Here is a 549,634-nt window from a genome sequence, read left to right as displayed (position 1 = left end):
GCCCTTGAGCCAGTCACCGCCCCTCAGCTTAAGCCTACTTCAAAAGGCTGTTGTGTGGGTTAAGGGTGGAAAGGGAGAATCATGTCTGCCACCATGAGCAACATGGGGGGCAGGAGTGGGATAGAAATGCAATAAATAAAGGTATTGTTATGTTCTGAGCTTGGATCCTAGAGCAATAGGCAGGTAGGGTCTGTGAGATAAGAAATGAGTCCAGTGCGCTTCTGCTACCACTCAGTTTGCCAGACTTGTAGCAGAGTAAGCACAGCGTGTGCTCTTGTGTGCGAGCATGCAGGAAAAAAGAGTCTGTATGCAGCTTCTTCTCTAATCTAAGAAGCTTTATGTACAGCAGCAATAAATCAGAATCTCCGGACACGGCATCATGTCTCCCTTCGTCTCAGTCAAAACCGAAAGTAGACTGAACACAGAACAAAGAACAGATCCCCGATTGGAGACAAACACACCCCAGTGGGCAGGATGCAGACCCTGAGCTGTTTAACCCTGTAAGCTCTGGATCTCCTCACACCCCTCTCGTCCTGCACCGCTGGGGGCATGTAAGCATACCACTTACTCCAGTAGCCACCCTGCACAGAACTCACTGTGTCTCTGGAAGCTCAAATGTTTAGTAAACCCATCTGCCATATTCTGCTGGCTTGGGCAGTACTTCAGTTTCACCAAGCCTGTCTGGACACTCTGACACACATTTTGGAAACGTATGTCCAAATGTTTGGTTCTAGACTTGAACTGTCCAGACTCTGCCAACTTCAGACAGGGTTGATTGTCTTCCCAAACAGTGATCGGCAAACAACAATCCCCACAGATTTCTTGGACCAAACAAGTGTAAAACTTTAGTTCCCTACAAAGCTCTGACAATGCACTGAACTGAGCTTCTGTAGAGGCAAGAGCAATGAGACTTTGCTTTCGGGACTTCCACCCAACTAGAGATTGCCCAAACTTTTTTACCATCCCAGGCATGGACTTCCTGTCTTCCAGATTCGCCCAATCGCTGTCAGTCCAGCAGGTGAGCTGTGCTTCACCCTCAGCTGACAGTTTGAGACAGAAATCTTTTGTATCCTGCAGGTAACGCAGCACCCTCTTGATACCATTCCAGGCACTCACACTTGGCTTTGTAGCCTTCCTGCTGAGCAGATTGGTAGCAAATGCTATGTCTGCTCTGCTCCACTGGGAGAGATACAACAGACTACCCAGAGCTGACTGAAAGATCTCAGCGTTTTCTGGGATTTCCGGAGGCGGTGCCATCAGCAATGGCGGATTCCCTCTAGTCTGGAGGGAGAAGCTCCGCGGAAATCGGGTCTTGCTGCTACGGCGAAGCGGGGACCCTATCAAAAATCACAGGCGGGTGAAGCCTGTGACCGTGGGACTCAGCGGGCACCTAAAGCGCCCACCCAACTTGCAAGGGAGCCCTGCGAGGGGCTCCGGAGCGGAATGGGGGTTAATGGCGCAGTGCTGAGAGTCGATCGCTACTTCCGTGGAGTGAAGCCGCGCAGCTGTTGCTGGAGAGCGCTGACCTCTTTTCCTGTGACAATTCGGCTACTAAACAGCAACCCGTGAGTAGGTCAAGCTTTAAGATTGGAGGCTAAAGGAAAAATAAGGTGTAATTTGGCACTGAAGCGGGAAGGTGTAAACAGGAAGTCCACCTTCTGTTTTGTATAAAGATTAAAGCAAAGACTGTTTAAGCTAAGACCGGGAGACGTGCGTTAAAAAGACTCAAAATCCAAACGTCAAACCAAAGGAATTCCCTCCCTGAATTGAAGGAGAGGGAGGGAAGAAGGGAAAGTATTTTCTGCCTACAAAAATTGAAAGGAGAAAGAAGAGAAGGACAAAAAGGGATATAAGACCACCACTCAATTCTTGGGAACGGATTGCCAAGATTAAATAGAACTGCTGTATTGAGAGTCACACTATTTATGGACAATGTAACTTTCTGACAGCTAACTCTGCAAGTGAGATACTTTGGACTTGAAACTGTTATTTACTCTGCTGAAGGGGGGCTTTTGAAAAGTTGGCAAGATACTCTGTTGCATTATTACTGACTGTTACTGTGTCCCCCTAGAGGCTCACTGAAATTGCTACAACTGGCTGGGGAATTTTCCATTCCTAACTAACCAGGGAAATTTCCACTGCAAAACAAGCCTGACCATGGGATTGACCTTGACTTTTAGAATCTCAGACAAAGTGTTATGGATGAAAAGACAACAAGATTGGGCAAGGTCAGACTCCAACAGACTAGTGCAATATTGCAGCAGCGTAGAGCATCTGCATCCGGCCCTCCTGTACCACAAGGGGAAGACCCAGTACAAGCTGGAGCAAAAGGTATGACATCGGAAGAAGGATTTACTTCAGTTTTAAACAAAATTTATGAATCCTTGGATAAATTAAGCAAACAAGTTACTGAAGCGACAAATAAAATTGACCAAAACACTACAAGTATTAACAACTTGGGGCAGAAGGTGAACTCAAATACAGAATCTATTGAAAGATTGCTGCAAGAAAGATTGCGGCAAGTGAGGGACTTCCGGGTTAGCGCCAGCGATAATGGCGGATTCCCTCTGCTCTCTGAGGGACTAGCTCCGTGGGATCGGGTCTGACTGCTGCGGCGAAGCGGGGACCCATCTAAAAATCACAGGCGGGTGAAGCCTGTGAGTGTGGGACTCAGCGGGCACCTTCAGCGCCCCCCCCCCAATCTGCAAAGGAACCCTCTTTTTGGGCTCCGGAGCAAAGCGGGGAGAGTGGCGCGGTGCTGTGAGTGACTGCTTCTTCCGCGGAGCGAAGCTGCACAGCCGTTATCAGAGAGCGCTGACTTTTTCCTGGACAATTTGGCTGCAAGAAACAACTACTCGTGAGTAGGATAAAATTGGATTTTAAACAAAGGAAAAGAGCAAATTCAGCACCGAAACGGGGAGGTATAAACAGGAAGTCTGCCTCCCGTTTCTTGTATATAGAACAAAGCAAAGAGACTGTGAGCTAGAACTTTGAAAGATATCTTTAAAAGGGCTCAAATCCTAACATCAAACAGAAGACTTCCCCTCCGGATTGCAGGAGAGGAGGGGGAAAGGTTTGAACTGTACTTTCCTGTAAAGAAAGTGGGGAAAAGAAACTAAAATCCACTGCTTAGACCCTGGGAATGGACTGCCTTGAGATAATGAATGCCGCATTGTGAAAGGCACTATCGGTAAACAGAGTGCTTTTGACAGCTTACTTTGCAAAAGAGATACAGTGTTTCTGGCTGACTTCTCCTGGTTTTAGAGTAACTTTAAAGTAACTGGAATTGATACAGTCGTCTTTTTTGATGAACTGGGGGACTTAAAAAGGTTACTTTTTAAAAGCCACAAGTCTGACTGCAATTGTGTCCCCCTAGAGGAAGTTGGATATTGTTACAAAAATAACTGGGCCAGGGGGATTTTCCATTTCACAACAAATCCCAGCTGTGGGAGTGACCTTGGACTTATCTAGAGTGTTATGGCAGAGGGAAAAGAAAAGTCAGAGTCGATTCAAGAGAAAACAACGAGGTCTGGTAGATCTTTTCGCACAAACATTGGGCTACAAAGAAGAGCATCAGCATCTGGCGCCTCTGGAGTACCTGGACCATCAGGGGCTGCATCTGTACAAGCTAAGTCAAAAGGAATGTCGTCTGAAGAGGTTTTAGCTCTGGCACTAGGGAGAATTAATGAATCTTTGGAAAATCTAACCAGGCAAGTAGCTGAAACAAATAAACAGGTAGCCGAAACAAACAAACAGGTGGCTGAAACAAATAAACAAGTAGCCGGAGCATCAGCTAAAATTGACCAAAATACTACAAGTATAAATAACTTGGGACAGAAGGTGAATACTAACACAGAGTCTATTGAGAAATTGCTTCAAGAATCCACTCAGACTCGAAAGACTGCTGAAGAAGCATTCTGGAACAAGAAGGTGACAGATTGAAACTGCAGAGTTTTGAAAAATTAAAAGACAAAGTGCGAGATTGGCTTCATTATTATCAAATAAGAGAGGCCTATAATTTGGACAAAAAAATTGGCTTCCAGGTGGAGAAATCAAAATTGGAAACAGAACTGTTAGAACCAAAAACTAAGATTTTGTCAAAAATGTATAACTTGCTGTTGAAATGGAACACGCGATGAAACGGTTAAATCAGCAATGATTAAATGGGCGCAGGATTTAGGTCATAACATTATGTTTGCTGACTGGGAGCAGTTGTGGACCACCGGTATGAAGTTTACGGCATGCATTGCCTTAAAGGAGAATATTATGAAAATGGTTTATAGGTGGTACATGACCCCAGTCAAGCTTGCAAAAATTTATCACCTGCCTGACAACAAGTGTTGGAAATGTAAAGAAGCTGAGGGAACATTCTTTCACCTTTGGTGGACATGCCCAGGGGTCAAGGCTTACTGGGAGATGATATATAATGAACTCAAGAAGGTATTCAAAAGTACCTTTCCTAAGAAACCAGAGGCCTTTCTTTTGGGCATAGTTGGCCAATGGGTGCCAAAGAAAGACAGAACATTTTTTATGTATGCAACAACAGCAGCAAGAATACTTCTCGCCAAGTACTGGAAGACACAAGATTTACCCACCGTGGAGGAATGGCAGACGCAAGTGATCGACTACATGGAGATGGCTGAAATGACTGGCAGAATCCGCGATCAGGGAGAAGATTTGATTGAACAGGACTGGAAAAAGTTTAAGGACTATCTACAGAAACTTTTTTTTTTTTTAAGATTTTATTCAAATTTATTCAAATGGCAGATGAAGATGATTGACTACATGGGACTGGCAGAGATGACTGGCAGAATCCGAGACCAGGGGAGAGAGACAGCGGAGGAAGATTGGAAGAAATATAAGGACTATCTTAAGAAACATTGTAAAATTATTGAATGTTAGTATGACGCTGGTTTAGTACGTATGTGGTTTTCAGCTGTAACGGATAAGTAAAAAGAAACGAAAGTTAAAAAATTAATTGAAACTTAGGGAAAGGATTTGCTGAATCAAAAAAATGGAAATGGGAATACAGAAAGGGGAGGTATGAGGAAGTCGGGGAAGTAAGTTTTAAGAAAATAAGGGATAGAAAGTATACTTGTTTTATTTTTGTGTTTTTTGATCTTAGTTTTGTATGTTTGTATTTTTGTATTTTTGTATTCTATGTTTTGTTATGTTTTTTATACAATTTGTGAAATTTGAATAAAAATCTTTTCAGAAACATTGTAAAATCTTGGAGTGTTAATATGATGTGGGAAGTGAAGGTAACAGGGTTTGTGTGACTTGGTTAAAGGTGATTTAAAAGAAGAATGTTAAAAAGGATAGGGGGTTATGAACAGAACATTATTATGTCATAGTATATAAGAGGAGATATGGATTAAAAATAAAGACATAATAATTAGAAGAATGTAAAATTAAGTATGGCTTAAATAAGGTTTTGAATTTGCTGAATTGGATTGGAATAAAGAGGAACACAAAAAAGGGGGATGTGAGGAGGTCAAGACAGAGGGGTATGGAACTTTGGAAATTTAAGAAAAAGGGTTTTTCATTTTTCTTTTCTTTTTTCTATTTTTCTTTATTTTCTGCTATATATTTTTGTTTTTATACTGTTTTTGCTTTTTATATGAATCTTATTTATGGAAATGATACATTTTGAAATGATGAATCTTTTGTTTTGTAAAATCTTAATAAAAATTTATTATAAAAAAAAGAAAGACTGCTGAAGAAGCAAAGGAGATAGCAACTGCCACCGAAGAGAAGATACCACCGATACACAGACGACTGGACGACTATGGTTTGATGTTTTCCATGGTGGAATTGAAGGAGAAACGAACGAATTTGAGGATCAGGGCTGTACCTGAACTTGAGAAAGACAACTTGGCTGACTTTCTTACCAAGGAATTTATAGAGTTTTGGCAACTAGACTCGGGAAAGGAAGAATTTAAGATAGTGAGTGCATTTAGGCTTGGAAGAGGAGGAAAGAATAAGGTGAGAGACTGCCTTATTACTCTTCGAACAAAAGAGGAGAGAGATAAAATTGAATTTGCACTATCGAAAGACCTTGGAAATTTATCAGTCAAGTGTTGAGATATTCAAGGACATCCCGAAACATCTTTTGGACCTTAGGTTTAACTACGGAGACCTGGTCGCTTTGCTGAGAAGTAACAGAATCCTTTTTAGGTGGGAATTCCCTCAAGGCCTGTCTTTTAAATACAAAGGAAGGAAGATAAAAATAAGATCACTGGACAACAAAGATAGATTTTTGAGAGATCACGGAGAAGATTTACAGAAAGAAGCGGAAACTGGGAAAGAGCCAAGAGCACTGGAAAGTGGAATGCTAGATATAGCAAACTTATCCTTTGGATTGCTTGGTTCAGAGAAAGTGACGCCACCAACAGAACAAGAACAGACACTTGGTGCAGTTGGAGGAAAAGTAAAGTAACTACACTATGGCTCTGCAACTATTAAGCTGGAATTGTAATGGTCTAAACTCCCACCAGAAAAGGAAAAATGTTTTTCATTTACTGAAAAAGGAACAATTGGACTTGATTTGCCTACAGGAAACACATGTGATAAGGCTACATAGAAAAGTACTGATCAACAAAAGATTGGGACAAGAGTTTATTTCATCTGATAAAGTAAAAAAAAAGAGGAGTAGTGATCTACGCAAAGGAGAGATTATCACCGAAATTTATTTTTAAAGATGACCAAGGAAGATTTGTGGCAATTGAAATTCAAATTCAAGGAGAGAAATTTTTGATAGTAGGAATTTATGCACTGAATGAGGGGAAATCTGAATTCTTTAAAAAGTTGCATGAGATTTTAATGAACTATATGGACAATAATCTGATTTTGATGGGAGACATGAACGGAGCGGTATCAACAAACATGGATAAGGCACAAAGACAGGTGGTCACCAAGGATGGTAGACTACCGAAAACTTTTTTCGAGATGACAGATAATCTGGACTTAGTCAATATTTGGAGAACAAAGAATCCCTTGGGTAGAGAGGGAACTTTCTTTTCTGAAGCCAAAATGACATGGACCAGAATTGACCAAATATGGGTAACTAGAGGAATGGCTCTAAAGATAAAGAAGGCGGAAATCTGTCCAAGAACTTGCTCTGACCATAATGCTGTGAAGATGGAGATGAAACTAATATCAACTGGCTCTTTTAGATGGAGGATGAATGACACCTTATTTAGAGATGAAAAGGTGATTAAGAAGGCCCAAAAAACTATCAGAGACTATTTTGAGATAAATATGAACACTAATGTTGAAAAAAGAGTTATCTGCGACGCAAGCAAAGCCGTTATGAGAGGGTTCTTGATACAACAGAATGCAATAAAGAAGAGAAGTCAAAATGAGAAGAAAGACAAAATTTTGGAAAAAATAAAAGAAAGTGAGAAGAAATTGAGAGCAAAACCAAAGTCGCAAGAGATCCTGAGAGAAATAAAGTTATATCAAGTACAATATATGAAAATGATGAATCAGGAAATAGAATGGAAAATTAAACAAATGAGACAAAAGACATTTGAATCAGCTAACAAATGTGGGAAATGGTTAGCTTGGCAAATGAAAAAAAAGACAAAAATTAAATACTATTACAAATTTAGAAGTGGAAGGAAGGAACATAAAGAACCCAGCCGAGATTAAAAAATATTTCCAGAGGTACTTCAAACAATTATACACACAAGGGCCACAGAAAGAAGTTGACATAGATCGATTTTTGAAGATAAATGGATTACAAAAAAATTTCTCAAGAAAGTAAATTAATGTTGAACTGTAAAATATCTGAACAGGAAATAGAAGATGCCATTCAGAACATGCAATTTGGCAAATCTCCAGGACCAGATGGATTGACTTCAAGATATTACAGAACTTTAAAAGAATGGTTAGTACAACCTTTAAAGGAAGTCTGTAATGAAATACTGGAAGGGGAAAAGGCATCAGAATCGTGGAAAGAAGCGTACATTACTGTGATGGGATGGTGAGCTGCTTGTGCGTAAAATCCTAGTCCCTCAGAGTTTGGCTAAGTCCACAAACCTCTGTCTGTGACGGAGCTCCTTAAACATGGCTCCATCAGTCGCTCGTTGAATCAGACAGTGGGCGTTTACGGAACTTCTTCCAGCATAAAAGCTCCTTAACGGAAACGCGTCTTCTGGACTCTCGGCGTGACAGTTTCCGGCGAGGAGTGGGTGTCCCTACAGGAGGTCCTGAAACCTCCCCACTGTTCTCGCTTGAAGTGTCTCTGAGCCCTCCCTCCGACTCACTTTCCCTTGGAACTCCACTTCTCCCCCTGCTGGTCCCCTCCTCAGCTGAATGGTCTCTCTCACCCTCCGTGAGCCCCTTCACCTCCTGCGTCTCAGATGGCAGTTCCCTGACATCCACCTCCCCTCCAGGGCCCCCTTCACCCCCTTCCCTCCCCTCCTCTGCGGGAGGCGAGGGAGCAAAACCCCTGAAGGAACCTCCCTCATCTTCCGAAGTTTCGAACACTTCCCTCCACCTGTTGCTGTTTCCGGTTTCCAAGTACTCCTCCTCATCGGAGTCTGTTCCTTCTTCCAACTCCGATTCCCTGAATCCTTCCAGTTCCTCCTCATCGTCGGTGGTGCCAAAGTACTCCCTCCGGAACCTCGCTACTGGCTGAGGTTTCCTGGGGAACCTTTGGTGGAACGTTTCGATCAAGATCTCGTCACGGACCTCCTCTGCCGTCACCCAGGTGTTTTCCGACTCCGGCTCCCCTTCCCACGCGACCAAATACTCCACCTGATTACCCTTCCACCTGGAGTCGATGATTTCCGCCACATGGTTGCTGCTTTCCCTTTCTTCTATGGCTGGCCCCCGTGTGGATACCCCTTCACCTTCCCCCCTATATGGTGACAGTAATGACCTGTGGAATACTGGGTGCAGTTTCATGTGGTTCAGTAACCGGAGTCTGAAAGCCACTGGGTTGACCTGTTGGATGACCTCAAATGGTCCCAATCTTTTGGGTCTCAATTTCTTGCAACCCCCCTTGAACGGCAACCCTTGGGTTGATAGCCAGACCTGACTCCCCACCCTAATGGTTTCACCTTCCCTTCTGCTCTTGTCTGCCTGCCTCTTATATTCTTCTTTGGCCCTTTCTAAGTTGAGTTGGAGTTGACGATGGATCGCTTCCATCTCTTCTACAAAATGTTCAGCGGCCGGGACACTCCATCTCTCCCCTCCTCCCCCTGGAAACGCCCTGGGGTGGCACCCATAATTAGCCAAAAAGGGGCTCATCCCGGTGGACACATTCTCTGCATTATTGTAAGCAAATTCCGCTAGCGCCAACTTTTCGACCCAATCGTTCTCTCTGTCATTGACATAACACCTCAGGTATTGTTGGAGGATACCGTTTGCCCTCTCCGCCTGCCCATTGGTTTCAGGGTGCCTGGCAGTCAAAAAGTTGACCTCTACGTGCAACAAGCTCATAAGTTTCCTCCAGAATCTGGACGTGAACTGTTTCCCTCTGTCGGAGACCACCCTCAAGGGGGCGCCATGCAGCCTAAAAATATGTTCTACAAACAATTTCGCTGTCTCTTCCGCCGTTACTGCATGTGAGCAAGCTACAAAGTGACCCATCTTAGTTAACAGGTCTACTACGACTAGTATGGCGGTTTTCCCCTGGGATTTGGGCAGATCAGTCATAAAATCTATCGATACCGCCTCCCACGGTCGTTCTGGTGTGGGTAACGGTTCTAATAACCCCGCTGGCGCCCGCCTTTCTCCTTTGGCTCTCTGGCATTGGTCACACCTTCTCACATACTCCCGTACATCCTCCCTCACCTTGGGCCACCAAAACTCCCTGGTCACCAACCACATGGTCTTGTGTTGCCCAAAATGCCCCGCTGTGGGGTTGTCGTGCAGCTGTTTGAGTACTCTCCCCCTCAATTCCCATTCGGGTATATATAGTGCCCCTTTGTAATACAATGCCCCGTTTCTTTCTTCAAAACCTCCGGGGTCTTCTCCCTCTCTCCTTAAACCTCTGAGCTTATCCTGGGCGTATTCATCATTTACCGTTCCCTCTACCAGTTCTCTTTGCCCCACCCAGGCCGCCCCACACACCCAGTGGTCCTCTGGGATAATATGTCTCTCTTCAGGCGCTCCCTCCCCCTCCAAATATTCTGGTTTGCGTGAGAGAGCGTCCGCTCTAATGTTTTCTGGACCTGGCACATAGCAGATTTCAAAATGGAATTTGGAGAACTCCTGGGCCCACCTCACTTGTCGTTGGTTGAGCACTCGTGCCGTTCTCCAATACTCCAAATTCTTGTGGTCCGTACACACTTGCACCTTATGCTGTGCGCCAATTAGTAAATGTCTCCATCTCCGGAACGCTTCGTGAATGGCGAGTAGTTCTCGGTCATATACGGTGTAGTTCCTCTCGGATTTGTTCAGCTTACGCGAAAAGAAGGCACACGGTCTCCATTCCGACTTATTGCTCCCTGGCTGAAGCAGCACCGCCCCCACCGCCCAGTCTGAGGCATCAGTTTCCACTCTCATGGGTTTTTGTAAATCCACATGCAGGAGCTGTTCTTCCGAAGCGAATGCCCTTTTCAATTCCTCAAAAGCATGCTCCGCCTCCGCCGTCCAAACGAATTTCTTCTTGCTGCTTAGACAGTCCGTGATGGGAGCCGTTAAGTGGGCAAAGTTCTTGATGAATTTACGGTAAAAGTTCCCAAACCCTAAGAACCTTTGCACATCCTTTTTCGTTTTCGGTGTCTTCCATTCCAGCACCGCCTGGACCTTGCCTGGATCCATGGCTAATCCCTTGTCTGATAAGCGGTACCCCAGGAATTCCACCTCCTTGGTGTGAAACTGACACTTCTCCAATTTCACCCACAGCTGGTTTGCTTGCAGCTGGCTCAGCACTTCCCTGACATCCTTTACATGCTGCTCCTCATTCTCTGAATATATCAGCACGTCATCGAGGAAGGCCACGCAATTCTTGTAAAGCAAAGGTCCCAGGACATGGTTCATGAGCGATTGAAAACAGGCGGAGCCTGATTGCAATCCGAATGGCATAACGAGATATTCAAAGGCCCCCAAAGGGGTGAACATGGTGGTTTTCCATTCATCCCCTTTCCTTATTCGTATCAGGTTGTATGCCCCTCTCAGGTCCAGTTTCGTGAATATCTTTCCCTTCCTCACCCTGGTCAAAATGTCATCAATCCTGGGCATGGGGAAAGTCACTGGTTCTGACACGGCATTTAGCCGCCGGTAGTCCACTACAAGCCTGGGTTTATCCGTGTTTTTTTTGTCCACAAAAAACACTGGGCTCCCCCCCACCGCTCTGGACTCTCTGATGAAGCCCCTCTTCAGGTTTTTATCAATAAACTCCCTTAACTCCTGCATTTCCCTGTCTGACATGGCATACAGCTTGCCCACGGGGAGCTGGGCCCCAGGGACCAGGTTAATTTGGCAGTCAAAGTCTCTATGCGGTGGTAGTTTATCTGCTTCCCTTTCGCTAAAGACCTTGCTCAGGTCAGCGTATTGTTTGGGCACCTTCCCTTTGTCCGCCACTTCCGTCCCTGCTAGAAAGGCTTTTGCCCCTTCTGGCACCTTTCCTTCTCTGCAGTGTTCCAGGCAATGTGCTGACCCAAAGGAGACCACTCTCTGATGCCAGCCCACTAGCGGGTCATGCAACGCTAGCCAGCTCATTCCCAAAATGACGGGAGCCCCTCCCAGGGTGGCCACATTGAACGCTATCCTTTCGGTGTGCCTGGCCACCCTCATAACCATTGGGACGGTCTGTAGGCTAACTTCTCCTCCCAACAGCTCCCTCCCATTGATCGTGGTCACCTGCAGGGGGTTGCTTAAAGGGAGTATCTGTATCTGGTGTTCAGCTGCAAACTCCTTACTCATAAAATTACAGGAGCTGCCTGAGTCCAATAGCGCCTTTGTCTTTAGTGGGTGTCCGTTTGCCAGCTCTAGCAACACCTCTATCACTAGGGCTGGTCTTGGAGGTTCCGGAGTGGGCACTTTTACTGCTCCTTGGCCTGGCTGCAGTGCCCTGACGGTGGCAGCCAGGCGTTGGCTTTTACTGGCTCCTGTACTCCCTCCTCCTTCCCCCCAACAGCTCCCGCCATCCCTTGCCATTCCTTTCTTTGCGGGCAGACTCTGGCAAAGTGACCTGGCTGCTGGCACAGATAACATTTCTTGGCGCTCTTTTCCTCCTTCTTCCTCCCTTCACTGGGATTTGAAACTACGCGCGCGCGCGCTGTTCCAACTTCCATCGGCTCTCCTGGCGGGAAACTCGGCTCTGGAATCTCTGGAATGCGGAAATCCCTCCAACGCTCTCCTTTCCCCTCCCGCTTCTCCAAGGCTCTTGCCTCCTGGCGCGCTCCAATGGTCAGCGCTGATTTGGTCAGCTGGTCCATAGACTCCGCCCTGGGCGCTCGGGAAAGTTCGTCTTTCACCGCCGAAGAAAGCCCCTCTTCAAAGAGCATTTGAATGGGTTCCGCCGATAGGTCCCACCCTAATTTATGTATCAACATTGTAAACTCAGTCCAGTACTCACGAACCGATCGGCTACCCTGTTTGCAAGCCATCAATTGTCTGCGCACCAGTCCCTGTTCAATCTCACTGGAAAACATCAAATCCATGGCGCGAAAAAACTTCCTCGTGTCCTTCAGCATTTCACTATTCCCTGCCATCAGGGGTCTAACCCAGTCTCTCGCCCCCCCCTTCGAGATGGCCAATCACAAACGCCACTCGCGATGCCTCGTCGGGAAAGTCGTTAAACTGCAGTTCGAGAGCATACTGCATCTCTGTCCTAAAGGCTTGGTAGTTCCTGGGGTCCCCCCCAAACTTCTGCACCAAACCTGGCATCTTTCTTGCTAGTGTAGCGCCTTTTGCCTTTTCTGCATCCTGCGCCCTCCTTTTCTCTAGCCTCGCCGTTTGCAGTGCTAGCTGGACTTCCAACACCCTGTACCTTTCTTCCAGGCTTGGACCCTCTCCAGCTCCTCCTGCTCCCCCGGCTCCGGCTGGGTTGCTCATGATGCCTCTCTGCACAAGCTGCTTTCAGGGACTGTCCGATTGCTGTGATGGGATGGTGAGCTGCTTGTGCGTAAAATCCTAGTCCCTCAGAGTTTGGCTAAGTCCACAAACCTCTGTCTGTGACGGAGCTCCTTAAACATGGCTCCATCAGTCGCTCGTTGAATCGGACAGTGGGCGTTTACGGAACTTCTTCCAGCATAAAAGCTCCTTAACGGAAACGCGTCTTCTGGACTCTCGGCGTGACAGTTTCCGGCGAGGAGTGGGTGTCCCTACAGGAGGTCCTGAAACCTCCCCACTGTTCTCGCTTGAAGTGTCTCTGAGCCCTCCCTCCGACTCACTTTCCCTTGGAACTCCACTTCTCCCCCTGCTGGTCCCCTCCTCAGCTGAATGGTCTCTCTCACCCTCCGTGAGCCCCTTCACCTCCTGCGTCTCAGATGGCAGTTCCCTGACAATTACACTTATACCGAAAACAGAAACTGAAAAAACCCAGCTTAAGAACTACCGCCCCATATCATTACTCAATGTGGATTACAAAATTTTTGCAGATATTTTGGCCAAGAGATTAAAAAAAGTGTTGATGGAAGAGATTCATAAAGACCAAGCAGGCTTTCTTCCGGGTAGACATTTGTCTGATAATTTGAGGAATATAATTAACATCTTGGAAAAGTTAGAAGTGAATATTAATACTAAGGCAGTTTTAATATTTGTGGACGCGGAGAAAGCCTTTGACAACATTTCTTGGAGTTTTATGAAGAAGAATCTACAGGGGATGGGGGTGGGAGAAGGATTTGGAAATGGTATAAGTGCAATTTACTCTGAACAAAAGCCTAAGCTAATTGTTAACAATGAGGTGACGGAGGAATTTAAGATAGAAAAAGGGACACGACAAGGCTGCCCAATTTCCCCATTGCTTTTTATATCAGTCCTGGAGGTTTTGTTGAACATGATTAGAAGGGACCAGTTGGTTAAAGGTATACAAGTCGGAGCTAAACAGTACAAATTGAGAGCATTTGTAGACGATTTAGTATTGACATTACAGGAGCCAGAATCTAGTACCAAAAGAGTTTTGGAACTGATTCAAGACTTTGGTCAGGTTGCAGGATTCAAATTGAATAAACTAAAAACAAAGGTTCTAGGGGAAAACTTAACAGTGATTGAAAGAGAGAGGTTTCAGAATGTGACAGGTTTAACAGTGGTTAAGAAAGTGAAATACCTGGGGATTAACATGACAGCTAAAAATGGGAACTTATTTAAAGACAATTATGAAAAATGTTGGGCGGAAGTGAAAAAAGACTTAGAAATTTGGTCAAACTTGAAGCTTTCACTGCTAGGCCGTATTGCTGCAATAAAGATGAATGTATTGCCAAGAATGTTATTTTTGTTTCAAACATTGCAAATTTTGGACAAAATGGATTGTTTCAAGAAGTGGCAGAGAGATATTTCTAGATTTGTCTGGCAGGGCAAGAAGCCCAGAATAAAATTTAAAATATTAACGGATGCAAAGGAAAGAGATGGATTTGCCCTGCCAGACCTTAAACTTTATTATGAATCAGCAGCTTTCTGCTGGTTGAAAGAATGGCTACTCCTTGAAAACACAGACATTTTGGATTTGGAAGGTTTTAATAATGTATTTCGTTGGCATGCATATCTGTGGTATGATAAGGTCAAAGCACATAAAGCATTTAAAAATCATATTGTCAGAAAAGCACTGTTTAATGTCTGGATAAGATATAAGGATTTGCTTGAAAACAAAACCCCAAGGTGGTTGTCACCGATGGAAGCGAAGGCTCAGAAAAAACTCAATATGGAGGCCAAATGGCCGAAATATTGGGAAATTTTGGAACAAGTGGGAGACAAACTGAAATTGCAGAGTTATGAAAAACTAAAAAATAAAGTGTGAGATTGGCTTCATTATTATCAAATAATGGAGGCATACAATCTGGACAGAAATACTGTAAAATTAATGAATGTTAAAATGATGTTGGATTGAAAATAAGCGGTATTGGTAATAAGATTAACAAGAATATGCAAATACGGATTGAAAATAGATAAAAATACATAGTTATAATAGGTTAAGATATTGAGTAAAGATAAATGAAAGAGGGTAAGGATTTGCTGAAATGATTTTCTAAACGGGAATACAAAAAGGGGAGGTGTGAGGAGGTCAAGGAAATAAGGAAATGAACTTAAAGATATTGAAAACTGGATTTATTTTTAATTTTTTTTCTTTTTTTCTTCTAGTTATTAGTTTTTTCTTTGCATTTTGTATCTTTTTTATTCCTATTTCCTATGTGTGTTTTTTAGTTTGTTAATTTTTGTTTTAATTTTCTCTATTCTGTAAACTTATGTTTTCTGTAAACTTTATTCCGTAAACTTATGTTTTTTTGTAAAACTTTAATAAATATTTCTTTAAAAAGAAAGAAAGATCTCAGTGTTTTCGAACTCAGCACATTCCCCAAGCTGACTGTCTTTCACGTACCTCATCTCCATGGGTGTTCTGACCGCTGCACATTCAGACATTCTGAACTTCTCAAGCAACTGTTCAGTCTTGCCTTTCTGACTGAGCAAGAAGCTTCCATCCTGGGTTGTATCAAACTGGACGCCTAGGTAAATTTTCACTGGACCTAGGTTTCTGAGTTGGAAACGTTTTCCAAGCTCTTTGGCAAAACCTTGAACCTGCTTCTCGGTCCTGGCCACGTAGATTATATCACCCACAAACACCGAAACTAGCTCCTGTGACTCTCCTGACCCCTTCAGGTACAGGCAGCTATCAGCAAGACTCCTCTTGAAACCCATGCTCTGCAAGGCTTCGTTCAGACTCAAGTTCCAGTTCCTGGCCGATTGTTTCAGACCATAAATGGACTTGTGGAGCTTCCATACTTCATCTGGCCTATTGCCCTCAAACCCTGGAGGAGGGAGCATGTACAGATCCTCCTTCAGGTCTGAGTTCAAATAGGCAACATCGACATCAAAGTGATGCACCTGATGACCTAAGCTAAGAGCATGTGCAGAGTTTCACTTCTGGAAGTAGGACCATACACTTCAGTTTAATGCAGCCCCTTCCGCTGTGTGAACCCTCTGGCTACCAGTCTAGCCTTGTACTGTGGTTCTCCAGTTGCTGTGGGTTTAAGATGGTAAACCCAACGACTGCTCATGGCGTGCTTGCCTGCTGGCAGCGTCGTGATGGAGAACATGCCTAGAGACTCCATTGAGCTCAGCTCTTTCTTCATTGCCTCTTGCCATTTCCTGGCTTCTGCTTCAGGCAATTTCTGAACTTCCTCAAAGCTCTCTGGTTCACATTGAGCCAGACCAACCCACATGCTAGTGACCTCAAACCTTTCAGGTGGTTTTCCCTTTGTAGTGAGAGCTGACCACCTGAGCACTACTTCAGGTACCCCCTCTGACCCACTAGGGCCAGCTAGAGTGTCCTTGCCCTCAGAGGACTCCCCCTCTGACTTACTGCATCTTCTGGACTTATCAACTGGACCTGTGGGCAATGAAGGTGCACTCCTTTGCTCTAGCTTAACAGCTTTAGGAGATGCCCTTTCCTGTCCCTGCCCTTGGTCCGGGACCTGATCCTCAGCAGCAGGATCAATTTCAGCCTCTTCCTCCTCAGCAAAGTCAAGCAGACTCTCTGAGAGGATGTCAGGATTCTCATGGATGCGTGTCCACCCACTTTGCTCACAGAACTCAGCACTCCTGCTAACTAGAATCCTAGACTGATTACCTCTGGGATAGGCAACCCCCCCCCCTTGGTCCCTGGCTCATACCCACAAAAGATCAGCACTTGGCCTAGATCGCAGCTTTTCACTGTTGCCAAAGAAGTGGCCAGGTGGTGGTGTGACAACGTGTCTCTTTCAGTTCTCTTGGGGCCTCTCTGAGCCTTCCCATGCTTGGCGGCACCTCTAATCTGGTTGCCCTGGGAAACGGCCTTGGAGGCTTCCTGTGCCTCCACTGGACACTGTATAACCAGATGGGAATCAGAGCCACAACGAAAACGATGAGACGAAAAAGCTTTCACTGTTTCTTCACTTCTCCCTGCACCCCCTACACCTGGATGCAGGACAGCCTGGGCCTGCTTGCCCTCCATCTTCCTGCCAGCATTGTTCCTCATCACACAACCTTCCCGAGATAAACTCTAGTGTCAGCTGCCCCGATGGCATGGTCTCCAAGGTCAAACACAAATTCTCATAGCTTTTATCCAATGAGCTCAGAAGAATGTAAACTTTTAATTCTTCAGGGAAGGCCACATTGAGTTGCCGCAGTTTACTGAACGCAGCCAGCATACGCGTAATGTGGTCTCTAACAGGTTCTCCAGGACGTAGTTTCATCTTAAAAAGACTCCTTGTCACATGAATCTTGGCCCCTGCTGTAGTGTGTAGGTGCACTCTCTCCAGAGCCTGCCAGATTGCCTGTGAAGTCCCTAGCCCATCAACGTGGGGCAATTGGGAAGAGTCCAAACTGAGCACCAGTTGACCCATCATTCTCTGGTCTCTCCTCAATGCAGCAGTGGCTGTTACTCTTGCAGCTGCAGCTGCACCAGCTGGTGCAGGGACTGGGGCATTCTGCGTACAGTTCCAGAGCCCCTTGCCTGTAAGCAAGGCCCTGACTCTTCAGGACCAATCCTCCCAGTTGTGCCCATTAAGCCTCTCAAATGGGACATTGAAGGTCTCCTGAGCCTCTGCCATCTTCTCCCCGGGGCTTAGCCTACTCATGCTCCTGCCAGCCAGTCCAGTGAGGTCTTTCTTCACCAGCGAGTTTCACTGCCTTGCCTTAAGCACACAGCATGGCAGGATCTCTAGCTGGACTTCTCTGCAGCTCTTCACACACAGACACAGCACAGGCATGACTGAAAACCTCCATAACCTGGAAGGTTAGCCCCCATAACCTGTGAGATAAAGAATGAATCCAGTGCACTTCTGCTGCCACTCAGCTTGCCAAACTTGTAGCAGAGTAAACACAGTGTGTGCCCTTGTGTGCGCATGCAGGAAATAGGAGTCTGTACGCAGCTTCTCCTCCCCATCCCTTTAAACCACTATACAATACGGACACTGAATGTATGAATGAAGTTTGTATCTGCATACTACCGGCTGCCGCCCAATCAGGAGAGCTCAATTTTGACAGCTAGCCAATGGTGGGTATCGAACAGCAGTCCCTAGTGGCAAGAAGCTCAACCAGCAGGGAGCTTCTTTTACCATGCCTTTGCAAAATTGTCCAGCTCAGCTCTGCAAAACTGGTCAGCCTTCCACGCTTCATTAAGCCCCCTGCTGAGCTAACAATGGGTTCAATGTATTAAAAGGTTATTAATTGGTTTCAATCATTCAAAGGTTGTTACAATGTATATTTGCTGCTATCAAACCACCATAGCTTTTATTTAGCAGCTTGGAAAAAAGGACTGAGCTTTGGAAATTCATAGGAAATCCATTTCTTAGCCAATTCCTTTAATTCCAATGCTGTTTTCCTCCATGTAGAAAGCACTTTCACCCCTCCACCCACTACCATTACCCGAGGGATGGGAAGTCACGTAGGCAGAGAGGCTTGAACTGTCCGCCATAACCCTCAAGCCTGAGATCATGTACACATTGCCCCTCCTCAAGAGAACACCCCAGGGCGACATTAGCAAGGATATCAGGCTTGCCTAAGTATCAGGCTGCACATCTCTGGCCTAGCCCATGGGCATAGATGTTTCCCAAGTGCCATTGTTCTCTTGGTGATGGGTACTTAAGAGGTGCTTGTCTATGCTAACCTTGTACTTGAGGACTTGCCCTGACATGTCTGTTTATGTTAATCATATATACCCCTTCACCTTTTAACATTTTATTGATGTAAAAATGACGTTTTAGTGACACTGTATGCAATGTCATATGGGGAACCATGGGAAGTTTTAAAAGTGAATGTCACCCCATGCTCAGGGTTCTTACTGACGTTTGAACCTGTTGCGCAACAAATAAATATCTCTGTCTACTGTGATACGGAAGGGGGGGCATGTCTTCTTCACCTTCTTCTTCGCTACAATATATCAATTTATTTCCAATTGTCAATGTCAAAAGTGACTAAAATCTATAAAATTCATAGAAAATCAACGTGCCAATTTGCTCAATTTCTCTAGGACTCCATCACACCTCCCCTGTCCTCCATAATCCCTCAAGCAAGGTGTCAAGACCCTAATCCTGTCAAATCACTCTGCCAAGCCTTTCCTCCAGGAAATGCCAGTACATGGACCATTGTCTTCTCATCACCGGTATTCAGGATGCACTTATCTGCGCATATCTCCAGCTCTGCATATTCCCCCCTCCCTCCTCCATATGTTAATCCTGTGTAACCCAACCTCTTAATGTATTCATGATGTAACTGGGATGTGTTTTGCACTGTATTCTGGGGCATGGAGGGAAGTTTCAAAAGTTTATGTCACCCCTTTCTCGCTGTTCAATCTTGCCTTGAACCTGTTGCGCAATAAACTTGGATCTTCTGCAGTTTGCTCCTGTCCGGCTGAGCTCATTTTCTTCTGCAGGGACCCGCGGACTTACTTAGTCCGACGAGCTGGGTGGCAGAGCAGCCTCGCACCCAGATTTTACCATAACAACTGATGGCCATTTAGCTCCGGTTTGTGGCTGGAATTTCCTTCCTTTCTGACTGGGAGCACCCGTGGGCTCTGCCTGACGAGCTGGGGTGTTGAGTAGCTTCACAACCCGGAATTTTCCCTTTCAGTTTCGATGTTCTGACCGTATATTTATCTACACATTTCCATTCTTTCTTAAGTTTTTGATTAGATTGTAATCTAATTGCTGCCGTCATTCTTGCTAGTTCAATAAATTCAGAAAATTTAAATTGCCAATCTGCCACTGATGGTACTTCCTCTCCTTTCTAGTTTTTGGCAACAAATATCCTGGCAACAGCTGTTATTGGCAAAACCTATTGGTGTTTCACAACTTTCTGACTAGTTGCAGGACCTTAGCCAGACCTAGCAGAGTCAACGCAGAATCCACAGAAGCAATTGGCGACTTGGCTGCAGACAGGATAGACGAAGCAGGAACCAGGAACTTGGAGTTAGGTGTTTATTATATACAGTGGACTATTTACAGGAACAGAACACGGATCTTTTGCTAGCTCTCTCTGACACGACTCACAACTCCTACACTCACACAGAACTCTGAACCTCTGAACACTGAACTAACACATTCCAGTTAGTAGGCCATTAATTATCACTCTCTTGAGAGAGCTTGACCAATCAGGGAGCTGTCTCCATGTCTCTGTTATCTGTTACCAGGCAGACCTACTCCTTCACATGACCTTCTGGCTGTCTACCAAACCTTAATTGACTCTGTGTGAGTAGCTGCACGTACACAGATTCCCAACAGCTGTTGTGTATAGAAAGATTCTTTTCTTGTCCTTGGGGATATCACTTGTCACTATTCCTAAGAGGAATGCTTCCGGTCTTTTTTCAAAGGTTATTTTAAACCTTTTTTTAAAAACTCCTCATAAATATTTCCCCAAAACTTGTTAATTTTAACACATTCCCACCAAACATGATATAATGTTCCCTCTGATAACTTACATCTCCAACATACATTCAGTGGTAATTTATAAATGTTTGCTGATTTGGCAGGAGTCATGTACCACCTGTAGAGCACTTTCATTATATTTTCTTTAATAGTATAACAGATGGTAGAATTAATGTCATATTTCCAAAGCCTTTCCCATTGATCCATCTGTATCGCATATCCAAAATGTTGTCCCCACTTAATCATAACCTCTTTTATCTCTTCATCTTTAATTTCCCATTCTAGTAGCAAATTATACATTTTTTTACAATGGGGGAGGGATTTTGCAGTAGTTCTATATAGAATTTTGACTCTTCTTTTTGAAATCCAATTTTCTTATCTGAGTGAAATTGATCGTTGTTGGTGGTATTGTAACCAGTTAGTAACAATACTGTTTGATTTCTTTATATGATTTCAGTTTTTAAAAAAATCATTTTTATTGATTTTCCAATAAAAACAGCCAATCAACATGTCCACATCATAATCCAATTAAAAACAAAAAACTAAAATAAAAAAGACCAAATTGTAATCCAAATTTTGATTATTATTTTTTCCGGGCTCCCCATAGTCTGGGCCTCTGAAGCATATCTCCAAATCTTCAGTCCTGCCTCTTCTCATTGTTTTCATGTTTTCCACATCCCAATCTTAAGGCTTTAACGTTCTCCATCCCTGGCTCTGCGATTCTCAGTCATGTAAAAATCATATATCCTTTTGTCCGTCGATCACAGCTTTATTTGTGTATATATATTTTTTCACCTTTCTATTTGCCAGCGCAGCTTTCCCTGACTCCATTCCAATCTTCCAATCTGGGCTGTTGTCCAAGTCTATCATCTGAAGTTTAATGACGCAGCAACTCCCAAGTTGTTAAATCATTCCAATCCGGGCTGTTGTCCAAACTTTTCATCTGAGATTTACTAACATAGTAACTTCCACATTCTTAGGTTCTTACTGTAAATTGTTGAGCATACTGTTTGCAATATTGTATTGTAAATGAACTGTATTCCACAGATATAAGTCATTTGGCGATCATTCAGCCTCTCGGAGACCACACAATCCCCCCTCCGGGCCCTAGAGGGGGGCTGCCAGACATCCATTCAGCCTTCTCTCTCTCTCATAATGAAAAACTTCTGCAAACAGCTGCACTATACGTTGTCCCAAATTGTTATCTCAAGTCATTACAAAGGTAGCCAGCAAATATTTCCTGCTTCCCTCAAAAAAGTGAGGAATTCTCATTTTTCCGCGCTGCGTCATATTAACATGCGCCATCTTGTTTCTTCTTTTATCTTTATCAAGTCTTTCAAGTCTAAGTAAAGCTGTGCAGTTGAGTACTTAATTATAAATAGAAGTCCATCTGTACTCTTTTTTTAAAAAAATAGGTTTCTTAATGAGGCTTAGCATAGAAAACCAATTGTAGATGTTAAGAAGAAACAAAAGACATACCAAACACCTCCATAATCCACACGCCATGATGAGAATTTATTTGAAGTCCAAGCTTAAACTTAAACACCAGGGACTGTATAGTTCTGCAGGTTTTTCCTTAGTCGTCTTCGGTCCAGACTATGTCTGTTTATTGTCCAAATCCAATAATTTTATCAAACAGATATTTCCGGCTATGAGAATGACATCGGAGAGTGCCAGCCATGTCATGCTCTGGGACTCAGTGTCCTTCCGCTTGCACCTTGATGCAAGCTGACAATCTCGGACAATCTGTGGGTCTGTGAGACAGTCCCCCCCCCACCCTGGGGAGTCTGCGAGGGCTAATGACCCCCATATCAGCCCTGAATTACCAACACGGCTGGGATCCAATTGTATGGGAGTAAGCCATTTCCTACCGCCGGAAACAGGAAGCTGTGTATGAGTTCAGTTTTAACTGTCCTTGTTTTCTTTTCTTTTTATATAAAAAAAATGTTACCCCATTTATTCCATATTTTTCTTTTTTATCAAAATCATCTCTAATGGTGCAGCCCACCATGGGGTCTTTGGTTCTAGTAAGTTTTGGTACTTCCTCCATACTTTAAATAAAGAATTCTCTTTCTAGGACTATAATGGGTGCCTGGCCTTGGCACTCTGGCACTCTCATAGGCACAAGGAAGGGCACCCTGTGCTGCAAAGAATGGATGTTGCAGTTGGCCAACGCCTGCAGGGATCACCATGACAGAATGCCCTCTCCATGGGGCAGAAAGTCAGGTGCAAGCCTTACTCTTTCCATGCTTCTGGGCACATAAACACTTCTCTCAGATGGAAGGGTTGTTCAAGAGAAGAGAAGAGAAGAGAAGAGAAGAGAAGAGAAGAGAACTTGTGATGATGTCAGACTCTCCACCTGCTGATCTGACAGATCTTCCGTTTTGTGATGTCATGGATTCCAGGGAAACATGGAGGAAGCAGCAACACCTGGAGCCGGCAGAAGGATGGGGTGGTGGCTCCTCCCTGTTCTGGCCCTCGCTGCTTTCCGCCCCACCCATGCCGAGGAAAGCACCTGCGAGTAAGTGGGGAGAGAGGCCAGACATGGGGAGGAGGCAGGAGAGGGAATCCCAACCACCAACTCCTTCTGGATGTGGTCTTGAAGAGGAGGGGGGCACAACTGACCCCATGGCTGCTCTCACTCCCCTTCATTGTGGTGGGTCAAAACTAGCGTGCAAAGACAGAGTCTGTTCTCAGAGGGCATGTTCCTCCCTCTCTCAGAATACTAGAATCCATCTGGGTCACCCAAGGAAGCAGAATGGGGGACCAGTCAGGGGGCCAGACAAAAGGAAATATTTCTTTTCTAGAAGGATGACAGAGGGAGGGTGGGAGAGAGAGGTAGAAAATAGCTTACTAATTTGGATTTGCTGAACAGTCCATTTTTGCCTCTGGCCCCACCCACCACTGAGATGTGGCCCTCAGAAGACAATGTGGCCCCTGGCCTGGAGAAAGTTCTCTCCTCTGTCTTAAAAGCCTGGGAGTGATGGGCATTTGGAAGGCATCCAGAGGTGCAGCTGGACACCTCCAGTTTCATCCCTCTCTTCCCAAGATGGCCAAGAGGAGGGGACTGACCAGTATTTGGGGCAAACTGGGGGGAGGTGATATATATGCAATGTCTCTGATCTTCTGTAGATGGCAATCTCTTTCTTGCTTTCCAGTGGAGTCTGCGGAAGGCGTCCCCTGGCGGGCAGCCATAACCTCCTCCGGGTTGTGGGCGGCAGCAACGTTCTCCCCGGAACGTGGCCCTGGACAGTCAGCTTCCAAATACTTACTTATACGGGATACTTCAGTATCTGTGGAGGCTCCCTGATCAGCCCTCGATGGGTCCTCAGCGCAGCCCACTGCTTTCAGGAACCAAAGTAAGCAAAGGGTTCCCAAGAAGTGTGGTCACGGGGTCTGCAAACCTGGCACCCACGTCGGGGGCATCTCATGGGAGCAGAGTCCCACCTTCTGCCTTCAGAGGGGGTGGCTGCTGTCAGCATCGCAGGGTGTCAAAGAACCATCCTCCAGTGCTATCCAAAGAAGTTGTTGACCTTTTTTTAGGATTGAAGTTGTTGGGCTGTTTTATGATTTTAACCCAAAGTTAGTTGTTGAGCTCTTTTTTTTTAGAATTCAGAAGCCCAGGAACAACCCTCATCAATGGCAGGACTGATCTGAAATAGAGATCAATTTGTTTGTTTGCTTGCTTGCTTGCTTATTTATTTCATAAACTTAATTGACTTCAGAGGGTGGTAGATCACTGGCAGTTTTTGATTATGGATAGTAGATCACAACCGACTTGAAGTTGGACATGCCTGGTCCAGCAGTTCTCCTGCAAAACTTGAAAGAAGGACACTAGGACTAAGCTGGCCCCTACTCTTTGATTCATGTTTCTGAGACTCATCCTATAGGCTCTTTTGACTATGAAGTGTTACTGAAGTTTTCAGTTCATACGCAGGCCCACAAATCTGCAAACTGGACAAGCCTTTTGGAGTTCTTTTGAGAAACTTTTGCTCCAGAATTTGCCTCTCCAGGGTTTAATGAAAACAGCAGAGGTAGATGAAAAGTCAAATTTATTACATTAAAAAAAAGGAGAGCAATTGGCATATTTACTAGAGGTTTTAAACAGAATTAATGAATAGCAATGTGTGTAAGAATGCATGTGTTGGGGTAAAGCGTCCTGTAAAATGCAATATTACATGAAAAGAGTGTACAAAATTTTTTTGTTTGGGGGCAAATTGCTCTGCAAAAATGTGTACATTAAGTGCAATTTACACTAAAACAATGATGAATTTTTACGAGAACTTTTTTTTTAAATGACGTGGAGAAGATTAGAAACATGATAGGAACCAAAACCAACACCCCAAATGTAATTTCCAAAGATTTCACTCCACCCCATGGATCAAAGCAACTCTTCATCGCTTCATCACTTTACTTAAAACTTTGCCCCAGTTTGATGAGGGACCACTGAGGAGTAAGCTGTTCACATCTGGTTTTCCAGATCCATGTGGTGGCATTATGCGAGAAGGGAGATGTGCAACTCAGAACCAAATTGGGGGAGGGGAATGAGGCAAAGGGCGGTGAGGCCTCCCTGCTTCCCTCTCTCCTCAGACCCAGCTGTGCTCCCTGTACTCCAACATCCAGCCAACTTCAGCTGACCTTCATTTTGTTCAGGAGCACAGTCCCCACCCTGTGCGTATTCTTTGTTCCAGGGAAATACCAAATATCACTCTGTCGATTGGTGCCAACCGCATCTCCGATCCCGGCCCCGATGCCCAGAGGCGCTCGATCAAGAGGCTGCTGAACCACAAGCAATACGAGCGCTTCTGGAACAAAACCTTCAGCAAAATACACAACGACATTTCCTTGGTGGAGCTGAACGAGCCAGTCAACTGCACGGACTACATTCAGCCAGCCTGCTTGCCAGACGAAAGCGTGGCGGTTTCCAAGCTGGGGCACTGCTACATCAGCGGTTTTGGCATCATGGATGCGACAAGTGAGATCTGCAGGGAAACCAGGCCCCCAGAAGGAGTGGCCTGGCTGTGTGCCTAAAGTAAATTTGCAGACCACACCTTCCCTGCCCATTAGTTTCGCCAAAGAAACGTAATAGCAATGGTAGTCAGGGTGGAAATTACAGTGGCTGCATTTGTGGTCATGAATCTTGATTCCTGCATTGCAGGGGGTTAGGCTGGATGACCCTTAGAGTCCCTTCCCACTCTAGGATTCTAAGCTGGTAGTTATGGTTGGGCTGTGTTTGTTTTGAGAGCCATTCCATTTCACAGATTAGTTGGATTAGTTGTAGTTTCCGGGTCACCTTCAAAGGCAGCCCCACGTAGAGCGCATTGCAGTAGTCCAAGCGGGAGATAACTAGAGCATGCACCACTCTGGCGAGACAGTCTGCGGGCAGGTAGGGTCTCAGCCTGCATACCAGGTGGAGTTGGTAGAGAGCTGCCCTGGACACAGAATTGACCTGCGCCTCCATGGACAGCTGTGAGTCCAAAATAACTTCCAGGCTGCGCACCTGGTCCTTGAGGGGCACAGTTACCCCATTCAGGACCAGGGAGACCCCCACACCTGCCCGCCCCCGTCCCCCAAAAACAGTACTTCTGTCTTGTCAGGATTCAACCTCAATCCATTAGCCGCCATCCATCCTCCAACCGCCTCCAGGCACTCACTCAGGATGGAGGTGGTTGGTTTTGAGAGCCATTCCACTTCACGGCTTCTGGGCAGATCGCCTTCTCCAGACATAGATGCTTGCCCCCAAAACTCAGCTCAGTAATGATGGCTTTGCACGCAGACGATTGTGTTTCAATCTCTGGGTAAGGCTGGTGGAAACTCCTGTCTAACGCTGCTGTCGCTCAGTGTATGCAATACTAGGACAGATGGAAAGATAGGGAGGGAGGGATGTGGTTTCAGGAGGAAACAGAGAGTTTTGGGATGCATTAAAAACTTATGTATTTGTGAAAATAATGTACAAAAATGCATTATATTAGGGGAAATGGCTTTGCAGAAAGGTTTCTCTTAGGAGAAATTAGTATCCAAATGCCTGGTGAGTTTTTAAAAAATTCAGAAACCGATGCATGAACAGGGAGATCCAAACTAAAAATAGAAAAATAATGAGGAAAACAGCAGTTGACAGGTTAACCCATCACAAGTGAACCCCAACAAATTCCCTGGGATTTACTCTGGAAACAATAGAGGAATGAGTGAAACATGAAATACTGCATTTTCTTGAGACCCCAGGGGGTTTGCCATATTGGTCCCAATGTGTTTTGTTCTAAAGGGTGAGGAGGGATGTGGTTTCAGGTGGAAACGGAGTCTTGGGGTCTCCAGGACCCCCCAGAAACCTGGAGCTAACCCTACTCTGCAGCCTGACATACCCTTGTCTCTGATCTCACCCTCAGAGATTAGGGGGGGTTAGGGGGGGTGATATTGCTGCACCTGCCTTCATGTCTCTCTCCTTTAGTCCTGGGGGTGCAGGTGGGGTGGGGAGTGAAATCTGAACTGAGCCTCCCCCTCCCCCCACTTTCCCGTTCTGCTCTCAGCGAAAAAAATGCCCGACATCATGCAGGAGGGGGCTGTTGACATCATCCCCAGGGCGACTTGCAGCAGCCCGGACTGGTGGTACCACTATATTCTCGAGGAGAACATCTGTGCTGAAAATTTGGAAAGAGGCACTACTATGTGCCAGGTGGGTGAAGCTATGACAAAATCAAGGCTATGGGTTTGGTTTGGGGGTGAAACCTTCTCATGCTCCTGGAACAGCAGAGCTCTTGCTCTGAACATGCAAAACTTACCTGCAATTCAGCTTCCAGCATCTCAGGCAGTAGCTGTGAGAGAAGGGGAAGGCCACTCCAAGGACAAATCCTTGGAGAGCTGCAACTGGCCTGAGCAGAAAATGCAGGGTGAGATTCACCAGTGGAAAACTTGGCATAAGGCATTTGCATAAACATGAATGCCCTCCTTGGAGTTCAGGGGTCTTCCTTAACAGACACAGGGCAGATGAAGATGATCCCCTTTGCCCTCAGCATCCCTCCAAGCTCTGCTCAAGAGGTCGCCACCCTTAGCATCTGGACTCAGAAGGCGTCACAACCCAAGTAGGGGCCATTGCCTCACCGGTGGATAGGAGTCCTTTAATGCCAAACCACCAAAAAGGTCAGCTCAATTTTACGTTAGATATTTGCCAAAAGAGAAAATCCCACAGTGGAAGGGTGTCACCAACAGTTGCTACATTTCTGGAGATGCCGCAAGAGACTGACGGTGGTGTTTTAGTGGTGAGCATAGCTGCACTCCAAACAGCTGACCTCGGTTCGGTTTTCAGCAGACACAAAAAGCCCTACTTTGTCCTGGTTGGCTCAAGCGTGGTGCTGAGAAATCCAGGGTTGCTGGTTCGATCCCTGTATGGGACAACTGCAAAGAGTTGGACTAGAGGATTCTCAGGGACCCTTCCAACTCCGCAATTCTATGACCTTCAAGATGCAGAGCAGTGGCTCTGTTTCTGAGCTACAGCCTTCCCTTAGATTAGATAAGCTTCCTTGGAAGTTAATCTAGGCCAACCATCGGCTCAATGGATGGTCCAGGGTGCAGGATGCAACTCTGTGATGCTTCCAGCCAAAGTTTTCATATGACATCTTCACAAACCTTTCCTCTTACAAAGCTCCGCTTCTGACCCATCTGGCTGTCAGCACGCTCCTCCTCACAGGAGCCTTTTCTCTCCCGCTTGCAGGGCGACAGCGGCGGCCCCCTCATGTGCCGGGAGCAGAGGTCTGAACGCTACTGGGTGATTGGAGTCACAAGCTGGGGACCACCATTCTGTGGCCAGAAAAAGAAGCCGGGGGTCTACGCCTCCACGCAGTTCTACATCGACTGGATCAGGAAGATGACCAAGGAGGACTTTTCCCCACCCAAAAAACCACCGCTAATGGCACAGCCCCGGCCTACGCCACGTCCACACCCACCTCCAACGCCACAGCCCCAACCGGGACAAAATGGGAATGTGCCATATCCCAGGCCCCCTAAAGCAGACGGGGTCACCAGGCCATGGCCACCCCCCAAGACCACTCCCCAGACCCCTCCTATGGTCTGGCCCACCACCAGACCTTGGCCACCCCCCAAGACCACCTCCCAGACCCATCCTGTGGTCTGGCCCACGACCAGACCTTCACCACCCCCCAAGACCACCTCCCAGACCCATCCTGTGGTCTGGCCCACGACCAGACCTTCACCACCCCACAAGACCACCTCCCAGACCCCTCCTGTGGTCTGGCCCACGACCAGACCTTGGGGACCCCCCAAGACCACCCCCCAGACCCATCCCATGTCCTGGTCCACTCCCAGACCCAACTCCCATCCCACATGGTGGACCAAAGGAGGGGGTCCCAGGCGCATTATATGGTACATGCCTCCTGGAACAAGGCCCACAGGACCGGGCGCCTTGACTCCCCCCCAGCGCCCAATCTGGGGCCTAACGCCTCCTCCGTGGTCCATGAGGCCAATAAGGTGGCATCTGAGGACAAGGGCCAACTTGCAGCATTGGCATGGGCAGATTTACAGGCCGTGGGTCACAATTCGCACACCCGCAAAAGGGATTCAGTCCAGGTTGCTGAATCCGCTGCAAAGGCAAGTTCCGGCGCCACCCGGGAGCCAAGTAGAAGTGGTCCCTAGCTCAGCCGAGGACTAATAAGGACTGCCAGGCTCGGGTGGCAATGCCAGGGGTGCCCGTGGGCATGGTGGGTGGGCTGCCCCTGCCAGATCTCAGAGCCCACGATCCGTCCTTTGCTGGTAACAAACTAAATGCATCTTCTCCCCATTTGATTTTCTTCTTTTTCTAACATCGCCCATAATGGATCACGTGCGCAAAATTTATCTCATAGCCTTGCCACTGTTTCCTCGGTGTTTTTCAACCTGGCTTGAATATGACGTTGCATCCAAATGGGGACTTAATGCTGCAAACAGCTTGTTGGTGACACTTTTTAACAAAATAAAAAAATCAAAGTTCTCAAAATGAATAAAACCACAAATGAATGGATCAACAGGTGAGTGTTGGTGTGCTGCTTTTCGCAACCCAAAGCAACAGCTCTCCTGAATCATGCTTGGGAGGCTGTGAGGTGAATTATTTGTGTCACCTGCTGTGATCTGCTTCTGTTATTCCAGCTGCAGATCCAGGCTGTTCCCTGGAAGCTGCAAGTCTCTATTGCAAACTTTCTTCAAAGAGGGCCAGATTTGATGCAGTGAACATGCATAAGGGCCGACCAAAGTTGTTGAGCCTTTTTTTAGGATTGAAGTTGTTGAGCTTTTTAGGGCTTTCCCCCAGGAAATAAACTGCAACAGGGGCCAGATTAAACCGACCGGTGGAGTGGATTAGGCCAGACTTTGCACGTACCTGCTCTATAGGCTAAGCCAAGCCTACCTGCACCAGGTGAAAGGGAATCCTGATTCCATGGTGTTCTCTAAAGATGCAGCTAAACCTTGTTTTCCAGTCGCAGGTGCATGCTTGAAAGCTCCAGTTCCAAACAGTTTTCTTTCTGAGCCAGTGTAGTGTAGTGGTTAAGAGCAGTGGACTCCTAATCTGGGGAACCGGGTTTGTGTGTCCGCTCCTTCACATGAAGCTGCTGGGTGACCTTGGGCCAGTCACACTTCTCTGAAGTCTCTCAACCTCACTCACCTCACAGAGTGTTTGTTGTGGGGGAGGAAGGGAAAGGAGAATGTTAGCCGCTTTGAGACTCCTTCGGGTAGTGATAAAGCGGGATATCAAACCCAAACTCTTCTTTTGTTCTTCTTCTTCTTTCTGCCCCAGCTCTTTCTCGGGCAAAATCTGCATTTTACCACTGAATTGGAGGCAATTGTTCCCACCAATTCAATGGTAAAATGAGGGTTTTCCTGGAGGAAAGAGCCAGGACAAAACCCCCCAAAACCCTGCTTAGACACAGAGCTTAAAATCCCTGACCGAAACGCAGCAGCAAAGGAAGTCCCTTGAGCCAGTCACTGCCCCTCAGCTCATAAAGCTGTTGTGTGGGTTAAGGGTGGAAAGGGAGAACCATTGTCACCACCTTGAACAACATGGGGGGGGGGAGTGGGGTAGAAACGGAAATATACTCGGAGTCGAGAGTGGATTTCATGCTCTTTATTCAGCTCATAGTGGTGAGGAGGAATGAAAGCTCCCCCAGAATGTCTGCTTTATATACATTATTTACACAATGGGCCCCACGTGATTGGCTAATTCTGGGATTCTCCTGTAGGCCAATCAGGTTCCTGATTCACTTCCACCTGGAGCTGGATTGGGTGGCTCCTGTGGACCAATCAGACTGCTGCATTCTGGACCCTATTGTTCTAGGACCAATCAGACTACTGCATTCTGAATCCTATTGTTCTAGGACCACTCAGACTACTGCCTTTTGGATCCTATTCAACTCAGTACATAACAGAAACACAATAAATAAAGGTATCAAGGCATTTATACCCCACCCCACTTTGCTTCCTGCTAGTGCCTCCACTGCAGCTTCCTGATGATAAAATTCTGCAGTTTTAAACATCCCAATTATTCCATGTTTTGGTTGTTTCAGCAAAAGGCAGCAGGAGGAAGATGGCATTGCAATCCTCTGCTCATGTCTGGACAGCTGCTGCACTAAGCAGTGATCCAGTTTAAAGATTCAAAGCAGGGGGGATGTGGATTTGGGGGAGGGCAGGACAGAAAAAGGGTGAAGATCTTTCAGATGGGATTTTTAAGAAATAAAAAAGCATCGGTCACAAATCCAAGAGAGCCAGTGTTGTTAGAGTGTGGCATAGAGTGTGGATTCCCTGCCAGCCAAGAAAGGACAAAGGGACTGTCTTCTTCTGGAATAATTTCCAAGTGTATGTTACTTTTCTAAGATAAGTCTGCCTTATGGGATCCGACTGTGAACAGAATGTGAGTAAACTCTTTTTATACTTTTATAGAAGACTGTGTCCTGTCTTATCTTTTATGAGGGAATAAGGGGAAAATACCAGAACAGTTATTATAGAGGCTTTAGCGAGCCTGAGCAAAACGCATCCGCTGCAAAATTTAAAAGAGGGGAATGTTACTCTGCTGAAATTGTGGAACTTGTTAACACAAGTTGGATAAGGATATAATCAGACAATATATCCTCTCCTGCATCCCTGAACATTCCCACAAAGGGTTAGTGGCCCCAGCATTACATGTTTTTGTGTATTTTTGAAGGATTGCGTTGGATTGTGATTTTGAGTTGAGTAATATTTTTCTGAGAGAACTTCCTGGTAAGCACATGGTCCTTTGTTCTATTGTGCAGTGGGGATTAAGCAACCCCTCCCCTCCCTCAGAGTTCACAGTGACCCAAGGCAGTGAAGATTTGTTTTGTATTTTGAGATTTTTGAGATTTTGATTTTAAAATTTTGACAAATTTTTGAATATTTTTCACATTTTTGAATTCTAAGATGGCTAGAGCAGCTTTTGATAGTGATGCAAAACTAGGAATGCCTGTGCTAAATGAATACAATTTTGTGCACTGGAAGAAGCGCTTAATAGCATTTCTAGATTAAAAATACGTTTTGGATGCTGTAGAGAACCCTCAGCCTACAGGAGCAACTGAGGAAGATTTAGCCAAGATAAGAGCTTGGAAAGACAAGAACAGCGAAGCCAGACACATAATTTCGAGTGGACTTTGTGATGAGCATCTATTAATAAATAGTCAAGATGATGCATCTCAAATCTTAAGTAATATTGAGCGCATGTATCAAGAATCTACCAAGAACTCCTAAGGACCTTGATGTGTAAATTAACCAGACTGAGGATGAATTCAAAAGAAGAACTCACAGAGCACATCAACAAGTTTGCTGAGATTATTCAAAGGATTGATCTTATTCCTAAGCCTTTTGATGAAGATACAAAGACATCATTTTTGCTATCATCCCTAGGACCAAAGTTTGATTAATTTGTTAGCATAATGGACCACAGAGAAGGTCTAACTTTTAAAGACCTGACCAGTCATTTAAGGGAGGAATGCAGAGAGAGAGCTGAGTCTCCAGTAAGAAATGCTAGAAGCAAGGACAGTAATTATGCATCTAGGCAATTTACAAAGTCCAGAGAAATGCCCAAGAAAGTGGTTTGCTTCAATTGCAACAAGGAAGGGCACATTGCAAAGAACTGCAAAGCTCCTAGGACAAGAAAACCCCACCCCTTTCAGCCAAAAGGGGAAAAGAAGGGGAAATCTGAATGCACTTTGCTACTACAAGAAAGGAATTTAGCTGTCCAGAATCATGAAAATTGTTGGGTAATTGTTGTAATAAGTGGATTATTGATTCTGGGGCGAGCTCACATTTCTCATTTGAAAAGGACTATTTTAATGACAAACCTAGACAGCATCTTAAAAAGCAGAGACATCACCTTGCCAACAAAGGTCTGTATAGTTAAAGCTCTGGTTTTGCCAGTAGTGATGTATGGAAGTGATAGCTGGACCATAAAGAATGCTGATCGCCGAAGAATTGATGCTTTTGAATTATGGTGCTGGAGGAGACTCTTGAGAGTCCCATGGACCGCAAGAAGATCAAACTGATCCATTCTGAAGGAAATCAGCTCTGAGTGCTCACTGGAAGGACAGATCCTGAACTGAGGCTCCAATACTTTGGCCACCTCATGAGAAAGACTCCCTGGAAAAGACCCTGATGTTGGAAAAGATAGAGGGCACAAGGAGAAGGGGACGACAGAGAACGAGATGGTTGGACAGTGTTCTCGAAGCTACCAACATGAGTTTGACCAAACTGCGGGAGGCAGTGGAAGACAGGAGTGCCTGGCGTGGTCTGGTCCAGGGGGTCACGAAGAGTCAGACACGACTAAACGACTAAACAACAACAAAAATTTTAATGAGATAAATGATGAAGTATCTGAAATTGAGATTGCAGATGGCAACATTGTTAAAGCAAAAGGTGCAGATTCCATGGACTTGAAATTCAATATAAACAATGAATCATAGAATCATAGAGTTGGAATAGACCACAAGGGCCATCGAGTCCAACCCCCTGCCAAGCAGGAAACTATTGAATCCACAGTTTCTAGAGTTTTGTATGTACCACAACTGAGCTGCAATTTACTCAGCGTGTCCACTTTGGACAGAAAAGGTTTCCAGATTACGTTTGGAAATGGAGAGTGTAATGTGACTAAAAACGGTAAAGTGTTTGTACAAGCCAAGCTAGTAAATGGTGTATATGAGATTGATCTTTCAGAGAACCAGTCTGCAAAAGTAGCATATTCCAGCCAGAAGGATGAGGCAGACCTGGACCTATGGCACAGAAGGCTTGGACACAGAGACACCAGCGTTATTCTGGATCTACAGAGAAGAGATCTTGTAAGAGGTTTGCAGGTAACAAAGAGCAACAGAGCTCCAGTATAAGCTGTGTTACTGAAAAGGCTGTAAAACCTTCATTTCCACGTTGTACAGAACACAGAAGCACCAAAGTGCTTGACATTGTGCACACTGACTTATGTGGACCCATTAATGTTCCTTCACTGGGAAAGAATAGATACATGCTAATATTTGTTGATGATTTTTCAAAGTAAAGAGCTGAAAAAAGGACAAGATGCAATAAATGGTGATATTGAGGCTCTAAAAAAGAATACAGGAAGAAATGCTTGATCAGATAGCAATCTCAGAAACGCATGAAAGAGAATGAATTCTCTGCTTCCGTGGGATCCCCGAAACACCAAATGAGGGCATCGAAGCAAAACTGAGAAAAGAGTTGGCGACCTGGCTGGGAGTACAAGAGGATCAGTTAACAATGGACATTGACAAGATCTTCAGGATCAAACCAGATCATGGAAAAACCTTTAAGGGACCTGGTAATTGCATGGTTTTCCTTAATTCAAGATTACTGAAAGACAAGATATTGCAAAAAAGAAAGTTGATAATCAACGGGAGAAATATTCTAATTTACAAAGAAATCCCAAAACGTCTGTTGAAAAAGAGACAAACGTACCAGACTCTGACAGAGGCATTGAAGACAAATGAAATTAGATACAAGTGGGAATTTCCTGAAGGTATTTCCTTCATTTACAAAGACAGAAGAAAGACCATTAGATCCCCAGAAAAATTAGGAAATTATAGGCGGAAATATAAAAGAGACCTGGGAGGGGGTACAGCTCAAGAAAGAGAAGAAAGAGATGAAGGACAGGAAAGTCCAGGAGGAGAATAAAAGAAACAGAAGCTCTCATAACTATTTTACTGTACTTAAATGCAATTCCATATTTTATGTTGTTATTTGATTTTGTGTTTAATAAAGATTAATGAACTTGAACATTATATCGTGGAACATCAGTGGTTTGAACAATAAGGTGAAAAGGCACAAAACCTAGCATATTGTAAGAAAGAAATATTGGGATGCCATTTGTCTCCAGGAAACACATATAGCAAAGAAACATGACAAAGTTTTGATAAATAATAAATTAGGAACAGAATATATAGCATCATTAGAATATATAGCATCATTAGAATACAGTAATGACAGTATGATCGTTATGGGATACTTCAACGGAGTAATAACTCTGGATCTAGATAGAACAGAGAGAGAGACAACATCAAGAAAAGGGAAGCTCCAAGAGAGAAAGGAGAGAGAAACATATAAAGGACAGACAATATACCTTCTATTCATATGCTTAAAAATCAGCCAGTCGTATGGATGCAATCTGGACTTCAAACAATCTAATACCTTTTATAAGTAAAATTGAGATCCTCCCGAAAACGATATCAGACCATAATCCAGTAATGATGGAACTAAGATATAATAAAATTAAAATTAAAAATTAAAAAATTAAAAAACAGAAGTTGGAGGTTGAATTTTATGCCATTTGTTCTTTGTGTCCCTTTTCTTTGAGTGGTTTAAAATATCTGATGCAATTGCAGCGAGGTTTCTTCTTTCAACTTTTTTTGCAAAACCTTGGCGTCTATACCTAGTTAGGGGGTGTCACATTTAAATCTCCCGCTCTGTGATCTAAGAAAACCATCCATCTATGCATGTCTCTTCCTGGAAACCAAGGTTCCCATACAGCACAAATGTAAGAAGGACTGCTGTCCCCCCCCCCCCAGTGCTAGTCCTACGCAGAGGAAAGCTACTGAAATTAATGGGCCTAAGTCACATTTGCACTGGGCAACAGAATCATAGAGCGGTAGAATTGGAAGGGGTTCCCAGGGGTCATCTAGTCCAACCCCCTGCAATGCAGGGATCTCAGCTAAAGCATCCGTGACAGATGGCAACCAAGCTTTTTGGAAATTTATTCTTAATCTGGAAATTTAGCCTTGATTAGTCCCCCTTCTGTGTCCAGCTGTGGTTTGCCAATAGAGCCGAATGCAGACTTGTTTTAGCGGCTGGATGAGGCCCATCTGGTCCTGCATCCTGTTCTTACAGCGCGTACCCCTCGACCTCATTCCAGCTTCTGATTGGATTCCATGATGTCCCATTTTGACTCTCGCTTGAGTCACATGATGGAAAAATCAGAAATATGTCTTCAAAAAGTTGTATAGCTACTTATCTCCTTGCCCCAGGGGAGTCACATAACTCCTGACCTTCCAACGTTTCTCTGATGAAAATAGGGACATCCTAAGAAAAAGCGGGACATTCCAGGATCAAATCAGAACCTGGGTCAGATCCCGTAAATCCAGGACTATCCCTGGAAAATAGGGTCCCTGGGAGGGTCCGCTGTTGTATACAGTTTGAGTGTGCACAGGTAATGCAGGGAGAAAGGGGCACACAGAAAGGAGCCCTTTGCACACACAACTTGACTCCAGAACATAGGCTTTTGAGCATGGTGCCAAAGAGAAGAGAAGAGAACTTGTGATGATGTCAGACTGTCCACCTGCTGATCTGTCAGATCTTCCATTTTGTGATGTCATGGATTCCAGGAAAACATGGAGGAAGCAACAACACCTGGAGCCGGCAGAAGGATGGAGTGGTGGCTCCTCCCTGTTCTGGCCCTCGCTGCTTTCCGCCCAACCCATGCCAAGGAAAGCAACTGCGAGTAAGTGGGGAGAGAGGCCAGACATGGGGAGGAGGCAGGAGGGGGAATCCGAACCACCAACTCCTTCTGGATGTGGTCTTGAAGAGGAGGGGGCACAACTGACCCCATGGCTGCTCTCACTCCCATTCATTGTGGTGGGTCAAAACTAGCGTGCAAAGACAGAGTCTGTTGTGAGAGGGCATGTTCCTCCCTCTCTCAGAATACTAGAATCCATCTGGGTCACACAAGGAAGCAGAATGGGGGACCACTCAGGGGACAAACAAAATGAAATATTTCTTTTCTTGAAAGAGGACAGAGGGAGGGAGGGAGAGAGAGGTAGAAAATAGTTTACTAATTTGGATTTGCTGAACAGTCCATCTTTGCCTCTGGCCCCACCCACCACTGAGATGTGGCCCTCAGAAGACAATGTGGCCCCTGGCCTGGAGAAAGTTCTCTCCTCTGTCTTAAAAGCCTGGGAGTGATGGGCATTTGGGAGGCATCCAGAGGTGCAGCTGGACACCTCCAGTTTCATCTCTCTCTTCCCAAGATGGCCAAGAGGAGGGGACTGACCAGTATTTGGGGCAAACTGGGGAGAGTTGATATATATGCAATGTCTCTGATCTTCTGTAGATGGCAATCTGTTTCTTGCTTTCCAGCGGAGTCTGCGGAAGGCGTCCCATGGCAGGCAGCCATAACCTCCTCCGGGTTGTGGGCAGCAGCAACGCTTCCCCCGGAACATGGCCCTGGATGGTCAGCTTCCAAATAAAAACTTTTAGGGGATACTTCAGTTTCTGTGGAGGCTCCCTGATCAGCCCTCGATGGGTCCTCAGCGCAGCCCACTGTTTTCAGAAAGCAAAGTAAGCAAAGGGTTCTCAAGGAGTGTTGTCACGGGGTCTGCAAACCTGGCACCCACGTCGGGGGCATCTCATGGGAGCAGAGTCCCACCTTCTGCTTTCAGAGGGGTGGCTGCTGTCAGCATCGCAGGGCGTCAAAACTCAGAGCCAGCCTTCAGCCTCCAGCGGTCTCCAAAAAGGGCCAGATTTGATGAAGTGAAGGGCCTTGAGGGCTGACCTTTTTTTTAGGATTGAAGTTTTTTAGGATTCGGAAGCCCAGGAACAGCCTTCATCAATTGCGGTTCTGATCTTGGTCGATTGTGGCTGAGAAAGAAAATCTTTTCTCTGCCGCCAGTCTCATGCAAGCCTGAGATTCTCCTCCTCCTCCTCCTCCTCCTCCTCCTCCTCCTCCTCCAGCCGAGCCTTCTTCCTCCAAAGCCAGCTTGCTTTCCTTCCCCACCACACGCTCTGTGCTTTGGGGGAGGGAGAGAGAGAAGCCCTGTGATAGTCTCCTCAGAGAGAACGGGCTTGAATCCTTGTGCACTCCATCTGTCTCCTCAGATCTCTGAAAACTAATATAAAAATGTTTACTTACTTGTCCATCTAGTACAGTGGTCCCTCGGGTTACAGACACTTCAGATTACAGACGCTTCAGGTTACAGTCTCCACTAACCCAGAATAAGAACTTTGCTTCAGGATGAGAACAGAAATCATGCGGCAGTGGGAGACTCCATTAGGTAAAGTGGTACTTCAGGTTAAGACTAGTTTCAGGTTAAGAACGCACCTCCAGAATGAATTACCGTATTTTTCGCCCTATAGGACGCACTTTTTCCCCTCCAAAAATGAAGGGGAAATGTGTGTGCGTCCTATGGGGCGAATGCAGGCTTTCGCTGAAGCCTTGAGAGCGAGAGGGGTCGGTGCGGACAGAGGGAGGCGGAACGCCACCATCCCGCTGTCTCCCAAAGTGGTTTGGAGGCTGACGGCGGGGAGACCCCGCCGCCAGCCCCACAAGCTCCGGGGACAGTGGGGAGGCACAGCGCTTCTCCCCACTATCCCCGGACCTGGTCTGAAGGCGGGCGGCGGGGAGAAGAGCGCTTCTCCCCGCTGCTGGCCTCGCAAGCTCCGGGGACAGCTGGGAGGCGCAGCGCTTCTCCCCGCTGTCCCCGGACCTGGTCTGAAGGCAGGCTGTGGGGAGAAGAGCGCTTCTCCCCGCTGCCGGCCCCACAAGCGCCTGGGGGGGAAATAATTTTTTTTCCCTTTATTTCCCCCCAAAAAAACTTGATGCGTCCTATGGGCCAGTGCGTCCTATGGGGCGAAAAATACGGTAAGTTCTTAACCCGAGGTACCACTGTAACTATTTGGGTCTGTCATGATAATATCAAAACATAAGTACTATATTTGTGAAATAGAGATCCATTTGTTTGTTTCTTTGTTTGTTTGCTTGCTTGTTTCATAAACTTAAATGACTTCGGAGGGTGGTTGATCACTGCCAGTTTTTGATACTGGATAGCAGATCAAAACCTACTTAAAGTTGGACATGCCTGGTCCAGCGGTGCTCCTGCAAAACTTGAAAAAAAGACACTGGGACTAAACTGGCCCCCTTCTGTTTCATTCATGTTTCCGGGACTCATCCTATAGGTTCTTTCGACTATGTAGTGTTACTGAAGTTTTCAGTTCGCACGCAGGCCCACAGATCTGCAAACCGGACAAGCCTTTCTGGAGTTCTTTTGTGAAATTTTGCTCCAGAATTTGCCGCTCCAGAGTTTAATGAAAACAGCAGAGGTAGATGAAAAGTCAAATTTATTACACTAAAAAAAAAAAGGAGAGCAATGAGTAATGAATAGAAATGTGTTTAAGAATGCATGCATTGGGGTAAAGCGTCCTTTAAAATGCAATATTTATGCAATATTTCATGAAAACAATGTACACAAACAATTGGTTTGGGGGCAAATTGCTCTGCAAAAATGTGTATGTTAAGAGCAATTTATACTAAAATGATGATGATTTTTTACGAGGACTTTAAAAAAAAATGACGTGGAGAAGATTAGAAACATGATAGGAACCAAAACCAACACCCCAAATGTAATTTCCAAAGATTTCCCTCCACCCCTTTAGCAGAGTCATGCAAAGTCCCTCCACCCCTTCAGCAAAGCAACTCTTCATTGCTCCACTAATAACGTCGCCCCAATTTGATGAGGGACCACCAATGAGCAAGTTGTTTGCATCTGGTTTTCCAAATCCACCTGGAACACAGTCCCCACTCTGTGCATATTCTTTGTTGCAGAGAAATACCAAATATCAGCCTGTCGATTGGCGCCAACCGCATCTCCAACCCTGGCCCCGATGCCCAGAGGCGCTGGATCAAGAGGCTGGTGAACCACGAACTCTTTGAGCACTTCTTGAACGATACCTACAGGAAAGTGCACAACGACATTTCCTTGGTGGAGCTGAACGAGCCAGTCAACTGCACGGACTATATTCAGCCAGCCTGCTTGCCGGATGACAGCGTGGTGGTTTCATTGCTCAAGCACTGCTATGTCAGCGGTTTTGGAATTATAGACCCGAAAAGTGAGATCTGCAGGGAAACCAGGCCCCCAGAAGGAGCGGCCTGGCTGTGTGCCTAAAGTAAATTTGCAGACTACACCTTCCCTGCAGATCAATTTCACCAAAGAAACATAATAGCAATGGTAGTCGAGGTGGAAATTTCAACTCCTGCGTTGTAGGGGGTTGTGCTGGATGCCCCTTGGGGGTCCCTTCCCACTCTAGGATTCTAAGTTGGTAGTTACGGTTGGGCTGTGTACATCAGAAGCCCTGAGTCTTAGGGGTGAGGCAGGTGTGTGCGTGTTTCACAGGGCAGAAAAGGATGGAGATGGTTGGTTTTGAGAGCCATTCCACTTCACGGCTTCTGGGCAGATCGCCTTCTCCAGACATAGATGCTTGCCCCCAGAACTCAGCTCAGTAATGATGGCTTTGCATGCAGAAGATTGAGTTTCAATCTCTGGGTAGGGCTGGTGGAAACTCCTGTCTACCTCTGCTGTCGCTCAGTGTATGCAATACTAGGACAGATGGAGAGATAGGGAGGGAGGGATATGGTTTCAGGAGGAAACGGGGAGTTTGGGGGTTTCTAAGGGCCCCCAGGTGACACAGGTGGTGCTGTAGGTTAAACCACAGAGCCTAGGACTTGCCGATCACAAAGTCGGCGGTTTGAATCCCCACAATGGGGTGAGCTCCTGTTGCTCGGCCCCTTCTCCTGCCAAGCTAGCAGTTCGAAAGCACGTCAAAGTGCAAGTAGAGAAATAGGTACCGCTCCAGCGGGAAGGTAAACGGTGTTTCCGTGCGCTGCTCTGGTTCACCAGAAGTGGCTTAGTCAGTTACGACTGGACCTAATGGTCAGGGGTCTCCTTTACCTTTAAGGGCCCCCAGAAACCAGGAATTTACCCTACTCTGCAGCCTGGCGTACCCTTGTCTCTGATCTCACCCCAGTCCATCAACTAAGTTTTAGGGGGGTGATTCTGCTACACATGCCTTCATGCCTCTCTCCCTTAGTCCTGGGGGTGCAGGTGGGGTGGGGAGTGAAATCTGAACTGAGCCTCCCCTCCCCCCACTTTCCCTTTCTTCTATCAGCGAGAAAATTTCCCGACATCCTGCAGGAGGGTACTGTTGACCTCATCCCCATGGCGACATGTAGCAGCCCGGACTGGTGGTCCAATAGGATCCTCGAGGAGAACATCTGCGCTGGAACCTTGGAAGGAGGCGTAGCTTCTTGCAAGGTGGTGAAGCTACAACAAAATCAAGGCTATGGGTTTGGCTTGGGGGCAAAACTCTCTGGTGCTCCTGGAGCAGCAGAGCCCTTGCTCTGAACATGCAAAACTTCTCTGTGATTCATCCTCCAGCATCTCAGGCAGCAGCCGTGAAAGAAGGCCCCTCAGAGACCAAATACTCACAGGAGCCTTTTCTCTCCCACTTGCAGGGCGACAGAGGCGGCCCCCTCATGTGCCGGGAGCAGAGGTCCGAACGCTACTGGGTGGTTGGAATTGCCAGCTGGGGACCGTCTGTCTGCGGCCAGGGGAAAAGGCCGGGGGTCTACACCTCCACACAGTTCTACCGCGACTGGATCAGGAAGACGACCAATGAGGACCTTTCACTACCCAACCACCCACCGCCAATGGCACAGCCCCAGCTTATGCGACTGCCACACCCCCCTCCAAGGCCACAGCTCCAAATGCGACAAAATGGGAATGTGCCATATCCCAGGCCTTGGCCACCCCCCAACACCAGCCCTCAGATCCCTCCTGTGGGCTGGCCCACCACCAGACTTTGGCCACCCCCCAACGCCACCCCCCAGACCCCTCCTGTGGTCTGGCCCACCACCAGACCATGGCCACCCCCCAAGGCCATACCCGAGGCCCCTCCTGTGGTCTGGCCCACCACCAGACCATGGCCACCCCCCAAGGCCATTCCCCAGGCCCCTCCTGTGGTCTGGCCCACCACCAGACCATGGCCACCCCCCAAGGCCATTCCCCAGGGCCTTCCTGTGGTCTGGTCCACCACCAGACCACGGCCACCCCCCACGACCACACCCCAGACCCCTCCTGTGGTCTGGCCCACCACCAGACCATGGCCACCCCCCAACACTACCCCCCAGACTCCTCCAGCATCCTGGTACATGACCAGACCTTTGTCACCCCCCGAGACCACCCCTCAGACACCTCCTGTGGTCTGGCCCACCACCAGACCATGGCCACCCCCCAACACTACCCCCCAGACCCCTCCTGTGGTCTGGTCCACCACCAGACCATGGCCACCCCCCAACACTACCCCCCAGACTCCTCCAGCATCCTGGTACACGACCAGACCTTTGCCAACCCCCGAGACCACCCCTCAGACGCCTCCTGTGGTCTACCCCACAACCAGACCTTGGCCACCCCCCAGCACCACCACCCAGACCCTTCCCATGTCCTGGTCCACTCCCAGAGCCAACTCCCATCCCACATGGTGGACCAAAGGAGGGGGTCCCAGTCCCGTTATATCGGACATGGCTCCTGGAACAAGGCCCACGGGACCGGGCAACTCGACTCCCTCCCGGGGCCCAATCTGGGGCCTAACGTCCATGCGGTTGGGAAGATTGCATCTGAGGACAAGGGCCCCAGCTTGGCATGGGCAGATTTACAGGCCGTGGGTCTCGATTCGCAGGCCGTGGGTCACGATTCGCACAGCCCCACCACAGATTGAGTCCAGGTTGCTGAAGCCGCTGCAAAGGCAAGTTCCGGCGCCACCCGGGAGCCAAATGGAAGTGGCCCCTAGCTCAGCCGAGGGCTGATAAGGACTGCCAGGCTCGGGTGGCAATGCCAGGGGTGCCCGTGGGCATGGTGGGTGGGCTGCCCCTGCCAGATCTCAGAGCCAATGACCCGTCCTTTGCTGGTAACAAACTAAATGCATCTTCTCCCCATTTGATTTTCTTCTTCTAACTTCACCCATAATGGATCACGTGCGCAAAATTCATCTCATTGCCTCTCCACCGTTTCCTCGGAGTTTCTCAACTTGGCTTGAATATGAAGTTGAATGGGGACTTAATGCTGCAAACAGCTTGTCGGTGACACTTTTTAACAAAATAAAAAAATCAAAGTTCTCAAAATGAGTAAAACCACAAATGAATGGATCAACAGGTGAGTGTTGGTGTGCTGCTTTTCGCAACCCAAAGCAACAGCTCTCCTGAATCATGCTTGGGAGGCTGTAAGGTGAATTATTTGTGTCACCTGCTGTGATCTGCTTCTGTTATTCCAGCTGCAGATCCAGGCTGTTCCCTGGAAGCTGCAAGTCTCTATTGCAAACTTTCTTCAAAGAGGGCCAGATTTGATGCAGTGAACATGCGTGAGGGCCGACCAAAGTTGCAGAGCCTTTTTTAGGACTGAACTTGTTGTGCTTTTGGTGGCTTTTACCCCAGGAAATAAACTGCAACAGGGGCCAGATTAAATTGACCGGTGGACTAGATTAGTCTGGACTTTGCACGTGCCTGCTCTATGGGCTAAGCCAGGCCTGCTGTGATCTGCTTCTGTTGCTGCAGATCTAGGGTGCTGCAATGCTCTATTGGCTAAGGCAGGCCTACCTGCACCACATGAAAGGGATTCCTGAAGCCATGGTGCTCCCTGTAGATGCAGCCAAACCTTGTTTTCCAGCTGCAGGTGCATGCTTGAAAGCTCCAGGTCCAAACAGTTTTCTTTCTGCCCCAGCTCTTTCCTGGGCAAAATCTGCATTTTACCACTGAATTGGAGGCAATTGTTCCCACCAATTCAGCGGTAAAATGAGGGTTTCCCCAGAGGAAAGAGCCAGGACAAAAAACCCTGCTTGGACACAGAGCTTTAAAGCCCCAATTGAAACACAGCAGCAAAGGAAGTCCCTTGAGCCAGTCACTGCCCCTCAGCTTAAGCCTACCTCATAAGGCTGTTGTGTGGGTTAAGGGTGGAAAGGTAGAACCATTGTCACCACCTTGAGCAATGTGGGGGGGATGGGATGGGATAGAAACGCAATAAATAATGGTATCAAGGCATTTATACACCATCCCGCTTTCCTTCCTGCTGGTGCCTGCACTGCAGCTTCCTCATGATGAAATTCTGCAGTTTTAAACACCCCAGTTTGTTAGGAGTCACTCTGCAAAGAAACAGAAAAGATGATTGTAACTTTAAGAACCTTTTCTGTGAGTTCTGGGTGTGGCTTTCTAGGCTGATTAGACACAGCTGGTGATGTGTATAAAAGAAAAGAAGTTGCAGTTTGAATTTTGCCTGCAGAGAGAGAACACCCACATGCTTTGTGTTTGCTGTTTTTGTATAGCTGTAATAAAACCTTTGTTTGAGTGTTTTACACCGGTCTCGTGGTTCTGTCATCTGCCACCAGAAGAAAAAAACCCTCATGGTTTGGTTGTTTCAGCAAAAGGCAGGAGGAGGGGGGTGGCACTGCAATCCTCTGCTCACATCTGGACAGCTGCTGCATTAAGCAGTGATCCAGTTTAAAGATGCAAAGGAGGAGGAATGTGGGTTTTGGGGAGGGCAGGATAGAAAAGGGGTGAAGATCTTTCAGATGGGATTTTGAAGAAATGAAAAAGCATCGGTCACAAATCCAAGAGAGCCAGTGGTGTTAGAGTGTGGCATAGGTGCCAGAGCACCCACCAAATTCCCCTTGAAGGGCCTGGGCACCCGAAAATTTTGGTGCCAGAGCAATGCGCACTCACTGAATCATTGGAGTGCGCTTTCAAGGTGTGATGGAAGGACAAGCACAGAGAAAGCTGCTTGCTTCAGAGACTTTATTGCTGGCACACTGTGGCAGCCGGAAAGGATGGGAAAGGAAGAGCTTTTTTCTGCCTGGCACAGGAGAGGCCAAAGAGCAGAGAAGGAAGCCCACCAGGGCAGCGGAGAACAGAGGAGGCCCCCGCCTCTGTTGCTCACTCGCAGCCATTTTCCGCGGCAGACATCTCAGCCTCGTACTTGCAGACATAGCTGTTCTTACGGCTGCAGAGCTCGTCGTTCCATTTTCTGAAACCTAAGAGGTGAGACAGAAATTAGTGCCAAAATTTGGGATGAGCAGAAGCAGAATGGTAGGGTTGGAAGGCACCCACAAAGGGCATCCAGCCCAACCGGCTTCAATGCAAGAATCTCAATGAAAGCATTCATGACAGATGGCCAGCCAGCCTCTGCCTAAAATCGCCAAGAAGGAGAGGCCATCACCTTCCGAGGGAGACCTTTCCACTGTCAAACAGCAGGAATCTTTTTGTCCAACATGGAGATCGAATCCATGACCTTGAGATGGAAGTGTCTCCTGCTCTACCAAAAGGATGCTGGACTAGGTGGACTCCCCCCCCCCCCGCCACCCCCACTTGGGCCTGATTCATCTGCTGCAGCCAGGCTGTCCTGAGGTTCTGGGTCATGAGGAAGGCGGTGTTCGTGGCAGCATAAGCACTGGCCAGTCAGCCCTGGTCACAACCAGCTTCTGCGACAAAGACCCACCGCACCCTGTCTCCCTTCCGCCAGGGTCCGGGAGGAAGAAGGGGAGCAGGGGGATTCCCAGCCCCCAGAGCGCAATGCAAACCTGTCCGCAGGCTTCTCACCTGTAGTTCGCCACAGCTCCACGCACCACTCGCCAGTCTTGCCATGATTATTGGGCTGCCCGGTGCTCCACTGCGTGTGGTCGGCGATGAGTCCGTCACTCCACTGCCAGGATGTGCTTCCAGGAGTCTGGGGGAACACAGAAAACGAGGAAGGGGTGGCCCTTGTGCCTCGAGGGGTGCGTGGAAGGAGGAGGAGGACAGGGGCTCCCATAGACTCATAAGAGCAAAGTTCAGACAGGGGCACCTTCTCCCAAAGCACCCAGTAATGGTTGGTAGTGGACCTCCCTGCCACAGGCATCAGGCTCGATCTGGGGAGGGCTCCCAACTAAGTGAGAGGCAGCCTGGTGTAGTGGTTAGAGCATCAGACTAGGAGCTAAGAAGGACTGGGCTGAGAAGCTCATTGGCTGCGGCCTCGGGAGCTGGTCACTGTCTTCTCTCAGCCTGACCTACCTCACAGGGTTGTTTTGGAGATTAAATGAGGAAAGGGAGAACTACAGGTCCGCCTTGAGCTTCTTGGAGAAAAGGGTAGGATATAAATACAATAACTAAGTAAAAACAGTACTTGCTTGGCATGAAGAAGGGCTCAGGGCAGAGTCCCCCACAGCACCCCTAATTAAAAGTGTCACAGCCTGCGATAAACACGCTTGGACCCTTGGCTAGATGGGCAACGAGAGAAAGCAGCAGCTTCCCGTGCTGCCAGTGACAAACTCTTGCTTTTGGCACAGAATTGGAGAGTTGGGAGGGGACACCAGGGGCCATCTAGTCCAACCCCCTGCAATGCAGAGGAACCACACCGAAACAGTTCCTCTGTTTAAAGACTTCCAGGGAAGGAGAGTGTGCCACCAGCTGTTTTCTGAATGGAACATGATGCAACCCAGAGGTAAGAACAGAATGAGGGCTGGACAAGGTGACTGTTAGCTAGATTTGTAGCTGATTTTAAAGCCAGGCTCTTTGGAGTGCAGCAAGACCGTGCTATTGTTAGAAAAATTGTATTTCTCAACTTAAATGTTTTGTGGGTGTTTTGTTTTTGTTTTTTTGTAATATTGGATTTAGCAATGACAAACCTGGACAGCATCTTAAAAAGCAGAGACATCACCTTGCCAACAAAGGTTTGTATAGTTAAAGCTCTGGTTTTGCCAGTAGTGATGTATGGAAGTGAGAGCCGGACCATAAAGAATGCTGATCGCCGAAGAATTGATGCTTTTGAATTCTGGTGCTGGAGGAGACTCTGGAGAGTCCCAGGGACTGCAAGAAGATCAAACCTCTCCATTCTGAAGGAAATCAGCCCTGAGTGCTCACTGGAAGTACAGATCCTGAAGCTGAGGCTCCAAGACTTTGGCCACCTCATGAGAAGAGAAGAGGAAAAGACCCTGATGTTGGGAAAGATGGAGGGCACAAGGAGAAGGGGACGACAGAGGACGAGCTGGTGGGACAGTGTTCTCGAAGAGACCAGCATGAGTTTGACCCAACTGCGGGAGGCAGTGGAAGACAGGAGTGCCTGGCGTGCTCTGGTCCAGGGGGTCACGAAGAGGCGCACACGGCTAAACAACTAAACAACAACAACAAATATTGGATTTATTCTACTCTTGCCACATTGTCGATTTGTTCTCATTTATTTTGTCATTTGCCAACACGTTCTGTATTTTGTATGTCTGCATTTCCAGGACTCTGTTATTTCGATATTCTGAGCGTTTGCTATATTTACCATAAGCCAATTTGGGCACATCTCATAGTAGTGTAAAAGCAGCATGCAAGCAAACTCAGTCAGTCTCTGGTCCTGCTCTCCAGCAATGATGAGGAGGGGAAAGGAGCAACCTTGAAGCAGAGGCAGAGCAAGACTGGGGCGGGGCGGGGGGGGCAAGTTGCTCACTCATGCACTGCTTCCCCCTCCCCCATTTAAAACAAAAGGTGTGGGTTTGCACACTAGGGTGAGGGAGTTTGCACAGAGCATAGATTAATCGAAGCAAATAGAAAGGGCTGTGGAGAAGCTAAGAGCCTTTTGGAGCACACCCATGTTGACAATAGACATCTTTTCACGGTCATTTAGCAAATAATAATAGGTGACATGAGCGTTTCCTGGACTGATGGGAACAGTCAACTTCTCTCTCTCTCTCTCTCTCTCTGAGAGAGATGGAAATAATGTCAGAAGCATTATTTTAAAGCTCTCAGAATGTGGTCACGGAGAGCAACAAGGAGACTATGGCCTTTAAACCACATTTGATGCACCTTCTTGCCCTTCAAAGCATCCTTAATTCCTCTCAGAGCTACAATTCCCAGAAAGGCCCTAACAAACTACATCACCCAGAATTCTTTGCAGGAAAGACAGCTCTTTGAATGTGCTTCAGGAGTGTAGACTGCAAGCAGCCAGTCTGCACTGGTTTCCAGTTTGCTTCTGGGGCAATCTCAAGGCGTTACTATTAGTATATAAAGTCCTCAATAACTTGGGACCCGTTTACCTGTGAGATATCCTTACCCCACACAAGCCCACCTGACTGCTTCAGATTGGCAGAATGGGCACAACTGCAGGTGCCACGTAATGCCCATTCCACATTTTCAGGAACTCAAATTATTTTGCAATGCCTTCCCCTCTGGAACTCCCTGCCTCTTGAGATCAAGAAGGGGCTTTCCCTGTGCTCTTTTCAGCGCCTGCTACAAAGCATTCCACTTTAGGCAAGCCTGCACCCAGAAACTTAGAAGGCTGCTGTGAATTCCAACCTGTGTTAGTGTTTCAGCTTCCTTTATCTTTTAAACTACGGTTGTGAATTTATCTTTATGAATGTGCAATTGGCATTACCGTATTGGCCTGAATACCGCACTTTCCCCCCCAAAAAAAAAATTCTGACCATGATAAGTGCAGCTTAAATTCACGACCTTACAAAAATTGGCTTTTACGATATCGCTGTAGGATTTTCTTCTACTTTTGCCATTTACAGGTGTGAGTGTCTGCAGAATTTTAAGAGAGCGGCTTATATTTGGGTATTGTCTTTTTTTCTTCCTCCCCCCACCCTTGAATTTTAAAGGTGTGGCTTATTCGCGGGTGCGGCTTATATTCGGGCCAATACGGTATGTAGCAGTGCCAATTCTGCAGAGCAAAAGGGCTGAGGGGGTGGCATGTGGGTCCCTGCTTGAGTTGTGTAGTTTGCGGGCCCAACTCATCCCTGTAATGGCAAGTTACAGGGCCTCGATCCAGTATACCTGAAGGAGTGTCTCCACCTCCATCGTGCAGCCCAGACACTGAGGTCCAGCTCCGAGGGCCTTCTGGTGGTTCCCTCCCTGTGAAAAGCCAAGTTACAGGGAACCAGGCAGAGGGCCTTCTCGGTAGTGGCACCCTCCCTGTGGAATGCCCTCCCACCAGATGTCAAGGAAATAAACAACTACCTGACTTTTAGAAGACATCTGAAGGCAGCCCTCTTTAGGGAAGCTTTTAATGTTTAACAGACTACTGTATTTTAATACTTGGTTGAAAGCTGCCCAGCGTGGCTGGGGAAACCCAGCCAGATGGGCGGGGTATAAATTATTATTATTATTATTATTATTATTATTATTATTATTATTAGTTGTTGTTGTTGTTGTTGTTGCTGTTGTTGTTGTTTTGTTGTTGTTGTTGTTTTTAACCGGGAGTTTTTTATGCTGTGTTTTATTGCTACAACCTGCCCTGGGACCTTGGGGTGAAGGTCAGGCAATAAAGAACGAAATGAAACCGTGTGAAGGGGCTAAGCTCTGGCAAGTGGGGGTTGCTTAAGGTGGGGGTTGGAGGGTGCACATGGGGTGGGGAGACCAACCTTGGCAAGATTGTGGAGCCCGATCCAGACGTCCCCGTCAGGCCGAAACCTGGAGAGGTACCTGCGGAGGCGGCAGCACTCTTTCTTGGTCAGGATGGAGGCCAGGTGAGAGCCTTGTTGCTGGCATTCTTCCTAAGCCGGGGCAGGACAAGCGTGTGGTCAGTTCAGAGGCGATTTTATTAGGAATCCTAACAGTGAGCATTCCAAACGAAAGCAAAAGAATCTTTCTTTACGCAGTGACAGCAGCCAGAATTTTAGAAGCCAAATAGTGGAAGAGTGAACTTACACCGTCTGGAGAGGAATCGCAAAAATGATGGAGGCAATAAGAAATCAATCAACAGACAAAGTTAAAAAAAAGACTATTTGTTAAATAAATAGTTAAGCTAAGCAACAAGTTGATTAAAAAGAAAGGAAGATGGAAAGGACGGGAAGTCAAATGTTGATGGAGAAAATCTGTTGTTAGGAAATTTGTATATATATTCCTTTTTTATGACTTTGAGTTGTGGGTAACAATGAATTCAAGTTTATGTTGTATGGACGCAATCATGAACAATAAAGCAAAAGAAAAGAAAATACTAAGTAAAAAAAGAATGGGAATGTTTTAACAATTACTTAACAAAACAAGATTCCAACAATAAGGCTTGGCTGTGTCTTGAATAATCTTGCAGATATTAAAATATTTTTCTTCATTCCAAGATGAGGAAAAACAATTAAATAGAGGGGGGAAATAGGAATACTCGAACTGAAACCGCAATGAGGTAGGAGGAAGTCAACAATATAATAAATTGAAAAGGGATTCAACCCAAATTGAAGGTTGAATTTTTTTTTAAAAAACCCACTAATATTGGTTTGAATTATATTAAGTATTACTTTACATTAGATAGGTATTTTTATTGTTTAAATTGTCATTTTTTCTTTTCTTTCCTTAGATACTGTATTGTATAACTATATTACTATATAAATCTATATAAAGATTTGTAAATAATTTATTTATATATATGTCAAGATCTACATCAGTCTAAGAATAACCATTGGAAGATTCTAGATTCAGGCAGGTAGCCGTGTTGGTCTGACGCAGTCGAAATAAATCAGAAGTATCTGAAGAAGTGTGCATGCACACGAAAGCTTATACCCAGAACAAACTCAGTTGGTCTCTAAGGTGCTACTGGACAATTTTGTGATTATTATTTAAAAAAAAACAACAACATTGTAAGATTGTTTTATCTTTTTACCCACTTTTCTTTTAATGTATGCTTTATCTGTTTCCTTTTTAATGTATATTTTTGTAAATAAATAAATAAATAAAGCCGTCAGTTCAAGAGTGTCTCTTTGGAAAATCAGCCTTGCCGGGTGTTGGGTCTGGTGTGAATGATCCAGGCACGACTCAGGACTCACCTCGGCCTCTTTCCAACACTTCCGGTCAGAGAAGTATCCATAGCAGCTGCCCTCGTAGAAGAGCCAGTCCGTCGGGCAAGGAGAAGAGGGGCCCTCTATCGAGTCTTCAGCTGCTTTTGAAAGAGGGTTGGGTGAAGACCAAAGAGAGAGAGATACAGGATTCTGGGATTCTTTTGCTGCGGTTACTGCTCTGCCGGGGGTTAGACTAGATGGGCTTTGGGGATCCCTTCCAACTCTACATTTCTGTGACTAGATGGGCCATTGGCCTGGCAGGCTTCCTGGTCTCTTAAGACTTTGTGCAAAGATCAGCACAGCCATCAGGCGTCACCAGCAAAAATTAATCTCCATCTCCAGTAAGAAGAATATTTCCCACATAGACAGTAGCAGGGTAAACACAGAAGAAACGAGCCAAGATAGCCAGTTTACTTACTTCAAGCTCTTTCAATTCCCCATTAAGCCAAGTCAACAAAATGAGGAACAGGCAGGAAACAGGCGGTGGCTGTAATGGTTAGAGTGTTGGATCGGGACCTGGGAGACTAGGGTTGAGACCCCCACTTGCCCATGAAGCTGACTGGGGGCTCACTGCATTTCTAGGCCCCAATCCAAGGCTTCAAGGTCCATTTCTCAGGGGTTTTAGATTTTTTGTCCCACATGCCCCTCTGAATGCCAGTCTGGTCCTTCCCTTTGGCCCTTTGCCCACTGATTCTCCAAGGCGCAGAGGAGCGAGGAGAGACCCCGACTCACCTGCTGCAGAGGGGCTGCCAGACCAATGGCCAAGGAAGCTCAGAGCAATGATGATGTAAGCCGCAGTCCCCATGGCCTGGATCCTTTCTTGCCTGGAGGGAGATGGAGGGAGGGAGGAAGCACTGCAGAGAAAGGCAAGGATGTCCCGCAAGCCCCAAGGCTGGGCTGCCAGACTGGCTACTCCAGAAGGCTTTGGGTACCAGCTAGCACATGCGTAGGCCAACTAAGTCCCAGGGGCCGGATCTGGCCCAATCGCCTTCTCAATCCGGCCCGTGGATGGTCCGGGAATCAGTGTGTTTTTATATGAGTAGAATCATAGAATCATAGAGTTGGAATAGACCACAAGGGCCATCAAGTCCAACCCCCTGCCAAGCAGGAAACACCATCAGAGCACTCCTGACATATGGTTGTCAAGCCTCTGCTTAAAGACCTCCAAAGAAGGAGACTCCACCACACTCCTTGGCAGCAAATTCCACTGTTGAACAGCTCTTACTGTCAGGAAGTTCTTCCTAATGTTTAGGTGGAATCTTCTTTCCTGCAGTTTGGATCCATTGCTCCGTGTCCGCTTCTCTGGAGCAGCAGAAAACAACCTTTCTCCCTCCTCTATATGACATCCTTTTATATATTTGAACATGACTATCATATCACCCCTTAACCTCCTCTTCTCCAGGCTAAACATGCCCAGCTCCCTTAGCCGTTCCTCATAAGGCATCGTTTCCAGACCTTTGACCATTTTGGTTGCCCTCCTCTGGACACGTTCCAGTTTGTCAGTGTCCTTCTTGAACTGTGGTGCCCAGAACTGGACACAGTACTCCAGGTGAGGTCTGACCAGAGCAGAATACAGTGGCACTATTACTTCCCTTGATCTAGATGCTATACTCCTATTGATGCAGCCCAGAATTGCATTGGCTTTTTTAGCTGCCGCGTCACACTGTTGGCTCATGTCAAGTTTGTGGTCAACCAAGACTCCTAGATCCTTTTCACATGTACTGCTCTCAAGCCAGGTGTCACCCATCTTGTATTTGTGCCTCTCATTTTTTTTTGCCCAAGTGCAATACTTTACATTTCTCCCTGTTAAGAATGTGTGCTTTTATTTCAAATGCGTCTCTGGGTTATTTGTGGGGCATAGGAATTCATTCATATTTTTTCTCAAAATATAGTCCAGCCCCCCATAAGGTTTGAGGGACAGTGGACCAGCCCCCTGCTGAAAAAGTTTGCTGACCCCTGAGCTAGCAGGTCTCAGAGGAAAGTCGCTCCACCCTCAAACTCCTGGGAAATTGTTAGGAATGATAACAAGGGTTGTCACAAGGAAGATGGAGCAAGCTTGTTTTCTGCAGCTCCAGAGGGGAAGACTCGAACCCATGGCTTCCAGTTACAAGAAAGGAAATTCCCATTAGCGATCAGGAAGAACATTCTGACAGCAAGAGCTGTTCCACAGTGGACTTGGGAGTTTGGGGACCCTCCTTCCTTGGATGCATTTAAGCTAACGGATGGCAGCTAACGGATTGAGGTTGAATCCTGACAAGACAGAAGTACTGTTTTGGGGGGACAGGGGGCGGGCTGGTGTGGGGGACTCCCTGATCCTGAATGGGGCAACTGTGCCCCTGAAGGACCAGGTGCCCAGCCTAGGGGTCATTTTGGACTCACAGCTGTCCATGGAGGCGCAGGTCAGTTCTGTGTCCAGGGCAGCTGTCTGCCAGCTCCATCTGGTACGCAGGCTGAGACCCTCCCTGCCCACAGACTGTCTCGCCACAGTGGTGCATGCTCTGGTTATCTCCCGCTTGGACTACCGCAATGCAATCTACGTGGGGCTACCTTTGAAGGTTACCCGGAAACTGCAATTAATCTAGAATGTGGCAGCTAGACTCGTGACTGGGAGCGGCCGCCGAGACCATATAACACCGGTCTTGAAAGAACTACACTGGCTCCCAGTACATTTCCAAGCACAATTCCAAAGTGTTGGTGCTGACCTTAAAAGCCCTAAACGGCCTCAGCCCAGTATACCTGAAGGAGCATCTCCACCTCCATCATTCTGCCTGAACACTGAGGTCCAGCTCTGAGGGTCTTCTAGCGGTTCCCTCCCTGCGAGAAGTGAGGTTACAGGGAACCAGGCAGAAGGCCTTCTCGGTGGTGGCACCCACCCTGTGGAACGCCCTCCCACCAGATGTCAAGGCAATAAACAACTATTCTACTTTTAAAAGACATCTGTAGGTGGCCCTGTTTAGGGAAGTTTTTAATGTCTGATGCTGTATTGTTTTTAATATTCAGTTGGAAGCCGCCCAGAGTGGCTGGGGAAACCCAGCCAGATGGGCGGGGTATAAATAATAAGTTGTTGTTGTTGTTGTCGTTGTTGTCATATAAGCAGATGTTGGGTGGCGACCTGTCATGGATGCTTTGGTTTCCTGCATTGCAGGGGTGGACTAGAGGACCTCGGGGTCACCTCCCAACTCTACATCTTTTCCCTTCTAAGGGAACGCTGGCTTAAAATCAAAGAAACCCTCAGCTCCAGCCCTCGTGAAACTAGACAAAGGACAGGGGCCTTTTTCTCACCAGTCACTCACCTCTGTGTTTAAAACGCTCCCTTTTTGCACTGGTCCCCGGGTGCAGAATGAGGCCGAGGTGCCAAGTGGTTGCTATATACCCTTACAAGAGGGAGGGGCTGGGGAGACTTAACCTGGGCCTGGCATGTCTCAAAACCTCTTGCAAACAAAGTCTCATGAGGATCCTGTCCCTCCAACCAACTTGTGCCAACTTGGGCAGGCGCCCAGGGGAGGGGGGGTCAGGCAGCAGCAAGAAAGGCAGTTCTACTCTCTGCTTCGCTCCATCCCATGAAAGATCAGCTAGGAGAGGATTTGAAGCAGCTTTCAAGCAGAACTTATTTTATTGCCATATTTTATTCATCTTTTTTTATCATCATCTTTGGTGAGCCGCCTTTAGATCTGGGGGTATACAGCAGTATACAAATTTAATAAACAATTATTATTTTTTTGAAAGAGGGATGAATGAATATATATACTTAATTGAAATAAACAAAAGAAACATTCTTCATCATCCATTAATGCAAAAATATAAAACAAATCAACAAAAAGAAAGGGGGGAATTATCTAATAGAATAGAATAAAGAATATCTTCTTACTTTACAGAAGCTGTATGCAAAGTAAAGAGGGAATGAAAGTATAGATCAAAATGTTTGCAATTTTCTTCTTGTGTCTGCACGTCTGTCGATTGCCTGGAGATGGAAAACCTTGTCTAAAATTGATGCCACCTTAGGGTGGGGTATCATAATGGAAAACTGCACTGCATGAAAAACTTACCAGCTGCACCCATTTTTTGAACAGAAAAACAGAATGAACCTCTCTTGTCTGCGCTTCATTGTATTTTATTGGAAACATTAAAAAAAGAAAATGTGCACTGGTCTCTTCCACAAGTGTCTTAGTAAATGTGGAATAAGTAACATCCAATTGGTTGAGAATTTTTCTGGATATAAAAGCGAGCCTTTTGCTTTTGCTGCTCCTTGCGTCCCTGGTGGTTTCTGCTGTAGTTTTGTGTTTCTGCTTATCTGGCAAGTCGAGTGCAACTCACTCTTAATCTCCCATATCCCAAGGCAGAAACCTCCCCCGACCTGTATGTATCTTGATCGCAAATATTTTTACCCCAACCATCAGGGAGCTGGGCATGTTTAGCCTGGAGAAGAGGAGGTTAAGGGGTGATATGATAGCCATGTTCAAATATATACAAGGATGTCACATAGAGGAGGGAGAAAGGTTGTTTTCTGCTGCTCCAGAGAAGCAGACATGGAGCAATGGATCCAAACTGCAGGAAAGAAGATTCCACCTAAACATTAGGAAGAACTTCCTGACAGTAAGAGCTGTTTGACAGTGGAATTTGCTGCCAAGGAGTGTGGTGGAGTCTCCTTCTTTGGAGGTCTTTAAGCAGAGGCTTGACAACCATATGTCAGGAGTGCTCTGATGGTGTTTTCTGCTTGGCAGGGGGTTGGACTCGATGGCCCTTGTGGTCTCGTCCAACTCTATGATTCTATGATTCTATGAAATATCCCGACAACCAGCTCTTTCATGTCTTCTTGTGAATGAAACATCCCAAGCCAGCCTTGGTTCGGCTCGGTTTAGATTCCATGTGTTTTGTCTCAGGAAGTTCTGTTTTGCTATTTAGGTTATGTGGATAACATTTAATTTTAAAAAGTGTGTGCTCTCAAGAAGCTGAACCCCAGAGCCAGAAACATCACCGAAGCACCATGGGAACTGTAGTTTGCTAAGGGCATGGAGAACTGTGAGGAGACCCCAGTTCCCCTCGCAGAGCTTCGATTCCCAGTTGGTTTTTAACCATTAATCCCTCTTCATGGTGAACCCCCGAGAACTGTAGTTCTAGGAGTTGAATTGCAGTCCCCTAACCATTCTTGGCATCCTTAGCAAACTGTGGTTCCCAGGATTCTTTGAGAGTCAAAAGTCATGAGGTCCAGCGCTGAGGACCTTCTGGTGGTTCCCTCAATGCGAGATGTGAGGTTGCAGGGAACCAGGCAGAAGGCCTTCTTGGTGGTGGCTCCCTCCCTGTGGAACGCCCTCCCATCAGATGTCAAGGAAATCAACAACTATCTGATGACTTTTAAAAGACATCTGAAGGCAGCCCTGTTTAGGGAAGTTTTTAATGTTTGATGTTTTATTGTGCTTTTAATTCTGTTGGGAGCCGCCCAGAGTGGCTGGGGAAATCCAGCCAGATGGGTGGGGTAAAAATAAATTATTGATGGTGGTGTTGGTGTGGTATAAGAGTGCTTTAAATATATGGCTTGGATGTGACCCTCAAGGTCTCCTGGGCAAAGAAACGAGCCTTTGCTTGTTCTTAGTTTGGGATGCAGGTTGTGGAACTCTGGCAAAATTGACCTAGCAGGAGAAGGGGCTTCATGGGCTGTAAAGGTAAAGGGACCCCGACCGTTAGGTCCATTCGTGGCCGACTCTGGGGTTGCGGCGCTCATCTCGCTTTACTGGCCGAGGGAGCTGGCGTACAGCTTCCAGGTCCTGTGGCCAGCAGGACTAAGCCGCTTCTGGCGAACCAGAGCAGCGCACGGAAACGCCGTTTACCTTCCCGCCGGAGCGGTACCTATTTATCTACTTGCACTTTGACATGCTTTCGAACTGCTAGGTTGGCAGGAGCAGCGACGGAGCAACGGGAGCTCACCCCGTCGTCACAGGGATTTGAACCGCCGACCTTCTGATCGGCAAGTCCTAGGCTCAGTGGTTTAGACCACAGCGCCACCTGCTTAAACAGGCTTAAACACTAGAGGGAGGTGGAATAAAGGGGGCTCTGAACTGATGTTTCAGCCAAACGATGCCTCAAGGATATATTTTTTCATTTATTATGGGAGCCTTTTCCCCTGAGCTGTGCCATATGGCCCATGGTAAATCCAGCAATGGAAAATTTCCGAGGTGACCCCTTCGCTTGATGCCCTAAGCCCATGTTCATTTTCCTTCGTGGTTCATCCAGCCCTGCCCTTGGAAGGTGGTAGTCTCTCATTCATTGGAGGTTTCTCAAGAGAGGTTGGAGGACCACCTGCCAGGGATTCCTGCATTGCAGGGGGTTGGTCTAGATGACCCTTGGGGATCCCTTCAACCCCCCCCCCAATACTTTACTTCTGTGATTTGTGGAGCTTCCCCACCAGCACTGGCTGCAGATATGTAACGGGTTGTTTTTATTTTACCGGCTTTTCTGCTGCAAGGGGAAATCCCGATAAAGTGAAAGCATATTATGGGCTGGCATCATGGCCATTGCAACAAGAAAACCTCATATGCACTGTGAGGCACTGGCACATGGAAATGACACTCCAGGCAGACACCTTTGCACCTGTTGTTCCCCAAAAGCTATCAGAAACAGGATGCTGAACTAGGTAAACCCTGTCCTGAGGTGTCAGTCTATCACCTGCTCAATTTGAAGCACACCTGCTCCCCTTGAGCAGGTCTGCAGGCTATAGGCCACAACAGGTGAGCCTGGTGTAATCCCAGCCAGTAAGCCCTCCTTCCACCTTCCCCAAATATTTGCTCTTCTGAGTCGCTGGAATCTCCTTGTCCTCCTCTCCTGATCGCTCTGCTTTATTTCAGCGATGAAATGGCCTCTTCCCAGAAGCAGATAGATTGTTGATTTAGTTAAATGTGTCTTCTGCTTGGCCAGCTGAGGTTGTGCCTCCTGAACACTGGAAAGACACTTGCGGGGTTAGGTTTTATGAGAAAATTTTGGATGGGTTGGAAAAGGCAAAGACTGGACTATGACACTTGGGTTTATTGTTTGTGTCACAAAAGGGCAGAGCATTCAAAAATGGATTTTGGATCAAGTTTGGCATCTCAGGAGGGCAACAGACACAACAGGTTGTCTGTGCCAACCCCTTTTGGCTAAGAAAAATATCCACACCAGATTTATATCTGGCTTAATAGCCGTTGTGCCAAGGAATCCTGGGGAATCCTGTGGATTTCTAACTGAACTGAGACACACAGGATTCCTTGGGGGAAGCTATGCCAGCCTCTTCCATGCTCCTTGCAAAAAGGAACCTAGAGTGATAAGTCATAAACTGCCCAGAGGAAGGATTCCAGGAAGAGTGGTGGATTCTCCTTCGCTGAACACTTTTAAGCAGAGGTTGGATGGATACCTGTCGTGTAAGATCTAGTTGAGATTCCTACATTGCAGGGGATCTGTTCCATTCCGGAAGTAAGCTCCAAAACCAAAGCGTTCCAAAACCAAGCCATGCTTTCCCATAGTAATTGATGCAAAACGGATTAATCCGTTCCAGACTTTTAAAAACCACCCCTAAAACAGCAATTTAACATGAATTTTTACTATCTAACGAGACCATCGATCCATAAAACGAATGCAAGAAACAATGTACTGCAGACACACAATCAATTCATCAGGAGCTGAACTGGGTTCCACACAGTCACAAAAACAAAACAAAAAAGAGCCACAAAAGGAAGAAGAAGAAGAAGAAGAAGAAGAAGAAGAAGAGGAGGAGGAGGAGGAGGAGGAGGAGGAGGAGGAGGAGGAGGAGGAGGAGGAGGAGGAGGAGGAGGAGTAGTTTGGATTTGATATCCTGCCTTTCACTCCCTTTAAGGAGTCTCAAAGCGGCTAACATTCTCCTTTCCCTTCCTCCCCCACAACAAACACTCTGTGAGGTGAGTGGGGCTGAGAGACTTCAAAGAAGTGTGACTGGCCCAAGGTCACCCAGAAGCTGCAGGTGGAGGAGCGGAGATGCGAACCTGGTTCACCAGATTACGAGACTACCGCTCTTAATCACTACACCACACTGGCTCCTCCACATGCAAAATAAATAGTAAAAACAGACAGACCTCAGCGTAACACTCAAAACGGAGCATGTTCGGCTGCCGAAAAAAGTTTGCAAACTGGAACACTTATTTCCAGGTTCACTGTGTTTGGGTTCCAAGTCATTTGAGTACCAAGGCGTTTGAGAACCAGGGTACCACTGTACATCCTCCCAGCCCTGTGAATGCTAGAAATTGCAGCGGGGGGCCATTTCTGGCCACTTTCCCTTCGTCCTCCCTGGCATGAGAACTGATGACAAGAAAGGGGGCAGGAACATAAGCCGGAAACACCAAGCCACCCCCCTCTCCCCTTGAAAAAAGTGCTGCTCAACATGCCACTCACAGCCAGCCATATAGTTTTATTATGCTTTGGATTTCTCTCTCTAGTCTCTGCCAGCCGGTGCCTCAGTTTCCCCAGTGGCATCGCTGCCCAGCCTTCATCTCCAGTGCCCAGACCGAGCCGAAGCGCCTCTGCCCATCTCTCTACTTCAGACCTGCGGCAGCCAGGCTGCTCAGCCGGTTGAGGGGCTGCAGCCACGAAGGCGTCTCTTGCTGCCAGAGTCCGTAGCTCCTGCTGTCCATCCAAGGCAGGAGGTCCAAATCCGTCTCGGAGGGCCTGCGCTCTCGGCTGTGCCGGCGGGACATCTTGGAGAGACGCCCTTTGCACCGGGCACAAACCAGGGGGGCGGGCATGTCGTAGAACAGCACTGAGGGGCAGAGGACAGGGAAGCGGGTGAAGGAAGCGGGAGGGCTCAGATCGCACTGCAAAGGCGCCCCTGCAAGGTGGAAGTGGAATTAAGGGGGCAGGCATGAGACCACCCCAAACACTGGGGCTCATATATATGCCCTCCTCACCATTCCAAACTGGGGAACTGGCACTGCTATGGGTGCCTCATAATCCCCATCCTGCCTTTGCAAGCAGCTACACTATGGAACTCCCTGCCTATTGACACCGCTTTTCGGCACCAAGTAAAATCGAGTTGAGTTATTTTAGAGTTATTGCTTAAAAATGGAAAAAAAATTATTAGAAAACTACTAAAAACATAACATACACCCCAAAATTTTCAATAACACCTCCCCAAATTTTCAATAATAAAAGTAAAAAAACACACACGTTGACCTAAAAAAATTAACTCAGCTGCTGATTTTATGTATGCTAGATTCATCACTGTTGAATATTTAAATTGCCGGTAATAATCAGACTGTTTTATTATTTTTGCAAACCGCTTTGAGGTTTTCTACAACCAAGCAGGCTGTAAATTTCGTAAGGTAAATAAAATGTATTAGCAGCCTCTGAGCAATGCGGTTTTATCCCACAGAGGAGGGCTAATAAAATTGTGGCTATAGGTGGTCACAGAAGATCTGGTCTGACGGGCCTTAGTCTGAGCAAGGGAGTCAGCGTGGACTAGTGGTTAGAGTGCCAGACCAGGACCTGGGAGAGACTCAGGTTCAAATCCCCCCTCAGCCCTGAAGCTTTCACCGGGTGTGCTGGGGCCAGTCACTGCCTGTGTGTCTAACCCACCTCCCAGGGCTGTTGTGGGAATGAAATGAGGACTAGGTCCTGAGAGAACAGGGTTCAAATTCCCACTGGACCTTAAACTCATGGGGGGGGTCCCTAGGGGGCAGTACCTGCCATCTCTCAGTCTAAGTTACCTTACAAGGTTGAGGGGAGGATTAAAAGAGGAGGGGAAGGAAGCCACATATGCCCTCTTGTGGTCCTTTGAGGAAAAGGCAGGATATGGATGCAATAAACAATTAAATAAGCAGCAAAGTGCTTCCTTCTGTTAACAATCCCACATCTAGAACCACTAATCTGGATTAAGGTAATAGAAAAGGACCCCTGACAGTTAAGTCCAGTCATGAACAACTCTGGGATTCTGGCGCTCATCTCGCTTTACTGGCCGAGGGAGGCGGCGTACAGCTTCCGGGTCATGTGGCCAGCAGGACTAAGCCGCTTCTGGCGAACCAGAGCAGCGCATGGAAACGCCATTTACCTTCCTGCCAGAGTGGTACCTATTTATCTACTTCCACTTTAACGTGCTTTTGAACTGCTAGGTTGGCAAGAGCAGGGACCGAGCAACGGGAGCTCACCCCATCGCAGGGATTCAAAGGAATTCCTTCTTCCTCTCCAGAAGATTCTGGCACCCGTTTTCTGTCTCAGCAGTTCCTCTTCTGGAGCAGGCATCCCCAATCTGCAGCCCTCCAGATGTTTTGGCCTACAACTCCCATGATCCCTAGCTAACAGGACCAGTGCTCAGGGATGATGGGAATTGTAGTCCAAAATATCTGGAGGGCAGAAGGTTGGGGATGCCTGTTCTGGAGTCTCCATCCTATCTGCGGCTACAGCTGCTCCATTAAAAATGAAGGAGCCTCTTGGCTCAGCTGCGGTGGCTTCGGAGTTTGTGAGCCGCCAGTAAAAAGGTAAAGGTAAAGGACCCCTGGACAGTTAAGTCCAGTCAAAGGCGACTATGGGGTTGTGGTGCTCATATCGCTTTTATGTTGAGGGAGCTGGCGTTTGTCCACAGACAGCTTTCTGGGTCATGTGGCCAGCAGGACTAAACTGCTTCTGGCGCAACAGAACACTGTGACAGAAGCCAGAGCACACGGAAATGCTGTTTACCTTCCCGCCACAGTGGTACCTATTTATCTACTTGCACTTTGACGTGCTTTCAAACTGCTAGGTTGGCAGGATCTGGGACCGAGCAACAGGAGCTTACCCCATCGCAGGGATTCGAACCGCCGACCTTCCAATCGGCAAGCCCAAGAGGCTCAGTGGTTTAGACCACAGCGCAACCTGTAAGCGCTACCCTGTAGCTGCCAGTGGCCCCCTTTGGAAAGAGACAACTTGGCCTCTGAACTCCATGCACCGGTAACTTCCAGGCTTTGCTACTGCAATATCATTTATGTGGGGCTGCCCTTGAAGACTCCTCGGAAACTTCAGCCATCCCAAAACGCAGCAGCCAGATTCCTCTCTGGGGTTCTCATATAACCCCCATTTTAAAACAACTGCACTGGTTGGGGCTTCATTTCCAGGCCCAATTCAAGGGCTTTGTGTTGGTGTTTAAAGCCCCTAATGACTCCGGCTGCAAATACAGTGGTACCTTGGTAAACAAACAGCTTGGCATCCAAACAAATCAGCTCCCGAATGCTGCAAAACCCGGAAGTGAGTGTTCCAGTTTGCAAACATTTTTCAGAAGCCAAACACCTGGCACAGCTTCCGATTGAGTGCAGGAAGCTCTTGCAGCCAATCGGATTTCGCGCCTTGATTTTCGAACAGTTTCGGAAGTCAAACGGACTCCTTGAACGGATTAAGTTTGAGAACTAAGTACCACTGTATCTGAAAGGCCATCTCCTTCGCTACAGACCCTTTTGGGTGCTGGGATTGTCAGAGGAGGGGGGCTCTTGATGTTTCCTCCACCCTCAGAGACTTGGGGTTGGCGTCCCAGGGGGAGAAGGCTTTCTCTGTTGCGGCCCCTAAGCTCTGGGCCTCCGTCCCCACAGAGGTTTGCCTGACACCTTCATTACTCTGCTTCCATCCCATAGCGGAGACGCACCTCTTTGCTCTGGCTTTCGCCACTCGAGGTACGTCCTTAGGGACCCGCCTTCAATTTATGGCTGGAGGTTGTTTTAATCTGTTTTTAACATTATGCTTTAATGTCTTAACTCGTGTTGGCAATAAATAAATTCATAGCGATAATAATAGCTGCTCCCTCCAGATGTTGCAGGACTCCAGCTGCCGGCATCCTTTACCATTTGCTGTGCTGGCTGGGAGTTATAGCGCAACACAGCTGGAGGGCACCCGGTTGGGGAAAGGCTCCTCTGCACCCAGAGCCATTTACTTTGACCCTCATCCCCAGCAGATGGCACACACCTGCTCCACTTTGGAGACAGAGACTTGAGTGTCTGTCCCACTGCTTCCTCCCTCTGACTCTGCACATCTGGAATTTGCAGGGGCTCAGTGGCATCTCATGGCAGGTGGGTGCTGGCTATTGGCAGAAATAAGCACTTTTTTGAGAGGGGGAATTGCTTACCTTTAATGTCATTGGACAGAGCCGAGAGTTCGTCATTGTAATCTCCCTGAAAGGACACCCTGTCAGGGAAGGAGACAAAATGCAACACAAGGATGTGGCTTAAGAAATTTGGAATGTGCCTCAAAGCTCTGTGTTATGTCTTAGGAATGCTTTGCTTTTAACATTCTTATGTCACATATGTATACATTATCATATTACATTAGAGGGCATATTATAGTATAATTTCCAATATGTATACAAAGTTTATATACCAAATTTATGTACCTAAAGAAAGAAAAAACAAAGACATAAAGCGATTTCAAAATAATATTTGTACCAACACTACAGACGTCCTATCAATCTCATTGCATATTCTTTCTTTTTTTTACAAATGAAAGTATTCTTATTATTGTATATTTCTTTACACTTTATCTAATACATTCCTATATCAATATGTACCCTTGATCTTGTTTCTCAACTCAGTTTCTCTCCAACGTCAATCAATTGACAATTGACGTTGTTTTAGGAATGCTAATAATAATAACAATTTAAAAATATTATTATTACTATTATTATTTATACCTGACCTATCTGGCTGGGTTTCCCCAGCCACTCTGGACAGCTCCCAACAGAATATTAATTAGAATAAAACTTCAAACATTAAAAGCTTCCCTAAACAGGGATAGTTAATCTGCGGAACTCACTCCCACAGAAGGCATAAAAAGAGGCCGCCAATGGCCCACCCTGTTCTCACAGTTGCCAACTGGGTGCCCATCATGGGAAACCAGCAAGCAAGAATTGAGCACAAGAACAACTCTTTGTTAGTATATAGTTCCATCCGACCGTTAGGACAGGCATGTGGAGTTGTTCTATGTCACATGTCTGTTTACTTCCAGCACAGTCTGCTGGGAACTTCTGTTGTATATAGCTTTTGCCATACTGTTGTTTGCTTGGACACGAAGGGAAGCAGACATGCTGTAAACTATGCTGAATAAAATGTTGTAAATATGCTTACATATGTCTCTGTCCACTCCTTCCATTGTGAAGATTTATTCACTCTGCTGATAAGAGCGTGCTCAGTCTCTAAAGGTTTCTGAGGCTCAAGTCGCTGATTGATGCTGTTCCAAGAACCGGAGTTTGCCCGGCTGCTGGCCGGTGGCTGGAGCCAGCTGGGGCCCTGCCAAATGCCCCCGTCTCCTCGGACGCATCCCAATACTCTTTCCCCTCCTGTAGTTTCCAACAACTGGATTCAGAAGCGCCGTTGCCTCTCTCCATGAATCCTTTTTTAAAGCCATCTCAGTTTGTGGCCACCACTGCCTCCTGTGGCCGTGACTTTCATCGTTTAACTATGTGTTGCATAGAATCCTAAAATTGTAGAGTTGGAAGGAACCCCAGGGGTCATCTAGTCCAACCCCCTGCAATGCAGAAATCACAACCAAGGCGTCCACTGCTAAAGCAACTTCTTTGCCTTTAAAGCTCATTCCACTTTAACAGCCATTGCACAGCACTGAGTGGACTTTGTCCTGCTTGTCCGTTTTCTGCCCCTCCAGCCCAGAGCTGCCGTTTCCTCCCCACTGACCTGAGCAGCTGCCTCCCACCCCTAGGCTAGCCCCAGGCAGAGGAAGAGGAGTCCTGCCCAGTCTCATTGCCTGCCAGCCATTCCTAGGGCACCCTTTGATATGCCAAAAATGTGCCCTCGAGCCTGCAAGAAAACACTCCAGCTGTTGCGCCATAGAGCACTGGGAAGTGCCTGTTAGGACATGAACCGACAGATCCAAATTATCATTATTATAATTATCATTATTATTTACCATATATACTCGAGTATAAGCCAACTTTTTCAGCACATTTTTTATGCTGAAAAGGCCCTGCTTGGCTTATACTCAAGTGAGGGTCCTTCCAGAATGTGGTCTAAACCCCCCTTTAAATCCATATCAACAAAAAGAAAAGAACTCACACTGAAACTCACCTACAGGTGGTACCTAACACCAAGGAAACTAGTGCTAATACACCCAGGAACCTCACCAAAATGCTGGAGAGGGTGCACCTCCACAGGCACATACCTCCACATGTGGTGGGAGTGTCCCAAAATTCAACTATTCTGGACAACAGCCATATGTTGTCCAGAATAGTTGACTAGAAGTCAACTATTATGTAAAATATGTAAAATAACTAAGCAAGTAATAGACATCACCCCAGAATTGGCCCTACTAAACATCTTCCAAGACAACAATGCCCATTTACACCACAAAGAACTCATAACCCACCTGCTCTCAGCAGCCAGAAACACTATAACCAGACACTGGAGAGACCTGTGAGGAGTAAGCATGGACCAATGGTACCAAATAGTATGGGAAACAGCCCTACTGGAAAAATTAACTAATAAACTGAAACTGACACGGGGACAAACAGAAGAAGACGCCTTCACCCCGGTATGGCTCCCCTTTATCACATCCACAACCCAACAGGACAATGACAATAATCCACCAACAGCATACCAATCAATATGGCTAACCTGATCCAAAACACCCACCCACCTCACTCACACACGAAAACAAAGATCACCACAGCCAATCACAAGCAAACAATCACACCCTAGGCCAACCCCAACCTCTCTCACCACCAAAGGAACACAAGTGAACAACACAAACAACGCTGACACCAAACTCTACATACATTAAGCATAATAGAAACACCACCACCTGACCCCACCCCCATCCATCTTCCCTCCCTCCACCCCCTTTCTTTTTTCTTTCTTTTTTCTTCTCCCCCTAATGCCTCAACAAATGAAACGGATTTGTAAAAATGTTACATGGAAGAAGAAGAAAAATACGAGGCACTACACTTCTGTAAAACAAGAAAATCCTTAATAAAAAATACTTTTTAAAAAAAGTGAGGGTCCTTTGGGGCTGCTCATTCCTCGTCCTCCACCGCCACCAACAGCAGCAGCAAAGGCGGAGGAGGAGAAATGAGCAGCCCCCAAAGCAGCTCTTTTGGGCTGCTTGTGCTTCCTCCACCACTGCCGCCACCACCAGGTTTGTGGTGTGGTGAGCTGGCTTATACTCGAGTCAATAAGTCTTCCCAGTTTTCTGTGCTAAAATTAGGTGCCCCGGCTTATATTCGTGTTAGCTTATACTCGAGTATATATGGTATTAACTTGGCATGCCGCCCCCTTCATCTGTAGATCTCAGGCCAGTTCACAGGCCTCTCCTCCTCCTTTGAAGGTCTTTATGCAGAGGGTTAAACCACAGTGCCTTGCTGATCAGAAGGTCAGCAGTTCAAATCCCCACAATGGGGTGAGCTCCTGTTGCTCGGTCCCAGCTCCTGCCAACCTAGCAGTTTGAAAGCACGTCCAAGTGCAAGTAGATAAATAGGTATAGCTCCAGCAGGAATGTAAATGGCATTTCCGTGCACTGCTCTGGTTCGCCAGAAGCGGCTTAGTCATGCTGGCCACATGACCCAGAAGCTGTGCGCCGGCTCCCTCAGCCAGTAAAGCGAGATGAGTGCCGCAACCCCAGAGTCGGCCACGACTGGACCTAATGGTCAGGGGCCCCTTTACCTTTACCTATGCAGAGGTTGGGTGGCCCTCTGTCAGGGATCCTTTCGCTGTGGTTCCTGCATTGCAGGGGGTTGGACTGGATTACCTTCGGGGATCCCTTCCAAACCTACAGTTCTATGATTCATTGGAGGTTTCTCAAAACTCCTTTAAACTACGACGCTCCTCCCCAGGAGGAAATAAATGATGGCCATCAACTTGAAGGGCTTTTAAAGAGGATAAGACAAATTCTTGGAGTCACGGTGGCTATGTTCTGCATCTAATGCTTCCGGACCCCAGAGGGGAGAGTTGCCCTTGTGTTCAAATCCTGCTTGCTGCTTTCCCATGATGGGCATCTGACTGGCCGCTTGGAGAACAGGAGGCGGGACCAGACTGGCCTGACCCAGACGGCTGTTCTGATGTTCTTAGATTAACTCAGGTTGGGCAGCCGCCTGCCTGGGATGATTTCTGCTGCGAATCCTGGGGTTGAGCTAAATGACCCTCCCAGCTCTACAATTTTGCGTCTGTTGGTAATGAGCCACATGAAATAAGTCCAGGCCACTTACTTCCTCTTGCCTTTGTCCTTCGGGGGGCTTTTCGAGATGTGGGCGAGGGCACCCGTCACCTTCTTGCCGGCTTTCTTCATTGCGCTCCTTCCCCGGGTTGCCCTGTCCACGTACTGAGGCCATAACAGGGGAGGGCGAGAACCAGAGAGGCTGCTGTGAATCCAAGGCACCCCCTGTTCCCGCCGGGCTGCCCCCCCAGTTCATTTATTTATAACAAATATCTGTATGCCGCTCTGTCATACAAATGCATATCAAAGCCATTTGCAGCAATCATAATGCAAAACCCTGCCAAAGTTACAAACAAGCACCAATTAGCCATCCTTCAAATTATTATTTGCGGGCGTTTAATTTTACAGTACAGTGGTGCCTCGCAAGACGAAATTAATCCGTTCCGCGAGTCTCTTTGTCTTGCGGTTTTTTCGTCTTGCGAAGCACGGCTATTAGCGGCTTAGCGGGTTTAAGAAAAAGGAAACAAACTCGCAAGAACTCGCAAGCCCTAGGGAAATTCGTCTTGCGGAACGTCTCAAAAAACGGAAAACCCTTTCGTCTAGCGAGTTTTTCGTCTTGCGAGGCATTCGTCTTGCGGGGCACCACTGTATTAGATTCAAATGGATTGTTGAATATTGCCTTGTTTAAAATAAGTGGTTTAAAATAAATAAAATCACTTTGAAATATATTGTGACTTTTCACACTGGATCAGATTGTTAATGTTTTGTGCTTTATTATGTTTTTATATGTGTTGGAAGCTGGCACAGTCACTGCCTCTCAGCCAAACCCTCACAGGGTTCTTTTGGGGATTAAATGAGAAACAGGAAAACTATGTAATATCTTTTCTGCATTTGCAAGAACCTGATTTTTTTTAGTGTGGCAACTTTGGAACTCCCTGCCTCTTGACAGCAAGCAGGCGCCTTCAATGCGCTCTTTCTGGCGCCCACTAAAAGCAGCTTCTGTTTAGAAAAACCCAGATGCCAAGAAGGTCGGCATGAATTCTAGCCTGTTTCAGTAGAGGCAGTGACCATTTTTGGTGCATCTGATATGTGCATGACTGCCCACACGCACAACATGCTAAACCCTGAAGCGACCCAAAAATGTCACAAAAAGAGGCCAAATGGGCCAGTGGAGGAACAGGGAGTTTGCAAGTTTTTTCAATGGTGTTTCAAATATACACTCTTTCACTTAAATGTATCTGAATGTAACCCCCACATAAATGGGGGTTTGCCTGTATTTTAACTTTCTGTACGTTTTAAAGTATTGTCGTAATTTTTTTCCGGGTTTATCTTTTTGTAACCTGTTTTTTGTAACCCACCCCTTACAATCAAGTGGTGTATTAATATAATATAATATAATATAATATAATATAATATAATATAATATAATATAATATAATGTGTTAGCAACCTTGAGCTCCTCAGAGAAAAGAAAGGGAGTGGAAACGCAAATGAAAGACACAAATAATGCATCGCCCAAAGACGGAAAATTCACACGGAGAGCTTGGACAGCCCAATAAGGCAGCCAAACCTTCTGCAGCCCTGGGCAGCCATTTTCCCCTGAGTGACCTCTCCCTTCGACTTGCTCCAGCAGAGTGTTGGGAACATTCCTAACCACCTGCCGCAGCAACTTTGCTCATCTGCTGACGATGGTGACCCCACATCTACCCACAAGATGCCCAGACACCCCCTCATGGGGCCAGAGCAAGAACTGTGGGAATGTTCAGGGCGGCAGGGGAGGATATACTGTTTATTAATATCCTTCCTAACTTGCACTAGCAAGTTCCTTTACTTAGCAGAGTTACATTCCCCTTTTTACATGCACAGCAGATATCTGGTTGCAGGCTCATGTGAGCCTTATACAATTCAGTCTGTCTCAGATCGAATTGTACATTCCTGGTAAGTTCCCTTGAATCACTCTTAAAAGAATAAAGACGCCACAATCTTATTCAAAGTCAATAAAATAAGTTTACTCACATCAGTTCACAGTTGGATTCCTGAAGGCAGAGTTAGTTACAAATATGTACATGTGGATCTACCCCGTATGGGGGAATAATCCCAGTGCTTCTGCTAGCTGAGAGCTAGCAGAGCAGTCCTAGCTAAAAGCTGCTCAAATGAAGAACAAAGTCAAAAAAAAAGAGGGAAGGGTGCTGTGCGACTAATCCTTTTGGCCATCCCCACCTTCTATTACATACAAAAGGAAGGGTGCTCAAGCCAGGAAGAACAGGAAGTTTCAACTGGCTGGACCAAACATCCCCTGGCATGTCTTCTCTAGCATTGCAAGGAATGTTGTACAGTGGTACCTCAGGTTAAGTACTTAATTTGTTCCAGAGGTCCGTTCTTAACCTGAAACTGTTCTTAACCTGAAGCACCACTTTAGCTAATGGGGCCTCCTGCTGCGCCTGCGCCGCTGGAGCACGATTTCAGTTCTCATCCCGAAGCAAAGTTCTTAACCCAAGGTACTATTTCTAGGTCAGCGGAGTCTGTAACCTGAAGTGTATGTAACCTGAAGCGTATGTAACCCGAGGTACCACTGTACTTGACTGCCTCTCATGGAGCACATCCCACAAGAACCGCCTCCACCAAGATCTCGGACCGCGTCCCTCCCTGTGCCGGAGTTTGCGAGAAGAGCAGCCCCCTTACCTCACCGGAGGAGCTGCTGGAGGGGCTGCTGCCGCTGGGGACCAAGCTGTGGCGGATGCGAATGTTGGGGTCTTTGGTGGTGATGGAGAGGCCCTTCTGCAGGATCTCGGCCAGGCGGCTCCACAGGGCAAAGACGGCGTGGGGGTGCTCCTGGTGCAGCTGCAGGTAGTAGACCTTCCCCGTCACAGTCTGAATGCGCAGGATGCGCTGGGCTTCATCGTGGACGGACAGGCGGACGTAGCGCAGGGGAAGCAGCCTGGGGCAAAGCGGCGGAGGCGGTCAGGATATGGGCGCTGCTGGGCGGGGGAGACTCAGAAACAGTGTGGTGCAGTGGTTAGGGTGCTGAATTAGGACATGAAGTGCCGGATTTACGTATAAGCTGAACAAGCCATAGCTTACGGCCCCACTCTCTTGGGGGCCCCCCAAAAAATTGAACAGAAAAAAACCTGGGTGTACATTTCCAAAATAGAAGATAAAAAACTAATAAAATAAAACCTACACCTAGCAACAGTGTCTTGTGTTGTGTAGGCTCCTAGGATGTAAGTCATGGGCCCTGCCTGCTAGCCTGCTCCCTAAAATATTCCTTGGTTTTCTCCTGCTCTGCCTCTCTGCCTAAGCTACCTCACTATTGCGTGATATAAAAGGTGAAAGTAAAGGGACCCCTGACCATTAGGTCCAGTCGTGGCCGACTCTGGGGTTGCGGTGCTCATCCCACTTTACTGGCTGAGGGAGCCGGCATACAGCTTCCAGTTCATGTGACCAGCATAACTAAGCCACTTCTGGTGAACCAGAGCAGCGCACAGAAACGCCGTTTACCTTCCCGCTGCAGCAGTACCTAGTTATCTACTTGCACTTTGACGTGCTTTCGGACAGCTAGGTTGGCAGGAGCAGGGACCGAGCAACGGGAGCTCACCTCGTCACGGGGATTCGAACCACAAACCTTCTGATCGGCAGGTCCTAGGCTCTGTGGTTTAACCCACAGTGCCACCCGCATCCCATTAGATAGCTATTAGGTCCATCAGTTGCCATATAGCATATATTCAACACAAAAACAGTGACCATTTGTTGTTGACAAAGGACAGCTGGACATATCAAGGGCTCCATTACCTTCAGTAGCTAAGGGCCTCATCAAACCTAAATCCGGCCCTGAGAACACAGAAGAGACCAGGTTTCGAATCCCGCGTCGGTTGTGAAGCTCACCTCGGGCCAGACTCTGCCTCTCTGCCTAAGCTACCTCACTATTGAGTGTTATAGAATGCAATAAATGCAACCTTTTCCAGCCATCCCTCAGACCATGCAGTGGGCCAGACTATATTTTGAAGGGGGGGATAATGAACGAATTCCTATGCCCCACAAATAACCCAGAGATGCATTTTAAACAAAAGCCCACATTCTACTCATGTTAAAGGCAGGACCCACAAATAACCCAGAGATGCGTGTTATAAATAAAAGGGTACATTCTACTCATGTAAAAACACGCTGATTCCCGGACCGTCCACGGGCTGGATTGAGAAGGCGATTGGGCCGGATCCAGCCCCCGGGACCTTAGTTTGCCTACCCCTGTGCTGGACTACAGTGGTACCTTGGGTTAAGTACTTAATCCGTTCCGGAGGTCCGTTCTTAACCTGAAACTGTTCTCAACCTGAAGCACCACTTTAGCTAATGGAGCCTCCCGCTGCTGCTGCACCACCGGAGCACGATTTCTGTACTCATCCTGAAGCAAAGTTCTTAACCCGAGGTACTATTTCTGGGTTAGTGGAGTCTGTAACCTGAAGCATCTGTAACCTGAAGCGTATGTAACCCGAGGTACCACTGTATACCCACAGATCCCTTTTCTGCACTTTACCTGGTCAGCTCTAGAGGGGGACGCCTTAAAGCCTTGCTGTGGCTCCTCCGGATCGGTACCCTGTGGCGCCCCATCAGCAAGACGTTGGGGAGCGGCAGGCAGGGGTCCGAGGAAGTCACTCCCATGGTCACGATGGTGGGCGAATTCGTGATGTCCACCCATTTCCCCTTCTTGGTCACCTGTCGATTAAAAGCAAGCACCCCCGGCCCAAACCAGGCTCAAATCACAAGTTGGAAGGGGAAACCCCAGGGGCCATCTAGTCCAACCCCCTGCAATGCAGGAATCTCAGCTGAAGCCATCTGACCTCTGCTGAAAAACCACCCGGGGGGGTGGGAAAGGGGAGCTACCTGGATGAAGTTGCTCTCAAAGACCGCCGAGTTGGGGAACAGGTTGTAATCCGGGGAGCGGACCAGCTGGCACAGCAAGCCCCCTTCCAGGCCCAGCTCCTCCCCAGCACTGTGCTTGCGAGCCAAGGCCCCTCTAGACATGGGCACTCAAGGGGGTGAGCATGCCTCGGGGGGGCCTCCGTTGCCACTCTCGGCCCTCCCTGGCCCAGCCAGCCAAGCCAGCCAGCAGCAGCCGGGCTCCTCTGCTGCCGCAGCATCAGTGATGACACCCTGCAGAGGGGCGGGGCTACCTGGCTGAAGCTGTGATGTCACACTGGCCAGCTGGGGGGGGCTGTTCCTGGGAGGGAGCAGTTGCTGCCCAGCAGAGGCATCAGCAACACAGCTGGGGTGTTGTGTATGTGAATTTCTGTTCCTTTTTGCCCTTCTGGAAGTAAGCTTCTGGGTAGCACAGAATGCTTCTTCAACCATAAACATTCATGGGGGTTTTCTATACCTGTCCTCTGGGGGGGAGGAGCACCTCAGCTGGTTTCTTCTTAAGGCATCTTTTGAAATCAGTCACCCTTCCTTCAAAAAACCAAAAGCCCTTTCCAGCAAGTGGGGCATAGCTGTCAATGTTTCCCTTTTTTAAAGGGAAATTCCCTTATTCCGAATAGGATCCCTCGCAAGAAAAGGGAAAAGTTGGCAGCTATGAAGTAGGGGGAGCTTTTTCAAGCACCCCATTTCCCTGCTCCCGAAAAAATTCCCTCCCCGCAAATAAAGAGCTCGTATTTTGAGTTTTATATATATTTATTTAAAAAGAGTTGCCATTTATTGAAGGAATCACGAACGTTCCCTTTCAGGAGAGGCCAGCTCAACAGGCTTAAAATGTCCATCCTTCTTTCTTCGGAGAGGGAGGCGCAGAGAAGAATTTAGGATACAGCTTTCTGCTTTTCCAGCAAGATCAGAAGATCCAAGAGGTGCACCACAAAAAGGCACCCCTGAACCACTCACCCCAGGGCTAGAATTTCCCCAAGTCTGTCCGTAAAAATACTTTTAGCTGTTTCCATTGAAACTCTTAGCAGCTGCCACCAGGGGGCATGCGAGAGCCCTTCCTTTGCAGCTGCCGTTGCTCCTTCCAGACCAAATAGCATCCTTTTAGGGGTGTCTTCGTAAACTACAGATATTAAAAGCACAGGGATTTTGTTTGAAGCACCTCAAGGAGGGCAGGAAGCCTGGCAACACCAGGGGCAGGTCTCTTCCTCTTCTCACGCCCCCCCCCCCGCCCAGCCCCTGGGGTTGCCTTGCCCACAGCTGCCCCCCCTTGCAGGGGACGAGTTAGGGACCCCCTCCCGCAATATAATAATGATCCACAGTCCAGCAGGCCTCTTCCACCAACTGCTGCTTGCAGGTGGGCTGGCGACAGCATGGCTAAACCTTGGGGTAAGCAGACAGATTCCTAGCAGACTTTCACAGGATGAGAACACAGATCCATTATTGCGCCGAAGAGCAGGGGGAAATGTTTCTATGAAGGGAGCCCAGAATTTTGCTCGGGGTGCCCAATCCTGCACCCCAATTTCACCAAATGCAGGTCCGTCCAACAGCCAGGCTCGGCCACTGGGCACACCTTTTCTGTCTGTGTAGCCAAGAGTCTAGAGCTCAGTGAGCGTGACTCAGCCCAGTTTGTTGAGAATCAAGCCATTTTGTGTTCGGAAAAGGCTATGAAGCAGAAGAAGTCAGCCATATTCTTGGCCCCAAGTCACTAGTCCTCAGTGTTCTTCTCCATGTCCCGCAGCAGAAGATCAATAGGTGTCCCTTTTGCAGAGTCTGGGCTTGCTGTGGGGCTGAGGGCAACGTCTCCATATCAATCCACAGGGGTTCCAACACCTGCCCCACAAATCTCCAAATTAACAGGGTGCAGAGGCTTCCCCAAGTGGGGGCATCTTCCTCCCCCAGGCCAGCTGGGCTTCTGCTGCCAGCCCCCTCTTTCACCAGGGCAGGTTGGCAAAGGCACATACAAACCCAGCCCCAACCACGTTAACCCCATCCCTCAAAAAACCCCACATAATCCGTGCCATTTTGGTTTGCCGCCAGCGAAGCCCCTCGGCTCATGCGTAGGGGCCAATCTCTTTGCTTGTCCTGAGCTTGTCGTCCCCCGAGAGGCCTGGGGGGGCTCTGTCCGCAAGGCTGCCGCCCTCCGATTCCACCCAGCGGCCAGGGAGGCAGGGGTCCAGCCCATGTGAGGGCATCAGGTCTCCCAAGAAGCCCATCAGCCCGAAGAGCAGAGACAGAAGAGACAGTACCAGGCCCAGGAGGTAGATCTTCACCACCCACTGCATCGTGATGGCGGGCACAGATCCGGGACTTGCTCCTGAGAAGAACAGAACAGAGTTTGTGGGTGGGATTATAGTTTATGGCAACCCTGTGATTTTCTCCACCCATAACATTTCGTAAGCTAATATCGCAGTAAAAATTCCAAAATAAATACAAAAAATCACACGATAATAATAATAATAGTACAGTGGTACCTTGGATTAAGAACTGAATTCGTTCTGGAGGTCCGTTCTTAACCTGAAACTGTTCTTAACCTGAAGCACCACTTTAGCTAATGGGGCCTCCTGCTGCCGCTGTGCGATTTCTGTTCTCATCCTGATGCAAAGTTCTTAACTGAAGGTACTATTTCTGGGTTAGCAGAGTCTGTAACCTGAAGCGCCTGTAACCCGAGGTACCACTCTAGACGTTATAGTATTAGTATTTTCCCCCAGCCGCTCTGGGCAGCTTACAGTACATATAGGCTGCAACTCACACCTCTGATTTTGGCCACAGAGGCCCCACCCTCCCCCTATTATCTATTCCCTGCACTTAAATCTCAACTTTTCCTCCAAACTCAAGGTACCTTACATGGTTCTCCTCCCTGAAGCCCTACAGCAACCCTGTGAGGTAGGGTCAGGCTGAGAGAGGGCAGTGGATGACACCCCCCCCCCAGGTCACCAAAAGAGCTTCTCATACCCTTGGCTTCCATTGGTGAAAGCCACCTGGGTGTTTTCCTTCCTAAGAGATCTTTATATCTTGTCCAAACATTATATAGAAATTTTCTAATTATATGATTTTTAAAACCTTTGTGAGCCTTTATCTTGTCGTACCACAAGTATGCATGCCAACCAAATACGTTGTCAAATCCCTCCAAATCCAGCACATCAACATTGAATCCATTCTTTTATCCAGCAGAAAGCTCCAGCTTCAAAATATATATTCAGGTCTGGCAGGGAGAATCTCCCTAATTCTTTAGTGTCCGTTAGTAACTTATATTTAATTCTGGGGTTTTTTCCCTACCAGATAAATTTAGACAATGCTTTCTGCCATTCGTTGAAACACTTAACATTATCAATAATTGGTATGGCTTGAAATAGAAACATCATCTTTAGCAATGGGGGTGGCATTTGAAACCTGATCTCCCACGTACCTGATATAATAATAATAATAATAATAATAATAATAATAATAATAATAATTTTTATTTATACCCCGCCCTCCCCGGCCAGAGCCGGGTTCAGGGTGTCTAACACCAGTAAAATTACAGTAAAAACATAATGGGGGGGGCCCAATTTAAAATACAGGTCAAAATGCAATTTAAAATGCAGCCTCATTTTAATAGTAGCCCATAAATCAGAACCATAAGGGGAGGGAAACATAAGGGTCAGACTGAGTCCAAACCAAAGGCCAGGCAGAACAACTCTGTCTTGCAGTTGGGGCCAGTGCTGAAAAGGCCCTGGCCCTAGTTGAGGCCAATCTAACTACTTTGCAGCTTGGGACCTCCAAAGTGTTGCTATTTGTGGACCTTAAGGTCCTCTGCGGGGCATACCGGAAGAGGCGGTCCCGTAGGATAATAATAATAGTATGCAGCCTGCCTGGGTTTCCCCAGCCACTCTAGGAGGCTTCCAGCACAATATAAAAATATAAAATGCCATAAATCATCCAATATTTTAAAAAACTTCCCTAAACAGGGCTGCCTTCAGATGTCTTCTAAAAGTCAGATAGTTGTTTATCTGTCTGACATTTGATGGGAGGTCAAACAATAACAAGGAAATTTTATATTTCATAATAAACTATATAACACACTGGCTCTCAGAGGAAGCTTTAGATTCAACCCCAACACACCATTGGCAGGCCTCTCAGATTAATCATTCAGCCTCCTCAATATCAAGTGCATTTATTTTATTTGTTTCACAGAATTTATAAACCGCTTCACTATAAAAACAAGGAAGCCTCAGCGAGGTTTGCAGAAAGATAAGGAAAACAAAGGGGAAAGATTACAATGTGTTAAAACGTGCAAAAAAACCAAAACACTACACCCAGTTAAAATTTGGATCAGCATCTCCAAGGAAGAAGGCTTTCAGCAGGCGCTGGAAATAATCCGGCGAATGCGCCTGCTTGATATCCCAGGGCAGGGAGTTCCAAAGGGTACATGCACAGTGACTGAGTCCTCACCAATGTAGAAGGGGGGGTATGTGGCTCCTGGGGAAGGGCCAGGCTGAAGCAGTTTTGGGGTCGCGGGTGGGGGGCAAGACCATCTCACAAGTAAACTCTGAGCTCAGGTCTTAGATGCTGGCAATGTCTACTTAGCCCAGAAATGGAAGCAAGAAGAAATTCCAAAGAAAGAAGAATGGCAGACAAAATTAATGGACCATGCAGAATAAAATGACAGGAAGGATTCAAAACCTGCGGGACCAGAGATTTACAGAAGATTGGAAGAAATATACGGACTATTTGAAGAGCAACTGTAATCAACAAATTCCGCTAGTAGGACTACAAGAAGTTTTGTAAGGAGAAATGTATGAAGCATTGCAAAGTAGAGAAAGAATAGAGATGTTGGTTATGAGTTAAATGTAATTGTGGAAGTAAGAAAGGTATATTTAGTGAATAGATTGGAAATTTTTCAGATGTGACTGATGGAAGTCAAAAAAGCTGGTATAAGATATGAAAGTATGTTTAATTACTGTTGAAAATGATATGTCCAAAAAAAATTATATATATAAAAAATAGATGCTGACAATGCCTCACTCCTGTCAGCAATGCTAGGAGCTGAAAGGGACCTCAGAGGGTCATCCAGTCCAACCCCCAGCGATGCAGGAATCTCAGCTAGAGAATCTGCTCTGAAACGATGGCCCCAGTGGGGCTCAGACCCTGCCCTGGCTCTCTTTCCCCACTCCTCCACGTGCCTCAGTTTCCCTAAGAGCAGGCTCAGACTGGCCCACGCAGCTGCCCAGCAGCCTCTGCCTCTCGCGAAAGGAAGGGGAGCCCCGCTCTGCACACAGGAGGACCCCCAAAGAGAGCCAGAGCGCAGCCTGCGAGGCGCACTTTCTAGAAGCAGGGCTGGGACTACCACTTAGCCATCAGGGCAAAAGCAAGGAACTGGGGCCAAGCTGCCTCTCAGGCTCAACTTCCTCGCAGGGTTGTGGTGGCGATTAAATGAGGACGAAGACCAGGGTTCAAATCCTGCCCGGCCAAGTTCAGCCATAAGCTCCCTGGATGGGACCTTGAAGGCCAGTGCCTTACTGTCTCGCCTACCCTACTTCGCAGGGTTCTTGGGGATTAAAGGAGACTTGAGGGGCCGTACCTTGAGCTCCTCGGAGGAAAGGGTGGAATAGAAGACCAATAAATAAAATGATTTTGAAGGGCCCGAAGGAACGGGAGGCGCTCTGCACGCGCTCCGGAACACATGACTCCTGTTGCAAGCGCTTCAACTATCAAGTCTCCCAGATATAGCAATTAAAGCGGAGCAGGAGCAGCAGATTTCAGCCCATACAGACCCCAAAATGTTGAAGTAGGCAAGCAGGAACTGGAAGGCGAACGTCCCTGCCTGGACCGAAAAACAACCTATGTTTCTAAACCAGGCTACCCCGGAGCATGTGCAGAGTCCCTCTTGGCTGACGGTTCGCCCCGGATCCCGTCGGACCCGTCGGACCGTTAGCCGTGTGTGTGTCGTGGGGGGGGGGGGGCGGGGGACGACTGTCTTCTCCGACCCGGGCTCCGTCTGGGAGGGCGCGGACGTCCCTGCAGGATCTCCCAGGTGCGCGGGGCGCCATTCCCAGCCCTCCCCGTTGGCGATGGCCCGGGACCCTTCGACGGGCAGAGGCTCCCCTACCCCTGACCCATCGCCTCCCTTCTTCCCAGTGGGGGGAAGAAGCGAGGAGCCCTCGAGGCTCAGTGCAGCCCCGACCCGTCTTCCCCGAACGACCCCAATCAAGGGACGGGACGGAGGGTGGGGGAACAACTTACCGGATCTCCTCCTCTTCCTCTCCCGACAGCGGCGACGTGCAGCCCGTCCGCCGGCCACGCGTCCTCCTCTTATGGCTCCTCCGACGGGGCGGCGCTGACCCCGCCCCGCCCGGAAGGGAAGGTTTGTTGGACGGGGCGGCCGTGGGAACTGGCGTCGCGGGGCCGATCCAGGGTCTCGGAGCGCATCGCCCGGCCCCACCCCTCCTGAAAGCTCGGGGGCGGGGAGGGAGCGTGGGGAGGGGCTCCCTGCTGCCTTTGCACGCCTCCCCCTCCCCCCCCCCTCGACGGCTGTACACGCCTTGCACGTGCCACACGCCCGGGCTGTGCAGAAGCCGCCCTCTCCCCCCCCCAGCCCCTGCAGTGACCTCTCACCCACTGGGCTGTTGGCCAGAGAAGGGGGGCTAGCCCCGTCTGACACGCCGCCTCGCCCCCCCCCCCGCGCGCGTCCCGCCATCTCCGAAGATCCCTCGTGCCTCGACTTCTGCACCGCTTGCTCGGCTTTTTGGCTCTCCCTCCGAAGGGAGGCGCGCTACCCCGCAATTGGACCCCGCGCTCAAGCACCCAGTTTTGATGGGGAGGGGCAACGGCCGTGGAAAAGACAAATCCCCTAGCGGGATCGTTAGGGAAGGGACTGGAAACAGAACGGCCATTATCGTCCTGCGTTGAAGGGGGCTGGACTAAATGACCCCGGGGTACCTCCCGACTCAACGACCCTGTGTTTCCTAAGGCCACTCTATGAATGTTTGGTGCGCCCCGATTTGGAAGGCTGCGTAAAGTTCTGGCCTCGCCTCATATCCGGATATTGATAAAAGTTTATGAAAAGTGTGTCTGGCATGGAGAAAGCGGGTGTAGAAGAGCTTTTCTCCCTCTCTCGGGGAGGACAGTCCGTCTTCGCCTGGCGCAGAGTGAACCTGCGGAACTCCCTGCCACAGGAGGCAGGGACGGCCACCAACCTGGATGGCTTTAAAAGAAGATTGGAGAAATTCCTGGAGGAGGAGAGAGGTTTGGGTGGCGCCTGGGCAGTGTGGCTGTGCAGTCAGAGGCAGCAGTGCGTCTGAATGCCCTGCTGGATAGCGCAGGGAGAGAAGCCAGTGTTGCATTCTCACAGTGGCCAACCAGGTGCCTAATAATAATAATAATAATAATAATAATAATAATAATAATAATAATATAGTATTTATACCCCGCCCATCACAATATTAAAATACCGTAATGCATCAAACATTCAAAGCTTCCCTGAACAGGGCTGCCTTCAGATGTCTTCTAAAAGTCTTGTAGTTGTTTTTCTCTTTGATATCTGGTGGGAGGGCGTTCCACAGGGCAGGTGCCACCACTGAGAAGGCCCTCTGCCTGGTTCCCTGTAGCTTTGCTTCTCGCAGGGAGGGAACTGTCAGAAGGCCCTCGGAGCTGGACCTCAGCATCCAGGCTGAACGATGGGGGTGGAGACACTCCTTCAGGGATACTGGGCTGAGGCTCCAGTTACAGATAGGTAGCCGTGTTGGTCTGCCATAGTCAAAACAAAAAAATTTTTTCCTTCCAGTAGCACCTTAAAGACCAACTAAGTTAGTTCTTGGTATGAGCTTTCGTGTACATGCACACTTAGTTGCATCTTTAAGAACTTAGTTGGTCTTTAAGGTGCTACTGGAAGGAAAAAAATTTTTTGTTTGGGCTGAGGCTGTTTAGGAACCCCTCGCAAGCAGGGCCTGAGCTCTCCTCCTGTGCTTTCCCCACACCCATCCCCCAGCTTCCTCTTCTTTCAACCAACAAGCAGGAAAGACTCAGCCCTCCCGCCCCTTGGCCTTGTGCCCCCCCTCGCAAGATGCCCCCTGGTTGCATCACCAGGGAGGGACCCTCCCCTCCCTCCTGCTTCCTGGGCCTCCAGTTGCCCTTTCACCTACTTAGACCCCTGGGCTTCCACTCATGCTTCTGAAGAGTGAGCATGCGCCCCAAGGCACACACTGCGGAAGGGCGGGGATGATTTAAATCCCCAGCCAAATTCGTGTAGGGGCCAGGTTTCCCATGGGCAGCATTTGGCACAGGTACCAGTCTCCTTCATTCCTCATAGAATCAGAGAATGGTAGGGTTGCAAGGGACCCCCAAGGGTCCTCTAGTCCAGCCTCCTGCAAAGCAGGAATTGCAACTAAGAAAACCCTGACAGATGTCCATCCAACCTCTACTGTACTTAAAAGTCCCTAAGGAAGGAGAGGCTAGCACCTTCCAAGGAGGAGTCTCCTTCACTGGAGGTTTTTTTAATTTAAATTATTATTATTATTATTATTATTATTATTATTATTATTATTATTACTACTACTACTACTATTATTATTTCATTTCTATGTTATAGGAATTCCAAGGTCATATATATATATATATATATATATATATATATATATCTTCATAAATGTACAAGGCAAACACGTACATAAATTTATAAACCACGTCTCTGAAATAGTACAGGAGAACAATCCTGAAGCCATTTGACTCTCCCACATTGACCTCAAATATTTCTCTGCAAGGAGGAAGGAGATGGGGAAAGCTTCCCAATTGTCTTTGGACTGTAGGGGGTGCTTACACCTCCCTGTAAATACAGTCTGGCAGGTATCTGTTAAGAAGAGATTCAGGAACTAAGTATTTACCATCTCAAAGGAATGGCTACCCAGAAAATGCAATCAGATAATAAGGCATTATCAGGTATCCTGGCAGGCAGGAGAGAAGCAACACACTCAAATTTCTGCTGGGGACCACCTCATTCTGTGATGCATGTATGATGTTTCAGGGGGTGGTTTTGAGCTACAGGGGAGGCAACTTTGAAAGTTTATATAGGAGCTTGCACAACATTGTTCGGGGTTCCTCCTCCCTCCTGCATGTGGTGAGTGAGCACTCCTACTGATAGAGAACCTTCATAAGGACCCTATATGGGCTCTTGGGTACTCCATAAGAAATAAAGGAACAGTTTTCTCTTATAACATCTATACCACTTTATATTTTTAAGACAAAACCATCAAGAATAAAGCAGTCCTGAAGAAAGTCAAATGTAAAGTATGCATTTAAATCAGGCATAGGCAAACTCAGCCCTCCAGATGTTTTGGGACTACAGTTCCCATTGTTATGGAAATTACGGGGGGGGCACATCTTTAAAGTTGTTAAATGTTACAAAGCCACTTCCGGCCTGCCCAGGAGGTGGGGTTGCGGGCTTCACGCCCACCCCACATGAGCGGGGGCTGGCTTCAGCCCCCCCCCCGCGAGAACAGGGGAATCCCGGCCGCCCCCGCCCCCGCCCCCCAGCCAGCCAATCAGCTGGCTTGGGGGGCGTGGCCTGCCCTATTTAGGGCTGGCACTGAGGGGGCTCGCCCTCTCTTGCCGGCTAGCCCCCACGTTTTCCCACCTTCCCTCCCTTTAGTTGGGCTTTAGGTAGGTCTCTGACTTTGCTATGGACTTCAGTCTGTCACCGCAAGGGGCATGGTAGGAATTTTTCCCAATTGGCAATTTATGGCCTTTTGGTTTTTCGCCTACCTCGTAGCAACTCGTCACAACTTTTTCGGCATTGGCGGTAGGCATTGGTAAGAAGGGGTTAAGAGGATGGGGGGGAGGAACGCCATCACCTCCCCCCAGTGAGTGAAGGGTGGTCCCTTAAAGGACTCCGGGGGGCGTGGCCCTGTCCGAAGCCTATGGAGGTGTGGGCCAAAGGCACGCCCCAGAGCGGTGACCCGGGGGAGCTCCTAGTCGACGTGCCTCGGCGGGAGACTCCCCCGATTAGTGTTAACCCTTCCCCGTGTCTCCAGCAAATGGGCTGGAGCCGGATAGTCGTTAGGACCAATGCCTAAGCCAATGCCTCTCATTCCTGAATTCAATAAAGTTGTGGCCTAATTCACCCAATTAACCTTAATTATGGTGTCTCGTGTGTTTATTTATTCTGGTGGGGGGCGGGAACTCGCCACGCAAATGTTATGCCTGAATGTATCCTTTCAACTTGACAGCTCAGGGAAGTTACCTAGCTTTAAAAAATATATAAAATCAACTCATTTGCAAGTTTCCTCCACTCCAAAGCTATTTTACCCCTTGAAAAAGGACTCCAGGAAGTTCTCAGAGGTGACAATTGCTGGGCTCATTGTTAGCCAAGGGAAGCCAAATCTCATCACCTGACTTGCCTCAGGCTCCAGACATGAAAAGGAAGTTCTATTGTACTTTTGGGTGGTGGGTACTTAAGACATATTTGTCTATGCTAATCTTATACTTGTGTGTTGCCCTAACACATCTGTCTATGCTAATGATGTGTAACCCTCCCCTTTTGTGACATGTCAGTGATGTAGCAATGATGTAGCAATGATGCTGTATGAACTGTATTCTGGGATATTGTGGGAAAGTTTTAAAAGTCCTTGTCACCCCATCCTCGGGGTTCAATCGCCTTTTGAACCTGTTGTGCAATAAACTTTGATCTACAGCTATTTGCTCTGGTTGGTGGCTGGACTCCTTCCTTTATTCCGCAGGGACCCGCGGGCTCTGCCCGATGAGCTGGGTGGCTGAGCAGCCTCACACCTAGATTTTTCCATAACACCATCATCCCTGACCACTGGTCCTGTTAGCTAGGGATTATGGGAGTTTTAGTCCCAAAACATCTGGAGGGCCGAGTTTGCCTACGCCTGATTTAAAGCAACATAATTAACAGGAAACTAAAATGCTGTCTTAAAGGATTTGAACATAAAACATTACAAAGGAGGCCAACTATGGAACACAACTAATTTAACAATGAAAAACCTTCTCTTAAACATTTCAAAACAAAGCATTGCGAAAGGAAGTCAAATATAAAATGTGAAACTGCATAATTAGCAAGAGTAAATATTTTTTTAAGTATAAAACATATCTGCTGCTTTTGCTGCCAGTCCTGCCAATGGTGGTTTAAGCCAAAAAAGCTCGCTAGGTGACCTTGAGGGCCAGTCACTTCCCCTCAGCCTAACCTACCTCAAAGGGTTGTTGTTTAGATTAAATGAGGAGCGACAATGGGGAAGCAAGTACACTCCCTCAAGTTCCCTGGAGGAAAAGGAGGCATAGGCATGCAAAAGATAATCAATAATCAATAATACCCCTTCATGGATCACTGCCTTGCCGTGGCGAAGGGGCTTGAAGAACTCAGAGAAGCTATGAACTATGCCGTGCAGGGCCACCCAAGATGGACAGGTCAGAGTGGAGAGTTTTGACCAAACGTGATCCACCTGGAACAGGAACCGGCAAGCCACTCCAGTATCCCTGCCAAGAAAACTCCATGGACAAAGACAACAGGCATATAAAAGTTATGACGCTGGAAGATGAGCCCCTCAGGTCAGAAGGCGTCCAACATGCTACTGGGGAAGAGCGGAGGACAAGGACAAGTAGATTCAGAGCTGATGAAGCGGCTGGGCCAAAGCCGAAAGGATGCTCAGTTGCGGATATGTCTGGAAGCGAAAGGAAAGTCCAATGCTGTAAAGAAAAATATTGCATAGGAACCTGGAATGTAAGAACCATGAACCTGGGTAAGTTGGATGTGGTCAAAAATGAGATGGCAAGAATAAATATTGACATCCTGGGCATCAGTGAACTAAAATGGACGGGAATGGGCGAATTCAGTTCGGATGACTATCATATCTACTGCTGTGGGCAAGAAACCCGTAAAAGAAATGGAGTAGCCCTCATAGTCAACAAAAGAATGGCGAAAGCTGTACTGGGATGCAATCTCAAAAATGATAGAATGATCTCGATACGAATCACAATGGCTGAATAATCTGTGGCTGGGAACGCCTTGCTTGCCACAGCCAGGAATCTCACAAGATCTCAGTCTTGGTGCAAAGCGCTTAAGCTCCTGCGCATTTGTAAACATAGCCACTGGCGAGGCCTCCTGGTTCCTCAGATTTCCAACTGGCAAGACAACAACCCTCTGCATTCTCTGGGCTGACCTGAGCAAAGGCAGAGAAAGAACCGGAGGCTTTCTGTCACCTTTCACCCAGAAAATAGGTTCAGGGCATCCAGCATTCCTTTGGGCTTGGGGCAGACATAGCAAGCGACTGCCAGCTTGCTTTGTGCCTGGGAAGAATGGGGCAGAGGGGAGCCTGCAAAGAGCAAAATGGCCCTGGGCACATTTGGAAGAACTCGATTTTCTGGCAACACTTTGGAACTCCCTCCCTATTGATATCAGGCAGGCGTCTTCCCTGTGTTTTCACACCCAGACTTGCCGCTTTCCAACCTCTGGCAGAGTTCCCCTGGTGTCAAAATTCAGGAGGCAATTACTCCTGATTGAAACACAGTTAGGGCTGTCCCATGGAAGAGGGAGCAAGCTTGTTTTCTCTTGTTCTGGAGGGCAGGACTCAAGAACCAGTGGCTTCAAGGTACAAGAAAGGAGATTCCGACTCAACATACGGAAGAACTTTCTGGTGGTGAGAGCTGTTCAAGAGTGGAAGGGTCTCCCTTGGGAGATGGTGGACTCCCCTTCCTTGGAGGTTTTTAAGCAGAGGTTGGATGGCCATCTGTCATGAATTCTTGAGCTGAACATAACATGCAATAAGCATAACATACAACAATACAAACTACCAAATAAAAGACTTCCTTTATCCTGTATCTGGCCTCCTTATTTACTTCTTATAAGCTATTCTTTTGTTCACGTTTAATGAGGGTGGATTTCTGTATTACGGGGGTGGGGGGGTTATGTTATGTTGTAAATAAAATTTCTAATAAAAATTTAAAAAAGAATTATTGAGCTGAGATTTCTGCATTGCAGGGGGGTTGGACTAGATGAGCCTCGAGGGTCCCAACTACAATTCTATGACTGTGTGTGTGAGAGAGAGAGATTGTCTTAAAGCTAAAGGTAAAGGGATGCCTGACGTTAGGTCCAGTTGTGCCGACTCTGGGGTTGTGGCGCTCATCTCACTTTACTGGCCAAGGAAGCTGGTGTACAGCTTCCAGGTAATATGGCCATGACTAAGCCGCTTCCGGCGAACCAGAGCAGCGTACAGAAACGCTGTTTACCTTCCCGCCGGAGAGGTACCTATTTATCTACTTGACATGCTTTTGAACTGCTAGGTTGGCAGGAGCAGGGACCGAGCAACGGGAGCTCACCCCGTTGGGGGGATTCGAACCACCGACCTTCTGATCGGCAAGTCCTAGGCTCTGTGGTTTAGACCACAGCACCACCCGCATCCCTAGATATTATCTTACAAGTCGCATAATATCAGGATTCAAGCAATGCCTGAGGTTGTGGGGTGTCAGGCAGTTTCTGCACTGTGGAACCCAACCACATGGCTGATGCTGTGGCCAATGTTGTCCCTGGGCTCTGATCCACTCAGCAAGCAAATGTAGGCAAGGGCCAAGGGCCAACTGAGTCCAGGGCTTGCACTTCCACACCAGACCAGCCTCTTCTCCTTGATTTCGAAATCAGGGTGACAAGTCTGGAACAAGCTTTTGCTGGCAGCACTGAATGTACCAGCCATGGGAGAGACATTGTGAGCAGGTAGCAGCCGTGGCCTCATTCACACTGTGGAGGTGAACTTGGGTCTGGCTGGGGCAGGTGGCAGATTGACCCTGTGGGATGCTGTTCTGCAACACACACAATGACTTGTGCTTGGGGAGAAAGCAAAGCTAAAATCTGGAGTTGGTTGTCGCCAGCAACCTAGATGGCTTTCTAATAATAATAATAATAATATATTTTTGCACACTGCCCATCTGACTGGTTATTCCTTCTGGCAAACTGCCTGGTGTGCACTGGATCACCAGTCCTTTCTCACTCCCAGAATCTGGGTAACCAAACATCCCTTCTAGCGTAGCCATCTGTTGTAAACAAAAATCTGCCCTTTTTCCCTTATGGTGTATCCAAGAGCCCATATAGAGTCCTTTTGTGGGTTCTCTATCGGTAGGAGAAAATAACAGAGGCCAACCAGAGAATATTGAGAAGCAAAGCAGCTAGTAAGCCTGATCTTTACTGATCTGTTGCAACAGAGTGCTCCCCTCACTCGCAGGAAAGGAGGAGGACCCACAAAAATGCTGTGCGAGGGCTTATAAAGACTTTTGAAAGTGCCACCCTGCAGTCCAAGACCACCCCCAGAAACAACATACATACGTCACACAAGGGGTGTAACCTAAGACCACCCCCCAGATACATCATACGTACATCACAGAACAGGCGGTCTAAAACAGAAATTTGAATGTTGTTTTTCTCCTGTCTTTGTTTATCTCCTGTCTGGCAGGTTACTTGATTGGATACCCTGCTTACTTGATTGGATACCCTGGTCTGTGCAGAGAGAGGATTGTGTAGAAGAATGCCACAACAAAGGGCCAATAAAGCCCAAAGTAAATCCAAACATAATTGGTACAGTCACCGAAGTATTCCCAAAACAGAGACTTAAATCCCAAGCTTCTCCTGAACCATCCCAAGTCCGAGAAGTGGAAGAACTAATGTTAAAACAAATTGCAGAGATGTCTTCGGGAAACCCTAGAACATCAAGAGACTCCTGCTTCCAGCTTGAGACAAACGAGGATGAGGATTTATCAGTTATCAAATGGCTTGTGCTCTTAACTGAAGATATTGAAAATATAAAATCTCATCTGGCCACTTGTACAGAAATCCTCACTATAATGATGGACACTTGCAAAACTCTCTGTAGGGAACCCAGTGGGGTGACTGCAGAATTGGAAAGTAATAACAACTTCCTTCCTACCACCTGCAAAAACAGGCCACCAAGGAAGGCCAAGAGATCTTGTAGGGCTACTGCCTTGAAAAGGAGGCCCATAAGGGTAAAAAAGAGCAGAAATGTTAAAAATTTTAAGGCAGTGCGTTACAAAAAAATGGATTTAAAAAAGCTTTTTAATCTTCTCAAGAGTATCCCAATAACCGAGACCAGAGGGAACACTGAGAAACTTCTAACCAGGAAATCTCCCAAGCAAGAACGTTCTATAAACCCTTGCCCTGACGCTGCGATGGATTGCTTGGAACCCTTAACACCTACCCCAACACCTAACTCCAAGCAAGAGATTTTGATCCAAGATCCATGGTCTTACATTCTATCTGTGGATGAAACCAATCCCTCTAAGAAGAGAAATCTGACAAATCTAACAAATAAAAACTGGAATCTGGTGCTGTGCCGAAACAAACTCATTTTATCAAATTATCCTAAGCCCCCAGGACTCCTGTCACAAGAAGAGCGTAAAGTCCATCTATTTAACCTTCTAAAGATCTATATGCCGGGTATCCTTAATAACCCTACTGATTTGGCCCAAGTGGAATATCTATACTTCAACGGATTCCTTGCCAGAGCGGTGGTCTCATTCTATGAGGGGAGACTGGCAAAACTAGTGTACAAATGTAGAGAACATCTGGAGACGAGTGGATACCCTGGGGAGCCTGGCCAGTCTTTCGTAATGATAAATACTTAGTTCCTGAGCCAGGTCACAGGCTCACACCCTATTCATATCTTAAATGTGCCCTTAAGACAAGATTTATGAAGGAAAAGACAATGGGGAGGCTTTTCCATTTTCCTTTGACCTTGCAGAGAAAAGGTTGCTCAGTTTGGGAATCAAAACAGTTCCAGGTCGGTCTTCCTGTGCTGATCTATGTACGTGCTTGGTTGGTACACTTATGAACATTTAACATATATATAAGACCTCAAAATTCCTGTCACAGTGGCTTCCAACAGAATATAGAAAACGACAACAGAACACGCTCTACAAACGGAGCTATAAAAGCTTCCTGGTATGAGGATGCCTTCAGATGCCTATGGAAGGCCATATAATTAATTATCTCTTTGACATCTGACGGGAAGGCGTTCCACAGGGTGGGCGCCACTACTGAGAAGGTCTTTTGCCAAAGATGTCAAAGAAAGGGGCTATGCAGAAAAAGATTCAAGGTTTCAAATAGAGGTGATAAATAATGAGTGCAAAACTTTATCGAAAATGTATAAAATTTTGCTAGAATGGAATACGAAAGATGAAGAAGTCAAATCAGTGATGATACAATGGGCCAGGGATTTTGGGTATAATATACAGTTTGAAGATTGGGAAAAACTGTGGAAAGAGAACTTAAAATTTACTGCATGTACGGCATTAAAAGAAAATGTTATGAAAATGTTTTACAGATGGTACATCACTCCGGTAAAACTTGCAAAAATGTATAAGACGTGCAATAAGTGTTGGAAGTGTAAAGAAAAAGAAGGCACGTTCTATCACATGTGGTGGGAATGTAAGAAAGTGAAGGGTTTTTGGGAGATGATTTATAATGAAATGAAAAAGATGTTAAAATATACATTTGTTAAAAAACCAGAGACCTTCCTTTTAGGAATTACAGGAAATGAAATAAGAAGGAAAGACTGTAAACTTTTTCAATATGCGGTTACAGCAGCAAGAACTCTACTGGCCCAGAAATGGAAACAAGAAGAAATTCCGATGATAGAAGAATGGAGACTGAAGTTGACAGACTATTCAGAATTGGACAGTTTAACTGGAAAAATTAGATACTTTAAAGACCAAAAGTTCATCGAGGATTGGGGGAAATTTGTTGAATATCTGAAAAGAATATGTGATGTGCAAACAACGCTGGCGGGGTTTCAAGAAGCACTGTAAAAGTCGAGATATATTGTTAAAAAGCAATAGAGGTGGGAGGGAAGATCAATGGCAATATAAGCAGAGAAATGCGTAACTGAGATGTAAATACGGATGATTATCAGAGAAGCTGAAGGAAGTCAAAACGGAATCAAATGTATGGAAATTTGTGCAATTTGTATTATTGTTTTGGAAAATGAATAAAAATATATTTTTAAAAAAGAGAAGGTCTTTTGCCTGCAGTTAGCCAAATTCATGGAGAAGAAGTCTGTCTGTGGCTCCTAGCCAGGATTGCTCTTCCCTGCCTCCACTATTTGAGGCGATAGATGTTTCTGAGCACCAGTTGTGGAAATGACCAAAGGGGAGGACAGGGCTCTTGTGCTCAGATCCTGCTCGAGGGCTTCACATCTGGTTGGCCCCCATGACAACAGGAGGATGGACTCGATGGGTCACTGGCGTGATCCAGCAGGCTCTTCTCGTGTTCTCACAATGCAGGTTGTGGGTCTCCCACAGGGGAGTTCAGAGCGCAACGTGGCCTCCCGTGGCCTCGGCTCTGAGGACGTGCTCCTGAATCATCGGAGGTGGGGCTGGTGATTCCTTGTCATGCTGCGCCCTCCTCCTCTCTCCTCTCCTCCTCTTCCAGGCCAGGCTGATGCAAGAGGAAGTCCAGGACTGTTAGCAGGGATAGTCTGCAGAACAGAAAGAGACTCAGACAGAACAAAATGTCCTGGAGAAGATGCAAGAATGCAAGAGAGAGAGAGGCGTTTGCAGCTGTGCGGGATGATTCAGGGGCACAGGAGGAAAACAAGCCCAGCTGGCAGGAGTCAGCCACACTGGGGCACGCATTTTCCATTGCCACCCGGCTTCTACACCTAGTGGCATTCCTGCCCCCCCCCAAAGACTTGGGAGCAGACAACACCCATTATTGAGAACCAGCATCCTGCTCTCACAGTGGCTAAACAGAAGTCCCAGTGGGAAACCAGTGATCAGGATTCGAACTCAAGAGCTCTCCCTGCTCCCGTGGTTTCCAGCAACAGGGATTCATAAGCATGGTTGCCTCCAATTGTTGAGGGCAGTGCAGGTTATTGCATCATACTATGAACAAAGCAAATGAACCATAAATGAAACGAGAGGTGGCAACACACCCATTTTTAAAAAGACACTCGTATTTTTCATGCTGGCATGAATGCTGGGTGTTGGGCATCTTAAGTCCAAAGCATGGGAAATAAAATCACACCGGATGACAGGCAAACATTCTGTATCCTCCTGGAAACATGCAGTTTATGTGTGTGCTTTGTTTGGTTTTTAGGCATATATTTCTCTGTAAGGATGCCTTTTCTGCTCGGAAATGATAAAGGGGGCTCTTGGGGATGGAGAGAAGAAGGGGTGGGGTGGGGAGTAATAGGTAGCAAAGATAAAGCGAAGGGTCTTGGGCAGGAATAATCCAAGTTCTCCTGTCTGGAGACAGGGTGTTTTTCGCACTTTTTGTGGGGCTGATCAGTTTAAGCAGCTTAAGCCTTGGGGCTCTTCCTCTTTTATTCTGGCTATCTGGGACCAAGGCTGATATCACACACTCTGACCATCTCCTGCGTATGAGTCAACAAAGGAGATTGCCAAGGTCCTTGGCTAAAGATTCATGATGTTGCATCATTGCCGCTGCCAGGAGACTGTGATTTACGGCCCTAAAATGTCCCAAACACTGCAACCTTCCTTCTGTGGATCTCCAGGATCTCAAGAAAAAGAGGGGTGATCCTTCTTTAGCCCACCTGGAGATGCTTTGAACCCCAGACCATCTGCATGAAAAGTGGTTGCTGAGCTGCTTAGTGGTGGCCCCTCCCCAGTAATAATAATAATAATAATAATAATAATAATAATAATAATAATAATTTTTATTTATATCCCGCCCTCCCCAGCCAAAGCCGGGCTCAGGGCGGCTAACAACAATAAAAGGTAAAGGTAAAGGTACCCCTGCCTGTACGGGCCAGTCTTGACAGACTCTGGGGTTGTGCGCCCATCTCACTCAAGAGGCCGGGGGCCAGCGCTGTCCGGAGACACTTCCGGGTCACGTGGCCAGCGTGACAAAGCTGCATCTTGGCGAGCCAGCGCAGCACACGGAAACGCCGTTTACCTTCCCGCCAGTAAGCGGTCCCTATTTATCTACTTGCACCCGGGGGTGCTTTCGAACTGCTAGGTTGGCAGGTGCTGGGACCGAACAGCGGGAGCGCACCCCGCCACGGGGATTCGAACCGCTGACCTTTCGATCAGCAAGCCCTAGGCGCTGAGGCTTTTACCCACAGCGCCACCCGCGTAAAACAGTACAAAAGTACAGCACAAACAACACTCTAAAATCACTCATTATAAAATTAATTCAATTAATTCAATTAATTCAGTAAGAACATAGGAAGTTGCCTTCTCCTCAGGGAAGCCCTTGGTCCATCTGGGCAGTAAACCCTTAGGTGTAATTCCTGCATTGCCGGGGGTTGGACTAGATGACCAGGGGGGGTCCCTTCCAACTCTAGGATTCTGCATTGCCAATGGCCCTCAATGGCCCTGCATTGTTTCTTAAGGGCCAGGTCATTCGCATGGGCTAGCCCAGGAATTCCCCCTGAAGCTTGTATTTCTCCCTTCACATCCCAAATCATCAGAATCTTGCCATCTATTAATTTTCAAGGTTTGGGCACTCCCCCCCCCCGCAAACTTATTACAGAAGATTGGTAATATTTTGCTTGTCTGCAGCTGCTTCGGTTTTTTCTCTCTGCCGCTTAGAGATATTGTTAATAGATGGTCTATAGAAATTCAGTAATCAATCAATTTCTGCTGCACTCCCTGACATAAGAGAATCAGGGCCAGAGAGGGGAATAAAGAAAAAATGACCCTACTGATATCAGATATCATTCTACCCAAAAGCCCCACAAGAATAATAAACTGTGCCTTGAAGAATATGTCCTTTTGCTGTGTCTTTTCATGTATCGTTGAATGTGATTTAATGTGCCTTTTGCTATTCCTGTTTCACTGATATTGAAATGTATCTTTTTCTCTAAGAAGTGTACCTATTTCTCCATGAAGGTATCTTTTTAAAAATGTGTTTCCCTTGCAAAATGTATTTGTGAATGTATCTTTACTGAAATACATGTATTTGTGAATGTATCTTTACTGAAATGCTGTATTATGCTGTACTTTTCTGAATGTATCCAAAATGTAGTTATGAAGAATGTAACAATCAAAATATTTCAAATGTATGTACTTGACTCAAAATTGTATCCAAAAGGCTGCCAAAACTCTCCACCACACTGCCATCTACTGGGTCTGCAAACGATACCATGAATACACACAGATATCAGCTCAAAATAAAGTAGTGTTATTTTCCAATAAGTATGCAAACATCAGGCTACCACACCCGAATTGAAAACAATGCAGAATAGGATTTCACATTAACATTTAAACCATTTCCCGAACATCCAGCTCACGATCTGCATGCTGACTATCAGCAGTTTGCTGAGGTATTTTCCTGTAGATAAAGGAAAAGCCATTTAAAGCAGATCCAGAATTAAATAGGACGAAGATCGAAGATCGCCACATATTACTCGAGCCCTCCAGCAAATTGACACCTCCCGAAAGTCTTTCAACATCCTGCTTACCTTATGTTAATCGCCGTTTATGTCGCTTCCCACCTCCCCGCCAACTCCGCTGCTATTGCTCTGTATGGAAATCAAAAGGTATAAGAATCAAGGCAGTCCTTTTGTTCGGGGTCTCTCACTCCGTGTCATTGCTTGAGTTGCCCTGTTGCAACAGTTATTTGTTTTTCTGTTCTTTCAATAACGATCAGGCTTTGCTTTTCTCCAAAAATCCTGGTGTGGTCTCTGTCTTTTCCCGACCGGTACGGAGCCTTCAATCGCGCTCCTTCTGAAGTCCCGGTCCTCCTTCTGAGGCAGGGACCCCTTGGGGAGGCAATTCATTATTTATTTCACTCCCGAGCAAGCGGGCAGAGGGCAGGCTTTGCCCCCTGTGCCAGGGCTGTGTGTGGCTGCTCTTACTGCTGCCAACATCTCTCTTGGCAGATGGGAGGTTGGGTAAGGCTTGGGTCCCCTGCCAAGAGCGGAAGCGATGATGCCCTTTGGCCCAGACAATGGGGGTGCATTTCGGGTGCTGCCAGGGCCTTCTCTTGCCAAGCAGGGCAGGGGTGTTGGGTGGGTGAGCTGTGTCTCCTTGGCATTCAGCGACCGGGGGGGGGGGGAGGCAGCCTTCCTGCTTGCCCTTTGTTAACGGAGAAATCTGAGGGCTCCCTTGGACAAAAAACAAGGACACCAGCCAGGAAAACCAGAGCAAAACAGCAGCCAGTAGGCTTGGTCTTTATTGAAGACTGTCACGACAGGACTCCCACCTGCCACCAGGTGGAACAAGATGGAAGCCCCAAACAAAAGAGCCCCCAAACTTTTATTAGCTGCTGTGTTACAGCCCCCCCCAAACTACATCACTCATACATCACGGTTACATCATGAAAGGGGAGGTCTGGTGGCAGTAATCTGAGCATCCTAGACCCTGCCCCATGGTTCCCCCTGCCCTCCACCAAACACCCATCAAGTGAAGCAAAAGAGATATTTACATTTCCCTGTTTAATCACACCCTTTTGTCTTCATCTGGGTTTGTTATTTCTGGAATGGCTACCTGTCTGGCACTCAGGTATCAGGATGCCAGGGATTTTCACTCAGGCAGAGGGGCTGCTGAGGAGCTGAGCTCACCTATCTATATGAATTTCTGAAGTTTTCCCTGTGAGCCAGTACATAGAGACATTTATCACTGAATTCTTACATTTGGTATTGTGCAGCAGAGGCCCTTTGAATAGATAGGAAGAAACTGTGATGGGGTGTTTTTTGGGGACAAATCACAAAAGTGATGGTGCTGATTTTGGTAGTGGGCTGCATGTGCATGATATCTGCTGGAGGGGCAACCCACCCACACACCTATACATAAATTCCTGCAACACTTTCTATAATCCATCTTTGTTTCAATATATTACCAGGGAAGAATGGCTCTTAAAAGTAATGGGCTTAGCTGTGTGCTGAGATGGCAAAATGGGCGTGTTTAATCAGAGAAAAGTCATTGTTCATATTTGTTAAAGTTTGGAAACCTCTCACAGACTTTTTGCGTGAAGAAGAAAAAGAAATAGACATCTGGATTTGAGGACGGAAGATAATGTTTGTTTATAGGAAGTGGTTTTGTGGGTTGTTGCATTGGATTGGACAAAGTGAGTATTGTTTTTACAGAGCAGACAGATGTTCTTTATTTTCTGAATCTTATTTTTCTATCATTCCCTTTTCACCTGCTTTTTACTCCTTTTTTATTTATTTATTTATTTTTCCTCTCTCTATTTCTCACTGCCCCCCTTTGTGTTTTTACTGTATCTAAATAAAAGTCTTGTCAAAAAGGAAAAAGGTTTTAAGTTTTGTATTTTTCTCTATAAACCTTAAAAAAAAAATTATTTAAAAAGTCATAGACTCCAGCAAAAAGCAGCAACATTGACCTGCATGCCCCAGCCTGCCCCCTGGTGGCCAAGCACAGAAAGCACAGGTGTGGCGCTGCTTTGGCTCACCTCAGGTATGCCAGCCTCAGGTTGTGAGAACAGGATTCTGGACTACATGAGCCCCTTTGGCCTCCTCTACTTTTGTCCCTATAGCCTTTGGAGGAGAAGGGGTGGGAAGCAGGCAGCAGCCCCCAGCACCACCCCAAACATAGAGTGAATTCTCCAGAACCCTCATACCTAAGGGACCACCTCTCCCGGTATGCCCCATGGAGGACCTTGAGGTCCATTAATAGCAACACCCTAGAGGTCCCGGGCCCTAAGGCAGTCAGATTAGCTTCAACCAGAGCCAGGGCCTTTTCAACACTGGCCACGACTTGGTAGAACGCTCTGTCTCATGAGACCAGGGCCCTGTGGGATCTGATTTCTTTCCTCAGGGCCTGTAAGACAGAGTTGTTCCACCTGGCCTTCAGCTTGGAATCAATTTGATTCCCTCCCCCTCTTTCTTTTTCCTTTCTCCTCCTGTAAAGAGGCTGCATCCTAATGTTTTAATGTATTTTAATCTTGTTTTTTACATTGTATTTTAATCAACTTGTTTTTATTATTGATTGTTAGCCACCCTGAGCCCAGTCTTGGGTGGGGAGGGCGGGGTATAAATAATAAATTATTATTATTATTACCATTATTATTATTATTATTATTACACAACACCTGCACCACATGCCCAGGTATTGCTGGGTAATGCCCCTGTTTTAATCCCTGGGCAGCCGCTGCCTGTCAGTGCCTGCAGTGCTGAGTTAGGTGGTTTAACTCAGTGGGACACAGCTTCCTTCCTCGCAGTCACAGAGTGGGTGGTACCCCAAAGGTCATCTAGCCCAACTCCCCGCGATGCAGGCACCATGCTCAACCAGCCTCAATTTAAAAGGGCAGACCTGGAAAAATTCAAAAGCTTCTCATGTTTCGCGCCAGGTAGTCTCGTGGCGAGCAATTTCAGAAGTCTTGCCACGACTTATTCCTTCCATGATGCATTCTATACTGCGATTGAGACTCAAGATTGAAGTGCTGTGCATGTGGCTGGTGCAGGAGCAGAAATGCTGCCCCACGCAACTCTAGAGTAAGGTTGCGGTGGCCGGAGTGTACGCTTGCACCACAGCAGCACCAGTCACCCTTGTAAAAAGGGCAGTTTCTTGACTTTCTTCTCCCTGGTTTAAGAGCAGTTTCCTGATTCATTTGACTGCTATGCTCTACTACCCTCTCTTTCCCAACCTTGTGCTTGCCAGGTCTTCTGTACTACAGTTCCCATCCCTGGGAACCCCATGCTGGCTGGGGCTGAATGTTGCTGAGCTACCTTCTTCGAGGAAATGAGTGATTTGGGGCTATTGTACACAGCAGTTTGGAAAGGGGGGGGGTCTGCAATGTGCCCAGTCATCTGTCCTGTGGCAGGAGGAGGAAACAGAATCTTTTGTAAAAATGCCATATTGCGAAAGGGAAGGGATGGGCCGGTCCTTTGCCCAAAAGATCCACCTTCACGGCACTCACACTATTTCCCTCCACGCTTGCAGCTACCCATCCCTCTCTCCTTCTTTCAACCGTGCACCCAGGAAAACTGGAAGATTCCTTTGTCACAATAACTGTGGCAAAATGAAAAAATTCAGATTTATTTTTTTGTGAGCAGCAGCCGTGCCAACATTGTTAGGAAACCAGACGATGAGGAAGAAGAGGAGAACAACTCCAACAACCGCAATAGACAAGCTAAGATGAAATAAAGTTCATCCATCAACTTTTTCAAGGTGGCAGCAAGAACATGGCTGGAGATGTTTTCTGATGTGCCTTTTCTGCAAAGAATTTTCCCGGGCTGAGCACACAAGTTTTGTGAAAGGCTGCATGGCATTTAAGAATGAGACTGTGAGATTATCTTTATCTTCTGCATACACCATTTGCTACATTTCTTAACTGTGACAATTTTGTGCTATAGAAGGAAGGGGGTGACATAGAAGAGGACACAGGGAGTTAAATTCTCAGGCGTGAGGGAGCCCGGAAGCTGCTTCAAGACCCAGATGTGGTGAAAAGCAGGATATATTCTGTGTTCTAGGATTATGATAATATTTTATTCTCTTGTTGATTGTGCTGTTTAAATATGTATTTTATATTTGCCATCCTTTAGCAATACTGTGGAACCTCGTGTTACGGATGGGATCCGTTCCGGAGGCCCGTCCGTAACACGAAACTGACGCAAGCCGAAGAACCACGTCTGCACACACACGTGGCATGATTTAGCGCTTCTGTGCATACATGAGCAGCGAAACCCAGAAGTGACCCTTATGGTACTTCCTGGTTGCCGCAGGACGCAACACAAAAAGACATAACCTAAAGAGGATGCAACATGAGGTATGACTGTATTTTCTTCTGAATGTTTTCTTCTGAACGAGGTTGAACACCCCAAAAGAAAAAAATCTCAGGCATTGAAAAGTCCTTTCCCATTCCCAATGTTGACTGCCTGTAATAAAATCGTTGGACTCTTATCTCCCCCTGGCTCCTGAGTATTATTGGACAGACCTAGGAGTCCCTTAGGAGTCCTAAGGGACGCAGTTGGCGCTGTGGGTTAAACCACTGAGCCTAGGACTTGCCGATCAGAAGGTTGGCGGTTTGAATCCCCGCGACGGGGTGAGCTCCCGTTGCTCAGTCCCAGCTCCTGCCAACCTAGCAGTTCGAAAGCACGTCAAAGTGCAAGTAGATAAATAGGTACTGCTCCGGAGGGAAGGTAAACAGCATTTCCGTGCCCTGCTCTGGTTCACCAGAAGCAGCTTACGTCATGCTGGCCACATGACCCGGAAGCTGTACGCTGGCTCCCTTGGCCAATAAAGCAAGATGAGCGCCGCAACCCCAGAGTCGCCCGAGACTGGACCTAATGGTCAGGGGTCCCGTTACCTTTAATAGGAGTTTTTATAGCCTTTGGAGGTACAGTGGTACCTCGGGTTAAGAACTTAATTCGTTCTGGAGGTCTGTTCTTAACCTGAAGCACCACTTTAGCTAATGGGGCCTCCTGCTGTCGTGCTGCAGGAGCACGATTTCTGTTCTCATCCTGAAGCAAAGTTCTTAACCTGAGGTACTATTTCTGGGTTAGTGGAGTCTGTAACCTGAAGTGTCTGTAACCTGAATCGTATGTAACCCGAGGTACCACTGTATACAACATTTGGTGCTGTGACTCGGATAAATTGAGTCTTTCTTTGAACCCACCCAGCTGTGGGTGCCTCAACTGAGGGAGCAATGGCCCCCCCAGCTCTCTGTGTGTCTCGGGCAAGGGGGGGCTGCTCTATGTGTTTTGCTCGCAGTTAAATTGCACATTTTTGGGGGGAGAGCTTTATTTCTTCTCTCTCTCTCTCTCTGCGTTTGTGGACCCCCACCCCCTCCCCGGCAGCAGTGGACTGCCAGCTGTGGGTGCCTCAACCAGGCAACAGCGGGCTCCCAGCTCTGTGAATGTCTATGTACTGTCTCAAGCTCGGCCAAGAGGGTTGTGGGGGGGGGAGTTTTCTCACTTTGTGTTTTGCTTGAAGGTTTGTGTCTGGCTGAGGGCCGGGGGCTGCAGATATCAGGCTGTCTCCCCGCTTGGCACAACTGCAAGTTCTCTGCCCAGGACTGGCGGGGTGTGCAGCCGGTTGTAATTCAAAGCGGTTGCAAACCAAGGAACCACTGCACAACATTTGGTGCCGTGACTCAGATAAATCGAGGCTTTCTTTGAGCCCACCCAGCTGTGGGTGCCTGAACCGAGGGAGCCATGGGCTGTGTCTCTGTGTGTCTCGGCCAGCTGTGGGTGCCTCAAGCAGGCAGCAGCAGGCTCCGAGCTCTGTGAATATCTACGTATTGTCTCTATCTCGGCCAAGAGGGGCTGAGGCTGTGAGGAAAGAGGGGAAAGTTTTCTCACTTTGTGTTTTGCTTGAAGGCTCCTCTCCGGCTGAGGGCTGGGGCTGCAGAGATCAGGCTCTCTTTCCTCTTGGCACAACTGCGAGTTCTCTGCCCAGGACTGACGGGCTGTGCAGCCGAGGGGGGCATTTATTTATGAGTCTTTTCTTTCTATAGGCTTTCTCACTGTGGGCCTTGCTGGCCACCAGTCTTTTCAAAAGGCTTTCCCCCCACCTTTTATTTTATCTGCAACATGTTGGAAGGGCAGGGAGTCCCCCTTGTGTACAACTTAAGCAGGAGGGCATAATGGGGGGGTCACACTCACAGGAATAATGGACTCCATTACAAGGCATGTTGAATAATTTTGGCAAATTCAAGCACAAATATGGTGGAGCGATGAACCCCAAATGACTGAGAACTCCCTACGGACAACCCCCCCCCGGGCTCGTAGGACCTAGCCCTAACCAACCAGGTCTTTAGAAGTGTGACAAAACACCCTGGATGTTTGGAGCAGTTTGCATACACAGACTCCTGGGTAGCAGTCCTGAGAGAGAGCCCTACATAAGTTCAAAGGACAGTATTGTACCTCGCTGATGGTGCAGTGGGCACTGAAGGAGGCAAAAATAATCAAACCCCAGAAGAACACTTTTCCAGAGGAGAGTAGAAAATTAAATAACTGACCTGGCCCTCAACAGCTCCCATATCAGCCTTTAACTGGCCAGACCTAGGAGTTTTGATAGCCTTAGGGGGCATACAAGACCTGGGCTCCAAGCCTTGCTCCCTTGGGGGTTCCCCAGCTGGTGCCTCCCCCCTTTCACCCAGCCAGTCCATCACAGCAACAGCAGCAATATCAACAGTAAAATAAGTTGCCCCATGGGGTTCATGAGTGAAAATGGCCCCCCCAGGAGACTTCCCTGGTACCTGCAGCCCCTCCTTCCCCCTCTTGCCATAAGGCTTGGGGGGAAATCTTCCATTAAATTACAGTATTTTAAGCTGTGTTCAGAAAGCGTAAGAGGCAGGGAGAAGTTCTGGTGAAGAAGCAGAGTTTGGAGATCACACGGTGGTGGAGGTGAGAGGGTTTGGTGCATAAACCAGTCTGACACTCACATACAACCCCTTCTTGAATGCTTGAGTAGAGCAACTCCAGGGCATGAGCCAAGTAGCAGCAGGGTAGGGGCCACATGTAGAGAAAGTCCCACACTGAGGTCAAAAACACACACAGAGGCAGCAGGACTTCTTCAGTAATAGTTTACTGAGCTTTCAAAGCATACAGTTCTCACTGGGTCTCCAGTGAGGCACAAAGCTTAGCTCCTGAGAGCAAATCCAGTTTCAGCAGTAAAATAATACACCACACAGGATATCTAAGTCAGGCACACACACCGGCAAAAGGGAGCAAGGGAGGAAAGAGGCTGGAAGAGGTCGGAGTTAAACAATATAAACTGAGAGCATTTGCAGATGACCTAGTACTTACATTGCAAGAGCCAGAAGCTAGTACGAAAAGAGTTTTGGAAATAATTCAAGAGTTTGGTCAATTGGCAGGATTTAAATTGAATAAGTTAAAGACTAAGGTATTGGAGAAAAATTTAACACAGATTGAAAAAGAAAGGTTTCAGAATGAGACGGGGTTGACTGTGGTCAAAAAAGTGAAATATCTGGGTGTGAATATGACAGCTAAGAATGTGAACCTATTCAAAGATAATTATGAAAAAACTTGGACAGAAGTGAAAAAAGATCTGGAGATCTGGTCAAATCTGAAGCTTTCCTTGTTAGGTCGAATTGCAGTTATAAAGATGAATGTATTGCCAAGAATGTTGTTTTTGTTCCAAGCATTACAAATAATGGACAAAATGGACTGTTTCAAGAAGTGGCAGAAAGATATATCTAAATTTGTCTGGCAGGGCAAGAAGCCCAGAATAAAATTTAAGATATTAACGGACTCAAAGGAAAGAGGGGGGTTTGCCCTGCCAGACTTTAAATTGTACTATGAAGCGGCAGCTTTCTGCTGGCTAAAAGAATGGCTGCTTCTTGAAAACACAGACATTTTGGACTTGGAAGGGTTTAATAATATTTTTGGGTGGCATGCATATTTGTGGTATGACAAGGTTAAAGCGCATAAAAGTTTCAAAAATCATATTGTCAGGAAAGCACTATTAAATGTCTGGGTTAGATATAAGGACTTGCTGGAAAATAAGACTCCAAGATGGTTATCACCAATGGAAGCTAAGGCAGTTAAAAAGCTAAATATGGAGTCGAAATGGCCAAGATATTGGGAAATCTTGGAAAAGGAAGGGGACAAACTGAGACTGCAGAGTTTTGAAAAACTAAAAGGGAAGGTGAGAGATTGGTTACATTATCATCAAATAAATGAAGTGTTTAAATTAGACAGGAAAATAGGCTTCCAGGTGGAAAAATCAAAATTAGAGACTGAACTGTTAGAATCCAGTACTAAGAATTTGTCAAAAATGTATAATCTGCTGCTGAAATGGAATACACAAGATGAAATGGTAAAATCAAGTATGATTAAATGGGCTCAGGACATTGGTCATAACATTATGTTTGCTGATTGGGAAAAGTTGTGGACCACCGGGTTGAAGTTTACGGCGTGTAACGCCTTAAGAGAAAATATAATGAAAATGATCTATAGGTGGTACATAACCCCAGTCAAGCTTGCAAAGATCTACCATTTGCCTGATAATAAATGTTGGAAATGTAAAGAAAAGGAAGGTACATTCTTTCACCTCTGGTGGACGTGCCCGAGGATTAAGGCATTCTGGGAAATGATTTATAATGAACTGAAAAAGGTATTTAAATATACTTTCCCCAAGAAACCAGAGGCCTTTCTCCTGGGTATTGTCGGCCAGGGGGTGTTAAAGACAGATACAATTTTTTTTATGTATGCTACAACAGCAGCTAGAATACTTATCGCAAAGTACTGGAAGACACAGGATCTACCCACACTGGAAGAATGGCAGATGAAGGTGATGGACTACATGGGTTTGGCAGAAATGACGAGCAGAATCCGAAACCAGGGAAGAGAAGCGGCGGAAGAGGAATGGAAGAAGTTTAAGGACTATTTAAAGAAGTACTATAAAATTAATGACAGCTAGAATGATGTTGGGCTTAAAATAAATGGTTACTATTAGTAATGGTTAGGACAAAGAGAATAAGGATGACTAACATAAATTTATAGTAAAATAAGGGAAGATTCGCTGAATAATCATAAGAACTTGGAATACAGTAACGGGAAGCGAGAGGAAGTCGAGGAAGTAAGGTTTAAGAAATTAGGACATGAAATGGTACTTGTTTTTTTTTCTTTTTGTTCTGTTATTGTCTGTTGCTTGTTTATGTATGTTTTGTTTGTGTTAATATAAAAATTGTTTAATAAAAAATATTATTAAAAAAAAAAAAAAGGAAAGAGGCTGGAAGGACACAGGTCAATGTAGGTGTGTGTTTCGCTTCCTATCGTCTGGGAGGGAAGTCAGGAACTCGGCATCTGCAGGGGTTTCACAAAGCAAAGCTTTCTGCCGGCTGCTTCCAGACAAATCAGCATCCCAGAAACACACACTGTGATCTGTTGGGTATTGCCATATCAATCGTTTTTGGAAGGTTATCACGATGTGGTCTAGAAACCAGTATTGGACAATATATCGCCCAGCCCTCACTGACCACCAGCAATCTAGATAAACCCTCACCCCTTCTCTATCGAAAGGTATTTTACATCTTAGATTATAATCACATTGTTTGACATTGCCTTCAATATTTCATTACTATACAGTTTTACACATAAATACCAGAACTTCACATACACAACATGTGTTAATGACTGATTTCCTGCCGAGTTCATTTCTGTGAAGAAAAGAGTGGAGTGAGAGAAAGATGTCCCACACTCCAGACACCAAAATGGGATCTTCCATGTGAGAGTCCCTGGATGTTCCTTAAACACTCGATTGTAAATAAAGCGCTTTTTGCAATCTTTTCATTTAAACTGCTTCTCCTCTGTGAGTTTGTTGATGGTTTGTAGGGTTTCAACTACTGAAGTTCTTCCTGTCCACGAGTCTGTTGATGCAGGACTTCCACTACGACTGAACCTCTATCTACTTTCCTGATATTTATACGGATTGTGTTTTGTGTGAGTTTGTGTGAGTTTAAATGGTTTCTCACCTGTGTGAGTCCGGTGATGTCTATTGAGGTGTCCACTCCGACTGAAGCTCTTTCCACACTCCATACATTTATATGGTTTCTCCCCTGTGTGAGTCTGTTGATGTCTTCTAAGTTTTCCACTCTGACTGAAGCTCCTTCCACACTCCATACATTTATATGGTTTCTTCCCTGTGTGAGTCCGTTGATGTATATTGAGGTGTCCACTCTGACTGAGGTTCTTTCCACACTCCATACATTTAAATGGTTTCTTCCCTGTGTGAGTCCGTTGATGTATATTGAGGTGTCCACTCTTACTGAAGTTCTTTCCACACTCCATACATTTAAATGGTTTCTCACCTGTGTGAGTCCGGTGATGTCTATTGAGGTGTCCACTCCGACTGAAGCTCTTTCCACACTCCATACATTTATATGGTTTCTCCCCTGTGTGAGTCTGTTGATGTCTTCTAAGTTTTCCACTCTGACTGAAGCTCCTTCCACACTCCATACATTTATATGGTTTCTTCCCTGTGTGAGTCCGTTGATGTATATTGAGGTGTCCACTCTGACTGAAGTTCTTTCCACACTCCATACATTTAAATGGTTTCTTCCCTGTGTGAGTCCGTTGATGTATATTGAGGTGTCCACTCTGACTGAAGCTCTTTCCGCACTCCATACATTTAAATGGTTTCTCCCCTGTGTGAATCCGTTGATGTTTTCTAAGGCATCCATGATCATTAAAGCTCTTTCCACACTGCATACATTTATATGGTTTCTCCCCTGTGTGAGTCCGCTGGTGTGATTTAAGGTTTCCATTCTGACTGAAGCTCTTTCCGCACTCCATACATTTAAATGGTTTCTCCCCTGTGTGAGTCCGTTGATGTATATTGAGGTGTCCACTCTTACTGAAGTTCTTTCCACACTCCATACATTTAAATGGTTTCTCCCCTGTGTGAGTCTGTTGATGTATATTGAGGTGTCCACTCTGACTGAAGCTCTTTCCGCACTCCATACATTTAAATGGTTTCTCCCCTGTGTGAATCTGTTGGTGTCTTCTAAGGCTTCCATTGAAACTGAAGCTCTTTCCACACTCCAGACATTTAAAATGTTTTTCCCCTGTGTGAATATGTTGATGTAAACTTAAGTGGCCACATTGACGGAAATTCTTCCCACACTCCCTGCATTGGAATCCTTTCTTGCCCATGTGAGTCCCCTGATGTGTTCTAAGTTTTCCACTATAAGTGAAACTTTTCCCACATTCCATACCTTTAAATGGTTTCTCCCCTGTTGGAGGTCATTGATGTGAACTATGTGTGCTCATTCAATGAAGCATATTCCACATTTCACACATTTTAATTTCTATTCCTAATGAAATGAAAGGTAACCCATCCCCGGGAGTTCTGAGTGTCTTCTCCATCTCCTTCTTCAGAGTGGGAGGAAAGGGAATCCTGTTTTGGTTTCAAGGAAGAGAACTAAGGGAAAGAGAACACATCAAGCTCCATTAGCACCTTCTCCTATGTCAGCGTCTCCTACATTCTCCCACCTCCTACCCATGTTCCCAATTTTTAGGAAATGAAGTTGCAATGTCATCAAATGATAGCAATTCATGAGCAAGTTTCAAAATCCTCAATCAATGTTCATAAAGCAGCTTGATTTTTTAAAGAATGATGTGCTGTCTTATCTCGTGCCCATCTTCTGACGCAGGACCATCCTAAAATGACACTGAAAAGCGGGATATTCAAGGCAAATAGATAAACAGTACTTAGTGGAATATGTAGTACCTTGAAAATGTAGTATTGATTCACTAATGGACTGAGGTTGTGTTATTTCTGGGGACATGAATTTGTTCCTGTTCTGTCTTAAATATCATAATCATACAATGTCATGGGGTGTTAGGGGAGAGTTAGTACCTTTGGTGGGGGACATTGTCATGCACCTTCTGGGGTAATCTACCCACCATTGGCCCCCACCCTGCACTCAGCTCTCTCCTGTGGCTTCCAGGAGCTGTCAGGATGGAATATGGGCCATAATCCTAGGAATGGCTTCAACCGGCCGCCTAAACCAGGTGAGGATAGCTGCTGGGTCTCAAATTCTTGGTGGGTTGGGGAATTCTGCTGCAGGTGAAGAAAGGCCCTGGTGGATGGAGAGGGTGAGAACAACAGTGAATCCCACAGTCAAGAAGGCAGATTCTGCCCATGCTGCAGAGGAAAGTGAAGGGCAGATGGGGCTCATCAACCTGGGAAGGGAGCTCCTCGAGAAGCAAAACTCTGGTCGTAATACTTTGCTGCCTCGTGAGTTATCTTCAGAAGAAGAAAAGGCTATGGAGGAAAACCATATATCAAAATCTCTCCAATGTGGAACAAAGAAAACAGAAGCGCTATTTACATCATACATCAATTAAAAAGTATTCAGAATATTTGTCTTTTGAAGAAAAGAACACCAAGTAAGGCCCCTTCAAAGCTAATGAAAGTCTTGTGCCTGGAGCTTTTGGGGGTTTAAACTGGAGTGAGCCAGGCTTGTTATCCAGTACCAAGGTTACTCTGACATTTAATAGAATATAAATTACAAGGCCGAAAGGTGCCTGGCCCCACTCCCTAGTCTGCTATTTCTCTACTCTGCTTGTGTGATTCTTAGTTGAGTGCTGTTTTGGTATGCTAAGTTAGGGTTTTGCGTAAGTTAAGTTTTTGCTATTTTCTGGATCCTGTTATGCTTCTTTGCCTTCAGTAATAAATTTATTTGCTGAATGAGATCGTTATGGAGCAGCAAGATCTGCAACCTAAAGCCCTCAACAGCCTCGGCCCTGTAGACCTGAAGGAGCATCTCCACCAACATCGCTCAGTCTGGACAGGGAGGTCCTCCTTCGAAGGTCTTCTGCTGATTCCCCCCCTGCGAGAAGCGAAGTTACAGGGAACCAGGCAGAGGGTGAGGAAATGGGCAACATTCTGACGTTTAGAAGACAGCTGAAGGCAACCCTCTTTCGGGAGGTTTTTAATGTCTGATGTTTTACTGTCTTTTATTTGTACTGGAACCAGGCAGTGGAAGAGAAACATAAAGATGGAGGCCTGAGAGAGAGGAAAAGGTTTCTGGCTGCTTCCTGGGTGGGACTGCGGAAACGCAGAGCCGCTTCTGAGAAGCCCTCTCCCCCCCCCTCTTCCTGGACAGGGCAGGGGCTTATGGGGGCTCATGGGGTGGGAAGAGGATGGAGGTTGCAGGAAGGAGGGGTGGGGGGACACAACCCCCCACTTTCCAGGGATCCCTCTCTGGTCGCCTTGAAGGGGTGGCCGATTCCTGGGTGGGAGGGAGAAGCCAAGGCGGCCCCTCCAGAGAATCCCCGCAGGCGCCACCATGGAAAAGTGTCCCCAAAGACTGGTCTTCCTATCTCCCCCCCCCCCAATGCTGCACTTCTCTGCCCCAGGGATGCTCCCCCTCCCCACTTCCTCGACTCCCTCCCTCTGTCCCAGAGTCTCCCCTGCACCCAGAGGCCCCCCTTGGCGCGCTTCAGCCCTCACCCCCCATCTTTCCATCCTGAGGGGCCACCCAAAGACGCACAGATTAGGGACGGGGGGTCTCTATCCAGGCGTCCCTCACTCTCGTTAACCCTTTCATGGCCCGCCTGTATCCGTGCGGAGTCTACAGGGCCCCAGGGATGCCTACGCGGGGGAAACGGGGCAAGGGGGTCCTCGTGGGGACACCCTGCGTAGGTTCCCCATGTCCGCCGCTGCCAAGGCGCCTAAGGGGCCAAGGAAAGCCCCCTTCGCAGCACACGTGCAGGGATCCTGACCCCACGGAAGGCGCTTTGGGGAGCTGGCGGGGGTCTCTGGATCCTTTTCTCCCCTCTCCTCCGCGACCCCTTTACCTCTTTGTTCTCGCTCCCGATTCTCCTTTCCTTTCCTGCAACATCCACGGGGGGCGGGGATCCTCCTCTTCCCATCCTCCTCCCCTTTCCGAAAGCGCGCGCCCCTAGAGCTACGGTGCAGAGCAGCAATCCGGAGCAGAAGCTCCACTTCCGGGAGAAGCAGGCAGTTTGGGAGGGGTGCTCTCCCCCGTCATTCCGGAAACAGAAGCCGGATTGGAGGAGGAGGAAGAGGTGCGATATACGGGGGGGGGTTTGAGGGTTGTGGGGGCGGGGTGAGAGGAGGATGTACCGGGAGGGGAGGAATTGAGGGGGGCGAAGGAGAGGAAGGTTTACCCCCTCCGTTCTTCCTTATGGGGATGAGGAGAGCGGGGAAGGGGCTGATCCCGGCAATTCAGCTGCAAAGTGGGGTCCCCCCCTACAATGTTTACATTGCAAAATCCTTCCCTCCCCCCGCCCCCCACGCCATGATCTTAGATCCTTTCCATGTTTTAGGACGGTATTGGTGCACATTGAGTGGCGGGTTGGGCTCTGTGACTCCTGTGTTACGGAAAAAATGGGGCTTGGGCTTTTGCACACACGCCTCCCCCCCCCCCCGACACCCAGGTAAAATTCATCCCTTGTGTCTCTGTCAGAGGCAACACAATGAGGCCAGGAAGAAAGCAAGGCAGCTGTTGATCTGTTTGCGCGCAGAGCCCCCCACCCCGCCCCATGCAAGGAGTGAAGCAGCCCAGAACTAAAGCGCGTTGCAATTTGTACAGCCTAAGATAGCAGCCCCCCCCGTCACAGAGAGAGCACCCCAAAAACATCCCCGGCTGCGTCACAAAATGAGTTCTGCATGGAAATCAGATCAGACTCCGAGTTCATGTTTGGGCAACATGACAAGTCTGTCTGTCCGTCGGGATGCCTGACGATTCCTGCTCCCTGCCTTTTCCCGGCCAGCCTGAGAGACCAGTGGAAAGGGTGGATTTCATTTCTTGACTCCAGAATCCATCATCGCAGACCCGTTTCATTCAGGCATAGAGATCTGCTCTTTGGACCAGCCTGCTTGGACCATGTGGATCATCAATGGATCATATGGATCATCACTGGATCATCCATGATGTCATACCCATCTCACGGAGGGGGGCTCAGGAAGAATCTCCTGCCACGTGACTGGGGGAGTCTGGAGGCTGACTGGGGTCAGACAGGGCTGCTGTTTTGCTCTCCGTACTATTTCAGCTCAGGTTTTCCTGGCAGAAGTTACATTTCATCAAGAAATGGGTGGATTCATTGAGGAAACGGGGCTGCGTTGTAAAGAGGCAAATGTGTATACTTTGTTACCACCCAGTGAGTTGTGTTGCAAAGGCCATTTGCAGAAAAGGCTCCTATTGTATCGCCTGCGGCTACATGCTGGAGTTTGGGTCCTTTTGCGGAAATGTGTCTGTGTAAATGCACTTACCCCGTGCATTTATAATGGCAAGACATTAAATCCCATAAGATCCACAAGCACCAAAACCATAAGCCCGAATAGGAGTCCAAAAGCACAGAACGAAGCAGCCCTTTATCGCTGCCTAGCTAGCAATCAAAAGCTGGGTGTCCAACAGCAGCAGCAGCATGTTTTTTGTACCCCACCCTTCAGACTGGATTTCTCCAGCCACTCTGGGCAGCTTCCAAAAGAATAGAAGAAAACATAACCCAACATCAAATATTAAAAGCTTCTCGATACGAAGCTGCTTTCAGGCGTAGGGCTTTCAAAGTCAGCAGCAACACTTTGAATGGTGCTCGGAAACGGACCGGGAGCCAGTGAAGATTTCTTAGGACCCGTGTTCAGGGGCCAGCTGTTAGGGGGCCGTTCAGCTGCTGTCCAAAACTGAAGGTATCCCTTGCCGGAAGCAATCCATAAACCTCTCCTGCTCCGCCTTCTCGGGATGCTATTGGTGCGCGATGCTCCTGCTCTCGAGAGAGGGAGAGGCGTGAGTTGGGTGCGCTCGGCTTGCCAAGGGTTAAACGGAAACGAGCTAGATTCCTAGACAGGAAAGTAAGACGGGGGGGGGCAGGTCCTCCAGAGTGAAAGCCCAATCCCTCCCTTTCATGCAAGAAGTCGGGCGTGTGGGGGTCCCGTTGGTTCGGCTCTGCAGAGGCTGCCTGGGGGCGTGTTATGTACTGAGTTGAATAGGATCCAAACTGCAGCAGTCTGATTGGTCCTAGAACAATAGGATCCAAAAGGCAGCAGTCTGATTGGTCCTAGAACAATAGGATTCAGAATGCAGCAGTCTGATTGGTCCTAGAACAATGCAGCAGTGTGATTGGTTGGCAGGAACCACCCAATCATGCTCCAGATAGAAGTGAATCCACAACCTGATTGGCTTACAGTAGAATTCCGGAATTAGCCAATCATGTGCAGCCCATTGTGTAAATAATGTATATAAAGCAGATACTTTGAGGGGACTTTGATTCATTCCTCCTCACCACTATGAGCTGAATAAAGAGCATGAAATCACTTTGCGACTCTGAGTATATTTCACTGGCGACGAGGATGAGATCCCGCTGAGCTGACTGCCACACACAGCGCCGCAGCACCGCCACCTGCCGCACCGCTGCCTCGCACCGTGTATCCAGGCTTCAGCTCCGGGACACAAGGAACTCAGAATGGCAACCAACAGCAGCTTCTCGCCGTTCAACCCAGCATCTGGAGACTGGGAAAAGTACGCCTCCCGTTTTATCTTCCTCCTAGAAGCCAAAGGGGTCACCGAGGAAGAAGACGCCAAGAAGAGGGCAATATTCTTCAGCGTCTGCGGAGAGGAGACATTTGAAATCGCCCGGGCTCTCCTTGCGCCTGAAGACGTTGCTACTGTTCCATACAAAACAATAATGGAACAGCTGAAGGGGCACTTTTCACCACAGCCCTCAGTGGTGGCTCGTCGAAATGCCTTCTAAGCAAAGCGGCAAGCCCCTGGAGAAACCATAACTGGGTTTGTGACCTCTCTCCGCCAAGCTGCCCGGTTCTGCAACTTCTCAGAGCTGGAGAACATGCTTTGTGACCGCCTCGTCGGTGGCCTGAAGGATGAGAAGCTGCAACGACGCCTCTACGCTAAGAAGAACCTAACGTTCCAGGTCGCTCTGGAGGAGGCCCTGGCAACGGAAGCTGCCGAGAGGTCGACGCAAGAGGCACGGCCGAGCCAGCCGTCCCAACCGAGGGTCCACCATGAAGACCTCACCGACGACTCAGGATCCAACAGAGAGGAGGTGCACCAAGTACAGCAGCGCACTCAAGCAGCCCACATACCACAGCTGCCTCGACGAGAAGGAGGGAACTGCGCAAGATGTGGAGAAAGTCACGAGAGGAGGACCTGCCGTTTCCGCAACGCAGAGTGCAGGCAGTGCAGAAAATTGGGACACATCGCCCGGGTGTGTCGGGCTCGGCCCACCCGACACCAGGCATCAGATGACCAATCCAAGAGCCCCAGGTCCCGGGGCCCAATGCACCAAGGCAATTCGACGGAGCTCATGGACTTCCAGGTATACCAGTTGCCCCACCCCAATGTAGAGAAAATTTATGTAGAGGTACAGATAGAGGGGGCCCCATGCCGCATGGAGCTTGACACGAGTTCAACTCTATCCATAATCTCGGCAAGGACCTTAAGGAAACTGTGTCCTACTGGGGGTCCCAAACTCAGGCCGGCCCCATTCACCCTCCGGGACTTCCAGAAACATAAGGTCCCCACAATGGGGGTGGGGACCTTCAGGGTGCAATACCAAGGGCGGACGCGGCAACTGGACTTGCTTGTGGTCAAGGGCCCCTACATTAGCTTACTGGGATTGGCATGGTGGACCACTGGGGCTAGCCGTCACCGGGGTGAACCACACCAGCTTACAAGTGGACGTGGACGCCATATGCAAGGAATTTCCGGGTGTTTTCGATGGGAAATTGGGACAGTATACGGGCCCCCCCATTGCTGTACAGCTTGACCCCGCAGTATGACCGGTCAGGCTCAAGGCCCGCCAGGTCCCGTTCGCCCTGAAACCCCGTATAGATGAGGAATTGGACCGGCTCGTGGAGCAAGGAGTGCTGGGGCCGGTGCCTAATGCCCCCTGGGAAACCCCAATTGTCACACCTGTCAAGCCTAATGGTTCAGTCCGCATCTGTGCAGACTACAGATGTACCATAAACAAGGCCCTCACGGCCCATGCATACCCAGTACCAGTGGTCAGCCATGTCCTTGCCACCCTGGCTGGGTCAAAAAATTTTGGCAAGCTGGACTTGGCCCAAGCATATCAACAGCTGCCAGTAGATGAGGCCACAGCAGAGGCACAGACGATTGTGACACACAGAGGAGCGTTCAGGGTGAAGCGGCTGCAATTCGGTGTCAGCGTGGCACCAGGCATATTCCAGAATCTAATGGACTCTCTCCTTAAAGGGATTCCTGGCATCACCCCCTTCTTCGATGATGTGTTGATTGCCGGGCCCACACCAGAGGAGTTTGAGGACCGCCTCCGCACCGTTCTGCACCGTTTCCAGACGGCGGGTCTCAAGGTGAAGCGGGAAAAATGTCTACTAGGAGTGCCTCAGGTGGACTTTCTGAGATTTATGGTGGACGCCGAAGGGGTCCACCCGACTGGGGACAAGGTACGGGCCATTTGTGATGCCCCAGCGCCCAAGAACAAGACTGAACTTCAGGCCTTCTTGGGACTATTGAACTTTTACCATTCCTTCCTTCCCCACAAGGTGGTGGTAGCGGAGCCCCTACACAGACTCCTGGACAAGCGGGCCCCTTGGGTGTGGGGCCAGCGCCAGGAGGCCGCATTCCAGGCAGTCAAGGACTTGCTTGTCTCAAACTCGGTCTTGGCACACTTCGATGAGAGGCTGCCGGTGGTGCTAGCATGCGACGCCTCGCCCTATGGCATTGGCGCTGTCCTGGGACACCAACTCCCGGATGGAAGAGAGGTACCGGTGGCATACTTTTCCCAGACACTCAACGCAACCGAGCGGAACTACTCGCAAATCGACAAGGAGGGTCTGGCAATCGTGAAGGGAGTAAAAAAAATCCATGATTTCTTGTACGGGTGGCCCTTCGCCGTGGTGACTGACCACAAGCCGTTGCTTGGCTTGTTTGCCCCTGAAAAGCAGACCCCCAAGTGCTGTCTCCTCGCGTCCTCAGGTGGTCAATTTTCCTTGCCAGCTACCAGTATGCACTGATTCACCGCCCTGGGAAGGCGATGGGCCATGCGGACGCCCTCAGCAGGCTACCACTACCGGAAACAGGCCCCGACCCAGCACCTGCACAAGAGGTTATGAGCCTGGAGCTGCTTCCCGACCGCCCCATTCAGGCACAAGAAGTTGCACACCATTCCAAGAAAGATAGGGTCATCTCCCGGGTCCTGGACTGGGTGTGGAGGGGATGGCCCAGCAGCAGCCCCGGGCCAGAATTCGCCGGCTACACAACCCACAAACATGAACTGTCGGCCCACAAGGGGTGCCTGTTATGGGGAAGCAGGGTTGTTGTTCCCCAGCCCCTCCGCAAAAGGGTCCTCACAGCCCTACACGAGACACACCCAGGGGTAGTAAGAATGAAGGCCCTTGCCAGGAGTTACGTGTGGTGGCCGGGGATCGACGGAGAGATAGAGGCCTGGGTCAAACACTGCCAGGCCTGCCAAGAATCCCGCCCAGATCCCCCAAGGGCCCCAGTCCAGTCCTGGGAGTCTGCCCGAGCACCATGGTCATGCTTGCATGTGAACTTCGCTGGCCCCTTTCAGGGAAAAACATTCTTCATAGTGGTGGACTCCTACACCAAATGGCTGGAAGTCGCACTGGTACCGTCCACTTCTACGTCCGCAGCCATCCGGGTACTACGCAGGCTGTTTGCAACCCACAGGCTCCCTGACACTCTCGTCTCAGACAACGGGACTGCATTTACGTCAGGAGAATTCCAAACCTTCACAGCGCAGAACGCCATCCGCCACATCCATTCAGCGCCATTCCACCCTGCCACCAATGGCCAAGCAGAACGCATGGTGCGGACCACCAAGGACACCCTTCGCCGCATGACGCAAGGGGATTGGGAGTACCGCCTTGCCACATTCCTTCTAGCACAGCACAGCACCCCGAGCTCAACGACTGGCCAGAGCCCTGCTGAACTACTAATGGGTCGGCGCCTTGCAATCAGATTGGACAACCTTCACCCCGATAGAGCTCAGAATGAGGTAGTGGTGGGGGAAGGCAGGAACCCCCAGACCTTCGAGGCCCAGGACCCAGTGTATGCAAAGAATTTTGGGGCAGGCCCTGCATGGGTACCCGCCACAGTCACCAGGGTCACTGGCCCCGTGTCATACGAGGTGCTAACAGATGGGGGGCAATGCTGGCGCCGCCTCTGCGACCAGATACGGCGACGATTCCCGGGAGAAAACCAGGAGGAGGACAGGTCAGAGGAGTCCCAAGGGAACAGTGGGGCAGTGAGGCCCATAGAGCAGGAGGGGCCAGCAGGAGAGGCCGAATCAGTAAATACAGAGAGGACACGCGAGGCTGAAAGGACACCGGAACCAGAACCACGACTGAGCGAGCCGGTTGCGCCAGACCAAACAGCCCCATCACAGCCAGCATCCTTGGAACACGAGCCAGAACCTGAACCCTGGACCAGGGAACACCCCAGGCCGCAACGCACACGTAGGCCGCCGGCGTACCTTGAGGACTATGAATGTGAACTCCCGGGCAGGACTGGAACTTAGAGGGGAGGGGTGTTATGTACTGAGTTGAATAGGATCCAAACTGCAGCAGTCTGATTGGTCCTAGAACAATAGGATCCAAAAGGCAGCAGTCTGATTGGTCCTAGAACAATGCAGCAGTATGATTGGTTGGCAGGAACCACCCAATCATGCTCCAGATAGAAGTGAATCCACAACCTGATTGGCTTACAGTAGAATTCCGGAATTAGCCAATCATGTGCAGCCCATTGTGTAAATAATGTATATAAAGCAGATACTTTGAGGGGACATTCATTCATTCCTCCTCACCACTATGAGCTGAATAAAGAGCATGAAATCACTTTGCGACTCTGAGTATATTTCAGACCAGCTGTTAGGGGGCCCAAACTGAAAGTATCCCTTGCCAGAAGTAATCCATAAACCTCTCCTCCTCCGTCTTCTCGGGAAGCCATTGGTGCGCAATGCTCAAGAGAGGGAGAGGCATAATAATAATAATAATAATAATAATAATAATAATAATAAATTTTATTTATATCCCGCCCTCCCCAGCCGAAGCCGGGCTCAGGGCGGCTAACAACAATCAAATAATCAAACAATCAAATAAACCAACATTCTAAAAATATTTCGTTATAAAAATTAATTAAAATCAAGTTGATGGCAACCATTAAGCAAAATTCTGTGCAGGTTGCCAGAGGAGGGAGTCAGGCTGCGCCCTGACCAAAGGCCTGGTGGAACAACTCTGTCTTGCAGGCCCTGCGGAAAGATGTCAGGTCCCGCAGGGCCCTAGTCTCTTGTGACAGAGCGTTCCACCAGATTGGAGCCGCAGCCGAGAAGGCCCTGGCTCTAGTTGAGGCCAGCCTAACCTCTCTGAGGCCTGGGACCTTCAGGATGTTTTTATTTGCAGACCGTAGGTTTCTTTGTGGGGCATACCAGGAGAGGCGGTCCCGTAGGTACGAGGGTCCTAGGCCGTATAGGGCTTTAAAGGTTAAAACCAGCACCTTAAACCTGATCCTGTACTCCACCGGGAGCCAGTGCAGCTGATATAGCACCGGATGAATGTGGTCTCGCAGCGAAGACCCCATAAGGAGTCTCGCCGCGGCATTCTGCACCCGCTGGAGTTTCTGGGTCAGTCTCAAGGGCAGGCCCACGTAGAGCGAGTTACAATAATCCAGTCTGGAGGTGACCGTCGCATGGATCACAGTGGCTAGGTCAGGGCGAGAGAGATAAGGGGCCAACTGCTTAGCTTGGCGGAGATGAAAAAATGCCGCCTTTGTTATAGCTGTAATCTGCGCCTCCATAGAGAGGGAGGTATCGAAGATTACACCCAAACTCTTAACGGACGGTGCTGGCACTAACTGCACCCCCGCAAGAGATGGGAGTTGCCCCCTCAATCCCATATCGTCCCGTCCCAGCCAGAGGACCTCTGTCTTCGAAGGATTTAACTTCAACCGGCTCCCACGTAACCATCCAGCCACAGCCTCCAGGCATCTGGTCAGTGTGTCTGGGGCCGAGTCAGGATGGCCATCCATCAACAGATAGAGTTGGGTGTCATCGGCATACTGATGGCAACCCAGCCCAAAACTCCGAACAAGCTGGGCGAGGGGGCGCATAAAGATGTTAAAAAGCATCAGGGAGAGAATCGCACCCTGAGGCACTCCACACACCAAGGAGTGGCGCGATGACAATTCCCCCCCAAGCGCCACCCTCTGTCCCCAACCAGAGAGAAACGAGCGCAGCCATTGGAGGACTGTGCCCTGGATCCCCACGTCGGCAAGGCGGTGGTCTAGGAGTTCGTGATCGACCATGTCGAAGGCTGCTGACAGGTCTAGGAGAATCAGCAGCCCTGACCCGCCTCGATCCAGCTGCCTGCGGAGATCATCTGTTAGGGCGACCAGAGCCGTCTCGGTCCCATGACCAGCGCGGAAGCCGGACTGGAATGGATCGAGAGCCGATATTTCATCCAGAAACCTACCAAGCTGTTCAGCAACCGCTCTCTCAATCACCTTACCCAGGAATGGGAGATTTGAAACCGGGCGGTAATTGGACAGATCTAAGGGATCTAATGATGTTTTCTTTAAGAGCGGACGCACCACTGCCTCCTTCAGTTCCCCTGGGAATATCCCGGTGCCAAGGGACAAATTGATGATATCCCCCAGGGGGGCCCGCACCTCATCTGGACACGCTCTAATCAGCCATGACGGGCACGGGTCAAGAGGACAGGTGGTGGGCTTTCCAGCTTGGAGGAGTCTGTCCACATCGGCTGGAGATATCCAGTCAAAGTGGTCCAATACTGGACCCGAGGACAGTCGAGGGGCCTCCAGTTCATTTATTGTGTCCAAATTGGCAGGAAGGTCATGGCGGAGCAACAGGACCTTCTCCGCAAAAAAGCTCGCAAATGCCTCACAGCCGTGTGTCAGATTGTTATTTAAATTTGGCTGTCCTTCAAGGGACGTTAAAGACCTAATTATACTAAATAATTGCACCGGGCAAGAGCTAGCGGATGCAATGGAGGCCGAGAAGTAAGACTTCTTAGCGGCCTTCACTGCCATCTCATAGGTTTTCATAAAAACCCTATAAGATGTTCTTGAGGCTCCGTCACGAGCACCCCGCCATACTCGCTCTAGCCGTCTGAGATCCCGCTTCATTTTCCGAAGCTCCTCGGTAAACCAGGGAGCCCGGTTTCTGTGGGGTCGCAGAGGGCGCTTAGGTGCGATCTCATCGATGGCTGCCAGGAGCTGGGTATTCCAGCCCTCAACAAGCTCAGTCAATGAGTCGCCAGGGGGAGCAAGGTCCCGCAAGGCCTGACGGAATCTATCAGGGTCCATCAGCCTCTGCGGGCGAGCCCAAATCGGCTCGCCACCTAAGCAGGGTGGGGGTGGAAAGTCAATCCTGGCTTTCAGAGCGTAGTGATCAGACCATGGCACTTTCATCAAAGGAGACATGATCACATCTATACCGGCGCCAAAGATCAAATCCAGCGTGTGGCCTGCTTGATGTGTGGGGCCCGAAACAAACTGGGAGAGCCCTAGTGTTGCCATGGAAGACACCAGGTCCAGAGCCTGTGAGGAGGGAGTGGCATCAGCATGGATGTTGAAGTCCCCCAATACCAATAGGTTAGGGAACTCCAAGGCCCAGCCAGCCACCGCCTCCAGCAGGCCTGACAGGGTGGCTGCTGGTGCGCTAGGTGGCCGGTACACCAGCCAGACAGCCAAGCTCACCTCAGAGCCCCACACTAGGCCAACACATTCAATGCCGGGGATCAGTGGCGATGGTAGAGCCCTGAAAGAACAATCTTCCCGGATTAATAATGCCACCCCTCCCCCCCGGCCCACAGTCCACGACTGGTGGACGACGGAGAAACCCGGGGGCGCCATCTCTCGTAAGGTAACAGTTTCCCCTTCGCGCACCCAGGTCTCCGTCACACAAGCCAGATCGACCCCCTGCGAGGTAAAGAAATCTCGCAGGGTGGCGGTTTTGTTGCCTATAGACCTGGCATTGCACAACACCAGTGACGGAGGTGAGTAATCCTTGCTCACCCTACCCTCGTCCCTCGGGATGGGGCGCAGATTGGAAGGGATACGAGCATATCCGTATCTCGAGAATGGCAGATGAAGGTGATGGACTATATGAACTTGGCAGAGATGACGAGCAGAATCCGAGACCAGGGAAGAGAAGCGGCGGAAGAAGAATGGAAAAAGTTCAAGGACTACTTAAAGAAATATTATAAAATTGGAGACAGTTAGAATGATGTTGGATTAAAACAAATGGTTACTATCAGTAATGGTTATGACAAAGAGAATAAGGGTGATTAGCATAAATTTATAATAAAATAAGGCAAGATTTCGCTGAATAACTGTAAGAATTTGGAATACAGAAACGGGAAGTAAGAGGAGGTCGAGGAAGTAAGGTTTAGAAATTGGGTTATGAAATGGTACTTGTTTTATGTTTTATTATTGTTGAATGTTTGTTCATGTATGTTTTGTTTCTGTTATATAAAAAATTGTTCAATAAAAATATTATATAAAAAAAAAAAAGAGCATATCCGTATCTCGATCCCCTTCGCCTATAACATCTGCCCCCACCGCCATACCTCCCTCGCCCCTCCACGGTAGCAATCCCAAGCCTCATACTTGCCTCCATTTACAGAATAGAAAAACAAAACAACCAAAAACAATTATACCCAAACAAAACCAATCCCCACCCCACTTAATATCCAACCCCAAACCAAAACAAAACGGAACAAAACAAAATACATAGATAAAAACCACCATTCACGGTGGTACAAGAGAATAAACAATAAAAACACCTTTAAAACATCTTAAAATATATAAAAACATCTTTAACATTTGCTGCAGCAGCACCAGTGTCCTTAAAGCTGTCACAGAGGTGAGCCTGGCCCCGCTCCCTAGGCCAGATGGGATTAGCCTGAGGAGGGAGCGGCCTTCCCCCACACTCACGGTGCAGCAGCAGCAATGTCCCAATGCCTCAGTGAGGCCTCTTAAAGCCGTGGCGAAGGTGAGTCTGGGCCCCGCCCCTAGGCCAGATGGAGATAGCCTGAGGAGGGAGCGGCCTTCCCCCACACTCACGGTGCAGCAGCAGCTTGCCAAGGGTTAAACGGAAACGAGCCAGATTCCTAGACAGGAAAGAAAGACGGGGAAGGCAGCGTCCTCCCGAGCGAAAGCCCAATCCCTCCCTTTCCTGCAAAAAGTCGGGCGTGTGGGGGTCCCATTGGTTCGGCTCTGCAGAGGCTGCCTGGGGGCACCTGCTGGCATCCGGTGAGTCTCCTCTCTCCCAGCATAGGGCCCATGGGGAGGGGGGGCAAGTCAGGGCGCGGAGGGTCCTGCCAGGGAGGGGCGAAGTCGCAGGAGGGCGGCAGCTCTGCTCCTCCTTTGCATGGATGCACTGCTGGCCCCTTGGATCCAGGAGCGGGGAAATGCATGCAAATAAACCCCATTCAGATGTATGGATCAGTCCCCTTGTATAACAGAGGTTGTCCGCGGATGGAAACATTCGGACATTCGTTACCTAAAACCTCACCGGTGCAAGGAAGGAAGGAGGGAAGGAAGGGAGGAAGGAGGAAGGAAGGAGAGCAGAGAAGAGAAAGCGCTTCCTCTTGCAGGACAGAGTATTACCTGTGGAACTCCCTCCCACAGGAGGCAAAGGCCACCAATAAAGCTGGAGTTATAAGAGGAGGAGGCCAATCTGTGGAGGAGGAGGAGAGGGCAATGGGGGGCTCCTCTGCTCTGTCTCCCCTATAGGGGGCAGCCCTCTGGCCTGATCCTGAAGGGCTCATTTTCTCCTCCAGTTCTTAGTGCCTCCAGATGCAAGTGTGTCCTCTGAGATTGCTGTGGGTTGGACTAGATGATCCTTGGGGTGCCATCCACCTCTATAGTTCCATGAAAGCACCATTGGAGGTCTCACAAGCCAAAGGCATTGAGAGCAGGAGAGGTCCTGCTGGAAAGGAAACAACCAGTGCAACTGTTTTAAAACATGAATCCAATGTGTTTGTTGTAGGGAGACTCAGTGGGGAGGGGTAGACCCATGGATGCCGCCTTGATCTCCTTGGACAAAGAGGTGGGAGAGAAATGCCATTCATAAAGAGAGGCAGCCCAGCCAATCATCTGGCTGCTGTGTTTTGGACCAGTTCCGGAGTCGCCTTCAAGGCAGTTCCACCATTCCATCTGATGCAGAGCAGAGAGGACCAGGGCCATGTCCTCTCTGTCCCAGAAGGTCTGTGGGGTGGGGAACTAGCCTGAGCTGGACATGGGCCTCAAGCAACCATGATGGACCCAGGAGTGCCCTCAAGTATTCATGACTGGGGAGGGGGCATGTTAAGCAATGTATCATCATCATCATTACTGTTAGTTCCCTGTCTGTAATCCGAATCTCCTAGAGCAGATTACAAAATTTAAAAAAACCAATAAAAACAGTTGAAAACACATTACAGTGGTACCTCAGGTTAAGAACTTAATTCCTTCCGGAAGTCTGTTCTTAACCTTAAACTGTTCTTAACCTAGACACCACTTTAGCTAATGGGGCCTCCTGCTGCCGCCGCGCGATTTCTGTTCTCATCCTGAAGCAAAGTTCTTAACCCGAAGTACTATTTCTGGGTTAGCAGAGTCTAACCTGAAGTGTCTGTAACCTGAAGCGTCTGTAACGCAAGGTACCACTTTACTCTCATAGAAAGGCGAGTCCTACTTTATTTGCTTTTGAGTGCACACAGATGCACCCGTCTTGCATGCTTGAGTAAAGCAATTTCAGGGCAGGAGGAGAGTAGGGGCCACGTGTAGATCAATTCCCACACTGAGGTCAAAAACACACACAGAGGCAGCAGGACTTCTTCAGTAATAGTTTACTGAGCTTTCAAAGCATACAGTTCTCAGTGGATCCCCAGTGAGGCACAAAACTTTGCTCCTGAGAGCAAATCCAGTTTCAGCAGTAAAAAAATACAGCACGCAGGATATCTAAGTCAGACACACACACCGGCAGAAGGGAGCAAGGGAGGAAAATCAGGAACTCAGCATCTGCAGGGGCTTCACGAAGCAAAGCTTTCTTTTTTTCAAAAAATGTTTTCATTTTATAACACAAATAAAGAACACAAACAGAAAAACAAACAATGCAAACAGATTATTCTCTTATCCTTATTTTTCTAAACATTGTTAGGTGGGCTTCCCCAAGTCCCACCTATCTGATTTTCATTTTACTTCTTCTTTAGTGGTTTACATATATCATAGTTTCTAACCATCTTTTTTTTTAATCACACTTAAATTAATTTCACATTTTATCGCTTACAAATAATATTATTTTAAAATACACTATCTTCTACTTCTAACCCTACAGCCTATATCCACTTCCAAAGCTATTCTAAGATTTAAATATTAACATATTTTTTCAAATATTCCTTAAGCTTCTTCCAATCTTCTTCCACCATCTCTTCTCTCTGGTCTCAGAGTCTCCTGGTCAGTTTGGCAAATTCCATATAGTCCATCATCTTCATCTGCCATTCTTCGATAGTTGGTAAATCTTGTTTCTTCCAATTCCTTTTCCCACAATTTCTCCCAATCCACCATCATGATATTGTGCCCCACATCCCTGGCCTATTCAGTCATTACAGATTTCACTTGTTCATCTCTCGTATGCCATTCCAGCAATAAATTATACATCTTAGATAGGTATTTTGTTTTTGTATCTAATAATTCCATTTCTAGTTTGGATTTCTCTGTTTGAAAACCAATTTTCTTATCCATTTTAAACATTTCATTTATCTGGATGTACTGGAACCAATCATCTAATTTATCTTTCAACGGATCATAAGATTTTAATCTAAATTGGTCCCCTACTTCCATCAAACTATCATTATACTTCAACCATGTATCTTTCATATTCAACCTTTTATGGGTCTTAGCTTCCAATGGTGATATCCATCTGGGTGTTTTCCTTTCTAACAAATCCCTGTATCTTATCCAAACATCATACAAAGATTTTCTAATTATATGATTTTTAAATCCTTTGTGAGCTTTTATCTTGTCATACCATAAATATGCATGCCAACCAAATACATTACCAAAACCTTCCAAATCCAAAACATCCGTATCTTCCAATAAAAACCATTGTTTCAGCCAGCAAAAGGCTACAGCTTCAAAGTAAATCCTTAAATCTGGCAGGGAGAAACCCCCCCTCTCTTTTACATCTGTTAATGATTTAAACTTAATTCTGGGTTTCCCCTGCCAGATAAATTTAGATAATATCTTTTGCCATTCCTTAAAACAATTCAACTTATCAATGATAGGGAGTACTTGGAACAAAAACAACACCTTAGGCAATACATTCATCTTTATCGCAGAAATTCAGCCCAACAAAGATAGTTTCAACCTTGTCCAAATATCCAAATCTCTTTTGATATCTTTCCATAACTTTTCATAGTTGTCTTTGTACAAATGCATTTTTTGCAGTCATATTTACACCCAGATATTTCACCTTTTTCACAATCTTCAGCCCTGTGGGTTCCTCTAAAGTAAGTTTTTCATGTATCGTTATTTCCCCCCCTAAAACTTTGCTTTTATTCTTATTCAATTTGAAACCTGCAACTTGTCTGAACTGTTGAATTATCTTTGATTGCACTGATCTCAGGGTCCTGTAAAGTCAATACCAAATCATCAGCAAAGACTTTTAACTTATATTGTTTAGTTCCCACTACTATGCCTTTAACTTCCTCATCATTCCTTATCATATTCAGCAGCACCTCTAGGACAGAAATAGAAAGCAGGGGGGAGAGTGGGCACCCTTGCCTGGTTCCCTTCTCAATCCTAATTTCTTCTGAGACCACATTGTTAATTATAATTTTTGCTTTCTGCTCCAAGTAAATTGCATTAATACCATTGAAAAATTTTTGACCGATCCCCATATTACACAAGTTCTGTTTCATAAAACTCCAAGAAACATTATCAAAGGCTTTCTCTGCATCAATAAACATAAACATTGCTTTAGGATTCTTTTTTGCCTCTAATCTTTCCAGCACATTCCTAATATTATCTTTCATATGCCTCTCAGATAAAAAACCTGAATGATCTTTATGTATGTGCTGCTTATTCAAAATCTTCTTCAATCTTGTAGCCAAAATATTTGCAAATATTTTATAATCCACATTCAACAAGGAAATTGGTCGCTGATTCCTTACTTGAGCTCTATCTGTATCTGGTTTGGGTATCAGAGTGATGAAGGCCTCTTTCCAGGACTCGGGTGCTTTGTCCCCCTTTAATATTTTGTTACAAACATCCATCAATGGTTGTATCAGCCAATCCTTAAATATTTTATAATACTTGGAAGTTAAAGCATCAGGTCCCAGTGCTTTGCCTATTTTCATTTGGGCAATTGCCCCTTCAACTTCTTGTCTTGTAACCAATTCATTTAGTAGGCTTGTTTTGTCCGCTGGAATTTTCTGCAATCCATTTTTGTCCAAAAACTGTTCCATTTTATCCATTTTTCCTTTTTGTAAAGCTGCTTATAGTACTTTTGAAAACATTTTCTAATCTCTGTTGGCTTCTCAATATTCTTACCATCCTCAATAATATTAATTATTGTACTCTCTGTCCCCAAGCCAATAATTTTCTGCATTTATTTGCCGATGCAAAAGTCTTTTGTTTCATCAATATAATTTTCCATTCAATTTCTTGGTTTACTATTTGTGAAGACTAAGATTGTAATGCTTTAATTTCCTTTTGAATCTGTTGATTTTTTGGGTTACATCTTAGCTTTTTCTCTTTCTCCTTTGAGACAGAACTTTTTCCTTTTGCTCATTCTGTGCTTCCTTCCTGATAGAATTCTGTTGAATCAAAATACCTGGCATTACCACTTTACTTGCACCCCTTGCTTCAATTCCAGGATTCAGGTTCAATTCAAAATAGTCCTTTAGAGTCTTTTGAGCTTTATTTACGATCAATTCATTTCTCAGTAAAACATCATTCATCTGCCATCTAAAAGTACCCTGTAGAGACAATTTTAACTCTGTCAACACAGCATTACGATCAGAACAAGTCCTGGGGCAAATCTCTGATTTAGTGACTCTTGAGGTCAGGTCTTTAGTTAGCTGTCAGGGAATTGGAGGCTGCGAAAGAGCTGAGGGGGAAGCAGAGAGGCAAGAGTATCTGGTGGCATGGGAAGGGGCCCCTAGTTCAGAGAATACCTGGGTCCTGGAGAGTTGTATCACTGACGAGGGTCTAGTGGAGGAGTTCCACAATTTCTTCCCCGACAAACCCAAACCCCGGGGTAGATTTTTCCAACAGGTGTTCGGGCCGACGATGAAGAGGATTTTGAGGGATTCCCACCATCTGACGAAGAGGAAGAAGAAGAGGAAAGTGTCTACTGGGGAACACGAGGAACTGTGGGTTTGAGGGAGGACTGGAGGACGTTTTTTGAAGATACGGATGAGGAGGAGGGTAGTTTTCCAGGCTTCACCCCCGCCACTCCGGAGAAGGGTAAATTGGGGATGGTAGATTCTCCCGAGGGGGAGGGGGCCTTTGAGGAGGGGGTGGATGTCAGGGAATTGGAGGCTGCGAAAGAGCTGAGGGGGAAGCAGAGAGGCAAGTACAGAGAGTCCACGCCGGTAATTAGCCGTTTCTCTTCCACGTCAGAGGAGGAAGCTGGGAGGGGGGAGCCAGTACTGGGAACCAGCCACTCACAGAGCAGAGGAAGCAAGAGGTGTGGACTCAGGAAATGGGCTTGCTGGGGGAGGCGTAAAAAAAGTCAGACGATTCATCTGACTCCGAGAGATGAAGTGTGTTTTTGAACTCTTGTAACTGCTTTGAAGCTTAGCAATAAATCTCTTGTACAGAGATGGCTGTGTGCCCGGAGCATTATCTCAGCTAGCTTGTCAACACAACCCCTACATTAGCCATATATAATCCAAATGTAAAAGGTACACACAATACAGTCCTTTTGATGTTGGAAGAATTGACCGCTAATGCCTCACAGTCTCGCAGCTTCGTATAATCACAGGAAGCTTTTTGTCCGATGTGTCGCAGCTCCAACTCCCTCGTTCTCGGAGCTCAAAAACAGAACTTTCCAGGGAGGGGGGAGCCCACTTTTGACACCTGCCAGATTCCATGTCCTCAAAATGCTCGATTTGAGGTTTTTCCGGGGGTCTGCTGCGCTGGAGCAGTTTCCCCTGCCTTTGATATACCGAGGTCTCCTCCGATAAAGAGATCTCCAAGTGTGATGGCGAGCGATCAGCCAGAAGCCCTTCATGAAGCAAAGGTTTCTGCCGGCTGCTTTGAGGCAAATGTGCACCCCAGAAACAAACACTGTGATTTGTGGTGTATTGCCATATCCATTGTTTTCCAAAGGTTATCACAATGTAGTCTAGAAACTGGTATAGGATGAGATCAATATATGCCCAGCCCTAATCCTCACTCACCACCAGAAATACAGATTCACCCTCTCCCCCTCACTATCAAAAGGTACCTTACATCTAAAATTATACTCATTATTGTGGGACATTACCTTCATTATTTCATTACTATACAGTTTTACATTTAAACACCAGAACAAATACATTACACGCTTTGAAGATGGATTTTCTGCTGAGTTCATTGCTGTGAAGAAGAGTAAACTCTGAAAGGAACACGTTCCTCACTCCATACATTTAAATGGGTTCTCCACTCTGAGAAGAAGAAGAAGAGTTTGGATTTCATATCCCGCTTTATCACTACCCGAAGGAGTCTCAAAGTGGCTAACATTCTCCTTTCCCTTCCTCTGTGAGGTGAGTGGTGCTGAGACAATTCAAAGAAGTGTGACTGGCCCAAGGTCACCCAGCAGCTGCATGTGGAGGAGCGGAGACACAAACACGTTTCCCCAGATTACGAACCACTCTTAACCACTACACCACAGTGGCTCTTAGATGTTCCTTAAACACTCCATTATAACTAAAGCACTTTCTGCAATCTTTCCCTTTAAACAGCTTCTCCTCTTTGAGGGTTGATGGGTTTGTAGGGTGTCAACTGTTAAAGTTCTTCCTGTCCATGAGTCTGTAGATGTAGGATTCCACTAGGACTGAACCTCTACCTACTTTCCTGATATTTATATGGTTTGTCTTTTGTGTGAGTTTGTTGACATAAATCAAGGCTTCCACTCTGACTGAAGCTCCTTCCACAGTCCATACATTTAAACAGTTTTTGCCCTGTGTGTCTGCTGATGTGTTCTAAGATTTCCATTCTGACTGAAGCTCTTTCCACACTCCAGACATTTAAATCGTTTCTTACCGATGTGAGTCTGTTGATGTACTCTCAGGTTTCCACTATAACTGAAGCTCTTTCCACACTCCATACATTTAAAAGGTTTCTCTCCTGTGTGAGTCCGTTGATGTTGTCTAAGGTGTGCACTCTGACTGAAGTTCTTCCCACACTCGATACATTTATATGGTTTCTGCCCTGTATGAGTCCGTTGATGTATTCTAAGGTGTTCAATCCGAATGAAGCTCTTTCCGCACTCCATACATTTAAATGGTTTCTGCCCTGTATGAGTCCGTTGATGTATTCTAAGGTTTCCAATCTGAATGAAGCTCTTTCCACACTCCATACATTTAAATGGTTTCTCACCTGTGTGAGTTCGTTGATGTGTTCTAAGGCTTCCACTATCACTAAAAGTCTTTCCACACTCCATGCATTTAAATGGTTTCTCCCCTGTGTGAGTCAGTTGATGTTGTCTAAGGTTTGAATTGAAACTGAAGCTCTTTCCACACTCCATACATTTAAATGGTTTCTCTCCTGTGTGAGTCCGTTGATGTTGTCTAAGGCCTGCATCGTAACTAAAGCTCTTTCCACACTCCATACATTTAAATGGTTTCTCTCCTGTGTGAGTCCGTTGATGGGATCTAAGGCTTCCACCATAACTAAAGCTTGTTCCACACACCATGCATTTAAATGGTTTCTCCCCTGTGTGAGTCCGTTGATGTGATCTAAGGCCTGCATCGTGACTGAAGCTCTTTCCACACTCCATACATGTATATGGTTTCTCCCCTGTATGAGTCCGTTGATGTATTCTAAGGTTTCCAATCTGAAAGAAGCTCTTTCCACACTCCATACATCTAAATGGTTTCTCACCTGTGTGAGTTTGATGGTGTAAAGTTAGGTGCGCATTTTGACTAAAGCTCTTTCCACACTCCATGCATTTAAATGGTTTCTCCCCTGTGTGAGTCAGTTGATGTTTTCTAAGGTTTGAACTGAAACTGAAGCTCTTTCCACACTCCATACATTTAAATGGTTTCTCTCCTGTGTGAATATGTTGATGTTTTCTAAGGCTTCCACTATCACTAAAGCTCTTTCCACAAGCCATGCATTTAAATGGTTTCTCCCCTGTATGCGTCCGTTGATGTATTCTAAGGGTTCCACTATTACTAAAGCTCTTTCCACACTCCATGCATTTAAACGGTTTCTCCCCTGTATGTGTACGTTGATGTATTCTAAGGTTTCCAATCCGACTGAAGGTCTTTCCACACTCCATACATTCATATGGTTTCTCCCCTGTGTGAGTCCGTTGATGTGATCTAAGGCCTGCATCGTAACTGAAGCTCTTCCCACACACCATACATTCATATGGTTTCTCCCCTGTGTGAGTCCGTTGATGTGATCTAAGGCCTGCATCATAACTGAAGCTCTTCCCACACTCCATACATTCATATGGTTTCTCCCCTGTGTGAGTCCGTTGATGTGATCTAAGGGTTGTATTGGAACTGAAGCTCTTTCCACACTCCACACATTTAAATGGTTTCTCCCCTGTGTGAGTTTGTTGATGTATTCTAAGTGTATCTCTTCGACGGAAACTCTTTCCACACTCCATACATTTAAAAGGTTTCTTCTCTTGGTGTGTCTGTGCATGTAACTTAAGGTGTGCCCTCTGACTGAAGCTCTTCCCACACTCCCTGCATTTGAATCCTTTCTTACCCATGGCAGTCTGCTGATGTATTCTAGGTTTTTCACTATCAGTGAAACTCTTTCCACACTTCAAATCTTTAAAAGGTTTCTCTCCTGTGAGTTAGTTGATGTGAGCTATGTGTGCTCATTCAGTGAAGCATATTCCACATTTCGCACATTTCAATGTCTATTCCTAATGAAATGAAAGGTTCCCCATCCCCTGGAATTCTGACGTTCTTCTGTAACACCTTCTTCAGAGTGGGCAGAGAGGAAGTCCTTTTTGGATTCCAAGGAAGAGAACAAAGGGAAAAGAACAAATCAATCACCATTAGGCCCTTCTATTATTTCAACATCTCCTACATTCCCCCGCTTCCTACCCATGTTCCCATTTTTTATGAAATAATAATAATAATAATAATTATAATTATAATTTATTATTTATACCCTGCCCATCTGGCTGGGCTTCCCCAGCCACTCTGGGCAGCTTCCAGAAAAACATTAAAATACTGTAATACATCAAACATTAAAAGCTTCCCTAAAAAGGGCTGCCTTCAGATGTCTTCTAAAAGTCTGGTAGTTGTTTAACTCTTTGACATCTGGTGGGAGGGTGTTCCACAGGGAGGGTGCCACTACTGAGAAGGCCCTCTGCCTGGTTCCCTGTAACTTTGCTTCTCACAGTGAGGGAACCGCCAGAAGGCCCTCGGTGCTGGACCTCAGTGTCTAGGTAGAACGATGGGGGTGGAAATGCTCTTTCAGATATACTGGACAGAGGCTGTTTAGGGCATTAAAGGTCAGCACCAACACTTTGAATTGTGCTCGGAAACGTACTGGGAGCCAATGTAGGTCTTTCAAGACCTGTGTTATGTGGTCTCGGTGGCCGCTCCCAGTCCCCAGTCTAGCTGCTGCATTGTGGATTAGTTGTAGTTTCTGGGTCACCTTCAAAGGTAGCCCCACGTATAGCGCATTGAAGTCCAAGCGGGAGATAACCAGAGCATGCACCACTCTGGCAAGGCAGTCCACAGATAGAGCTGGTAGACAGCTGTCCTGGACACAGAATTGACCTGCGCCTCCATGGACAGCTGTGAGTCCAAAATGACTCCCAGGCTGCGCACCTGATCCTTCAGGGGCACAGTTACCCCATTCAGGACCAGGAAATCCTCCACACCTGCCCGCCTCCTGTCCCCCAAAAGCAGTACTTCTATCTTGTCAGGATTCAACATCAATCTGTTAGCCACCATCCATCCTCCAACCGCCTCCAGACACTCACACAGGACCTTCACTGCCTTCACTGGTTCTGATTTGAAAGAGAGGTAGAGCTGGGTATCATCCACATATGGATGAACACCCAGCCCAAACCCCCTGATGATCTCTCCCAGCGACTTCATGTAGATGTTGAAAAGCATGGGGGAGAGTACAGAACCCTGAGGCACCCCACAAGTGAGAGCCCAGTGGTCTGAACACTCATCCCCCAACACCATTTTCTGGACACGGCCCAGGAGAAAGGAGCGGAACCACTGTATGACAGTGCCCCCAGCTCCCAGCCCCTCAAGACGGTCCAGAAGGATGTTATCTCAATGGTATCAAATGCCGCTGAGAGATCCAGGAGAACTAGGAAACCTTTGTCCCTAGCCCACCAGAGATCATCAACCAGTGCGACCAAGGCAGTTTCAGTCCCATGATGAGGCCTGAATCCCAACTGGAAGGGATCCAAATGGTCCGCTTCTTCCAGGCGTGCCTGGAGTTGTTCAGCAACCACTCGCTCAATCACCTTGCCCAAGAATGGAAGATTTGAGACTCAGCGATAGTTGGGCATCGTGGCCGCATCTAAAAATGGTTTTTTAAGAAGTGGTTTAATAACTGCCTCTTTCAGCGGGTCTGGAAAGGCTCCCTCATGGAGGGAAGCATTCACCACGCCACGAAGCCCATCGCCCAGCCCTTCCTGGCTAGCTTTTATCAGCCAGGATGGGCAAGGATCGAGGAGACAGGTGGTTGGTTTCACTCGTCCAAGCAGTCTGTCCACATCCTCGAGGGTAACAGGTTGGAATTGATCCCACACAACTTGACTAGACAGACTCTAGCACTCTCCCGCCCCAGCCCTGATGCCACGGTGGAGTCTACCTGAGCGACTTGAGTGACCTGAGTGAATCTGAGCGACTTTATCTGTAAAAAACTTTGCAAAATCATTGCAGGAGATCATGTGGGCCGCACTGAGCCCTGATGGAGCAGGTGGTTCTGCTAAATTGTGAACCACCTGAAAAAGTCTCCTGCTGCTGTTTTCTGCAGATGCAATAGAGGCGGTGAAGAAAGCAGTTTTCACCACCACTACCGCCACTTGGTAGGCTCAACATTCAGCTCTAACCCGTGTCTGGTCAGCTTCAGAATGGGTCATCCGCCACCGGTGCTCTAGCCGTCTCAACGATTGTTCCATTGCCCTCAGATCCGTGGAAAACCACGGGGCTGTTTGGGCTCCATGCAATCAGAGAGGGTGCTTCGGAGCCAGTCAATAGCCCTGGTTAACTCCACATTCCAGCGGGCCACCAGGGAATCAGCTGAAAGGCCATCAACATGGGATAAAGCATCCCCTACCACTCTCTGGAAACCATTTGGATCCATTATGTGGTGGGAGCAGACCATCCAAATCGGTCCCACCTCCCTGCAGAGGGGATGGGTCGCGGAGAAGTCCAGTTGCACCAGGAAGTGATCTGACCATGGCACTTCTTTTGTTTTGCTTTTACTTAGTGTCAGATCACGAACATCCATAGAGGTAAACACCAGGTCCAAGGCATGTCCGCAGCTATGGGTTGGGCCAGACTTATTCAGGAACAGCCCCATGGAGGCCATGCTTTCCACGAAGTCCCGAGCGGCCCCTTGTAAGGTCGTGTCGGCATGGATGTTAAAATCCCCTAGGACAACCAAACTAGGTGTCTCCAGGAGAAAATCCGCCACGACCTGAAGCAGCTCGGGCAGGGAATCCTTGGTGAAGCGGGGGGGGGGGGTCGGTACACCAAAAGGAATCCTGTACTGCCCCTATTGCCCAACTTCCAGAACATGCACTCAGAAAACTGGGTCTTCTCAATAGGACACCTGGTGCAAACTAATGACTTCCTAAAAATCACTGCAAACCCCCCTCCCCGCCCACATGACCTGGGTTGCTGTGTGTAAGAGAAACCTGGTGGACAAGCAGCGGCAAGGACAGGCCCATCTGCTTCATCCAACCAAGCCTCTGTCACACATGCCAGGTCAAGTCCTCCATCCACGATCAAGTCATGGATCACAATGGTTTTATGGATCATTGACCTGGCATTGCACAGCAGCACCTTCAGGTTGTGTGGGTATCCCTTTGCTGATTCCAGTATCCCGTCTGGTCAAGACCAGACCTGGAGGCAGGGATAGTCCTCAAGCAATGACTAAGCCCGCTTCCTCGGTAATGACGTGGTCTGGTCTTAGCGTAACTCCTCCTCCTACCCGTGATCACTGAGATTGGTTGTCCCAGTACATCCCCCCCTGTGGAACCTGCCCCAGCCATTTTGTTTGTTGGGATCCACTCCCAGGCAGCTCTGACCCCTGCCCTTAAAATCAAATTAAAACCTATACAAAAAACAAACAAAACAAAAAAACAAAAAAAGAGAATGTTACAAACACACCATAATTAAATTAAATTAAACAAATTCCTGCACCCAACTAAACACCCACCCCACCCCTCTTACGCACAGCAAATGAAAAAGCAATGTCATCAAATGATAGTAATGCAGCAGCAACCTTTCATAATCCTCAATCATCATTAATAGCACAGCATGATCTTGGAATACAACCTTTTCAAATCAATTGCTTCCTCACAGGAAAGGCAGCTGCTCTCTGTCCATGCAGGCCCTCTCTTTCTCTGGTCCATCGTTCCTTTGGACATTCCCCATCCTCTGCATCATAAAGACACTGAGGTCCAGCGCCGAGGGCCTTCTGGCGGTTCCCTCATTGTGAGAAATGAAGTTACAGGGAACCAGGCAGAGGGCCTTCTCGGTAGTGGCGCCCACCCTGTGGAACACTCTCCCTTCAGATGTGAAGGAAATAAGCAGCTATCTTATCTTTAAAAGACATCTGAAGGCAGCCCTGTTCAGGGAGGTTTTTAATATTTAACGCTGTACTGTTTTAAACATTTGATTGGGAGCTGCCCAGAGTGGCTGGGGAAACTCAGCCAGATGGGCGGGGTATAAATAATAAATTATTATGATTATTATAATCCTCCATCCAGCCCTGTTTCCACCTCTAGTTCTTCATGAGTCACCTTCACAGTCCCAATGGCCTCAAGAGGTCCAAGTGGACCATTTTGGGAGACCCAGGTCTTCGTCTTTTCTGGGGACTGTGGTCTGGTTCAGTCAGAGAACTAGTGACAAGGCTTGGTGCTTGGGGTCAGCTGAATGGGTGCTCAGGGAAGCTCCTGTTCTTGGAGATGGACCTCCATCTACATGCCTCACATTGTATGGAGAGAGCAGGAGAAGCAGAAGGAAAGCAGCTGGCAAATGGGAAACACCCCACCCCAATGGTTCTTTATAATGTTGATATGCTGCCTGATCTCGAGCCCCACTTCTGACACAGAACTATCCTAATCTGGCACTGACAAAGCTGGATATTCAAGGCAAAGGGATAACTGTACTTAATGGAAAGTTCAACCTTGTAACACTGTCCTAAAGGATCTTCACTCGCTCTCAGTGCATTTCGGAGCACAATTCAAACTGTTTGTGCTGATCTTTAAATTGTCATGGTTGCATCTTTCAGGCAAGAAAAGTATTGATCTGACATATAGAGATCATTCCTAGTCTATTGGTTCAAGAAGGTTCTGGTGGTTTTACTCTGTGTGATTCAAAGTTGGTGTCTTCTCTAGCTGGAACATTTTACCTGATAAGGGAGTTTCCTTTCTGCTAAGAGCAGGTGGTGGAATAAGTTGTAATGAGGTTATGCTGAACCTTCCTTGTTTTGGGAACCAGAAGAAGCTGGCTTAAACTGGGGTGAGCCAGGCTTGGTATCCAGTCCCAAGTTTACTCTGACACTGAATTGTTTATCAATCACAGTATTGAAAGGCGCCTGGTCCCACTTCCTATTCTGCTATTCTCTACTCTTCTTGTGTCTTTCTTACTTGAGGGCTGTTTTGCTATGCTGTGTTAGGGTTTTACTGTAAATTCAGTTTTTGGATTATTCTGCTTCTTTGCCTTCTGTACTAAATTTATCTGCTGAATGGATTTTTTGCTGCCTCTGAGTGTTTTTTCCTATTCTGCTAACTATATGTCGGACTTGGAGATAATTATGGAGGAGCAAGATCTGTGGCCTAAAGCCCTCAACCACCTTGGCCCTGTAGACCTGAAGGAGCGTCTCCACCCCCATCCTTCACTCTGAACACTAGGTCCTCCTCCGAGGTCCTCCTGCTGGTCCCCTCTCTTTGATAAGTGAGGGCCTTCTCGGTGGTGGCGCCCGCCCTGTGGAACGCCCTCCCTTAAGAGGTCAAGGAAATGAACAACTATCTGACATTTAGAAGACAGCTGAAGGCAGCCTTGTGTCAGGAGGTTTATAATGTTTGATGTTTTCCTGTATTTTATATGTACTGGAAGCTGCCCAGAGTGGCTGGGGAAACCCAAGCAGATGGGCAGGGTATAAATACTACAATTATTACTATTATCTTGTGGGGTTTTTTGTAGTTATTTTGGAATTTGTACTGCAATATCAACTCATGAAATTTTATGGGTGGAGAAAATCACAGGGTTGCCGTAAACTATAATCCCACCCACAAACTCTCATTCACATACATTCTGTAAATTTGGGGAGGTCACAAACCTCACCTGTGCTAATACTGGCAGTCTTTGGCCTGCACAGGCACACCCGGTGTGTAGAGCCTCCAGCCACAGGTACTGTCTATCATGAAAATGGGTCCTTTGACTGGGAAGATTCATGCAGTCGCTGTCATCGGATGCTGAAGGATTGTATCTCAGTTTGTCAGTCACACTGACTTCAAAGAATAAGAGGAACAGAAATACTTTTGAGGTGCAACTTCTCTATCAGCCCTGAGAGCCATTCCATGGACTCTGCACCCCGGTTTCTGATGACAGGTGTACATTATCCTCACCCTCAGCAGAAAAGACAATAAAGATGGAAGCCTGAGAGAGAGGAAAAGGTTTCTGGCTCCTTCCTGGGTGGGATTGCGGAAACCAAGAGCCGCTTCTGAGAAGGCCTCTCCCCTCCCCTCTTCCTCTCGGATTTCCTCTCCTCTCCAGGGGGACCAAAGGTTGGACTGGGCAGAAGCGCTGTGTCTGGACAGGGGTTTATGGGGGCGAGCAGAGGATGGAGCTTGCAGGAAGGAAGGGTGGGGGGACAGGACCCCCCACTTTCCAGGGATCCCTCTCTGGTTGCCTTGAAGGGGGGTTGATTCCTGGGCGGGAGGGAGAAGCCAAGGCGGCCCCTCCGGAGAATCCCCGCAGGCGCCACCCTGGAGAAGTCCCCCCAAAGACTGGTCTTCCTCCCCCCCCCATTGCTGCGTTTCCGTGACCCGGGGGTGCCCCCTCCCTTCTCCCCCCACTTCCATGACCCCCTCCCTCTCTCCCGGAGTCTCCCCCTTGGCCCGGCTCAACCCTCGCCAGGCGCAACCCATCTCTCCGTCCGGAGGGCCCCCCCAAGACGAGCCGGGGAGGGACAGGGGGTCTCTATCCAGGCGCCTCCCGCACCCCTTAACCCTTTCCTGGCCCGATTCTCCGCGCCCCAGGGATGCCTGCGCGGGGGAAACGGGGCCGGGGAGTCCTCGTGGGACCCCGTGGGTGGGCGCCCCATGTCTACCCCTGCCGAGGAAAGCCCCCTTCGCAGCACATGTTCAGGGATCCAGGCCCTGCCGGGGGGGCTCACGGAAGGCGCTTTGGGGAGCTGGCGCGGAGTCCCTCTCTGGGTCCTTTTCTCCCCTCTCCTCCCCACCCCCGCGACCCCTTTACCTCTTTGTCCTCGATCCCGATTCTCATTTCCTTTCCTGCAACGTCGATGTTTTGTTGGGGGGGGTCCCCTCCCGCCCCTCCTCCCGTTTCCGATAGCGCGCGCCCCTAGAGCTACGGCGCAGAGCAGCAATCCGGCGCAGAAGCTCCACTTCCGGGAGAAACTGGCAGTTTGGGAGGAGGCTCACACACCCCCATTCCAGGAACAGAAGAGCCGGATTGGAGGAGGAGGAGCAATGTATTGGGGGTGGGATTTGGGATGGTGGGGGCAGGTTGAGAGGAGGATGTGCAGGGAGGAGGGGAGGGAACGTTTGAGTGGGGGGGGAGGAGAGGAAGGTTTACCCCCCTTCCTTTAGTGGATTGGAGAGCGGGGGAGGGGCTGATCCCGGAGATCCAGCTGCAAAGTGGGTCCCGTCCCGCCTACAAGGTTTACATTGCAAAATGCTCCCCACCCCCACCCCATGAGCTTAGATCCGTCCGTGTTTTAGGTATTGGTGCTGTTCAAACCAGGAATGGGGGGGCAGTTAAACGACTCCCCCCAAATCCCAACTCCCCACCCCAGCCTCTGACTAAGGCCAGGACAAGGACCGTGGACACAGGCCCCGTCCATGCACAACAGCCAAGAGGCTCAGAAAAGCAGCCATACAATTGTAGCCAGAAGCGGATTCCAAAATCTGAGGGCTCCCTTGGACAAGAAACAAGACCAGCCAGGAAGAGCAGAGCAAAAGAGCAGCCAGTCGGCTTGGTCTTGATTGAAGACTGTCGCCACAGGACTCCCACCTGCCACCAGGTGGAACAAGATGGAAGCCCCCAACAAAAGACCCCAACTTTTATTAGCTCCTAATCCCCCATGCTACACCCCCAAGACTACATGATTGACACATCACAAAGAGGAGGGGTTGAGGGAGGAGTTGTGGTGGTAACCTGAGTGTCTTGTCGAGAGCCAGTGGGGTGTAGTGGTTAAGAGCCGTAGATACGTAATCTGGGGAACCGGGTTCCCGTCTCCGCTCCTCCACATGCAGCTGCTGGGTGACCTTGGGGCAGTCACACTTCTCTGAAGTCTCTCAGCCCCACTCACCTCACAGTGTGTTTGTTGTGGGGCAGGAAGGGAAAGGAGAATATTAGCTGAATGAATGCTTCGGTCTCTGGCTGCGCTCCTTTTGTTCCGCAGGGACCTGCAGACTCAGTCCGACGAGCTGGGTGGCAGAGCAGCCTCACACCTAGATTTTCAGTAACAATGTCTTATATAGATAATAAATGTTCATAAATGTACCAACCAAGCACATACATGGATATGTCAACCACATGTCTGGAGCAGCACAGGAAGACCGCCCTGAAACCATTTAGACTCTCAAACTGATCAAACGTTTTCTCTGCAAGGAGGGAGCGGGTGAGGGAACCTTCCCATTGTCTCAGGAATTGGGAAATCACCATCTCAAAGGAATGGCCAGACTACCAGGAAAGGGAATCAGATAAGGCATTATCAGATAACCTGGCAGACAGGAAAAACAACAACATTCAAATTTCTGTTGTAGACCGCCTTTTCTGTGATGTAGGTATGATTTTTGTAGTAGGTGGTCTTGGGTTACGCCCCTTCTGTGATGAATGCAGGGGTGGTCTGGAGCTCCAGGTCAGGGAATTTAAAATGTCTATATAAGGGCTGGCACGCCTTGGTTCGGGGTCGTCCTCAGGGGAGCACCCTGTTGCAACAGATCAATCAAGATCAGGCTTACTAGCTGCTTTGCTTCTCAATAGTCTCTGGATGTCTCTGTTATTTCCTCCTACCGATGGAGAACCTACAAGGGACTCTATAAAGGGCTCTTGTGTCCCCCATTAGGGAAGAAGGGCAGCTTTTGTTTACAACAGATGGCACCCCAGATGGGACCTTTGGTTGCACGATTCTGGAGGCAAGGAAGGACTGGTGATCCAGCGCACACCAGGCCATTTACCAGGAGGAGCCACCAGTCCTCTAGTGACCCCAGGGTCTGGAAAGAACTGGAGTTCCAGTGGGGCTAACCAGAGGAAGCAACGATTCATCAGGCCAGCCGCAAATTTATTTATTTTTAAAAATAATCTTTATTGATTTAAATTACTCACATATACAAAGAATTTGGAATCTCATACTGCATCTCCCCTTCCGGTCTTGTCCCCTTTTTCCCTCTTTCAGCTTATTGCCATCGCACCACCAGTCCCTGGGCTCTGAGCCTTCTTCCCTTGTGAGTCCCCCAGCTGGTGCCTCCCCCCCCCCACCAGCCAGTCCATAACAACAACAGCAGGCACAGCACTGTGGTCCTCTGGTAGGGAAACTCCCGAGTAGCATGATTGAAGCAAAACTTCTGGGACTATGGAAAAATATACTCTTTCCCAAACCCTGGAATAAGCAGGAGCTCTGGGGTTGCCCCATGGGGTTCATGAGTGAAGATGGCCCCCCAGGTGATTTCCCTGGTACCTGCAGCCCCTCCTTCCCCCTCTTGAAATTAGGCTTGGGGGAAATCTCCCATTCAATTTCAGTATTTCAAGTTTTCTTCAGAACGCGCAGGGCAGGAGGCAGCAATGAAGTTCTGGTGAAGAAGCTGTGCTGGGAGATCATGCGGTGTGTGTGGGGGGGGTGAGAGAGTTTGGTGCAAAAACCAAAGGTACTTTCATCTAAAATTATACTCATGATTGTGAGATGTCGCCTTCAATATTTCATTATTATACAGTTTAACATATAAATACCAGAACATCAAATATACCTCATGCTTTTAGGAATGATTTCCTGCTGAATTCATTGCTCAGGGTGGACTCTGAGAGGAAGACGTCCCACACTCCATACATCTAAATGGGTTCTCCCATGTGAGAGTCCCTAGATGTTCCTTTTCATTTAAACTGCTTCTCCTGTCCATGAGTCTGTTGATTTTGAACTTCCACTAAGAGTGAACCTCTATCTAATTTCCTGATATTTATATGGTTTGTCTTTTGTGTGAGTTTGTTGACATAATTCAAGGCTTCCACTCTGACTGAAGCTCCTTCTACAGTCCATACCTTTAAATGGTTTCTCCCCTGTGTGTCTGCTGATGTTTTCTAACATTTTCACTCTGAGTGAAGCATTTAGTATTTACTCCATACTTTTAAATGGTTTCTTCCGTGTGAGTCCGTTGATGAGTTCTAAGTTTTCCATTATCACTAAAGCTCTTTCCGCACTCCATACATTTAAATTGTTTCTTACCGATGTGAGCATGTTGATGTCTTCTAAGGTTTCCACTATAACTGAAGCTCTTTCCACACTTCATACATTTAAAAGGTTTCATCCCTGTGTGAGTCTGTTGATGTCTGCTAAGGCTTCCACTATCGCTAAAGCGCTTTCCACACTCCATACATTTAAATGGTTTCTCCTCTGTATGAATCCATTGATGTCTTCTAAGACTTCCACTGTGACTGAAGCCCTTTCCACACTCCATACATTTAAATGGTTTCTCCCCTGTGTGAGTCTGTTGATGTCTGCTAAGGCTTCCACTATCACTAAAGCTCTTTTCACACTCCATACATTGAAATGGTTTCTCCCCTGTGTGAGTACGTTGATGTCTTCTCAGGTGTCCACTCTGACTGTAGACGTTTCCACACTTTATACATTGAAATGGTTTCTCCTCTGTGTGAGTCCATTGATGTCTTCTAAGGTTTCCATTATCACTAAAGCTCTTTCCACACTCGATACATTTATAAAGTTTCTCCCCTGTGTGTTCCCGTTGATGTCTTCCAAGGTTTCCACTATTACTAAATTTCTTTCCACACTCCATACATTCATATGGTTTCCCCCCTGTGTGAGTCCGTTTGTGCAATTTAAGGTTTCCACTCTGACTGAAGTTCTTCCCATACTCTCTGTGTGAGTTTTCTCTCTGTGTGAGTCCACTGGTGTGTTCTAAGTTTTGCATTGAAACACAAGCTCTTTCCGCACTACATACCTTTAAATGGGTTCTTTCCTTTTTGTGTTTGTTGATGTGAACTATGTGTGCTCATTCAGTGAAGCATATTCCACATTTCACACATTTTAATGGCTATTCCTAATGAAATGAAAGGTGCCCTGTCCCCTGCAATTCTGTCTTCTCCATCACCTTTTTCAGAGTGGGCAGAAAGGAAATCCTGTTTGGGTTTCAGGAAAGAGAACACAGAAAAAAAGGGCCCATCAACCACCATTAGCACCTTCTCCTATTTCAACATCTCCTACATTCTCCCATGTCCTACTCATGTTCCCAATTTTTAGGAAATGAATATGCTATGATGTCAAATGATAGTAATGCATCAGCAACCTTTCATAATCCTCAATCATCTTTAATAACACAGCATGATCTTGGAATATTGTTGTCCTCTGAGACTGCCTTTCAAATCAAGTGGCTGCCCCCATTTCCACCTCTAGATCTTCATGAATCACCTGCACAGTCCCACTGACCTCAGGAGGTCCATATGGACCATTTTGGGAGACCCAGGTCTACATCTTTTCTGGGGACTGTGGTCTGGGTCAGTCAGAGAACTAGTGACAAGGCTTGGTGCTTGGGGTCAGCTGAATGGGTGCTCAGGGAAGCTCCTGTTCTTGGAGATGGACCTCTGTCTAAATGCCTCACATTGCATGGAGAGAGCAGGAGAAGCAGAAGGAAAGCAGCTGGCACATGGGAATCCCAGACAGAAACACCCACCCCAATGGTTCTTTATAATGATGATGTGCTGCCTGATCCTGTGCTTGTCTTCTGACACAGGACTATCCTAATCTGGCACTGAAAGGCAGGATATTCAAGGCAAGGAGATAACTGTACTTCATGGTAGATAGCCATATTCATCTGACACATTTGAAGTAAAAAATTAACAAAAATAGTCCAGTAGCACCTTAGGGTCTTGGGAGAAAAGCAATGAGAAATCTAGACAGCATCTTAAAAAGCAGAGACCTCACCTTGCCAACAAAGGTCCGTATAGTTAAAGCTATTGTTTTCCCAGTAGTGATGTATGGAAGTGAGAGCTGGACCATAAAGAAGGCTGAGTACCAAAGAATGGATGCTTTGAATTATGGTGCTGGAGGAGACTCTTGAGAGTCCCATGGACTGCAAGAAGATCAAACCTTTCCATTCTGAAGGAAATCAGCCCTGAGTGCTCACTGGAAGGACAGATCCTGAAGCTGAGGCTCCAAGACTCTGGCCACCTCGTGAGAAGAGAAGACTCCCTGGAAAAGACCCTGATGTTGGGAAAGATGGAGGGCACAAGGAGAAGGGGACGACAGAGGACGAGATGGTTGGACAGTGTTCTCGAAGCTACCAGCATGAGTTTGACCAAACTGCGGGAGGCAGTGGAAGACAGGAGTGCCTGGCGTGCTCTGGTCCAGGGGGTCACGAAGAGGCGGACACGAATAATTGACTAAAAAACAACAACAACAGCAACAACAACAGGGACCAACTAAGTTTGTTCTAGGTATAAGCTTTTGTGTGCATGCACACTTCTTCATATAGTGAAGGGTAGTGTGAGATGTTAGTAGGAGTACCCTTATGAGAAAAACCCCACCCCACCCTCCCACGATATACAAGGGTCTGGTGACATCTGTGTCAGTGTATCTGAAGAAGTGTGCAAGCACATGAAAACTTATACCCAGAACAAAATTAGCTGGTCCCTAAGGTGCTACTGTACTATTTTTTAATTTTTTATTTCAAGTGCGTCAGACCAATACGGCTACCTACCTGAATCGAGATGTCATGGGGTGTTGGGGAGCTGTAGTTCCTTTGGTGGGGGACATGTCCTGCACCTTCTGGGGTCATTTTTCCACCCTTGGTCCCCACCCTGCACTCAGCTCTCACCTGTGGCTTCCAGAAGCTGTCAGCATGCAACAGGGCTTCAAGCAACGGCTTCAACCGGCCGGCTAAACCAGGTGAGGAAAGCTGATGGGTCTCAAATCCTTGGGGGGCTGGGGAATTCTGCTGCACCTGACGTCAAGCCCTGGTGGATGGAGAGGAGGAGAACAACCGTGAATCCCACAGTCCAGAAGGCAGATTCTGCCCGTGCGGAAGAGGAACGTGAAGGGCAGGTGGGGCACGTCCACTTGGAGGCTTGTTATCTAGTCCCAGGGTTACTCTGACATTGAATTATATATAAATTACAGTATTGAAATGCGCCTGCTCCCACTTCATATTCTGATATTACTCTACTCTGCTTGTCTGTTTCTTACTTGAGTGCTGTTTTGGAATGCTAAGTCAGGGTTTTACTGTGAGTTACATTTTTGCTATTTTTGGATCCTGTTATGCTTATCAGTCTTCGGCTGCGCAAAGAGGGAGAACTGCGCAGCGCCCCTTCAGCGAGGCGCCTGTCCTGGCTTCTGCCTTAGCCTCTTCATCCTGCTGCCCTTGGCGCTGTTATCCCAGAAGCCAGAACAGCCACACAGTATCCCAGAAGCCAGATTCCTCTTGCTGTTCTGGCTTCTGGGATTCAAAAAAATTTTTTTCTTGGATTCCTCCCCCCAAAACTAGGTGTGTCTTACAGAGCGAAAAATACGGTAGGTACCGCTCCGGTGGGAAGGTAAATGGCGTTTCCGTGCGCTGCTCTGGTTTGCCAGAAGCGGCTTAGTCATGCTGGCCACATGACCCGGAAGCTGTACGCCGGCTCCCTCGGCCAGTAAAGCGAGATGAGCGCCGCAACCCCAGAGTCGGCCACGACTGGACCTAATGGTCAGGGGTCCCTTTACCTTTAACTATATGTACTAGAAGCTGCCCAGAGTGGCTGGGGGAAAATACTAATACTATAACATCTAGAGTGGTACCTCGGGTTACAGGAGCTTCAGGTTACAGACTCTGCTAACCCAGAAATAGTACCTTTTGTTAAGAACTTTGCTTCAGGATGAGAACAGAAATCGCACGGTGGCAGCAGGAGGCCCCATTAGCTAAAGTGGTGCTTCAGGTTAAGAACAGTTTCAGATTAAGAATGGACCTGCAGAACGAATTCAGTTCTTAACCCGAGGTACCACTGTACTATTATTATTATCTTGTGATTTTTTGTAGTTATTTTGGAATTTTTACTGCAATATTAGCTTACGAAATGTTATGGGCAGAGAAAATCACAGGGTTGCCGTAAATTATAATCCCACCCACAAACTCTCATTCACATACAGTCTGTAAATTTGGGAATGACACACACCTCACCTGTGCTAATACTGGCAGTCTTTGGCCTGCACAGGCACATCCTGTGTGTAGAGCCTCCAGCCACAGGCACTGTCTATCATGAAAATGGGTCCTTTGACTGGGAAGATTCATGCAGTCACTGTCATCGGATGATGATGGGTTGTATCTCAGCTTGTCAGTCACTCTGACATTACCTATGAAGAATAAGAGGAACAGAAATGCTTTTGAGGTGCAACTTCTCTATCAGCCCTGAGAGCCATTCCATGGACTCTGCACCCCTGTTTCTGATGACAGGTGTACATTATCCTCACCCTCAGTGAAAAAGACATTAAAGATGGAAGCCTGAGAGAGAGGAAAAGGTTTCTGGCTGATTCCTGGGTGAGATTGCGGAAACCAAGAGCCACTTCTGAGAAGGCCTCCCCCCTCCCCTCTTGGGATTTCCTCTCCTCTCCAGGGGACTAATGGTTGGACTGGGCAGAAGCGCTGTCTTGACAGGGGTTTATGGGGGCGAGCAGAGGATGGAGCTTGCAGGAAGGAAGGGGTGGGGGGACAGGACCCCCCACTTTCCAGGGATCCCGCTCTGGTCGCCTTGAAGGGGGGGTTGATTCCTGGGGGGGAGGGAGAAGGCAAGGCGGCCCCTTCGAAGATTGCCCAAAGAAGCCACGATTGAGACGCCCCCCCAAAAAAACTGGTCTTCCTATCTCCCCCCCCCCCAGTGCTCCTCTTCCCTTCCCCCTCCCTCTCTCCCGCAGTTTCCCCTGCACTCTAGCGCGACTGACACCTCGCCCTGCGCCCCCATCTCTCCATCCTAGGGCCCCCCCAAGAACAGGAGCAAGGGAGGGACTGGGGGGTCTCTATCCAGGCGTCTCTCGCGCCCCTTAACCCTTTCATGGGACGCGCGGAGCCTGGGAAACGGGGGGAGGGGTCCGGCCTGCGAGGAATGCCCCCTTCGCAGCACGCGCGCAGGGATCCAGGCCCCACGGAAGGCGCTTGGGGAGCTGGAGGGGTCTATGGGTCCTTTTCTCCCCTCTCCCCCCCCCGGACCCCTTTACCTCTTTGTCCTCGCTCCCGATTCTCCTTTCCTTTCCTGCAACATCCACGGGGGGGGGTCCCCTGCCTCCTCCCTCCCCTCTCCGAAAGCGCGCTGCCCTAGAGCTACGGGGCAGAGCAGCAATCCGGAGTGGAAGCTCCACTTCCGGGAGAAGGTTGGGAGGGGGCTCACCACCCCACACATTCCCGGAGCAGAAGAGCCAGATTGGAGGAGGAGGAGGAAGGGGTGGGATGTTTGGGGGCGGGATCTGGGGTTGTGGGGGCGGGGTGAGAGGAGGAGGGGAGGGAAAGAATTGAGGGGGGGGAGGAGAAGGTTCCGGAGATCCAGCTGCAAAGTGGGTCCCGTCCCTCCTACAAGGTTTGCATTGCAACATCCTCCCCTCCCCCACCCCACGAGCTTAGATCCCTCCGTGTTTTAGGTCTTGGCGCTGTTCAAACCAGGAATAGGGGGCAGCTAAACGACCCCCCCCCCAAATCCCAGCTCCCCACCCCAGCCTCTGACTCAGGCCAGGACAATGACCGTGGACACTGTAGCAGGAAACCCCCCCCCCAATCATTCAGTTTGTACAAACTTCACACACACTCACACTCACACACTGCATACGCTATACTTCTCTTATAAATTCAAGAAAATCAACCAAAATCGGATTTGCACTGTTCCACTTCTATTTTACTCCATGAAGGAAGGACTACAAAATGGGGAAGGTGTGATACAGGGCACCCATAATCCCTTCAGCATACCAGCACATCCACAGGAGCCCTGCCCAGTTGCTATGCCAACCCTGATGGTCCCAGACAGAAGACCATCAAGATCACAAAGAACTTGCATATGGGAGTGGATTCAGCACAGACTGGAACAAAGGACAATAATCAGCTCTTCCCTCTGGGGGCAGGAAACTGCAAACTCCCCGCTGTCACCTGGAAAGTACTCATGGGGGGGGGAATGGGGAACCAGCCAGGTGCCAGGGCACTCAGGTTACCACCACAACTCCTCCCTCAACCCCTCCTTTCTGTGATGTATGTATGATGTTTCTGGGGATGGGCTTGACCTACAGGGTGGCAATTTGAAAAGTCTTTATAAGCCCTTGCACAGCATTTTTCTGGGTCCTTCCTCTCTCCTGCAAGTGAGGGGAGCACCCTGTTGCAACAGTTCAATAAAGGCCAAGCCTACAGGCTGCTGATTTGCTCCAAGTTATCCTGGTTGGTGTCTTTGTTTTTGTCCAAGGGAGCCCTCAGGTTTTTCCGTTAACAGACACAGGCACCGTCCATGCACAACAGCCAAGAGGCTCAGAAAAGCAGCCGATACAATTGTAGCAAGAAGCAGATTCCATGTCTTAAGGGAGAAATCTGGGGGCTCCCTTGGACAAGAAACAAGGAGACCAGCCAGGAAGAGCAGAGCAAAAGAGCAGCCAGTAGGCTTGGTCTTGATTGAAGACTGTCACCACAGGACTCCCACCTGCCACCAGGTGGAACAAGATGGAAGTCCCCAACAAAAGAAGACCCCAACTTTTATTAGCTGCTAATCCCCCATGCTGCACCCCCAAGACTACATCATGACTACATCATGATTACATCATGACTACATCATTGACACATCACGAAGAGGAGGGGTTCAGGGAGAAGAAGAAGAAGAGGAGTTTGGATTTGATATCCCGCTTTCTCACTACCCGAAGGAGTCTCAAAGCGGCTAACATTCTCCTTTCCCTTCCTCCCCCACAACAAACACTCTGTGAGGTGAGTGGGGCTGAGAGACTTCAGAGAAGTGTGACTTCTCTGAAGGAGGAGGAGTTGTGGTGGTAACCTGAGGGTCTTGTCCCCTGTCCGGTTCCTCCTTTCCCCTCCCCATGATTTCATTCCTGAGGACAAAGGGGAGTTCACTGTTTCCTTCCCCCAGAGGGAAGGGCTGGTCACTGTCCTGTGTTTCAGTCCGTACTGAATCCACTTCCATATGCAGGTCCTTTGTGAATGGAATGATCTTCTGTCTAGGACCATCACGGTTGGCATGCCAATTGAGTAGGGCTCACTGCGGACGTGTTGGCTGCCTTGTGTCAAGTCTCCCCCCTTTGTTTTTTTTTAAAAAAAACCTCTTTTGTTTTTTTTGTTTTTTTTATAAGATTTTTATTAAGATTTTTACATTACAAAAAATAAAAACAAACAGAAAAAGGGGGAAAAAAGTCTTTCCATCACATTATTTTTCATTTACTCGTTTCTTGGACCTCCTCATACCTCTCTTTTTTGTATTCCAGTTCAATTTATTAGCTCAGCAATTTGTTTCCCTCTTTATTCTACCCAAATCTTTATTCTTAAATTATTGTGATCTTGAAATTTTACTTTTATAAACCCATTTTTTTTCATATTTTTTTAACCCATTACAGCTAGAAACCTCTTAATTTTAATCCAACATTATTCTAAAGTTCATTAATTTTACAATATCTCTGTAAATAATCTTTAAATTTCTTCCAATCTTCTGCCACTGCCTCTTCCCCCTGATCTCGGATCCTGCCGGTCATTTCCGCCAATTCCATATAGTCCATCACCTTCATCTGCCATTCTTCCAAAGTGGGTAGATCTTGTGTCTTCCAGTATTTTGCAATAAGTATTCTTGCTGCTGTTGTGGCATACATAAAGAAAGTTCTATCCTTCTTTAACACCGATTGGTCAACTATGCCCAGAAGAAAGGCCTCTGGTTTCTTCAAGAAGGTATATTTAAATACCTTTTTCAGTTCATTATATATCGTCTCCCAGAAAGCCTTAATCCTTGGGCACGTCCACCAAAGATGAAAGAATGTGCCTTCATTTTCTTTACATTTCCAACATTTATTATCAGGCAAATGATAAATTTTCGCAAGCTTGACCGGGGTCATGTACCACCTATAAATCATTTTCATAATATTCTCTCTTAAGGCATTACATGCCGTGAATTTCATACCTGTGGTCCACAACTGTTCCCAGTCAGCAAACATTATGTCATGTCCAACATCTTGTGCCCATTTAATCATTGCAGATTTAACCGTTTCATCCTGTGTATTCCATTTTAACAGCAAGTTATACATTCTTAAAAGTGTCTTAGTTTTGGGATCTAGCAGTTCTGTTTCTAATTTTGATTTTTCCACCTGGAAGCCAATTTTCTTGTCCAGATTATATGCCTCCATTATCTGATAATAATGGAGCCAATCTCGCACTTTATTCTTTAGTTTCTCAAAACTCTGCAATTTTAATCTATCTCCATCTTGTTCCAAAATTTCCCAATATTTCGGCCATTTAGCCTCCATATTGAGCTTTTTCTGAGCTTTCGCTTCCATTGGTGACAACCACCTTGGGGTTTTATTTTCCAATAGATCTTTGTACCTTATCCAAACATTAAACAATGCTTTCCTAACAATATGGTTTTAAAATGCTTTATGCGCTTTGACCTTATCATACCACAGATATGCATGCCATCCAAATACATTATTGAAACCTTCCAAATCCAAAATGTCTGTGTTTTCAAGAAGTAGCTATTCTTTCAACCAGCAGAAAGCTGCTGATTCATAAGAGCAGAGCAAAAGAGCAGCTAGTAGGCTTGGTCTTGATTGAAGACTGTCACCACAGGACTCCCACCTGCCACCAGGTGGAACAAGATGGAAGCCCCCAACAAAAGAAGACCCCAACTTTTATTAGCTGCTAATCCCCCATGCTGCACCCCCAAGACTACATCATGACTACATCATGATTACATCATGACTACATCATTGACACATCACAAAGAGGAGGGGTTCAGGGAGAAGAAGAAGAAGAAGAGTTTGGATTTGATATCCCGCTTTATCACTACCCGAAGGAGTCTCAAAGCGGCTAACATTCTCCTTTCCGCTTCTGGCTACAATTGTATCGGCTGCTTTTCTGAGCCTCTTGGCTGTTGTGCATGGATGGGTCTGTGTCCACGGTCCTTGTCCTGGCCTGAATCAGGAGGAGCCACCAGTCCTCTCGTGACCCCAGGGTCTGGAAAGAACTGGAGTTCCAGCGGGGCTAACCAGAGAAAGCAACGCTTGATCAGGCCGGCCACAAATTTATTTCTTTTTTAAAATAATCTTTATTGATTTAAATTACACACATATACAAAGAATTTGGAATCTCATACTGCAAAAAAAGAAAATTAAAGGAAAAACAATGAAGAATAAAGGAAAGAAGAAAATACAGAAAAAGAAAGAAGCAGATTTATGTGCATGAAAAAACTTAATCTTCCTAATTAAATAAAAAAGAATTCTGACAAAACGAGTCTTCCAATCATTCTCATTGTACTGTTTATACTGTCGTTTTTTTTGGACAGTTTTATATTCTTTAATATTGTTCCTGTCTACTCCACAAACAGTATTTGTTGTGTTTACAAGTATCACTCAAGTTCTGCTACTATGGTGTGGTTGGTACAATAGGATCTTATAGAATCCTTAAATATTCTCCCTTCTCCAAATATTTTCTGGTTCAGTACTCCTCTAACTCTTCCCATCGGTTTTGCTTGTTGTAAATATTCTAACATGAGTATCTGCCAATCTGTAATTGTCAGTATTGTTTTCCACTTCCTCGCCACAAGTATTCTTGCTTCTGTGGTGACATACATGAACAGTGGTCTTATTTCTTTTTTAATTTCTAATGGTAAAATGCCTAAAAGAAAGATCTCTGGTTGTTGTTGTTTAAGTGAGTCTGAATAATTTCTTGAATTCATTATAGATATTATCCCAGAATTCCCTAAAGATTGCACAAGTCCACCACATGTATGACCCCACATCTATTTTACATATCCAGCAAGTCAGTGACCCTCCGTTATACATTTTCGCTAGTTTCAAGGGGATACGATGCCATCTATAGAACATCTTCATGATGTTCTCCCTAAGGTTATAGCATGCTGTGAATTTAATATCTACCTTCCACAATCTCTCCCACTGATCCATATATATGTTGTATCCAAAATCCTGTGCCCGTTTCACTATAACTGCCTTGACTGGTTCTTCTTTCCCATTCCAAAAGGTAATCATAGATGTTTGAAATATTTTTTCCTTTCATAAAAATTAATTCTCTTTCAAATTTAGATGTTTCTTTTGCAATTCCTTCTTTTAAATCCATGGCCAATCTTTGGTGTAACTGAAAATATTGTAGCCAATCCGTTAGGGGATTTTTAATTTAATCCTATTTTTTCAGTGTAGGCTTGTCTTTATCTATTTCTAGGATTAATCCTAACGTAGGCCAATCTGCTTTCATATTTCTTTTTCTTACTGCCCTGGCTTCTCTTGGTGATGTCCACAAGGGTATTTTTGGCTCAAGTATTCCTTTATATTTATTCCAGATTTTATATCACGATTTTCTTATCACATGGCTCAAAAATCCCCTGTGGACCTTCACTTTTCCGTATATTAAAGAAGCGTGCCATCCAGACTGATTCTCGTGGCCTTCCAAGTCTAATAGGTCTGTATCTTTTAGTGTAATCCAGTCCTGCCACCACATGGTAAAATTCCAAACCAATCCTGCCACCACATGGTAAAATTCCAAATCTGGCAATGAAAAACCTCCTATCTCATTTTTATCTGTTAATAACTGGTGTTTAATTGTCAGTTTTTCCCCAGTAGTAATGTATGGAAGTGAGAGTTGGACCATAAAGAAGGCTGATGGCCGAAGAATGGATGCTTTTGAATTCTGGTGCTGGAGGAGACTCTTGAGAGTCCCGTGGACTGCAAGAAGATCAAACCTCTCCATTCTGAAGGAAATCAGCCCTGAGTGCTCCCTGGAAGGACAGATCCTGAAGCTGAAGCTCCAATACTTTGGCCACCTCATGTGAAGAGAAGACTCCCTGGAAAAGACCCTGATGTTGGGAAAGATGGAGGGCACAAGGAGAAGGGGACGACAGAGGACGAGATGGTGGGACAGTGTTCTCGAAGCTACCAGCATGAGGGAGGCAGTGGAAGACAGGAGTGCCTGGCGTGCTCTGGTCCAGGGGGTCACGAAGAGGCGGACACGACTAAACGACTAAACAATAACACAATTCTCGGTTTCTTTCCACTCTATATAAATCTAGATATTTCCCTTTTCCACTTCCTAAAACAATTCATTCCTCCTAAAATGGGCATTGTTTGGAATAAGAAAATCATTTTGGGGAGGATATTCATTTTCACAACCGAGACTCTTCCCCACAGTGAGAGATGGAGTTTGGTCCAGGTTTCCATATTTTTTAAAATTTCTTTCGATACTTTACTAGAATTATCCTCATATAAATTTAAACTTTTATTTGAAATCCAGATCCTTAGGTATTTAACCTTATTTTTAATTTCCAGGCCTGTTTCTTTCTTGAAGTTCTTTTTCCCCTTCCATTGTGAGGGTTTTTGTCAGTAATTTAGTTTTTTTTTTGTAGTTTACTTTCAGCCACAGGCCAGCCATAAATTAATCTAGTAATCGTGACTCAACTCACGGAAAATGAGAAAAAATTGGTAAGAAAACCAAAAGATGAACAAATTAAACAGACTATTAAAATGTTACAAACTCAGTTCTCCATGTTGGTGAACCAAGAAGTGGAATGGAAATTAAAACAAATGAAACAGAAGTATTTTGAATCAGCCAACAAAACTGGGAAGCTACTGGCATGGCAACTAAGAAAACGTCAAAGTCAAAATATGATTAATAAAATTAGGATAGGAGAACAATTGATGGAAGACCCAAAAGAAATAAGAAGAGCCTTCCAAGGATTCTATAAGGAACTTTACAGGAAAGAAAAGGAAGACATAAATAAAATAGAGAGATACTTGGAAACACATAAAGGAAAACAGATTCCACCAGAAGAAAGAGAACAACTAAATGCCCCAATAACAAAAAAACAGGAAATCCAAAGGTCAATAAAGAGGATGAAACAAGGTAAAGCCCCAGGACCGGATGGGCTTACCTCAAAGTATTACAAAACACTGATACCGGTTCTCTGTGAAGTAATGAACTCTATTCTACAAGGAGGAAAAATACCAAATTCCTGGAAGGAGGCATGTATAATGTTGATCCCCAAACAAGAAACAGATCATTTGAGTGTTAAAAATTTTAGACCAATCTCACTGTTAAAGAATGATTACAAACTATTTGCGGACATTATGGCAAACAGATTGAAAATAATATTAAATGAGCTAATTCATAAAGACCAAGGAGGTTTTTTACCAGGCAGGCAATTAAAAGATACTGTAAGACATATTATTAATACATTGGAATAATTAGAGGTAAGAAATGATAAACCAGCTGCACTAATGTTTATCGATGCTGAAAAAGCATTTGATAATATATCTTGGTTATTTATGAAGAAAAGTATGGAGATGATGGGGGTTGGTGGCTCCTTCCTGAGAGGAATTGAAGCAATTTACTCAGAAAAGAGAGCGAAACTAATAGTGAATAATGCCTTGACTGAATCATTTGACATCACAAAGGGTACCAGACAGGGGTGCCCACTGTCCCCGCTATTGTTTATTATGGTTCTAGAGGTATTAGTAAATTATTTGAGAGAAACATCAGAGATAAATGGAGTTAAAATAGGTGTTAAAGAATTAAAACTTAAGGCCTATGCAGACGATTTAGCATTAACCTTAGATGAACCTCAGGAACGTGTTAAAAAAGCATTGGAAGAAATGGGAAAATTCAGACAATTGGCAGGATTTAAATTCAACAAGACAAAGATGGAAATGCTGGTCAAAAATATGGAAAAGAATGAGGTAGAAAGGTTGGAACAAGAAAGTGAAATTAAGGTGATTAAAAAAGTAAAATACTTGGGAATCTGGAAGACGGCAAAGAATATAAACTTATTCAATGATAACTATCAACCAGTGTGGAAAGAGATTAAAAGAGATTTGGAAGTATGGGATAGATTAAAATTGTCCATAAGTAGAAGAATATCAGCGATCAAAATGAATACATTACCAAAGATGCTATTTTTATTTCAAACGATTCCGATAATCAGAGGCTTAGGACAATTTAGAGAATGGCAAAAGGTTCTCTGGCACTTCATATGGCAAGGGAGAAAAACGAGAATTAAATTTAAAATACTGACGGGCAGAAAGGAAAGAGGGGAGTTCTCGGTACCTGATTTGAAACTTTATTACGAAGCGGCCTGTCTGTGTTGGATAAAGGATTGGATAACCCTGGAAAACTCAGACCTGTTAGATCTGGAGGGATATAATAACAGATATGGGTGGCACTCGTACCTCTGGTATGGTAAAGTGAAAGTGCACAGAGGTTTCACAAACCATGTGTTAAGGAGTGCCCTATATGAGGTCTGGGACAGAAATAAGAATCTGCTAGAAAGGAAAACACCATGGTGGCTCTCACCAGTTGAAATGTTAACCGTAAAAAAAATGGAATATGGAAGGGAGATGGGCTACATATGAGGAGATTTTGATGAAATCTGAGAAAGGATGGAAATTGAACCCCTATAATTGTATTGAGGAGAAATTGACAGGATGGTTGCAATACCATCAAGTTAATGACGTTTTTAAGGATGATAAAAAATTAGGATTTGAAGATAAGAAATCGAAATTCCAAATTGACATTATAGAAAGCAAGACCAAACTACTCTCGAAAATGTATAATTTCTTATTAGAATGGAATACAAAAGATGAATTGATAAAAGAGGCTATGACAAAACGGGCAATAGACTTTGGGCATAATATAGAATATGATGCATGGCTTAAACTTTGGAATAAGAATTTAAAATTTACTGCATGCTCTACTTTAAAAGAGAACGTAATGAAAATGGTTTATCGCTGGTATCTTACTCCCACCAAACTAGCAAAAATGTACAGGACGAGTAGCAAAATCTGTTGGAAATGTAAAGAAAAGGATGGTGATTTTTACCACATGCGGTGAGCATGTGATCAAATGAAAGAGTTTTGGGAATTGATCTATAATGAATCAAAAAGCCCGAAGAACTACTGCTAGGTTTGATAGGAGAGGATATTAAGAAGACGGACCAAAGACTATATATGTATGCTACGACAGTAGCCAGAGTTCTGATAGACCAAAAGTGGAAAACACAGGAGATACCGACTGTAAAGGAGTGGCAGACAAAGTTGGTCGAGGACGCGGAACTAGCAAAACTGACACACAGGATTCGCAGTCAGGGGGAATCATGGAATCATAGAGTTGGAAGAGACCACAAGGGCCATCGAGTCCAACCCCCTGCCAAGCAGGAAACACCATCAGAGCACTCCTGACATATGGTTGTCAAGCCTCTGCTTAAAGACCTCCAAAGAAGGAGACTCCACCACACTCCTTGGCAGCAAATTCCACTGTCGAACAGCTCTTACTGTCAGGAAGTTCTTCCTAATGTTTAGCTGGAATCTTCTTTCTTGTAGTTTGGATCCATTGCTCCGTGTCCGCTTCTCTGGAGCAGCAGAAAACAACCTTTCTCCCTCCTCTATTTGACATCCTTTTATATATTTGAATATGGCTATCATATCATGCCTTAACCTCCTCTTCTCCAGGCTCAACATGCCCAGTTCCTTTAGCCGTTCCTCATAAGGCATCGTTTCCAGGCCTTTGACCATTTTGGTTGCCCTCCTCTGGACACGTTCCAGTTTGTCAGTGTCCTTCTTGAACTGTGGTGCCCAGAACTGGACACAGTACTCCAGGTGAGGTCTGACCAGAGCAGAATACAGTGGCACTACTACTTCCCTTGACCTAGATGCTATACTCCTATTGATGCAGCCCAGAATTGCATTGGCTTTTTTAGCTGCTGCATCACACTGTTGGCTCATGTCAAGTTTGTGGTCAACCAAGACTCCTAGATCCTTTTCACATGTACTGCTCTCAAGCCAGGTGTCACCCATCTTGTATTGTTGCCTCTCATTTTTTTTGCACAAGTGCAAAAAAAGGAAACAAAGTACCAAAAAGAATGGAGTAAATTTATGGTCTATGTAAGTGAGAACTGTATGCTACAACGGCAGCAAGAATACTTATAGCAAAGCACTGGAAGACTCAAGATCTACCCACTCTGGAAGAATGGCAGATGAAGTTGATTGACTGTATGGGACTGGCAGAAATGACCGGCAGAATCCGCGACCAGGGAGAAGAGTCGGCAGAAGAAGATTGGAAGAAATTTAAGGATTATTTACAGAAATATTACAAAATTAATGAACTTTGAAAAGATGCTGGATTGAACTTTTGTGGTTTCTAGCTGTTATGATAAAGATAACAGGGATTAAAATTGTTTAAGTCATAAAATTTAAAAAGTTGATTGGAAAATAAGGTGTTAATTAAAAGGAATGTTAAGAGATTAGGATTTGCTGGATTAACAATTTGAACTAGAAAACAAGAAGGGGAGGTATGAGGAAGTCAAAGAAACATGTTATTGAAAAATTGTTATTGAAATTGTTTTGTTTTTAATATTTTTCTTTTTCTTTTTCTTTTTGTGTTTGCATAAAATTGGAAAACTTAATAAATATTTATTAAAAAAAAGAGAACTGTAGAAATCTGAAGACGTTAGCAGGACTGAAATAAATCTTATGTCATGGTTTAGTCTTTTACTAATGAATCTGTGAATTAAAGATTGGAATAAGAAAACCTACGGAAGGGAAGGAGCGAAGTCAATGGCTCTATGGAGCATAAAGTAAGATGGATGTAAAAAGATTTCAAATATTTGTTTGTTGGTGTTGGTGTATTTAAAATGAAAACTTAATAAAAAGCATATTAAAAAAAAAGAAGAAGACCCTGGGATGGCCAGAAGCAGCACATGCGGACGTGGGTCTAGGAATGGAGAAGATTGTGGGTGGGATTCTCTGAAACACCCAGCAACCAAGATTCTCATCCTTTGCTGTATCTTTTGCTTACGGTCTTCACTCCCAGCCTTCCTGGCAAGAGGTAGCTAGGAGGGGGAGGGGAGAACGGGAGAATTGGGGTTCTGCAATTAGAGAGGCAATTAACTGCAAGGGGAGAATGCCAATCAAAGCTCTCATTCCCTGTCAGGGAACCTAAGATCAAAAACTTTACCTTTTTCCCAAGGAAGACGCCCCAAGGCTGGTCCAATGGCCAGTATGGATAGCAAGGGACTTGTGCTCGGTTTCCAATTTCTCTTTTTCTTGTAAATGCAGCTGCACCGGCAGCACCAAGATCCAGGAGGAAGTGACTGGTGCACGTCAGAGCGCAAGGGCGTTTACAGTTCCTTTCCATTCTCTCTGGAGCAGCCGGATTTGGCACTGGGCTGCCAGGTGTCCAATGGAAAGGGAATCTTTTCCCTAGAGTGTAAGAGGCAGAAAAGGTTGGTGGGACCCCATAGGATAAAGAGGGAGAAGGACTTTGTAGAGTCCTTCGTAGAGAAGACGAACGACTGTCAGGTCAGGAAAGACCTGGGAAAAGGCTAGCGGGGTTTTGCTTTGGTTGAAAAATGGGATCCCCACATTCTAAGAGTTCTAACCGACAGACTCAAAGGCATGTGCTGGTTGCAGCAGGAGGGGGTCTCCCTGGATGCTTCAGCAGCCGGCCTCCTCTGGGTCTCCTGGCCCCCTCCTCTCCTCCCTCTGAGCCTGAACTGCTCTCTGCCCCAGACTCTTCCTGCTCACCAAACCCTGTTTCCTCTATATACTATCTTCCCCAAACCCCAGAATGAGCAGGAGCTCTGGGGTTGCCCCATGGGGTTCATGAGTGAAGATGACCCCCCCAGGAGATTTCCCTGGTACCTGCAGCCCCTCCTCCCCCCTCTTGAAATTAGGCTTGGGGGGAAATTTCAGTATTTCAAATTTTCTTCAGAACGCGCAGGAGGCAGCGATGAAGTTCTGGTGAAGAAGCAGTGCTTGGAGATCATGTGGTGGTGGGGGGGTGACAGAGTTTGGTGCATAAACCAAAGGTACTTTCATCTAAAATTATACTCACTATTCTGAGATGTTGCCTTCATTATTTCATTATTATACAGTTTTACATATAAACACCAGAGGTTTGCATATACCGTATTTTTCGCTCTATAGGACGCACTTTTTCCCCTCCAAAAATGAAGGGGAAATGTGTGTGCGTCCTATGGAGCGAATGCAGGCTCCCTGGCTTCAGCGATAGCAAGGCAAAGCCTCCGAAGCCTGCGCTCCGGAGGCTTCGCGTTGCTTCCGCTGAAGCCAGGAGTGTCTGCTCTTTGAGGCTGGCGGTGGGGAAAGCAGCGCTTCCCCCATCGCCAGCCCCAGAGGATGGGGGGCAGCAGGGAGGCGCGCGACGCCTTCCCGCTACTCTCCAACCCTACTGTGGGCTTTTGCGGGAGATGGGGGAATTCCCCCACCTCCCGCAAAAGCAGGCAAAAGCCCCGCGCTCTTTAAAGGGGCTCCGTGGCTTCTGCTGGCTTTTCTAGGAGGTGGGGGAATTCCCCCACCTCCTAGAAAAGCCCGCAGGAGCCGCGCACCCTTTAAAGAGCGAGCGGCTCTTGGGGGCTTTTCCCCAAGGAGGGAGAAGGAACTGACTGGCCGAGTCAGTCCCTTCTCCCTCCTGCGGGCTTTTGCGGGAGATGAGGGAATTCCCCCACCTCCCGCAGAAGCAGGCAAAAGCCGTGCGCTCTTTAAAGGGGCTCCACGGCTTCTGCTGGCTTTTCTAGGAGGTGGGGGAATTCCCCCACCTCCTAGAAAAGCCCGCAGGAGCCGCGCAGCCTTTAAAGAGCGCGCAGCTCTTGGGGGCTTTTCCCCAAGGAGGGAGAAGGGACTGACTGGCCGAGTCCGTCCCTTCTCCCTCCTGCGGGCTTTTGCGGGAGGTGGGGGAATTCCGCCACCTCCCGCAAAAGCAGGGAGAAGGTCTTGGAGTAGCGCACAGGCTGCGTGCAGCCTGTCCACTGCTCCCAGAGCTGCGGGGGGGGGGGATCATATTTTTTCCTTGCTTTTCCCCCCTCAAAACTAGGTGCGTCCTATGGTCCGGTGCGTCCAATCGTGCGAAAAATACGGTACCTCATGCTTTTAGGAATGATTTCCTGCTGAGTTCAATGCTCAGAGTGGACTCTGAGAGGAAGACGTCCCACACTCCATACGTCTAAATGGGTTCTCCCATGTGAGAGTCCCTGGATGTACCTTAAATAAAGGTAAAGGTAAAGGGACCCCTGACCATTAGGTCCAGTCGTGACCAACTCTGGGGTTGCGGCGCTCATCTTGCTTTATTGGCCGAGGGAGCCAGGGTACAACTTCTGGGTCATGTGGCCAGCATGACTGATCCGCTTCTGGCGAACCAGAGCAGCGCACGGAAACGCCGTTTACCTTCCCGCCGGAGCAGTACCTACTTATCTACTTGCACTTTGACGTGCTTTTGAACTGCTAGGTTGGCAGGAGCAGGGACCGAGCAACGGGAGCACACCCCATCGCGGGGATTCGAACCGCCGACCTTCTGATCGGCATGTCCTAGGTTCTGTGGTTTAACCCACAGAGCCACTCAAATCCCTGTTCCTTAAATACTCCGTAATAAATAAAGCACGTTTTGCAGTCTTTTCACTTAAACTGCTTCTCTGAGTTTTTTGATGGTTTGAAGGGTTTCAACTCTTAAAGTTCTTCCTGTCCATGAGCCTGCTGATTTTGACTCTGACAGAAGCTCTTTCCACACTCGATACATTTAAATGGTTTCTCCCCTGTGTGAGTCCGTTGATGATTTCTAAGGTTTCCACTCCGATTGAAGCTCTTTCCACACTCCATGCATTTAAATGGTTTCTCCCCTGTGTGAGTCCATTGATGTTTCCTAAGGCTTCCATTTTCACCAAAGGTCTTTCCACACTCAATACATTTATATGGTTTCTCCCCTGTGTGAGTCCGTTGATGTTTCCTAAGGCTTCCATTTTCACTAAAGCTCTTTCCACACTCCATACATATATATGGTTTCTCCCCCGTGTGAGTCCGTTGATGTTTCCTAAGGTGTCCATTCTGACTGAAGTCCTTTCCACACTCCATGCATTTAAATGGTTTCTCCCCTGTATGAGTTCGTTGATGTTTCCTAAGGCTTCCATTTTCACTAAAGCTCTTTCCACACTCCATGCATTTAAATAGTTTCTCCCCTGTGTGAGTCCGTTGATGTGTTCTAAGGCTTCCATTTTCACTAAAGGTCTTTCCACACTCGATACATTGAAATGGTTTCTCCCCTGTGTGAGTCCGTTGATGTGTTCTAAGGCTTCCACTAAAACTAAAGCTCTTTCCACACTCGATGCATTTATATGGTTTCTCCCCTGTGTGAGTCCGTTGATGTGTTCTAAGGCTTCCATTTTCACTAAAGGTCTTTCCACACTCGATACATTGAAATGGTTTCTCCCCTGTGTGAGTCCGTTGATGTGTTCTAAATCTTCCACTAAAACTAAAGCTCTTTCCACACTCAATACATTTATATGGTTTCTCCCCTGTGTGAGTCCGTTGATGTTTCCTAAGGCTTCCATTTTCACTAAAGGTCTTTCCACACTCGATACATTGAAATGGTTTCTCCCCTGTGTGAGTCCGTAGATGACCTCTAAGGTGTCCACTCTGATTGAAGCTCTTTCCACACTCCATGCATTTAAATGGTTTCTCCCCTGTGTGAGTCTGCTGGTGTGTTCTAAGTTTTGCATTGAAAGAGAAGCTCTTTCTGCACTCCATACCTTTAAATGGGTTCTTTGCTTTTTGTGTTCGTTGATGTGAACTATGTGTGCTCATTCAGTGAGACATATTCCACATTTCACACATTTTAATGGCTATTCCTAATGAAATGAAAGGTGCCCTGTCCCCTGCAATTCTGTCTTCTCCATCACCTTTTTCAGAGTGGGCAGAAAGGAAATCCTGTTTGGGTTTCAAGAAAGAGAACACAGGGAAAAAAAAGGGCACATCAATCGCCATTAGCACCTTCTCCTATTTCAACATCTCCTGCATTCTCCCATGTCCTAGTCATGTTCCCAATTTTTAGGAAATGAAAATGGTATGATGTCAAATGGTAGTAATGCATCAGGAAACTTTCATAATCCTCAATCATCTTTAATAACACAGCATGTTCTTGGAATACCGTTGTCCTCTGAGATTGCCTTTCAAATCAAGTGGCTGCCCCCGTTTCCACCTCTAGATCTTCATGAATCACCTGCACAGTCCCACTGACCTCAGGAGGTCCATATGGACCATTCTGGGAGGCTCAGGCCTACATCTCTTCCAGGGACTGTGGTCTGGGTCAGTCAGAGAACTAGTGACAAGGCTTGGTGCTTGGGGTCAGCTGAATGGGTGTTCAGGGAAGCTCCTGTTCTTGGAGATGGACCTCTGTCTACATGCCTGACATTGCATGGAGAGAGCAGGAGAAGCAGAAGGAAAGCAGCTGGCACATGGGAATCCCAAATGGAAACACCCACCCCAATGGTTCTTTATAATGATGATGTGCTCATGGATAAGTTACAGAGACAGGTGGTAACTAAAGATGGCAGATTACCAAAAACCTTTTTTGAATTGACTGACAATATGGACTTGATTGATATTTGGAGAACCAAGAACCCCCTTGGAAGAGAGGGAACATTCTTTTCTGAAGCCAATATGACCTGGACAAAAATTGACCAAATATGGATAACTAGAGGACTGGCACCTAAGACTCGAAAAGTGGAAATTTGCCCAAAAAGTTGCTCCGACCATAATGCAGTGAAGATGGAGATGAAATTAACACCAATCGGTTCCTTCAGATGGAGGATGAATGACACCTTGTTTAGAGATCAGGAGGTGATTAAGAAAGCCCAAAAAACATTGAGAGACTATTTTGAGATAAATTTGAATACTACGGTTGAAAAAAGGACAATCTGGGACGCAAGTAAAGCGGTTATGAGAGGGTTTCTGATTCAACAGAATGCAATAAAGAAGAGAACTCAAAATGAGAAAAAAGACAAAATTTTGGAAAAAATAAAAGAGGGAGAGAAGAAACTAAGAGCGAAACCAAAATCGCAAGAGATTCTGAGAGAAATTAAGTTATGTCAAGTACAATACATGAAAATGATAAACCAGGAAGTGGAATGGAAAATTAAGCAGAGGAGACAAAAGACATTTGAATCGGCTAACAAATGTGGGAAACTGCTAGCTTGGCAGATGAAGAAAAGACAGAAATTAAATACCATCACAAATTTGGATGTAGATGGAAAGAACATACAGAATCCATTGGAAATTAGAAAGTGTTTCCAGAGATATTTTAAACAACTATATACACAAGGGCCACAGGAAGAGACTGATCTAGACCAATTTTTGAGAAAAAATGGATTACAAAAAATCTCTCAAGAAAATAAGACAATGTTGAGCCATAAAATTACAGAACAGGAGGTGGAAGGTGCCATTCAGAATATGCAGTTGGGCAAATCTCCGGGGCCAGATGGCTTAACCTCCAAATACTATAGATCTTTGAAAGATTGGTTAATTCGGCCACTAAAGGAGGTCTGCAATGAAATTTTAGAGGGGAAAAAGGCACCGGAGTCGTGGCAGGAAGCCTACATTACACTTATACCGAAAACTGAGTCTGAAAAGACGCAACTTAAGAACTACCGCCCCATATCCCTGCTCAATGTGGATTACAAAATATTTGCTGATATTTTGGCTAATAGGTTAAAAAAAGTATTAGTGGAAGAGATTCATAAGGACCAAGCTGGCTTTCTCCCAGGTAGACACCTGTCTGACAATACGAGGAATATAATTAACATTTTGGAGAAGCTGCAAGTGAACATAAATGTCAGGGAACTGTCATCGGAAGAAACGGAGGTGCAAGGGCTCCCAGAGGTTGGGAGAGACTTATCAGCTGAGGAGGGAACCAGCAGGGGGAGAGAAAGAGCTCCAAGGGAAAGTGAGTCGGAGGGATGGCTCAGAGACAATTCCAGCGAGAACAGTGGGGAGGTTTCAGGACCTCCTATAGGGACACCCACTCCTCGCCGGAAACTGTCACGCAGAGAGTCCAGAAGGCGTGTTTCCGTTAAGGAGCTTTTATGCTGGAAGAAATTCCGTAAACGCCCACTGTCGGGCTCTGCCAGCGACTGACGGAGCCATGCTGATGGAGCTCCGTTACAGACAGGGGTTTGTGGACTTAGCCAAACCCTGAGGGACTAGAAATTTTACGCACAAGCAGCTCATCATCCCATCACAATAAACACTAAAGCAGTTTTAATTTTTATAGATGCGGAGAAAGCCTTTGACAACATTTCTTGGAGTTTTATGAAGAAAAATCTTCAGGGGATGGGGGTGGGCCAAGGGTTTGAAAATGGTATAAGTGCAATTTACTCAGAACAAAAGGCTAAGCTAATTGTTAACAACGTGGTGACAGAGGAATTTAAGATAGAGAAAGGTACACGACAAGGTTGCCCAATTTCCCCATTGCTTTTTATTTCAGTCCTGGAGGTTTTATTAAATATGATTAGAAGGGACCGTTTGATTAAAGGTATTCAGGTCGGAGCTAAACAATACAAACTGAAGGTTTTTGCAGATGACCTAGTTTTAACATTACAGGAGCCAGAATCTAGTACGAAAAGAGTTTTAGAACTGATTCAAGAATTTGGTCAGGTGGCAGGATTTAAGTTGAACAAGTCAAAAACTAAAGTTCTTGAGAAAAATTTAACACCAATTGAGAAAGAGAGGTTTCAGAAGGAGACAGGTTTAACATTAGTGAAGAAAGTTAAATATTTGGGGGTTAACATGACTGCTAAGAACTTAAATTTATTTAAAGATAATTATGAGAAATGTTGGACAGAAGTGAAAAAAGATTTAGAAATATGGTCAAACTTGAAGCTTTCCTTGTTGGGCAGAATTGCGGCTATAAAGATGAATGTATTGCCAAAAATGTTATTTTTGTTTCAATCTTTGCAAATTTTGGACAAGATGGACTGTTTCAAGAAGTGGCAGAGAGACATTTCTAGATTTGTCTGGCAGGGCAAGAAGCCCAGAATAAAATTTAAAATATTAACTGATGCAAAAGAAAGAGGTGGATTTGCCCTGCCAGACCTTAAACTTTATTATGAATCGGCCGCATTTTGCTGGCTGAAAGAATGGCTGCTTCTTGAGAAGACAGACATTTTGGATTTAGAAGGTTTTAACAATGTCTTTGGGTGGCATGCATATTTGTGGTACGACAAGGTTAAAGCACATAAAGCATTCAAAAACCATATTGTCAGGAAAGCATTGTTCAATGTCTGGATAAGATACAAAGACTTGGTTGTCACCAATGGAAGCGAAGGCTCAAAAAAAAACTCAATATGGAGGCCAAATGGCCGAAATATTGGGAAATATTGGAACAAGAAGGAGACAAATTGAAATTGCAGAGTTTTGAGAAATTAAAAGATAAAGTGCGAGATTGGCTTCATTATTATCAAATAAGAGAGGCCTATAATTTGGACAAAAAAATTGGCTTCCAGGTGGGAAAATCAAAATTGGAAACAGAACTGTTAGATCCCAAAACTAAGATACTTTCAAGAATGTATAACTTGCTGTTAAAATGGAATGCGCAGGATGAAACGGTTAAATCTGCAATGATTAAATGGGCACAGGATATCGGTCATAACATCATGTTTGCTGACTGGGAACAGTTGTGGACCACAGGTATGAAATTTACGGCATGTAATGCCTTAAGAGAGAATATTATGCAAATGATATACAGGTGGTACATGACCCCAGTCAAGCTTGCAAAAATATATCATTTGCCCGATAATAAATGTTGGAAATGTAAAGAAACTGAAGGTACATTCTTTCACCTTTGGTGGACGTGCCCAAGAATTAAGGCTTTCTGGGAAATGATCTATAATGAAATGAAAAAGGTATTTAAATATACCTTCCTGAAGAAACCAGAGGCCTTCCTTCTGGGCATTGTCGGCCAATTGGTGCCAAAGAAGGACAGAACTTTCTTTATGTATGCAACAACAGCAGCAAGAATACTTATTGCGAAGTATTGGAAGACACAAGATCTACCCACCCTGGAAGAGTGGCAGATGAAGATGATGGACTATATGGAACTGGCGGAAATGACTGGCAGAATCCGAGACCTGGGAGAAGAGGTGGTGGAGGAAGACTGGAAGAAATTTAAAGACTATCTTCAGAAATATTGTAAAATTAATGAATGTTAAAATTATGTTCGGATTGGCAATAAGTGGTATTCAGCAACAAAAGTTAATAAGAATATGCAAATGAATTGATAAATGGATGAAAAGATAGAGTTATAATATGTTAGGATATAGAGTTAAGATAAATGAAAGAGGGTAAGGATTTGCTGAATTGATTATGTAAATGGGAATGCAAAAAGGGGAGGTGTGAGGAGGTCAAGGAAACAAGCAAATGAGCTTAAAAACATCAAAAAGGGATTTGTTTTTTGTATTTTTCTATTTTTTCTTTTTTATGTATTTTTAAATTTTTCTTTTTCTTGGTTTTTCTTTTATTCTGTAAATCTTTGTTTTTTGTAAAACTCTAATAAATATCTTTTTTAAAAAAAATATATAATGATGATGTGCTGCCTGATCCTGTGCTTGTCTTCTGACAGAGGACTATCCTAATCAGGCACTGAAAAGCAGGATATTCAAGGCAAGGAGATAACTGTACTTAATGGTAGGTAGCCAGATAGTCCAGTAGCACCTTAGAGACCAACTAAGTTTGTTTTAGGTATAAGCTTTGGTGTGCATGCACACTTCTTCATATAGTGAAGGGTAGTGGGAGATGGTAGTAGGAGTACCCTTATGAGGAACACCCCCACCCCACCCTCCCATGATATATAAGGGTCTGGTGACATCTGTTTCAGTGTATCTGAAGAAGTGTGCATGCACACGAAAGCTTATACCTAGAACAAACTTAGTTGGTCTCTAAGGTGCTACGGGAATATTTTGTAATTTTTTATTTCAACTGTGTCATACCAACACGGCTACCTACCTGGATCTAGATGTCATGGGGTGTTGGGGATAAGTAGTTCCTTGGGTGGGGGACATGTCCTGCACCTTCTGGGGTCATTTTTCCACCCTTGATGCCCACCCTGCACTCAGCTCTCACCTGTGGCTTCCAGAAGCTGTCAGCATGCAACAGGGGTTCAAGCAACGGCTTCAACCGGCCGGCTAAACCAGGTGAGGAAAGCTGATGGGTCTCAAATCCTTGGGGGGCTGGGGAATTCTGCTGCACCTGAAGTCAAGCCCTGGTGGATGGAGAGGAGGAGAACAACCGTGAATCCCACAGTCCAGAAGGCAGATTCTGCCCGTGCGGAAGAGGAAAGTGAAGGGCAGATGGGGCACGTCCACCTGGAGGTTTGTTATCTAGTCCCAGGGTTACTCTGACATTGAATTATATATAAATTACAGTATTGAAATGTGCCTGCTCCCACTTCATATTCTGATATTACTCTACTCTGTCTGTTTCTTACTTGAGTGCTGTTTTGGTATGCTAAGTCAGGGTTTTACTGCGAGTTACATTTTTGCTATTTTTTGGGTCCTGTTATGCTTATGTGTCTTCAGTAATAAATTTCTCAGTTGAATTAATTTTTTGCTGCCTCTGAGTGTTTTCTCCTACTCTGCTAACTATACATCGATCATTATGGAGGAGCAAGATCTGCAACCTAAAGCCCTCAACAGCTTTGGCCCTGTGGACCTGAAGGAGCATCTTCATCCCCGTTGCTCAGTCTGCACAGGAAGGTCCGCCTCCGAGGGTCTTCTGCTGGTTCCCTTGCTGTTAGAAGTGAAGTTCCAGGGAACCAGGCAGAGGGCCTCCTGCCCCATGGAATGCCCTCCCTTCAGAGGGCAAGGAAACAGGCAACCATCTGACATTTAGAAGACAGCTGGGTGTCGTTGTGGGTTAAACCATAGAGCCTAGGACTTCCTGATCAGAAGGTTGGCGGTTCGAATCCCCGCGATGGGGTGAGCTCCCGTTGCTCGGTCCCTGCTCCTGCCAACCTAGCAGTTCCAAAGCACATCAAAGAGCAAGTAGATAAATAGGTACTGCTCCGGCGGGAAGGTAAACGGTGTTTCCGTGCGCTGCTCTGGTTCTCCAGAAGTGGCTTAGTCATGCTGGCCACATGACCCGGAAGATATACGCCGGCTCCCTCAGCCAATAAAGCGAGATGAGCGCCACAACCCCAGAGTCGGCCATAACTGCACCTAATGTTCAGGGGTCCCTTTACCTTTACCTATATGTACTGTAAGCTGCCCAGAGCAGCTGGGGGAAGATACTAATACTAGAACTTCTACAGTGGAACCTCGGGTTACAGACGCTTCAGGTTACAGACTCTGCTAACCCAGAAATAATACCTTGGGTTAAGAACTTTGCTTCAGGATGAGAACAGAAATTGCGTGGCGGCAGCAGGAGACCCCATTAGCTAAAGTGGTACCACAGATTAAGAACAGTTTCAGGTTAAGAACAGACCTCCAGAACGAATTCAGTTCTTAACCTGAGGTACCACTGTACTACTATTATTATCGTGTGATTTTTTGTAGTTATTTTGGAATTTTTACTGCAATATTAGCTTACGAAATGTTATGGGTGGAGAAAATCACAGGGTTGCCGTAAATGATAATCCCATTCACATACAGTCTGTAAATCTGGGAAGGTCACACACCTCACCTGTGCTAATACTGGCAGTCTTTGGCCTGCACAGGCACATCCTGTGTGTAGAGCCTCCAGCCCCAGGCACTGTCTATCATGAAAATGGGTCCTTTGACTGGGAAGATTCATGGAGTCGCTGTCATCAGATGCTGATGGGTTTTATCTCAGCTTGTCAGTCACTCTGACACTGCCTACAAAGAATAAGAGGAGCAAAAATGCTTTTGACTTCTATATCAATCCTGAGAGCCAGGTGTACATTATCCTCATCCTCAGAGGAAAAGACATTAAAGATGGAAGCCTGAGAGAGAGGAAAAGGTTTCTGGCTGCTTCCTGGGTGGGATTGCCAAAACCAAGAGCCGCTTCTGAGAAGGCCTCCCCCCTCCCCTCTCGGGATTTCCTCTCCTCTCCAGGGGACTAATGGTTGGACTGGGCAGAAGCGCTGTGTCTCGACAGGGGTTTATGGGGGCGAGCAGAGGATGGAGCTTGCAGGAAGGAAGGGGTGGGGGGACAGGACCCCCACTTTCCAGGGATCCCTCTCTGGTCGCCTTGAAGGGGGGCTTGATTCCTGGGGGGGAGGGAGAAGGCAAGGCGGCCCCTTCGAAGATTGCCCAAAGAAGCCACGATTGAGACGCCCCCCCAAAAAAACTGGTCTTCCTATCTCCCCCCCCCCCAGTGCTCCTCTTCCCTTCCCCCTCCCTCTCTCCCGCAGTTTCCCCTGCACTCTAGCGCGACTGACACCTCGCCCTGCGCCCCCATCTCTCCATCCTAGGGCCCCCCCAAGAACAGGAGCAAGGGAGGGACTGGGGGGTCTCTATCCAGGCGTCTCTCGCGCCCCTTAACCCTTTCATGGGACGCGCGGAGCCTGGGAAACGGGGTGAGGGATCCGCCCTGCGAGGAATGCCCCCTTCGCAGCACGCGCGCAGGGATCCAGGCCCCACGGAAGGCGCTTGGGGAGCTGGAGGGGTCTATGGGTCCTTTTCTCCCCTCTCCCCCCCCCGGACCCCTTTACCTCTTTGTCCTCGCTCCCGATTCTCCTTTCTTTTTCTGCAACATCCACGGGGGGGGGTCCCCTGCCTCCTCCCTCCCCTCTCCGAAAGCGCGCTGCCCTAGAGCTACGAGGCAGAGCAGCAATCCGGAGTGGAAGCTCCACTTCCGGGAGAAGGTTGGGAGGGGGCTCACCCCCCCACACATTCCCGGAGCAGAAGAGCCAGATTGGAGGAGGAGGAGGAAGGGGTGGGATGTTTGGGGGCGGGATCTGGGGTTGTGGGGGCGGGGTGAGAGGAGGAGGGGAGGGGAGGGAAAGAATTGAGGGGGGGGGGAGAAGGTTCCGGAGATCCAGCTGCAAAGTGGGTCCCGTCCCGCCTACAAGGTTTGCATTGCAACATCCTCCCCTCCCCCACCCCACGAGCTTAGATCCCTCCGTGTTTTAGGTCTTGGCGCTGTTCAAACCAGGAACAGGGGGCAGCTAAACGACCCCCCCAAATCCCAGCTCCCCACCCTAGCCTCTGACTAAGGCCAGGACAATGACCGTGGACACTGTAGCAGGAAACCCCCCCCCCAATCATTCAGTTTCTACAAACTTCACTCACACTCACACACTGCATACGCTATACTTCTCTTATAAATTCAAGAAAATCAACCATACATCGGATTTGCACTGTTCCACTTTTATTTTACTCCATGAAGGACGGACTACAAAATGGGGAAGGTTTGATACAGGGCACCCATAATCCCATCAGCATCCCAGCACATCCACAGGAGCCCTGCCCAGTTGCTATGCCAACCCTGATGGTCCCAGACAGAAGACCATCAAGATCACAAAGAACTTGCATATGGGAGTGGATTCAGCACAGACTGGAACAAAGGACAATAATCAGCTCTTCCCTCTGGGGGCGGGAAACTGCAAACTCCCCTCTGTCACCTGGAAAGTACTCATGGGGAGGGGGAAATGGGGAACCAGCCAGGTGACAGGACACTCAGGTTACCACCACAACTCCTCCCTCAACCCCTCCTTTCTGTGATGCATGTATGATGTTTCTGGGGGTGGTCTTGATCTACAGGGTGGCAATTTCAAAAGTCTTTATAAGCCCTTGCACAGCATTTTTCTGGGTCCTTCCTCTCTCCTGCAAGTGAGGGGAGCATCCTGTTGTAACAGTTCAATAAAGGCCAAGCCTACAGGCTGCTGATTGGCTCCAAGTTATCCTGGTTGGTGTCTTTGTTTTTGTCTAAGGGAGCCCTCAGATTTTTCCGTTAACAGACACAGGCACCGTCCATGCACAACAGCCAAGAGGCTCCAAAAAGCAGCCGATACAATTGTAGCAAGAAGCAGATTCCATGTCTTAAGGGAGAAATCTGAGGGCTCCCTTGGACAAGAAACAAGGAGACCAGCCAGGAAGAGCAGAGCAAAAGAGCAGCCAGTAGGTCTTGATTGAAGACTGTCTCCACAGGACTCCCACCTGCCACCAGGTGGAACAAGATGGAAGCCCCCAACAAAAGAAGACCCCAACTTTTATTAGCTGCTAATCCCCCATGCTACACCCCCAAGACTACATCATGAGTACATCATTGACACATCACACAGAGGAGGGGTTCAGGGAGAAGAAGAAGAAGAAGAGTTTGGATTTGATATCCCGCTTTATCACTACCCGAAGGAGTCTCAAAGCGGCTAACATTCTCCTTTCCCTTCCTCCCCCCCAGCAAACACTCTGTGAGGTGAGTGGGGCTGAGAGACCTCAGAGAAGTGTGACTTCTCTGAAGGAGGAGGAGTTGTGGTGGTAACCTGAGGGTCTTCTCACCTGTCCGGTTCCTTCTTTCCCCTCCCCATGATTACATTCCTGAGGACAAAGAGGAGTTCACTGTTTTCTGCCCCCGGAGGGAAGGGCTGGTCACTGTCCTGGGTTTCAGTCCGTACTGAATCCACTTCCATATGCAGGTCCTTTGTGAGTGGAATGATCTTCTGTCTAGGACCATCACGGTTGGCATGCCAATTGGGTAGGGCTCACTGCGGACGTGTTGGCTGCCTTGTGTCAAGTCTCCCCCCTTTGATAGTCCTTCCCTCATGGTGCAAAATAAAAGTCGAACGGTGCAGATCCGATGTACGGCTGATTTTCTATGAATTTATAACAGAAGTGTTGCCTATGTCGTGTGTGCGTGTCGTGTTTGTACAAACTGAATGATTTCAACACATGATTCCCAATCCCAAAGAAGGGCAGGGCCAAAGAATGCTCCACGTACCGCACAATTGCACTCATTTCACACGCTAGCAAGGTTATGCTTAAAATTCTACAAGGAAGGCTCAAGCAGTATGTGGACTGAGAACTCCCAGAAGTGCAAGCTGGATTTAGAAGAGGCAGAGGAACCAGAGACCAAATTGCAAACATGCACTGGATTATGGAGAAAGCTAGAGAGTTCCAGAAAGACATCTACTTCTGCTTCATTGACTATGCAAAAGCCTTTGACTGTGTCGACCACAGCAAACTATGGCAAGTTCTTAAAGAATTGGGAGTGCCTGATCACCTCATCTGTCTCCTGAGAAATCTCTTTGTGGGACAAGAAGCTACAGTTAGAACTGGATATGGAACAACTGATTGGTACAAAATTGGGAAAGGAGTACGACAAGGCTGTATATTGTCTTACTGCTTATTTAACATAAATGCAGAATTCATCATGCGAAAGGCTGGGCTGGATGAATCATGTAATAAAAAATTTAAGGTCTTATATATATAATAAATGTTCAAAAATGTACCAACCAAGTGCATACATAGATATGTCGACCACATATCTGGAGCAGCATAGGAAGACCGCTCTGAAACCATTTAGACTTCCAAACTGAGCAAATGTTTTCTCTGCAAGGAGGGAGCGCGTGAGGGAACCTTCCCATTGTCTCAGGAATTGGGTAATCACCATCTCAAAGGAATGGCCAGACTACCAGGAAAGGGAATCAGATAAGGCATTATCAGATAACCTGGCAGACAGGAAAAACAACAACATTCAAATTTCTGTTGTAGACCGCCTTTTCTGTGATGTAGGTATGATTTTTGTAGTAGGTGGTCTTGGGTTACGCCCCTTCTGTGATGAATGCAGGGGTGGTCTGGAGCTCCAGGTCAGGAAATTTAAAATGTCTATATAAGGGCTGGCACGCCTTGGTTCGGGGTCGTCCTCAGGGGAGCACCCTGTTGCAGCAGATCAATCAAGATCAGGCTTACTAGCTGCTTTGCTTCTCAATAGTCTCTGGTTGGCCTCTGCTCTTTCCTCCTACCGATGGAGAACCTACAAGGGACTCTATAAAGGGCTCTTTTGTCCTCCATAAGGGAAGAAGGGCAGCTTTGGTTTACAACAGATGGCACCCCAGATGGGACCTTCGGTTGCCCGATTCTGGGGGCAAGGAAGGACCGGTGATCCAGTGCACACCAGTCCATTTGCCAGGAGGAGCCACCAGTCCTCTAGTGACCCCAGGGTCTGGAAAGAACTGGAGTTCCAGCGGGGCTAACCAGAGGAAGCAACGCTTGATCAGGCCGGCCACAAATTTATTTATTTTAAAATATAATCTTTATTGATTTAAATTACACACATATATAAAGAATTTGCAATCTCATACTGCAAAAAAAAGAAAATTAAAGAAAAAACAATGAAGAATAAAGGAAAGAAGAAAATACAGAAAAAGAAAGAAGCAGATTTATGTGCATGAAAAAACTTAATCTTCCTAATTAAATAAAAAAGAATTCTGACAAAACGAGTCTTGCAATCATTCTCATTGTACTGTTTATACTGTCGGTTTTTTTGGGACAGTTTTATATTCTTTAATATTGTTCCCGTCTACTCCACAAACAGTATTTGTTGTGTTTACAAGTATCACTCAAGTTCTGCTAATATGGTGTGGTTGGTACAATATGATCTTATAGAATCCTTAAATATTCTCCATTCTCCAAATATTTTCTGGTTCAGTACTCCTCTAACTCTTCCCATCAGTTTTGCTTGTTGTAAATATTCTAACATGAGTATCTGCCAATCTGTAATTGTCAGTATTGTTTTCCACTTCCTCGCCACAAGTATTCTTGCTTCTGTGGTGACATACATGAACAGTGGTCTTATTTCTTTTTTAATTTCTAACGGCAAAATGCCTAAAAGAAAGATCTCTGGTGGTTGTTGTTTAAGTGAGTCTGAATAATTTCTTGAATTCATTATAGATATTATCCCAGAATTCCCTAAAGATTGCACAAGTCCACCACATGTATGACCCCACATCTGTTTTACATATCCAGCAAGTCAGTGACCCTCCGTTATACATTTTCGCTAGTTTCAAGGGGATACGATGCCATCTATAGAACATCTTCATGATGTTCTCCCTAAGGTTATAGCATGCTGTGAATTTAATATCTACCTTCCACAATCTCTCCCACTGATCCATATATATGTTGTATCCAAAATCCTGTGCCCGTTTCACCATAACTGCCTTGACTGGTTCTTCTTTCCCATTCCAAAAGGTAATCATAGATGTTTGAAATATTTTTTCCTTTCATAAAAATTAATTCTCTTTCAAATTTAGATGTTTCTTTTGCAATTCCTTCTTTTAAATCCATGGCCAATCTTTGGTGTAACTGAAAATATTGTAGCCAATCCGTTAGGGGATTTATAATTTAATCCTATTTTTTCAGTGTAGGCTTGTCTTTATCTATTTCTAGGATTAATCCTAACGTAGGCCAATCTGCTTTCATATTTCTTTTTCTTACTGCCCTGGCTTCTCTTGGTGATGTCCACAAGGGTATTTTTGCCTCAAGTATTCCTTTATATTTATTCCAGATTTTATATCACGATTTTCTTATCACATGGCTCAAAAATCCCCTGTGGACCTTCACTTTTCCGTATATTAAAGAAGCGTGCCATCCAGACTGATTCTCGTGGCCTTCCAAGTCTAATAGGTCTGTATCTTTTAGTGTAATCCAGTCCTGCCACCACATGGTAAAATTCCAAACCAATCCTGCCACCACATGGTAAAATTCCAAATCTGGCAATGAAAAACCTCCTATCTCATTTTTATCTGTTAATAACTGGTGTTTAATTCTCAGTTTTTCCCCAGTAGTAATGTATGGAAGTGAGAGTTGGACCATAAAGAAGGCTGATGGCCGAAGAATGGATGCTTTTGAATTCTGGTGCTGGAGGAGACTCTTGAGAGTCTGGTGGACTGCAAGAAGATCAAACCTCTCCATTCTGAAGGAAATCAGCCCTGAGTGCTCACTGGAAGGACAGATCCTGAAGCTGAAGCTCCAATACTTTGGCCACCTCATGTGAAGAGAAGACTCCCTGGAAAAGACCCTGATGTTGGGAAAGATGGAGGGCACAAGGAGAAGGGGACGACAGAGGACGAGATGGTGGGACAGTGTTCTCGAAGCTACCAGCATGAAGGAGGCAGTGGAAGACAGGAGTGCCTGGCGTGCTCTGGTCCAGGGGGTCACGAAGAGGCGGACACGACTAAACGACTAAACAATAACACAATTCTCAGTTTCTTTCCACTCTATATAAATCTAGATATTTCCCTTTTCCACTCCCTAAAACAATTCATTCCTCCTAAAATGGGCATTGTTTGGAATAAGAAAATCATTTTGGGGAGGATATTCATTTTCACAACCGAGACTCTTCCCCAGAGTGAGAGATGGAGTTTGGTCCAGGTTTCCATATTTTTTAAAATTTCTTTCCATACTTTACTAGAATTATCCTCATATAAATTTAAACTTTTATTTGAAATCCAGATCCTTAGGTATTTAACCTTATTTTTAATTTCCAGGCCTGTTTCTTTCTTGAAGTTCTTTTTCCCCTTCCATTGTGAGGGTTTTTGTCAGTAATTTAGTTTTTTTTTTTTTGTAGTTTACTTTCAGCCACAGGCCAACCATAAATTAATCTAGTAATCGTGACTCAACTCACGGAAAATGAGAAAAAATTGGTAACAAAACCAAAAGATGAACAAATTAAACAGACTATTAAAATGTTACAAACTCAGTTCTCCATGTTGGTGAACCAAGAAGTGGAATGGAAATTAAAACAAATGAAACAGAAGTATTTTGAATCAGCCAACAAAACTGGGAAGCTACTGGCATGGCAACTAAGAAAACGTCAAAGTCAAAATATGATTAATAAAATTAGGATAGGAGAACAATTGACGGAAGACCCAAAAGAAATAAGAAGAGCCTTCCAAGGATTCTATAAGGAACTTTACAGGAAAGAAAAGGAAGACATAAATAAAATAGAGAGATACTTGGAAACACATAAAGGAAAACAGATTCCACCAGAAGAAAGAGAACAACTAAACGCCCCAATAACAAAAAAACAGGAAATCCAAAGGTCAATAAAGAGGATGAAACAAGGTAAAGCCCCAGGACCAGATGGGCTTACCTCAAAGTATTACAAAACACTGATACCGGTTCTCTGTGAAGTAATGAACTCTATTCTACAAGGAGGAAAAATACCAAATTCCTGGAAGGAGGCATGTATAATGTTGATCCCCAAGCAAGACACAGATCATTTGAGTGTTAAAAATTTTAGACCAATCTCACTGTTAAAGAATGATTACAAACTATTTGCGGACATTATGGCAAACAGATTGAAAATAATATTAAATGAGCTAATTCATAAAGACCAAGGAGGTTTTTTACCAGGCAGGCAATTAAAAGATACTGTAAGACATATTATTAATACATTGGAATAATTAGAGGTAAGAAATGATAAACCAGCTGCACTAATGTTTATCGATGCTGAAAAAGCATTTGATAATATATCTTGGTTATTTATGAAGAAAAGTATGGAGATGATGGGGGTTGGTGGCTCCTTCCTGAGAGGAATTGAAGCAATTTACTCAGAAAAGAGAGCGAAACTAATAGTGAATAATGCCTTGACTGAATCATTTGACATCACAAAGGGTACCAGACAGGGGTGCCCACTGTCCCCGCTATTGTTTATTATGGTTCTAGAGGTATTAGTAAATTATTTGAGAGAAACATCAGAGATAAATGGAGTTAAAATAGGTGTTAAAGAATTAAAACTTAAGGCCTATGCAGACGATTTAGCATTAACCTTAGATGAACCTCAGGAACGTGTTAAAAAAGCATTGGAAGAAATGGGAAAATTCAGACAATTGGCAGGATTTAAATTCAACAAGACAAAGATGGAAATGCTGGTCAAAAATATGGAAAAGAATGAGGTAGAAAGGTTGGAACAAGAAAGTGAAATTAAGGTGATTAAAAAAGTAAAATACTTGGGAATCTGGAAGACGGCAAAGAATATAAACTTATTCAATGATAACTATCAACCAGTGTGGAAAGAGATTAAAAGAGATTTGGAAGTATGGAATAGATTAAAATTGTCCATAAGTAGAAGAATATCAGCGATCAAAATGAATACATTACCAAAGATGCTATTTTTATTTCAAACGATTCCGATAATCAGAGGCTTAGGACAATTTAGAGAATGGCAAAAGGTTCTCTGGCACTTCATATGGCAAGGGAGAAAACCGAGAATTAAATTTAAAATACTGACGGACAGAAAGGAAAGAGGGGGGTTCTCGGTACCTGATTTGAAACTTTATTACGAAGCGGCCTGTCTGTGTTGGATAAAGGATTGGATAACCCTGGAAAACTCAGACCTATTAGATCTGGAGGGATATAATAACAGATATGGGTGGCACTCGTACCTCTGGTATGGTAAAGTGAAAGTGCACAGAGGTTTCACAAACCATGTGTTAAGGAGTGCCCTATATGAGGTCTGGGACAGAAATAAGAATCTGCTAGAAAGGAAAACACCATGGTGGCTCTCACCAGTTGAAATGTTAACAGTAAAAAAAATGGAATATGGAAGGGAGATGGGCTACATATGAGGAGATTTTGATGAAATCTGAGAAAGGATGGAAATTGAACCCCTATAATTGTATTGAGGAGAAATTGACAGGATGGTTGCAATACCATCAAGTTAATGACGTTTTTAAGGATGATAAAAAATTAGGATTTGAAGATAAGAAATCGAAATTCCAAATTGACATTATAGAAAGCAAGACCAAACTACTCTCGAAAATGTATAATTTCTTATTAGAATGGAATACAAAAGATGAATTGATAAAAGAGGCTATGACAAAACGGGCAATAGACTTTGGGCATAATATAGAATATGATGCATGGCTTAAACTTTGGAATAAGAATTTAAAATTGACTGCATGCTCTACTTTAAAAGAGAACGTAATGAAAATGGTTTATCGCTGGTATCTTACTCCCACCAAACTAGCAAAAAAGTACAGGACGAGTAGCAAAATCTGTTGGAAATGTAAAGAAAAGGATGGTGATTTTTACCACATGCGGTGAGCATGTGATCAAATGAAAGAGTTTTGGGAATTGATCTATAATGAATCAAAAAGCCCGAAGAACTACTGCTAGGTTTGATAGGAGAGGATATTAAGAAGACGGACCAAAGACTATATATGTATGCTACGACAGTAGCCAGAGTTCTGATAGACCAAAAGTGGAAAACACAGGAGATACAGACTGTAAAGGAGTGGCAGACAAAGTTGGTCGAGGACGCAGAACTAGCAAAACTGACACACAGGATTCGCAGTCAGGAGGAATCATGGAATCATAGAGTTGGAAGAGACCACAAGGGCCATCGAGTCCAACCCCCTGCCAAGCAGGAAACACCATCAGAGCACTCCTGACATATGGTTGTCAAGCCTCTGCTTAAAGACCTCCAAAGAAGGAGACTCCACCACACTCCTTGGCAGCAAATTCCACTGTCAAACAGCTCTTACTGTCAGGAAGTTCTTCCTAATGTTTAGGTGGAATCTTCTTTCTTGTAGTTTGGATCCATTGCTCCGTGTCCGCTTCTCTGGAGCAGCAGAAAACAACCTTTCTCCCTCCTCTATGTGACATCCTTTTATATATTTGAATATGGCTATCATATCACGCCTTAACCTCCTCTTCTCCAGGCTAAACATGCCCAGCTCCCTTAGCTGTTCCTCATAAGGCATCGTTTCCAGGCCTTTGACCATTTTGGTTGCCCTCCTCTGGACACGTTCCAGTTTGTCAGTGTCCTTCTTGAACTGTGGTGCCCAGAACTGGACACAGTACTCCAGGTGAGGTCTGACCAGAGCAGAATACAGTGGCACTACTACTTCCCTTGACCTAGATGCTATACTCCTATTGATGCAGCCCAGAATTGCATTGGCTTTTTTAGCTGCCGCATCACACTGTTGGCTCATGTCAAGTTTGTGGTCAACCAAGACTCCTAGATCCTTTTCACATGTACTGCTCTCAAGCCAGGTGTCACCCATCTTGTATTTGTGCCTCTCATTTTTTTTGCACAAGTGCAAAAAAAGGAAACAAAGTACCAAAAAGAATGGAGTAAATTTATGGTCTATGTAAGTGAGAACTGTATGCTACAACGGCAGCAAGAATACTTATAGCAAAGCACTGGAAGACTCAAGATCTACCCACTCTGGAAGAATGGCAGATGAAGTTGATTGACTGTATGGGACTGGCAGAAATGACCAGCAGAATCCGCGACCAGGGAGAAGAGTCGGCAGAAGAAGATTGGAAGAAATTTAAGGATTATTTACAGAAATATTACAAAATTAATGAACTTTGAAAAGATGCTGGATTGAACTTTTGTGGTTTCTAGCTGTTATGATAAAGATAACAGGGATTAAAATTGTTTAAGTGATAAAATTTAAAAAGTTGATTGGAAAATAAGGTGTTAATTAAAAGGAATGTTAAGAGATTAGGATTTGCTGGATTAACAATTTGAACTAGAAAACAAGAAGGGGAGGTATGAGGAAGTCAAAGAAACATGTTATTGAAAAATTGTTATTGAAATTGTTTTGTTTTTAATATTTCTCTTTTTCTTTTTCTTTTTGTGTTTGCATAAAATTGGAAAACTTAATAAATATTTATTAAAAAAAAAGAGAGAACTGTAGAAATTTGAAGACGTTAGCAGGACTGAAATAAATCTTATCTCATGGTTTAGTCTTTTACTAATGAATCTGTGAATTAAAGATTGGAATAAGAAAACCTGCGGAAGGGAAGGAGCGAAGTCAATGGCTCTATGGAGCATAAAGTAAGATGGATGTAAAAAGATTTCATATATTTGTTTGTTGGTGTTGGTGTATTTAAAATGAAAACTTAATAAAAAGCATATTAAAAAAAAGAAGAAGACCCTGGGATGGCCAGAAGCAGCACATGCGGACGTGGGTCTAGGAATGGAGAAGATTGTGGGCAGGATTCTCTGAAACACCCAGCAACCAAGATTCTCATCCTTTGCTGTATCTTTTGCTTACGGTCTTCACTCCCAGCCTTCCTGGCAAGAGGTAGCTAGGAGGGGGAGGGGAGAACATGGGTTTGCTGGCTTTTCTAGGAGAAGGGGGAATTCCCCCACCTCCTAGAAAAGCCCGCAGGAGCCGCGCAGCCTTTAAAGAGCGCGCAGCTCTTGGGGGCTTTTCCCCAAGGAGGGAGAAGGGACTGACTGGCCGAGTCCGTCCCTTCTCCCTCCTGCGGGCTTTTGCGGGAGGTGGGGGAATTCCGCCACCTCCCGCAAAAGCAGGGAGAAGGTCTTGGAGTAGCGCACAGGCTGTGTGCAGCCTGTCCACTGCTCCCAGAGCTGCGGGGGGGGGGATCATATTTTTTCCTTGATTTCCCCCCCTCAAAACTAGGTGCGTCCTATGGTCCGGTGCGTCCAATCGTGCGAAAAATACGGTACCTCATGCTTTTAGGAATGATTTCCTGCTGAGTTCAATGCTCAGAGTGGACTCTGAGAGGAAGACGTCCCACACTCCATACGTCTAAATGGGTTCTCCCATGTGGGAGTCCCTGGATGTACCTTAAATAAAGGTAAAGGTAAAGGGACCCCTGACCATTAGGTCCAGTCGTGACCAACTCTGGGGTTGCGGCGCTCATCTTGCTTTATTGGCCGAGGGAGCCAGGGTACAACTTCTGGGTCATGTGGCCAGCATGACTGATCCGCTTCTGGCGAACCAGAGCAGCGCACGGAAACGCTGTTTACCTTCCCGCCGGAGCAGTACCTACTTATCTACTTGCACTTTGACGTGCTTTTCAACTGCTAGGTTGGCAGGAGCAGGGACCGAGCAATGGGAGCTCACCCCATCGCGGGGATTCGAACCGCCGACCTTCTGATCAGCATGTCCTAGGTTCTGTGGTTTAACTCACAGCGCCACTCGAATCCCTGTTCCTTAAATACTCCAATATAAATAAAGCACGTTTTGCAGTCTTTTCACTTAAACTGATTCTCTGAGTTTTTTGATGGTTTGAAGGGTTTCAACTCTTAAAGTTCTTCCTGTCCATGAGTCTGCTGATTTTGACTCTGACAGAAGCTAAAGCTCTTTCCACACTCCATGCATTTAAATAGTTTCTCCCCTGTGTGAGTCCTTTGATGGGATCTAAGTTGTCCATTCTGACTGAAGTCCTTAACACACGCCATGCATCTAAATGGTTTCTCCCCTGTGTGGGTCCGTTGATGTGTTCTAAGGCTTCGACTAAAACTAAAGCTCTTTTCACACTCGAAACATTTATATGGTTTCTCCCCTGTGTGAGTCCGTTGATGTGATCTAAGGCCTGCATCGTGACTGAAGCTCTTTCCACACTCCATACATGTATATGGTTTCTCCCCTGTATGAGTCCGTTGATGTATTCTAAGGTTTCCAATTTGAAAGAAGCTCTTTCCACACTCCATACATCTAAATGGTTTCTCACCTGTGTGAGTTTGATGGTGTAAAGTTAGGTGCGCATTTTGACTAAAGCTCTTTCCACACTCCATGCATTTAAATGGTTTCTCCCCTGTGTGAGTCCGTTGATGTTGTCTAAGGCTTCCACTATCACTAAAGCTCTTTCCACACTCGATACATTTATATGGTTTCTCCCCTGTGTGAGTCCGTTGATGATTTCTAAGGTTTCCACTCTTATTGAAGCTCTTTCCACACTCAATACATTTATATGGTTTCTCCCGTGTGAGTCCGTTGATGTTGTCTAAGGTTTCCACTATCACTAAAGCTCTTTCCACACTCCATACATATATATGGTTTCTCCCCTGTGTGAGTCCGTTGATGGGATCTAAGGTGTCCATTCTGACTGAAGTCCTTTCCACACGCCATGCATTTATATGGTTTCTCCCCTGTGTGAGTCCGTTGATGTTTCCTAAGGTTTCCACTCTTATTGAAGCTCTTTCCACACTCAATGCATTTATATGGTTTCTCCCCTGTGTGAGTTCGTTGATGTTTCCTAAGGCTTCCATTTTCACTAAAGCTCTTTCCACACTCGATACATTTATATGGTTTCTCCCCTGTGTGAGTCCGTTGATGTATCCTTAGTTTTCTATTATCACTAAAGCTCTTTCCACACTCCATGCATTTAAATGGTTTCTCCCCTGTGTGAGTCCGTTGATGATTTCTAAGGTTTCCACTCAGATTGAAGCTCTTTCCACACTCAATACATTTATATGGTTTCTCCCCTGTGTGAGTCCGTTGATGATTTCTAAGGCTTCCACTCAGATTGAAGCTCTTTCCACACTCAATACATTTATATGGTTTCTCCCCTGTGTGAGTTCGTTGATGTTGTCTAAGGCTTCCACTATCACTAAAGCTCTTTCCACACTCCATACATATATATGGTTTCTCCCCTGTGTGAGTCCTTTGATGTATCCTTAGTTTTCCATTATCACTAAAGCTCTTTCCACAATCAATGCATTTATATGGTTTCTCCCCTGTGTGAGTTCGTTGATGTATCCTTAGTTTTCCATTATCACTAAAGCTCTTTCCACACTCCATGCATTTAAATAGTTTCTCCCCTGTGTGAGTCCTTTGATGGGATCTAAGGTGTCCATTCTGACTGAAGTCCTTTCCACACGCCATGCATTTATATGGTTTCTCCCCTGTGTGAGTCCGTTGATGTATCCTTAGTTTTCTATTATCACTAAAGCTCTTTCCACACTCCATGCATTTAAATGGTTTCTCCCCTGTGTGAGTCCGTTGATGTTGTCTAAGGCTTCCACTATCACTAAAGCTCTTTCCACACTCGATACATTTATATGGTTTCTCCCCTGTGTGAGTCCGTTGATGATTTCTAAGGTTTCCACTCTTATTGAAGCTCTTTCCACACTCAATACATTTATATGGTTTCTCCCCTGTGTGAGTTCGTTGATGTTGTCTAAGGCTTCCACTGTCACTAAAGCTCTTTCCACACTCCATACATATATATGGTTTCTCCCCTGTGTGAGTCCTTTGATGTATCCTTAGTTTTCCATTATCACTAAAGCTCTTTCCACAATCAATGCATTTATATGGTTTCTCCCCTGTGTGAGTCCTTTGATGTATCCTTAGTTTTCCATTATCACTAAAGCTCTTTCCACAATCAATGCATTTAAATAGTTTCTCCCCTGTGTGAGTCCTTTGATGGGATCTAAGTTTTCCATTCTGACTGAAGTCCTTTCCACACGCCATGCATCTAAATGGTTTTTCCCCTGTGTGGGTCCGTTGATGTGTTCTAAGGCTTTCACTAAAACTAAAGCTCTTTTCACACTCGATACATTTATATGGTTTCTCCCCTGTGTGAGTCCGTTGATGATTTCTAAGGTTTCCACTGTGATTGAAGCTCTTTCCACACTCCATGCATTTAAATGGTTTCTCCCCTGTGTGAGTCCGTTGATGTTTCCTAAGGCTTCCATTTTCACTAAAGGTCTTTCCACACTCAATACATTTATATGGTTTCTCCCCTGTGTGAGTCCGTTGATGTTGTCTAAGGCTTCCACTCTCACTAAAGCTCTTTCCACACTCCATACATATATATGGTTTCTCCCCCGTGTGAGTCCGTTGATGGGATCTAAGGTGTCAATTCTGACTGAAGTCCTTTCCACACTCCATGCATTTAAATGGTTTCTCCCCTGTGTGAGTCCGTTGATGATTTCTAAGGTGTCCACTCTGACTGAAGTTCTTCCCACACTCCCTGCACCTAAAACGTTTTCTCTCTGTGTGAGTCCGCTGGTGTGTTCTAAGTTTTGCATTGAAAGAGAAGCTCTTTCTGCACTCCATACCTTTAAATGGGTTCTTTGCTTTTTGTGTTCGTTGATGTGAACTATGTGTGCTCATTCAGTGAGACATATTCCACATTTCACACATTTTAATGGCTATTCCTAATGAAATGAAAGGTGCCCTGTCCCCTGCAATTCTGTCTTCTCCATCACCTTTTTCAGAGTGGGCAGAAAGGAAATCCTGTTTGGGTTTCAAGAAAGAGAACACAGAAAAAAAAGGGCACATCAATCGCCATTAGCACCTTCTCCTATTTCAACATCTCCTGCATTCTCCCATGTCCTAGTCATGTTCCCAATTTTTAGGAAATGAAAATGGTATGATGTCAAATGGTAGTAATGCATCAGGAAACTTTCATAATCCTCAATCATCTTTAATAACACAGCATGATCTTGGAATACTGTTGTCTTGTGGGACTGCCTTTCAAATCAAGTGGCTGCCCCCGTTTCCACCTCTAGATCTTCATGAATCACCTGCACAGTCCCACTGACCTCAGGAGGTCCATATGGACCATTTTGGGAGACCCAGGTCTACATCTTTTCTGGGGACTGTGGTCTGGGTCAGTCAGAGAACTAGTGACAAGGCTTGGTGCTTGGGGTCAGCTGAATGGGTGTTCAGGGAAGCTCCTGTTCTTGGAGATGGACCTCTGTCTACATGCCTGACATTGCATGGAGAGAGCAGGAGAAGCAGAAGGAAAGCAGCTGGCACATGGGAATCCCAAATGGAAACACCCACCCCAATGGTTCTTTATAATGATGATGTGCTGCCTGATCCTGTGCTTGTCTTCTGACAGAGGACTATCCTAATCAGGCACTGAAAAGCAGGATATTCAAGGCAAGGAAATAACTGTACTTAATGGTAGGTAGCCAGATAGTCCAGTAGCACCTTAGAGACCAACTAAGTTTGTTTTAGGTATAAGCTTTGGTGTGCATGCACACTTCTTCATATAGTGATGGGTAGTGGGAGATGGTAGTAGGAGTACCCCTATGAGGAACACCCCCACCCCACCCTCCCATGATATATAAGGGTCTGGTGACATCTGTTTCAGTGTATCTGAAGAAGTGTGCATGCACACGAAAGCTTATACCTAGAACAAACTTAGTTGGTCTCTAAGGTGCTACGGGAATATTTTGTAATTTTTTATTTCAACCGTGTCATATCAACACGGCTACCTACCTGGATCTAGATGTCATGGGGTGTTGGGGATAAGTAGTTCCTTGGGTGGGGGACATGTCCTGCACCTTCTGGGGTCATTTTTCCACCCTTGATGCCCACCCTGCACTCAGCTCTCACCTGTGGCTTCCAGAAGCTGTCAGCATGCAACAGGGGTTCAAGCAACGGCTTCAACCGGCCGGCTAAACCAGGTGAGGAAAGCTGATGGGTCTCAAATCCTTGGGGGGCTGGGGAATTCTGCTGCACCTGAAGTCAAGCCCTGGTGGATGGAGAGGAGAACAACCGTGAATCCCACAGTCCAGAAGGCAGATTCTGCCCGTGCGGAAGAGGAAAGTGAAGGGCAGGTGGGGCACGTCCACCTGAAGGCTTGTTATCTAGTCCCAGGGTTACTCTGACATTGAATTATATATAAATTACAGTATTGAAATGCGCCTGCTCCCACTTCATATTCTGATATTACTCTACTTTGTTTCTCTGTTTCTTACTTGAGTGCTGTTTTGGTATGCTAAGTCATGGTTTTACTGTGAGTTACATTTTTGCTATTTTTTGGATCCTGTTATGCTTATTTGTCTTCAGTACAGTCATACCTCATGTTACGTTTGCTTCAGGTTGTGCGTTTCTGTCTTGTGTCCCATGGCAACCCAGTTACTTCTGGGTTTTGCCCCTCGTGCATGCGCAGACGTGCAAAATGATGTCACATGCATTCGCAGCAGTGAATCGTGACCTGCACACGCGCAGACGTGGTTTGTGTTCTGCCCATGTTGCGAATGGGCCTCCGGAACGGATCCCGTTCGCAACCAGAGGTACCACTGTAATAGATTTCTCAGTTGAATTACTTTTTTGCTGCCTTTGAGCATTTTTTGCTACTCTGCTAATTATGCGTGGAACTTGCTCTGGAGATCGTTATGGAGGAACAAGATCTGCAACCTTAAGCCATAAACAGCCTCGGCCCTGTGGACCTGAAGGAGCGTCTCCACCCCCATCACTCAGTCTGGACAGGGAGGTCCTCCTCCGAGGGTCTTCTGCTGGTTCCCTTGCTGGCAGAAGTGAAGTTCCTGGGAACCAGACAGAGGGCCTCCTGCCCCATGGAATGCCCTCCCTTCAGAGGGCAAGGAAATGGGCAACTCTCTGACATTTAGAAGACAGCTGCATTGGGATGTTTTTAATGTTTGATGTTTTACTGTCTTTTTTATGTACTTTAAGCTCCCTGGAGTGGCTGGGGAAACCCAACCAGATGGGCAGGCTATAAATACTGCAATTATTCTTATCATCCCCCTGAGCACGGCCTTGGCTGGGGAGGGTGGGGTATAAATAAAATTTTATTTTTATTATTATTATTATCATCATCATCTTGTGATTTTTAAAAGTTATTTTGGAATTCGTACTGCAATATCAGCTCACGAAATGTTATGGGTGGAGAAAATCACAGGGTTGCCGTAAACGATAATCCCACCCACAAACTTTCATTCACATAGAGTCTGTAAATTTGGGAAGGTCACACACCTCACCTGTGCTAATACTGGCAGTCTTTGGCCTGTATAGGCACACCCTGTGTGTAGAGACTCCAGCCACAGGTACTGTCTACCATGAAAATGGGTCCTTTGACTGGGAAGATTCATGGAATTGCTATCATCGGATGCTGAAGGATTGTATCTCAGCTTGTCAGTCACTCTGACATTGCCTAAAAAGAATAAGAGGAACAGAAATGCTTTTGAGGTGCATCTTCCATATCAATCCTGAGAGCCATTCCATGGACTCTGCACCTGTTTCTGATGACAGGTGTACATTATTCTCATCCTCAGTGGAAAAGACAATAAAGATGGAAGCCTGAGAGAGAGGAAAAGGTTTCTGGCTGCTTCCTGGGTGGGATTGCGGAAACCAAGAGCCGCTTCTGAGAAGGCCTCCCCCCTCCTCTCGGGATTTCCTCTCCTCTCCAGGGGACCAATGGTTGGACTGGGCAGAAGCGCTGTGTCTGGACAGGGCAGGGGCTTATGGGGTGGGAAGAGGATGGAGCTTGCAGGAAGGAAGGGGTGGGGGGACACGACCCCCCACTTTCCAGGGATCCCTCTCTGGTCGCCTTGAAGGGGTGGCCCATTCCTGGGTGGGAGGGAGAAGCCAAAGCGCCCCCTCTGGAGATTCCTCAAGGAAGCCACAATGGAGTGGTCTCCCCAAAGACTGGTCTTCCTAGCTCTCCCCCCCCCCAATACTGCTGGGATGCTCCCCTCCCCCCCCACTTCCTCGACCCCCTGCCTCTCTCCCAGCGTCTCCCCTGCACCCAGAGGCCCCCTTGGCCCGGCCCAACCCTCGCCATGCGCGCCCCATCTTTCCATCCGGAGGGGCCACCCCAATACGAGAGGGGAGGGACGGGTCTCTATCCAAGCGCCTGTAGCGCCTGTTAACCCTTTCATGGCCCGACTCTCTTCCCGCGAACCCCACAGCGCTCCGGGGCAAGGAGGCCCTCGTGAGGACTCCCTGGGTGGGGGCCCCATGTCAGCCCCTGCCAAGGCGCCTAAGGGGCCAAGGAAAGCCCTTTACCTCTTTTAACTCGCTCCCGATTCTCCTTTCCTTTCCTGCAACATCCACGGGGAGGGGGGTTTTCCGAAAGCGCGCGCCCCTAGAGCTATGGAGCAGAGCAGCAATTTGGCGCAGAAGCTCCACTTCCGGGAGAAGCAGGCGGGGGGGGGAGGGGGCTCACACCCGACATTCCCAGAACAGAAGCAGACTTGCGAGGAGGAGGAGAAGGAAGAGGAGCAACGTCTGGGGGCGGGATTTGGGGCAGTGCGGGAAGGGCTGAGAGAGTGATATGCTGGGAGGGAAGGGAAAGAATTGAGGGGGGGAGGAGAGGAAGCCCCCCCCTCCCCTCCTCTTTCTGGGGATCAGGAGAGTGGGAGAGGGGCTGATCCCGGCAATCCAATTGCAAAGTGGGGTCCCGCACAAACAGTGTTTACATTGCAAATTCCTTCCCTCCCCCACCCCACGCCATGAACTTAGATCCGTCCCTGTTTTAGGTATTGGTGCACCAGGAATGGGGGGGCGGTTAAACGACTCCCCAAAAACCCCAAGTCCCCAACGCAGCCTCTGACTAAGGCCAGGACAGTGACCATTGACACAGGCACCTTCCATGCACAACAGCAAAGAGGCTCAGAAAAGCAACCTATAAAATTGTAGCAGTAAGCGGATCCCATGAATCGGACTGTTTCCTCCGACTACCCAATACTGTATTGAAAACTGAAGAAGCTTCAAATAATTGCCAACATTCAACGGTTTGACGGATTTCCTGGGTTCCAACGCCTAATGACTCCTCTGGAATTGGGGGATCCAGGGCTCCCCCTGACTCCATAATCGCTTAGCAGGCAGGAGGCGATCAAGGGCAGCACATGCCCCAGGCAGAAATCCATCAAGATGGTGGGTTGAATCCTGATGCATTCAGAGGAGAAGCAGAGGAAAGCCTTGCAGATAGGGGGATGGGTAAATACTATTATGGTTCTTTGGGCTGTATATTCTCTCCCTGCTTATTTGACTTATATGCAGAATTCATCATGCGAAAGGCTGGGCTGGATGAATCCCAAACCGGAATTAAGATTGCCGGAAGAAATATCAGCAACCTCAGATATGCAGATGACACAATCTTGAGGGCAGAAAGTGAGGAGGAATTAAAGAACCTTTTAAATGAAGGTGAAAGAGGAGAGCGCAAAATATGGTCTGAAGCTCAACATCAAAAAAACGAAGATCATGGCCACTGGTCCCATCACCTCCTGGGAAATAGAAGGGGAAGAAATGGAGGCAGTGAGAGATTTCACTTTCTTGGGCGCCATGATCACTGCAGATGGTCATGAAATTAAAAGACGCCTGCTCCTTGGGAGAAAAGCAATGACAAACACAAACAGCATCTTAAAAAGCAGAGACATCACCTTGCCAACAAAGGTCCGTATAGTAAAAGTTATGGTTTTCCCAGTAGTGATGTATGGAAGTGAGAGCTGGACCATAAAGAAGGCTGATCGCCAAAGAATGGATGCTTTTGAATTCTGGTGCTGGAGGAGACTCTTGAGAGTCCCATGGACTGGAAGAAGATCAAACCTCTCCATTCTGAAGGAAATCAGCCCTGAGTGCTCACTGGAAGGACAGATCGTGAAGCTGAGGCTCCAAGACTCTGGAGTTTAGTCAAACTCATGCTGGTAGCTTTGAGAACACTGTCCCACCATCTCGTCCTCTGTGTCCCCTTCTCCTTGCGTCCTCCATCTTTCCCAACATCAGGGTCTTTTCTCTTCTCATGAGGTGGCCAAAGTCTTGGAGCCCCAGCTTCAGGATCTGTCCAGCTTCAGGATCTGTCCTTCCAGTGAGCAGTCCCTCCACAGGGGCCCCTTGGGCCTGATCCTGCAGGGCTCACCTGATGTTCTGATGCAAGTGAGCCCTCCTTTCTCCTTCAAGGTGAACAGGGTTTCCCAAACTTGGGTCTCCAGCTGTTTTTGGACTTTAGCTGCCATCACCCCTAGCTAGCAAGACTAGTGGTCAGGGATGATGGTGGAAAAGATCATAAAACAGCTCCTCCTTAAGGGATGCAAGAGGAGCCCGTCTGGGAAACCGTAAGTCTCCCAAAGGTTGGAGAAACTAACAGAGACCAACCAGAGCAAAGCGGTTGCTAAGTCTGATCTTTTATGAAGGTAAAAAAGGTAAAGGGCCCCTGGACTTTTAAGTCCAGTCAAAGGTGACTATGGGGTTGTGACATTCATTTTGCTGTCAGGCCCAGGAAGCCACTGTTTGTCCACAGACAGCTTCCTGGGTCATGTCGCCAGCATGACTAAAGCGCTTCTGGCACAACAGGACACCGTGACAGAAACCAGAGTGCACTAGACCGGTTGGTTAAAGGCATACAGGTCGGAGCCAAACAGTATAAATTGAGAGCAACAACAACCACAACAGCACCTTAGGGACCAACTAAGTTTCTTCTAGGTATAAGCTTCCGTGTGCATGCACACTTCTTCATATAGTGAAGGGTAGTGTGAGATGGTAGTAGGAGTACCCTTATGAGAAAAACCCCAACCCACCCTCCCACGATATACAAGGGTCTGGTGACATCTGTGTCAGTGTATCTGAAGAAGTGTGCAAGCACACGAAAACTTATACCCAGAACAAAATTAGCTGGTCCCTAAGGTCCTACTGTACTATTTTTTAATTTTTTATTTCAACTGTGTCAGACCAATACGGCTCCCTACCTGAATCGAGATGTCATGGGGTGTTGGGGAGCAGTAGTTCCTTTGGTGGGGGACATGTCCTACACCTTCTGGGGTCATTTTTCCACCCTTGGTCCCCACCCTGCACTCAGCTCTCACCTGTGGCTTCCAGAAGCTGTCAGCATGCAACAGGGGTTCAAGCAACGGCTTCAACCGGCCGGCTAAACCAGGTGAGGAAAGCTGATGGGTCTCAAATCCTTGGGGGGCTGGGGAATTCTGCTGCACCTGAAGTCAAGTCCTGGTGGATGGAGAGGAGGAGAACAACCGTGAATCCCAAAGTCCAGAAGGCAGATTCTGCCCGTGCGGAAGAGGACAGTGAAGGGGAGATGGGGCACGTCCACCTGGAGGCTTTTTATCTAGTCCCAGGGTTACTCTGACATTGAATTATATATAAATTACAGTATTGAAATGTGCCTGCTCCCACTTCCTATTCTGTTATTACTCTACTCTGCTTGTCTGTTTCTTACTTGAGTGCTGTTTTGGAATGCTAAGTCAGGGTTTTACTGTGAGTTACATTTTTGCTATTTTTGGATCCTGTTATGCTTATCAGTCTTCGGCTGCGCAAAGAGGGAGAACTGCGCAGCGCCCCTTCAGCGAGGCGCCTGTCCTGGCTTCTGCCTTAGCCTCTTCATCCTGCTGCCCTTGGCACTGTTATCCCAGAAGCCAGAACAGCCACACAGTATCCCAGAAGCCAGATTCCTCTTGCTGTTCTGGCTTCTGGGATTCAAAAATTTTTTTTTCTTGGATTCCTCCCCCCAAAACTAGGTGTGTCTTATAGAGCGAAAAATACGGTAGGTACCGCTCCGGCGGGAAGGTAAATGGCGTTTCCATGCGCTGCTGTGGTTCGCCAGAAGCGGCTTAGTCATGCTGGCCACATGACCCGGAAGCTGTACGCCGGCTCCCTCGGCCAATAAAGCGAGATGAGCGCTGCAACCCCAGAGTCGGCCACGACTGGACCTAATGGTCAGGGGTCCCTTTACCTTTATCTATATGTACTGTAAGCTGCCCAGAGCGGCTGGGGGAAAATACTAATACTATAACGTCTAGAGTGGTACCTCAGGTTACAGGCGCTTCAGGTTACAGACTCTGCTAACCCAGAAATAGTACCTTTTGTTAAGAACTTTGCTTCAGGATGAGGACAGAAATCCTGCTCTGGCGGCGCGGCGGCAGCAGGAGGCCCCATTAGCTAAAGTGGTGCTTCAGGTTAAGAACAGTTTCAGATTAAGAATGGACCTGCAGAACGAATTCAGTTCGTAACCCGAGGTACCACTGTACTATTATTATTATCTTCTGATTTTTTGTAGTTATTTTGGAATTTTTACTGCAATATTAGCTTACGAAATGTTATGGGCAGAGAAAATCACAGGGTTGCCGTAAATTATAATCCCACCCACAAACTCTCATTCACATACAGTCTGTAAATTTGGGAATGACACACACCTCACCTGTGCTAATACTGGCAGTCTTTGGCCTGCACAGGCACATCCTGTGTGTAGAGCCTCCAGCCACAGGCACTGTCTATCATGAAAATGGGTCCTTTGACTGGGAAGATTCATGGAGTCACTGTCATCAGATGCTGATGGGTTTTATCTCAGCTTGTCAGTCACTCTGACATTGCCTATGAAGAATAAGAGGAACAGAAATGCTTTTGAGGTGCAACTTCTGTATCAATCCTGAGAGCCATTCCATGGACTCTGCACCCCTGTTTCTGAGGACAGGTGTACATTATCCTCATCCTCAGTGGAAAAGACATTAAAGATGGAAGCCTGAGAGAGAGGAAAAACTTTCTGGCTGCTTCCTGGGTGGGATTGCGGAAACCAAGAGCCGCTTCTGAGAAGGCCTCCCCCCTCCTTTCAGGATTTCCTCTCCTCTCCAGGGGAACAATGGTTGGACTGGGCAGAAGCGCTGCATCCGGACAGGGCAGGGGCTTATGGGGTGGGAAGAGGATGGAGCTTGCAGGAAGAAAGGGTGGGGGGACAGGACCCCCACTTTCCAGGGATCCCTCTCTGGTCGCCTTGAAGGGGGGCTTGATTCCTGGGCGGGAGGGGGAAGGCAAGGCGACCCCTTCGAAGATTGCCCAAAGAAGCCACGATTGAGACGCCCCCCAAAAAAACTGGTCTTCCTATCTCCCCCCCCCCAGTGCTCCTCTTCCCTTCCCCCCTCCCTCTCTCCCGCAGTTTCCCCTGCACTCTAGCGCGACTGACACCTCGCCCTGCGCCCCCATCTCTCCATCCTAGGGCCCCCCCCGAACAGGAGCAAGGGAGGGACTGGGGGTCTCTATCCAGGCGTCTCTCGCGCCCCTTAACCCTTTCATGGGACGCGCGGAGCCTGGGAAACGGGGCGAGGGATCCGCCCTGCGAGGAAAGCTCCCTTCGCAGCGTGCGCGGAGGGATCCAGGCCCCACGGAAGGCGCTTGGGGGAGCTGGCGGGGTCTATGGGTCCTTTTCTCCCCTCTCCCCCCCCCGGACCCCTTTACCTCTTTGTCCTCGCTCCCGATTCTCCTTTCCTGCAACATCCACGAGGGGTGGGGGGGTCCCCTGCCTCCTCCCTCCCCTTTCCGAAAGCGCGCCCCCCCCCCAGAGCTACGGCGCAGAGCAGCAATCCGGAGTGGAAGCTCCACTTCCGGGAGAAGCAGGCAGGTTGGGAGGGGGCTCACCCCCCCCCCACATTCCTGGAGCAGAAGCCGGATTGGAGAAGGAGGAAGGGGTGGGATGTTTGGGGGCGGGATCTGGGGTTGTGGGGGCGAGGTGAGAGGAGGATGTGCCGGGAGGGGAGGGAAAGAATTGAGGGGGGGGGGAGAAGGTTCCGGAGATCCAGCTGCAAAGTGGGTCCCGTCCCTCCGACAAGGTTTGCATTGCAACATCCTCCCCTCCCCCACCCCACGAGCTTAGATCCCTCCGTGTTTTAGGTCTTGGCGCTGTTCAAACCAGGAATAGGGGGCAGCTAAACGACCCCCCCCCCCAAATCCCAGCTCCCCACCCCAGCCTCTGACTCAGGCCAGGACAATGACCGTGGACACTGTAGCAGGAAACCCCCCCCCCCAATCATTCAGTTTCTACAAACTTCACACACACTCACACTCACACACTGCATACGCTATACTTCTCTTATAAATTCATAGAAAATCAACCAAAATCGAATTTGCACTGTTCCACTTCTATTTTACTCCATGAAGGAAGGACTACAAAATGGGGAAGGGTTGATACAGGGCACCCATAATTCCTTGAGCATACCAGCACATCCACAGGAGCCCTGCCCAGTTGCTATGCCAACCCTGATGGTCCTAGACAGAAGACCATCAAGATCACAAAGAACTTGCATATAGGAGTGGATTCAGCACAGACTGGAACAAAGGACAATAATCAGCTCTTCCCTCTGGGGGCAGGAAACTGCAAACTCCCCGCTGTCACCTGGAAAGTACTCATGGGGAGGGGGAAATGGGGAACCAGCCAGGTGCCAGGGCACTCAGGTTACCACCACAACTCCTCCCTCAACCCCTCCTTTCTGTGATGTATGTATGATGTTTCTGGGGGTGGGCTTGACCTACAGGGTGGCAATTTGAAAAGTCTTTATAAGCCCTTGCACAGCATTTTTCTGGGTCCTTCCTCTCTCCTGCAAGTGAGGGGAGCACCCTGTTGCAACAGTTCAATAAAGGCCAAGCCTACAGGCTGCTGTTTTGCTCCAAGTTATCCTGGTTGGTGTCTTTGTTTTTGTCCAAGGGAGCCCTCAGGTTTTTCCGTTAACAGACACAGGCACCGTCCATGCACAACAGCCAAGAGGCTCAGAAAAGCAGCCGATACAATTGTAGCAAGAAGCAGATTCCATGTATTAAGGGAGAAATCTGAGGGCTCTCTTGGACAAGAAACAAGGAGACCAGCCAGGAAGAGCAGAGCAAAAGAGCAGCCAGTCGCCTTGGTCTTGATTGAAGACTGTCTCCACAGGACTCCCACCTGCCACCAGGTGGAACAAGATGGAAGTCCCCAACAAAAGAAGACCCCAACTTTTATTAGCTGCTAATCCCCCATGCTGCACCCCCAAGACTACATCATGACTACATCATGATTACATCATGACTACATCATTGACACATCACGAAGAGGAGGGGTTTAGGGAGAAGAAGAAGAAGAAGAAGAGTTTGGATTTGATATCCCGCTTTCTCACTACCCGAAGGAGTCTCAAAGCGGCTAACATTCTCCTTTCCCTTCCTCCCCCACAACAAACACTCTGTGAGGTGAGTGGGGCTGAGAGACTTCAGAGAAGTGTGACTTCTCTGAAGGAGGAGGAGTTGTGGTGGTAACCTGAGGGTCTTGTCCCCTGTCCGGTTCCTCCTTTCCCCTCCCCATGATTACATTCCTGAGGACAAAGGGGAGTTCACTGTTTCCTGCCCCCAGAGGGAAGAGCTGATCATTGTCCTGGGTTTCAGTCCGTACTGAATCCACTTCCATATGCAGGTCCTTTGTGAATGGAATGATCTTCTGTCTAGGACCATCACGGTTGGCATGCCAATTGAGTAGGGCTCACTGCGGACGTGTTGGCTGCCTTGTGTCAAGTCTCCCCCCTTTGTTTTTGTTTTTTTAAAAAAACCTTTTTTTGTTTTTTTTGTTTTTTTTATAAGATTTTTATTAAGATTTTTACATTACAAAAAATAAAAACAAACAGAAAAAGGGGAAAAAAAGTCTTTCCATCACATTATTTTTCATTTACTCGTTTCTTGGACCTCCTCATACCTCTCTTTTTTGTATTCCAGTTCAATTTATTAGCTCAGCAATTTGTTTCCCTCTTTATTCTACCCAAATCTTTATTCTTAAATTATTGTGATCTTGAAATTTTACTTTTATAAACCCATTTTTTTTCATATTCTTTTAACCCATTACAGCTAGAAACCTCTTAATTTTAATCCAACATTATTCTAAAGTTCATTAATTTTACAATATCTCTGTAAATAATCTTTAAATTTCTTCCAATCTTCTGCCACTGACTCTTTCCCCTGATCTCGGATCCTGCCGGTCATTTCCGCCAATTCCATATAGTCCATCACCCTCATCTGCCATTCTTCCAAAGTGGGTAGATCTTGTGTCTTCCAGTATTTTGCAATAAGTATTCTTGCTGCTGTTGTGGCATACATAAAGAAAGTTCTATCCTTCTTTAACACCGATTGGTCAACTATGCCCAGAAGAAAGGCCTCTGGTTTCTTCAAGAAGGTATATTTAAATACCTTTTTCAGTTCATTATATATCGTCTCCCAGAAAGCCTTAATCCTTGGGCACGTCCACCAAAGGTGAAAGAATGTGCCTTCATTTTCTTTACATTTCCAACATTTATTATCAGGCAAATGATAAATTTTCGCAAGCTTGACCGGGGTCATGTACCACCTATAAATCATTTTCATAATATTCTCTCTTAAGGCACTACATGCCGTGAATTTCATACCTGTGGTCCACAACTGTTCCCAGTCAGCAAACATTATGTCATGTCCAACATCTTGTGCCCATTTAATCATTGCAGATTTAACCGTTTCATCCTGTGTATTCCATTTTAACAGCAAGTTATACATTCTTGAAAGTATCTTAGTTTTGGGATCTAGCAGTTCTGTTTCTAATTTTGATTTTTCCACCTGGAAGCCAATTTTCTTGTCCAGATTATATGCCTCCATTATCTGATAATAATGGAGCCAATCTCGCACTTTATTCTTTAGTTTCTCAAAACTCTGCAATTTTAATCTATCTCCATCTTGTTCCAAAATTTCCCAATATTTCGGCAATTTAGCCTCCATATTGAGCTTTTTCTGAGCTTTCGCTTCCATTGGTGACAACCACCTTGGGGTTTTATTTTCCAATAGATCTTTGTACCTTATCCAAACATTAAACAATGCTTTCCTAACAATATGGTTTTAAAATGCTTTATGCGCTTTGACCTTATCATACCACAGATATGCATGCCATCCAAATACATTATTGAAACCTTCCAAATCCAAAATGTCTGTGTTTTCAAGAAGTAGCCATTCTTTCAACCAGCAGAAAGCTGCTGATTCATAATAAAGTTTAAGGTCCGGCAGGGCAAATCCGCCTCTTTCCTTTGCATCCGTTAATATTTTAAATTTTATCCTAGGCTTCTTGCCCTGCCAGACAAATCTTGAAATATCTCTCTGCCACTTCTTGAAGCAATCCATCTTGTCCACAATTTGCAATGCCTGAAACAAAAACAGCATTCTCCGCAATACATTCATTTTTATAGCTGCGATACAGCCCAGCAAAGAAAGTTTCAAATTTGACCATATTTCTAGATCTTTTTTCACTTCGCCCCAACATTTTTCATAGTTATCTTTAAATAAATTCCCATTTTTTGCTGTCATATTGATTCCCAGGTATTTAACTTTCTTGACCACTGTTAAAGCTGTCATATTCTGAAACCTCTCTCTCTCGGTTTGTGTTAAATTTTTCTCTAAAACCTTGGTTTTTGACTTGTTCAGTTTAAACCCCGCGACCTGACCAAATTCTTGAATCAGTTCTAAAACCCTTTTAGCACTAGATTCTGGCTCCTGTAAAGTCAATACTAAGTCATCTGCGAATGCTCTCAGTTTGTACTGTCTAACTCCGACCTGTATACCTTTAACCAACTGGTCCCTTCTGATCATATTCAGCAAAACCTCCAGAACCGATATAAAAAGCAATGGGGAAATTGGGCAACCTTGTCGTGTCCCTTTTTCTATTTTAAATTCTTCCGTCACCACATTGTTCACAATTAATTTTGCCTTTTGTTCTGAATATATTGCACTTATACCATTTTCAAAACCTTGGCCTACCCCCATACCCTGTAAGTTCTTTTTCATAAAAGTCCAAGAAATATTGTCAAAGGCTTTCTCCGCATCCACAAATATCAAAACTGCCTTAGTGTTTATATTCTCTTGCAGTTTCTCTATAACGTTAATTATATTTCTCACATTATCAGAAAGATGTCTTCCTGGGAGAAAACCTGCTTGGTCTTTATGTATCACTTCCACTAACACCTTTTTTAGTCTTTTTGCTAAAATGTCTGCAAATATTTTATAATCCACATTAAGCAGTGATATGGGACGGTAGTTCTTGAGCTGAGTCTTTTCAGTCTCTGTTTTCGGTACAAGTGTAATATATGCTTCTTTCCACGACTCTGGTGCCATTTCCCCCTGCATTATTTCATTACAGACTTCTTTCAGAGGTTGCACTAACCATTTCTTTAAAGATCTGTAGTATCTAGAAGTCAGTCCATCCGGTCCTGGAGATTTACCCAATTGCATATTCTGAATGGCACCTTCTATCTCCTGTTCAGTTATTTTATCACTCAACATTAATTTGTTTTCTTGAGAGATTTTTGGTAGTCTATTTTTCATCAAAAATTGGTCTAAATCAATTTCTCTCTGTGGCCCTTGTGTATATAGTTGTTTAAAATACCTCTGGAAGCAATTTCTAATTTCAGCTGGGTTCTGTATATTCCTTCCTTCCACTTCTAAGTTTGTAATTGTGTTTTGTTTTTGTCTTTTTTTCATTTGCCAAGCCAAGAGTTTCCCACACTTATTGGCTGACTCAAATGTCTTTTGTCTCATTTGTTTAATTTTCCATTCAATCTCTTGATTCATCATTTTCATGAGTTCCACTTGGTATAACTTTATTTCTCTCAAAATCTCCTGCGATTTGGGTTTAACTCTCAATTTTTTTTCGCCTTCCTTTATTTTCTCCAAAAAATTTTCCCTCTTCTCATTCTGGATTCTCTTTTTTAGTGCATTCTGTTGTATCAAGAACCCTCTCATAACCGCCTTACTAGCATCCTAGATTACTCTTTTTTCCACATCAGTATTCATATTTATCTCAAAATAGTCTCTCAAGGTTTTTTGGGCCTTCTTTAAAACTTCATCTCTAAACAAGGTGTCATTCATCCTCCATCTGAAGGAGCCAGTTAATATTAATTTCATCTCCATCTTAGCAGCATTATGGTCAGAGCAGGTTTTAGGGCAGATTTCCACTTTCTTAATCTTCGGTGCCATTCCTCTAGTTACCCATATTTGGTCAATTCTAGTCCATGTCATTTTGGCTTCAGAAAAGAAGGTTCCCTCCTTGGCCAAGGGGTTCTTTATTCTCCAAATGTCCACTAAATCCAAGTTGTCTGTCATCTCAAAAAGGGTCTTCGGTAGTCTACCATCCTTGGTGACTACCTGTTTTTGTGCTTTATCCATATGTGTAGATACCACTCCATCCATGTCTCCCAGCAAAACGACATTGTAATCCATATAGTCCATCAGGGTCTCATGCAACCTGTAATGGGAATTGGGGTTGCTTGTGCGTAAATTCCAAACTGCTCCCAGCTGTTGGCGTAGCTAAACCTTTCCCTGATTTGACAGCCCTTACAAGGCGACTGTCTCAGTCACTGGCAGAATCCGTCAGTGGGCGTTCCCTAAACTTCTTCCAACATAAAAGCTGTTTGACGCCAAGTCTCCTCCTAGCCTCCCTGCGCGGAAGTCTCCTGCGCAGAGTGGGCGTGGCCAGCGGAGGTCCTGGGCTCTCCCCGCTGGACCCTGTGGAAGGGTCTTGGAGCCCTCTCTCCGAAGACCTTCCCTCCTCCCCTTCTTTCCTGGTGTCACGCCGATTTCCTTCCCCAATGGAAGTATTCTCCCTCTCCCTGCTGGTCCCTTCTCCTGCATCATCGGAGAGCCCTACCTCCACTCTGGGCTCCGATGTCAGTTCCCTGACACAACCTTTTAAAAAATTCAGATTTCCCCTCATTTGGAGCATAAACACCTACTATCAAGAATTTCTCTCCCTGTATTTGAATTTCGACTGCCACAATTCTTCCTTGGTCATCTTTAAATATAAATTTCGGTTGCAATCTTTCTTTTACATATATAACAACTCCTCTTTTTTTCACTTTGTCCGATGAAATAAACTCCTGACCAAGTCTTTTATTAACCAATAATTTCCTATGTAATCTTGTTATATGGGTTTCTTGTAGACAAATCAAATCCAATTGCTCCTTTTTTAATAAATGAAACACAGATCTCCTCTTCTGAGGGGAATTTAGACCATTACAATTCCAACGTAGTAGTTGCAGAGCCATGATGTAGGTACTATGCTTCTCCTCCAACTGCACCCAGTGCCTGTTCCTGTTCTGTTGGTGGTATCACCTTCTTCAACCGCTCTTTTAATTCAGGAGGGAGATCTGGTATATCCAAGGTTTCGCTTACAAGTGTTCTTAGCTCTCCTTCAGCTTTCTTCTGCAAGTCTTCTCCGTGGTCTCTCCAAAATTTTGTTTTGTCGTCCTCTGATTTTATACTTATCTTCTTGCCTTTATAACTGAAAGACAGACCTTGAGGGAATTCCCACCTAAAGAGGATTCCGTTACTTCTCAGCAGAGCAGTCAAGTCTTTATAATTGGGGGGGTGCAAAAAGGTGCCCGCCGAGTCCCACGGCCACAGGCTTTACCCGCCTGTGGTTTTTAAAGGTCCCCGCTGCGCTGTAGCCGTAAGAACCCCAGTTTCCGCGGAGCCAGTCCCCTCCGTTTAAGGGGAATCAGCCATTTTCCGATGGTGCCACCCCGGAAGTCCAAGTCTCCCCCCTTTGATAGTCCTTCCCTCATGGTGCAATATAAAAGTCGAACGGTGCAGATCCGATGTACGGCTGATTTTCTATGAATTTATAACAGAAGTGTTGTTTTTTCTTTATATAAATTTTTATTAATTTTCAAACATATATTAAGACACAATACAACTGACAATACATAAACAAACAAACATATAAACACGTATAATTTCATAACCTCTTTTTCTTAAACCTTATTTCAACGACTTCCCCATACCTCCCTTTTCTGCATCCCTGTTTTAAAATTTTCCAGCAACCCCTAATTTCAATTACTTATAATTCACTTTCTTTAATCCTTTTTCTCTTACGCAATTATTTGTCACTGCAATTCTGTTTTACATTACCCATGACATTTTAGCACTCATTAATTTTACAACAGTTCTTAAGATAAACTTTAAATTTCTTCCAATCTTCTTCCACCGTCTCTTTTCCTTGGTCGCGGATTCTGCCAGTCATCTCGGCTAGTCCCATATAGTCTATCACCTTCGTCTGCCACTCTTCCAGCGTGGGTAGTTCTTGTGTCTTCCAATACTTTGCTAAAAGAACTCTTGCTGCTGTTGTGGCATACATAAAGAACGTCCTATCTTTCCTTGCCACCAATTGGCCTGCCATGCCCAGGAGGAAGGCCTCTGGTTTCTTATGAAAGGTACACTTAAGGACCTTCTTAATTTCATTATAGATCATTTCCCAGAAGGCCTTGATCCTTGGGCACGTCCACCAAAGGTGGTAGAAAGTACCTTCAGTTTCATTACATTTCCAGCATTTATTATTGGGCGTATGATAGATTTTTGCAAGCTTGACTGGGGTCATGTACCACCTATAAATCATTTTCATAATCTTCTCTCTTAAGGCATTACATGCCGTAAACTTTATACCAGTAGTCCATAACTGTTCCCAGTCAGCAAACATAATATCATGACCAATGTCTTGTGCCCATTTAATCATAGCTGATTTAACCATCTCATCCTGTGTATTCCATTTCAACAGCAAGTTATACATTCTTGACAAATTCTTAGTATTGGGTTCCAACAATTCTGTTTCTAATTTTGACCTCTCCACCTGGAAGCCAATTTTCCTGTCCTGTTTGAAAACTTCATTTATCTGGTAATAATGAAGCCAGTCTCTTACTTTAGACTTCAATTTCTCATAACTCTGTAGTTTCACTTTTCCCTCCTCTTGTTCTATAATTTACCAGTATTTTGGCCATTTAGATTCCATATTAAGTTTTTTCACTTTCTTAGCTTCCATTGGTGACAGCCACCTAGGGGTTTTGTTTTCCAACAGATCTTTATACCTAGTCCAAACATTATATAGTGCTTTCCTAACAATATGGTTTTTGAAACCTTGGTGAATTTTAACCTTGTCATACCATATATATGCATGCCAGCCGAACCTATTATTGAACCCTTCCAGATCCAAAATGTCTGTGTTTTCAAGAAGCAGCCAGTTTTTCAGCCAGCAAAAAGCCGCTGATTCATAATACAATTTTAACTTCCGGAGGCGGCGCCAACGGCAATGGCGGTCTCCTTCTGAGCAAGAGGGAGAAGCCCTACAGAAAGTGGGTCGATCCGCTACGGCGAAGCGGAGACCCGATCGAAAATCACAGGCAGAAGGAGCCTGCGAGCGTGGGACTCGGCGGGCACCATTAGCGCCCCCTGAATCAGCGAGGGAACCCCGTAAGGGGTTCCGGAGCGTAACGGGAGCGGCGCGGTGCTGCGAGTCAATTGCTTCTTCTGTGGGGTGAAGCCGCGTAGCTGTTGCCGGAGAGCGCTGACCTTTTTCCTGGGACAATTTGGCTGCTAAACTAATATCCGTGAGTAGGTGAAGTTAAAAGATCGGACTTGAAGAAGGAAAAAAAGCGTTAATTTGGCACTGAAGCGGGAAGGTGTAAACAGGAAGTCCGCCTTCCGTTTTGTAACAGATCAAAGCAAAGACGTTTCTATACTAATACTTTGAAAGTGGAGCCTTTAAAGTCTTAAATCGAAACATCAAAGCGAAAGAACTCCCCCCCAGAGGAGAGGGGGGGAAGAAGGAAAGTGACTTTATTTCTTCTGGGAAAATAGAGGTAAAATTTTGTTTACTTTTTTTTGTGGAAATTCTTGGGAACGGACTGCCAGGCTTATGAGAACTGCTACATTGGGACTCACACTACTTATGGACATTGTTACCTTTTAATGTTTAACTCTGCAAGGAGATACATTTTGAGAGTCTTCTTTGGATTGGAAACTTGCATGTTTTTATTGAAGGGGACATGGAAAATTAGAAAAGACCTTTTTATTGTGAATTTTATGGCTGTTACAGTGTCCCCCTAGAGGACTATTGAAGCTGTGCATACAGCTGGGGGAATTTTCCATTGTGGACATTAGGGAATTTCCACGGTAAGATCTGACCGTGGGACTGACCTTGACTTAAGACAAAGGGGGATGACTGAACAAAGAGCAACAAGATCAGCCAAGGGCAGAGTGCAACAGTCTAGTATAGTCTCCCAGCAACGTAGAGCATCTATACCCGGCCTTCCTGTGACACAGGAGGAAGATTTGGGGCAAGTTGAAACAAAAGGAATGGCCTCAGAAGGGGAATTTACATCTGTATTGAATAAAATTTATGAGAAATTGGAAGGCCTAAGTAAACAAGTCACAGATCAATCAACTAAAATTGAAGGGAACACGGCCAGCATTAATTCAAATACAAAAGTTATTGAAAAATTGCTGGAAGAATCTGCGTCCACCAGAAAGATAGCCGAGGAAGCAAAAGAAAAAGTAGTGGCTGTGGAGGAAGAAATAAAACCTATGCGCAAGCAGATTGGGGACCACCAGGCTTTATTGTCTATGATCGAATTGAAGGAGAAACAGACAAACCTGAGGATCAGGGCCGTGCCGGAACTTGAACAGGATAATTTGAGCGACTATCTTACACAGGAATTTGGGAAATTTTGGAATTTGGAGCTGGAAAAAGATTTTAAGATAGTGAGCGCCTTCAGACTTGGAAGAGGAGGGAGGAAAAACTGGGTGAGAGACTGCTTGGTTACCCTCCGAACGAAAGAGGAGAGGGATAAAATATTGAGTGCACACTTTCAGAAGACCTTGGAGATCAACGACTCGAGAGTCGAGATTTTTAAGGATATACCGAAACATCTTTTGGACCTGAGAACCAACTACGGAGACTTGGTGGCCTTACTGAGAAGAAATTCCATTGCCTTCAGATGGGAATTCCCCCAGGGATTATCTTTTACCTTTAAAGGCAAAAAGTTTAAAATTAGATCAGTGGAAGACAAGGAAAAATTTCTGAGAGACTACGAAGAAGACCTACAAAAAGAAGCAACAGAAGAATTAAGAGCCTTGAGACCAGGAGCTTTGGACATAGCACCACCACCTTTGGGACCGGACAAATAAAAAAAAAAGATACCACCGCAAGAACTAGAAGAGCTTTTGGGAGCAGTTGGAGGAAAATAGAACAAACACATCATGTCTCTGCAACTACTAAGCTGGAATATTCATGGTTTTAACTCCCCGGAGAAGAGGAGGAAAGTATTTCATCTACTGAAAAAGGAACAATTGGACTTAATTTGTTTACAGGAAACTCATGTGATAAGGCTCCACAGGAAAGTATTGATTAATAAAAGACTGGGCCAAGAGTTTATTTCATCGGACAAGGTTAAAAAGAGAGGAGTTGTTATTTATGCCAAAGAGAGCCTATCACCGAAATTTGTTTTTAAAGATGAACAAGGAAGATTTGTTGCAATTGAGATTCAATCACAAGGAGAGAAATTTCTGATTGTAGGAGTCTATGCACCAAATGAGGGGAAGTCTGAATTTTTTAAGAAATTGCACGAGACATTGTTGGACTATATGGACTATGACATCATTATGATGGGAGATATGAATGGAGTGGTATCTACAAACATGGATAAGTCACAGAGACAGCTGGTAACCAAAGATGGCAGACTACCAAAAACCTTTTTTGAACTGACTGACAATATGGACTTGATTGATATTTGGAGAACTAAGAACCCCCTTGGAAGAGAGGGAACATTCTTTTCTGAAGCCAATATGACTTGGACAAGAATTGACCAAATATGGATAACTAGAGGACTGGCACCTAAGACTCGAAAAGTGGAAATTTGCCCCAAAACTTGCTCCGACCATAATGCGGTGAAGATGGAGATGAAATTAACACCAATCGGTTCCTTCAGATGGAGGATGAATGACACCTTATTTAGAGATCAAGAGGTGATTAAGAAGGCCCAAAAAACATTGAGAGACTATTTTGAGATAAATTTGAACACTACGGTTGAAAAAAGAACAATCTGGGACGCAAGCAAAGCGGTGATGAGAGGGTTCCTGATCCAACAGAATGCAATAAAGAAGAGAACTCAAAATGAGAAAAAAGACAAAATTTTGGAAAAAATAAAAGGAGAGAAGAAACTAAGAGTGAAACCAAAATCGCAAGAGATTCTGAGAGAAATTAAGTTATATCAAGTACAATATATGAAAATGATAAATCAGGAAGTGGAATGGAAAATTAAGCAGATGAGACAAAAGTCATTTGAATCGGCCAATAAATGTGGGAAACTGCTGGCTTGGCAGATGAAGAAAAGACAAAAATTAAACACTATTACAAATTTGGATGTAGATGGAAAGAACATACAGAATCCATTGGAAATTAGAAAGTGCTTCCAGAGATATTTTAAACAACTATATACACAAGGGCCACAGAAAGAGACTGATCTAGACCAATTTTTAAGAAAAAATGGATTACAAAAAATCTCTCAAGATAATAAGAGAATGTTGAGCGACAAAATTACAGAACAGGAGGTGGAAGGTGCCATTCAGAATATGCAGTTGGGGAAATCTCCAGGGCCGGATGGTTTAACCTCCAAATACTACAGATCTTTGAAAGATTGGTTAATTCGGCCACTAAAGGAGGTCTGCAATGAAATTTTAGAGGGGAAAAAGGCACCAGAGTCGTGGCAGGAAGCATACATTACACTTATACCGAAAACTGAGTCTGAAAAGACACAACTTAAGAACTACCGCCCCATATCCCTGCTCAATGTGGATTACAAAATATTTGCTGATATTTTGGCTAACAGGTTAAAAAAAGTATTAGTGGAAGAGATTCACAAGGACCAAGCTGGCTTTCTCCCAGGTAGACACTTGTCTGACAATACGAGGAATATAATTAACATTTTGGAGAAGTTGCAAGTGAACATAAATACTAAAGCAGTTTTAATTTTTATAGATGCGGAGAAAGCCTTTGACAACATTTCTTGGAGTTTTATGAAGAAAAATCTTCAGGGGATGGGGGTGGGCCAAGGGTTTGAAAATGGTATAAGTGCAATTTACTCAGAACAGAAGGCCAAACTAATTGTTAATAACGTGGTGACAGAGGAATTCAAGATAGAGAAAGGTACACGACAAGGTTGCCCAATTTCCCCACTGCTTTTTATTTCAGTCCTGGAGGTTTTATTAAATATGATTAGAAGGGACTGTCTGATTAAAGGTATTCAGGTCGGAGCTAAACAATACAAATTGAAGGCTTTTGCAGATGACCTAGTTTTAACGTTACAGGAGCCAGAATCTAGTACGAAAAGAGTATTAGAATTGATTCAAGAATTTGGTCAAGTGGCAGGATTTAAGTTGAATAAGTCAAAAACCAAAGTTCTTGAGAAAAATTTAACACTGATTGAGAAAGAGAGGTTTCAGAAGGAGACAGGTTTAACATTAGTGAAGAAAGTTAAATATTTGGGGGTTAACATGACTGCTAAAAACTTAAACTTATTTAAAGATAACTATGAGAAATGTTGGACAGAAGTGAAAAAAGACTTAGAAATATGGTCAAATTTGAAGCTTTCTTTGTTGGGCCGAATTGCAGCTATAAAGATGAATGTATTGCCAAAAATGTTATTTTTGTTTCAATCTTTGCAAATCTTGGACAAGATGGACTGTTTCAAGAAGTGGCAGAGAGACATTTCTAGATTTGTCTGGCAGGGCAAGAAGCCCAGAATAAAATTTAAAATACTAACTGATGCTAAAGAAAGAGGTGGATTTGCTCTGCCAGACCTTAAACTTTATTATGAATCAGCCGCATTTTGCTGGCTGAAAGAATGGCTGCTTCTTGAGAACACAGACATTTTGGATTTAGAAGGTTTTAACAATGTTTTTGGGTGGCATGCATATTTGTGGTACGACAAGGTTAAAGCACATAAAACATTTAAAAACCATATTGTCAGGAAAGCATTGTTTAATGTCTGGATACGATACAAAGACTTATTGGAGAATAAAACCCCAAGGTGGTTGTCACCAATGGAAGCAAAGGCGCTGAAAAGGTCCAATATGGAGGCCAAATGGCCGAAATATTGGGAAATATTGGAGCAAGAAGGAGACAAATTGAAATTGCAGAGTTTCGAGAAATTAAAAGATAAGGTGCGAGATTGGCTTCATTACTTTCAAATAAGAGAGGCCTACAATCTGGACAAAAAAATTGGCTTCCAGGTGGAAAAATCAAAATTGGAAACTGAATTGTTAGATCCCAAAACAAAGATACTTTCAAGAATGTACAACTTGCTGTTAAAATGGAACACGCAGGATGAAACAGTTAAATCCGCAATGATTAAATGGGCACAAGATATCGGTCATAACATCATGTTTGCTGACTGGGAACAGTTGTGGACCACAGGTATGAAATTTACGGCATGTAGTGCCCTAAGAGAGAATATTATGAAAATGATATACAGGTGGTACATGACACCAGTCAAGCTTGCAAAAATCTATCATTTGCCCAATAATAAATGCTGGAAATGTAAAGAAAATGAAGGTACATTTTTTCACCTTTGGTGGACGTGCCCAAAGATTAAGGCTTTCTGGGAGATGATATATAATGAAATGAAAAAAGTATTTAAATATACCTTCCTGAAGAAGCCAGAGGCCTTTCTCTTGGGCATAGTCGGCCAATTGGTACCAAAGAAGGATAGAACTTTCTTTATGTATGCAACAACAGCAGCAAGAATACTTATTGCAAAGTATTGGAAGACACAAGAGCTACCCACCCTGGAAGAGTGGCAGATGAAGATGATGGACTATATGGAATTGGCGGAAATGACTGGCAGAATCCGAGACTTGGGAGAAGAGTTGGTGGAGGAAGACTGGAAGAAATTTAAAGACTATCTTCAGAAATATTGTAAAATTAATGAATGTTAAAATGTTGTTTGGATTGGCAATAAGTGGTATTTAGCAAAAAAAAGTTAATAAGAATATGCAAAAATGAACTGATAATCGGATGAAAATATAGAGTTATAATATGTTATGATTTAGAATTAAGATAAATGAAAGAGGGTAAGGATTTGCTGATTTGATTATTTAAATGGGAATACAAAAAGGGGAGGTGTGAGGGAGTCAAGGAAACAAGTTAAATGAACGTAAAGTTATAAAAATGGATTTGTTTTTTTAATTTTTTCTTTGTATTTGTCTTTTTGTTTTTTTTTAATCTTGTATTTTTATTTTTATTTCTTACTCTTTGTTGTTTTTTAGTTATCTGTTTTTTTCTGTATCTTGTTTATTATCTATGTAAACCTTTCTTTTTGTTAAAACTTTAATAAATATCTTATAAAAAAAATAAAAAAAATTTATTCTGGGCTTTTTGCCCTGCCAGACAAATCTAGATATGTCTTTCTGCCACCTCTTGAAATAATCCATTTTATCCACAATCTGCAATGCTTGAAACAGAAACAACATTCTCGGCAAAACATTCATCTTAATAACAGCAATTCAGCCTAACAAGGAAAGTCTCAAATTTGACCATATTTCTAAATCTTTCTTAACTTCCGTCCAACATTTCTCATAATTGTCTTTAAATAAGTTCACATTCTTAGATGTCAAATTAATCCCCAGGTATTTCACTTTCTTTGCTACCATTAAACCGGTTTCACTATGAAACCTCTCTCTTTCAGCAACTGTTAGATTTTTATCCAGTACTTTCGTTTTCTGTTTATTCAGCTTAAAACCTGCTACTTGACCAAATACTTGTATTAGCTCTAAAACTCTTTTCCTACTAGTGTCTGGCTCTTGTAAAGTCAATACTAGGTCATCTGCAAACGCTCTCAATTTGTATTGTTTAGCTCCGACCTGAATCCCTTTAACCAGCTGGTCCCCTCTGATCATGTTTAATAAAACCTCCAAGACAGATATAAAAAGTAATGGGGATATTGGGCACCCCTGTCGTGTCCCTTTTTCAATAGCAAATTCTTCAGTAACCACGTTATTTACAATTAGTTTTGCTTTTTGTTCAGAATAAATTGCACCTATACCATTCTCAAAACCTTGGCCTACCCCCATCCCTTCAAGATTCTTTTTCATAAAGCTCCAAGAGATATTGTCAAAGGCTTTCTCTGCGTCCACAAATATTAATACTGCCATAGTATTAATATTGGCTTCTAATAATTCCATAATATCTATTATATTTCTCACATTGTCAGATAAATGTCTTCCTGGAAGAAAGCCTGGTCTTTATGAATCTCCCCCACCAAAACTCTCTTCAATCTTTTTGCCAAAATATCTGCAAAAATTTTGTAATCCACATTAAGTAATGATATAGGGCGGTAGTTCTTAATCTGGTTCTTCTCAGTCTCTGATTTTGGTATAAGTGTAATATACGCTTCTTTCCACGATTCGGGTGCCTTCTAATTTATAACAGAAGTGTTGCCTATGTCGTGTGTGAGTGTCGTGTTTGTACAAACTGAATGATTGCAACACATGAATCCCAATCCCAAAGAAGGGCAGTGCCAAAGAATGCTCCACATACTGTACAATTGCACTCATTTCACACGCTAGCAAGGTTATGCTTAAAATTCTACAAGGCAGGCTCAAGCAGTATGTGGACTGAGAACTCCCAGAAGTGCAAGCCGGATTTAGAAGAGGCAGAGGAACCAGAGACCAAATTGCAAACATGCGCTGGAGAAAGCTAGAGCGTTCCAGAAAGACATCTACTTCTGCTTCATTGACTATGCAAAAGCCTTTGACTGTGTCGACCACAGCAAACTATGGCAAGTTCTTAAAGAATTGGGAGTGCCTGATCACCTCATCTGTCTCCTGAAAAATCTCTTTGTGGGACAAGAAGCTACAGTTAGAACTGGATATGGAACAACTGATTGGTTCAAAATTGGGAAAGGAGTACGACAAGGCTGTATATTGTCTCCCTGCTTATTTAACATAAATGCAGAATTCATCATGTGAAAGGCTGGGCTGGATGAATCATGTAATAAAAAATTTAAGGTCTTATATATATAATAAATGTTCATAAATGTACCAACCAAGTGCATACATAGATATGTCGACCACATGTCTGGAGCAGCATAGGAAGACCGCCCTGAAACCATTTAGACTTCCAAACTGACCAAATGTTTTCTCTGCAAGGAGGGAGCGGGTGAGGGAACCTTCCCATTGTCTCAGGAATTGGGTAATCACCATCTCAAAGGAATGGCCAGACTACCAGGAAAGGGTATCAGATAAGGCATTAGCAGATAACCTGGCAGACAGGAAAAACAACAACATTCAAATTTCTGTTGTAGACCGCCTTTTCTGTGATGTAGGTATGATTTTTGTAGTAGGTGGTCTTGGGTTACGCCCCTTCTGTGATGAATGCAGGGGTGTTCTGGAGCTCCAGGTCAGGGAATTTAAAATGTCTATATAAGGGCTGGCACGCCTTGGTTCGGGGACGTCCTCAGGGGAGCACCCTGTTGCAGCAGATCAATCAAGATCAGGCTTACTAGCTGCTTTGCTTCTCAATAGTCTCTGGTTGGCCTCTGCTCTTTCCTCCTGCCGATGGAGAACCTACAAGGGACTCTATAAAGGGCTCTTGTGTCCCCCATTAGGGAAGAAGGGCAGCTTTTGTTTACAACAGATGGCACCCCAGATGGGACCTTTGGTTGCCCGATTCTGGGGGCAAGGAAGGACTGGTGATCCAGCACGCAGCAGGCCATTTGCCAGGAGGAGCCACCAGTCCTCTCGTGACCCCAGGGTCTGGAAAGAACTGGAGTTCCAGCGGGGCTAACCAGAGGAAGCAACGCCTGATCAGGCCGGCCACAAATTTATTTATTTTTAAATATAATCTTTATTGATTTAAATTACACACATATATAAAGAATTTGCAATCTCATACTGCAAAAAAAGAAAATTAAAGAAAAAACAATGAAGAATAAAGGAAAGAAGAAAATACAGAAAAAGAAAGAAGCAGATTTATGTGCATGAAAAAACTTAATCTTCCTAATTAAATAAAAAAGAATTCTGACAAAACGAGTCTTCCAATCATTCTCATTGTACTGTTTATACTGTCGTTTTTTTCGGACAGTTTTATATTCTTTAATATTGTTCCTGTCTACTCCACAAACAGTATTTGTTGTGTTTACAAGTATCACTCAAGTTCTGCTAATATGGTGTGGTTGGTACAATATGATCTTATAGAATCCTTAAATATTCTCCATTCTCCAAATATTTTCTGGTTCAGTACTCCTCTAACTCTTCCCATCAGTTTTGCTTGTTGTAAATATTCTAACATGAGTATCTGCCAATCTGTAATTGTCAGTATTGTTTTCCACTTCCTCGCCACAAGTATTCTTGCTTCTGTGGTGACATACATGAACAGTGGTCTTATTTCTTTTTTAATTTCTAATGGTAAAATGCCTAAAAGAAAGATCTCTGGTTGTTGTTGTTTAAGTGAGTCTGAATAATTTCTTGAATTCATTATAGATATTATCCCAGAATTCCCTAAAGATTGCACAAGTCCACCACATGTATGACCCCACATCTGTTTTACATATCCAGCAAGTCAGTGACCCTCCGTTATACATTTTCGCTAGTTTCAAGGGGATACGATGCTATCTATAGAACATCTTCATGATGTTCTCCCTAAGGTTATAGCATGCTGTGAATTTAATATCTACCTTCCACAATCTCTCCCACTGATCCATATATATGTTGTATCCAAAATCCTGTGCCCGTTTCACCATAACTGCCTTGACTGGTTCTTCTTTCCCATTCCAAAAGGTAATCACAGATGTTTGAAAAATTTTTTGCTTTCATAAAAATTAATTCTCTTTCAAATTTAGATGTTTCTTTTGCAATTCCTTCTTTTAAATCCATGGCCAATCTTTGGTGTAACTGAAAATATTGTAGCCAATCCGTTAGGGGATTTTTAATTTAATCCTATTTTTTCAGTGTAGGCTTGTCTTTATCTATTTCTAGGATTAATCCTAACGTAGGCCAATCTGCTTTCATATTTCTTTTTCTTACTGCCCTGGCTTCTCTTGGTGATGTCCACAAGGGTATTTTTGGCTCAAGTATTCCTTTATATTTATTCCAGATTTTATATCACGATTTTCTTATCACATGGCTCAAAAATCCCCTGTGGACTTTCACTTTTCCGTATATTAAAGAAGCGTGCCATCCAGACTGATTCTCGTGGCCTTCCAAGTCTAATAGGTCTGTATCTTTTAGTGTAATCCAGTCCTGCCACCACATGGTAAAATTCCAAACCAATCCTGCCACCACATGGTAAAATTCCAAATCTGGCAATGAAAAACCTCCTATCTCATTTTTATCTGTTAATAACTGGTGTTTAATTGTCAGTTTTTCCCCAGTAGTAATGTATGGAAGTGAGAGCTGGACCATAAAAAAGGCTGATGGCCGAAGAATGGATGCTTTTGAATTCTGGTGCTGGAGGAGACTCTTGAGAGTCCCATGGACTGCAAGAAGATCAAACCTCTCCATTCTGAAGGAAATCGGCCCTGAGTGCTCACTGGAAGGACAGATTGTGAAGCTGAGGCTCCAAGACTCTGGCCACCTCATGAGAAGAGAAGACTCCCTGGAAAAGACCCTGATGTTGGGAAAGATGGAGGGCACAAGGAGAAGGGGACGACAGAGGACGAGATGGTGGGACAGTGTTCTCGAAGCTACCAGCATGAGGGAGGCAGTGGAAGACAGGAGTGCCTGGCGTGCTCTGGTCCAGGGGGTCACGAAGAGGCAGACAAGACTAAACGACTAAACAATAACACAATTCTCAGTTTCTTTCCACTCCATATAAATCTAGATGTTTCCCTTTTCCACTCCCTAAAACAATTCATTCCTCCTAAAATGGGCCTTGTTTGGAATAAGAAAATCATGTTGGGGAGGAGATTCATTTTCACAACCGAGACTCTTCCCCAGAGTGAGAGATGGAGTTTGGTCCAGGTTTCCATATTTTTAAAAATTTCTTTCCATACTTTACTAGAATTATCCTCATATAAATTTAAACTTTTATTTGAAATCCAGATCCTTAGGTATTTAACCTTATTTTTAATTTCTAGGCCTGTTTCTTTCTTGAAGTTCTTTTTTTCCTTCCATTGTGAGGGTTTTTGTCAGTAATTTAGTTTTTTTGGTAGTTTACTTTCAGCCACAGGCCAGCCATAAATTAATCTAGTAATCGTGACTCAACTCACGGAAAATGAGAAAAAATTGGTAACAAAACCAAAAGATGAACAAATTAAACAGACTATTAAAATGTTACAAACTCAGTTCTCCATGTTGGTGAACCAAGAAGTGGAATGGAAATTAAAACAAATGAAACAGAAGTATTTTGAATCAGCCAACAAATCTGGGAAGCTACTGGCATGGCAAATAAGAAAATGTCAAAGTCAAAATATGATTAATAAAATTAGGATAGGAGAACAATTGACGGAAGACCCAAAAGAAATAAGAAGAGCCTTCCAAGGATTCTATAAGGAACTTTACAGGAAAGAAAAGGAAGACATAAATAAAATAGAGAGATACTTGGAAACACATAAAGGAAAACAGATTCCACCAGAAGAAAGAGAACAACTAAACGCCACAATAACAAAACAGGAAATCCAAAGGTCAATAAAGAGGATGAAACAAGGCAAAGCCCCAGGACCGGATGGGCTTACCTCAAAGTATTACAAAACACTGATACCGGTTCTCTGTGAAGTAATCAACTCTATTCTACAAGGAGGAAAAAATACCAAATTCCTGGAAGGAGGCATATATAATGTTGATCCCCAAACAAGACACAGATCATTTGAGTGTTAAAAATTTTAGACCAATCTCACTGTTAAACAATGATTACAAACTATTTGCGGACATTATTGCAAACAGATTGAAAATAATATTAAATGAGCTAATTCATAAAGACCAAGGAGGTTTTTTACCAGGCAGGCAATTAAAAGATAATGTAAGACATATTATTAATACATTGGAATAATTAGAGGTAAGAAATGATAAACCAGCTGCACTAATGTTTATCGATGCTGAAAAAGCATTTGATAATATATCTTGGTTATTTGTGAAGAAAAGTATGGAGATGATGGGGGTTGGTGGCTCCTTCCTGAGAGGAATTGAAGCAATTTACTCAGAAAAGAGAGCGAAACTAATAGTGAATAATGCCTTGACAGAATCATTTGACATCACAAAGGGTACCAGACAAGGGTGCCCACTGTCCCCGCTATTGCTTATTATGGTTCTAGAGGTATTAGCAAATTATCTGAGAGAAACATCAGAGATAAATGGAGTTAAAATAGGTGTTAAAGAATTAAAACTTAAGGCCTATGCAGACGATTTAGCATTAACCTTAGATGAACCTCAGGAAAGTGTTAAAAAAGCATTGGAAGAAATGGGAAAATTTGGACAATTGGCAGGATTTAAATTCAACAAGACAAAGATGGAAATGCTGGTCAAAAATATGGAAAAGAATGAGGTAGAAAGGTTGGAACAAGAAAGTGAAATTAAGGTGATTAAAAAAGTAAAATACTTGGGAATCTGGAAGACGGCAAAGAATATAAACTTATTCAATGATAACTATCAACCAGTGTGGAAAGAGATTAAAAGAGATTTGGAAGTATGGGATAGATTAAAATTGTCCATAAGTGGAAGAATATCAGCGATCAAAATGAATACATTACCAAAGATGCTATTTTTATTTCAAACGATTCTGATAATCAGAGGCTTAGGACAATTTAGAGAATGGCAAAAGGTTCTCTGGCACTTCATATGGCAAGGGAGAAAACCGAGAATTAAATTTAAAATACTGACGGACAGAAAGGAAAGAGGGGGGTTCTCGGTACCTGATTTGAAACTTTATTACGAAGTGGCCTGTCTGTGTTGGATAAAGGATTGGATAACCCTGGAAAACTCAGACCTGTTAGATCTGGAGGAATATAATAACAGATATGGGTGGCACTCCTACCTCTGGTATGGTAAAGTGAAAGTGCACAGAGGTTTCACAAACCATGTGATAAAGAGTGCCCTATATGAGGTCTGGGACAGAAATAAGAATCTGCTAGAAAGGAAAACACCGTGGTGGCTCTCACCAGTTGAAATGTTAACAGTAAAAAAATGGAATATGGAAGGGAGATGGGCTACATATGAGGAGATTTTGATGAAATCTGAGAAAGGATGGAAATTGAAGCCCTATAACTGTATTGAGGAGAAATTGACAGGATGGTTGCAATACCATCAAGTTAATGATGTTTTTAAGGATGATAAAAAATTAGGATTTGAAGATAAGAAATCGAAATTCCAAATTGACATTATAGAAAGCAAGACCAAACTACTCTCGAAAATGTATAATTTCTTATTAGAATGGAATACAAAAGATGAATTGATAAAAGAGGCTATGACAAAATGGGCAATAGACTTTGGGCATAATATAGAATATGATGCATGGCTTAAACTTTGGAATAAGAATTTAAAATTTACTGCATGCTCTACTTTAAAAGAGAACGTAATGAAAATGGTTTATCGCTGGTATCTTACTTCCACCAAACTAGCAAAAATGTACAGGACGAGTAGCAAAATCTGTTGGAAATGTAAAGAAAAGGATGGTGATTTTTACCACATGTGGTGAGCATGTGATCAAATGAAAGAGTTTTGGGAATTGATCTATAATGAATTAAAAAAGATGTTTAAATATACTTTCCTCAAAAAGCCCGAAGAACTACTGCTAGGTTTGATAGGAGAGGATATTAAGAAGATGGACCAAAGACTATATATGTATGCTACGACAGCAGCCAGAGTTCTGATAGACCAAAAGTGGAAAACACAGGAGATACCGACTGTAAAGGAGTGGCAGACAAAGTTGGTCGAGGACGCGGAACTAGCAAAACTGACACACAGGATTCGCAGTCAGGAGGAATCATGGAATCATAGAGTTGGAAGAGACCACAAGGGCCATCGAGTCCAACCCCCTGCCAAGCAGGAAACACCATCAGAGCACTCCTGACATATGGTTGTCAAGCCTCTGCTTAAAGACCTCCAAAGAAGGAGACTCCACCACACTCCTTGGCAGCAAATTCCACTGTCAAACAGCTCTTACTGTCAGGAAGTTCTTCCTAATGTTTAGGTGGAATCTTCTTTCTTGTAGTTTGGATCCATTGCTCCGTGTCCGCTTCTCTGGAGCAGCAGAAAACAACCTTTCTCCCTCCTCTATTTGACATCCTTTTATATATTTGAACATGGCTATCATATCACGCCTTAACCTCCTCTTCTCCAGGCTAAACATGCCCAGCTCCCTTAGCCGTTCCTCATAAGGCATCGTTTCCAGGCCTTTGACCATTTTGGTTGCCCTCCTCTGGACACGTTCCAGTTTGTCAGTGTCCTTCTTGAACTGTGGTGCCCAGAACTGGACACAGTACTCCAGGTGAGGTTTGACCAGAGCAGAATACAGTGGCACTATTACTTCCCTTGATCTAGATGCTATACTCCTATTGATGCAGCCCAGAATTGCATTGGCTTTTTTAGCTGCCGCATCACACTGTTGGCTCATGTCAAGTTTGTGGTCAACCAAGACTCCTAGATCCTTTTCACATGTACTGCTCTCAAGCCAGGTGTCACCCATCTTGTATTTGTGCCTCTCATTTTTTTTTGCACAAGTGCAAAAAAAGGAAACAAAGTACCAAAAAGAATGGAGTAAATTTATGGTCTATGTAAGTGAGAACTGTAGAAATCTGAAGACGTTAGCAGGACTGAAATAAATCTTATGTCATGGTTTAGTCTTTTACTAATGAATCTGTGAATTAAAGATTGGAATAAGAAAACCTGCGGAAGGGAAGGAGGGAAGTCAATGGCTCTATGGAGCATAAAGTAAGATGGATGTAAAAAGATTTGATATATTTGTTTGTTGGTGTTGGTGTATTTAAAATGAAAACTTAATAAAAAGCATATTTTAAAAAAAGAAGAAGACCCTGGGATGGCCAGAAGCAGCACATGCGGACGTGGGTCTAGGAATGGAGAAGATTGTGGGCGGGATTCTCTGAAACACCCAGCAACCCAGATTCTCATCCTTTGCTGTATCTTTTGCTTACGGTCTTCACTCCCAGCCTTCCTGGCAAGAGGTAGCGAGGAGGGGGAGGCAAGAACGGGAGACTTGGGGTTCTGCAATTAGAGAGGCAATTAACTGCAAGGGGAGAACGCCAATCAAAGCTCTCATTCCCTGTCGGGGAACCTAAGATCTAAAACTTTTCCTTTTCCCCAAGGAAGATGCCCCAAGGCTGGTCCAATGGCCAGTTTGGATAGCAAGGGACTTGGGCTCGGTTTCCAATTTCTCTTTTTCTTGTAAATGCAGCTGCACCGGCAGCACCAAGATCCAGGAGGAAGTGACTGGTGCGCGTCAGAGCGCAAGGGCGTTTACAGTTCCTTTCCATTCTCTCTGGAGCAGCCGGATTTGGCACTGGGCTGCCAGGCGTCCAATGGAAAGGGAATCTTTTCCATAGCGTGTAAGAGGCAGAAAAGGTTGCTGGGACCCCATGGTAAGTAAAGGGAGGGAGAAGGACTTTGTAGAGTCCTTCGTAGAGAAGACGAACGACTGTCAAGTCAGGAAAGACCTGGGAAAAGGCTGGCGGGTTTTTGTTTTGGCTTTGGTTGAAAAATGGGATCCCCACATTCTAAGAGTTCTAACCGCCACACTCAGAGGCATGTGCTGGTCGCAGCAGGGGGGGGGGGTCTCCCTGGATGCTTCAGCAGTCGGCCTGCTCTGGGTCTCCTGGCCCCCTCCTCTCCTCCCTCTGAGCCCGAACTGCTCTCTGCCCCAGACTCTTCCTGCTCACCAAACCCTGTTTCCTCTATATACTATCTTCCCCAAACCCCAGAATAAGCAGGAGCTCTGGGGTTGCCCCATGGGGTTCATGAGTGAAGATGACCCCCCCCCAGGAGATTTCCCTGGTCCCTGCAGCCCCTCCTTCCCCCTCTTGAAATTAGGCTTGGAGGGAAATCTCCCATTCAATTTCAGTATTTCAAGTTTTCTTCAGAACGCGCAGGGCAGGAGGCAGCGATGAAGTTCTGGTGAAGAAGCAGTGCTTGGAGATCATGTGGTGGGGTGTGTGTGACAGAATTTGGTGCATAAACCAAAGGTACATTAATGTAAAATTATACTCACTATTCTGAGATGTTGCCTTCATTATTTCATTATTATACAGTTTTACATATAAACACCAGAAGTTTGCATATACCTCATGCTTTTAGGAATGATTTCCTGCTGAATTCATTGCTCAGGGTGGACTCTGAGAGGAAGACGTCCCACACTCCATACGTCTAAATGGCTTCTCCCATGTGAGAGTCCCTGGATGTACCTTAAATAAAGGTAAAGGTAAAGGGACCCCTGACCATTAGGTCCAGTCGTGACCAACTCTGGGGTTGCGACACTCATCTCGCTTTATTGGCCGAGGGAGCCGGCGTACAGCTTCTGGGTCATGTGGCCAGCATGACTGAGCCACTTCTGGTGAACCAGAGCAGCGCACGGAAACGCCGTTTACCTTCCCGCCGGAGCAGTACCTACTTATCTACTTGCACTTTGACGTGCTTTTGAACTGCTAGGTTGGCAGGCGCAGGGACCGAGCAACGGGAGGTCACCCCATCACGGGGATTCGAACCGCCGACCTTCTGATCGGCATGTCCTAGGTTCTGTGGTTTAACCCACAGCGCCACTTGAATCCCTGTTCCTTAAATACTCCGTAATAAATAAAGCACGTTTTGCAGTCTTTTCACTTAAACTGCTTCTCTGAGTTTGTTGATGGTTTGAAGGGTTTCAACTCTTAAAGTTCTTCCTGTCCATGAGTCTGTTGATTTTGACTCTGACAGAAGCTCTAAGGTTTCTAAGGTTTCCACTCTGATTGAAGCTCTTTCCACACTCCATGCATTTAAATGGTTTCTCCCCTGTGTGAGTCCATTGATGTATCCTTAGGTTTCCATTATCACTAAAGCTTTTTCCACAATCAATGCATTTATATGGTTTCTCCCCTGTGTGAGTCCGTTGATGTGATCTAAAGCTTGCATCGTAACTGAAGCTCTTTCCACACTCCATACATTCCTCCAGCAGGAGCGACTGTGGGGCTTCCTCGCCCTCTTCCATTCAGCTCCGCCATTCCCAAAGGGCAATTCTTCTTCAGCCATTGTGGGAGCAGACCGGCTGGAAGCTGAAGCGGCTTCCCTTTGAGTAGGCTTTGCTTTGCTTTCTGCTGACCTCAGTCTCTTGGATTGTGGCCAGGTTTCCTCTTCCATTTCCCTCAATGCTGAGCAGTGTGGGATGTGGGGGGAAGCAAAATTCACCCCATAACTTTTCTGCAGGGTTCCCTCTGCAGCACAAAAGGATGGGAGGAGGGAGGAACACGTAGTAATAAATGGAGACTCCAATAAATGGAGAGAAGAAGAAAGTGGAGTCCCCTATAGATCAGTATTGGGACCCGTGGCTTTTCAACAGATAGGAGTGAGCAGGGAGGGGGCAAAGTTTGCTGGTGGCAGTAAATTGTCCAGGATTGTTCAAACAAAGAGAGATTGCAAGGAGCTCCAAAAAGAGCTCTCCAAACGGTGTGATTGGACAGAAAATACAGCTCATTGTCAAGAAAATTAAAGTGATGCATGTTGGGGGGCAGGGAAACACGATCTTAATATCATGTGCAGGATCATGGGGTCTGAACTGGGTTTCTCTGTGTGCTCTAGGAGACCAGGGGAGAGGGGAGCTGGTCGCAGACGGAGGGGGAGTCTCCCTGGATGCTTCAGTAGCCGGGCTCTTCTGGGTCTCCTAGCCCCTCTTCTCCTTCCTCTGAGCCTGAACTGCTCTCTGTCCCAGCCTCTTCCTGCTCACCAAACCCTGTTTCCTCCTCAGCTTGCAACACCTCCCCTCCCCCTCTGCTCCCTTTTCTCCCTCTATCTGCTGATCACCATCCCACCACCAGTCCCCAGGATCTGAGCCTTCTTCCTTGTGGGTCCCCCAGACTGGTGTCTCCCCCGCCCCTGAACCCAGCCAGTCCATGACAGCAAAAGCAGCACCAACAGTAAAATCAGTAGGATAGTAATAAGGACTGTGGTCCTCTGGCAGGAAGACTCCCTAGCAGCATGATTGACTAATAACCTCTGGTATTATGGAAAAATATTATCCTCCCCAAACCCTAGAATAAGCAGTAGCTCTGGGGTTCCCCTATGTGGTTCATGAGTGAAGATGGGCCCTCCAGGAGACTTTCCTGGTACCTGCAACCCATCCTTCCCCATCTTGCAGTTAGGCTTCGGGGGGGGGGGGGAGGAATCTCTCATTAAATTTTAAGTTTTCTTCAGAACGTGCAGGGGGCAGGGATGAAGTTCTGTTGAATAAGTAATGTTTGGAGATCATGCAGTGGTGGGGGTGACAGAGTTTGGTGCAAAAACCACTCTGACACACAAATACCCATCTTGAATGCTTGAGTACAGTAACTCCAGAGCCTTAGCCAAGCATCGGTGGGGTAGGGGCCACATGTAGAGCAAGTCCCACACTGATGTCAAAAACACACACAGAAGCAGCGGGACGTCTATAGTAATAGTTTACTGAGATTTCAAAGCATACGGTTCTCACTGGGTCCCCAGTGAGGCACAAAACTTAGCTCCTGAGAGCAGATCCAGTTTCAGCAGTAAAAAAATACAGCACACAGGATATCTAAGTCAGGCACACACACCGGCAGAAGGGAGCAAGCGAGGAAAGAGGCTGGAACGACACAGGGCAATGGAGGTGTGTTTTTCGCATCCCGTCGTTTTGGAAGGAGGTCAGCAACTCGGCATCTGCAGGGGCATCATGAAGAAAAGCTTTCTGCCGCTGCTTGCAGGCACATCCCAGAAACACACACTGCGATTCACAGTGTATTGCCCTATCAGTTGTTCTTCAAAGGTTATCGAGATGTGGTCTAGAAACCAGTATTGGACCAGATATCAATATAGAGCCCAGCCCTAATCCTCACTCACCACCAGCAAACCAGATTCATCCTCTCTATCAAAAGGTACTTTACCTCTTAGATTATACTCACATTGTTAGACATTGCCTTCAATATTTCATTGCTGTTCAGTTTTACATATAAACACAAGAACATCAAATACACATCGCGTGTTTAAGACTGATTTCCTGCTGAGTTCATTGCTGTGAAGAAAGAGTGGACACTGAAAGGAAAACGTCCCACTCTCCATACATCTAAATGGGTTCTTCCATGGGAAAGTCCCTGGATGTTCCTTAAACACTCCATTGTAAATAAAGCACTTTTTGCAATCTTTTCATTTAAACTGCTTCTCAAACTCCAGAATAAGCAGGTTGCCCCATGGGGTTCATGAGTGAAGATGGGCCCACCAGGAGACTTCCCTGGTACCTGCAGCCCCACATTCCCCGTCTTGAACTTAGGCTTTGGGGGGAAATCTCCCATTGAATTTCAGTATTTCAAGATGAGGTTCTGTTGAAGAAGAAGTGTTTGGAGATCATGTAGTGGTAGGGGTGACAGAGTTTGGTGCAAAAACCATCTTGTGTGCTTGAGTAGAGCAACTCCAGGGCATGAGCTAAGTAGCAGCAGGGGAGGGGCCACGTGTAGAGCAAGTGCCACACTGAGGTCAAAAAGACACACACAGGCAGCAGGACTTCTTCAGTAATAGTTTACTGAGCTTTCAAAGGCTACAGTTATGACTGGGACCACAGTGAGGCACAAAACTTAGCTCCTGAGAACAAATCATTCATATGGTTTCAACCCCTGTGTGAGTCAGTTGATGCACGCTGAGGTGTCGACTCTGACTGAATTTCCTTCCGCACTCCATGCAATTAAATGGTTTTTCCCCTGTGTGAGTCCGTTGATGTGTTCTAAGGGTTCCATTATCACGAAAGCTCTTTCCACATTCCATACATTCATATGGTTTCTCCCCCGTGTGTGTCCGTTGATGTATTCTAAGGGTTCCATTATAACAAAAGCTCTTTCCGCACTCCATACATTCATATGGTTTCTCCCCTGTGTGAGTCCGTTGATGTTTATTGAAGTTTCCACTATTACTGAAGCTCTTTCCACAATGCATACATTTATATGGTTTCTCCCCTGTGTGAGTCCGTTGATGTCTTCTAAGGGTTCCATTATCACTAAAGCTCTTTCCACACTCCATACATTTACATGGTTTCTCCCCTGTGTGAGTCTGTTGATGTCTTCTAAGGTTGCGGTTATCACGAAAGCTCTTTCCGCATGCCATACATTCATATGGTTTCTCCCCTGTGTGAGTCCGTTGATGTGTTCTAAGGGTTCCATTATAACAAAAGCTCTTTCCGCACTCCATACATTCATATGGTTTCTCCCCCGTGTGAGTCCGTTGATGTCTTCTAAGGCTTCCATTGAAACTGAAGCTCTTTCCGCACTCCATACATTCATATGGTTTCTCCCCTGTGTGAGTCCGTTGATGTGTTCTAAGGGTTCCATTATCACTAAAGCTCTTTCCGCACTCCATGCATTTAAAAGGTTTTTCACCCGTGTGAGTCAGTTGATGCATATTTAGGTGTCCACTCTGACTGAATTTTCTTCCGCACTCTATACATTTAAATGGTTTCTCCCCTGTGTGAGTCCGTTGATGTCTTCTAAGGGTTCCATTATCACTAAAGCTCTTTCCACACTCCATACATTCACATGGTTTCTCCTCTGTGTGAGTCCGTTGATGTGATCTAAGGCCTGCATGGTAACTGAAGCTCTTCCCACACTCCATACATTCATATGGTTTCTCCCCTGTGTGAGTCCGTTGATGTGATCTAAGGCCTGCATGGTAACTGAAGCTCTTCCCACACTCCATACATTCATATGGTTTCTCCCCTGTGTGAGTCCGTTGATGTGATCTAAGGCCTGCATCGTAACTGAAGCTCTTCCCACACTCCATACATTCATATGGTTTCTCCCCTGTGTGAGTCCATTGATGTGTTCTAAGGGTTCCATTATCACTAAAGCTCTTTCCACACTCTATACATTTAAATGGTTTCTCCCCTATGTGAGTCCGTTGATGTCTTCTAAGGGTTCCATTCTGACTAAAGCTCTTTCCACACTCCATACATTCATATGGTTTCTCCTCTGTGTGAGTCCGTTGATGTCTTCTAAGGGTTCCATTATCACTAAAGCTCTTTCCACACTCTATACATTTAAATGGTTTCTCCCCTGTGTGAGTCCGTTGATGTGATCTAAGGCCTGCATCGTAACTGAAGCTCTTCCCACACTCCATACATTCATATGGTTTCTCCCCTGTGTGAGTCCGTTGATGTCGTCTAAGGGTTCTATTATCACGAAAGCTCTTCCCACACTCCATACATTCATATGGTTTCTCCCCTGTGTGAGTCCATTGATGTGTTCTAAGGGTTCCATTATCACTAAAGCTCTTTCCACACTCTATACATTTAAATGGTTTCTCCCCTATGTGAGTCCGTTGATGTCTTCTCAGGTGTCCACTCTGAATGAAGCTCTTTCCACACTCCATGCATTTAAATGGTTTCTCCCCTGTGTGAGTCCGTTGATGTATATTGAGGTTTCCACTCTGACTGAAGATCTTCCCACACTCCTTGCATTTGAATCCTTTCTTGCCCATGTTAGTCGGCTGATGTGTTCTATCAATGAAAGTCTTTCCACACTCCAGACCTTTAAATGGTTCGCCACTTTTGGGGTTTGTTGATGTGAGCTATGTGTGTTCATTCAATGAAGCATGTTCCAGATTTCACACATTTTAATGTCTATATCTAGTGAAACCAAAGGTGCCCTTTCCCCTGGAAGTCTGTCTCTCTTCTCCATAACCCTCCTCAGCGTTGGAGGAAAGGAAATCCTGTTTGGGTTTCAAGGAAGAGAACAAAGGAAAAGAGAGCATATCAGATGCAATTAGCACCACCTCATATTTCAACATGTCCTATATTTCCCCTGCATCCTACCCAGGTTCCAAATTTTTAGGAAATGAAGATGCAATGATGTCAAATGATAGTAATGCATCAGCAACCTTTCATTATCCTCAATCATCATTAATAAAGCAGCACGATCTTGGAAAACAGCCTTTTCCCATCAATTGTTTTCTCACAGGAAATGCAGCTACTCTCTCTCCATGAAAAGGCCCTCTCTGTCTCTGGTTCATCTTTCCTTTGGACATTTCCCATCATCGGCATCATAATCCTCCATCCACTCCTGTTTCCACTTCTAGATCTTCATGAATCACCTGCACAGTCCCAATGGCCTCAGGAAGTCCATGTGGACCATTATATGAGACCCAGGTCTACATCTTTTCCAGGGACTGTGGTCTGGGTCAGTCGGAGAACTAGTGACAAGGCTTGGTGCTTGGGGTCAGCTGAATGGGTGCTCAGGGAAGCTCCTGTTCTGGGAGATGGACCTCCGTCTACATGCCTCACATTGCATGGAGAGAGCAGGAGAAGCAGAAAGAAAGCAGCTGGCAAATGGGAAACACCCCCCCCATTGTTCCTTATAATAATTATGTGCTGCCTGATCTCTTGCACCGTCTTCTGACACAGGACTATCCTAATCTGGCACTGAAAAGCTGGATATTAAAAGCAAATGGATAACTCTACTTAGTGGAAACTTCATCCTTGAATATGTAGTACTGATTCATTAACAACCTGAAGTTGTGTTATTTCTTGAGATATGAATTTATTCCTGATCTGAGCGCTTTTTCCTACTCTCCTAACTATATGTCAGTCTAGGAGATCGTTATGAAGGAGAAAGTTCTGCAACCTAGAGCCCTAAACAGCCTCGGCCCTGTAGACCTGAAGGAGTGTCTCCACCTCCATCCTTCACTCTGAACACTGAGGTTCTCCTCTGAGGGTCTTCTGCTGGGTCCCTCCCTTCAGAGGTCAAGGAAATGAACAACTACCTGACATTTAGAAGACAGTTGAAGGGAGACCTGTATTAGGAGGTTTATAATGTTTGATGTTTTACTGTCTTTTATGTGTACTGGAAACCCAACCAGATGGGCAGGGTATAAATACTACAATCAGTTCTATTATCTTGTGATTTTTTTGTAGTTATTTTGGAATTCGTAGTGCAATATCAGGTCATGAAATGTTTTGGGTGGAGAAAATCACAGGGTTGCCGTAAACAATAATCCCACCCACACACCCTCATTCACATACAGTCTGTAAATTTGGGAAGGTCACACAGCTCACCTGTGCTAATACTGCCAGTCTTTGGCCTCCATAGGCACACCCTGTCTGTAGAGCCTCCAGCCACAAGCACTGTCTATCATGAAAATGGGTCCTTTGACTGGGAAGTATCTCAGCTTGTCAGTCACTCTGACATTGCCTATAAAAAGTAAGAGGAACAGAAATGCCTTTGAGGCGCACCTTCTATAGCAATTCTGAGATCAATTAAATAGGTTCTGCACCCCTGTTTCTGATGACAAGTGTACATTTTCCTCATCCTCAATAAACCATGCAGTGGAAAAGACACTTGAAGATAAAAGCCTGAGAGAGAGGAAAAGGTTTCTGGCTGCTTCCTGGGGGGGATTGCGGAAACAAAGAGCCGCTTCTGAGAAGGCCCCTCCTCTCCCCTCTTCCTCTTCCTCTTCCCTCTCCTTTCCAGGACGAACAGTGGTTGGACTGGGCAGATTCGCTGTGTCTGGACAGGGCAGGAGCTTATGGGGTGGGAAGAGGATGGAGCTTGCAGGAAGGAAGGGGTGGTGGGGACAGGACCCCCCACTTTCCAGGGATCCTTTTCTGGTTGCCTTGAGGGGGGGGTCGATTATTGGGTGGGAGGGAGAAGCCAAGGCCGCCCCTCTGGAGATTCCTCGTGGGCGCACGATGGAGACGTCTCCCCAAAGACTGGTCTTCCTTCCCCGCCCCCCGCCAGTGCTTCGCTTCCTTACCCCGGGGATGCTCCCCTCCCTCCTCCCCCCGGCTCCCCCCACCCTTCGCCCCCTCCCTCTCTCCCGGAGTCTCCCAGAGGCCCCTTTGGCGCGGCTCACCCCTCGCCATGCGCGAACCATCTCTCCACCCGGAGGGGCCCCCCAAGACGAGATGGGGAGGGACGAGGGGGTCTCTATCCAGGCGTCTGTCGCGCCCGTTAACCCTTTCATGGTCTGCCTCTCTCCGCGCGGAGCGCACAGGGCCCCAGGGATGCCTGCGCGGGGGAAACGGGGCCAGGGAGTCCTCGTGGGACCCCGTGGGTGGGCGCCCCATGTCCACCCCTGCCGAGGAAAGCCCCCTTCGCAGCACACGTTCAGGGATCCAGGCCCTGCCGGGGGGGCCCACGGAAGGCACTTTGGGGAGCTGGCGCGGAGTCCCTCTCTGGGTCCCTTTCTCCCCTCCCCCCCCCCGCGACCCCTTTACCTCTTTGTCCTCCATCCCGATTCTCATTTCCTTTCCTGCAACATCGATGTTTTGTTGGGGGGGGGTCCCCTGCCGCCCCTCCCGCCCCTCCTCTCCTTTCCGAAAGGGCGCGCCCCTAGAGCTATGGCGCTGAGCGGCAATCCGGCGTAGAAGCTCCACTTCCGGGAGAAACTGGCAGTTTGGGAGGAGGCTCACCCCTCCCTTATTCCCGGAGCAGAAGCCGGATTGGAGGAGGAGGAGGAGGAGGAGGATCCTGATATTTTCAAAGGAGACGCCCAGGACAGCCTTGCAGCTAGAGGGATGTCTGAATACTATTATGGTTCTTATTGGAAGAGGGCAGTTTAAAGGTGTGGGAAACTGGGGTTGTTGACAGGGGTGGGTGACGGGCTCATGTTTCTGAATGCCAAAGACTCCTACTTTGGGACAAATCTGTGATGCATCATAGAAAATGTATTGTGAAATGTATTGTGGGAAATGGGGAGAGGTCTTAAAAATCCATGCAACCATCTTCTCGGGGTTCCTACTCTTGGTGTGTTTGAACCTTGTTGCAACAAATAAAGATCAGGTCAACTGACCGCCGTTTGCTTCTTTAACTTGGCTGGATTCTCCTTCTTTTGCTGACCGGAGGGACCCCCGGGGAGGGGCGCCCTGACGAGCTGGGCAGCGAAGGAAATCCGCACCCGGGGATATTTTCCTTCTCAACTCCTTCCCACCTGAGCCTCACCCCCTTACCTAAAAGCCAGACACAACACAAGGTGACAGGATTGCGACTCCTGCCCTCAGCAAACAAAATAGCTCCCCCTCCCCCCCCCCCGGAGCAAAGCAACCCCGGGATGCTGAGGTCCCGAGTCCTTGAAATGAAAAGGGGAGGGGCTCGGGAAACCTTCAGGGAGCAGGCGGGGAGGGGGCTGCCCAGGCTCCAGGAGCTCCTTCTCGCTGGTTCCTCCCCATCGCCCTCCTGCTGCCTGCCTCCCCTCCGCTTCTACTGGTCCTTTGCAAGTGCGGGGAAGCTCTAGTCCCTCCGGCCCCCCTCAAATTCCTTCTAAGAGCCCCACATTGCACGGGGCAGGCTCACCTGCAGCGAAACAACACACAGCTGCCCTGGCCGAGTGGAGCCAGGCTGGGGCGCAACGTGGGGACCCCAGAAATGTGTCCCTAGAAGAAATGCGCCTCCCCCCTTCTCTGGGGTCAAGTGCTGCCGGTGGGCTTCCCAGAAGAGGCCCCTGCTTGGCCCCTGGGAGGACAGGGGCCCCTTGGGCCTGATCCTGCAGGGCTCACCTGATGTTCTGGTGCAAGTGAACCCTCCTTTGTCCTTCAGGGAGAACAGGGTTTCCCAAATTTGGGTCTCCAGCTGCTTTTGGACTACAGCTCCCATCACCCCTAGCTAGCAGGACCAGTGGTCAGGGATGATGGGAATTGTAGTCATGCCTTCCAGGTGGCTCTGGCAAGTGAGCCCAGCTGCATGTGACTAAGGTGGGGGGGGATTCCTTCCTGGTGTTACGGAAATTACAGGGGAGGGGGTTACCATCTGACATTATCCCCTGGGACGAGGAACCCCAAACCCTTCTCCCCTCAGTCGCAAAAGATTCACATATCTTATAAATACAGGAAAACACGGTCTCTGCATTTTAAGAATGGGATTTACGGACTTTGTGTTTTATGAATGGGATTTATGAATAACCGAAGCCCAACAATCAAGAGCACTATGTTTTGACAGCTAGCCAATGGGGGAATCCGTAGACGGCTGAAACTGCCTCCAAACCAGCCTTTCAGCTCAGCCTTTGCACGATTGTCTCAGCGCCCTCCTGCTGCTAAGACTATGGGCAAAGTATATTAAATGTAGCCATTTTGGTTTCGATTGCCTAAAGTTGCTAGAATGTTACAAAGATTGTGTCTGAATGTATCCTTTCAGCTTGACAGCTCTGGGAATGATAACTAAATTTGTAAATTCATATAAAATCCATACTTTAACCGATTCTTCCCATTCCAACGCCATTTTAACTCTTAAGAAAAAGTAAATTTAGGCTTCACCCTCTTCCATGACCCTGGAAGCGGATAGTCACGTAGGCAGCAAAAACAGGGCCTCCTGCCATAATCCCCCGAGCCACACTTCGCCCCACCCTGGGAGTGACCAAGGGACGACAATAGACTTCCACAGAGGCAGTTGACCAAGCCAGGTTCTGAAAGCCCATCTCAGGAGAAGCCCTGAGGGCAAGGATGTAATTTGATTCTGAACTGATTTTAGAATGAATTGATTTTAGAATGTATTTCAATTAATTGATTGTGATTTTATGTAAACTATATTACTTTTACTGTTGTTAGCCGCTCTGAGCCTGGCTTTGGCTGGGGAGGGCGGGATATAAATATATTTTATTTTATTTTATTATTATAATTACAGTGGTACCTCAGGTTACAGACGCTTCAGGTTACAGACTCCGCTAACCCAGAAATAGTACCTCAGGGTAAGAACTTTGCTTCAGGATGAGAAGAGAAATAGTGTGGCGGTGGCACGGCAGCAGGACACCCCCATTACCTAAAGTGGTACCTCAGGTTAAGAACAGTTTCAGGTTAAGAACAGACCTCCGGAATGAATTAATTACTTAACCCGAGGTACTACTTTATTGTGTCGATAGTTTTCTTGTTCTTTGGGTGATGGGTACTGGAGAGGTGTCCAGAGATGTATCTGATGGAGTGACCAACTGTTGCACTTGTGTAACCCTTTGATACCCCTCCCTATTTGTGACATACTAGTGAAGATGCTACTCGAAAAGTATTCTGGGTGAAGGGGGGGGGGAGTTTTAAAAGTCGATGTAAATTGTCCAGGGTTGTTCAAAAAAAGAGAGATGCAAGGAGCTCCAAAAGGACCTCTCCAAATGGGGTGAATGGGCAGACAATACAGTTCATTGTCAATGAGATTAAAGTGATGCATGTTGGGACAAAAAAACCTACACCCATTAATATCATGTACAGGTTCATGGGTCTGAACTGGATTTCCCTGTGTGGGGAGAGGGGAGCTGGTCGCAGCAGGAGGGGGAGTCTCCCTGGATGCTTCAGCTGATGGCCTCCTCTTCTGGGTCTCCTAGCCCCCCCACTCCTCCCTCTGAGCCTGAACTGCTCTCTGCCCCAGCATCTTCCTGCTCACCAAACCCTGTTTCCTCCTCAGCTTGCAACACCTCCCCTCCCGTTCTGCTCCATTTTCACCCTCTATCTGCTCATTACCATCCCACCACCAGTCCCCAGGATCTGAGCCTTCTTCCCTTGTGGGTACCCCAGACTGGTGCCTCCCGCCCCCTGCACCCCTCCAGTCCATGACAGCAACAGCAACAACAAGAGTAAAATCAGTAGGATAGCAATATGCACTGTGGTCCTCTGGCAGGAAGACTCCCTAGCAGCATGATTGACTAATAACTTCTGGGACTAGGGAAAAATATTATCCTCCCCAAACCCCAGAATAAGCAGTAGCGCTGGGGTTCCCCTATGTGGTTCATGAGTGAAGATGGGCCCGTCAGGAGACTTTCCTGGTACCTGCAACCCATCCTTCCCCCTCTTGCAGTTAGGCTTGGGGGGGCGGGAATCTCCCATTAAATTTTAAGTTTTCTTCAGAACGTGCAGGGGGCAGGGATGAAGTTCTGTTGAATAAGTAATGTTTGGAGATCATGCGGTGGTGCGGGTGACAGAGTTTGTGGCAAAAACCAGTCTGTCACACAAACACCCATCTTGAATGCTTGAGTACAGCAACTCCAGGGCCTGAGCCAAGTATCCGCGGGGCAGGGGACACGTGTAGAGCAAGTCCCACGCTGAGGTCAAAAACACACACAGAAGCAGCAGGACTTTTTCAGTAATAGTTTACTGAGCTTTCAAAGCATACAGTTCTCACTGGGACCCCAGTGAGGCACAAAACTTAGCTCCTGAGAACAAATCCAGTTTCAGCAGTAAAAAAAATACAGCATGCAGGATATCTAAGTCAGGCACACAATCTGGCAAAAGGGAGCAAGGGAGGAAAGAGGCTGGAAGGACACGGGGCAATGGAGGTGTGTCTTTCACTTCCTGCCACCTGGGAGGGAAGTCAGGAACTCGGCATCTGCAGGGGCTTCACGAAGAAAAGCTTTCTGCCGGCTGCTTCCAGGCAAACATGCAACACAAAAACACACGCTGTGATCTGTGTCGTATTGCCGTATCAGTTGTTTTTTTGTTTTGCTTTTTCCAAAAAAAATAATAATTCATTTTATAACACAAATAAAGAACTCAAACAGAAATACAAAGAAATTATTGTCATATCCTTATTTTCCTATACATTGTTAAGTGGGCTTCCCCAAGTCCCACCTATCTGATTTTCATTTTACTTCATCTTTAGCAGTTTACATATATCATCGTTTCTAACCATCTTTTTTTAAAATCACTCTTAAAATCACTTCACATTTTATCACTTACAAATAATACTATTTTAAACTACACTATCTTCTACTTCTAAGCCTGCAGCCTATATCCACTTCCAAAGCTATTCTAAGATTTAAATATTAACATATTTTTTCAAATATTCCTTAAACTTCTTCCAATTCTTTCAATACTTCTTTCAATACTTTCATCAGTTCATTGTAAATACTTTCCCAGAAGTCCTTTTCCTTGGGGCACGTCCACCACATGTGGTAAAAGGTTCCTTCTTTTTCTTTACATTTCCAGCATTTATTATCATGAGTATGATACATTTTTGCAAACTTCACTGGTGTTAAATACCATCTATACATCATTTTCATCCATTTTTCTCTTAATACATTACAAGCTGTAAATTTGATTCCTTTTTCCACAATTTCTCCAATCCACCATCATGATATTGTGCCCCACATGCCTGGCCCATTCAATCGTTACAGATTTCACTTGTACATCTTTTGTACGCCATTCCAGCAATAAATTATACATCTTAGATAGGTTTTTCGGTTTTGTATCTAATAATTCCGTTTCCAGTTTTGATTTCTCTCTTTGAAAACCAATTTTCTTATCCATTTTAAACACTTCATTTATCTGGATGTACTGGAACCTATCATCTAATTTATCTTTCAACGGATCACAAGGTCCCCTACTTCCATCAGAATAGCATTATACTTCAACCACGTATCTTTCATATTCAACCTTTTATGGGTCTTAGCTTCCAATGGTGAGCCAAATCACTTCTTTTTCAAGGGTTCTCGCAATGCGTCAGGGAATGGTCTGAAGCTGAGTATGTAGGAATGCATTCTCAGGCAGATCAGCTTTCCTGGGAGCTGGAGGGGGGGAATTGACCCTCCTCTTTTGCAGTGGTCTCAGAAGCAGGGAGTGACACTGATACAGAGCAGATTAGACAGGAGTTACCTAGCTAAGAGATAAGGACAAGAGAAACAGACTCAGCTGGCCCTGAAGCAGGAATATGGATTTCTTTGGAGATCATTGCTGGGAAGAAGAGTGGACTCTGAGAGGAACATGTCCCACACTCTATACATCTAAATGGGTTCTCCCTTGTGAGAGTCCCTAGATGTTTCTTAAACATTCCATTATAATTAAATCACTTTCTGTAATCTTTCCATTTAAACTGCTTCTCCTCATGTCTGTTGATGGTTTGTAGGGTTTTAACTCTTAAAGTTCAACCTGTGCATGAGTCTGTTGATTTAGAACTTCCACAAGTACTGGACCTCCACCTCTATCTAACTTCCTGACAATTATATGGTTTGTCTCTTATGTGAGTTTGTTAATGTAAATCAAGGAGTCTACTGTGACTGAAGCTCCTTCCAGAGGCCAAACATTTAACTGGCTTTTCTGATGTGGGTCTGCTGATGTTTTCTAAGATTTACACTATGGCTGAAGCTTTGTCCGCACTCCATGCATTTAAATGGTTTCTCCCCTGTGTGAGTCCGCTGGTGTAATCTAAGGTCTCCATTCTGACTGAAACTCTTTCCGCACTCCATACATTCATATGGTTTCTCCCCTGTGTGAGTCTGTTGATGTCTTCTAAGCTTTCCAGTTTCACAAAAGCTCTTTCCACACTCCATACATTTAAATGGTTTCTCCCCTGTGTGAGTCCGTTGATGTCTTCTAAGCTTTCCAGTTTCACAAAAGCTCTTTCCACACTCTATACATTTATACAGTTTCTCCCCTGTGTGAGTCTGTAGATGAATATTGAGGTGTCCACTCAGACTGAAGCTCTTTCCGCACTCCATACATTTATATGGTTTCTCCCCTCTGTGAGTCTGTTGATGTTTTCTAAGGGTTCTATTTTCACTAAAGCTCTTTCCACACTCCATACATTTAAATGGTTTCTCCCCTGTGTGAGTCTGTTGATGTCTTCTAAGGTGTGCATTATCACTAAAGCTCTTTCCGCACTCCATACATTTAAATGGTTTCTCTCCTCTGTGAGTCCGTTGATGTCTTCTAAGTTCTGCATTGAAACTGAAGCTCTTTCCACACTCCATACATTGAAATGGTTTCTCCCCTCTGTGAGTCCGTTGATGTCTTCTAAGTTCTGCATTGAAACCGAAGCTCTTTCCACACTCCATACATTTAAATGGTTTCTCCCCTCTGTGAGTCCGCTGATGTCTTCTAAGTTCTGCATTGAAACCGAAGCTCTTTCCACACTCCATGCATTTAAATGGTTTCTCCCCTGTGTGAGTCTGTTGATGTTTTCTACAGTTTCTAATATCACTAAAGCTCTTTCCACACTCCATGCATTTAAATGGTTTCTCGCCTGTATGAGTCCGTTGATGTAAAGTATCCCCTCTGACTGAAGTTCTTTCCGCACTCCATACATTTAAATGGTTTCTCCACTGTGTGAGTCTGGTGATGTAAATTGAGGTGTCCACTCTGACTAAAGCTCTTTCCACACTCCATACATTTGTATGGTTTCTCTCCTGTGTGAATACGTTGATGTATATTGCGGGATCCACTCTGACTGAAGTTCTTCCCACACTGCATACATTTGAATCCTTTCTTGCCCATGTTAATCTGCTGATGTATTCTAAGTTTTCCAATATCAGTGAAACTCTTTCTACACTCCTTACCTTTCAATGGTTTCTCCCCTGTCGGAGGTCATTGATGTGAATTATGTGTGCTCATTCTATGAAGCATAATCCACATTTCACACATTTTAATTTCTCTTTCTAATGAAACAAAAGGTGTCCCATCTCCTGGAGTTCTGACTGTCTTCTCCATCTCCTTCTTCAGAGTGGGAGGAAAGGAAATCCTGTTTGAGTTTCAAGGAAGAGAACAAATGGAAAGAGAGCACATCAAATGCCATTAGCAGCTTTTCTTATTTCAACATCTCCTACATTCCCCCACCTCCTACCCATGTTCCCAGTTTTGAGGAAATAAAGATGCAATGATGTCAAATGATAGTAATGCATCAGCAACCTTTCATTATCCTCAATCATCATTAATGAAGCAGCATGATCTTGGAATGCAGCCTTCTCAAATCAATTGTTTCCTCACAGGAAAGGCAGCTGCTCTCTGTCCATGAAAAGGCCCTCTCTTTCTCTGGTTCATTGTTCCTTTGGACAATTCCCATCCTCTGCGTCATAATCCTCCATCCACCACCACCCCTTTTCACCTCTAAATCTTCAGCAGTCACCTGCACAGTCCCATTGGCCTCAGAAGATCCATGTGGACCATTTTGGGAGGCCCAGGTCTACATCTTTTCCAGGGACTTTGGTCTGGGTCAGTCAGAGAACTAGTGACCAGTTTTGGTGCTTGGGGTCAGCTGAATGGGTGCTCAGGGAAGCTTCTTTTCTTGGAGATGGACCTCTGTCTACATGCCTCACATTGCATGGAGAGAGCAGGAGCAGCAGAAGGAAAGCAGCTGGCGCATGGGAATCCCAGACGGAAATACCCACCACAATGGTTCTTTATAATAATGATGTGCTGCCTGATCTCTTGCACCGTCTTCTGACACAGGACTATCCTAATCTGGCTCTGAAAAGCAGGATATTCAAGGCAAGGAGATAACTGTACTTCATGGTAGGTAGCCAGATAGTCCAGTAGCACCTTAGAGACCAACTAAGTTTGTTTTAGGTATAAGCTTTGGTGTGCATGCACACTTCTTCATATAGTGAAGGGTAGTGGGAGATGGTAGTAGGAGTACCCTTATGAGGAACAGCCCCACCCCAACCTCCCATGATATATAAGGGTCTGGTGACATATGTTTCAGTGTATCTGAAAAAGTGTGCATGCACACGAAAGCTTATACCTAGAACAAACTTAGTTGGTCTCTAAGGTGCTACGGGAATATTTTGTAATTTTTTATTTCAACTGCGTCATACCAACACGGCTACCTACCTGGATCTAGATGTCATGGGGTGTTGGGGATAAGTAGTTCCTTGGGTGGGGGACATGTCCTGCACCTCCTGGGGTCATTTTTCCACCCTTGGTCCCCACCCTGCACTCAGCTCTCACCTGTGGCTTCCAGAAGCTGTCAGCATGCAACAGGGGTTCAAGCAACAGCTTCAACCGGCCAGCTAAACCAGGTGAGGAAAGCTGATGGGTCTCAAATCCTTGGGGGGGCTGGGAATTCTGCTGCATCTGAAGTCAAGCCCTGGTGGATGGAGAGGAGGAGAACAACCGTGAATCCCACAGTCCAGAAGGCAGATTCTGCCCGTGCTGAAGAGGAAAGTGAAGGACAGGTGGGGCACGTCCACCTGGAGGCTTGTGATCTAGTCCCAGCGTTACTCTGACATTGAATTATAGATAAATTACAGTATTGAAATGCGCCTGCTCCCACTTCCTATTCTGATATTACTCTACTCTGCTTGTCTGTTTCTTACTTGAGTGCTGTTTTGGTTTGCTAAGTCAGGGTTTTACTGTGAGTTACATTTTTGCTATTTTTTGGATCCTGTTATGCTTCTCTGTCTTCAGTACAGTCATACCTCATGTTACGTTTGCTTCAGGTTGTGCGTTTCTGTCTTGTGTCCCATGGCAACCCAGTTACTTCCGGGTTTTGCCGCTCGCGCATGCGCAGACATGCAAAATGATGTCACATGCATTCGCAGCAGTGAATCGTGACCTGCACATGCGCAGACGTGGTTTGTGTTCTGCGCATGTTGCGAATGGGCCTCCGGAACGGATCCCGTTCGCAACCAGAGGTACCACTGTAATAGATTTCTCAGTTGAATTATTTTTTTGCTGCCTTTGAGCATTTTTTGCTACTCTGCTAATTATGCGTGGAACTTGCTCTGGAGATCGTTATGGAGGAACAAGATTTGCAACCTTAACTTTTCCAAAATTTTCTCTTTCCTCTCATTTTGCTTTCTTTTCTTTAATGTATTTTGTTGTATCAAAAACCCTCTCATCACGGCTTTACTTGCGTCCCATACTATTCTTTTTTCTACTTTAGTCCTTACATTGATTTCAAAATAATCTTTCAGAGTTTTTTGGGCCTTTTTACAGATCTCCTCGTCTCTAAATAAGGTGTCATTCATTCTCCATCTGAAGGAACCAGTTGTTGTTTGCTTCATCACCATCTTTACTGCGTTATGGTCGGAGAGAGTTTTTGGGCAGATTTCCACTTTCTTTATGTTCGACGCCATACTGCTAGTCACCCAAATTTGGTCGATCCGAGTCCATGTCATTTTGGCTTCAGAAAAGAAGGTTCCCTCTCTCTCTAATGGGTGTTTTGTTCTCCAAATGTCAATCAAGTCCATATTGTCAGTCATTTCAAAAAAAGTCTTTGGTAGTCTTCCATCTTTTGTAACTACCTGTCTTTGTGCTTTGTCCATATTTGTTGAAACTACTCCATTCATGTCCCCCATCATGATTAATTTATAATCCATGTAGTCCATTAAAGTCTCATGCAACTTCTTAAAAAATTCTGCTTTCCCTTCATTTGGTGCATATATTCCCACTATCAAAAATTTTTCTCCTTGGAATTGAATTTCAATTGCCAAATATCTTCCTTGGTCATCTTTAAAGATTTGTTTCGGTTGCAGATTTTCCTTTGCATAGATCACCACTCCTCTCTTTTTTACTCTGTCTGAAGATATAAATTCTTGTCCCAGTCTCTTGTTTATTAATAATTTTCTGTGTGCTCTTGTCACATGAGTCTCTTGTAGGCAAATCAAGTCCAATTGATCTTTCTTTAGAGCATGAAATATATTTTTCCTTTTTCGGGGATTATTTAGACCGTTACAATTCCAGGTTAGAAGTTGCAAAGCCATGATGGGGTTACTTGCTTCCTCCTACAGCTCCCAGTTGTTGTTCGTCTTTTGTCGGTGGTTCTGTGTCCGTATCTAGTGATCCCTTACTTGAAGGGTGTCCTTCTCCTGGATAGGTCTCTTTCTGTAGGTCTTCTTCGTGTTCTCCCAGGAACTTGTCTTTATCACTCACTGTTTTTATTCTTCTTTTCTTCCCCTTGTATTTAAAAGACAAGCCTTGGGGAAACTCCCACCTGAATAGTATGTAGTTCCTTTTCAGCAGTGTCACCAAATCCTTGTAAGGACCTCTTGCATCCAAAATACTTTTGGGAATGTCTTTAAAGATCTCAATATAGAAATCTTCAATTCGAAGGGTTGTTTGGTAGTGCAGGTTCAATATTTTATCTCTCTCTTCCTTGGATCTTAAAGTTATCAGGCAATCTCTGGGTCTATTCTTCCTCTGCCTTATTCCCAACCTAAATGCACTCTCTATCTTGAACTCTTCTTCTTTCAGCTCCTGCTTCCAAAAGTCAGAAAACTCTTTTGTCAGGTAATCCACCAAGTTATCTCCTTCCTTTTCCGGCACAAGTCTGATCCTCAAGTTCTTCTCCTTGCGTTGCATATCCTGCATAGAAAGTGCCAGTTCATACTCATCTAGTTTCCTGTACACCGGTGGAAATTTTTCCTCAGCAGCAGTAGCAATTTCCTTAGCTTCCTCAGCTATCTTTCGTGTTGTAGATGAATCTTCCAGTAATTTCCCAATTGCTTCTGCATTGGAGTTCACTTTGTTCCCGAGGTCAGTTATACTTTTAGTATTTAAATCAATTTTCCCAGAGATTTCTTCAATTTTCTTATTTGTTTCAGCACCTTGCTTCTTTAATTCCTCTAAAGAATCATTTATTTTCCCCAATGCCTTTGCAAACGCTTCCTCAGAAGACATTGTTTTCACTTTTACCTTTGTGACAGCTGCAGTTCCCGAGGCCCCTGATACAGAGGCCCTTCTTTGCATAGAAAGATCAGCTTTGTATTGTCTACCAGATCTCAAAGTTGTTTCTTGTGAATCTTCTTTCTGTTTACCATCTGCCATAACAAAGTCTTTCACTCAAGGTCATTCCCACACTCTTAAGCTGTCAGTAGAAAAAAGTTCTCAGGTTTTAAATTCACTTGTTGCTGAAACTGTTCACAAATCCTCTAGAGGGCGTAAAGTCAGTTCTTAAACTTGAAGTTGTTCCCACACCTTCCAAAAGACAAAAGCCCTCCTAGTCCCTTTGTTTGTAAAAGATCCAAATCAATAGTATCCTGCAGATAACTTACTGTGTAGCAAAATAGAATGTTTCAAGTTGAGAGTAGCCAAAGTCAATATTACAGTTACTTTCTAACCTTTTTGTAGCGACCGTCCTTAGCCGGTTCCTTTCCTCCAGCAGTCCGACCCCCAGGTAGAGGAGCAGCGGTAAACAGTTCAATTTATTTTAAAACAGGCAGGAAATCCCTTTAAAATCTTCTCCCCCCGCCCCTCCTGCCTTCTGGGGAGGGAGTTCTTTACTTGGTGTTGGATTTCTTAGCTCGCAAACTCTCCTGTCAAAAGTTACAGCTTAAATGCCTTTCGCTTTAATCTTGCTGCAGAACGGAAAGCAGACTTCCTTTTTAGTGCTTGTCCGTCTCGGTGCCCAATTTCTTTAATTTTAGCGTCCAATTTTAATATAAGCTCAGTCCTACTCACGGAAAGTTGCTCTTTTTTAATCTGAATTCTCAGGAAGAAGTCAGCGCTCTCCGCTAATGGCGACGCGGCTTCGCTTCGCAGGCTGGGTGAAAACGACTCTCAGCACCGCTCCACACACCCTCCGCTGATCCTTAGCCTTTAAAAAGGCTATTTTCACAACGTCGGGGGGGCGCAAAGGTGCCCGCCGAGTCTCCAGCTCACAGGCTACGCGCCTGTGATTTTTGAGGGTCCTCGCTCCGCCGTGAGCTACGGGACCCGAACCCGCGAAGCAGATCTCTCCCGGAGCTCCGGGAGAAATCCGCCATTAAGCGCTGGCGCTAACCCGGAAGATAAAAGAAGGGGAAAGGAAATTAAGACTGAAGCCAAAATCGCAAGAGATTTTAAGAGAAATTAAATTGTACCAAACACAATATATGGAACTGATGAATCAAGAAATAGAATGGAAAATTAAACAAATGAGACAAAAGACTTTTGAATCTGCAGATAAATGTGGCAAGTTATTGGCTTGGCAAATAAAGAAGAGACAAAAACTCAACACGGTAACAAACTTAGAAGTGGAGGGAAAGAACATATGCAACCCAGTGGAAATCAGGAACTGTTTTCAGAGCTACTTTAGACAACTGTATACACAAGGGCCGCAGAAAGAAACAGATATACAACAATTCCTCGAGAAAAATGGGCTGAAAAAGATTTCGCAGGAAAGTAAGACAATTTTGAACCAGGAGATATCAGCACAGGAAATAGAAGATGCCATTCAAAACATGACGTTGGGCAAATCACCTGGACCGGATGGATTGACTTCCAAATATTACAAAGTCTTGAAGGAAGGGCTTATACAACCCTTGAAGGAAGTCTGCAATGAAATTATTGAGGGGAGAAGGGTACCAGATACGTGGAGGGAGGCCTACATTACACTTATACCAAAGACAGAGACTGAAAAGACCCAACTTAAGAACTACCGACCCATCTCGTTACTAAATGTGGATTACAAAATCTTTGCTGATGTTTTAGCAAAGAGACTGAAAAGAGTTTTGATGGAGGAGATTCATGGGGACCAAGCGGGCTTTCTCCCGAAAAGGCATTTGTCGGATAATGTAAGGAACATAATTGACATTTTGGAGAAGCTGGAAGTGAATATAAATACTAAGGCTGTTTTGATATTTGTGGACGCCGAGAAAGCCTTTGACAATATATCTTGGAGTTTCATGTTGAAGAACCTCCGGGGGATGGGGGTAGGCCAAGGGTTTGAAAATGGTATAGGTGCAATATACTCTGAACAGAAAGCAAAATTAATTGTAAATAATGTGGTAACAGAAGAGTTCAAGATTGAAAAAGGGACACGTCAGGGGTGCCCTATCTCCCCATTACTTTTTATATCGGTCCTGGAGGTTTTGCTTAATATGATTAGGAAGGACCAGTTGGTCAAAGGGGTTCAGGTCGGAGCTAAACAATACAAATTGAGAGCATTTGCAGATGACCTAGTACTTACCTTACAAGAGCCAGAAGCTAGTACGAAAAGAGTTTTGGAAATAATTCAAGAGTTTGGTCAAATGGCAGGATTTAATTTGAATAAGTTAAAAACTAAGGTATTGGAGAAAAATTTAACACAGACTGAAAAAGAAAGGTTTCAGAATGAGACGGGGTTGACTGTGGTTAAAAAAGTGAAATACCTGGGTGTGAATATGACAGCTAAGAATGTGAATTTATTTAAAGACAATTATGAAAAAACTTGGACAGAAGTGAAAAAAGATTTGGAGATTTGGTCAAACTTGAAGCTTTCCTTGTTAGGCCGAATTGCAGTTATAAAAATGAATGTATTGCCAAGAATGTTGTTTTTGTTTCAAGCATTACAAATAATGGATAAAATGGATTGTTTCAAGAAGTGGCAGAAAGATATATCTAAATTTGTCTGGCAGGGCAAGAAGCCCAGAATACAATTTAAGATATTAACGGACTCAAAGGAAAGAGGGGGGTTTGCCCTGCCAGACTTTAAATTGTACTATGAAGCGGCAGCTTTCTGCTGGCTAAAAGATTGGCTGCTTCTTGAAAACACAGACATTTTGGATTTGGAAGGTTTTAACAATATTTTTGGGTGGCATGCATATCTGTGGTATGACAAGGTTAAAGCGCACAAAAGTTTTAAAAACCATATTGTCACAAAAGCACTATTAAATGTCTGGGTCAGATATAAAGATTTGCTGGAAAACAAAACTCCAAGGTGGTTGTCGCCAATGGAAGCTAAGGCAGTTAAAAAGTTAAATATGGAGTCGAAATGGCCAAGATATTGGGAAATTCTGGAAAAGGAAGGGGACAAATTGAGATTGCAGAGTTTTGAAAAACTAAAAGGGAAGGTGAGAGATTGGCTGCACTATCATCAAATAAATGAAGTCTTTAAATTGGATAGTAAAATTGGCTTCCAGGTGGAAAAATCAAAATTAGAGACTGAACTGTTAGAATCCAGTACTAAGAATTTGTCAAAAATGTATAACTTGCTGCTGAAATGGAATACACAAGATGAAATGGTTAAATCAACTATGATTAAATGGGCTCAGGACATTGGTCATAATATTTTGTTCGCTAACTGGGAAACGTTGTGGACCACCGGGATGAAATTCACGGCATGTAATGCCTTAAGAGAAAATATAATGAAAATGATTTATAGGTGGTACATAACCCCAGTCAAGCTTGCAAAGATTTACCACTTGCCTGACAATAAATGTTGGAAATGTAAGGAAAAGGAAGGTACATTTTTTCACCTCTGGTGGACGTGCCCGAAGATTAAGGCATTCTGGGAAATGATTTATAATGAACTGAAAAGGGTATTTAAATATACTTTCCCCAAGAAACCAGAGGCCTTTCTCTTGGGTATTGTCGGCCAGGGGGTGTTAAAGACAGATATAACTTTCTTTATGTATGCTACAACAGCAGCTAGAATACTCATTGCAAAGTACTGGAAGACACAGGATCTACCCACACTGGAAGAATGGCAGATGAAGGTGATGGACTACATGGGCTTGGCAGAAATGACGAGCAGAATCCGAAACCAGGGAAAAGAAGCGGCGGAAGAAGAATGGAAAAAGTTTAAGGACTATTTAAAGAAATATTACAAAATTAATGACAGTTAGAATGATGTTGGACTAAAGTAAATGGTTACTATTAGTAATGGTTAAGACAAGGAGAATAAGGATGATTAGCTTAAATTTATAGTAAAATAAGGGAAGATTTGCTGAACAATTGATTAGAATTTGGAATACAGAAACGGGAGGCATGAGGAAGTCGAAGAAGAAAGGTTTAAGAAATTAGGACATGAAATGGTACTTGTTTTTTGTTTTGTTTTTGTCTTCTGTTTGTTTATGTATGTTTTGTTTGTATGAATATAAAAATTGTTTAATAAAAATATTATAAAAAAAAAAAAAAAAGATTTGCAACCTTAAGCTATAAACAGCCTCGGCCCTGTGGACCTGAAGGAGCGTCTCCACCCCCATCGCTCAGTCCGACTCTCTTCCCGCGAACCCCACAGCGCTCCGGGGGTGCCTGCGTATGGGAAACGGTGCAAGGAGGCCCTTGTGAGGACTCCCAGGGTGGGGGCCCCATGTCCGCCCCTGCCAAGGCGCCTAAGGGGCCAAGGCAAGCCCTTTACCTCTTTTAACTCGCTCCCGATTCTCCTTTCCTTTCCTGCAACATCCACGGGGAGGGGGGTTTTCCGAAAGTGTGCCCCCTAGAGCTATGGAGCAGAGCAGCAATCCGGCGCAGAAGCTCCACTTCCAGGAGAAGCAGGCAGGGGGGGAGGGGGCTCACACCCCACATTTCCACAACAGACTTGCGAGGAGGAGGAGAAGGAAGAGGGGCAACGTCTGGGGGCGGGATTTGGGGTAGCGCGGGAAGGGGTGAGAGAGTGATATGCTGGGAGGGAAGGGAAAGAATTGGGGGGGAAGGGGAAGGTTCCCCCCTCCCCTCCTCTTTCTGGGGATCAGGAGAGCGGGAGAGGGGCTCATCCCGGCAATCCAATTGCAAAGTGGGGTCCCGCACAAACAGTGTTTACATTGCAAATTTCTTCCCTCCCCCACCCCACGCCATGAACTTAGATCCGTCCACGTTTTAGGTATTGGTGCTATTAACACCAGGAATGGGGGGGCGGTTAAATGACTCCCCAAAAACCCCAAGTCCCCAACGCAGCCTCTGACTAAGGGCAGGACAGTGACAGATCAGGTTGTGCATTTTCAGGTTGTGTCCCGTGGCATCCCAGTTACTTCCGGGTTTTGCCGCTCGCGCATGTGCCAACACGCAAAACGACGTCACACGCATTCGCAGAAGCAGCGAATCGTGACCCACAGACGTGGGTTGCGTTCTGCTCATGTTGCGAACTGGCCTCCGGAACGGATCCCATTCACAACCAGAGGTACAACTGTAATAGATTTCTCAGCTAAATTAATTTTTTGCTGCCTCTGAGCGTTTTTTGCTACTCTGCTAATTATATCTCAAACTTGCTCTGGAGATCGTTATGGAGGAGCAAGATCTGCAATCTAAAGCCATAAACAGCCTCAGCGCTGTAGACCTGAAGGAGCGTCTCCACCAACATCGCTCAGTCCGGATAGGGAGGTCCTCCCCCGAGAGTCTTCTGCTGGTTCCCTTGCTGCCAGAAGTGAAGTTCCTGGGAACCAGGCAGAGGGCCTCCCGCCCTATGGAATGCCCTCCCTTCAGAGGGCAAGGAAATGGGCAACTCTCTGACATTTAGAAGACAGCTGCATTGGGATGTTTTTAATGTTTGATGTTTTACTGTCTTTTTTATGTACTTTAAACTGCCCAGAGTGGCTGGGGAAACCCAACCAGATGGGCAGGGTATAAATACTGCAATCATTCTTATTATCTTGTAATTTTTGTAGTTATTTTGTACTGCAATATCAGGTCACGAAATGTTATGTGTGGAGAAAATCACAGGGTTGCCATAAAGAAGAAGAAGAAGAGGAGTTTGTTTTTGATATCCTGCTTTATCACTACCCGAAGGAGTCTCAAAGCGGCTGACATTCTCCTTTCCCTTCCTCCCCCACAACAAACACTCTGTGAGGTTAGTGGGGCTGAGAGACTTCAAAGAAGTGTGACTGGCCCAAGGTCACCCAGCAGCTACATGTGGACGAGCAGGGAAGCGAACCTGTTCCCCAGATTACGAGTCTATGGCTCTTAACCACTACACCACACTGGCTCCCAGTGTAAACTATAATCCCACCCACAAACTCTCATTCACATACAGCCTGTAAATTTGGGAAGGTTGCACAGCTCACCTGTGCTAATACTGTCAGTCTTTGGCAAGTGCGGGGAAGCTGCAGCCCCTCCGTGCCCCCCCAAGTTCCTTCTAAGAGCCCCACGTTGCACGGGGCAGGCTCACCTGCAGCGAAACAAAACGCAGCTGCCCTGGCAGAGTGGAGCCAGGCTGGGGGGACCCCAGGAATGTGTCCCTAGAAGAAATGAAAGTCCTAGGCTCTGTGGTTTAACCCACAGCGCCACCCGCGTCCATAAGAATAGATAAATATGAAGAACCGCTGCGTCTGGACAGGGCGGGGGCTTATGGGGTGGGAAGAGGATGGAGCTTGCAGGAAGGAAGGGGTGGGGGGACTGGGCCCCCACTTTCCAGGGATCCCTTTCTGGTTGCCTTGAAGGGGGGGGTCGATTCTTGGGTGGGAGGGAGATGCTAATGCGGCCCCTCCGGAGATTCCTTGTGGGCGCACGATGGAGACGTCTCCCCAAAGACTCGTCTCCTCCCCCCCCCCGCCAATGCTGCGCTTCCTTCCCCAGGGATTCTCCCCTCCCTCCTCCCCCCGGCTCCCCCACCCTTGGCCCCCTCCCTCCCTCCCGGAGTCTCCCCTGCACCCAGAGGCCCCCTTGGCGCGGCTCACCCCTCGCCAAGCGCGACCCATCTTTCCATCCGGAGGGGCCCCACAAGAGGATATGGGCAGGGAAAGGGGGGGGTCTCTATCTAGGCGTCTCTCGCGCCCGTTAACCCTTTCAGGGTCTGCCTCTCTCCGCGCGGAGCGCACAGGGCCCCAGGGATGCCTGCGCGGGGGAAACGGGGCCAGGGAGCCCTCGTGGGACCCCGTGGGTGGGCGCCCCATGTCCACCCCTGCCAAGGGAAGCCCCCTTCGCAGCACGCTTGCAGGGATCCAGGCCCTGCCGGGGGGGCCCCACGGAAGGCGCTTTGGGGAGCTGGCGCGGGGTCCCTCTCTGGGTCCCTTTCTCCCCTCTCCTCCCCTCCGCGACCCCTTTACCTCTTTGTCCTCGCTCGCGATTCTCCTTTCCTTTCCTGCAACTTCGATGTTTTGTTGGGGGGGTCCCCTGCCGCCCCTCCTCCCCTTTCCGAAAGGGCGCGCCCCTAGAGCTACGGCGCAGAGCAGCAATCCGGAGTGGAAGCTCCACTTCCGGGAGAAGCAGGCAGGTTGGGAGGGGGGCTCACCCCCCCTTATTCCCGGAACAGAATCCGGATTGGAGGAGGAGGAGGATCCTGATACTTCCAAAGGAGAAGCCCAGGACAGCCTTGCAGCTAGGGAGATGGGTAAATACTATTATGGTTCTTAGGGGAAGAGGGTAGTTAAAAGGTGTGGGAAACTGGGATTGTTGACAGGGGTGGGTGACGGGTCCATGTTTCTGAATGCCAAAGATTCCTACTTTGTGAGAAATCTGTGATGCATCAAAGATGCTGTGGGAAAATGTATTGTGGGAAATCGGGAGAGGTCCTAAGAATTCATGCAACCATATGTTCAGGGTTCCTACTCTTGGTGTGTTTGAACCTTGTTGCAACCAATAAAGATCAGCTCAACTGACTGCTGTTTTGCTTCTTTAACTTGGCTGGAGGCTCCTTCTTTTGCTGACCCCAGAGAGAGACCTGCTGGGAGTGGGAACCTGAGGAGCTGGGCAGCGGAGTAAACCCACACCCCAGGATATTTTCCTTATCAACTCTTTCCCACCTGAGCCTCACCCCCTTACCTAAAAGCCTGACACCCACAATGTGACAGGATTGTGACTCCTGCCCTCAGCAACAAAATAGCTCCCCGCCCCCCAAGCAAAGCGACCCCGGGGGGCTGAGATGCCCCAATCCTTGAAATGAGAAGGAGAGAGGAAACCTTCAGGGAGCAGGCGGGGAGGGGGCTGTAGAGGCTCCAGAAACTCCTTCTCCCTGGTTCCTCCACTCCCCCCCCCCGCACATACCGCCTGCCTCCCTATCGCTCCTACGGCACCTTCACCCTACAGCTCCTTCACGAGCGGGGAAGCTGCAGTCCCTCCACAGGGGCCCCTTGGGCCTGATCCTGCAGGGCTCATCTGATGTTCTGATGCAAGTGAGCCCTCCTTTCTCCTCAAGGTGAACAGGGTTTCCCAAACTTGGGTCTCCAGCTGTTTATGGACAATAGCTGCCATCACCCCTAGCTAGCAAGACTAGTGGTCAGGCATGATGGTGAAAAAGATCGTAAAACAGCTCCTCCTTAAGGGATGCAAGAGGAGCCCGTCTAGGAAACCGTAAGTCTCCCAAAGGTTGGAGAAACTAACAGAGACCAACCAGAGTAAAGCGGCTGCTAAGTCTGATCTTTTATTAAGGTAAAAAAGGTAAAGGGCCCCTGGACTTTTAAGTCCAGTCAAAGGTGACTATGGGGTTGTGACATTCATTTTGCTTTCAGGCCCAGGAAGCCGCTGTTTGTCCACAGACAGCTTCCTGGGTCATGTCACCAGCATGACTAAACTGCTTCTGGCACAACAGGACACCGTGACAGAAACCAGAGTGCACTGAAACGCCGTTTAGCTTCCCTCCGCAGCGGTACCGATTTATCTACTCGTACTTGCATGCTTTCGAACTGCTAGGTTGGCAGGAGCTGGGACAGAGCAATGGGAGCTCATCCTGTCTTGGGGATTTGAACCGCTGGTAAGCAAGTCCAAGAGGCTCAGTGGTTTGGACTGTGATACATAGATAGCAGTCAAGTACAACATTCCTAAGGTATACAGGTCGGAGCCAAACAGTATAAATTGAGAGCATTTGCAGATGATCTAGTACTAACATTACAAGAGCCAGAATCTAGTACCAAAAGGGTTTTAGACTTAATTCAAGAATTTGGTCAAGTAGCAGGATTTAAACTGAACAAGTCAAAAACTAAGGTTCTAGAGAAAAATTTAACAGTAATTGAAAAAGAGAGGTTTCAGAATGAGACAGGTTTGACTGTGGTTAAGAAAGTGAAATATTTGGGGATTAATATGACAGCTAAAAATGTGAATTTATTTAAAGATAATTATGAGAAATGTTGGACAGAAGTAAAAAAAGATTTAGAAATCTGGTCAAATTTGAAGCTTTCCTTGTTGGGTCGAATTGCAGCTATAAAGATGAATGTATTGCCTAGAATGTTTTTGTTTCAAATATTGCAAATTGTGGACAAGATGGACTGTTTCAAGAAGTGGCAGAAAGATATCTCTAGATTTGTCTGGCAGGGCAAGAAGCCCAGAATAAAATTCAAGATATTAACCGATGCAAAGGAAAGGGGTGGATTTGCCCTGCCAGACTTTAAACTTTACTATGAATCAGCAGCATTCTGCTGGTTGAAAGAATGGCTGCTTCTTGAGAACACAGACATTTTGGATTTAGAAGGTGTTAAGAGAGGCTCAGAACTTACAGGGTTAAGAGTTCTGAGTGATGACGCCTCACATTCTGAGGGCGGGCATAGAACACGGAAGGGGTGTGGATTTCTCTGTGTGTTTTTCAGTCTGCGTGTAAGCTCTAAGGAGAGAGCAAGCAACATGGGCGAACTCTCGCCTGGCAGGAGATTTATAGCTGTTGTATTTTGCTAAGGAATAAAGACTTTAAGATAAGGACACTGCTGCGTGTCAGCCTGAGTTATTGCTACCACACGACAGAACGTTCAAGCTTCTACTTCCGCTGTGTTTTATGCTCTGCTGAGTCAAAGGTCCCGGGGGGAAGACCAGAGCTGCGCGAGAGAAGTGTGCCGGACCCCGGTCGAACTTGACCCCGAATAGGTTATGGAGATCAGCAATAAAGATAAGCAACGTTCGTGCGTGTGAGGAGGCTGCAGCCAGAGGCCAGCTGAGGAGCTCGCTGGGAAAGAGAGACTGCAGGCAAAGAGGCCAGCAGCCAAAGGCCAGCTAAGGAGTAGCTGGAGCCAGCCGGGAGGAGCTGAGATCTGCCGGACCGGGAGGTGCTACTGTATCGTGAGTAGGCCGGGCCCCGGGGGAGAGATGGCAGACAGCCATGAATCGCGTGCAGTCCCTTTTGAAGAGGCAGACGGGAAGGAGCCCTGGGTCGGTCGGCAGGCACTGAAGAGAGTGGGAGCCACACCAGAGGGGGCTAGACGCCAGCCTGAGGGACGCCCAGACGGGGCCAGATGCTGCACAGAAGCTGGGGAACGCCCAGAGAGTCAAGGAGGGGCTGTGGGACGCCCTGGAAGCCCAAAGTGGGCTGGAGCCGTGTCTAAAAGCTGCTGCGATGCTTTGACACGCCAGAGAGACAGGCAGCCGTGTGCTGGAAAGCTGCTGGAAGCTGGGAAGAGGAAAGCAGAGGCAAGCTGTTCCTCTGAAGGTGCACCCAGGTTTGGGGGTGCAGGCCAGAGAGGCCAGTCCAAGAGTCTTGAGAGTGCCCAGGCTGTTTGGCAGGAGCTGGAGGGGGTTTGCAGAGAAACCACAGCAGAAGCCAAAAGCCATTTTCCCAACGGCAGAAAAGCCTCGAGGAGGATTGCTGCTGGAGAGGTTGGGGGGGCAGTGAAGAACAAAGGCAAGTCTGCAAAGTTTTCCACTCGGAGATGTTTTGTTTGCGGTTCTCCGGAACACCTGCGCCGAAGCTATCCACAGCGAGACAAAGGGCAGGAAAGTCCCAAGGTCACTTCCCATGGGAACCAGCCGGGTTTCCATGGCGACAGAGGGAGCAGACGTGGGAACGTTTATCAACTGTCTGCTTCGATGGCGGTTCTGGAGAACACCTGCAGCGAGTGCTCCAAGGTCGGGGGCAGCAGGAAGTCAGTTGCAAAGGCAACAAAGAAGGACAACTCCGGTGGGGGGAGCGTGCTACGTTGGGTTGTTGACTCAGCTGCGAATGCCCATTTGGTAACAGCGCCACCTGATGGACAAATGTGGAACTGCAAGGCTGTTTCAACTGAGAAAACTGTTAGATTTGCTACAGGTGCACAGGGGCGTGTAACCCATGTTTCTAACATGTTTGTCTCTTTTTTACAGGCTGAATTGAAGGTTTATGTTCTCCCTGAGATAAAACATTGCCTGCTGTCTGTACCTTCTCTTTTACAGGAGGGATATTCTGTGAGTTTTGAAAAAAATGTTTGTACAATTTCCAGAGGTGGAGAGCAACTGGTACGTGTTGGAAAAAATCAGAACAACCTCTTTGTTCTGGAATCACCTCTTGAGGGTGAGGGGAAAGCCACTGACCACACTCATGTGTCGTGTGCTTGCGTGTGGCACAAGAGGATGTCACATGGGTCCTGTGAGGACGTCCAGATGTTATCAGAGTGCACCAAAGGTTGCAAGGTAAAAGAATGTGGTAAACCTTTGAATTGCAAGGCTTGCAGGAAAGCCAGAAACAAGGGATTTAATGATCCCAGGGTAGAGAGAGTCACCACAAAGCCTTTTGAGCTTGTGCATGCAGACCTTTTAGGTATGCCACAGCCAAGTCTGGGCAAGGCCAAGTGGCTGATGGTGCTGACAGATGATTTTACAAGGAACGCATGGGCTTTCACGCTGAAAGCTAAGGAGGCAGCAGCGCAACTGATCAAAGATTGGGTTGCAGAGGTGGAACAGAGGTTCTCCACCAAGGTGCAAGGTTTCCAGTTCGACCGTGGTTCTGAGGTCACTGGGTCTGCTCTAAAGGGTTTCTTTCGCCAGAGGGGGATACGTCACAAGGTGACTTCTCCTCAGAAGAGTGGCGTGGCAGAGCTTAGGAGTAAAGCTCTGGTTCGAGCATCCGAGATTCTACTGGATGACTCTGGTTTGCCTCACAGTTTTTGGGGGGAGGCGGTAAAAACGGCCAATTTCTCGATGAACAGGTGCTACAATGCAGTGGTAGGTGACACCCCATATTTCTTGCTCAACGGACAGAAGCCGCTTGTGCATTTCTTCCGTTCGTTTGGTTGCAGGGCCATGGTGCCTGTACCAAAGTGGTTGCAGCAAGAGGGTGGTCCAAAGTACCAGGAAATGATCTTCTGTGGATATGAACCCGCGACCAAGGGGTGGAGATTCGCATATCCAGAAGGTGATCAGACCAAGCTTCTGGTCAGTAAACAGGCTGAGTTTTTTGAGCAGGATGGTTGGGCAAGGCGCAAAGCGCGCTCTGACGTTCACTCAGATTGTCTGTACGACTCTGAGGAGGAAAGAGAGCCAGAGCCTGAACCTGCTGGTGGAGACCAGGTCCCTGAACAGAGTAGGGCGTCTCCACAGGTTGGTAAGGGAGTGTCCAAGAGTGAGCCCTCATCTCCTGTGCGCATAATGGAGAAAGCTCACAGACGTGTCAAGTCAGAGGGGGAGTCTTCTGATGAGGAAGACGCACATGCTGGCCCCAGTGGGTCAGGAGGAGCACCCCAGTTTGTGCCCAGGCGGTCATCGCGGGCTACAAAGGGAATTCCACCTGAGAGGTTTCAGGTCACAAATGCGTGGGTTGGTTTCGCACAGTGCGAACCTGAGGTTTGTGAGGTTCAACAGGTGCCTAACAACGATGCCAGGAAGGGGCGGAAGGCAATGGGGAAGGTGTTGAACACTCAGAGGTCCTCTCAGAACGTGATTCGAGAGGGGGTGTTAAGAGAGGCTCAGAACTTACAGGGTTAAGAGTTCTGAGTGATGACGCCTCACATTCTGAGGGCGGGCATAGAACACGGAAGGGGTGTGGATTTCTCTGTGTGTTTTTCAGTCTGCGTGTAAGCTCTAAGGAGAGAGCAAGCAACATGGGCGAACTCTCGCCTGGCAGGAGATTTATAGCTGTTGTATTTTGCTAAGGAATAAAGACTTTAAGATAAGGACACTGCTGCGTGTCAGCCTGAGTTATTGCTACCACACGACAGAACGTTCAAGCTTCTACTTCCGCTGTGTTTTATGCTCTGCTGAGTCAAAGGTCCCGGGGGGAAGACCAGAGCTGCGCGAGAGAAGTGTGCCGGACCCCGGTCGAACTTGACCCCGAATAGAAGGTTTTAACAATGTTTTTGGGTGGCATGCATATTTGTGGTATGACAAGGTTAAAGCACATAAAGCATTTAAAAACCATATTGTCAGGAAAGCATTGTTCAATGTCTGGATAAGATATAAGGATCTATTGGAAAATAAAACCCCAAGGTGGTTGTCACCAATGGAAGCAAAAGCTCAGAAAAAGCTCAATATGGAGGCCAAATGGCCGAAATATTGGGAAATCTTGGAACAAGCAGGAGATAGATTGAAATTGCAGAGTTTTGAAAAATTAAAAGATAAAGTGCGAGACTGGCTTCATTACTATCAGATAATGGAGGCTTATAAATTGGACAGGAAAATTGGCTTCCAGGTGGAAAGATCAAAATTGGAAACAGAATTGTTAGAACCAAAAACTAAGAATTTGTCAAAGATGTATAACTTGCTGTTGAAATGGAATACGCAAGATGAAACGGTTAAATCAGCTATGATTAAGTGGGCACAAGATATTGGTCATAACATTATGTTTGCTGACTGGGAACAGTTGTGGATCACCGGTATGAAATTTACGGCATGTAATGCCTTAAGGGAGAATATTATGAAAATGATATATAGGTGGTACATGACCCCAGTCAAGCTGGCAAAAATTTATCACCTGCCTGACAATAAATGTTGGAAATGTAAAGAAAATGAAGGTACATTCTTTCACCTTTGGTGGACATGCCCAAAGATTAAGGCTTTCTGGGAAATGATCTATAATGAATTGAAAAAGGTATTTAAGTATACCTTTCTGAAGAAACCAGAGGCCTTTCTCCTGGGCATGGTCGGCCAATTGGTGCCAAAGAAGGACAGAACATTCTTTATGTATGCAACAACAGCAGCAAGAATACTCATTGCAAAGTATTGGAAGACACAAGATCTACCCACTCTGGAAGAATGGCAGATGAAGGTGATAGACTATATGGGACTGGCAGAAATGACTGGCAGAATCCGAGACCAGGGAAGAGAGACGGCGGAAGAAGATTGGAAGAAATTTAAGGACTATCTTGGGAAATACTACAAAATTAGTGAATGTTAGAATGATGTTGGTTAGAAATTAAGTGGTTTTCAGCTGTAATGACTAAGATAATTGGGGGGGGGGAGAAAGAAAGGTTGAAAATTAAGTGAAAACCAATGGTGAGGATTTGCTGAATTAATAATTTGAATTGGAATACAAAAAGGGGAGGTATGAGGAGGTCTGGGAAGTAAGTTAAAAGAAAATAAGTGAATGGAATTTTATGTGTTTTTAAATTGTTTTCAGTTTTGTATTTTTGTATTTTTGTTATTTATTTTCTTTCTTTCTTTTTTTGTTTGTGCTTTTTTATTACTGTCTTTGTATAATCTTTGAAATGTTAATAAATATATTTTTTTAAAAAACAAGAGGCTCAGTGGTTTGGACTGTGATACATAGATAGCAGTCAAGTACAACATTCCTAATTAGTCTAGAGTGGACATGCGAGGGAATGTTTGGTCCAGTCAGTCGAAAACATCCTGTTTCCTCCTGACTGGGACAAACTTCCTTTAGCATGTGACTAGAGGTGGGCGTGACCTTACCTGTTCAGGTAACAAAAGCACAGGGCAAGCAGACCCCCTCTCTCTTTCTCCATCTTGCTTTCGCCATGTGAGCTGCAGTGAGTCACAGTCTGCAGTCACTGGGATCAAGCCCTCATATGGGGGTAGATCCATGTGTATATACTTTGTAACTAAGTCTGCCTTCAGGGATCCATCTGTGAACTGAATGTGTGAGTAAACTTCTTTTATATTCTTTACACAAGATTGTGTTGTGTCTATTCTTTTTAAGAGGGATATAAGGGAAATTACCAGGAATCTTATATTGAGAAGCATAAACAAGCTTGCAACAAGCTAACCACAGTGTGTTTAGAAGGGGAATGCAAAACTCTGCTAAGTTATAGAACTTGCTAGCGCAAGTTAGGAAATATATTGAACAATATATCCTCTCCTGCCTCTCTGAACATCCCCACAAAGGGTTATTGGCCCCAGCATTGCGTATTTTTGAAGGATTGCAAAGGATTGAGATCCTAAGCTGAAAAGTATTTTTCTGAGCATACTTCCTGCTAAGCACATGGTCCTTTGTTCCATAGTGTAGTGGGGATTAAGCACCCCCCCCCCAGTCCCTCAGAGTTCACAGTGACCTAAAGCAGTGAAGATTTGTTTTGTATTTTGAGATTTTTTACTATTTTGATTTTGAGATTTTGACAGCTTTTGAAATTTTGAATATTTTTGAATTTTTGAATTTTGAGATGGCCAGTATAGCTTTTGATAGTGATGCAAGGCAAGAAATGCCTATGCTGAATGAATAAAATTTTGTGCACTGGAAGCAACATTTAATAGCACTTCTAAATGCAAAAGGAGTCTCCGGAGGTCTAGGGACAAAGTGAGAGCTGTTTCCTAGTTCTGCTGGATCTCTCAGCGGCTTTTGATACCATCGACCATGCTTGAGTAGAGCAACTCCAGGGCATGAGCCAAGTATCGGCGGGGTAGGGGCCACATGTAGAGCAAGTCCCACACTGAGGTCAAAAACACACACAGAGGCAGCAGGACTTCTTCAGTAATACTTTACTGAGCTTTCAAAGCATACAGTTCTCACTGGGTCCCCAGTGAGGCACAAAACTTTGTTTCTGAGAGCAAATCCAGTTTCAGCCATTAAAAAATACAGCACACAGGATATCTAGGTCAGGAACACACACCGGCAGAAGGGAGCAAGCGAGGAAAGAGGCTGGAAGGACGCAGGGCAATGGAGGTGTGTGTTTCGCTTCCTGTCGTCTGGGAGGGAAGTCAGCAACTCGCCATCTGCGGGGCCTTCATGAAGAAAAACTTTCTGCCGCTGCTTCCAGGCACATCCCAGAAACACACACTGTGATTCACGGTGTATTGCAATATCAATTGCTTTACAAAGCCCTGATCCTCATCACCAACAATCTAGATTCCCCCTCTCTATCAAAATGAACTTTACATATAAAATTATAATCACTGTTGTGAGACATTACCTTCATTATTTCATGACTATACAGTTTTACATATAAGCACTCCATACATCTAACAGGGTTCTCCCCTTTAGATCTCCCTAGATGTTTCATAAACACTCCATTGTAACTAAAGCACTTTCTGCGATGTTTCCATCTAAACTGCTTCTCATCTTTGAGTTTGTTGTTGGTTTGTAGGGCCTCAGCTCTTAAAGTTATTCCTGACCATGAAGAAGAAGAAGAAAAGTTTGGATTTGATATCCCGCTTTATCACTACCCGAAGGAGTCTCAAAGCGGCTAACATTCTCCTTTCCCTTCCTCCCCCACAACAAACACTCTGTGAGGTGAGTGGGGCTGAGAGACTTCAGAGAAGTGTGACTGGCCCAAGGTCACCCAGCAGCTGCAGGTGGAGGAGTGGAGACGCGAACCCGGTTCCCAAGATTACAAGTCTATGGCTCTTAACCACTACACCACACTGGCTCTGTTGATGTAGGACTTCCAATAGGACTGAACCTCTACCCTTAAGTTCTTCCTGACATTTATGTGGTTTGTCTCTTGTGTGAGTTTGTTGACGTAAATCAAGAGTTTCACTCTGACTGAAGCCATAAGTGCTTTCCCCCCTCTGTGTCTGTAGATGTCTTCCTCTAAGATTTTCACTCTTACTGAAACTTTTCCGCAGTGCATTCATTAAAATGATCTCTCCCCTGTATGCGTCCGTTGATGTATATTGAGGTGTCCACTCTGACTGAAGCTCTTTCCGCACTCCATACATTTATATGGTTTCTCCCCTGTGTGAGTCCGTTGGTGTGTTCTAAGGTGTGCAGTTTGACTGAAGCTCTTTCCGCATTCCATACATTGAAATGGTTTCTCTCCTGTGTGAGTCCGCTGGTGTGTTCTAAGGTTTGCATTGAAACTGAAGCTTTTCCCACACACTATACATTTAAATGGCTTCTCCCCAGTGTGAGTCTGTTGATGTATTCTAAAGTTTCCAATCTGACTGAAGCTCTTTCCACACTCCATACATTCATATGGTTTCTCCCCTGTGTGAGTCCGTTGATGTGCTCTAAGGTTTCCAAACTGACTGAAGCTCTTTCCACACTGTATACATTTAAATGGTTTCTCCCCTGTGTGTGTTCGTCGATGTAAATCGAGTCTTGAACTGTCACTGAAGCTCTTTCCGCACTCCATACATTTGAATGGTTTCTCCCCTGTGTGAATCCGTTGATGTGTTCTAAGGTGTGCACTCTGACTGAAATACTTTCCACAATCCATGCATTTAAATCGTTTTTTACTTATGTGAGTCTCTTCATGTGTTCTAAGGGTTCCACTAAATCTGAAATTCTTTCCACACTCCATACATTTATATGGTTTTTCACCCGTGTGAGTCCGTTGGTGTAATTTAAGGCTTCCAATCTGACTGAAGCTCTTTCCACACTCCATGCATTTGAATGGTTTCTCTCCTGTGTGAGTCCGTTGATGTGTTCTAAGGTGCGCAATTTGACTGAAGGTCTTTCCACACTCCGTACATTTATATGGTTTCTCCCCTGTATGAGTCTGTTGATGTCTTCTAAGGTTTCCATTGAAACTGAAGCTCCTTCCACACTCCATACATTCAAATGGTTTTTCTCCTGTGTGAGTCCAATGGTGTTTACTGAGCTGTCCACTCCGCTTGAAGCTTTTTCCACACTCCAGGCATTTAAATGGTTTCTCTACTGTGTGAGTCTGTTGATGTGTTCTAAGTTTACCATTGTCACTAAAGCTCTTTCCGCACTCCAAACATTTAAATGGTTTCTCTCCTGTGTGAGTCCGTTTGTGTCTTCTAAGGTTTCCATTACCACTAAAGCTCTTTCCGCACTCCATACATATAAATGGTTTCTCCCCTGTGTGAGTCCGTTGATGTATATTGAGGTGTCCACTGTGACTGAAGCTCTTTCCACACTCCATACATTTATATGGTTTCTCCCCTGTGTGAGTCCGTTGATGTCTTCTAAGTGTTCCATTATCACTAAAGCTCTTTCCGCACTCCATGCATTTAAATGGTTTCTCCCCTGTGTGAATCCATTGATGTCTTTTAAGGGTTGCATTGAAACTGAAGCTCCTTCCGCAAATCATGCATTTAAATGGTTTCTCCCCTGTGTGAGTCTGTTGATGTGTTCTAAGGTTTCCATTGAAACTGAAGCTCCTTTCACACTCCATACATTCAAATGGTTTTTCTCCTGTGTGAGTCCAATGGTGTTTATTGAGCTGTCCACTCTGACTGAAGCTCTTTCCACACTCCATGCATTTAAAATGTTGTTCCCCTGCGTGCGTCTGTTCATGTTTTCTAAGGTTTCCATTCTGACTGAAGCTCTTTCCACACTCCATACATTTAAAAGGTTTCTCACCTGTATGTGTCCGTTGATGTAAATTTAAGTGTCCCCTCTGACTGAAGTTCTTTCCACACTCTGTGCATTGAAATCGTTTCTTGCCCATGTGAGTCAGTTGATGTGTTCTAAGTTTTCCACTGTCAGTGAAACTTTTTCCATACTCCATACCTCTAAATGGTTTCTCCCCTGTTTGAGTTCATTGATGTGAGATATGTGTGCTCATTCAGTGAAGCATATTCCACATTTCACACATTTTAATGGCTATTCCTAATGAAACAGAATGTTCCCCATCTCCCAGAATTCTGACTGTCTTCTGTATCACCTTCTTCAGAATGGGCGGAAAGGAAATCCTATTTTGGTTTCAAGGAAGAGAACAAAGGGAAAGAGAGCACATCAAACGCCATTAGCAGCTTTTCTTATTTCAACATTTCCTATATTCCCCTGCCTCCTACCCATGTTCCCAGTTTTTATGAAATGAAGATGCAATGATGTCAAATGATAGTAATGCATCAGCAACCTTTCGTAATTCTCAATCATCATTAATAAAGCAGCATGATCTTGGAATACAGCCTTTCCAAATCAATTGTTTCCTCACAGGAAATACAGCTGCTCTCTGTCCAAGAAACAGTCCTCTCTTTCTCTGGTTCATGATTCCTTTGGACATTCCCCATCCTCTGCATCATAATCCTCCATCCACCCCTGTCTCTTAATGAATCACCTGCACGGTCCCATTGGCCTCAGGGGGTGATGACCTTATATCCATTGATGCCATCAAAGCAAATAAAGATTGGTGGATCCCACTTTTAGCAGCACTTTACACGCATATAAACAAAACAGCAAAATTTCCCTCAAGCTGGAGCTCTGCGTTGATTGTATTAATACATAAGAAAGGCCCACGTACAGAGCCAAGCAACTTTAGGCCAATCAGCTTGCTAAACGTCATTGGGAAGATTTACTCGGGGTACCTGCTAAACAAACTATCGAAATGGATGGAGGACGACAATATCATTGCCGATGAACAGGCGGGTTTTCGCCCTGGAAGATCTACCACAGACCAAACATTAACCTTGAATCACCTGGCGGAAAAGTATGCCGGCAAAGCCCCAAAGGTTCTTCATGTGGCTTTTATTGACCTTAAGCAGGCATTTGATCGAATCTCTAGAAAGCAGCTATGGACAAAACTGGCTGCTACAAAGATCGATCGTCGTCTCCTTCATCTGATTATCAGCCTCCATACAAACACCTTTCTGAGAATCGGGCTAGACAATAAAGGCCTAGTCTCCAACCCTGTTACCACCACTAGAGGGGTAAGACAGGGTTGTCTATTGGCCCCAGCATTGTTTAGCTTTTACATTAACTCACTGGTGACTCACATGGCCAATGATGCTTTTCACCCCCCCCAAATTAGCAGGCCGATCTCTGAATGTTCTTCTGTATGCGGATGACGCCGCACTTCTTGCCAGATCCCCTATTGGACTGAGGAGAATGTTGCAAGCTCTACATGAATACTGTGATCAGCATGAGCTCCAACCCAACTATGCTAAGACCAAGATCATGGTCTTCTCTGCCCGACCGAGACTCCATCGATGGCCGATGAACGGGACCCCCCTAGAGCAGGTTAACTGCTTTAAATATCTGGGACAAGTAATACGGTCAAATAGGTCTTTTCAGGCCCATAGAGACTATATAACAACTAATGCATCTAAAGCAGCCACCCAGATTAGATCTCTATATGCTAAGAATCAGGCTCAATCAGTGAAGATAGCTTTGAGACTCTTTCAAATGAAAGTCCTCCCCCTTCTTTTGGTGGGCATCTCTTTAGGCTCCCGTAGGGATTTTTTGAAACTGGATTCTATCCAAACGTGATTCCTTAGAGCCATCCTTAGGATTCCCCCCTCGGTAGCGGGTGCGGTTATGAGATTAGAGGTCGGCTGGCAAGCTCTACGGTATGTGGCCTTGAAGACGAAGCTCTGGCTATGGCTCAAGCTTTGTTTTAAACCAGTGGGTATTGCCCCCTTGATATTGAGGGACGATTTCCAATCATCGTGGGAAAGGGAGGTCACTAACGAGGTTCAATCCTGCAGATTGTCTCACCTTTACTTTGAGTCTGTGACGTACAATCAAGCTAGAGCTGTGATCTCCCGGAGACTGAGTGACATTGCCAGACAAGAGGACATAGCCCAGGTAAAACCAGGGATGTTTCTAGGGGACCAGATTTATCGGACCATACCAGCCCCCTACCTTGCAGAAATCCACTATGTGGAATACCGCAGACTTCTTACAGCGGCTAGATTAAATGTCCTTGACTCTGCGATATTGTGGGGAAGGTACAGGGGAGTACCATACGCCCAGAGAACCTGTCATTGTGCCATGGGTGTGGTTGAGTCCACCGAACACATTCTCTTGACTTGCCCTTCTTATGCAGAGCTCAGACAAAATTTTATAGACCCACTCCTATGTCAATTTAGCTTCCTACCCGGAGAAAACCAGGTTTTACACTTGCTGAATAATGTCACTAGAGCTATACCTTCCTTGGTGGCCAAATTTCTTTTTTTAGCTTTTAAGCGTCGCAAGACTATAATTGACTGTATTGATATGGGGCTATCTGTTTAGCCCATTTTAGTGTTGGCTAAGTTCTAAAATCTTCCTGGATGTTTTAACTGTGTATTGACAAATGTACTTTTTTCTGACTGACGGTCAAATAAAAGGTTGATGATGATGATAATCCTCCATCCACCCCTGTCTCTTAATGAATCACCTGCACAGTCCCATTGGCCTCAGGAGGTCCAAGTGGACTTTATGTGAGACCAAGGTCTACATCTTCTCCAGGGACTGTGGTCTGGGTCAGTCAGAGAACTAGTGACCAGGCTTGGTGCTTGGGGTCAGCTGAATGGGTGCTCAGGGAAGCTCCTGTTCTTGGAGATGGACCACCATCTACATGCCTTGCATTGCATGGAGAGAGCAGGAGAAGCAGAAAGAAAGCAGCTGGCAAATTGGAAACACCCCACCCCAATGGTTCTTTATAATGTTGATGTCCTGCCTGATCTCGTGCCCCTCTGCTGATACAGAACTATCCTAATCTGGCACTGACAAAGCTGGATATTCAAGGCAAAGGGATAACTGTACTTAGTGGAAACTTCAGCCTTGAATATATGGTATTGATTCATTGATGCGCTGAAGTTGTGTTATCTCTGGAGACAAGAATTTATTCCTGATTTGTCTTAAGTATCATAATTATACAATGTCTTGGGGTGTTAGAGGAGCGGCGGTACCTTTGGTGGGGGAAATGTCATGCACCTTATGGGGTAATCTATCCACCACTGGTCCCCACCCTGCACTCAGCTCTCACCTGTGGCTTCCAGAAGCTGTCAGCATGCAACAGGGGCCCACAATCCCAGGAACAGCTTCAACTGGCCGGCTAAACCAGGTGAGGATATCTGCTGGGTCTCAAATCCTTGGTGGGTTAGGGAATTCTGCTGCAGGTGAAGGCAGGCCCTGATGGATGGAGAGGATGAGAACAACAGTGAATCCCACAGTCAAGAAGGCAGATTCTTCCCATCCTGCAGAGGAAAGGGAAGGGAGCCCATAGAGAAGGAAAGCTCTGATCCTAAACTTTGCTGCCTCATGACTTATCTTCAGGAGAAGAAAATGCTATGGAGGAAAACCTACACAAATCTTGAGTGGAGTCTCTAAGATGCTTGGATAGTGCCCTGCACACCTTCTTCATTCAACTCCTGCAGCCAAGCTGGTGCCAAACATACTGCTCTGCTTTCCTTGGGACCATATCAGCCAGGCTTAGAAGGGGGTCTAGTTGTCTAGGCAGCCCAGGACCCCCAAACACACTGCCCAGGCTTCCATTGCTGCTAACACAGAAGTTTCAGGTGGAGAGATGAGCTCAGACCTGTGTATCAAAGTCTCTCCGATGTGGAACAAGGAAAACAGAAGTGCATCATACGTCACTGTAAGAGTATTTGAAAAGACAAAGTATCTGGTGGCCCCTTGAAAGCTAATAAAAGTATTGTGGCTGAAGCTTTTGTGGGTGCAGGACCAGGAAAGCTCCTGCCACCCTGATCCTTCCAATGGGGACTCAGGCCTCATCATGGGACTTGAACTGCCCTGGCTGATTATCTCCAATGGGATAGATATTGAGAGGAAAGCTGTTTCCTGGTTCTGCTGGATCTCTCAGTGGATTTGGAGACCTTTGGCCATGGTATCCTCCTGGGCCATGTCCAGAAAGTGGTGTTAGGTGATGAGTGTTCTGAGCCCTGGGTGCTCCCTTGTGGGGCGCCTCAGAACTCCATCCTCTCCCCCATGCTTTTAAATATTTATACAAAGCTGCTGGGAGAGATCATCAGGGGTTTGGATTGGGTGTTCACCAGTATGTGGGTGATACCCAGCTCTTCCTCTCTTTAAAATTGGAACCAGTGAAGGCAGCGAATGCTCTGTGTTGGTGCCTGGAGGTGATTTGAGGATGGGTGGCAGCTAACAGATTGAGGTTGAATCCTGACAAGACAGAAGTACTGTCCCTGGATGACAGTCAGATGTGGAGGATTCCCTGGTCCTGAATGGGGTAACTGTGGCCCTAAAGGACCAGGTGCACAGCCTGGGGGGCATTTTGGACTCACAGCTGTCCATGGAGGCGCAGGTCAGTTCTGTGTCCAGGGCAGCTGTCTGCCAGCTCCATCTGGTATACCGGATGAGACCCTCCCTGCCCTCGGACTGTCACACCAGAGTGGTGCATGCTCTGGTTATCTCCAGTTTGGACTACTGCCATGTGTTCTACATGGGGCTACCTTTGAAGGTGACTCAGAAACTGCAACTAATCCAGAATGTGGCAGCTGGACTAGTAACTGGGAGCAGCCACGGAAACCACATAACACTGGTCCTAAAGGATCTTCCCTGGCTCCCAGCGCATTTTCAAGCACAATACAAACTGTTGGTGCTGACCTTTAAAGTGTCATACTTGCATTTTTCAGGCATAGAAAAGTATTGATCTAATGTAGAGAGATCAATCATTCCTGGTCTATTGCTTCAAGAAGGTTCTGGTGGTTTTACTCTGTGTGATTCAAAGCTGGTGTTTTCTCTAGCTGGAACATTTTAGCTGATAAGGGAGTTTCCTTTCTGCTGAGAGCAGGTGGTGGAATAAGTTGTTATGAGGTGTACATTATTCTCATCCTCAATGCACCAGGCAGTGGAAAAGACACTTAAAGATGGAAGCCTGAGAGAGAGGAAAAGGTTTCTGGCTGCTTCCTGGGTGGGATTGCGGAAACAAAGAGCCGCTTCTGAGAAGGCCTCCCCCCTCCCCTCTTCCTGGACAGGGCAGGGGCTTATGGGGGCTTATGGGGTGGGAAGAGGATGGAGCTTGCAGGAAGGAAGGGGTGGGGGGACACGACTCCCCACTTTTCAGGGATCCCTCTCTGGTCGCCTTGAAGGGGTGGCCGATTCCTGGGAGGGAGGGAGAAGCCAAGGCGGCCCCTCTGGAGAATCCCTGCAGGCGCCACCATGGAGAAGTCTCCCCAAAGACTGGTCTTCCTCCCCCTCCCCAATGCTGCCCTTCCCTGCCCCAAGGATGCTCCCCCTCCCCACTTCCTCGACTCCCTCCCTCTGTCCCAGAGTCTCCCCTGCACCCAGAGCCCCCCCTTGGCGCCTTATATGGTTAGGGTCATGTCTGCCGCTGCCAAGGCGCCTAAGTGGCCAAGGAAAGCCCCCTTCGCAGCACACGTGTAGGGATCCAGGCCCTTCTGATGGGGCCCACGGAAGTCGCTTTGGGGAGCTGGCGGGGGTCTCTGGGTCCTTTTCTCCCCTCTCCTCCCCCGCTGCCCCTTTACCTCTTTGTCCTCGCTCCCGAGTCTCATTTCTTTCCTGCAACATCCACGGGGGGCGGGGATCCTCCTCTTCCCATCCTCCTCCCCTTTCCGAAAGCGCGCGCCCCTAGAGCTACGGCGCAGAGCAGCAATCCGGCGCAGAAGCTCCACTTGCGGGAGAAGCAGGCAGTTTGGGAGGGGGGCTCTCTCCGCTCATTTCGGAAACAGAAGCCGGATTGCGGGGAGGAGGAGGAGGAGGAAGAGGTGCAGCGCATGGTGGAGGGATTTGGGGTTGTGGGCGCGGGGTGAGAGGAGGATGTACCGGGAAGGGAGGAATTGAGGGGGACGAAGGAGAGGAAGGTTTCCCCCCTCCCTTCTTCCTTATGGGGATGAGGAGAGCGGGGGAGGGGCTGATCCCGGCAATTCAGCTGCAAAGTGGGGTCCCCCCCTACAATGTTTACATTGCAAAATCCTTTCCCCCCCTCGCCCCCCCACGCCATGATCTTAGATCCTTTCCACGTTTTAGGGATTGGTGCACATTGAGCAGCGGGTTGGGCTCTGTGACTCCTGTGTTACGGAAAAAATGGGGCTTGGGCTATTGCACACACGCCCCCCCCCGACACCCAGGTAAAATTCATCCCTTGTGTCTCCGTCAGAGGTAACAAAATGAGGCCAGGAAGAAAGCAAGGCAGCTGTTGATCTGTTTGCGCGCAGAGGCCCCCCCCCCCGTGTAAGGAGTGAAGCAGCCCAGAACTAAAGCGCGTTGCAATTTGGACACCCTCAGAAAGTAGCCCCCCCCCCGTCACTGAGAGAGCATCCCAAAAACATCTCCGTTTGCGCCACAAAATGCGTTGTACACGGAAATCAGATCAGACTCCTAGTTCATGTTTGGGCAACATGACAAGTCTGTCTGTCAATCGGGATGCCTGACGATTCCTGCTCCCTGCCTTCTCCCGGCCAGCCTGAGAGATCATTGGAAAGGGCGGATTTCTTGACTCCAGAATCCATCACCGCAGACCCGTTTCATTCAGGCATAGAGATCTGCTCTTTGGCCCAGTCTGCTTGGATCATGTGGATCATCAGTGGATCATATGGATCATCACTGGATCATCCATGATGTCATACCCATCTCACGGAGGGGGGGGGGCTCAGGAAGAATCTCCTGCCGCGTGACTGGGGGAGTCTGGAGGCTGACGGGGGTCAGACAGGGCTGCTGTTTTGCTCTCCTTCCTATTTCAGCTCAGGTTTTCCTGGCAGAAGTTACATCTCATCAAGAAATGGGTGGATTCATTGAGGAAACGGGGCTAAGCGAAAGCATCCGTTGAAAAGAGGCAAACGTGTATACTTTGTTACTACCCAGTGAGTTGTGTTGCAAAGGCCATTTGCAGAAAGGCTCCTATTGTATCACCTGCGGCTACATGCCTGAGTTTGGATCTTTTTGCGGAAATGTGTCTGTGTAAATGCACTTTCCCCCGTGCATTTATAATGGCAAGACATGAAATCCCATGAGATCCACAAGCACCAGAACCATAAGCCCACATAGGAGTCCAAAAGCACAGAACGAAGCAGCCCTATCAAAAGCTGGGTGTCTAACAACAACAACAGCAACTTTTTTTGTACCCCACCCATGCAACTGGATTGCTCCAGCCTCTCTGGGCAGCTTACAAAAGGATAGAAGAAAACATAACCCAACATGAAATATTAAAAGCTTCCCGATACGGAGGTGCTTTTAGGCGTCTATGGAGGTTTGTCTCCTTGACATCTGGTGGGAGGGCGTTCCACAGGGCAGTCACGACAACCGAGAAGGCCGTCTGTAACCTCACTTCTCGCAATGAGGGACCTGCCAGAAGACCCTCGGAGCTGGACCTCAGTGTCCGGGCTGAGCGATGGACGTGGAGACGCTCCTCCCCTTCTTCTGGGCTGAGACCATTTGGGGCTTTCAAGGTCAGCGCCAGCACTTTGAATGGTGCTCGGAAACGGACCGGGAGCCAGTGAAGATTTCTTAGGACCCGTCTTCAGGGGGCAGCTGTTAGGGGGCCGTTCAGCTGCTGTCCAAAACTGAAGGTATCCCTTGCCGGAAGTAATCCATAAACCTCTCCTCCTCCGCCTTCTCGGGATGCCATTGGTGCGCGATGCTCCTGCTCTCGGGAGAGGTAGAGGCGTGAGTTGGGTGCGCTCGGCTTGCCAAGGGTTAAACGGAAACGAGCTGGATTCCTAGACAGGAAAGTAAGACGGGGGGGGGGCAGGTCCTCCAGAGCGAAAGCCCAACCCCTCCCTTTCCTGCAAGAAGTCGGGCGCGTTTGGGTCCCGTTGGTTCGGCTCCGCAGAGGCTGCCTGGGGGCGCCTGCTGGGATCCGGTGAGTCCCCTCTCTCCCAGGATAGGGCCCATGGGGAGAGCGGGGGTCCCAGCGCTGCATGGCGAGAGGGGGGCAAGTCAGGGCGCGGAGGGTCGCAGGAGGGCGGCAGCTCTGCTCTTCCTTTGCATGGATGCGCTGCTGGCCCCTTGGGGAGGGGTCTCGGGGAAATGCATGCAAATAAACCCCATTCAGATGTATGGATCAGTCCCCTTGTATAACAGAGGTTGTCCGCAGATAGAAACATTCGGACATGAAATATACCCTGGTCCCTAAAACCTCACCTGTGAAAGGAGAAGGAAGGAAGGAAGGAAGGAAGGAAGGAAGGAAGGAAGGAAGGAAGGAAGGGGAGCAGAGAAGAGAAAGCGCTTCCTCTTGCAGGGCAGAGTAAACCTGTGGAACTCCCTCCCACAAGAGGCAGAGGCCACCAATCAAGGTGGTTTAAAAGAGGAGGAGGCCAATCTGTGGTGGAGGAGGAGGAGGACAGGGTGATGGGTGGCTCCTCTGCTCTGTCTCCCCTCTAGGAGGGAGCCCTCTGGCCTGATCCTGCAGGGCTCATTTTCTCCTCCAGTGCTTAGTGTTGGGATGCAGCCAAGGAATTGGGGGCAAATGGCAGCCCCCCAGCTGTGCTGGGCGATCTCCAGCCCTTGGATCAGCATGAAACTGCAACCTGAGCTTCAGAAGCTGGGCATGCACACTCAGCAGAGTAAAGGCACAAGAGAAGTGGCTGGAGGGGCATATGTGAGCAGATTTACAAGCAGTTTATTCAGCACACATCAGGACCAAGGAATCATCTCTGCTCTCCCTCATGTCCAAAGCAAGACAGCATAAGCAAAAGCTATACAGTGGTACCTCGGTTAAGTACTTAATTTGTTCTGGAAGTCTGTTCTTAACCTGAAACTGTTCTTAACCTGAAGCACCACTTTAGCTAATGGGGCCTCCTGCCGCTGCGCTGCTGGAGCACAATTTCTGTTCTCATCCTGAAGCAAAGTACTTAACCCGAGGTAATATTTCTGGGTTAGCGGTGTCTGTAACCTGAAGCCTCTGTAACCTGAGGTACCACTGTACACAAACAGAAGTTCCCAGCAAGCTGTGCTGGAGTGTAAACAGGCATGTGACACACAACAATCATGCCTGTCCCTTACGATGGAACGGAAATATTCTAACACTTAGTTCCTCCAGATGCAAGCGTGGCCTCTGAGATTGCTGGGGGTTGGACTAGATGATCCTTGGGGTGCCATCCACCTCTATAGTTCCATGAAAGCACCACTGGAGGTCTCACAAGCCAAGGCACTGAGAGCAGGAGAGGTCCTGCTGGAATGGAAACAACCAGTGCAACTGTTTTAAAAGAGGAATCCAATGTGTTTGTTGTGGGGGAGGGGACTCCGTGAGGGGTAGATCCTTGATCTCCTTGGACAAAGAGGCAGGAGTGCAAAGTCCTTCATTAAGAGAGGGAGCCCAACCAATCATCTGGCTGCTGCATTTTGGGCCAGTTCCCAGAGTCGCCTTCAAGGCAGTTCCACACAGAGAGCGTTGCCACCATCCCATCTGGTGCAGAGAGGACCGGGGCCATGTCTTCTCTGTCCCAAAAGGTCTGTGGGGTGGGGAATTAACCTGAGCTGGACATGGGCCTCAAGTGACCATGATGGACCCAGGAGTGCCCTCAAGTATTCATGACTGGGGAGGGGGCATGTTAAGCAATGTAACATCATCATCATCATCATTACTGTTAGTTCCCTGTCTGTACAGTGGTACCTCGGGTTACATAAGTTTCAGGTTACAACTCTGCTAACCCAGAAATAGTTCTTCAGGTTTAGAACTTTGCTTCAGGATGAGAACAGAATTTGTGCTCTGGCGGTGCGGCAGCAGCTGGAGGCCCCATTAGCTAACGTGGTGCTTCAGGTTAAGAACAGTTTCAGGTTAAGTGCTTAACCCGAGGTACCACTGTAATCCGAATCTCCTAGAGCAGATTACAAAATTTTTAAAAACCAGTAAAAACAGTGGAAAACACAGTGGTACTGCAGGTTAAGTACTTAATTCCTTCCGGAAGTCTGTTCTTAACCTGAAACTGTTCTTAACCTAGACACCACTTTAGCTAATGGGGCCTCCCGCTGCCGCCGCACGATTTCTGTTCTCATCCTGAAGCAAGGTTCTTAACCCAAAGTACTATTTCTGGGTTAGCAGAGTCTGTAACCTGAAGCGTCTGTAACCCAATGTACCACTGTACTCTCATAGAAAGGCGAGTCCTACTTTATTTGCTTTTGAGTGCACACAGATGCACCCGTCTTGCATGCTTAAGTACAGGAACTCCAGGGCATGAGCGGAGTACGGGCCACGTGTAGAGCAAGTCCCACACTGAGGTCAAAAACACACACAGAGGCAGCAGGACTTCTTCAGTAATACTTTACTGAGCTTTCAAAGCATACAGTTCTCACTGGGTCCCCAGTGAGGCACAAAACTTAGCTCCTGAGAGCAAATCCAGTTTCAGCAGTAAGAAAATACAGCACACAGGATATCTAAGTCAGGCACACACACCTGCAGAAGGGAGCAAGGGAGGAAAGAGGCTGGAAGGACACAGGGCAATGGATGTGTGTCTTTTGCTTCCTGTCGCCTGGGAGAGAAGTCAGCAATTCGGCATCTGCAGGGGCTTCATGAAGCAAAGCTTTCTCCCGGCTGCTTCCAGGCAAATGAGCATCCCAGAAACACACACTGTGATCTGTGGTGTGTTGCCATATCAATTGTTTTTGGAAGGTTATCACGATGTGGTCTAGAAACCAGTATGGGACAATATATTGCCCAGCCCTAATCCTGACTGACCACCAAGCAATCCAGATAAACCCTCACCCCTTCTCTATCGAAAGGTACTTTATATCTTAGATTATAATGACATTGTTTGGCATTGCCTTCAATATTTCATTACTATACAGTTTTACACATAAATAGCAGAACTTCACATACACAACATGTATTAAAGACTGATTTCCTCCTGAGTTCATTTCTGTGAAGAAAAGAGTGGACTCTGAGCGGAAGACATCCAACACTCCATACATCTAAATGGGTTCTTACATGTGAGAGTCCCTGGATGTTCCTTAAACAATCCATTGTAAATAAAGCACTTTTTGCAATCTTTTTATTTAAACTGCTCCTCCTCTTTGAGTTTGTTGATGGTTTGTAGGGTTTCAACTCCCAAAGTTCTTCCTGTCCGTGAGTCTGTTGATTTAGAATTTCCACCAGGACTGAACCTCTATCTACTTTCCTGATATTTATAAGGTTTGTGTTTTGTGCGAGTTTGTTGACATAAATCAAGGGTTCCACTCTGACTGAAGCTCCTTCCACAGTCCATACATTTAAACAGTTTCTCCCCTGTGTGGCTGCTGATGTTTTCTAAGATTTCCATTCTGACTGAAGCTCTTTCTGCACCCCATGCATTTAAATGGTTTCTCCCCTGTGTGAGTCCGTTGATGTCCTCTAAGGTTTCCATTATCGCTAAAGCTCTTTCCGCACTCCATACATTTAAATGGTTTCTCTCCTGTGTGAGTCCATTGATGTATATTGAGGTGTCCACTCTGACGGAAGCTCTTTCCACACTCCATACATTTAAATGGTTTCTCCCCTTTGTGAATCAGTTGATGTTTTCTAAGGCATCCATGATCACTAAAGCTCTTTCCGCACTCCATACATTTATATGGTTTCTCCCCTGTGTGAATCCGCTGGTGTAACTTAAGGTCTCCATTCTGACTGAAGCATTTTCCACACTCCAGGCATTTAAATGGTTTGTCACCTGTATGAGTCCGTTGATGTCTTCTAAGCTTTCCATTATCAGTAAAGCTCTTTCCGCACTCCATGCATTTAAATGGTTTCTCCCCTGTGTGAATTCGCTGGTGTAATTTAAGGTCTCCATTCTGACTGAAGCACTTTCCACACTCCAGGCATTTAAATGGTTTATCACCTGTATGAGTCCGTTGATGTCTTCTAAGGTTTCCATTATCAGTAAAGCACTTTCTGCACTCCATGCATTTAAATGGTTTCTCTCCTGTGTGAATCCGTTGATGTGTTCTAAGGTTTCCATTGAAACTGAAGCTCTTTCCGCACTTCATACATTTATATGGTTTCTCCCCTGTGTGAATCCGTTGATGTTTATTGAGGTATCCACTCTGAGTGAAGCTCTTTCCGCACTCCATACATTTATATGGTTTCTCCCCTGTGTGAATCCGCTGGTGTAATTTAAGCTCTCCATTCTGACAGAAACCTTTTCCACACTCCATACATTTAAATGGTTTCTCCCCTGTGTGAGTCCGTTGATGTTTTCTAAGGTCTCCATTCTGACTGAAGCTCTTTCCACAATCCAGACATTTATATGGTTTCTCCCCTGTGTGAATCCGTTGATGTGTTCTAAGGGGTCCATTGTCACTAAAGCTCTTTCCGCACTCCTGGCATTTAAATGGTTTCTCCCCTGTGTGAATCCGTTGATGTGTTCTAAGGTTTCCATTACCAGTAAAGCTCTTTCCACACTCTATACATTTATGTGGTTTCTCCCCTGTGTGAGTCCATTGATGTGTTCTAAGGTTTCCATTGAAACTGAAGCTCTTTCCACACTCCATACATTTATATGGTTTCTCCCCTGTGTGAGTCCGCTGATGTAAACTTAAGTGTCCATTCTGACTGTAGCTCTTTCCACAATCCATGCATTTAAATGGTTTCTCCCCCGTGTGAGTCCATTGATGTCTTCTAAGTGTATCACTCCGATAGAAGCTCTTTCCACACTCCAGACATTTAAAAGGTTTTTCCCCTGTGTGAATCCGTTGATGTAAACTTAAGTGCCCATGTTGACTGAAGTTCTTCCCACACTCCCTGCACTGGAATCCTTTCTTGCCCATGTGAGTCTGCTGATTTGTTCTAAGTTTTCCACTATCAGTGAAACTTTTCCCACACTCCATACCTTTAAATGGTTTCTCCCCCGTTGGAGTTTGTTGATGTGAACTATGTTTCCTCATTCAATGAAGCATATTCCGCATTTCACACATTTGAATTTCTATTCCTAATGGGGGGGAACGGTGACCCATCCCCTGGAGTTCTGACTGTCTTCTCCATCTCCTTCTTCAGAGTGGGAGGAAAGGGAATCCTGTTTTGGTTTCGAGGAAGAGAACTAAGGGAAAGAGAACACATCAAGCTCCATTAGCACCTTCTCCTATTTCAACGTCTACTACATTCCTTTACCTCCTACCCATGTTCCCAGCTTTTAGGAAGTGAAGTTGCAATGTCAAATGATAGTAATTCATGAGCAACTATCAAAATCCTCAATCAATGTTCATAAAGCAGCTTGATTCTTTAAAGAATGATGTGCTGTCTGATCTCGTGCCCATCTTCTGACGCAGGACTATCCAGAAACGACACTGAAAAGCAGGATATTCAAGGCAGATAGATAAACTGTACTTAGTGGAATGTGTAGTATCTTGTAGTATTGATTCTCTAGTGGCCTGAAGTTGTGTTATTTCTGGGGACATGAATTAATTCCTGTTCTGTCTTAAAGATCATAATCATACAATATCATGTGGTGTTAGGGGAGCGGTAGTACCTTTGGTGGGGGAAATGTCATGCACCTTATGGGGTAATTTATCCACTATTAGCTCCCACCCAGCACTCAGTTCTCACCTGTGGCTTCCAGAAGCTGTCAGAATGCAACAGAGGCCATAATCCAAGGAATGGCTTCAATCAGCCGGCTAAACCAGGTGAGGATAGCTGATGGGTCTCAAATCCTTGGTGTATTAGGGAATTCTGTTGCAGGTGAAGGCAGGCCCTGGTGGATGGAGAGGAGGAGAACAACAGTGAATCCCACAGCCAAGAAGGCAGATTCTGCCCATTCTGCAGAAGAAAATGAAGGGCAGATGGGGTTCATCAACCTGGGAAGGGAGCTCCTCGAGAAGGAAAACTTTGGTCGTAATACTTTGGTGCACTCCTTCACTTCCTCTTGAGTTATATTCAGGAGAAGGCTATGGAGGAAAACTCACACAAATCCAGAGTGGAGTCTCTAAGACGGTTAGATGGTGTCCTGCACACCTCCTTCCAGCCACTCCTGCAGCCAAGCTGGTGCCTAACGTACTGCTCTGCTTTCCTTGGGACCATATAAGCCAGGCTGAGAAGGGGGTCTTGTTGTGCCTCAATGCTCCGTCCTCTCCCCCATGCTTTTTAATATCTATATGAAGCTGCTGGGAGAGATCACCGGGGCTTTTGCCTGGGTTTTCACCAGTATGTGGATGATACCCAGCTCTTCTTCTCATTTAAATCGGAACCAGTGAAGGTGGTGAATGCCCTGTGTTGGTGCCTGGAGGTGGTTTGAAGATGGATGGTGGCTAACAGATTGAGCTTGAATCCTGACAAGACAGAAGTACTGTCCCTGGGGAACAGGGTGGGCAGGTGTGGGGGACCCCCTGGTCCTGATGGGGTAACTGTGCCCCTAAATAACCAGGTGCGCAGCGTAGTGGTCATTTTGGACTCACAGCTGACCATGGAGGTGCAGGTCAATTCTGTGTCCAGGGCAGCTCTCTAGCAGCTCCATATGGAACACAGGCTGAGACCCTCCTTCCCCGCAGACTGTCTCGCCAGAGTGGTGCATGCTCTGGTTATTTCCGGCTTGGGCTACTGCTATGTGGTCTACATGGGACTACCTTTGAAGGTGACCCAGAAACTGAAACTGAATGGGAGCAGCTACCGAGACCACATACCACTGCTCTTAAAGGATCTTACCTGGCTCCCAGCACATTTCCAAGCACAATTCAAACTGTTAGTGCTGACCTTTAAAGTGTCATGGTTGCATTTTTCAGGCAAAGAAAAGTATTGATCTAATGCAGGCTTCCTGAAACTTGGCAGTTTCCTTTCTGCTGAGAGCTGGTGGTGGGATAAGTTGCAATGAGGTTATGAAGAACCTTTCTTGTTTTGGGGAACCAGATGAAGCTGGTTTAAACTGGAGTGAGCCAGGCTTGTTATCTAGTCCCAAGGTTACTCTGACATTTAATAGAATATAAATTACAAGGCCAAAAGGCGCCTGGTCCCACTTCCTAGTCTGCTATTTCTCTACTCTGCTTGTGTGATTCTTAGTTGAGTGCTGTTTTGGTATGCTAAGTTAGGGTTTTATGTAAATTAAGTTTTTGCTATTTTTTGAATCCTGTTATGCTTCTTTGCCTTCAGTAATAAATTTATTTGCTGAATGAGATTGTTATGGAGCAGCAAGATCTGCAACCTAAAGCCCTCAACAGCCTCAGCCCTGTAGACCTGAAGGAGCATCTCCACCAACATCGCTCAGTCTGGATAGGGAGGTCCTCCTTCGAAGGTCTTCTGCTGACCCCCCCCCCCGCGAGAAGCGAAGTTACAGGGAACCAGGCAGAGGGCGAGGAAATGGGCAACATTCTGACATTTAGAAGACATTTAGAAGACCAGGGAGAAGAGTCGGTGGAAGAAGACTGGAAGAAATTTAAGGACTATTTACAGAAACACTGCAAAATTAATGAATGCTAAAATGATGCTGGAATGAAACGAAGCGGTTTTAGTAACAATGTTAAAAAGGAGTATGTAAAAATGATTTATTAAATAGATGAAATTATAAGGATACAATATGTCAAGATAAAGAGCTAAGATAAAAACAAAGAGGGAAAGGATTTGCTGAATTAACCATTTGAAATGGAATACAAAAAAGGGAGGTGTGAGGAGGTCAGGGAAACAAGGGAATGAAAAATAAGACATTGAAAGATGGACTTATTTTTTTCTTTTACTGTTTTTTCTATTTTCTTTTTTCCCCCTACTCTGTATTTTTTATTGTTTGTATTCTTTTTTTATTATCTTATTATTTTTGTAAACTCTTTCTTGAAATTTGAATAAAATATCATTAAAAAAAAAGACATTTAGAAGACAGCTGAAGGCAACCCTGTATTGGGAGGTTTTTAATGTCTGATATTTTACTGTTTTTTATTTGTAGTGGAACCAGGAAGTGGAAGAGAAACAGACCATCGGCTGTGGTGAGGACTGCAGGGCCTGCTCCCTTCCAGGGCCTTTTGCAGCTGGCCCAGGGGGCGTGGCCCAGGCCCTTATTTGGAACAAACTTTTGGGAAAGTGCGGGAAGTTGTTCTGCTACTGCTTCCCTGTTCCAAGTGGTTAATGTGTTTTAAAATGTCCTCAAGCAGTCGGTGGCATTTAAATCCCCCCCCCTTTTTTTCCTTTGTTGGGAGTGGGTGGGTGGGATGGATATTTGGTTGGGGATTAATTTGAGTATAATTGTTCTGTTTTTGTTTTTTGTTGTTTTATTGGTTGTGTATAGTTTGTGTTTCATTTTTAAGGGGCAGGATCAGGGCTGCCTGGGAGTGGGGCCCCAGCCAACACAATGGCTGGGACAAGTTCCATGGAGGGCGGGAAGCACTAGGACATCCGATCTGGGTGATCATGGGCAGGAGGAGGAGTTACGCTAAGACCAGACCATGTCATTACCGAGGAGGCAGGTTTAGTCATTGTTTGAAGACTATCCCTGCCTCCGGGTCTGGCCTTGACCGGAGGGATGCTGGAATCCAGTGGCGTAGCGTGGGTTGTCAGCACCCGGGGCAAGGCAAGTAATTTGTGCCCCCTAACCCCTGGATTTGCGGCCCCTAACCCTAACCCCCAGATGTTGCGCCAGGTGCGGCCGACCCCCCCTGCACCCCCCACGCTACGCCACTGCTCCCATCCTCTCATAGCTGGAGGTGCCGGCGACTCAACCTGGGGGCCTTTTGCAAGGAAAGCAGCGCTCTCCCATGCAGCCACGAACGGTAGTAGACCGGCTCTTTTGAGAAGCAAGGCGGCCTCGGCTGAGGGACGTGGCTGGTCTCTGCAGGGGAAGGAAAGGAAGAGACCGCGGGGTCTTTTTCTTCCAGGCATCCGTCCAAGAAGGAGCGCCTGCCTCTGGTTTAAACCTCGCTCACCAGAAGAGTTGCAGATCCAGCAGGAAAGCAAATGCGGGAGAAAGTCTCCTGAGAGGCGCCCTCCCTGCTCTCAGAATGGCGGGATGATGAGAGGCGCCCTCTAAGGGACAAGAGACCCGGGAAATCCACCTCCCACTGAACTGAGTTGGGGGGGGAGACTTAATTGGAAAGAGGATCGCAGCTTCCTCGAAGGGAGCCTTTGACCTTGAAGCTTGCTGCTGGCAGGGTGGCTTTTTGCGGTCGCCCCAATTTGGGGCGCAAATACCCGGCGGCTTCGCCCCCAACCCCCGCGAAGATGCGCACGTTTCCACCTGACTCTCTCCCTCGCCCCCTCCCCGGAGCGTTGCAGTGAGAAAGGGAGAGTCTCCCGCTCGGCTGTCGCTGTTTCTCTCCACGTGTCCGCCGCCAGAGGCAGCAGCGTGGGCGGCCGTGCCTGTGCGAGCAAGTCTGGCGGCGGAATGGTGGCGAGGTGCTGCGGCTGCCGCCAGGCCCTGGCATTGGTGCCTCCCGGCGCGCTCTGCCTGGGCGCGGCGCTCAGCGGGCTCTTCAGCTTCGGCTTCTTGGCCTGGTGCTACAGCCTGCGCCCGAGGCTCTTCGGAGACTCCGGAGGCGGCGAGCGCGCCCCCCCAGATTTTGCGCCCGGTGCGGCCGGCCCCCCCTGCACCCCCCACGCTACGCCACTGCTGGAATCAACAGGGGAAACCCACATGACCTGAAGGTGTTGCTGTGTAATGCCAGGTCAATGATAAATAAAACCACTGCCATCCACGACCTGATTGTGGATGGAGGATTTGACCTGGCATGTGTGACAGAGACCTGGTTGGATGAAGCAGATGGGCCTTTCCTTGCCGCTGCTTGCCCACCTGGTTTCTCTTACGCACAGCAACCCAGGTCATGTCTTGCAGTGATTTTTAGGAAGTCATTAGCTTGCATCAGGCGTCCTACTGGGAAGACACAGTTCTCTGAGTGCATGTTCTGGAAGCTGGGCAATAGGGGCAGTACGGGATTCCTTTCGGTGTACTGACCTCCCCGCTGCACCAAGGATTCCCTGTCCGAGCTGCTTCAGGTCATGGCGGATGTTCTCCTGGAGATACCTAGTTTGGTTGTCCTAGGGGATTTTAACATCCATGCCAACATGACCTTACAAGGGGCCGCTCGGGACTTCGTGGAAAGCATGGCCTCCATGGGGCTGTCCCTGAATAAGTTTGGCCCAACTCATAGCTGCAGACATGCCTTGGACCTGTTGTTCACCTCTAGTGATGTGGGTGATCTGACACTAAGTAAATGTGAAAGAAAAGAAGTGCCATGGTCAGATCACGTCCTGGTGCAACTGGACTTCTCTGCGACCCATCCCCTCTGCAGGGAGGGGGGACCAATTCGGATGGTCTGCCCCCACCACTTAATGGATCCAAATGGTTTCCAGAGAGTGGTAGGGGATGCTTTATCCCATGTTGATGGCCTTTCAGCTGATTCCCTGGTGGCCTGCTGGAATGCAGAGTTAACCAGGGCTATCGACTGTCTGGCTCCGAAGCGCCCTCTCTGATTGCATGGAGCCTGGACACCCCCATGGTTTTCTTCGGAGCTGAGGCGATGAAACAATCGCTGAGACGGCTAGAGCGTTGGTGACAGAAAACTCATTCCGAATCTGACTGGACACAGGTTAGAGCTCAACGTCGAGCCTACCAAGTGGCGATAGCGACGGCAAAGACGACTTTCTTCACTGCCTCTATTGCATCTGCAGAAAATAGTAGCAGGAGACTCTTTCAGGTGGTCCACAATTTAACAAAACCACCTTTACCACCTATGCCTTATAAAGACCCCAAGATCTCCTGCAACGATTTTGCAAAGTTTTTTGCAGATAAAATCACTCATATTCGGAAGGAGGTAGACACCACCGTGGGAGCAGGGCTGGGGCGGGAGAGTGCTAGAGCCCTGTCTGGTCAAGTTGCATGGAATCAATTTCAATCCGTTACCCCCGAGGATGTGGACAGGCTGCTTGGATGCGTGAAACCAACCACCTGTCTCCTCGATCCTTGCCCATCCTGGCTTATAAAAGCTAGCCGGAAAGGGCTGGGCAATGGGCTCTGTGGGGTGGTGAATGCTTCCCTCTGTGAGGGAGTCTTCCCAGACCCGCTGAAAGAGGTGGTCATTAAACCACTTCTTAAAAAAACATCTTTAGACCCAGCCAATTTGGCCAACTATCGCCCAGTCTCAAATCTTCCATTCTTGGGCAAGGTGATTGAGCGAGTGGTTGCTGAACAACTCCAGGCACACCTGGAGAATGCGGACCATTTGGATCCCTTCCAATCGGGATTCAGGCCTCATCATGGGACTGAAACTGCCTTGGTTGTGCTGGTTGATGATCTCCGGCGAGCTAGGGACAAAGGTGAGAGCCGTTTCTTAGTTCTGCTGGATCTCTCAGCGGCCTTTGATACAATCGACCATAACATCCTTCTGGACCGTCTAGAGGAGCTGGGAGCTGGGGGCACTGTTATACAGTGGTTTCGCTCCTTCCTCCTGGGCCGTGTTCAGAAAGTGGTGGTGGGGGATGAGTGTTCAGACCCCTGGGCCCTCACTTGTGGGGTGCCTCAGGGTTCCGTCCTCTCCCCCAAGCTTTTTAACATCTATATGAAGCCACTTGGAGAGATCATCAGGAGGTTTGGATCTGCTTCAATATGCAGATGATACCCAACTCTACCTCTCTTTCAAATCAGAACCAGTGAAGGCGGTGAAGGGCCTGTGTGAGTGCCTGGAGGCGGTTGGAGGATGGATGGCGGCTAATGGATTGAGGTTGAATCCTGACAAGACAAAAGTACTGTTTTTGGGGGACAGGGGGCAGGCTGGTGTGGAGGACTCCCTGGTCCTGAAAGGGGTAACTGTGCCCCTGAAGGACCAGGTGCTCAGCCTGGGAGTCATTTTGGACTCACAGTTGTCCATGGAGGCGCAGGTCAATTCTGTATCCAGGGCAGCTGTCTACCTACTCCACCTGGTACGCAGGCTGAGACCCTACCTGCCCGCGGACTGTCTCGCCAGAGTGGTGCATGTTCTGGTTATCTCGCGCTTGGACTACTGCAATGCGCTCTACGTGGGGCTACCTTTGAAGGTGACCCGGAAACTACAACTAATCCAGAATGCGGCAGCTAGACTGGTGACTGGGGGCGGCCGCCGAGACCACATGACACCGGTCTTGAAAGACCTACATTGGCTCCCAGTATGTTTCCGAGCACAATTCAAAGTGCTGGTGCTGACCTTTAAAGCCCTAAACGGCCTCGGTCCTGTATACCTGAAGGAGCGTCTCCACCGCCATTGTTCTGCCCGGACGCTGAGATCCAGCGCCGAGGGCCTCCGGGCGGTTCCCTCATTGCGAGAAGCAAAGCTACAGGGAACCAGGCAGAGGGCCTTCTCGGTAGGGGCGCCCGCCCTGTGGAACGCCCTCCCATCAGATGTCAAAGTGATAAACAACTACCTGACATTCAGAAGACATCTTAAGGCAGCCCGGTTCAGGGAAGTTTTGTGACATTTTAGTGTATTTTTGTGACATAAAATGTGTGACATTTTAGTGTATTTTTGGTCTCTGTGGAAGCCGCCCAGAGTGGCTGGGGAAACCCAACCAGATGGGCAGGGTACAAATAATGTTGTTGTTTAGTCGTTTAGTTGTGTCCGACTCTTCGTGACCCCATGGACCAGAGCACGCCAGGCACTCCTGTCTTCCACTGCCTCCCACAGTTTGGTCAGACTCATGTTTGTAGCTTCGAGAACACTGTCCAACCATCTCGTCCTCTGTCGTCCCCTTCTTCTTGTGCCCTCAGTCTTTCCCAACATCAGGGTCTTTTCCAGGGAGTCTTCTCTTCTCATGAGGTGGCCAAAGTCTTGGAGCCTCAGCTTCACAATCTGTCCTTCCAGTGAGCACTCAGGGCTGATTTCCTTAAGAATGGATACGTTTGATCTTCTTGCAGTCCATGGGACTCTCAAGAGTCTCCTCCAGCACCAGAATTCAAAAGCATCCATTCTTCGGCGATTAGCCTTCTTTATGGTCCAGCTCTCACTTCCATACATGGTAATGTATGGAACCATGATAAAACCATGGCTTTAACTATACGGACCTTTGTTGGTAAGGTGATGTCTCTGCTTTTTAAGATGCTGTCTAGGTTTGCCATCACCTTTCTCTCAAGGAGCAGTTGTCTGTTAATTTCGCGACTGCTGTCACCATCTGCAGTGATCATGGAGCCCAAGAAAGTAAAATCTCTCACTGCCTCCATTTCTTCCCCTTCTATTTGCCAGGAGGTGATGGGACCAGTGGCCATGATCTTCGTTTTTTTGATGTTGAGCTTCAGACCACATTTTGCACTCACCCTCAATAAAAAGTTCCTTAATTCCTCCTCACTTTCTGCCATCAATGTTGTGTCATCTGCATATCTGAGGTTGTTGATATTTCTTCCGGCGATCTTAATTCCGGCTTGGGATTCATCCAGCCCAGCCTTTCGAATGATGAATTCTGCATATAAGTTAAATAAGCAGGGAGACAAAATACAGCCTTGCTGTACACCTTTCCCAATTTTGAACCAATCAGTTGTTCCATATGCAGTTCTAACTGTAGCTTCTTGTCCCACATAGAGATTTCTCAGGAGACAGATGAGGTAATCAGGCACTCCCATTTCTTTAAGAACTTGCCATAGTTTGCTGTGGTTGACACAGTCAAAGGCTTTTGCATAGTCAATGAAGCAGAAGTAGATGTCTTTCTGGAACTCTCTAGCTTTCTCCATAATCCAGCGCATGCTTCCAATTTGGTCTCTGGTTCCTCTGCCCCTTTGAAATCCAGCTTGCACTTCTGCAAGCTGGATTTTTTTATTTATTATTATTATTAGAAAGATGGAAGCCTGAGAGAGAGGAAAAGGTTTCTGGCTGCTTCCTGGATGGGATTGCAGAAACGAAGAGCTGCTTCTGAGAAGGCTTCTCCCCTCCCCTCTTCCTGGACAGGGCAGGGGTTATGGGAGCTTATGGGGTGGGAAGAGGATGGAGGTTACAGGAAGGAGGGGTGGGGGGACTGGACCACCCACTTTTCAGGGATCCCTCTCTGGTCGCCTTGAAGGGGTGGCCGATTCTTGGGTGGGAGGGAGAAGCCAAGGCGGCCCCTCCAGAAAATCCCCGCAGGCCACCATGGAGAAGTCTCCCCAAAGCCTGGTTTCCGATCTCCCCCCCCCAATGCTGCCCTTCCCTGCCCCAGGGATGCTCTCCCTCCCCACTTCACTCCCTTCCTCTGTTCCAGAGTCTCCCCTGCACCCAGAGGCCCCCTTGGCGCGGGTCACTCCTCACCCCATCTTTCCATCCTGAGCGGCCACCCCAAGACGCACAGATTAGGGACAGGGGGGTCTCTATCCAGGCGTCCCTCACGCCCGTTAACCCTTTCATGGCCCGCCTTTATCCGTGCGGAGCCCACAGGGCCCCAGGGATGCCTACGCGGGGGAAACGGGGCAATGGGGTCCTCGTGGGGACACCCTGCGTAGATTCCCCATGCCCGCCGCTGCCAAGGCGCCTAAGTGGCCAAGGAAAGCCCCCTTCGCAGCACACGTGCAGGGATCCAGGCCCCACGGAAGGCGCTCGGGGGAGCTGGCGGGGGTCTCTGGGTCCTTCCCCCCTCTCCGCCCCCCGCTGCCCCTTTACCTCTTTGTCCTCGCTCTCGAGTCTCATTTCTTTCCTGCAACATCCACGGGGGGCGGGGATCCTCCTCTTCCCATCCTCCTCCCCTTTCCGAAAGCGCGCGCCCCTAGAGCTACGGCGCAGAGCAGCAATCCGGCGCAGAAGCTCCACTTGCGGGAGAAGCAGGCAGTTTGGGAGGGGGGCTCTCTCCGCTCATTTCGGAAACAGAAGCCGGATTGCGGGGAGGAGGAGGAGGAAGAGGTGCAGCGCATGGTGGAGGGATTTGGGGTTGTGGGCGCGGGGTGAGAGGAGGATGTACCGGGAAGGGAGGAATTGAGGGGGACGAAGGAGAGGAAGGTTTCCCCCCTCCCTTCTTCCTTATGGGGATGAGGAGAGCGGGGGAGGGGCTGATCCCGGCAATTCAGCTGCAAAGTGGGGTCCCCCCCATGTGAGGAGTGAAGCAGCCCAGAAGTAAAGCGCGTTGCAATTTGGACACCCTCAGAAAGTAGCCCCCCCCCGTCACTGAGAGAGCACCCCAAAAACATCTCCGTTTGCGCCACAAAATGCGTTGTACCTGGAAATCAGATCAGACTCCGAGTTCATGTTTGGGCAACATGACAAGTCTGTCTGTCAATCGGGATGCCTGAGGATTCCTGCTCCCTGCCTTCTCCCGGCCAGCCTGAGAGATCATTGGAAAGGGCGGATTTCTTGACTCCAGAATCCATCATGGCAGACCCGTTTCATTCAGGTATAGAGATCTGCTCTTCGGACAAGTCTGCTTGGATCATGTGGATCATCAGTGGATCATATGGATCATCACTGGATCATCCATGATGTCATACCCATCACGGAGGGGGGCTCAGGAAGAATCTCCTGCCACGTGACTGGGGGAATCTGGAGGCTGACTGGGGTCAGACAGGGCTGCTGTTTTGCTCTCCTTCCTATTTCAGCTCAGGTTTTCCTGGCAGAAGTTACATCTCATCAAGAAATGGGTGGATTCATTGAGGAAACGGGGCTAAGCGAAAGCATCCGTTGAAAAGAGGCAAACGTGTATACTTTGTTACCACCCAGTGAGTTGTGTTGCAAAGGCCATTTGCAGAAATCCTATTGATCCTATTGTATCACCTGCGGCTACATGCAGGAGTTTGGATCTTTTTGCGGAAATGTGGCTGTGTAAATGCACTTTTCCCCGTGCATTTATAATGGCAAGACATGAAATCCCATGAGATCCACAAGCACCAGAACCATAAGCCCACATAGGAGTCCAAAAACACAGAACGAAGCAGCCCTATCAAAAGCTGGGTGTCTAACAACAACAACAGCAACTTTTTTTGTACCCCACCCATGCAACTGGATTGCTCCAGCCTCTCTGGGCAGCTTACAAAAGGATAGAAGAAAACATAACCCAACATAAAACATTAAAAGCTTCTCGATACGGAGCTGCTTTCAGGCGTCTATGGAGGTCGTATAATGGTTTATCTCATTGACATCTGGTGGGAGAGCGTTCCACAGGGCAGTCACGACAACCGAGAAGGCCCTTTGTAACCTCACTTCTCGCAATGAGGGAACTGCCAGAAGGCCCTCGGAGCTGGACCTTATGCTTTTCATATAATCAGTTAGCCATATATCCATATATAACCATATATCCTTATAATGATTTTTTTATAATCCATGTTTGAATCATGAAGGCTTCTGCAAAGCTTAGGGCAAAATGATTAGATTTGAAAAATCCAAAATGAACTCTGCCCCAGTTCTCTCCCCTTGTTCTTTTCAATGTCTCGCTAACATAAGGGGGGAAGCAATAAATCTGCTGTGCTGGCATTTTCCTCCTGTCCAGACAGGGTCCTGAGCAGCTAAAAACAGGAAGATGCTAACCGCAAAATGTCCCTGTTTGGCAGATGTTGCGTAGGAGAGCGTAACAACTGAATACAGTTCCTTTCTCCTTTTTATTAGGGGAAAGGTCGGACTAATGTTCAGACTGCAGAAAGCAGAAGTTGGGAGGGAACTCTTTACATGATCAGGGGGCAAGGCTTGAATGCGCTCATCAGTTCTATTTTTGCTGCCGTGTGCGATTGTATTCTATTATGTCATGATCTATGATGTATGTACTCAGGTATAAAGCCTCAGGGCGCTAGAGCTGGGGTGCCCAGTCTCTGGAAACGATTCCACTGGGTCAATTATTGCTTAGCAATAAATATCACTTTCTTTTTCTCCACTGCTGTGTCTGTCAATTCTTGGACACAGTTTGAGTGCGTCACAGGTACCTTAAAAATCCTTGCTACAAGGCGGCCCTCGGAGCTAGACCTCAGTGTCCGGGCTGAACTATGGGGGTGGAGACACTCCTTCCCTTCTACTGGGCTGAGACCATTTAGGGCTTTCAAGGTCAGCACCAACACTTTGAATGGTGCTCAGAAACAGACCGGGAGCCAGTGAAGATTTCTTAGGACCTGTGTTCCAGCAGGGACCATGTTATGTACTGAGTTGAATAGGATCCAAACTGCAGCAGTCTGATTGGTCCTAGAACAATAGGATCCAAAACGCAGCAGTCTGATTGGTCCTAGAACAATAGGATTCAGAATGCAGCAGTCTGATTGGTCCTAGAACAATGCAGCAGTATGATTGGTTGGCAGGAACCACCCAATCATTCTCCAGATAGAAGCGAATCCACAACCTGATTGGCTTACAGTAGAATTCCAGAATTAGCCAATCATGTGCAGCCCATTGTGTAAATAATGTATATAAAGCAGATACTTGGAGGGGACATTCATTCATTCCTCCTCACCACTATGAGCTGAATAAAGAGCATGAAATCACTTTGCGACTCTAAGTATATTTCACTGGCGACGAAGGTGGGATCCCGCTGAGCTGACTGCCACACACAGCACCGCAGCACTGCCACCTGCCGCACCGCTGCCTCGCACCGTGTATCCAGGCTTCAGCTCCGGGACACAAGGAACTCAGAATGGCAACTGACAGCAGCTTCTCGCCATTCAACCCAGCATCTGGAGACTGGGAAGCGTACGCCTCCCGTTTCACCTTCCTCTTAGAAGCCAAAGGGGTCACCGGCGAAGAAGACGCCAAGAAGAGGGCGATATTCTTCAGCGTCTGCGCTGCAGAGAGGAGACGTTTGAAATGCTCCGACTACCCAATACTGTTTTTTCCTATTCTGCTAACTATATGTCAGACTTGGAGATCATTAAGGAGGAGCAAGATCTGCGACCTAAAGCCCTCAACTGACTTGGCCCTGTAGACCTGAAGGAGCGTCTCCACCCCCATCCTTCACTCTGAACACTGAGGTCCTCCTCTGAGGTCCTCCTGCTGGTCCCCTCTCTGTGATAAGCGAGGGTACAGGGAAGCAGGCAGAGGGCCTTCTCGGTGGTGGCGCCCGCCCTGTGGAACGCCGTCCCTTCAGAGGTCAAGGAAATGAACAACTACCGGAGATTTGGAAGACAGCTGAAGGCAGCCCTGTGTCAGGAGGTTTATAATGTTTGATGTTTTCCTGTCTTTTATATGTACTGGAAGCTGCCCAGAGTGGCTGGGAAAACCCAACCAGATGGGCAGGGTACTACAATACTACAATTATTATTCTTTTGTGATTTTTTTGTAGTTATTTTGGAATTTGTACTGCAATATTAGCTCAAGAAATGTTATGGGTGGACAAAATCACAGTTTTGCCATAAACTATAACCCCACCCACGAACGCTCATTCACATACATTCTGTAAATTTGGGGAGGTCACACACCTCACCTGTGCTAATACTGGCAGTCTTTGGCCTGCACAGGCACACCCGGTGTGTAGAGCCTCCAGCCACAGGCACTGTCTAGCCTGAAAATGGGTCCTTTGACTGGGAAGATTCATGCAGTCGCTGTCATCGGATGCTGAAGGATTGTATCTCAGCTTGTCAGTCACACTGCCTTCAATGAATAAGAGGAAGAGAAATGTTTTCGAGGTGCAACTTCTCTATCAGCCCTGAGAGCCATTCCATGGACTCTGCACCCCGGTTTCTGATGACAGGTGTACATTATCCTCACCCTCAGCAGAAAAGACAATAAAGATGGAAGCCTGAGAGAGAGGAAAAGGTTTCTGGCTGCTTCCTGGGTGGGATTGCGGAAACCAAGAGCCGCTTCTGAGAAGGCCTCTCCCCTCCCCTCTTCCCCTCTGGATTTCCTCTTCTCTCCAGGGGGCCAATGGGTGTATGTGGCAGCAAAGTTGGCATCTGCTTCCGCCACAGAATCCAAACAGATGTGACCAGAAAACACCATCGCTTACAACAAAATCTAAACCATGCTGAAAGGAGAGCCATAGATAATCTCAGAAACAACCCAGACATTATAATTAAAGAAGCAGACAAAGGTGGAGCTGTCGTCATCATGAACAAAACTGACTACATTCAGGAGGCTCACAGACAACTTTCCAATACCGCCTTTTACATAAAATTGGACTCAGACCCCACACAAGAATACAAAAAAGAACTGAACAAGATTGTTAAGGAGCTACCCCCACACATCCAAGAACAGATCCTCACCAACACACCAACAGAACCTCGACCAGGAACTTTCTATCTTCTACCTAAAATACACAAACCAGGAAATCCAGGACGCCCCATCATTTCAGGTATTGGCACTATTACAGTGGGTGTCTCCGGTTATATGGACTCTGTTCTGAAACCATATGCCATCAGTGCTCCCAGCTATGTACGTGACACCACAGATTTTCTGAGGAAAATACAATCTTTAAATAATCTTCCCAACAATACTATACTAGCTACTATGGATGTGGAATCTCTGTATACCAACATCCCACACAATGATGGTTTACAAGCTATAAGGAACACCATTTCAGATAAAACCACAGCGGACTTTGCCACCAAACTCTGCCAATTTGTCCTTACCCACAACAACTTCAAATTCGGTGATGACCTGTTCCTTCAGATCAGCGGCACAGCAATGGGCGCCCGCATGGCCCCACAGCATGCCAACATCTTCATGGCAGATTTAGAACAACGTTTCCTAAACTCCTACCCACTCAAACCTCTCTTGTACCTGTGATACATTGACAATATTTTTATCATCTGGACACATGGTCAACAGACCCTGGACACCTTCCACCAGAAATTCAATGATTTTCACCCCACAATCAACCTAACAATGAATCAATCTATGCAAGAAATACATTTTTTGGACACTACTATAAAAATACAGGATGGGCGCATAGACACCACCTTATACCGTAAACCAACTGACCGACAAACATATCTACATGCCTCTAGCTACCATCCCAAACATACCAAACAGTCCATTGTATATAGCCAGGCACTACGTTACAGCCGTATCTGTTCCAATTCTACAGACAGAGACTCTCACCTAAGAGATCTACAGCAAACCTTTTTAGAACTAAAATACCCAGCAGATGAAGTTAGACAACAGATCAACAGAGCCAGACTGATACCCAGAGAGAACTTGCTGCAAGACAGACCCAAAAAAGAAAATAACAGAACACCTCTAGTCATCACATACAGCTCCCAAGTTAAAACAGTACAACGCATCATCAGAGATCTACAACCTCTCCTGGGCAATGACAGTTCTCTTTCTCAAGCTCTGGGAGGAAGACCTTTCATTGCCTACAGACAGCCACCCAATCTTAAACAACTCCTAACCCACAATAATACTACAACCAGACGTAACACGGACACTGGCACCAGAGCCTGCAATAAACCCAGATGCCAACTTTGCTGCCACATACACCCGGACAACACCATTACTGGCCCCAACAACATCACACATACCATCTCGGGACTATTTAATTGCTCATCGTCTAATATTGTATATGCCATCAAATGCCAACAGTGTCCTTCAGCTCTCCATATTGGACAAACAGGCCAAACCTTACGCCAAAGAATAAACGGACATAAATCAGACATCAAGAATCACAAGACAGAGAAACCAGTAGGAGAACACTTCAATCTCCCAGGACATTCTATACAAGATCTCAAAGTAGCTGTTTTACTACAAAGGAATTTCAGAAATAGACTGGAAAGAGAAGCTGCTGAATTGCAACTCATTACCAAACTTAAAACCATGGAGAGACCTGGTCTGAACAAAGACATTGGATTCTTATCTCATTATACATGACAAAGCCATTTTTCACCTTCTCACCCCTTGCTTTTTCCTGTAAGACCTATTGCAGTCGTTAAGAGTCGTCAACAGGCTCATCACAGCTATCTGCCAATCACCCATTCCCACCACCCTTCTGAGTAATACCCCTCCCCACCTTCTCACTATATAGAAGGATCTGGCAACTTCTGTTTCAGTGTATCTGAAGTGTGCATGCACACGAAAGCTCATACCAAGAACTAACTTAGTTGGTCTTTAAGGTGCTACTGGAAGGAAAAAAAATTTTTTGTTTCTGCTTCATTGACTATGCAAAAGCCTTTGACTGTGTCGACCACAGCAAACTATATCAAGTTCTTAAAGAAATGGGAGTGCCTGATCACCTCATCTGTCTCCTGAGAAATCTCTATGTGGAACAAGAAGCTACAGTTAGAACTGCATATGGAACAAGTGATTGGTTCAAAATTGGGAAAGGAGTTTGACAAGGCTGTATATTGTCTCCCTGCTTATTTAACTTATATGCAGAATTCATCATGCGAAAGGCTGGACAGGATGAATCCTGTAATAAAAAAATTAAGGTCTTATATATATAATAAATGTTCATAAATGTACCAAGCAAGCACATACATAGATAGACCACATGTCTGGAGCAGCACAGGAACACCGTCCTGAAACCATTTAGACTCCCAAACTGACCAAATGTTTTCTCTGCAAGGAGGGAGGGGGTGAGGGAACCTTCCCATTGTCTCAGGAATTGGGAAATCACCATCTCAAAGGTATGACCAGACTACCAGGAAAGGGAATCAGATAAGGCATTATCAGATAACCTGGCAGACAGGAAAAATGACAACATTCAAATTCCTGTTGTAGACCGCCTTTTCTGTGATGTAGGTATGATGTATGTGGGGGGTGGTCTTGGGTTACGCCCCTTCTGTGATGTATGTGTGATGTATGGAGGGGTGGTCTGGAGCTCCAGGGCAGGGAACTTAAAATGTCTATATAAAGGCAGGCACACCTTTCTTCTGGGTCCTCCTTTTCTGCGTGTGAGGGGAGCACTCTGTTGCAACAGATCAATAGAGATCAGGCTTACTAGCTACTTTGCTTCTCAGTATTCTCTGGTTAGTGTCTGTTATTTCCTCCTACCGATGGAGAACCTACAAGGGACTCTATAAAGGGCTCTTGTGTCCCCCATAAGGGAAGAAGGGCAGCTTTTGTTTACAACAGATGGCACCCCAGATGGGACCTTTGGTTGCCCGGATTCTGGGGGCAAGGAAGGACTGGTGATCCAGCGCGCACCAGTCCATTTGCCAGGAGGAGCCACCAGTCCTCTAGTGACCCCAGGGTCTGGAAAGAACTGGAGTTCCAGCGGGGCTAACCAGAGGAAGCAACGCTTGATCAGGCCGGCCACAAATTTATTTATTTTTTAAAATAATCTTTATTGATTTAAATTACACACATATACAAAGAATTTGGAATCTCATACTGCAAAAAAGAAAATTAAAGAAAAAACAATTAAGAAAAAAGGAAAGAAGAAAATACAGAATAAGAAAGAAGAAAAAGCAGATTTATGTGCATGAAAAAACTTAATCTTCCTAATTAAATAAAAAAGACTTCTGACAAAACGAGTCTTCCAATCATTCTCATTGTACTGTTTATACTGCCATTGTTGGTTTGTTTTTTCAGTTTTATATTCTTTAATATTGTTCCCGTCTACTCCACAAACAGTATTTGTTGTGTTTACAAGTATCACTCAAGTTCTGCTAATATGGTGTGGTTGGTACAATATGATCTTATAGAATCCTTAAATATTCTCCCTTCTCCAAGTATTTTCTGGTTCAATACTCCTCTAACTCTTCCCGTCAGTTTTGCTAGTTGTAAATATTCTGACATGAGTATATGGCTTCTCTTGGTGATGTCCACAAGGGTATTTTTGGCTCAAGTAGTCCTTTATATTTATTCCAGATTTTATATCACGATTTTCTTATCACATGGCTCAAAAATCCCCTGTGGACCTTCACTTTTTTGTACATTAAAGAAGCGTGCCATCCAGACCGATTCTCATGGCCTTCCAAGTCTAATAGGTCCGTATCTTTTAGTGTAATCCAGTCTTTTATCCAAACCAATCCTGCCGCCGCATGGTAGAATTCCAAATCTGGCAATGCAAAACCTCCTCTCTCCTTTTGATCTGTTAATAACTGGCGTTTAATTCCCGGTTTCTTTCCACTCCATATAATATAGACATTTCCCTTTTCCACTCCTTAAAACAATTCATTTCTCCTAAAATGGGCATCGTTTGGAATAAGAAAATCATTTTGGGGAGGATATTCATTTTCACAACCGAGTCTCTTCCCCAGAGTGAGAGATGGAGTTTGGTAGAGGTTTCCATATTTTTTAAAAAAATTCTTTCCATACTTACTATAATTATCCTCATATAAATTTAAACTTTTATTTGAAATCCAGATTCCTAAGTATTTAACCTTATTTTTAACTTCCAGGCCTCTTTTTTCTTGAAGTTCTTTTTTTTCTTCCATTGTGAGGCTTTTTGTCAGTAATTTAGTTTTTTGGTAGTTTATTTTCAGCCCCAGGCCGGCCATAAATTAATCTAGTAAAAGACCCCGGGGTGGCCAGGAGCAGTGCATGCGGACGTGAGTCTAGCAATAGAGAAGATTGTGGGCGGGATTCTCTGAAACACCCAGCAACCCAGATTCTCATCCTTTGCTGTCTCTTTTGCTTACGGTCTTCACTCCCAGCCTTCCTGGCAAGAGGTAGCGAGGAGGGGGAGGGGAGAACGGGAGACTTGGGGTTCTGCAATTAGAGAGGCAATTAACTGCAAGGGGAGAATGCCAATCAAAGCTTTCATTCCCTGTCGGGGAACCTGAGATCTGAAACTTTTCCTTTTTCCCAAGGAAGGCGCCCCAAGGCTGGTCCAAGTGGCCAGTTTGGATAGCAGGGGACTTGGGCTCGGTTTCCAATTTCTCTTTTTCTCATAAATGCACCTGCACCGGCAGCACCAAGATCCGGGAGGAAGTGACTGGTGCGCGTCAGAGCGCAAGGGCGTTTACAGTTCCTTTCCGTTCTCTCTGGAGCAGCCGGATTTGGCACTGGGCTGCCAGGCGTCCAATGGAAAGGGACTCTTTTCCATAGCGTGTAAGAGGCAGAAAAGGTTGCTGGGACCCCATTGGAAAAAGAGGGAGGGAGAAGGACTTTGTAGAGTTCTTCGTAGAGAAGACAAACGACTGTCAAGTCAGGAAAGACCTGGGAAAAGGCTGGCGGGTTTTTGCTTTGGTTGAAAAATGGGATCCCCACATTCTAAGAGTTCTAACCGCCACACTCAGAGGCATGTGCTGGTCGCAGCAGGAGGGGGGGTCTCCCTGGATGCTTCAGCAGCCGGCCTCCTCTGGGTCTCCTGGCCCCCTCCTCTCCTCCCTCTGAGCATGAACTGCTCTCTGCCACAGACTCTTCCCGCTCATCAAACCCTGTTTCCTCCTCAGCTTGCAACACCCCCCCTTCCGGTCTGCTCCCTTTTCTCCTTCTTTCTGCTCATCCCACCACCAGTCCCCAGGATCTGAGCCTTCTTCCCTTTTGGGTCCCCAGCTTGTGCCTCCCCCCCCCCTCACCAGCCAGTCCATGACAACAGCAGCAACAACAGCACTGTGGTCCTCTGGTAGGAAAACTCCCGAGTAGCATGATTGAAGCAAAACTTCTGGGACTATGGAAAAATACTATCTTCCTCAAACCCCAGAATGAGCAGGAGCTCTGGGGTTGCCCCATGGGGTTCATGAGTGAAGGTGGGCCCCCCGGGAGACTTCCCTGGTACCTGCAGCCCCTCCTTCCCCCTCTTGAAATTAGGCTTGGGGGGAAATCTCCCATTCAATTTCAGTATTTCAAGTTTTCTTCAGAACGCGCAGGGCAGGAGGCAGTTCTGGTGAAGAAGCAGTGCTGGGAGATCATGCGGTGTGTGGGGGGGGGTGACAAATTTTGGTGCAAAAATCAAAGGTACTTTCATCTAAAATTATACTCACTATTGTGAGATGCTACCTTCATTATTATGCAGTTTTACATATAAACACCAGAACTTCACATAAACCTGAGAGGAAGACATCCCACACTCCATACATCTAAATGGGTTCTCCCATGTGAGAGTCCCTAGATGTTCCTTAAATACTCCATTATAAATAAAGCACTTTTTGCAGTCTTTTCATATAAACTGCTTCTCCTCTTTGAGTTTGTGATGGTTTGAAGGGTGTCAACTGTTAAAGTTCTTCCTGTCCATAAGTCTGTTGATTTTGAACTTCCACTAACAGTGAACCTCTGTCTACTTTCCTGATATTTATATGGTTTGTCTTTTGTGTGAGTTTGTTGATATAAATCAAGGGTTCCACTCTGACTGAAGCTCCTTTTACAGTCCATACCTTTAAATGGTTTCTCCCGTCTGAGTCCGTTGATGTGTTCTAAGTTTTCCATTCTCACTAAAGCTCTTTCCGCACTCCATACATTTAAATTGTTTCTTACCGATGTTAGCATGTTGATGTCTTCTCAGGTTTCCACTATAACTGAAGCTCTTTCCACATTTCATACATTTAAAAAGGTTTCTCCCCTGTGTGAGTCCGTTGATGTCTTCTAAGGTTTGCACTATTACTAAAGCTCTTTCCACACTTGATACATTTATATGGTTTCTCCCCTGTGTGAGTCCGTTGATGTTGTCTAAGGTGTGTACTCCGACTGAAGTCCTTGCCACACTCCATACATTTAAATGGTTTCTCCCCTGTGTGAGTCCGTTGATGTTTTCTAAGATCTCCACTCTTACGGAAGCTCTTTCCACACTCCATGCATTTAAATGGTTTCTCCTCTGTGTGAGTCCGTTGATGTGATCTAAGGTGTGAACTGTTACTGAAGTCCTTTCCACACTCCATGCACTTAAATGGTTTCTCCCCTGTGTGAGTCCGTTGATGTTCTCTAAGGTTTCCACTAACACTAAAGCTCTTTTCACACTCCATGCATTTAAATGGTTTCTCCCCTGTGTGAGTCTGTTGATGTCTTCTAAGTTTTCCATTATCACTAAAACTCTTTTCACACTCCATGCATTTATATGGTTTCTCCCCTGTGTGAGTCCGTTGATGTTGTCTAAGACTTCCATTATCACTAAAACTCTTTTCACACTCCATACATTGAAATGGTTTCTCCCCTGTGTGAGTCCGTTGATGTCTTCTAAGTTTTCCATTATCACTAAAACTCTTTTCACACTCCATACATTGAAATGGTTTCTCCCCTGTGTGAGTCTGTTGATGTGATCTAAGGTGTGAACTTTTACTGAAGTCCTTTCCACACTCCATGCATTTAAATGGTTTCTCCCCTGTGTGAGTCCGTTGATGTTCTCTAAGGCTTCCACTAATACTAAAGCTCTTTCCACACTCAGTGCATCTATATGGTTTCTCCCCTGTGTGAGTCCGTTCATGTTGTCTAAGGCTTCCACTCTGACGAAAGCTCGTTCCACACTCCATGCATTTAAATGGTTTCTCCCCTGTGTGAGTCCGTTGATGTCTTTTGAGGTTTCCACTCTCACTGAAGACTTTTCCGCACTCCATGCATTCAAATGCTTTCTCCCCTGTGTGTGTCCGTTGATGTCTTTTGAGGTGTCCACTCCTACTGAAGACTTTTCCGCACTCCATGCATTCAAATGCTTTCTCCCCTGTGTGAGTCTGTTGATGTCGTCTAAGGTCTCCACTCTGACTGAAGACTTTTCCACACTCCATACATTCATATGGTTTCTCCCCTGTGTGATTCCATTGATGTGATCTAAGGCTTGCACTGAAACTGAAGCACTTCCCACACTGCACACATTTGAATGGTTTCTCCCCTGTGTGAGTCCGTTGATGTTGTCTAAGGTGTCCACTCTGACTGAAGCTCTTTCCACACTCCATGCATTTAAATGGTTTCTCCCCTGTGTGAGTCCGTTGATGTTGTCTAAGTTGTCCACTCTGACTGAAGCTCTTTCCACACTCCATACATTTAAATGGTTTCTCCCCTGTGTGAGTCCGCCGGTGTGTTCTAAGTTTTGCATTGAAACAGAAGCTCTTTCCGCACTCCATACCTTTAAATGTATTCTTTCCTTTTTGTGTTCGTTGATGTGAACTATGTGTGCTCATTCAGTGAAGCATATTCCACATTTCACACATTTTAATGGCTATATCTAATGAAACAAAAGGTGCCCTGTCCCCTGCAATTCTGTCTTCTCCATCACCTTTTTCAGAGTGGGCAGAAAGGAAATCCTGTTTGGGTTTCAGGAAAAAGAACACAGGGGGAAAAGGACACATCAACCGCCATAAGCACCTTCTCCTATTTCAACATCTCCTACATTCTCCCATGTCCTCCCCATGTTCCCAATTTTTAGAAAATGAAAATGGTATGATGACGAATGATAGTAATGCATCAGCAACCTTTCATAATCCTCAATCATCTTTAATAACACAGCATGATCTTGTAATACCGTTGTCCTCTGAGACTGCCTTTCAAATCAAGTGGTTGCCCCCATTTCCACCTCTGGATCTTCATGAATCACCTGCACAGTCCCACTGACCTCAGGAGGTCCATATGGACCATTTTGGGAGACCCAGGTCTACGTCTTTTCTGGGGACTGTGGTCTGGGTCAGTCAGAGAACTAGTGACAAGGCTTGGTGCTTGGGGTCAGCTGAATGGGTGCTTAGGGACGCTCCTGTTCTCGGAGATGGACCTCTGTCTACATGCCTCACATTGCATGAAGAGCAGGAGAAGCAGAAGGAAAGAAGATGGCAAATGGGAATCCCAGATGGAAACACCCACCCCAATGGTTCTTTACAATGATGATGTGCTGCCTGATCCTCTGCTTGTCTTCTGACACAGGACTATCCTAATCTGTCACTGAAAGGCAGGATATTCATGGCAAGGAGATAACTGTACTTAATAGTAGGTAGCCATATTGGTCTGACACAGTTGAAGTAAAAAATTAACAAAAATAGTCCAGTAGCAACTTAGGGTCTTGGGAGAAAAGCAATGAGAAACCTGGACAGCATCTTAAAAAGCAGAGACCTCACCTTGCCAACATATAGTTAAAGCTATGGTTTTCCCAGTAGTGATGTATGGAAGTGAGAGCTGGACCATAAAGAAGGCTGATCGCCAAAGAAGTGATGCTTTTGAATTCTGGTGCTGGATGAGATTCTTGAGAGTCCCATGGACTGCAAGAAGATCAAACCTATCAATTCTGAAGGAAATCAGCCCTGAGTGCTCACTGGAAGGACAGATCCTGAAGCTGAGGCTCCAAGACTCTGGCCACCTCATGAGAAGAGAAGACTCCCTGGAAAAGACCCTGATGTTGGGAAAGATGGAGGGCACAAGGAGATGGGGACGACAGAGGATGAGATGGTTGGACAGTGTTCTCGAAGCTACCAGCATGAGTTTGAACAAACTGCGGGAGACAGTGGAAGACAGAAGTGCCTGGCATGCTCTGGTCCATGGGGTCACGAAGAGTCGGACACGACTAAGCGACTAAACAACAACAACAGCAACAGCACCTTAGGGACCAAGTGCTTGCACACTTCATGTGCTTGCACACTTCTTCATATAGTGAAGGGTAGTGTGAGATGGTAGTAGGAGTACCTTTCTGAGAAAAACCCCAGCCCACCCTCCCACGATATACAAGGTTCTGGTGACATCTGTGTCAGTGTATCTGAAGAAGTGTGCATGCACACCAAAGCTTATACCTAGAACAAAATTAGCTGGTCCCTAAGGTGCTACTGTACTATTTTTTAATTTTTTATTTCAAGTGCGTCAGACCAATACGGCTACCTACCTGAATCGAGATGTCATGGGGTGTTGGGGAGCAGTAGTTCCTTTGGTGGGGGACATGTCCTGCACCTCCTGGGGTCATTTTTCCACCCTTGGTCCCCACCCTGCACTCAGCTCTCACCTGTGGCTTCCAGAAGCTGTCAGCATGCAACAGGGGTTCAAGCAACGGCTTCAACCGGCCGGCTAACCCAGGTGAGGAAAGCTGATGGGTCTCAAATCCTTGGGGGGCTGGGGAATTCTGCTGCACCTGAAGTCGAGCCCTGGTGGATGGAGAGGAGGAGAGCAACCGTGAATCCCACAGTCCAGAAGGCAGATTCTGCCCATGCGGAAGAGGAACGTGAAGGGCAGGTGGGGCACGTCCACCTGGAGGCTTGTTATCTAGTCCCAGGGTTACTCTGACCTTGAATTATATATAAATTACAGTATTGAAATGCGCCTGCTCCCACTTCATAGTCAGGGTTTTACTGTGAGTTACATTTTTGCTATTTTTGGATCCTGTTATGCTTATCAGTCTTCGGCTGCGCAAAGAGGGAGAACTGCGCAGCGCCCCTTCAGCGAGGCGCCTGTCCTGGCTTCTGCCTTAGCCTCTTCATCCTGCTGCCCTTGGCACTGTTATCCCAGAAGCCAGAACAGCCACACAGTATCCCAGAAGCCAGATTCCTCTTGCTGTTCTGGCTTCTGGGATTCAAAAAAATTTTTTTCTTGGATTCCTCCCCCCAAAACTAGGTGTGTCTTATAGAGCGAAAAATACGGTAGGTACCGCTCCGGCGGGAAGGTAAATGGCGTTTCCGTGCGCTGCTCTGGTTTGCCAGAAGCGGCTTAGTCATGCTGGCCACATGACCCGGAAGCTGTACGCCGGCTCCCTCGGCCAGTAAAGCGAGATGAGCGCCACAACCCCAGAGTCGGCCACGACTGGACCTAATGGTCAGGGGTCCCTTTACCTTTAACTATATGTACTGGAAGCTGCCCAGAGTGGCTGGGGGAAAATACTAATACTATAACATCTAGAGTGGTACCTCGGGTTACAGGAGCTTCAGGTTACAGACTCTGCTAACCCAGAAATAGTACCTTTAGTTAAGAACTTTGCTTCAGGATGAGGGCGAAATCGTGCTCCAGCGGCGTGGTTAGCTAAAGTGGTGCTTCAGGTTAAGAACAGTTTCAGATTAAGAATGGACCTGCAGAACAAATTCAGTTCTTAACCCGAGGTACCACTGTACTATTATTATTATCTTGTGATTTTTTGTAGTTATTTTGGAATTTTTACTGCAATATTAGCTTACGAAATGTTATGGGCAGAGAAAATCACAGGGTTGCCGTAAATTATAATCCCACCCACAAACTCTCATTCACATACAGTCTGTAAATTTGGGAATGACACACACCTCACCTGTGCTAATACTGGCAGTCTTTGGCCTGCACAGGCACACCCGATGTGTAGAGCCTCCAGCCCCAGGCACTGTCTATCATGAAAATGGGTCCTTTGACTGGGAAGATTCAGGCAGTCGCTGTCATCGGATGCTGAAGGATTGTATCTCAGCTTGTCAGTCACTCTGACACTGCCTTCAAAGAATAAGAGGAACAGAAATGTTTTCGAGGTGCAACTTCTGTATCAATCCTGAGAGCCATTCCATGGACTCTGCACCCCTGTTTCTGATGACAGGTGTACATTATCCTCCTCAGTGGAAAAGACAATAAAGATGGAAGCCTGAGAGAGAGGAAAAGGTTTCTGGCTGCTTCCTGGGTGGGATTTCGGAAACCAAGAGCCGCTTCTGAGAAGGCCTCCCCCCTCCCCTCTTCCTCTCGGATTTCCTCTCCTCTCCAAGGGACTAATGGTTGGACTGGACAGAAGCGCTGCGTCTCGACAGGGGTTTATGGGGGCGAGCAGAGGTTGGAGCTTGCAGGAAGGAAGGGTGGGGGGACAGGACCCCCACTTTCCAGGGATCCCTCTCTGGTCGCCTTGAGGGGGGGGGTTGATTCCTGGGCGGGAGGGAGAAGGCAAGGCGACCCCTTCGAAGATTGCCCAAAGAAGCCACGATTGAGACGCCCCCCCAAAAAAACTGGTCTTCCTACCTCCCCCCCCCAGTGCTGCTCTTCCCTTCCCCCTCCCTCTCTCCCGCAGTTTCCCCTGCACTCTACCGCGACTGACACCTCGCCCTGCGCCCCCATCTCTCCATCCTAGGGCCCCCCCAAGAACAGGAGCAAGGGAGGGACTGGGGGGTCTCTATCCAGGCGTCTCACGCGCCCCTTAACCCTTTTATGGGACGCGCGGAGCCTGGGAAACGGGGTGAGGGATCCGCCCTGCGAGGAATGCCCCCTTCGCAGCACGCGCGCAGGGATCCAGGCCCCACGAAAGGCGCTTGGGGAGCTGGAGGGGTCTCTGGGTCCTCTTCTCCCCTCTCCGCCCCCCCCGGGACCCCTTTACCTTTTTGTCCTCGCTCCCGATTCTCCTTTCCTGCAACATCCACTTGGGCGGGTCCCCTGCCTCCTCCCTCCCCTCTCCGAAAGCGCGCTGCCCTAGAGCTACGGGGCAGAGCAGCAATCCGGAGTGGAAGCTCCACTTCCAGGAGAAGCAGGCAGGTTGGGAGGGGGCTCACCCCCCCCCATTCTCGGAGCAGAAGCCGGATTGGAGGAGGAGGAGGAAGGGGTGGGATGTTTGGAGGCGGGATCTGGGGTTGTGGGGGCGGGGTGAGAGTGTTACGAAAAAGGAGCAATGCAGAAGCAAGCACCAGGTGGCTGGAATGGTAAACAGGATATGGCTGTTATTGGATTGTCCCGTGGGAAACTGGGACTGTCTGTAAAGTGCTCTGAGAGCCGGATGTTACCTCAGAGCAGCACATGACCCTGTACTGGAAGTACAGGGGTGGAGTTTATTCTCTCTCTGCAGTGGGAAGCAGAGTGTGCAGACATGTTTCTCTGTACTGCTGAAAGACAGGAATAAAGACATGTAAATATATTTCTGTCTGTCTCTTTCCCCCTCCCCTGGGAATGGAGGTGGGGGAGGACTGGTGTGTTCTCTTCACGTTGAGGAGAATCGCCGATTGGAGACCTCCTTTGATCTTGCCGGGAGTCGCAGACGGGAGGTCATAAGGAATCAAGCCGGGCACCTGGAGGGTGGCCAAATTCCTCTGGACTAAGAGCTAAGCTGAAGGCTCTGACTTATGGCTTGATACCGACAACTGGTAGCAGAACCGATGGATATCTGATCTATGAGAATCTGCATGAGAGGTGAGAGGTCGATGAATCGTTGCCATCCTCTGCACCTAAGGAGATAAAGAAAAGCGTCTGCCTGCAGCCAGAAGCTGAAACAGACAGCTGGACACCGAGAGGAGTGTGTTTCAAGGCAACGGAGCCCCAAAAAAGGTATGCTGCATTTTGGGGGAGAGAGAATGAACGCAGAAAGCTTATTTTCTGGTTCACAAGGAAGAGCTGCGTTTGAGAAAAACAACAGCTCTGAAAGAGCAAGCTTGCATACCAGAAATTCCTGTGGTTTAGATAAGGAGTTCCGTCCTGAGCAGGTTGCTAGGCAACGTCTGCCAGTTACTGAGAGGCCTAAAAAGAGCCTGGGAAATCGAAAGTGTATCTGCGCAGCTGTGCAAGGGTTTTGAAAAAACAGCCCAAAGGCAAGCCTGCCAGTGAAGCAGTAAACAAAGACTTTTGGAGGTTTACTGGCTTGGAAAGTGAAAGCTGGCTTGAGATTGAGCTCAGAGCTGACCCTTGGATTCAGCATGGATGCCAAGAAGGGGGGAGTGCCCCTGAATGCCGTGGTTCTAGATGAACACAGCCGGCATGCTGCACTGGAAGAAAAGGACAGGGGGAGGGAGGAACGGAGTTCTAATTCCCCCACCGATGAGGCTACTGGAAAGGATGCTGTAGCTTTGAATGTTGTCCAGTGTTACAGTTGCGGACAGGCTGGGCATCTTCAGCGGAGCTGCAAGAAGCCACGTCAGCCTAAAGGAGCGAAGGGCCGCTCAGCAAAGCCTGAGGCGTCAGGCAAAGGTCGTACCAAGCCTATGGTGAAACCTGCAAAGGCTTTGATGGCGAAAGGAACCACGCCAGATGTTGGGAACGCGTTTATTATTGACACGGGCTGCACTGTCCATATGTCCCCACACAAAGGACTCTTTTCAACGTTTAAGAAGCAAAGCTTCACTGTGACACAGGCCAATGGTCAGGAGCTAGAAGCGGCCGGCGTGGGAACTGTCTATCTAAAGAGTCTGAACTTGACAATACACAATGTTTACTTGGTTCCTGAATTGAAGTTCAATCTGCTGAGTGTTTCGCAGATTGCAAAGAGAGGACTGAAACTGTCCTACGATGCTGAGAGCTGCGAGATCTACAAAGATGGAGAGCTTTATCTTTCTGCCAAACAGAAGGATGGACTATATTTGTTGACTTTTGCACAAAATGATTACATGGAATGTAATTCATCTGTGTCTAACCTAGTTTCTCTTGCAGGTGTGAGCAAGAAGAAGACCGGAGTCAACAGAGCATTTCAGCGGGTGTATGCTGATGTGATTGGTCCTCTAGAACCATCTAGAGGCAATGCAAGATATTATCTTGTGTGTGTGGATCATTTCTCTAACTATGTCTGGGTTTATGTGTTGAGAAAGCCACAGGAAGCCTTGGAGAAGTTTCAGGAGTTTTGTGACAAAGTTAAGAGTATGCATGATGCTAACATTGATTGTCTATTCACAGACAAGAAGCAGATTTTTCTTTTACAGGATTTCCAGCGGTTCCTGCAGAAGAAGGGAATAAGACACAAGGTTTCTGTTTCAGCGGAAGCGTGGAACAGGGGTGTCTGTGTACGGGTGAACAGAGAATTGCAAAAGGGGATGGAAGCGCAATTGCTTAGTTCACATCTGCCACATGAGTACTGGGCCGAGTCTCTGATGTCGTATTGTTATACGAAAGTGAGAAAGGTTTCAAAAGAGTTGGGAAGTTCTCCTTTTGAGAAACTGTTCCACAGAAAACCTTCTGTTGCCCATTTCAAGGTTTTTGGGTCTCATGTGAGAACAGAAGCTCCAGGTGGAGTAAAGAATGCCAGAGGCATTTTTGTGGGGTATGAAAAGGGTCTCTACAGAGTAATTTTGTCTGAATCTGGTCAGGTGATTCTCACAAAATTTCTAGAGAGTGCTCCTGAACAGGAGAGAGTGATAGTACACACTTTTCCCACTGATGACGATTCAGATGATGATGATTTCACTGATTTCAGCTGTACTGAAAGTGATGACACTGATAGCTCGGAGAGCTCAGTTGTCACAGTCATTGAGAGGAAGTCTCACACAATGGATAGGCCTTCACAGGTGAAGGATGAACCACTGTTTACCATTGGAACTAGTTCTCCAAAGAGTCCTGAGACTGGACCAGTGAGCAGAGAGGATCAGCACCTCATACGTAGGTCTGAGAGAGTTACAAAGGGTCAACCACCCAAGAGATACTCAAAAGAGTTTGCTAACTTAGCTGTTGCATGTGTTGCTGTTGTAAACAACCGAGGACAGGTTGGAGCTGTGTCTAAGTCAGAGACAAAGACACAACAGAGAGTTGCTAGCCAAGGTAATGCAGATGCACTCATTCCTTGGAAACCAGACAACCAGAGAGGTACACTGGGGAAACCAGTGGCGGGGAGTTCCAAGGGTGGAACTGAAACAACAGGGGAGTGTTATGTGTATAACAACTGTTTGTTTTCTTCTCTGGATCATGCTTTGCTTGCTGCAACACGCATTGATTCTTTTGGGGGAGGATGTTACGAAAAAGGAGCAATGCAGAAGCAAGCACCAGGTGGCTGGAATGGTAAACAGGATATGGCTGTTATTGGATTGTCCCGTGGGAAACTGGGACTGTCTGTAAAGTGCTCTGAGAGCCGGATGTTACCTCAGAGCAGCACATGACCCTGTACTGGAAGTACAGGGGTGGAGTTTATTCTCTCTCTGCAGTGGGAAGCAGAGTGTGCAGACATGTTTCTCTGTACTGCTGAAAGACAGGAATAAAGACATGTAAATATATTTCTGTCTGTCTCTTTCCCCCTCCCCTGGGAATGGAGGTGGGGGAGGACTGGTGTGTTCTCTTCACGTTGAGGAGAATCGCCGATTGGAGACCTCCTTTGATCTTGCCGGGAGTCGCAGACGGGAGGTCATAAGGAATCAAGCCGGGCACCTGGAGGGTGGCCAAATTCCTCTGGACTAAGAGCTAAGCTGAAGGCTCTGACTTATGGCTTGATACCGACAGAGAGGAGGAGGTGCCGGGAGGGGAAGAATTGAGGGGGAGGAGGAGAAGGGGGAGAAGGTTCCGGAGATCCAGCTGCAAAGTGGGTCCCGTCCCTCCTACAAGGTTTGCATTGCAACATCCTCCCCTCCCCCACCCCACGAGCTTAGATCCCTCCGTGTTTTAGGTCTTGGCGCTGTTCAAACCAGGAACAGGGGGCAGCTAAACGACCCCCCCAAATCCCAGCTCCCCACCCCAGCCTCTGACTAAGCCCAGGACAATGACCGTGGACACTGTAGCAGGAACCCCCCCCCAATCATTCAGTTTCTACAAACTTCACACACACTCACACTCACACACTGCATACGCTATACTTCTCTTATAAATTCAAGAAAATCAACCATACATCGGATTTGCACTGTTCCACTTCTATTTTACTCCATGAAGGAAGGACTACAAAATGGGGAAGGTTTGATACAGGGCACCCATAATCCCTTCAGCATACCAGCACATCCACAGGAGCCCTGCCCAGTTGCTATGCCAACCCTGATGGTCCTAGACAGAAGACCATCAAGATCACAAAGAACTTGCATATGGGAGTGGATTCAGCATGGAATGAAACAAAGGACAATGATCAGATCTTCCCTCTGGGGGCGGGAAACTGCAAACTCCCCGCTGTCACCTGGAAAGTACTCATGGGGGGGGGGGAAATGGGGAACCAGCCAGGTGGCAGGACACTCAGGTTACCACCACAACTCCTCCCTCAACCCCTCCTTTCTGTGATGTAGGTGTGATGTTTCTGGGGGTGGTCTTGATCTACAGGGTGGCAATTTCAAAAGTCTTTATAAGCCCTTGCACAGCATTTTTCTGGGTCCTTCCTCTCTCCTGCAAGTGAGGGGAGCACCCTGTTGCAACAGTTCAATAAAGGCCAAGCCTACAGGCTGCTGTTTTGCTCCAAGTTATCCTGGTTGGTGTCTTTGTTTTTGTCTAAGGGAGCCCTCAGATTTTTCCGTTAACAGACACAGGCACCGTCCATGCACAACAGCCAAGAGGCTCCAAAAAGCAGCCGATACAATTGTAGCAAGAAGCAGATTCCATGTCTTAAGGGAGAAATCTGAGGGCTCCCTTGGACAAGAAACAAGGAGACCAGCCAGGAAGAGCAGAGCAAAAGAGCAGCCAGTCGCCTTGGTCTTGATTGAAGACTGTCTCCACAGGACTCCCACCTGCCCCCAGGTGGAACAAGATGGAAGCCCCCAACAAAAGAAGACCCCAACTTTTATTAGCTGCTAATCCCCCATGCTACACCCCCAAGACTACATCATGACTACATCATTGACACATCACACAGAGGAGGGGTTCAGGGAGAAGAAGAAGAAGAAGAGTTTGGATTTGATATCCCGCTTTATCACTACCCGAAGGAGTCTCAAAGCGGCTAACATTCTCCTTTCCCTTCCTCCCCCCCAGCAAACACTCTGTGAGGTGAGTGGGGCTGAGAGACCTCAGAGAAGTGTGACTTCTCTGAAGGAGGAGGAGTTGTGGTGGTAACCTGAGGGTCTTCTCACCTGTCCGGTTCCTTCTTTCCCCTCCCCATGATTACATTCCTGAGGACAAAGAGGAGTTCACTGTTTCCTTCCCCCAGAGGGAAGGGCTGGTCACTGTCCTGTGTTTCAGTTCGTACTGAATCCACTTCCATATGCAGGTCCTTTGTGAGTGGAATGATCTTCTGTCCAGGACCATCAAGGTTGGCATGCCAATTGAGTAGGGCTCACTGCGGACGTGTTGGCTGCCTTGTGTCAAGTCTCCCCCCCTTTGATAGTCCTTCCCTCATGGTGCAAAATAAAAGTCGAACGGTGCAGATCCGATGTACGGCTGATTTTCTATGAATTTATAACAGGAGCATTGCATATGTCGTGTGTGAGTGTCGTGTTTGTACAAACTCAATGATTGCAACACATGATTCCCAATCCCAAAGAAGGGCAGTGCCAAAGAATGCTCCACGTACCGTACAATTGCACTCATCTCACACGCTAGCAAGGTTATGCTTAAAATTCTACAAGGCAGGCTCAAGCAGTATGTGGACTGAGAACTCCCAGAAGTGCAAGCTGGATTTAGAAGAGGCAGAGGAACCAGAGACCAAATTGCAAACATGCGCTGGATTATGGAGAAAGCTAGAGAGTTCCAGAAAGACATCTACTTCTGCTTCATTGACTATGCAAAAGCCTTTGACTGTGTCGACCACAGCAAACTATGGCAAGTTCTTAAAGAATTGGGAGTGCCTGATCACCTCATCTGTCTCCTGAGAAATCTCTATGTGGGACAAGAAGCTACAGTTAGAACTGGATATGGAACAACTGATTGGTTCAAAATTGGGAAAGGAGTACGACAAGGCTGTATATTGTCTTCCTGCTTATTTAACATAAATGCAGAATTCATCATGCGAAAGGCTGGGCTGGATGAATCATGTAATAAAAAATTTAAGGTCTTATATATATAATAAATGTTCATAAATGTACCAACCAAGTGCATACATAGATATGTCGACCACATGTCTGGAGCAGCATAGGAAGACCGCTCTGAAACCATTTAGACTTCCAAACTGACCAAATGTTTTCTCTGCAAGGAGGGAGCGCGTGAGGGAACCTTCCCATTGTCTCAGGAATTGAGTAATCACCATCTCAAAGGAATGGCCAGACTACCAGGAAAGGGAATCAGATAAGGCATTATCAGATAACCTGGCAGACAGGAAAAACAACAACATTCAAATTTCTGTTGTAGACCGCCTTTTCTGTGATGTAGGTATGATTTTTGTAGTAGGTGGTCTTGGGTTACGCCCCTTCTGTGATGAATGCAGGGGTGGTCTGGAGCTCCAGGTCAGGGAATTTAAAATGTCTATATAAGGGCTGGCACGCCTTGGTTCGGGGACGTCCTCAGGGGAGCACCCTGTTGCAGCAGATCAATAAAGATCAGGCTTACTAGCTGCTTTGCTTCTCAATAGTCTCTGGTTGGCCTCTGCTCTTTCCTCCTGCCGATGGAGAACCTACAAGGGACTCTATAAAGGGCTCTTGTGTCCCCCATTAGGGAAGAAGGGCAGCTTTTGTTTACAACAGATGGCACCCCAGATGGGACCTTTGGTTGCCCGATTCTGGGGGCAAGGAAGGACTGGTGATCCAGCACGCAGCAGGCCATTTGCCAGGAGGAGCCACCAGTCCTCTCGTGACCCCAGGGTCTGGAAAGAACTGGAGTTCCAGCGGGGCTAACCAGAGGAAGCAACGCCTGATCAGGCCGGCCACAAATTTATTTATTTTTAAATATAATCTTTATTGATTTAAATTACACACATATATAAAGAATTTGCAATCTCATACTGCAAAAAAAGAAAATTAAAGAAAAAACAATGAAGAATAAAGGAAAGAAGAAAATACAGAAAAAGAAAGAAGCAGATTTATGTGCATGAAAAAACTTAATCTTCCTAATTAAATAAAAAAGAATTCTGACAAAACGAGTCTTCCAATCATTCTCATTGTACTGTTTATACTGTCGTTTTTTTCGGACAGTTTTATATTCTTTAATATTGTTCCTGTCTACTCCACAAACAGTATTTGTTGTGTTTACAAGTATCACTTGTTTTAAATCCATGGCCAATCTTTGGTGTAACTGAAAATATTGTAGCCAATCCGTTAGGTGATTTTTAATTTAATCCTCATTTTTCAATGTAGGCTTGTCTTTATCTATTTCTAGGATTAATCCTAACGTAGGCCAATCTGCTTTCATATTTCTTTTTCTTACTGCCCTGGCTTCTCTTGGTGATGTCCACAAGGGTATTTTTGGCTCAAGTATTCCTTTATATTTATTCCAGATTTTATATCACGATTTTCGTATCACATGGCTCAAAAATCCCCTGTGGACCTTCACTTTTCCGTATATTAAAGAAGCGTGCCATCCAGACTGATTCTCGTGGCCTTCCAAGTCTAATAGGTCTGTATCTTTTAGTGTAATCCAGTCCTGCCACCACATGGTAAAATTCCAAACCAATCCTGCCACCACATGGTAAAATTCCAAATCTGGCAATGAAAAACCTCCTATCTCATTTTTATCTGTTAATAACTGGTGTTTAATTCTCAGTTTTTCCCCAGTAGTAATGTATGGAAGTGAGAGCTGGACCATAAAGAAGGCTGATGGCCGAAGAATGGATGCTTTTGAATTCTGGTGCTGGAGGAGACTCTTGAGAGTCCCATGGACTGCAAGAAGATCAAACCTCTCCATTCTGAAGGAAATCAGCCCTGAGTGCTCACTGGAAGGACAGATTGTGAAGCTGAGGCTCCAAGACTCTGGCCACCTCATGAGAAGAGAAGACTCCCTGGAAAAGACCCTGATGTTGGGAAATATGGAGGGCACAAGGAGAAGGGGACGACAGAGGACGAGATGGTGGGACAGTGTTCTCGAAGCTACCAGCATGAGGGAGGCAGTGGAAGACAGGAGTGCCTGGCGTGCTCTGGTCCAGGGGGTCACGAAGAGGCAGACAAGACTAAACGACTAAACAATAACACAATTCTCAGTTTCTTTCCACTCCATATAAATCTAGATGTTTCCCTTTTCCACTCCCTAAAACAATTCATTCCTCCTAAAATGGGCCTTGTTTGGAATAAGAAAATCATGTTGGGGAGGAGATTCATTTTCACAACCGAGACTCTTCCCCAGAGTGAGAGATGGAGTTTGGTCCAGGTTTCCATATTTTTAAAAATTTCTTTCCATACTTTACTAGAATTATCCTCATATAAATTTAAACTTTTATTTGAAATCCAGATCCTTAGGTATTTAACCTTATTTTTAATTTCTAGGCCTGTTTCTTTCTTGAAGTTCTTTTTTTCCTTCCATTGTGAGGGTTTTTGTCAGTAATTTAGTTTTTTTGGTAGTTTACTCTCAGCCACAGGCCAGCCATAAATTAATCTAGTAATCGTGACTCAACTCACGGAAAATGAGAAAAAATTGGTAACAAAACCAAAAGATGAACAAATTAAACAGACTATTAAAATGTTACAAACTCAGTTCTCCATGTTGGTGAACCAAGAAGTGGAATGGAAATTAAAACAAATGAAACAGAAGTATTTTGAATCAGCCAACAAAACTGGGAAGCTACTGGCATGGCAAATAAGAAAATGTCAAAGTCAAAATATGATTAATAAAATTAGGATAGGAGAACAATTGACGGAAGACCCAAAAGAAATAAGAAGAGCCTTCCAAGGATTCTATAAGGAACTTTACAGGAAAGAAAAGGAAGACATAAATAAAATAGAGAGATACTTGGAAACACATAAAGGAAAACAGATTCCACCAGAAGAAAGAGAACAACTAAACGCCACAATAACAAAACAGGAAATCCAAAGGTCAATAAAGAGGATGAAACAAGGTAAAGCCCCAGGACCGGATGGGCTTACCTCAAAGTATTACAAAACACTGATACCGGTTCTCTGTGAAGTAATCAACTCTATTCTACAAGGAGGAAAAAATACCAAATTCCTGGAAGGAGGCATATATAATGTTGATCCCCAAACAAGACACAGATCATTTGAGCGTTAAAAATTTTAGACCAATATCACTGTTAAACAATGATTACAAACTATTTGCGGACATTATGGCAAACAGATTGAAAATAATATTAAATGAGCTAATTCATAAAGACCAAGGAGGTTTTTTACCAGGCAGGCAATTAAAAGATAATGTAAGACATATTATTAATACATTGGAATAATTAGAGGTAAGAAATGATAAACCAGCTGCACTAATGTTTATCGATGCTGAAAAAGCATTTGATAATATATCTTGGTTATTTGTGAAGAAAAGTATGGAGATGATGGGGGTTGGTGGCTCCTTCCTGAGAGGAATTGAAGCAATTTACTCAGAAAAGAGAGCGAAACTAATAGTGAATAATGCCTTGACAGAATCATTTGACATCACAAAGGGTACCAGACAAGGGTGCCCACTGTCCCCGCTATTGCTTATTATGGTTCTAGAGGTATTAGCAAATTATCTGAGAGAAACATCAGAGATAAATGGAGTTAAAATAGGTGTTAAAGAATTAAAACTTAAGGCCTATGCAGACGATTTAGCATTAACCTTAGATGAACCTCAGGAAAGTGTTAAAAAAGCATTGGAAGAAATGGGAAAATTTGGACAATTGGCAGGATTTAAATTCAACAAGACAAAGATGGAAATGCTGGTCAAAAATATGGAAAAGAATGAGGTAGAAAGGTTGGAACAAGAAAGTGAAATTAAGGTGATTAAAAAAGTAAAATACTTGGGAATCTGGAAGACGGCAAAGAATATAAACTTATTCAATGATAACTATCAACCAGTGTGGAAAGAGATTAAAAGAGATTTGGAAGTATGGGATAGATTAAAATTGTCCATAAGTGGAAGAATATCAGCGATCAAAATGAATACATTACCAAAGATGCTATTTTTATTTCAAACGATTCTGATAATCAGAGGCTTAGGACAATTTAGAGAATGGCAAAAGGTTCTCTGGCACTTCATATGGCAAGGGAGAAAACCGGGAATTAAATTTAAAATACTGACGGACAGAAAGGAAAGAGGGGGGTTCTCGGTACCTGATTTGAAACTTTATTACGAAGTGGCCTGTCTGTGTTGGATAAAGGATTGGATAACCCTGGAAAACTCAGACCTGTTAGATCTGGAGGAATATAATAACAGATATGGGTGGCACTCCTACCTCTGGTATGGTAAAGTGAAAGTGCACAGAGGTTTCACAAACCATGTGATAAGGAGTGCCCTATATGAGGTCTGGGACAGAAATAAGAATCTGCTAGAAAGGAAAACACCGTGGTGGCTCTCACCAGTTGAAATGTTAACAGTAAAAAAATGGAATATGGAAGGGAGATGGGCTACATATGAGGAGATTTTGATGAAATCTGAGAAAGGATGGAAATTGAAGCCCTATAACTGTATTGAGGAGAAATTGACAGGATGGTTGCAATACCATCAAGTTAATGATGTTTTTAAGGATGATAAAAAATTAGGATTTGAAGATAAGAAATCGAAATTCCAAATTGACATTATAGAAAGCAAGACCAAACTACTCTCGAAAATGTATAATTTCTTATTAGAATGGAATACAAAAGATGAATTGATAAAAGAGGCTATGACAAAATGGGCAATAGACTTTGGGCATAATATAGAATATGATGCATGGCTTAAACTTTGGAATAAGAATTTAAAATTTACTGCATGCTCTACTTTAAAAGAGAACGTAATGAAAATGGTTTATCGCTGGTATCTTACTTCCACCAAACTAGCAAAAATGTACAGGACGAGTAGCAAAATCTGTTGGAAATGTAAAGAAAAGGATGGTGATTTTTACCACATGTGGTGAGCATGTGATCAAATGAAAGAGTTTTGGGAATTGATCTATAATGAATTAAAAAAGATGTTTAAATATACTTTCCTCAAAAAGCCCGAAGAACTACTGCTAGGTTTGATAGGAGAGGATATTAAGAAGATGGACCAAAGACTATATATGTATGCTACGACAGCAGCCAGAGTTCTGATAGACCAAAAGTGGAAAACACAGGAGATACCGACTGTAAAGGAGTGGCAGACAAAGTTGGTCGAGGACGCGGAACTAGCAAAACTGACACACAGGATTCGCAGTCAGGGGGAATCATGGAATCATAGAGTTGGAATAGACCACAAGGGCCATCGAGTCCAACCCCCTGCCAAGCAGGAAACACCATGAGAGCACTCCTGACATATGGTTGTCAAGCCTCTCTGCTTAAAGACCTCCAAAGAAGGAGACTCCACCACACTCCTTGGCAGCAAATTCCACTGTCAAACAGCTCTTACTGTCAGGAAGTTCTTCCTAATGTTCAGGTGGAATCTTCTTTCTTGTAGTTTGGATCCATTGCTCCGTGTCCGCTTCTCTGGAGCAGCAGAAAACAACCTTTCTCCCTCCTCTATTTGACATCCTTTTATATATTTGAACATGGCTATCATATCACCCCTTAACCTCCTCTTCTCCAGGCTAAACATGCCCAGCTCCCTTAGCCGTTCCTCATAAGGCATCATTTCCAGGCCTTTGACCATTTTGGTTGCCCTCCTCTGGACACGTTCCAGTTTGTCAGTGTCCTTCTTGAACTGTGGTGCCCAGAACTGGACACAGTACTCCAGGTGAGGTCTGACCAGAGCAGAATACAGTGGCACTATTACTTCCCTTGATCTAGATGCTATACTCCTATTGATGCAGCCCAGAATTGCATTGGCTTTTTTAGCTGCCGCGTCACACTGTTGGCTCATGTCAAGTTTGTGGTCAACCAAGACTCCTAGATCCTTTTCACATGTACTGCTCTCAAGCCAGGTGTCACCCATCTTGTATTTGTGCCTCTCATTTTTTTTTGCACAAGTGCAAAAAAAGGAAACAAAGTACCAAAAAGAATGGAGTAAATTTATGGTCTATGTAAGTGAGAACTGTAGAAATCTGAAGACGTTAGCAGGACTGAAATAAATCTTTTGTCATGGTTTAGTCTTTTACTAATGAATCTGTGAATTAAAGATTGGAATAAGAAAACCTGCGGAAGGGAAGGAGGGAAGTCAATGGTTCTATGGAGCATAAAGTAAGATGGATGTAAAAAGATTTCATATATTTGTTTGTTGGTGTTGGTGTATTTAAAATGAAAACTTAATAAAAAGCATATTGAAAAAAAGAAGAAGACCCTGGGATGGCCAGAAGCAGCACATGCGGACGTGGGTCTAGGAATGGAGAAGATTGTGGGCGGGATTCTCTGAAACACCCAGCAACCCAGATTCTCATCCTTTGCTGTCTCTTTTGCTTACGGTCTTCACTCCCAGCCTTCCTGGCAAGAGGTAGCGAGGAGGGGGAGGGGAGAACGGGAGACTTGGGGTTCTGCAATTAGAGAGGCAATTAACTGCAAGGGGAGAACGCCAATCAAAGCTCTCATTCCCTGTTGGGGAACCTAAGATCTAAAACTTTTCCTTTTCCCCAAGGAAGACGCCCCAAGGCTGGTCCAATGGCCAGTTTGGATAGCAAGGGACTTGGGCTCGGTTTCCAATTTCTCTTTTTCTCGTAAATGCAGCTGCACCGGCAGCACCAAGATCCGGGAGGAAGTGACTGGTGCGCGTCAGAGCGCAAGGGCGTTTACAGTTCTTTTCCATTCTCTCTGGAGCAGCCGGATTTGGCACTGGGCTGCCAGGCGTCCAATGGAAAGGGAATCTTTTCCATAGCATGTAAGAGGCAGAAAAGGTTGCTGGGACCCCATGGTAAGTAAAGGGAGGGAGAATGACTTTGTAGAGTCCTTCGTAGAGAAGACGAACGACTGTCAAGTCAGGAAAGACCTGGGAAAAGGCTGGCGGGTTTTTGTTTTGGCTTTGGTTGAAAAATGGGATCCCCACATTCTAAGAGTTCTAACCGCCAGACTCAGAGGCATGTGCTGGTCGCAGCAGGAGGGGGGGTCTCCCTGGATGCTTCAGCAGTCGGCCTCCTCTGGGTCTCCTGGCCCCCTCCTCTCCTCCCTCTGAGCATGAACTGCTCTCTGCCCCAGACTCTTCCTGCTCACCAAACCCTGTTTCCTCTATATACTATCTTCCCCAAACCCCAGAACAAGCAGGAGCTCTGGGGTTGCCCCATGGGGTTCATGAGTGAAGATGACCCCCCCAGGAGATTTCCCTGGTCCCTGCCACCCCTCCTTCCCCCTCTTGAAATTAGGCTTGGAGGGAAATCTCCCATTCAATTTCAGTATTTCAAGTTTTCTTCAGAACGTGCAGGGCAGGAGGCAGCGATGAAGTTCTGGTGAAGAAGCAGTGCTTGGAGATCATGTGGTGGGGTGTGTGTGACAGAATTTGGTGCATAAACCAAAGGTACATTAATCTAAAATTATACTCACTATTCTGAGATGTTGCCTTCATTATTTCATTATTATACAGTTTTACATATAAACACCAGAAGTTTGCATATACCTCATGCTTTTAGGAATGATTTCCTGCTGAATTCATCGCTCAGGGTGGACTCTGAGAGGAAGACGTCCCACACTCCATACGTCTAAATGGCTTCTCCCATGTGAGAGTCCCTGGATGTACCTTAAATAAAGGTAAAGGTAAAGGGACCCCTGACCATTAGGTCCAGTCGTGACCAACTCTGGGGTTGCGACACTCATCTCGCTTTATTGGCCGAGGGAGCCGGCGTACAGCTTCTGGGTCATGTGGCCAGCATGACTGAGCCACTTCTGGTGAACCAGAGCAGCGCACGGAAACGCCGTTTACCTTCCCGCCGGAGCAGTACCTACTTATCTACTTGCACTTTGACGTGCTTTTGAACTGCTAGGTTGGCAGGAGCAGGGACCGAGCAACGGGAGCTCACCCCATCACGGGGATTCGAACCGCCGACCTTCTGATCGGCATGTCCTAGGTTCTGTGGTTTAACCCACAGCGCCACTCGAATCCCTGTTCCTTAACTACTCCGTAATAAATAAAGCACGTTTTGCAGTCTTTTCACTTAAACTGCTTCTCTGAGTTTGTTGATGGTTTGAAGGGTTTCAACTCTTAAAGTTCTTCCTGTCCATGAGTCTGTTGATTTTGACTCTGACAGAAGCTCTAAGGTTTCTAAGGTTTCCACTCTGATTGAAGCTCTTTCCACACTCCATGCATTTAAATGGTTTCTCCCCTGTGTGAGTCCATTGATGTATCCTTAGGTTTCCATTATCACTAAAGCTTTTTCCACAATCAATGCATTTATATGGTTTCTCCCCTGTGTGAGTCCGTTGATGTGATCTAAAGCTTGCATCGTAACTGAAGCTCTTTCCACACTCCATACATTCCTCCAGCAGGAGCGACTGTGGGGCTTCCTCGCCCTCTTCCATTCAGCTCCGCCATTCCCAAAGGGCAATTCTTCTTCAGCCATTGTGGGAGCAGACCGGCTGGAAGCTGAAGCGGCTTCCCTTTGAGTAGGCTTTGCTTTGCTTTCTGCTGACCTCAGTCTCTTGGATTGTGGCCAGGTTTCCTCTTCCATTTCCCTCAATGCTGAGCAGTGTTGGATGTGGGGGGAAGCAAAATTCACCCCATAACTTTTCCGCAGGGTTCCCTCTGCAGCACAAAAGGATGGGAGGAGGGAGGAACACGTAGTAATAAATGGAGACTCCAATAAATGGAGAGAAGAAGAAAGTGGAGTCCCCTATAGATCAGTATTGGGACCCGTGGCTTTTCAACAGATAGGAGTGAGCAGGGAGGGGGCAAAGTTTGCTGGTGGCAGTAAATTGTCCAGGATTGTTCAAACAAAGAGAGATTGCAAGGAGCTCCAAAAAGAGCTCTCCAAACGGTGTGATTGGACAGAAAATACAGCTCATTGTCAAGAAAATTAAAGTGATGCATGTTGGGGGGCAGGGAAACACGATCTTAATATCATGTGCAGGATCATGGGGTCTGAACTGGGTTTCTCTGTGTGCTCTAGGAGACCAGGGGAGAGGGGAGCTGGTCGCAGACGGAGGGGGAGTCTCCCTGGATGCTTCAGTAGCCGGGCTCTTCTGGGTCTCCTAGCCCCTCTTCTCCTCCCTCTGAGCCTGAACTGCTCTCTGTCCCAGCCTCTTCCTGCTCACCAAACCCTGTTTCCTCCTCAGCTTGCAACACCTCCCCTCCCGTTCTGCTCCATTTTCTCCCTCTATCTGCTGATCGCCATCCCACCACCAGTCCCCAGGATCTGAGCCTTCTTCCTTGTGGGTCCCCCAGACTGGTGTCTCCCCCGCCCCTGAACCCAGCCAGTCCATGACAGCAAAAGCAGCAGCAACAGTAAAATCAGTAGGATAGTAATAAGGACTGTGGTCCTCTGGCAGGAAGACTCCCTAGCAGCATGATTGACTAATAACCTCTGGTATTATGGAAAAATATTATCCTCCCCAAACCCTAGAATAAGCAGTAGCTCTGGGGTTCCCCTATGTGGTTCATGAGTGAAGATGGGCCCTCCAGGAGACTTTCCTGGTACCTGCAACCCATCCTTCCCCATCTTGCAGTTAGGCTTCGGGGGGGGGAGGAATCTCTCATTAAATTTTAAGTTTTCTTCAGAACGTGCAGGGGGCAGGGATGAAGTTCTGTTGAATAAGTAATGTTTGGAGATCATGCAGTGGTGGGGGTGACAGAGTTTGGTGTAAAAACCACTCTGACACACAAATACCCATCTTGAATGCTTGAGTACAGTAACTCCAGAGCCTTAGCCAAGCATCGGTGGGGTAGGGGCCACATGTAGAGCAAGTCCCACACTGATGTCAAAAACACACACAGAAGCAGCGGGACGTCTATAGTAATAGTTTACTGAGATTTCAAAGCATACGGTTCTCACTGGGTCCCCAGTGAGGCACAAAACTTAGCTCCTGAGAGCAGATCCAGTTTCAGCAGTAAAAAAATACAGCACACAGGATATCTAAGCCAGGCACACACACCGGCAGAAGGGAGCAAGCGAGTAAAGAGGCTGGAAGGACACAGGGCAATGGAGGTGTGTTTTTCACTTCCCGTCGTTTTGGAAGGAGGTCAGCAACTCGGCATCTGCAGGGGCTTCATGAAGAAAAGCTTTCTGCCGCTGCTTGCAGGCACATCCCAGAAACACACACTGCGATTCACAGTGTATTGCCCTATCAGTTGTTCTTCAAAGGTTATCGAGATGTGGTCTAGAAACCAGAATTGGACCAGATATCAATATAGAGCCCAGCCCTAATCCTCACTCACCACCAGCAAACCAGATTCATCCTCTCTATCAAAAGGTACTTTACCTCTTAGATTATACTCACATTGTTAGACATTGCCTTCAATATTTCATTGCTGTTCAGTTTTACATATAAACACAAGAACATCAAATACACATCGCGTGTTTAAGACTGATTTCCTGCTGAGTTCATTGCTGTGAAGAAAGAGTGGACACTGAAAGGAAAACGTCCCACTCTCCATACATCTAAATGGGTTCTTCCATGGGAAAGTCCCTGGATGTTCCTTAAACACTCCATTGTAAATAAAGCACTTTTTGCAATCTTTTCATTTAAACTGCTTCTCAAACTCCAGAATAAGCAGGTTGCCCCATGGGGTTCATGAGTGAAGATGGGCCCACCAGGAGACTTCCCTGGTACCTGCAGCCCCACATTCCCCGTCTTGAACTTAGGCTTTGGGGGGAAATCTCCCATTGAATTTCAGTATTTCAAGATGAGGTTCTGTTGAAGAAGAAGTGTTTGGAGATCATGTAGTGGTAGGGGTGACAGAGTTTGGTGCAAAAACCATCTTGTGTGCTTGAGTAGAGCAACTCCAGGGCATGAGCTAAGTAGCAGCAGGGGAGGGGCCACGTGTAGAGCAAGTGCCACACTGAGGTCAAAAAGACACACACAGGCAGCAGGACTTCTTCAGTAATAGTTTACTGAGCTTTCAAAGGCTACAGTTATGACTGGGACCACAGTGAGGCACAAAACTTAGCTCCTGAGAACAAATCATTCATATGGTTTCTCCCCTGTGTGAGTCAGTTGATGCACGCTGAGGTGTCGACTCTGACTGAATTTCCTTCCGCACTCCATGCAATTAAATGGTTTCTCCCCTGTGTGAGTCCGTTGATGTATATTGAAGTTTCCACTATTACTGAAGCTCTTTCCACAATGCATACATTTATATGGTTTCTCCCCTGTGTGAGTCCGTTGATGTGTTCTAAGGGTTCCATTATCACTAAAGCTCGTTCCACACTCTATACATTCATATGGTTTCTCCCCCGTGTGTGTCCGTTGATGTATTCTAAGGCTTCCTTTGAAACTGAAGCTCTTTCCGCACTCCATACATTCATATGGTTTCTCCCCTGTGTGAGTCCGTTGATGTTTATTGAAGTTTCCACTATTACTGAAGCTCTTTCCACAATGCATACATTTATATGGTTTCTCCCCTGTGTGAGTCCGTTGATGTCTTCTAAGGGTTCCATTATCACTAAAGCTCTTTCCACACTCCATACATTTACATGGTTTCTCCCCTGTGTGAGTCTGTTGATGTCTTCTAAGGTTGCGGTTATCACGAAAGCTCTTTCCGCACGCCATACATTCATATGGTTTCTCCCCTGTATGAGTCCGTTGATGTGTTCTAAGGGTTCCATTATAACAAAAGCTCTTTCCGCACTCCATACATTCATATGGTTTCTCCCCCGTGTGAGTCCGTTGATGTCTTCTAAGGCTTCCATTGAAACTGAAGCTCTTTCCGCACTCCATACATTCATATGGTTTCTCCCCTGTGTGAGTCCGTTGATGTGTTCTAAGGGTTCCATTATCACTAAAGCTCTTTCCGCACTCCATGCATTTAAAAGGTTTTTCACCCGTGTGAGTCAGTTGATGCATATTTAGGTGTCCACTCTGACTGAATTTTCTTCCGCACTCTATACATTTAAATGGTTTCTCCCCTGTGTGAGTCCGTTGATGTCTTCTATGGGTTCCATTATCACTAAAGCTCTTTCCACACTCCATACATTCACATGGTTTCTCCTCTGTGTGAGTCCGTTGATGTGATCTAAGGCCTGCATGGTAACTGAAGCTCTTCCCACACTCCATACATTCATATGGTTTCTCCCCTGTGTGAGTCCGTTGATGTGATCTAAGGCCTGCATGGTAACTGAAGCTCTTCCCACACTCCATACATTCATATGGTTTCTCCCCTGTGTGAGTCCGTTGATGTGATCTAAGGCCTGCATCGTAACTGAAGCTCTTCCCACACTCCATACATTCATATGGTTTCTCCCCTGTGTGAGTCCGTTGATGTGATCTAAGGCCTGCATCGTAACTGAAGCTCTTCCCACACTCCATACATTTAAATGGTTTCTCCCCTGTGTGAGTCCATTGATGTGTTCTAAGGGTTCCATTATCACTAAAGCTCTTTCCACACTCTATACATTTAAATGGTTTCTCCCCTATGTGAGTCCGTTGATGTCTTCTAAGGGTTCCATTCTGACTAAAGCTCTTTCCACACTCCATACATTCATATGGTTTCTCCTCTGTGTGAGTCCGTTGATGTCTTCTAAGGGTTCCATTATCACTAAAGCTCTTTCCACACTCTATACATTTAAATGGTTTCTCCCCTGTGTGAGTCCGTTGATGTGATCTAAGGCCTGCATCGTAACTGAAGCTCTTCCCACACTCCATACATTCATATGGTTTCTCCCCTGTGTGAGTCCGTTGATGTGATCTAAGGCCTGCATCGTAACTGAAGCTCTTCCCACACTCCATACATTCATATGGTTTCTCCCCTGTGTGAGTCCGTTGATGTGATCTAAGGCCTGCATCGTAACTGAAGCTCTTCCCACACTCCTTACATTCATATGGTTTCTCCCCTGTGTGAGTCCGTTGATGTCGTCTAAGGGTTCTATTATCACGAAAGCTCTTTCTGCACTCCATACATTCATATGGTTTCTCCCCTGTGTGAGTACGTTGATGTCTTCTCAGGTGTCCACTCTGAATGAAGCTCTTTCCACACTCCATGCATTTAAATGGTTTTTCCCCTGTGTGAGTCCGTTGATGTATATTGAGGTTTCCACTCTGACTGAAGATCTTCCCACACTCCTTGCATTTGAATCCTTTCTTGCCCATGTGAGTCGGCTGATGTGTTCTATCAGTGAAAGTCTTTTCACACTCTATACCTTTAAATGGTTCGCCACTTTTGGGGTTTGTTGATGTGAGCTATGTGTGTTCATTCAATGAAGCATGTTCCAGATTTCACACATTTTAATGTCTATATCTAGTGAAACCAAAGGTGCCCTTTCCCCTGGAAGTCTGTCTCTCTTCTCCATAACCCTCCTCAGCGTTGGAGGAAAGGAAATCCTGTTTGGGTTTCAAGGAAGAGAACAAAGGAAAAGAGAGCATATCAGATGCCATTAGCACCACCTCATATTTCAACATGTCCTATATTTCCCCTGCACCCTACCCAGGTTCCAAATTTTTAGGAAATGAAGATGCAATGATGTCAAATGATAGTAATGCATCAGCAACCTTTCATTATCCTCAATCATCATTAATAAAGCAGCATGATCTTGGAAAACAGCCTTTTCCCATCAATTGTTTTCTCACAGGAAATGCAGCTACTCTCTCTCCATGAAAAGGCCCTCTCTGTCTCTGGTTCATCTTTCCTTTGGACATATCATCATCCGCATCATAGTCCTCCATCCACTCCTGTTTCCACCTCTAGATCTTCATGAATCACCTGCACAGTCCCAATGGCCTCAGGAAGTCCATGTGGACCATTATATGAGACCCAGGTCTACATCTTTTCCAGGGACTGTGGTCTGGGTCAGTCGGAGAACTAGTGACAAGGCTTGGTGCTTGGGGTCAGCTGAATGGGTGCTCAGGGAAGCTCCTGTTCTGGGAGATGGACCTCCGTCTACATGCCTCACATTGCATGGAGAGAGCAGGAGAAGCAGAAAGAAAGCAGCTGGCAAATGGGAAACACCCCCCCCCATTGTTCCTTATAATAATGATGTGCTGCCTGATCTCTTGCACCGTCTTCTGACACAGGACTATCCTAATCTGGCACTGAAAAGCTGGATATTAAAAGCAAATGGATAACTCTACTTAGTGGAAACTTCATCCTTGAATATGTAGTACTGATTCATTAACAACCTGAAGTTGTGTTATTTCTTGAGATATGAATTTATTCCTGATCTGAGCGCTTTTTCCTACTCTCCTAACTATATGTCAGTCTAGGAGATCGTTATGAAGGAGAAATTTCTGCAACCTAGAGCCCTAAACAGCCTCGGCCCTGTAGACCTGAAGGAGTGTCTCCACCTCCATCCTTCACTCTGAACACTGAGGTTCTCCTCTGAGGGTCTTCTGCTGGTTCCCTCCCTTCAGAGGTCAAGGAAATGAACAACTACCTGACATTTAGAAGACAGTTGAAGGGAGACCTGTATTAGGAGGTTTATAATGTTTGATGTTTTACTGTCTTTTATGTGTACTGGAAACCCAACCAGATGGGCAGGGTATAAATACTACAATCAGTTGTATTATCTTGTGATTTTTTTGTAGTTATTTTGGAATTCGTAGTGCAATATCAGGTCATGAAATGTTTTGGGTGGAGAAAATCACAGGGTTGCCGTAAACAATAATCCCACCCACACACCCTCATTCACATACAGTCTGTAAATTTGGGAAGGTCACACAGCTCACCTGTGCTAATACTGCCAGTCTTTGGCCTCCATAGGCACACCCTGTCTGTAGAGCCTCCAGCCACAAGCACTGTCTATCATGAAAATGGGTCCTTTGACTGGGAAGTATCTCAGCTTGTCAGTCACTCTGACATTGCCTACAAAAAGTAAGAGGAACAGAAATGCCTTTGAGGCGCACCTTCTATAGCAATTCTGAGATCAATTAAATAGGTTCTGCACCCCTGTTTCTGATGACAAGTGTACATTTTCCTCATCCTCAATAAACCATGCAGTGGAAAAGACACTTGAAGATAAAAGCCTGAGAGAGAGGAAAAGGTTTCTGGCTGCTTCCTGGGGGGGATTGCGGAAACAAAGAGCCGCTTCTGAGAAGGCCCCTCCTCTCCCCTCTTCCTCTTCCTCTTCCCTCTCCTCTCCAGGACGAACAATGGTTGGACTGGGCAGATTCGCTGTGTCTGGACAGGGCAGGAGCTTATGGGGTGGGAAGAGGATGGAGCTTGCAGGAAGGAAGGGGTGGGGGGACAGGACCCCCCACTTTCCAGGGATCCTTTTCTGGTTGCCTTGGAGGGGGGGTCGATTATTGGGTGGGAGGGAGAAGCCAAGGCCGCCCCTCTGGAGATTCCTCGTGGGCGCACGATGGAGACGTCTCCCCAAAGACTGGTCTTCCTTCCCCGCCCCCCGCCAGTGCTTCGCTTCCTTACCCCGGGGATGCTCCCCTCCCTCCTCCTCCCGGCTCCCCCCACCCTTCGCCCCCTCCCTCTCTCCCGGAGTCTCCCCTGCACCCAGAGGCCTCCTTGGCGCGGCTCACCCCTCGCCATGCGCGACCCATCTCTCCATCCGGAGGGGCCCCACAAGACGAGATGGGGAGGGACGGGGGTCTCTATCTAGGCGTCTCTCGCGCCCGTTAACCCTTTCATGGTCTGCCTCTCTCCGCGCGGAGCGCACAGGGCCCCAGGGATGCCTGCGCGGGGGAAACGGGGCCAGGGACCCCGTGGGTGGGCGCCCCATGTCCACCCCTGTCGAGGAAAGCCCCCTTCGCAGCACACGTTCAGGGATCCAGGCCCTGCCGGGGGGGCCCACGGAAGGCGCTTTGGGGAGCTGGCGCGGAGTCCCTCTCTGGGTCCTTTTCTCCCCTCTCCCCCCCCCGCGACCCCTTTACCTCTTTGTCCTCGCTCCCGATTCTCATTTCCTTTCCTGCAACATCGATGTTTTGTTGGGGGGGTCCCCTGCCGCCCCTGCCGCCCCTCCTCCCCTTTTCGAAAGGGCGCGCCCCTAGAGCTATGGCGCTGAGCGGCAATCCGGCGTAGAAGCTCCACTTCCGGGAGAAACTGGCAGTTTGGGAGGAGGCTCACCCCTCCCTTATTCCCGGAGCAGAAGCCGGATTGGAGGAGGAGGAGGAGGAGGAGGAGGAGGATCCTGATATTTTCAAAGGAGACGCCCAGGACAGCCTTGCAGCTAGAGGGATGTCTGAATACTATTATGGTTCTTATTGGAAGAGGGCAGTTTAAAGGTGTGAGAAACTGGGGTTGTTGACAGGGGTGGGTGACGGGCTCATGTTTCTGAATGCCAAAGACTCCTCCTTTGTGACAAATCTGTGATGCATCAAAGATGGTGTGGAAAAATGTATTGTGGGAAATGGGGAGAGGTCTTAAAAATCCATGCAACCATCTTATCGGGGTTCCTACTCTTGGTGTGTTTGAACCTTGTTGCAACAAATAAAGTTCACGTCAACTGACCGCCGTTTGCTTCTTTAACTTGGCTGGATTCTCCTTCTTTTGCTGACCGGAGGGACCCCCGGGAGGGGCATCCTGACGAGCTGGGCAGCGAAGGAAATCCGCACCCGGGGATATTTTCCTTCTCAACTCCTTCCCACCTGAGCCCCACCCCCTTACCTAAAAGCCAGACACAACACAATGTGACAGGATTGTGACTCCTGCCTTCAGCAAACAAAATAGCTCCCCCTCCCCCCCCCGGAGCAAAGCAACCCCGGGATGCTGAGGTCCCCCAATCCTTGAAATGAAATGGGGAGAGGAAACCTTCCGGGAGCAGGCGGGGAGGGGGCTGCCCAGGCTCCAGAAGCTTCTTCTCGCTGGTTCCTCCCCATCGCCCTCCTGCTGCCTGCCTCCCCTCCGCTTCTACTGGTCCTTTGCAAGTGCGGGGAAGCCCTAGTCCCTCCGGCCCCCCTCAAATTCCTTCTAAGAGCCCCACATTGCACGGGGCAGGCTCACGTGCAGCGAAACAACACACAGCTGCCCTGGCCGAGTGGAGCCAGGCTGGGGCGCAACGTGGGGACCCCAGAAATGTGTCCCTGGAAGAAATGCGCCTCCCCCCTTCTCTGGGGTCAAGTGCTGCCGGTGGGCTTCCCAGAAGAGGCCCCTGCTTGGCCCCTGGGAGGACAGGGGCCCCTTGGGCCTGATCCTGCAGGGCTCACCTGATGTTCTGGTGCAAGTGAACCCTCCTTTGTCCTTCAGGGAGAACAGGGTTTCCCAAATTTGGGTCTCCAGCTGCTTTTGGACTACAGCTCCCATCACCCCTAGCTAGCAGGACCAGTGGTCAGGGATGATGGGAATTGTAGTCATGCCTTCCAGGTGGCTCTGGCAAGTGAGCCCAGCTGCATGTGACTAAGGTGGGGGGGGATTCCTTCCTGGTGTTACGGAAATTACAGGGGAGGGGGTTACCATCTGACATTATCCCCTGGGACGAGGAACCCCAAACCCTTCTCCCCTCAGTCGCAAAAGATTCACATATCTTATAAATACAGGAAAACACGGTCTCTGCATTTTAAGAATGGGATTTACGGACTTTGTGTTTTATGAATGGGATTTATGAATAACCGAAGCCCAACAATCAAGAGCACTATGTTTTGACAGCTAGCCAATGGGGGAATCCGTAGACGGCTGAAACTGCCTCCAAACCAGCCTTTCAGCTCAGCCTTTGCACGATTGTCTCAGCGCCCTCCTGCTGCTAAGACTATGGGCAAAGTATATTAAATGTAGCCATTTTGGTTTCGATTGCCTAAAGTTGCTAGAATGTTACAAAGATTGTGTCTGAATGTATCCTTTCAGCTTGACAGCTCTGGGAATGATAACTAAATTTGTAAATTCATATAAAATCCATACTTTAACCGATTCTTCCCATTCCAACGCCATTTTAACTCTTAAGAAAAAGTAAATTTAGGCTTCACCCTCTTCCATGACCCTGGAAGCGGATAGTCACGTAGGCAGCAAAAACAGGGCCTCCTGCCATAATCCCCCGAGCCACACTTCGCCCCACCCTGGGAGTGACCAAGGGACGACAATAGACTTCCACAGAGGCAGTTGACCAAGCCAGGTTCTGAAAGCCCATCTCAGGAGAAGCCCTGAGGGCAAGGATGTAATTTGATTCTGAACTGATTTTAGAATGAATTGATTTTAGAATGTATTTCAATTAATTGATTGTGATTTTATGTAAACTATATTACTTTTACTGTTGTTAGCCGCTCTGAGCCTGGCTTTGGCTGGGGAGGGCGGGATATAAATATATTTTATTTTATTTTATTATTATAATTACAGTGGTACCTCGGGTTACAGACGCTTCAGGTTACAGACTCCGCTAACCCAGAAATAGTACCTCAGGGTAAGAACTTTGCTTCAGGATGAGAAGAGAAATAGTGTGGCGGTGGCACGGCAGCAGGAGACCCCATTACCTAAAGTGGTACCTCAGGTTAAGAACAGTTTCAGGTTAAGAACAGACCTCCAGAATGAATTAATTACTTAACCCGAGGTACTACTTTATTGTGTCGATAGTTTTATTGTTCTCTGGGTGATGGGTACTGGAGAGGTGTCCAGAGATGTATCTGATGGAGTGACCAACTGTTGCACTTGTGTAACCCTTTGATACCCCTCCCTATTTGTGACATACTAGTGAAGATGCTACTTGAAAAGTATTCTGGGTGAAGGGGGGGGGGAGTTTTAAAAGTCGATGTAAATTGTCCAGGGTTGTTCAAAAAAAGAGAGATGCAAGGAGCTCCAAAAGGACCTCTCCAAATGGGGTGAATGAGCAGAAAATACAGTTCATTGTCAATGAGATTAAAGTGATGCATGTTGGGACAAAAAAACCTACACCCATTAATATCATGTACAGGTTCATGGGTCTGAACTGGATTTCCCTGTGTGGGGAGAGGGGAGCTGGTCGCAGCAGGAGGGGGAGTCTCCCTGGATGCTTCAGCTGATGGCCTCCTCTTCTGGGTCTCCTAGCCCCCCCACTCCTCCCTCTGAGCCTGAACTGCTCTCTGCCCCAGCATCTTCCTGCTCACCAAACCCTGTTTCCTCCTCAGCTTGCAACACCTCCCCTCCCCCTCTGCTCCCTTTTCTCCCTCTATCTGCTCATCACCATCCCACCACCAGTCCCCAGGATCTGAGCCTTCTTCCCTTGTGGGTACCCCAGACTGGTGCCTCCCGCCCCCTGCACCCCTCCAGTCCATGACAGCAACAGCAACAACAAGAGTAAAATCAGTAGGATAGCAATATGCACTGTGGTCCTCTGGCAGGAAGACTCCCTAGCAGCATGATTGACTAATAACTTCTGGACTAGGGAAAAATATTATCCTCCCCAAACCCCAGAATAAGCAGTAGCTCTGGGGTTCCCCTATGTGGTTCATGAGTGAAGATGGGCCCATCAGGAGACTTTCCTGGTACCTGCAACCCATCCTTCCCCCTCTTGCAGTTAGGCTTGGGGGGGCGGGAATCTCCCATTAAATTTTAAGTTTTCTTCAGAACGTGCAGGGGGCAGGGATGAAGTTCTGTTGAATAAGTAGTGTTTGGAGATCATGCAGTGGTGGGGGTGACAGAGTTTGTGGCAAAAACCAGTCTGTCACACAAACACCCATCTTGAATGCTTGAGTACAGCAACTCCAAGGCCTGAGCCATGTATCGGCAGGGTAGGGGCCACGTGTAGAGCAATTCCCACACTGAGGTCAAAAACACACACAGAAGCAGCAGGACTTTTTCAGTAATAGTTTACTGAGCTTTCAAAGCATACAGTTCTCACTGGGACCCCAGTGAGGCACAAAACTTAGCTCCTGAGAACAAATCCAGTTTCAGCAGTAAAAAAAATACAGCATGCAGGATATCTAAGTCAGGCACACAATCTGGCAGAAGGGAGCAAGGGAGGAAAGAGGCTGGAAGGACACAGGGCAATGGAGGTGTGTCTTTCACTTCCTGCCACCTGGGAGGGAAGTCAGGAACTCGGCATCTGCAGGGGCTTCACGAAGCAAAGCTTTCTGCCGGCTGCTTCCAGGCAAACATGCAACACAAAAACACACGCTGTGATCTGTGTCGTATTGCCGTATCAGTTGTTTTTTTGTTTTGCTTTTTCCAAAAAAAAAATATTCATTTTATAACACAAATAAAGAACTCAAACAGAAATACAAACAAATTATTGTCATATCCTTATTTTCCTAATCATTGTTAAGTGGGCTTCCCCAAGTCCCACCTATCTGATTTTCATTTTACTTCATCTTTAGCAGTTTACATATATCATCGTTTCTAACCATCTTTTTTTAAAATCACTCTTAAAATCACTTCACATTTTATCACTTACAAATAATACTATTTTAAAATACACTATCTTCTACTTCTAAGCCTGCAGCCTATATCCACTTCCAAAGCTATTCTAAGATTTAAATATTAACATATTTTTTCAAATATTCCTTAAACTTCTTCCAATTCTTTCAATACTTCTTTCAATACTTTCATCAGTTCATTGTAAATACTTTCCCAGAAGTCTTTTTCCTTGGGGCACGTTCACCACATGTGGTAAAAGGTTCCTTCTTTTTCTTTACATTTCCAGCATTTATTATCATGAGTATGATACATTTTTGCAAACTTCACTGGTGTTAAATACCATCTATACATCATTTTCACCCATTTTTCTCTTAATACATTACAAGCTGTAAATTTGATTCCTTTTTCCACAATTTCTCCCAATCCACCATCATGATATTGTGCCCCACATGCCTGGCCCATTCAATCGTTACAGATTTCACTTGTACATCTTTTGTACGCCATTCCAGCAATAAATTATACATCTTAGATAGGTTTTTCGGTTTTGTATCTAATAATTCCGTTTCCAGTTTTGATTTCTCTCTTTGAAAACCAATTTTCTTATCCATTTTAAACACTTCATTTATCTGGATGTACTGGAACCTATCATCTAATTTATCTTTCAACGGATCACAAGGTCCCCTACTTCCATCAGAATAGCATTATACTTCAACCACGTATCTTTCATATTCAACCTTTTATGGGTCTTAGCTTCCAATGGTGAGCCAAATCACTTCTTTTTCAAGGGTTCTCGCAATGCGTCAGGGAATGGTCTGAAGCTGAGTATGTAGGAATGCATTCTCAGGCAGATCAGCTTTCCTGGGAGCTGGAGGGGGGGAATTGACCCTCCTCTTTTGCAGTGGTCTCAGAAGCAGGGAGTGACACTGATACAGAGCAGATTAGACAGGAGTTACCTAGCTAAGAGATAAGGACAAGAGAAACAGACTCAGCTGGCCCTGAAGCAGGAATATGGATTTCTTTGGAGATCATTGCTGGGAAGAAGAGTGGACTCTGAGAGGAACATGTCCCACACTCCATACATCTAAATGGGTTCTCCCTTGTGAGAGTCCCTAGATGTTTCTTAAACATTCCATTATAATTAAATCACTTTCTGTAATCTTTCCATTTAAACTGCTTCTCCTCATGTCTGTTGATGGTTTGTAGGGTTTTAACTCTTAAAGTTCAACCTGTGCATGAGTCTGTTGATTTAGAACTTCCACAAGTACTGGACCTCCACCTCTATCTAACTTCCTGACAATTATATGGTTTGTCTCTTATGTGAGTTTGTTAATGTAAATCAAGGAGTCTACTGTGACTGAAGCTCCTTCCAGAGGCCAAACATTTAACTGGCTTTTCTGATGTGGGTCTGAGGTGTTTTCTAAGATTTCCACTATGGCTGAAGTTTTGTCCGCACTCCATGCATTTAAATGGTTTCTCCCCTGTGTGAGTTCGCTGGTGTAATCTAAGGTCTCCATTCTGACTGAAACTCTTTCCGCACTCCATACATTCATATGGTTTCTCCCCTGTGTGAGTCTGTTGATGTCTTCTAAGCTTTCCAGTTTCACAAAAGCTCTTTCCACACTCCATACATTTATACAGTTTCTCCCCTGTGAGTCTGTAGATGAATATTGAGGTGTCCACTCTGACTGAAGCTCTTTCCGCACTCCATACATTTATATGGTTTTTCACCCGTGTGAGTCCGTTGATGTCTTCTAAGATTTCCAGTTTCACAAAAGCTCTTTCCACACTCCATACATATAAATGGTTTCTCCCCTGTGTGAGTCCGTTGATGTCTTCTAAGCTTTCCAGTTTCACAAAAGCTCTTTCCACACTCTATACATTTATACAGTTTCTCCCCTGTGTGAGTCTGTAGATGAATATTGAGGTGTCCACTCAGACTGAAGCTCTTTCCGCACTCCATACATTTATATGGTTTCTCCCCTCTGTGAGTCTGTTGATGTTTTCTAAGGTGTGCATTATCACTAAAGCTCTTTCCACACTCCATACATTTAAATGGTTTCTCCCCTGTGTGAGTCTGTTGATGTCTTCTAAGGTGTGCATTATCACTAAAGCTCTTTCCACACTCCATACATTTAAATGGTTTCTCTCCTCTGTGAGTCCGTTGATGTCTTCTAAGTTCTGCATTGAAACCGAAGCTCTTTCCACACTCAATACATTTAAATGGTTTCTCTCTTCTGTGAGTCCGTTGATGTCTTCTAAGTTCTGCATTGAAACTGAAGCTCTTTCCACACTCCATACATTTAAATGGTTTCTCCCCTCTGTGAGTCCGCTGATGTCTTCTAAGTTCTGCATTGAAACCGAAGCTCTTTCCACACTCCATGCATTTAAATGGTTTCTCCCCTGTGTGAGTCTGTTGATGTTTTCTACAGTTTCTAATATCACTAAAGCTCTTTCCACACTCCATGCATTTAAATGGTTTCTCGCCTGTATGAGTCCGTTGATGTAAAGTATCCCCTCTGACTGAAGTTCTTTCCGCACTCCATACATTTAAATGGTTTCTCCACTGTGTGAGTCTGGTGATGTAAATTGAGGTGTCCACTCTGACTAAAGCTCTTTCCACTCTCCATACATTTGTATGGTTTCTCTCCTGTGTGAATACGTTGATGTATATTGAGGGATCCACTCTGACTGAAGTTCTTCCCACACTGCATGCATTTGAATCCTTTCTTGCCCATGTTAATCTGCTGATGTATTCTAAGTTTTCCAATATCAGTGAAACTCTTTCTACACTCCTTACCTTTCAATGGTTTCTCCCCTGTCGGAGGTCATTGATGTGAATTATGTGTGCTCATTCTATGAAGCATAATCCACATTTCACACATTTTAATTTCTCTTTCTAATGAAACAAAAGGTGTCCCATCTCCTGGAGTTCTGACTGTCTTCTCCATCTCCTTCTTCAGAGTGGGAGGAAAGGAAATCCTGTTTGAGTTTCAAGGAAGAGAACAAATGGAAAGAGAGCACATCAAATGCCATTAGCAGCTTTTCTTATTTCAACATCTCCTACATTCCCCCGCCTCCTACCCATGTTCCAAGTTTTGAGGAAATAAAGATGCAATGATGTCAAATGATAGTAATGCATCAGCAACCTTTCATTATCCTCAATCATCATTAATGAAGCAGCATGATCTTGGAATGCAGCCTTCTCAAATCAATTGTTTCCTCACAGGAAAGGCAGCTGCTCTCTGTCCATGAAAAGGCCCTCTCTTTCTCTGGTTCATTGTTCCTTTGGACAATTCCCATCCTCTGCGTCATAATCCTCCATCCACCACCACCCCTTTTCACCTCTAAATCTTCAGCAGTCACCTGCACAGTCCCATTGGCCTCAGAAGATCCATGTGGACCATTTTGGGAGGCCCAGGTCTACATCTTTTCCAGGGACTTTGGTCTGGGTCAGTCAGAGAACTAGTGACCAGTTTTGGTGCTTGGAGTCAGCTGAATGGGTGCTCAGAGAAGCTTCTTTTCTTGGAGATGGACCTCTGTCTACATGCCTCACATTGCATGGAGAGAGCAGGAGAAGCAGAAGGAAAGCAGCTGGCGCATGGGAATCCCAGACGGAAATACCCACCACAATGGTTCTTTATAATAATGATGTGCTGCCTGATCTCTTGCACCGTCTTCTGACACAGGACTATCCTAATCTGGCTCTGAAAAGCAGGATATTCAAGGCAAGGAGATAACTGTACTTCATGGTAGGTAGCCAGATAGTCCAGTAGCACCTTAGAGACCAACTAAGTTTGTTTTAGGTATAAGCTTTGGTGTGCATGCACACTTCTTCATATAGTGAAGGGTAGTGGGAGATGGTAGTAGGAGTACCCTTATGAGGAACAGCCCCACCCCAACCTCCCATGATATATAAGGGTCTGGTGACATCTGTTTCAGTGTATCTGAAGAAGTGTGCATGCACACGAAAGCTTATACCTAGAACAAACTTAGTTGGTCTCTAAGGTGCTACGGGAATATTTTGTAATTTTTTATTTCAACTGCGTCATACCAACACGGCTACCTACCTGGATCTAGATGTCATGGGGTGTTGGGGATAAGTAGTTCCTTGGGTGGGGGACATGTCCTGCACCTCCTGGGGTCATTTTTCCACCCTTGGTCCCCACCCTGCACTCAGCTCTCACCTGTGGCTTCCAGAAGCTGTCAGCATGCAACAGGGGTTCAAGCAACAGCTTCAACCGGCCAGCTAAACCAGGTGAGGAAAGCTGATGGGTCTCAAATCCTTGGGGGGCTGGGAATTCTGCTGCATCTGAAGTCAAGTCCTGGTGGATGGAGAGGAGGAGAACAACCGTGAATCCCACAGTCCAGAAGGCAGATTCTGCCCGTGCTGAAGAGGAAAGTGAAGGACAGGTGGGGCACGTCCACCTGGAGGTTTGTGATCTAGTCCCAGCGTTACTCTGACATTGAATTATATATAAATTACAGTATTGAAATGCGCCTGCTCCCACTTCCTATTCTGATATTACTCTACTCTGCTTGTCTGTTTCTTACTTGAGTGCTGTTTTGGAATGCTAAGTCAGGGTTTTACTGTGAGTTACATTTTTGCTATTTTTTGGATCCTGTTATGCTTCTCTGTCTTCAGTACAGTCATACCTCATGTTACGTTTGCTTCAGGTTGTGCGTTTCTGTCTTGTGTCCCATGGCAACCCAGTTACTTCCGGGTTTTGCCGCTCGCGCATGCGCAGACGTGCAAAATGATGTCACATGCATTCGCAGCAGTGAATCGTGACCTGCACACGCGCAGACGTGGTTTGTGTTCTGCCCATGTTGCGAATGGGCCTCCGGAACGGATCCCGTTCGCAACCAGAGGTACCACTGTAATAGATTTCTCAGTTGAATTACTTTTTTGCTGCCTTTGAGCATTTTTTGCTACTCTGCTAATTATGCGTGGAACTTGCTCTGGAGATCGTTATGGAGGAACAAGATCTGCAACCTTAAGCCATAAACAGCCTCGGCCCTGTGGACCTGAAGGAGCGTCTCCACCCCCATCACTCAGTCTGGACAGGGAGGTCCTCCTCCGAGGGTCTTCTGCTGGTTCCCTTGCTGGCAGAAGTGAAGTTCCTGGGAACCAGACAGAGGGCCTCCTGCCCCATGGAATGCCCTCCCTTCAGAGGGCAAGGAAATGGGCAACTCTCTGACATTTAGAAGACAGCTGCATTGGGATGTTTTTAATGTTTGATGTTTTACTGTCTTTTTTATGTACTTTAAGCTCCCTGGAGTGGCTGGGGAAACCCAACCAGATGGGCAGGCTATAAATACTGCAATTATTCTTATCATCCCCCTGAGCACGGCCTTGGCTGGGGAGGGTGGGGTATAAATAAAATTTTATTTTTATTATTATTATTATCATCATCATCTTGTGATTTTTAAAAGTTATTTTGGAATTCGTACTGCAATATCAGCTCACGAAATGTTATGGGTGGAGAAAATCACAGGGTTGCCGTAAACGATAATCCCACCCACAAACTTTCATTCACATAGAGTCTGTAAATTTGGGAAGGTCACACACCTCACCTGTGCTAATACTGGCAGTCTTTGGCCTGTATAGGCACACCCTGTGTGTAGAGACTCCAGCCACAGGTACTGTCTACCATGAAAATGGGTCCTTTGACTGGGAAGATTCATGGAATTGCTATCATCGGATGCTGAAGGATTGTATCTCAGCTTGTCAGTCACTCTGACATTGCCTAAAAAGAATAAGAGGAACAGAAATGCTTTTGAGGTGCATCTTCCATATCAATCCTGAGAGCCATTCCATGGACTCTGCACCTGTTTCTGATGACAGGTGTACATTATTCTCATCCTCAGTGGAAAAGACAATAAAGATGGAAGCCTGAGAGAGAGGAAAAGGTTTCTGGCTGCTTCCTGGGTGGGATTGCGGAAACCAAGAGCCGCTTCTGAGAAGGCCTCCCCCCTCCTCTCGGGATTTCCTCTCCTCTCCAGGGGACCAATGGTTGGACTGGGCAGAAGCGCTGTGTCTGGACAGGGCAGGGGCTTATGGGGTGGGAAGAGGATGGAGCTTGCAGGAAGGAAGGGGTGGGGGGACACGACCCCCCACTTTCCAGGGATCCCTCTCTGGTCGCCTTGAAGGGGTGGCCCATTCCTGGGTGGGAGGGAGAAGCCAAAGCGCCCCCTCTGGAGATTCCTCAAGGAAGCCACAATGGAGTGGTCTCCCCAAAGACTGGTCTTCCTAGCTCTCCCCCCCCCCAATACTGCTGGGATGCTCCCCTCCCCCCCCACTTCCTCGACCCCCTGCCTCTCTCCCAGCGTCTCCCCTGCACCCAGAGGCCCCCTTGGCCCGGCCCAACCCTCGCCATGCGCGCCCCATCTTTCCATCCGGAGGGGCCACCCCAATACGAGAGGGGAGGGACGGGTCTCTATCCAAGCGCCTGTAGCGCCTGTTAACCCTTTCATGGCCCGACTCTCTTCCCGCGAACCCCACAGCGCTCCGGGGCAAGGAGGCCCTCGTGAGGACTCCCTGGGTGGGGGCCCCATGTCAGCCCCTGCCAAGGCGCCTAAGGGGCCAAGGAAAGCCCTTTACCTCTTTTAACTCGCTCCCGATTCTCCTTTCCTTTCCTGCAACATCCACGGGGAGGGGGGTTTTCCGAAAGCGCGCGCCCCTAGAGCTATGGAGCAGAGCAGCAATTTGGCGCAGAAGCTCCACTTCCGGGAGAAGCAGGCGGGGGGGGGAGGGGGCTCACACCCGACATTCCCAGAACAGAAGCAGACTTGCGAGGAGGAGGAGAAGGAAGAGGAGCAACGTCTGGGGGCGGGATTTGGGGCAGTGCGGGAAGGGCTGAGAGAGTGATATGCTGGGAGGGAAGGGAAAGAATTGAGGGGGGGAGGAGAGGAAGCCCCCCCCTCCCCTCCTCTTTCTGGGGATCAGGAGAGTGGGAGAGGGGCTGATCCCGGCAATCCAATTGCAAAGTGGGGTCCCGCACAAACAGTGTTTACATTGCAAATTCCTTCCCTCCCCCACCCCACGCCATGAACTTAGATCCGTCCCTGTTTTAGGTATTGGTGCACCAGGAATGGGGGGGCGGTTAAACGACTCCCCAAAAACCCCAAGTCCCCAACGCAGCCTCTGACTAAGGCCAGGACAGTGACCATTGACACAGGCACCTTCCATGCACAACAGCAAAGAGGCTCAGAAAAGCAACCTATAAAATTGTAGCAGTAAGCGGATCCCATGAATCGGACTGTTTCCTCCGACTACCCAATACTGTATTGAAAACTGAAGAAGCTTCAAATAATTGCCAACATTCAACGGTTTGACGGATTTCCTGGGTTCCAACGCCTAATGACTCCTCTGGAATTGGGGGATCCAGGGCTCCCCCTGACTCCATAATCGCTTAGCAGGCAGGAGGCGATCAAGGGCAGCACATGCCCCAGGCAGAAATCCATCAAGATGGTGGGTTGAATCCTGATGCATTCAGAGGAGAAGCAGAGGAAAGCCTTGCAGATAGGGGGATGGGTAAATACTATTATGGTTCTTTGGGCTGTATATTCTCTCCCTGCTTATTTGACTTATATGCAGAATTCATCATGCGAAAGGCTGGGCTGGATGAATCCCAAACCGGAATTAAGATTGCCGGAAGAAATATCAGCAACCTCAGATATGCAGATGACACAATCTTGAGGGCAGAAAGTGAGGAGGAATTAAAGAACCTTTTAAATGAAGGTGAAAGAGGAGAGCGCAAAATATGGTCTGAAGCTCAACATCAAAAAAACGAAGATCATGGCCACTGGTCCCATCACCTCCTGGGAAATAGAAGGGGAAGAAATGGAGGCAGTGAGAGATTTCACTTTCTTGGGCGCCATGATCACTGCAGATGGTCATGAAATTAAAAGACGCCTGCTCCTTGGGAGAAAAGCAATGACAAACACAAACAGCATCTTAAAAAGCAGAGACATCACCTTGCCAACAAAGGTCCGTATAGTAAAAGTTATGGTTTTCCCAGTAGTGATGTATGGAAGTGAGAGCTGGACCATAAAGAAGGCTGATCGCCAAAGAATGGATGCTTTTGAATTCTGGTGCTGGAGGAGACTCTTGAGAGTCCCATGGACTGGAAGAAGATCAAACCTCTCCATTCTGAAGGAAATCAGCCCTGAGTGCTCACTGGAAGGACAGATCGTGAAGCTGAGGCTCCAAGACTCTGGAGTTTAGTCAAACTCATGCTGGTAGCTTTGAGAACACTGTCCCACCATCTCGTCCTCTGTGTCCCCTTCTCCTTGCGTCCTCCATCTTTCCCAACATCAGGGTCTTTTCTCTTCTCATGAGGTGGCCAAAGTCTTGGAGCCCCAGCTTCAGGATCTGTCCAGCTTCAGGATCTGTCCTTCCAGTGAGCAGTCCCTCCACAGGGGCCCCTTGGGCCTGATCCTGCAGGGCTCACCTGATGTTCTGATGCAAGTGAGCCCTCCTTTCTCCTTCAAGGTGAACAGGGTTTCCCAAACTTGGGTCTCCAGCTGTTTTTGGACTTTAGCTGCCATCACCCCTAGCTAGCAAGACTAGTGGTCAGGGATGATGGTGGAAAAGATCATAAAACAGCTCCTCCTTAAGGGATGCAAGAGGAGCCCGTCTGGGAAACCGTAAGTCTCCCAAAGGTTGGAGAAACTAACAGAGACCAACCAGAGCAAAGCGGTTGCTAAGTCTGATCTTTTATGAAGGTAAAAAAGGTAAAGGGCCCCTGGACTTTTAAGTCCAGTCAAAGGTGACTATGGGGTTGTGACATTCATTTTGCTGTCAGGCCCAGGAAGCCACTGTTTGTCCACAGACAGCTTCCTGGGTCATGTCGCCAGCATGACTAAAGCGCTTCTGGCACAACAGGACACCGTGACAGAAACCAGAGTGCACTAGACCGGTTGGTTAAAGGCATACAGGTCGGAGCCAAACAGTATAAATTGAGAGCAACAACAACCACAACAGCACCTTAGGGACCAACTAAGTTTCTTCTAGGTATAAGCTTCCGTGTGCATGCACACTTCTTCATATAGTGAAGGGTAGTGTGAGATGGTAGTAGGAGTACCCTTATGAGAAAAACCCCAACCCACCCTCCCACGATATACAAGGGTCTGGTGACATCTGTGTCAGTGTATCTGAAGAAGTGTGCAAGCACACGAAAACTTATACCCAGAACAAAATTAGCTGGTCCCTAAGGTCCTACTGTACTATTTTTTAATTTTTTATTTCAACTGTGTCAGACCAATACGGCTCCCTACCTGAATCGAGATGTCATGGGGTGTTGGGGAGCAGTAGTTCCTTTGGTGGGGGACATGTCCTACACCTTCTGGGGTCATTTTTCCACCCTTGGTCCCCACCCTGCACTCAGCTCTCACCTGTGGCTTCCAGAAGCTGTCAGCATGCAACAGGGGTTCAAGCAACGGCTTCAACCGGCCGGCTAAACCAGGTGAGGAAAGCTGATGGGTCTCAAATCCTTGGGGGGCTGGGGAATTCTGCTGCACCTGAAGTCAAGTCCTGGTGGATGGAGAGGAGGAGAACAACCGTGAATCCCAAAGTCCAGAAGGCAGATTCTGCCCGTGCGGAAGAGGACAGTGAAGGGGAGATGGGGCACGTCCACCTGGAGGCTTTTTATCTAGTCCCAGGGTTACTCTGACATTGAATTATATATAAATTACAGTATTGAAATGTGCCTGCTCCCACTTCCTATTCTGTTATTACTCTACTCTGCTTGTCTGTTTCTTACTTGAGTGCTGTTTTGGAATGCTAAGTCAGGGTTTTACTGTGAGTTACATTTTTGCTATTTTTGGATCCTGTTATTCTTATCAGTCTTCGGCTGCGCAAAGAGGGAGAACTGCGCAGCGCCCCTTCAGCGAGGCGCCTGTCCTGGCTTCTGCCTTAGCCTCTTCATCCTGCTGCCCTTGGCACTGTTATCCCAGAAGCCAGAACAGCCACACAGTATCCCAGAAGCCAGATTCCTCTTGCTGTTCTGGCTTCTGGGATTCAAAAATTTTTTTTTCTTGGATTCCTCCCCCCAAAACTAGGTGTGTCTTATAGAGCGAAAAATACGGTAGGTACCGCTCCGGCGGGAAGGTAAATGGCGTTTCCATGCGCTGCTGTGGTTCGCCAGAAGCGGCTTAGTCATGCTGGCCACATGACCCGGAAGCTGTACGCCGGCTCCCTCGGCCAATAAAGCGAGATGAGCGCTGCAACCCCAGAGTCGGCCACGACTGGACCTAATGGTCAGGGGTCCCTTTACCTTTATCTATATGTACTGTAAGCTGCCCAGAGCGGCTGGGGGAAAATACTAATACTATAACGTCTAGAGTGGTACCTCAGGTTACAGGCGCTTCAGGTTACAGACTCTGCTAACCCAGAAATAGTACCTTTTGTTAAGAACTTTGCTTCAGGATGAGGACAGAAATCCTGCTCTGGCGGCGCGGCGGCAGCAGGAGGCCCCATTAGCTAAAGTGGTGCTTCAGGTTAAGAACAGTTTCAGATTAAGAATGGACCTGCAGAACGAATTCAGTTCGTAACCCGAGGTACCACTGTACTATTATTATTATCTTCTGATTTTTTGTAGTTATTTTGGAATTTTTACTGCAATATTAGCTTACGAAATGTTATGGGCAGAGAAAATCACAGGGTTGCCGTAAATTATAATCCCACCCACAAACTCTCATTCACATACAGTCTGTAAATTTGGGAATGACACACACCTCACCTGTGCTAATACTGGCAGTCTTTGGCCTGCACAGGCACATCCTGTGTGTAGAGCCTCCAGCCACAGGCACTGTCTATCATGAAAATGGGTCCTTTGACTGGGAAGATTCATGGAGTCACTGTCATCAGATGCTGATGGGTTTTATCTCAGCTTGTCAGTCACTCTGACATTGCCTATGAAGAATAAGAGGAACAGAAATGCTTTTGAGGTGCAACTTCTGTATCAATCCTGAGAGCCATTCCATGGACTCTGCACCCCTGTTTCTGAGGACAGGTGTACATTATCCTCATCCTCAGTGGAAAAGACATTAAAGATGGAAGCCTGAGAGAGAGGAAAAACTTTCTGGCTGCTTCCTGGGTGGGATTGCGGAAACCAAGAGCCGCTTCTGAGAAGGCCTCCCCCCTCCTTTCAGGATTTCCTCTCCTCTCCAGGGGAACAATGGTTGGACTGGGCAGAAGCGCTGCATCCGGACAGGGCAGGGGCTTATGGGGTGGGAAGAGGATGGAGCTTGCAGGAAGAAAGGGTGGGGGGACAGGACCCCCACTTTCCAGGGATCCCTCTCTGGTCGCCTTGAAGGGGGGCTTGATTCCTGGGCGGGAGGGGGAAGGCAAGGCGACCCCTTCGAAGATTGCCCAAAGAAGCCACGATTGAGACGCCCCCCAAAAAAACTGGTCTTCCTATCTCCCCCCCCCCAGTGCTCCTCTTCCCTTCCCCCCTCCCTCTCTCCCGCAGTTTCCCCTGCACTCTAGCGCGACTGACACCTCGCCCTGCGCCCCCATCTCTCCATCCTAGGGCCCCCCCCGAACAGGAGCAAGGGAGGGACTGGGGGTCTCTATCCAGGCGTCTCTCGCGCCCCTTAACCCTTTCATGGGACGCGCGGAGCCTGGGAAACGGGGCGAGGGATCCGCCCTGCGAGGAAAGCTCCCTTCGCAGCGTGCGCGGAGGGATCCAGGCCCCACGGAAGGCGCTTGGGGGAGCTGGCGGGGTCTATGGGTCCTTTTCTCCCCTCTCCCCCCCCCGGACCCCTTTACCTCTTTGTCCTCGCTCCCGATTCTCCTTTCCTGCAACATCCACGAGGGGTGGGGGGGTCCCCTGCCTCCTCCCTCCCCTTTCCGAAAGCGCGCCCCCCCCCAGAGCTACGGCGCAGAGCAGCAATCCGGAGTGGAAGCTCCACTTCCGGGAGAAGCAGGCAGGTTGGGAGGGGGCTCACCCCCCCCCACATTCCTGGAGCAGAAGCCGGATTGGAGAAGGAGGAAGGGGTGGGATGTTTGGGGGCGGGATCTGGGGTTGTGGGGGCGAGGTGAGAGGAGGATGTGCCGGGAGGGGAGGGAAAGAATTGAGGGGGGGGGGGAGAAGGTTCCGGAGATCCAGCTGCAAAGTGGGTCCCGTCCCTCCGACAAGGTTTGCATTGCAACATCCTCCCCTCCCCCACCCCACGAGCTTAGATCCCTCCGTGTTTTAGGTCTTGGCGCTGTTCAAACCAGGAATAGGGGGCAGCTAAACGACCCCCCCCCCAAATCCCAGCTCCCCACCCCAGCCTCTGACTCAGGCCAGGACAATGACCGTGGACACTGTAGCAGGAAACCCCCCCCCCCAATCATTCAGTTTCTACAAACTTCACACACACTCACACTCACACACTGCATACGCTATACTTCTCTTATAAATTCATAGAAAATCAACCAAAATCGAATTTGCACTGTTCCACTTCTATTTTACTCCATGAAGGAAGGACTACAAAATGGGGAAGGGTTGATACAGGGCACCCATAATTCCTTGAGCATACCAGCACATCCACAGGAGCCCTGCCCAGTTGCTATGCCAACCCTGATGGTCCTAGACAGAAGACCATCAAGATCACAAAGAACTTGCATATAGGAGTGGATTCAGCACAGACTGGAACAAAGGACAATAATCAGCTCTTCCCTCTGGGGGCAGGAAACTGCAAACTCCCCGCTGTCACCTGGAAAGTACTCATGGGGAGGGGGAAATGGGGAACCAGCCAGGTGCCAGGGCACTCAGGTTACCACCACAACTCCTCCCTCAACCCCTCCTTTCTGTGATGTATGTATGATGTTTCTGGGGGTGGGCTTGACCTACAGGGTGGCAATTTGAAAAGTCTTTATAAGCCCTTGCACAGCATTTTTCTGGGTCCTTCCTCTCTCCTGCAAGTGAGGGGAGCACCCTGTTGCAACAGTTCAATAAAGGCCAAGCCTACAGGCTGCTGTTTTGCTCCAAGTTATCCTGGTTGGTGTCTTTGTTTTTGTCCAAGGGAGCCCTCAGGTTTTTCCGTTAACAGACACAGGCACCGTCCATGCACAACAGCCAAGAGGCTCAGAAAAGCAGCCGATACAATTGTAGCAAGAAGCAGATTCCATGTCTTAAGGGAGAAATCTGAGGGCTCCCTTGGACAAGAAACAAGGAGACCAGCCAGGAAGAGCAGAGCAAAAGAGCAGCCAGTCGCCTTGGTCTTGATTGAAGACTGTCTCCACAGGACTCCCACCTGCCACCAGGTGGAACAAGATGGAAGTCCCCAACAAAAGAAGACCCCAACTTTTATTAGCTGCTAATCCCCCATGCTGCACCCCCAAGACTACATAATGACTACATCATGATTACATCATGACTACATCATTGACACATCACGAAGAGGAGGGGTTTAGGGAGAAGAAGAAGAAGAAGAAGAGTTTGGATTTGATATCCCGCTTTCTCACTACCCGAAGGAGTCTCAAAGCGGCTAACATTCTCCTTTCCCTTCCTCCCCCACAACAAACACTCTGTGAGGTGAGTGGGGCTGAGAGACTTCAGAGAAGTGTGACTTCTCTGAAGGAGGAGGAGTTGTGGTGGTAACCTGAGGGTCTTGTCCCCTGTCCGGTTCCTCCTTTCCCCTCCCCATGATTACATTCCTGAGGACAAAGGGGAGTTCACTGTTTCCTGCCCCCAGAGGGAAGAGCTGATCATTGTCCTGGGTTTCAGTCCGTACTGAATCCACTTCCATATGCAGGTCCTTTGTGAATGGAATGATCTTCTGTCTAGGACCATCACGGTTGGCATGCCAATTGAGTAGGGCTCACTGCGGACGTGTTGGCTGCCTTGTGTCAAGTCTCCCCCCTTTGTTTTTGTTTTTTTAAAAAAACCTTTTTTTGTTTTTTTTGTTTTTTTTATAAGATTTTTATTAAGATTTTTACATTACAAAAAATAAAAACAAACAGAAAAAGGGGAAAAAAAGTCTTTCCATCACATTATTTTTCATTTACTCGTTTCTTGGACCTCCTCATACCTCTCTTTTTTGTATTCCAGTTCAATTTATTAGCTCAGCAATTTGTTTCCCTCTTTATTCTACCCAAATCTTTATTCTTAAATTATTGTGATCTTGAAATTTTACTTTTATAAACCCATTTTTTTTCATATTCTTTTAACCCATTACAGCTAGAAACCTCTTAATTTTAATCCAACATTATTCTAAAGTTCATTAATTTTACAATATCTCTGTAAATAATCTTTAAATTTCTTCCAATCTTCTGCCACTGACTCTTTCCCCTGATCTCGGATCCTGCCGGTCATTTCCGCCAATTCCATATAGTCCATCACCCTCATCTGCCATTCTTCCAAAGTGGGTAGATCTTGTGTCTTCCAGTATTTTGCAATAAGTATTCTTGCTGCTGTTGTGGCATACATAAAGAAAGTTCTATCCTTCTTTAACACCGATTGGTCAACTATGCCCAGAAGAAAGGCCTCTGGTTTCTTCAAGAAGGTATATTTAAATACCTTTTTCAGTTCATTATATATCGTCTCCCAGAAAGCCTTAATCCTTGGGCACGTCCACCAAAGGTGAAAGAATGTGCCTTCATTTTCTTTACATTTCCAACATTTATTATCAGGCAAATGATAAATTTTCGCAAGCTTGACCGGGGTCATGTACCACCTATAAATCATTTTCATAATATTCTCTCTTAAGGCACTACATGCCGTGAATTTCATACCTGTGGTCCACAACTGTTCCCAGTCAGCAAACATTATGTCATGTCCAACATCTTGTGCCCATTTAATCATTGCAGATTTAACCGTTTCATCCTGTGTATTCCATTTTAACAGCAAGTTATACATTCTTGAAAGTATCTTAGTTTTGGGATCTAGCAGTTCTGTTTCTAATTTTGATTTTTCCACCTGGAAGCCAATTTTCTTGTCCAGATTATATGCCTCCATTATCTGATAATAATGGAGCCAATCTCGCACTTTATTCTTTAGTTTCTCAAAACTCTGCAATTTTAATCTATCTCCATCTTGTTCCAAAATTTCCCAATATTTCGGCAATTTAGCCTCCATATTGAGCTTTTTCTGAGCTTTCGCTTCCATTGGTGACAACCACCTTGGGGTTTTATTTTCCAATAGATCTTTGTACCTTATCCAAACATTAAACAATGCTTTCCTAACAATATGGTTTTAAAATGCTTTATGCGCTTTGACCTTATCATACCACAGATATGCATGCCATCCAAATACATTATTGAAACCTTCCAAATCCAAAATGTCTGTGTTTTCAAGAAGTAGCCATTCTTTCAACCAGCAGAAAGCTGCTGATTCATAATAAAGTTTAAGGTCCGGCAGGGCAAATCCGCCTCTTTCCTTTGCATCCGTTAATATTTTAAATTTTATCCTAGGCTTCTTGCCCTGCCAGACAAATCTTGAAATATCTCTCTGCCACTTCTTGAAGCAATCCATCTTGTCCACAATTTGCAATGCCTGAAACAAAAACAGCATTCTCCGCAATACATTCATTTTTATAGCTGCGATACAGCCCAGCAAAGAAAGTTTCAAATTTGACCATATTTCTAGATCTTTTTTCACTTCGCCCCAACATTTTTCATAGTTATCTTTAAATAAATTCCCATTTTTTGCTGTCATATTGATTCCCAGGTATTTAACTTTCTTGACCACTGTTAAAGCTGTCATATTCTGAAACCTCTCTCTCTCGGTTTGTGTTAAATTTTTCTCTAAAACCTTGGTTTTTGACTTGTTCAGTTTAAACCCCGCGACCTGACCAAATTCTTGAATCAGTTCTAAAACCCTTTTAGCACTAGATTCTGGCTCCTGTAAAGTCAATACTAAGTCATCTGCGAATGCTCTCAGTTTGTACTGTCTAACTCCGACCTGTATACCTTTAACCAACTGGTCCCTTCTGATCATATTCAGCAAAACCTCCAGAACCGATATAAAAAGCAATGGGGAAATTGGGCAACCTTGTCGTGTCCCTTTTTCTATTTTAAATTCTTCCGTCACCACATTGTTCACAATTAATTTTGCCTTTTGTTCTGAATATATTGCACTTATACCATTTTCAAAACCTTGGCCTACCCCCATACCCTGTAAGTTCTTTTTCATAAAAGTCCAAGAAATATTGTCAAAGGCTTTCTCCGCATCCACAAATATCAAAACTGCCTTAGTGTTTATATTCTCTTGCAGTTTCTCTATAACGTTAATTATATTTCTCACATTATCAGAAAGATGTCTTCCTGGGAGAAAACCTGCTTGGTCTTTATGTATCACTTCCACTAACACCTTTTTTAGTCTTTTTGCTAAAATGTCTGCAAATATTTTATAATCCACATTAAGCAGTGATATGGGACGGTAGTTCTTGAGCTGAGTCTTTTCAGTCTCTGTTTTCGGTACAAGTGTAATATATGCTTCTTTCCACGACTCTGGTGCCATTTCCCCCTGCATTATTTCATTACAGACTTCTTTCAGAGGTTGCACTAACCATTTCTTTAAAGATCTGTAGTATCTAGAAGTCAGTCCATCCGGTCCTGGAGATTTACCCAATTGCATATTCTGAATGGCACCTTCTATCTCCTGTTCAGTTATTTTATCACTCAACATTAATTTGTTTTCTTGAGAGATTTTTGGTAGTCTATTTTTCATCAAAAATTGGTCTAAATCAATTTCTCTCTGTGGCCCTTGTGTATATAGTTGTTTAAAATACCTCTGGAAGCAATTTCTAATTTCAGCTGGGTTCTGTATATTCCTTCCTTCCACTTCTAAGTTTGTAATTGTGTTTTGTTTTTGTCTTTTTTTCATTTGCCAAGCCAAGAGTTTCCCACACTTATTGGCTGACTCAAATGTCTTTTGTCTCATTTGTTTAATTTTCCATTCAATCTCTTGATTCATCATTTTCATGAGTTCCACTTGGTATAACTTTATTTCTCTCAAAATCTCCTGCGATTTGGGTTTAACTCTCAATTTTTTTTCGCCTTCCTTTATTTTCTCCAAAAAATTTTCCCTCTTCTCATTCTGGATTCTCTTTTTTAGTGCATTCTGTTGTATCAAGAACCCTCTCATAACCGCCTTACTAGCATCCTAGATTACTCTTTTTTCCACATCAGTATTCATATTTATCTCAAAATAGTCTCTCAAGGTTTTTTGGGCCTTCTTTAAAACTTCATCTCTAAACAAGGTGTCATTCATCCTCCATCTGAAGGAGCCAGTTAATATTAATTTCATCTCCATCTTAGCAGCATTATGGTCAGAGCAGGTTTTAGGGCAGATTTCCACTTTCTTAATCTTCGGTGCCATTCCTCTAGTTACCCATATTTGGTCAATTCTAGTCCATGTCATTTTGGCTTCAGAAAAGAAGGTTCCCTCCTTGGCCAAGGGGTTCTTTATTCTCCAAATGTCCACTAAATCCAAGTTGTCTGTCATCTCAAAAAGGGTCTTCGGTAGTCTACCATCCTTGGTGACTACCTGTTTTTGTGCTTTATCCATATGTGTAGATACCACTCCATCCATGTCTCCCAGCAAAACGACATTGTAATCCATATAGTCCATCAGGGTCTCATGCAACCTGTAATGGGAATTGGGGTTGCTTGTGCGTAAATTCCAAACTGCTCCCAGCTGTTGGCGTAGCTAAACCTTTCCCTGATTTGACAGCCCTTACAAGGCGACTGTCTCAGTCACTGGCAGAATCCGTCAGTGGGCGTTCCCTAAACTTCTTCCAACATAAAAGCTGTTTGACGCCAAGTCTCCTCCTAGCCTCCCTGCGCGGAAGTCTCCTGCGCAGAGTGGGCGTGGCCAGCGGAGGTCCTGGGCTCTCCCCGCTGGACCCTGTGGAAGGGTCTTGGAGCCCTCTCTCCGAAGACCTTCCCTCCTCCCCTTCTTTCCTGGTGTCACGCCGATTTCCTTCCCCAATGGAAGTATTCTCCCTCTCCCTGCTGGTCCCTTCTCCTGCATCATCGGAGAGCCCTACCTCCACTCTGGGCTCCGATGTCAGTTCCCTGACACAACCTTTTAAAAAATTCAGATTTCCCCTCATTTGGAGCATAAACACCTACTATCAAGAATTTCTCTCCCTGTATTTGAATTTCGACTGCCACAATTCTTCCTTGGTCATCTTTAAATATAAATTTCGGTTGCAATCTTTCTTTTACATATATAACAACTCCTCTTTTTTTCACTTTGTCCGATGAAATAAACTCCTGACCAAGTCTTTTATTAACCAATAATTTCCTATGTAATCTTGTTATATGGGTTTCTTGTAGACAAATCAAATCCAATTGCTCCTTTTTTAATAAATGAAACACAGATCTCCTCTTCTGAGGGGAATTTAGACCATTACAATTCCAACGTAGTAGTTGCAGAGCCATGATGTAGGTACTATGCTTCTCCTCCAACTGCACCCAGTGCCTGTTCCTGTTCTGTTGGTGGTATCACCTTCTTCAACCGCTCTTTTAATTCAGGAGGGAGATCTGGTATATCCAAGGTTTCGCTTACAAGTGTTCTTAGCTCTCCTTCAGCTTTCTTCTGCAAGTCTTCTCCGTGGTCTCTCCAAAATTTTGTTTTGTCGTCCTCTGATTTTATACTTATCTTCTTGCCTTTATAACTGAAAGACAGACCTTGAGGGAATTCCCACCTAAAGAGGATTCCGTTACTTCTCAGCAGAGCAGTCAAGTCTTTATAATTGGGGGGGTGCAAAAAGGTGCCCGCCGAGTCCCACGGCCACAGGCTTTACCCGCCTGTGGTTTTTAAAGGTCCCCGCTGCGCTGTAGCCGTAAGAACCCCAGTTTCCGCGGAGCCAGTCCCCTCCGTTTAAGGGGAATCAGCCATTTTCCGATGGTGCCACCCCGGAAGTCCAAGTCTCCCCCCTTTGATAGTCCTTCCCTCATGGTGCAATATAAAAGTCGAACGGTGCAGATCCGATGTACGGCTGATTTTCTATGAATTTATAACAGAAGTGTTGTTTTTTCTTTATATAAATTTTTATTAATTTTCAAACATATATTAAGACACAATACAACTGACAATACATAAACAAACAAACATATAAACACGTATAATTTCATAACCTCTTTTTCTTAAACCTTATTTCAACGACTTCCCCATACCTCCCTTTTCTGCATCCCTGTTTTAAAATTTTCCAGCAACCCCTAATTTCAATTACTTATAATTCACTTTCTTTAATCCTTTTTCTCTTACGCAATTATTTGTCACTGCAATTCTGTTTTACATTACCCATGACATTTTAGCACTCATTAATTTTACAACAGTTCTTAAGATAAACTTTAAATTTCTTCCAATCTTCTTCCACCGTCTCTTTTCCTTGGTCGCGGATTCTGCCAGTCATCTCGGCTAGTCCCATATAGTCTATCACCTTCGTCTGCCACTCTTCCAGCGTGGGTAGTTCTTGTGTCTTCCAATACTTTGCTAAAAGAACTCTTGCTGCTGTTGTGGCATACATAAAGAACGTCCTATCTTTCCTTGCCACCAATTGGCCTGCCATGCCCAGGAGGAAGGCCTCTGGTTTCTTATGAAAGGTACACTTAAGGACCTTCTTAATTTCATTATAGATCATTTCCCAGAAGGCCTTGATCCTTGGGCACGTCCACCAAAGGTGGTAGAAAGTACCTTCAGTTTCATTACATTTCCAGCATTTATTATTGGGCGTATGATAGATTTTTGCAAGCTTGACTGGGGTCATGTACCACCTATAAATCATTTTCATAATCTTCTCTCTTAAGGCATTACATGCCGTAAACTTTATACCAGTAGTCCATAACTGTTCCCAGTCAGCAAACATAATATCATGACCAATGTCTTGTGCCCATTTAATCATAGCTGATTTAACCATCTCATCCTGTGTATTCCATTTCAACAGCAAGTTATACATTCTTGACAAATTCTTAGTATTGGGTTCCAACAATTCTGTTTCTAATTTTGACCTCTCCACCTGGAAGCCAATTTTCCTGTCCTGTTTGAAAACTTCATTTATCTGGTAATAATGAAGCCAGTCTCTTACTTTAGACTTCAATTTCTCATAACTCTGTAGTTTCACTTTTCCCTCCTCTTGTTCTATAATTTACCAGTATTTTGGCCATTTAGATTCCATATTAAGTTTTTTCACTTTCTTAGCTTCCATTGGTGACAGCCACCTAGGGGTTTTGTTTTCCAACAGATCTTTATACCTAGTCCAAACATTATATAGTGCTTTCCTAACAATATGGTTTTTGAAACCTTGGTGAATTTTAACCTTGTCATACCATATATATGCATGCCAGCCGAACCTATTATTGAACCCTTCCAGATCCAAAATGTCTGTGTTTTCAAGAAGCAGCCAGTTTTTCAGCCAGCAAAAAGCCGCTGATTCATAATACAATTTTAACTTCCGGAGGCGGCGCCAACGGCAATGGCGGTCTCCTTCTGAGCAAGAGGGAGAAGCCCTACAGAAAGTGGGTCGATCCGCTACGGCGAAGCGGAGACCCGATCGAAAATCACAGGCAGAAGGAGCCTGCGAGCGTGGGACTCGGCGGGCACCATTAGCGCCCCCTGAATCAGCGAGGGAACCCCGTAAGGGGTTCCGGAGCGTAACGGGAGCGGCGCGGTGCTGCGAGTCAATTGCTTCTTCTGTGGGGTGAAGCCGCGTAGCTGTTGCCGGAGAGCGCTGACCTTTTTCCTGGGACAATTTGGCTGCTAAACTAATATCCGTGAGTAGGTGAAGTTAAAAGATCGGACTTGAAGAAGGAAAAAAAGCGTTAATTTGGCACTGAAGCGGGAAGGTGTAAACAGGAAGTCCGCCTTCCGTTTTGTAACAGATCAAAGCAAAGACGTTTCTATACTAATACTTTGAAAGTGGAGCCTTTAAAGTCTTAAATCGAAACATCAAAGCGAAAGAACTCCCCCCCAGAGGAGAGGGGGGGAAGAAGGAAAGTGACTTTATTTCTTCTGGGAAAATAGAGGTAAAATTTTGTTTACTTTTTTTTGTGGAAATTCTTGGGAACGGACTGCCAGGCTTATGAGAACTGCTACATTGGGACTCACACTACTTATGGACATTGTTACCTTTTAATGTTTAACTCTGCAAGGAGATACATTTTGAGAGTCTTCTTTGGATTGGAAACTTGCATGTTTTTATTGAAGGGGACATGGAAAATTAGAAAAGACCTTTTTATTGTGAATTTTATGGCTGTTACAGTGTCCCCCTAGAGGACTATTGAAGCTGTGCATACAGCTGGGGGAATTTTCCATTGTGGACATTAGGGAATTTCCACGGTAAGATCTGACCGTGGGACTGACCTTGACTTAAGACAAAGGGGGATGACTGAACAAAGAGCAACAAGATCAGCCAAGGGCAGAGTGCAACAGTCTAGTATAGTCTCCCAGCAACGTAGAGCATCTATACCCGGCCTTCCTGTGACACAGGAGGAAGATTTGGGGCAAGTTGAAACAAAAGGAATGGCCTCAGAAGGGGAATTTACATCTGTATTGAATAAAATTTATGAGAAATTGGAAGGCCTAAGTAAACAAGTCACAGATCAATCAACTAAAATTGAAGGGAACACGGCCAGCATTAATTCAAATACAAAAGTTATTGAAAAATTGCTGGAAGAATCTGCGTCCACCAGAAAGATAGCCGAGGAAGCAAAAGAAAAAGTAGTGGCTGTGGAGGAAGAAATAAAACCTATGCGCAAGCAGATTGGGGACCACCAGGCTTTATTGTCTATGATCGAATTGAAGGAGAAACAGACAAACCTGAGGATCAGGGCCGTGCCGGAACTTGAACAGGATAATTTGAGCGACTATCTTACACAGGAATTTGGGAAATTTTGGAATTTGGAGCTGGAAAAAGATTTTAAGATAGTGAGCGCCTTCAGACTTGGAAGAGGAGGGAGGAAAAACTGGGTGAGAGACTGCTTGGTTACCCTCCGAACGAAAGAGGAGAGGGATAAAATATTGAGTGCACACTTTCAGAAGACCTTGGAGATCAACGACTCGAGAGTCGAGATTTTTAAGGATATACCGAAACATCTTTTGGACCTGAGAACCAACTACGGAGACTTGGTGGCCTTACTGAGAAGAAATTCCATTGCCTTCAGATGGGAATTCCCCCAGGGATTATCTTTTACCTTTAAAGGCAAAAAGTTTAAAATTAGATCAGTGGAAGACAAGGAAAAATTTCTGAGAGACTACGAAGAAGACCTACAAAAAGAAGCAACAGAAGAATTAAGAGCCTTGAGACCAGGAGCTTTGGACATAGCACCACCACCTTTGGGACCGGACAAATAAAAAAAAAAGATACCACCGCAAGAACTAGAAGAGCTTTTGGGAGCAGTTGGAGGAAAATAGAACAAACACATCATGTCTCTGCAACTACTAAGCTGGAATATTCATGGTTTTAACTCCCCGGAGAAGAGGAGGAAAGTATTTCATCTACTGAAAAAGGAACAATTGGACTTAATTTGTTTACAGGAAACTCATGTGATAAGGCTCCACAGGAAAGTATTGATTAATAAAAGACTGGGCCAAGAGTTTATTTCATCGGACAAGGTTAAAAAGAGAGGAGTTGTTATTTATGCCAAAGAGAGCCTATCACCGAAATTTGTTTTTAAAGATGAACAAGGAAGATTTGTTGCAATTGAGATTCAATCACAAGGAGAGAAATTTCTGATTGTAGGAGTCTATGCACCAAATGAGGGGAAGTCTGAATTTTTTAAGAAATTGCACGAGACATTGTTGGACTATATGGACTATGACATCATTATGATGGGAGATATGAATGGAGTGGTATCTACAAACATGGATAAGTCACAGAGACAGCTGGTAACCAAAGATGGCAGACTACCAAAAACCTTTTTTGAACTGACTGACAATATGGACTTGATTGATATTTGGAGAACTAAGAACCCCCTTGGAAGAGAGGGAACATTCTTTTCTGAAGCCAATATGACTTGGACAAGAATTGACCAAATATGGATAACTAGAGGACTGGCACCTAAGACTCGAAAAGTGGAAATTTGCCCCAAAACTTGCTCCGACCATAATGCGGTGAAGATGGAGATGAAATTAACACCAATCGGTTCCTTCAGATGGAGGATGAATGACACCTTATTTAGAGATCAAGAGGTGATTAAGAAGGCCCAAAAAACATTGAGAGACTATTTTGAGATAAATTTGAACACTACGGTTGAAAAAAGAACAATCTGGGACGCAAGCAAAGCGGTGATGAGAGGGTTCCTGATCCAACAGAATGCAATAAAGAAGAGAACTCAAAATGAGAAAAAAGACAAAATTTTGGAAAAAATAAAAGGAGAGAAGAAACTAAGAGTGAAACCAAAATCGCAAGAGATTCTGAGAGAAATTAAGTTATATCAAGTACAATATATGAAAATGATAAATCAGGAAGTGGAATGGAAAATTAAGCAGATGAGACAAAAGTCATTTGAATCGGCCAATAAATGTGGGAAACTGCTGGCTTGGCAGATGAAGAAAAGACAAAAATTAAACACTATTACAAATTTGGATGTAGATGGAAAGAACATACAGAATCCATTGGAAATTAGAAAGTGCTTCCAGAGATATTTTAAACAACTATATACACAAGGGCCACAGAAAGAGACTGATCTAGACCAATTTTTAAGAAAAAATGGATTACAAAAAATCTCTCAAGATAATAAGAGAATGTTGAGCGACAAAATTACAGAACAGGAGGTGGAAGGTGCCATTCAGAATATGCAGTTGGGGAAATCTCCAGGGCCGGATGGTTTAACCTCCAAATACTACAGATCTTTGAAAGATTGGTTAATTCGGCCACTAAAGGAGGTCTGCAATGAAATTTTAGAGGGGAAAAAGGCACCAGAGTCGTGGCAGGAAGCATACATTACACTTATACCGAAAACTGAGTCTGAAAAGACACAACTTAAGAACTACCGCCCCATATCCCTGCTCAATGTGGATTACAAAATATTTGCTGATATTTTGGCTAACAGGTTAAAAAAAGTATTAGTGGAAGAGATTCACAAGGACCAAGCTGGCTTTCTCCCAGGTAGACACTTGTCTGACAATACGAGGAATATAATTAACATTTTGGAGAAGTTGCAAGTGAACATAAATACTAAAGCAGTTTTAATTTTTATAGATGCGGAGAAAGCCTTTGACAACATTTCTTGGAGTTTTATGAAGAAAAATCTTCAGGGGATGGGGGTGGGCCAAGGGTTTGAAAATGGTATAAGTGCAATTTACTCAGAACAGAAGGCCAAACTAATTGTTAATAACGTGGTGACAGAGGAATTCAAGATAGAGAAAGGTACACGACAAGGTTGCCCAATTTCCCCACTGCTTTTTATTTCAGTCCTGGAGGTTTTATTAAATATGATTAGAAGGGACTGTCTGATTAAAGGTATTCAGGTCGGAGCTAAACAATACAAATTGAAGGCTTTTGCAGATGACCTAGTTTTAACGTTACAGGAGCCAGAATCTAGTACGAAAAGAGTATTAGAATTGATTCAAGAATTTGGTCAAGTGGCAGGATTTAAGTTGAATAAGTCAAAAACCAAAGTTCTTGAGAAAAATTTAACACTGATTGAGAAAGAGAGGTTTCAGAAGGAGACAGGTTTAACATTAGTGAAGAAAGTTAAATATTTGGGGGTTAACATGACTGCTAAAAACTTAAACTTATTTAAAGATAACTATGAGAAATGTTGGACAGAAGTGAAAAAAGACTTAGAAATATGGTCAAATTTGAAGCTTTCTTTGTTGGGCCGAATTGCAGCTATAAAGATGAATGTATTGCCAAAAATGTTATTTTTGTTTCAATCTTTGCAAATCTTGGACAAGATGGACTGTTTCAAGAAGTGGCAGAGAGACATTTCTAGATTTGTCTGGCAGGGCAAGAAGCCCAGAATAAAATTTAAAATACTAACTGATGCTAAAGAAAGAGGTGGATTTGCTCTGCCAGACCTTAAACTTTATTATGAATCAGCCGCATTTTGCTGGCTGAAAGAATGGCTGCTTCTTGAGAACACAGACATTTTGGATTTAGAAGGTTTTAACAATGTTTTTGGGTGGCATGCATATTTGTGGTACGACAAGGTTAAAGCACATAAAACATTTAAAAACCATATTGTCAGGAAAGCATTGTTTAATGTCTGGATACGATACAAAGACTTATTGGAGAATAAAACCCCAAGGTGGTTGTCACCAATGGAAGCAAAGGCGCTGAAAAGGTCCAATATGGAGGCCAAATGGCCGAAATATTGGGAAATATTGGAGCAAGAAGGAGACAAATTGAAATTGCAGAGTTTCGAGAAATTAAAAGATAAGGTGCGAGATTGGCTTCATTACTTTCAAATAAGAGAGGCCTACAATCTGGACAAAAAAATTGGCTTCCAGGTGGAAAAATCAAAATTGGAAACTGAATTGTTAGATCCCAAAACAAAGATACTTTCAAGAATGTACAACTTGCTGTTAAAATGGAACACGCAGGATGAAACAGTTAAATCCGCAATGATTAAATGGGCACAAGATATCGGTCATAACATCATGTTTGCTGACTGGGAACAGTTGTGGACCACAGGTATGAAATTTACGGCATGTAGTGCCCTAAGAGAGAATATTATGAAAATGATATACAGGTGGTACATGACACCAGTCAAGCTTGCAAAAATCTATCATTTGCCCAATAATAAATGCTGGAAATGTAAAGAAAATGAAGGTACATTTTTTCACCTTTGGTGGACGTGCCCAAAGATTAAGGCTTTCTGGGAGATGATATATAATGAAATGAAAAAAGTATTTAAATATACCTTCCTGAAGAAGCCAGAGGCCTTTCTCTTGGGCATAGTCGGCCAATTGGTACCAAAGAAGGATAGAACTTTCTTTATGTATGCAACAACAGCAGCAAGAATACTTATTGCAAAGTATTGGAAGACACAAGAGCTACCCACCCTGGAAGAGTGGCAGATGAAGATGATGGACTATATGGAATTGGCGGAAATGACTGGCAGAATCCGAGACTTGGGAGAAGAGTTGGTGGAGGAAGACTGGAAGAAATTTAAAGACTATCTTCAGAAATATTGTAAAATTAATGAATGTTAAAATGTTGTTTGGATTGGCAATAAGTGGTATTTAGCAAAAAAAAGTTAATAAGAATATGCAAAAATGAACTGATAATCGGATGAAAATATAGAGTTATAATATGTTATGATTTAGAATTAAGATAAATGAAAGAGGGTAAGGATTTGCTGATTTGATTATTTAAATGGGAATACAAAAAGGGGAGGTGTGAGGGAGTCAAGGAAACAAGTTAAATGAACGTAAAGTTATAAAAATGGATTTGTTTTTTTAATTTTTTCTTTGTATTTGTCTTTTTGTTTTTTTTTAATCTTGTATTTTTATTTTTATTTCTTACTCTTTGTTGTTTTTTAGTTATCTGTTTTTTTCTGTATCTTGTTTATTATCTATGTAAACCTTTCTTTTTGTTAAAACTTTAATAAATATCTTATAAAAAAAATAAAAAAAATTTATTCTGGGCTTTTTGCCCTGCCAGACAAATCTAGATATGTCTTTCTGCCACCTCTTGAAATAATCCATTTTATCCACAATCTGCAATGCTTGAAACAGAAACAACATTCTCGGCAAAACATTCATCTTAATAACAGCAATTCAGCCTAACAAGGAAAGTCTCAAATTTGACCATATTTCTAAATCTTTCTTAACTTCCGTCCAACATTTCTCATAATTGTCTTTAAATAAGTTCACATTCTTAGATGTCAAATTAATCCCCAGGTATTTCACTTTCTTTGCTACCATTAAACCGGTTTCACTATGAAACCTCTCTCTTTCAGCAACTGTTAGATTTTTATCCAGTACTTTCGTTTTCTGTTTATTCAGCTTAAAACCTGCTACTTGACCAAATACTTGTATTAGCTCTAAAACTCTTTTCCTACTAGTGTCTGGCTCTTGTAAAGTCAATACTAGGTCATCTGCAAACGCTCTCAATTTGTATTGTTTAGCTCCGACCTGAATCCCTTTAACCAGCTGGTCCCCTCTGATCATGTTTAATAAAACCTCCAAGACAGATATAAAAAGTAATGGGGATATTGGGCACCCCTGTCGTGTCCCTTTTTCAATAGCAAATTCTTCAGTAACCACGTTATTTACAATTAGTTTTGCTTTTTGTTCAGAATAAATTGCACCTATACCATTCTCAAAACCTTGGCCTACCCCCATCCCTTCAAGATTCTTTTTCATAAAGCTCCAAGAGATATTGTCAAAGGCTTTCTCTGCGTCCACAAATATTAATACTGCCATAGTATTAATATTGGCTTCTAATAATTCCATAATATCTATTATATTTCTCACATTGTCAGATAAATGTCTTCCTGGAAGAAAGCCTGGTCTTTATGAATCTCCCCCACCAAAACTCTCTTCAATCTTTTTGCCAAAATATCTGCAAAAATTTTGTAATCCACATTAAGTAATGATATAGGGCGGTAGTTCTTAATCTGGTTCTTCTCAGTCTCTGATTTTGGTATAAGTGTAATATACGCTTCTTTCCACGATTCGGGTGCCTTCTAATTTATAACAGAAGTGTTGCCTATGTCGTGTGTGAGTGTCGTGTTTGTACAAACTGAATGATTGCAACACATGAATCCCAATCCCAAAGAAGGGCAGTGCCAAAGAATGCTCCACATACTGTACAATTGCACTCATTTCACACGCTAGCAAGGTTATGCTTAAAATTCTACAAGGCAGGCTCAAGCAGTATGTGGACTGAGAACTCCCAGAAGTGCAAGCCGGATTTAGAAGAGGCAGAGGAACCAGAGACCAAATTGCAAACATGCGCTGGAGAAAGCTAGAGCGTTCCAGAAAGACATCTACTTCTGCTTCATTGACTATGCAAAAGCCTTTGACTGTGTCGACCACAGCAAACTATGGCAAGTTCTTAAAGAATTGGGAGTGCCTGATCACCTCATCTGTCTCCTGAAAAATCTCTTTGTGGGACAAGAAGCTACAGTTAGAACTGGATATGGAACAACTGATTGGTTCAAAATTGGGAAAGGAGTACGACAAGGCTGTATATTGTCTCCCTGCTTATTTAACATAAATGCAGAATTCATCATGTGAAAGGCTGGGCTGGATGAATCATGTAATAAAAAATTTAAGGTCTTATATATATAATAAATGTTCATAAATGTACCAACCAAGTGCATACATAGATATGTCGACCACATGTCTGGAGCAGCATAGGAAGACCGCCCTGAAACCATTTAGACTTCCAAACTGACCAAATGTTTTCTCTGCAAGGAGGGAGCGGGTGAGGGAACCTTCCCATTGTCTCAGGAATTGGGTAATCACCATCTCAAAGGAATGGCCAGACTACCAGGAAAGGGTATCAGATAAGGCATTAGCAGATAACCTGGCAGACAGGAAAAACAACAACATTCAAATTTCTGTTGTAGACCGCCTTTTCTGTGATGTAGGTATGATTTTTGTAGTAGGTGGTCTTGGGTTACGCCCCTTCTGTGATGAATGCAGGGGTGTTCTGGAGCTCCAGGTCAGGGAATTTAAAATGTCTATATAAGGGCTGGCACGCCTTGGTTCGGGGACGTCCTCAGGGGAGCACCCTGTTGCAGCAGATCAATCAAGATCAGGCTTACTAGCTGCTTTGCTTCTCAATAGTCTCTGGTTGGCCTCTGCTCTTTCCTCCTGCCGATGGAGAACCTACAAGGGACTCTATAAAGGGCTCTTGTGTCCCCCATTAGGGAAGAAGGGCAGCTTTTGTTTACAACAGATGGCACCCCAGATGGGACCTTTGGTTGCCCGATTCTGGGGGCAAGGAAGGACTGGTGATCCAGCACGCAGCAGGCCATTTGCCAGGAGGAGCCACCAGTCCTCTCGTGACCCCAGGGTCTGGAAAGAACTGGAGTTCCAGCGGGGCTAACCAGAGGAAGCAACGCCTGATCAGGCCGGCCACAAATTTATTTATTTTTAAATATAATCTTTATTGATTTAAATTACACACATATATAAAGAATTTGCAATCTCATACTGCAAAAAAAGAAAATTAAAGAAAAAACAATGAAGAATAAAGGAAAGAAGAAAATACAGAAAAAGAAAGAAGCAGATTTATGTGCATGAAAAAACTTAATCTTCCTAATTAAATAAAAAAGAATTCTGACAAAACGAGTCTTCCAATCATTCTCATTGTACTGTTTATACTGTCGTTTTTTTCGGACAGTTTTATATTCTTTAATATTGTTCCTGTCTACTCCACAAACAGTATTTGTTGTGTTTACAAGTATCACTCAAGTTCTGCTAATATGGTGTGGTTGGTACAATATGATCTTATAGAATCCTTAAATATTCTCCATTCTCCAAATATTTTCTGGTTCAGTACTCCTCTAACTCTTCCCATCAGTTTTGCTTGTTGTAAATATTCTAACATGAGTATCTGCCAATCTGTAATTGTCAGTATTGTTTTCCACTTCCTCGCCACAAGTATTCTTGCTTCTGTGGTGACATACATGAACAGTGGTCTTATTTCTTTTTTAATTTCTAATGGTAAAATGCCTAAAAGAAAGATCTCTGGTTGTTGTTGTTTAAGTGAGTCTGAATAATTTCTTGAATTCATTATAGATATTATCCCAGAATTCCCTAAAGATTGCACAAGTCCACCACATGTATGACCCCACATCTGTTTTACATATCCAGCAAGTCAGTGACCCTCCGTTATACATTTTCGCTAGTTTCAAGGGGATACGATGCTATCTATAGAACATCTTCATGATGTTCTCCCTAAGGTTATAGCATGCTGTGAATTTAATATCTACCTTCCACAATCTCTCCCACTGATCCATATATATGTTGTATCCAAAATCCTGTGCCCGTTTCACCATAACTGCCTTGACTGGTTCTTCTTTCCCATTCCAAAAGGTAATCACAGATGTTTGAAAAATTTTTTGCTTTCATAAAAATTAATTCTCTTTCAAATTTAGATGTTTCTTTTGCAATTCCTTCTTTTAAATCCATGGCCAATCTTTGGTGTAACTGAAAATATTGTAGCCAATCCGTTAGGGGATTTTTAATTTAATCCTATTTTTTCAGTGTAGGCTTGTCTTTATCTATTTCTAGGATTAATCCTAACGTAGGCCAATCTGCTTTCATATTTCTTTTTCTTACTGCCCTGGCTTCTCTTGGTGATGTCCACAAGGGTATTTTTGGCTCAAGTATTCCTTTATATTTATTCCAGATTTTATATCACGATTTTCTTATCACATGGCTCAAAAATCCCCTGTGGACTTTCACTTTTCCGTATATTAAAGAAGCGTGCCATCCAGACTGATTCTCGTGGCCTTCCAAGTCTAATAGGTCTGTATCTTTTAGTGTAATCCAGTCCTGCCACCACATGGTAAAATTCCAAACCAATCCTGCCACCACATGGTAAAATTCCAAATCTGGCAATGAAAAACCTCCTATCTCATTTTTATCTGTTAATAACTGGTGTTTAATTGTCAGTTTTTCCCCAGTAGTAATGTATGGAAGTGAGAGCTGGACCATAAAAAAGGCTGATGGCCGAAGAATGGATGCTTTTGAATTCTGGTGCTGGAGGAGACTCTTGAGAGTCCCATGGACTGCAAGAAGATCAAACCTCTCCATTCTGAAGGAAATCGGCCCTGAGTGCTCACTGGAAGGACAGATTGTGAAGCTGAGGCTCCAAGACTCTGGCCACCTCATGAGAAGAGAAGACTCCCTGGAAAAGACCCTGATGTTGGGAAAGATGGAGGGCACAAGGAGAAGGGGACGACAGAGGACGAGATGGTGGGACAGTGTTCTCGAAGCTACCAGCATGAGGGAGGCAGTGGAAGACAGGAGTGCCTGGCGTGCTCTGGTCCAGGGGGTCACGAAGAGGCAGACAAGACTAAACGACTAAACAATAACACAATTCTCAGTTTCTTTCCACTCCATATAAATCTAGATGTTTCCCTTTTCCACTCCCTAAAACAATTCATTCCTCCTAAAATGGGCCTTGTTTGGAATAAGAAAATCATGTTGGGGAGGAGATTCATTTTCACAACCGAGACTCTTCCCCAGAGTGAGAGATGGAGTTTGGTCCAGGTTTCCATATTTTTAAAAATTTCTTTCCATACTTTACTAGAATTATCCTCATATAAATTTAAACTTTTATTTGAAATCCAGATCCTTAGGTATTTAACCTTATTTTTAATTTCTAGGCCTGTTTCTTTCTTGAAGTTCTTTTTTTCCTTCCATTGTGAGGGTTTTTGTCAGTAATTTAGTTTTTTTGGTAGTTTACTTTCAGCCACAGGCCAGCCATAAATTAATCTAGTAATCGTGACTCAACTCACGGAAAATGAGAAAAAATTGGTAACAAAACCAAAAGATGAACAAATTAAACAGACTATTAAAATGTTACAAACTCAGTTCTCCATGTTGGTGAACCAAGAAGTGGAATGGAAATTAAAACAAATGAAACAGAAGTATTTTGAATCAGCCAACAAATCTGGGAAGCTACTGGCATGGCAAATAAGAAAATGTCAAAGTCAAAATATGATTAATAAAATTAGGATAGGAGAACAATTGACGGAAGACCCAAAAGAAATAAGAAGAGCCTTCCAAGGATTCTATAAGGAACTTTACAGGAAAGAAAAGGAAGACATAAATAAAATAGAGAGATACTTGGAAACACATAAAGGAAAACAGATTCCACCAGAAGAAAGAGAACAACTAAACGCCACAATAACAAAACAGGAAATCCAAAGGTCAATAAAGAGGATGAAACAAGGCAAAGCCCCAGGACCGGATGGGCTTACCTCAAAGTATTACAAAACACTGATACCGGTTCTCTGTGAAGTAATCAACTCTATTCTACAAGGAGGAAAAAATACCAAATTCCTGGAAGGAGGCATATATAATGTTGATCCCCAAACAAGACACAGATCATTTGAGTGTTAAAAATTTTAGACCAATCTCACTGTTAAACAATGATTACAAACTATTTGCGGACATTATTGCAAACAGATTGAAAATAATATTAAATGAGCTAATTCATAAAGACCAAGGAGGTTTTTTACCAGGCAGGCAATTAAAAGATAATGTAAGACATATTATTAATACATTGGAATAATTAGAGGTAAGAAATGATAAACCAGCTGCACTAATGTTTATCGATGCTGAAAAAGCATTTGATAATATATCTTGGTTATTTGTGAAGAAAAGTATGGAGATGATGGGGGTTGGTGGCTCCTTCCTGAGAGGAATTGAAGCAATTTACTCAGAAAAGAGAGCGAAACTAATAGTGAATAATGCCTTGACAGAATCATTTGACATCACAAAGGGTACCAGACAAGGGTGCCCACTGTCCCCGCTATTGCTTATTATGGTTCTAGAGGTATTAGCAAATTATCTGAGAGAAACATCAGAGATAAATGGAGTTAAAATAGGTGTTAAAGAATTAAAACTTAAGGCCTATGCAGACGATTTAGCATTAACCTTAGATGAACCTCAGGAAAGTGTTAAAAAAGCATTGGAAGAAATGGGAAAATTTGGACAATTGGCAGGATTTAAATTCAACAAGACAAAGATGGAAATGCTGGTCAAAAATATGGAAAAGAATGAGGTAGAAAGGTTGGAACAAGAAAGTGAAATTAAGGTGATTAAAAAAGTAAAATACTTGGGAATCTGGAAGACGGCAAAGAATATAAACTTATTCAATGATAACTATCAACCAGTGTGGAAAGAGATTAAAAGAGATTTGGAAGTATGGGATAGATTAAAATTGTCCATAAGTGGAAGAATATCAGCGATCAAAATGAATACATTACCAAAGATGCTATTTTTATTTCAAACGATTCTGATAATCAGAGGCTTAGGACAATTTAGAGAATGGCAAAAGGTTCTCTGGCACTTCATATGGCAAGGGAGAAAACCGAGAATTAAATTTAAAATACTGACGGACAGAAAGGAAAGAGGGGGGTTCTCGGTACCTGATTTGAAACTTTATTACGAAGTGGCCTGTCTGTGTTGGATAAAGGATTGGATAACCCTGGAAAACTCAGACCTGTTAGATCTGGAGGAATATAATAACAGATATGGGTGGCACTCCTACCTCTGGTATGGTAAAGTGAAAGTGCACAGAGGTTTCACAAACCATGTGATAAAGAGTGCCCTATATGAGGTCTGGGACAGAAATAAGAATCTGCTAGAAAGGAAAACACCGTGGTGGCTCTCACCAGTTGAAATGTTAACAGTAAAAAAATGGAATATGGAAGGGAGATGGGCTACATATGAGGAGATTTTGATGAAATCTGAGAAAGGATGGAAATTGAAGCCCTATAACTGTATTGAGGAGAAATTGACAGGATGGTTGCAATACCATCAAGTTAATGATGTTTTTAAGGATGATAAAAAATTAGGATTTGAAGATAAGAAATCGAAATTCCAAATTGACATTATAGAAAGCAAGACCAAACTACTCTCGAAAATGTATAATTTCTTATTAGAATGGAATACAAAAGATGAATTGATAAAAGAGGCTATGACAAAATGGGCAATAGACTTTGGGCATAATATAGAATATGATGCATGGCTTAAACTTTGGAATAAGAATTTAAAATTTACTGCATGCTCTACTTTAAAAGAGAACGTAATGAAAATGGTTTATCGCTGGTATCTTACTTCCACCAAACTAGCAAAAATGTACAGGACGAGTAGCAAAATCTGTTGGAAATGTAAAGAAAAGGATGGTGATTTTTACCACATGTGGTGAGCATGTGATCAAATGAAAGAGTTTTGGGAATTGATCTATAATGAATTAAAAAAGATGTTTAAATATACTTTCCTCAAAAAGCCCGAAGAACTACTGCTAGGTTTGATAGGAGAGGATATTAAGAAGATGGACCAAAGACTATATATGTATGCTACGACAGCAGCCAGAGTTCTGATAGACCAAAAGTGGAAAACACAGGAGATACCGACTGTAAAGGAGTGGCAGACAAAGTTGGTCGAGGACGCGGAACTAGCAAAACTGACACACAGGATTCGCAGTCAGGAGGAATCATGGAATCATAGAGTTGGAATAGACCACAAGGGCCATCGAGTCCAACCCCCTGCCAAGCAGGAAACACCATCAGAGCACTCCTGACATATGGTTGTCAAGCCTCTGCTTAAAGACCTCCAAAGAAGGAGACTCCACCACACTCCTTGGCAGCAAATTCCACTGTCAAACAGCTCTTACTGTCAGGAAGTTCTTCCTAATGTTTAGGTGGAATCTTCTTTCTTGTAGTTTGGATCCATTGCTCCGTGTCCGCTTCTCTGGAGCAGCAGAAAACAACCTTTCTCCCTCCTCTATTTGACATCCTTTTATATATTTGAACATGGCTATCATATCACGCCTTAACCTCCTCTTCTCCAGGCTAAACATGCCCAGCTCCCTTAGCCGTTCCTCATAAGGCATCGTTTCCAGGCCTTTGACCATTTTGGTTGCCCTCCTCTGGACACGTTCCAGTTTGTCAGTGTCCTTCTTGAACTGTGGTGCCCAGAACTGGACACAGTACTCCAGGTGAGGTTTGACCAGAGCAGAATACAGTGGCACTATTACTTCCCTTGATCTAGATGCTATACTCCTATTGATGCAGCCCAGAATTGCATTGGCTTTTTTAGCTGCCGCATCACACTGTTGGCTCATGTCAAGTTTGTGGTCAACCAAGACTCCTAGATCCTTTTCACATGTACTGCTCTCAAGCCAGGTGTCACCCATCTTGTATTTGTGCCTCTCATTTTTTTTTGCACAAGTGCAAAAAAAGGAAACAAAGTACCAAAAAGAATGGAGTAAATTTATGGTCTATGTAAGTGAGAACTGTAGAAATCTGAAGACGTTAGCAGGACTGAAATAAATCTTATGTCATGGTTTAGTCTTTTACTAATGAATCTGTGAATTAAAGATTGGAATAAGAAAACCTGCGGAAGGGAAGGAGGGAAGTCAATGGCTCTATGGAGCATAAAGTAAGATGGATGTAAAAAGATTTGATATATTTGTTTGTTGGTGTTGGTGTATTTAAAATGAAAACTTAATAAAAAGCATATTTTAAAAAAAGAAGAAGACCCTGGGATGGCCAGAAGCAGCACATGCGGACGTGGGTCTAGGAATGGAGAAGATTGTGGGCGGGATTCTCTGAAACACCCAGCAACCCAGATTCTCATCCTTTGCTGTATCTTTTGCTTACGGTCTTCACTCCCAGCCTTCCTGGCAAGAGGTAGCGAGGAGGGGGAGGCAAGAACGGGAGACTTGGGGTTCTGCAATTAGAGAGGCAATTAACTGCAAGGGGAGAACGCCAATCAAAGCTCTCATTCCCTGTCGGGGAACCTAAGATCTAAAACTTTTCCTTTTCCCCAAGGAAGATGCCCCAAGGCTGGTCCAATGGCCAGTTTGGATAGCAAGGGACTTGGGCTCGGTTTCCAATTTCTCTTTTTCTTGTAAATGCAGCTGCACCGGCAGCACCAAGATCCAGGAGGAAGTGACTGGTGCGCGTCAGAGCGCAAGGGCGTTTACAGTTCCTTTCCATTCTCTCTGGAGCAGCCGGATTTGGCACTGGGCTGCCAGGCGTCCAATGGAAAGGGAATCTTTTCCATAGCGTGTAAGAGGCAGAAAAGGTTGCTGGGACCCCATGGTAAGTAAAGGGAGGGAGAAGGACTTTGTAGAGTCCTTCGTAGAGAAGACGAACGACTGTCAAGTCAGGAAAGACCTGGGAAAAGGCTGGCGGGTTTTTGTTTTGGCTTTGGTTGAAAAATGGGATCCCCACATTCTAAGAGTTCTAACCGCCACACTCAGAGGCATGTGCTGGTCGCAGCAGGGGGGGGGGGTCTCCCTGGATGCTTCAGCAGTCGGCCTGCTCTGGGTCTCCTGGCCCCCTCCTCTCCTCCCTCTGAGCCCGAACTGCTCTCTGCCCCAGACTCTTCCTGCTCACCAAACCCTGTTTCCTCTATATACTATCTTCCCCAAACCCCAGAATAAGCAGGAGCTCTGGGGTTGCCCCATGGGGTTCATGAGTGAAGATGACCCCCCCCCCAGGAGATTTCCCTGGTCCCTGCAGCCCCTCCTTCCCCCTCTTGAAATTAGGCTTGGAGGGAAATCTCCCATTCAATTTCAGTATTTCAAGTTTTCTTCAGAACGCGCAGGGCAGGAGGCAGCGATGAAGTTCTGGTGAAGAAGCAGTGCTTGGAGATCATGTGGTGGGGTGTGTGTGACAGAATTTGGTGCATAAACCAAAGGTACATTAATGTAAAATTATACTCACTATTCTGAGATGTTGCCTTCATTATTTCATTATTATACAGTTTTACATATAAACACCAGAAGTTTGCATATACCTCATGCTTTTAGGAATGATTTCCTGCTGAATTCATTGCTCAGGGTGGACTCTGAGAGGAAGACGTCCCACACTCCATACGTCTAAATGGCTTCTCCCATGTGAGAGTCCCTGGATGTACCTTAAATAAAGGTAAAGGTAAAGGGACCCCTGACCATTAGGTCCAGTCGTGACCAACTCTGGGGTTGCGACACTCATCTCGCTTTATTGGCCGAGGGAGCCGGCGTACAGCTTCTGGGTCATGTGGCCAGCATGACTGAGCCACTTCTGGTGAACCAGAGCAGCGCACGGAAACGCCGTTTACCTTCCCGCCGGAGCAGTACCTACTTATCTACTTGCACTTTGACGTGCTTTTGAACTGCTAGGTTGGCAGGCGCAGGGACCGAGCAACGGGAGGTCACCCCATCACGGGGATTCGAACCGCCGACCTTCTGATCGGCATGTCCTAGGTTCTGTGGTTTAACCCACAGCGCCACTTGAATCCCTGTTCCTTAAATACTCCGTAATAAATAAAGCACGTTTTGCAGTCTTTTCACTTAAACTGCTTCTCTGAGTTTGTTGATGGTTTGAAGGGTTTCAACTCTTAAAGTTCTTCCTGTCCATGAGTCTGTTGATTTTGACTCTGACAGAAGCTCTAAGGTTTCTAAGGTTTCCACTCTGATTGAAGCTCTTTCCACACTCCATGCATTTAAATGGTTTCTCCCCTGTGTGAGTCCATTGATGTATCCTTAGGTTTCCATTATCACTAAAGCTTTTTCCACAATCAATGCATTTATATGGTTTCTCCCCTGTGTGAGTCCGTTGATGTGATCTAAAGCTTGCATCGTAACTGAAGCTCTTTCCACACTCCATACATTCCTCCAGCAGGAGCGACTGTGGGGCTTCCTCGCCCTCTTCCATTCAGCTCCGCCATTCCCAAAGGGCAATTCTTCTTCAGCCATTGTGGGAGCAGACCGGCTGGAAGCTGAAGCGGCTTCCCTTTGAGTAGGCTTTGCTTTGCTTTCTGCTGACCTCAGTCTCTTGGATTGTGGCCAGGTTTCCTCTTCCATTTCCCTCAATGCTGAGCAGTGTGGGATGTGGGGGGAAGCAAAATTCACCCCATAACTTTTCTGCAGGGTTCCCTCTGCAGCACAAAAGGATGGGAGGAGGGAGGAACACGTAGTAATAAATGGAGACTCCAATAAATGGAGAGAAGAAGAAAGTGGAGTCCCCTATAGATCAGTATTGGGACCCGTGGCTTTTCAACAGATAGGAGTGAGCAGGGAGGGGGCAAAGTTTGCTGGTGGCAGTAAATTGTCCAGGATTGTTCAAACAAAGAGAGATTGCAAGGAGCTCCAAAAAGAGCTCTCCAAACGGTGTGATTGGACAGAAAATACAGCTCATTGTCAAGAAAATTAAAGTGATGCATGTTGGGGGGCAGGGAAACACGATCTTAATATCATGTGCAGGATCATGGGGTCTGAACTGGGTTTCTCTGTGTGCTCTAGGAGACCAGGGGAGAGGGGAGCTGGTCGCAGACGGAGGGGGAGTCTCCCTGGATGCTTCAGTAGCCGGGCTCTTCTGGGTCTCCTAGCCCCTCTTCTCCTTCCTCTGAGCCTGAACTGCTCTCTGTCCCAGCCTCTTCCTGCTCACCAAACCCTGTTTCCTCCTCAGCTTGCAACACCTCCCCTCCCCCTCTGCTCCCTTTTCTCCCTCTATCTGCTGATCACCATCCCACCACCAGTCCCCAGGATCTGAGCCTTCTTCCTTGTGGGTCCCCCAGACTGGTGTCTCCCCCGCCCCTGAACCCAGCCAGTCCATGACAGCAAAAGCAGCACCAACAGTAAAATCAGTAGGATAGTAATAAGGACTGTGGTCCTCTGGCAGGAAGACTCCCTAGCAGCATGATTGACTAATAACCTCTGGTATTATGGAAAAATATTATCCTCCCCAAACCCTAGAATAAGCAGTAGCTCTGGGGTTCCCCTATGTGGTTCATGAGTGAAGATGGGCCCTCCAGGAGACTTTCCTGGTACCTGCAACCCATCCTTCCCCATCTTGCAGTTAGGCTTCGGGGGGGGGGGAGGAATCTCTCATTAAATTTTAAGTTTTCTTCAGAACGTGCAGGGGGCAGGGATGAAGTTCTGTTGAATAAGTAATGTTTGGAGATCATGCAGTGGTGGGGGTGACAGAGTTTGGTGCAAAAACCACTCTGACACACAAATACCCATCTTGAATGCTTGAGTACAGTAACTCCAGAGCCTTAGCCAAGCATCGGTGGGGTAGGGGCCACATGTAGAGCAAGTCCCACACTGATGTCAAAAACACACACAGAAGCAGCGGGACGTCTATAGTAATAGTTTACTGAGATTTCAAAGCATACGGTTCTCACTGGGTCCCCAGTGAGGCACAAAACTTAGCTCCTGAGAGCAGATCCAGTTTCAGCAGTAAAAAAATACAGCACACAGGATATCTAAGTCAGGCACACACACCGGCAGAAGGGAGCAAGCGAGGAAAGAGGCTGGAACGACACAGGGCAATGGAGGTGTGTTTTTCGCATCCCGTCGTTTTGGAAGGAGGTCAGCAACTCGGCATCTGCAGGGGCATCATGAAGAAAAGCTTTCTGCCGCTGCTTGCAGGCACATCCCAGAAACACACACTGCGATTCACAGTGTATTGCCCTATCAGTTGTTCTTCAAAGGTTATCGAGATGTGGTCTAGAAACCAGTATTGGACCAGATATCAATATAGAGCCCAGCCCTAATCCTCACTCACCACCAGCAAACCAGATTCATCCTCTCTATCAAAAGGTACTTTACCTCTTAGATTATACTCACATTGTTAGACATTGCCTTCAATATTTCATTGCTGTTCAGTTTTACATATAAACACAAGAACATCAAATACACATCGCGTGTTTAAGACTGATTTCCTGCTGAGTTCATTGCTGTGAAGAAAGAGTGGACACTGAAAGGAAAACGTCCCACTCTCCATACATCTAAATGGGTTCTTCCATGGGAAAGTCCCTGGATGTTCCTTAAACACTCCATTGTAAATAAAGCACTTTTTGCAATCTTTTCATTTAAACTGCTTCTCAAACTCCAGAATAAGCAGGTTGCCCCATGGGGTTCATGAGTGAAGATGGGCCCACCAGGAGACTTCCCTGGTACCTGCAGCCCCACATTCCCCGTCTTGAACTTAGGCTTTGGGGGGAAATCTCCCATTGAATTTCAGTATTTCAAGATGAGGTTCTGTTGAAGAAGAAGTGTTTGGAGATCATGTAGTGGTAGGGGTGACAGAGTTTGGTGCAAAAACCATCTTGTGTGCTTGAGTAGAGCAACTCCAGGGCATGAGCTAAGTAGCAGCAGGGGAGGGGCCACGTGTAGAGCAAGTGCCACACTGAGGTCAAAAAGACACACACAGGCAGCAGGACTTCTTCAGTAATAGTTTACTGAGCTTTCAAAGGCTACAGTTATGACTGGGACCACAGTGAGGCACAAAACTTAGCTCCTGAGAACAAATCATTCATATGGTTTCAACCCCTGTGTGAGTCAGTTGATGCACGCTGAGGTGTCGACTCTGACTGAATTTCCTTCCGCACTCCATGCAATTAAATGGTTTTTCCCCTGTGTGAGTCCGTTGATGTGTTCTAAGGGTTCCATTATCACGAAAGCTCTTTCCACATTCCATACATTCATATGGTTTCTCCCCCGTGTGTGTCCGTTGATGTATTCTAAGGGTTCCATTATAACAAAAGCTCTTTCCGCACTCCATACATTCATATGGTTTCTCCCCTGTGTGAGTCCGTTGATGTTTATTGAAGTTTCCACTATTACTGAAGCTCTTTCCACAATGCATACATTTATATGGTTTCTCCCCTGTGTGAGTCCGTTGATGTCTTCTAAGGGTTCCATTATCACTAAAGCTCTTTCCACACTCCATACATTTACATGGTTTCTCCCCTGTGTGAGTCTGTTGATGTCTTCTAAGGTTGCGGTTATCACGAAAGCTCTTTCCGCATGCCATACATTCATATGGTTTCTCCCCTGTGTGAGTCCGTTGATGTGTTCTAAGGGTTCCATTATAACAAAAGCTCTTTCCGCACTCCATACATTCATATGGTTTCTCCCCCGTGTGAGTCCGTTGATGTCTTCTAAGGCTTCCATTGAAACTGAAGCTCTTTCCGCACTCCATACATTCATATGGTTTCTCCCCTGTGTGAGTCCGTTGATGTGTTCTAAGGGTTCCATTATCACTAAAGCTCTTTCCGCACTCCATGCATTTAAAAGGTTTTTCACCCGTGTGAGTCAGTTGATGCATATTTAGGTGTCCACTCTGACTGAATTTTCTTCCGCACTCTATACATTTAAATGGTTTCTCCCCTGTGTGAGTCCGTTGATGTCTTCTAAGGGTTCCATTATCACTAAAGCTCTTTCCACACTCCATACATTCACATGGTTTCTCCTCTGTGTGAGTCCGTTGATGTGATCTAAGGCCTGCATGGTAACTGAAGCTCTTCCCACACTCCATACATTCATATGGTTTCTCCCCTGTGTGAGTCCGTTGATGTGATCTAAGGCCTGCATGGTAACTGAAGCTCTTCCCACACTCCATACATTCATATGGTTTCTCCCCTGTGTGAGTCCGTTGATGTGATCTAAGGCCTGCATCGTAACTGAAGCTCTTCCCACACTCCATACATTCATATGGTTTCTCCCCTGTGTGAGTCCATTGATGTGTTCTAAGGGTTCCATTATCACTAAAGCTCTTTCCACACTCTATACATTTAAATGGTTTCTCCCCTATGTGAGTCCGTTGATGTCTTCTAAGGGTTCCATTCTGACTAAAGCTCTTTCCACACTCCATACATTCATATGGTTTCTCCTCTGTGTGAGTCCGTTGATGTCTTCTAAGGGTTCCATTATCACTAAAGCTCTTTCCACACTCTATACATTTAAATGGTTTCTCCCCTGTGTGAGTCCGTTGATGTGATCTAAGGCCTGCATCGTAACTGAAGCTCTTCCCACACTCCATACATTCATATGGTTTCTCCCCTGTGTGAGTCCGTTGATGTCGTCTAAGGGTTCTATTATCACGAAAGCTCTTCCCACACTCCATACATTCATATGGTTTCTCCCCTGTGTGAGTCCATTGATGTGTTCTAAGGGTTCCATTATCACTAAAGCTCTTTCCACACTCTATACATTTAAATGGTTTCTCCCCTATGTGAGTCCGTTGATGTCTTCTCAGGTGTCCACTCTGAATGAAGCTCTTTCCACACTCCATGCATTTAAATGGTTTCTCCCCTGTGTGAGTCCGTTGATGTATATTGAGGTTTCCACTCTGACTGAAGATCTTCCCACACTCCTTGCATTTGAATCCTTTCTTGCCCATGTTAGTCGGCTGATGTGTTCTATCAGTGAAAGTCTTTCCACACTCCAGACCTTTAAATGGTTCGCCACTTTTGGGGTTTGTTGATGTGAGCTATGTGTGTTCATTCAATGAAGCATGTTCCAGATTTCACACATTTTAATGTCTATATCTAGTGAAACCAAAGGTGCCCTTTCCCCTGGAAGTCTGTCTCTCTTCTCCATAACCCTCCTCAGCGTTGGAGGAAAGGAAATCCTGTTTGGGTTTCAAGGAAGAGAACAAAGGAAAAGAGAGCATATCAGATGCAATTAGCACCACCTCATATTTCAACATGTCCTATATTTCCCCTGCATCCTACCCAGGTTCCAAATTTTTAGGAAATGAAGATGCAATGATGTCAAATGATAGTAATGCATCAGCAACCTTTCATTATCCTCAATCATCATTAATAAAGCAGCATGATCTTGGAAAACAGCCTTTTCCCATCAATTGTTTTCTCACAGGAAATGCAGCTACTCTCTCTCCATGAAAAGGCCCTCTCTGTCTCTGGTTCATCTTTCCTTTGGACATTTCCCATCATCGGCATCATAATCCTCCATCCACTCCTGTTTCCACTTCTAGATCTTCATGAATCACCTGCACAGTCCCAATGGCCTCAGGAAGTCCATGTGGACCATTATATGAGACCCAGGTCTACATCTTTTCCAGGGACTGTGGTCTGGGTCAGTCGGAGAACTAGTGACAAGGCTTGGTGCTTGGGGTCAGCTGAATGGGTGCTCAGGGAAGCTCCTGTTCTGGGAGATGGACCTCCGTCTACATGCCTCACATTGCATGGAGAGAGCAGGAGAAGCAGAAAGAAAGCAGCTGGCAAATGGGAAACACCCCCCCATTGTTCCTTATAATAATTATGTGCTGCCTGATCTCTTGCACCGTCTTCTGACACAGGACTATCCTAATCTGGCACTGAAAAGCTGGATATTAAAAGCAAATGGATAACTCTACTTAGTGGAAACTTCATCCTTGAATATGTAGTACTGATTCATTAACAACCTGAAGTTGTGTTATTTCTTGAGATATGAATTTATTCCTGATCTGAGCGCTTTTTCCTACTCTCCTAACTATATGTCAGTCTAGGAGATCGTTATGAAGGAGAAAGTTCTGCAACCTAGAGCCCTAAACAGCCTCGGCCCTGTAGACCTGAAGGAGTGTCTCCACCTCCATCCTTCACTCTGAACACTGAGGTTCTCCTCTGAGGGTCTTCTGCTGGGTCCCTCCCTTCAGAGGTCAAGGAAATGAACAACTACCTGACATTTAGAAGACAGTTGAAGGGAGACCTGTATTAGGAGGTTTATAATGTTTGATGTTTTACTGTCTTTTATGTGTACTGGAAACCCAACCAGATGGGCAGGGTATAAATACTACAATCAGTTGTATTATCTTGTGATTTTTTTGTAGTTATTTTGGAATTCGTAGTGCAATATCAGGTCATGAAATGTTTTGGGTGGAGAAAATCACAGGGTTGCCGTAAACAATAATCCCACCCACACACCCTCATTCACATACAGTCTGTAAATTTGGGAAGGTCACACAGCTCACCTGTGCTAATACTGCCAGTCTTTGGCCTCCATAGGCACACCCTGTCTGTAGAGCCTCCAGCCACAAGCACTGTCTATCATGAAAATGGGTCCTTTGACTGGGAAGTATCTCAGCTTGTCAGTCACTCTGACATTGCCTATAAAAAGTAAGAGGAACAGAAATGCCTTTGAGGCGCACCTTCTATAGCAATTCTGAGATCAATTAAATAGGTTCTGCACCCCTGTTTCTGATGACAAGTGTACATTTTCCTCATCCTCAATAAACCATGCAGTGGAAAAGACACTTGAAGATAAAAGCCTGAGAGAGAGGAAAAGGTTTCTGGCTGCTTCCTGGGGGGGATTGCGGAAACAAAGAGCCGCTTCTGAGAAGGCCCCTCCTCTCCCCTCTTCCTCTTCCTCTTCCCTCTCCTTTCCAGGACGAACAGTGGTTGGACTGGGCAGATTCGCTGTGTCTGGACAGGGCAGGAGCTTATGGGGTGGGAAGAGGATGGAGCTTGCAGGAAGGAAGGGGTGGTGGGGACAGGACCCCCCACTTTCCAGGGATCCTTTTCTGGTTGCCTTGAGGGGGGGGTCGATTATTGGGTGGGAGGGAGAAGCCAAGGCCGCCCCTCTGGAGATTCCTCGTGGGCGCACGATGGAGACGTCTCCCCAAAGACTGGTCTTCCTTCCCCGCCCCCCGCCAGTGCTTCGCTTCCTTACCCCGGGGATGCTCCCCTCCCTCCTCCCCCCGGCTCCCCCCACCCTTCGCCCCCTCCCTCTCTCCCGGAGTCTCCCAGAGGCCCCTTTGGCGCGGCTCACCCCTCGCCATGCGCGAACCATCTCTCCACCCGGAGGGGCCCCCCAAGACGAGATGGGGAGGGACGAGGGGGTCTCTATCCAGGCGTCTGTCGCGCCCGTTAACCCTTTCATGGTCTGCCTCTCTCCGCGCGGAGCGCACAGGGCCCCAGGGATGCCTGCGCGGGGGAAACGGGGCCAGGGAGTCCTCGTGGGACCCCGTGGGTGGGCGCCCCATGTCCACCCCTGCCGAGGAAAGCCCCCTTCGCAGCACACGTTCAGGGATCCAGGCCCTGCCGGGGGGCCCCACGGAAGGCACTTTGGGGAGTTGGCGCGGAGTCCCTCTCTGGGTCCCTTTCTCCCCTCCCCCCCCCCCCCGCGACCCCTTTACCTCTTTGTCCTCCATCCCGATTCTCATTTCCTTTCCTGCAACATCGATGTTTTGTTGGGGGGGGGTCCCCTGCCGCCCCTCCCGCCCCTCCTCTCCTTTCCGAAAGGGCGCGCCCCTAGAGCTATGGCGCTGAGCGGCAATCCGGCGTAGAAGCTCCACTTCCGGGAGAAACTGGCAGTTTGGGAGGAGGCTCACCCCTCCCTTATTCCCGGAGCAGAAGCCGGATTGGAGGAGGAGGAGGAGGAGGAGGATCCTGATATTTTCAAAGGAGACGCCCAGGACAGCCTTGCAGCTAGAGGGATGTCTGAATACTATTATGGTTCTTATTGGAAGAGGGCAGTTTAAAGGTGTGGGAAACTGGGGTTGTTGACAGGGGTGGGTGACGGGCTCATGTTTCTGAATGCCAAAGACTCCTACTTTGGGACAAATCTGTGATGCATCATAGAAAATGTATTGTGAAATGTATTGTGGGAAATGGGGAGAGGTCTTAAAAATCCATGCAACCATCTTCTCGGGGTTCCTACTCTTGGTGTGTTTGAACCTTGTTGCAACAAATAAAGATCAGGTCAACTGACCGCCGTTTGCTTCTTTAACTTGGCTGGATTCTCCTTCTTTTGCTGACCGGAGGGACCCCCGGGGAGGGGCGCCCTGACGAGCTGGGCAGCGAAGGAAATCCGCACCCGGGGATATTTTCCTTCTCAACTCCTTCCCACCTGAGCCTCACCCCCTTACCTAAAAGCCAGACACAACACAAGGTGACAGGATTGCGACTCCTGCCCTCAGCAAACAAAATAGCTCCCCCTCCCCCCCCCCGGAGCAAAGCAACCCCGGGATGCTGAGGTCCCGAGTCCTTGAAATGAAAAGGGGAGGGGCTCGGGAAACCTTCAGGGAGCAGGCGGGGAGGGGGCTGCCCAGGCTCCAGGAGCTCCTTCTCGCTGGTTCCTCCCCATCGCCCTCCTGCTGCCTGCCTCCCCTCCGCTTCTACTGGTCCTTTGCAAGTGCGGGGAAGCTCTAGTCCCTCCGGCCCCCCTCAAATTCCTTCTAAGAGCCCCACATTGCACGGGGCAGGCTCACCTGCAGCGAAACAACACACAGCTGCCCTGGCCGAGTGGAGCCAGGCTGGGGCGCAACGTGGGGACCCCAGAAATGTGTCCCTAGAAGAAATGCGCCTCCCCCCTTCTCTGGGGTCAAGTGCTGCCGGTGGGCTTCCCAGAAGAGGCCCCTGCTTGGCCCCTGGGAGGACAGGGGCCCCTTGGGCCTGATCCTGCAGGGCTCACCTGATGTTCTGGTGCAAGTGAACCCTCCTTTGTCCTTCAGGGAGAACAGGGTTTCCCAAATTTGGGTCTCCAGCTGCTTTTGGACTACAGCTCCCATCACCCCTAGCTAGCAGGACCAGTGGTCAGGGATGATGGGAATTGTAGTCATGCCTTCCAGGTGGCTCTGGCAAGTGAGCCCAGCTGCATGTGACTAAGGTGGGGGGGGATTCCTTCCTGGTGTTACGGAAATTACAGGGGAGGGGGTTACCATCTGACATTATCCCCTGGGACGAGGAACCCCAAACCCCTCTCCCCTCAGTCGCAAAAGATTCACATATCTTATAAATACAGGAAAACACGGTCTCTGCATTTTAAGAATGGGATTTACGGACTTTGTGTTTTATGAATGGGATTTATGAATAACCGAAGCCCAACAATCAAGAGCACTATGTTTTGACAGCTAGCCAATGGGGGAATCCGTAGACGGCTGAAACTGCCTCCAAACCAGCCTTTCAGCTCAGCCTTTGCACGATTGTCTCAGCGCCCTCCTGCTGCTCAGACTATGGGCAAAGTATATTAAATGTAGCCATTTTGGTTTCGATTGCCTAAAGTTGCTAGAATGTTACAAAGATTGTGTCTGAATGTATCCTTTCAGCTTGACAGCTCTGGGAATGATAACTAAATTTGTAAATTCATATAAAATCCATACTTTAACCGATTCTTCCCATTCCAACGCCATTTTAACTCTTAAGAAAAAGTAAATTTAGGCTTCACCCTCTTCCATGACCGTGGAAGCGGATAGTCACGTAGGCAGCAAAAACAGGGCCTCCTGCCATAATCCCCCGAGCCACACTTCGCCCCACCCTGGTAGTGACCAAGGGACGACAATAGACTTCCACAGAGGCAGTTGACCAAGCCAGGTTCTGAAAGCCCATCTCAGGAGAAGCCCTGAGGGCAAGGATGTAATTTGATTCTGAATTGATTTTAGAATGAATTGATTTTAGAATGTATTTCAATTAATTGATTGTGATTTTATGTAAACTATATTACTTTTACTGTTGTTAGCCGCTCTGAGCCTGGCTTTGGCTGGGGAGGGCGGGATATAAATATATTTTATTTTATTTTATTATTATAATTACAGTGGTACCTCAGGTTACAGACGCTTCAGGTTACAGACTCCGCTAACCCAGAAATAGTACCTCAGGGTAAGAACTTTGCTTCAGGATGAGAAGAGAAATAGTGTGGCGGTGGCACGGCAGCAGGAGACCCCCATTACCTAAAGTGGTACCTCAGGTTAAGAACAGTTTCAGGTTAAGAACAGACCTCCGGAATGAATTAATTACTTAACCCGAGGTACTACTTTATTGTGTCGATAGTTTTCTTGTTCTTTGGGTGATGGGTACTGGAGAGGTGTCCAGAGATGTATCTGATAGAGTGACCAACTGTTGCACTTGTGTAACCCTTTGATACCCCTCCCTATTTGTGACATACTAGTGAAGATGCTACTCGAAAAGTATTCTGGGTGAAGGGGGGGGGAGTTTTAAAAGTCGATGTAAATTGTCCAGGGTTGTTCAAAAAAAGAGAGATGCAAGGAGCTCCAAAAGGACCTCTCCAAATGGGGTGAATGAGCAGAAAATACAGTTCATTGTCAATGAGATTAAAGTGATGCATGTTGGGACAAAAAAACCTACACCCATTAATATCATGTACAGGTTCATGGGTCTGAACTGGATTTCCCTGTGTGGGGAGAGGGGAGCTGGTCGCAGCAGGAGGGGGAGTCTCCCTGGATGCTTCAGCTGATGGCCTCCTCTTCTGGGTCTCCTAGCCCCCCCACTCCTCCCTCTGAGCCTGAACTGCTCTCTGCCCCAGCCTCTTCCTGCTCACCAAACCCTGTTTCCTCCTCAGCTTGCAACACCTCTTCTCCCCCTCTGCTCCCTTTTCTCCCTCTATCTGCTCATCACCATCCCACCACCAGTCCCCAGGATCTGAGCCTTCTTCCCTTGTGGGTACCCCAGACTGGTGCCTCCCGCCCCCTGCACCCCTCCAGTCCATGACAGCAACAGCAACAACAAGAGTAAAATCAGTAGGATAGCAATATGCACTGTGGTCCTCTGGCAGGAAGACTCCCTAGCAGCATGATTGACTAATAACTTCTGGGACTATGGAAAAATATTATCCTCCCCAAACCCCAGAATAAGCAGTAGCTCTGGGGTTCCCCTATGTGGTTCATGAGTGAAGATGGGCCCGTCAGGAGACTTTCTTGGTACCTGCAACCCATCCTTCCCCCTCTTGCAGTTAGGCTTGGGGGGGCGGGGATCTCCCATTAAAGTTTTCTTCAGAACGTGCAGGGGGCAGGGATGAAGTTCTGTTGAATAAGTAATGTTTGGAGATCATGCGGTGGTGGGGGTGACAGAGTTTGTGGCAAAAACCAGTCTGTCACACAAACACCCATCTTGAATGCTTGAGTACAGCAACTCCAAGGCCTGAGCCAAGTATCCGCGGGGCAGGGGCCACGTGTAGAGCAAGTCCCACACTGATGTCAAAAACACACACAGAAGCAGAGGACTTTTTCAGTAATAGTTTACTGAGCTTTCAAAGCATACAGTTCTCACTGGGACCCCAGTGAGGCACAAAACTTAGCTCCTGAGAACAAATCCAGTTTCAGCAGTAAAAAAAATACAGCATGCAGGATATCTAAGTCAGGCACACAAACCAGCAGAAGGGAGCAAGGGAGGAAAGAGGCTGGAAGGACACAGGGCAATGGAGGTGTGTCTTTCACTTCCTGCCACCTGGGAGGGAAGCCAGGAACTCGGCATCTGCAGGGGCTTCACGAAGCAAAGCTTTCTGCCGGCTGCTTCCAGGCAAACATGCAACACAAAAACACACGCTGTGATCTGTGTCGTATTGCCGTATCAGTTGTTTTTTTGTTTTGCCTTTTCCAAAAAAAAAAAAAAAATTCATTTTATAACACAAATAAAGAACTCAAACAGAAATACAAACAAATTATTGTCATATCCTTATTTTCCTAATCATTGTTAAGTGGGCTTCCCCAAGTCCCACCTATCTGATTTTCATTTTACTTCATCTTTAGCAGTTTACATATATCATCGTTTCTAACCATCTTTTTTTAAAATCACTCTTAAAATCACTTCACATTTTATCACTTACAAATAATACTATTCTAAAATACACTATCTTCTACTTCTAAGCCTGCAGCCTATATCCAGTTCCAAAGCTATTCTAAGATTTAAATATTAACATATTTTTTCAAATATTCCTTAAACTTCTTCCAATTCTTTCAATACTTCTTTCAATACTTTCATCAGTTCATTGTAAATACTTTCCCAGAAGTCTTTTTCCTTGGGGCACGTCCACCACATGTGGTAAAAGGTTCCTTCTTTTTCTTTACATTTCCAGCATTTATTATCATGAGTATGATACATTTTTGCAAACTTCACTGGTGTTAAATACCATCTATACATCATTTTCATCCATTTTTCTCTTAATACATTACAAGCTGTAAATTTGATTCCTTTTTCCACAATTTCTCCCAATCCACCATCATGATATTGTGCCCCACATGCCTGGCCCATTCAATCGTTACAGATTTCACTTGTACATCTTTTGTACGCCATTCCAGCAATAAATTATACATCTTAGATAGGTTTTTCGGTTTTGTATCTAATAATTCCGTTTCCAGTTTTGATTTCTCTCTTTGAAAACCAATTTTCTTATCCATTTTAAACACTTCATTTATCTGGATGTACTGGAACCTATCATCTAATTTATCTTTCAACGGATCACAAGGTCCCCTACTTCCATCAGAATAGCATTATACTTCAACCACGTATCTTTCATATTCTACCTTTTAGGGGTCTTAGCTTCCAATGGTGAGCCAAATCACTTCTTTTTCAAGGGTTCTCGCAATGCGTCAGGGAATGGTCTGAAGCTGAGTATGTAGGAATGCATTCTCAGGCAGATCAGCTTTCCTGGGAGCTGGAGGGGGGGAATTGACCCTCCTCTTTTGCAGTGGTCTCAGAAGCAGGGAGTGACACTGATACAGAGCAGATTAGACAGGAGTTACCTAGCTAAGAGATAAGGACAAGAGAAACAGACTCAGCTGGCCCTGAAGCAGGAATATGGATTTCTTTGGAGATCATTGCTGGGAAGAAGAGTGGACTCTGAGAGGAACATGTCCCACACTCCATACATCTAAATGGGTTCTCCCTTGTGAGAGTCCCTAGATGTTTCTTAAACATTCCATTATAATTAAATCACTTTCTGTAATCTTTCCATTTAAACTGCTTCTCCTCATGTCTGTTGATGGTTTGTAGGGTTTTAACTCTTAAAGTTCAACCTGTGCATGAGTCTGTTGATTTAGAACTTCCACAAGTACTGGACCTCCACCTCTATCTAACTTCCTGACAATTATATGGTTTGTCTCTTATGTGAGTTTGTTAATGTAAATCAAGGAGTCTACTGTGACTGAAGCTCCTTCCAGAGGCCAAACATTTAACTGGCTTTTCTGATGTGGGTCTGCTGATGTTTTCTAAGATTTCCACTATGGCTGAAGCTTTGTCCGCACTCCATGCATTTAAATGGTTTCTCTCCTGTGTGAGTCTGTTGATGTCTACTAAGCTTTCCAGTTTCACAAAAGCTCTTTCCACACTCCATACATTTATACAGTTTCTCCCCTGTGAGTCTGTAGATGAATATTGAGGTGTCCACTCTGACTGAAGCTCTTTCCGCACTCCATACATTTATATGGTTTTTCACCCGTGTGAGTCCGTTGATGTCTTCTAAGATTTCAAGTTTCACAAAAGCTCTTTCCACACTCCATACATTTAAATGGTTTCTCCCCTGTGTGAGTCCGTTGATGTCTTCTAAGCTTTCCAGTTTCACAAAAGCTCTTTCCACACTCTATACATTTATACAGTTTCTCCCCTGTGTGAGTCTGTAGATGAATATTGAGGTGTCCACTCAGACTGAAGCTCTTTCCGCACTCCATACATTTATATGGTTTCTCCCCTGTGTGAGTCTGTTGATGTCTTCTAAGGTGTGCATTATCACTAAAGCTCTTTCCGCACTCCATACATTTAAATGGTTTCTCTCCTCTGTGAGTCCGTTGATGTCTTCTAAGTTCTGCATTGAAACTGAAGCTCTTTCCACACTCCATACATTGAAATGGTTTCTCCCCTCTGTGAGTCCGTTGATGTCTTCTAAGTTCTGCATTGAAACCGAAGCTCTTTCCACACTCCATACATTTAAATGGTTTCTCCCCTCTGTGAGTCCGCTGATGTCTTCTAAGTTCTGCATTGAAACCGAAGCTCTTTCCACACTCCATGCATTTAAATGGTTTCTCCCCTGTGTGAGTCTGTTGATGTTTTCTACAGTTTCTAATATCACTAAAGCTCTTTCCACACTCCATGCATTTAAATGGTTTCTCGCCTGTATGAGTCCGTTGATGTAAAGTATCCCCTCTGACTGAAGTTCTTTCCGCACTCCATACATTTAAATGGTTTCTCCCCTGTGTGAGTCTGGTGATGTAAATTGAGGTGACCACTCTGACTAAAGCTCTTTCCACACTCCATACATTTGTATGGTTTCTCTCCTGTGTGAATACGTTGATGTATATTGAGGGTTCCACTCTGACTGAAGTTCTTCCCACACTGCATGCATTTGAATGCTTTCTTGCCCATGTTAATCTGCTGATGTATTCTAAGTTTTCCAATATCAGTGAAACTCTTTCTACACTCCTTACCTTTCAATGGTTTCTCCCCTGTCGGAGGTCATTGATGTGAATTATGTGTGCTCATTCTATGAAGCATAATCCACATTTCACACATTTTAATTTCTCTTTCTAATGAAACAAAAGGTGTCCCATCTCCTGGAGTTCTGACTGTCTTCTCCATCTCCTTCTTCAGAGTGGGAGGAAAGGAAATCCTGTTTGAGTTTCAAGGAAGAGAACAAATGGAAAGAGAGCACATCAAATGCCATTAGCAGCTTTTCTTATTTCAACATCTCCTACATTCCCCCGCCTCCTACCCATGTTCCCAGTTTTGAGGAAACAAAGATGCAATGATGTCAAATGATAGTAATGCATCAGCAACCTTTCATTATCCTCAATCATCATTAATGAAGCAGCATGATCTTGGAATGCAGCCTTCTCAAATCAATTGTTTCCTCACAGGAAAGGCAGCTGCTCTCTGTCCATGAAAAGGCCCTCTCTTTCTCTGGTTCATTGTTCCTTTGGACAATTCCCATCCTCTGCGTCATAATCCTCCATCCACCACCACCCCTTTTCACCTCTAAATCTTCAGCAGTCACCTGCACAGTCCCATTGGCCTCAGAAGATCCATGTGGACCATTTTGGGAGGCCCAGGTCTACATCTTTTCCAGGGACTTTGGTCTGGGTCAGTCAGAGAACTAGTGACCAGTTTTGGTGCTTGGGGTCAGCTGAATGGGTGCTCAGGGAAGCTTCTTTTCTTGGAGATGGACCTCTGTCTACATGCCTCACATTGCATGGAGAGAGCAGGAGAAGCAGAAGGAAAGCAGCTGGCGCATGGGAATCCCAGACGGAAATACCCACCACAATGGTTCTTTATAATAATGATGTGCTGCCTGATCTCTTGCACCGTCTTCTGACACAGGACTATCCTAATCTGGCTCTGAAAAGCAGGATATTCAAGGCAAGGAGATAACTGTACTTCATGGTAGGTAGCCAGATAGTCCAGTAGCACCTTAGAGACCAACTAAGTTTGTTTTAGGTATAAGCTTTGGTGTGCATGCACACTTCTTCATATAGTGAAGGGTAGTGGGAGATGGTAGTAGGAGTACCCTTATGAGGAACAGCCCCACCCCAACCTCCCATGATATATAAGGGTCTGGTGACATCTGTTTCAGTGTATCTGAAGAAGTGTGCATGCACATGAAAGCTTATACCTAGAACAAACTTAGTTGGTCTCTAAGGTGCTACGGGAATATTTTGTAATTTTTTATTTCAACTGCGTCATACCAACACGGCTACCTACCTGGATCTAGATGTCATGGGGTGTTGGGGATAAGTAGTTCCTTGGGTGGGGGACATGTCCTGCACCTCCTGGGGTCATTTTTCCACCCTTGGTCCCCACCCTGCACTCAGCTCTCACCTGTGGCTTCCAGAAGCTGTCAGCATGCAACAGGGCTTCAAGCAACGGCTTCAACCGGCCGGCTAAACCAGGTGAGGAAAACTGATGGGTCTCAAATCCTTGGGGGGCTGTGGAATTCTGCTGCACCTGAAGTCAAGCCCTGGAGGATGGAGAGGAGGAGAACAACCGTGAATCCCACAGTCCAGAAGGCAGATTCTGCCTGTGCGGAAGAGGAAAGTGAAGGGCAGGTGGGGCACGTCCACCTGGAGGCTTGTTATCTAGTCCCAGGGTTACTCTGACATTGAATTATAGATAAATTACAGTATTGAAATGTGCCTGCTCCCACTTCCTATTCTGATATTACTCTACTCTGCTTGTCTGTTTCTTACTTGAGTGCTGTTTTGGAATGCTAAGTCAGGGTTTTACTGTGAGTTACATTTTTGCTATTTTTGGATCCTGTTATGCTTATCAGTCTTCGGCTGTGCAAAGAGGGAGTGGCTGGGGAAACCCAACCAGATGGGCAGGCTATAAATACTGCAATTATTCTTATCATCCCCCTGAGCATGGCCTTGGCTGGGGAGGGTGGGGTATAAGTAAAATTTTATTTTTATCATCATCATCATCTTGTGATTTTTTAAAGTTATTTTGGAATTCGTACTGCAATATCAGCTCACGAAATGTTATGGGTGGAGAAAATCACAGGGATGCCGTAAACGATAATCCCACCCACAAACTCTCATTCACATAGAGTCTGTAAATTTGGGAAGGTCACACACCTCACCTGTGCTAATACTGGCAGTCTTTGGCCTGTATAGGCACACCCTGTGTGTAGAGACTCCAGCCACAGGTACTGTCTATCATGAAAATGGGTCCTTTGACTGGGAAGATTCATGCAATTGCTATCATCGGATGCTGAAGGATTGTATCTCAGCTTGTCAGTCACTCTGACATTGCCTAAAAAGAATAAGAGGAACAGAAATGCTTTATAGGTGCAACTTCCATATCAATCCTGAGAGCCATTCCATGGACTCTGCACCTGTTTCTGATGACAGGTGTACATTATCCTCACCCTCAGTGAACCAAGCAGGGGAAAAGACAATAAAGATGGAAGCCTGAGAGAGAGGGAAAGGTTTCTGGCTGCTTCCTGGGTGGGATTGCGGAAACCAAGAGCCACTTCTGAGAAGGCCTCCCCCCTCCCTCTTCTTCTCAGGATTTCCTCTCTGTATATACTTTGTAACTAAGTCTGCCTTCAGGGATCCATCTGTGAACTGAATGTGTGAGTAAACTTCTTTTATATACTTTACACAAGACTGTGTTGTGTCTATTCTTTTTAAGAGGGATATAAGGGAAATTACCAGGAATCTTATATTGAGAAGCTTAAACAAGCTTGCAACAAGCTAACCACAGTGTGTTTAAAAGGGGAATGCAAAACTCTGCTAAGTTATAGAACTTGCTAGCGCAAGTTAGGAAGTATATTAAACAATATATCCTCTCCTGCCTCTCTGAACATCCCCACAAAGGGTTATTGGCCCCAGCATTGCGTATTTTTGAAGGATTGCAAAGGATTGAGATCCTAAGCTGAAAAGTATTTTTCTGAGCATACTTCCTGGTAAGCACATGGTCCTTTGTTCCATAGTGTAGTGGGGATTAAGCAACACGCCCCCAGTCCCCTAGAGTTCACAGTGACCTAAGGCAGTGAAGATCTGTTTTGTATTTTGAGATTTTTTGCTATTTTGATTTTGAAATTTTGACAGCTTTTGAAATTTTGAATATTTTCAAATTTTTCAAATTTTGATAGCTAGTGTAGCTTTTGATAGTGATGCAGGGCAAGAAATGCCTATGCTGAATGAATAAAATTTTGTGCACTGGAAGCAACATTTAATAACGCTTCTGGATGCAAAAGGCGTCTCCAGAGGGCTAGGGACAAGGTGAGAGCTGTTTCCTAGTTCTGTTGGATCTCTCAGCGGCTTTTGATACCATCGACCATAACATCCTTCTGGACCGTCTTGAGGGGCTGGGAGCTGGGGGCACTGTCATACAGTGGTTCCGCTCCTTCCTCCTGGGCCGTGTTCAGAAGGTGGTGTTGGGGGATGAGTGTTCAGAGCACTGGAACCTGACTTGTGGAGAGCCTCAGGGTTCTGTCCTCTCCCCCATGCTTTTCAACATCCACATGCAGCTGCTGGGAGAGATCATCAGAGGGTTTGGGCTGGGTGTCCATCAATATGCGGATGATACCCAGCTCTACCTCTCTTTTAAATCAGAACCAGTGAGGGCAGTGAAGGTCCTGTGTGAGTGTCTGGAGGCAGTTGGAGGATGGATGGCGGCTAATGGATTGAGGTTGAGTCCTGACAAGACAGAAGTACTGTTCTTGGGGGGAAAGGGGGCAGGATGGTGTGGAGGACTCCTTGGTCCTGAATGGGGTAACTGTGCCCCTGAAGGACCAGGTGCGCAGCCTGGGAGTCATTTTGGATTCACAGTTGTCCATGGAGGCGCAGGTCAATTCTGTGTCCAGTGCGGCTGTCTACCAGCTCCATCTGGTACGCAGGCTGAGACCCTCCCTGCCTGCAGACTGTCTCTCCAGAGTGGTGCATGCTCTGGTTATCTCCCGCTTGGGCTACTGCAATGTGCTCTCCGTGGGGCTACCTTTGAAGGTGACCCAGAAACTGCAATTAATCCAGAATGTGGCAGCTAGACTGGTGACTGGGAGTTTAAAAGGGGAATGCAAAACTCTGCTAAGTTATAGAACTTCCTAGCGCAAGTTAGATAGGATATTATTAAACAATATATCCTCTCCTGTCTCCCTGAAAATTCACACATAGACAACAGTGCCACCCGCGTCCTCCCTGATCTTTTATTAATAGACCTTCTGCAGGGTCTGAAACCACTCACGCGGGAGGAAGGGGGAACTCTGAACAAAAGAAAGACCATACATTTATAAATGTCAGAAAAGGTTGTCCACCCCACCTTTTCCCGCCCTCGTAGATCTGTCACGGAGGACATCAGAGAGGAGGTGCTGCAGCATGAGGTTACAGCTAAGGATCCTTTTTGAAAGTGGAGGGTGATAGTGACATGTTTGTTATTCATGTGTTTGCAAAGTACATGGTGCTGGTGTCTGGGCTGAACCCATTCTGTTAATGGCTGTCCCTTTTGTGATGTTGCAGGAATGGACACGCCAGAGGCAACAGCACTGGAAGCGATAATTAGAATGTTGTGCTAAGATGTTCCCAGCTTTGTGTCCGATTGGGACTGGGAGAAGTTAGTCTTTATTTGTGAAAGGTTGTTACTTTGTTTGAAGAATGGCTTATTCAGTAAAAGTGCCTTAGTCATGAATGGGTGTGTTTTTCACTGTGGAGCCAGTGGGTGGCAGTGTGGGGTGGTCTATATTGGGTCTGTCATGACAGCAACAGTTTCACTTAGTTCCAGCTATTTTGTACAAAGTTTTACAAAGTCTGTTTCAGTAGCACATTCAAAGCATGACACAGTACTATTTTATCTCAACATGACCACGTTAGAGCCAAGGCTTTACACTTTTGGGAGCATACATTTTCTTAATAACAATCACAGAAACATAACAGAGAACCGGCAGACTGGAGGAGGGCAAATGTTGTCCCTATTTTCAAAAAGGGGAAAAGAGAGGACCCAAATAATTACCGCCCAGTCAGTCTGACATCAATACCAGGGAAGATTCTGGAGCAGATCATTAAGCAAACAGTCTGTGAGCACCTAGAAAGGAATGTTGTGATCACCAATAGTCAGCATGGATTTCTGAAAAATAAGTCATGTCAGACTAACCTGATCTCGTTTTTTGACAGAATTACAAGCCTGGTAGATGAATGGAACGCAGTGGATGTAGCCTACCTTGATTTCAGCAAGGCATTTGACAAGGTGCCCCATGATATTCTTGTAAAGAAGCTGGTAAAATGCGGTCTTGACTATGCTACCACTCAGTGGATTTGTAACTGGCTGACTGACCGGACCCAAAGGGTGCTCATCAATGGTTCCTCTTCATCCTGGAGAAGAGTGACTAGTGGGGTGCCACAGGGTTCTGTCTTGGGCCCGGTCTTATTCAACATCTTTATCAACGACTTGGATGATGGACTCAAGGGCATCCTGATCAAATTTGCAGATGACACCAAACTGGGAGGGGTGGCTAACACCCCAGAGGACAGGATCACACTTCAAAACGACCTTGACAGATTAGAGAACTGGGCCAAAACAAACAAGATGAATTTTAACAGGGAGAAATGTAAAGTATTGCACTTGGGCAAAAAAAATGAGAGGCACAAATACAAGATGGGTGACACCTGGCTTGAGAGCACTACATGTGAAAAGGATCTAGAAGTCTTGGTTGACCACAAACTTGACATGAGCCAACAGTGTGACGCGGCAGCTAAAAAAGCCAATGCAATTCTGGGCTGCATCAATAGGAGTATAGCATCTAGATCAAGGGAAGTAATAGTGCCACTGTATTCTGCTCTGGTCAGACCTCACCTGGAGTACTGTGTCCAGTTCTGGGCACCACAGTTCAAGAAGGACACTGACAAACTGGAACGTGTCCAGAGGAGGGCAACCAAAATGGTCAAAGGCCTGGAAACGATGCCTTATGAGGAACGGCTAAGGGAGCTGGGCATGTTTAGCCTGGAGAAGAGGAGGTTAAGGGGTGATATGATAGCCATGTTCAAATATATAAAAGGATGTCACATAGAGGAGGGAGAAAGGTTGTTTTCTGCTGCTCCAGAGAAGTGGACACGGAGCAATGGATCCAAACTACAAGAAAGAAGATTCCACCTAAACATTAGGAAGAACTTCCTGACAGTAAGAGCTGTTCGACAGTGGAATATGCTGCCAAGGAGTGTGGTGGAGTCTCCTTCTTTGGAGGTCTTTAAGCAGAGGCTTGACAACCATATGTCAGGAGTGCTCTGATGGTGTTTCCTGCTTGGCAGGGGGTTGGACTTGATGGCCCTTGTGGTCTCTTCCAACTCTATGATTCTATGAACCCGCCCCCCCTTTCCCATATACATAAATGGGAATTCAAGTCAGGCCCTCGAGGTGGCTCTGGCAAGTGAGCCCAGCTGCACGTGGCAAGGGTGGGGAGAAATTCCTTCCTGGCCGTCACCTTTGAGTATAGGGGTCACTGCCCCTATTCCTCTAGCACAGGGGTCAGCAACCTTTTTCAGCCATGGGCCGGTCCACCGTCCCTCAGACCATGTGTGGGCCAGACTGTATTTTGAAGGGGGGGGAATGAATGAATTCCTATGCCCCACAAATAACCCAGAGATGCATTTTAAATAAAAGGACACATTCTACTCATGGAAAAACATGCTGATTCCCAGACCGTCCACAGTCCAGATTGAGAAGCTGAATGGGCCATATCCGGCCCTCGGGCCTTAGGTTGCCTACCCCTGCTCTAGCAGGAGCGATTGTGGGGCTTCCTTGCCCGCTTCCATTCAGCTCTGCCATCCTCAAATGGCAAGTCTCCTTCAGCGATTGTGGGAGCGGACAGGCTGGAAGCTGAAGCGGCTTCCCTTGGAGTAGGCTTTGCTTTGCTTTCTGTTGAACTCAATCTGTGTTTTTAATGTTCTGTTGGGTACCTGCAGCTCCTCCTTCCCCCTCTTGCAATTAGGCTTGGGGGACAATCTCCCATTAAATTACAGTATTTTAACTTTTCTTCAGAACACACAGGGGGTGGGGAGAAGTTATGGTGAAGAAGCCATGTTTGGAGATCATGAGGTGGGGTGTGTGTGACAGAGTTTGGTGCAAAAACCGTCTTGAATGTTTGAGTAGAGCAACTCCAGGGCATGAGCCAAGTAGCATCAGGGTAGGGGCCACATGTAGAGCAAGTCCCACACTGAGGTCAAAAACACACACAGAGGCAGCAGGACTTCTTCAGTAATACTTGACTGAGCTTTCAAAGCATACAGTTCTCACTGGGTCCCCAGTGAGGCACAAAACTTAGCTCCTGAGAGCAAATCCAGTTTCAGCAGAAAAAAAATACAGCACACAGGATAGCAGGAACACACACCTGCAGAGGGGAGGAAAGAGGCTGGAATGACACAGGGCAATGGATGTGTGTGTTTCGCTTCCTGTCATCTGGGAGGGAAGTCAGCAACTCGCCATCTGCAGGGGCTTCATGAAGAAAAACTTTCTGCCTCCTGCTTCCAGGCACATCCCAGATACACACACTGTGATTCACGGCGTATTGCAATATCAATTGCTTTACAAAGCACTGATCCTCATCACCAGCAATCTAGATTCCCCCTCTCTATCAAAATGAACTTTACATATAAAATTATAATCACTGTTGTGAGACATTACCTTCATTATTTCATGACTATACAGTTTTACATATAAGCACTCCATACATCTATTAGGGTTCTCCCCTTTAGATCTCCCTAGATGTTTCATAAACACTCCATTGTAACTAAAGCACTTTCTGCGATGTTTCCATCTAAACTGCTTCTCATCTTTGAGTTTGTTGTTGGTTTGTAGGGCCTCAGCTCTTAAAGTTATTCCTGACCGTGAAGAAGAAGAAGAAAAGTTTGGATTTGATATCCCGCTTTATCACTACCCGAAGGAGTCTCAAAGCGGCTAACATTCTCCTTTCCCTTCCTCCCCCACAACAAACACTCTGTGAGGTGAGTGGGGCTGAGAGACTTCAAAGAAGTGTGACTGGCCCAAGGTCACCCAGCAGCTGCATGTGGAGGAGCGGAGACGCAAACCTGGTTCCCCATATTAGGAGTCTACAGCTCTTAACCACTACACCACACTGGCTCTGTTGATGTAGGACTTCCAATAGGACTGAACCTCTACCCTTAAAGTTCTTCTTGACATTTATGTGGTTTGTCTCTTGTGTGAGTTTGTTGACGTAAATAAAGGGTTTCACTCTGACTGAAGCCATAAGTGCTTTCCCCCCTCTGTATCTGTAGATGTCTTCCTCTAAGATTTTCACTCTTACTGAAACTTTTCCGCACTCCATTCATTAAAATGATCTCTCCCCTGTATGCGTCCGTTGATGTATATTGAGGTGTCCACTCTGACTGAAGCTCTTTCCGCACTCCATACATTTATATGGTTTCTCCCCTGTGTGAGTCCGTTGATGTGTTCTAAGGTGTGCAGTTTGACTGAAGCTCTTTCCGCACTCCATGCATTTAAATGGTTTCTCTCCTGTGTGAGTCCGTTGGTGTGTTCTAAGGTTTGCATTGAAACTGAAGCTTTTCCCACACACTATACATTTAAATGGCTTCTCCCCAGTGTGAGTCTGTTGATGTATTCTAAGCTTTCCAATCTGACTGAAGCTCTTTCCACACTCCATACATTCACATGGTTTCTCCCCTGTGTGAGTCCGTTGATGTGTTCTAAGGTTTCCAAACTGACTGAAGCTCTTTCCGCACTCCATACATTTAAATGGTTTCTCCCCTGTGTGTGTTCGTCGATGTAAATGGAGTCTTGAACTGTCACTGAAGCTCTTTCCGCACTCCATACATTTGAATGGTTTCTCCCCTGTGTGAATCCGTTGATGTGTTCTAAGGTGTGCACTCTGACTGAAATACTTTCCACAATCCATGCATTTAAATCGTTTTTTACTTATGTGAGTCTCTTCATGTGTTCTAAGGGTTCCACTAAATCTGAAATTCTTTCCACACTCCATACATTTATATGGTTTTTCACCCGTGTGAGTCCGTTGGTGTAATTTAAGGTTTCCAATCTGACTGAAGCTCTTTCCACACTCCATGCATTTGAATGGTTTTTCTCCTGTGTGAGTCCGTTGATGTGTTCTAAGGTGCGCAATTTGACTGAAGGTCTTTCCACACTCCGTACATTTATATGGTTTCTCCCCTGTGTGAGTCTGTTGATGTCTTCTAAGGTTTCCATTGAAACTGAAGCTCCTTCCACACTCCATACATTCAAATGGTTTTTCTCCTGTGTGAGTCCAATGGTGTTTACTGAGCTGTCCACTGTGCTTGAAGCTTTTTCCACACTCCAGGCATTTAAATGGTTTCTCTCCTGTGTGAGTCTGTTGATGTGTTCTAAGTTTACCATTGTCACCAAAGCTCTTTCCGCACTCCAAACATTTAAATGGTTTCTCTCCTGTGTGAGTCCGTTTGTGTCTTCTAAGGTTTCCATTACCACTAAAGCTCTTTCCGCACTCCATACATATAAATGGTTTCTCCCCTGTGTGAGTCCGTTGATGTATATTGAGGTGTCCACTGTGACTGAAGCTCTTTCCACACTCCATACATTTATATGGTTTCTCCCCTGTGTGAGTCCGTTGATGTCTTCTAAGTGTTCCATTATCACTAAAGCTCTTTCCGCACTCCATGCATTTAAATGGTTTCTCCCCTGTGTGAATCCATTGATGTCTTTTAAGGGTTGCATTGAAACTGAAGCTCCTTCCGCAAATCATGCATTTAAATGGTTTCTCCCCTGTGTGAGTCTGTTGATGTGTTCTAAGGTTTCCATTGAAACTGAAGCTCCTTCCACACTCCATACATTCAAATGGTTTTTCTCCTGTGTGAGTCCAATGGTGTTTATTGAGCTGTCCACTCTGACTGAAGCTCTTTCCACACTCCATGCATTTAAAATGTTGTTCCCCTGCGTGCGTCTGTTCATGTTTTCTAAGGTTTCCATTCTGACTGAAGCTCTTTCCACACTCCATACATTTAAAAGGTTTCTCACCTGTATGTGTCCGTTGATGTAAATTTAAGTGTCCCCTCTGACTGAAGTTCTTTCCACACTCTGTGCATTGAAATCGTTTCTTGCCCATGTGAGTCCGTTGATGTGTTCTAAGTTTTCCACTGTCAGTGAAACTTTTTCCACACTCCATACCTCTAAATGGTTTCTCCCCTGTTTGAGTTCATTGATGTGAGATATGTGTGCTCATTCAGTGAAGCATATTCCATATTTCACACATTTTAATGGCTATTCCTAATGAAACAGAATGTTCCCCATCTCCCAGAATTCTGACTGTCTTCTGTATCACCTTCTTCAGAATGGGCGGAAAGGAAATCCTATTTTGGTTTCAAGGAAGAGAACAAAGGGAAAGAGAGCACATCAAACGCCATTAGCAGCTTTTCTTATTTCAACATTTCCTATATTCCCCTGCCTCCTACCCATGTTCCCAGTTTTTATGAAATGAAGATGCAATGATGTCAAATGATAGTAATGCATCAGCAACCTTTTGTAATCCTCAATCATCATTAATAAAGCAGCATGATCTTGGAATACAGCCTTTCCAAATCAATTGTTTCCTCACAGGAAATACAGCTGCTCTCTGTCCAAGAAACAGTCCTCTCTTTCTCTGGTTCATGATTCCTTTGGACATTCCCCATCCTCTGCATCATAATCCTCCATCCACCCCTGTCTCTTAATGAATCACCTGCACAGTCCCATTGGCCTCAGGAGGTGATGACCTTATATCCATTGATGCCATCAAAGCAAATAAAGATTGGTGGATCCCACTTTTAGCAGCACTTTACACGCATATAAACAAAACAGCAAAATTTCCCTCAAGCTGGAGCTCTGCGTTGATTGTATTAATACATAAGAAAGGCCCACGTACAGAGCCGAGCAACTTTAGGCCAATCAGCTTGCTAAACGTCATTGGGAAGATTTACTCGGGGTACCTGCTAAACAAACTATCGAAATGGATGGAGGACGACAATATCATTGCCGATGAACAGGCGGGTTTTCGCCCTGGAAGATCTACCACAGACCAAATATTAACCTTGAATCACCTGGCGGAAAAGTATGCCGGCAAAGCCCCAAAGGTTCTTCATGTGGCTTTTATTGACCTTAAGCAGGCATTTGATCGAATCTCTAGAAAGCAGCTATGGACAAAACTGGCTGCTACAAAGATCGATCGTCGTCTCCTTCATCTGATTATCAGCCTCCATACAAACACCTTTCTGAGAAAGGCCTAGTCTCCAACCCTGTTACCACCACTAGAGGGGTAAGACAGGGTTGTCTATTGGCCCCAGCATTGTTTAGCTTTTACATTAACTCACTGGTGACTCACATGGCCAATGATGCTTTTCACCCCCCCCCCAAATTAGCAGGCCGATCTCTGAATGTTCTTCTGTATGCGGATGACGCCGCACTTCTTGCCAGATCCCCTATTGGACTGAGGAGAATGTTGCAAGCTCTACATGAATACTGTGATCAGCATGAGCTCCAACCCAACTATGCTAAGACCAAGATCATGGTCTTCTCTGCCCGACCGAGACTCCATCGATGGCCGATGAACGGGACCCCCCTAGAGCAGGTTAACTGCTTTAAATATCTGGGACAAGTAATACGGTCAAATAGGTCTTTTCAGGCCCATAGAGACTATATAACAACTAATGCTTCTAAAGCAGCCACCCAGATTAGATCTCTATATGCTAAGAATCAGGCTCAATCAGTGAAGATAGCTTTGAGACTCTTTCAAATGAAAGTCCTCCCCCTTCTTTTGGTGGGCATCTCTTTAGGCTCCCGTAGGGATTTTTTGAAACTGGATTCTATCCAAACGCGATTCCTTAGAGCCATCCTTAGGATTCCCCCCTCGGTAGCGGGTGCGGTTATGAGATTAGAGGTCGGCTGGCAAGCTCTACGGTATGTGGCCTTGAAGACGAAGCTCTGGCTATGGCTCAAGCTTTGTTTTAAACCAGTGGGTATTGCCCCCTTGATATTGAGGGACGATTTCCAATCATCGTGGGAAAGGGAGGTCACTAACGAGGTTCAATCCTGCAGATTGTCTCACCTTTACTTTGAGTCTATGACGTACAATCAAGCTAGAGCTGTGATCTCCCGGAGATTGAGTGACATTGCCAGACAAGAGGACATAGCCCAGGTAAAACCAGGGATGTTTCTAGGGGACCAAATTTATCGGACCATACCAGCCCCCTACCTTGCAGAAATCCACTATGTGGAATACCGCAGACTTCTTACAGCGGCTAGATTAAATGTCCTTGACTCTGCGATATTGTGGGGAAGGTACAGGGGAGTACCATACGCCCAGAGAACCTGTCATTGTGCCATGGGTGTGGTTGAGTCCACTGAACACATTCTCTTGACTTGCCCTTCTTATGCAGAGCTCAGACAAAATTTTATAGACCCACTCCTATGTCAATTTAGCTTCCTACCCGGAGAAAACCAGGTTTTACACTTGCTGAATAATGTCACTAGAGCTATACCTTCCTTGGTGGCCAAATTTCTTTTTTTAGCTTTTAAGCGTCGCAAGACTATAATTGACTGTATTGATATGGGGCTATCTGTTTAGCCCATTTTAGTGTTGGCTAAGTTCTAAAATCTTCCTGGATGTTTTAACTGTGTATTGACAAATGTACTTTTTTCTGACTGACGGTCAAATAAAAGGTTGATGATGATGATAATCCTCCATCCACCCCTGTCTCTTAATGAATCACCTGCACAGTCCCATTGGCCTCAGGAGGTCCAAGTGGACTTTATGTGAGACCAAGGTCTACATCTTCTCCAGGGACTGTGGTCTGGGTCAGTCAGAGAACTAGTGACCAGGCTTGGTGCTTGGGGTCAGCTGAATGGGTGCTCAGGGAAGCTCCTGTTCTTGGAGATGGACCACCATCTACACGCCTTGCATTGCATGGAGAGAGCAGGAGAAGCAGAAAGAAAGCAGCTGGCAAATTGGAAACACCCCACCCCAATGGTTCTTTATAATGTTGATGTCCTGCCTGATCTCGTGCCCCTCTGCTGATACAGAACTATCCTAATCTGGCACTGACAAAGCTGGATATTCAAGGCAAAGGGATAACTGTACTTAGTGGAAACTTCAGCCTTGAATATATGGTATTGATTCATTGATGCGCTGAAGTTGTGTTATCTCTGGAGACAAGAATTTATTCCTGATTTGTCTTAAGTATCATAATTATACAATGTCTTGGGGTGTTAGAGGAGCGGCGGTACCTTTGGTGGGGGAAATGTCATGCACCTTATGGGGTAATCTATCCACCACTGGTCCCCACACTGCACTCAGCTCTCACCTGTGGCTTCCAGAAGCTGTCAGCATGCAACAGGGGCCCACAATCCCAGGAACAGCTTCAACTGGCCGGCTAAACCAGGTGAGGATATCTGCTGGGTCTCAAATCCTTGGTGGGTTAGGGAATTCTGCTGCAGGTGAAGGCAGGCCCTGATGGATGGAGAGGATGAGAACAACAGTGAATCCCACAGTCAAGAAGGCAGATTCTTCCCATCCTGCAGAGGAAAGGGAAGGGAGCCCATAGAGAAGGAAAGCTCTGATCCTAAACTTTGCTGCCTCATGACTTATCTTCAGGAGAAGAAAATGCTATGGAGGAAAACCTACACAAATCTTGAGTGGAGTCTCTAAGATGCTTGGATAGTGCCCTGCACACCTTCTTCATTCAACTCCTGCAGCCAAGCTGGTGCCAAACATACTGCTCTGCTTTCCTTGGGACCATATCAGCCAGGCTTAGAAGGGGGTCTAGTTGTCTAGGCAGCCCAGGACCCCCAAACACACTGCCCAGGCTTCCATTGCTGCTAACACAGAAGTTTCAGGTGGAGAGATGAGCTCAGACCTGTGTATCAAAGTCTCTCCGATGTGGAACAAGGAAAACAGAAGTGCATCATACGTCACTGTAAGAGTATTTGAAAAGACAAAGTATCTGGTGGCCCCTTGAAAGCTAATAAAAGTATTGTGGCTGAAGCTTTTGGAGGTGCAGGACCAGGAAAGCTCCTGCCACCCTGATCCTTCCAATGGGGACTCAGGCCTCATCATGGGACTTGAACTGCCCTGGCTGATTATCTCCAATGGGATAGATATTGAGAGGAAAGCTGTTTCCTGGTTCTGCTGGATCTCTCAGTGGATTTGGAGACCTTTGGCCATGGTATCCTCCTGGGCCATGTCCAGAAAGTGGTGTTAGGTGATGAGTGTTCTGAGCCCTGGGTGCTCCCTTGTGGGGCGCCTCAGAACTCCATCCTCTCCCCCATGCTTTTAAATATTTATACAAAGCTGCTGGGAGAGATCATCAGGGGTTTGGATTGGGTGTTCACCAGTATGTGGGTGATACCCAGCTCTTCCTCTCTTTAAAATTGGAACCAGTGAAGGCAGCGAATGCTCTGTGTTGGTGCCTGGAGGTGATTTGAGGATGGGTGGCAGCTAACAGATTGAGGTTGAATCCTGACAAGACAGAAGTACTGTCCCTGGATGACAGTCAGATGTGGAGGATTCCCTGGTCCTGAATGGGGTAACTGTGGCCCTAAAGGACCAGGTGCACAGCCTGGGGGGCATTTTGGACTCACAGCTGTCCATGGAGGCGCAGGTCAGTTCTGTGTCCAGGGCAGCTGTCTGCCAGCTCCATCTGGTATACCGGATGAGACCCTCCCTGCCCTCGGACTGTCTCACCAGAGTGGTGCATGCTCTGGTTATCTCCAGTTTGGACTACTGCCATGTGTTCTACATGGGGCTACCTTTGAAGGTGACTCAGAAACTGCAACTAATCCAGAATGTGGCAGCTGGACTAGTAACTGGGAGCAGCCATGGAAGCCACATAACACTGGTCCTAAAGGATCTTCCCTGGCTCCCAGCGCATTTTCAAGCACAATACAAACTGTTGGTGCTGACCTTTAAAGTGTCATACTTGCATTTTTCAGGCATAGAAAAGCATTGATCTAATGTAGAGAGATCAATCATTCCTGGTCTGGTTTTACTCTGTGTGATTCAAAGCTGGTGTTTTCTCCAGCTGGAACATTTTAGCTGATAAGGGAGTTTCCTTTCTGCTGAGAGCAGGTGGTGGGATCAGTTGTAATGAGGTGTACATTATCCGCATCCTCAATGCACCAGGCAGTGGAAAAGACACTTAAAGATGGAAGCCTGAGAGAGAGGAAAAGGTTTCTGGCTGCTTCCTGGGTGGGATTGCGGAAACAAAGAGCCGCTTCTGAGAAGGCCTCCCCCCTCCTCTCTTCCTGGACAGGGCAGGGGCTTATGGGGGCTTATGGGGTGGGAAGAGGATGGAGCTTGCAGGAAGGAAGGGGTGGGGGGGACACGACTCCCCACTTTTCAGGGATCCCTCTCTGGTCGCCTTGAAGGGGTGGCCGATTCCTGGGAGGGAGGGAGAAGCCAAGGCGGCCCCTCTGGAGAATCCCTGCAGGCGCCACCATGGAGAAGTCTCCCCAAAGACTGGTCTTCCTCCCCCCCCCAATGCTGCCCTTCCCTGCCCCAAGGATGCTCCCCTCCCCACTTCCTCGACTCCCTCCCTCTGTCCCAGAGTCTCCCCTGCACCCAGAGCCCCCCCCTTGGCGCCTTATATGGTTAGGGTCATGTCTGCCGCTGCCAAGGCGCCTAAGTGGCCAAGGAAAGCCCCCTTCGCAGCACGCGCGCAGGGATCCAGGCCCTTCTGATGGGGCCCACGAAAGGCGCTCTGGGGAGCTGGCGGGGGTCTCTGGGTCCTTTTCTCCCCTCTCCTCCCCCGGGAGCCCTTTACCTCTTTGTCCTCGCTCCCGAGTCTCATTTCTTTCCTGCAACATCCACGGGGGGCGGGGATCCTCCTCTTCCCATCCTCCTCCCCTTTCCGAAAGCGCGCGCCCCTAGAGCTACGGTCAGAGCAGCAATCCGGCGCAGAAGCTCCACTTGCGGGAGAAGCAGGCAGTTTGGGAGGGGGGCTCTCTCCGCTCATTTCGGAGACAGAAGCCGGATTGCGGGGAGGAGGAGGAGGAAGAGGTGCAGCGCATGGTGGAGGGATTTGGGGTTGTGGGCGCGGGGTGAGAGGAGGATGTACCGGGAAGGGAGGAATTGAGGGGGACGAAGGAGAGGAAGGTTTCCCCCCTCCCTTCTTCCTTATGGGGATGAGGAGAGCGGGGGAGGGGCTGATCCCGGCAATTCAGCTGCAAAGTGGGGTCCCCCCCTACAATGTTTACATTGCAAAATCCTTCCCTCCCCTCGCCCCACGCCATGATCTTAGATCCTTTCCATGTTTTAGGTATTGGTGCACATTGAGCAGCGGGTTGGGCTCTGTGACTCCTGTGTTACGGGAAAAATGGGGCTTGGGCTATTGCACACACGCCCCCCCCCGACACCCAGGTAAAATTCATCCCTTGTGTCTCCGTCAGAGGTAACAAAATGAGGCCAGGAAGAAAGCAAGGCAGCTGTTGATCTGTTTGCGCGCAGAGCTCCCCCCCCCCCTATGCGAGGAGTGAAGCAGCCCAGAAGTAAAGCGCGTTGCAATTTGTACACCCTCAGAAAGTAGCTCCCCCCCGTCACAGAGAGAGCACCCCAAAAACATCCCCGGCTGCGTCACAAAATGCGTTGTACCGGGAAATCAGATCAGACTCCGAGTTCATGTTTGGGCAACATGACAAGTCTGTCTGTCAATCGGGATGCCTGAGGATTCCTGCTCCCTGCCTTTTCCTGGCCAGCCTGAGAGATCATTGGAAAGGGCGGATTTCTTGACTCCAGAAACCATCATGGCAGACCCGTTTCATTCAGGCATAGAGATCTGCTCTTTGGACCAGCCTGCTTGGATCATGTGGATCATCAGTGGATCATATGGATCATCACTGGATCATCCATGATGTCATACCCATCTCACGGAGGGGGGCTCAGGAAGAATCTCCTGCCACGTGACTGGGGGAATCTGGAGGCTGACTGGGGTCAGACAGGGCTGCTGTTTTGCTCTCCTTCCTATTTCAGCTCAGGTTTTCCTGGCAGAAGTTACATCTCATCAAGAAATGGGTGGATTCATTGAGGAAACGGGGCTAAGCGAAAGCATCCGTTGAAAAGAGGCAAACGTGTATACTTTGTTACCACCCAGTGAGTTGTGTTGCAAAGGCCATTTGCAGAAAGGCTCCTATTGTATCACCTGCGGCTACATGTTTTGATCTTTTTGCGGAAATGTTTTCCTCGGGCTGAGACCATTTGGGGCTTTCAAGGTCAGCACCAACACTTTGAATGGTGCTCGGAAACGGACCGGGAGCCAGTGAAGATTTCTTAGGACCCGTGTTCAGGGTCCAGCTGTTAGGGGGCCTTTCAGCTGCTGTCCAAAACTGAAGGTATCCTTTGCCGGAAGTAATCCATAAACCTCTCCTGCTCCGCCTTCTCGGGATGCCATTGGTGCGCGATGCTCCTGCTCTCGGGAGAGGGAGAGGCGTGAGTTGGGTGAGCTCGGCTTGCCAAGGGTTAAACGGAAACGAGCTGGATTCCTAGACAGGAAAGTAAGACGGGGGGGGGGCAGGGTCCTCCAGAGCGAAAGCCCAATCCCCCCCTTTCCTGCAAGAAGTCGGGCGTGTGGGGGTCCCCTTGGTTCGGCTCTGCAGAGGCTGCCTGGGGGGGGGCGCCTGCTGGGATTTGGTGAGTCTCCTCTCTCCCAGGATAGGGCCCATGGGGAGAGCGGGGGTCCCAGCGCTGCATGGCGAGAGGGGGGCAAGTCAGGGCGCGGAGGGTCGCAGGAGGGCGGCAGCTCTGCTCTTCCTTTGCATGGATGCGCTGCTGGCCCCTTGGGGAGGGGTCTCGGGGAAATGCATGCAAATAAACCCCATTCAGATGTATGGATCAGTCCCCTTTTACAACAGAGGTTGTCCGCAGATGGAAACATTCAGACATGAAATATACCCTGGTCCCTAAAACCTCACCTGTGCAAGGAAGGAAGGAAGGAAGGAAGGAAGGAAGGAAGGAAGGAAGGAAGGGGGGCAGAGAAGAGAAAGCGCTTCCTCTTGCAGGGCAGAGTAAAACCTGTGGAACTCCCTCCCACAAGAGCCAGGGAGGCCACCAATAAAGGTGGCGTTAAAAGAGAAGGAGACCAATCCGTGGAGGAGGAGGAGGAGAGGGCGATGGGGGGGTTCCTCTGCTCTATGGGGCAGCCCTATGGCCTGATCCTGCAGGGCCCATTTTCTCCTCCAGTGCTTAGTTCCTCCAGATGCAAGCGTGGCCTCTGAAATTGCTGGGGGTTGGACTAGATGATCCTTGGGGTGCCATCCACCTCTATAGTTCCATGAAAGCACCACTGGAGGTCTCACAAGCCAAGGCATTGAGAGCAGGAGAGGTCATGCTGGAAAGGAAACAATCATTGCAACCGTTTTTAAAACAGGAATCCAACGTGTTTGTTGTGGGTGGGCTCAGTGGGGAGGGGTAGACCCATGGATGCCGCCTTGATCTCCTTGGACAAAGAGGTGGGAGAGAAATGCCATTCATAAAGAGAGGCAGCCCAGCCAATCATCTGGCTGCTGCATTTTGGGCCAGTTCCCGAGTCACCTTCAAGGGCAGTTCCACACTGAGAGCGTTGCAACCATCCCATCTGGTGCAGAGCAGGGAGGACCAGGGCCATGTCCTCTCTTTCCCAAAAGGTCTGTGGGGTGGGGAATTAGCCTGAGCTGGACATGGGCCTCAAGTGACCATGATGGACCCAGGAGTGCCCTCAAGTATTCATGACTGGGGAGGGGGCATGTTAAGCAATGTAACATCATCATCATCATTATTGTTAGTTCCCTGCCCATCACCTGAATTTCCAAGAGCAGATTGCTAAATATAAAAAACAGCAATAAAAACAGTTGAAAACACATTACACTCATAGAAAGGCGGGTCCCACTTTATCTTCTTTTGAGTGCTGTCCTTTGACCCCACCCACATGTCATTTGGCCTCACCCACTTGGCCCTCAGGAGTTAGCCAGATAAGGGAATAAATGGGCCCTGAAGTGGGGTTGGGCAGGAGAGCAACTCTTGAGGAACCCTGAGTTAGGACCCCCACTATAACCCAATGCTCAGATAACACTCAGTACAAATGACTCACTTGTCAATCACAGTTCTGGCTTCATTCCTTGATTGAAAACTCTGAAAGGCAGGAGCAACCAGGCTGATTCATCTCTCAGAAAGACCAGCAGTTCCCTGCACATTTTGCATGGTCACTTTCCCTCTAGGAGGGCTGGAGACTTACTGTATTTTTCTCTCCATAAGATGCACTTTTTCCCTCCTAAAAAGGGGGAAATGTGTGTGCGTCTTATGGAGCGAATGCAGGCGGGAAACGCCCCCAAGAGCCACACACACGCTCCGCATGGCTCTTGCGGGCTTTTCCCCAAGGAGGGAGTGACACGGCCAGTCAGTCCCTTCTCCCTCCTCGTAGAAAAGCCTGCAGGAGCCGTGCACCCTTTAAAGAGCGTGCGGCTCTTGCTGGCTTTTGTGGGAGGTGGGGGAAGGGACAGAGGGCAGCCCCTCAGTCCCTTCCCCCACCTCCCGGAAAAGCCCCCAAGAGCCACACTCCCTTTCACTAGCCGCGTGGAGCATGTGTGCGGCTCTTGGGGGCTCCTGGGGAAAAGCCTGCAAGCGCCACACACACGCTCCACGCGACTCGTGAAAGGGAGTGCTGAGCAGAGCCTGGGATGCATACAGGCTCTGCTCAGCCCTGTTGCTTTCTGAGGCCAAAGGAAAGGACTGGACCCTGATTAAAATAAGACACGAGGCTTTGACCGGCAAGGCTCTCGGAGGAAGTGCGTACACCACTCCCCTCACCAGGCCATTTTATTAGCAAAAGAATCCTTTACACAGTGCTCATAAGAACCAATCAGATTTCCTCTGAGCATTTAAACAAACCCCAAGTGGGGACAAAGTTAAACTATAAACACTAGTTAGGCATGCATACTTTGGAGTAAATGAATGAAAAACTACAAAGGAGCACATTCAGCAACCCCGGAGGTCATAAGCAATCAGTACACGTGATAAGAAGGATGGCCAGGAGGACAGCGATCATTATCACCTTAATGTGAAACCTGTTTCCTGGCCCTAAGATTAACATCCTAAGATTAACATGTCAGAAAAGCTACATCGACGAAACTGCCCATTGTCTTTGAGGACCCAGGACTCCTGCCTGTCTAAGTGTGTACGTGACTTGTGAAGAGAGAGAAATGGGCAGTAGAGGGAAAAGGGCATGAATGTAGAATCCTATGGGATTTAATCAGAAATCATCGTCAATATATCTTTTTTTTTTTATTAAATATTTATTAGCATTTTCAAATAACACACAACAAACAAAAACAAAAAATAAACAAGACAAAAAACACAAAAATACATAACATTCAAAACTAAACAAAAAAATAATAAAAAAAACACATAAAATTTCTAATACTTATTATTCTTAACCTTATTTCTCAGACTTCCTCACACCTCCCCTTCTTGTATTCCAATTTAAATTGTCAGTTCAGCAAGTCCTTAACTTATTTCTTTACCTTAGCTTAAACATTTGTTCTAACATACTATTGCTTTACTTTACTTCTTTTTTCCATTTCTTCAATTTATTTTTAACAGCCTTATTTTCAATTAATTTAAAAAGAAGAAAAAAAAGAACCAATTTTACCTTATTGAAATTACACCTCAATACTTATACCTCGTTAATTATTCTTAAACCTTTTTCCTAAAGTCGACCAAAATTTCCCTTCCACGATTTACCCAATTTCCTTACCACTAACAAAAAATATAAAAAGCAAATTATCCTTATGTGCCCTTTGGATTCCCAACCTCCACCCACCCTTTTCCCGGTTCCAGTCCCCAACCAATATCCATCAGTCTTTATATTATTTATTTAGCCTGGAGATCTCACATCCGAGGCCCTTATATCTCTCTCAGTTCCTTTCTGCCGGTCTCTTTGATAGTCCTTGATGTTAAACCCCAAGTCTCGGAGGGACTCCGGCCCAACAGAATCCATGTCGCTTCCAGCCAGTCCTCCATACTTAAAGGCAAAGCCTATGGGGTGCTCCAACTCTTGTTTCAAGTTTCTTTCAAATCCAGATGTCCCCAAAGCTCCAGCTTTCACCAACAAATTTGTAATCCTCAGTTCTTCAGATCTCCTCCAAAAGGGATCTCTCCATTTTCCAGACTCCCATTCAGACCAGGCTTTCCACATCCAATTTTTATTATCCTTTTTTATCATCATGTCAGGCCTCATATTGTAACTCTCCTTTGACTCCTGCAAATCTCCTGCTCCTCCTTCATTTTCTTCAAAAACAACATATTGCTCCATCGTATCTACACTTTCAGTTTCATTTATTTGTTCAGTTGAATGGGCTTCCTGTTTCAAGTCCTTATCAGGCTCAAAACTGTTGTTTACTGTCCAGTGTAGTAGTGATACCTTTGTAGACAAAGCATTGTACTCATCTTGCAAGTTTCCCAAGAGAACGAGTGCTCTGTCCAACTCTGCTTGGATTTTACATACTCCAGCCATTTTTGTGATGTAATGTCCCTATTACCCCTCTAGGGGGATTTTAGTTCCTTGATGTTCCTTTCAGCTCAAAACCAAAAGTCCAGTTATTTTGTATCAGCCCTCCTTATTTTCAACAAAGTTATACCAAATAAACCGGCAAAAACAGCAGAAACAATGTTCTCTTTTTCCAGCTGACAACTAGCTGACTAACAGCTCACTTGACAGCTGTCAAAATCTTCAATACAACAGGCTTTCTCATAGGACGTTCCCGGGTCTCGGGGGGGTGAAATTTCAGCTCCCAAAATTCTTTTTATCCTCCAGTAAATCTTCTTATAGTGTCAAAACCGTGAAGTCAGGATCTTTCATTAAAAAACAAAAAACAGATTCTCTCGACCTTAGCTGCCCAGTCCTTTGCTTTAGATTGTTTACAAAGAGGGGGGGTGAACTTCCTTTTTAGCCCCTTCCCGCTCGTTCCAAATCCAAAATTAAAAATTTTTAAAGTTCCAATCTCCGTATTACTCACGGGTTTATATTTTAGAGTCCGATCGGTCTTGGAAGAAGTTGGCGCTCTCTGTCAATGGCTTGCGGCTTCACTCCGTAGGCGAGGGAGTACTCTCAGCACCACGCCTCACCCTGCCTCCGTTCCGAAGCCTTTAAAAAGGCTCCGTCGCGGATTGGGGGGGCGCAAATGGTGCCCGCCGAGTCTCTGTGTTCACAGGCATCCGCGCCTGTGATTTTAAGGGTCCCCGCTTCGCCGCAGCGGCCAGACCCAGACGCTACGGAGCCGATTCCCTCCGGAGCTCGGAGGGAATCCGCCATTAAACAATGGCGCCAACCCGGAAGTCCCCTGTCTTTGTTTATCTCCTGTCTGGCAGGTTACTTGATTGGATACCCTGCTTACTTGATTGGATACCCTGGTCTGTGCAGAGAGAGGATTGTGTAGAAGAATGCCACAACAAAGGGCCAATAAAGCCCAAAGTAAATCCAAACATAATTGGTACAGTCACCGAAGTACTCCCAAAACAGAGACTTAAATCCCAAGCTTCTCCTGAACCATCCCAAGTCCGAGAAGTGGAAGAACTAATGTTAAAACAAATTGCAGAGATGTCTTCGGGAAACCCTAGAACATCAAGAGACTCCTGCTTCCAGCTTGAGACAAACGAGGATGAGGATTTATCAGTTATCAAATGGCTTGTGCTCTTAACTGAAGATATTGAAAATATAAAATCTCATCTGGCCACTTGTACAGAAATCCTCACTATAATGATGGACACTTGCAAAACTCTCTGTAGGGAACCCAGTGGGGTGACTGCAGAATTGGAAAGTAATAACAACTTCCTTCCTACCACCTGCAAAAACAGACCACCAAGGAAGGCCAAGAGATCTTGTAGGGCTACTGCCTTGAAAAGGAGGCCCATAAGGGTAAAAAAGAGCAGAAATGTTAAAAAATTTAAGGCAGTGCGTTACAAAAAAAATGGATTTTAAAAAGCTTTTTAATCTTCTCAAGAGTATCCCAATAACACTGAGAAACTTCTAACCAGGAAATCTCCCAAGCAAGAACGTTCTATAAACCCTTGCCCTGACGCTGCGATGGATTGCTTGGAACCCTTAACACCTACCCCAACACCTAACTCCAAGCAAGACATCTTGATCCAAGATCCATGGTCTTACATTCTATCTGTAGATGAAACCAATCCCTCTAAGAAGAGAAATCTGACAAATCTAACAAATAAAAACTGGAATCTGGTGCTGTACCGAAACAAACTCGTTTTATCAAATTATCCTAAGCCCCCAGGACTCCTGTCACAAGAAGAGCGTAAAGTCCATCTTTTTAACCTTCTAAAGATCTATATGCCGGGTATCCTTAATAACCCTACTGATTTGGCCCAAGTGGAATATCTATACTTCAACGGATTCCTTGCCAGAGCGGTGGTCTCATTCTATGAGGGGAGACTGGCAAAACTAGTGTACAAATGTAGAGAACATCTGGAGACGAGTGGATACCCTGGGGAGCCTGGCCAGTCTTTTGTAATGATAAATACTTAGTTCCTGAGCCAGGTCACAGGCTCACACCCTATTCATATCTTAAATGTGCCCTTAAGACAAGGTTTATGAAGGAAAAGACAATGGGGAGGCTTTTCCATTTTCCTTTGACCTTGCAGAGAAAACATTTGCTCAGTTTGGGAATCAAAACAGTTCCAGGTTGGTCTTCCTGTGCTGATCTATGTACATGCTTGGTTGGTACACTTATGAACATTTAACATATATATAAGACCTCAAAATTCCTGTCACAGCGGCTTCCAACAGAATATAGAAAAAGACAACAGAACACGCTCTACAAACTGAGCTATAAAAGCTCCCTGGTATGAGGATGCCTTCAGATGCCTATGGAAGGCCATATAATTATTTATCTCTTTGACATCTGACGGGAAGGCGTTCCACAGGGTGGGCGCCACTACTGAGAAGGTCTTTTGCCAAAGATGTCAAAGAAAGGGGCTATGCAGAAAAAGATTCAAGGTTTCAAATAGAGGTGATAAATAATGAGTGCAAAACTTTATCGAAAATGTATAAAATTTTGCTAGAATGGAATACGAAAGATGAAGAAGTCAAATCAGTGATGATACAATGGGCCAGGGATTTTGGGTATAATATACAGTTTGAAGATTGGGGAAAACTGTGGAAAGAGAACTTAAAATTTACTGCATGTACGGCATTAAAAGAAAATGTTATGAAAATGTTTTACAGATGGTACATCACTCCGGTAAAACTTGCAAAAATGTATAAGGCGTGCAATAAGTGTTGGAAGTGTAAAGAAAAAGAAGGCACGTTCTATCACATGTGGTGGGAATGTAAGAAAGTGAAGGGTTTTTGGGAGATGATTTATAATGAAATGAAAAAGATGTTAAAATATACATTTGTTAAAAAACCAGAGACCTTCCTTTTAGGAATTACAGGAAATGAAATAAGAAGGAAAGACTGTAAACTTTTTCAATATGCGGTTACAGCAGCAAGAACTCTACTGGCCCAGAAATGGAAACAAGAAGAAATTCCGATGATAGAAGAATGGAGACTGAAGTTGACAGACTATTCAGAATTGGACAGTTTAACTGGAAAAATTAGATACTTTAAAGACCAAAAGTTCATCGAGGATTGGGGGAAATTTGTTGAATATCTGAAAAGAATATGTGATGTGCAAACAACGCTGGCGGGGTTTCAAGAAGCACTGTAAAAGTCGAGATATATTGTTAAAAAGCAATAGAGGTGGGAGGGAAGATCAATGGCAATATAAGCAGAGAAATGCGTAACTGAGATGTAAATACGGATGATTATCAGAGAAGCTGAAGGAAGTCAAAACGGAATCAAATGTATGGAAATTTGTGCAATTTGTATTATTGTTTTGGAAAATGAATAAAAATATATTTTTAAAAAAGAGAAGGTCTTTTGCCTGCAGTTAGCCAAATTCATGGAGAAGAAGTCTGTCTGTGGCTCCTAGCCAGGATTGCTCTTCCCTGCCTCCACTATTTGAGGCGATAGATGTTTCTGAGCACCAGTTGTGGAAATGACCAAAGGGGAGGACAGGGCTCTTGTGCTCAGATCCTGCTTGAGGGCTTCACATCTGGTTGGCCCCCATGACAACAGGAGGATGGACTCGATGGGTCACTGGCGTGATCCAGCAGGCTCTTCTCGTGTTCTCACAATGCAGGTTGTGGGTCTCCCACAGGGGAGTTCAGAGCGCAACGTGGCCTCCCGTGGCCTCGGCTCTGAGGACGTGCTTCTGAATCATCGGAGGTGGGGCTGGTGATTCCTTGTCATGCTGCGCCCTCCTCCTCTCTCCTCTCCTCCTCTTCCAGGCCAGGCTGATGCAAGAGGAAGTCCAGGACTGTTAGCAGGGATAGTCTGCAGAACAGAAAGAGACTCAGACAGAACAAAATGTCCTGGAGAAGATGCAAGAATGCAAGAGAGAGAGAGGCGTTTGCAGCTGTGCGGGATGATTCAGGGGCACAGGAGGAAAACAAGCCCAGCTGGCAGGAGTCAGCCACACTGGGGCACGCATTTTCCATTGCCACCCGGCTTCTACACCTAGTGGCATTCCTGCCCCCCCCCAAAGACTTGGGAGCAGACAACACCCATTATTGAGAACCAGCATCCTGCTCTCACAGTGGCTAAACAGAAGTCCCAGTGGGAAACCAGTGATCAGGATTCGAACTCAAGAGCTCTCCCTGCTCCCGTGGTTTCCAGCAACAGGGATTCATAAGCATGGTTGCCTCCAATTGTTGAGGGCAGTGCAGGTTATTGCATCATACTATGAACAAAGCAAATGAACCATAAATGAAACGAGAGGTGGCAACACACCCATTTTTAAAAAGACACTCGTATTTTTCATGCTGGCATGAATGCTGGGTGTTGGGCATCTTAAGTCCAAAGCATGGGAAATAAAATCACACCGGATGACAGGCAAACATTCTGTATCCTCCTGGAAACATGCAGTTTATGTGTGTGCTTTGTTTGGTTTTTAGGCATATATTTCTCTGTAAGGATGCCTTTTCTGCTCGGAAATGATAAAGGGGGCTCTTGGGGATGGAGAGAAGAAGGGGTGGGGTGGGGAGTAATAGGTAGCAAAGATAAAGCGAAGGGTCTTGGGCAGGAATAATCCAAGTTCTCCTGTCTGGAGACAGGGTGTTTTTCGCACTTTTTGTGGGGCTGATCAGTTTAAGCAGCTTAAGCCTTGGGGCTCTTCCTCTTTTATTCTGGCTATCTGGGACCAAGGCTGATATCACACACTCTGACCATCTCCTGCGTATGAGTCAACAAAGGAGATTGCCAAGGTCCTTGGCTAAAGATTCATGATGTTGCATCATTGCCGCTGCCAGGAGACTGTGATTTACGGCCCTAAAATGTCCCAAACACTGCAACCTTCCTTCTGTGGATCTCCAGGATCTCAAGAAAAAGAGGGGTGATCCTTCTTTAGCCCACCTGGAGATGCTTTGAACCCCAGACCATCTGCATGAAAAGTGGTTGCTGAGCTGCTTAGTGGTGGCCCCTCCCCAGTAATAATAATAATAATAATAATAATAATAATAATAATAATAATAATAATAATAATTTTATTTATATCCCGCCCTCCCCAGCCAAAGCCGGGCTCAGGGCGGCTAACAACAATAAAAGGTAAAGGTAAAGGTACCCCTGCCTGTACGGGCCAGTCTTGACAGACTCTGGGGTTGTGCGCCCATCTCACTCAAGAGGCCGGGGGCCAGCGCTGTCCGGAGACACTTCCGGGTCACGTGGCCAGCGTGACAAAGCTGCATCTTGGCGAGCCAGCGCAGCACACGGAAACGCCGTTTACCTTCCCGCCAGTAAGCGGTCCCTATTTATCTACTTGCACCCGGGGGTGCTTTCGAACTGCTAGGTTGGCAGGTGCTGGGACCGAACAGCGGGAGCGCACCCCGCCACGGGGATTCGAACCGCTGACCTTTCGATCAGCAAGCCCTAGGCGCTGAGGCTTTTACCCACAGCGCCACCCGCGTAAAACAGTACAAAAGTACAGCACAAACAACACTCTAAAATCACTCATTATAAAATTAATTCAATTAATTCAATTAATTCAGTAAGAACATAGGAAGTTGCCTTCTCCTCAGGGAAGCCCTTGGTCCATCTGGGCAGTAAACCCTTAGGTGTAATTCCTGCATTGCCGGGGGTTGGACTAGATGACCAGGGGGGGTCCCTTCCAACTCTAGGATTCTGCATTGCCAATGGCCCTCAATGGCCCTGCATTGTTTCTTAAGGGCCAGGTCATTCGCATGGGCTAGCCCAGGAATTCCCCCTGAAGCTTGTATTTCTCCCTTCACATCCCAAATCATCAGAATCTTGCCATCTATTAATTTTCAAGGTTTGGGCACTCCCCCCCCCCCGCAAACTTATTACAGAAGATTGGTAATATTTTGCTTGTCTGCAGCTGCTTCAGTTTTTTCTCTCTGCCGCTTAGAGATATTGTTAATAGATGGTCTATAGAAATTCAGTAATCAATCAATTTCTGCTGCACTCCCTGACATAAGAGAATCAGGGCCAGAGAGGGGAATAAAGAAAAAATGACCCTACTGATATCAGATATCATTCTACCCAAAAGCCCCACAAGAATAATAAACTGTGCCTTGAAGAATATGTCCTTTTGCTGTGTCTTTTCATGTATCGTTGAATGTGATTTAATGTGCCTTTTGCTATTCCTGTTTCACTGATATTGAAATGTATCTTTTTCTCTAAGAAGTGTACCTATTTCTCCATGAAGGTATCTTTTTAAAAATGTGTTTCCCTTGCAAAATGTATTTGTGAATGTATCTTTACTGAAATACATGTATTTGTGAATGTATCTTTACTGAAATGCTGTATTATGCTGTACTTTTCTGAATGTATCCAAAATGTAGTTATGAAGAATGTAACAATCAAAATATTTCAAATGTATGTACTTGACTCAAAATTGTATCCAAAAGGCTGCCAAAACTCTCCACCACACTGCCATCTACTGGGTCTGCAAACGATACCATGAATACACACAGATATCAGCTCAAAATAAAGTAGTGTTATTTTCCAATAAGTATGCAAACATCAGGCTACCACACCCGAATTGAAAACAATGCAGAATAGGATTTCACATTAACATTTAAACCATTTCCCGAACATCCAGCTCACGATCTGCATGCTGACTATCAGCAGTTTGCTGAGGTATTTTCCTGTAGATAAAGGAAAAGCCATTTAAAGCAGATCCAGAATTAAATAGGACGAAGATCGAAGATCGCCACATATTACTCGAGCCCTCCAGCAAATTGACACCTCCCGAAAGTCTTTCAACATCCTGCTTACCTTATGTTAATCGCCGTTTATGTCGCTTCCCACCTCCCCGCCAACTCCGCTGCTATTGCTCTGTATGGAAATCAAAAGGTATAAGAATCAAGGCAGTCCTTTTGTTCGGGGTCTCTCACTCCGTGTCATTGCTTGAGTTGCCCTGTTGCAACAGTTATTTGTTTTTCTGTTCTTTCAATAACGATCAGGCTTTGCTTTTCTCCAAAAATCCTGGTGTGGTCTCTGTCTTTTCCCGACCGGTACGGAGCCTTCAATCGCGCTCCTTCTGAAGTCCCGGTCCTCCTTCTGAGGCAGGGACCCCTTGGGGAGGCAATTCATTATTTATTTCACTCCCGAGCAAGCGGGCAGAGGGCAGGCTTTGCCCCCTGTGCCAGGGCTGTGTGTGGCTGCTCTTACTGCTGCCAACATCTCTCTTGGCAGATGGGAGGTTGGGTAAGGCTTGGGTCCCCTGCCAAGAGCGGAAGCGATGATGCCCTTTGGCCCAGACAATGGGGGTGCATTTCGGGTGCTGCCAGGGCCTTCTCTTGCCAAGCAGGGCAGGGGTGTTGGGTGGGTGAGCTGTGTCTCCTTGGCATTCAGCGACCGGGGGGGGGGGAGGCAGCCTTCCTGCTTGCCCTTTGTTAACGGAGAAATCTGAGGGCTCCCTTGGACAAAAAACAAGGACACCAGCCAGGAAAACCAGAGCAAAACAGCAGCCAGTAGGCTTGGTCTTTATTGAAGACTGTCACGACAGGACTCCCACCTGCCACCAGGTGGAACAAGATGGAAGCCCCAAACAAAAGAGCCCCCAAACTTTTATTAGCTGCTGTGTTACAGCCCCCCCCCAAACTACATCACTCATACATCACGGTTACATCATGAAAGGGGAGGTCTGGTGGCAGTAATCTGAGCATCCTAGACCCTGCCCCATGGTTCCCCCTGCCCTCCACCAAACACCCATAAAGTGTAACAAAAGGATATTTACATTTCCCTGTTTAATCACACCCTTTTGTCTTCATCTGGGTTTGTTATTTCTGGAATGGCTACCTGTCTGGCACTCAGGTATCAGGATGCCAGGGATTATCACTCAGGCAGAGGGGCTGCTGAGGAGCTGAGCTCACCTATCTATATGAATTTCTGAAGTTTTCCCTGTGAGCCAGTACATAGAGACATTTATCACTGAATTCTTACATTTGGTATTGTGCAGCAGAGGCCCTTTGAATAGATAGGAAGAAACTGTGATGGGGTGTTTTTTGGGGACAAATCACAAAAGTGATGGTGCTGATTTTGGTAGTGGGCTGCATGTGCATGATATCTGCTGGAGGGGCAACCCCCCCAACCTATACATAAATTCCTGCAACACTTTCTATAATCCATCTTTGTTTCAATATATTACCAGGGAAGAATGGCTCTTAAAAGTAATGGGCTTAGCTGTGTGCTGAGATGGCAAAATGGGCGTGTTTAATCAGAGAAAAGTCATTGTTCATATTTGTTAAAGTTTGGAAACCTCTCACAGACTTTTTGCATGAAGAAGAAAAAGAAATAGACATCTGGATTTGAGGACGGAAGATAATGTTTGTTTATAGGAAGTGGTTTTGTGGGTTGTTGCATTGGATTGGACAAAGTGAGTATTGTTTTTACAGAGCAGACAGATGTTCTTTATTTTCTGAATCTTATTTTTCTATCATTCCCTTTTCACCTGCTTTTTACTCCTTTTTTATTTATTTATTTATTTTTCCTCTCTCTATTTCTCACTGCCCCCCTTTGTGTTTTTACTGTATCTAAATAAAAGTCTTGTCAAAAAGGAAAAAGGTTTTAAGTTTTGTATTTTTCTCTATAAACCTTTAAAAAAAAATTATTTAAAAAGTCATAGACTCCAGCAAAAAGCAGCAACATTGACCTGCATGTCCCAGCCTGCCCCCTGGTGGCCAAGCACAGAAAGCACAGGTGTGGCGCTGCTTTGGCTCACCTCAGGTATGCCAGCCTCAGGTTGTGAGAACAGGATTCTGGACTACATGAGCCCCTTTGGCCTCCTCTACTTTTGTCCCTATAGCCTTGGGAGGAGAAGGGATGGGAAGCAGGCAGCAGCCCCCAGCACCACCCCAAACATAGAGTGAATTCTCCAGAACCCTCATACCTAAGGGACCACCTCTCCCGGTATGCCCCATGGAGGACCTTGAGGTCCATTAATAGCAACACCCTAGAGGTCCCGGGCCCTAAGGCAGTCAGATTAGCTTCAACCAGAGCCAGGGCCTTTTCAACACTGGCCACGACTTGGTAGAACGCTCTGTCTCATGAGACCAGGGCCCTGTGGGATCTGATTTCTTTCCTCAGGGCCTGTAAGACAGAGTTGTTCCACCTGGCCTTCAGCTTGGAATCAATTTGATTCCCTCCCCCTCTTTCTTTTTCCTTTCTCCTCCTGTAAAGAGGCTGCATCCTAATGTTTTAATGTATTTTAATCTTGTTTTTTACATTGTATTTTAATCAACTTGTTTTTATTATTGATTGTTAGCCACCCTGAGCCCAGTCTTGGGTGGGGAGGGCGGGGTATAAATAATAAATTATTATTATTATTACCATTATTATTATTATTATTATTATTACACAACACCTGCACCACATGCCCAGGTATTGCTGGGTAATGCCCCTGTTTTAATCCCTGGGCAGCCGCTGCCTGTCAGTGCCTGCAGTGCTGAGTTAGGTGGTTTAACTCAGTGGGACACAGCTTCCTTCCTCGCAGTCACAGAGTGGGTGGTACCCCAAAGGTCATCTAGCCCAACTCCCCGCGATGCAGGCACCATGCTCAACCAGCCTCAATTTAAAAGGGCAGACCTGGAAAAATTCAAAAGCTTCTCATGTTTCGTGCCAGGTAGTCTCGTGGCGAGCAATTTCAGAAGTCTTGCCACGACTTATTCCTTCCATGATGCATTCTATACTGCGATTGAGACTCAAGATTGAAGTGCTGTGCATGTGGCTGGTGCAGGAGCAGAAATGCTGCCCCACGCAACTCTAGAGTAAGGTTGCGGTGGCCGGAGTGTACGCTTGCACCACAGCAGCACCAGTCACCCTTGTAAAAAGGGCAGTTTCTTGACTTTCTTCTCCCTGGTTTAAGAGCAGTTTCCTGATTCATTTGACTGCTATGCTCTACTACCCTCTCTTTCCCAACCTTGTGCTTGCCAGGTCTTCTGTACTACAGTTCCCATCCCTGGGAACCCCATGCTGGCTGGGGCTGAATGTTGCTGAGCTACCTTCTTCGAGGAAATGAGTGATTTGGGGCTATTGTACACAGCAGTTTGGAAAGGGGGGGGGGGTCTGCAATGTGCCCAGTCATCTGTCCTGTGGCAGGAGGAGGAAACAGAATCTTTTGTAAAAATGCCATATTGCGAAAGGGAAGGGATGGGCCGGTCCTTTGCCCAAAAGATCCACCTTCACGGCACTCACACTATTTCCCTCCACGCTTGCAGCTACCCATCCCTCTCTCCTTCTTTCAACCGTGCACCCAGGAAAACTGGAAGATTCCTTTGTCACAATAACTGTGGCAAAATGAAAAAATTCAGATTTATTTTTTTGTGAGCAGCAGCCATGCCAACATTGTTAGGAAACCAGACGATGAGGAAGAAGAGGAGAACAACTCCAACATCCGTAATAGACAAGCTAAGATGGAAAAAAGTTCATCCAGGGAAAGTTACAAGGCCAAATTGATGTTTTGGCTATAAATGTTGCAACTCTGGACTTAACAGTAAACAAATTCATTGAATTTGATAAGGAATTGACTCATGAAGTCCATGCAGCTGGACAAGAAGAGAAACTTGAAAGATTTGAGAATGTGGAGAAAGAGATATATGTTGTTTCTGAGGAAAAGGAAGGAGGAGCTGTAATGCTGCAGATGACGAAGGAGAGCCAGAGGCCTGACATGATGGCTACAAAGGAAAATAAGTACTGGATGATGAAAATCTGTTTTGAATTGAAGATTGAAGAATGGAGAGATCTCCTTATGTGGAGATCTGAAGACCTACGGATTACAAATTTGATTAAGGTGAAAGTTGGAGCTTTTGGGACATTTGGACTTAAAAGGAGTAAGAAACAAGATTCGGGCTCCACTTTTAAGTATGGAGGTCTGGCTGGAAGAAATATGGACCCTATCGGGACAGAGCTTCTCCGAGATCTGGTGTTTAATATTAAGGACTACCAAAAAAACCGGCAGAGAGGAATTGAGAGAGAATTAGGAGCCTTGGACGTGAGGTCTCCAGGCTGATAGTAGACTAAGACTGATGGACATTTGTTGGGGATTGAAACCGGGAAAGGGGGGTGGGGTTTGGGAATCCAAAGGGTGCAGAATTATAATCTGTTTTTTTTTATTTTGTTTTGTTATTAGTATGAAAATTGGGGAATTCGTGGAAGGGTATTTGGGTCGACTTTAGAAAAAAGTTTTAAGAATGAGCACTGATGTTTAAATACTGATGTTTATAAGTTAAAATTGGTTTTTTTAAAATGAATTAAATATAAAAAGGTCAAAAATTGGGGACAAGAACTTGTTGAATTAACAATTTGAATTGGAATATAAGAAGGGGAGGTGTGGGGAAGTCAGGGAAATATGTTATTGAAAATAAGGATTGTAAACTTTATGTGTTTTTAACTTTTTTGTTTTTTCTTTTTTTGATTTTTTAATGTATAAAGGTGGAAAAACTCAATAAATATCTTTTTTTTAAAAAAGGAAAAAAGTTCCTCCATCAACTTTTTCAAGGTGGCAGCAAGAACATGGCTGGAGATGTTTTCTGATGTGCCTTTTCTGCAAAGAATTTTCCCGGGCTGAGCACACAAGTTTTGTGAAAGGCTGCATGGCATTTAAGAATGAGACTGTGAGATTATCTTTATCTTCTGCATACACCATTTGCTACATTTCTTAACTGTGACAATTTTGTGCTATAGAAGGAAGGGGGTGACATAGAAGAGGCCACAGGGAGTTAAATTCTCAGGCGTGAGGAGCCCGGAAGCTGCTTCAAGACCCAGATGTGGTGAAAAGCAGGATATATTCTGTGTTCTAGGATTATGATAATATTTAATCTCTTGTTGATTATGCTGTTTAAATATGCATTTCATATTTGCCATCCTTTAGCAATACAGTGGAACCCCATGTTACGGACGGGATCCGTTCCGGAGGCCCGTCCATAACACGAAACTGACGCAAGCTGAAGAACCACGTCTGCACACACACGTGGCACGATTTAGCGCTTCTGTGCATGCATGAGCAGCGAAACCCAGAAGTGACCCTTACGGTACTTCCTGGTTGCCGCAGGACGCAACACAAAAACACATAACCTAAAGAGGATGCAACATGAGGTATGACTGTATTTTCTTCTGAATGTTTTCTTCTGAACGAGGTTGAACTGTGACACACACCCCAAAAGAAAAAAATCTCAGGCATTGAAAAGTCCTTTCCCATTCCCAATGTTGACTGCCTGTAATAAAATCGTTGGACTCTTATCTCCTCCTGGCTCCTATTATTGGACAGACCTAGGAGTCCCTTAGGAGTCCTAAGGGACGCAGGTGGCACTGTGGGTTAAACCACAGAGCCTAGGACTTGCCGATCAGAAGGTCAGCGGTTTGAATCCCCGCGACGGGGTGAGCTCCCGTTGCTCGGTCCCAGCTCCCGCCAACCTAGCAGTTCGAAAGCACGTCAAAGTGCAAGTAGATAAATAGGTACCGCTCCGGCGGGAAGGTAAACGGCATTTCCGTGCGCTGCTCTGGTTCGCCAGAAGCGGCTTAGTCCTGCTGGCCATATGTCCCAGAAGCTGTACGCCCAGAGTCGCCCACGACTGGACCTAATGGTCAGGGGTCCCTTTACCTTTAATAAGTGTTTTTATAGCCTTTGGAGATACAGTGGTACCTCAGGTTAAGAACTTAATTCGTTCCGGAGGTCTGTTCTTAACCTGAAGGACCACTTTAGCTAATGGGGCCTCCTGCTGCCGCCGCACCGCTGGAGCACGATTTCTGTTCTCATCCTGAAGCAAAGTTCTTAACCTGAGGTACTATTTCTGGGTTAGCGGAGTCTAACCTGAAGCGTCTGTAACCTGAAGCATCTGTAACCTGAAGCGTATGTCACCCGAGGTACCAGTGTATACAACATTTGGTGCTGTGACTTGGATAAATTGAGGCTTTCTTTGAACCCACCCAGCTGTGGGTGCCTCAACTGAGGGAGCAGTGCCCCCCCAGTTCTCTGTGTGTTTCAGGCAAGGGGGGGCTGCTCTGTGTGTTTTGCTCGCAGTTAAATTGCACATTTTGTGGGGGAGCTTTCTTTTTGTGTGTTTTGCATTGACGCTTTTGTCTCCAGCTCAGCCAGGGGAGCTGGGCTGGAGGGCCAGCTCTCTCTCTCTCTCTCTCTCTCTCTCTCTGCGTTTGTGGACCCCCACCCCCTCCCCGGCAGCAGTGGACTGCCAGCTGTGGGTGCCTCAACCAGGCAACAGCGGGTTCCCAGCTCTGTGAATGTCTATGTACTGTCTCAAGCTTGGCCAAGAGGGTTGGGTTGTGGGGGGGGGAGTTTTCTCACTTTGTGTTTTGCTTGAAGGTTCCTGTCTGGCTGAGGGCCGGGGGCTGCAGATATCAGGCTCTCTCCCCCCTTGGCACAGCTGCGAGTTCTCTGCCCAGGACTGGTGGGCTGTGCAGCCGAGGGGGTTATGAGTCTTTTTTTTTCTATAGGCTTTCTCACTGTGGGCCTTGCTGGCCACCAGTCTTTTCAAAAGGCTTTCCCTCCCACCTTTTATTTTATCTGCAACATGTCAGAAGGGCAGGGAGTCCCCCTTGTGTAACAACTTAAGCAGGAGGGCATAATGGGGGGGTCACACTCACAGGAATAATGGACTCCATTACGAGGCATGGTGAATAATTTTGGCAAATTCAAATGCAAATACGGTGGAGCGATGAACCCCAAACAAGTGAGAACTCCCTGCGGACAGCCCCCCCCCGGCTCGTAGGACCTGGACCTAACCAACCAGGTCTTTAGAAGCATGACAAAACACCCTGGATGTTCAGAGCAGTTTGCATAGGCAGACTCTGGGTTAGCGGTCCTGAGAGAGAGCCCTACATAAGTTGAAAGGACAGTATTGTACCTCGCTGATGGTGCAGTGGGCACTGAAGGAGGCAAAAGTAATCAAACCCCAAAAGAAAGAGCACTTATCCAGAGGAGAGGAGAAAATGAAAGCACCAACCTGGCCCCCAACGGCTCCCATATCTGCCTTTATTTGGCCAGACCTAGGAGTTTTGGTAGCCTTTGGGGGCCTACAACACCCAGACTCCGAGCCTTCTTCCCTTGAGGGTTCCCCAGCTGGTGCCTCCCCCCCCCCTTTACCCAGCCAGCCCATGACAGCAAAAGCAGCAACAACAGTAAATTCAGTACGATAATAATATGCACACTGGTCCTCTGGCAGGAAGAATAATAAATTCTGGGACGATGGAAAAATACTGTCTTCCCCAACCCCCAGAATAAGCAGGAACTCTGGGGTTGCCCCATGGGGTTCATGAGGGAAGATGGCCCCCCCAGGAGACTTCCCTGGTACCTGCAGCCCCTCCTTCCCCCTCTTGCAATAAGGCTTGGGGTGGGGAATCTCCCATTAAATTACAGTATTTTAAGTTTTCTTCAGAATGCGTAGGAGGCAGGGAGAAGTTCTAGTGAAGAAGCAGTGTTCGGAAATCATGCGGTGGTGGGGGTGAGAGGGTTTGGTGCAAAAACCAGTCACACACAGATGCACCCATTTTGCATGCTTGAATACAGCAACTCCAGGCATGAGCGAAGTATCAGCGGGGTAGGGGCCATGGATAGAGCAATTCCCACACTGAGGTCAAAAACACACACAGAGGATGAAGAACTTCTTCAGTAATAGTTTACTGAGCTTTCAAAGCATACAGTTCTCACTGGGTCTCCAGTGAGGCACAAAACAGCTCCTGAGAGCAAATCCAGTTTCAGCAGTAAAATCATACAGCACACAGGATATCTAAGTCAGGCACACAATCTGGCAGAAGGTAGCAAGGGAGGAAAGAGGCTAGAAGGACACAGGGCAGTGGATGTGTGTCTTTCGCTTCCTGTCGCCTGGGAGGGAAGTCAGCAACTCAGCATATTCAGGGGCTTCACAAAGCAAAGCTTTATGCTTGCTATTCCAGGCAAACATGCAACTCAAAAACACACGCTGTGATCTGTGGTGTGTTGCCATATCAATTGTTTTTGGAAGGTTATCACGATGTGGTCTAGAAACCAGTATGGGACAATATATCGCCCAGCCCTAATCCTCACTGACCACCAGAAATCCAGATACACCCTCTCCCCTTCTCTATTGAAAGGTACTTTACGTCTTAGATTATAATCACATTGTTTGACATTGCCTTCAATATTTCATTACTATACAGTTTTACACATAAATTCCAGAACTTCACATACACAACATGTGTTAATGACTGATTTCCTGCTGAGTTCATTTCTGTGAAGAAAAGAGTGGACTCTGAGAGGAAGATGTCCCACACTCCAGACACCAAAATGGGTTCTTCCATGTGAGAGTCCCTGGATGTTCCTTAAACACTCCATTGTAAATAAAGCACTTTTTGCAATCTTTCCATTTAAATTGCTTCTCCTCTTTGAGTTTGTTGATGGTTTCTAAGGTTTCAACTCCAAAAGTTCTTCCTGTCCGTGAGTCTGTTGATTTAGAACTTCCACTAGGACTGAACCTCTATCTACTTTCCTGATATTTATAAGGTTTGTCTTTTGTGTGAGTTTCTTGACATAAATCAAGGGTTCCACTCTGACTGCAGCTCCTACCACACGCCATACATTTAAACAGTTTCTCCGTCATGTGTCTGCCAATGTTTTCTAAGGTGTTCACTCCGACTGAAGCTCTTTCCGCACTCCAGGCATTTAAATGGTTTCTCTCCTGTGTGAGTCCATTGATGTCTTCTAAGGCTTCCATTATCATTAAAGCTCTTTCCGCACTCTATACATTTATATGGTTTCTCCCCTGTGTGAGTCCGTTGATGTGTTCTAAGGCTTCCATTATCACTAAAACTCTTTCCGCACTCTATACATTTATATGGTTTCTCCCCTGTGTGAGTCCGTTGATGTCTCCTAAAGTGTTCATTATCAGTAAAGCTCTTTCCACACTCCATGCATTTAAATGGTTTCTCCCCTGTGTGAATCCTCTGGTGCAATTTAAGTTCTCCATTCTGACTGAAGCTCTTTCCACAATCCAAACATTTAAATGGTTTCTCCCCTGTGTGAGTCCGTTGATGTGTTCTAAGGTTTCCATTCTGACTGAAGCACTTTCCACACTCCATGCATTTAAATGGTTTCTCCCCCGTGTGAGTCCGTTGATGTATATTGAGGTGTCCACTCTGACTGAAGCACTTTCCACACTCCATGCATTTAAATGGTTTCTCCCCCGTGTGAGTCCGTTGATGTTTTCCAAGTGTTCCATTATCACTAAAGCTCTTTCCACGCTCCCTACATTTATATGGTTTCTCCACTGTGTGAGTCTGTAGATGTATATTGAGGTGTCCACTCTGACTGAAGCACTTTCCACACTCCATACATTTATATGGTTTCTCCCCTGTGTGAGTCCGTTGATGTTTTCTAAGGTTTCCATTCTGACTGAAGCACTTTCCACACTCCATGCATTTAAATGGTTTCTCCCCCGTGTGAATCCGTTGATGTCTCCTAAGTTTATCACTCCGATAGAAGCTCTTTCCACAATCCAGACAATCCAGACAAGTTTTTTCCCTTGTGTGAGTCCGTTGATGACATCTTAAGTGTCCATGTTGACTGAAGTTCTTCCCACACCCCCTGCATTGCAGTCCTTTCCTGCCCATGTGAGTCTGCTGATTTGCTCTAAGTTTTCCACTATCAGTGAAACGTTTCCCACACTCCATACCTTTAAACGGTTTCTCCCCTGCTGGAGGTCGTTGATGTGAACTTTGTGTGCTCATTCAATGAAGCATATTCCACATTTCACACATTTTAATTTCTATCCCTAATGGGGGGGAATTGTGCCCCATCCCCTGGAGTTCTGACTGTCTTCTCCATCTCCTTCTTCAGAGTGGGAGGAAAGGGAATCCTATTTTGGTTTCAAGGAAGAGAACAAAGGGAAAGAGAACACATCAAGCTCCATTAGCACCTTCTCCTATTTCAACGTCTCCTACATTCCCTCACCTCCTACCCATGTTCCCAAATGAAGTTGCAATGTCAAATGATAGTAATTTATGAGCAACTTTCAAAATCTTCAATCAATGTTAATAAAGCAGCTTGATTTTTTAAAGAACGATGTGCTGTCTGATCTTGTGCCCGTCTTCTGATGCAGGACTATCCTAAAATGACACTGAAAAGCAGGATATTCAAGGCAAATAGATAAACTGTACTTAGTAGAATGTGTAGTACCTTGGAAATGTAGTATTGATTCACTAATGGCCTGAAGTTGTGTTATTTCTGGGGACATGAGTTTATTCCTGTTCTGTCTTAAAGATCATAATCATACGATGTCATGGGGTGTTAGGGGAGCGGTAGTACCTTTGGTGGGGGAAATGTCATGCACCTTAAGGGGTAATTTATCCACCATTGGTCCCCACGCTGCACTCAGCTCTCACCTGTGGCTTCCAGAAGCTTTCAGGATCCAATATGGGCCACAATCCCAGGAACAGCTTCAACCGACCGGCTAAACCAGGTGAGGATACCTGATGGGTCTCAAATTCTTGGTGGGTTGGGGAATTCTGCTGCAGGTGAAGAAAGGCCCTGGTGGATGGAGAGGATGAGAACAACAGTGAATCCCACAGTCAAGAAGGCAGATTCTGCCCATTCTGCAGAGGAAAGGGCAGGGCAGATGGGACTCGTCAACCGGGGAAGGGAGCTCCTTGAGAAGGAAAACTCTAGTAATACTTTGGTGCACTCCTTCGCTTCCTCTTGAGTTATCTTCAGGAGAAGAAAAAGCTATGGAGGAAAACCTACACAAATCCAGAGTGGACTCTCTAAGATGGTTGGATGGTGTCCTGCACACCTCCTTCCACTCACTCCTGCAGCCAAGCTGGTGCCTAACTTACTGCTCTGCTTTCCTTGAGACCATATAAGCCAGGCTGAGAAGGGGGTTTTGTTGTGTAGGCAGCCCTGAACCCCCAAACACACTGTCCAGGCTGGCAGGACTGCTAACACAGCAGTTTCAGGGGGAGCAATGAACTCAGACCCGTGTATCAAAATCTCTCCAATGTGGAATATGTAAAACAGAAGTGCTGCTTATATCATACATCAAATAAAAAGTATTCAGAATATTTGTCTTTTGAAGAAAAGGTCACCAAATATCCGATGGCCCCTTCAAAGCTAATGAAAGTCTTGTGCCTGGAGCTTTTGGGAGTGCAGGTCCAGTGTTAATGAAGAAATCTGAGGACTCCGTTGGACAAAAAACAAGGACAGCAGCCAGGAATACCAGAGCAAAACAGCAGCCAGTAGGCTTGGTCGTTATTGAAAACTGTCGCGACAGGACTCCCACCTGCCACCAGGTGAAACAAGATGGAAGCCCACAACAAAAGAAGACCCCAACTTTTATTAGTTACTAATTCCTCAAACTACACCCCTAAAACTACATCACAACTACATCATTGATACATGACAAAAAGGAGGGGTTGAGGGAGGAGTTGTGGTGGTAACCTGAATGTCCTGTCACCTGGCTGGTTCCCCCTTTCCCCCTCCCCATGAGTACTTTCCATGTGACAAAGGGGAGTTTGCAGTTTCCTGCCCCCAGAGGGAAGAGCTGATCATTGTCCTTTGCTCCAGTCCATGTTGAATCCACTCCCATATGCAAGTTCTTTGTTACCTTGATGGTCTTCTGTCTAGGACCATCAGGGTTGGCATAGCAACTGGGCAGGGCTCCTGTGGATGTGCTGGTATGCTGAAGGGATTATGGCTGCCCTGTATTAAACCTATCCCCTTTGATAGTCCTTTCTTCATGGAGCAAAATAAAAGTGGACCAGTGTAAATCTGATGTACGGTTGATTTACTATAAATTTATAACAAAAACGTCGTGTATGTTGTGTGTGTCGTGTAAGTACAAACTGAATGACTGGGGAGGGGGGTTCCTGCAACAGCAGGAAAGCTTCTTCCACCATTATCCTTCCAATTGGGATTCAGGCCTCATCATGGGACTAAAACAGCACTGGTTGCACTGGATGGTGATCTCCGATGTGCTAGAATCCGAGGGGAAAACTGGTTCCTGGTTCTGCTGGATCTCTAAGCGGCTTTGGAGACCGTCGACCATGGTATCCTTCTGGACCCTCTAGGGGAGCTGGCGGCCCTGCTATGCAGTGGTTCCCCTCCTTCCTCCTGGGCCTTGTTCAGAAAGTGGTCTTGGGAGAGGAGTGTTCTGACCCCTGGGTGCTCCCTTGTGGGAGCAACAGAGTTGCCGTAAATGATAATCCCACCCACAAACTCTCATTTACACACAGCCTGTCGATTGGGGGGGGGGTCACACACCTCACTTGTGCTAATGCTGGCAGTCTTTGGCCTGTATAGGCACACCCTGGGTGTTGAGCCTCCAGCCACAGGGGCTGTCTATCATGAAAATGGGTCCTTTGACTGGGAAGATTCACGCAGTCGCTGTCATTGAATTTTGATGGATTGTATCTCAGCTTGTCTGTCAGTCTGACACTGCCTACAAAAAGTTAGAGGAACAAAAACGCCTTTGAGATGCAACTTCTAGATCAATCCTGAGAGCCATTCCATGGACTCTGCACCCCTGTTTCTGATGACAGGTGTACATTATCCTCATCCTCAATGAACCAGGCAGAGGAAAAGACAATAAAGATGGAAGCCTGAGAGAGAGGAAAAGGTTTCTGGCTGCTTCCTGGGTGTGATTGCGGAAACCAAGAGCCACTTCTGAGAAGGCCTCTCACCTCCTCTCTTCCTCTCAGGATTTCCTCTCCTCTCCAGGGGACCAATGGTTGGACCGGGCAGAATTGCTGTATCTGCCATTAATTTGATTTTGATTTTATATTAGAATGAATTGATTTTAGAATGCATTTTAATTAATTGATCATGAGCCTGGCTTCGCCCGGAGAATGGTGAGATATAAATTATTATTATTATTATTATTATTATTATTATTAATTATTATTATTATTATCTGGACAGGGCAGGGGCTTATGGGGTGGGAAGCGGGTGAAGCTTGCAGGAAGGAAGGTGCGTCTTGCTAATGGAGAAATCTGAGGGGCCCCCTGGAGAAAAAACAAGGACACCAGCCAGGAATACCAGAGCAAAACAGCAGCCAGTAGGCTTGGTCTTGATTGAAGACGGTCGCGACAGGTGAAACAAGATGGAAGCCCCGTACAAAAGAGAACCCAAAATTTTATTAGCTGCTAATCCCAATGTTACAGTCCCCAAAATACATTATGAATGTATGAATGTTACAGTCCCCAAAATACATTATGAAAGGGGAGGTCTGGTGGCTGTAATCTGAGCATCCTGGACCCTGCCCCATGGTTCCCAATGTTGAATGGTTTCTTTAAATGTAAAGGTTCATCATTGTTCCACTTGATGTGTATGTCTCTAAGGGGCCAGAGCAAGGGCCGGAGCAAAATAACGGGACCCAGCTTTACAGCTGTGAAATACAGCAGGTGCTGCTGAGTTGTGTTGATTAGGCTGTGTTAGCAATTGGGTAGAGTATATAAGGAGCAGCACCTAGCTCTCCCATTACCCTGGGGGATGGGTTGGTGGTTGGGTCATGTTTGTTTGTTAATGTATTTAGTGTAAAATGAGTTTTTGTTTTTGTAATTAAAACCTTGTTTAAGTACTTTTTGAGTCCCTCTTTTAATGCATGGTCTCCCCAGCAAGCTCTCTGCAGCGCTACCATACTGCAAATAGCCAACACCCCTTGCCCTCCACCAAACATCTATCAGGTGAAAGAAAAGAGATATTTACATTTCCCTTCTAGGAGCAGAAGTGCGTCAGTAGCCAGAGTGGAACAAGGGGGGAGGAAGTGCAAACAAACATGACCACCATGTGGCCTGACTTATTCCCTCCCCCCACAAGAAGGCATGTGGCCTACAGCTAGAGGGTGGTGGATGGCTATGCTCCCCCCCCCCCACGCCACCGCAAAACAAAAAGGTTGCCCCTGCATCCTAGCTGGCCCCCCGCCCAGAAAGAAAAGCCACAAAATCGCAGCCTAGCCTGGCGGAGGGGCCATGTCCCTTCCAATCAGGCCAGAACTTACCTTAATCCAGCCGCCAGAACACGCTCCTGAGGATCCTGATTCTGGAAGGAAGAAAACCCAAAGAGGCTTGGACAAAGGGGTCGGCCTCTTTTCTTTGGCCTTTGCCCCACCCCCGGCTGGCCATCCATTGTCCTTCCTGACCAAGGGCGGGTCAAAGGCCGGCCCAAGCAGGTGGGAGGCACCCGCCCAGGTGAGCCCTATCTTGGTGCCACAAACCCCACCCACCTGTGGGAAAGGGTGGGCGGACATTCCCTGTTTCCCAGCCAAGCTAATCACACCCTTTTGTCTTCATCTGGGTTGGTTCTTTGTGGAATGTCTGGCACTCAGGTATCAGGAGGCCAGGGATTATCACTCAGGCAGAGGGGTTGCTGAGGAGCTGAGCTCACATGTCTATAGGAATTTCTGAAGTTACCCCAGTGAGCCAGTACATAGAGACATTTATCAGTGACTTCTTACATTTGGTATTGTGCCACAGAGGTCCTTTGAATAGATAGGAAGAAACTGTGATGAAGTGCTTTGTGGGGACAAATCACAAAAGTGATGGTGCTGATTTTGGTAGTGGGCTGCATGTGCATGATATCTGCTGGAGGGGCAACCGCCCCCCCCCACCTATACATAGATTCCTGGAATAGTCTGGACAGGGCAGGGGCTTATGGGGGGGAGAGGATGGAGCTTGCAGGAAGGAGGGTTGGAGGGACGGGACCCCCCACTTTCCAGGGATCCCTCTGGGCGCCTTGAAGGGGTGGTCGATTCCTGGGTGGGAGGCAGAAGCCAAGGCGGCCCCTCCAGAGAATCCCCGCGGGCGCCAGGAAGGAGACGTGTCCCCAAAGGCTGGTCTTCCTAGCTCTCTCCCCCCATTGCTGCCCTTCCCTGACCCAGGGATGCTCCCCGTCCGCACTTCATCGACTCCCTCCCTCTGTCCCAGAGTCTCCCCTGAACCCAGAGGCCCCCTTGGCGCGGCTCACCCCTTGCCCTGCACCCCCCCATCTCTCCATCCGGAGGTCCCCACCCCCAAGACGAGCAGAGGAGGCACAGAGGGGTCTATCCAGGCGTCCCTCACACCCCTTAACCCTTTAATGCCCACCTCTCTCCGCGCGGAACCCACAGAGTCCTGTAGCAAACTGCATTTTTCAGTTATTGGTGGACCGTCCTGCTAAATGTAAAGCATAGACCACTATTGAGAAAATATTTCTTCCAAGGTGCTAGAATACCACAAGTAACTGAGCTACAAAATATTAATTTTAAGTGATATCCTATGTCTAACTTTTATATGCCTGTTGTCTTTGTCCATGGAGTTTTCTTGGCAAGGATACTGGAGTGGCTTGCCGGTTCCTCCTCCAGGTGGATCACGTTTGGTCAAAACTCTCCACTATGACCTGTTCATCTTGTGTGCCCTGCTTGGCGTAGTTCATAGCTTCTCTGAGTTCTTCAAGCCCCTTCGCCACGGCAAGGCAGTGATCCATGAAGGGGTATGGAAGTGAGAGCTGGACCATAAAGAAGGCTGATCGCCGAAGAATTGATGCTTTTGAATTATGGTGCTGGAGAAGACTCTTGAGAGTCCCATGGACTGCAAGAAGATCAAACGCATCCATTCTTAATGAAATCAGCCCTGAGTGCTCACTGGAAGGACAGATCGTGAAGCTGAGGCTCCAGTACTTTGGCCACCTCATGAGAAGAGAAGACTCCCTGGAGAAGACACTGATGCTGGGAAAGATGGAGGGCACAAGGAGAAGGGGGCGACAGAGGATGAGATGGTTGGATAGTGTTCTCGAAGCCACAAACATGAGTCTGACCAAACTGCGGGAGGTAGTGGAGGACAGAGGTGCCTGGCGTGCTCTGGTCCATGGGGTCACGAAGAGTCGGACACGACTAAACGACTAAACAACAACAACAACATGTCTAACTATGTGCACTGTTACACTGTTATATTTCTATGCAAATATCCTTAAGAAGCGTGACATCAAAGTCCCTTTCAGGTTCACATGGACACACGGATCTGGGACGGAGAATAGCAGGTTAATATTTACCACCTTAAATTGTGCGGAGAAAAGGATTGCAAAGTAGCCACCTTTGCAATCTTATCTCCGAAGGGGGGAACTGTAGCAGGAAAAAGCCCCCCCCCCATCATTCAGTTTGTACACACTTCACACACACTTGCACACTACATACGCTGCACTTCTGTTATAAATTCATAGAAAATCAACCATACATCGGATTTGCACTGTTCCACTTTTATTTTACTCCATGAAGGAAGGACTACAAAATGGGGAAGGTTTGATACAGGCCAGCCATAATCCCTTGAGCATACCAGCACATACACAGGAGCCCTGCCCAGTTGCTATGCCAACCGTGATGGTCCTAGACAGAAGACAATCAAGATCACAAAGAACTTGCATATGGGAGTGGATTCAGCATGGACTGGAACAAAGGACAATGATCAGATCTTCCCTCTGGGGGCAGGAAACTGCAAACTCCCCTTTGTCACCTGGAAAGTACTCATGGGGAGGGAGAAAGGGGGAACCAGCCAGGTGACAGGACACTCAGGTTACCACCACCACCCCTCCCTCAACCCCTCCTTTCTGTGATGCATGTATGATGTTCCTGGGGGTGGTCTTGATCTACAGGGTGGCAATTTCAAAAGTTTTTATAAGGCCTTGCACACCATTTTTCGGAGTCCTTCCTCTCTCCTGCAAGTGAGGGGAGCACCCTGTTGCAACAGTTCAATAAAGGCCAAGCCTACAGGCTGCTGTTTTGCTCCAAGTTATCCTGGTTGGTGTCTTTGTTTTTGTCCAAGGGAGCCCTCGGATTTTTCCGTTAACAGTCCCAGGGATGCCTGCGCGGGGAAATGGGGCGAGGGGTCTTCGTTGGGATCCCCTGCGTGGGCTTCCTAAGGGTCCAAGGAAAACCCCCTTCGCAGCATGCGTGCAGGGATCCAGATCCACGACAGGCGCTTTGGGGACCTGGAGGGGGTCTCTGGATCCTTCTCTCGCCTCCCCCTGAGACCCCTTTACCTCTTTGTCCCCGCTCGCGATTCTCCTTTCCTTTCCTGCAGCAACATCCACATGGGGGGGGGGGATTTACCTGCCGCCCCTCCTCCCCTTTCCGAAAGTGTGCGCCCCTAGAATCATAGAGTTGGAAGAGACCACAAGGGCCATCGAGTCCAACCCCCTGCCAAGCAGGAAACACCATCAGAGCACTCCAGACATATGGTTGTCAAGCCTCTGCTTAAAGACCTCCAAAGGAGGAGACTCCACCACACTCCTTGGCAGCAAATTCCACTGTCAAACAGCTCTTACTGTCAGGAAGTTCTTCCTAATGTTTAGGTGGAATCTTCTTTCCTGCAGTTTGGATCCATTGCTCCGTGTCCGCTTCTCTGGAGCAGCAGAAAACAACCTTTCTCCCGCCTCTATGTGACATCCTTTTATATATTTGAACATGGCTATCATATCACCCCTTAACCTCCTCTTCTCCAGGCTAAACATGCCCAGCTCCCTTAGCCGTTCCTCATAAGGCATCGTTTCCAGGCCTTTGACCATTTTGGTTGCCCTCCTCTGGACACGTTCCAGTTTGTCAGTGTCCTTCTTGAACTGTGGCGCCCAGAACTGGACACAGTACTCCAGGTGAGGTCTGACCAGAGCAGAATACAGTGGCACTATTACTTCCCTTGATCTAGATGCTATACTCCTATTGATGCAGCCCAGAATTGCATTGGCTTTTTTAGCTGCCGCGTCACACTGTTGGCTCATGTCAAGTTTGTGGTCAACCAAGACTCCTAGATCTTTTTCACATGTACTGCTCTCAAGCCAGGTGTCACCCATCTTGTATTTGTGCCTCTCATTTTTTTTGCCCAAGTGCTGCGGGGCAGAGCAGCAATCTGGCGCAGAAGCTCCACTTGTAGGATAAGCAGGCAGTTTGGGAAGGGGCTCTTCCCCCCTCCCCATTCCCAGGACAGAAGCCGGATGGCGAGGAAGAGGAAGAGGAGGAGGAGGTGCAATGTATGGGCGTGGGGTGAGAGAAGGATGTGCCGGGAGGGGAGGAATTGAGTGGGGGAAGGAGAGGAAGGTTTTCCCCCTCCCTTCTTCCTTCTGGGGATCAGGAGAGCGGGGCAGGGGCTGATCCCGGCAATCCACTTGCAAAGTGGGGTCTCACACCCCGAAATGTTTACTTTGCAAAATCCTTCCCTCCCCCACCCCACGCCGCGAGATTAGATCCGCCCGTGTTTTAGGTACTGGTGCACATTGAGCAGCGGCTTGGACTCTGTGACTCCTGTGTTACGGAGAAAATGGGGCTTTGGCTTTTGCACACACAGCCCCGACACCCAGGTAAAATTCATGCAAGGAGTGAAGCAGCCCAGAACTAAACCGTGTTTTCACCTCCTCCTTCCTTGCAGAGAAACATTTGGTCAGCTGGGGAGTCAAAAGGATTTCAGGACTGTCTTCCTGTCCTGCTTCGGACATGTGGTTTATATATTTATGTACGTGTTTGCTTGGTACATTTATGAACATTTATTATATATCTAAGACCTTAAAATTCTTATAACTGTTACGGAAAGGGGGGGGGCATGTCTTCTTCACCTTCTTCTTCGCTACAATATATCCATTTATTCCCAATTGTCAATGTCAAAAGGGACTAAAATCTATAAAATCCATAGAAAATCAACGTGCCAATTTGCTCAATTTCTCTAGGACTCTATGACACCTCCCCTGTCCGCCATAATCCCTCAAGTAAGGTGCTCTGCCAAGCCTTTCCTCCGGGCAATGCCAGGTGGCAGACTATGCGTACATGGACCATTGTCACATCAAGAAACACTCTTTTATTTTCATTGTTACTTCAGATTTCTTAAAATTGTGTGTCTTAGCATTTATTTATTTTGGTTCCTCATAGGTCATTGTGTGTGTGTGTGTTTTATTATTATTTTAACCTTGTATTTTTTTTTACAGTTCTCTTTCTCTACATATGGAGTAATTTTTTATTTAATAATACTGGGTATATCTATGTATTTTATTGTCTCTATCTCTTTTTGTGTGCTTTACGTTGAGAATTGTGTTTCCAGCTCAGGCAAGGGAGCTGGGGCTGGGGGGCCAGCTGTGTGTGAGAGTGTGAGTCTGTGTCTCTGTGTGTGGGAGAGTGAGTGTGGGGACCCCCCCCAGGCAACAAGAGGCTCCCAGCTCCGTGTATGTCCTTGTATTTTATTGCCTCTATCTTGGCCAAGGGGGCTGAGGCTGTGAGGAAACAGGAGATTTCTCACTTTGTGTTTTCCTTGAAGGCTCCTGCAACATGTCGGAAGGGCAGGGAGTCCCCCTTGTGTAACAACTTAAGCAGGAGCTCATAATGGGGTGGGGGGGTTCCCCACACTCACAGGAGGAATGGACTCCTTTACAAGGCATGGTGAATAATTTTGGCAAATTGGAACGCAAATACGGTGGAGCGATGAACCCCAAACGACCGAGAACTCCCTGCAAACAGCCCCCCCCCCCAGGGCTCGTGGGACCTGGACCTAACTGTTAGGGGAAAATCTAGGTGCGAGGCTGCTCAGTCACCCAGCTGGTCAGGCAGAGCCCGCGGGTCCCTGCAGAATAAAGGAAGGAGTCCAGCCAACCGGAGCAAATAGCTGTAGACCAAAGTTTATTGCGCAATAGGTTCAAAGAGCAAATTTGAACCCCGAGGATGGGGTGACAAAGACTTTTAAAACTTTCCCACCACATCCCAGAATACAGTTCATACAGCATCATTGCTACATCACTGACATGTCACAAAAGGGGAGGGGTTAACCTTGGCAAACATGTCCAGACAAGTCCTTGGTACAAGATTAGCATAAGCAGACATGGCAGGGCAAGACTCAGGTGTAAGATTAGCATAGACAAATATGTCTATGATATAGAGAGCCAGTGTGGTTTAGTGGTTAAGAACGGTAGTCTTGTAATCAGGGGAACCGGGTTTGCGTCTCTGCTCCTCCACATGCAGCTGCTGGGTGACCTTGGGCCAGTCACACTCCTTTGAAGTCTCTCAGCCCCTCTCACCTCACAGAGTGTTTGTTGTGGGGGAGGAAGGGAAAGGAGAATGTTAGCCACTTTGAGACTCCTGAAGGGGAGTGAAGGCGGGATATCAAATCCAAACTCTTCTTCTTCTTCTTCTTTTTCTTAAGTACCACCACCCAAAAGTACAATAGAAGTTGCTTTGCATGTCTGGAGCCTGAGGCGAGTTAGGTGATGAGATTTGGCTTCCTTTGGCTAACAATGAGCCCAGCAATTGTCACCTCTGGGAACGTCCTGAAGTCCTTTTGCAAGGGGAAAATAGCTTTGGAATGGAGGAAACTGGGAAAGGAGATGATTTTATATTATTTTTAAAACTAGGTAACTTCCCTGAGCTGTCAAGTTGAAAGGATACATTCAGGCATAATATTTGTAATATTAAACTTTAAAGATGTAACACCCCCCCCATAATTTCCATAGCATAACCAACCAGGTCTTTTGAAGCGTGACAAAACACCCTGGATGTTCGGAGCAGTTTACGTACGCAGAGTTCTGGGTAGCTGTCCTGAGAGACAGCCCTACACGGCTGCAGAAATTGAAAGGACAGTATTGTACTTCGCTGAGGATGCAGTGGGCACTGAAGGAGGCAAAAGTAATCAAACCGCAAAAGAAAGAGCACTTTTCCAGAGGAGAGGAGAAAATGAAAGAACCGACCTGGCTCTATTGGTTCCCAATGTTACGGAATGGAGGGAGGGCATATAAACAGAGTTTTACTCCCGAGTAAACCACGTAGGACCCAAAGCAATGACCTCAAGGGAACCCCGCTATACAAGGGCTCCCCTCTTCCTTTCACAATGTTGCACCAAGCACCACACAAAACCCCAACACCCCAAGAATAAAGCGCCATTTGTGACGGCGTATCCCGGTGCCATATACAGGCAAGCAGTATGAATGAGCCATGTATTTTATGAGTGGACAATTTATTTGCATGAGGATGCGTCCTGACCAATCAAATTGGTTAAAATCCAGCAAGTCAGCCAATTCCAGCAATGCTATGGCTCTGCAGGAGCTGCTCAGCGCAGCTATCTTGCCCGATTCAATGAGCGCTGACACGGTGACGACAGCTCCAGCTGAGAGAACAATAGACTAAGTTCTTCAAAACCTTGTTACCTTGTAATCCACTCATAAAACTGGATCCAATGTAGCGAGGCCAAGTCAGGTCATTTCCGAACCCACTGTTTGTATTGTGAATAGCCAAAAACGCTTAGAAATTCATAGAAAATCACTGTTTTCAACGATTCTCTTCATTCCACCGCCAATTTGTGTCATTGGCTAAGGGCTTGGAAACCACTCTGTCCCACCATAATCCCTCAAGCGAGAGGTCACGTACTCACAGGAAGGTACTCGTAGGTGACAATCGCTGGGCAAAAGCTCTCCTCCGGACTTGCCCAGGTGCCAGACTATGCAAACCAAAGTTCTATTGTTCTTTTCCAGTAGGTGCTTATAATGTACTTTCCAATACATATCCTGTATCTGCCTGTTCCCCTGACACATTCCTCCTATGTGAATCATGTATTGTTGTTGTTTAGTCGTTTAGTCGTGTCTCTTCGTGACCCCATGGACCAGAGCACGCCAGGCACCCCTGTCTTCCACTGCCTCCCGCAGCTTGGTCAGACTCATGTTTGTCGCTTCAAGAACACTGTCCAACCATCTCGTCCTCTGTCGTCCCCTTCTCCTTGTGCCCTCCATCTTTCCCAACATCAGGGTCTTTTCCAGGGAGTCTTCTCTTCTCATGAGGTGGGAGCCTCAGCTTCAAGATCTGTCCTTCCAGTGAGCACCCAGGGCTAATTTCCTTAAGAACGACTTGGATGATGGACTCAAGGGCATCCTGATCAAATTTGCAGATGACAACAAACTGGGAGGGGTGGCTAACACCCCAGAGGACAGGATCACACTTCAAAACGACCTTGACAGATTAGAGAACTGGGCCAAAACAAACAAGATAAACTTTAACAGGGAGAAATGTAAAGTATTGCACTTGGGTAAAAAAAACGAGAGGCACAAATACAAGATGGGTGACACCTGGCTTGAGAGCAGTACATGTGAAAAGGATCTAGGAGTCTTGGTTGACCACAAACTTGACATGAGCCAACAGTGTGACGCGGCAGCTAAAAAAGCCAATGCAATTCTGGGCTGCATCAATAGGAGTATAGTATCTAGATCAAGGGAAGTAATAGTGCCACTGTATTCTGCTCTGGTCAGACCTCACCTGGAGTACTGTGTCCAGTTCTGGGCACCACAGTTCAAGAAGGACACTGACAAACTGGAACGTGTCCAGAGGAGGGCAACCAAAATGGTCAAAGGTCTGGAAACGATGCCTTATGAGGAACGGCTAAGGGAGCTGGGCATGTTTAGCCTGGAGAAGAGGAGGTTAAGGGGTGATATGATAGCCATGTTCAAATATATAAAAGGATGTCACATGGAGGAGGGAGAAAGGTTGTTTTCTGCTTCTCCAGAGAAGCGGACACGGAGCAATGGATCCAAACTGCAGGAAAGAAGATTCCACCTAAACATTAGGAAGAACTTCCTGACAGTGAGAGCTGTTTGACAGTGGAATTTGCTGCCAAGGAGTGTGGTGGAGTCTCCTTCTTTGGAGGTCTTTAAGCAGAGGCTTGACAACCATATGTCAGGAGTGCTCTGATTCCTGCTTGGCAGGGGGTTGGACTCGATGGCCCTTGTGGTCTCTTCCAACTCTATGATTCTATGAATGGATGCGTTTGATCTTCTTACAGTCCATGGGACTCTCAAGCGTCTCCTCCAGCACCAGAATTCAAAAGCATCCATTCTTCGGTGATCAGCCTTCTTTATGGTCCAGCTCTCACTTCCATACATTACTACTGGGAAAACCATGGCTTTATGGATCATTGCCCCTTCATGGATCACTGCCTTGCCGTGGCGAAGGGGCTTGAATAACTCAGAGAAGCTATGAGCTATGCCGTGCAGGGCCACCCAAGATGGACAGGTCATAGTGGAGAGTTTTGACCAAATGTGATCCACCTAGAGGAGGTACCGGCAAGTCACTCCAGTATCCCTGCCAAGAAAACTCCGTGGACAAAGACAACAGGCATATGAATCATGTATTACCCTCCCCTTTTCTGATGTTGTGATGATGTAGCAATGATGTCGTGATGCTCCCCTTTTCTGATGTAGCAATGATGCTCCACGAACTGTATGCTGGGATAAGAGGGCAACTTTTAAAAGTCCTTGTCACCCCATCCTCGGGGTTCAATTCCTCTTTCAACCTGTTGCACAATAAACTTTGATCTACAGCTATTTGCTCCGGTTGGTGGCCGGACTCCTTCCTTTATTCCGCAGGGACCCACGGGCTCTGCCGGATGAGCTGGGTGGCTGAGCAGCCTCGCACCTGGGTCCCCCCCCCCAACACCAAATTAACCTTTTATTGGTCAGACCTAGGAGATCAGAAAGCCTTTGGGGGCATACAACACCCGGACTCTGAGCCTTCTTCCCTTGTGGGTCCGCCAGCTGGTGCCTCCCCCCCTTTCACCCAGCCAGTCCATGACAGCAACAGCAGCAACATCAGTAAAATAAGTATGATATTAATATGCACACTGGTCCTCTGGCTGGAAGATTAATAACTTCTGGGACTATGGAAAAGTACTATCTTCCCCAAACCCCAGAATAAGCAGGAGCTCTGGGGTTGCCCCATGCAGTTCATGAGTGAAGATGGGCCCCCCAGGAAACTTCCCTGGTACCTGCAACCCATCCTTCCCCCTCTTGCAATAAGGCTTGGGGAAAATCTCCCATTAAATTACAGTAATTATGTTTTCTTCAGAACACGTAGGAGGCAGGGAAAAGTTCTAGTGAAGAAGCAGCATTCAGAGATCATGGGGTGAGAGAGTTTGGTGCAAAAACAAGTCACACAGAGATGCTCCCATCTTGCAAGCTTGAGTACAGAAACTCCAGGGCATGAGCCAAGTATCGGCAGGGTAGGGGCCATGTGTAGAGCAAGTCCCACACTGAGGTCAAAAACACACACAGAGGCAGCAGGACTTCTTCCGTAATAGTTAACTGAGTTTTCAAAGCATACAGTTCTCCCTGGGCCCCCAGTGATACACAAAACTTTGCTTCTGAGAGCAAATCCAGTTTCAGCCGTAAAGAAATACAGCACACAGGATATCTAAGTCAGGCACACAAACCGGCAGAAGGGAGCAAGGGAGGAAAGAGGCTGGAAGGACACAGGGCAATGGAGGTGTGCCTTTCGCTTCCTGTGGTTTTGGAGGGAAGTCAGCAACTCGGCATCTGCTGGGGCTTCACAAAGCAAAGCTTTCTGCCGGCTGCTTCCAGGCAAACGAGCATCCCAGACACTGTGATCTGTGGTGTGTTGCCATATCAATTGTTTTTGGAAGGTTATCACGATGTGGTCTAGAAACCAATATGGAAAAATATATCGCCCAGCCCTAATCCTCACTGACCACCAGAAATCCAGATAAACCCTCACCCTTTCTCTATCGAAAGGTACTTTACATCTTAGATCATAATCACATTGTTTGACATTGCCTTCAATATTTCATTACTATACAGTTTTACACATAAATTCCAGAACTTCACATACACAACATGTGTTAATGACTGATTTCCTGCTGAGTTCATTGCTGTGAAGAAAAGAGTGGACACTGAAAGGAACACGTCCTGCACTCCAGACATCTAAATGGGTTCTTCCAAGTGAGAGTCTCTGGAATTTCCTTAAACACTACATTGTAAATAAAGCACTTTTTGCAATCTTTTCATTTAAACTGCTTCTCCTCTTTGAGTTTGTTGATGGTTTGTAGGGTTTCAACTCCTAAAGTTCTTCCTGTCCATGAGTCTGTTGATTAAGAACTTCCACTAGAACTGAACCTCTATCTACGTTCCTGATTATTATAAGGTTTGTCTTTTATATGAGTTTCTTGACATAAATCAAGGTTTCCACTCTGACTGCAGCTCCTACCACACACCATACATTTAAACAGTTTCTCCGTTATGTGTCTGCCAATGTTTTCTAAGGTGTCCACTCCGACTGAAGCTCTTTCCGCACTCCATACATTTATATGGTTTCTCCTCTGTGTGAATCCGCTGGTGTAATTTAAGGTCTCCATTCTGACTAAAGCACTTTCCGCACTCCAGGCATTTAAATGGTTTCTCTCCTGTGTGAGTTGATGTCTTCTAAGGCTTCCATTATCACTACAGCTCATTCTGCACTCTATACTCATTCTGCAGCCCCTCCGCCCCCCCAAGTTCCTTCTAAGAGCCCCACATTGCAGGGGGCAGGCTCACCTGCAGTGAAACAAAACGCAGCTGCCCTGGCAGAGTGGAGCCAGGCTGGGGGGCGCCGTCGGGACCCCAGAAATATGTCCCTAGAAGAAATGCGCCTCCCCCCCTTCTCTGGTGCTCAAGTGCTGCCGGTGGGCTTCCCAGAAGAGGCCCCTGCTTGGCCCCTGCGAGGACAGGGGCCCCCTTGGGCCTGATCCTGCAGGGCTCACCTGACGTTCTGATGCACGTGAACCCTCCTTTGTCCTTCAGGGAGAACAGGATTTCCCAAACTTAGGTCTCCAGCTGCTTTTGGAGTACAGCTCCCATCACCCTGAGCTAGCAAGACCAGTGGTCAGGGATGATGGGAATTGTAGTCATGCCCTCCAGGTGGCTCTGGCAAGTGAGCCCAGCTGCGTGTGACAAGGGTGGGGGAATTCCGTCCTGGTGTCACGGAAATTACAAGGGTGTGTGTGTTTACCATCTGACATTATGCCCTGGGGTGATGAGCCCCAAAGCCCTCTCCCCTCAGTAGCACAAGAACAACACATGCATTGTATAAATACAGGAAAACACGGCATCTGTATTTTATGAATGGGATTTACAGACTTTGTGTTTTATGAATGGGATTTATGAATAACTGAAACTCACCAATCAAGAGCACTATGGTTTGACAGCTAGCCAATGGGGGAATCCATAGACCGCTGAAACTCTCTGCAAACCAGCCATTCAGCTCAGCCTTTGCATGGTTGTCTCAGCGCCCTCCTGCTGCTCAGACTATGGGCAAAGTATATTAAATGTATCCATTTTGGTTTCGATTGCCTAAAGTTGCTACACTGCTACAAAGATTGTGTCTGAATGTATCCTTTCAGCTTGACAGCTCAGGGAAAGATACCTAACTTTGCAAATTCATATAATATCCATTCTTTAACCAATTCTTCCCATTTCAACGCCATTTTAAGGTGAATTTAGGCTTCACCCTCCTCCATGACCCTGGAAGCGGATAGTCACGTAGGCCGTAAGAACAGGGCCTCCTGCCATAATCCCCTGAGCGTGAGAGCACGTACACTTCGCCCCACCCAGGGAGTGACCAAGGGGCGACAACAGACTTCCATAGAAGCAGCTGACCAAGCCAGGTCTTCTGAAAGCCCATCTCAGGAGAAGCCCTGAGCGCAAGGATGTATGTCGATAGTTTTATTGTTCTCTGGGTGGTGGGTACTTGAGAGGTGTCCGGAGATGTATCTGATAGAAGGATGAACTGCTGAACTTGTGTAACCCTTTGATACCCCTCCCCACTTGTGACGTACTAGTGAGGATGCTGCTCAAAATGTATTCTGGGTGGGGGGGGGGAGTTAAAAAGGTTGATGTCACCCCAGGCTCAGGGTTCTTGCTCTGTGTGGGAATCTGTTGCACAACAATAAAGATCATGGTCTACTGATTGCTGGTTTGCTCCAGATTACAGTGGCACCTCTAGTTACGAACTTAATTCGTTCCGGAGGTGGGTAACTCTTCAAGGTTAGTGGAGTTTAACTTCCTTCTTTCACTGACCTCACAGATTCATGGGGGACGAGCTGGGCCCTCTCAACCCGGGATTTTCCTTATCACTGGCCATCACCTTTGAGTATAGGGCTAAGTGCCCCTATTCCTCCAGCAGGAGCGATTGTGGGGATTCCATTCAGCTGTGCCGTTCCCAAATGGCAATTCTTCTCCAGCCATTGTGGGAGCAGACGGGCTGGAAGCTGAAGAGGTTTCCCTTTGAGTAGGCTTTGCTTCGCTTTCTGCTGACCTCAGTCTCTTGGATTGTGGCCAGCTTTCCTCGTCCATTTCCCTGAATGCTGACCAGTGTTGGATGTGTGGGGAAGCAAAATTCACCCCAGAACTTTTCTGCAGGGTTCCCTTCACTGTGCAGAAGGAAGGAGGGAGGGGGGAACATGTACTAATAAAGGGACAGTTCTCTGAATGGAGAGGAGCAGAAAGCGGAGTCCCCTCAAGATCAGTATTGGGACCTGTGGCTTTTCAACTTGTTCATAAATGATCTAGAGTTAGGAGTGAGCAGGGAGGGGGCAAAGTTTGCTCATGGCAGCAAATTGTCCAGGGTTGTTCAAACAAAGAGATATTGCAAGGAGCTCCAAAAGGACCTCTCCAAACGGGGTGAATGGGCAGAAAATACAATTCATTGTCAATGAGATTAAAGTGATGCATGTTGGGACAAAAAAAACCCTACGCCCATTAATAAAATGTACAAGCTCAGTCTCTTGGATTGTGGCCAGGTTTCCTCTTCCATTTCCCTCAATGCTGAGCAGTGTTGGATGTGTGGGGAAGCAAAATTCACCCCATAACTTTTCCGCAGGGTTCCCTCTGCAGCACAAAAGGATGGGAGGAGGGAGGAACACGTAGTAATAAATGGAGACTCCAATAAATGGAGAGAAGAAGAAAGTGGAGTCCCCTATAGATCAGTATTGGGACCCGTGGCTTTTCAACAGATAGGAGTGAGCAGGGAGGGGGCAAAGTTTGCTGGTGGCAGTAAATTGTCCAGGATTGTTCAAACAAAGAGAGATTGCAAGGAGTCCCTAAAAGAGCTCTCCAAACGGGGTGATTGGGCTGAAAATACAGTTCATTGTCAACAAGATTAAAGTGATGCATGTTGGGGGGCAGGGAAACACCCTCTTAATATCATGTGCAGGATCATGGGGTCTGAACCGGGTTTCTCTGTGTGCTCTAGGAGACCAGGGGAGAGGGGAGCTGGTCGCAGCAGGAGGGGGGGTCTCCCTGGATGCTTCAGCAGTCGGCCTCCTCTGGGTCTTCTGGCCCCCTCCTCTCCTCCCTCTGAGCCTGAACCGCTCTCTGCCCCAGCCTCTTCCTGCTCAGCAAACCCTGTTTCCTCCTCAGCTTGCAACACCTCCCCTCCCGGTCTGCTCCCCTTTCTCCCTCTATTTGCTCATCGCCATCCCACCACCAGTCCCTGGGTTCTGAGCCTTCTTCCCTTGTGGACACCTTCTTCCCCAGCTGGCGCTCCCCCCCCCGCACCCAGCAGTTCCATGACAGCAAAAGCAGAAACAACAGTAAAATCAGTGTGATGGTAATATGAACTGTCGTCCTCTGGCAGGAAAACTCCCGAGTAGCATGATTGAATAAAAACTTCTGGGACTATGGAAAAGTACTGTCTTCCCCAAACCCCAGAATAAGCAGGAGCTCTGGGTTGCCCCATGAGGTTCAAGAGTGAAGATGGGCCTATCAGGAGACTTCCCTGGTACCTGCAGTCCCTCCTTCCCCCTCTTGAAATTAGGCTTGTGGGGAAATCACCCATTAACTTACAGTATTTCAAGTTTTCTTCAGAATGCTTAGGAGGCAGGGATGAAGTTCTGGTGAAGAAGCAATGTTTGGAGATCATGCGGTGGGGAGGTGACAGAGTTTGGTGCAAAAACCGTCTTGCATGCTTGAGTAGAGCAACTCCAGGGCATGAGCCAAGTAGCAGCAGGGTAGGGGCTGTGAGGAGAATCAGAAATTACAGGGTTAAACAGTTCTGTGTGACGTCTCACATTCTGAGGCGTGGTTAAGTTCACATATGGGAATCTTTCGTTGTGTGTGAGTTTCCTTTCGTTTTTGGCTGAGAGACGAAAGAATGTCTGTTTTTCTTCTCATTAAAGGCTGTTGGAGATTAGCAAGAAGCCTGCATTCAGTCTGATTTATTATCCACACACAAGGCAACACTTTCTGCCGCTGCAAAACTCTGCTAAGGACTCTGCTAAGAGAGCTAAGGGAGCTCAAGTTTTTTCTATCGGCACAGACGTCCATCGGCACAGCAGAAGCGTACCGGGCACCCTCTTATCTCACAAGGGGCCACATGTAGAGCAAGTCCCACACTGAGGTCAAAAACACACACAGAGGCAGCAGGACTTCTTCAGTAATAGTTTACTGAGCTTTCAAAGCATACAGTTCTCACTGGGTCTTCAGTGAGGCACAAAACTTAGCTCCTGAGAGCAAATCCAGTTTCAGAAGTAAAAAAATACAGCATGCAGGATATCTAAGTTAGGCACACAAACCGGCAGAAGGGAGCAAGGGAGGAAAGAGGCTGGAAGGACACAGGGCAATGGAGGTGTGTCTTTCGCTTCCTGTCGCCTGGGAGAGAAGTCAGGAACTCGGCATCTGCAGGGGCTTCACGAAGAAAAGCTTTCTGCTGCTGCTTGCAGGCACATCCCAGAAACACACACTGTAATTCGCGGTGTATTGCCATATCAGCTGTTCTTCAAATGTGCTCTAGAAACCGGTATTGGACCAGATATCAATATCTAATCCTCACTCACCACCAGCAAACCAGATTCATCCTCTCTATCAAAAGGTACTTTACCTCTTAGATTATACTCACATTGTTTGACATTGCCTTCAATATTTCATTGCTGTTCAGTTTTACATATAAACACAAGAAATTCAAATTCACGTTGTGTGTTTAAGACTGATTTCCTGCTGAGTTCATTGCTGTGAAGAAAGAGTGGACACTGAAAGGAAAACATCCCACACTCCATACATCTAAATGGGTTCTTCCATGTGAGAGTCCCTGGATGTTCCTTAAACACTACATTGTAAATAAAGCACTTTTTGCAATCTTTTCATTTAAACTGCTTCTCCTCTTTGAGTTTGTTGATGGTTTGTAGGGTTTCACTCCTAAAGTTCTTCCTGTCCATGAGTCTGTTGATGTAGGACTTCCACTAGGATTGAAACTCTATCAACTTTCCTTATATTTATAAGGCTTATTTTTTGTGTGAATTTGTTGACATAAATCAAGCGTTCCACGTTGACTGCAGCTCCTACCATATGCTATACATTTAAACAATTTCTCCCCTGTGTGTTTGCTGATGTTTTCTAAGGTGTCCATTCTGCCTGAAGCTCTTTCCGCACTCCATGCATTTAAATGGTTTCTCCCCAGTGTGAGTCCGTTGATGGGATCTAAGGTGTCCATTCTGACTGAAGTCCTTTCCACACTCCATACATTTATATGGTTTCTCCCCTGTGTGAATCCGCTGGTGTAATTTAAGTTCTTCATTCCAACTGAAGCTCTTTCCGCACTCCATACATTTAAATGGTTTCTCCGATGTGTGAGTCCGTTGATGTCTTCTAAGGGTTGCATTGAAACCGAAGCTCTTTCCGCACTCCATGCATTTAAATGGTTTCTCCGCTGTGTGAGTCCGTTGATGTCTTCTAAGGGTTGCATTGAAACCGAAGCTCTTTCCACACTCCATACATTGATATGGTTTCTCCCCTGTGTGAATCCGCTGGTGTACTTTAAGGTCTCCATTCTGACTGAAGCTCTTTCCACACTTCATACATTTAAATGGTTTCTCCCCTGTGTGAGTCTGTTGATGTTTTCTACGGGTTCCACTATCACTAAAGCTCTTTCCACATTCCATACATTTAAATGGTTTCTCCCCTGTATGAGTCCGTTGATGTATTCTAAGGGTTGCATTGAAATTGAAGCTCTTTCCACACTCCATACATTGATATGGTTTCTCCCCTGTGTGAGTCCGCTGATGTGTTCTAAGGTTTCCATTTTCACTAAAGCTCTTTCCGCACTCCAGGCATTTAAATGGTTTCTCCGCTGTGTGAGTCCGTTGATGTATATTGAGGTGACCACTCTGACTGAAACTCTTTCCACACTCAATACATTGATATGGTTTCTCCCCTGTGTGAATCCGTTGATGTGTTCTAAGGGTTGCATTGAAACTGAAGCTCTTTCCACACTCCATACATTGATATGGTTTCTCCCCTGTGTGAGTCCGTTGATGTATTCTAAGGGTTGCATTGAAATTGAAGCTCTTTCCACACTCCATACATTGATATGGTTTCTCCCCTGTGTGAGTCCGCTGATGTGTTCTAAGGTTTCCATTTTCACTAAAGCTCTTTCCGCACTCCAGGCATTTAAATGGTTTCTCCCCTGTGTGAGTCCGTTGATGTATATTGAGGTGACCACTCTGACTGAAACTCTTTCCACACTCAATACATTGATATGGTTTCTCCCCTGTGTGAATCCGTTGATGTGTTCTAAGGGTTGCATTGAAACTGAAGCTCTTTCCACACTCCATACATTGATATGGTTTCTCCCCTGTGTGAGTCCGTTGATGTATTCTAAGGGTTGCATTTTCACTAAAGCTCTTTCCACACTCCAGGCATTTAAATGGTTTCTCCCCTGTGTGAGTCCGTTGATGTATATTGAGGTGATCACTCTGACGGAAGCTCTTTCCACATTCAATACATTGATATGGTTTCTCCCCTGTGTGAATCCGTTGATGTGTTCTAAGCTTTCCATTGAAACTGAAGCTCTTTCCACACTCAATACATTGATATGGTTTCTCCCCTGTGTGAGTCTGTTGATGTGTTCTAAGGTTTCCATTGGTACTGAAGCTCTTTCCACACTCCATACATTTATATGTTTTCTCACCCGTGTGAGTCCGTTGATGTGTTCTAAGGGTTCCATTCTGACTGAAGTTCTTTCCGCACTCCATACCTTTAAATGCTTTCTCCCCTGTTGGAGGTCGTTGATGTGAACTATGGGTGCTCATTCAATGAACCACATTCTGCATTTTAATTTCTATTCCTAATGAAATGAAAGGTGCCGCATTCCCTGGAGTTTTGATTCTCTTCTCCATCTCCTTCTTCAGAGTGGGAGGAAAGGGAATCCTGTTTTGGTTTCAAGGAAGAGAACTAAGGGAAAGAGAACACATCAAGCTCCATTAGCACCTTCTCCTATTTCAATGTCTCCTACATTCCCTCACCTCCTACCCATGTTCCCAATTTTTAGGAATTGAAGCTGCTATGTCAAATGATAGTAATTAATGAGCAAATTTCAAAATCCTCAATCAATGTTCATAAAGCAGCACGATTTTTTAAAGAATTATGTGCTGTCTGATCTCGTGCCCGTCATCTGATGCAGGACTATCCGAAAATGACACTGAAAAGCAGGATATTAAAGGCAAATATATAAACTGTCTTAGTGGAATATGTAGTATTGATTTATTGATGGCCTGAAGTTGTGTTATTTCTGAGGACTTCCGGGTTAGCGCCATCGGTAATGGCGGAATTCCTCTGATGGGAGGAATTTGCTGTGTGGAAATCGGGTCTGGCTGCTGCGGCAAAGGTGGAGACCCTTTAAAAATCACAGGCAGGCGAAGCCTGTGAACGTGGGATTCGGTGGGCACCCTTTGTGCCTCCCCTACTCGCGGGGAAACCCGGTTTCGGGGATCCGCAGCGAAGTAGGGTGAGCGGCGCGGTGCTTCGAATCGACTGCTTTTTTCACAGAGTGAAGCCGCACAGCCGTTGCTGGAGAGCGCTGACTTTTTCCTGTGGACAATCTGATCTAAAAGCAACTACCCGTGAGTAAAGTGAAGAATTGGACTTTTAAAAAGTTTTAATTTGGTACCAAAACGCGGAGGCTCAAAATAGGAAGTCCGCCTTCCCCTTTTGTAAATAGACCGAAGCAAAGAGGTTGCAAGCTAGAGTCTTGGAAAGCCTATTGTAAATGATTGAACTTCCAGCAGTGGGAGAAAAGGGGGGAGGATTTGGACTGTATATATACCTGCGGGAGAGAGTGAAGGAAGTTATATACCACCGCTCATAACCTGGAAACGGACTGCTAAATAAGACTGTTGTGCATTGGAACGTTCATTGACTGAATAGAACGTGTGTTGACAGCTAGCAAAATAAGAGAGTTACATTGTTTCAACTGTCTCCGTCTGAGTTTAAAAAGGAGTAAAAGTATCCAAAAACTGAAACTAACTTTGAACTGTGTTTTTTTTAAAAAAGTGGCATTATGGATCAATACAAATAGCAACTGTTTCCCTCTAGAGGAAACTATTGTAACTGCTATACGAGCTAGATTAGGGACTTTCCAGCTGAAGAGATAAAAACTGTCTGACTGTGGGACTGACCTTGGATTTCTCAAGTGTTATGGCAGATGGAAGGGAAAAATAGATTCATCAATCCCAGAAAAAACAACAAGGTCTGGGAAGACTTGGCAACAAACTAGGAGAGCCTCAGCATCTGGCCCCTCTGCTTCCTCTGCAGCTGTACTAGCACATCCCAAACCAAGAGGAATGTCATCAGAAGAGGCCTTAGCGCTTGCATTAAGTAAGATAAATGCTTCATTGGAACAGCTTAATAAGAAAGTGGATGCTGCAACTATTAAAATTGATCTAAATACAGAAAGTCTAAATAATTTGGGACAAAAGGTAAATACTAATACAGAATCTATTGAGAAACTGATACAGGAATCTACTTTGATACCGCAGAGGAAGCCAAGGAAAAAGTAGCTGCTGTGGAAGGTAAAATTACACAACTGGAAAAAGAGAGAGTGCCAGTCCTACAGAGGCAACTTGAGGACCACAAGTTGACGCTTTCTATGATTGAGCTTAAGGAAAAACAGACGAATTTGACGATCAGAGCTTTACCTGAAGTGGAGAAGGATAGTTTGATAGATTTTCTCACGCAGGAGTTTGCGGATTTTTGGGACTTGGACTTGGGGCAGGAGGACTTTGAAATTGTGAGGGCCTTTAGACTAGGAAGAGGAGGGAAGAAAAAGAAGAATAGAATAAGAGACTGTTTGATCACCCTCCAAACTAAAGAAGAGAGAGATAAAATTTTGGGCTGGCATTACAAGAAGCCTTTGGAAGTACTACAGTCAAGAGTGGAAATGTTTAAAGACATCCCGAAACATCTTTTGGATCTTAGGTCCAATTACGGTGATTTGGTTGCCCTGCTGAGAAAGAACAAAATCATTTTCAGGTGGGAATTTCCCCAAGGTCTATGCTTCAGTGTCAGGGAACTGCCATCGGAGCCAGAGGCGGAGGGAAGGCTCCAGAGGGATGCCGGAGAGGGTCCCAGCAGGCAGAGAGGCAGCCCATCTGCTGGGGAAGGAAATCAGCATAACACCAGTGGAGAAGGGGGGCGGATGGGGGAATCAGAGAGGAGGCTCCAGGACTCTTCACCGGAGACCAGCGGAGAGAGCACGGGTGCTCCGCTGCCCACACCCTCCCTGCGCAGAAGACTTGCACGCAGGGAGAGTAGGAGGAGACTTGGCGTCAAAGAACTTCTTTGCTGGAAGAAGTTCAAGAAACGCCCACTGACAGATTCTGCCAGCGACTGAAACAGCCATGAAGTGAAGGGGCTGTCCAGACAGAAAGGGTTCAACCAGGTAACCTAGCCAGGTGTGGCGGCAACTTACGCACGAGCAACCCCTATAACCATTACATTCAGTTTCAAAGGAAGGAAAATAAAAATAAGATCACTAGGAAAAGAGCCAAGAGCATCGGACAGAAGATCACCAGACAGAGGACTAGAACAAAAAGCATTGGACAGAAGATCACCAAAAAGAGGAATGGTGGACATAGCAACATTATCCTTTGGACTGGACTGCCCAGTGAACGTGATACCAACACTACCAACAGAAGAAGAGCAAGCATTGGGTGCAGTTGGAGGAAAATTAGAGTAATCCATTCATGGCATTGCAAGTATTAAGCTGGAATGTGAATGGACTGAACTCCCCGGGAAAAAGGAGGAGAGTTTTTCATTTATTGAAAAAGGAACAATTGGATTTGATTTGTCTAAAAGAAACACATGTGATAAGGCTACATAGGAAGATATTGAGTAATAAAAGATTGGGCCATGAATTTATCTCGTCAGATAAAGTTAAAAAATTAAAAAATAGAGTGCGAGACTGACTCCATTACTATCAAATAATGGAGGCATACAATATGGATAAAAAAACTGGGCTTCCAAGTGGAAAAATCAAATTTGGAAATAGAATTGTTAGATCCCAAAACTAAGAATTTGTCAAGAATGTATAACTTGCTGTTGAAATGGAACACTCAGGACGAAACGGTGAAATCAGCTATGATTAAATGGGCACAAGATGTTGGACATAATATTATGATGGCTGACTGGGAACAGTTATGGACCACAGGTATGAAGTTCACGGCATGTAATGCCTTAGGAGAGAATAATGAAAATAATTTACAGGTGGTACATGGCACCAGTCAAGCTCGCAAAAATTTATCATTTGCCCGATAATAAATGTTGGAAATGTAAAGAGACTGAAGGTACATTCTTTCACCTTTGGTGGACATGCCCAAGGATTAAGACTTTCTGGGAGATGATCTATAATGAAATGAAAAAGGTATTTAAATATACCTTTCTGAAGAAATCAGAGGCCTTTCTCTTGGGCATGGTCAGCCAAAGAAGGATAGAACTTTCTTTATGTATGCAACAACAGCAGCAAGAATACTCATCGTAAAGTATTGGAAGACACAAGATTTACCCACCCGGGAAGAATGGCAGATGAAGTTGATGGACTACATGGAATTGGCGGAAATGACTGGCAGAATCCGAGACCAAGGAGAAGAGTCGGTGGAAGAAGATTGGAAGAAATTTAAAGATTACTTACAGAAATATTGTAAAATTAATGAATGTTAGAAAGATGTTGGAATGAAGTTACATGGCTTTAGCAGAAATGCTATAAAGAATTAAGTACAATAGATTGTAAATGGATTAAAGGGAAAAATAAGGTTAGAATGTATTAAGATAAATTATAGGACAGAAAATTGAGGAAGATGGAAAGGATTTGCTGAAACAATTAATTGAAGTGGAATACAAAAAAGGGAGGTGTGAGGAAGTCGCTGAAACAAGTAAATGAAAGATAATAATATTGAAAGTATTGGATGTGTTTTCTTAAATGTTTTTGTTTTGTTTTTGTTATGTTTATGTAGTATTTTTGTTTTTGTAGTGTATTGTATTGTTTTGTTATGTTTAATTCTCTTTCTTTTCCTTTTGTAACTTTTAAAACTTTAATAAATATTATTTTTTTAAAAAAATGAAGTTGTGTTATTTCTGGGGACATGAATTTATTCCTGTTCTGTCTTAAAGATCATAATCATACGATGTCATGGGGTGTTAGGGGAGCTGTAGTACCTTTGGTGGGGGAAATGTCATGCACCTTATGGGGTAATTTATTCAGCATTGGTCCTCACCCTGCACTCAGCTCTCACCTGTGGCTTCCAGAAGCTGTCAGGATGGAATAGGGGCCACAATCCCAGGAACGGCTTCAACCGGCCGGCTAAACCAGGTGAGGATACCTGATGGGTCTCAAGTCCTTGGTGGGTTGGGGAATTCTATTGCAGGTGAAGGCAGGCCCTGGTGGATGGAGAGGATGAGAACAACAGTGAATCCCACAGTCAAGAAGGCAGATTCTGCCCATTATGCAGAGGAAAGTGAGGGCAGATGGGGCTCGTCAACCAGGGAAGGGAACCCTTTGGGAAGGAAATCTCTGGTCGTAATACTTTGGTGCACTCCCTCACTTCCTCTTGAGTTATCTTCAGGAGAAGAAAATGCTATGGAAGAAAACCTACAGAAATCCAGAGTGGACTCTCTAAGGCGGTTGAATGGTGTCCTGCACACCTCCTTCCAGCCACTCCTGCAGCCAAGTTGGTGCCTAACATACTGCTCTGCTTTCCTTGGGACCATATAAGCCAGGCTGAGAAGTGGCTCTTGTTGTCTAGGCAGCCCTGAACCCCCAAACACACTGCCCAGGCTCACAATGCTTCTAACACAGCAGTTTCAGGCGGAGAAATGAGCTCAGACCTGTGTATCAAAATCTCTCCAATGTAGAATATGTAAAACAGAAGTGCTGCTTATATTCAGAATATTTGTCTTTTGAAGAAATGACCAAGTATCCGATGGCCCCTTGAAAGCTCATGAAAGTCTTGTGCCTGGAGCTTTTGGGGGTGCCTCCAACCTCGACAACAGAAGAAGCTGGTTCGGTGGGCCAGGCGGGGGGCCAATCCTTGGTGGCAATCACGGAACAGTCCGCCCCCGTGTCCAAGACACCTTCAATCGTGCGGCCCCCAAGGGTCATCTGGATCTTTGGGCGCTCCTCCGTGACTGAAAAGGTAGCGGCAATGAGAGGGTCATGGTCCTGGGCTGACCCCGGGACGCATATGATTTTTGCCACAGGAGAGCCAGATCGCAGATGCGCCGGACGATCAGAGAAAACAGTCACATAGGGGTCATTTTGTTGTAACCCATGTAAAACATCTGGAACAAGGTGGACCCCATGCCGCAAGACCTCTGACAATGGAAAGACAAGGCACTGTGCTGAAGAAGAAAAACCAGCCCCTACTGACACTCAAACTTGTTGTGGCAGGCATAAGTCCTGAGTTAAAGAGAGGCGAGGCAAAGCCGGAGGTGGGATGACCGGAGAATGCGCTGGATCCCCTATTGTTGAACCTGGGCCCGGGGTGGGCCCAACTGCCGGTTTCCCGTCGGCTGATTTCGCTGGTCCTGCTGACCTTGCTGAGGCGTGGCAGAGTGGCACTGGTTGGCCCAGTGGAAACCCTTCTTGCAAATGGGGCACTTCGTGCTAGGGCGACGTTGCTGTGTGGTGGATCTGCACTGCGCACGAAAATGGCCCACTTTGCCACATCCAAAGCAAGTTTTATCCTTTGCAGGATTTTGGGACACAGCGGAGGACAAAGCCGTGGCTAAAAGGCGGGCTTTGTGTGTCTCAGTGCCCACTGACTGGCAGGCTTTAAGCATATCTGCAATGGCTATATTGGGAGTTGTCATCAAAGGGCGCAGCGCTTGCTTACAGTCCTCATTTGCATTATCAAACGCAAGCTGGCGAACAATCACTTCTTGGGCTGCTACGTCCTGAACTTGCCGCTTGAGGGTGTTATACAAGCGATCAACAAATTGTCCATAAGGCTCTATAGGGCCCTGGCGGACGCTGCCCCAACGCCCACTGCACTCGGTCTTATCATCAGGCACGGCGGACAGGGCCTCCTGAGCGGCAGCGGTAGTGGCTTCCCAATACATGGGATCAAGGGCTAGCTGCTGGGCGATGGTAAGAAAATTGCCCCCACCCGTCAACCCGTCAAAAACATCAGTATGGGTCAACATAACAGGGGCTGGGGGTGCAGCGCCAGCGCCAGCAATCGCGGCTTGGTGAGCAGCCTGTGCAGCGTTGTTGAGATTGTTGCGAATACCGTCAACGCGACGTTGGCAAGCCCAGTGCCAAGCTTGTATGAACAAGTTCATTTGATGAGGCTGCATTACAGTACGGGCCAGCAATTTAATATCTTCTGGTACCAGATTCTGTTGGAAAAGAGTACCAAAACTACCAAGGTATAAGGGGAATGCAAGCCATTGTCCCTGACAGAGGAATACAGTTCCTTTATGAATCTCAAATCAAACTGCTCGTGCCGGGCTGGGCCTTCCCCCGGGGCGCCAGGAACAATTACAGGAAAAAGATTTGGGATGGCAGAATCGAAAGCCAGCAACGGAGCAGTGGCACGAAGAGATTCTTGAAGAGGAGTGGTAGCGGGCGGTGCAGAGAGCAAAGAAGGTGGTGGAGGCTGAGGTGGGACAGGAGGAGCCGAAGGAGAGAGATCCGGTGGTTTAGGGGGTACATAAACCGGAGGATTTGAAGAAGGCAACGTGGGATGCAGAGACGAAGTAGGAGCCAGAAGGATAGGTGAAGCAGGCGATGAGGCAGCCAGAAGAATATTTGCAGGAGTTAAGCTCGACATAGTTCTGTAGACTTTACACCAGGCATGCAAAACTTTGACATCAATTTAAGGATGATTTTGGAAAAATTGCCCTATTTCCCCCCAGTCTTTTAGGTCCCATGTGCCATCTTTAGGATACCAGGGGCAGTGAGTGTCCAGAGCTAGTATAAGCGCCTTGAGATCGGCATCAAGTACAACAAGGTTGTTACTGGCAAGAAGGAACTTAAGTTCATCAAAAAATTTCTTTTGTGGCCCCATAATAGCAAAAAGAGCGGGAGCACTCACCGGGGATCCGAAGTGGATGAAAGACACGTCTGGAACCCTTGCCGGACGGGGTGAGCGCTGGACGATGCGAAACAACGTAGAGTCCAAAGTCAGTCAAACGGGGCACCAAATGACGAGGGCCTGCTCGTCACCAGAAAATGATCAGTCTCACGCCAAGATGAATTCAAAGAGCTTAACTGCTGCTGAGCCTAACCAGCCCAGGAGCTGCTGCAGCCCAGCATTTATTATGAACAGTAAAAAACATACAACATTGTATCAACCGGCAGATAAAGACAATACCATACAAGGATATCACCCCACCTTCAGGCTATGCTAAGTGGACCAATCATTAATCTAGCATGAGGTGTTCACGCGCTCATCATGCCTAGCACAGCCTGCCCTGCCAAAAGGTCAGGCTGCAGTAAATTTCCACCCACACGCCCATCTTGCCACATAGGCACAAACAACCATTTTCCTACAGTGCAGGACCAGGAAAGCTTCTGCCACCATTATCCTTCCAATTGGGATTCAGGCTTCATCATGGGACTGAAATTGCCCTGGTTGTGCTGTTTCCTGGTTCTGCTGGATCTCTCAGCGGCTTTGGAGACCTTTGACCATGGTATCCTTCTGGACCGTCCAGGGGAGCTGGGGGCCCTGCTATGCAGTGGTTCCCCTCCTTCCTCCTGGGCCATGTCCAGAAAGTGGTGTTGGGAGATGAGTGTTCTGACCCCTGGGCTCTCACTTGTGGGGTGCCTCAGGGCTCCATCCTCTCCCCCATGCTTTTTAATATCTATATGAAGCTGCTGGGAGAGATCATCGGGGCTTTTGCCTGGGTTTTCACCAGTATGTGGATGATACCCAGCTCTTCTTCTCATTTAAATTGGAACCAGTGAAGGTGGTGAATGCCCTGTGTTGGTGCCTGGAGGTGGTTTGAGGATGGATGGTGGCTAACAGATTCAGCTTGAATCCTGACAAGACAGAAGTACTGTCCCTGGGGAACAAGGGGTGGGCAGGTGTGGGGGACCCCTGGTCCTGATGGGGCAACTGTGCCCCTAAATAACCAGGTGTGCAGCCTAGGGGTCATTTTGGACTCACAGCTGACCATGGAGGCGCAGCTCAATTCTGTGTCCAGGGCAGCTCTCTAGCAGCTCCATCTGGAACACAGGCTGAGACCCTCCTTCCCCGCAGACTGTCTCGCTAGAGTGGTGCATGCTCTGGTTATTTCCAGCTTGGACTACTGCTATGTGGTCTAGATGGGACTCCCTTTGAAGGTGACCCAAAACTGCAACTGCATGGGAGCAGCACCGAGACCACATATCACTTCCTCTAAAGGATCTTACCTGGCTCCAAGCAGATTTTCAAGCACATTTCCCACTGTTGGTGCTGATCTTTAAATTGTCATGGTTGCATTTTCCAGGCAAAAAAAAGTATTGATCTAATGCAGGCTTCCTGAAACATGGCAGTTTCCTTTCTGCTGAGAGCTGGTGGTGGGATAAGTTGTGATGAGGTTATGAAGAACCTTTCTTGTTTTGGGGAACCAGATGAAGCTGGTTTAAACTGGAGTGAGCCAGGCTTGTTATCTAGTCCCAAGGTTACTCTGATATTTAATGGAATATAAATTACAAGGCCAAAAGGCGCCTGGTCCCACTTCCTAGTCTGCTATTTCTCTACTCTGCTTGTGTGATTCTTAGTTGAGTGCAGTTTTGGTATGCTAAGTTAGGGTTTTACGTAAGTTAAGTTTTTGCTATTTTTTGGATCCTGTTATGCTTCTTCAGTAATAAATTTATTTGCTGAATGAGATCATTATGGAGCAGCAAGATCTGCAACCTAAAGCCCTCAACAGCCTTGGCCCTGTAGACCTGAAGGAGCATCTCCCCCCAAATCTCTCAGTCTGGACAGGGAGGTGGTCCTTCGAAGGTCTTCTGCTGATCCCCCCCCCCCCACCGAGAAGCGAAGTTACAGGGAACCAGGCAGAGGGTGAGGAAATGGGCAACATTCTGACATTTAGAAGACAGCTGAAGGCAACCCTCTATCGGGAGGTTTTTAATGTCTGATGTTTTACTGCCTTTTATTTGTACTGGAACCAGGCAGTGGAAGAGAAACTTAAAGATGGAAGCCTGAGAGAGAGGAAAATGTTTCTGGCTGCTTCCTGGATGGGATTGCAGAAACGAAGAGTTGCTTCTGAGAAGGCTTCTCCCCTCCTCTCTTCCTGGACAGGGCAGGGGCTTATGGGGGCTTATGAGGTGGGAAGAGGATGGAGGTTACAGGAAGGAGGGGTGGGGGGACTGGACCCCCCACTTTTCAGGGATCCCTCTCTGGTCGCCTTGAAGGGGTGGCCGATTCCTGGGTGGGAGGGAGAAGCCTAGGCGGCCCCTCCAGAAAATCCCCGCAGGCGCCACCATGGAGAAGTGCCCCAAAGACTGGTTTCCTATCTCCCCCCCCCAATGCTGCCCTTCCCTGCCCCAGGGATGCTCCCCCTCTCCACTTCCTCAACTCCATCCCTCTGTCCCAGAGTCTCCCCTGCACCCAGAGGCCCCCTTGGCGCGGCTCACTCCTCATCCCCCCCATCTTTCCATCCTGAGGGGCCACCCCAAGACGCGCAGATTAGGGACAGGGGGGTCTCTATCCAGGCGTCCCTCATGCCCGTTAACCCTTTCATGGCCCGCCTGTATCCGTGCGGAGTCTACAGGGCCCCAGGGATGCCTTCGCGGGGGAAACGGGGCAATGGGGTCCTCGTGGGGACCCCCTGCGTAGGTTCCCCATGTCCGCCGCTGCCAAGGCGCCTAAGGGGCCAAGGAAAGCCCCCTTCGCAGCACACGTGCAGGGATGCAGGCCCTTCCCATGGGGCCCACGAAAGGCGCTCTGGGGAGCTGGCGGGGGTCTCTGGGTCCTTTTCTCCCCTCTCCGCCCCCCGCGAGCCCTTTACCTCTTTGTCCTCGTTCCCGATTCTCCTTTCCTTTCCTGCAACATCCACTCCCCTCCCATGACGCCCCGCCTTTCCTTTCCAAAGCGCGCTCCCCTAGAGCTACGCCGCAGAGCAGCAATCCGGCGCAGAAGCTCCACTTGCGGGAAAAGCAGGCAGTTTGGGAGGGGGGCTCTCTCCGCTCATTTCGGAAACAGAAGCCGGATTGCGGGGAGGAGGAGGAGGAAGAGGTGCAGCGCATGGTGGAGGGATTTGGGGTTGTGGGCGCGGGGTGAGAGGAGGATGTACCGGGAAGGGAGGAATTGGGGGGGGGGGAGGAAGCTGATCCCGGCAATCCATTTGCAAAGCGGGGTCCCCCCCTACAATGTTTACATTGCAAAATCCTTCCCTCCCCTTTCTTGACTCCAGAATCCATCATCACAGACCCGTTTCATTCAGGCCTAGAGATCTGCTCTTTGGACAAGTCTGCTTGGATCATGTGGATCATCACTGGATCATCCATGATGTCATACCCTTCTCACGGAGGGGGGCGGGCTCAGGAAGAATCTCCTGCCATGTGACTGGGGGAGTCTGGAGGCTGACTGGGGTCAGACAGGGCAGCTGTTTTGCTCTCCTTACTATTTCAGCTCAGGTTTTCCTGGCAGAAGTTACATCTCATCAAGAAATGGGTGGATTCATTGAGGAAACGGGGCTAAGCGAAAGCATCAGTTGAAAAGAGGCAAATGTGTCTACTTTGTTACCACCCAGTGAGTTGTGTTGCAAAGGGCACTTGCAGAAAGGCTCCTATTGTATCACCTGCGGCTACATGCAGGAGTTTTGGTCTTTTTGCGGGAATGTTTTCCTCGGGCTGAGACCATTTGGGGCTTTCAAGGTCAGCACCAACACTTTGAATGGTGCTCGGAAACGGACCGGGAGCCAGTGAAGATTTCTTAGGACCCGTCTTCAGGGGCCAGCTGTTAGGGGGCCGTTCAGCTGCTGTCCAAAACTGAAGGTATCCTTTGCCGGAAGTAATCCATAAACCTCTCCTGCTCCGCCTTCTCGGGATGCCATTGTTGCGCGATGCTCCGGCTCTCGGGAGAGGGAGAGGCGTGAGTTGGGTGCGCTCGGCTTGCCAAGGGTTAAATGGAAACGAGCTAGATTCCTAGACAGGAAAGTAAGACGGGGGGGGGGCAGGGTCCTCCAGAGCGAAAGCCCAACCCCTCCCTTTCCTGCAAGACGTCGGGCGTGTGGGGGTCCCGTTGGTTCGGCTCCGCAGAGGCTGCCTGGGGGCGCCTGCTGGGATCCGGTGAGTCTCCTCTCTCCCAACATAGGGCCCGTGGGGAGAGCGGGGGTCCCAGCGCTGCATGGCGAGAGGGGGGCAAGTCAGGGCGGGGAGGGTCGCAGGAGGGCGGCAGCTCTGCTCTTCCTTTGCATGGATGCGCTGCTGGCCCCTTGGGGAGGGGTCTCGGGGAAATGCATGCAGAGAAACCCCATTCAGATGTATGGATCAGTCCCCTTGTATAACAGAGGTTGTCCGCGGATGGAAACATTCGGACATGAAATATACCCTGGTCCCTAAAACCTCACCTGTGCAAGGAAGGAAGGAAGGAAGGAAGGCAGAGAAGAGAAAGCGCTTCCTCTTGCAGGGCAGAGTAAACCTGTGGAACTCCCTCCCACAAGAGGCAGAGGCCACTAATAAAGGTGGTGTTAAAAGAGGAGGAGGCCAATCTGTGGAGGAGGGGGAGAGGGCGATGGGTGGCTCCTCTGCTCTGTCTCCCCTGTAGGAGGGTGCCTTCTGGCCTGATCCTGCAGGGCTCATTTTCTCCTCCAGTGCTCAGTTCCTCCAGATGCAAGTTTGCCCGCTGAGATTGCCTGGGGTTGAGCTAGATGATCCTTGGGGTGCCATCCACCTCTACAGTTCTATGAAAGCACCACTGGAGGTCTCACAAGCCAAGGCATTGAGAGCAGGAGAGGTCCTGCTGGAAAGGAAACAACCAGTGCAACTGTTTTAAAACAGGAATCCAATGTGTTTGTTGTGGGGGGGGGACTCTGTGAGGAGGGGTAGACCCCTGGATGCTGCCTTGATCTCCTTGGGCAAAGAAGTGGGAGAGAAATGCCATGCAAAAAGAGAGGCAGCCCAGCCAATCATCTGGCTGCTGCATTTTGGGCCAGTTCCTGAGTCACCTTCAAAGGAGTTCCACACAGAGAGCGTTGCAACCATCCCATCTGGTGCAGAGCAGGGAAGACCAGGGCCATGTCCTCTCTTTCCCAAAAGTTCTGTGGGGTGGGGAACTAACCTGAGCTGGACATGGGCCTCAAGCGACCATGTTGGACCCAGGAGTGCCCTCAAGTATTCATGGCATGTTAAGCAATGTAACATCATCATCATCATCATCATCATCATCATCATCATCATCATTACTGTTAGTTCCCTGTCTGTAATCCGAATCTCCTAGAGCAGATTACAAAAATTTAAAAAAGCAATAAAACAGTTGAAAACATATTAAAGTGGTACCTCAGGTTAAGAACTTAATTCCTCCCGGAAGTACGTTCTTAACCTGAAACTGTTCTTAACCTAGACACCACTTTAGCTAATGGGGCCTCCCGCTGCCACCGCACGATTTCTGTTCTCATCCTGAAGCAAAGTTCTTAACCTGAAGTACTATTTCTGGGTTAGCAGAGTCTGTAACCTGAAGCGTCTGTAACCCAAGGTACCACTGTACTCTCATAGAAAGGTGAGTCCTACTTTATTTGCTTTTGTGTGCACACAGATGCACTTGCCTTGCATGCTTGAGTACAGCAACTCCAGGGCATGAGTTAAGTAGGGGCCACGTGTAGAGCAATTCCCAAGCTGAGGTCAAAAACACACACAGAGGCAGCAGGACTTCTTCAGTAATAGTTTACTGAGCTTTCAAAGCATACACTTCTCCCTGGGTCCCCAGTGAGGCGCAAAACTTTGCTACTCAGAGCAAATCCAGTTTCAGCAGTAAAAAAATACAGCACATAGGATATCTAAGTCAGGCACACAAACCGGCAGAAGGGAGCAAGGGAGGAAAGAGGCTGGAACGACACAGGGCAATGGATGTGTGTCTTTCGCTTCCTGTCGTCTGGGAGGGAAGTCAGCAACTCGGCATCTGCAGGGGCTTCACGAAGCAAAGCTTTCTACCGGCTGCTTCCAGGCAAATGGGCATCCCAGAAACACGCACTGTGATCTGTGGGATGTTGCCATATCAATTGTTTTTGGAAGGTTATCACAATGTGGACTAGAAACCAGTATTGGACAATATATCGCCCAGCCCTAATCCTCACTGACCACCAGCAATCCAGATACACCCTCACCCCTTCTCTATTGAAAGGTACTTTACATCTTAGATTATAATCACATTGTTTGACATTGCCTTCAATATTTCATTACTATACGGTTTTACACATAAATACCAGAACTTCACATACACAACATGTGTTAAAGACTAAAAAGGAGAACTTTGTTTCTGTTGTCTTTGCTGGTTATATTTGTTACAATTTGGTAATAAATTGTTAAAAATAAAGAAGAAAAGGCTAATTTGACTTTTGGGTTGGAACTGGAAGATACTAAGAAACCAGAACCCCTCTAGAGGGGGTTCAGGACATTACAAGAATGGCTGTAAGTGGAAAAACACTGGCTGAACTGGAGAGGACTTTTTTTCTCTTGGGAAAGATACAAGAACAAAGTGATGTTTTGGCTACAAATGTTACAATATTGAATGGAACAGTAAATAAAACTACTGAGCCTGGAAGGGACTTGACTCAAGTCTTTGCAGCTGAACAAAAAGGTTTTGCAGCTGAACTAAAAATCTCTGCAGCTGAACAAGAAAAGAAATCTGAGAAATTTGAGAATGTGAGGAAAGAGATACATAATGATTTGAAGGAAAAGGAAGGAGGAGCTATAATGCCACAGATGATTAAGGAGAGCCAGAGGCCGGTTAAGATGGATATAAAGGAAAATAAGATCAGGATGATGAAAATTTGGTTTGAATTGAAGAATGGAGAATGGAGAGATCTCCTTATGTGGAGATCTGAAGACCTATGGATTACAAACCTGGCTAAAGTGGAAACTGGAGCTTTTGGGACATTTGGACTTAAGAGAAGCAAGAAACAAGATTTTGGCTCCACTTTTAAATATGGAAGCCTGGCTGGAAGAAACATGGACCTTATTGGGACAGAGCTTCTTCGAGATTTGGTGTTCAATATAAAGGACTATCAAAAAAACCGGCAGAGAGGAATTGAGAGAGAATTAAGAGCCTCGGACGTGAGGTCGCAAGGCTGACAGCAGATAGACTGATGGACATTTGCTGGGGTTCGAAACCGGGAAAGGGTGGGGTGGGGCTTAGGGAATCCAAAGGGTGTACAATTATACTCTGTTTCTTTTAATTTTGTTTTGCTACTAATATAAAAATGGGGAATTCGTGGAAGGGAATTGGGGTCGACCTTAGAAAAAGATTTTTAAGAATAAGTACTGATGTATAAAGATTGAGGTTTATAAGTTAAAATTGGTTAACTAAAATGAATTAAAGAAAATAAGGTAAAGTTTGGGGACAAGAACTTGCTGAGCTAAAAATTGGAACTGGAATACAAGAAGGGGAGGTGTGGGGAAGTCAAGGAAATTGGTTATTGATAGTAAGGAATGTAAATTTTATGTGTTTTAAATTGTTTTTTTGTTTTTTCTTTATTTTTTGAAAATTTCAATAAATATTTATATATATAAAAAAACATGTGTTAAAGACTGATTTCCTGCTGAGTTCATTTCTGTGAAGAAAAGAGTGGACTCTGAGAGGACGATGTCCCGCACTACATACATCTAAATGGGTTCTTCCATGTGAGAGTCCCTGGATGTTCCTTAAACACTCCATTGTAAATAAAGCACTTTTGCAATCTTTTCATTTAAACTGCTTCTCCTCTCTGAGTTTGTGGATGGTTTGAAGGGTTTCAATTCCTAAAGTTCTTCGTGTCCATTACTCTGTTGATTTAGAACTTCCACTAGGACTCAAACTCTATCTACTTTCCTGATATTTATAAGGTTTGTGTTTTGTGTTTTGTGTGAGTTTGTTGACATAAATCAAGGGTTCCTCTCTGACTGAAGCTCCTTCCACAGTCCATACATCTAAATGGTTTCTCCGCTGTGTGTCTGCTGATGTTTTCTAAGGTGTACACTATGACTGAAGCTCTTTCCGCACTCCAGGCATTTAAATGGTTTCTCCCCTGTGTGAGTCCGTTGATGTCTTCTAAGGCTTCCATTATCACTAAAGCTCTTTCCGCACTCTATACATTTATATGGTTTCTCCCCTGTGTGAATCCGCTGGTGTAATTTAAGGTCTCCATTCTGACTGGAGCACTTTCCGCACTCCAGGCATTCAAATGGTTTCTCCCCTGTGTGAGTCCGTTGATGTCTTCTAAGGTTTCCATTATCACTGAAGCTCATTCCGCACTCTATACATTTAAATGGTTTCTTCCCTGTGTGAGTCCGTTGATGTCTTCTAAGGCTTCCATTATCACTAAAGCTTTTTCCACACTCCATACATTTATATGGTTTCTCCCCTGTGTGAGTCCGTTGATGTTTTCTAAGGTGTCCATTCCGACTGAAGCTCTTTCCGCACTCCAGGCATTTAAATGGTTTCTCCCCTGTGTGAGTCCGTTGATGTGTTCTAAGGCTTCCATTATCACTAAAGCTCTTTCCGCACTCTATACATTTATATGGTTTCTCCCCTGTGTGAATCCGCTGGTGTAATTTAAGGTCTCCATTCTGACTGAAGCTCTTTCCGCACTCCAGGCATTTAAATGGTTTCTCCCCTGTGTGAGTCCGTTGATGTCTTCTAAGGTGTCCATTATGACTAAAGCCCTTTCCGCACTCTATACATTTAAATGGTTTCTCCCCTGTGTGAGTCTGTTGATGTGTTCTAAGGTTTCCATTACCAGTAAAGCTCTTTCCGCACTCCAGGCATTTATATGGTTTCTCCCCTGTGTGAGTCCGCTGGTGTAATTTAAGGTCTCCATTCTGATTGAAGCTCTTTCCGCACTCCAGGCATTTAAATGGTTTCTCCCCTGTGTGAGTCCATTGATGTCTTCTAAGGTCTCCATTCTGACTGAAGCTCTTTCCGCACTCCAGGCATTTAAATGGTTTCTCCCCTGTGTGAGTCCGTTGATGTGTTCTAAGGTTTCCACTATCAGTGAAAAGTTTCCCACACTCCATACCTTTAAATGGTTTCTCCCCTGTTGGAGGTCGTTGATGTGAACTATGTGTGCTCATTCAATGAACATAGTCCACATTTCACACATTTTAATTTCTATTCCTAATGGGGGAAAGGTGACCCATTCCCTGGAGCTTTGACTGCCTTCTCCATCTCCTTCTTCAGAGTGGGAGGAAAGGGAATCCTGTTTTGGTTTCAAGGAAGAGAACTAAGGGAAACAGAACAAATCAAGCTCCATTAGCACCTTCTCCTATTTCAACGTCTCCAACATTCCCTCATCTCCTACCCATGTTCCCATTTTTTAGGAAGTGAAGTTGCAATGTCATCAAATGATAATAATTCATGAGCAACTTTCAAAATCCTCAACCAATGTTCATAAAGCCGCTTGATTTTTTTAAAGAATGATGTGCTGTCTGATCTCGTGCCCGTCTTCAGATGCAGGACTATCCTAAAATGACACAGAAAAGCAGGTTATTCAAGGCCAAATGATAAACTGTACTTAGTGGAATATGTAGTACCTTGAAAATGTAGTATTGATTCACTAATGGACTGAGGTTGTGTTATTTCTGGGGACATGAATTTATTCCTGTTCTGTCTTAAAGATGATAATTATACGATGTCATGGGGTGTTAGGGGAGCGGTAGAACCTTTGGTGGGGGAAATGTCATGCACCTTATGGGGTAATTTATCCACCATTGGTCCCCACCCTGCACTCAGCTCTCACCTGTGGCTTCCAGAAGCTGTCAGCATGCAACAGGGGCCACAATCCCAGGAACGGCTTCAATCGGCCGGCTAAATCAGGTGATGATAGCTAATGGGTCTCAAATCCTTGGTTTATTAGGGAATTCTGCTGCAGGTGAAGGCAGGCCCTGGTGGATGGAGAGGATGAGAACAACAGTGAATCCCACAGTCAAGAAGGCAGATCCTGCCCATTCTGCAGAGGAAAGTGAAGGGCAGATGGGGCTCATCAATCGGGGAAGGAAGCCCATCGAGAAGGAAAACTCTGGTCGTAATACTTTGCTGCCTCGTGAGTTATCTTCAGGAGAAGAAAAGGCTATGGGGGGGGGAACTTACACAAATCCAGAGTGGACTCTCTAAGATAGTTACATGGTGTCCTGCATACCTCCTTCCAGCCACTCTTGCAGCCAAGCTGGTGCCTAACGTACTGCTCTGCTTTCCTTGGGACCATATAAGCAAGGCTGAGAAGGGTGTCTTGTTGTCTAGCCAGCCCAGGACCCCCAAACACACTGCCCAGGCAGTGCTGCTAACACAGCAGTTTCAGGCACAGAGATGAGCTCAGACCTGTGTATCAAAGTCTCTACGATGTGGAACAAGAAATACAGAAGCACTATTTACATCATACATCAATTAAAAAGTATTCAGAATATTTGTCTTTTGAAGAAAAGACCACCAAGTATTGGATGGCCCCTTCAAAGCTAATGGAAGTCTTGTGCCTGGAGCTTTTGGGGGTGCAGGACCAGGAAAGCTTCTGCCACCATTATCCTTCCAATCGGGATTCAGGCCTCATCATGGAACTCCAACTGCCCTGGTTGTGCTCGTTGATAATCTCTGATGCGCTAGAGTCTGAGGGGATGCTGTTTCCTGGTTCTGCTGGATCTCTCAGCAGTTTTGGAGACCTGTGACCATGGTATCCTTCTGGACCCTCTAGGGGAGCTGGGGGCCCTGCTATGCAGTGGTTCCCCTCCTTCCTCCTGGGCCATGTCCAGAAAGTGGTGTTGGGGGATGAGTGTTCAGACCCCTGGGCTCTCACTTGTGGGGTGCCTCAGGGCTCCATCCTCTCCCCCATGCTTTTTAATATCTATATGAAGCTGCTGGGAGAGATCATCGGGGCTTTTGCCTGGGTTTTCACCAGTTTGTGGGTGATACCCAGCTGTTCTTCTCATTTAAATCAGAACCAGTGAAGGTGGTGAATGCCCTGTGTTGGTGCCTGGAGGTGGTTTGAAGATGGATGGTGGCTAACAGATGGAGTTTGAATCCTGACAAGAAAGAAGCACTGTCCCTGGGGAACAGGGGGTGGGCAGGCGTCGGGGACCCCCTGGTCCTGATGGGGTAACTGTGCCCCTAAATAACCAGGTGTGCAGCCTAGGGATCATTTTGGACTCACAGCTGACCATGGAGGCGCAGCTCAATTCTGTGTCCAGGGCAGCAGTCTAGCAGCTCCATCTGGAACGCAGGCTGAGACCCTCCTTCCCCGCAGACTGTCTCACCAGAGTGGTGCATGATCTGGTTATCTCCTGCTTGGACTACTGCTATGTGGTCTATATGGGGCTACCTTTGAAGGTGACCCAGCAACTGCAACTGAATGGGAGCAGCCACCGAGACCACATATCACTGCCCTTAAAGGACTTTACCTGGCTCCCACCAGATTTCCAAGCACAATTCAAATTGTTGGTGCTGACCTGTAAAGTGTCATGGTTGCATTTTCCAGGCAAAAAAAAGTATTGATCTAATGCAGGCTTCCTAAAACTTGGCAGTTTCCTTTCTGCTGAGAGCGATAAGTTGCAATGAGGTTATGAAGAAACTTTCTTGTTTTGGGGAACCAGATGAAGCTGGTTTAAACTGGAGTGAGCCAAGCTTGTTATCTAGTCCCAAGGTTACTCTGACATTTAATAGAATATAAATTACAAGGCCGAAAGGTGCCTGGTCCCACTTCCTAGTCTGCTATTTCTCTACTCTGCATGTGTGATTCTTACTTGAGTGCTGTTTTGGTATGCTGAGATACGGTTTTACGTAAGTTAAGTTTTTGCTATTTTGGGGGTTCTGTTATGCTTCTTTGCCTTCAGCAATAAATTTATTTGCTGAATGAGAACGTTATGGAGCAGCAAGATCTGCAACCTAAAGCCCTCAACAGCCTCGGCCCTGTAGACCTGAAGGAGCATCTCCCCCAAAATCGCTCAATCTGGACAGGGAGGTGGTCCTTCGAAGGTCTTCTACTGATTCCCCCCCCCCCTTGCGAGAAGCGAAGTTACAGGGAAGCAGGCAGAGGGTGAGGAAATGGGCAACATTCTGACATTTAGAAGACAGCTGAAGGCAACCCTCTATCGGGAGGTTTTTAATGTCTGATGTTTTACTGCCTTTTATTTGTACTGGAACCAGGCAGTGGAAGAGAAACTTAAAGATGGAAGCCTGAGAGAGAGGAAAAGGTTCATGGCTGCTTCCTGGGTGGGATTGCGGAAAGAAGAGCTGCTTCTGAGAAGGCCTCTCCCTTCCCCTCTTCCTGGACAGGGCAGGGGCTCGTGGGGGCTCATGGGGTGGGAAGAGGATGGAGCTTGCAGGAAGGAAGGGGTGGGGGGACACGTCCCCCCACTTTCCAGGGATCCCTCTCTGGTCTCCTTGAAGGGGTGGCCGATTCCTGGGCGGGAGGGAGAAGCGAGGCGGCCCCTCCGGAGATTCCCTGCGGGCGGCACGATGGAGAAGTCTTCCTCTCTCCCCCCCCCCGCATTGCTGCCCTTCCCTGCCCCAGGGATGCTCCCCCTCCCTCTGTCCCAGAGTCTCCCCTGCACCCAGAGGCCCCCTTGGCGAGGCTCAGCCCTCACCCCCCATCTTTCCATCCTGAGGGGCCACCCCAAGACGCACAGAGTAGGAACAGGGGGGTCTCTATCCAGGCGTCCCTCATGCCCGTTAACCCTTTCATGGCCCGGCTTTATCCGTGCGGAGCCCACAGGACCCCAGGGATGCCTTCGCGGGGGAAACGGGGCAAGGGGTCCTCGTGGGGACACCCTGCGTAGATTCCCCATGTCCGCCGCTGCCAAGGCGCCTAAGGGGCCAAGGAAAGCCCCCTTCGCAGCACGCGCGCAGGGATCCAGGCCCCACGGAAGGCGCTTGGGGGAGCTGGCGGGGGTCTCTGGATCCTTTTCTCCCCTCTCCTCCGCGACCCCTATACCTCTTTGTTCTCGCTCCCGATTCTTTTTTCCTTTCCAGCAACATCCACCGGGGGGGGGTCCCCCCTCATTCCGGAAGCAGAATCCGGATTGGAGGAGGAGGAGGAAGAGGCGAAAGAGGTGCGACATACGCGGGGGGGTTGAGGGTTGTGGGGGCGGGGTGAGAGGAGGATGTACCGGGAAGGGAGGAATTGGGGGGGGGGGCGAAGGAGATGAAGGTTTTCCCCCTCCCTTCTTCCTTCTGGGGATGAGGAGAGCGGGGGAGGGCCTGATCCCAGTAATCCAGCTGCAAAGTGGGGTCCCCCCTACAATGTTTACATTGCAAAATCCTTCCCGCCCCCCACGCCATGATCTTAGAACCATTCCACGTTTTAGGGATTGGTGCACATTGAGCAGCGGGTTGGGCTCTGTGACTCCTGTGTTACGGAGAAAATGGGGCTTGGGCTTTTGCACACACGCCCCCCCCCGACACCCAGGTAAAATTCCTCCCTTGTGTCTCCGTCAGAGGTAACACAATGAGGCCAGGAAGAAAGCAAGGCCAGCTGTTGATCTGTTTGCGCGCAGAGCCCCCCCCCCCGTGTAAGGAGACAGCTGTTGAGCCCCCCCATGCAAGGAGTGAAGCAGCCCAGAACTAAAGCGCGTTGCAATTTATACAGCCTAAGATAGTAGCCCCCCTATTACTGAGAGAGCACCCCCAAAACATCCCCGGCTGCGTCACAAAATGAGTTGTACACGGAAATCAGATCAGACTCCGAGTTCGTGTTTTGGCAACATGACAAGTCTGTCTGTCAATCGGGAGGATTCCTGCTCCCTGCCTTCTCCCGGCCAGCCTGAGAGATCCTTGGAAAGGGCGGATTTCTTGACTCCAGAATCCATCACCGCAGACCCGTTTCATTCAGGCATAGAGACCTGCTCTTTGGACCAGTCTGCTTGGATCATGTGGATCATCAATGGATCATCCATGATGTCATACCCTTCTCACGGAGGGGGGGGGGGCTCAGGAAGAATCTCCTGCCACGTGACTGGGGGAGTCTGGAGGCTGACTGGGGTCAGACAGGGCTGCTGTTTTGCTCTCCTTACTAGTTCAGCTCAGGTTTCACTGGCAGAAGTTACATTTCATGAAGAAATGGGTGGATTCATTGAGGAAACGGGGCTACATTGCAAAGAGGCAAATGTGTATACTTTGTTACCACCCAGTGAGTTGTCTTGCAAAGGCCGTTTGCAGAAAGGCTCCTATTGTATCACCTGCGGCTACATGCCGGAGTTTGGGTCTTTTTGCGGAAATGTGTCTGTGTAAATGCACTTATCCCTGTGCATTTATAATGGCAAGACATTAAATCCCATGAGATCCACAAGCACCAGAACCATAAGCCCACACAGGAGTCCAAAAGCACAGAACGAAGCAGCCCTTTATCTCTGTGTTGTTGGCTATGAAAAGCTGGATGTCCAACGACAACAACATGTACAACAAGAACAAGAACATTGTCTCTGGGCAGCTTCCAAAAGAATAGAAGAAAACATGACCCAACATGAAATATTAAAAGCTTCCCGATACGGAGCTGCTTTTAGGCGTCTATGGAGGTTTGTCTCCTTGACATCTGGTGGGAGGGCGTTCCACAGGGCAGTCACGACAACCGAAAAGGCCCCCTGTAACCTCACTTCTCGCAATGAGGGACCTGCCAGAAGACCCTCGGAGCTGGACCTCAGTGTCCGGGCTGAGCGATGGACGTGGAGACGCTCCTCCCCTTCTACTGGGCTGAGACCATTTTGGGCTTTCAAGGTCAGCGCCAGCACTTTGAATGGTGCTCGGAAACGGACCGGGAGCCAGTGAAGATTTCTTAGGACCCGTGTTCAGGGGCCAGCTGTTAGGGGGCCGTTCAGCTGCTGTCCAAAACTGAGGGATCCCTTGCCGGAAGTAATCCATAAACCTCTCCTCCTCCGCCTTCTCGGGATGCTATTGGTGCGCGATGCTCCGGCTCTCGAAAGAGAGAGAGGCGTGAGTTGACTGAGCTCGGCTTGCCAAGGGTTAAACGGAAACGAGCTAGATTCCTAGAGAGGAAAGTAAGACGGGGGGGCAGGGTCCTCCAGAGCGAAAGCCCAACCCCTCCCTTTCCTGCAAGACGTCGGGCGTGTGGGGGTCCCCTTGGTTCGGCTCCGCAGAGGCTGCCTGGGGGCGCCTGCTGGGATCCGGTGAGTCTCCTCTCTCCCAGGATAGGGCCCATGGGGACAGCGGGGGTCCCAGCGCTGCATGGCGAGAGGGGGGCAAGTCAGGGCGCGGAGGGTCGCAGGAGGGCGGCAGCTCTGCTCTTCCTTTGCATGGATGCGCTGCTGGCCCCTTGGGGAGGGGTCTCGGGGAAATGCATGCAGAGAAACCCCATTCAGATGTATGGATCAGTCCCCTTTTACAACAGAGGTTGTCCGCGGATAGAAACATTCAGACATGAAATATACCCTGGTCCCTAAAACCTCACCTGTGCAAGGAAGAAAGGAAGGAAGGAAGGAAGGAAGGGAGGCAGAGAAGAGAAAGCGCTTCCTCTTGCAGGGCAGAGTAAAACCTGTGGAACTCCCTCCCACAAGAGCCAGGGAGGCCACCAATAAAGGTGGCGTTAAAAGAGAAGGAGACCAATCCGTGGAGGAGGAGGAGAGGGCGATGGGGGGGGGGTTCCTCTGCTCTATGGGGCAGCCCTATGGCCTGATCCTGCAGTGCTCATTTTCTCCTCTAGTGCTTAGTTCCTCGAGATGCAAGTGTGTTCTCTGAGATTGCTTGGGGCTGAGCTAGATGATCCTTGGGGTGCCATCCACCTCTATAGTTCTATGAAAGCACCACTGGAAGTCTCACAAGCCAAGGCATTGAGAGCAGGAGAGGTCCTGCTGGAAAGGAAACAACCAGTGCAATTGTTTTAAAACAGGAATCCAACTTGTTTGTTGTGGGGGGACTCAGTGGGGAAGGGTAGACCCCTGGATGCCACCTTGATCTCCTTGGGCAAAGAGGTGGGAGAGAAATGCCATTCATAAAGAGAGGCAGCCCAGCCAATCATCTGGCTGCTGCATTTTGGGCCAGTTCCCGAGTCGCCTTCAAGGCAGTTCCACACAGAAAGCGTTACAACCATCCCATCTGGTGCAAAGCAGAGAGGACCAGGACCAAGTCTGGGACTGTGACTGTGGGTGGCAAACTAGCCTGAGCTGGACACGGGCACCTGAGCCTCAAGCGACCATGATGGACCCAGGTGTCCCCAATCATGACGGGGGAGGGGGAGTGTTAGGCAATGTAACATCATCATCATCATCATCATCATCATCATCATCATTATTGTTAGTTCCCTGCTCATCATCTGAATCTCCAAGAGCAGATTGATAAGAACTGTTGAAATAAGCAATAAGAATAGTTGAAAACGCATGGCACGCATAGAAAGGCGAGTCCCACTTTATTTGTTTTTGAGTGCTGTCCTTTGACCCCACCCACATGTCATTTGGCCCTCAGAAGTTAGCCAGATAAGGGAATAAATGTGCTCTGAAATGGGTTTGGGCAGGAGAGCAACTCTTGAGGAACCCTAGGTTAGGCCCTCCACTATAACCCAATGCTCAGATAACACTCAGTATAAATGAGTCACTTGTCAATCACAGTTCTGACTTCATTCCTTGATTGAAAACTCTGAAAGGCAGGAGCAACCAGGCTGATTCATCTCTCAGAAAGACCAACAGTTCCCTGCACATTTTGCATGGTCACTTTCCCTCTAGGAGGGCTGGAGACTTACTTCTCCTTCTCCTTTTGATAGAAACCTCAGAGTCTGGGTTGTGGTGCAGTCCAGAGCTGGCTCTTCCAAAACTCATACATACTTCCTCACGGAACATTTTTCTCCTCAAGGCAATATGTCAGTTTTGTAACAGAACAATGTATTTGCTTTGTAGAATTTGCAAGGACCTGTAATTCGGACAGACAGAACTTGGCAGAAGATCAAGGGATTCCTTCATCTCTCTTGGAGGCTTCATGAGAGCACAGATGGATGAGAAAAACGCAGCTGGCCCTGAAGCAGGAAGAAGCCATGCCATCAGAACCGGGAGCCGTGGGGGATTTTGGGAAAAAACTGTGCAGAAGATCCTGAGTGAGGAGGACACCCTCTGCTCAGAGGCTCAGAGCCAGCAGTTCAGGCAGTTCTGCTTCCAGGAGGCCAAAGGACCTCGAGAGGTTTGCAGCCGACTCTACAACCTTTACCATCAATGGCTGAAGCCAGAAAGGCACACAAAAGCTGAGATGCTGGACCTGGTGATCTTGGAGCAGTTCCTGGCTGTCCTTCCACCGGAGATGGAAAGTTGGGTGAGGGAATGCGGAGCGGAGACCAGTTCCCAGGCAGTGGCCCTGGCCGAAGGTTTCCTCCTGAGTCAGGCAGAGGAGAGAAAGCAGGCAGAGCAGCAGGTGAGAGAGACTTTCCTCTAGATACTCCAAAGGGGCTCCGAACGTGAGTGACAATAGCTGAAAATTCTCTATTAATATACCATCCTTTTTTGGAAAGCAGCCATTGAATATTATCAGATTGCCCTTCAGTTTTTGCCTCTGTCTTCCTTTTCTAACTCTTCTTCATATTCTCTGTTTTGAATTTTTGTTGCTATTTCAGAGACAGGATCTGTTTGCAGAAATGGGCCCAGATTCCTCTGAGACCAAAAGGACTCCGTTGGACACCAGAGAGAGGCTGCTGGGTAAGGAAGGAGTCCATTCTCCGTTTGGTCCCTTTCTGTGGATATCAAAACGAATCCATGGGTTCTTGTCATCTTTTTTTTTTGGGTGGGGGGAGACACTTGGGGCCAGGAGCACCAAGGAGGGAAGATGTATTTTTTTAACCCAACTAAATTATGAAATGGGTCCAAATGTCCAGATGCACTCAGAAGGTGAGACTTTTTGGAGAGCAGCTGCACTCCTGGCTTCCCACTTACCTCTGTCTCTTGCAGGTGACCAGATGATGCCAGCAAGACCTTCTCTTCCATCTATTCCTGGTGGGGAAGGAGAAGCAACGGCTGTGGAAGCAGCTCAGGTAGAGGGAGGGAGCCCTGTGGGGAAGGGGGCTGAGGGGTGGGGCCGCCAGGGTGCCTCTGGCCCCCAAGGAATCTCTCTCCTCCTCTTGGCTTCTGTCCAAGCTTCTCTGAAGGCATCTTTGTCAAGGGCAGCTTGGACAGAAGCCAAGAAGCTGGGAATGCCATTCGAAAAACTTAATGTGCTGAGAATAAGGAACAGCCACCTTGCCTTAACTCGCCTTCTGACGGTCAATAGGATGATTCATAAGTCATTGTAGTTTTATTCCTAGAGTTATCATTGAATGCTAAAATAGGCTTCAAAGCAGTTCATCAAGCCTAAAAAACAGTTCCCAGGATTCACCAGTTACATCAGTTGCACAATGGGGCTTTCCCCCCCTTCTCCTCCCCCCATGCACTTCTTGAAGTTGTCTTTTAGGGCATCAGAAGGGTCCCCCCCCAAGAACAGGACAAGGGGAGCAGAGAGGGGATATAATAATAATAATAATAATTTATTATTTATACCCCGCCCATCTGGCTGAGTTTCCCCAGCCACTCTGGGCGGCTCCCAATCAGTGTTAAAAACAGTACAGCGTTACATATTAAAAACTTCCCTGAACAGGGCTGCCTTAAGATGTCTTCTGAATGTCAGGTAATTATTTATCTCTTTGACATCTGATGGGGGGGGGCGTTCCACAGGGCGGGCGCCACTACCGAGAAGGCCCTCTGTCTGGTTCCCTGTAGCCTCACTTCTCGCAATGAGGGAACCGCCAGAAGGCCCTCGGCGCTGGATCTCAGTGTCCGGGCTGAACGATGGGGGTGGAGACGCTCCTTCAGGTATACAGGACCGAGGCCGTTTAGGGCTTTAAAGGTCAGCACCAACACTTTGAATCGTGCTCAGAAACGTACTGGGAGCCAATGCAGATCTCTCAGAACCGGTGTTATGTGGTCCCGGCGGCCACTCCCAGTCACCAGTCTAGCTGCCGCATTCTGGATTAATTGCAGTTTCCGGGTCACCTTCAAAGGTAGCCCCACGTAGAGCGCGTTGCAGTAGTCCAAGCGTGAGATAACTAGAGCATGCACCACTCTGGCGAGACAGTTCGCGGGCAGGTAGGGTCTTAGCCTGCGTACCAGGTGGAGCTGGTAGACAGCTGCCCTGGACACAGAGTTAACCTGCGCCTCCATGGACAGCTGTGAGTCCAAAATGACTCCCAGGCTGCGCACCTGGTCCTTCAGGGGCACAGTTACCCCATTCAAGACCAGGGAATCCCCCACACCAACCCGCTCCCTGTCCCCCCAAAACAGTACTTCTGTCTTGTCAGGATTCAACCTGAATCTGTTAGCCGCCATCCATCCTCCAACCGCCTCCAGGCACTCACACAGGACCTTCACCGCCTTCACTGGTTCTGATTTAAAGGAGAGATAGAGCTGGGTGTCATCTGCATACTGATGAACACCCAGTCCAAACCCCCTGATGATCTCTCCCAGCGGCTTCATATAGATATTAAAAAGCATGGGGGAGAGGACAGAACCCTGAGGCACCCCACAAGTGAGAGCCCAGGGGTCTGAACACTCATCCCCCCCCCACCACTTTCTGGACACGGCCCAGGAGGAAGGAGCGGAACCACTGTATGACAGTGCCCCCAGCTCCCAGCCCCTCTAGACGGTCCAGAAGGATGTTATGGTCGATGGTGTCAAAGGCCGCTGAGAGATCCAGCAGAACTAGGAAACAGCTCTCACCTTTGTCCCTAGCCCGCCGGAGATCATCAACCAGCGCGACCAAGGCAGTTTCAGTCCCATGGTGAGGCCTGAATCCTGATTGGAAGGGATCCAAATGGTCCGTTTCCTCCAGGCGTGCTTGGAGTTGTTCAGCAACCACCCGCTCAATCACCTTGCCCAAGAATGGCAGATTTGAGACTGGGCGATATCCATCTGGCACAGACAGAAGGATTTTAAGAACACAATGCAGAGTTCCTTCCATTTACACAAAGATTAATGTCCATCACTAAATCACAAAAGAAAAGAATTCCACTAAGACATTAAAAGCAGCACCCACAATTAAAACGTGCAGCAGGACGATCCCATTGAAACAAAACACCATTTAATGAGCAGAAAGAAACAGCAATGTGTAGCAGATAATCTTTCTGCTCTCTAAAGAGGACCTCTTCATTTCTCTCTTAGGGTCCAGTGTGCTTTGAAGATGTCGCTGTTCATTTCACAGATGAGGAATGGGCATTGCTGGATCCAGACCAGAGAGCTCTGCATAAGGAAGTCATGGAGGAGAATCATGGGATCGTGGCCTCTCTCAGTAAGGCTCCCTTTTGGATCCTAATCTCTCTTTGGAAATTCCATGCATATCTCTCTGTGATAAGGCTCCCTGGTTTCGATGGAGGTCACAGGGCCACTTGCAGCATCTGGGATTCTAATACCCCCCAAATTGACCTTAAATGAAGGGCTATCAGCATGTTTTGACCGTGGACATGATGAAGCCAGCATAGACCTTGCTGAGAATGGAATGGGAACATGCTAGGAATTTGAGGTTAGGAAAGCACATCTTTGTTTGACACTGTCGTGCCTTGTATTGCCCAAAATCTTCCTGACACAGAGCTTGTGGAAGGCATAGAGGGGTTGTTTCTGATGGTTGTAATTGTCCATGACTCACTTCACAAAGCAGCTTGCTCAACACACAATCCTGATACACCTTCATCTTGGTATTGGTTAGCATCCCATTCACCCATACAGTGGTCCCTCGGGTTACAGACACTTCAGGTTACAGACGCTTCAGGTTACAGACTCTGCTAACCCAGAAATAGTACCTCGGGTTAAGAACTTTGCTTCAGGATGAGAACAGAAATTGTGCGGCAGCGGCATGGCGGCAGCGGTAGGCCCCATTAGCTAAAGTGGTACCTCAGGGTAAGAACAGTTTCAGGTTAAGAACAGACCCCCAGAACAAATTAAGTTCTTTTTTTTTTCATTGATAAATTTTTATTGATATTACATATAGACATATACAAAATCCATTACATAACTTGCACATATTATATCCATTCCAGAAATCATAAGTATAATACAAAGTTGTTTTAGGCTCTGCCAAGCCTTGGACTTCCCTCCACTCCTTTGGTAAGTATCAGATAGGTTTACAGTCACGTATTTTATCCCTTTTACTTCCTAATCACTTACTGTTAGAGTTATTTCAACCCCGCCAGTGTCGTCTGAAATTTAGTTCCAATATACGTCAAATATTTATTCCAATTATCATGAAATTTCTGTTCATCTTGATCCCTTAATCTTCCTTAATTAAGCTCGGCATAATTTATCACTTTGACCTGCCAATCACTTATATTGGGTATAACCTCCGTTTCCCAATTTTGTGCTAACATGATTCTTGCAGCTGTTGTGGCATATAGGAATAATATCTTATCTTCATTTTTAATTTCTTTACCCATCATTCCTAGCAGAAAAGCTTCAGGCTTTTTGGGAAAAGTATATTTAATTTTTTTTTTAAGTTCGTTAGAAATCGATTCCCAAAAGCCTTTCACTTTGCTGCATGACCACCACATGTGGTAGAAGTCACCATCTGCCTCTCCACATTTCCAGCATCTTTTGTTCTTCAACCTATAGATCTTGGCCAGCTTCACTGGCGTGTGATACCACCTATAAATCATTTTACACAGGTTTTCCCTTAGTGCCATACACGCCGTGAACTTCATATTAGTGTTCCACAATTCCAGCCACCTCTCAAAGTCGATGTTATAACCAATGTCTATCGCCCATTTAGTCATGACCTCCTTCACCTCCTCGTCTTTTGTATACCACTCCAATAAGATATCATATATCCTAGACAATATTTTGTTCTTACCTTCTATAACTTCCACATTAAATTTAGATTTTTTGTCTTCAAATCCTAATTTCTTTTTGTCCTCTTTTAACAAATCATTTACCTGATGGTATTGCAGCCACCCTGTAAATGCGTTTTTTATCTCTTCGTACGGTCTGAGTTTAATGCCTTGATCAGTTTTCCGCGCAAGTTCTTCATAGGTGGCATTCTTCCCTTCCATATTGCTTTTTTTGACAGTTAGAACCTCTATTGGTGAAATCCACCAAGGTGTCTTCCTTTCCAATAGATTTTTATTCCTTTCCCATGCTTGAAATATTGGTCCCCTAAAAATATGATTTAGAAAGCCTCTATGTACTTTCACCTTTTCGTACCACAGGTACGAGTGCCACCCGTACCTGTTATCGAAGCCTTCCAAATCCAAGGTGTCCCTATTTTCCAGTCTTATCCAATCTTTCAGCCACATTAAACACACCGCTTCATAATATAAACTTAAATCCGGCAGGGAGAAACCCCCTCTTTCTTTTTTATCTACCAATACTTTCATTTTTATTCGCGGTCTTTTTCCCTGCCAAATGAATCTCGCCGAGGCTCTTTGCCACTCTTTACATTGCTTTAACCCTTTAAGTACAGGAATGGTTTGAAATAAAAATAGCATTCTGGGCAGGACATTCATTTTGATAACCGCTATCCTCCCCAAAAAGGATAGTCTCATTCTTTCCCAGATTTCTAAATCTTTCTTAATATTCTTCCAAGTGACCTCATAGTTATCCTTGTATAAGTTAAATGTTTTTAGCTGTAATCCACACTCCAAGATACTTCACCTTCTTTGCTGTCATAATCCCCGTCTTTTGTTCTAACTCTACAATATCCTCTTTAGTTAAATTTTTGGTCAACATTTTGGTCTTATTCTTATTAACTTTTAGGCCTGCCACAACACCAAACTCTTCGAATTTTTGTAAGGCCTCTTTCACACTATACTTTGGGTCTTCTAATGTTAATACAATGTCATCCGCAAAGGCTTTGATTTTGTATTCCTTAGTCCCTACTTTGACTCCTTTAACCTCTGTTGTTTCCCTCAGTCTCTTAGTAAGTACTTCCAATACTGTTATAAATAACAAAGGAGACAAGGGACAGCCTTGTCTAGTCCCTTTGGATATATCAAAAAATTCTGATGTAGTATTATTTATTACAAGTTTTGCTTTTTGCTCATGGTAAATAGCTTCGATACCTTTACTAAGTCTTTCTCCTACCCCCATCATTTTCAAATTTTCTATCAGGAAACGCCAAGAAACATTATCAAATGCCTTTTCGGCATCAATGAATATCAGGGCCGCCTGTTTATCTATTCTAGTTTCCAAATATTCAATGATATCTATCACATTTCTTACGTTATCCTTCAATTGTCTCCCTGGTAGGAAGCCCGTTTGGTCTTTATGAATTCTACTATTTAATACTTTTTAAAATCTTTCTGCCATTACCTCCGCAAACAATTTATAATCGTTATTTAATAACGAGATCGGCCTATAATTCTTCACCTCTAGGGCGTCGACATCTTTTTTAGGTATTAATGTAATATAAGCCTCCTTCCAGGTATTCAGCATCCTTCCTTCTTTTAAAATATTATTCATGACTTCACATAAAATTGGACATAGTTGATCACTTAATGTTTTGTAGTATTTGGCCGGTAAGCCATCCGGCCCCGGCGCTTTTCCAATTTTCATTTTTTTATTGCCTTCCTTATCTCATCTTCCGTAATCATCTGGTTTAATAACTCTTTTTCTTCAGTTGCAATCTGTTGTAGATGATGTTCTCCCAGATAACGTTCTATTTCATAGTCTGTTTCCTTTTCTCTTTTATATAAGTCCTTATAGTATTTCTGAAATATCCTTTTTATTTCTTTTGGCTCTTCCACTATCCTTTCTCCATTCCTTATCTTACAGATCATATTTTGCTTTTTCCACGCCAAGTATTTCCCTATTTTATTAGCTGATTCGAAACTCTTTTGTTTCATCATTTTAATTCTCCGTTCAATCTCCTGATTTACTATCATAGAAAATTGAGCTTGTAGTATCTTTATATTTTGTTTTATTGTCTCCTTTCCTGGTTTAATAGGTGGTTGTCTTTCATTCTCCATAAGCTGTGTTAGGACCTCGTCTTTCTTTTTCTCTTTTTCTTTTCTTAGGTGGCTGTTTTTCTGGATTAGGAAGCCCCTCATAACGGCTTTTCCTGCATCCCAAACCGTTTCTATAGCTGTCCCTTTGTTTAAGTTATAATAATAATAATAATAATAATAATAATAATAATAATAATAATAATAATTTATTATTTATACCCCGCCCATCTGGCTGGGCCTCCCCAGCCACTCTGGGCGGCTTCCATAAAAACCAAAAATACAGTAAAATATCACACGTTAAAAACTTCCCTGAACAGGGCTGCCTTAAGATGTCTTCTGAATGTCAGGTAGTTGTTTATCTCTTTGACATCTGCTGGAAGGGCGTTCCACAGGGCGGGCGCCACTACCGAGAAGGCCCTCTGCCTGGTTCCCTGTAGCTTTGCTTCTCGCAATGAGGGAACCGCCAGAAGGCCCTCAGCACTGGACCTCAGTGTCCGGGCAGAATGATGGGGGTGGAGACGCTCCTTCAGGTATACTGGACCGAGGCCATTTAGGGCTTTAAAGGTCAGCACCAACACTTTGAATTGTGCTCGGAAACGTACTGGGAGCCAATGTAGGTCTTTCAAGACCGGTGTTATATGGTCTCGGCGGCCGCCCCCAGTCACCAGTCTAGCTGCTGCATTCTGGATTAGTTGTAGTTTCCGAGTCACCTTCAAAGGTAGCCCCACGTAGAGCGCATTGCAGTAGTCCAAGCGGGAGATAACCAGAGCATGCACCACTCTGGCGAGACAGTCCGCAGGCAGATAGGGTCTCAGCCTATGTACCAGATGGAGCTGGTAAACAGCTGCCCTGGACACAGATTTGACCTGTGCCTCCATGGACAGCTGTGAGTCCAAAATGACTCCCAGGCTGCGCACCTGGTCCTTCAGGGGCACAGTTACCCCATTCAGGACCAGGGAATCCTCCACACCTGCCCGCCTCCTGTCCCCCAAAAACAGTACTTCTGTCTTGTCAGGATTCAACCTCAATCTGTTAGCCGCCATCCATCCTCCAACCGCCTCCAGACACTCACACAGGACCTTCACCGCCCTCACTGGTTCTGATTTAAAAGAGAGGTAGAGCTGGGTATCATCCGCATACTGATGAACACCCAGCCCAAACCTCCTGATGATCTCTCCCAAGTTCCACTTGAAGTACTCTTCGATTGTTTCTTTTGCCTTACTTACTATCTTTGGATCATTAAATATTCATTCATTCTCCATCTAAATGCTCTAACATCTTTACCCTTTATTTCTATGAATACTGGATTGTGGTCGGACATAGTTTGTGGGAGAATTTCAGATTTAGGTAAGCTCTGTGTCAGTTCCTTCGAAATCCAAATATTATCTTTTCTCCCCCAACTCTGATTTGGGTTTGAGAAGAAAGTATATTGTTTTATAGTAGGGTTTTTAAATCTCCAAGCATCAATTAATCCCATAGTGTCGACCAATTCAAAAAATGTTTGAGGTAGCTTACCTTCCTTCATCTCTTGCTTTTTTGTTGATCTATCTAAATTAGGTGACACCACTCCATTAAAATCACCCATAAATAGCATTTTTTGATCCATCCACTCTAATAGCTTGTTACCTAATTCGGCAAAGAAAGCCGATTTTTTTTCATTAGGCGCGTATATTCCGGCGACAATTATTTTTGCTCCTTGAAACATAATCTGTACTACTATCATTCTCCCTTGTTCATCTTTATACAATAATTTTGGACCGTATTTTTCCTTTATATATAGTACCACTCCTCTTTTCTTAACCTTATCTGATGCCACGAAATCCATCCCTAATCTCTTATTACTCAAAATTCTCTTATGTTTTCTTGTTACATGCGTCTCTTGTAAGCAGATTAGGTCAAGATTCTTTTTTAGTAATATATGAGCAATCTGGTTCCTTTTATTTTTATTGTTGAGCCCATTCACGTTCCAAGACAGTATTTTTAAAGCGATCGATTATATACAATTAGTAATTAACAAGTCTAAGTTAAAGCTACTGCTCTTTGTCGTTTGTCTCTTCTTTTTCCCTCTCTTCTCCTGAATTTATCTCCCTCCCTTCCTCTCCACTCCCCCCACCTCCGCCCCCCTCCCTCAGCCGGTCCCCTACCTCCTCCCATCCCGCCATCTTTCCAAGTTCCTTCTCGTATCTTCTTGCAAATTTTTCAAGTTCTGAAGGGCTGGACAGTTTAAATCTTTTTTCCTTAAAATAGAATGAAATTCCTTCCGGAAATTCCCATCTATATAGGATACCATTTTTCTTCAGCTGGTTAGTTAATTTTTTGTAAACGTCCCTCCTTCGAAGAAATCTCGAGGGGATCTCTTTAAATATAATAATTGAGTTTCCTTCAATACATAACCTTTTGTTATAGTTTTGTTTCAGTACTTCGTTCCTCATGTCCAACGAATTGAACATGACTAGTACATCTCCTGGCAATTTTCCCCCCTGGCTTTGGCCGATTTTGTTTTTATCCGAAAAATATTTGCTAGTGAGTAACTTATCTCTTCTTCCCCCCTATCTAACCAAATTGCCAGCTCTTTAATCATTTTAGATCTTATATTCTCATTTGGGTCCTCTGGAATCCCTCTGAATTTCAGGTTTAATTGATTCTGTCTCATCTGAGTCATTGCCATACTGTCCAGCAATTCTTCCTGTACCTTACCTATCTCCTTAACTTCCATTTTAATCCTGTCCAAATCCTTCTTACTGTCTTTCGTATCCTTTTGCACCCTTTTCATTGAATCTTCAAGTACTTTGGCTCTTACCGATAAATCTTTAACTTTTCCTGTCAGTTCTCCCACCACCCCTCCAATCTCTTATCCAATGTATCCTGAACTTAGAATCATAGAATCCATAGAATCCAATAGCTTTTTCTCAATATAATGCTCATTCTGTTTAAATTCCTTCCTTATTTCAACCATCAAACTATCATAGTCCTTAATTTCCTTCCCATCTTCTTGTCTAGATGGCCTCCTTTCTGCTGGTGTTCCCGCCCCCTTTTCATTTTCTCCATCAGCTTATATTAGCTAATTATTAATAGGTCTTCCCCCCTAGTGGTCAGTACAGTGAGCTGCTAGATTCCTCTGTTCCTCCCATTAATTTCTTCCAATATACTTTCCTTTGTTCCCACACGGTGACATCTTATTAACCTTCCAAGTCTTAGTTCTTTTCTCTTCCGTAAGACTCCTCAATGGAATGTCTCCCTCCTCACACGACCAAACAACTGGTCTCGTGTGGTATTAGTAATTACACAATTAGGGAGAAACCAAATACACAAAAAGACAACCAAGAAGAGACAAGAAAGGATAGAGGAAAAACAAGTAAAAAAAACAGAAAAGCAGGAAAAAAAGCGGGTGGGAAAGCCAGCGTCTCCAAAAATATGCCAGCAATGGATGGGAAGTAGTAAAAAACTAGAAAAAAGTAAAGGAGAAAGAGGCGGGCAAAAAAAAAAAAAAGAATAACCGCCAAAGTTACAGGGGCGAATGGGGAAAATCACATAACCAAATAGTTCTCTGGAACTTGGACGAAGTATGGGATAGGTCTCAGTCTGAGAGTGAGCACAAGGGAGCAGGGCAGAACCAGGTGGGAGGGTGCTCCACGGGGAGAGAGACTTCCGTAGATAGCTGGATCCTGGCAAACTGTCCTGCTTAAACTTTCCTTCTTTCCTTCCAAAGACTCCCAGTCTCTTTCCGCTATAGCAGTAATTCAGTCTAAAGCATAACCACCGTCTTCTCCTACGTGTATGTTAGGATGTATCTCTTTAAGACGGGAGAAGACAGGGAGCAGAATGGCAGTGCGGAAATCCGCTGTAGTTTCTACTTTCTCCAAACCGTTCGCTTTTTTCTCCCAAGCCACCGGAGGAGCGCTGCCCCTCGGCGTCTCCCCTCCTCCTATTCTCAATCTAATTTTCAATCATTCACCTGGCCCGGGTATATACCAGTCTCTATTCTTTGCTCAAACGTAAAAGGTGAAGAAGGTAAAAATCACTATTGAAATACTGTTTAAATCAGTCCCTGTTTGAATACGGTAGGCAATAGAGTTGAATACGGAAAAACCGCCCATATATCCCAAACCGGTCGCTGATACAACCTCCGACCAGGTAGAACAGAAAAATTCCTTTCACTTCTTTCTAGTCCATTAAATTATTTTCAGTCGTTACCTTGCCTCAGAATCCTTGTATTTTGTATCTGAGGTCTCTCCTCTACACCCACTTAGCGGCAACTTTGTTGCTTTCTCTCTCTCCCAGTCTTCCGCTATACTCCATTTTACTCTTACCGCCAGTAGTGGACTCCTTCTTCTTCTTTCATCCCACGTATTCTTTTCCGCTGGGTTCTTTAGTTAAATTTTCTGTTTATTATCAACTTAGTTGCTTAAATTATTTCCCAGCTTTGGAACTGTTGTCGGAGGCTCACCGCTTTTCAAACGGAGCCTGAGGCTTCACAACACGGAGTCTGTTGCTTCCCCTTCATGCTGCAGCTCTAACCCTGTTAAACGCCTACAACGCAGGAGAGCAGAAGCAGCCTCGCTGGGTACCCTGTCCCCCAGGATAATCCTCCTGAGGTTTCGAGGTTCACGGAGCCTTCATGACCTCCCTAGACCTCCGTGTTGTTCGAGACCCCCCCAGAGGGCAGCCTCGCGCTCCTTCCCATGGCTGCGGTGACCCGGAAGTCCACAGAACAAATTAAGTTCTTAACCAGAGGTACCACTGTACTCTTTTGGAGAGGTGAGCCATTGCCGTAACTGTCTCTAATATTTCGGATTAAAACTGCAGAGTGGAAGGAAAGAAGGACCTTTTTCTGCCTCCCCACTTCCTGCTACTCTCTGAAGACTGAAGGAGAGACCTTCTTTAAAAATCAGGGGGGTGGGCAGGGAAAGGACTAGACCATGTGAAAAATGAACATATTATTTCAGCTGCTGTTCATTCCTTTTCAGCTTTGTATTTTTGTCATAAGAGAGTGCATATGGACATTCCATTTTTGAGCCCATAACCTAGGTTTAAGGTCCTCTTTATGTTCTAGCTGTCCTATCTCTGTTTCTAACACTGACCGCCTCTAGTGTGTGGTCAGCAGTGTTGATGCATGGAATTCTTCCTCTATCACAAGGTTAGTGATCAATATTCAATACAGTGGCACTCCATTTCTTTCGGCAGCTCTAATCCATTTCTTTCTTCATTGCAGGTGGTGATGATTTGGAAATTGAGAGCGAGGATGCCCATGACAGAATCCACACAGTGGAGAAGCCATTGCCACTCTTGGAGTGTGGAGAGAGCTTCAGTCACAGCTCCCATTTGACTACCCACCAAAGAAATGCTATTGAGAAGAAACCCTCTCAGTTCTCTGAATGGCGGGAAACTTTCTGTTGGAATGAAAGCCTCACTTCACAGGAAATAATTCACACAGGGGAAGACCCACTGAAATACTTGGAATGTGGAAAGAGCTTCAGTACGAGTGTACATCTCATTTCACATCAAATAACTCACAGCAGGGAGAAACCCTATCAGGGCTTGGATTGTAGGGAAAGCTTTAATACAAGCACAACCTTCCATAAACACCAGAGAATTCACAGGGGGGAGAAGCCATTTCAATGCCAAGAGTGTGGAAAGAGCTTCAGTCAAAGCACCCATCTCACAGCCCATCAAATAATTCATACAGGTGAGAAACCCTATCAGTGCTCGGAATGTGGGCGGAGCTTTAATCACAGGGCGAATCTCACAACCCATCAAAGAATTCACAGTGGTGAGAAACCCTATCAGTGCTCAGAATGTGGGAAGAGTTTCACTGTGAGCTCCGGTCTCGCTTCCCACCAAAGAATTCATACTGGGGAGAAACCCTATCAATGCATGAATTGTGGAAACAGCTTCAGTCAGAAGGCAAGTCTCATTTCCCATCAAAGAATTCACAGTGGTGAGAAGCCCTATCAGTGCTTGGAATGTGGGAAGAGCTTCAGTCGGAAGCAAAATCTCACTTGCCATCAAAGAATTCACACTGGTGAGAAACCCTATCAGTGCTCGGAATGTGGAAAGAGTTACTGCCATAGAGCCAATCTCACTTCCCACCAAAGAATTCACAGTGCTTGGAACGTGGAAAGAGCTTCTGTAAAAGCGCCCATCTCGCTACCCATCAAAGCATTCATACCGGGGAGAAATCCTATCAATGCTTGGATTGTGGAAAGAGTTTCCTCCAGAGAGCCGATCTCACTTCCCACCAAAGAATTCACACAAGGGGAAAACCATATCAGTGCTTGGAATGTGGAAAAACCTTTAGTCACTGTGCCAATCTCGTGGCACACCCAAGAATTCACAGTGGTGAGAAACCATAACAGTGCTCCCAATGAGGGAAGAGCTTCACTGTGAGGTCTGGTCTCGCTTCCCATCAAAGAATTCACAGTGGTGAGAAACCATATCAGTGCTTGGAATGTGCAAAGGGTTTCTGCCAGAAAGCCAATCTCACTTCCCACCAAAGAATTCACACAGGGGAGAAACCCTATCAGTGCTTGGAATGTGGGAGAAGCAAAGTCTCCCTTCCCATCAAAGAATTCACAGTGGTAAGAAACCATCAGTGCTTGGAATGTGAAAAGAGCTTCGGTAAGAGGACCAAGCTCATGGTCCATCAAAGAATTCATACAGGGGAGAATCATAGAATTTTAGACCTGCAGGAGACCCCTGGGTCGTCTAGTCTACTGCAGGACTCTCAACTCAAGCTTCCATGACATATTGCCTTCTCCTTACAACTTCTCCTTACAAACCTCCAAGGAAGGAGAGTCCACAACCTTCCAAGGGCATCTCTAATTTGAAGCCATTGGTTTGGGTCGCAGCCTCCAGAGCTGGTGAAAACAAGCTTGTTCAATCTTCCACGTGATAGTCCTTCCTGTTCCTCAGAAGGCTTGGTTTCCCAACTCTTAATTGTCTTGGTCACCCCCCCTCTGCACACCTTCCAGCTTGTCAAAATCCTTCTTAAATTGGGGCATCCAGAACCGGACACAGGACTCCAGGTGTGGTCTGAAGAAGGCAGAAGTGGGGCTGTTACTTCTCTTGATCTGGACACTTGACTTCTTTGGACGCAACCTAGAATAACAGCCTTTTTTGCTGCTGAATCATACTGTTGACTCATGTTAGTCTAAGACCCCTTTACCACATGCACTACTGGCAAGCCCGGTATCCCCCATCTTATATTTGTGCAGCAAATTCTTCTTGCCTAAGAGCAGAATCTTACCTTTCTGCTTAGTGAAATTTATTGGATGCCTTTATATACCACCTGTTTCTTCAAGAAGCTCAGTGTGGTCTTAAGTCATTCTCTCCCTCATTGTTTAATCCTGACATCAACCCTGTTAGGTAGGTTGGGCTGTGAAGCCATCACCCAGTGAGCTTCATGGCTGAGTGGGGATTTGAACCCAGGTCTCCCAGTTCCTAGTCCAAAACTCTTAAGCACTGCACCCCACTGGCTCTCGAATGAGACTCTTGGAAAGTGCATGCATGCACATTTATTGAAAGTTTCAGTGCAATGTCTTGGTGTTTGTAGTTAAAGTTTTATACGCATGTATCAATGACATTAATATATTAATGGTAATTACAGTAGAAGAGTAAATTTTAGGTAATGCTAAACAGCGATAGGGTTAGTTTGGAATGCTGGGATTGAAAAATTGAACAATTGAACAATTTCCACATGAATCACAAGAAGATCTAAAATATAAATACAAAACGGCAACAGCAACAACCCCCGAAAAAGCTCCATGTCATGTATTGATGAAGTTGTTAGAAAATTTATTATGGGAAAGGGGGTAAAAGTCTTAAAAGTTCATGCAACCATCTTCTCAGGGTTCCTACTCTTTGTGTGAATGAACCTTGTTGCTACAAATAAAGATCAGGTCTACTGACCGCTGTTTTGCTCCTTTAACTTGCCTGGATTCTCCTTCTTTGCTGACCCTGGAGGGACCGCGGGGTGTGGCCTCCCGGGGAGCTGGGCAGTGGAGGAAATCAGCACCCCAGGATTTTTTCCTTCTCAGTGCTTTTCCACCTGAGCCTCTTACCTAAAAGCCTGACACCCCGCAATGAGACAGGATTGTGTCCCTGCCCTCAGCAAACAAAATAGCTCCCCCCTCCCAAGATACTGAGGTGCCCTGAGGGCTGTGCGGGATCCCCAGTCATTGAAATGAAAAGGGGAGAGGCTCAGGAAAGTTTCAGGGAGCAGGCAGGGAGGGGGCAGCACAGGCTCCAGAAGCTCCGTCTCGCTCATTCCTCCACACTACTCCCCCCCAATTACACCTGTCTCCCCCTCATGGCTCCTTCACAAGTGTGGGGAAGCTGCGCTCCCTCTGCCCCCATCAAAGTTCCTTTAAGACCCCATATTTCAGGGGGCAGGCTCATCTGCAGCAAAACAAAACACAGCTGCCCTGGCCAAGTGGAGCCAGGCTGGGGGGCACCGTGGGGACCCCGGAAATGTGCCCTTAGAAGAAAAATGTGCCCCTCTGTCGGAGGCAGCCCTCCTTCTGAAACACCAAGAGAGTAAACAGACAGTTCTCTGGAGAGGAGCAGAAAGCGGAGTCCCCTCAAGATCAGTATTGGGACCTGTGGCTTTTCAACTTGTTCATAAATGATCTAGACTTCAGAGGGAGCAGGGAGGGGGCAAAGTTTGCTGATGGCAGTAAATTGTCCAGGGTTGTTCAAAGAAAGAGAGATTGCAAGGAGCTCGAAAAGGACTTCTCCAAATGGGGTGTATTGGCAGAAAATACAGTTCATTGTCAATGAGATTAAAGTGATGTATGTTGGGAGAAAAAAATACCTCTTAATGTCATATACAGGCTCATGGGGTCTGAAATGGATCTCTCTGTGTGCTCTAGGAGACCAGGGGAGAGGGGAGCTGGTCACAGCAGGAGGGGAAGTCTCCCTGGATGCTTCAGCTGATGGCCTCCTCTAATGGTCTCCTGCCCCTCCTCTCCTCCCTCTGAGCCTGAACTGCTCTCTGCCCCAGCCTCTTCCTGCTCACCAAACCCTGTTTCCTCCTCAGCTTGCAACACCTCCCCTCCCATTCTGCTCCATTTTCTCCCTCTTTCTGCTCATCGCCATCCCACCACCAGTCCCTGGGCTCTGAGCCTTCTTCCCTTTTGTGTTCCCCAGCTGGTGCCTCCCCCCCTGCACCCCTCCAGTCCATGACAACAGCAGCAACAACAAAAGTAAAATCAGTATGATAGTAATATGCACTGTGGACCTCTGGTAGGAAAACTCCCTAGCAGCATGACTGAATAAAAACTTCTGGGACTATGGAAAAGTACTATCTTCCCCAAACCCCAGAATACGGAGGAGCTCTGGGGTTGCCCCATGGGGTTCAAGAGTGAAGATGGGCCCATCAGGAGACTTCCCTGGTCCCTGCAGCCCCTCCGTTCCCCTCTTGCAATTCGGCTTGGGGGAAAATCTCCCATTAAATTACAGCATTTCAAGTTTTTTTCAGAATGCTTAGGAGGCAGGGATGAAGTTCTGGTGAAGAAGCAGTGCGGTGGTGGGGGTGACAGAGTTTGGTGCAAAAACCATCTTGCATGCTTGAGTAGAGCAACTCCAGGGCAGCAGGACTTCTTCAGTAATAGTTTACGGAGCTTTCAAAGCATACAGTTCTCCCTGGGTCCCCAGTGAGGCACAAAACTTTGCTCCTGAGAGCAAATCCAGTTTCAGCAGTAAAAAAATAGAGCACACAGGATATCTAAGTCAGGCACACAAACCGGCAGAAGGGAGCAAGGGAGGAAAGAGGCTGGAAGGACGCAGGGCAAAGGATGTGTGTCTTTCACTTCCTGTCGTCTGGGAGGGAAGTCAGGAACTCAGCATATTCAGTGGCTTCACGAAGCAAAGCTTTCTTCTTTTTTCAAAAAAAATTATTCATTTTATAACACAAATAAAGAACACAAACAAAAAAACAAACAACACAAACAGATTATTCTCTTATCCTTATTTTTCTAAACATTGTTAGGTGGGCTTCTCCAAGTCCCACCCATCTGATTTTCATTTTACTTCTTTAGCAGTTTACACATCATAGTTTCTAACCATCTTTTTTTTATCACACTTAAATTAACTTCACATTTTATCGCTTACAAATAATATTATTTTAAAATACACTATCTTCTACTTCTAACCCTACAGCCTATATCCACTTCCAAAGCTATTCTAAGATTTAAATATTAACATATTTTTTTCAAATATTCCTTAAGCTTCTTCCAATCTTCTTCCACCATCTCTTCTCTCTGGTCTCAGAGCCTCCCGGTCAGTTTGGCAAATTCCATATAGTCCATCATCTTCATCTGCCATTCTTCGATAGTTGGTAAATCTTGTTTCTTCCAATTCTTTTTTCCACAATTTATCCCAATCCACCATCATGATATTGTGCCCCACATCCCTGGCCCATTCAATCATTACAGATTTCACTTGTTCATCTCTCGTATGCCATTCCAGCAATAAATTATACATCTTAGATAGGTATTTTGTTTTGGTATCTAATAATTCCATTTCTAGTTTGGATTTCTCTGTTTGAAAACCAATTTTCTTATCCATTTTAAACATTTCATTTATCTGGATGTACTGGAACCAATCATCTACCGTAATTTTCGCTCCAAAACACGCACTTTTTTGCTCCTAGAAAGTAAGGGAAAATGCCTGTGCATGTTACGGAGCGAATGCACGGATCGGAGCCATGGCTGCCGTCAGTCAAGCAAAGCGGGAGCCGCTTACACACTCTACGAGGCTCTCGCTTTGCTTGCTTTAAAGCGACCTGGAGCCGGGGAGGAGGGAGGGAAGGAGAGTCATGGCAGCAAAGCCGGCAGCAGCCACTTACACGAGAGGAGGGACAGACGCTAGCAAAAGTCCGTGCGCTCTCTAAACAGAGCAATGAGGCTGCAGAGGGATGGCAGGAAAGATAAAATTTAAGCAACCAGCAGCAAAATAAAACCAACCTCGAGCTCTGAGCCAGCGCAGTGAAAACCAGGAAGTAAAAAAAAAGGCTGGGGAGGGCATGGGAGAGAGGGGAAAACTTCGCAAATCCCCCGCGTCTCAGCTGATCCGCTAGGACGGAGCAGCTTGTTTTCAGGCAGGATAGATTTGAGCATTGTCTGGGTCCTAGTGCCCCTACCGCTTTTTTGTGCTCCATTCTATTGCTGCTGGTGGCTGCTTATCATTCAGGCTGCAAGGAGGAGCGCTTTTACACAGCTAATGGCGAATCCCCTGCAATCCAAGTCCTCCTCACTTGCTCAAATCTATTCTGCCTCAAAACAAGGAGCGGAAGGAAAAGGCTGCAAACTGTTAAATGGGAAAAAAACCCAGGCACAGGGCAAATACCTTAAGTATACCTTTAAAGCAACAGTGCTCTTTCCCTCCCTCCTCCCCGCTCAGCTCGCAGAAAAGCTCCTTCTCCACACACCCCACGCGTGCTCCTTGTCCCTTGAGTTCTTTTCCTTCCCTCCCCACTTAAAACGTGGTTACAAAGCACGGATCCACATGGATCCTCAGGATTTTTGCACTGGGTCACCCCAAATTCACCATCAGATCACATAGCATTTCCATGGCTATAGCCTGCACCAAAAAACACACACGCACCCACTGTTTCATGGGGCCGCAATGGCGAAAAAACGTGGTTACAAAGCATGGATCCACATGGATCCTCAGGATTTTTGCCATTGGGCTACCCCAAACTCACTATCAGATCACATGTCTGTGGCCACAGCATGAACCATAAAAATCATACACCCACTGTTTCGTTTAGAATATTTTTTCCTTGTTTTCCTCCTCTAAAAACTACGTGCGTGTTATGGTCAGATGCGTGTTATAGAGCGAAAAATACGGTAATTTATCTTTCAACGGATCATAAGATTTTAATCTAAATTGGTCCCCTACTTCCATCAAACTATCATTATACTTCAATCATGTATCTTTCATATTCAACCTTTTATGGGTCTTAGCTTCCAATGGTGATATCCATCTGGGTGTTTTCCTTTCTAACAAATCCCTGTATCTTATCCAAACATCATCCAAAGATTTTCTAATTATACGATTTTTAAATCCTTTGTGAGCTTTTAGCTTGTCATACCATAAATATGCATGCCAACCAAATACATTGTCAAAACCTTCCAAATCCAAAACATCTGTATCTTCCAATAAAAACCATTGTTTCAGCCAGCAAAAGGCTGCAGCTTCAAAGTAAATCCTTAAATCTGGCAGGGAGAAACCCCCCCTCTCTTTTACATCTGTTAATAATTTAAACTTAATTCTGGGGGTTTTCCCCTGCCAGATAAATTTAGATAATATCTTTTGCCATTCCTTAAAACAATTCAACTTATCAATGATAGGGAGTACTTGGAACAAAAATAACACCTTAGGCAATACATTCATCTTTATCGCAGAAATTCAGCCCAACAAAGATAGTTTCAACCTTGTCCAAATATCCAAATCACTTTTGATATCTTTCCATAACTTTTCATAGTTGTCTTTGTACAAATGCATTTTTTGCAGTCATATTTACACCCAGATATTTCACCTTTTTCACAATCTTCAGCCCTGTGGGTTCCTCTAAAGTAAGTTTTTCATGTATCGTTATTTCCCCCCCTAAAACTTTGCTTTTATTCTTATTCAATTTGAAACCTGCAACTTGTCCGAACTGTTGAATTATCTTTGATTGCACTGATCTCAGGGTCCTGTAAAGTCAATACCAAATCATCAGCAAAGACTTTTAACTTATATTGTTTAGTTCCCACTACTATGCCTTTAACTTCCTCATCATTCCTTATCATATTCAGCAGCACCTCTAGGACAGAAATAGAAAGCAGGGGGGAGAGTGGGCACCCTTGCCTGGTTCCCTTCTCAATCCTAATTTCTTCTGAGACCACATTGTTAATTATAATTTTTGCTTTCTGCTCCAAGTAAATTGCATTAATACCATTGAAAAATTTTTGACCGATCCCCATATTACACAAGTTCTGTTTCATAAAACTCCAAGAAACATTATCAAAGGCTTTCTCTGCATCAATAAACATAAACATTGCTTTAGGATTCTTTTTTGCCTCTAATCTTTCCAGCACATTCCTAATATTATCTTTCATATGCCTCTCAGATAAAAAACCTGAATGATCTTTATGTATGTGCTTATTCAAAATCTTCTTCAATCTTGTAGCCAAAATATTTGCAAATGTTTTATAATCCACATTCAACAAGGAAATTGGTCGCTGATTCCTTACTTGAGCTCTATCTGTATCTGGTTTGGGTATCAGAGTGATGAAGGCCTCTTTCCAGGACTCGGGTGCTTTGTCCCCCTTTAATATTTTGTTACAAACATCCATCAATGGTTGTATCAGCCAATCCTTAAATATTTTATAATACTTGGAAGTTAAAGCATCAGGTCCCAGTGCTTTGCCTATTTTCATTTGGGCAATTGCCCCTTCAACTTCTTGTCTTGTAACCAATTCATTTAGTAGGCTTGTTTTGTCCGCTGGAATTTTCTGCAATCCATTTTTGTCCAAAAACTGTTCCATTTTATCCATTTTTCCTTTTTGTAAAGCTGCTTATAGTACTTTTGAAAACATTTTCTAATCTCTGTTGGCTTCTCAATATTCTTACCATCCTCAATAATATTAATTATTGTACTCTCTGTCCCCAAGCCAATAATTTTCTGCATTTATTTGCCGATGCAAAAGTCTTTTGTTTCATCAATATAATTTTCCATTCAATTTCTTGGTTTACTATTTGTGAAGACTAAGATTGTAATGCTTTAATTTCCTTTTGAATCTGTTGATTTTTTGGGTTACATCTTAGCTTTTTCTCTTTCTCCTTTGAGACAGAACTTTTTCCTTTTGCTCATTCTGTGCTTCCTTCCTGATAGAATTCTGTTGAATCAAAATACCTGGCATTACCACTTTACTTGCACCCCTTGCTTCAATTCCAGGATTCAGGTTCAATTCAAAATAGTCCTTTAGGGTCTTTTGAGCTTTATTTACGATCAATTCATTTCTCAGTAAAACATCATTCATCTGCCATCTAAAAGTACCCTGTAGAGACAATTTTAACTCTGTCAACACAGCATTACGATCAGAACAAGTCCTTGGGCAAATCTCTGATTTAGCGACTCTTGAGGTCAGGTCTTTAGTTAGCTGTCAGGGAATTGGAGGCTGCGAAAGAGCTGAGGGGGAAGCAGAGAGGCAAGAGTATCTGGTGGCGTGGGAAGGGGCCCCTAGTTCAGAGAATACCTGGGTCCTGGAGAGTTGTATCACTGACGAGGGTCTAGTGGAGGAGTTCCACAATTTCTTCCCCGACAAACCCAAACCCCGGGGTAGATTTTTCCAACAGGTGTTCGGGCCGACGATGAAGAGGATTTTGAGGGATTCCCACCATCTGACGAAGAGGAAGAAGAAGAGGAAAGTGTCTACTGGGGAACACGAGGAACTGTGGGTTTGAGGGAGGACTGGAGGACGTTTTTTGAAGATACGGATGAGGAGGAGGGTAGTTTTCCAGGCTTCACCCCCGCCACTCCGGAGAAGGGTAAATTGGGGATGGTAGATTCTCCCGAGGGGGAGGGGGCCTTTGAGGAGGGGGTGGATGTCAGGGAATTGGAGGCTGCGAAAGAGCTGAGGGGGAAGCAGAGAGGCAAGTACAGAGAGTCCACGCCGGTAATTAGCCGTTTCTCTTCCACGTCAGAGGAGGAAGCTGGGAGGGGGGAGCCAGTACTGGGAACCAGCCACTCACAGAGCAGAGGAAGCAAGAGGTGTGGACTCAGGAAATGGGCTTGCTGGGGGAGGCGTAAAAAAAGTCAGACGATTCATCTGACTCCGAGAGATGAAGTGTGTTTTTGAACTCTTGTAACTGCTTTGAAGCTTAGCAATAAATCTCTTGTACAGAGATGGCTGTGTGCCCGGAGCATTATCTCAGCTAGCTTGTCAGCACAACCCCTACATTAGCCATATATAATCCAAATGTAAAAGGTACACACAATACAGTCCTTTTGATGTTGGAAGAATTGACCGCTAATGCCTCACAGTCTCGCAGCTTCGTATAATCACAGGAAGCTTTTTGTCCGATGTGTCGCAGCTCCAACTCCCTCGTTCTCGGAGCTCAAAAACAGAACTTTCCAGGGAGGGGGGAGCCCACTTTTGACACCTGCCAGATTCCATGTCCTCAAAATGCTCGATTTGAGGTTTTTCCGGGGGTCTGCTGCGCTGGAGCAGTTTCCCCTGCCTTTGATATACCGAGGTCTCCTCCGATAAAGAGATCTCCAAGTGTGATGGCGAGCGATCAGCCAGAAGCCCTTCATGAAGCAAAGGTTTCTGCCGGCTGCTTTGAGGCAAATGTGCACCCCAGAAACAAACACTGTGATTCGTGGTGTATTGCCATATCCATTGTTTTCCAAAGGTTATCACAATGTAGTCTAGAAACTGGTATAGGATGAGATCAATATATGCCCAGCCCTAATCCTCACTCACCACCAGAAATACAGATTCACCCTCTCCCCCTCACTATCAAAAGGTACCTTACATCTAAAATTATACTCATTATTGTGGGACATTACCTTCATTATTTCATTACTATACAGTTTTACATTTAAACACCAGAACAAATACATTACACGCTTTGAAGATGGATTTTCTGCTGAGTTCATTGCTGTGAAGAAGAGTAAACTCTGAAAGGAACACGTTCCTCACTCCATACATTTAAATGGGTTCTCCACTCTGAGAAGAAGAAGAAGAGTTTGGATTTCATATCCCGCTTTATCACTACCCGAAGGAGTCTCAAAGTGGCTAACATTCTCCTTTCCCTTCCTCTGTGAGGTGAGTGGTGCTGAGACAATTCAAAGAAGTGTGACTGGCCCAAGGTCACCCAGCAGCTGCATGTGGAGGAGCGGAGACACAAACACGTTTCCCCAGATTACGAACCACTCTTAACCACTACACCACAGTGGCTCTTAGATGTTCCTTAAACACTCCATTATAACTAAAGCACTTTCTGCAATCTTTCCCTTTAAACAGCTTCTCCTCTTTGAGGGTTGATGGGTTTGTAGGGTGTCAACTGTTAAAGTTCTTCCTGTCCATGAGTCTGTAGATGTAGGATTCCACTAGGACTGAACCTCTACCTACTTTCCTGATATTTATATGGTTTGTCTTTTGTGTGAGTTTGTTGACATAAATCAAGGCTTCCACTCTGACTGAAGCTCCTTCCACAGTCCATACATTTAAACAGTTTCTGCCCTGTGTGTCTGCTGATGTGTTCTAAGATTTCCATTCTGACTGAAGCTCTTTCCACACTCCAGACATTTAAATCGTTTCTTACCGATGTGAGTCTGTTGATGTACTCTCAGGTTTCCACTATAACTGAAGCTCTTTCCACACTCCATACATTTAAAAGGTTTCTCTCCTGTGTGAGTCCGTTGATGTTGTCTAAGGTGTGCACTCTGACTGAAGTTCTTCCCACACTCGATACATTTATATGGTTTCTGCCCTGTATGAGTCCGTTGATGTATTCTAAGGTGTTCAATCCGAATGAAGCTCTTTCCGCACTCCATACATTTAAATGGTTTCTCCCCTGTATGAGTCCGTTGATGTATTCTAAGGTTTCCAATCTGAATGAAGCTCTTTCCACACTCCATACATTTAAATGGTTTCTCACCTGTGTGAGTTCGTTGATGTGTTCTAAGGCTTCCACTATCACTAAAACTCTTTCCACACTCCATGCATTTAAATGGTTTCTCCCCTGTGTGAGTCAGTTGATGTTGTCTAAGGTTTGAATTGAAACTGAAGCTCTTTCCACACTCCATACATTTAAATGGTTTCTCTCCTGTGTGAGTCCGTTGATGTTGTCTAAGGCCTGCATCGTAACTAAAGCTCTTTCCACACTCCATACATTTAAATGGTTTCTCTCCTGTGTGAGTCCGTTGATGGGATCTAAGGCTTCCACCATAACTAAAGCTTGTTCCACACACCATGCATTTAAATGGTTTCTCCCCTGTGTGAGTCCGTTGATGTGATCTAAGGCCTGCATCGTGACTGAAGCTCTTTCCACACTCCATACATGTATATGGTTTCTCCCCTGTATGAGTTCGTTGATGTATTCTAAGGTTTCCAATCTGAAAGAAGCTCTTTCCACACTCCATACATCTAAATGGTTTCTCACCTGTGTGAGTTTGATGGTGTAAAGTTAGGTGCGCATTTTGACTAAAGCTCTTTCCACACTCCATGCATTTAAATGGTTTCTCCCCTGTGTGAGTCAGTTGATGTTTTCTAAGGTTTGAATTGAAACTGAAGCTCTTTCCACACTCCATACATTTAAATGGTTTCTCTCCTGTGTGAATATGTTGATGTTTTCTAAGGCTTCCACTATCACTAAAGCTCTTTCCACAAGCCATGCATTTAAATGGTTTCTCCCCTGTATGCGTCCGTTGATGTATTCTAAGGGTTCCACTATTACTAAAGCTCTTTCCACACTCCATGCATTTAAACGGTTTCTCCCCTGTATGTGTACGTTGATGTATTCTAAGGTTTCCAATCCGACTGAAGGTCTTTCCACACTCCATACATTCATATGGTTTCTCCCCTGTGTGAGTCCGTTGATGTGATCTAAGGCCTGCATCGTAACTGAAGCTCTTCCCACACACCATACATTCATATGGTTTCTCCCCTGTGTGGGTCCGTTGATGTGATCTAAGGCCTGCATCATAACTGAAGCTCTTCCCACACTCCATACATTCATATGGTTTCTCCCCTGTGTGAGTCCGTTGATGTGATCTAAGGGTTGTATTGGAACTGAAGCTCTTTCCACACTCCACACATTTAAATGGTTTCTCCCCTGTGTGAGTTTGTTGATGTATTCTAAGTGTATCTCTTCGACGGAAACTCTTTCCACACTCCATACATTTAAAAGGTTTCTTCTCTTGGTGTGTCTGTGCATGTAACTTAAGGTGTGCCCTCTGACTGAAGCTCTTCCCACACTCCCTGCATTTGAATCCTTTCTTACCCATGGCAGTCTGCTGATGTATTCTAGGTTTTTCACTATCAGTGAAACTCTTTCCACACTTCAAATCTTTAAAAGGTTTCTCTCCTGTGAGTTAGTTGATGTGAGCTATGTGTGCTCATTCAGTGAAGCATATTCCACATTTCGCACATTTCAATGTCTATTCCTAATGAAATGAAAGGTTCCCCATCCCCTGGAATTCTGACGTTCTTCTGTAACACCTTCTTCAGAGTGGGCAGAGAGGAAGTCCTTTTTGGATTCCAAGGAAGAGAACAAAGGGAAAAGAACAAATCAATCACCATTAGGCCCTTCTATTATTTCAACATCTCCTACATTCCCCCGCTTCCTACCCATGTTCCCATTTTTTATGAAATAATAATAATAATAATTATTATAATTATAATTTATTATTTATACCCTGCCCATCTGGCTGGGCTTCCCCAGCCACTCTGGGCAGCTTCCAGAAAAACATTAAAATACTGTAATACATCAAACATTAAAAGCTTCCCTAAAAAGGGCTGCCTTCAGATGTCTTCTAAAAGTCTGGTAGTTGTTTAACTCTTTGACATCTGGTGGGAGGGTGTTCCACAGGGAGGGTGCCACTACTGAGAAGGCCCTCTGCCTGGTTCCCTGTAACTTTGCTTCTCACAGTGAGGGAACCGCCAGAAGGCCCTCGGTGCTGGACCTCAGTGTCTAGGTAGAACGATGGGGGTGGAAATGCTCTTTCAGATATACTGGACAGAGGCTGTTTAGGGCATTAAAGGTCAGCACCAACACTTTGAATTGTGCTCGGAAACGTACTGGGAGCCAATGTAGGTCTTTCAAGACCTGTGTTATGTGGTCTCGGTGGCCGCTCCCAGTCCCCAGTCTAGCTGCTGCATTGTGGATTAGTTGTAGTTTCTGGGTCACCTTCAAAGGTAACCCCACGTATAGCGCATTGAAGTCCAAGCGGGAGATAACCAGAGCATGCACCACTCTGGCAAGGCAGTCCACAGATAGAGCTGGTAGACAGCTGTCCTGGACACAGAATTGACCTGCGCCTCCATGGACAGCTGTGAGTCCAAAATGACTCCCAGGCTGCGCACCTGGTCCTTCAGGGGCACAGTTACCCCATTCAGGACCAGGAAATCCTCCACACCTGCCCGCCTCCTGTCCCCCAAAAGCAGTACTTCTATCTTGTCAGGATTCAACCTCAATCTGTTAGCCACCATCCATCCTCCAACCGCCTCCAGACACTCACACAGGACCTTCACTGCCTTCACTGGTTCTGATTTGAAAGAGAGGTAGAGCTGGGTATCATCCACATATGGATGAACACCCAGCCCAAACCCCCTGATGATCTCTCCCAGCGACTTCATGTAGATGTTGAAAAGCATGGGGGAGAGTACAGAACCCTGAGGCACCCCACAAGTGAGAGCCCAGTGGTCTGAACACTCATCCCCCAACACCATTTTCTGGACACGGCCCAGGAGAAAGGAGCGGAACCACTGTATGACAGTGCCCCCAGCTCCCAGCCCCTCAAGACGGTCCAGAAGGATGTTATCTCAATGGTATCAAATGCCGCTGAGAGATCCAGGAGAACTAGGAAACCTTTGTCCCTAGCCCACCAGAGATCATCAACCAGTGCGACCAAGGCAGTTTCAGTCCCATGATGAGGCCTGAATCCCAACTGGAAGGGATCCAAATGGTCCGCTTCTTCCAGGCGTGCCTGGAGTTGTTCAGCAACTACTCGCTCAATCACCTTGCCCAAGAATGGAAGATTTGAGACTCAGCGATAGTTGGGCATCGTGGCCGCATCTAAAAATGGTTTTTTAAGAAGTGGTTTAATAACTGCCTCTTTCAGCGGGTCTGGAAAGGCTCCCTCATGGAGGGAAGCATTCACCACGCCACGAAGCCCATCGCCCAGCCCTTCCTGGCTAGCTTTTATCAGCCAGGATGGGCAAGGATCGAGGAGACAGGTGGTTGGTTTCACTCGTCCAAGCAGTCTGTCCACATCCTCGAGGGTAACAGGTTGGAATTGATCCCACACAACTTGACTAGACAGACTCTAGCACTCTCCCGCCCCAGCCCTGATGCCACGGTGGAGTCTACCTGAGCGACTTGAGCGACCTGAGTGAATCTGAGCGACTTTATCTGTAAAAAACTTTGCAAAATCATTGCAGGAGATCATGTGGGCCGCACTGAGCCCTGATGGAGCAGGTGGTTCTGCTAAATTGTGAACCACCTGAAAAAGTCTCCTGCTGCTGTTTTCTGCAGATGCAATAGAGGCGGTGAAGAAAGCAGTTTTCACCACCACTACCGCCACTTGGTAGGCTCAACATTCAGCTCTAACCCGTGTCTGGTCAGCTTCAGAATGGGTCATCCGCCACCGGTGCTCTAGCCGTCTCAACGATTGTTCCATTGCCCTCAGATCCGTGGAAAACCACGGGGCTGTTTGGGCTCCATGCAATCAGAGAGGGTGCTTCGGAGCCAGTCAATAGCCCTGGTTAACTCCACATTCCAGCGGGCCACCAGGGAATCAGCTGAAAGGCCATCAACATGGGATAAAGCATCCCCTACCACTCTCTGGAAACCATTTGGATCCATTATGTGGTGGGAGCAGACCATCCAAATCGGTCCCACCTCCCTGCAGAGGGGATGGGTCGCGGAGAAGTCCAGTTGCACCAGGAAGTGATCTGACCATGGCACTTCTTTTGTTTTGCTTTTACTTAGTGTCAGATCACGAACATCCATAGAGGTAAACACCAGGTCCAAGGCATGTCCGCAGCTATGGGTTGGGCCAGACTTATTCAGGAACAGCCCCATGGAGGCCATGCTTTCCACGAAGTCCCGAGCGGCCCCTTGTAAGGTCGTGTCGGCATGGATGTTAAAATCCCCTAGGACAACCAAACTAGGTGTCTCCAGGAGAAAATCCGCCACGACCTGAAGCAGCTCGGGCAGGGAATCCTTGGTGAAGCGGGGGGGGAGGTCGGTACACCAAAAGGAATCCTGTACTGCCCCTATTGCCCAACTTCCAGAACATGCACTCAGAAAACTGGGTCTTCTCAATAGGACACCTGGTGCAAACTAATGACTTCCTAAAAATCACTGCAAACCCCCCTCCCCGCCCACATGACCTGGGTTGCTGTGTGTAAGAGAAACCTGGTGGACAAGCAGCGGCAAGGACAGGCCCATCTGCTTCATCCAACGAGGTCTCTGTCACACATGCCAGGTCAAGTCCTCCATCCACGATCAAGTCATGGATCACAATGGTTTTATGGATCATTGACCTGGCATTGCACAGCAGCACCTTCAGGTTGTGTGGGTATCCCTTTGCTGATTCCAGTATCCCGTCTGGTCAAGACCAGACCTGGAGGAAGGGATAGTCCTCAAACAATGACTAAGCCCGCTTCCTCGGTAATGACGTGGTCTGGTCTTAGCGTAACTCCTCCTCCTACCCGTGATCACTGAGATTGGTTGTCCCAGTACATCCCCCCCTGTGGAACCTGCCCCAGCCATTTTGTTTGTTGGGATCCACTCCCAGGCAGCTCTGACCCCTGCCCTTAAAATCAAATTAAAACCTATACAAAAAACAAACAAAACAATAAAACAAACAAAAAAAGAGAATGTTACAAACACACCACAATTAAATTAAATTAAACAAATTCCTGCACCCAACTAAACACCCACCCCACCCCTCTTACGCACAGCAAATGAAAAAGCAATGTCATCAAATGATAGTAATGCAGCAGCAACCTTTCATAATCCTCAATCATCATTAATAGCACAGCATGATCTTGGAATACAACCTTTTCAAATCAATTGCTTCCTCACAGGAAAGGCAGCTGCTCTCTGTCCATGCAGGCCCTCTCTTTCTCTGGTCCATCGTTCCTTTGGACATTCCCCATCCTCTGCATCATAAAGACACTGAGGTCCAGCGCCGAGGGCCTTCTGGCGGTTCCCTCATTGTGAGAAATGAAGTTACAGGGAACCAGGCAGAGGGCCTTCTCGGTAGTGGCGCCCACCCTGTGGAACACTCTCCCTTCAGATGTGAAGGAAATAAGCAGCTATCTTATCTTTAAAAGACATCTGAAGGCAGCCCTGTTCAGGGAGGTTTTTAATATTTAACGCTGTACTGTTTTAAACATTTGATTGGGAGCTGCCCAGAGTGGCTGGGGAAACTCAGCCAGATGGGCGGGGTATAAATAATAAATTATTATGATTATTATAATCCTCCATCCAGCCCTGTTTCCACCTCTAGTTCTTCATGAGTCACCTTCACAGTCCCAATGGCCTCAAGAGGTCCAAGTGGACCATTTTGGGAGACCCAGGTCTTCGTCTTTTCTGGGGACTGTGGTCTGGTTCAGTCAGAGAACTAGTGACAAGGCTTGGTGCTTGGGGTCAGCTGAATGGGTGCTCAGGGAAGCTCCTGTTCTTGGAGATGGACCTCCATCTACATGCCTCACATTGCATGGAGAGAGCAGGAGAAGCAGAAGGAAAGCAGCTGGCAAATGGGAAACACCCCACCCCAATGGTTCTTTATAATGTTGATGTGCTGCCTGATCTCGAGCCCCACTTCTGACACAGAACTATCCTAATCTGGCACTGACAAAGCTGGATATTCAAGGCAAAGGGATAACTGTACTTAATGGAAAGTTCAACCTTGTAACACTGTCCTAAAGGATCTTCACTCGCTCTCAGTGCATTTCGGGGCACAATTCAAACTGTGCTGATCTTTAAATTGTCATGGTTGCATCTTTCAGGCAAGAAAAGTATTGATCTGACATATAGAGATCATTCCTAGTCTATTGGTTCAAGAAGGTTCTGGTGGTTTTACTCTGTGTGATTCAAAGCTGGTGTTTTCTCCAGCTGGAACATTTTACCTGATCAGGGAGTTTCCTTTCTGCTGAGAGCAGGGGGTGGAATAAGTTGTAATGAGGTTATGCTGAACCTTCCTTGTTTTGGGAACCAGAAGAAGCTGGCTTAAACTGGGGTGAGCCAGGCTTGGTATCCAGTCCCAAGTTTACTCTGACACTGAATTGTTTATCAATCACAGTATTGAAAGGCGCCTGGTCCCACTTCCTATTCTGCTATTCTCTACTCTTCTTGTGTCTTTCTTACTTGAGGGCTGTTTTGCTATGCTGTGTTAGGGTTTTACTGTAAATTCAGTTTTTGGATTATTCTGCTTCTTTGCCTTCTGTACTAAATTTATCTGCTGAATGGATTTTTTGCTGCCTCTGAGTGTTTTTTCCTATTCTGCTAACTATATGTCGGACTTGGAGATCATTATGGAGGAGCAAGATCTGTGACCTAAAGCCCTCAACCGCCTTGGCCCTGTAGACCTGAAGGAGCGTCTCCACCCCCATCCTTCACTCTGAACACTGAGGTCCTCCTCTGAGGTCCTCCTGCTGGTCCCCTCTCTGTGATAAGTGAGGGTACAGGGAACCAGGCAGAGGGCCTTCTTGGTGGTGGCGCCCGCCCTGTGGAATGCCATCCCTTCAGAGGTCAAGGAAATGAACAACTATCTGACATTTAGAAGACAGCTGAAGGCAGCCTTGTGTCAGGAGGTTTATAATGTTTGATGTTTTCCTGTATTTTATATGTACTGGAAGCTGCCCAGAGTGGCTGGGGAAACCCAAGCAGATGGGCAGGGTATAAATACTACAATTATTATTATTATCTTGTGGGGTTTTTTGTAGTTATTTTGGAATTTGTACTGCAATATCAACTCATGAAATTTTATGGGTGGAGAAAATCACAGGGTTGCCATAAACTATAACCCCACCCATGAACACTCATTCACATACATTTTCTGTAAATTTGGGGAGGTCACAAACCACACCTGTGCTAATACTGGCAGTCTTTGGCCTGCACAGGCACACCCGGTGTGTAGAGCCTCCAGCCACAGGCACTGTCTATCATGAAAATGGGTCCTTTGACTGGGAAGATTCATGCAGTCACTGTCATCGGATGCAGAAGGATTGTATCTCAGCTTGTCAGTCACACTGACTTCAAAGAATAAGAGGAACAGAAATACTTTTGAGGTGCAACTTCTCTATCAGCCCTGAGAGCCATTCCATGGACTCTGCACCCCTGTTTCTGATGACAGGTGTACATTATCCTCATCCTCAGCAGAAAAGACAATAAAGATGGAAGCCTGAGAGAGAGGAAAAGGTTTCTGGCTGCTTCCTGGGTGGGATTGCGGAAACCGAGAGCCGCTTCTGAGAAGGCCTCTCCCCTCCCCTCTTCCTCTCGGGATTTCTTCTTCTCTCCAGGGGACCAAAGGTTGGACTGGGCAGAAGCGCTGTGTCTGGACAGGGGTTTATGGGGGCGAGCAGAGGATGGCGCTTGCAGGAAGGAAGGGTGGGGGGACAGGACCCCCCACTTTCCAGGGATCCCTCTCTGGTTGCCTTGAAGGGGTGGCCGATTCTTGGGTGGGAGGGAGAAGCCAAGGCGGACCCTCCGGAGAATCCCCGCAGGCGCCACCATGGAGAAGTCCCCCCAAAGACTGGTCTTCCTCCCCCCCCATTGCTGCGTTTCCGTGACCCGGGGGTGCCCCCTCCCTTCTCCCCCCACTTCCATGACCCCCTCCCTCTCTCCCGGAGTCTCCCCCTTGGCCCGGCTCAACCCTCGCCAGGCGCAACCCATCTCTCCGTCCGGAAGGCCCCCCCAAGACGAGCCGGGGAGGGACAGGGGGTCTCTATCCAGGCGCCTCCCGCACCCCTTAACCCTTTCCTGGCCCGATTCTCCGTGCCCCAGGGATGCCTGCGCGGGGGAAACGGGGCCAGGAAGTCCTCGTGGGACCCCGTGGGTGGGCGCCCCATGTCTACCCCTGCCGAGGAAAGCCCCCTTCGCAGCACATGTTCAGGGATCCAGGCCCTGCCGGGGGGGCCCACGGAAGGCGCTTTGGGGAGCTGGCGCGGAGTCCCTCTCTCGGTCCTTCTCTCCCCTCTCTCCCCCCCGCCGCGACCCCTTTACCTCTTTGTCCTCGATCCCGATTCTCATTTCCTTTCCTGCAACGTCGATGTTTTGTTGGGGGGGTCCCCTCCCGCCCCTCCTCCCGTTTCCGATAGCGCGCGCCCCTAGAGCTACGGCGCTGAGCAGCAATCCGGCGCAGAAGCTCCACTTCCGGGAGAAACTGGCAGTTTGGGAGGAGGCTCACACACCCCCATTCCAGGAACAGAAGAGCCGGATTGGAGGAGGAGGAGCAATGTATTGGGGGTGGGATTTGGGATGGTGGGGGCAGGTTGAGAGGAGGATGTGCAGGGAGGAGGGGAGGGAACGTTTGAGTGGGGGGGGAGGAGAGGAAGGTTTACCCCCTTCCTTTAGTGGATTGGAGAGCGGGGGAGGGGCTGATCCCGGAGATCCAGCTGCAAAGTGGGTCCCGTCCCGCCTACAAGGTTTACATTGCAAAATGCTCCCCCCCCACCCCATGAGCTTAGATCCGTCCGTGTTTTAGGTATTGGTGCTGTTCAAACCAGGAATGGGGGGGCAGTTAAACGACTCCCCCCAAATCCCAACTCCCCACCCCAGCCTCTGACTAAGGCCAGGACAAGGACCGTGGACACAGGCCCCGTCCATGCACAACAGCCAAGAGGCTCAGAAAAGCAGCCATACAATTGTAGCCAGAAGCGGATTCCAAAATCTGAGGGCTCCCTTGGACAAGAAACAAGACCAGCCAGGAAGAGCAGAGCAAAAGAGCAGCCAGTCGGCTTGGTCTTGATTGAAGACTGTCGCCACAGGACTCCCACCTGCCACCAGGTGGAACAAGATGGAAGCCCCCAACAAAAGACCCCAACTTTTATTAGCTCCTAATCCCCCATGCTACACCCCCAAGACTACATGATTGACACATCACAAAGAGGAGGGGTTGAGGGAGGAGTTGTGGTGGTAACCTGAGTGTCTTGTCGAGAGCCAGTGGGGTGTAGTGGTTAAGAGCCGTAGATACGTAATCTGGGGAACCGGGTTCCCGTCTCCGCTCCTCCACATGCAGCTGCTGGGTGACCTTGGGGCAGTCACACTTCTCTGAAGTCTCTCAGCCCCACTCACCTCACAGTGTGTTTGTTGTGGGGCAGGAAGGGAAAGGAGAATATTAGCTGAATGAATGCTTCGGTCTCTGGCTGCGCTCCTTTTGTTCCGCAGGGACCTGCAGACTCAGTCCGACGAGCTGGGTGGCAGAGCAGCCTCACACCTAGATTTTCAGTAACAATGTCTTATATAGATAATAAATGTTCATAAATGTACCAACCAAGCACATACATGGATATGTCAACCACATGTCTGGAGCAGCACAGGAAGACCGCCCTGAAACCATTTAGACTCTCAAACTGATCAAACGTTTTCTCTGCAAGGAGGGAGCGGGTGAGGGAACCTTCCCATTGTCTCAGGAATTGGGAAATCACCATCTCAAAGGAATGGCCAGACTACCAGGAAAGGGAATCAGATAAGGCATTATCAGATAACCTGGCAGACAGGAAAAACAACAACATTCAAATTTCTGTTGTAGACCGCCTTTTCTGTGATGTAGGTATGATTTTTGTAGTAGGTGGTCTTGGGTTACGCCCCTTCTGTGATGAATGCAGGGGTGGTCTGGAGCTCCAGGTCAGGGAATTTAAAATGTCTATATAAGGGCTGGCACGCCTTGGTTCGGGGTCGTCCTCAGGGGAGCACCCTGTTGCAACAGATCAATCAAGATCAGGCTTACTAGCTGCTTTGCTTCTCAATAGTCTCTGGATGTCTCTGTTATTTCCTCCTACCGATGGAGAACCTACAAGGGACTCTATAAAGGGCTCTTGTGTCCCCCATTAGGGAAGAAGGGCAGCTTTTGTTTACAACAGATGGCACCCCAGATGGGACCTTTGGTTGCACGATTCTGGAGGCAAGGAAGGACTGGTGATCCAGCGCACACCAGGCCATTTACCAGGAGGAGCCACCAGTCCTCTAGTGACCCCAGGGTCTGGAAAGAACTGGAGTTCCAGTGGGGCTAACCAGAGGAAGCAACGATTCATCAGGCCAGCCGCAAATTTATTTATTTTTAAAAATAATCTTTATTGATTTAAATTACTCACATATACAAAGAATTTGGAATCTCATACTGCATCTCCCCTTCCGGTCTTGTCCCCTTTTTCCCTCTTTCAGCTTATTGCCATCGCACCACCAGTCCCTGGGCTCTGAGCCTTCTTCCCTTGTGAGTCCCCCAGCTGGTGCCTCCCCCCACCAGCCAGTCCATAACAACAACAGCAGGCACAGCACTGTGGTCCTCTGGTAGGGAAACTCCCGAGTAGCATGATTGAAGCAAAACTTCTGGGACTATGGAAAAATACACTCTTTCCCAAACCCTGGAATAAGCAGGAGCTCTGGGGTTGCCCCATGGGGTTCATGAGTGAAGATGGCCCCCCAGGTGATTTCCCTGGTACCTGCAGCCCCTCCTTCCCCCTCTTGAAATTAGGCTTGGGGGAAATCTCCCATTCAATTTCAGTATTTCAAGTTTTCTTCAGAACGCGCAGGGCAGGAGGCAGCAATGAAGTTCTGGTGAAGAAGCTGTGCTGGGAGATCATGCGGTGTGTGGGGGGGGGTGAGAGAGTTTGGTGCAAAAACCAAAGGTACTTTCATCTAAAATTATACTCATGATTGTGAGATGTCGCCTTCAATATTTCATTATTATACAGTTTAACATATAAATACCAGAACATCAAATATACCTCATGCTTTTAGGAATGATTTCCTGCTGAATTCATTGCTCAGGGTGGACTCTGAGAGGAAGACGTCCCACACTCCATACATCTAAATGGGTTCTCCCATGTGAGAGTCCCTAGATGTTCCTTTTCATTTAAACTGCTTCTCCTGTCCATGAGTCTGTTGATTTTGAACTTCCACTAAGAGTGAACCTCTATCTAATTTCCTGATATTTACATGGTTTGTCTTTTGTGTGAGTTTGTTGACATAATTCAAGGCTTCCACTCTGACTGAAGCTCCTTCTACAGTCCATACCTTTAAATGGTTTCTCCCCTGTGTGTCTGCTGATGTTTTCTAACATTTCCACTCTGAGTGAAGCATTTAGTATTTACTCCATACTTTTAAATGGTTTCTTCCGTGTGAGTCCGTTGATGAGTTCTAAGTTTTCCATTATCACTAAAGCTCTTTCCGCACTCCATACATTTAAATTGTTTCTTACCGATGTGAGCATGTTGATGTCTTCTAAGGTTTCCACTATAACTGAAGCTCTTTCCACACTTCATACATTTAAAAGGTTTCATCCCTGTGTGAGTCTGTTGATGTCTGCTAAGGCTTCCACTATCGCTAAAGCGCTTTCCACACTCCATACATTTAAATGGTTTCTCCTCTGTATGAATCCATTGATGTCTTCTAAGACTTCCACTGTGACTGAAGCCCTTTCCACACTCCATACATTTAAATGGTTTCTCCCCTGTGTGAGTCTGTTGATGTCTGCTAAGGCTTCCACTATCACTAAAGCTCTTTTCACACTCCATACATTGAAATGGTTTCTCCCCTGTGTGAGTACGTTGATGTCTTCTCAGGTGTCCACTCTGACTGTAGACGTTTCCACACTTTATACATTGAAATGGTTTCTCCTCTGTGTGAGTCCATTGATGTCTTCTAAGGTTTCCATTATCACTAAAGCTCTTTCCACACTCGATACATTTATAAAGTTTCTCCCCTGTGTGTTCCCGTTGATGTCTTCCAAGGTTTCCACTATTACTAAATTTCTTTCCACACTCCATACATTCATATGGTTTCCCCCCTGTGTGAGTCCGTTTGTGCAATTTAAGGTTTCCACTCTGACTGAAGTTCTTCCCATACTCTCTGTGTGAGTTTTCTCTCTGTGTGAGTCCACTGGTGTGTTCTAAGTTTTGCATTGAAACACAAGCTCTTTCCGCACTACATACCTTTAAATGGGTTCTTTCCTTTTTGTGTTTGTTGATGTGAACTATGTGTGCTCATTCAGTGAAGCATATTCCACATTTCACACATTTTAATGGCTATTCCTAATGAAATGAAAGGTGCCCTGTCCCCTGCAATTCTGTCTTCTCCATCACCTTTTTCAGAGTGGGCAGAAAGGAAATCCTGTTTGGGTTTCAGGAAAGAGAACACAGAAAAAAAGGGCCCATCAACCACCATTAGCACCTTCTCCTATTTCAACATCTCCTACATTCTCCCATGTCCTACTCATGTTCCCAATTTTTAGGAAATGAATATGCTATGATGTCAAATGATAGTAATGCATCAGCAACCTTTCATAATCCTCAATCATCTTTAATAACACAGCATGATCTTGGAATATTGTTGTCCTCTGAGACTGCCTTTCAAATCAAGTGGCTGCCCCCATTTCCACCTCTAGATCTTCATGAATCACCTGCACAGTCCCACTGACCTCAGGAGGTCCATATGGACCATTTTGGGAGACCCAGGTCTACATCTTTTCTGGGGACTGTGGTCTGGGTCAGTCAGAGAACTAGTGACAAGGCTTGGTGCTTGGGGTCAGCTGAATGGGTGCTCAGGGAAGCTCCTGTTCTTGGAGATGGACCTCTGTCTAAATGCCTCACATTGCATGGAGAGAGCAGGAGAAGCAGAAGGAAAGCAGCTGGCACATGGGAATCCCAGACAGAAACACCCACCCCAATGGTTCTTTATAATGATGATGTGCTGCCTGATCCTGTGCTTGTCTTCTGACACAGGACTATCCTAATCTGGCACTGAAAGGCAGGATATTCAAGGCAAGGAGATAACTGTACTTCATGGTAGATAGCCATATTCATCTGACACATTTGAAGTAAAAAATTAACAAAAATAGTCCAGTAGCACCTTAGGGTCTTGGGAGAAAAGCAATGAGAAATCTAGACAGCATCTTAAAAAGCAGAGACCTCACCTTGCCAACAAAGGTCCGTATAGTTAAAGCTATTGTTTTCCCAGTAGTGATGTATGGAAGTGAGAGCTGGACCATAAAGAAGGCTGAGTACCAAAGAATGGATGCTTTGAATTATGGTGCTGGAGGAGACTCTTGAGAGTCCCATGGACTGCAAGAAGATCAAACCTTTCCATTCTGAAGGAAATCAGCCCTGAGTGCTCACTGGAAGGACAGATCCTGAAGCTGAGGCTCCAAGACTCTGGCCACCTCGTGAGAAGAGAAGACTCCCTGGAAAAGACCCTGATGTTGGGAAAGATGGAGGGCACAAGGAGAAGGGGACGACAGAGGACGAGATGGTTGGACAGTGTTCTCGAAGCTACCAGCATGAGTTTGACCAAACTGCGGGAGGCAGTGGAAGACAGGAGTGCCTGGCGTGCTCTGGTCCAGGGGGTCACGAAGAGGCGGACACGAATAATTGACTAAAAAACAACAACAACAGCAACAACAACAGGGACCAACTAAGTTTGTTCTAGGTATAAGCTTTTGTGTGCATGCACACTTCTTCATATAGTGAAGGGTAGTGTGAGATGTTAGTAGGAGTACCCTTATGAGAAAAACCCCACCCCACCCTCCCACGATATACAAGGGTCTGGTGACATCTGTGTCAGTGTATCTGAAGAAGTGTGCAAGCACATGAAAACTTATACCCAGAACAAAATTAGCTGGTCCCTAAGGTGCTACTGTACTATTTTTTAATTTTTTATTTCAAGTGCGTCAGACCAATACGGCTACCTACCTGAATCGAGATGTCATGGGGTGTTGGGGAGCTGTAGTTCCTTTGGTGGGGGACATGTCCTGCACCTTCTGGGGTCATTTTTCCACCCTTGGTCCCCACCCTGCACTCAGCTCTCACCTGTGGCTTCCAGAAGCTGTCAGCATGCAACAGGGCTTCAAGCAACGGCTTCAACCGGCCGGCTAAACCAGGTGAGGAAAGCTGATGGGTCTCAAATCCTTGGGGGGCTGGGGAATTCTGCTGCACCTGAAGTCAAGCCCTGGTGGATGGAGAGGAGGAGAACAACCGTGAATCCCACAGTCCAGAAGGCAGATTCTGCCCGTGCGGAAGAGGAACGTGAAGGGCAGGTGGGGCACGTCCACTTGGAGGCTTGTTATCTAGTCCCAGGGTTACTCTGACATTGAATTATATATAAATTACAGTATTGAAATGCGCCTGCTCCCACTTCATATTCTGATATTACTCTACTCTGCTTGTCTGTTTCTTACTTGAGTGCTGTTTTGGAATGCTAAGTCAGGGTTTTACTGTGAGTTACATTTTTGCTATTTTTGGATCCTGTTATGCTTATCAGTCTTCGGCTGCGCAAAGAGGGAGAACTGCGCAGCGCCCCTTCAGCGAGGCGCCTGTCCTGGCTTCTGCCTTAGCCTCTTCATCCTGCTGCCCTTGGCGCTGTTATCCCAGAAGCCAGAACAGCCACACAGTATCCCAGAAGCCAGATTCCTCTTGCTGTTCTGGCTTCTGGGATTCAAAAAATTTTTTTTCTTGGATTCCTCCCCCCAAAACTAGGTGTGTCTTACAGAGCGAAAAATACGGTAGGTACCGCTCCGGTGGGAAGGTAAATGGCGTTTCCGTGCGCTGCTCTGGTTTGCCAGAAGCGGCTTAGTCATGCTGGCCACATGACCCGGAAGCTGTACGCCGGCTCCCTCGGCCAGTAAAGCGAGATGAGCGCCGCAACCCCAGAGTCGGCCACGACTGGACCTAATGGTCAGGGGTCCCTTTACCTTTAACTATATGTACTAGAAGCTGCCCAGAGTGGCTGGGGGAAAATACTAATACTATAACATCTAGAGTGGTACCTCGGGTTACAGGAGCTTCAGGTCACAGACTCTGCTAACCCAGAAATAGTACCTTTTGTTAAGAACTTTGCTTCAGGATGAGAACAGAAATCGCACGGTGGCAGCAGGAGGCCCCATTAGCTAAAGTGGTGCTTCAGGTTAAGAACAGTTTCAGATTAAGAATGGACCTGCAGAACGAATTCAGTTCTTAACCCGAGGTACCACTGTACTATTATTATTATCTTGTGATTTTTTGTAGTTATTTTGGAATTTTTACTGCAATATTAGCTTACGAAATGTTATGGGCAGAGAAAATCACAGGGTTGCCGTAAATTATAATCCCACCCACAAACTCTCATTCACATACAGTCTGTAAATTTGGGAATGACACACACCTCACCTGTGCTAATACTGGCAGTCTTTGGCCTGCACAGGCACATCCTGTGTGTAGAGCCTCCAGCCACAGGCACTGTCTATCATGAAAATGGGTCCTTTGACTGGGAAGATTCATGCAGTCACTGTCATCGGATGATGATGGGTTGTATCTCAGCTTGTCAGTCACTCTGACATTACCTATGAAGAATAAGAGGAACAGAAATGCTTTTGAGGTGCAACTTCTCTATCAGCCCTGAGAGCCATTCCATGGACTCTGCACCCCTGTTTCTGATGACAGGTGTACATTATCCTCACCCTCAGTGAAAAAGACATTAAAGATGGAAGCCTGAGAGAGAGGAAAAGGTTTCTGGCTGATTCCTGGGTGAGATTGCGGAAACCAAGAGCCACTTCTGAGAAGGCCTCCCCCCTCCCCTCTTGGGATTTCCTCTCCTCTCCAGGGGACTAATGGTTGGACTGGGCAGAAGCGCTGTCTTGACAGGGGTTTATGGGGGCGAGCAGAGGATGGAGCTTGCAGGAAGGAAGGGGTGGGGGGACAGGACCCCCCACTTTCCAGGGATCCCGCTCTGGTCGCCTTGAAGGGGGGGTTGATTCCTGGGGGGGAGGGAGAAGGCAAGGCGGCCCCTTCGAAGATTGCCCAAAGAAGCCACGATTGAGACGCCCCCCCCAAAAAACTGGTCTTCCTATCTCCCCCCCCCCCAGTGCTCCTCTTCCCTTCCCCCTCCCTCTCTCCCGCAGTTTCCCCTGCACTCTAGCGCGACTGACACCTCGCCCTGCGCCCCCATCTCTCCATCCTAGGGCCCCCCCAAGAACAGGAGCAAGGGAGGGACTGGGGGGTCTCTATCCAGGCGTCTCTCGCGCCCCTTAACCCTTTCATGGGACGCGCGGAGCCTGGGAAACGGGGCGAGGGGTCCGGCCTGCGAGGAAAGCCCCCTTCGCAGCACGCGCGCAGGGATCCAGGCCCCACGGAAGGCGCTTGGGGAGCTGGAGGGGTCTATGGGTCCTTTTCTCCCCTCCCCCCCCGGACCCCTTTACCTCTTTGTCCTCGCTCCCGATTCTCCTTTCTTTTTCTGCAACATCCACGAGGGTGGGGGGGTCCCCTGCCTCCTCCCTCCCCTCTCCGAAAGCGCGCTGCCCTAGAGCTACGGGGCAGAGCAGCAATCCGGAGTGGAAGCTCCACTTCCGGGAGAAGGTTGGGAGGGGGCTCACCCCCCCACACATTCCCGGAGCAGAAGAGCCGGATTGGAGGAGGAGGAGGAAGGGGTGGGATGTTTGGGGGCGGGATCTGGGGTTGTGGGGGCGGGGTGAGAGGAGGAGGGGAGGGGAGGGAAAGAATTGAGGGGGGGGGAGAAGGTTCCGGAGATCCAGCTGCAAAGTGGGTCCCGTCCCTCCTACAAGGTTTGCATTGCAACATCCTCCCCTCCCCCACCCCACGAGCTTAGATCCCTCCGTGTTTTAGGTCTTGGCGCTGTTCAAACCAGGAACAGGGGGCAGCTAAACGACCCCCCCAAATCCCAGCTCCCCACCCCAGCCTCTGACTAAGCCCAGGACAATGACCGTGGACACTGTAGCAGGAAACGCCCCCCCCAATCATTCAGTTTCTACAAACTTCACTCACACTCACACACTGCATACGCTATACTTCTCTTATAAATTCAAGAAAATCAACCATACATCGGATTTGCACTGTTCCACTTTTATTTTACTCCATGAAGGACGGACTACAAAATGGGGAAGGTTTGATACAGGGCACCCATAATCCCATCAGCATCCCAGCACATCCACAGGAGCCCTGCCCAGTTGCTATGCCAACCCTGATGGTCCCAGACAGAAGACCATCAAGATCACAAAGAACTTGCATATGGGAGTGGATTCAGCACAGACTGGAACAAAAGACAATAATCAGCTCTTCCCTCTGGGGGCGGGAAACTGCAAACTCCCCTCTGTCACCTGGAAAGTACTCATGGGGAGGGGGAAATGGGGAACCAGCCAGGTGACAGGACACTCAGGTTACCACCACAACTCCTCCCTCAACCCCTCCTTTCTGTGATGCATGTATGATGTTTCTGGGGGTGGTCTTGATCTACAGGGTGGCAATTTCAAAAGTCTTTATAAGCCCTTGCACAGCATTTTTCTGGGTCCTTCCTCTCTCCTGCAAGTGAGGGGAGCATCCTGTTGTAACAGTTCAATAAAGGCCAAGCCTACAGGCTGCTGATTGGCTCCAAGGTATCCTGGTTGGTGTCTTTGTTTTTGTCTAAGGGAGCCCTCAGATTTTTCCGTTAACAGACACAGGCACCGTCCATGCACAACAGCCAAGAGGCTCCAAAAAGCAGCCGATACAATTGTAGCAAGAAGCAGATTCCATGTCTTAAGGGAGAAATCTGAGGGCTCCCTTGGACAAGAAACAAGGAGACCAGCCAGGAAGAGCAGAGCAAAAGAGCAGCCAGTAGGCTTGGTCTTGATTGAAGACTGTCTCCACAGGACTCCCACCTGCCACCAGGTGGAACAAGATGGAAGCCCCCAACAAAAGAAGACCCCAACTTTTATTAGCTGCTAATCCCCCATGCTACACCCCCAAGACTACATCATGACTACATCATTGACACATCACACAGAGGAGGGGTTCAGGGAGAAGAAGAAGAGTTTGGATTTGATATCCCGCTTTATCACTACCCGAAGGAGTCTCAAAGCGGCTAACATTCTCCTTTCCCTTCCTCCCACCCAGCAAACACTCTGTGAGGTGAGTGGGGCTGAGAGACCTCAGAGAAGTGTGACTTCTCTGAAGGAGGAGGAGTTGTGGTGGTAACCTGAGGGTCTTCTCACCTGTCCGGTTCCTTCTTTCCCCTCCCCATGATTACATTCCTGAGGACAAAGAGGAGTTCACTGTTTTCTGCCCCCGGAGGGAAGGGCTGGTCACTGTCCTGGGTTTCAGTCCGTACTGAATCCACTTCCATATGCAGGTCCTTTGTGAGTGGAATGATCTTCTGTCTAGGACCATCACGGTTGGCATGCCAATTGGGTAGGGCTCACTGCGGACGTGTTGGCTGCCTTGTGTCAAGTCTCCCCCCTTTGATAGTCCTTCCCTCATGGTGCAAAATAAAAGTCGAACGGTGCAGATCCGATGTACGGCTGATTTTCTATGAATTTATAACAGAAGTGTTGCCTATGTCGTGTGTGCGTGTCGTGTTTGTACAAACTGAATGATTTCAACACATGATTCCCAATCCCAAAGAAGGGCAGGGCCAAAGAATGCTCCACGTACCGCACAATTGCACTCATTTCACACGCTAGCAAGGTTATGCTTAAAATTCTACAAGGAAGGCTCAAGCAGTATGTGGACTGAGAACTCCCAGAAGTGCAAGCTGGATTTAGAAGAGGCAGAGGAACCAGAGACCAAATTGCAAACATGCACTGGATTATGGAGAAAGCTAGAGAGTTCCAGAAAGACATCTACTTCTGCTTCATTGACTATGCAAAAGCCTTTGACTGTGTCGACCACAGCAAACTATGGCAAGTTCTTAAAGAATTGGGAGTGCCTGATCACCTCATCTGTCTCCTGAGAAATCTCTTTGTGGGACAAGAAGCTACAGTTAGAACTGGATATGGAACAACTGATTGGTACAAAATTGGGAAAGGAGTACGACAAGGCTGTATATTGTCTTACTGCTTATTTAACATAAATGCAGAATTCATCATGCGAAAGGCTGGGCTGGATGAATCATGTAATAAAAAATTTAAGGTCTTATATATATAATAAATGTTCAAAAATGTACCAACCAAGTGCATACATAGATATGTCGACCACATATCTGGAGCAGCATAGGAAGACCGCTCTGAAACCATTTAGACTTCCAAACTGAGCAAATGTTTTCTCTGCAAGGAGGGAGCGCGTGAGGGAACCTTCCCATTGTCTCAGGAATTGGGTAATCACCATCTCAAAGGAATGGCCAGACTACCAGGAAAGGGAATCAGATAAGGCATTATCAGATAACCTGGCAGACAGGAAAAACAACAACATTCAAATTTCTGTTGTAGACCGCCTTTTCTGTGATGTAGGTATGATTTTTGTAGTAGGTGGTCTTGGGTTACGCCCCTTCTGTGATGAATGCAGGGGTGGTCTGGAGCTCCAGGTCAGGAAATTTAAAATGTCTATATAAGGGCTGGCACGCCTTGGTTCGGGGTCGTCCTCAGGGGAGCACCCTGTTGCAGCAGATCAATCAAGATCAGGCTTACTAGCTGCTTTGCTTCTCAATAGTCTCTGGTTGGCCTCTGCTCTTTCCTCCTACCGATGGAGAACCTACAAGGGACTCTATAAAGGGCTCTTTTGTCCTCCATAAGGGAAGAAGGGCAGCTTTGGTTTACAACAGATGGCACCCCAGATGGGACCTTCGGTTGCCCGATTCTGGGGGCAAGGAAGGACCGGTGATCCAGTGCACACCAGTCCATTTGCCAGGAGGAGCCACCAGTCCTCTCGTGACCCCAGGGTCTGGAAAGAACTGGAGTTCCAGCGGGGCTAACCAGAGGAAGCAACGCTTGATCAGGCCGGCCACAAATTTATTTATTTTTAAATATAATCTTTATTGATTTAAATTACACACATATATAAAGAATTTGCAATCTCATACTGCAAAAAAAAGAAAATTAAAGAAAAAACAATGAAGAATAAAGGAAAGAAGAAAATACAGAAAAAGAAAGAAGCAGATTTATGTGCATGAAAAAACTTAATCTTCCTAATTAAATAAAAAAGAATTCTGACAAAACGAGTCTTGCAATCATTCTCATTGTACTGTTTATACTGTCGGTTTTTTTGGGACAGTTTTATATTCTTTAATATTGTTCCCGTCTACTCCACAAACAGTATTTGTTGTGTTTACAAGTATCACTCAAGTTCTGCTAATATGGTGTGGTTGGTACAATATGATCTTATAGAATCCTTAAATATTCTCCATTCTCCAAATATTTTCTGGTTCAGTACTCCTCTAACTCTTCCCATCAGTTTTGCTTGTTGTAAATATTCTAACATGAGTATCTGCCAATCTGTAATTGTCAGTATTGTTTTCCACTTCCTCGCCACAAGTATTCTTGCTTCTGTGGTGACATACATGAACAGTGGTCTTATTTCTTTTTTAATTTCTAACGGCAAAATGCCTAAAAGAAAGATCTCTGGTGGTTGTTGTTTAAGTGAGTCTGAATAATTTCTTGAATTCATTATAGATATTATCCCAGAATTCCCTAAAGATTGCACAAGTCCACCACATGTATGACCCCACATCTGTTTTACATATCCAGCAAGTCAGTGACCCTCCGTTATACATTTTCGCTAGTTTCAAGGGGATACGATGCCATCTATAGAACATCTTCATGATGTTCTCCCTAAGGTTATAGCATGCTGTGAATTTAATATCTACCTTCCACAATCTCTCCCACTGATCCATATATATGTTGTATCCAAAATCCTGTGCCCGTTTCACCATAACTGCCTTGACTGGTTCTTCTTTCCCATTCCAAAAGGTAATCATAGATGTTTGAAATATTTTTTCCTTTCATAAAAATTAATTCTCTTTCAAATTTAGATGTTTCTTTTGCAATTCCTTCTTTTAAATCCATGGCCAATCTTTGGTGTAACTGAAAATATTGTAGCCAATCCGTTAGGGGATTTATAATTTAATCCTATTTTTTCAGTGTAGGCTTGTCTTTATCTATTTCTAGGATTAATCCTAACGTAGGCCAATCTGCTTTCATATTTCTTTTTCTTACTGCCCTGGCTTCTCTTGGTGATGTCCACAAGGGTATTTTTGCCTCAAGTATTCCTTTATATTTATTCCAGATTTTATATCACGATTTTCTTATCACATGGCTCAAAAATCCCCTGTGGACCTTCACTTTTCCGTATATTAAAGAAGCGTGCCATCCAGACTGATTCTCGTGGCCTTCCAAGTCTAATAGGTCTGTATCTTTTAGTGTAATCCAGTCCTGCCACCACATGGTAAAATTCCAAACCAATCCTGCCACCACATGGTAAAATTCCAAATCTGGCAATGAAAAACCTCCTATCTCATTTTTATCTGTTAATAACTGGTGTTTAATTCTCAGTTTTTCCCCAGTAGTAATGTATGGAAGTGAGAGTTGGACCATAAAGAAGGCTGATGGCCGAAGAATGGATGCTTTTGAATTCTGGTGCTGGAGGAGACTCTTGAGAGTCTGGTGGACTGCAAGAAGATCAAACCTCTCCATTCTGAAGGAAATCAGCCCTGAGTGCTCACTGGAAGGACAGATCCTGAAGCTGAAGCTCCAATACTTTGGCCACCTCATGTGAAGAGAAGACTCCCTGGAAAAGACCCTGATGTTGGGAAAGATGGAGGGCACAAGGAGAAGGGGACGACAGAGGACGAGATGGTGGGACAGTGTTCTCGAAGCTACCAGCATGAAGGAGGCAGTGGAAGACAGGAGTGCCTGGCGTGCTCTGGTCCAGGGGGTCACGAAGAGGCGGACACGACTAAACGACTAAACAATAACACAATTCTCAGTTTCTTTCCACTCTATATAAATCTAGATATTTCCCTTTTCCACTCCCTAAAACAATTCATTCCTCCTAAAATGGGCATTGTTTGGAATAAGAAAATCATTTTGGGGAGGATATTCATTTTCACAACCGAGACTCTTCCCCAGAGTGAGAGATGGAGTTTGGTCCAGGTTTCCATATTTTTTAAAATTTCTTTCCATACTTTACTAGAATTATCCTCATATAAATTTAAACTTTTATTTGAAATCCAGATCCTTAGGTATTTAACCTTATTTTTAATTTCCAGGCCTGTTTCTTTCTTGAAGTTCTTTTTCCCCTTCCATTGTGAGGGTTTTTGTCAGTAATTTAGTTTTTTTTTTTTTGTAGTTTACTTTCAGCCACAGGCCAACCATAAATTAATCTAGTAATCGTGACTCAACTCACGGAAAATGAGAAAAAATTGGTAACAAAACCAAAAGATGAACAAATTAAACAGACTATTAAAATGTTACAAACTCAGTTCTCCATGTTGGTGAACCAAGAAGTGGAATGGAAATTAAAACAAATGAAACAGAAGTATTTTGAATCAGCCAACAAAACTGGGAAGCTACTGGCATGGCAACTAAGAAAACGTCAAAGTCAAAATATGATTAATAAAATTAGGATAGGAGAACAATTGACGGAAGACCCAAAAGAAATAAGAAGAGCCTTCCAAGGATTCTATAAGGAACTTTACAGGAAAGAAAAGGAAGACATAAATAAAATAGAGAGATACTTGGAAACACATAAAGGAAAACAGATTCCACCAGAAGAAAGAGAACAACTAAACGCCCCAATAACAAAAAAACAGGAAATCCAAAGGTCAATAAAGAGGATGAAACAAGGTAAAGCCCCAGGACCAGATGGGCTTACCTCAAAGTATTACAAAACACTGATACCGGTTCTCTGTGAAGTAATGAACTCTATTCTACAAGGAGGAAAAATACCAAATTCCTGGAAGGAGGCATGTATAATGTTGATCCCCAAGCAAGACACAGATCATTTGAGTGTTAAAAATTTTAGACCAATCTCACTGTTAAAGAATGATTACAAACTATTTGCGGACATTATGGCAAACAGATTGAAAATAATATTAAATGAGCTAATTCATAAAGACCAAGGAGGTTTTTTACCAGGCAGGCAATTAAAAGATACTGTAAGACATATTATTAATACATTGGAATAATTAGAGGTAAGAAATGATAAACCAGCTGCACTAATGTTTATCGATGCTGAAAAAGCATTTGATAATATATCTTGGTTATTTATGAAGAAAAGTATGGAGATGATGGGGGTTGGTGGCTCCTTCCTGAGAGGAATTGAAGCAATTTACTCAGAAAAGAGAGCGAAACTAATAGTGAATAATGCCTTGACAGAATCATTTGACATCACAAAGGGTACCAGACAGGGGTGCCCACTGTCCCCGCTATTGTTTATTATGGTTCTAGAGGTATTAGTAAATTATTTGAGAGAAACATCAGAGATAAATGGAGTTAAAATAGGTGTTAAAGAATTAAAACTTAAGGCCTATGCAGACGATTTAGCATTAACCTTAGATGAACCTCAGGAACGTGTTAAAAAAGCATTGGAAGAAATGGGAAAATTCAGACAATTGGCAGGATTTAAATTCAACAAGACAAAGATGGAAATGCTGGTCAAAAATATGGAAAAGAATGAGGTAGAAAGGTTGGAACAAGAAAGTGAAATTAAGGTGATTAAAAAAGTAAAATACTTGGGAATCTGGAAGACGGCAAAGAATATAAACTTATTCAATGATAACTATCAACCAGTGTGGAAAGAGATTAAAAGAGATTTGGAAGTATGGAATAGATTAAAATTGTCCATAAGTAGAAGAATATCAGCGATCAAAATGAATACATTACCAAAGATGCTATTTTTATTTCAAACGATTCCGATAATCAGAGGCTTAGGACAATTTAGAGAATGGCAAAAGGTTCTCTGGCACTTCATATGGCAAGGGAGAAAACCGAGAATTAAATTTAAAATACTGACGGACAGAAAGGAAAGAGGGGGGTTCTCGGTACCTGATTTGAAACTTTATTACGAAGCGGCCTGTCTGTGTTGGATAAAGGATTGGATAACCCTGGAAAACTCAGACCTATTAGATCTGGAGGGATATAATAACAGATATGGGTGGCACTCGTACCTCTGGTATGGTAAAGTGAAAGTGCACAGAGGTTTCACAAACCATGTGTTAAGGAGTGCCCTATATGAGGTCTGGGACAGAAATAAGAATCTGCTAGAAAGGAAAACACCATGGTGGCTCTCACCAGTTGAAATGTTAACAGTAAAAAAAATGGAATATGGAAGGGAGATGGGCTACATATGAGGAGATTTTGATGAAATCTGAGAAAGGATGGAAATTGAACCCCTATAATTGTATTGAGGAGAAATTGACAGGATGGTTGCAATACCATCAAGTTAATGACGTTTTTAAGGATGATAAAAAATTAGGATTTGAAGATAAGAAATCGAAATTCCAAATTGACATTATAGAAAGCAAGACCAAACTACTCTCGAAAATGTATAATTTCTTATTAGAATGGAATACAAAAGATTAATTGATAAAAGAGGCTATGACAAAACGGGCAATAGACTTTGGGCATAATATAGAATATGATGCATGGCTTAAACTTTGGAATAAGAATTTAAAATTGACTGCATGCTCTACTTTAAAAGAGAACGTAATGAAAATGGTTTATCGCTGGTATCTTACTCCCACCAAACTAGCAAAAAAGTACAGGACGAGTAGCAAAATCTGTTGGAAATGTAAAGAAAAGGATGGTGATTTTTACCACATGCGGTGAGCATGTGATCAAATGAAAGAGTTTTGGGAATTGATCTATAATGAATCAAAAAGCCCGAAGAACTACTGCTAGGTTTGATAGGAGAGGATATTAAGAAGACGGACCAAAGACTATATATGTATGCTACGACAGTAGCCAGAGTTCTGATAGACCAAAAGTGGAAAACACAGGAGATACCGACTGTAAAGGAGTGGCAGACAAAGTTGGTCGAGGACGCGGAACTAGCAAAACTGACACACAGGATTCGCAGTCAGGGGGAATCATGGAATCATAGAGTTGGAAGAGACCACAAGGGCCATCGAGTCCAACCCCCTGCCAAGCAGGAAACACCATCAGAGCACTCCTGACATATGGTTGTCAAGCCTCTGCTTAAAGACCTCCAAAGAAGGAGACTCCACCACACTCCTTGGCAGCAAATTCCACTGTCAAACAGCTCTTACTGTCAGGAAGTTCTTCCTAATGTTTAGGTGGAATCTTCTTTCTTGTAGTTTGGATCCATTGCTCCGTGTCCGCTTCTCTGGAGCAGCAGAAAACAACCTTTCTCCCTCCTCTATGTGACATCCTTTTATATATTTGAATATGGCTATCATATCACGCCTTAACCTCCTCTTCTCCAGGCTAAACATGCCCAGCTCCCTTAGCTGTTCCTCATAAGGCATCGTTTCCAGGCCTTTGACCATTTTGGTTGCCCTCCTCTGGACACGTTCCAGTTTGTCAGTGTCCTTCTTGAACTGTGGTGCCCAGAACTGGACACAGTACTCCAGGTGAGGTCTGACCAGAGCAGAATACAGTGGCACTACTACTTCCCTTGACCTAGATGCTATACTCCTATTGATGCAGCCCAGAATTGCATTGGCTTTTTTAGCTGCCGCATCACACTGTTGGCTCATGTCAAGTTTGTGGTCAACCAAGACTCCTAGATCCTTTTCACATGTACTGCTCTCAAGCCAGGTGTCACCCATCTTGTATTTGTGCCTCTCATTTTTTTTGCACAAGTGCAAAAAAAGGAAACAAAGTACCAAAAAGAATGGAGTAAATTTATGGTCTATGTAAGTGAGAACTGTATGCTACAACGGCAGCAAGAATACTTATAGCAAAGCACTGGAAGACTCAAGATCTACCCACTCTGGAAGAATGGCAGATGAAGTTGATTGACTGTATGGGACTGGCAGAAATGACCGGCAGAATCCGCGACCAGGGAGAAGAGTCGGCAGAAGAAGATTGGAAGAAATTTAAGGATTATTTACAGAAATATTACAAAATTAATGAACTTTGAAAAGATGCTGGATTGAACTTTTGTGGTTTCTAGCTGTTATGATAAAGATAACAGGGATTAAAATTGTTTAAGTGATAAAATTTAAAAAGTTGATTGGAAAATAAGGTGTTAATTAAAAGGAATGTTAAGAGATTAGGATTTGCTGGATTAACAATTTGAACTAGAAAACAAGAAGGGGAGGTATGAGGAAGTCAAAGAAACATGTTATTGAAAAATTGTTATTGAAATTGTTTTGTTTTTAATATTTCTCTTTTTCTTTTTCTTTTTGTGTTTGCATAAAATTGGAAAACTTAATAAATATTTATTAAAAAAAAAGAGAGAACTGTAGAAATTTGAAGACGTTAGCAGGACTGAAATAAATCTTATGTCATGGTTTAGTCTTTTACTAATGAATCTGTGAATTAAAGATTGGAATAAGAAAACCTGCGGAAGGGAAGGAGCGAAGTCAATGGCTCTATGGAGCATAAAGTAAGATGGATGTAAAAAGATTTCATATATTTGTTTGTTGGTGTTGGTGTATTTAAAATGAAAACTTAATAAAAAGCATATTAAAAAAAAGAAGAAGACCCTGGGATGGCCAGAAGCAGCACATGCGGACGTGGGTCTAGGAATGGAGAAGATTGTGGGCAGGATTCTCTGAAACACCCAGCAACCAAGATTCTCATCCTTTGCTGTATCTTTTGCTTACGGTCTTCACTCCCAGCCTTCCTGGCAAGAGGTAGCTAGGAGGGGGAGGGGAGAACATGGGTTTGCTGGCTTTTCTAGGAGAAGGGGGAATTCCCCCACCTCCTAGAAAAGCCCGCAGGAGCCGCGCAGCCTTTAAAGAGCGCGCAGCTCTTGGGGGCTTTTCCCCAAGGAGGGAGAAGGGACTGACTGGCCGAGTCCGTCCCTTCTCCCTCCTGCGGGCTTTTGCGGGAGGTGGGGGAATTCCGCCACCTCCCGCAAAAGCAGGGAGAAGGTCTTGGAGTAGCGCACAGGCTGTGTGCAGCCTGTCCACTGCTCCCAGAGCTGCGGGGGGGGGGGGGATCATATTTTTTCCTTGATTTCCCCCCCTCAAAACTAGGTGCGTCCTATGGTCCGGTGCGTCCAATCGTGCGAAAAATACGGTACCTCATGCTTTTAGGAATGATTTCCTGCTGAGTTCAATGCTCAGAGTGGACTCTGAGAGGAAGACGTCCCACACTCCATACGTCTAAATGGGTTCTCCCATGTGGGAGTCCCTGGATGTACCTTAAATAAAGGTAAAGGTAAAGGGACCCCTGACCATTAGGTCCAGTCGTGACCAACTCTGGGGTTGCGGCGCTCATCTTGCTTTATTGGCCGAGGGAGCCAGGGTACAACTTCTGGGTCATGTGGCCAGCATGACTGATCCGCTTCTGGCGAACCAGAGCAGCGCACGGAAACGCTGTTTACCTTCCCGCCGGAGCAGTACCTACTTATCTACTTGCACTTTGACGTGCTTTTCAACTGCTAGGTTGGCAGGAGCAGGGACCGAGCAACGGGAGCTCACCCCATCGCGGGGATTCGAACCGCCGACCTTCTGATCAGCATGTCCTAGGTTCTGTGGTTTAACTCACAGCGCCACTCGAATCCCTGTTCCTTAAATACTCCAATATAAATAAAGCACGTTTTGCAGTCTTTTCACTTAAACTGATTCTCTGAGTTTTTTGATGGTTTGAAGGGTTTCAACTCTTAAAGTTCTTCCTGTCCATGAGTCTGCTGATTTTGACTCTGACAGAAGCTAAAGCTCTTTCCACACTCCATGCATTTAAATAGTTTCTCCCCTGTGTGAGTCCTTTGATGGGATCTAAGTTGTCCATTCTGACTGAAGTCCTTAACACACGCCATGCATCTAAATGGTTTCTCCCCTGTGTGGGTCCGTTGATGTGTTCTAAGGCTTCGACTAAAACTAAAGCTCTTTTCACACTCGAAACATTTATATGGTTTCTCCCCTGTGTGAGTCCGTTGATGTGATCTAAGGCCTGCATCGTGACTGAAGCTCTTTCCACACTCCATACATGTATATGGTTTCTCCCCTGTATGAGTCCATTGATGTATTCTAAGGTTTCCAATTTGAAAGAAGCTCTTTCCACACTCCATACATCTAAATGGTTTCTCACCTGTGTGAGTTTGATGGTGTAAAGTTAGGTGCGCATTTTGACTAAAGCTCTTTCCACACTCCATGCATTTAAATGGTTTCTCCCCTGTGTGAGTCCGTTGATGTTGTCTAAGGCTTCCACTATCACTAAAGCTCTTTCCACACTCGATACATTTATATGGTTTCTCCCCTGTGTGAGTCCGTTGATGATTTCTAAGGTTTCCACTCTTATTGAAGCTCTTTCCACACTCAATACATTTATATGGTTTCTCCCGTGTGAGTCCGTTGATGTTGTCTAAGGTTTCCACTATCACTAAAGCTCTTTCCACACTCCATACATATATATGGTTTCTCCCCTGTGTGAGTCCGTTGATGGGATCTAAGGTGTCCATTCTGACTGAAGTCCTTTCCACACGCCATGCATTTATATGGTTTCTCCCCTGTGTGAGTCCGTTGATGTTTCCTAAGGTTTCCACTCTTATTGAAGCTCTTTCCACACTCAATGCATTTATATGGTTTCTCCCCTGTGTGAGTTCGTTGATGTTTCCTAAGGCTTCCATTTTCACTAAAGCTCTTTCCACACTCGATACATTTATATGGTTTCTCCCCTGTGTGAGTCCGTTGATGTATCCTTAGTTTTCTATTATCACTAAAGCTCTTTCCACACTCCATGCATTTAAATGGTTTCTCCCCTGTGTGAGTCCGTTGATGATTTCTAAGGTTTCCACTCAGATTGAAGCTCTTTCCACACTCAATACATTTATATGGTTTCTCCCCTGTGTGAGTCCGTTGATGATTTCTAAGGCTTCCACTCAGATTGAAGCTCTTTCCACACTCAATACATTTATATGGTTTCTCCCCTGTGTGAGTTCGTTGATGTTGTCTAAGGCTTCCACTATCACTAAAGCTCTTTCCACACTCCATACATATATATGGTTTCTCCCCTGTGTGAGTCCTTTGATGTATCCTTAGTTTTCCATTATCACTAAAGCTCTTTCCACAATCAATGCATTTATATGGTTTCTCCCCTGTGTGAGTTCGTTGATGTATCCTTAGTTTTCCATTATCACTAAAGCTCTTTCCACACTCCATGCATTTAAATAGTTTCTCCCCTGTGTGAGTCCTTTGATGGGATCTAAGGTGTCCATTCTGACTGAAGTCCTTTCCACACGCCATGCATTTATATGGTTTCTCCCCTGTGTGAGTCCTTTGATGTATCCTTAGTTTCCCATTATCACTAAAGCTCTTTCCACAATCAATGCATTTATATGGTTTCTCCCCTGTGTGAGTCCTTTGATGTATCCTTAGTTTTCCATTATCACTAAAGCTCTTTCCACAATCAATGCATTTAAATAGTTTCTCCCCTGTGTGAGTCCTTTGATGGGATCTAAGTTTTCCATTCTGACTGAAGTCCTTTCCACACGCCATGCATCTAAATGGTTTTTCCCCTGTGTGGGTCCGTTGATGTGTTCTAAGGCTTTCACTAAAACTAAAGCTCTTTTCACACTCGATACATTTATATGGTTTCTCCCCTGTGTGAGTCCGTTGATGATTTCTAAGGTTTCCACTGTGATTGAAGCTCTTTCCACACTCCATGCATTTAAATGGTTTCTCCCCTGTGTGAGTCCGTTGATGTTTCCTAAGGCTTCCATTTTCACTAAAGGTCTTTCCACACTCAATACATTTATATGGTTTCTCCCCTGTGTGAGTCCGTTGATGTTGTCTAAGGCTTCCACTCTCACTAAAGCTCTTTCCACACTCCATACATATATATGGTTTCTCCCCCGTGTGAGTCCGTTGATGGGATCTAAGGTGTCAATTCTGACTGAAGTCCTTTCCACACTCCATGCATTTAAATGGTTTCTCCCCTGTGTGAGTCCGTTGATGATTTCTAAGGTGTCCACTCTGACTGAAGTTCTTCCCACAGTCCCTGCACCTAAAACGTTTTCTCTCTGTGTGAGTCCGCTGGTGTGTTCTAAGTTTTGCATTGAAAGAGAAGCTCTTTCTGCACTCCATACCTTTAAATGGGTTCTTTGCTTTTTGTGTTCGTTGATGTGAACTATGTGTGCTCATTCAGTGAGACATATTCCACATTTCACACATTTTAATGGCTATTCCTAATGAAATGAAAGGTGCCCTGTCCCCTGCAATTCTGTCTTCTCCATCACCTTTTTCAGAGTGGGCAGAAAGGAAATCCTGTTTGGGTTTCAAGAAAGAGAACACAGAAAAAAAAGGGCACATCAATCGCCATTAGCACCTTCTCCTATTTCAACATCTCCTGCATTCTCCCATGTCCTAGTCATGTTCCCAATTTTTAGGAAATGAAAATGGTATGATGTCAAATGGTAGTAATGCATCAGGAAACTTTCATAATCCTCAATCATCTTTAATAACACAGCATGATCTTGGAATACTGTTGTCTTGTGGGACTGCCTTTCAAATCAAGTGGCTGCCCCCGTTTCCACCTCTAGATCTTCATGAATCACCTGCACAGTCCCACTGACCTCAGGAGGTCCATATGGACCATTTTGGGAGACCCAGGTCTACATCTTTTCTGGGGACTGTGGTCTGGGTCAGTCAGAGAACTAGTGACAAGGCTTGGTGCTTGGGGTCAGCTGAATGGGTGTTCAGGGAAGCTCCTGTTCTTGGAGATGGACCTCTGTCTACATGCCTGACATTGCATGGAGAGAGCAGGAGAAGCAGAAGGAAAGCAGCTGGCACATGGGAATCCCAAATGGAAACACCCACCCCAATGGTTCTTTATAATGATGATGTGCTGCCTGATCCTGTGCTTGTCTTCTGACAGAGGACTATCCTAATCAGGCACTGAAAAGCAGGATATTCAAGGCAAGGAAATAACTGTACTTAATGGTAGGTAGCCAGATAGTCCAGTAGCACCTTAGAGACCAACTAAGTTTGTTTTAGGTATAAGCTTTGGTGTGCATGCACACTTCTTCATATAGTGATGGGTAGTGGGAGATGGTAGTAGGAGTACCCCTATGAGGAACACCCCCACCCCACCCTCCCATGATATATAAGGGTCTGGTGACATCTGTTTCAGTGTATCTGAAGAAGTGTGCATGCACACGAAAGCTTATACCTAGAACAAACTTAGTTGGTCTCTAAGGTGCTACGGGAATATTTTGTAATTTTTTATTTCAACTGTGTCATATCAACACGGCTACCTACCTGGATCTAGATGTCATGGGGTGTTGGGGATAAGTAGTTCCTTGGGTGGGGGACATGTCCTGCACCTTCTGGGGTCATTTTTCCACCCTTGATGCCCACCCTGCACTCAGCTCTCACCTGTGGCTTCCAGAAGCTGTCAGCATGCAACAGGGCTTCAAGCAACGGCTTCAACCGGCCGGCTAAACCAGGTGAGGAAAGCTGATGGGTCTCAAATCCTTGGGGGGCTGGGGAATTCTGCTGCACCTGAAGTCAAGCCCTGGTGGATGGAGAGGAGAACAACCGTGAATCCCACAGTCCAGAAGGCAGATTCTGCCCGTGCGGAAGAGGAAAGTGAAGGGCAGGTGGGGCACGTCCACCTGAAGGCTTGTTATCTAGTCCCAGGGTTACTCTGACATTGAATTATATATAAATTACAGTATTGAAATGCGCCTGCTCCCACTTCATATTCTGATATTACTCTACTTTGTTTCTCTGTTTCTTACTTGAGTGCTGTTTTGGTATGCTAAGTCATGGTTTTACTGTGAGTTACATTTTTGCTATTTTTTGGATCCTGTTATGCTTATTTGTCTTCAGTACAGTCATACCTCATGTTACGTTTGCTTCAGGTTGTGCGTTTCTGTCTTGTGTCCCATGGCAACCCAGTTACTTCTGGGTTTTGCCCCTCGTGCATGCGCAGACGTGCAAAATGATGTCACATGCATTCGCAGCAGTGAATCGTGACCTGCACACGCGCAGACGTGGTTTGTGTTCTGCCCATGTTGCGAATGGGCCTCCGGAACGGATCCCGTTCGCAACCAGAGGTACCACTGTAATAGATTTCTCAGTTGAATTACTTTTTTGCTGCCTTTGAGCATTTTTTGCTACTCTGCTAATTATGCGTGGAACTTGCTCTGGAGATCGTTATGGAGGAACAAGATCTGCAACCTTAAGCCATAAACAGCCTCGGCCCTGTGGACCTGAAGGAGCGTCTCCACCCCCATCACTCAGTCTGGACAGGGAGGTCCTCCTCCGAGGGTCTTCTGCTGGTTCCCTTGCTGGCAGAAGTGAAGTTCCTGGGAACCAGACAGAGGGCCTCCTGCCCCATGGAATGCCCTCCCTTCAGAGGGCAAGGAAATGGGCAACTCTCTGACATTTAGAAGACAGCTGCATTGGGATGTTTTTAATGTTTGATGTTTTACTGTCTTTTTTATGTACTTTAAGCTCCCTGGAGTGGCTGGGGAAACCCAACCAGATGGGCAGGCTATAAATACTGCAATTATTCTTATCATCCCCCTGAGCACGGCCTTGGCTGGGGAGGGTGGGGTATAAATAAAATTTTATTTTTATTATTATTATTATCATCATCATCTTGTGATTTTTAAAAGTTATTTTGGAATTCGTACTGCAATATCAGCTCACGAAATGTTATGGGTGGAGAAAATCACAGGGTTGCCGTAAACGATAATCCCACCCACAAACTTTCATTCACATAGAGTCTGTAAATTTGGGAAGGTCACACACCTCACCTGTGCTAATACTGGCAGTCTTTGGCCTGTATAGGCACACCCTGTGTGTAGAGACTCCAGCCACAGGTACTGTCTACCATGAAAATGGGTCCTTTGACTGGGAAGATTCATGGAATTGCTATCATCGGATGCTGAAGGATTGTATCTCAGCTTGTCAGTCACTCTGACATTGCCTAAAAAGAATAAGAGGAACAGAAATGCTTTTGAGGTGCATCTTCCATATCAATCCTGAGAGCCATTCCATGGACTCTGCACCTGTTTCTGATGACAGGTGTACATTATTCTCATCCTCAGTGGAAAAGACAATAAAGATGGAAGCCTGAGAGAGAGGAAAAGGTTTCTGGCTGCTTCCTGGGTGGGATTGCGGAAACCAAGAGCCGCTTCTGAGAAGGCCTCCCCCCTCCTCTCGGGATTTCCTCTCCTCTCCAGGGGACCAATGGTTGGACTGGGCAGAAGCGCTGTGTCTGGACAGGGCAGGGGCTTATGGGGTGGGAAGAGGATGGAGCTTGCAGGAAGGAAGGGGTGGGGGGACACGACCCCCCACTTTCCAGGGATCCCTCTCTGGTCGCCTTGAAGGGGTGGCCCATTCCTGGGTGGGAGGGAGAAGCCAAAGCGCCCCCTCTGGAGATTCCTCAAGGAAGCCACAATGGAGTGGTCTCCCCAAAGACTGGTCTTCCTAGCTCTCCCCCCCCCAATACTGCTGGGATGCTCCCCTCCCCCCCCACTTCCTCGACCCCCTGCCTCTCTCCCAGCGTCTCCCCTGCACCCAGAGGCCCCCTTGGCCCGGCCCAACCCTCGCCATGCGCGCCCCATCTTTCCATCCGGAGGGGCCACCCCAATACGAGAGGGGAGGGACGGGTCTCTATCCAAGCGCCTGTAGCGCCTGTTAACCCTTTCATGGCCCGACTCTCTTCCCGCGAACCCCACAGCGCTCCGGGGCAAGGAGGCCCTCGTGAGGACTCCCTGGGTGGGGGCCCCATGTCCGCCCCTGCCAAGGCGCCTAAGGGGCCAAGGAAAGCCCTTTACCTCTTTTAACTCGCTCCCGATTCTCCTTTCCTTTCCTGCAACATCCACGGGGAGGGGGGTTTTCCGAAAGCGCGCGCCCCTAGAGCTATGGAGCAGAGCAGCAATTTGGCGCAGAAGCTCCACTTCCGGGAGAAGCAGGCGGGGGGGGGAGGGGGCTCACACCCGACATTCCCAGAACAGAAGCAGACTTGCGAGGAGGAGGAGAAGGAAGAGGAGCAACGTCTGGGGGCGGGATTTGGGGCAGTGCGGGAAGGGCTGAGAGAGTGATATGCTGGGAGGGAAGGGAAAGAATTGAGGGGGGGAGGAGAGGAAGCCCCCCCTCCCCTCCTCTTTCTGGGGATCAGGAGAGTGGGAGAGGGGCTGATCCCGGCAATCCAATTGCAAAGTGGGGTCCCGCACAAACAGTGTTTACATTGCAAATTCCTTCCCTCCCCCACCCCACGCCATGAACTTAGATCCGTCCCTGTTTTAGGTATTGGTGCACCAGGAATGGGGGGGCGGTTAAACGACTCCCCAAAAACCCCAAGTCCCCAACGCAGCCTCTGACTAAGGCCAGGACAGTGACCATTGACACAGGCACCTTCCATGCACAACAGCAAAGAGGCTCAGAAAAGCAACCTATAAAATTGTAGCAGTAAGCGGATCCCATGAATCGGACTGTTTCCTCCGACTACCCAATACTGTATTGAAAACTGAAGAAGCTTCAAATAATTGCCAACATTCAACGGTTTGACGGATTTCCTGGGTTCCAACGCCTAATGACTCCTCTGGAATTGGGGGATCCAGGGCTCCCCCTGACTCCATAATCGCTTAGCAGGCAGGAGGCGATCAAGGGCAGCACATGCCCCAGGCAGAAATCCATCAAGATGGTGGGTTGAATCCTGATGCATTCAGAGGAGAAGCAGAGGAAAGCCTTGCAGATAGGGGGATGGGTAAATACTATTATGGTTCTTTGGGCTGTATATTCTCTCCCTGCTTATTTGACTTATATGCAGAATTCATCATGCGAAAGGCTGGGCTGGATGAATCCCAAACCGGAATTAAGATTGCCGGAAGAAATATCAGCAACCTCAGATATGCAGATGACACAATCTTGAGGGCAGAAAGTGAGGAGGAATTAAAGAACCTTTTAAATGAAGGTGAAAGAGGAGAGCGCAAAATATGGTCTGAAGCTCAACATCAAAAAAACGAAGATCATGGCCACTGGTCCCATCACCTCCTGGGAAATAGAAGGGGAAGAAATGGAGGCAGTGAGAGATTTCACTTTCTTGGGCGCCATGATCACTGCAGATGGTCATGAAATTAAAAGACGCCTGCTCCTTGGGAGAAAAGCAATGACAAACACAAACAGCATCTTAAAAAGCAGAGACATCACCTTGCCAACAAAGGTCCGTATAGTAAAAGTTATGGTTTTCCCAGTAGTGATGTATGGAAGTGAGAGCTGGACCATAAAGAAGGCTGATCGCCAAAGAATGGATGCTTTTGAATTCTGGTGCTGGAGGAGACTCTTGAGAGTCCCATGGACTGGAAGAAGATCAAACCTCTCCATTCTGAAGGAAATCAGCCCTGAGTGCTCACTGGAAGGACAGATCGTGAAGCTGAGGCTCCAAGACTCTGGAGTTTAGTCAAACTCATGCTGGTAGCTTTGAGAACACTGTCCCACCATCTCGTCCTCTGTGTCCCCTTCTCCTTGCGTCCTCCATCTTTCCCAACATCAGGGTCTTTTCTCTTCTCATGAGGTGGCCAAAGTCTTGGAGCCCCAGCTTCAGGATCTGTCCAGCTTCAGGATCTGTCCTTCCAGTGAGCAGTCCCTCCACAGGGGCCCCTTGGGCCTGATCCTGCAGGGCTCACCTGATGTTCTGATGCAAGTGAGCCCTCCTTTCTCCTTCAAGGTGAACAGGGTTTCCCAAACTTGGGTCTCCAGCTGTTTTTGGACTTTAGCTGCCATCACCCCTAGCTAGCAAGACTAGTGGTCAGGGATGATGGTGGAAAAGATCATAAAACAGCTCCTCCTTAAGGGATGCAAGAGGAGCCCGTCTGGGAAACCGTAAGTCTCCCAAAGGTTGGAGAAACTAACAGAGACCAACCAGAGCAAAGCGGTTGCTAAGTCTGATCTTTTATGAAGGTAAAAAAGGTAAAGGGCCCCTGGACTTTTAAGTCCAGTCAAAGGTGACTATGGGGTTGTGACATTCATTTTGCTGTCAGGCCCAGGAAGCCACTGTTTGTCCACAGACAGCTTCCTGGGTCATGTCGCCAGCATGACTAAAGCGTTTCTGGCACAACAGGACACCGTGACAGAAACCAGAGTGCACTAGACCGGTTGGTTAAAGGCATACAGGTCGGAGCCAAACAGTATAAATTGAGAGCAACAACAACCACAACAGCACCTTAGGGACCAACTAAGTTTCTTCTAGGTATAAGCTTCCGTGTGCATGCACACTTCTTCATATAGTGAAGGGTAGTGTGAGATGGTAGTAGGAGTACCCTTATGAGAAAAACCCCAACCCACCCTCCCACGATATACAAGGGTCTGGTGACATCTGTGTCAGTGTATCTGAAGAAGTGTGCAAGCACACGAAAACTTATACCCAGAACAAAATTAGCTGGTCCCTAAGGTCCTACTGTACTATTTTTTAATTTTTTATTTCAACTGTGTCAGACCAATACGGCTCCCTACCTGAATCGAGATGTCATGGGGTGTTGGGGAGCAGTAGTTCCTTTGGTGGGGGACATGTCCTACACCTTCTGGGGTCATTTTTCCACCCTTGGTCCCCACCCTGCACTCAGCTCTCACCTGTGGCTTCCAGAAGCTGTCAGCATGCAACAGGGGTTCAAGCAACGGCTTCAACCGGCCGGCTAAACCAGGTGAGGAAAGCTGATGGGTCTCAAATCCTTGGGGGGCTGGGGAATTCTGCTGCACCTGAAGTCAAGTCCTGGTGGATGGAGAGGAGGAGAACAACCGTGAATCCCAAAGTCCAGAAGGCAGATTCTGCCCGTGCGGAAGAGGACAGTGAAGGGGAGATGGGGCACGTCCACCTGGAGGCTTTTTATCTAGTCCCAGGGTTACTCTGACATTGAATTATATATAAATTACAGTATTGAAATGCGCCTGCTCCCACTTCCTATTCTGTTATTACTCTACTCTGCTTGTCTGTTTCTTACTTGAGTGCTGTTTTGGAATGCTAAGTCAGGGTTTTACTGTGAGTTACATTTTTGCTATTTTTGGATCCTGTTATTCTTATCAGTCTTCGGCTGCGCAAAGAGGGAGAACTGCGCAGCGCCCCTTCAGCGAGGCGCCTGTCCTGGCTTCTGCCTTAGCCTCTTCATCCTGCTGCCCTTGGCACTGTTATCCCAGAAGCCAGAACAGCCACACAGTATCCCAGAAGCCAGATTCCTCTTGCTGTTCTGGCTTCTGGGATTCAAAAATTTTTTTTTCTTGGATTCCTCCCCCCAAAACTAGGTGTGTCTTATAGAGCGAAAAATACGGTAGGTACCGCTCCGGCGGGAAGGTAAATGGCGTTTCCATGCGCTGCTGTGGTTCGCCAGAAGCGGCTTAGTCATGCTGGCCACATGACCCGGAAGCTGTACGCCGGCTCCCTCGGCCAATAAAGCGAGATGAGCGCTGCAACCCCAGAGTCGGCCACGACTGGACCTAATGGTCAGGGGTCCCTTTACCTTTATCTATATGTACTGTAAGCTGCCCAGAGCGGCTGGGGGAAAATACTAATACTATAACGTCTAGAGTGGTACCTCAGGTTACAGGCGCTTCAGGTTACAGACTCTGCTAACCCAGAAATAGTACCTTTTGTTAAGAACTTTGCTTCAGGATGAGGACAGAAATCCTGCTCTGGCGGCGCGGCGGCAGCAGGAGGCCCCATTAGCTAAAGTGGTGCTTCAGGTTAAGAACAGTTTCAGATTAAGAATGGACCTGCAGAACGAATTCAGTTCGTAACCCGAGGTACCACTGTACTATTATTATTATCTTCTGATTTTTTGTAGTTATTTTGGAATTTTTACTGCAATATTAGCTTACGAAATGTTATGGGCAGAGAAAATCACAGGGTTGCCGTAAATTATAATCCCACCCACAAACTCTCATTCACATACAGTCTGTAAATTTGGGAATGACACACACCTCACCTGTGCTAATACTGGCAGTCTTTGGCCTGCACAGGCACACCTGGTGTGTAGAGCCTCCAGCCACAGGCACTGTCTATCATGAAAATGGGTCCTTTGACTGGGAAGATTCATGGAGTCACTGTCATCAGATGCTGATGGGTTTTATCTCAGCTTGTCAGTCACTCTGACATTGCCTATGAAGAATAAGAGGAACAGAAATGCTTTTGAGGTGCAACTTCTGTATCAATCCTGAGAGCCATTCCATGGACTCTGCACCCCTGTTTCTGAGGACAGGTGTACATTATCCTCATCCTCAGTGGAAAAGACATTAAAGATGGAAGCCTGAGAGAGAGGAAAAACTTTCTGGCTGCTTCCTGGGTGGGATTGCGGAAACCAAGAGCCGCTTCTGAGAAGGCCTCCCCCCTCCTTTCAGGATTTCCTCTCCTCTCCAGGGGAACAATGGTTGGACTGGGCAGAAGCGCTGCATCCGGACAGGGCAGGGGCTTATGGGGTGGGAAGAGGATGGAGCTTGCAGGAAGAAAGGGTGGGGGGACAGGACCCCCACTTTCCAGGGATCCCTCTCTGGTCGCCTTGAAGGGGGGCTTGATTCCTGGGCGGGAGGGAGAAGGCAAGGCGACCCCTTCGAAGATTGCCCAAAGAAGCCACGATTGAGACGCCCCCCCAAAAAACTGGTCTTCCTATCTCCCCCCCCCAGTGCTCCTCTTCCCTTCCCCCCTCCCTCTCTCCCGCAGTTTCCCCTGCACTCTAGCGCGACTGACACCTCGCCCTGCGCCCCCATCTCTCCATCCTAGGGCCCCCCCCGAACAGGAGCAAGGGAGGGACTGGGGGTCTCTATCCAGGCGTCTCTCGCGCCCCTTAACCCTTTCATGGGACGCGCGGAGCCTGGGAAACGGGGCGAGGGATCCGCCCTGCGAGGAAAGCTCCCTTCGCAGCGTGCGCGGAGGGATCCAGGCCCCACGGAAGGCGCTTGGGGGAGCTGGCGGGGTCTATGGGTCCTTTTCTCCCCTCTCCCCCCCCGGACCCCTTTACCTCTTTGTCCTCGCTCCCGATTCTCCTTTCCTGCAACATCCACGAGGGGTGGGGGGGTCCCCTGCCTCCTCCCTCCCCTTTCCGAAAGCGCGCCCCCCCCCCCCAGAGCTACGGCGCAGAGCAGCAATCCGGAGTGGAAGCTCCACTTCCGGGAGAAGCAGGCAGGTTGGGAGGGGGCTCACCCCCCCCCCACATTCCTGGAGCAGAAGCCGGATTGGAGAAGGAGGAAGGGGTGGGATGTTTGGGGGCGGGATCTGGGGTTGTGGGGGCGGGGTGAGAGGAGGAGGGGAGGGGAGGGAAAGAATTGAGGGGGGGGGGAGGAGAAGGTTCCGGAGATCCAGCTGCAAAGTGGGTCCCGTCCCTCCGACAAGGTTTGCATTGCAACATCCTCCCCTCCCCCACCCCACGAGCTTAGATCCCTCCGTGTTTTAGGTCTTGGCGCTGTTCAAACCAGGAATAGGGGGCAGCTAAACGACCCCCCCCCAAATCCCAGCTCCCCACCCCAGCCTCTGACTCAGGCCAGGACAATGACCGTGGACACTGTAGCAGGAAACCCCCCCCCCAATCATTCAGTTTCTACAAACTTCACACACACTCACACTCACACACTGCATACGCTATACTTCTCTTATAAATTCATAGAAAATCAACCAAAATCGAATTTGCACTGTTCCACTTCTATTTTACTCCATGAAGGAAGGACTACAAAATGGGGAAGGGTTGATACAGGGCACCCATAATTCCTTGAGCATACCAGCACATCCACAGGAGCCCTGCCCAGTTGCTATGCCAACCCTGATGGTCCTAGACAGAAGACCATCAAGATCACAAAGAACTTGCATATAGGAGTGGATTCAGCACAGACTGGAACAAAGGACAATAATCAGCTCTTCCCTCTGGGGGCAGGAAACTGCAAACTCCCCGCTGTCACCTGGAAAGTACTCATGGGGAGGGGGAAATGGGGAACCAGCCAGGTGCCAGGGCACTCAGGTTACCACCACAACTCCTCCCTCAACCCCTCCTTTCTGTGATGTATGTATGATGTTTCTGGGGGTGGGCTTGACCTACAGGGTGGCAATTTGAAAAGTCTTTATAAGCCCTTGCACAGCATTTTTCTGGGTCCTTCCTCTCTCCTGCAAGTGAGGGGAGCACCCTGTTGCAACAGTTCAATAAAGGCCAAGCCTACAGGCTGCTGTTTTGCTCCAAGTTATCCTGGTTGGTGTCTTTGTTTTTGTCCAAGGGAGCCCTCAGGTTTTTCCGTTAACAGACACAGGCACCGTCCATGCACAACAGCCAAGAGGCTCAGAAAAGCAGCCGATACAATTGTAGCAAGAAGCAGATTCCATGTATTAAGGGAGAAATCTGAGGGCTCCCTTGGACAAGAAACAAGGAGACCAGCCAGGAAGAGCAGAGCAAAAGAGCAGCCAGTCGCCTTGGTCTTGATTGAAGACTGTCTCCACAGGACTCCCACCTGCCACCAGGTGGAACAAGATGGAAGTCCCCAACAAAAGAAGACCCCAACTTTTATTAGCTGCTAATCCCCCATGCTGCACCCCCAAGACTACATAATGACTACATCATGATTACATCATGACTACATCATTGACACATCACGAAGAGGAGGGGTTTAGGGAGAAGAAGAAGAAGAAGAGTTTGGATTTGATATCCCGCTTTCTCACTACCCGAAGGAGTCTCAAAGCGGCTAACATTCTCCTTTCCCTTCCTCCCCCACAACAAACACTCTGTGAGGTGAGTGGGGCTGAGAGACTTCAGAGAAGTGTGACTTCTCTGAAGGAGGAGGAGTTGTGGTGGTAACCTGAGGGTCTTGTCCCCTGTCCGGTTCCTCCTTTCCCCTCCCCATGATTACATTCCTGAGGACAAAGGGGAGTTCACTGTTTCCTGCCCCCAGAGGGAAGAGCTGATCATTGTCCTGGGTTTCAGTCCGTACTGAATCCACTTCCATATGCAGGTCCTTTGTGAATGGAATGATCTTCTGTCTAGGACCATCACGGTTGGCATGCCAATTGAGTAGGGCTCACTGCGGACGTGTTGGCTGCCTTGTGTCAAGTCTCCCCCCTTTGTTTTTGTTTTTTTAAAAAAACCTTTTTTTGTTTTTTTTGTTTTTTTTATAAGATTTTTATTAAGATTTTTACATTACAAAAAATAAAAACAAACAGAAAAAGGGGAAAAAAAGTCTTTCCATCACATTATTTTTCATTTACTCGTTTCTTGGACCTCCTCATACCTCTCTTTTTTGTATTCCAGTTCAATTTATTAGCTCAGCAATTTGTTTCCCTCTTTATTCTACCCAAATCTTTATTCTTAAATTATTGTGATCTTGAAATTTTACTTTTATAAACCCATTTTTTTTCATATTCTTTTAACCCATTACAGCTAGAAACCTCTTAATTTTAATCCAACATTATTCTAAAGTTCATTAATTTTACAATATCTCTGTAAATAATCTTTAAATTTCTTCCAATCTTCTGCCACTGACTCTTTCCCCTGATCTCGGATCCTGCCGGTCATTTCCGCCAATTCCATATAGTCCATCACCCTCATCTGCCATTCTTCCAAAGTGGGTAGATCTTGTGTCTTCCAGTATTTTGCAATAAGTATTCTTGCTGCTGTTGTGGCATACATAAAGAAAGTTCTATCCTTCTTTAACACCGATTGGTCAACTATGCCCAGAAGAAAGGCCTCTGGTTTCTTCAAGAAGGTATATTTAAATACCTTTTTCAGTTCATTATATATCGTCTCCCAGAAAGCCTTAATCCTTGGGCACGTCCACCAAAGGTGAAAGAATGTGCCTTCATTTTCTTTACATTTCCAACATTTATTATCAGGCAAATGATAAATTTTCGCAAGCTTGACCGGGGTCATGTACCACCTATAAATCATTTTCATAATATTCTCTCTTAAGGCACTACATGCCGTGAATTTCATACCTGTGGTCCACAACTGTTCCCAGTCAGCAAACATTATGTCATGTCCAACATCTTGTGCCCATTTAATCATTGCAGATTTAACCGTTTCATCCTGTGTATTCCATTTTAACAGCAAGTTATACATTCTTGAAAGTATCTTAGTTTTGGGATCTAGCAGTTCTGTTTCTAATTTTGATTTTTCCACCTGGAAGCCAATTTTCTTGTCCAGATTATATGCCTCCATTATCTGATAATAATGGAGCCAATCTCGCACTTTATTCTTTAGTTTCTCAAAACTCTGCAATTTTAATCTATCTCCATCTTGTTCCAAAATTTCCCAATATTTCGGCCATTTAGCCTCCATATTGAGCTTTTTCTGAGCTTTCGCTTCCATTGGTGACAACCACCTTGGGGTTTTATTTTCCAATAGATCTTTGTACCTTATCCAAACATTAAACAATGCTTTCCTAACAATATGGTTTTAAAATGCTTTATGCGCTTTGACCTTATCATACCACAGATATGCATGCCATCCAAATACATTATTGAAACCTTCCAAATCCAAAATGTCTGTGTTTTCAAGAAGTAGCCATTCTTTCAACCAGCAGAAAGCTGCTGATTCATAATAAAGTTTAAGGTCCGGCAGGGCAAATCCGCCTCTTTCCTTTGCATCCGTTAATATTTTAAATTTTATCCTAGGCTTCTTGCCCTGCCAGACAAATCTTGAAATATCTCTCTGCCACTTCTTGAAGCAATCCATCTTGTCCACAATTTGCAATGCCTGAAACAAAAACAGCATTCTCCGCAATACATTCATTTTTATAGCTGCGATACAGCCCAGCAAAGAAAGTTTCAAATTTGACCATATTTCTAGATCTTTTTTCACTTCGCCCCAACATTTTTCATAGTTATCTTTAAATAAATTCCCATTTTTTGCTGTCATATTGATTCCCAGGTATTTAACTTTCTTGACCACTGTTAAAGCTGTCATATTCTGAAACCTCTCTCTCTCGGTTTGTGTTAAATTTTTCTCTAAAACCTTGGTTTTTGACTTGTTCAGTTTAAACCCCGCGACCTGACCAAATTCTTGAATCAGTTCTAAAACCCTTTTAGCACTAGATTCTGGCTCCTGTAAAGTCAATACTAAGTCATCTGCGAATGCTCTCAGTTTGTACTGTCTAACTCCGACCTGTATACCTTTAACCAACTGGTCCCTTCTGATCATATTCAGCAAAACCTCCAGAACCGATATAAAAAGCAATGGGGAAATTGGGCAACCTTGTCGTGTCCCTTTTTCTATTTTAAATTCTTCCGTCACCACATTGTTCACAATTAATTTTGCCTTTTGTTCTGAATATATTGCACTTATACCATTTTCAAAACCTTGGCCTACCCCCATACCCTGTAAGTTCTTTTTCATAAAAGTCCAAGAAATATTGTCAAAGGCTTTCTCCGCATCCACAAATATCAAAACTGCCTTAGTGTTTATATTCTCTTGCAGTTTCTCTATAACGTTAATTATATTTCTCACATTATCAGAAAGATGTCTTCCTGGGAGAAAACCTGCTTGGTCTTTATGTATCACTTCCACTAACACCTTTTTTAGTCTTTTTGCTAAAATGTCTGCAAATATTTTATAATCCACATTAAGCAGTGATATGGGACGGTAGTTCTTGAGCTGAGTCTTTTCAGTCTCTGTTTTCGGTACAAGTGTAATATATGCTTCTTTCCACGACTCTGGTGCCATTTCCCCCTGCATTATTTCATTACAGACTTCTTTCAGAGGTTGCACTAACCATTCCTTTAAAGATCTGTAGTATCTAGAAGTCAGTCCATCCGGTCCTGGAGATTTACCCAATTGCATATTCTGAATGGCACCTTCTATCTCCTGTTCAGTTATTTTATCACTCAACATTAATTTGTTTTCTTGAGAGATTTTTGGTAGTCTATTTTTCATCAAAAATTGGTCTAAATCAATTTCTCTCTGTGGCCCTTGTGTATATAGTTGTTTAAAATACCTCTGGAAGCAATTTCTAATTTCAGCTGGGTTCTGTATATTCCTTCCTTCCACTTCTAAGTTTGTAATTGTGTTTTGTTTTTGTCTTTTTTTCATTTGCCAAGCCAAGAGTTTCCCACACTTATTGGCTGACTCAAATGTCTTTTGTCTCATTTGTTTAATTTTCCATTCAATCTCTTGATTCATCATTTTCATGAGTTCCACTTGGTATAACTTTATTTCTCTCAAAATCTCCTGCGATTTGGGTTTAACTCTCAATTTTTTTTCGCCTTCCTTTATTTTCTCCAAAAATTTTTCCCTCTTCTCATTCTGGATTCTCTTTTTTAGTGCATTCTGTTGTATCAAGAACCCTCTCATAACCGCCTTACTAGCATCCTAGATTACTCTTTTTTCCACATCAGTATTCATATTTATCTCAAAATAGTCTCTCAAGGTTTTTTGGGCCTTCTTTAAAACTTCATCTCTAAACAAGGTGTCATTCATCCTCCATCTGAAGGAGCCAGTTAATATTAATTTCATCTCCATCTTAGCAGCATTATGGTCAGAGCAGGTTTTAGGGCAGATTTCCACTTTCTTAATCTTCGGTGCCATTCCTCTAGTTACCCATATTTGGTCAATTCTAGTCCATGTCATTTTGGCTTCAGAAAAGAAGGTTCCCTCCTTGGCCAAGGGGTTCTTTATTCTCCAAATGTCCACTAAATCCAAGTTGTCTGTCATCTCAAAAAGGGTCTTCGGTAGTCTACCATCCTTGGTGACTACCTGTTTTTGTGCTTTATCCATATGTGTAGATACCACTCCATCCATGTCTCCCAGCAAAACGACATTGTAATCCATATAGTCCATCAGGGTCTCATGCAACCTGTAATGGGAATTGGGGTTGCTTGTGCGTAAATTCCAAACTGCTCCCAGCTGTTGGCGTAGCTAAACCTTTCCCTGATTTGACAGCCCTTACAAGGCGACTGTCTCAGTCACTGGCAGAATCCGTCAGTGGGCGTTCCCTAAACTTCTTCCAACATAAAAGCTGTTTGACGCCAAGTCTCCTCCTAGCCTCCCTGCGCGGAAGTCTCCTGCGCAGAGTGGGCGTGGCCAGCGGAGGTCCTGGGCTCTCCCCGCTGGACCCTGTGGAAGGGTCTTGGAGCCCTCTCTCCGAAGACCTTCCCTCCTCCCCTTCTTTCCTGGTGTCACGCCGATTTCCTTCCCCAATGGAAGTATTCTCCCTCTCCCTGCTGGTCCCTTCTCCTGCATCATCGGAGAGCCCTACCTCCACTCTGGGCTCCGATGTCAGTTCCCTGACACAACCTTTTAAAAAATTCAGATTTCCCCTCATTTGGAGCATAAACACCTACTATCAAGAATTTCTCTCCCTGTATTTGAATTTCGACTGCCACAATTCTTCCTTGGTCATCTTTAAATATAAATTTCGGTTGCAATCTTTCTTTTACATATATAACAACTCCTCTTTTTTTCACTTTGTCCGATGAAATAAACTCCTGACCAAGTCTTTTATTAACCAATAATTTCCTATGTAATCTTGTTATATGGGTTTCTTGTAGACAAATCAAATCCAATTGCTCCTTTTTTAATAAATGAAACACAGATCTCCTCTTCTGAGGGGAATTTAGACCATTACAATTCCAACGTAGTAGTTGCAGAGCCATGATGTAGGTACTATGCTTCTCCTCCAACTGCACCCAGTGCCTGTTCCTGTTCTGTTGGTGGTATCACCTTCTTCAACCGCTCTTTTAATTCAGGAGGGAGATCTGGTATATCCAAGGTTTCGCTTACAAGTGTTCTTAGCTCTCCTTCAGCTTTCTTCTGCAAGTCTTCTCCGTGGTCTCTCCAAAATTTTGTTTTGTCGTCCTCTGATTTTATACTTATCTTCTTGCCTTTATAACTGAAAGACAGACCTTGAGGGAATTCCCACCTAAAGAGGATTCCGTTACTTCTCAGCAGAGCAGTCAAGTCTTTATAATTGGGGGGGTGCAAAAAGGTGCCCGCCGAGTCCCACGGCCACAGGCTTTACCCGCCTGTGGTTTTTAAAGGTCCCCGCTGCGCTGTAGCCGTAAGAACCCCAGTTTCCGCGGAGCCAGTCCCCTCCGTTTAAGGGGAATCAGCCATTTTCCGATGGTGCCACCCCGGAAGTCCAAGTCTCCCCCCTTTGATAGTCCTTCCCTCATGGTGCAATATAAAAGTCGAACGGTGCAGATCCGATGTACGGCTGATTTTCTATGAATTTATAACAGAAGTGTTGTTTTTTCTTTATATAAATTTTTATTAATTTTCAAACATATATTAAGACACAATACAACTGACAATACATAAACAAACAAACATATAAACACGTATAATTTCATAACCTCTTTTTCTTAAACCTTATTTCAACGACTTCCCCATACCTCCCTTTTCTGCATCCCTGTTTTAAAATTTTCCAGCAACCCCTAATTTCAATTACTTATAATTCACTTTCTTTAATCCTTTTTCTCTTACGCAATTATTTGTCACTGCAATTCTGTTTTACATTACCCATGACATTTTAGCACTCATTAATTTTACAACAGTTCTTAAGATAAACTTTAAATTTCTTCCAATCTTCTTCCACCGTCTCTTTTCCTTGGTCGCGGATTCTGCCAGTCATCTCGGCTAGTCCCATATAGTCTATCACCTTCGTCTGCCACTCTTCCAGCGTGGGTAGTTCTTGTGTCTTCCAATACTTTGCTAAAAGAACTCTTGCTGCTGTTGTGGCATACATAAAGAACGTCCTATCTTTCCTTGCCACCAATTGGCCTGCCATGCCCAGGAGGAAGGCCTCTGGTTTCTTATGAAAGGTACACTTAAGGACCTTCTTAATTTCATTATAGATCATTTCCCAGAAGGCCTTGATCCTTGGGCACGTCCACCAAAGGTGGTAGAAAGTACCTTCAGTTTCATTACATTTCCAGCATTTATTATTGGGCGTATGATAGATTTTTGCAAGCTTGACTGGGGTCATGTACCACCTATAAATCATTTTCATAATCTTCTCTCTTAAGGCATTACATGCCGTAAACTTTATACCAGTAGTCCATAACTGTTCCCAGTCAGCAAACATAATATCATGACCAATGTCTTGTGCCCATTTAATCATAGCTGATTTAACCATCTCATCCTGTGTATTCCATTTCAACAGCAAGTTATACATTCTTGACAAATTCTTAGTATTGGGTTCCAACAATTCTGTTTCTAATTTTGACCTCTCCACCTGGAAGCCAATTTTCCTGTCCTGTTTGAAAACTTCATTTATCTGGTAATAATGAAGCCAGTCTCTTACTTTAGACTTCAATTTCTCATAACTCTGTAGTTTCACTTTTCCCTCCTCTTGTTCTATAATTTACCAGTATTTTGGCCATTTAGATTCCATATTAAGTTTTTTCACTTTCTTAGCTTCCATTGGTGACAGCCACCTAGGGGTTTTGTTTTCCAACAGATCTTTATACCTAGTCCAAACATTATATAGTGCTTTCCTAACAATATGGTTTTTGAAACCTTGGTGAATTTTAACCTTGTCATACCATATATATGCATGCCAGCCGAACCTATTATTGAACCCTTCCAGATCCAAAATGTCTGTGTTTTCAAGAAGCAGCCAGTTTTTCAGCCAGCAAAAAGCCGCTGATTCATAATACAATTTTAACTTCCGGAGGCGGCGCCAACGGCAATGGCGGTCTCCTTCTGAGCAAGAGGGAGAAGCCCTACAGAAAGTGGGTCGATCCGCTACGGCGAAGCGGAGACCCGATCGAAAATCACAGGCAGAAGGAGCCTGCGAGCGTGGGACTCGGCGGGCACCATTAGCGCCCCCTGAATCAGCGAGGGAACCCCGTAAGGGGTTCCGGAGCGTAACGGGAGCGGCGCGGTGCTGCGAGTCAATTGCTTCTTCTGTGGGGTGAAGCCGCGTAGCTGTTGCCGGAGAGCGCTGACCTTTTTCCTGGGACAATTTGGCTGCTAAACTAATATCCGTGAGTAGGTGAAGTTAAAAGATCGGACTTGAAGAAGGAAAAAAAGCGTTAATTTGGCACTGAAGCGGGAAGGTGTAAACAGGAAGTCCGCCTTCCGTTTTGTAACAGATCAAAGCAAAGACGTTTCTATACTAATACTTTGAAAGTGGAGCCTTTAAAGTCTTAAATCGAAACATCAAAGCGAAAGAACTCCCCCCCAGAGGAGAGGGGGGGAAGAAGGAAAGTGACTTTATTTCTTCTGGGAAAATAGAGGTAAAATTTTGTTTACTTTTTTTTGTGGAAATTCTTGGGAACGGACTGCCAGGCTTATGAGAACTGCTACATTGGGACTCACACTACTTATGGACATTGTAACCTTTTAATGTTTAACTCTGCAAGGAGATACATTTTGAGAGTCTTCTTTGGATTGGAAACTTGCATGTTTTTATTGAAGGGGACATGGAAAATTAGAAAAGACCTTTTTATTGTGAATTTTATGGCTGTTACAGTGTCCCCCTAGAGGACTATTGAAGCTGTGCATACAGCTGGGGGAATTTTCCATTGTGGACATTAGGGAATTTCCACGGTAAGATCTGACCGTGGGACTGACCTTGACTTAAGACAAAGGGGGATGACTGAACAAAGAGCAACAAGATCAGCCAAGGGCAGAGTGCAACAGTCTAGTATAGTCTCCCAGCAACGTAGAGCATCTATACCCGGCCTTCCTGTGACACAGGAGGAAGATTTGGGGCAAGTTGAAACAAAAGGAATGGCCTCAGAAGGGGAATTTACATCTGTATTGAATAAAATTTATGAGAAATTGGAAGGCCTAAGTAAACAAGTCACAGATCAATCAACTAAAATTGAAGGGAACACGGCCAGCATTAATTCAAATACAAAAGTTATTGAAAAATTGCTGGAAGAATCTGCGTCCACCAGAAAGATAGCCGAGGAAGCAAAAGAAAAAGTAGTGGCTGTGGAGGAAGAAATAAAACCTATGCGCAAGCAGATTGGGGACCACCAGGCTTTATTGTCTATGATCGAATTGAAGGAGAAACAGACAAACCTGAGGATCAGGGCTGTGCCGGAACTTGAACAGGATAATTTGAGCGACTATCTTACACAGGAATTTGGGAAATTTTGGAATTTGGAGCTGGAAAAAGATTTTAAGATAGTGAGCGCCTTCAGACTTGGAAGAGGAGGGAGGAAAAACTGGGTGAGAGACTGCTTGGTTACCCTCCGAACGAAAGAGGAGAGGGATAAAATATTGAGTGCACACTTTCAGAAGACCTTGGAGATCAACGACTCGAGAGTCGAGATTTTTAAGGATATACCGAAACATCTTTTGGACCTGAGAACCAACTACGGAGACTTGGTGGCCTTACTGAGAAGAAATTCCATTGCCTTCAGATGGGAATTCCCCCAGGGATTATCTTTTACCTTTAAAGGCAAAAAGTTTAAAATTAGATCAGTGGAAGACAAGGAAAAATTTCTGAGAGACTACGAAGAAGACCTACAAAAAGAAGCAACAGAAGAATTAAGAGCCTTGAGACCAGGAGCTTTGGACATAGCACCACCACCTTTGGGACCGGACAAATAAAAAAAAAAGATACCACCGCAAGAACTAGAAGAGCTTTTGGGAGCAGTTGGAGGAAAATAGAACAAACACATCATGTCTCTGCAACTACTAAGCTGGAATATTCATGGTTTTAACTCCCCGGAGAAGAGGAGGAAAGTATTTCATCTACTGAAAAAGGAACAATTGGACTTAATTTGTTTACAGGAAACTCATGTGATAAGGCTCCACAGGAAAGTATTGATTAATAAAAGACTGGGCCAAGAGTTTATTTCATCGGACAAGGTTAAAAAGAGAGGAGTTGTTATTTATGCCAAAGAGAGCCTATCACCGAAATTTGTTTTTAAAGATGAACAAGGAAGATTTGTTGCAATTGAGATTCAATCACAAGGAGAGAAATTTCTGATTGTAGGAGTCTATGCACCAAATGAGGGGAAGTCTGAATTTTTAAAGAAATTGCACGAGACATTGTTGGACTATATGGACTATGACATCATTATGATGGGAGATATGAATGGAGTGGTATCTACAAACATGGATAAGTCACAGAGACAGCTGGTAACCAAAGATGGCAGACTACCAAAAACCTTTTTTGAACTGACTGACAATATGGACTTGATTGATATTTGGAGAACTAAGAACCCCCTTGGAAGAGAGGGAACATTCTTTTCTGAAGCCAATATGACTTGGACAAGAATTGACCAAATATGGATAACTAGAGGACTGGCACCTAAGACTCGAAAAGTGGAAATTTGCCCCAAAACTTGCTCCGACCATAATGCGGTGAAGATGGAGATGAAATTAACACCAATCGGTTCCTTCAGATGGAGGATGAATGACACCTTATTTAGAGATCAAGAGGTGATTAAGAAGGCCCAAAAAACATTGAGAGACTATTTTGAGATAAATTTGAACACTACGGTTGAAAAAAGAACAATCTGGGACGCAAGCAAAGCGGTGATGAGAGGGTTCCTGATCCAACAGAATGCAATAAAGAAGAGAACTCAAAATGAGAAAAAAGACAAAATTTTGGAAAAAATAAAAGGAGAGAAGAAACTAAGAGTGAAACCAAAATCGCAAGAGATTCTGAGAGAAATTAAGTTATATCAAGTACAATATATGAAAATGATAAATCAGGAAGTGGAATGGAAAATTAAGCAGATGAGACAAAAGTCATTTGAATCGGCCAATAAATGTGGGAAACTGCTGGCTTGGCAGATGAAGAAAAGACAAAAATTAAACACTATTACAAATTTGGATGTAGATGGAAAGAACATACAGAATCCATTGGAAATTAGAAAGTGCTTCCAGAGATATTTTAAACAACTATATACACAAGGGCCACAGAAAGAGACTGATCTAGACCAATTTTTAAGAAAAAATGGATTACAAAAAATCTCTCAAGATAATAAGAGAATGTTGAGCGACAAAATTACAGAACAGGAGGTGGAAGGTGCCATTCAGAATATGCAGTTGGGGAAATCTCCAGGGCCGGATGGTTTAACCTCCAAATACTACAGATCTTTGAAAGATTGGTTAATTCGGCCACTAAAGGAGGTCTGCAATGAAATTTTAGAGGGGAAAAAGGCACCAGAGTCGTGGCAGGAAGCATACATTACACTTATACCGAAAACTGAGTCTGAAAAGACACAACTTAAGAACTACCGCCCCATATCCCTGCTCAATGTGGATTACAAAATATTTGCTGATATTTTGGCTAACAGGTTAAAAAAAGTATTAGTGGAAGAGATTCACAAGGACCAAGCTGGCTTTCTCCCAGGTAGACACTTGTCTGACAATACGAGGAATATAATTAACATTTTGGAGAAGTTGCAAGTGAACATAAATACTAAAGCAGTTTTAATTTTTATAGATGCGGAGAAAGCCTTTGACAACATTTCTTGGAGTTTTATGAAGAAAAATCTTCAGGGGATGGGGGTGGGCCAAGGGTTTGAAAATGGTATAAGTGCAATTTACTCAGAACAGAAGGCCAAACTAATTGTTAATAACGTGGTGACAGAGGAATTCAAGATAGAGAAAGGTACACGACAAGGTTGCCCAATTTCCCCACTGCTTTTTATTTCAGTCCTGGAGGTTTTATTAAATATGATTAGAAGGGACTGTCTGATTAAAGGTATTCAGGTCGGAGCTAAACAATACAAATTGAAGGCTTTTGCAGATGACCTAGTTTTAACGTTACAGGAGCCAGAATCTAGTACGAAAAGAGTATTAGAATTGATTCAAGAATTTGGTCAAGTGGCAGGATTTAAGTTGAATAAGTCAAAAACCAAAGTTCTTGAGAAAAATTTAACACTGATTGAGAAAGAGAGGTTTCAGAAGGAGACAGGTTTAACATTAGTGAAGAAAGTTAAATATTTGGGGGTTAACATGACTGCTAAAAACTTAAACTTATTTAAAGATAACTATGAGAAATGTTGGACAGAAGTGAAAAAAGACTTAGAAATATGGTCAAATTTGAAGCTTTCTTTGTTGGGCCGAATTGCAGCTATAAAGATGAATGTATTGCCAAAAATGTTATTTTTGTTTCAATCTTTGCAAATCTTGGACAAGATGGACTGTTTCAAGAAGTGGCAGAGAGACATTTCTAGATTTGTCTGGCAGGGCAAGAAGCCCAGAATAAAATTTAAAATACTAACTGATGCTAAAGAAAGAGGTGGATTTGCTCTGCCAGACCTTAAACTTTATTATGAATCAGCCGCATTTTGCTGGCTGAAAGAATGGCTGCTTCTTGAGAACACAGACATTTTGGATTTAGAAGGTTTTAACAATGTTTTTGGGTGGCATGCATATTTGTGGTACGACAAGGTTAAAGCACATAAAACATTTAAAAACCATATTGTCAGGAAAGCATTGTTTAATGTCTGGATACGATACAAAGACTTATTGGAGAATAAAACCCCAAGGTGGTTGTCACCAATGGAAGCAAAGGCGCTGAAAAGGTCCAATATGGAGGCCAAATGGCCGAAATATTGGGAAATATTGGAGCAAGAAGGAGACAAATTGAAATTGCAGAGTTTCGAGAAATTAAAAGATAAGGTGCGAGATTGGCTTCATTACTTTCAAATAAGAGAGGCCTACAATCTGGACAAAAAAATTGGCTTCCAGGTGGAAAAATCAAAATTGGAAACTGAATTGTTAGATCCCAAAACAAAGATACTTTCAAGAATGTACAACTTGCTGTTAAAATGGAACACGCAGGATGAAACAGTTAAATCCGCAATGATTAAATGGGCACAAGATATCGGTCATAACATCATGTTTGCTGACTGGGAACAGTTGTGGACCACAGGTATGAAATTTACGGCATGTAGTGCCCTAAGAGAGAATATTATGAAAATGATATACAGGTGGTACATGACACCAGTCAAGCTTGCAAAAATCTATCATTTGCCCAATAATAAATGCTGGAAATGTAAAGAAAATGAAGGTACATTTTTTCACCTTTGGTGGACGTGCCCAAAGATTAAGGCTTTCTGGGAGATGATATATAATGAAATGAAAAAAGTATTTAAATATACCTTCCTGAAGAAGCCAGAGGCCTTTCTCTTGGGCATAGTCGGCCAATTGGTACCAAAGAAGGATAGAACTTTCTTTATGTATGCAACAACAGCAGCAAGAATACTTATTGCAAAGTATTGGAAGACACAAGAGCTACCCACCCTGGAAGAGTGGCAGATGAAGATGATGGACTATATGGAATTGGCGGAAATGACTGGCAGAATCCGAGACTTGGGAGAAGAGTTGGTGGAGGAAGACTGGAAGAAATTTAAAGACTATCTTCAGAAATATTGTAAAATTAATGAATGTTAAAATGTTGTTTGGATTGGCAATAAGTGGTATTTAGCAAAAAAAAGTTAATAAGAATATGCAAAAATGAACTGATAATCGGATGAAAATATAGAGTTATAATATGTTATGATTTAGAATTAAGATAAATGAAAGAGGGTAAGGATTTGCTGATTTGATTATTTAAATGGGAATACAAAAAGGGGAGGTGTGAGGGAGTCAAGGAAACAAGTTAAATGAACGTAAAGTTATAAAAATGGATTTGTTTTTTTAATTTTTTCTTTGTATTTGTCTTTTTGTTTTTTTTTAATCTTGTATTTTTATTTTTATTTCTTACTCTTTGTTGTTTTTTAGTTATCTGTTTTTTTCTGTATCTTGTTTATTATCTATGTAAACCTTTCTTTTTGTTAAAACTTTAATAAATATCTTATAAAAAAAATAAAAAAAATTTATTCTGGGCTTTTTGCCCTGCCAGACAAATCTAGATATGTCTTTCTGCCACCTCTTGAAATAATCCATTTTATCCACAATCTGCAATGCTTGAAACAGAAACAACATTCTCGGCAAAACATTCATCTTAATAACAGCAATTCAGCCTAACAAGGAAAGTCTCAAATTTGACCATATTTCTAAATCTTTCTTAACTTCCGTCCAACATTTCTCATAATTGTCTTTAAATAAGTTCACATTCTTAGATGTCAAATTAATCCCCAGGTATTTCACTTTCTTTGCTACCATTAAACCGGTTTCACTATGAAACCTCTCTCTTTCAGCAACTGTTAGATTTTTATCCAGTACTTTCGTTTTCTGTTTATTCAGCTTAAAACCTGCTACTTGACCAAATACTTGTATTAGCTCTAAAACTCTTTTCCTACTAGTGTCTGGCTCTTGTAAAGTCAATACTAGGTCATCTGCAAACGCTCTCAATTTGTATTGTTTAGCTCCGACCTGAATCCCTTTAACCAGCTGGTCCCCTCTGCTCATGTTTAATAAAACCTCCAAGACAGATATAAAAAGTAATGGGGATATTGGGCACCCCTGTCGTGTCCCTTTTTCAATAGCAAATTCTTCAGTAACCACGTTATTTACAATTAGTTTTGCTTTTTGTTCAGAATAAATTGCACCTATACCATTCTCAAAACCTTGGCCTACCCCCATCCCTTCAAGATTCTTTTTCATAAAGCTCCAAGAGATATTGTCAAAGGCTTTCTCTGCGTCCACAAATATTAATACTGCCATAGTATTAATATTGGCTTCTAATAATTCCATAATATCTATTATATTTCTCACATTGTCAGATAAATGTCTTCCTGGAAGAAAGCCTGGTCTTTATGAATCTCCCCCACCAAAACTCTCTTCAATCTTTTTGCCAAAATATCTGCAAAAATTTTGTAATCCACATTAAGTAATGATATAGGGCGGTAGTTCTTAATCTGGTTCTTCTCAGTCTCTGATTTTGGTATAAGTGTAATATACGCTTCTTTCCACGATTCGGGTGCCTTCTAATTTATAACAGAAGTGTTGCCTATGTCGTGTGTGAGTGTCGTGTTTGTACAAACTGAATGATTGCAACACATGAATCCCAATCCCAAAGAAGGGCAGTGCCAAAGAATGCTCCACATACTGTACAATTGCACTCATTTCACACGCTAGCAAGGTTATGCTTAAAATTCTACAAGGCAGGCTCAAGCAGTATGTGGACTGAGAACTCCCAGAAGTGCAAGCCGGATTTAGAAGAGGCAGAGGAACCAGAGACCAAATTGCAAACATGCGCTGGAGAAAGCTAGAGCGTTCCAGAAAGACATCTACTTCTGCTTCATTGACTATGCAAAAGCCTTTGACTGTGTCGACCACAGCAAACTATGGCAAGTTCTTAAAGAATTGGGAGTGCCTGATCACCTCATCTGTCTCCTGAAAAATCTCTTTGTGGGACAAGAAGCTACAGTTAGAACTGGATATGGAACAACTGATTGGTTCAAAATTGGGAAAGGAGTACGACAAGGCTGTATATTGTCTCCCTGCTTATTTAACATAAATGCAGAATTCATCATGTGAAAGGCTGGGCTGGATGAATCATGTAATAAAAAATTTAAGGTCTTATATATATAATAAATGTTCATAAATGTACCAACCAAGTGCATACATAGATATGTCGACCACATGTCTGGAGCAGCATAGGAAGACCGCCCTGAAACCATTTAGACTTCCAAACTGACCAAATGTTTTCTCTGCAAGGAGGGAGCGGGTGAGGGAACCTTCCCATTGTCTCAGGAATTGGGTAATCACCATCTCAAAGGAATGGCCAGACTACCAGGAAAGGGTATCAGATAAGGCATTAGCAGATAACCTGGCAGACAGGAAAAACAACAACATTCAAATTTCTGTTGTAGACCGCCTTTTCTGTGATGTAGGTATGATTTTTGTAGTAGGTGGTCTTGGGTTACGCCCCTTCTGTGATGAATGCAGGGGTGTTCTGGAGCTCCAGGTCAGGGAATTTAAAATGTCTATATAAGGGCTGGCACGCCTTGGTTCGGGGACGTCCTCAGGGGAGCACCCTGTTGCAGCAGATCAATCAAGATCAGGCTTACTAGCTGCTTTGCTTCTCAATAGTCTCTGGTTGGCCTCTGCTCTTTCCTCCTGCCGATGGAGAACCTACAAGGGACTCTATAAAGGGCTCTTGTGTCCCCCATTAGGGAAGAAGGGCAGCTTTTGTTTACAACAGATGGCACCCCAGATGGGACCTTTGGTTGCCCGATTCTGGGGGCAAGGAAGGACTGGTGATCCAGCACGCAGCAGGCCATTTGCCAGGAGGAGCCACCAGTCCTCTCGTGACCCCAGGGTCTGGAAAGAACTGGAGTTCCAGCGGGGCTAACCAGAGGAAGCAACGCCTGATCAGGCCGGCCACAAATTTATTTATTTTTAAATATAATCTTTATTGATTTAAATTACACACATATATAAAGAATTTGCAATCTCATACTGCAAAAAAAGAAAATTAAAGAAAAAACAATGAAGAATAAAGGAAAGAAGAAAATACAGAAAAAGAAAGAAGCAGATTTATGTGCATGAAAAAACTTAATCTTCCTAATTAAATAAAAAAGAATTCTGACAAAACGAGTCTTCCAATCATTCTCATTGTACTGTTTATACTGTCGTTTTTTTCGGACAGTTTTATATTCTTTAATATTGTTCCTGTCTACTCCACAAACAGTATTTGTTGTGTTTACAAGTATCACTCAAGTTCTGCTAATATGGTGTGGTTGGTACAATATGATCTTATAGAATCCTTAAATATTCTCCATTCTCCAAATATTTTCTGGTTCAGTACTCCTCTAACTCTTCCCATCAGTTTTGCTTGTTGTAAATATTCTAACATGAGTATCTGCCAATCTGTAATTGTCAGTATTGTTTTCCACTTCCTCGCCACAAGTATTCTTGCTTCTGTGGTGACATACATGAACAGTGGTCTTATTTCTTTTTTAATTTCTAATGGTAAAATGCCTAAAAGAAAGATCTCTGGTTGTTGTTGTTTAAGTGAGTCTGAATAATTTCTTGAATTCATTATAGATATTATCCCAGAATTCCCTAAAGATTGCACAAGTCCACCACATGTATGACCCCACATCTGTTTTACATATCCAGCAAGTCAGTGACCCTCCGTTATACATTTTCGCTAGTTTCAAGGGGATACGATGCTATCTATAGAACATCTTCATGATGTTCTCCCTAAGGTTATAGCATGCTGTGAATTTAATATCTACCTTCCACAATCTCTCCCACTGATCCATATATATGTTGTATCCAAAATCCTGTGCCCGTTTCACCATAACTGCCTTGACTGGTTCTTCTTTCCCATTCCAAAAGGTAATCACAGATGTTTGAAAAAAATTTTGCTTTCATAAAAATTAATTCTCTTTCAAATTTAGATGTTTCTTTTGCAATTCCTTCTTTTAAATCCATGGCCAATCTTTGGTGTAACTGAAAATATTGTAGCCAATCCGTTAGGGGATTTTTAATTTAATCCTATTTTTTCAGTGTAGGCTTGTCTTTATCTATTTCTAGGATTAATCCTAACGTAGGCCAATCTGCTTTCATATTTCTTTTTCTTACTGCCCTGGCTTCTCTTGGTGATGTCCACAAGGGTATTTTTGGCTCAAGTATTCCTTTATATTTATTCCAGATTTTATATCACGATTTTCTTATCACATGGCTCAAAAATCCCCTGTGGACTTTCACTTTTCCGTATATTAAAGAAGCGTGCCATCCAGACTGATTCTCGTGGCCTTCCAAGTCTAATAGGTCTGTATCTTTTAGTGTAATCCAGTCCTGCCACCACATGGTAAAATTCCAAACCAATCCTGCCACCACATGGTAAAATTCCAAATCTGGCAATGAAAAACCTCCTATCTCATTTTTATCTGTTAATAACTGGTGTTTAATTGTCAGTTTTTCCCCAGTAGTAATGTATGGAAGTGAGAGCTGGACCATAAAAAAGGCTGATGGCCGAAGAATGGATGCTTTTGAATTCTGGTGCTGGAGGAGACTCTTGAGAGTCCCATGGACTGCAAGAAGATCAAACCTCTCCATTCTGAAGGAAATCAGCCCTGAGTGCTCACTGGAAGGACAGATTGTGAAGCTGAGGCTCCAAGACTCTGGCCACCTCATGAGAAGAGAAGACTCCCTGGAAAAGACCCTGATGTTGGGAAAGATGGAGGGCACAAGGAGAAGGGGACGACAGAGGACGAGATGGTGGGACAGTGTTCTCGAAGCTACCAGCATGAGGGAGGCAGTGGAAGACAGGAGTGCCTGGCGTGCTCTGGTCCAGGGGGTCACGAAGAGGCAGACAAGACTAAACGACTAAACAATAACACAATTCTCAGTTTCTTTCCACTCCATATAAATCTAGATGTTTCCCTTTTCCACTCCCTAAAACAATTCATTCCTCCTAAAATGGGCCTTGTTTGGAATAAGAAAATCATGTTGGGGAGGAGATTCATTTTCACAACCGAGACTCTTCCCCAGAGTGAGAGATGGAGTTTGGTCCAGGTTTCCATATTTTTAAAAATTTCTTTCCATACTTTACTAGAATTATCCTCATATAAATTTAAACTTTTATTTGAAATCCAGATCCTTAGGTATTTAACCTTATTTTTAATTTCTAGGCCTGTTTCTTTCTTGAAGTTCTTTTTTTCCTTCCATTGTGAGGGTTTTTGTCAGTAATTTAGTTTTTTTGGTAGTTTACTTTCAGCCACAGGCCAGCCATAAATTAATCTAGTAATCGTGACTCAACTCACGGAAAATGAGAAAAAATTGGTAAGAAAACCAAAAGATGAACAAATTAAACAGACTATTAAAATGTTACAAACTCAGTTCTCCATGTTGGTGAACCAAGAAGTGGAATGGAAATTAAAACAAATGAAACAGAAGTATTTTGAATCAGCCAACAAATCTGGGAAGCTACTGGCATGGCAAATAAGAAAATGTCAAAGTCAAAATACGATTAATAAAATTAGGATAGGAGAACAATTGACGGAAGACCCAAAAGAAATAAGAAGAGCCTTCCAAGGATTCTATAAGGAACTTTACAGGAAAGAAAAGGAAGACATAAATAAAATAGAGAGATACTTGGAAACACATAAAGGAAAACAGATTCCACCAGAAGAAAGAGAACAACTAAACGCCACAATAACAAAACAGGAAATCCAAAGGTCAATAAAGAGGATGAAACAAGGCAAAGCCCCAGGACCGGATGGGCTTACCTCAAAGTATTACAAAACACTGATACCGGTTCTCTGTGAAGTAATCAACTCTATTCTACAAGGAGGAAAAAATACCAAATTCCTGGAAGGAGGCATATATAATGTTGATCCCCAAACAAGACACAGATCATTTGAGTGTTAAAAATTTTAGACCAATCTCACTGTTAAACAATGATTACAAACTATTTGCGGACATTATTGCAAACAGATTGAAAATAATATTAAATGAGCTAATTCATAAAGACCAAGGAGGTTTTTTACCAGGCAGGCAATTAAAAGATAATGTAAGACATATTATTAATACATTGGAATAATTAGAGGTAAGAAATGATAAACCAGCTGCACTAATGTTTATCGATGCTGAAAAAGCATTTGATAATATATCTTGGTTATTTGTGAAGAAAAGTATGGAGATGATGGGGGTTGGTGGCTCCTTCCTGAGAGGAATTGAAGCAATTTACTCAGAAAAGAGAGCGAAACTAATAGTGAATAATGCCTTGACAGAATCATTTGACATCACAAAGGGTACCAGACAAGGGTGCCCACTGTCCCCGCTATTGCTTATTATGGTTCTAGAGGTATTAGCAAATTATCTGAGAGAAACATCAGAGATAAATGGAGTTAAAATAGGTGTTAAAGAATTAAAACTTAAGGCCTATGCAGACGATTTAGCATTAACCTTAGATGAACCTCAGGAAAGTGTTAAAAAAGCATTGGAAGAAATGGGAAAATTTGGACAATTGGCAGGATTTAAATTCAACAAGACAAAGATGGAAATGCTGGTCAAAAATATGGAAAAGAATGAGGTAGAAAGGTTGGAACAAGAAAGTGAAATTAAGGTGATTAAAAAAGTAAAATACTTGGGAATCTGGAAGACGGCAAAGAATATAAACTTATTCAATGATAACTATCAACCAGTGTGGAAAGAGATTAAAAGAGATTTGGAAGTATGGGATAGATTAAAATTGTCCATAAGTGGAAGAATATCAGCGATCAAAATGAATACATTACCAAAGATGCTATTTTTATTTCAAACGATTCTGATAATCAGAGGCTTAGGACAATTTAGAGAATGGCAAAAGGTTCTCTGGCACTTCATATGGCAAGGGAGAAAACCGAGAATTAAATTTAAAATACTGACGGACAGAAAGGAAAGAGGGGGGTTCTCGGTACCTGATTTGAAACTTTATTACGAAGTGGCCTGTCTGTGTTGGATAAAGGATTGGATAACCCTGGAAAACTCAGACCTGTTAGATCTGGAGGAATATAATAACAGATATGGGTGGCACTCCTACCTCTGGTATGGTAAAGTGAAAGTGCACAGAGGTTTCACAAACCATGTGATAAAGAGTGCCCTATATGAGGTCTGGGACAGAAATAAGAATCTGCTAGAAAGGAAAACACCGTGGTGGCTCTCACCAGTTGAAATGTTAACAGTAAAAAAATGGAATATGGAAGGGAGATGGGCTACATATGAGGAGATTTTGATGAAATCTGAGAAAGGATGGAAATTGAAGCCCTATAACTGTATTGAGGAGAAATTGACAGGATGGTTGCAATACCATCAAGTTAATGATGTTTTTAAGGATGATAAAAAATTAGGATTTGAAGATAAGAAATCGAAATTCCAAATTGACATTATAGAAAGCAAGACCAAACTACTCTCGAAAATGTATAATTTCTTATTAGAATGGAATACAAAAGATGAATTGATAAAAGAGGCTATGACAAAATGGGCAATAGACTTTGGGCATAATATAGAATATGATGCATGGCTTAAACTTTGGAATAAGAATTTAAAATTTACTGCATGCTCTACTTTAAAAGAGAACGTAATGAAAATGGTTTATCGCTGGTATCTTACTTCCACCAAACTAGCAAAAATGTACAGGACGAGTAGCAAAATCTGTTGGAAATGTAAAGAAAAGGATGGTGATTTTTACCACATGTGGTGAGCATGTGATCAAATGAAAGAGTTTTGGGAATTGATCTATAATGAATTAAAAAAGATGTTTAAATATACTTTCCTCAAAAAGCCCGAAGAACTACTGCTAGGTTTGATAGGAGAGGATATTAAGAAGATGGACCAAAGACTATATATGTATGCTACGACAGCAGCCAGAGTTCTGATAGACCAAAAGTGGAAAACACAGGAGATACCGACTGTAAAGGAGTGGCAGACAAAGTTGGTCGAGGACGCGGAACTAGCAAAACTGACACACAGGATTCGCAGTCAGGAGGAATCATGGAATCATAGAGTTGGAATAGACCACAAGGGCCATCGAGTCCAACCCCCTGCCAAGCAGGAAACACCATCAGAGCACTCCTGACATATGGTTGTCAAGCCTCTGCTTAAAGACCTCCAAAGAAGGAGACTCCACCACACTCCTTGGCAGCAAATTCCACTGTCAAACAGCTCTTACTGTCAGGAAGTTCTTCCTAATGTTTAGGTGGAATCTTCTTTCTTGTAGTTTGGATCCATTGCTCCGTGTCCGCTTCTCTGGAGCAGCAGAAAACAACCTTTCTCCCTCCTCTATTTGACATCCTTTTATATATTTGAACATGGCTATCATATCACGCCTTAACCTCCTCTTCTCCAGGCTAAACATGCCCAGCTCCCTTAGCCGTTCCTCATAAGGCATCGTTTCCAGGCCTTTGACCATTTTGGTTGCCCTCCTCTGGACACGTTCCAGTTTGTCAGTGTCCTTCTTGAACTGTGGTGCCCAGAACTGGACACAGTACTCCAGGTGAGGTTTGACCAGAGCAGAATACAGTGGCACTATTACTTCCCTTGATCTAGATGCTATACTCCTATTGATGCAGCCCAGAATTGCATTGGCTTTTTTAGCTGCCGCATCACACTGTTGGCTCATGTCAAGTTTGTGGTCAACCAAGACTCCTAGATCCTTTTCACATGTACTGCTCTCAAGCCAGGTGTCACCCATCTTGTATTTGTGCCTCTCATTTTTTTTTGCACAAGTGCAAAAAAAGGAAACAAAGTACCAAAAAGAATGGAGTAAATTTATGGTCTATGTAAGTGAGAACTGTAGAAATCTGAAGACGTTAGCAGGACTGAAATAAATCTTATGTCATGGTTTAGTCTTTTACTAATGAATCTGTGAATTAAAGATTGGAATAAGAAAACCTGCGGAAGGGAAGGAGGGAAGTCAATGGCTCTATGGAGCATAAAGTAAGATGGATGTAAAAAGATTTGATATATTTGTTTGTTGGTGTTGGTGTATTTAAAATGAAAACTTAATAAAAAGCATATTTTAAAAAAAGAAGAAGACCCTGGGATGGCCAGAAGCAGCACATGCGGACGTGGGTCTAGGAATGGAGAAGATTGTGGGCGGGATTCTCTGAAACACCCAGCAACCCAGATTCTCATCCTTTGCTGTATCTTTTGCTTACGGTCTTCACTCCCAGCCTTCCTGGCAAGAGGTAGCGAGGAGGGGGAGGCAAGAACGGGAGACTTGGGGTTCTGCAATTAGAGAGGCAATTAACTGCAAGGGGAGAACGCCAATCAAAGCTTTCATTCCCTGTCGGGGAACCTAAGATCTAAAACTTTTCCTTTTCCCCAAGGAAGATGCCCCAAGGCTGGTCCAATGGCCAGTTTGGATAGCAAGGGACTTGGGCTCGGTTTCCAATTTCTCTTTTTCTTGTAAATGCAGCTGCACCGGCAGCACCAAGATCCAGGAGGAAGTGACTGGTGCGCGTCAGAGCGCAAGGGCGTTTACAGTTCCTTTCCATTCTCTCTGGAGCAGCCGGATTTGGCACTGGGCTGCCAGGCGTCCAATGGAAAGGGAATCTTTTCCATAGCGTGTAAGAGGCAGAAAAGGTTGCTGGGACCCCATGGTAAGTAAAGGGAGGGAGAAGGACTTTGTAGAGTCCTTCGTAGAGAAGACGAACGACTGTCAAGTCAGGAAAGACCTGGGAAAAGGCTGGCGGGTTTTTGTTTTGGCTTTGGTTGAAAAATGGGATCCCCACATTCTAAGAGTTCTAACCGCCACACTCAGAGGCATGTGCTGGTCGCAGCAGGGGGGGGGGTCTCCCTGGATGCTTCAGCAGTCGGCCTGCTCTGGGTCTCCTGGCCCCCTCCTCTCCTCCCTCTGAGCCCGAACTGCTCTCTGCCCCAGACTCTTCCTGCTCACCAAACCCTGTTTCCTCTATATACTATCTTCCCCAAACCCCAGAATAAGCAGGAGCTCTGGGGTTGCCCCATGGGGTTCATGAGTGAAGATGACCCCCCCCAGGAGATTTCCCTGGTCCCTGCAGCCCCTCCTTCCCCCTCTTGAAATTAGGCTTGGAGGGAAATCTCCCATTCAATTTCAGTATTTCAAGTTTTCTTCAGAACGCGCAGGGCAGGAGGCAGCGATGAAGTTCTGGTGAAGAAGCAGTGCTTGGAGATCATGTGGTGGGGTGTGTGTGACAGAATTTGGTGCATAAACCAAAGGTACATTAATGTAAAATTATACTCACTATTCTGAGATGTTGCCTTCATTATTTCATTATTATACAGTTTTACATATAAACACCAGAAGTTTGCATATACCTCATGCTTTTAGGAATGATTTCCTGCTGAATTCATTGCTCAGGGTGGACTCTGAGAGGAAGACGTCCCACACTCCATACGTCTAAATGGCTTCTCCCATGTGAGAGTCCCTGGATGTACCTTAAATAAAGGTAAAGGTAAAGGGACCCCTGACCATTAGGTCCAGTCGTGACCAACTCTGGGGTTGCGACACTCATCTCGCTTTATTGGCCGAGGGAGCCGGCGTACAGCTTCTGGGTCATGTGGCCAGCATGACTGAGCCACTTCTGGTGAACCAGAGCAGCGCACGGAAACGCCGTTTACCTTCCCGCCGGAGCAGTACCTACTTATCTACTTGCACTTTGACGTGCTTTTGAACTGCTAGGTTGGCAGGCGCAGGGACCGAGCAACGGGAGGTCACCCCATCACGGGGATTCGAACCGCCGACCTTCTGATCGGCATGTCCTAGGTTCTGTGGTTTAACCCACAGCGCCACTTGAATCCCTGTTCCTTAAATACTCCGTAATAAATAAAGCACGTTTTGCAGTCTTTTCACTTAAACTGCTTCTCTGAGTTTGTTGATGGTTTGAAGGGTTTCAACTCTTAAAGTTCTTCCTGTCCATGAGTCTGTTGATTTTGACTCTGACAGAAGCTCTAAGGTTTCTAAGGTTTCCACTCTGATTGAAGCTCTTTCCACACTCCATGCATTTAAATGGTTTCTCCCCTGTGTGAGTCCATTGATGTATCCTTAGGTTTCCATTATCACTAAAGCTTTTTCCACAATCAATGCATTTATATGGTTTCTCCCCTGTGTGAGTCCGTTGATGTGATCTAAAGCTTGCATCGTAACTGAAGCTCTTTCCACACTCCATACATTCCTCCAGCAGGAGCGACTGTGGGGCTTCCTCGCCCTCTTCCATTCAGCTCCGCCATTCCCAAAGGGCAATTCTTCTTCAGCCATTGTGGGAGCAGACCGGCTGGAAGCTGAAGCGGCTTCCCTTTGAGTAGGCTTTGCTTTGCTTTCTGCTGACCTCAGTCTCTTGGATTGTGGCCAGGTTTCCTCTTCCATTTCCCTCAATGCTGAGCAGTGTGGGATGTGGGGGGAAGCAAAATTCACCCCATAACTTTTCTGCAGGGTTCCCTCTGCAGCACAAAAGGATGGGAGGAGGGAGGAACACGTAGTAATAAATGGAGACTCCAATAAATGGAGAGAAGAAGAAAGTGGAGTCCCCTATAGATCAGTATTGGGACCCGTGGCTTTTCAACAGATAGGAGTGAGCAGGGAGGGGGCAAAGTTTGCTGGTGGCAGTAAATTGTCCAGGATTGTTCAAACAAAGAGAGATTGCAAGGAGCTCCAAAAAGAGCTCTCCAAACGGTGTGATTGGACAGAAAATACAGCTCATTGTCAAGAAAATTAAAGTGATGCATGTTGGGGGGCAGGGAAACACGATCTTAATATCATGTGCAGGATCATGGGGTCTGAACTGGGTTTCTCTGTGTGCTCTAGGAGACCAGGGGAGAGGGGAGCTGGTCGCAGACGGAGGGGGAGTCTCCCTGGATGCTTCAGTAGCCGGGCTCTTCTGGGTCTCCTAGCCCCTCTTCTCCTTCCTCTGAGCCTGAACTGCTCTCTGTCCCAGCCTCTTCCTGCTCACCAAACCCTGTTTCCTCCTCAGCTTGCAACACCTCCCCTCCCCCTCTGCTCCCTTTTCTCCCTCTATCTGCTGATCGCCATCCCACCACCAGTCCCCAGGATCTGAGCCTTCTTCCTTGTGGGTCCCCCAGACTGGTGTCTCCCCCGCCCCTGAACCCAGCCAGTCCATGACAGCAAAAGCAGCACCAACAGTAAAATCAGTAGGATAGTAATAAGGACTGTGGTCCTCTGGCAGGAAGACTCCCTAGCAGCATGATTGACTAATAACCTCTGGTATTATGGAAAAATATTATCCTCCCCAAACCCTAGAATAAGCAGTAGCTCTGGGGTTCCCCTATGTGGTTCATGAGTGAAGATGGGCCCTCCAGGAGACTTTCCTGGTACCTGCAACCCATCCTTCCCCATCTTGCAGTTAGGCTTCGGGGGGGGGGGGGAGGAATCTCTCATTAAATTTTAAGTTTTCTTCAGAACGCGCAGGGGGCAGGGATGAAGTTCTGTTGAATAAGTAATGTTTGGAGATCATGCAGTGGTGGGGGTGACAGAGTTTGGTGCAAAAACCACTCTGACACACAAATACCCATCTTGAATGCTTGAGTACAGTAACTCCAGAGCCTTAGCCAAGCATCGGTGGGGTAGGGGCCACATGTAGAGCAAGTCCCACACTGATGTCAAAAACACACACAGAAGCAGCGGGACGTCTATAGTAATAGTTTACTGAGATTTCAAAGCATACGGTTCTCACTGGGTCCCCAGTGAGGCACAAAACTTAGCTCCTGAGAGCAGATCCAGTTTCAGCAGTAAAAAAATACAGCACACAGGATATCTAAGTCAGGCACACACACCGGCAGAAGGGAGCAAGCGAGGAAAGAGGCTGGAACGACACAGGGCAATGGAGGTGTGTTTTTCGCTTCCCGTCGTTTTGGAAGGAGGTCAGCAACTCGGCATCTGCAGGGGCTTCATGAAGAAAAGCTTTCTGCCGCTGCTTGCAGGCACATCCCAGAAACACACACTGCGATTCACAGTGTATTGCCCTATCAGTTGTTCTTCAAAGGTTATCGAGATGTGGTCTAGAAACCAGAATTGGACCAGATATCAATATAGAGCCCAGCCCTAATCCTCACTCACCACCAGCAAACCAGATTCATCCTCTCTATCAAAAGGTACTTTACCTCTTAGATTATACTCACATTGTTAGACATTGCCTTCAATATTTCATTGCTGTTCAGTTTTACATATAAACACAAGAACATCAAATACACATCGCGTGTTTAAGACTGATTTCCTGCTGAGTTCATTGCTGTGAAGAAAGAGTGGACACTGAAAGGAAAACGTCCCACTCTCCATACATCTAAATGGGTTCTTCCATGGGAAAGTCCCTGGATGTTCCTTAAACACTCCATTGTAAATAAAGCACTTTTTGCAATCTTTTCATTTAAACTGCTTCTCAAACTCCAGAATAAGCAGGTTGCCCCATGGGGTTCATGAGTGAAGATGGGCCCACCAGGAGACTTCCCTGGTACCTGCAGCCCCACATTCCCCGTCTTGAACTTAGGCTTTGGGGGGAAATCTCCCATTGAATTTCAGTATTTCAAGATGAGGTTCTGTTGAAGAAGAAGTGTTTGGAGATCATGTAGTGGTAGGGGTGACAGAGTTTGGTGCAAAAACCATCTTGTGTGCTTGAGTAGAGCAACTCCAGGGCATGAGCTAAGTAGCAGCAGGGGAGGGGCCACGTGTAGAGCAAGTGCCACACTGAGGTCAAAAAGACACACACAGGCAGCAGGACTTCTTCAGTAATAGTTTACTGAGCTTTCAAAGGCTACAGTTATGACTGGGACCACAGTGAGGCACAAAACTTAGCTCCTGAGAACAAATCATTCATATGGTTTCTCCCCTGTGTGAGTCAGTTGATGCACGCTGAGGTGTCGACTCTGACTGAATTTCCTTCCGCACTCCATGCAATTAAATGGTTTTTCCCCTGTGTGAGTCCGTTGATGTGTTCTAAGGGTTCCATTATCACGAAAGCTCTTTCCACATTCCATACATTCATATGGTTTCTCCCCCGTGTGTGTCCGTTGATGTATTCTAAGGGTTCCATTATAACAAAAGCTCTTTCCGCACTCCATACATTCATATGGTTTCTCCCCTGTGTGAGTCCGTTGATGTTTATTGAAGTTTCCACTATTACTGAAGCTCTTTCCACAATGCATACATTTATATGGTTTCTCCCCTGTGTGAGTCCGTTGATGTCTTCTAAGGGTTCCATTATCACTAAAGCTCTTTCCACACTCCATACATTTACATGGTTTCTCCCCTGTGTGAGTCTGTTGATGTCTTCTAAGGTTGCGGTTATCACGAAAGCTCTTTCCGCATGCCATACATTCATATGGTTTCTCCCCTGTGTGAGTCCGTTGATGTGTTCTAAGGGTTCCATTATAACAAAAGCTCTTTCCGCACTCCATACATTCATATGGTTTCTCCCCCGTGTGAGTCCGTTGATGTCTTCTAAGGCTTCCATTGAAACTGAAGCTCTTTCCGCACTCCATACATTCATATGGTTTCTCCCCTGTGTGAGTCCGTTGATGTGTTCTAAGGGTTCCATTATCACTAAAGCTCTTTCCGCACTCCATGCATTTAAAAGGTTTTTCACCCGTGTGAGTCAGTTGATGCATATTTAGGTGTCCACTCTGACTGAATTTTCTTCCGCACTCTATACATTTAAATGGTTTCTCCCCTGTGTGAGTCCGTTGATGTCTTCTAAGGGTTCCATTATCACTAAAGCTCTTTCCACACTCCATACATTCACATGGTTTCTCCTCTGTGTGAGTCCGTTGATGTGATCTAAGGCCTGCATGGTAACTGAAGCTCTTCCCACACTCCATACATTCATATGGTTTCTCCCCTGTGTGAGTCCGTTGATGTGATCTAAGGCCTGCATGGTAACTGAAGCTCTTCCCACACTCCATACATTCATATGGTTTCTCCCCTGTGTGAGTCCGTTGATGTGATCTAAGGCCTGCATCGTAACTGAAGCTCTTCCCACACTCCATACATTCATATGGTTTCTCCCCTGTGTGAGTCCATTGATGTGTTCTAAGGGTTCCATTATCACTAAAGCTCTTTCCACACTCTATACATTTAAATGGTTTCTCCCCTATGTGAGTCCGTTGATGTCTTCTAAGGGTTCCATTCTGACTAAAGCTCTTTCCACACTCCATACATTCATATGGTTTCTCCTCTGTGTGAGTCCGTTGATGTCTTCTAAGGGTTCCATTATCACTAAAGCTCTTTCCACACTCTATACATTTAAATGGTTTCTCCCCGTGTGAGTCCGTTGATGTGATCTAAGGCCTGCATCGTAACTGAAGCTCTTCCCACACTCCATACATTCATATGGTTTCTCCCCTGTGTGAGTCCGTTGATGTCGTCTAAGGGTTCTATTATCACAAAAGCTCTTTCCGCACTCCATACATTCATATGGTTTCTCCCCTGTGTGAGTCCATTGATGTGTTCTAAGGGTTCCATTATCACTAAAGCTCTTTCCACACTCTATACATTTAAATGGTTTCTCCCCTATGTGAGTCCGTTGATGTCTTCTCAGGTGTCCACTCTGAATGAAGCTCTTTCCACACTCCATGCATTTAAATGGTTTTTCCCCTGTGTGAGTCCGTTGATGTATATTGAGGTTTCCACTCTGACTGAAGATCTTCCCACACTCCTTGCATTTGAATCCTTTCTTGCCCATGTTAGTCGGCTGATGTGTTCTATCAGTGAAAGTCTTTCCACACTCCATACCTTTAAATGGTTCGCCACTTTTGGGGTTTGTTGATGTGAGCTATGTGTGTTCATTCAATGAAGCATGTTCCAGATTTCACACATTTTAATGTCTATATCTAGTGAAACCAAAGGTGCCCTTTCCCCTCGAAGTCTGTCTCTCTTCTCCATAACCCTCCTCAGCGTTGGAGGAAAGGAAATCCTGTTTGGGTTTCAAGGAAGAGAACAAAGGAAAAGAGAGCATATCAGATGCAATTAGCACCACCTCATATTTCAACATGTCCTATATTTCCCCTGCATCCTACCCAGGTTCCAAATTTTTAGGAAATGAAGATGCAATGATGTCAAATGATAGTAATGCATCAGCAACCTTTCATTATCCTCAATCATCATTAATAAAGCAGCATGATCTTGGAAAACAGCCTTTTCCCATCAATTGTTTTCTCACAGGAAATGCAGCTACTCTCTCTCCATGAAAAGGCCCTCTCTGTCTCTGGTTCATCTTTCCTTTGGACATTTCCCATCATCGGCATCATAATCCTCCATCCACTCCTGTTTCCACTTCTAGATCTTCATGAATCACCTGCACAGTCCCAATGGCCTCAGGAAGTCCATGTGGACCATTATATGAGACCCAGGTCTACATCTTTTCCAGGGACTGTGGTCTGGGTCAGTCGGAGAACTAGTGACAAGGCTTGGTGCTTGGGGTCAGCTGAATGGGTGCTCAGGGAAGCTCCTGTTCTGGGAGATGGACCTCCGTCTACATGCCTCACATTGCATGGAGAGAGCAGGAGAAGCAGAAAGAAAGCAGCTGGCAAATGGGAAACACCCCCCCCATTGTTCCTTATAATAATTATGTGCTGCCTGATCTCTTGCACCGTCTTCTGACACAGGACTATCCTAATCTGGCACTGAAAAGCTGGATATTAAAAGCAAATGGATAACTCTACTTAGTGGAAACTTCATCCTTGAATATGTAGTACTGATTCATTAACAACCTGAAGTTGTGTTATTTCTTGAGATATGAATTTATTCCTGATCTGAGCGCTTTTTCCTACTCTCCTAACTATATGTCAGTCTAGGAGATCGTTATGAAGGAGAAAGTTCTGCAACCTAGAGCCCTAAACAGCCTCGGCCCTGTAGACCTGAAGGAGTGTCTCCACCTCCATCCTTCACTCTGAACACTGAGGTTCTCCTCTGAGGGTCTTCTGCTGGGTCCCTCCCTTCAGAGGTCAAGGAAATGAACAACTACCTGACATTTAGAAGACAGTTGAAGGGAGACCTGTATTAGGAGGTTTATAATGTTTGATGTTTTACTGTCTTTTATGTGTACTGGAAACCCAACCAGATGGGCAGGGTATAAATACTACAATCAGTTGTATTATCTTGTGATTTTTTTGTAGTTATTTTGGAATTCGTAGTGCAATATCAGGTCATGAAATGTTTTGGGTGGAGAAAATCACAGGGTTGCCGTAAACAATAATCCCACCCACACACCCTCATTCACATACAGTCTGTAAATTTGGGAAGGTCACACAGCTCACCTGTGCTAATACTGCCAGTCTTTGGCCTCCATAGGCACACCCTGTCTGTAGAGCCTCCAGCCACAAGCACTGTCTATCATGAAAATGGGTCCTTTGACTGGGAAGTATCTCAGCTTGTCAGTCACTCTGACATTGCCTATAAAAAGTAAGAGGAACAGAAATGCCTTTGAGGCGCACCTTCTATAGCAATTCTGAGATCAATTAAATAGGTTCTGCACCCCTGTTTCTGATGACAAGTGTACATTTTCCTCATCCTCAATAAACCATGCAGTGGAAAAGACACTTGAAGATAAAAGCCTGAGAGAGAGGAAAAGGTTTCTGGCTGCTTCCTGGGGGGGATTGCGGAAACAAAGAGCCGCTTCTGAGAAGGCCCCTCCTCTCCCCTCTTCCTCTTCCTCTTCCCTCTCCTTTCCAGGACGAACAGTGGTTGGACTGGGCAGATTCGCTGTGTATGGACAGGGCAGGAGCTTATGGGGTGGGAAGAGGATGGAGCTTGCAGGAAGGAAGGGGTGGTGGGGACAGGACCCCCCACTTTCCAGGGATCCTTTTCTGGTTGCCTTGAGGGGGGGGTCGATTATTGGGTGGGAGGGAGAAGCCAAGGCCGCCCCTCTGGAGATTCCTCGTGGGCGCACGATGGAGACGTCTCCCCAAAGACTGGTCTTCCTTCCCCGCCCCCCGCCAGTGCTTCGCTTCCTTACCCCGGGGATGCTCCCCTCCCTCCTCCCCCCGGCTCCCCCCACCCTTCGCCCCCTCCCTCTCTCCCGGAGTCTCCCAGAGGCCCCTTTGGCGCGGCTCACCCCTCGCCATGCGTGAACCATCTCTCCACCCGGAGGGGCCCCCCAAGACGAGATGGGGAGGGACGAGGGGGTCTCTATCTAGGCGTCTCTCGCGCCCCTTAACCCTTTCATGGTCTGCCTCTCTCCGCGCGGAGCGCACAGGGCCCCAGGGATGCCTGCGCGGGGGAAACGGGGCCAGGGAGTCCTCGTGGGACCCCGTGGGTGGGCGCCCCATGTCCACCCCTGCCAAGGAAAGCCCCCTTCGCAGCACACGTTCAGGGATCCAGGCCCTGCCGGGGGGGCCCACGGAAGGCGCTTTGGGGAGCTGGCGCGGAGTCCCTCTCTGGGTCCCTTTCTCCCCTCTCCTCCCCCCGCGACCCCTTTACCTCTTTGTCCTCGATCCCGATTCTCAATTCCTTTCCTGCAACATCGATGTTTTTTTGGGGGGGTCCCCTGCCGCCCTTCCTCCCCTTTCCGAAAGGGCGCGCCCCTAGAGCTATGGCGCTGAGCGGCAATCCGGCGTAGAAGCTCCACTTCCGGGAGAAACTGGCAGTTTGGGAGGAGGCTCACCCCTCCCTTATTCCCGGAGCAGAAGCCGGATTGGAGGAGGAGGATCCTGATATTTTCAAAGGAGACGCCCAGGACAGCCTTGCAGCTGGGGGGATGTCTGAATACTATTATGGTTCTTATTGGAAGAGGGCAGTTTAAAGGTGTGAGAAACTGGGGTTGTTGACAGGGGTGGGTGACGGGCTCATGTTTCTGAATGCCAAAGACTCCTACTTTGTGACAAATCTGTGATGCATCAAAGATGCTGTGGAAAAATGTATTGTGGGAAATGGGGAGAGCTCTTAAAAATCCATGCAACCATCTTCTCGGGGTTCCTACTCTTGGAGTGTTTGAACCTTGTTGCAGCAAATAAAGATCAGGTCAACTGCCCGCCGTTTGCTTCTTTAACTTGGCTGGATTCTCCTTCTTTTGCTGACCGGAGGGACCCCCGGGAAGTGGCACCCTGACGAGCTGGGCAGCGAAGGAAATCCGCACCCGGGGATATTTTCCTTCTCAACTCTTTCCCACCTGAGCCTCACCCCTTACCTAAAAGCCAGACACAACACAAGGTGACAGGATTGTGACTCCTGCCTTCAGCAAACAAAATAGCTCCCCCCCCCGGAGCAAAGCAACCCCGGGATGCTGAGGTCCCCCAATCCTTGAAATGAAAAGGGGAGGGGCTCGGGAAACCTTCCGGGAGCAGGCGGGGAGGGGGCTGCCCAGGCTCCAGAAGCTCCTTCTCGCTGGTTCCTCCCCATCGCCCTCCTGCTGCCTGCCTCCCCTCCGCTTCTACTGGTCCTTTGCAAGTGCGGGGAAGCCCTCCGCCCCCCCCCCGAAGTTCCCTTAAGAGCCCCACGTTGTACGGGGCAGGCTCACCTGCAGCGAAACAAAACGCAGCTGCCCTGGCCGAGTGGAGCCAGGCTGGGGCGCAACGTGGGGACCCCAGAAATGTGTCCCTAGAAGAAATGCGCCTCCCCCCTTCTCTGGGGTCAAGTGCTGCCGGTGGGCTTCCCAGAAGAGGCCCCTGCTTGGCCCCTGGGAGGACAGGGGCCCCTTGGGCCTGATCCTGTAGGGCTCACCTGATGTTCTGGTGCAAGTGAACCCTCCTTTGTCCTTCAGGGAGAACAGGGTTTCCCAAATTTGGGTCTCCAGCTGCTTTTGGACTACAGCTCCCATCACCCCTAGCTAGCAGGACCTGTGGTCAGGGATGATGGGAATTGTAGTCATGCCTTCCAGGTGGCTCTGGCAAGTGAGCCCAGCTGCATGTGACTAAGGTGGGGGGAATTCCTTCCTGGTGTTACGGAAATTACAGGGGAGGGGGTTACCATCTGACATTATCCCCTGGGACGAGGAACCCCAAACCCCTCTCCCCTCAGTCGCAAAAGATTCACATATCTTATAAATACAGGAAAACACGGTCTCTGCATTTTAAGAATGGGATTTACGGACTTTGTGTTTTATGAATGGGATTTATGAATAACCGAAGCCCAACAATCAAGAGCACTATGTTTTGACAGCTAGCCAATGGAGGAATCCGTAGACGGCTGAAACTGCCTCCAAACCAGCCTTTCAGCTCAGCCTTTGCACGATTGTCTCAGCGCCCTCCTGCTGCTCAGACTATGGGCAAAGTATATTAAATGTAGCCATTTTGGTTTCGATTGCCTAAAGTTGCTAGAATATTACAAAGATTGTGTCTGAATGTATCCTTTCAGCTTGACAGCTCTGGGAATGATAACTAAATTTGTAAATTCATATAAAATCCATACTTTAACCGATTCTTCCCATTCCAACGCCATTTTAACTCTTAAGAAAAAGTAAATTTAGGCTTCACCCTCTTCCATGACCCTGGAAGCGGATAGTCACGTAGGCAGCAAAAACAGGGCCTCCTGCCATAATCCCCCGAGCCACACTTCGCCCCACCCTGGGAGTGACCAAGGGACGACAATAGACTTCCACAGAGGCAGTTGACCAAGCCAGGTTCTGAAAGCCCATCTCAGGAGAAGCCCTGAGGGCAAGGATGTAATTTGATTCTGAACTGATTTTAGAATGAATTGATTTTAGAATGTATTTCAATTAATTGATTGTGATTTTATGTAAACTATATTACTTTTACTGTTGTTAGCCGCTCTGAGCCTGGCTTTGGCTGGGGAGGGCGGGATATAAATATATTTTATTTTATTTTATTATTATAATTACAGTGGTACCTCAGGTTACAGACGCTTCAGGTTACAGACTCCGCTAACCCAGAAATAGTACCTCAGGGTAAGAACTTTGCTTCAGGATGAGAAGAGAAATAGTGTGGCGGTGGCACGGCAGCAGGACACCCCCATTACCTAAAGTGGTACCTCAGGTTAAGAACAGTTTCAGGTTAAGAACAGACCTCCAGAATGAATTAATTACTTAACCCGAGGTACTACTTTATTGTGTCGATAGTTTTCTTGTTCTTTGGGTGATGGGTACTGGAGAGGTGTCCAGAGATGTATCTGATAGAGTGACCAACTGTTGCACTTGTGTAACCCTTTGATACCCCTCCCTATTTGTGACATACTAGTGAAGATGCTACTCGAAAAGTATTCTGGGTGAAGGGGGGGGGGAGTTTTAAAAGTTGATGTAAATTGTCCAGGGTTGTTCAAAAAAAGAGAGGTGCAAGGAGCTCCAAAAGGACCTCTCCAAATGGGGTGAATGGGCAGAAAATACAGTTCATTGTCAATGAGATTAAAGTGATGCATGTTGGGACAAAAAAACCTACACCCATTAATATCATGTACAGGTTCATGGGTCTGAACTGGATTTCCCTGTGTGGGGAGAGGGGAGCTGGTCGCAGACGGAGGGGGAGTCTCCCTGGATGCTTCAGCTGATGGCCTCCTCTTCTGGGTCTCCTAGCCCCCCCACTCCTCCCTCTGAGCCTGAACTGCTCTCTGCCCCAGCATCTTCCTGCTCACCAAACCCTGTTTCCCCCTCAGCTTGCAACACCTCCCCTCCCCCTCTGCTCCATTTTCTCCCTCTATCTGCTGATCGCCATCCCACCACCAGTCCCCAGGATCTGAGCCTTCTTCCTTGTGGGTCCCCCAGACTGGTGTCTCCCCCCCCCCGAACCCAGCCAGTCCATGACAGCAACAGCAACAACAAGAGTAAAATCAGTAGGATAGCAATATGCACTGTGGTCCTCTGGCAGGAAGACTCCCTAGCAGCATGATTGACTAATAACTTCTGGGACTGGGGAAAAATATTATCCTCCCCAAACCCCAGAATAAGCAGTAGCTCTGGGGTTCCCCTAAGTGGTTCATGAGTGAAGATGGGCCCGTCAGGAGACTTTCCTGGTACCTGCAACCCATCCTTCCCCCTCTTGCAGTTAGGTTGGGGGGGATCTCCCATTAAATTTTAAGTTTTCTTCAGAACGTGCAGGGGGCAGGGATGAAGTTCTGTTGAATAAGTAATGTTTGGAGATCATGCGGTGGTGGGGGTGACAGAGTTTGTGGCAAAAACCAGTCTGACACACAAACACCCATCTTGAATGCTTGAGTACAGCAACTCCAAGGCCTGAGCCAAGTATCCGCGGGGCAGGGGACACGTGTAGAGCAAGTCCCACACTGAGGTCAAAAACACACACAGAAGCAGCAGGACTTTTTCAGTAATAGTTTACTGAGCTTTCAAAGCATACAGTTCTCACTGGGACCCCAGTGAGGCACAAAACTTAGCTCCTGAGAACAAATCCAGTTTCAGCAGTAAAAAAAATACAGCATGCAGGATATCTAAGTCAGGC

General features: G+C 46.0%; 23 protein-coding genes and 2 pseudogenes across 52 annotated transcripts; 3 read left to right on the top strand and 22 right to left on the bottom strand.

The window, feature by feature from the left end:
* The first annotated feature begins 22,821 nt into the window (after positions 1–22,821).
* Positions 22,822–29,527, top strand: LOC128421972 (acrosin-like). The gene is made up of 5 exons (XM_053405378.1): positions 22,822–23,037; positions 23,675–23,875; positions 25,208–25,491; positions 27,041–27,186; positions 28,222–29,527. Exons 1-5 carry the CDS (start codon positions 22,928–22,930, stop codon positions 29,173–29,175), a joined length of 1,695 nt encoding a protein of 564 aa, XP_053261353.1. The 5' UTR covers positions 22,822–22,927; the 3' UTR covers positions 29,176–29,527.
* A 6,809-nt stretch (positions 29,528–36,336) lies between these two features.
* LOC128421954 (acrosin-like) lies at positions 36,337–44,165 on the top strand. Its single transcript, XM_053405333.1, has 5 exons — positions 36,337–36,495; positions 37,131–37,331; positions 39,592–39,875; positions 40,932–41,077; positions 41,278–44,165. The coding sequence occupies exons 1-5, from the start codon at positions 36,386–36,388 to the stop codon at positions 42,625–42,627; spliced, it is 2,091 nt and encodes a 696-aa protein (XP_053261308.1). The 5' UTR covers positions 36,337–36,385; the 3' UTR covers positions 42,628–44,165.
* A 432-nt stretch (positions 44,166–44,597) lies between these two features.
* On the bottom strand, positions 44,598–53,946 carry LOC128422010 (C-type lectin BpLec-like). Of its 2 annotated transcripts, none has more exons than XM_053405458.1 (6): positions 53,888–53,946; positions 51,327–51,418; positions 50,583–50,695; positions 49,188–49,319; positions 45,406–45,532; positions 44,598–44,840 (listed from the first exon to the last, which is right to left on the bottom strand). In XM_053405458.1, the coding sequence occupies exons 2-6, from the start codon at positions 51,397–51,399 to the stop codon at positions 44,743–44,745; spliced, it is 543 nt and encodes a 180-aa protein (XP_053261433.1). In that variant the 5' UTR covers positions 51,400–51,418; positions 53,888–53,946; the 3' UTR covers positions 44,598–44,742. The 2 variants fall into 2 exon arrangements, with proteins under 2 accessions (XP_053261433.1, XP_053261434.1); XM_053405459.1 differs by having other exon boundaries at positions 50,583–50,692.
* Positions 53,947–58,981: 5,035 nt separating this feature from the next.
* On the bottom strand, positions 58,982–72,202 carry LOC128421996 (Golgi-associated RAB2 interactor protein 1A-like). 2 transcript variants are annotated; one of them, XM_053405425.1, is made up of 6 exons: positions 71,577–72,202; positions 71,230–71,408; positions 69,384–69,639; positions 66,754–66,866; positions 62,674–62,732; positions 58,982–59,418 (listed from the first exon to the last, which is right to left on the bottom strand). In XM_053405425.1, the coding sequence occupies exons 1-6, from the start codon at positions 71,715–71,717 to the stop codon at positions 59,126–59,128; spliced, it is 1,041 nt and encodes a 346-aa protein (XP_053261400.1). In that variant the 5' UTR covers positions 71,718–72,202; the 3' UTR covers positions 58,982–59,125. The 2 variants fall into 2 exon arrangements, with proteins under 2 accessions (XP_053261400.1, XP_053261402.1); XM_053405427.1 differs by having other exon boundaries at positions 58,982–59,349; positions 71,577–72,192.
* Positions 72,203–72,343: 141 nt separating this feature from the next.
* Positions 72,344–78,285, bottom strand: LOC128422887 (uncharacterized). Its single transcript, XM_053407506.1, has 2 exons — positions 77,832–78,285; positions 72,344–73,923 (listed from the first exon to the last, which is right to left on the bottom strand). The coding sequence occupies exons 1-2, from the start codon at positions 78,283–78,285 to the stop codon at positions 73,661–73,663; spliced, it is 717 nt and encodes a 238-aa protein (XP_053263481.1). The 3' UTR covers positions 72,344–73,660.
* A 23,668-nt stretch (positions 78,286–101,953) lies between these two features.
* On the bottom strand, positions 101,954–103,952 carry LOC128422886 (zinc finger protein 665-like; the record flags this gene model as incomplete). Its single annotated transcript, XM_053407505.1, has 1 exon — positions 101,954–103,952. A coding segment is annotated over exon 1 (1,251 nt), but the record flags the coding sequence as incomplete, so codon positions are not given.
* Positions 103,953–121,093: 17,141 nt separating this feature from the next.
* LOC128421970 (zinc finger protein 624-like) lies at positions 121,094–219,204 on the bottom strand. Of its 4 annotated transcripts, XM_053405375.1 has the most exons (3): positions 219,144–219,204; positions 180,220–180,392; positions 121,094–126,156 (listed from the first exon to the last, which is right to left on the bottom strand). In XM_053405375.1, the coding sequence occupies exon 3, from the start codon at positions 125,912–125,914 to the stop codon at positions 124,133–124,135; it is 1,782 nt and encodes a 593-aa protein (XP_053261350.1). In that variant the 5' UTR covers positions 125,915–126,156; positions 180,220–180,392; positions 219,144–219,204; the 3' UTR covers positions 121,094–124,132. The 4 variants fall into 4 exon arrangements, with proteins under 4 accessions (XP_053261350.1, XP_053261351.1, XP_053261349.1 ...); XM_053405376.1 differs by lacking the exons at positions 180,220–180,392; positions 219,144–219,204 and adding an exon at positions 141,019–141,176; XM_053405374.1 differs by lacking the exons at positions 180,220–180,392; positions 219,144–219,204 and adding an exon at positions 131,701–131,867.
* Positions 135,701–138,770, bottom strand: LOC128422003 (gastrula zinc finger protein XlCGF7.1-like). The gene is made up of 2 exons (XM_053405445.1): positions 138,653–138,770; positions 135,701–136,958 (listed from the first exon to the last, which is right to left on the bottom strand). The coding sequence occupies exon 2, from the start codon at positions 136,748–136,750 to the stop codon at positions 135,950–135,952; it is 801 nt and encodes a 266-aa protein (XP_053261420.1). The 5' UTR covers positions 136,751–136,958; positions 138,653–138,770; the 3' UTR covers positions 135,701–135,949.
* Positions 154,443–161,191, bottom strand: LOC128421992 (zinc finger and SCAN domain-containing protein 2-like). Its single transcript, XM_053405414.1, has 2 exons — positions 160,939–161,191; positions 154,443–155,751 (listed from the first exon to the last, which is right to left on the bottom strand). Exon 2 carries the CDS (start codon positions 155,626–155,628, stop codon positions 154,498–154,500), a length of 1,131 nt encoding a protein of 376 aa, XP_053261389.1. The 5' UTR covers positions 155,629–155,751; positions 160,939–161,191; the 3' UTR covers positions 154,443–154,497.
* LOC128421965 (zinc finger protein 658B-like) lies at positions 175,350–178,967 on the bottom strand. The gene is made up of 2 exons (XM_053405360.1): positions 178,832–178,967; positions 175,350–177,721 (listed from the first exon to the last, which is right to left on the bottom strand). Exon 2 carries the CDS (start codon positions 177,287–177,289, stop codon positions 175,448–175,450), a length of 1,842 nt encoding a protein of 613 aa, XP_053261335.1. The 5' UTR covers positions 177,290–177,721; positions 178,832–178,967; the 3' UTR covers positions 175,350–175,447.
* LOC128421963 (zinc finger protein 850-like) lies at positions 214,447–216,460 on the bottom strand. Its single transcript, XM_053405353.1, has one exon. The coding sequence runs from the start codon at positions 216,407–216,409 to the stop codon at positions 214,541–214,543; it is 1,869 nt and encodes a 622-aa protein (XP_053261328.1). The 5' UTR covers positions 216,410–216,460; the 3' UTR covers positions 214,447–214,540.
* Positions 219,205–223,940: 4,736 nt separating the features above from the next.
* LOC128422885 (zinc finger protein ZFP2-like) lies at positions 223,941–226,649 on the bottom strand. The gene is made up of 2 exons (XM_053407504.1): positions 226,596–226,649; positions 223,941–226,168 (listed from the first exon to the last, which is right to left on the bottom strand). The coding sequence occupies exons 1-2, from the start codon at positions 226,647–226,649 to the stop codon at positions 224,918–224,920; spliced, it is 1,305 nt and encodes a 434-aa protein (XP_053263479.1). The 3' UTR covers positions 223,941–224,917.
* Positions 226,650–245,745: 19,096 nt separating this feature from the next.
* LOC128421964 (oocyte zinc finger protein XlCOF6-like) lies at positions 245,746–367,115 on the bottom strand. Of its 5 annotated transcripts, XM_053405355.1 has the most exons (3): positions 254,364–254,628; positions 251,885–252,030; positions 245,746–248,885 (listed from the first exon to the last, which is right to left on the bottom strand). In XM_053405355.1, exon 3 carries the CDS (start codon positions 248,699–248,701, stop codon positions 246,857–246,859), a length of 1,845 nt encoding a protein of 614 aa, XP_053261330.1. In that variant the 5' UTR covers positions 248,702–248,885; positions 251,885–252,030; positions 254,364–254,628; the 3' UTR covers positions 245,746–246,856. The 5 variants fall into 5 exon arrangements, with proteins under 5 accessions (XP_053261330.1, XP_053261331.1, XP_053261334.1 ...); XM_053405356.1 differs by lacking the exons at positions 251,885–252,030; positions 254,364–254,628 and adding an exon at positions 367,026–367,115; XM_053405359.1 differs by lacking the exons at positions 251,885–252,030; positions 254,364–254,628 and adding an exon at positions 285,326–285,430.
* LOC128421975 (zinc finger protein 160-like) lies at positions 259,083–271,508 on the bottom strand. Of its 2 annotated transcripts, none has more exons than XM_053405380.1 (3): positions 271,297–271,508; positions 262,346–262,490; positions 259,083–261,839 (listed from the first exon to the last, which is right to left on the bottom strand). In XM_053405380.1, exon 3 carries the CDS (start codon positions 261,685–261,687, stop codon positions 260,041–260,043), a length of 1,647 nt encoding a protein of 548 aa, XP_053261355.1. In that variant the 5' UTR covers positions 261,688–261,839; positions 262,346–262,490; positions 271,297–271,508; the 3' UTR covers positions 259,083–260,040. The 2 variants fall into 2 exon arrangements, with proteins under 2 accessions (XP_053261355.1, XP_053261356.1); XM_053405381.1 differs by having other exon boundaries at positions 259,083–261,815.
* Positions 281,477–309,810, bottom strand: LOC128422020 (zinc finger protein 208-like; annotated as a pseudogene).
* Positions 315,605–358,689, bottom strand: LOC128421999 (zinc finger protein 782-like). Of its 2 annotated transcripts, none has more exons than XM_053405441.1 (3): positions 358,622–358,689; positions 319,699–319,871; positions 315,605–317,103 (listed from the first exon to the last, which is right to left on the bottom strand). In XM_053405441.1, exon 3 carries the CDS (start codon positions 316,586–316,588, stop codon positions 315,755–315,757), a length of 834 nt encoding a protein of 277 aa, XP_053261416.1. In that variant the 5' UTR covers positions 316,589–317,103; positions 319,699–319,871; positions 358,622–358,689; the 3' UTR covers positions 315,605–315,754. The 2 variants fall into 2 exon arrangements, with proteins under 2 accessions (XP_053261416.1, XP_053261417.1); XM_053405442.1 differs by lacking the exons at positions 319,699–319,871; positions 358,622–358,689 and adding exons at positions 324,867–325,039; positions 325,898–326,124.
* Positions 353,433–481,170, bottom strand: LOC128422884 (zinc finger protein 850-like). The gene is made up of 3 exons (XM_053407503.1): positions 481,099–481,170; positions 354,032–356,116; positions 353,433–353,438 (listed from the first exon to the last, which is right to left on the bottom strand). Exons 2-3 carry the CDS (start codon positions 355,883–355,885, stop codon positions 353,433–353,435), a joined length of 1,860 nt encoding a protein of 619 aa, XP_053263478.1. The 5' UTR covers positions 355,886–356,116; positions 481,099–481,170.
* LOC128421967 (zinc finger protein 624-like) lies at positions 363,756–545,861 on the bottom strand. 7 transcript variants are annotated; one of them, XM_053405366.1, is made up of 4 exons: positions 545,712–545,861; positions 506,801–506,973; positions 473,225–475,526; positions 363,756–364,104 (listed from the first exon to the last, which is right to left on the bottom strand). In XM_053405366.1, the coding sequence occupies exon 3, from the start codon at positions 475,282–475,284 to the stop codon at positions 473,503–473,505; it is 1,782 nt and encodes a 593-aa protein (XP_053261341.1). In that variant the 5' UTR covers positions 475,285–475,526; positions 506,801–506,973; positions 545,712–545,861; the 3' UTR covers positions 363,756–364,104; positions 473,225–473,502. The 7 variants fall into 7 exon arrangements, with proteins under 7 accessions (XP_053261341.1, XP_053261338.1, XP_053261340.1 ...); XM_053405363.1 differs by lacking the exons at positions 506,801–506,973; positions 545,712–545,861 and adding an exon at positions 511,967–512,097; XM_053405365.1 differs by lacking the exons at positions 506,801–506,973; positions 545,712–545,861 and adding an exon at positions 490,399–490,441.
* On the bottom strand, positions 372,765–375,828 carry LOC128422883 (zinc finger and SCAN domain-containing protein 2-like). Its single transcript, XM_053407502.1, has 3 exons — positions 375,681–375,828; positions 374,949–374,971; positions 372,765–374,850 (listed from the first exon to the last, which is right to left on the bottom strand). The coding sequence occupies exons 1-3, from the start codon at positions 375,826–375,828 to the stop codon at positions 373,984–373,986; spliced, it is 1,038 nt and encodes a 345-aa protein (XP_053263477.1). The 3' UTR covers positions 372,765–373,983.
* LOC128421991 (zinc finger protein 501-like) lies at positions 402,345–446,350 on the bottom strand. Of its 10 annotated transcripts, none has more exons than XM_053405406.1 (5): positions 446,331–446,350; positions 408,211–408,251; positions 406,481–406,653; positions 404,603–404,747; positions 402,345–404,326 (listed from the first exon to the last, which is right to left on the bottom strand). In XM_053405406.1, the coding sequence occupies exon 5, from the start codon at positions 403,946–403,948 to the stop codon at positions 402,803–402,805; it is 1,146 nt and encodes a 381-aa protein (XP_053261381.1). In that variant the 5' UTR covers positions 403,949–404,326; positions 404,603–404,747; positions 406,481–406,653; positions 408,211–408,251; positions 446,331–446,350; the 3' UTR covers positions 402,345–402,802. The 10 variants fall into 10 exon arrangements, with proteins under 10 accessions (XP_053261381.1, XP_053261379.1, XP_053261378.1 ...); XM_053405404.1 differs by lacking the exon at positions 446,331–446,350 and adding an exon at positions 436,227–436,248; XM_053405403.1 differs by lacking the exon at positions 446,331–446,350 and adding an exon at positions 430,520–430,938.
* LOC128422017 (zinc finger protein 729-like) lies at positions 423,781–443,437 on the bottom strand. Its single transcript, XM_053405468.1, has 3 exons — positions 443,151–443,437; positions 441,375–442,634; positions 423,781–425,772 (listed from the first exon to the last, which is right to left on the bottom strand). The coding sequence occupies exons 2-3, from the start codon at positions 442,483–442,485 to the stop codon at positions 424,313–424,315; spliced, it is 2,571 nt and encodes an 856-aa protein (XP_053261443.1). The 5' UTR covers positions 442,486–442,634; positions 443,151–443,437; the 3' UTR covers positions 423,781–424,312.
* LOC128421959 (zinc finger protein 436-like) lies at positions 448,428–465,210 on the top strand. 4 transcript variants are annotated; one of them, XM_053405344.1, is made up of 7 exons: positions 448,428–448,518; positions 450,238–450,730; positions 450,942–451,023; positions 451,273–451,355; positions 453,514–453,640; positions 462,496–463,622; positions 463,791–465,210. In XM_053405344.1, exons 2-7 carry the CDS (start codon positions 450,317–450,319, stop codon positions 463,863–463,865), a joined length of 1,908 nt encoding a protein of 635 aa, XP_053261319.1. In that variant the 5' UTR covers positions 448,428–448,518; positions 450,238–450,316; the 3' UTR covers positions 463,866–465,210. The 4 variants fall into 4 exon arrangements, with proteins under 4 accessions (XP_053261319.1, XP_053261317.1, XP_053261320.1 ...); XM_053405342.1 differs by having other exon boundaries at positions 448,429–448,518; positions 450,238–450,742; XM_053405345.1 differs by having other exon boundaries at positions 448,429–448,518; positions 450,238–450,742; positions 462,496–465,210.
* LOC128422001 (gastrula zinc finger protein XlCGF7.1-like) lies at positions 485,084–488,174 on the bottom strand. The gene is made up of 2 exons (XM_053405444.1): positions 488,036–488,174; positions 485,084–486,341 (listed from the first exon to the last, which is right to left on the bottom strand). The coding sequence occupies exon 2, from the start codon at positions 486,131–486,133 to the stop codon at positions 485,333–485,335; it is 801 nt and encodes a 266-aa protein (XP_053261419.1). The 5' UTR covers positions 486,134–486,341; positions 488,036–488,174; the 3' UTR covers positions 485,084–485,332.
* On the bottom strand, positions 500,702–513,212 carry LOC128422882 (oocyte zinc finger protein XlCOF6-like; annotated as a pseudogene).
* Positions 541,016–543,146, bottom strand: LOC128422018 (zinc finger protein 658B-like). Its single transcript, XM_053405469.1, has 2 exons — positions 542,536–543,146; positions 541,016–542,464 (listed from the first exon to the last, which is right to left on the bottom strand). Exons 1-2 carry the CDS (start codon positions 543,022–543,024, stop codon positions 541,106–541,108), a joined length of 1,848 nt encoding a protein of 615 aa, XP_053261444.1. The 5' UTR covers positions 543,025–543,146; the 3' UTR covers positions 541,016–541,105.
* Positions 545,862–549,634: the final 3,773 nt, after the last annotated feature.

Source organism: Podarcis raffonei, chromosome 10, assembly GCF_027172205.1.
Source record: "Podarcis raffonei isolate rPodRaf1 chromosome 10, rPodRaf1.pri, whole genome shotgun sequence".
Taxonomy (NCBI): domain Eukaryota; kingdom Metazoa; phylum Chordata; class Lepidosauria; order Squamata; family Lacertidae; genus Podarcis; species Podarcis raffonei.
The sequence above is the reverse complement of the archived record's forward strand: the minus strand, read 5'-3'. Positions and strand labels throughout refer to the sequence as shown.

What these genes read in the sequence shown, in the direction of transcription:
- LOC128421972 (XM_053405378.1), top strand. Translation starts at nt 22,928, where the DNA reads ATGGAGGAAGCAGCAACACCTGGAGCCGGCAGAAGGATGGGGTGGTGG. An exon ending in GCCGAGGAAAGCACCTGCGA is followed by an intron (nt 23,038 to 23,674) that starts GTAAGTGGGGAG and finishes CTTGCTTTCCAG; the next exon opens with TGGAGTCTGCGGAAGGCGTC. An exon ending in GAGGCACTACTATGTGCCAG is followed by an intron (nt 27,187 to 28,221) that starts GTGGGTGAAGCT and finishes TCCCGCTTGCAG; the next exon opens with GGCGACAGCGGCGGCCCCCT.
- LOC128421954 (XM_053405333.1), top strand. Translation starts at nt 36,386, where the DNA reads ATGGAGGAAGCAACAACACCTGGAGCCGGCAGAAGGATGGAGTGGTGG. An exon ending in GCCAAGGAAAGCAACTGCGA is followed by an intron (nt 36,496 to 37,130) that starts GTAAGTGGGGAG and finishes CTTGCTTTCCAG; the next exon opens with CGGAGTCTGCGGAAGGCGTC. An exon ending in TGGAATTATAGACCCGAAAA is followed by an intron (nt 39,876 to 40,931) that starts GTGAGATCTGCA and finishes TTCTTCTATCAG; the next exon opens with CGAGAAAATTTCCCGACATC.
- LOC128422010 (XM_053405458.1), bottom strand. Translation starts at nt 51,399, where the DNA reads ATGGGGACTGCGGCTTACATCATCATTGCTCTGAGCTTCCTTGGCCAT. An exon ending in TGGCAGCCCCTCTGCAGCAG is followed by an intron (nt 50,696 to 51,326) that starts GTGAGTCGGGGT and finishes CTCTTTCAAAAG; the next exon opens with CAGCTGAAGACTCGATAGAG. An exon ending in GGAGCTGTGGCGAACTACAG is followed by an intron (nt 44,841 to 45,405) that starts GTGAGAAGCCTG and finishes CTCACCTCTTAG; the next exon opens with GTTTCAGAAAATGGAACGAC.
- LOC128421996 (XM_053405425.1), bottom strand. Translation starts at nt 71,717, where the DNA reads ATGTCTAGAGGGGCCTTGGCTCGCAAGCACAGTGCTGGGGAGGAGCTG. An exon ending in TTGAGAGCAACTTCATCCAG is followed by an intron (nt 71,409 to 71,576) that starts GTAGCTCCCCTT and finishes TTTAATCGACAG; the next exon opens with GTGACCAAGAAGGGGAAATG. An exon ending in CCCCCTCTAGAGCTGACCAG is followed by an intron (nt 69,640 to 71,229) that starts GTAAAGTGCAGA and finishes GCTTTGCCCCAG; the next exon opens with GCTGCTTCCCCTGCGCTACG.
- LOC128422887 (XM_053407506.1), bottom strand. Translation starts at nt 78,285, where the DNA reads ATGGCGGGACGCGCGCGGGGGGGGGGGCGAGGCGGCGTGTCAGACGGG. An exon ending in GAGGAAGAGGAGGAGATCCG is followed by an intron (nt 73,924 to 77,831) that starts GTAAGTTGTTCC and finishes TGTTCTTCTCAG; the next exon opens with GAGCAAGTCCCGGATCTGTG.
- LOC128421970 (XM_053405375.1), bottom strand. Translation starts at nt 125,914, where the DNA reads ATGGGTAAGAAAGGATTCAAATGCAGGGAGTGTGGGAAGAGCTTCAGT.
- LOC128422003 (XM_053405445.1), bottom strand. Translation starts at nt 136,750, where the DNA reads ATGCAAAACTTAGAACACACCAGTGGACTCACACAGAGAGAAAACTCA.
- LOC128421992 (XM_053405414.1), bottom strand. Translation starts at nt 155,628, where the DNA reads ATGAGCACACATAGTTCACATCAACGAACACAAAAAGCAAAGAACCCA.
- LOC128421965 (XM_053405360.1), bottom strand. Translation starts at nt 177,289, where the DNA reads ATGGAGTGTGGAAAGAGCTTTAGTGAGAGTGGAAGCCTTAGACAACAT.
- LOC128421963 (XM_053405353.1), bottom strand. Translation starts at nt 216,409, where the DNA reads ATGGGCAAGAAAGGATTCAAATGCAAGGAGTGTGGGAAGATCTTCAGT.
- LOC128422885 (XM_053407504.1), bottom strand. Translation starts at nt 226,649, where the DNA reads ATGAACCAGAGAAAGAGAGGGCCTTTTCATGGACAGAGAGCAGCTGCC. An exon ending in AGAGAGCAGCTGCCTTTCCT is followed by an intron (nt 226,169 to 226,595) that starts GTGAGGAAACAA and finishes AACCATTGAAAG; the next exon opens with GTAAGGAGTGTAGAAAGAGT.
- LOC128421964 (XM_053405356.1), bottom strand. Translation starts at nt 248,701, where the DNA reads ATGGAGTATGGAAAAAGTTTCACTGACAGTGGAAAACTTAGAACACAT.
- LOC128421975 (XM_053405380.1), bottom strand. Translation starts at nt 261,687, where the DNA reads ATGAGGAAACATAGTTCACATCAACAAACTCCAACGGGGGAGAAACCA.
- LOC128421999 (XM_053405441.1), bottom strand. Translation starts at nt 316,588, where the DNA reads ATGGAGTGTGGAAAGAGCTTTAGTGATATTAGAAACTGTAGAAAACAT.
- LOC128422884 (XM_053407503.1), bottom strand. Translation starts at nt 355,885, where the DNA reads ATGGGCAAGAAAGGATTCAAATGCAAGGAGTGTGGGAAGATCTTCAGT.
- LOC128422883 (XM_053407502.1), bottom strand. Translation starts at nt 375,828, where the DNA reads ATGGAGTGTGGAAAAAGTTTCACTGACAGTGGAAAACTTAGAACACAT. An exon ending in ACATCAACGGACACATACAG is followed by an intron (nt 374,972 to 375,680) that starts GTGAGAAACCTT and finishes GTGTGGAAAAAG; the next exon opens with CTTCAAGCACAGTGGACAGC. An exon ending in CAAGCACAGTGGACAGCTCA is followed by an intron (nt 374,851 to 374,948) that starts GTAAACACCATT and finishes AGACATCAACAG; the next exon opens with ACTCACACAGGGGAGAAACC.
- LOC128421991 (XM_053405406.1), bottom strand. Translation starts at nt 403,948, where the DNA reads ATGAGCACACAAAGTTCACATCAACGACCTCCAGCAGGGGAGAAACCG.
- LOC128422017 (XM_053405468.1), bottom strand. Translation starts at nt 442,485, where the DNA reads ATGAGCACACATAGTTCACATCAACGACCTCCAACAGGGGAGAAACCA. An exon ending in TAGTGTACACCTTAGAAAAC is followed by an intron (nt 425,773 to 441,374) that starts ATCAGCAGACAC and finishes AGCTTAGAACAC; the next exon opens with ATCAACGGATTCACACAGGG.
- LOC128421959 (XM_053405342.1), top strand. Translation starts at nt 450,317, where the DNA reads ATGAGAGCACAGATGGATGAGAAAAACGCAGCTGGCCCTGAAGCAGGA. An exon ending in CGGCTGTGGAAGCAGCTCAG is followed by an intron (nt 451,356 to 453,513) that starts GTAGAGGGAGGG and finishes TTTCTCTCTTAG; the next exon opens with GGTCCAGTGTGCTTTGAAGA. An exon ending in TGGGATCGTGGCCTCTCTCA is followed by an intron (nt 453,641 to 462,495) that starts GTAAGGCTCCCT and finishes TCTTCATTGCAG; the next exon opens with GTGGTGATGATTTGGAAATT.
- LOC128421967 (XM_053405366.1), bottom strand. Translation starts at nt 475,284, where the DNA reads ATGGGTAAGAAAGGATTCAAATGCAGGGAGTGTGGGAAGAGCTTCAGT.
- LOC128422001 (XM_053405444.1), bottom strand. Translation starts at nt 486,133, where the DNA reads ATGCAAAACTTAGAACACACCAGTGGACTCACACAGAGAGAAAACTCA.
- LOC128422018 (XM_053405469.1), bottom strand. Translation starts at nt 543,024, where the DNA reads ATGGAGTGTGGAAAGACTTTCACTGATAGAACACATCAGCCGACTAAC. An exon ending in CGGGGAGAAACCATTTAAAT is followed by an intron (nt 542,465 to 542,535) that starts GTATAGAGTGTG and finishes CACACAGAGGAG; the next exon opens with AAACCATATGAATGTATGGA.